This window comes from Triturus cristatus, chromosome 1_1 (genome assembly GCF_964204655.1).
Source record: "Triturus cristatus chromosome 1_1, aTriCri1.1, whole genome shotgun sequence".
NCBI lineage: Eukaryota > Metazoa > Chordata > Amphibia > Caudata > Salamandridae > Triturus > Triturus cristatus.
The window spans coordinates 266,813,453-267,390,168 of record NC_140579.1 but is presented as its reverse complement, the minus strand read 5'-3'; the positions used below and the strand labels follow the sequence as shown (position 1 = coordinate 267,390,168).

The 576,716-nt window shown below is 45.8% G+C and overlaps 1 pseudogene; it reads left to right on the top strand.

Moving 5' to 3' along the window:
• Positions 1-195,054: 195,054 nt before the first annotated feature.
• On the top strand, positions 195,055-522,830 carry LOC146870107 (protein phosphatase 1H-like; annotated as a pseudogene).
• The last annotated feature ends 53,886 nt before the right edge of the window (positions 522,831-576,716 follow it).

Here is a 576,716-nt window from a genome sequence, read left to right as displayed (position 1 = left end):
CGGCTTCCTTAAGCTAACGGGCTGACGAGCCTTGAGTCTGCACCTGCGCGCCAGGAGAGGTACTTGACCTGCTTTTAATTACATTTGGCAGTCCACACGGCACCCCTTTAAACTGACCTGCTCCCTGCTGACGAGAGGCAACTACCTCGAAACACGTGTCCAGGGATGGCTAACGCATACACATACTGTTCTATTTACATTTTGTGGCATAGGCGTACCCGCCGTCGCCACTACATTTCCCACAGTCCTTTGGGGCAACTTGCTGGTGTGACGAGCGGTGTGCGACCTACTTTTCCCCTCGCAGAACCCCTTAAGCTGCGCAACCGTGTGCACTTCCACGTTGGCCAGCTCTAGTTCCATCTTACTAGGTGGGGCCTGAGACAATTTCAGGGAAACCACTAGGACGTAGGTAACAGGCTTAACACAAGAGCACTTACAATCAGGCAATCAGGTAGAATTTTAAGCTTGCATTAAAAAAGGTGCCAGATTGTGGCGCACACTGAGTCACTGTAGGGTGCTGCACAAGCGCAAGTCCTCATCCCACCGCTGAACACCAATGTTAGAACCGGGGTCCCAGGGACCACTGACTCCGACACGATAGCTTGGCGCGAGGCAGGGAGGCATGCCTGAGGCTATGTGTGAAGTAGTTGTGCAGCACACCCCCACACTGACACAGTAAAGCACACACAATAAGGAGACACCACTCCAGTTTCATTTACAAGAACAAGTATCTTTATCTACTTCTTGTCAGGAATAGAAATGTAAAGTTTTCACAGTATGCAGGTTAAACGGTTTCCGTAACATAATACCAATGCAGTTAACAATTGCTATGCAGATATTCACTACAGGTGATCATTCTTATGCATATAGTCCATGCGGGAAAGCATTCTTAAACATCTGTGAAATACAAGTAACAAGTCGATTGCAGGTATAGGCTCTATTCAGGCAACAATCCTATGGCAGTTATATATTCACTTAAGGTTCAAAGGAGACATTTCAGCAGGGGGGGGCATGCCCCAGACAGTGACTACTCGTGTCTGGCTAGGTTGATAAAGTTCTCAGGACCCCAGGAGCCCCTGGGGTCGCCCCTGCTATGAACAGGACTGGGCCTCCACCAGAGCGTAGGCCCCAGGCCTCCCAACTCACCAACTCAGTCACTCGGGGGTCAAGGAGCAGGGGAGCGTAGGGGAGAACATGCGCAGGCTCCCCCGGTCAGTCTCCTCATGAACCGGCCTCCAAACCAACCCTCCACTGGCCAGCCCTCTCCACACCTCCCGCGGGCTATTACCTGGGGGGAGGAGGATGTCACTGACGCTGGTGGGGCCCCCCACGGCAGGGGAACCTGTCCGGTGGGTCCGGGGAGCTCAAGCCCTCCCTGGCGGCTCCTTGTAATGGCGGCTGGGTGAGCCCCGGGTCTCCTAGCAGCACTCCGCCCGTCAGCCAATGGGAGCTGCGGCGGTGATCTTGGGCACAGGGCGCGCTCTGGTACGGCTCCGGCCAGCATGCTCAGGTCCTGGGCTCACGCGCTTCTCTGCACTAGCGTTTGGAGCTCAGGGTCAGGTTCAGGGAACGGCAGCGCTTCACTGGCATAGCGCTCAAGATCAAGAGCAAATTCAGGTTGGGCAGCGCTTCACTGGCATAGCGCCCCGTACCTTTCAAGGTCACAGCTCGTCGCAGGCCCAGCGCTGGGTAGAGATTTCAGGTGTCGAGCACACAGCGCTTAGGAGTCACAGGGCTGGTTAGGGATCACAGGTGTCAGTTGTAGGGGAACGTAATATGGCAGTCCTGGGCAGGCACATTGGAGCTGGTGTCCCTGGTTCCCCTCTCACAGGGCAAGGTCAGCAGGCAGGCAGGGTACTCATCTAACTTGGGGACAGCAGGTCCTAGGATCAGTCAGCCTCAGTAGTGTAGCATACACCTAGCTCAGCAGCCTTCACTCCAGCGGAGGGTCCCCTGGTCCAGTAGTGCAACTAACTTGTCAGGTTTTCCTCCTTTGCTTTTATACCCCTAGGTCAGGTGACACTTCAAAAAGACGGCAAGTTCTGACACCAACCTGGGGGGTTGGAATGTTCCAGAGTAATCTGGGGACTCTGTGGTGTCTGTCTATAGTGACAAGAGGCGGGACGGTCAAGGTTACAGTAGCATTAACACCCAGTCTTATCTCAACTACTAGTGCGCAGATTGGACAGTGGCCTCACCGCAGTAGCAGGGGCCTGTGGCAACCATGTTGTTAGGAGGGAGCACCTGCACCTCAGCACTGTTCAGCAGCGGTGAGGCACCCAGAGTACTATGTCCAAAAAAATGGTGGTCAGTAAGGAGGCAAAAAGGGAAAACAAATGTAGGGGAAGACCACCCTAGGGCTGACAGGTCTACACACACCCACACACACACACACCATCCCGCCCCCAATGACCTATCCACCTCCACTTACCGGCTCAGTGAGGAGGGATGATGTGGTGATGACTGGTCACAGCAGGTCACCGTCATGCTCTAATCAGTGGAGGCCAGGCAGGCAGGTGCCAGTGCCTACAGTCCTGCTTAGCCTACCGTGCTTGCTCTCTGCAATGCTGCCACTGCCATGCTCACGCAGCTGAGCAATTAGAGTGGTAGCAGTTTTTATACAGTGTCAGTGCAGAACAGCACATGTGCACTGAGTTCTGACAGTGACTGCAGTTTTTGGTGGGCCCAGGCCACAAGCACGTAAAGGCAGTATTATAGACTACTTCAACTGGTTTTATTTCAGTGTAAACTGATACAAACAGTATGCTATGCACTTTTAAATTGCTCCGCGACATTCTAAAGTTTGTACAGAACTTTGCCAGCCTGCTCCCTCCCGGCACAGCCATCAGATGCCCTCCATAACAATTTACCAATGGAATTAGAAAATGATGATGTTCCTTGGTGAAAGGCAGGTATGCACTGCTGACATTAATATTGTGATGCAGTCATCATTTCTGGAACTCGGTGGGTCAGCCATACCAGGCAGACATCAAAAGGAGAACAGATACATTCATTTTTAATAATTACTGGGCCCAATGCCCAGGGACGAAAAATTCAGTAGACATGGCCCTGTGAAATAAGTGCTGATACTGAGCACTGGAAACCACTGACACAAACTAAGCACTGGTTTGGACCCAGGTGCTACTTTTTTCTCAGTCATATTAACAATAGCAGTGGTAACCTTTTCAGAATTATGGGCGCAGCACAAGTCAGTCTGAAGGCCTCTTTGCATGAAGCTGTAAGGTGTGTGCTAAATTCAGTGAAGACATTTTTAATGAATGAGACACAGACTGCTATAGGGTTAGAGGGTTCACTGACGGAATACTGAGGCACAAAAATATCGATACACAAAAATATTCAAAAATAAATCTTGTGAACAAAAATATGGCCTTTCTATACTTATCTAACAAAACAACATTTATGAAGAACAAAAATATCGCTGTTAACAATATAGTTTTTTAATAATATTGAATACAAAAATATCAGTTACAAAAATATCGTTCCCTATAAACAAACATATAAATTGTCGAAAATATCGCATCACACAATGACAACAGCAATATTGCTAAAATAAGTACATTTTTAATTACTCATCATAAAAATAATGACATTATACATTAACGAAAACATTAAACCAAACAATAAAGAACATATACACATATTTTAACAATAGAATATTCACATTACATTAGCAAATAAATATAAATAAACCCAAGAAAATATAACTCAATATATAACTTCAATAAAATAAATATGTTTAATCACTACCTTTATACCACAATTTATATATATATACATATGTTTATACATATATTAAACCAGTCCTTAGTGCTGCATCACTCAACAATAATCCACAAGTCTCCTCAATAATCCACAAGTCTCCTCTGCTGTTCAATAGTTTATTCAGGATATACACGAATATCCCAACATGTTTCGGAGACATCAGTCTCCTTGCTCATGGGTCAGGAAGTAGACACTATGCTTGTCACTTATTCCTTTCACTGATTTGCAATTCACAGAGAGAGAGGACACATTGCTCATAATACATTAGAGAGGGTCTGCAAGCATGGGCACCATTTCCACATAAGAGTGATCAAAGCCATAACATAATGAAAAGAATGCAAGTTGCCCATTGCGGTTCGATTAGAAAATAAATGCCGTACCATTTTGAGTGACATCTCACAATAAATACTATAAATGCAAATTAAACATTTATCAATCTTGTGGTATGAAGAAATGGCAACTCCTAATTCATGCTGACATGTCCGGTGGCGTCTGCCTACTGCACTTGCTCATAATTTCATGAGACCTAATGCCCATAGCGTGAACCATTTAGATATTCACATAGGGCATTATTTTTACCCAAAAGCTTTTAATCCCTCATGTCCATTGTGTTTAAAACTGGACTTTATTCGGACCTCTCAAGTACATAGTGTATGAAACTTAACACGCTAGGCAAAGGAGTCTCAGAAGCTACGAGGAACTACAGAATGCCTTCCCAGTGGGTGTGCATCAACCTCCAGTTTTCCAGCGCAATATTTGGTCTGCAGTTATAACAAAATTATTACACTTTTGTCTTGTTTGGAGCGATCTAATTGCGGGTTTAAGACACAGTTAAAATCCCCTTTAATAATCAAAGGTATATGCGCAAATCTGGTAAGGATGACAGTGAGGTGGACCAAGAAGGCTTGCTGTGCTACATTTGGGGTACACATACGGGCTAATAAAAGGGGCCTGCCATCTAACTGTCACTCCACCAGAACATTTCGCCCTTCAGGGTCTATTTCCATGGCCATGAATCGAAAGGGAAATGCAGGCCTAACCCATAGAAAGCCTGAATATGTAGTGCTGTAACATTGACCACACCAACGTTCCTGGACACGCGCGTCTTCCCCTCCTGCATTATGGGTTTCTTGGAGAAAGTCTATCTGGGCTTCACGCCTTCCAATATATTTTTGTACTGTGTGATGCTTGTTTGCTGTCCCCATACCTTGGGCATTCCAAGTTAAGATATGCAGCCTAGCCATAGCACAATGTGTAGGCAAGGGAGGGGAGACACCCACCAGTGGAGGGAGGGCACCCTCATAATTCTGGTGGGTGGTTGAATGTGAGACAGGCAATACTCAGGGCTGGGCAAATGCATAATATGTGACCTTGCAAGCAAGTAAACTAGAACCACTAACTCCCAACCCAGGGAGGTCAAGAAAACTCCAACTGTCCAATCAACAAACCAACTACAGGTGGGATTATCCGAGTGCCATATTTTAATGCAAAACTAGGCCTAAGGAGAGGGTCTGGGGGCGGTTGGCATGCCGTCACCAGATACAGTAAGTCCGAAAATCAGTTTGCCATCAAGGTGAGTAACTGACCCATTGCGGTTGGGGAGTGTGGCTTCGCCGAGCAGTGTAATGGCCGCGCATTAGAGCGGCTCCGCCGGCCGAGCTCAATTAATCTGTGCTGACTCCGTACATACTGCCCTGGTGGGGAACCTTTTATCGTAGCATTGTCCTGCGGGCGATGCGGCATCGCTGGGGAGCGGTCATCTGCTAGAGACGAGCAGAAAGCGGTGAGGACGTCGGCGAGGCCTGCTGGTGCCTGTGGAGCTGGGACGTTGCGTGAGTGCTGCCTCAGGAGGGGACGAATGGCGGATGGAGGCGGAGCTGTGAGGAGGCGGACGAGCGCCCGAGATCAGCGACGGACTGCACCTGGAGTAACCGGAGCAAAACCTGTTGGACGCTCTCTGTGCTTGGACATCGCTGAGAGGTCAGTGGAGGAGAGCTCCAGGCGGAAGATCGAAGCGGGCGCTGCGCACTGTCTCCCGCGGCCTGCTGCGATCCCCAGAGGTGGCGGGGGAGGTGTGCGGCGCCGGCGGGCGCCCTGGACATCAAGACTGGGGGGACATCATCGGTGCTCCTGGCAGCCATGGTAGCGGTGAGTGCGCTCGGGGCGCTTAGACTTGGCACGTCACTGGCGCAGATTTTGGAGGAGGGCAGGCCCTGGTGGCTGCAATCCGGTCACATCAAAGGCGGTGAGCACTGAGGCCATTGCAATAGACACTTCTGCCTGGGTACCCACATCTCAGCTACGTGCGTGGTGGCAGCGCTGTCCCCCCCCAGCTGGGCAATACCATGCCATCCGACCTATGCTCTAGCAAGTGACCCTTGGTGGTAGCTGCACATGTGACTGTGGCACAGTGTGGGGGTGTGGAGACTAAGTGCTGATCAGATCTGTGCCCCCGGGACTTTTGAATGAGGACGACGGCCTACCTGCCCCTTTGGGATAGCCGGAAGAGGAGCTCCTGTGGTGGTGGCCGTGGCTGGTTCGGGACAGAGTGAGGGCAAGGCTTGGCCCGGTGTCTGGTGCCGTGCTGGGCTGCAGGCTGTTGTCACTGCTGGGGGTTGGAGAAGTTGGATTCTGCTGCTGAGCGCCGCTGGAGTGCACAGACGTAGGAGGGTACAGGGACAATTGCACGCTGACACTGTCTGGTGCGTAGGCAGCAAGAGCGCTCGCAAAATGGCCATACGTGGAGGTTGACGACGTCCGCAAGCTGATACAGCGGTGCAGGGTCCGGTCGTGTCGGATCCTGGAGAAGAGGCTACGGGGGAGTGCGTTCAGAGTTGCTGAGAACAAGTGTGGTCGGAACCGCGCCTGCCGTGCCGCTCTACGGGGAGGCTGGTGGCTCTCCCCCTGTGAAGGAGTGGGACAACGATAGGCTGGTGACTCGTGCCTCGGGGCGGAGTGGTCTGTGGGCAGTGAGCCCGCCTGCAGCTAGAGTTGCCTCGAGGGCCCAGAAGACAGCCACAATGGGTAAACCTGACACGAGGCAACCCAGGATCACTTTTGATAAAAAATCAAATAAAGCAACGGAAGGTGAATCCAGCCAGCAGAGTCAGGTGGAGGTCGGGGCCTCGGCGGTGCAGCCAGAGGAAGACATCCGCTCCATGTTCAGGGATCTGAAGTCCAGTCTCCAGGGCCTCGACTCCAAGATGGATTCCCTGGCGGAAAGAATGGACAGGATTACGCACAGGATGGAAAAACAAGAAGGCCGAACAAGCGTATTGGAAACCAGAGTTGCAGAGGTGGAGGAGGGACATACTGAAATGGATAAGAAATTGCGGGACATGGATGGGGTGCTGCGTGTCATCAAGTTAAAGAACGAGGATTTGGAAGCCAGGTCGAGGAGGAATAACGTACGAATTACAGGGATTTCGGAAATGACAGACATACAAAACATGGAGAAGTACATAGAAACCATGATGCAAGACTTTTTTGGCTCTGCCTTATCCGCCATGTTTCTCATAGAACGTGCCAATAGAACACTGGGTCCACGGCCACGGCCGGGGGCGCGTCGCGACCCATACTGGCGAGAGTCCTCAACTATAGGGATCGGGATGTGATCCTGCGAATGGCGCACGAGAAAGGGGCCATACAATACAACGGTAATGACATCGCTATGTATCCAGACTTCACGCTACAGGTCCAGTCGGCCCGCGGGGAGTTTTTGCCAGCCAAGAAGATATTTCAACAGATTGGCACCAAGTACTCATTGATCTATCCTGCCAAACTGCGGATCCAGGGTCCCGGAAAACCTGCATTCTTCACGGACGCGAAGGCTGCCTTGGCGTATGCGAAACAGATGGCCAAAGAGCAAAGGCAGATAACGCCATCGGGTGAATCCCAGGCTGCAAACACTCTGAGTGACAATGACTGACAGATTCGACAAATCAAGCGAGCTGTGCAGATAAGTCCATATTTTAGAGTTATTTAGAGGCTGGGTTGTTGCTCCCTGTAGTGGCAGCGATCACATTATCATGTGGGATCGATACGTTTACATTTTTGTATATTCACAAGTCCTCCCCGGTGCACCAATAGACATTGAGGACGGTCCGTATTGACTCTGGTGCTAGGGCAGTAAGTGATAAGTTCGGTCACCCTACCATGAGTGCAGGGGTGTTATGCCGGCGGACCCATGTTCCCCACGGGATGATACCCTTAGGGCTCTCAATGTGGAGCTATTGTTTATTGTTGTGGGGGGGTGGACATCACAACCTGTTTGGGGGGTTGGTGTGGGAGGGTCTGGGGGGTAGTTGTATTTTTAGATACCTGCTGACTGTTGGATGTATGCATAATGGTAGTTTGAGGTTGAAGTGTGTGTCAATGCCCGCAGCAGATAACGGAGACGCTGCTGCTGTGACCAGCCCACGGCCTAGGAAACTGTTCACTGTGGGTTTAGGAGGTCCCACATTATCTATATACAAATGCACTGAGTTTTTGTTCCTACTATGTCGCAACTAACATGTCTTACATGGAATGTTAGAGGCCTAAATGATCACCGTAAGTCGAGACTGGTCCACTCATACCTCTCTAGACCTGGAGTGGATATCTGTTTATTGCAAGAAACACACTTAACGGGAGGCACGTCCGGCATGCTTCAGAATCATAGATGGGGAGAGGTGGTAGAAGGGGGATACTCTAATTACTCTCGTGGAGTGGCAATCCTAATTCGTAAAGGGCTGCAATGGCGCACACATCACAAATTGATAGACAGAGAGGGACGGTATATTCTATTGCATGGTACACTGTACAATACGTCCGTGGTGTTTATCAATATATATGGCCCAAACTCGGATGCACCTGACTTTTTTCAGCATATTCGACAAATGATCCAGTCCTGGGGCAGTGTCGCGGTCATCTGGGGTGGGGATTTCAATGTCGTCCTTTCAGACATAGTGGATAGGCAGGGGGCATCCCGGGAGCATCACCCCAGGGTGGCCACAGTGTTGCAGGATACTGTGCCGGACCTGCACTTAGTGGATTCATGGAGAGCGTTCCACCCTACACTTAGAGAGGGCACCTGTGTGACACACCACCGCAACTCCTGGTCGCGTCTAGACTTTTGGTTAACATATAAAGACATACACACTTGGGTCATTGCGACCGATCACCTGCCACGTACACTGTCGGATCATGCACCAGCACAACTGACACTTCAAGTCCCAGGTCCGTATATAACTCCATTCAGCTGGAGGTTCCCCTCAGGGGCACTGTTGGATCAAGTCTTTAGGGAAGAATTGCGGGGGAAAATAGAAAGTTATTTTACACTTAATGAAGGATCGGTGGAGTCCCCGGGTGTGTTATGGGAAGCCTTTAAAGCGGTGATTCGAGGTGAATGTATAGCCCTAAAAGCAGGAGTCCTCCGAGATATACGTACTACGTTACAGAGGCTAGAATTTGAGATTGGAGCGCTGGAACGAGCATGGGCGCATTCCCCATCCCCTGCCATTGGGGCACAGATCAGATCTAAACTGTCCGAATTTCAAGCAGAAGAGGAGAGGGAGACAGTTTACTTGCACAAGCATGCTCGGGCATGGCGATACGGAGAGGGGGACAGGGCCGGGCGTACGCTAGCGGGACTGCTCAGGCCACCTAGAGGGGCGGACTATATAACTGAAGTGCGCACAGAGATTTGAGAGTTGGTTAGATCACCGCCAGAAATCTTGAACACAATGTCCCGACTTTATGAAACACTTTATACTTCCAAAACCAATCCCTCGCAGTCCGACATAGTGGACTATTTGGACACTATGGCGCTGGCATGGTTTAATGACAGAGCTCGACAATATATGAAGCTTCCCATTACGGTGAAAAACATTAGACAGGTAATAAGCGGTGTGCCGGCGGGGTAGGCTCTTGGGGCGGACGGATTTACTCCGGCCCTTTACAAGGAATGCTGGCCCCGAGACTGCTGCAGGTATACCTGGATGCAATGGAGACAGGTATCCTTCCTCCCACATTACGAGAGGCCACTATAGTGGTTCTGTTGAAACCCGATAAGGACCCTGTGGCACCTGATTCATACTGTCCACTTTCTTTAATAAATCTAGACACTAAGATTTATGCAAAATTAATTGCTAACAGACTGCAACCCTTGCTGCCGCAGATAGCGCTGCCGGATCAGTCCGGTTTTATACCTGGTCGCTCGACTGCCCATAACCTGAGAACGCTGTTCGGCGTTTTGCACTATTTGGCCCCCCACGTGCAGACGATTGCGGCGCTGCTGGATGCCACGAAGGCATTTGATTCTTTGGAGTGGAGGTTCCTATTTGTTCTGCTGTCCCGTATGGGGTTTAGTCCATTATTCCTAAAACAGATCCAGTTGCTTTACTCGGGGCCAGTGGCACGGGTTAGGATAAACGGGCACGTGTCGGAATCTTTTGCCATTACGAGAGGAACAAGACAGGGTTGTTCGCTGTCGCCGCTGCTGTTCGCCATCGCAACGGAGCCACTGGCGGCCCGTCTTCACCAACACCATACTCATAGGAGCATAGGGTTTTCCACTAGAGGGCTGTTAATCTCAATGTATGCGGATGATATGAAAATATACCTAACAAACCCTAAAGATAACTTCGCTGCGGTAATGCGAGAGATAGTTCGGTATGGTGGGCTTACGGGCATTCAGGTAAACTGGTCTAAATCCATGATATTTCCGTGTCAACCATTCAGGTTGACACGGAATTCCCTATACAGTGGGCAGTTGGAGAAGTCAAATATCTGGGGATACAGGTGAGCAGATCGCTGCATGAAATCTGGCTGTCCAACTACGGCACAGTAATGGACTGGATAGAATGCAAAATAAAGAAATGGAGATAATTACCGTTGTCATTGATGGGTCGGATTGCCATTGTTAAAATGGTGATTCTGCCGAAGCTTCTATACCTATTTGTAAACATACCAATGCCGCTAAATACACATTTCTTCAGGAAACTTAGATCCCACATCCTAGATTTGGTGTGGGCGGGTAGACAGCCGAGAGCTTCTTGGAAGCTGCTGACATTACCATTCACTCAGGGAGGATTGGGGGCTCCAGACTTTGAGCTGTATGCCTATAGCGCTCAGGCGCAATACTTACATTTCTGGCAACACCCAACACCCTTTCAACCTCATGTGGCGGTCGAAATTGATAGAGTGGCTCCCATCCCGCTGAACGCGGCATTCTATCAGCCCTACAAGAGACCCCACATGGAAATAAACACGGTGGAAACTATGAGGTGGGCTTGGAGAGGGATTGCAAAAAGGGCACATCTCGGGGAACTTTATGCTCTATCCATGCCAGTGGATGGTAACCCATTATTCACTCCATTAATGGACAAAACTATTGCAGCACGCGCCAAGGCGCATGCGTTGGAAAAAGGGGGTGATCGGTTTCCGAGTGACTCGTTTTTAACCATACAACAGATGTGTGGCTCACGCACACCCACGGCGTCGGACACGCTTCTGTACTACCAACTGAGAGCGGCTTGCCGTGCTAGATACGAGTCTTAACCGCAGGCACCTCCTGCATTACCCGCGCTCAAAAATCTCCGTCTCCTCGTAGACTGATCACGCGCATTTATACTATAACGCAAAAAGAATCGCCCGTTGTCGAGTGTACGTCCAGGGCAGAGTGGGAGAAGGACCTAAACCAAGGTATCACAGATAAGCAATGGCATTACTGCTGCTCACAGTTGGAGGAGCTATCCCCCAATTACCGACTGAGGTTAATCCACTTTAATTTCCTTCACAGGCTGTATCGTACGCCCCCTCAACTACATCGCATGGGTATTCACCCAGACGCACGATGCTGGAGATGTGGGGCCCCAGATGCTACGTTCTCACACTTGGCGTGGGAGTGCGGTCCGATAATGGGCTTCTGGGAGGATGTTATAGAGTATATCAGACGCATTACCAATAACCAGATCCGGGCCACCCCACTGACAGCACTTCTGGGCTTTGTATCGGAGGTTCCGAGAAGCTCTCGGAGGCTTGCGGCCATGCTGCTGCTGCTGGCAAAGAGGCAGGTGGCAATTCACTGGAAGAAGCAGCAGCCTCCTGCTTTGCTGCATGGGTTAGCACGGTAATATACTGTAAAGACCAACTTACCAACTACTGGGAGCTAATGCCAAGTAGATCCAGGCCTGTAGACATTTGGAAACCATTTGAGGCATGGCTGGGTGCAGGGGGGGTCAGACCTTTTAAGGAACTAAGCAGGGAAGAGCTGTAAGTCGTGACGTGTACTTGGAGTCGGCATGGACGCACTAGGGCCTGAATCTCGAGTGTGGGGTCGTAGAGAACAGAGTAATTGGGGACAAGGGTCGTGGAGAGGAGGAGAGGGCCAGCTGGGACATGGCAGTTACATGAATCACATGCTGCATAGGGTGGCACCATCAAAACTTGGGCAAGGCAGGTGGGGTAGGGGGAGGAGGGAAAGGTTGTTATTTGTTATGATTTATCAGCGTATATGTATGACATAAGCTGTAATAGTGCGGTCAATGGAACAGGAGGGCGATGCCCTTACAATACTCACAATCGCTGCCGGCCCGTGGGGTTGTAGGCATAAAAGCTGTGTCCGGTTGACAGGTTCTTTACGTACTGCATGCTGCCAGCCTCCGGGTTGTAGGCAAACAGCTGTGTTCACACAATCTTTTGGTTTATTTCAATTAAAAAAAAAAAATAATTTAAAACTGACCCATTGCGGTTTAGTGATAGTCAGAAAAATACGAATCTGCTCACCCAGTCCCAGGCATCGGCTGTCTCAGTGAAGAAATAGCTGGTGTTGTTCACCATTATCTTCAATTTTGCTGGGGAGGGTAGCGAGTAAGTCAGTCCTGCCTGTCTCAAGCTTTTCTTTACACCCAGGAATGAGGCCCTACGTCACTAGATGGCCAGAGTGTAATCTGGGAATAAGAATATACACACATTGTCATAGAGTATTGGCTCCGTGGTCCTACTGCTCCTGGAATGGCCTTTTTATCCCTGTAGTTCTTAAGACTGGCCACCACTGGCCTGAGAGCAGCTCATGGTGGCAGTCGCCGCGCTGGCACTCAATGGGGGTGCTCCACAAGGCCCAGATCTCTGTACTGGGGTGAATGTATGACATTGTTCTGCACTCTGTCCATCAATTTTTATTTTTGCATTTGTCACCCCGAGTGGGACGGGTATGCCCAGAGGTGTGTCCCGTGCTCTCCATGCCACTGGAGTCAAGCTATACTGTCTGATGAGGGGTGAAATCCCGAAACTGGTTCTAGAATGCTTGTTTGCAGTCCAGGGAGGACCTGGCCTGGCAAGTTTGGCTGGACTGTTCCCATTGGGCGCAGGGTGAAGACTGGTTTGCATATGGCTGGGTTCAAACTGGAATGGCGTGAGGAGCAAAAAACCGATAGATTTAGGCCCAGATCTATGTACTAGGGTGAATGTATGACATTGTTCTGCATTCTGTACATCAATTGTTCTTTTTGCATTTTCCACAAGATATTCAGCTTATCGTTTCATGGGCACCCCTGCTTACGCCAACCATGTTTCACAAAATAGCACAGGGTTGGACCCTTCCTCCCCTTTGGGGATGCCCGCAAAATTGCAAATGAGAGAACACCCTCTGATGATAGCGCTGGCGCTATATGTGCACCAGCGCTATCTGTAGTACAGAAGGGGCTGCACACTTGTCTGCTGCCCATTCTGTAATACAAAAGTGCCCTGGCGCAAACACACGTTGCTCCCCCAGGGCACTTTGTATAATATGGCCCCTGGAATAATTTGTTTTTCTAAGTAAAAACAATGACATGGGTACACGTGGCAACTGTGGGTGCATAAGGTGGAAACATATTTCACACAATTTCAATTTAAATTGTATTTCATTCGATTTATCAGAGTCTTGTCAAGAAAATGTCTGTAAATGATAAAGGAAAAATGTAGTGTATGACATGTTAAATGTATAACATTAATGGAAATTACATTTTCTGAACACAGCATATAAATTATTGCATGACACAACTTTTATGTTTGAGAATGTATGGAGGAAGGTGAAATGAAACGGGTGTTTTGGATATGAAGTAAGCTGGTGAGGCATTGTTTTCCTGACCTGTCATGTGGGCCATGTTTTTCCAGAAACCTGGGGCAATAATCCCTTCTTCTCTCTTCAATCTGCACTCATCTTTCAGCTGCAGACCAGTATTCAATACCTGTATAGAACATGTATCTAATTGGGTACTTATTCATGGCAACTAGTTAGTTGTACTTCCAGGTTATAGGGCACAGAGTAACGGAAGGGGAGTTCACAGAAAAGTTTGGGGCAAAATTTAACTTGCTTGAGTGTATTGCCTACATTCCTGAGGCTGATGGGTGCAGACCCACACAATGGCACGTGGGATGATGGAGACTGAGATACCCTTGGACATTTTATGAGAACCTTTTAGCAAGAGGTTGCTTTTCCCGGACACTACTATTTGATAGTTAGTAGGGAAGAAGAAGTCTGCCCGGAGATTCTATTGTTAAAGGTTAGGATATTGCAAGGCACGGCCTGCCATTTTGTATGTCCTTATTGCTATGTCAGAAAAGAGGATGATGGATGATCATAACTACGTGTTGTGAGAGATATTACCTTTAAGAACGGCTTGACCATGTGGTATCTGCATTTTTGCCTGCGCTACAGCCAAAGAAGACCTAAAAAAAGGAACACCTCAAACCAGTGCCAGGACCTTAGGTAGTACATCGACGTCCTGTCTGGAAAATTAGTATAATGGTTGTTTGCAGTTCCTCTTGAACATGAAAGAGAATATTTTGCAGGGTACTCACAGAAGTACTGTGATGCAGGGCTGCTATCTGCATGTCAGCTACCAGCTACCAGCAGAGGTGAGTGTATATCACCCAAAGTCTTTAAGAATAGCTGGAGAAGCTGTGGTTCTGCCTAGCACCAAGAAGACTGTATGACTGCTCAGGGAGGGAAGGAGAGAGCCTATGCCTAGCCATACTGGAGGAGAGGCTGTCCAGGAGGAGAAGACCAGCTATGTTCCCAGCTGTGGAGTGTCCAAAAGAGGCCGAATGACACTGGGAGCCAAGCCTGTACTTTCTAAAGTTGTGTGATCTCATCTGTTTCCCTGCGCGATCAATGTGTGAAATCACATCAAGAAACTACAAGGCAGCCAACAGTGTGCTATCCAGCACTCTTACAGGGTGCCTGAGGTGCTTGTCCAGGTGCTGCTGAATTTGTGGTACATCCCATGAGAGCTGTCATCGCTGCTGTAGTGGTACATGGAGTCTGAAACTGCTAAAGCCATATATTCACCAACCCGGGTTATCATGCTGTTCATTTGAGTGGCCTTATGGATGTGTGACTCTGGAGACGTGGCAAAGACCACCAACATGATGGTTGCAACTTAGTGAGGCTCAGGATCCGGCGGTCTCGGATATGCTGCTTGCCACTGCGTTATACTAACGCTGGTGTCCCCACTGCAAACTGGGGGTGTTGTGGCTCGAGGAGACTCGGGGGCGATGCCCTCACACACCACTGTTACCTGAAGCTGAGGGGAATCAGGAGTGTTGCGGTGCCGCTGACATTGCCTCGGAGGCCCTGCTGCAACAGGCCGAGATCGCTCAATCTTGTTTGTTGGTGACACGCCCCCTCCCTCCTCCTCCATGTGTGGGCTATGGAGCGGTTGGCTCCTTCAGACTTGGCCCGCGACCCTGCTCCTGATCCCGGAGCTGTGAGGCAATGGGCGGTGAAGTGCGGCCTGGGCGGCTGTCTGAGTGCCACAGGCTGCGCCTCCCCTTGGCGGCTGCCTGCACCGCATGGCTGGAGCCCAGCACATGCCCTGCTACAACGCTCATGGGAGGCTGCTGCGGCTGAAGAATGGTAAGTCCAGTCTGTGAGCTTTGACCTTGTTTAACCAAGCCGAACTCCTGGCACATGTGGAGCTGTGCAAAAGGGAGGTGCTGCGCTCACTCGTCTACTTGGCAGCCCCCCAGAGACAGTAGCCTAAATCTTCTGCTCCATAGCAGGTGGTGCTTAAGATATAGACCATCGTCTGGACACCGGCCGGTATGGGGCTACGAAGAGACAAGGAGTGCTGAGTACATTACCCCCCACTGGCCCGGACTCCAAACTGTTTGCATATTGATCCTCTGGTCTTATGTGAGCAGATTCTGGGAGCTGATCTGCCGCACTGCCTGCTTACACCCAGAATTAGGGAGCTGGAGATAGGATCCCTGCCTACTGACACACTTGTGACCCACGGACATCTCTACGCACATAGACACAATGCTGGGGGCCCCACATGTGACACTTCATGCAACCAGCCTTGCTAGATTTTGGAGATTCCCCCGTAATAGGGGAACCCACCCTGGGTGGTAGCTCCCCGCACGTCCAGAAACTCCACGATGTTGACTAAAGCCTGTACAATAATTGTGGGGCAGGCCTAGCTGTGGGGGAGGATTGAAGATGCTGAGTGCACGCCCTCCCCCTGTACCTGCGGTGTTCGCTTACTGAAGACATGGCATGAGTCATTCGGACCGCGCTGGTCACCACGGCTACCAGTCAGATTCAGAAGAACCCTCGGGACGAGGTGGTGCCGCAGCCCCCCCATGTGACATCTCGGCTGTGATGGTCAAACTCAAGGCGGGCTTCAGAGCCATGGAGGCATGCTTCGATACACTAACTTGCCACATGGACAGTCTGTGCAAGCGGATGGACAGACAGTGAGCCCGATTTGACGGCGCTGAAGAAAGGATCTCCAGCCTGGAGGATAACTCTGTGACAACACAGAAGTGCATAGATAAAATGGAGTGCCTTTTAAAACAAGTGGCAATCAAGAACGTCGACCGCGATGCCAGATCTCGTAGGAATAACATTCATATCTCGGGAATTGTAGAAAATAACAACATGGGTCGTCCTGAGAACTTTGTTGAACAATTGCTACTGGCCCTCTTTGACCGCCCTAGCTTCTCCGATACTTCTGCAATCCAACGTGCACACTACTCATTTGGCCCCTGACCTCCGAAAGGCGCTCCACCACGATTTCTTATAGCCTGTCTGCTCAATTATAGGGTCAGAGACACAGCGCTGTGGTTGGCCCAGGAAAAGGTTCCCCTTCAATACCAAGGTTCGAATATCCCCATCTTCCCTGATTTCACCCCAATAGTACAGGAAGCTCGGTGGAAATACCCCTTTAGACGCCAAGGCCTACTACAAAACTATCCATGCTGGATCTCCATAGAATGACCATGCACCCCCGGATGCTAATGGGACACGGGGTCACAGGAGCCCGCACACCACATCTCGAAATGATAATGGGGGGGTGGTTGGCTGCTGGGTCTTGATCAATTTTGGGGTAAACTTCTTTGGAAAAGCAAAAACAGTAATTTTGGGCATTACTTAAAAAACAACTCAACGGAACAACCAGACAGGGGAGTGCAAACATAGCTGAGGCATAATGGGTTACATTCCTGTCCGACCACTTTAAGGCCAATGAAGGTGCAGACTTTTTAGTAACAAACACCTCCTTTACGTCTAAAGATGGGTCTTTGGAGAACCAGGATAATCCCCAAGAGCTGACGCAGCCCCAATGTGAGTTGATTTCCGTTACTCAAGCAAGGCTGGTCAAAATATTATCAAAAGCGAAAGCGGATGGAGCACCAGGCCCAAATGGCCTGCCACAGGCCCTGTTCAAAGCAAATGTTCCTTATTGGGCACAACAATTATCAACCCTCTTTAGATCTGTGCTGAGCTGTTCAACTATACCAGACTCATGGCGAGGGGCAGTAATTCACCCAATATATAAGTCCAGCGCCCATTCGTCCCCTAACAACTATAAGTTGATAGCCTTACTGGACAATGAGGCAAAGTTCTTCGCGAGCATTTTACTTGAAGAATTGAGTGCCTGGGCGAACCAAAAAGGCTTGATTCCAAAAAACCAAACGGGCTTTACTGTAAATTCAGGTACTTCGTCTAATTTATTGGCATTATCAGTGCTTATCGACAAATCGCTTATTTCATCAAAGCTGCCTTTCTGTTGTTTTGTTGGTTTTAAAGCTGCCTTTGACCGGGTCCCTAGGGAGGCACTTTGGGCAAAGTTAATGAAATGGGGAATCCCGGTCAAACTACTGGAGTCTATTGTTCAACTATATTCCAGCACCTGGATTCAAGTTAAGCTTGGCACTGGCACACATCTGTCTCGAAAACTTTTAACAACACGAGGAGTGAAACAGGGGTGTGTGCTAGCCCCATTGCTTTTCAACCTGTTTATTGCCGACCTCTCAGCTGATCTGGACGAGACAAATAGTCATCCCCCAAGATCGGCGGGGTGCAGTTGAGTAACCTTCTGTATGCTGATGATCTTGTCCTCTTCAGCCTTACCCGAGTAGGGCTGCAACGATTGTTAAACAAACTACATAGTTATACCGTTAAGAATAACCTAGAGGTTAACTTAAAGAAAACACAAGTGGTTATATTCGGTAGAAAACGTAATGGAGGTGGTGGCTGGTCATACAACAATTCAAGTCTTGTCGTAGGAAAATCCTATAAATACTTGGGGGTTAACTTTGACTCTAGGGGCACCTTCGCCAAGCATCGAAGTGACATTTCATTGAAAGCCACAGCTCTCCGATTGAACTTTTCAAAACTCTCAAAAAAACTGATGGGTCCGAGTTTGGCCCCAATGATGGAAGTTATGAAAGCTAAAGTCGGCCCCACGTTGTCATATGGTCTTGAAATTTTCAGGGGTAAAATCAGCACAACATTAAATCAACACGTGACTAAGATCTCTAAAAGTGTTTTTCACATGCCGAAATCTGCTTCCGCTGCACAGATTAGATTAGAACTGGGCCTCCAAAATTATGAAATTTCCAGCGTAGGTGCCTACTTAAATCTGTGTCATAAGCTAAGGCGGGCTGAAGCCGGTTCCCTTGAGTCTTTGCTGTGGTTTGATATTGGCACTAATAATCCAAGTGGGTCCTATAGTAAATTCTTCAATGAATGTCTTCAGCAATTTTCAGCAGGTGATCTCTGGAACCTAAACCCCAGTCAAACAGCTTTTAAAACGAGCATTAAGAAGCGTACTCGCATTCTGTCCCACACCATCGACAAAGCCTCTTTTGCCAAATGCAAGCATGCATGGGCAGTCATTAACTCTTATCAGTTAGCATCACCGTCATCATATCTGCCCTGCACATACTCTTTGTATTTAAAATTGCGATTTATGGCACTTAGACTGGGGGAATGGCACTTGCTGAAACATTTACCTATCTGGCGTTGCTCGTCAAATAATCAACAGTGCAGGGGTTGTGGGGCCTCGGTGGAATCTATGGAGCATGTTACATGCCACTGCCCCGCTCTCCTGACTCAGCGTAGACTAAAATTGAGGCCAGAATGGAATAGACTGGGAGCTCGGTCCTGCAGGCAGGCAATCATTGCGGCCTTGAACCCAGAGAATACAGTTTTAAACATAAGTTTTACTATTTATATTTATCATGTATATTGTAAATTTAATCAGCAAATTGCAGGCCTGGTAACAATTCTAAATAGAGTCACAGGTGTCTAAAACAAAACTGTAGACCTACAAGACTTCATTCTGGTCTCTCCTGTGCTCTCAACACCTGCAGTATCAGGGTATGTGACTTCGATGATTTTTATCGACACTGCTATTTGATGACTGTTTTAATGAAATGTTTACATTCTCTGGGTTTCCTTATAACCCCGGGCTCCCATCTTAGTCTCTGACAGTAACACTTATTTCTTTGTCACATCATTAACGTTAAGCCGCTATATATTTTTAAAAAATTTGAACTTTCATATAATTCTTGGCCATTTTTATAATCTTTTTTTTTGGGGGGTATATATGTGGCGTGTATGTTCTGCTTTTATGATTACATTTTTTTTTAATCAAATAAAGTATTTTCCAGGGCTGCTGGGTCTGATGTCTGATACCCTTGCCTCCTTGCTTGTATATACATCAGCAAATGACTCATATTGAATATCTGCTCGCTTGTGTATCCGAATTCATGGTGGCAAGCACCGCATTCCAGCTTTGACTCTTTATTTTGTAGGGCCCGCCGGAGACCGAGTTGCCCCCATGGTGAACACCATTTTAGATTGTTGTGGTTTATGTTTTTCTTTCTTTCTTGAGGGACTAAATGGGATTCACAAGTTAATGTTGGATCTAATGTGGGTGGGGGATGGTACTCTACTGTGGGACTCTTTTACTAGAGTTGAAATGTTTTTTGTTGTTGCACATCGCATCTTAGCATTCACCACCTACACTGTTGTATGGCACAAGGCCCTTGGTCCGATGTATGATCACTTCATACTAACTCCCCAACATGGTCACGTCCATCGACCTAGGTGTAGTTGCCTGGAATCTACAGGGTATTAACAGGGAAACAGGTACTGACATATCTTAATAGATATTCCGATAAAATTGTTTTTCTTCAGGAGACCTATTTCTCCCCATGTGCTGACCATACGTTTGCTAGGAACTGGGGCACACATCGATATTTCTCATGTTACAGTTCCTACTCGCGTGGTACCTGTATCTTACTTCTTAAAACTGTACCTTTTTTACTTTATCACTCCCACTACTCAGACATGGCAGGCCGATATCTGCTAGTACATTGAACGCTGGGAGATAAAAGTACATTATTAGTCAATATATATGACCCTAACACTGACAACCCTGATTTTTTTTAAACTTCTTTTCCCGCCAGGACAGATTTGTTGGTGTACCATTTTATTATTGGTGAGGATCTTAATTTACCACTTTGTTTGCACACTCAATCCGCTAGCACGCTCCCGTTTGACAAACCTAGGTCCCGAGACTTATATGTTGCATGATGCATAGCGTACCCATCACCCTACGCAATCCAGATCCACCTTCTGTTCAGCGCCCCATTCGGTCTGGACTCGATCAGGCTATTGGCTATTGTCGGCCACATCTCACTAGTGGATATCCGAGGTAACAGTGCTCCCTAGAACGCTCTCAGATCACAATCCAGTATTATTGAAACTTCAGATTACATATAGAAGTGGCCTCGAGTTCAGATGGTGTTTCAATAGCGATTCTCCTGGGACCAAGTGTTACGCAGTGAGATTCATAGGTCCATTCTTTGATATTTTTAGCACAATGCAGGAACTGTGCCCTCACAAGCGACCTTGTGGGAGGATTTTAAGGCCTTCAGCAGAGGGATATGTATCTCCAAGCAAGTGGGTATTCTCAGAGATATCCGCACGCAATTAAGCTGGATTGAAACAAAACTGCAGGAGCTGGAGCATAGCGAGGAGACTGATCAAGCGTCTTGACTGACTCGATGGGCAGAACTACTGGCCGAATATCACAAGTTGGCAGAACGGGAAACCGCATACCAGAGTAAACACTCCCAAGCTTGTCACTATTGTGAGGGCAAGCGACCTGGCTGCACCCTTACTCGCATTCTACACCCCAACAGATCGGTTAATTATGTCGCAGAACTCCAAGCAGAGAATGGAGGGGCCATTACGGGCACAGAACATATCATGGCCACGCTCTGTACTTACTACCAAAAATTGTACCCTTCTCAGGTAACTAACTAAATACCCTGCGACACTATCAGCATACCTAGCAGATGCTGCCATGGTATGGCTTGAGGATGGTCAGAGACAATTCCTCACTGAGCCACTCACCCTAGAGGAGGTGACCCAAGCGATTGGCACTCTAGATGGCTCAAATGCGCCTGGGCTCGACGGAATAACAGGTGGGCATTTTATAAGCATATTGTATAAGCAACAACTTGCACCAAGATTGTTGGCATTATACAATGAGGCCATGCAGGTTAGCACTTTACCCCCCATGCCCCGAGAGGCAGTCCTCACCTTGCTGCTGAAACCCGGTAAAGATCCTGGTAATTGTGTGTCACATCGCCCACTATCTCTGTTAAATAATAACATTTTGGCCAAGGTGCTAACAACCCGATTAGCCTTGCTAATGGAGCAGCTCGTCTCCTCGGCACAGTGTGGGTTCATTCCACACCACTCCACCTCCTTGAATCTCCATACTGCTTTTGCCACACTTGATAAAATTTCTACCGCCATGCCCACTGTAGTGGCATTTCTCAATGCAGAGACGCCTTCGACTCCCTCGAGTGGCCTTTTCTCCGGGCTCTGCTAGGCAAACTAGGCTTTACCCCCAGTTCATATCACTAATTATGCTACTATATTCCAATCCAACGGCCCGCATTAGAGTGAACGGTGCTATATCAGATGCGTTCCTGATTCTGCATTGTACTCGGCAAGGGTGCTCATTATCCCCCCTTTTATTTATAATGGCAATGGATCCTCTGGTCCAGGTGATGCAGGAGCACCACTTGCATCGCGGGTTCCAACTCACCCATGGGCCTTTACTAATATCACTGTATGCAGATGGCATTTTACTGTTCATCTGCAACCCTCACCTCAATCTCCCCTTTCTTAAGCAGGAGATAGTCAAATTTAGTGTCTTCTCAGGCCTCCATATAAATTGGGTCAAATCAAAGCTGTTCCCGTTAACGGACGCGACGGCTCCTCCCCCGGCTGAGCTCCCCTTTAAATGGGCACCTGATGGAACTAAATACTCGGGCATCCACATCCATAGAGAAAAGGAGCAGGTACTACAACAAAATAACCGGTCAGCTCTGTCAGATCTCAATGCACAGGTGGAGCATTGGATAAAACTCCCTTTGTCAATAGCTGGGCAGGTTGCAATTATAAAAATGGTCGTCCTGCCTCGCTTTCTATAGCTCGCCACTAACATCCCTATTCCCTTAACACAGTACTTTTTCAACACACTAAGAGGAACCCTTTTGCGATCAATATGGGTGGGAACCTGTCCCCGTATTCGTTGCGATACACTTACACTCCCTTATGAGCGCGGGGGCCTATATGTCCCTGACCTACATTTATATTATCTAGCAGCTCAATGCCGTTACACATACCGTTCGCACCATCCTGACACTCAAATAACCGATTGACTCCCTGAAAGAGTGGTTCTTGAAAAAATCAGGCACACCCAGATTCTACCCAAGGGAATCCCACTCGACGATATGGACATACAAACGGTGTCCTTTACCTGTTGGGCATGGTGCCTTATGCGAGGCACATCGGGAGGTGGCTCCCTCTATTCCAACACCATCCTCCTGCATGACAACCCTTGGCTCCCTCTCGCTAGGGAGAAACTAATCCAAGGCACCCTTCATAGGTATGACCAACACACTATGGGGGACTTGTTCCCTGATGGGCATGTTACTCCCGTTTTGGAGGGATCATGGGATAGGGATATTCCATATATGGACTCATTTATTTTCAGGGGACTGCGCAACAAGTTACGATTGCTCCACTCTTCCTATCCACTCCCTCCTGACGATTTTGCCCCACTGGCAATCTCAACTACCGAGGGATGACGCACGATTATTAGACTATATAGATCCGTTCTTGAACTAAAACCCGACACTACCAATAGAGTGCGTAAGGTTTGAGCGACATAACTCTGGGTGAAAATCAATGACGAAATGTGGGCATACTGCTGCACACAGATGCAGCACATTTCTATCTGTCAACGCCACAAATTGTTACACTTTACATTTTTACATCGATATTATATATCCCCATCCGATAATGCTAAGTTTGACTATAGCAGATCTGATGCCTGTGCTAAGTGACAAGATGCGGGAGCTGACTTCGCTCACCTCGCCTGGACCGGCTCTGTAGTACATGCTTACTGGGTGACGGTGTTCAAACGGATCTCAGCTATGACGGGTGCAGGGCTTGCACCTTATCCACTAATGGCATTATTGGGATATACCCTCAAGGTGCCACGCAGCACCCATAGGTTGGTGTCCATGGCGCTGCTACTGGCTAAAAGAGAGGTAGCACTGCGATGGGGTAGTGCTTGCCCCCCCACAGCTTCAGGATGGCTGGAGAGTATGTGTCATTGCAAGAAGGTAGGGGAGGATTATGCACAGATGCAACCCCTGATCTCACATCCCAAAATCTTCTGGGCCCCTTTCCAGGCCTAGCTGTCATCCTTAGAGCGGAATGAAATACAGCTCAGCATTCCCATCACTTTATACATGTCTCTGCGCTATCTAATGCCTAGAGTATCCCAATGACTAGTGCCATCCGGCTGACGCATAGTTAATGTAATGATGCACCCCACATGAGGGGCACTAGGACCTGCCCGAGGGAGGATGAGGGCGGGCGGAAAGGGAGGAGCCGGGGGCCAGGACAGGCAGTTAGCCGATACCCGAGATATAGCGAGGTCGCAAATAAAGAACCTCCACAAGAACCACGAGTGTCCATGTTCCTTTTGTCCACGCAGGACACTACATCTGGCGACGAAGGTGACAGACCCAACACGCGAGGGAAGGCTAACTCGGTGTGGCCCCTGGGAAAGGGAAGCACCTAGCTGCGTGGGGCCGGAAACCGCGTGGCAAGTGAGCAACGGCGCGAGCGTCCTCGCGCGCTGGGAGCCCACCCCAGCCATCCGGGAGTGTGCCACACTGCCCGGAGCTCACCCCGCCACAACGCGTGTGCATGTGGCATGTACTGAGGGCTAGAGCCTGCCTACTCGCCGGGAGCCTACCCCGGCGGTGACTTCATTCGAAAAAAAAAAAAAAAAAAGGGGAACTGAAGAAAGAGCTGCCTCACCTGGTGACTGGCCGGAGAAAGTGCCGACTGAAATTGACAAGCGGTGAGTGAGAGAGAGCATGAATAAATAATCTAGTTCCCGGTGAAGAAAAGGCCAAATCTCGTTACACACGAGACTCTCGCGGCGGCCATTTTGAAGTCAGGCAGTGTTATCCAATCCCCTGTTAGGGATATTCGGCGGCCATTTTGAAGTCAGGCAGAGAACCTGAAATAGCAATCAAGCACTGGCGAGTGCAACAAACATAGCAAACAAGCACTGGCGAGTGCAATGAACATGATAAACAAGCACAGACAAGCGCAACGAACATTGTAAACAAGCACTGGCGAGTGCAACCAACATAGCAAACGAGCACTGGCTTGTGCAACGAACATAGCAAACAAGCACTGGCGAGTGCAACAAACATTATAAACAAGCACAGACAAGCGCAATAAACCACGAGATGACGGAGTCCGCTCCGGCTCCCATGGGTGTGCTGGGAGTCTCGTTCCTACGCCCTCCAGAGCCCCTCACTCTTGAATCGGGCGGGGGCATGGGCCTGCGGTGGCAAGAATGGCTAGAAGATTTCACGGACTTCATGAAAGGGTCTCAGGTAACGGACCTGGAACAGAAACTGATTGCCCTCAAGAATCTGGTCGGCAAAGAAGTTGGAGAGATCATAAAAGAGCTGCCTATTGAGTCCGCTGGCTCATATGATAAAGTCTGTGAAGCACTAAACCGCAAGTTCCTGCACAAAAAGAATGTCGACTATGAGCGACACACCTTCAACCTAGCTTCACAGGAAAGAGGTGAACAAATGGGTGTATTTGTCACACGTCTGAGACGCTTGGCAAGATACTGTGAGTTTGATAATTTCTCCACCGAAGATGCCCTCCGACTAAGGATCATAGAAGGCTGCCTATCAGAGCCCCTGAGGCGCAAACTGCTAAAGGAAAGCTACCCGCTAGAAGAGATTGAAGAAATGACAAGAGTTGAGGATCAAGCCGATGAACACGCAAAGAAGATGGAAGCCAGGAGAAGTGAAAAACGTGAACAGGCATTCAGAATGCAGTCTCGACAAGCGCTTGGACGGTCCTTACCTCAAGTGCGCTCCTCCAGATCCAAGAAACAATACCACTCGTCAAGCAACTCACGCCGAAGCGCGAGCCACACTCAGAAACGATCGGAAAGACAATTGAAATGCTACAGATGCGGCTATGACTTCCCGCATGCAGACGTATGCCCGGCACTAGGACAACAATGTCGGAAATGTGGCAGAAGCAACCACTTCGAAAGCATGTGCGGTACATCACACAAGGATGACCAACGAAGACAGCCCCGGCAACACCACCCCTCGGGCAGTCGTCACCAGGTCAGAGCAGTTCAGGATAGACGAGACTCCTCCACAGGGTCGTCACAATCCAGCTGTCACTCCTGCCGGACCTGTCAATCTAGACGGTCGTCCTCGAGAGAATCCAGCTCCCTCTCACCCATCCCACAAGACCGAAATGAATATATCCACTTTGTGGCTGATCCTGACCGGCTAAAAGAATACCCACGGCTAGACATCAGAGTTGGCTCTCATCACACCAAGTTCGTACTGGACAGTGGGGCGTCACTAAACTACCTACCTGTAGCGGAATATAAAAGAATGAGGCCGCCTCCCAAACTGGTTGACGCCCATGTGCAAGTGGACACATGGATGTCAAAGAAACCACTGCCGTGTCTTGGGAAGTTCGCAACCGATCTATCGTATCGCGATCGCACGATACAAGCCTACATTCACATTATTGAAGGGCCTGAGGCAGACAGTTTGTTAAGCCTGCCCACTGCAGAAAGACTAAAACTGATAGACATACTATACAAAGTGGATGACAAACTAGATGTCATTCAAAAGTTCCCCAAACTTTTCCAAGGTCTCGGAAAAATGAAAAACTGCCAAGTCAGACTGCACATCAACGAACAAATCACACCGGTGGCCCAACACCACCGAAAAATCCCATTTCACCTGCAAGAAGCAGTAGAGAAGGAGTTACAAGACCTACTAGAGGCTGACATTATAGAGAGAACCGGTGGGCCCACACCATGGGTCTCCCCGGTCGTATTAGTCCCAAAGAAAGGAGAGACAAGCCAAGTCCGCCTGTGTGTGGACATGAGAGCACCTAACACAGCGATAGAGAGAGAGAGACACCCGGGCCCCTACATCAGCGACATGATCACGTCACTCAACGTAGCAAAAATATTTTCAAAACTAGACCTCAACAAAGGATATCATCAATTAGAGCTGCATGAGCGGACCAGATACATCACAACGTTGTCAACGCACCTAGGGTTATTCCGGTACAAAAGACTCAGTTTTGGGGTGTCCTCAGCAGCAGAAATATTTCAAGAAGCAATTAGAAGAACAATTCATCATGTGCCTCATGTACTAAATTATAGCGATGACATCCTGGTATACGGAGCAACCACTCAAGAACATGACAGAGCGCTAGATCGGGTTTGTCATGCACTGACAGAGGCAAACCTCACACTCAACAAGGACAAGTGTGAATTCCTCAAGCCAACGCTGAAGTTTTTTGGACACATATTCTCCGGAAATGGCATGAAGCCAGATCCTGAAAAGGTAGCAGCGCTCAATGACACACCGAGCCCAGAGGACGTTGGCGACGTACGTTCGTTCCTAGGCATGGCCAGCTACTGCTCCAGATATATACCAGACTACGCCACAATAAGTCACCCCCTGAGAACGCTCACCAAACAAGGGCAGCCGTTCCTGTGGTCCACTCATTGTGAAGGGGCGTTCAGAGAGATCAAGAAAACGGTAGAGTCGGCTAACAACTTGGCCTACTTCAATCCAAAAAAGAAGACAGAAATCACAGTGGACGCCAGCCCAGTGGGGCTAGGAGCCATCTTAGCGCAATATGACAGAGAGGAGGACCGACGGCACATTGTAGCATTTGCCAGCAGGAGTCTAACAGACACAGAGAGAGCATACTCCCAGCCAGAAAAGGAAAGTTTGGCTGTCGTATGGGCGTGTGAACAATGCCACATATTCATCTTCGGAAAACACTTCACCTGGTCACTGACCATCAGGCTCTGATCACAATCTTTGGAAACCCTCGAGCAAAAATGCCACCACGGATTGAGAGATGGGGCCTCAGGCTACAAGAATACACGTACACCATCATACACAAGCCCGGAAAAGCTGAAAACCCTGCCGACTATATGTCCAGACATCCGACCAAGACCAGCCGATGCGAGCAATCGATTGCGGACGAATACATTCACTTTGTGGTAGATCAGGCTAGACCCCCTGCAGTTCCGCTGGAAGCCATCTGCGAAGCGACACAATCTGACGTCACCCTACAAGAAGTAAAGAGCAGGATACAAACGAACAGCTGGCGACAGGCGCAAACAAAGGGACAAAAGTACCAAGAGATGGCAGCGTTCAAGCACGTCCACGAAGAACTGTCCATAGCGACCAATGGTCTCATCCTAAGGGACACGCGAATTGTGATCCCACGACAACTAAGACAATGGGTCATAAACCTAGCACATGAAGGACACCGGGGCATAGTAGCAACGAAAAGAGCACTCCGCGAAAGAGTCTGGTTTCCAACACTGGACCAAAGGGTGGAAACAACACTGAAGGACTGCCCACAATGTCAACTGGTGAGCCGTCCGGGGGCGTGGCTTGGCTGCCGAGCGGAATGGCTGCCTGAAACCGCAGCTCCGCCGATCGAGCACAGAAATCCTTCAATTATTTGCTGAACTGGGGTGCGGGCTCGGACCTCCCCGCCCGAGACGGTAGTCCAGGGTGTCCGCCCTGCGCTCTGGCTGTTCTGACCCCGTCGGAAACGTGTGGGCGGAGAGCGGCCCGCAGGAAGCACGGAGACGCGGCGGCCTACAACAATCGCGAGAGCCGGGGCCTTGCGTGTGGAGGGCCCGAAACCTGTTTGAGGGGTGAGGCAGAGGCTGTTCGATCGCCCCAGGAGACGCGCGCCCCGCTGGATGTTCACCCCCTACGGCTGAAACAGTGAAGCTGGGACAGCGGCGGCTGGTGTGGAGGAACACCGAAAGTGGACTGGAGGTGCATCTAGGGGAGAGGCCCGAGCGCTCTGCGGCGCTCTGGGAACTAGCTGGCTGCCGGGGACGGTGCGACAGGCCTTGATGCTTGCGCTCGGCAGGCGCTGCTGGGCCCTGCTCTGGGAGCACGTGTTGCCGAACCTCATGGTCTGAGACTCTGATCTGTTCCTTTCTCTCGCCTGCCCCTGGATTGCATGCCGGTGAACAGCGGCGGGCCTGATCGGATAATTGCAGTGGCGGCCATCTTCCCTGAAGCCGTAGTTCTATGGTCGAGGGTTCCAGGGCGACGATCGGAGAGTCGTGATGTTGGGGCGTTGAACTGGGATGCGGACAGTGAACGGCTGCACTAGTGTTGGCCTGATCCGACGGCCTGCGCTGTGACTCTCCCCGCTTGGTCCGCTTCTCTGTGCTCGGTGCGTGCCCCGACACTGGGGACCCAGCCCTCTTACCCACCAACGAGGCCTAACCGCCCTGCTGCCCTCGACGAGACGCTGGTGATTGGCGACTGGCGGCGACTGGTGCAGTGTGTGGAGTTCGCGGCTCGGCCGCCCACGCATACTACCGGCGCCGGGTGGCGTCCGGTGAGCGGCCATGGGCAAGCCGGACACGCGGCAGCCGAAAATCACCTTCGACAAGTCCAAGCAGAAGCCGCCGGACCCAGACCCGGACCTCCGTGAGGCTGAGTCTTCTCGAGCGGACCGGAGTGGTGCTCAGGATGTGGACATTAAGGCCATGTTTCAGGAACTGAAAACAAGTTTACATGGCATTGATGGCAAAATGGATGCGCTGGCGGCTCGCATGGACGGAATCACGTCTCGCATGGACAAACAAGAGGGAAGAGTGGAATCGCTCGAAACACGTGTGGCCGACACGGAGGAAAATCAGACCGGCCTTGCCGGCCAACTGCGGGGCATGGATAAGATCCTGACACTCATACAACAGAAAAATGAGGATTTGGAAGCGCGCTCGAGGCGCAACAACGTCCGCATCACGGGTGTGGCGGAAACGACGGACATAACCAACATGGAGCTCTTTGTTGAACAAATGTGTAAGGATCTGTTTGGGTCAGGTTTGTCTTCGATGTTCCTGGTCGAGAGGGCTCACAGATCATTGGGGCCCAGGCCTAAGCCAGGTGCACCACCCCGGCCTATTATTGCACGAATCTTAAATTATAGGGACCGGGACGCGATCTTACGAATGGCAAGAGTCATGACAGACGTGCAATACAAGGGCAACCACATCGCACTATATCCGGACTATACGATGCAGGTTCAGGCCGCTCGAAGGGAATTTTTGCCGGCGAAGAAACTTTTTCAACAGGCGGGCACCAAATACTCCCTCATCTACCCTGCTAAACTCCGGGTCCAAGGTCCCGGTAAACCGTCCTTCTTTGTTGATGCGAAGGCGGCTCTGAAATATGCCAAACAACTGTTAAAGGACCAAAAGTCTCAGGCACCTGCAGATGACCCGGACCAGCGGGACAGGCTAAGTGATGTTGAATGACTGCTCATGTATGCTTCTTGTTAAGTCGCTGGGTATTGCCTGTCCGCGCCGTGCTGTGCCATAGAGAATGTTTGATTCCCTGGAGTACCAATGTCAGATGCTGGAGGGGAGCTAAGCAGGACTGCGGGATTGGGGGGGGGGTCCTTGAGCTGGTACACTAGGCCCGCGCTCGATCGCCCTGTCATGAGTACAGGGCTTGTGGGTGGCCAACCTGCGTACCTCAAGGGATGATTCCCATTCATTGTTCACATCTAGGGACTGTAGTTACAGTTGTCGTAGTTGGGAGGGGGACCTGGGAGGTCATTGCACAACCTGATTGGGGGGTTGGAGCGGGTGGGGTAGGGGTTTGGTCGTGGTTGGGGGTTTTTGTTGAGTTCTAGTTAAGTTTCAGAGCTGGGTCGGAGGAGGCGAAAACTGCTATTGAATCGCACATTGTGCACGGCACGCTGCCATGTCGACAGTCACCTAACAAGAGGTGTTCTGGCATTTGCCGGGCAGGATGCCCAGATGGCCGGGTGGGATGCGTGCTGTCTTTCAGAGAAGGGTTGCAGGGAGTGACGCAACGAGGAACAGGTCCGTGGCCTGATCGAGTTTTATTCCAATGCTTGTTGCCGTGCGGAGGTTCCCTACCTTGTCGGCGGGCTTACAGATTGCTGATGCATGGCCGCCCCCATATGCTGAGACCCGCTGGGTTGGAAATGCTTGCTTCGAGATTTGGCAGGAATTGGCCGGGTGACTGGGGGGTTGGTGTGTGTCTGCTGCTTGCCCGCACTTTGTTAACACGTCTGGTGCTGTGAATAGCATAAAGTGTATTACCTGGAATGTACGGGGCATGAATGATAGACGGAAAGTGAGACTGATACAGGCCTTCCTAATTAGAAAAGGTGCGGACATTTGCCTTCTGCAAGAGACGCACCTGACGGCCAATGCTGCGCAGCTGCTCAGGCACAATCGATGGGGTGAGGTAGTCCACGCTCACTATTCTAACTACTCTAGAGGGGTGGCGATACTTATCAGAAAGGGGCTTCACTGGAGGACGCAAGAGGAAATCAGGGACGCAGGGGGCAGGTATGTTCTGTTGGTTGGTTCGCTGTGCGGCGCGAGAGTGATTCTGGTGAATGTATATGGCCCGAATGACGATAATCCAGAGTTCTACGAGGAATTGTGGCATAGGGTGCGGACCTGTGGACCTGCGGCAATATTGTGGGGAGGTGACTATAATGTGGTACTGTCAGATACTAAAGATAGGCAGGGCACAACTCGGGAACATCACCCCAGGGCGTCGGAGGCGCTTGGCCATATTATGCAAGAGGCAGGGCTGGTGGACTCCTGGAGGACACTGCACCCTGAGGCCCGCGCCGGTACGTGTATCACAGCTCATCGTGCGGCCTGGTCCAGATTGGACTTCTGGCTGCTGTCCAGAGATTTGCACTCATCGGTGTTAGAGGTGACTCACATGCCGTGGTCTCTTTCTGATCATGCCCCGGTTTGCTTGACGCTATCCACGCCGCCGCAGTATATTCAGCCGTTTAGTTGGAGGTTCCCCTCCCGTGCGCTGCGCGACCAGGTCTTCCAGCATTCTTTGCGGGAAAGACTGGAGGAATACTTCGCACTCAACGAGGGCTCAGTAGATTCACCTGGCGTGCTCTGGGAGGCCTGTAAGGCAGTAACCAGGGGTCATTGTATGGCGCTTAAAACTGGGGTTCTGCGCTCCATAAGAGATACCCTGAGCAAGTTGGAATCTGAACTTGCCCAGCTTGAAGCTGCGATGATGGCGGCCCCTTCTGGTGGGGCGAGTGCAGCCTTCAGGACGAAACTGACCAAGTATCAAGAGGAGGCGGAGAGGGAGGTCGCATTCTTGTCCAAAGATTCTCAGGCCAGACGTTACGGAGAGGGTGATCGAGCTGGACGAACACTAGCAAACATGCTGCGCCGGCCACGTGGGTCGGAGCATATTCTTGAGCTACATGGGCCAGGGGGTGAAGTGATTCGAGATCCTCCGGCTATACTGACAGTGATGACAGATTACTATAAGGTCTTGTATACCTCTAAGGTGGCACCTGATGATACTATTATTAGTGACTACCTGGACACCATAGCACTCGCGTGGTTCAGTAATAATGCCCGACAATATATGGACCTACCCTTCACGCAGGAGGACATTCGAGCGGTGATAGCCGCTATGCCACTCAGCAAGGCACCAGGCCCCGACGGGCTGACAGCGGCCTTCTACAAGGAATATGCAGACCTACTGGTCCCGCGATTGCACAGTGTTTTTGAGGAAGCGATGGAGTTGGGCATCCTCCCTACCTCGCTGCGAGAGGCCCTTATCATTACGCTGCTTAAACCTGGCAAAAATCCCGTTACCCCGGACTCATATCGCCCACTCTCGCTAATTAATCTTGACGCCAAAATTTACGCGAAATTACTCGCTGACCGTCTGAAATTTATGCTGCCACAGATAGCGTTGTCCGATCAGTCGGGCTTTGTAATGGGGAGGTCCACTTCCCACAATCTAAGAGTGCTGTTTGGGCTCCTGCATTATTTGGATCCCAAGGTGCAAGCCGCGGCCGCATTGCTTGACGCCACTGAGGCGTTCGACTCATTAGAGTGGAAATTCCTAAGGGCGTTATTCACTCGCATGGGTTTCAGCCCCTCCTTTGCCAGGCGTATTGGAATACTCTATAATCACCCGACGGCTAGGGTGCGGGTTAATGGTCAGACGTCTGCCCCGATCCCCATAACCAGAGGGACTCGGCAGGGCTGCCCCTTGTCGCCATTGCTGTTCGCCATTGCGACGGAGCCGCTGGCGGCTCGTTTGCGCCAACATCACACTCATCGCAGTATCGGCTTCACATCGCGTGGCCTGCTGGTGTCTATGTACGCCGACGACATAACCATATATATGATGAATCCATCTGACAACTTTGACCCACTGATGCGTGAGGTGACAAGATACAGTGGCCTCACAGGTATCGATATCAACTGGTCGAAGTCGGCGATGTTCCCGCTGACGGACGGTACGAGTCAATGCCTTACGGAATTCCCGATTGACTGGGTCACTGATGAGATTAAATACCTGGGCGTACGCTTTAGCCGATCGGTGCAGGAAATATGGCTGGCCAATTTTGGTGTGGCCGTGGAGTGGCTGGAGTGTAAGGTGAGGCGCTGGAAGGCGCTGCCGCTATCACTGATGGGCCGCATAGCAATTGCTAAAATGGTGGTCGTTCCTAAGTTTCTTTACTTATTCGTAAACATCCCCCTGCCACTCACTAATTCGTTCTTCCGTCGGCTTCGCTCCGCCTTGCTTGAACTGGTCTGGGCGGGTAAGCAGCCCAGAGTGGCCTGGAACCTCCTCACACTTCCCTTCCGTCAGGGAGGACTCGCGGCCCCGGACATGGAGCTATATGCGTACAGTGCTCAGGCCCAATACCTGCACTTCTGGCAGCACCCGATCCCCTACCAGCCGCACGTAGCTATCGAGATGGACGTTGCGGCCCCCTGCCCCCTTCGTGCAGCGGTGTATCAGAGATACAGACGCTCCCGGGATGACATTGATACTGTTGAAATGGTACGCTGGGCCTGGTCAAGCATTGCCAAACGTGCGGGCGTTGATGATTTATATGCGCCGAGCATGCCCCTTGCGGATAATCCACTATTGGGGCCATTGACGGACGCGGCGGTGGTGCGGCGGGCGCAGGCCTGCGGCCTGAAGGTGGCGGGAGACTTGTACCCGGACGATACCTTCCTTGCATTGCGGGATATGGCGGCGGCGCCGGAACCGACGGCCTCGGAGCTTCTTCTCTACTATCAACTGCGGTCTGCATGCAAGGGCAGGTACCCTATGTTTCCAGATGCTCCGCCGACGCTTGCGGCCCTGGAGGACGTACTCTCGAATTCCTCCGCGCGCAAACTGATCACACGTATTTATAGAGCTACTCAAAACACAGCTCCGGTTGCGCACACTGACTCTAGATCCTCGTGGGAATATGAAGCGGGGATTTCTATTACCGAGAAACAGTGGGAGTACTGTTGCTCCCAACTTGAAAACCTATCCCCTAATTATAGGCTGCGGTTGGTACACTTCAACTATCTGCACCGGACTTACCGTACGCCCATGCAACTGTGTAGGATGGGACTGCGGTCAGATGCGAACTGTTGGAGATGCGGTGAGAAGGAGGCCGCGTTCTATCACCTTGTATGGGTGTGTGGTCCCATACGCGACTTCTGGATTGCAGTCTTCAATACCGTGGGGCAGATTGTGGGGGTGGAACTGGAGCCGGACCCACTTGTGGCCCACTTGGGATTCGTTAGAAATGTGCCTAAGGCCTCACGTAGGCTTGTGGCCCTTTGCTATTACTTGCTAAGCGTCAAGTAGCGCTACACTGGAAGAAGACGATGCCGCCGAAAGTGGCGGCCTGGATAAGAGCGGCGGTGTACTGTAGGGAGCAACTGTCCTCATACTGGGACCACTTGCCACAGCGCTCGAGGCCTGTAGATATATGGCAGCCACTGGTGGATTGGTTGGCTGGAACGTCAGCGTTGGCAGATGACTAGGCGGTCTGACTGTGGCTTTGGTGACGTGGCGATGTTGGAGTTTGACTGTGGTGCGCTGTACGTGGTGATCCGCCTGACATAAGTGTTCTGGGGTTTGGGGCTCGCTTTCTGTGGGGGGTTGTCAGTCGATTGCGTTGTCTGGGTGGGCTGTGGGCGCGGCGTGAAGGTGCTTATGACATTTCGATTATTCATTGTTTGCTTCCTTCCGACTCGGGCTCTCTGTTATTTTTGTTTTGTTTGGTTCATTGCAAAATGTTGTTTTGCTGTTCGAATGTACGACCTCAAATGCTTGGGCGGAGTTCCGCCTCGCGAACTAGCTGCCTGCCTCCGGGTTGTTGGCTGAATAGCAGTGTACTCTTCGATGGAACAATAAAGGTTCTGTAAACCAAAAAAAAAAACAAAAAAAAAACTGGTGAGCCGTCCAGATCCCCCTGCACCGCTACAAATGTCTCCACTACCGGAGGGCGTCTGGCAACACGTTGCCATTGATTTCTTTGGGCCATTCAAGTCAGGCCAATATGTGTTGGTCATCATGGATGAAAATTCCAGATTCCCCATTGCACAACTATGCACATCCACGAAAGCATCCAGCACCATATCAATACTAGAGGAAGTCTTTGCTGTGTGGGGCATTCCTGAAGTGGTGAAATCCGACAACGGGCCCCCATTCAACAGCCATGACTTCGCTGACTTTGCCCAACACCTCAACTTTAAACACCGGAAGATCACACCACTATGGCCCCAGGCGAACGGAATGATTGAACGTTTCATGTCCACGATCAAGAAAGCAATACAACAGGCGGAACTCACTCGAAAGAGCATCCAGACAGCACTGAACGAGGCACTAAGAGCATATCGAAACACACCCCACTCCACCACGGGCAAGTGTCCGGCCACCCTCATGCTAGGACGGCCCGCGCGCACTAGACTACCAATGATAGGTGTACCCGCGAGTGATCAATACCCCGACTCTGACCATGAGGAGATTGCAGCCACAGACAGGCTGAAGAAAGAGAAAATGAAGGACTACGCGGATGAACGGAGACATGCCTCTCCCGCTGAGATCCGAGAAGGAGATTGGGTGTTAGCGCGACAAGAGCAACACCGAAAGACTGACTGCAGATATCACGAAACTCCACTGAAAGTGGTGCAACAGAAAGAAACTATGATCACTGCGGAAACTGACGGAAGACGAGTTACCAGGAATGTGACATATTTCAAGAAGTGCAGCCCGAATGTCAAGGAACTACTGACTGAACTGCGAGTTGAGAAAAGAGAACCAGAGACACCGCCCCGCTGCAGTCAGGCACTGATGGAAATCACTGGCGAACATGAGCGAGGCAGTACTGATCATCAATCACGCCCCAAGCGGACCATTAAGAAACCATTGCGCCTGATTGAAGAACTGTAAAGTTGAAACTGTCTTTTTGTTGTTGTTTCTATTTTGTTCGTTTACAGGGGGGGGGGATGTAATGATGCACCACACATGAGGGGCACTAGGACCTGCCCGAGGGAGGACGAGGGCGGGCGGAAAGGTTGGAGCCAGGAACGGCAGTTAGCTGATACCCGAGATATAGCGAGGTCGCAAATAAAGAACCTCCACAAGAACCACGAGTGTCCATGTTCCTTTTGTCCACGCAGGACACTACAGTTAATACTGTGAAATATTTGTAAATGGAATGTTACATGTCCAAATGGAATGTTACATGTTCAAATAGGATGGTCGAACTTTATTTTCTCATCTATCATTTGACAAGTGTGATGTGCATACATTGTTGATGCTAATTTGAAATGCTCAATAAAAAATAGAAAAAAAAGATGTGTGAGTCTGCCACCCAATGTACAAACTCAACTCAACTCTATGCTGTTCCACTGTACAACACTGTCCTCCAGTCTATACCAGTGTATATCACAGTAGTTTATTCTATGCCACTGTACGCCACTCTGACACTCTATGCCCCTCCACTCTACCAAAGATTACTCCACTGTATGCTACTCCACTGTACAACCCTGTATTACAGTGTATGTCACTGTAGAGCACTGTAGTCCACTGTATGCCACTCTAACATACTCTACTCCACTCTGATTCACTCCCTCTAGACCACTCTGCCCTAATTTATTCCATGATTCTTTATGACACACTACTCCACTGTACTCAACTACTCACCTCTATGCCATACATTCCACTCTATGCCACTCCTCTCTAAAACATTCTATGGAACTCCACTGTACCACACTCCGCCACACTGTACTTTACTCAACATCACTTTACTCTACAAGACTGTACTATACTCTATGCCACTCCTCCCTATGACAGTTTCCTAGACTATATGACATGCCACACCACTCCACTCTATGACACTTTACTCCACTCTATGCTATGTGTCACTCCACTGTACTCGATGGCACTGTACTGTACGACATGGCACTCAACTCTATGACACTCTACTTCACTCTATGCTATGCCTCTTTACTAGACTCCACTGTGCAACACTTTACCTCACTCAGTGCTACTGTAGGACACTCTGCTCAATGCTGCTTCACTCTACAATGCTCTATCCTACTCTATACAACTCCACTCTACAACACTCTACTACATTCTATGCCACTGTACAACACTATACTACATTGTATGCCCCTACGCACCACTGTACAAGACTCTACTCCACTCTGTTCCACTGTACGACACTCTACTCTATGCCAATCTACAACACTCTAAGATACACTACGCAACTACTTGTATGCCACTCCACCCCACTTTATTCCACTCACTTCAATGACACACTACTTCATTCCACTATGACACACTACTCCCATCACTCCACTTCACTCTACTCTACTGTATGCCTCTGCAATCTACTCCACTCTATACTACTCCACTCTACTACACTTTACTACACTCTACAGTGTACTGTACCCCACTCCACACTCCTCCCCACTATGACACTCTACTCCACTGAACGACACTCTGTGCCCCTTCACTCTACCATACATAGCTCCACTCTTTAGCATTCCACTGTACACTAGTGTAATCCAGTCTATTTCTTTAACATCCACACATATGTATGTGTGTTTTTATATACAAATATATTTATATATAGTGTTAAATAATTCATGTAATTTATTTACTGTACATTATACTAATTTTATACATTATATAATTTACTACTTTAAACTATATATATATTACAAAATTGATATTTTTGGATGATATTAATGTCTACAATTTTTGTTGATATTTTTGCAATCTTCATTAGTATAGGAACACAATATTGTGGCAAACAATATTTTTTAACACAATATTTTTGTGAACAATATTGTTTACCACAATAATGTGTCATCAAACCCAATTTACAAGGATGTGGCCCAATGGCCCTCAGATAGGGGCCTAAGATGGTGAATACTTAGGTCTTCCTATTGAGTGCTAAATTCCATTTGATGTGTCTTGAAGCACACTTGAGGTTGAGGTAGTTTGTTTATCAGGGTTATTGAAGGGTCCTTTGGGTAATCTGCATGTTGTGATATTGCGTAAACTAAGGCTCTGGTTTAGAACTACAAGGTTTGTTTTCATCACAACAGATGCAACAAGTAAACTTAGTTCAATGCACCAGTGCTTGAATGTGAAAGACAGGTTGTAGCCCTCCACAGCCCAATACATAGTTGAAGTAGTGTCTGTGTTTTTGGGTTTCTAACAGTCAGCAGCAGCTGGTGCCAACATACAGTGGTGTGGCAGCGCGGGGCAAATAATAAAAAAAGCACTCATCTGCTACTTCAGCTGCAGCTCCCACTACCTGCCGCCTCGGTGCTCCTCTTTTCCGGAAGTCCCTAGGCCAGCACAGGCTCCCAGACTCCCCACCCAATCCAGAAGCTGCTCTCATGCTGTGAGATAAGTGCCTGGATTGGTCTGAGCGGCCTGGTTAGGTGCTCACTAGACTGGGAGCCTGTGTCATTTCATAACCAAGCTGTACAATACAGCTGGGTTGGAGAAATCTAAGTGTGTATGTCTGTTTGGCTGGCCTAAAATGGTAGGCCAAAACTGACATTAAACGTACAAGTGCCCTCCACTCCTCCCAGTCCCTGTGCTGTCAAGAAAGGATTGCCTGGGCATGCCCTAGACTCAGCAGCATTGGCTGCCAGTGAAAACTAAAATGATAATAACATTGTTTCATTTTTTATTCTGCAGTGGGGCGATTCTCCTCCGCTATTACAGAGGAGCCACCATTGCCAACAGTCCCCAAACAGGGAGTCAGAGACGCAGTAGTAATTTGAGAGACCAGTGTTGTTTCCAATATGACACACAATCACTGCACTAAGAAAAATGTTTTTATGAGATCAATAACAGAATATCTGAAAAAAATATTGTTTGGATAGAATCTCATGTAAAAAATATGAAGGACCAAACTATTGAGAAGGTAAATGGAAATAGATAAGTATAGATTTACTATTCTTAATTCCTTGTCTACGTACTTTGATGACATATGGTATTGTAAAGGTACATATATGTGGAGTTATATATAGTTAAACTTTGCTTACCTATAGAAACCTTCCTTCATGATATTTTTGTCCTCAATATTCTTGATAGGAAGGTAAATAGAGAGGGACCTGTGTAAGACTAAAAAGTCAAAAAAAACTCCTTTTGGGACTTCAATCAACCACAACTAGGTTTCTACAAACATTCGTTCAAACATTCACCGCAATGGACTCAGACATAATTCCTTTAATGACCCCAACACTGATCAGTCAAATACAACAAAAAGTGCCAGATTGTTCAGATTTTTAATTTCAAATCTTTACACACTACATTTAGGGCAACAAATAAAATGTACAAAAGCTATATAAAAGTGAACCAAATCACTTGAAATCATCAATTAAAAAACAAATATATGACATAAAAAATGACCAAAATTCATACACAATAGAAAGATTTTTTCAAAAAGAGGGATCACACACAAGACTATTATATCTGTCTTTGTATCATTCTAATTTGTGTGAATCGAAGAATGGGACACCTGATTGTTCAAAAGATCATCATCTATTTTATCCATGTGTTTTGGTGGTTAACACGGACTTTGACCACCTTCTTAAGGACCACACAATATCTCCCATACACGATTACACAATGTTAAAATACACCAAATGAAAGTGAGAGTTTTTCGTGTTCAATTGGCTCAATTGTCATATGCATCAAATCTCTTGGGTTAATCCCAAATCTTAATGAAAGGATCCATGGCTTCACAAGTGGGCCCAATCGCTTACTTTCTTGATAGATTGCCCACCTAGTTGAGCTGTAAGGCTGCAGAGATATACAGTTCCTCACTGGGGAAATATAGCCCTTTCTTATGCCAATAGGACCTGTTTTTTCAATTCACAGGCTCTAGGTTCCTAGTGCCTCAGGGATTCCGTGCTGCATATATACGTTCACATGTCATAACAGGATTTTCAACTAGATTCTTGACACAATAATTTGTCCCAGTGTATTTTTATTGCTAACATTCTGTATAAATCCCTTCTATGATTAAAAAAGGGTTTATTTCAACAGGTTCAATCTGTTGCCTAGCACATGTAAAATAAGCACACAGAATATTATTACACTATTTATGCAGCACTTCAAACAGTAATGAAGTGAAAACAAAACACAAGAAGAATCCCGCACCAATCTTGAAAAGTAGATTAAACTTTAGGAAAAACAACAAAAATCAGATAAGTAGAACCAGAAATATGCAATTTTGAAGGTTTTGAAGAAAAGTAGCTCTGAGAAGGAAGAAGCACTAATTGCGTTTAACCGGTCATGTAGGATGGGATCCAACTCACAAAGGCCGACTACGATGGAGCGTGCATCGGATACAGGAGTCCAGTCCGTAGTTATAAAGTATCTTGTGTCCTGGGCATAGATATGACAAGTCCTTGCATCGGCCTGTGTGGTGTGACTGTCGAGGAGAAGTTGACGAGCACTTGAGATACTGCATCAAGATGCGCAGTGTTCCGTTGTTTCAGTTCTGTTGAAGCCACCAAACAGAGCTGTGATGCGGGCAACGAGATGCTTTACATCGAGGTCAATGAAGCCGCTAGTTGTGCGAGTACTTGCGTTGAGATGCGTCACGCTGAGTCAAGATGCATCGAGCTGGGCCAATTGTTGGCATCAATATGTGGTGAGCTGGGTTGGTGCTAGTGAAGCCGCCGATCAGAAGCTACGATGCTCAATCCATTAAGGACTCAAAACATTGTTTGCATTTGAGATTTTTCTCTATTAATTCCTTTGTGATGGGCCATATAAACAGGTGAACAGTATGTTCACTACCAGGCTACTGCTAGACCACCGCTTGAGCAAAGAACGCTGATCAGCTCAGGGGTTGGAACCGCAAAGTAATGGCTGGATGCATTTACAAGAAAATATCAAGCACTTTCGGCTGCACATAAATGAATCAGTTACTTCATTGTTAGACCTGGCACCTTGACGTGGGTCTCCCTTCCACTTTTTGTTGCAGTTGCCTCATGTGTTTTGCTGGTGTTAGCCGCTCAGGGCACTGTGCCACTGCCAATCAGTGCCACAGTGCAAGTGCTCCCTTTATAAAATGTATTCATTTATTGAATTCCATGATTGTCTCATTTGGTTTACTGTCAGGTCCCAGTAAATTGCACCAGGAGTGCCCAGGGCTTGTAAATCCAAATACTGCTAGTGGGCCTGCAGCACCGGTTGTGCCACCCACAGACGCAGCCTTGTAAAATGTGTCTAAGGTCTGCCATTGCAGAACCTGCGTGCAGTCTGGTACTGTCATGCTGACTGGGCAAGGGCAAGGGCACCCCCTTGCCAGTCCCTAAACCTTCCCTTAACTTCATATTAGTCACCCCTATGGTAGGCCCAAGGGCAGGGTGCATTGTAAGTGTAAGGTAGGACAAGCCCTGATGTGTGTGGCATGTCCTAAGTGTTAATTACAGCCATTTTCGTTTTCACTATTGAAAGGCTACCTGTTCTCATAGGCCAAAATGGGCTGCTGGAATTATTACACTCTATAATCCTAGCAGACTCAGGGAACATGGTAGAAACTCGAGTTTGATATGCCTGAACTCAGAATAATAAGATACATCTTGTAGCAAGAGTTATTTTAATGTTCTGTGTTTGCAAATACCACTTTTAGAAAGTTTGTATTTGCTTGCTTAACCATTTCAGCCCGCCTCTGCTCTGATGTGTATCTGCTGTCTGGTTTGTGTGAGTGACAAGGCTGGGGGATTCCAGGAGACAGTCTGGGCAGCCAGGTGGTGAATAGAAAGATTACACCAGTATGGGTGGGAGGAGTACACCTGGACTCTGAATAGGGCTGTGCTCTGCCACCACAATGCTGGCTCCCCCTCCTGTGGAGCGTCTGATGTCTCTGCCCTGCACACTGAAAAGACAACCCAGAGTCACCACAACAAAGTGCTCATAAACCGGACTGAACTAGGCAAAGGCCCCGTGGCTGCAAAGAACAAAAGAAATGTAGTATACATATAGGAGCCCTGCTCCTAAGAAATCAGATCGTGCTTGAACCACGAAGAACCTCTGCCTGACTAGAAAGACCTGGGAAAGCTGAAGGAGGAGTACTGTCCCTGACCTGGGGGATTGGCCCCTGCAGTGGGTGCCTTGCTGAGAAAGGAGAAGAAAAGACTGAAAGAGACTTTGTAGAACTTGTGCTTCAACCTAAATCTCCAAGGGCTTGTGGGCGAACTTTCCCCCTGAACGGAGTCCCAGGAATATTGGACTCCTCCTGCCTCAAGAGCCGCTGGACATTGCCTTGAAACTTGCCCCGCCGCTGGAGCCGCGATCGAAGTGCGACCCGAAACCCTGTTCGTTCTACAGCCGTGTCCGTGGCTGCCCCGTACCGTGTGGCTCCGCTCTGCACGAGCCGTACCCACACTGTCCACTGCCGGGCCGCCCTCACCCCGCTGCACCCCCCCCGTGAGCCGCACTGCTCGCCCCGCCACCCCTGCCGCTGGCAAGACGCGCATCCCACGCCGCGAAGCCGCTACAACCCGGACCGTCCGCTCTGCTGTGCAGCACCGCCCAGACACCCCAAACCGGGGTATCTAACCAAGCCAGGCCGCACCGGAGGAGAGCCATCGCACTCTCCTGGAGCCCTTCACCTGCAGCTTCATCCGTGTCAACCCCTACGAACTGCAAAGGTACTGTAAGAGTCGCCTTGACTCTGTGCGCATCGGACCCGCGTGTCCGCAACGTTAACTAACTCTTTTTTGGGATACGATCTTCCCCGAAACGAACCGCACAGGCAGCGCAAAGCGCACGATACACAAAGATACGCATATCATTAACCAGAAACGCTCCTTCCTAAGATAGTATTGTGGCCTCCTGTTAAGAAACGTTATTTGGGTCTTGTACTAAGCCTTTTTATATAAAGAATACTTATTTTTATACAACCCTGGTGTGGTGTCCATGTGTGATGTTGTTACTGAGTTGCTGTGTGTATTTACAAATGCTTAACCCATAACGCTCTGAAATTAGCCTAGTCTGCTCGCGCCACGCAACCTAGAGGGTGAGCAGGGGTTATTTTAAGGAGTAAGTCCCTTGCCCTGACTGGAGTAGAGGGTCCCTGCTTGTCACAAGTAATTACCTGTGCCGACCAGAGACCCCCGATTCTAGCATTCATGATAGAAGCAACACGAGAGAATATGCAAGATAAGTAATCCAAACATTGAAAAGAAGATTTCCTGAATGCTATAACTGATGTATTCTGATGCTTACCCTTGCAAAGCAAAGTGAGGTCAATTTGAATGCCTCTGGTTTGTAATTGTTCAAGATGAGGATAGCTTCCTGGAGAGTGGAAGTGTATTACCTGCATTCGGATAGCTGGAGGAGGATACTCAGACACTGAGGTGAGAAAGAAGAGATCAGGCTATATTTGGAAATTCCGAGAGGCCTTTTGTTTATCAAGGAGTTGCAGAATACTCCTCCCGAGCAAAGTCGCCTGGTGGATGGCTGTGACAAGGGTTGGGACACCAGCCTCAGCTTTTCCAAAGAGTTATAGCTTCTAGGACAGACCTGTTGACCGCCTGTCCCAAATCGCTGCATCAGGAAGATCCCACACCACATTTTGTCCACGGTGTGGGTGTTGAAGCTCAGAGTCACCTCCAGTGTTTCCTATAATGAGAAACATCATCCTACACAAAGGCAGCCTCTCCACAGTAGTCTGAGAACGATACAATGTGTCATCCCGCCAGCATAAGACCATATAAAATTATGTCCTGGTAAATTTTAATCCAAGAAACATAGGGGATAACAAATTGTACAGCTCATTGGTGACATTATATTTGGTATCACCTAACGGAACCAGATGTGAAAGCTTGTGGAATTAAAAGTGCTAAACTATACTGTAATCTGCAGTCAAATAAAAGTCAATTTGAACTTTTCAGTGGTGAAATGGTAACCCTTGAATAGGAGGGTATACAAAATATAGCAATGCTTGAGCCATAATAGTTGTTATCCCCATGGAAGGAGAGAATGAAAACCAAAAGAAAGGGTGCATGGTAAACGAAGAACAATGTCTTCAACCTGCCAACATTAGGCCATGACAAATTGTGTCCAGGCTACTTTTAACCCTTAGAATAATAGGTGATGGAAATTATTATACTCCCATGAGGCATTACATTTGTTATCCACTAAAGGAACCAGATCTGAAAGCTTGTGAAATAAAAAGTGTGAAAAATATTGTAATTTGCTATAAAAATGCAACTTGAATTGTTCAGCTCCTATTAGGTCACCGTTGAAAAGTAGGGAGTACCAGACATTACAGCAATGCCGGAGCCATAATATGTGGTATCACCATAGTAAAAGATGTTGGAAAACACATGGCAGGGTGCTATTTGGTAGGAACGTACTGTGTTCACCAGCCAACAGAAGGCCATGTCAAACTGAAACCTGGTAAACTCCAACCCGAGAAACATAGGGGATACCAAATGGTATAGCTCTTATGAGGCACTGTATTTTGTATCCCCTAAAGGAACCAGATGTAAAAGCTTGCAGAATTAAATCACAAATCTGAAAATGTACTCTAGTCTGCTATCAAATAAAGGCAACTTCAAGTAGTCAATGGCTAAATGGTCACCCATGAAACGTAAGGGACATGAGATATTACAGCAATGCGTGAGCCATAATATTTGGTATCCCCATTGTTATCGATGTTGTAAAGCAAAAAGAAGGGTGCTATTTGCCTTATGTAGGAGAGTAGGATCTGCACATATTTTGCCCCCACTTTTTTTCTGATGTATACACTGGTTTCTGGCTATAGTCAGGCTATGTCCCTGGTAATCAGGGCCCCAGCCTCTCTGATCGCTCTAAACGACTTGGAGTGCATATTAGATGCACTAGTGATTGGTTGCTGTGGTGCCTTATGAACCCCTAGTATATGGTACCTTAGGTACCAAGGGCATAGGTACTTTACAGGCCTACCAGGGGCTGAAGCATGTATTATGCCACCCCTGGGAAGCAGATTAAATCTGACACCTCAGGCCTGGCACTGCAGCCTGGGTGGGGTAGTGTTAGCACTCCTCACAGAGGTATAGGTTCCTATATCTCACCATACACACACATATAAACCTATCAGTCACCCCTATGGCAGGCCCTATCAATCCTGAGGGCAGGGTGCTTGGTTTACAATGTGAGGGGGTGCCTCTGCCTGAGCAGGGCCCCTCTGCAGCTGGCAGGGTCTATTCCCTGTGGCTGTTTGTGGATGCGGTTAAACCATATACTCTTAAGTGCATTATAACCTCCCTGTTAATGCTAACTTTGGAATGACTGCATCAAAACATGTTGTGTTTGGTGTAAACAACTTGGAATCATACCTCCCCATCAGTAACTGGTGTGGGAGTATGATCCCACCCTTCTAGAGGGGATGACATGTACCTACTGTGGTAACATGGTAGAAATCTGAAAGAGCCCTGGCATCACAAAATGGATGCCACCAGCACAGACACTGGGCTGCCCTTCTGCTGCTGACCGAAACTCACAGTGGAGGAAGCCCAACAATAGGCATCCTGTCACAGGGAGGTGTCACCACCTTCCAGATAGGATTTAGTGTATTGGAGCTGGGTGGGTGCACTCTTAGAGTGCTTGGAAGACCTGCACTTGGGGAGCAGCAGGCTCCTCTGTGCATATGCCAGCTCAAACCGGTTCAGGGGCTACCAGCCCCTGCTCTGGCGCGAAACTGGACAAAGGGGAGTGGGTGTAACCATCCACCCCCTGACCCTCCTAGAGGAGTGGTCATAGAGCTAGTCCCTCCCTTTATTTCACTATAAGATAGGTACACCTTGCCATTGCAAGTTAGATAACCCTGGATGACGCTTTACAAGAAGAATCCTGGCCCTTCGACGTTCCACTACCTTTGGAAGACAGAAGAATCTCCCTTGGAGTCAAGGAGTGACTCCCCTGCTTGGCAGGCACCAAAACTCTAAACAATGGTCTCAAACTTTCCTGCTCCCGCCGGAGTCCGAAGTCCCTCCAACCCCAGAAGCAGATTTCCTGACCTCTCGTCAGCAATTTTGAGTCCCCAGTGAAGCTGTGGCATCTGGACCCCACGAGTGACGAGGAACTGCAATACCTGGGAACTGTGCACTATTGTCGAGTGCAACCTTTCACGACGTTCTACAAACTTGTGCTTTGGCCCATTTGTGGCCCAAGCCTTTAGCAGATTTTGCAGCAAAAATCAGAGGCCTACCCCATCCCGAGGGACCGTGGGCTCCTGTGAAGCATTTCCTCAAGAGGCGCCTTCGCGATCCCTTGCCCATTGGCTTGTGGGTCCCCCGAAGTCTTTCTTATCAACTAAAAGGGCTCCCCTGGTTGCTCCAGGCCTGCCCTCACTCATCCTCACTGGGTGCATCTCTCAGACCTTGCTGGTCTGCACCATCGACTTTCTTCACTCTACACAAGACTTGCTTTTACCAAGGCTTGTTTGCTCCAATCCGGTTGCCGACACAGCCATCAGCTGCAGACGTTGTGGGACACTCCGAATCCAGATGCTGGTTATCGTCAATCTCTCCTGGACCTCGTGAGCAAAGAGTCAAAACACCATCGATGACCTGAAATCACCCAACATCCGTGGGCATCCATCTTCCTGGCCCCGGGTCACTGGCAAGTGACTGTGAACACTGTCCCTTCAATTTTCAGGTCTTCTGCATCTTGAATCCAGCCTTGGATTCCACCGGACACTTCTTCAGTCGCCGCAAGCAGCAAGTCTTCTTTGGTCTCCATAGAAAACAGCGACGTGACCCGACACCAAAAGACACCTATGCACCCGGCTTCCCTGGGTGAGGAAACTCGTGCACTCCGGTGCCCTAGTGTGTGTTGGCCCTCTAATTACTTACTTTGTAAGTGGCTTGCTTGTAGACTTCCTCGAAGTACCCTAAAACTTTAAAAATCAAACAGCGACTTGCTCCATTGTAATCAATAGGGAACCCGCGTCTGTGTTCTCACACTGCACGCGTCTCCCGTGGGTCTTTTACTTACCTGCTATCACTGCAATCGTGAAGCCCAAGCGATTCTACAGGCCCTAGGCCATGTCATTCTGCAAGTCGACTTTCCTAAACCTCTTTTTTAGTATATGGTTTGGTACACCCCTATGGCCCCAGCCATATTTGTGCTTAACTTATTGTGAAACGTTGATATTTGAATGTGTTCCTGACTTCTAATCTCATAAAGAGATTAGTGGAGCGTGTCTAGAAATAAACACATATATATTTGATATATATACCTGTGTGGTGTCCTTTCATTTGGTAATTCAAGAGATGCTGTGGGATGGGTGTGAGGTCTTGGATTTTAGTATTCATCTTTCGGATCACTTTACTCTAGGCGGTTCACTTATTTATCGTCCCCCTGGTTTAGCCAGCGTGTTTTTGAAATCATGTGGGGATGCGCTAGCTGAACGCTCACTATGCTTCTCCCACTATGTGGTTCTAGGGGATGTAAATCTTCACCTTGATCAACAAGACGCAAAGGAGTCGATGGCCTTCCTTGACTTTCTGCAACTTGCTCACCTTACCCAGTGGGTTTCCTCAACTACTCATCAGGGTGGCCATATCCTTGACCCTATTTGTTCCAATTTCCCATTGATAGTGGATGAGCCTGTGCCGGTCCCTTGGTCGGACCATTTTTTATTAGCTTCTTGTTAGACGGACCGGGAGGGTCGGCCGAGGACGAGGGGAGAGGTCTCCGGGGAGAGCCGTCTCCAGCGATCGTACAGATGAGTAACTTCCCCCCCACAGATACACACCACACAAGGATAGGATTTAACGTTCTTTATAGGCGATTTCTTGAGGTACGATGAAATGGTACAAGGAGGTCTGGACTCAGGGGTCCCCTCGATTCCAGTCTCTTGGTTTGGGAAAAGGGGGTAGCGGGACAGTCTGGTTACCAATCTGGTAGCTGAGATGGTATGGTGGGTAGCTCACAATCCTCGAGCTCGGTGTTCTAGCTGGGACGGGCCGCGGCAGCGCCAGCAGGTCCCGGTGAAGGTGGTCGTTACACGGTCCGCGGCAGCGCCAGCAGGTCCCGATGAAGGTGGTCGTTACAACGGTCCGCGGCAGCGCCAGCAGGTCCCGATGAAGGTGGTCGTTACACGGTCCGCGGCAGCGCCAGCAGGTCCCGATGAGGGTGGTCGTTACAACGGTCCGCGGCAGCGCCAGCAGGTCCCGATGAAGGTGGTCGTTACAACGGTCCGCGGCAGCGCCAGCAGGTCCCGACGAGGATGGATGATGCAGAAGGCCGCGGCAGCGCCAGCAGGCAGGACGATAATTCACAAGGCAGGGCTACGGCAGCGCCAGTAGTCCGTCAAGGCTGAGTTCTTCTCGGTGTCTCTCGACTCCAGGATACAACTGCCTTCCTGCTCTGGAGCTGCCCTAGTAATAGGTCTGGCGCCCTTTGATGTCCGGACCCTCGCACTTGGAGGTCGGGGGGTCCGGGATGAGGGAGTCCAGACACCCAGCAGGGGGTGGAGCCAGCGCCCGGGGGAGCTGGGGGGCGATCGGCACCTGGCGGGGGAGAGCCATCGACCCTTCGTTCTCCCATTGACCTGCCAAGTGGTCCGTTCACCTCCTGGGTGGATGGTGGTGCCGGGCTGTCGGGGCCGGGCCAGGCCCAGGGTTAGGGTCGAGCTGAGGCCACGCGGCCTCGTGGCGCAGTGTCCAAGATGGCGGCTGATCCGGCCGGGGGAGCCGGGAGGGGTTCGGCCCCATGATACATGGATGTCCGGGGGCAGGAGTTCCGTCGGGAGACGGGGTGCGGGTTGCTCTTGTGGGTAACACCTAGGAGTCCGGGGCTTGGGCCGTGTCATGCGGGGAGGGAGCGAGCCCTTCATGTGGCCTGTCCAACACTTCTCCTGGGACATTAGTCGGCCAGTCCAGTCTTTGTGCTCTCTCCGCCCCCGATATTTACTAAAATTGATCCATTGCAATTCAAGATGGCCTTGGCTGCCTCTAGACCCCCCTGTCAACAAGATCTTACAGGGAGTGTGGTTGAGTTCACAAGGTGGATTGCTGATGCAGTGTCCTCTCTTTCGGCGCCCCGCCCACCCAAGCTTTCCAGGGAATCGCCCTCTAAACCGTGGTACCTGCCGGAGCTGAAAATTCTGAAACATGACTGCAAAGTGTTGGAGAGGGCCTGGCGCTCTAGTGGCTACTGCCCCTTGGCGAAGCTCACGCTGAGATCTAAACAAAAGAGCTACTACGCAGCGATTGCGGTGGCTAAAAGTCAATACTTCACCAGGCGGATGGACCAGGCGAATAACAACTCTAAAGAAATCTTCTCAATAGTAAAAAGCTTTATGTCTCCGATAGCTCTGGTGCGTCCTGTTCTTGCTACAGAGGACTGGTGTAATATACTGGCCAAGTTCTTTCAGGACAAAATTTGGGATATTCAATCCACCTTTCCCACTAATTCTCATACATCCGTCCGAGACATCTCTGTCTCTCGGCCACTTGAATATTCCCACAATTTCTCTTCTTTTTCAGTGGTTGATCTCCCTACCTCTCTTAAAATTGTGACGGCCCTAAAATCGGGCTCGCCCACAGATGCCTGTGTGGCCAGGCTTTTGGCTGCAGTTGCGGACTGTGTTAATCCTGAGGTCAATCAGATTATAAATATGTCATTGCGGGAGGCTTGCGTTCCATCCTCTTGGAAGCAAGCTAAAATTCTGCCTCTTCTCAAGAAACCATCTTTGGACCCTCTTTCCCCAGGTAACTACCGCCCTATTTCTTTGCTTCCTAGCCTCGCCAAGGTTTGCGAAAAGGTGGTCACCAATCAGCTCACGGATTATGTGGAGGCCTCTGGCCTGCTCCATCCGGCACAATCAGGGTTTCGGACGTCTTTCAGTACGGAGTCTGCCTTATTGGAGGTATCGGAGGCAATTAGAGAGTGCCTTGATGCCGGGGGGAGGGCTGCGCTGGTTATGTTGGACCTCTCGGCAGCTTTCGATACGGTGCCCCATGCCTTACTACTCAATCGCCTCCTCGAGATTGGAATCTCTGGGTCGGTATGGGGCTGGGTCAGGTCCTTTTTGGAGGGCCGGTCTCAGCTGGTATGGCTTCCACCGTGTGCTTCGGCACCACAGATAGTGGCTACTGGCGTCCCTCAGGGGTCATCCCTTAGTCCCCTTCTTTTTAACATTTATGTTACTTCGCTTATTTATCTGGCCGAAACCTTGGGGGCTAAGGTGATGGCCTATGCAGATGACACTCAACTGCTGTTTTCCTGGGGTCATGACGAGATCTCTGTCCTCCCTGCGCAACAGTGCCTCTCCTCAGTTTTTCGCTGGCTCACCCAAGCTCAGCTTAAATGTACTGAGGAGAAATCGGAGATCCTCTTGTACGGCTCCTTCCCGGATGACTTTAGAAGGAAATTATGGCCTCCTGGGTCTCCACTCCCTTGTTTTAAGGGTGACTCTGTTAAGAACCTTGGGATTTGGTTTAGTGAGATCCTGATTTTTTCCTCACAGGTGAAGAAGTTAACAGGCTCCTGTTTTAGTATCCTCAGGTCTCTTTGGAAGTTTTTGCCTTTTCTGCCCAGAGCGGCTAAGGAAACTGTGGTTCGTGCGCTAATCCTCTCACGCCTTGACTATGCCAATGCATTGTATGCTGGCATTCCAGGTTACTTGTTGGATAAACTGCAGGTGATCCAAAACGCGGCCGCCCGTCTTCTGCTGGGCCTTTCAAGCAGATGTAGTGTTACACGGTCCGCGGCAGCGCCAGCAGGTCCCGATGAAGGTGGTCGTTACAACGGTCCGCGGCAGCGCCAGCAGGTCCCGATGAAGGTGGTCGTTACACGGTCCGCGGCAGCGCCAGCAGGTCCCGATGAGGGTGGTCGTTACAACGGTCCGCGGCAGCGCCAGCAGGTCCCAATGAAGGTGGTCGTTACAACGGTCCGCGGCAGCGCCAGCAGGTCCCGACGAGGATGGATGATGCAGAAGGCCGCGGCAGCGCCAGCAGGCAGGACGATAATTCACAAGGCAGGGCTACGGCAGCGCCAGTAGTCCGTCAAGGCTGAGTTCTTCTCGGTGTCTCTCGACTCCAGGATACAACTGCCTTCCTGCTCTGGAGCTGCCCTAGTTATAGGTCTGGCGCCCTTTGATGTCCGGACCCTCGCACTTGGAGGTCGGGGGGTCCGGGATGAGGGAGTCCAGACACCCAGCAGGGGGTGGAGCTAGCGCCCGGGGGAGCTGGGGGGCGATCGGCACCTGGCGGGGGAGAGCCATCGACCCTTCGTTCTCCCATTGACCTGCCAAGTGGTCCGTTCACCTCCTGGGTGGATGGTGGTGCCGGGCTGTCGGGGCCGGGCCAGGCCCAGGGTTAGGGTCGAGCTGAGGCCACGCGGCCTCGTGGCGCAGTGTCCAAGATGGCGGCTGATCCGGCCGGGGGAGCCGGGAGGGGTTCGGCCCCATGATACATGGATGTCCGGGGGCAGGAGTTCCGTCGGGAGACGGGGTGCGGGTTGCTCTTGTGGGTAACACCTAGGAGTCCGGGGCTTCGGCCGTGTCATGCGGGGAGGGAGCGAGCCCTTCATGTGGCCTGTCCAACACTTCTCCTGGGACATTAGTCGGCCAGTCCAGTCTTTGTGCTCTCTCCGCCCCCGATATTTACTAAAATTGATCCATTGCAATTCAAGATGGCCTTGGCTGCCTCTAGACCACCCTGTCAACAAGATCTTACAGGGAGTGTGGTTGAGTTCACAAGGTGGATTGCTGATGCAGTGTCCTCTCTTTCGGCGCCCCGCCCACCCAAGCTTTCCAGGGAATCGCCCTCTAAACCGTGGTACCTGCCGGAGCTGAAAATTCTGAAACATGACTGCAAAGTGTTGGAGAGGGCCTGGCGCTCTAGTGGCTACTGCCCCTTGGCGAAGCTCACGCTGAGATCTAAACAAAAGAGCTACTACGCAGCGATTGCGGTGGCTAAAAGTCAATACTTCACCAGGCGGATGGACCAGGCGAATAACAACTCTAAAGAAATCTTCTCAATAGTAAAAAGCTTTATGTCTCCGATAGCTCTGGTGCGTCCTGTTCTTGCTACAGAGGACTGGTGTAATATACTGGCCAAGTTCTTTCAGGACAAAATTTTGGATATTCAATCCACCTTTCCCACTAATTCTCATACATCCGTCCGAGACATCTCTGTCTCTCGGCCACTTGAATCTTCCCACAATTTCTCTTCTTTTTCAGTGGTTGATCTCCCTACCTCTCTTAAAATTGTGACGGCCCTAAAATCGGGCTCGCCCACAGATGCCTGTGTGGCCAGGCTTTTGGCTGCAGTTGCGGACTGTGTTAATCCTGAGGTCAATCAGATTATAAATATGTCATTGCGGGAGGCTTGCGTTCCATCCTCTTGGAAGCAAGCTAAAATTCTGCCTCTTCTCAAGAAACCATCTTTGGACCCTCTTTCCCCAGGTAACTACCGCCCTATTTCTTTGCTTCCTAGCCTCGCCAAGGTTTGCGAAAAGGTGGTCACCAATCAGCTCACGGATTATGTGGAGGCCTCTGGCCTGCTCCATCCGGCACAATCAGGGTTTCGGACGTCTTTCAGTACGGAGTCTGCCTTATTGGAGGTATCGGAGGCAATTAGAGAGTGCCTTGATGCCGGGGGGAGGGCTGCGCTGTTTATGTTGGACCTCTCGGCAGCTTTCGATACGGTGCCCCATGCCTTACTACTCAATCGCCTCCTCGAGATTGGAATCTCTGGGTCGGTATGGGGCTGGGTCAGGTCCTTTTTGGAGGGCCGGTCTCAGCTGGTATGGCTTCCACCGTGTGCTTCGGCACCACAGATAGTGGCTACTGGCGTCCCTCAGGGGTCATCCCTTAGTCCCCTTCTTTTTAACATTTATGTTACTTCGCTTATTTATCTGGCCGAAACCTTGGGGGCTAAGGTGATGGCCTATGCAGATGACACTCAACTGCTGCTTTCCTGGGGTCATGACGAGATCTCTGTCCTCCCTGCGCAACAGTGCCTCTCCTCAGTTTTTCGCTGGCTCACCCAAGCTCAGCTTAAATGTACTGAGGAGAAATCGGAGATCCTCTTGTACGGCTCCTTCCCGGATGACTTTAGAAGGAAATTATGGCCTCCTGGGTCTCCACTCCCTTGTTTTAAGGGTGACTCTGTTAAGAACCTTGGGATTTGGTTTAGTGAGATCCTGATTTTTTCCTCACAGGTGAAGAAGTTAACAGGCTCCTGTTTTAGTATCCTCAGGTCTCTTAGGAAGTTTTTGCCTTTTCTGCCCAGAGCGGCTAAGGAAACTGTGGTTCGTGCGCTAATCCTCTCACGCCTTGACTATGCCAATGCATTGTATGCTGGCATTCCAGGTTACTTGTTGGATAAACTGCAGGTGATCCAAAACGCGGCCGCCCGTCTTCTGCTGGGCCTTTCAAGCAGATGTAGTGTGCGTGCACACTTGCGACTGTTGCATTGGCTTCCTGTAAAGGACCGTATAAAATTCAAAATTGTATCCATCGCCCATAAAGCCTTGTATGGTTTGGGCCCTACTTATCTACAGAATAGGCTGTCCTTTTATGTCCCGGTACGACAGCTGCGCTCGTCCTCTCAACTCTTGGCAGAGATTCCTCGCTTCAAGCGTGTAAGACTGGGCGGCTGCTCTTTCTCACGGCTGGCGGCTCAGGCTTGGAACGCGCTGCCATTGACTCTGAGGGGCATTAAAGATCCTGTTATTTTTAAAAAGCATTTGAAGACCCTCCTGTTTTAGTCCCCTTTCTTTGGCTGTGTTATCCTTGTTGGGTTCGCGCTGGGACACTCCTCGGAGTATCTGTGCGCGCTACAAGTGCATATAACATAACATTATAAGGTAAAACAAGCTGCTTTACATTCCTCTGAGACGTAGCCTGAAGGCTGCTCTCCACAGCTACCACTAGGATAGCTTTCTTTAAAAGGTTGTCTTAAACCTATCTACCATAAGAGTCGAATTGGACTGGTGCAAGGTGGCCACTACAACTAGTGACCAGCATATGCCAGGCCAACTTCTCACACCTTAGAAATACTGTGCTCATCCATCCAACATAAGACCATGTCAAATTGAATACTGGTAAGTTCTAACCCTAGAAACACAGAGGATACCAGATATTATAGCCGGTATATGCCATTATATATGGTGTCCCCTAAGGGAACCTGATGTAAAATCTTGTGGAATGATGTAAAAAATCTGAAAAGATACTGTAGCCTGATATCAAATAAAAGACAACTTTAAGTGGTCAAGGCTCAAGGTTAACCCATGAAACGTAGGGGATACAATATATTACGGCAATGCGTGAGCCATAATATTTGGTATCCCCAACGTAAACGAAGTGGGAAAGCAAAAGGATGGGTGCTATTTGTCATAGAAATACTGTGCTCATCCATCCAACATAAGGCTATGTCAAATTGAATACTGGTAAGTTCTAACCCCAGAAACACAGGGGATACCAGATATTATAACTGGTAAAGGCCATTATATATGGTATCCCCTAAGGGAACCGGATGTAAAATCTTGTGAAATGATGTAAAAATCTGAAAAGATACTGTAGTCTGCTATCAAATAAAAGGCAACTTCATCAGGTTTGTGGCTAAAGGGTAACTTATGAAACTTAGGTGATGCGAGATATTACAGCAATACGTGAGCCATAATATTTGTGTTACATCCTGCTTTTCCTTCTTCTCTGTCCTTCTTCTGTGTTTGTTCTAAGCCCCTCAGCCTCTATCTGTGATGTCACCCAAGAGTTCCTTTTGTGTATGTTTGATTCTACTGCCAGTTATATCTGAGGCTGAGCAGCAGGGCAGCTGCTCCTGGTGGGGTTTTAATTGGACTTTAACTGGATCTTAACTGGGGCCTTTACTGATTTACATTCCTGCTTGTATCCTGTACATTGATTCCTGTTTAATGAGAATAATCCTATATCTGGATACAGCAACCCAAGGACTCATCTTTATTTTATGAAATGTTACACTGGCGACGATTTGACGAAAGAAACCACGCGTGATCAAGGAATTTTACACGAGAAACTACAAGAAATTAAATGAACTGCATGTTCAACCCCTTGATTGCCCCACCGGTGTCTACAACAACTGACAGCCTGAAGTAAGTTGAAATTGGGACATGTTAAAGTATGCCTAAACGTTAGATGTCACCTGCTTTTAAAATCTACTTTTACATGGAATTTGCACCTTGACTTTGAGACTCTCCGCCTTACTCACATCTTTGAAAATGAGGTGATTTCACTGTATCAGCTTTGAATCTTACTGCAACATGTTTGAAAGGGTATGTGATTACCTGAACTCTGTGCACTCTACTTAAAGTACTTTAATCTACCAACTCTTCAAATTCTACAAACTTTTACTTATCTGGGAACGAGATTGCTAATTTTTTATTAAGTGTTCGCAGACGGCATGAAAGGAAGCTTTGTCTGGTTTTGAGAACTGTTGGTTGATCTGCTTTTCGCTGCGTACCACTGAAGGGAGCAGGTGAGCTCCTCATTTTAGCTGAACTTTCTCAGCACACTTTGGGCGGATTTTGCAACATTTAAAATAACAACAAAAGAGCATCGCTTACTGTATATTGAATAAACGATGCTCTTACCTCATCTAGTGACGGTTGTTACATCCGGAGAGAAGATGCATTTTTTGAGTGGTTCCAGCGTTTTGAAAGTTGTCCTGCTCGAGCTCCTCCATGACGTCTTTATTCTTCCTGGAATGCAATTACGTGACTGCACCGCAAGGACTCGTCATCGCGCAAGGTCACGCAGCGTGAACTTGCGTAGCAGCCATCTTCTTTTCACTTTTTGTAGTATTGTTGTCTGGTACCATAGCAACATGATATTTTCGCCCACATTTACTCAAAGAGTGTCTGCCCTTCTCCCGACATTGGAGGAATTCATTTTACTTTCACCAAAGCGAACAAAGTTGTGCATATCATTATGACTTCTTAAAGTATGACTTTACTTTTGTCTTCCTGGTGCCACGTATCAGAGGGGTAGCTCTCTCCAAAATTCAGACTACGGTGACTACCTTTATTATTTTAGTTTGTTATGTTTTAAAAAGTTGTGTATTTCATTATGCATATTGTTAAGTTATGCAGTGTGATGTTTGCGCTGTTACTTATACTTTTGTGTGATGGGGTTGAAGAATTTTATTATTGCGTACTTTTGGAGCCACAATGGTGCTCAACCTTCGTTGAGGTGCTCATTTGTTTTCATGGTTATGGAGATTGGAGATTGGTTGCTCCAGTGTTTGGATATGTATTGGTGATGCGTTTTGAGATATTTTATTTAATTTAATGTAATTGTGTGCGGAGCCACATCGGTGCTCATTTTTGAGGTGCTCCATTTTAAAAAGGTAAAGCTGGAGATTGTTTGCGCCAGTGTTTGGATATGTATTGTCGGAGCCACATTCGGTGCTCATTTTTTTGAGGCGTTCCAAGCTTTCAAGTTTAAAGGTAAAGAGCCATAGTGTGCTCAGTTAAATTCTTGCTCGCTTTCATGTGAGAAGTCTTAGGGCTTCATTTTTTCAAGTTTAAAGGTAAAGAGCCATGGTGTGCTCAGTTATATTCATGCTCGCTTTCAGGTGAGAAGTCTTAGGGCTTCAATTTTTAAGTTTAAAGGTAAAGAGCCATAGTGTGCTCAGTTAAATTCTTGCTCGCTTTCATGTGAGAAGTCTTAGTGTTTTTTTGTTTATATATGAACCACGTATGTGCTCTAATGTTTTAGAGGTGTTCATTTTCAATTGATGAGGAGGTTTTGGGAGCAGTGTTCTCCTATATTTTAAGAAGTTTTGAAACTTGATTGGATTTTTCCCAAGGGAGGGGAATGGTGATCATTTCATCTAAATGGTGTTATATTGGAAAATGCTAATCCATTGCGCCATGGTGATTATTTCATCTAAATGGCATTATATTTGAAAATGTCTTTATATTTATGAATATTTTGGAAATGTTTCCATTTGATCTCTATCCTCTTTCACTTACTTGGGGAAGAGGGTTTTCTTTTATGTGCTGTTTGTTCTATGTCTCTAATTTCTTTTAAAGGTGAAGTTGTGTTACTTTCATCTCTGTTGTATGTTCTATTTCACATCTGTCTCTTACTTCTGTCAAGATGGGAGATGTGTTACATCCTGCTTTTCCTTCTTCTCTGTCCTTCTTCTGTGTTTGTTCTAAGCCCCTCAGCCTCTATCTGTGATGTCACCCAAGAGTTCCTTTTGTGTATGTTTGATTCTACTGCCAGTTAGATCTGAGGCTGAGCAGCAGGGCAGCTGCTCCTGGTGGGGTTTTAATTGGACTTTAACTGAATCTTAACTGGGGCCTTTACTGATTTACATTGCTGCTTGTATCCTGTACATTGATTCCTGTTTAATGAGAATAAACCTATATCTGGATACAGCAACCCAAGGACTCATCATTATTTTATGAAATGTTACAATTTGGTATCCCCATAGTAAACGATGTTGGAAAGCAAAAGGAAGGGTGCTATTTAGCATAGAAATACTGTGCTCACCCATCCAACATAAGACCATGTCAAATGTATTCCTGGTGAGTTCTAACCCAAGAAACATAGGGGATACCAAATATTATAGCCAGTATGGGCCATTATATATGGTAACACCTAAGGGAACCAGAAGTACAATCTAGTGGAATGATGTAAAAAATGTGAAAAGTTACTGTAGTCTGCTATCAAGTAAAAGGCAACTTCTAGTGTGTCCCTTCCCTCCCTTTCTGACCACTTAGCGCCGGGACACTGCCGTTGGTGGTAGCCGAGCGCTTTTTAAATTGCTTGGTATGGTATGGTATGGTATCACTACTGTGTACAGATTCTAGTCGCAGTGGAGGGCACACTATGGAGTGGGGGTTCAGTGTGAAAAAGGTCTTGTCTTCCAGATTCAGTGTCAAGAACAAGGCAAGAGCAGATTGCTGCCTTAAGTCCAGAGGAGCCGAACACCATCTGCATTATCGTAAAATTACTACAAAGCCCTTTACGGTGAACTACACAATGCATCTTACATGGTGGGGTGTGATTTCATAACAGAACACAAATGTTCCAATAACTCCACACTATATTTGGGAGAAACAAGGGATCATGTGTATTAATAGTTACAGCTCTGAAACGACGTACAATATCAGTTCTCCAGAAGCAGTTTATACTCACAAGCAAGCGAGGCACGGAGCACCCTCAGTCTAAATCTTTTGAGTAACATTTCTATCCATCTTTTGGGCTTCCGGTGACTGGTCTCTCAGGCCTAAACATAAGAGCACTGTTAGAACTGGTGGTCTATAGTTGGCAGAGGTATGCGCCTTTGTCCAAGTAGTGATCCTTGCTTCTAGTCAGAGTAAGGGGGATACACACTTTAGATAATGCCTGCTCACCTCCTTGGTAGCTTGGCATGAGCAGACTGGCTTAACCCAAAGGCAATGTGTAAGGTATTTGTACCCACACTCACAGTAACACAGTGAAAACACCAGAAAAAGACACCACACCTGTTTAGAAAAATAAATTAACTTTATCTAAACAAGACCAAAACGACAAAATTCCAACCTACATGTACTAAAATACGACTTTAAAACAATTATCTCAAAAATAGAACTTGCAGAAAACAAATAGCTCCACCTGGGTTTATTATGACATTGTGACAGGCAAAATGTGAGATGCGTGGCGTCGGGCACAGAGTCACATGGACCCCCAAGCAGCAGTACCTTAGAACGAAGTCTTTGGATGATGCATGGTGTCATGGAGGTGAGGCATCGGTGCCGACTTTGAGGCCCATTCCCTGGTTGCCATGGGGGAGGCTAGGCATCATGTTCATGAGGGGGCGATGCGTCGAGTCCAGGACATGAGAAGTCAGTTGAGTCAGTGGTGAGGCTTCTCTTCCAGTCAAGCGATGCAAAGTCGAAGACTCGTGAACTGACCCTTGTCGGTTATTGGCTCCGCGATAATGGGATGCAGGCGCTGGTGGTGACGGCGTTGGTGTAAGCGTCGGAAAGAACCACCCAGCAAAGCAAACAGCAAATGGGCAGTACTTCTCCTCACAGCTCTCCAGCTCTTCTTCTAGGCAAAGGTTCCTCCTGAATCCAGAAGTGATCTAATTCTCTGGGGTTTAAGGATCTCTAATTGAACTCCATTTTGTCTTTGTGACAAGGGTCTCTGAGCCCAGTCTAAACAGTTCTGTCCTCTCTGGTGCAGCAGGGCCGCATGAGGTGGAGACAGCATTGTGCAAAGGTGACATAGCCTATTCAGGTGCAAGGAAAACTCTTCCCACCACTCTAAAGGCCTAAAGGCAGCCAAGGTCTATTCAGCCAAGCAATGCGTCTCCCAGGAAAGGCAGGACACACCTCAACACCCTCTCCCTGGTGGCTGTCTACAGTAAATTCACATCCCTAGCCCCTGTCACTCCAAAACCAGACAGTCAATGCACAAACCAGCAAAGGCACACAGAATGGTTAAACAAGAAAGTGCCTACTTTCTAAAAGTGCCAACACTGGGTTGCCGAAGTGAGTTAAAGAATGATGATGGATTCAACTCAGATCTGTGACTGGGGTGAGTGTCTGAAAAGTTTCAGCGCTCTGTCCATCTTTTTTTTGTGTTTGCGCTACTTTCTAAAAATAGCATTTTCAAACACATAATTTAAAAACCATCCTAACTAAAAGATGTTATTAAAATCTGAGTTCAGAGAACTTAAACTCCATTTCTATACCTTGTCCCAATGGAAAGTTATGCTTTTAAGATGTTATAAAGCAACTCCAATTTTAGTCTATGTGACAGATGGCCTTTTTTTTAGTGAAAAATTAGATTGGCAGTATTTCACTATAAGGACATGTAAAACACACCAGTACATGGCCTACCGTTGACATACACTGCACCCTGCCCATGGAGGTACCTTGGGCCTACCTGAGGGGTGATCCCACATGTAAGAAAAGGGAAGGTAAGGGCCTGGCAAGTGGGTGCACTTGCCAGGTCGACATGGCAGGTTCAAACTGCACACAGACACTGCAGTGGCAGGTCTGAGATACCTTTTCAGGGCTACTCCTGTGGGTGGCACAGTCAGTGCTGCAGGCCCACTAGTAGCATTTGATTTACATGCTCTGGGCTCACATAGTGCACTGTACTAGAGACTGACCAGTAAATTAAATATACCAATCAGGGATAACCAATTGCAATAGCAATTTATACAGGGAACACTGATCAGCAGAGGCAAAGTTCCCAAAGCATCTAAGACTGCAAAAACAAAATCCAGCACAAGATAAAAAATACTGGAGGTTGAGGCAAAGAATTAGGGTAAACCACACCAAGGATGCCAAGTCTAACAACCGCATTGGGAGATCCCCCCACGTGACTCACAATCGCCGTCTGTGAAAAAGAAAGGAAGCCTAACCTGCTTAAGCAGAAACATGCCTATTAAACAGAGAAACACACAACTGTCAAGATGTGCGTCTGTTTGAAGCATGCAGCTTATAGTGCAAATGCGTCCATGCTTAAAGTTGACGTGCCATGCAGAAGAATGCATAAAGTGCAGCGTGCTGTGCTGATCAAGGGGGAAAGAGCAGAGGAAGCATTCGTTGCGCTGGCCGACCAGGAGGAACCATGAACGCATGTTGGCCAATCTAAAGGAATAATGAGTGAAATCGCCTGGGAGTAAACCAAGTCTCTTTCTATGTGGATACTGTAGTGGAGGCAGCGTTTTAGATACATACATTGCTATGTTAGCATAAGCGCGTTAGATGTTAGAAACGCCATCTTGCCTCTTTTGCTGCTTTTGCACACGACACTGCAGAGACATGTTATTATTTGATAACTGCTTGCTTGCCTTTTCTTCACATGAGAACTGTCTGTTGTTCACATCCTTAGACGTGCACTGCGACCTTGGTCTGAACATTGTGTGCAGAAACAGTCTGAGCCAATGTATGTTTTTGAGTTCAGGTTGATCGGCCCACTCTCTAGCCATAACACGCACACAGCTGCAAATACCTGAAAGTCGAGAGCCTTTAATATTGCAGTTTGCATGCATTACACACACATTCTGGAGAAGAACTTTTCCAGGCGCAGAGCAAAGCTGATCCTGTGATGTGATTCACCAAAGCTGATCTTTACGGTATGGGGTTCCCCATTCAAGCCTAGAGACCTTCTATTAGTATAATAATACTAGCTTACTAGTGAAGGGAGGGTGGTTGTATTCCACGGTCATTTGTAATATGATTTCTCCCTTCATTTTCTATGGTATTGTAACAATGCTGATGGTTTTAATTTTAATAATTTGTCTGCTTATGTTAGCCAAAGTACTGCATCTTAGGACACGTAGTTTATAAAATAAACATTTTAAACTTTACTGTGTCTCTGATTACTCTTGTTGTGGACTGATATGAGAATAATAACGAACAGGTATTTCTGATTCCCACCATTCCTGAGAGTACTCTAAGTCGCTTGTTCTGGGTTGTCTATACATTGGGACCTCCGAGAGAATACGGATAACGAATGGGACACTGATGCTAGTCGGATTGGGGTTCTGGGTACTGAGGTGAGTTTTTGGTACACCACAATTCACTGAGGTCCTGCTTTCCTGCGCATAGTTCTGTGAATGAGCAGAATCCCTGCAACATGGCGCACCTAACGTTTGGTCTTCTGGTTTGAAACGCCTTAGTAGTGCTTATATTAGTCCACGACACCCTCACTCTTGTTTCCGGATAGCGGGAGTGATGGTTTTGACCTACCTGTTTGTAGGATAGGTCCCCTCAAGCTTGTTATTTAAAAAGTTTTTTTATTCTATTTCTGAACCCTTGTGCTACAGTAATATCCATTGTTGTTCTTCTCTGTGTCCTTATGGCGGTCGACATTGCAGCGCATAGACAAACGCCTCTGTGGCGTCATTTGACGCAGTTTGGGGTGCCGGACGATGGGATGGCCGTTATTTTTGTGGTGAGTGCCGATGCGTCATACCCTTACGAGTTGTTTTACTCTTGGGTGACTATGCCGGCAGTAAATGCGGATGATGATACGTTTCACTCCTATACTCCCACGTGGCTCCCAGAGAACTATACGCCATATAGGACGCAAGAAATTCCTATTTCTGCTTGGCAGCATCGTATTTGGCTTAATGGCACCCTTCCCCATGCCGTTACACCCGTTCGAATGGGCCCTTTGTCAATTCCAGGGGCCTCTTGGCCGGTGTTGGCCGGATTTACGCCTCATCCTCGGTATTTGAATGTTGCGGTGTATGAGTTGCATGTCCTCCATACAGCCCTAATTACTGTGTATAGGGCTTTAGCGCAATACGTATCGCGCAACGTGCAGGTGGGGGCACCTGCTGTTGCGGGACAGCCAGCTGGCCAGGCCGGGGTTGTTATTAGTCCCGTCATGGTTAATTCGGTAATGGGCAAATGCCCCCAGAATAAGGACGATTTGCCTTATTGGCTTGCTGAGAAATTTGACCAGCTGGAAGCAGTATTTCCGCACTCTACTCCTATGGAAAAACACAGGATCCTCACCATTAGTTTGCAGAAGGACTTAGCCCCAGAGGTGTCCGATTGTGACAACTTGGGTAAGGTTTTTGCAGCAGTCTACTCGACGTGCTTCGGCACCCCATCTATGGCCATGCTTCCCTCCGTCATCAAACGTGTTCAAGATAAACACGGTCCGGAGGCGGCAGTCGAGTTGGGAATGTGGCTTGTCGGTGTGTTCGACGTAGTTGCCACTCTCGTCCTTGGTAATCTCAACGGAGATGCGGTACAATTTCAAGTGGCTAATGGCTTAGCCGGCGTCGATGAGCTCGACAAGCCCCGAGAGTTGCCTAAAATTATTGCGGAAGCATATAGAACTATTGGCCGCAGTAGTTTAGGGATTGAGCCAACTATTGTCATTCCAGACTTAATACAGCAGACTAAGGTGAGTTCGTCTGTTAAAGACGATCGTCCAACTTTTCCTAAACAAAATTGGCGAACAAAGAAACAGGGAAAGCAGCAACAGAAACAGGGGTCTCGTCCTGCCTCTCCGGTACAGGCGAGTGGTGAACGCACATACGATTTGCGCGATCGCACTAACATTAGGTCACCTGATAGATTTCAGGTTACTGAACAACGTTCTCCACAGGAAACATCGGTCTCACAGTCCGGTGGCGAAGAACGTGGCAAAGGTCGGGGTGCCCAACAAGGACGTGAGCAGCACAGTCAGCCTGACGGTAAGTGCAAGCAGGACGAGTTTGCACGTCGACGTCCCCCGTTTCAGAAGAAGAAAGTTGCTGCACTAACAGCAAGGTATGCCACAGATAGTGAGAACGCAGCTTCGGAACCTGACATGGGCACTAACGCTGCTCGACAGCGCAGCGGAGGTTACAGTAGTGCGGCAAGCACTGCGTCCATATCTGGAGGCGACAGCAACTGACACGTTCATTACTGTAGAAACTGCTGACACTAGAGTGGCTCCTCCTGATAGGCTATTTGACATAGTCCTTTTAATTGAAGGTGACATACAACGTACAATACAAGGGATTTTTTGGGATAATCTGACCTCTTCCTATGATATTCTCTTAGCGGAGGCGGACTGGCCCCCGGCTTTCATTTTGGATGCTCCTAGAGGGGAGGAGGTAATCCTCCCGTCCTTTGCGCACACAGTGCCAAAGGAACACGCTGAAAGGTTTGCCGAAGAGTGGGCTCAGGTGCTTGCTCCTGCGTTGTACCGTACTCAGGTTGGGTGGGATAAATTGTCTCCAAGCCATGAGATTCCTTTACGGTCCATGCCCCAGCCGCAGCCCCAATATCCCATGCGCCGCGAAGCTAGATCTCACGTTGCGGAAATCCTTGAGCAATTGGAATATCAGGGTGTTATTGAAACGTGTGTCACCAATGAATAATCCTTTATTCACTGTAACGAAGCCTGATGGGTCGTACCGCCTAGTTTTGGATTACCGGCATTTGAACTCTCATTGTCGGACGTGTGCTGTACAGAATACCCACAGTTCTGCCCTCGTTGATGGTCTCGTGAGAAAAAGGTTTAAAACCACACTTGACATATCCAATGGCTTATACGGCCATAACCTGTCCTCTATTAGTAGTCAGTGGACAGCGTTTACCTCTGGCGGCAAACAAAAACAGTTAAAGAGGTTAGCCATGGGCTATAAAAACAGCCCTGGCGTCTTTGCCGCACGTGTAGTCTCTCTGTTAGAGAGCATTGACCCTGATGCGTACTCGTATGTTGATGATATCTATCTCACAGACGACGAGTTGTGGCCGCATGTGTGTCGCGTTGATCGCATTATTGTTATGTTTGCAGACTTCGGTTACAAATTCAACTTTGCGAAGTCTCACATTGCAGAATATACAGTGTTATTTTTGGGCTACGAGCTCAACAATGAGGGTCGAGGGTTAGCCCCTCACTTTCTGGAGAAGTGCGCATGTTTGCGTGCTCCTACAACACTGAAAAAATTAGTCTTTGCTGGGCTTTCTGAATTTCGTCGTACGTACATTCCCGATTATGCCCAGCGTATTAAGCCGTTATATGCCTTGGTGCAACCTACTTTTTCCAAAGCGAGCTGACTGCCAAAGCATTCAGCTATTTTGCAATCTTTGCAAGCTGATCTTCTTGCTTCGAAATACTTACTGACACGTGATAACCACACTAACCTTGTAATAAGAATTGTGCCAGGCGCAGTGGGTTTCACGTACTTAACGTTCAATGAGGGCGACAGCGTCCCCATTGCCTACAAATCACACCTGTACACTTCGGCTGAACTGCGCTTTTCCACAGTCGAAAAAGTTTTGACTGCAGTGCAGATGGCAATTCTTAAAGAACGAGCGCTATCGCAAGGAAAACGCATGTTGGTGGTCACTCCGTATCCTGCTCTAGAGGCAGTGACAAAGGCCAGAGTACCTAATTCTAAAGCTTTGCATCCACGTTGGATACAATGGGTCACTTCTTTGACATCGCCAGATGTCACCTATATCTTTGATGCCTCATTACAGACTCAGGAGTACTTGCAGTATGAATTCGTTCATCCAGCTCCTCTGTCTTTGCGCCTGCTTGAAAATTACCATTGTGTCATTTACACTGACGGTTCGGCGCAACCGGCGATGGAATCGAAGCATGCCTATTCAGCAGCCTGTGCAATTGTGGCGGGTACTTTCGTGAATGGAGAATTCATGTCTGATGTCGTGCATACGCAGTCATTGGGAGATTGTACCGCACAATTGGCAGAGCTCCGTGCTCTGGTGCTTGCACTGGAGTTTGCTGATCCTCGGGTTACTACTCTTATAGTGAGTGACTTGTTTTACTGTGTTCAGTCTTTTAATGACAATCTATTCTTTTGGTCTCAGAATGAATATCGTGATTCCAAGGGTAGCACAATTAAGCATAAAATGCTTCGGGTTCGAGTGGCAGAACTTAAACAACATCTGCCTCTCCTGAATGTAATTCACACTATTAGTCACCAGCGAGTTGGTGTCCACGCTGTCGGCAACAGCTTGGCTGACGAGGCAGCGAAAACAGCAGTGGCGACATATCTAGTAGCAGCGGTTGCAAGATCCAAAAGTAAGATCGATGATGACATCTTGGCAGCTATTGCTGCTACAGAGAAGGGAAGTAATTACCCGAGAGGTTTCCCTTCTCGGTACTCTTATCATTTAAGTCCTGATAAAGTCCCATATGTGAGAATTAACGACGTTGGAGACAGATTGATTCCCAACGCGGACTGCAGACCTTCCTTGATAACAGCGGCTCACGAGGGTATGGCCTCTGCCCATGTCGGCGTGTCAGCTACTGTTACTCAGTTACAACAACGTTACGGGTGGCGCGGGTTGTATAAACAAACACGCACTTATGTCCTTGATTGTGACATTTGTCAGCAGATTAAACCTTCGACTGCTGCACGCCCACCACAAACTCAGTTGTACATATCTAACAAACCACTTGGGTGTATTTATTTAGATCACTGCGGTCCTTTCTCCTCCGATACTGCGTATAAGTACATCTTAGTTGCAGTGGATTCGTGCACACGTTTTCTTTGGGTATGGCCTCAAAGGAGTGCTGATGCTCATACTGTCATAAGGGATTTGCGTGTCTTTGTGGGAATTTTTGCATGTGGTATCTTTCATTCTGATCAAGGCCCTGCGTTCGCCTCTAAGCCGTACAAAGAAGCCATGAAATCCTTGGGGGTCCAAGTCAAATTTTCGTCTCCATACCGACCTGAGGGTAATAGTGTAGTGGAGCGAATGAACTGTGACTTAAAGCAATCTTTGACAGCCGGGGTTTTAGGCACTGGCCGGAACTGATTTGCCCATCTCTATAACGTTCAACGTGCACTTAATAATCTCCCTAGAAGGTCTCTGGGTGGCCGGACTGCATACATGATGCTCTTTGGCATAAAAATGTTTGTCCTGGACTTTGATGGTCTAGACATGGCGGCGTCAGCCTCACCCTTTGACGTAGATGATCACTGTGCTGTATTACAAGAAACCAGAGACAGTCTCGCAAAAGAACACTTGCCCTCCACATCTGATGCTGCGCTTCAGATTCCAGTAGTCGGCTGGCTACCTCGAGTTGGAGACCTGGTCCGTGAGAAGGTGGAGAACAAGAAGGAGTTTGGCCCCTCTTATCGTGCCCCGGTTCCAGTGCTTGGCGTGCAGGGTACAAGAACAGTCATTTTACCTCCACTTCCTGGTCGCAAGGATAACAGGTACATCTTCATTGACAATGTCAAACTACAGCGAGTGGCCGATTCTTCTTAGTATGACTCCAGCGGTTTCTTGCCCTGCGATGCTGAGAAATTCTGTTTTGGCTCCAGCTTCTACCACCATGCCTGATATTGCTATTGAGATGCATACAGTTGCTGATCCTTTGTTGCCACCACCGGCTGGTGGTCCGCCTGAAGATACTGAGTATGCTTATCCCACAGAAGTGTCATTGCCTGTTTTACAATCAACCGCAGTTACCCAGTCACGTTTGTCGTTTGATACTAACTCTATGTCTTCCAGAACTCCATCAAAATTTTCTATTTTTGCTGTTTGGTTTAAAAGACATTTTTTGATTCCCCCTTGGACTTACATTTGGCTGGTGCTCATATGTATTTTTTTATGTCCATTGGATTTGTAGTGGTATTTTTTCGTCTTGTTAATGGACACTACCTAAAAGAAAGATCGACAATTAGACTAATTGATGGAACTTTGTCCCCCCACTCCTCATCACACATCATGAAGAGAGACCAGACTTTTGTGAATATTACTGCCTGGCCTGTGTTAGATGGGATTGTGTGGGATGCTGTTAAATTTCAAATTCATGGACCCACTGAGGTTATTAATGTTCCGAATGTGCTTCGTGTTTCTATGGGTGATGTTGTGAAAAAAAACATCCGCTCTGATGATTGGGAAGTTCAGGCCATAGAGGCACTGTTTTCTGATTTGAAATATTATGCTGCATTTGATGCTGAAGATTTGTATTTAGACACTGCTAATTATGGGGAACTGTTTTGCTATCAACATTATGGCAATCATTTCCTACATAAAGCCAATTCGTTTCGAAATTTTGTAAATTATACACAATGGAAACATTGTCCGACGCCAATGCAAGGCAGCTCCAACACATTGGTGAACAAATTTGCTTATTTTACTGATTTCAGTGTTTCTAACCCTGCCGCCTTTTATTTTAAAGTGGCAGCAGAAGCTTCATCAAAGGTTAGACTGACACACACTAAATTATTGTATTCCAAATCATTTATGGATGATTTGGCTATCAAGGGTTATGATCTATGGAAAGCTACTATTGATCTTAAATCTGTTTGGTGTTCTAGACCATGGCAGGTACAAGGAACTGAAGCTTTGCATCGTGCCTGCCTCATCCCAAATCATATATTATTTTTGAATTCGACTATTTTTCAGACCACCTGCTTTGGATTGGATACTTCTAAAAAACTGAATTCTCCTTCTACTCCGAATCTGGGTGCTTATCCAAATTGGGATAATCATACAGATCTGTCCATTGATGTGTTGCAGTCATACATTACTAATACATCCTTCAATATTTCCAAATTACATTCTGAAGGATGGTTGACTTGGCAGACAAGCTCAGATTTCTGTCAACATCGTTTTCTGGGTCTGCAACCTGGGTATACGCAGGTTCGCGTTGACCCCCGCTTTGAATCTTCCCATTCTGTTACTACCTACTCTGTGGGGAAGTTATGCCAATCTTGGCTGCAACATTCCACCTTGGCATCTGTTAAACTTCATTTATCTAAATTAAATGACAAAATAGATTTGAATGATTTTGTTAAGGGTCCTCTAGGTGGCAGATCCAAACGGTGGGTGTATGCTATTTATAACGAAGTTTGGAAATTATCTCAAATTGAAGCGGCTTCCAGATTGAGAGCCATTGACCAGGCCAATTTGGAAAAAGTTCTGGCTGTTATCGATAATAGCATTAACACCCTTTCTTCCAGTATTTACACATTAGATAATATTGTTTCATCTGTTGTTGATATTGTGCAGGATGATATGTCTGTTTTGTATCATGGGCAAAATCAATTATGTTCTATCATGCAGTTAAAGGCTGGGAAAGTCACCTGGGACTACATGAATACTTCATCTTTATTCCTTCCCTTTAATCTCACCGCGAAACAACAATTTATGTCCATGAAAAATGCAACATATTCATTACTGCATATCGAAAAGTTAGAACCTTTGCCTTTCTCTGTGGCTGAATTGAACTCAGCTGTGTGGCTTATCCACGGGTTAATCGCATTGCCATTTCCTTTGTTTAAATTCAGTTCGTGCATGAAATATTATGCCCTAGACAGATATGAGCCGTTGGGTACTGCTTTCCTGCATGAAGTTTGGTCACTTCTATTTACATACAGGTGCATTAGAGAGGGTAAAGACGTTTATTTGAAGGGTGAGGAATGCACTTCCACACCTGATCACTCTGTAGTCTGTAAGCACATCCAATTGCATGGCGCGTGCAATGTGCAAGCACCTAATTTAGCATGCGTCCTGAAAGGGATTCCAGTGCCAGCTATTACACCCTCTTTCACGTTGCTTTTAAATAACGAGGCTTGCTGTGGGATGCTAGTGGGAATTTCCTACATTGTGACTGTATCACAGAGAGTAGTCTGCTGTAAAAATGTCCTTTTCCCACCCCCGCATGGGTGGCTGGATGTATCCATCTGGCCTTCCATTCCAACCTTGAAAGCAGAGTTCAACAAGATGAGCAGAATAAGGGCTCTATTGTCTCAAAAAGAAGTCGCTCTGACTTCGTCCCCTGAAATGTTTGTCCTTCCCGTAGCAAACACCCGCCCAGAGGTGCATGCGCTTTTAAATACTGATCTCCCACTGCATTTCGGTGCCCTGATTCAAACTATATTCAATGCCTCGTCAACAACTGGCTTGGTAAATTTTTTCAAAGTTGTGGGCTCCAGCCTCGTGACCTCCTTCCAAACTATTTTTGGTGTGATACCGGCATTTTTTCATTCTATTTTTTCCAGCGTCTTTGGCGAGCTCCCGTTGATTCTCACCCTCACGGCTGGTGTGCTGTTGTTGGTCTGGTTACTGCGCAATGGCTGCACAATTTGTGTCACGTGACAGCCTGTCCCGGCTGCTCCATCTTCGTAACCGGACGCTTGAATATTATGGAACATTACCACTGGCAACCCTGAGCATAGCCTATGGATTGTCCTTCCGGTTTTCCTACTTTACATGCGTGCAACCTGTGTTTCATTGCCTAGATTGTCCTTTCGAATGGGCTCGGTGTCTCCTGCCCCGGATTATGATCGACTGATGTGTCCATTAGTGGCTCATGAGTTGGACTGTTCTGGTGTCAGGATTATGGCCTGTGGAGCGGCACATGGAGTCCTAGGGAATTGGGACATCGGAACGGCAGCGTATGACTTCTTGGCAAGAAGTTATCTTGAAGAACACGCCAGTTGTCCTCTGATTGTGCTAGAGGCCCCAATTGTCGAGGAACATGTATGTTCGTTTACACTATTAGAATGGATGACGGACACTTTTGCAAATCGTTCCAATGACTTCCTCTTGGAAGCTGTTGCTATGTACTGTGCTTACACATTGATGAATTAACTTGGATGTTGTCCAACCTTCCTTGCACAAACCACACATTTTTTTGTCTTTTGTGTGTTCCAACATCTGTGCTCGTTGAGCCTTTGCAAGATGTAATGACTTACCATTTTCTTTTTTCCCATTCATTTTGGGTTTTTTAAAGTTTTTTTCTTCGAACTTTCACACCCCTTTATTTGGATTTCCAATACATGCACTTGGTTCCGCTCTGTCGAACTTGAACTCTGCATTCCTTTCATGTATCCCTAATAATTCGTGGTCCGACCAAGGGGGGGTGTAGTGGAGGCAGCGTTTTAGATACATACATTGCTATGTTAGCATAAGCGTGTTAGATGCTAGAAACGCCATCTTGCCTCTTTTGCTGCTTTTGCACATGACACTGCAGAGACATGTTATTATTTGATAACTGCTTGCTTGCCTTTTCTTCACATGAGAACTGTCTGTTGTTCACATCCTTAGACGTGCACTTGGTCTGAACATTGTGTGCAGAAACAGTCTGAGCCACCAAACAATGTATGTTTTTGAGTCCAGGTTGATCGGCCCACTCTCTAGCCATAACACGCACACAGCTGCAAATACCTGAAAGTCGAGAGCCTTTAATATTGCAGTTTGCATGCATTACACACACATTCTGGAGAAGAACTTTTCCAGGCGCAGAGCAAAGCTGATCCTGTGATGTGATTCACCTAAGCAGATCTTTACGGTATGGGGTTCCCCATTCAAGCCTAGAGACCTTCTATTAGTATAACAATACTAGCTTACTAGTGAAGGGAGGGTGGTTGTATTCCACGGTCATTTGTAATATGATTTCTCCCTTCATTTTCTATGGTATTGTAACAATGCTGATGGTTTTAATTTTAATCATTTGTCTGCTTATCTTAGCCAAAGTACTGCATCTTAGGACGCGTAGTTTATAATATAAACATTTTAAACTTTACCGTGTCTTTGATTACTCTTGTTGTGGACTAATATGAGAATAATAACGAACAGGTATTTCTGATTCCCACCATTCCTGAGAGTACTCTAAGTCGCTTGTTCTGGGTTGTCTATACATTGGGACCTCCGAGAGAATGCGGATAACGAATGGGGCACTGATGCTAGTCGGATTGGGGTTCTGGGTACTGAGGTGAGTTTTTGGTACACCACAATTCACTGAGGTCCTGGTTTCCTGCGCATAGTTCTGTGCATAAGCAGAATCCCTGCAACAATACTAAATATTAAGGTCCATGCTTTGCTATAATATGTGGTATCTTCTCCTTTTCAAGGTTTACCTTTCAGCAATTGACATGTTGAAATTGTTTTTTATTTAACACCAAATTACAATATCTTTTAGTACTTTTGAATGTATTTCAAAAGCTTTCCCATCAAGTTAATTTTGGGGATACCAAATATAATGGCCCATACAGACTACAATATTTAGTATCACCTAGGATTTTAGGGTTAAAACATACCAGGGTTCAATTGGACATGGTCTTATGTTGGCTCGGTGACCACAGTATTTTTCTGCCAACTGGCACCCTTCCTTGAGATTTCTAACATCTCTTACTATGGGAGTACAAAATATTATGGTCCATGCATTGTTGTAACATCTTGTATCCCCAATGTTTCATGGGTCATCTTTTAGCCACTGACCAGTTGAAGTTGCCTTTTATTTGATAGCAGACTATGTTATGCTTTCACATGTTTAATATCATTATGCAAGATTTTATGTCCAGTTCCCTTAATCCCGGAGCCTGGGAAGCAAGGCTGCCCCCCATTGTTGTGCTATGTTGCGTTTCACCACCATAAGACCTAACGTAGCCCATGTTTGCTCTGTTCGCCCCAGATTGGAGTCCTCCCACACATATAGAAGGCACCATTTGGGTGAAGGTGCAAGTTCCTCCCCCACCACCTCCAACATGCAAGATATTATCACCTGCCAATAAACCTGGATCTCTCGACATGCCCAGAGTATGTGGTAGAAAGACCCTACTTCGCCACAGCTCCTGTTACCAAGAGCGTCAGTCCTGTGTCCCATCTTTACTAGGGTAGTTCATGATATGTAAGTTCTATGTAGGATTTTTAACTGAACTAGTCGAAAACGGGCCCTAATGGCCACTTCTGTCGGGGAGGCCAGTGCCTCAGGCCAGTCCTCGTCCTGCAAGTCCGTTATGTCATGAAACCATCATTCTTTTAGTGTTCCAAGGGTATCAGAAAGATTATTGATCAGCTTACGATACATGAGTGAAATTGCCTTACGCATCAAATGTTCTTCAAGCAGTCTACACTTGAGGGGGGATGACTCTGGAAGCTCTGATACCCTGGACACCACTGCTTGTATTACATGTCTAATTTGGAGGTAGTGAAAGTACTCAGTTTTGGCCAAATCGTAAGTATTTTGCAACTGCTCAAAAGGTAGGATTTTACCCCCCGTATGCAAGTCCCCCAACTTTGAAATTCCTATTGGGTCCCATTTACTAAAACGTTGTCTAAGTTTCCATGCACCTAGTTGTTGAGACTCCCAGAGCAGGGTGGCCCTTGTAAGTTTATTTTTCCATTCCCAGCTTGGCCAAACCAAAATGCCATTGTCGGACTGTGACCGTCATGGGACCTTGATAGAGAGGCGACGCAGAACTGTATATAATGCATGGAGGTAGCCTCTTGGCTGCATTCCTAATCTATCCATTCTATAAGCTGGCTCTGTCCGTGGCTGATGCACCCATTGATTGACCGTTGCCAGTTGAGCTGCCCTGTAGTATGTTTGAATGTGCGGCAGTGCTATTCTGCCGTCATACCAGCTACTCTCAGTTTACCTAGGGGGATCTTTGGGGGACCCCCTTCCCATAGCAACTAACAAACCAAGCTATCAATAGTATTGAAATATGTGTCTGGAACTGGAAAGGGAGTATTTTGAAGAACATACAAAAAACGTGGCAACAAAATCATTTTGAACAATGCCGCTCAACCGAACAGAGAGAGTGGGAGGGCCCACCAGTGATAGATGTCGCTTTTGAGGCGGTCCAGAAGGGGCTGCAAATTCCGAGCCAAATAGACCACGAGGTCTATGCGTAATAAACATCCCCAAGTATCTAAAGCCCTCCAAGGTCACTTGGGCCTCGCAATCTGCCGGCAAAGTTGGCCCCGGTCCGCAAAGAACATAGACCACTGACTTTGCCCAGTTGATAGTGCATCCGGAAAACCTTCAGAACGTGGCAAAAATACTTAATATTCTCGTTATTGAGGCTCTGGGGGATGCTACACACAGGAGGACATCGTCTGCAAAGAGCGAGATCCTGTCCTCCCAGTCTTGTAATGTAATTTATTTTGAGAGTTTTCTAGAGCGTGAACAAGATCCTTGCGGATATCAGAGCGCTTTACATTAAAACAACTGTGAGTTAGCGAACAAGATATATGCAGGTAACATTCGTATAAACAACATTTCGTGCAAACAGCAGTAAGGGTAGAAAACAGGAAAGCATCCCCATTGAGACAAGTCCAGGGTGTGAGTAGGGTGTTTAGATGGCACTTTAACATAGTAGGGCATACTAGTGCGGGATCTGTAAAAGTCGGTGAATATAAGGATTGTGTTCATGTGAATTTTGCCATGAGAATCGCTTTAACTTCCTTTTTGAAAGATGCGGTAGAGGAATTCAGTCTGGTTTCAGGGGGAAGAGTGTTCCAAATTCTGGGCGCCATCCCCGAGAAGGATTGTTTATATGTTTTCTTCTTGCTGAACCTTTGGGGTTTCAGTATTAGATTTTCGGCACTCCTTGAGGATCTTAGACCACCAGAGATCGTTAGTTTCTGTGCAAGGTAGCTGGGAGTATTATGATATAGGGCTTTATGCGTCATGCATGCTATTTTTAGGTGGATTCTGGCTTCAAGCAGTAGCCAGTTCAAGGCTTTTAAGTCAGGGGAGATGTGTGAACTTCTTTTTGAGCCAGTGATGAGTCTCGCTGCAGCGTTTATTGAGGCTCTTAGGGGCGCAGTTGTCGCTTTTGGGAGGCCACATAAGGAGACACTATCGTATTCCACACGAGGGATCACTAGAGACAGCTTGAAGTCATTGACTGGAAGGAAGGGTTTCAGCTTCCTCAATGTATTTATCTGGAAGTTTGCTCCCTTTGTAGCGTTGCTAATGTGTTTTTGCATAGAGAGGTGGAAAGAGAGAAAGAACCCGAGGCAGATAGCAGACAAGAGAGGGGGGCGACCATACATGGGCAAAGTGGCAGCCCCGACTCGCCCCTCGGCTGGGTCTGACTCTGAACCCCCTCAGGAGCGGCGCGTCTTAGTCTCTAGTATTGGTATTGGAACCGCGAGCCAGGAAAAACGCTGGCGGCGTGTGTGCCGAGCCTCCCGTGACCAGAGGAGGTCTCCCGGAACTCAAGGGGGCCCCTTCCTCTAAGGGGGTCTCAACGAATCTCAATGCGATTCCAGTGAGCTGCAAGAGCTCTCCTCGAGCTTGCTGTGATATCCTTCACTTTGAGGAGTCTTCCTGAACTCCTGGTGCTCTTCCTGACCTGAGTGGTGATCCTTCTATCATGCTGGGGGCTGAACCGCTGGCCGGGCTCTGCTCCGCCACACTGGGACTACATCTCCCATCAACCCTGACTGCGGCGAGGACGCCGCAAACGCCATCCGTAAGCGCCAGGAGGCGCATAAAGGACTGTTTGGGGCCAAGTTCCTTGTGATCCTTCTATCTTGCTGGGGGCTGAACCGCTGGCCGGGCTCTGTCCACCGCTCTGCTTGGCCGGGTTTGACTCCGCCGAGTCTCCACCTGTGATACCTGGCTTACCTGAAGCTGCTTCCTGCTTGGGGCTGAATTCCGGGCAGGGCTTTGCTCTGCCGCTTTCCTTGGCCGGGCTTTGCTCCGCCACTCTGGGACTACATCTCGCATCAACCCTGACTGCGGCGAGGACGCCGCAAACGCCATCCGTAAGCGCCAGGAGGCGCATAAAGGACTATTTGGGGCAGAGTTCCTTCTGATCCTTCTATCTTGCTGGGGGCTGAACCGCTGGCCGGGCTGTGCTCCGCCGCTCTGCTTGGCCGGGTTTGACTCCGCCGAGTCTCCACCTGTGATCCCTGGCTTACCTGCAGCTGCTTCCTGCTTGGGGCTGAATTCCGGGCCGGGCTTTGCTCCGCCGCTTTCCTTGGCCGGGCTTGGCTCCGCCACACTGGGACTACATCTCCCATCAACCCTGACTGCGTCGAGGACGCCGCAAACGCCATCCGTAAGCATCAGGAGGCGCATAAAGGACTATTTGGGGCCGAGTTCCTTGTGATCCTTCTATCTTGCTGGGGGCTGAACCGCTGGCCGGGCTCTGCTCCGCCGCTCTGCTTGGCCGGGTTTGACTCCGCCGAGTCTCCACCTGTGATCCCTGGCTTACCTGCAGCTGCTTCCTGCTTGGGGCTGAATTCTGGGCCGGGCTTTTCTCCGCCACTTTCCTTGGCCTGGCTTGGCTCCGCCATACTGGGACTACATCTCCCATCAACCCTGACTGCGGCGCGGACGCCGCAAACGCCATCCGTAAGCGCCAGGAGGCGCATAAAGGACTGTTTGGATCCTCGTCCCACGGTACGCATGCGGGACACGCCGGGAGAAGCCCGGGACAAGGGCGGGTCCGTCTGTAGCCGTCAGGGGCTGCAGGAGGCTGGGCTGGGGCACCCCTCTTGGACTTGATGGTAGAGACTAAACGAGCTATGGACCGACATTTGTGGTAATTTCCATAATACATTGTAACCAGTGAATTCTTGCCCCGATACTTGTTTATCATTATGAGAAGTGCCCCTGTGGGGCCATATTTTGTTATTATTGTTTATTCTGATTATCTCAATCGATCAGTTCAATCTGTGTATGAGATTTTATCATCATTCGTAGATAGTTTTGTTTAACCCTTTACAATGAGCAGCAAGGGCAAAAATAGTAAGCCCTCTGCTGCCCGCCCAATGACTAGACAATTAGCAGCAACGACCCAATCGCTCCCGACCCTTACAGCCATTGACAAAATGCTACAAAAAACAATAGGGGTAGTGGCAACAGCCATAGAAAATACTGAAAGGCGTCTTTCAATTACCTCCGCTATGCCCCTTTTTACATCTCTGGGCGATAGCTCTGTAGCCACAGCTAACCCCGCTGAATTTATGTCTTTTCACATGCCCTCTTTTTCTGATCTTCCTTGTGCTCAGACTGAGCCTGATGAAAATCTTTTAATAGAGGTTGCTCCATCTTTTCTCCGTCAGCATGCACAAAGCCCTTTAAACCCCATGCTAGAACTAAAAATGTAAAACTGGTTAAAAAATCGGCTAAGAGAACAGCATCAACACCTGTTTATGTGCAGTCCGACCCGGGCCCTCCATCTTCTATTATAGGTCCTCCTGTTTGGGCTACCCATCTGATAATTGATCTCCAGTCACATTTAGAACACCTTATTACCACCCATTTTAAATCTTTGACTTCCAGGATTGATAGATTAGCCTCATTGATAAGCAATAAAGGCCCAGGGAGATCTCAGTCTAGCTTTCCGACGGGGAATCCTGTTATTGTAGGGGCGGAAGGAGTAACCAAGTCTGACATCAAAGGTCCAACTCAAGGTGCAAGTATTTGCCCTGACACCTGTACGTATGTCTCGGCTTCTCAAAATATGCCGAACCCCTTGGTAGTTCGACTGGTTTTGGTCAATCTACTGGCTCCAAACTGTCTTCAGCCGTATCGGGGGAGAATCAGTCTGGTCCATCTATTATTTCAAAAATTCCCAGTACTCAGAGCCTAGAATCGGGTAGGGCTCTACACAATCTTCCCCGGAAATCTGATGCAAACGGTACACCCAAATCTCTTCCCCGCCCCCAGTTACCCCCAGAAGCGTCACCGTATGTGGTGGTGCTTACGGGAGTACCTCCACTGGATAGTGACCGAGGGGAAACCTTCCAGGAGTTAAAGAATAAAACCACCTTTTGGTTAAGTAGACATAGACCTTTAAGGGGTGCCGGCCTGGGGGAGATCCTATTTGTGCGAAGAGTCAGTTGATTGGGGACTAGACCCAAAGATATTAGGGCCTTCGGAGAGGGGCACTATCAACACTTGTCACCTGGGGTATTTTTATTCTCGATTTCTTATACCGGGAATGTTACAATCATTTCTCCCCCATTATGGTGCAATTGAACCTGACTATAACATCTCAGTGAGCAATAGATACAGTGCACTGAGCAATATAGATTGACCACTATCACCATCGCGTCCAGCCGGAACGGTTCCGCAGCGGTCTCGGAGTCACGCCGTGGAGGGTTTGAGTATAGAGGAGGGGTCCCTTGAGCAGGTCATCGGTACCAAGGTGGGTAGGGGAACTATACCCCCATCTTCCCAAAACTTTGGCCTTACAGGTGGTAAACAGGAACTGGTTACCCGCATACATACAGCTTCTCCACCTCTTAGCGCATCCCAACCCCTTGAGGGTTCCCCTGCCCACGTGGTGTCACGTAGACCACTAATCGGGTCTTGGAACATAGCAGGGCTAGGGCCTAAGCTGCATAATCCGGAATGGGGTGAGCTGATGGATCGCTATGACTTATGTCTGTTCCAAGAGACTTGGTTATTATCTGCCCCAGTGAGGGTAGGATATGCGTCTTTCTATTCTCCAGCAGTGCAGGGACCCAGGGGAAGACCCTCGTGGGGGTTATGCATATGGGTGGCTTCCCACTTAGGTTGCTCAGTTAAGAAAATAGACTCTCATTGCCCGGACATCCTATGTATTATACTCAACTTCCAGGATGGCTTATCATTGGCAGTGATTAACGTTTATTTACGTCCCCAACCGCTTCAGTTGGGTCTATCAATCTTGGACGCCTTAGAGGTTCTCCTCCATTCCTTTCCCTCGTCATATCATAAAATCATTGGTGCCGATCTCAATTGCCACTTTGAGCCGCTTATGGGGATCCCTTCGGTAACCTCGGATGAGGATAAAAATTGGCTGATCCCGGACTGCACTATGTATCCTGAAAAGCGCTTACTGCCTTTGGCCCTTGCAATCAATAAGTTGGTAGTTTCACATTCTTTAAGGGCTTGTAATGGCAGACTCCCCCCAGACGTTCCGGGTTTATGCACCTTTAACAGACCAGGGAAAACTACGACCATAGATTACATCCTGGTAAATGTAGAATTCTGGGCCAGATTGAGAACCTTTCATGTCTTCCAAAGGGATGACAGTGACCATAACTTATTGTCACTAGAATTATCTAATACTCTGGGCCATCGTAAAGAAACTGGGGGTGCTGAGATTAGCAGTAACTCGAACTTGGTTAGAGTGGCAGGGGGTAGACGAATCAGGTGGGCGAAGATCGCATTAGCACCCAACAAGTTAGCTGAGTTATATTCTTATGTCGTACAGTCCCTAACAGAGGTTCTTCACCTCTTGAGTTCTAATGGCGATCCCTCCCATCTCTATCCACAGGGATTGCAGTGCATTCACAAGAAGCTTTTTGGCTCCCTGATCGGTTATTTTTATACTACTAATATAAAAAGGCAAAGGGTGAATAAGCGTGATCACTGGTTTAATAAAAACTGTAGGCTGGCTAAAAATATCTTGCTCAAGGAGGTAAAATCGGGGTCCCAGTCAAGTATTAGAAATGCCAGGGAAACCTACAAAACCTTGATAAAGGAGGCTAGGCTAGAGTGGGAGGCCTCAAGATGGGAAAGTATCAAAGCAGCTCTGGAAGCTCGTGACTTTAGGTCCTTTTGGAACCTTGTCCAAGTGGGGTCGGCTGAAGGGATGTCGGCCATTACACCTAACCTTAGTGAAGAGGTCTGGCTGGACCACTTCAAACCTCTTTATTCTCTTAGTAACCCTGCATCCCGAGTAGTTCCAGTGATTCCAACAAGCACATGTGTACCAGCACACCTGGAGGCCCCGTGCCTTGCCTGCCCACCTTGCTCTCTCCTTGAAGTCCAGGCGGCCCTTAAAAGTTTGTCTTTAGGGAAAGCCCCAGGCCTCGATAGGATCCCGGGCGACCTATATCTTAGTGAACAAAAGGTCTGGGCTCCCTACATTTGGGTTTATTTTAACGCCATTCTTCAGGGCTTGGAGATCCCTACTACTTGGCTGGGAGCTGAAATTATCCCAATCCACAAAAAAGCTTCCTCTCTCGACCCGGCCAACTACCGCCCCATTAGTTTGATTGACGTCCTCCAGAAATTATTTGCCCGCTTTCTTTTGTCTAGGTTGCAGACCTGGATTGACGAACATCACATCCTAACCTCCCTTCAAGCGGGCTTCCGTGCAAAAGTATCCACCATAGACCAACTATTCAGATTACAGTTGGTCTACTGGAAGACGGTCACTATTGGGGCAGGTAGTTTGTATTTGATTTTTGTGGACCATCGGTCCGCATTTGACCTGGTCGAAAGGGATAAACTCTGGGCAATCCTGCTGGAGATGGGTGTTCCGGCCTATCTGTGCCATCAATTTAAACGTATGCACCAAGGTACATACGCAAGGGTGAGATTCGGGAGGTGTGGGGAACTGTCAGCTCCGTTCCCGGTGGAAAAGGGAGTTAGGCAGGGGTGCGTTCTGGCCCCCACGCTCTTCTCGCTCTTCCTAAACGGGTTGATAGACCATCTATATGGAGCAAGTGATCTGGATTCTCCAAGTTTAGCGGGGCGGAATATACCCGCCCTAATGTTCGCTGATGATACCCTTCTATTGTCAAAATCATCCACAGGTATTCAGCGCACATTAGAGGCTTTTTGCTCATTTTGTAGACTGAGGAACTTGGAGATTAATCTCTCTAAAACTAAGTTCATGGCCTATAACACCAATTTAGCCAATTTTCCCCTCCCTCACCTGGATGGAACTGCTCTGGACCGAGTAACCACCTTCGATTACCTGGGGATTACATTAAATGATCGAATGGATTGGGGATCCCATATGGTTAAGGCTAACTTGAAGTTGGCACAATCAACTGGTGGTATCCTAAAGGTATTTAATGATACCTCTTCTAAGCTGTTGAGTCTGCCCAAGGAAATCTATAAAACCCAGGCGAGAGGTGGAGCACTCTACGGTGCAGAGTTATGGGGTCACGTCAGTGTTGCCCCTTTATCTCGCACTGAGAATAGTTTTATCAGGTGTCTACTGAGACTACCTATGAGTACGCCCCTGACACCCCTTCGGTTGGATTTGGGGTTGGCTCCTATTCAGGAGTTGGTTGCAAATCGCCCCCTCCTGTATTGGAGACGCTTATGGTCGACCCCTGAGCTCTCCAGCTACAGGGAGGATTTAGGGGATATTATGTCCGGGGGGAGCAAGGGGAAAATTCAATGGCTAAATCACATCAAGCAACTTTGTCATGTTTTAGGTAGGGGGGATTTGTGGTCGTCCCCTGAGGAGACCTGTGCCCTGTACTCAAAAAAATCTCTGAGCGCGGCCCTTAAGCGCTACCGAATGGAATTTAATAACACATTCTTCCACGGGTAGGCTGACTGATACCTTTTTGAATATCAAAGCCCATCCTTTTTTTGAGAAATTCTTGGATGATATCCAGCCTCCCTTGGCCAAGAAATGATATATACAGTTTAGATATGGTTCATTGCCTCTTAGGGACGTAACATATAAGTGGTCAATACATTCCACGAGTTCCTGCCCAGGTTGTGCGTGTAGTAGAGAGACAGATTTGCATGTCCTGCTCTTTTGCCCCTTCTATGGTAAGGCAAGAGCCAAATGGATCATTCGACTTTGCAAATCCAGGGGGCTTAAGGACTATAGGGAGGCATTTAGATTTCTCAAATATGATACCACCCCCCTAATAGTGTTTGCGACTGCTAGATTTCTTTTGTCTATGTGGTACTCGAGGTGCAAAAAATTTAAATCTGAAAGTCCTCAAACTACTGTTTCTGCAGTAGCTCAAACACTGTAACTCATGTTGTCTATATATTTCATAGTTTGGGATTGCCCTTTAGGAGCGCTGTGCTCATTTAATGTATCTAATGAAAACCTATGATCCTCCTCCATCTTCGATATGAATCTCTTATGTGTTAGGACTACAAAGTATGATTCTTTTAAATATATATGTTGTTTGCTCTAATTGTGATCTTTTTTTTATTGCAAATTTGTATTGATGTCTTTTTATGGTTTTTTACCGATATTAAAAGCTTTTTGACTGACTGACTGGCATAGAGAGGTTGCTGTCAAGAGTAATTCCCAAAGAATTCGCTGAGTCCACAATGGTTGGTAGAACGTTGAGTGCGGTAAGCTGTTTGATCAAGTCTTGCATTAAGGGGACTCTGGCAGGTGGGGCTATAATGAGGAACTCTGTTTTTAGAGTGTTCAGTTTAAGATGGTTTTCTGCTAGCCAGGACTGGGTGTTCCTGAGTGTGGAATTCAGCAACTTAATGTCATCTAGGGTGTTGATGTTAAGATAGAGTTGTGTATCTTTAGCGTACATATGAAATTGTACGTTAGATGCATGAAGAATTTTGGTGAGAGGTTCCATGAATAGGTTAAACAGAGTCGGAGAAAGTGCGGACCCTTGCTGAACTCCCAACGTTACTGGTAAGGATTTGGAGAGTGTGTTGTTGACCTTGAATTTTTGCGTACGGTTATGGAGGAAAGAGGTAAACCAGTTTAACACTGTCCCTGATAGACCCATTCTGTGCTCCAGGAGATCTATTAGGTTCTCGTGTTTGACCGTGTCATAGGCTGAGGATAGGTCTAGGCAGGATCCGTTCTGGTCAAGGATTTGTAGCGCATCGTCAATAATGTGTATCATGGCTGATTTGGTGCTGTGGCCTGCTCTGAAACCTGATTGGTGTTTATCTAGGAGGTCAAAGTGATCAATGTGTTTAGTCAATTGGCGTTGTACACATTTTTCAAGTAGTTTGGCCAAGGTGGGAATATTGTAAATAGGACAATAGTTATTAAGGTCGGTAGGGTCAGCTGTAGGTTTCTTTAGAATGGCTGTCCTACTATGAGGGAGTCCGGGATGCAGCCTTGTTGAAGAGAACTGTTAATGATTTTGGTCCAAAGTGGAAGAAGCCATGGTGTGAGGTCTTTGACAGCATTCGCAGGGAGAGGATCAGTGAGGTGATTGGCCGGCTTCAAGGCGTTGAGAATCCTGCCTAAAGTTTTTTTCGGTATACGTGTCAAAGGAAGACCAGGTTGCATCGTTTTTTGGGCCAGACTTAGGGGGGAGTTGGCATGGCGGGGTTGAGAGTGAGGTGATGGTTTTCGTATGAGGATCAGTGCGTGGTAGTCGGTCATTTAGGAGATCCATCTTGATGTTGTCGGTCTTCTGATTAAAGAAGGTAGAGAATTCTTCACAGTTGGGTTGTGGGCGAGCTAAGTCTTGTAGCCGTGGAGGTGCGTACTTGGATTGTGTTTTGATTAACTCGAAAAGTTTTTTGGGACGATTTTTTGCTTGATCTAATTGGTAGCTGAAGAAGTCTGCTTTAGTGCGCTTGATCTTTTTGTAGTAAGCATTTCTCTTTTTCCTTAATACTTTGAGGTGATTAGTAGATGGGGCTGATCTCCAATTGCGTTCCAAGGTTCTGAGGGCCTGTCTATCCTCATTAAGAAGACCATTGTACCATTGTACCAAGGCTTAGAGTCTTTAGTGGGAACTCTCTTAAGTTGCAGGGGGGCTACCTCATTGATTATCGTGGATATGACGTTGAGGTAGTGGTTGGTAAGATCATGGACGTCGGCGGTGCCTAGAGGGGGCTGAAGCAGGTTGTAGCTGGAAGAGGGTAATGAGTTGGGGTTGAGTTTTTTCAAGTCTCTTTTCCAGATCTTTGGTTTTGTGGATTGAACCAAATTGAGTTTTATAGTTTCCTTGATGTAGAAGGCGATAATATGATGGTCCGACCAGTCACAGGGTTGGATCGACTCCAACTGAATGACGTCAATTTTGGAGATTATAAGATCTGAGGAAATATGAATTTTATGATCAGATTATGTCCCCTATCTTAGACCCCAACGGCTCCATGTGCATGTTACAAGTACATGTATGTTCCCTCCAGTTCCAGTTATGAAGACGCAAATACATGTGCGTCCACCGTCAACATGTCCTCTTTCAGATCCGCCATGAACGAGTCGGATATTCCGTTCCTAAACATGAAAGGCCACCGACTTTATGTGGTTCACTTTCCACGTTTTACAGTTCAGGCAAGTAGGCCCTGAATTCTGCCATCAAGCCTTTTCCTGCCTTCTGCCTCTGAAAGCTCCAGTCCGAGCCCGCATCTGTATCCATGAACTTTGTCCTACTCCCTGCGCGGCTAACGGTGCCTGATCCGGCCTGTTGCCTGCCAAAAGCTGTATTTCACCTTCAAGATTATCTGCTCCGCTCCTCATCCGATGCATTCCTGTCTAGTAGTTTAGGTAAACATTCTTCAAGCTACCGAGCAAAGGGCCAGGCCTCACTGTCCTCATGCAAGTAATTCATAGCCCCCGTTACCATGGAGGATTCCTGCCCCCTCGCATCTCATGTAGACACTTAGACGCTTGTACACGCACTAACAGTCAGTATAGAATAGATTCCGTCCGAGAGACCTTTCCTTTTGGATAATACAGTTCTTTAAACATAAGATATTAGATATGATTTGGGATTAGGTTGACATGACCCCCCAGACTTCTGTCTCCACATGTAGAGCTAAATGTCAAGTCCCCTTCACCCTCTAGTTGCACGTCAATCACACGTCATGCGGCTGCGCACGCATCTCTGCCAAGTATTTCTGCTGACATTGCAGGATTCTCTTATGGATCCACCCACCTGTGACATCATGTTTAATGACGTTTCTAGTCTACGCCTATGTTTACGCCTTTTTACATTACGTATGTGTACTATTATCTATATTATCAGCTGTTACGCCTCCTGCATCTGTCTTAATGTAATGCTTTTCATATAAATATCTTTACTTGTCAATAATGTATTGCCTTCCCTTCCTGAAACCCTCGTGGTGATGGAATTTGATGCCTATGGTTCGAACCATAATTCCTTGTAAGGAATAAAGCCTTTCAGAACCTCTAATACCACGGATTCTGCCTCTTATTTTTACTGAGTTATTCTTACTAGACTTTACCGCATGAAAAATAGTACAGGTAATTAAATATTTACCACATAAATTGGCGCCCGAATAGGGACACTTTCTCATCTCACGCGCCGGAGGTGCGTTGCAGGCCCGGTCTCCTGCCACAGCCGGACGGACAACAACGCGTACCCGCAGGATTTCCTGTATCTCCCTCCGGCCAAGCGGGGGCGACTGAGGCTGCGATCAACACCCAGACGAGGCGGTGAGAAGTGCGAAGTATCCCGACCAGAGCCTAGCTGAGAGAGCAAGATCCGAGGTATACAGAGGCCCACCAGGTTTCGAAGTTCCGAATCGAGTCGAGTCCAGTCCGGTCCAGTTCAGTTCAGTTCCGAGGCCTTCCGCTCCGTGCTACCCGGTGAGTACCATTGCTGGGGAGGCAGTTAGACGTGCACATTAATTTGTGCCGGTCCTGACGGGTTTGGGTACACAAATCCGGTCTGCACTGTTTCAGCAGTGTATCTGTACTGTTTAGCAGTATATCTAGTATGTCTTATATATAATCCAGTATTATCTAGTGTCAGTATTATGTCAGTAACTAGTTTCCTATTAGTTATCATTGTTCGTTAACTGTTAAATGTTAAATGTTTTAATACGTTCTACATATTGTGGTGTGAATGATTGTTCATTATTGTGTTTATTGTATTAAGTGTGTTCAAGAATAAGTAATAAGGTCTAAAAATGCCGCTCTTTTCGAAATTAAGACAGATCAAAACCAGAAAAGGGGTACTCGAAGAAGCTGTTCCCATTCCACCTAGGGACACTCCAGGGTATTTTATGTATCATAAGCATGGCCTAGATGCCGTATTATTTCTTGATTTATGGGTGGACTACACCAAAGATTTACCAGAAAGTCAGAGGTGGCCCGCAGCTGGGACTTGGGATGCAGATTGCATCATGAGAGTAGAAGAAGAATTATGGAAAAAGAAAGCCAGACAGTCACAGAAAGATGCCATTGAATTATGGCATAAAGAATCATATAGACGTACAGAAAAAGCGCTCCGACAGGAAGAGAAAGGTAGGGAGAATTCGAATAAAGCCCGAGAAAATATATTAATTGGGGAAGGTACCCGAGTAAAAACAGAACAAGTAGACAGACAACGAAACACTCTTATGAATGGAATGTATCCGCTTCTGGCCGAAGGGTTACCTCAGGCCACCCCGGAAATACCGAAAGACTTGACACCTCCATTACTCCCGATAATGGCACATCCCAAAACAGCAAAAGATGTTTTCCTTTCTTCCTATTTAGATGATGTAACTCCTGAATATGCTAATGTTCCGCCACACATACCGCCTACCGATGGTGCTCAACGCCAAGATCATCCGTCTGTATCCCCGCAACAACAAACTCCTACGCACATTCCCACAGGTCCATCTGTTTCTACTGCTTTTCCCACATCTACAGTTTCTATCTTACATCCAACAAATCCTTTCGTGCCTAGCACCTCAGACGGTGCGACAGGAGGAACGACAGAAATTTTTGCCACGCCACCCCGAGGAAATAAATTATCCCTTAGAGATTTAGCATACGAACGTACACCCCAACTAGCAACTTCAGACATGTTTAAAGAGCATCTAGTGGATTGTAGATATGATCCTGTGCCCGGTAGACGGGACGGTATGCTGCTGTCATCACTACGTATACGACGAGCTTCAAGGTATTTAGCGACACTACCAGGAATGGTGGCACATTTAGACAATATATACCACTTTGTCCAATCAGGGCGAGGCCCTGAAAGTATTGACGAAGCCATGGAATACCAGAAAGTGGATGTACAGAGACAACTGTTACGCTTCCTCATAAATTGTGTGATCAGAAACCAAGACAGGCTTGAGGTAGAGCAGAAGGAAATACAAGTACTTACCAGATGGGGTCAGAATATATCAGAAGGGAAACATGATAAACAGACATGTATAGTAGTTATGTGCCGAAAGATCCGCAAAGAAGTAGAACGAATACATAAAGAAAGATTAGAGACAGACCAACATGAATCAGAGGGAGAGGAGGACGAAGAATCAGAATTGCCCACAGGACACTTAGAGACAATGGCTTATGTAGGTAAAGGAAGATCTTTTAATAATACCAGATGCCTTAATGACCCAATACGTCCGATACGTCCAGAATGTAACAGAAATTTCCAAGCCCCTATGTTAAATATAAGGTCTCCTGAACACCTATTCCAAGCTGCTGATAAACTACTCCGAGACCGAAGGGGGTACCATATGCTCGATTCTATGGATGAACAAGAATTAGCCAGGTCAGCAGTACAATGGGCTGACAGTTCTGAGAAATACAGTGATGATGCGTTGGCACACACGTTTTTGAACCTTACCCCAGACGAACAGCGTTTAGCTGGTATATACATGATTCAACACCTTCTCATATTATATAAAAGCCAACACTCCGATCCTGGACCCCTACCTGACGTATTGACAGAATTACTCACGAATAAATGGAGAGGTTCAGGTACTGATTTAATTAAAGAAATTCTAGAATTTCGAAACCAATATATAGTTTTCGTATGCCCAGAACATGTTCCAGTTCCCACTATGGGAAGAAAAATGTATCACATAGACAGACAGAATCCCTTACGCGAAGTGCACCCAGTCCGAGGTGAGGACAATATTTTTAAACGCGTGTTTGTGTACGCGCCCATAACTAAAATTGAATTATTAGAAATGACAAAAGTAGTACCTAGCCATGACAAAGACCCAGCAGGTTTCCACCGTGAGATAAAATACATGTTACTCTTGGGAGAGTATACTTATCCCGACATTATGAAAATATTGAAAGTTTTATTGCCTGCCGGTATTTACGAGAATCTCAAGGAAAAGGAATGGGAGGTGGGAGACCAAAAGATAGATTGGACAGCATTAGAAAACGAAGAAAAGGCCCGAGCTGCAGGATCAGGGCTTGGGGAAAAGACTACAGCGCTACCAGGATTACTAGTGCAGGTACTGCCACGTTTATTAACTACGAAAAAGGAGGACTGGGGTGCAATCTCAGCCTGTAAACAAAAGCAAGATGAAGACACTAGTGATTTCTATTCCCGATTTGAAAAATGTTTTGGTATTAATAGTGGCATAAAAGCAAGTAGTGAATCGTATCCACACCTGTTTGTGACAAAATTAGTTGAGAATTCCCTGCCCCAAGTCAAGAGTAGAGTACTGAAATTCGAGAGTACCTGGCAAGGTAACACCCCGTCACAGATGTTACAGATGTTACAATATCACCACAATAGAATTAGAGAAGAACAAGAACATGAACAAAGACGTATGAAAGACACGAAAATGAAAATGCTTGTGGCTCAGTCAGTTCCCGCTGATGGTCACAAAAAGGGTGATTCCGCAGGTCCGGTGAAAGGGGCATGCAACTATTGTAAACAACAAGGTCATTATATACACGATTGTGCAGTTCTGAAACATAATATCGCCGCGGGTAAAACCCAGGAAAGACCACGTCCACCTAGACAGGATCAGAACCAATCACAAATCCCTCAGCATACACAATCGAGGCCAGCTCCGCAACAGGCAGCTCCACAACAGACCGTAGCGACACCACAAGCGCAGCCTATTGCTGCAACACAAGCAACGACACAACAGATGTACCAGTATGCACAGGCAGATTATCCCGATTATCAGCGATACACATGAAATAGCCTAGAGAGGGAAGTTGGCTTACCCCTTATCGAGGTTCCTGTAGATCAAGAGGGACCTTATGTACATAGTGAACTATTAGGGGAAGACAGAAAGTTTTTACTTGATACAGGGGCCAGCAGAACAACTATACGACGCAGTGAAGTTCCAGGGGCACCCCTCTCAGGCTCACAGAATATTTCCCTTGGATTCTCAGGAAAACCTATCATTAATGAAGTATCACAACCCCTTCCACTTACGGTTGGTCCATTAACACGAACTACAGATTTATTGCTTACTAAATCATGTCCAGAAAACTTGTTAGGTATAAAAACATTGAAAGCTCTAGGAGCTATAATATGTTGTTCTCCGGATGGAGTACGATTATTTTTACGTGACTTCAAAGGTCACTACGTGTCCAGAGACATGGATCACCGGCTGCAGAATTTACCTACACATTTATGGGCACAAGGCCCTACTGATGTTGGTTACATGAGCATTACACCATATCGAGTCACACTAAAAACAGGAGTGGTACTACCACGAATGCGACAATACAAGTTACCACCCGATGCTGTTGTGGCTTTGCTGCAAATCATTGACGAGCTCATTGCACAAGGAGTGGTTGTGGAAACCGACTCCAATGTATGTAATTCCCCGATAATTCCGATTCTTAAAAGAACGGATCCAAAAGCACCACCAGTATATCGATTAGTTATTGATCTGCGCGAATTAAATAAATGTATTGTACCACAATACCCTGTGGTCCCAGATATCTCTTCATTATTAACGGCCATAGATTCAGAAGCAACGTTCTTTACTGTAATTGATCTCAAGAACGCTTTCTTTAGCGTCCCAATCGATCCGGAAAGCCAATATTTGTTCGGATTCAGTTTAAATGGACGAAGTTTTAAATTCACACGCGCACCTCAAGGATTCACAGAAAGCCCCAGCATCTATAGCCAAGCACTGAAACGAGAACTTGACAGTATCCACATGCCAGTTAACACTGCCCTGCTTCAATATGTCGATGATCTGCTGATCACCGCCCGAAGCGAACCTGAATGTGAAAAAGCATCACTGACGGTTTTACATTTCTTAGCCGACAAGGGGCACAAAGTGTCCCCTTCGAAACTACAATTCTGTGTACAGCAAGTTGTGTACCTAGGGCACTTGCTGTCCAAATGGGGGAGACAGCTCACACCTGATCGCATCCAGTTAATTGTAAACATGCCGCCACCCAAGACACAAAAGGAGGTGCGGGCTTTTATAGGCCTCACTTCATACTGTAGGCAGTGGATCCCTCAATATGCATTTCTAGCAAAACCACTCATTCAGTTGACAACACAGGAGGCAGCCACATCGACTGTCCTCCCTTGGGCTCAAGAACATACACATGCCTTTGAAAGCTTAAAGAAAGCTTTATGCCAAGCACCTGTTTTAGCAACACCATGTTACAGTAAACATTTTACACTCTTTGTTACAGAACGCGAAGGTACTGCCTTGTCAGTACTCACTCAGGAACAAGCAGGATCACACAAACCATGTGCTTATTTTTCTAGTACATTGGATCCCGTAGCTCAGGCTCTTCCTGCGTGCCTGAAATCAGTGGCAGCAACAGCTTTAGCAATCAGACAAAGCGATGCCATAGTGTTAGGACATCAATTGACAGTACAAGTACCACACGCAGTAGAGGTTCTCTTGAACCGAACGCAAACACAACACTTGACTATAGCAAGACTCACCGGTTATGAATTAACATTGTTTCAGCCACATATAGATATCAGACGTTGTAATACATTAAATCCTGCCACACTTTTGCCAGTAAACGAAACAGATCCATTAGCACATGATTGTATTGAAGTCATTACTATCACAACGAAACCCAGACAAGACTTGACAGATATCCCTTTATCAGATCCGAACCTGACATTGTATGTAGATGGTTCATGTATGAGAACAAGTACAGGAGAGTTAGTGGCCGCTTACGCAGTCACAACAGACACTGAAGTGATCGAAACAAATTGTATTAACACTTTGTCAGCTCAAGCAGCAGAGCTCATCGCTCTGACACAAGCCTGTATTCAAGCCACAAATAAGAAAGTCAATATATACACAGATTCACGTTATGCATTCGGAGTCGTCCATGACTTCGGCGTACTGTGGCGAGAGAGAGGTTATTTAACTTCTCACGGTACCCACATCCAACACGGACCCCTCATTCAAGCTCTATTAGACGCGATTCATCTACCTACTGCAATATCGATTATGAAATGCAAGGCCCATACGAAAGTTACCGATATCATTTCCCAGGGTAACGACCTAGCTGACAGAACAGCTAAACAGACCGCTCAGAACAAGACTCATACAACTGACACGACAAAGACAATAGTTCCGACACCAACACATTGCATGACAGTTAAGGGTCCCGCCCTTGATGTAATTGACATACAGACACATGCTACACCAGAAGAAATAAAGAGATGGACTGAATTAGGAGGGATCCAAACGGATCAAGGATGGATGACGAAGGGAAAATCTATATGGTTTCTTCCCGACTCCATGGTTCAAGTCATCATTAACACAATACATAGTCCAGCGCACCTAGGAGAAAAAGCTATGCTAGATAGTATTCAACACATTTGGTTCAACAAACACTTACGAGCAGCAGCTAAACAAAAAGTACGTACCTGTATGATATGTTGTCAGTTTAATCCAGGTAAAAGCATTCCCGTAGAGCAGGGTGGATTTCAACCTCCCGATCACCCTTTTGAAGTCCTCCAGATGGATTATATCCAGATGGAACGATGTCGAGGATTCAAATATGTTCTCGTAGTTGTCTGTGCTCTTTCCCGTTGGACAGAAGCCTACCCGGTTTCAGATTACACTGCCCCGACTACTGCCAAACAGTTAGTTCGAGAATTCTTCCCACGATACGGTTTACCACGTGTTGTATACTCAGATAACGGCCAGCCATTCTCATCCGAACTAATGAAACACGTTTCACTTCTGTTAGGTTACCAATGGAAATTCCACTGTGTCCGACATCCCGAGGCAGCAGGTCTCGTGGAACGTCATAATCAAACTCTGAAAATTAGATTGTCCAAAGTATGTAGAGAAAAAGGTGTTGATTGGATAGTAGCCTTACCAGTTGCGCTCTTTTACATGAGAATGGTAGCACATTCTCGAACAGGGCTATCCCCGTATGAGGTGATCTTCGGTAGACCACCAAATATGTGGGGGACGCCTATACCTCGTAAAATCACTGATGTTGACTGTAATATGCTGACAGATTACCTGGCTTCCTTGATGTCTGCACTACAATCTTGTCGTTCACAGGTAGCTGCAGCTTTTCCCGATAACACTGAGGTGAAGCCCCATGACGTGGTTCCAGGTGACCTGGTTCTTGTGAGGAATTTCGACCGGAAGACCCAGCTGGAGCCCAGGTGGCAGTCGCCCAGGCTCGTCTTGCTGACCACAAGGACAGCCGTGAAGATTGAGGGACGTAAAGGGTGGTTGCACTCGAGCCATATAAAGAAATATTATGGACTACCGTCCGATGTGAACACTCAGCCCTGCATTCCCTCACAGACAGACTCAAAGCTCCCCTTGGTTGAAAGGACGGAGACTGAACTCTATAAACTGAAACTAAGTTCTAGCAAGTCAGACAATTTGATTGTTTAAGTCCTCTCCAAGGTGAATCGGTTGAATTTGTCTCTGACATGTATCCTCTAGACCGAAATAGAGAGAGAAATAGACAGATACAGCTCAAAAAACATGCGTACTGTAAATCACTTCGTAGTCACTGCATAGTGACATTGTTAATTATGTTTTTCCTAAGTCTTCTAATCATCATTTCTAGTGTATTGCTACATATGTATTACCCTATTTCTAAGCGTGCTTACAATGCTACTGCTGAACATTCTTTTAGCGAATTACCTCCGCATGAGTTATCTTATAGATTTGCGCTGCGCAACAACACTTTTATTAATATGTTACATCATTCCCATCAGACCAACAATGCTACCAATTGTTGGATATGTGGCCGACTTCCTCCCTATCAGAGCTATAAAGGAGTTTTGCCTCTCTTTCCGTATCCGTTCACACACAATGGCTCCTGTGGAGCATGGTTTAGTTTGATTAATTCCCTAGACTCAAATTCAGTAGTTTATCAAGACAACTGGGTATGGGGAAACCTGAACCTAGTTTTGCTTAAAGTCTGCTACCCTAACAAGGAGGGACTTCCAAAAAGAACAGGAACTGATCTAGAAAATGAAGTATATGGATTAGGTAACTTTACACTTAACCTCATGATTCTGAATGTTGAATCCGAAGCTACACCAATCTTGCCCGCTATGTCAGTATTTCCAGTTAAAGGTGAATTATGTGTAAGAAAGAATGGTTCAATACACATGGGCCATAGTAAATGTACCACTGTAATAGAATTCAGTGATCAAGGCAAGTCTACATTTAGAGCTTCTCGTCATTCCTACTTCATATGTGGCCAGACTGCATATATACGCTTACCTCTAGATTGGGATGGTACCTGTTACATAGCATTCCTTCTGCCACCTGTTTTCCTAGCCCCTCCTGATTATCACAGAAATACCCATTTAGTACACAATAGACAGCAGAGAGATCTCCCGATTGTCGACTACACCGAAACAGCATGGGAGCAATACACAGATTTCAATAAAGGTTTCTTTCCCTATATAGGTACAGTCACTAATAGTAAGCTGATACGTAGATTAACCAGAACCCTTGAAGCAGTAGTGAATGAGACTACTTCCGCCCTAGGCAACTTAACGGAGGAGCAGTCTGCGATGCGGATTGTTGTGCTTCAAAATCGTCTTGTCCTTGACGTCATCCTGGCCGATAGGGGCGGAGCTTGTAGGGTCATCGGATCAAGTTGCTGTGTTTTCATACCAGAAAACTCACCGTCAGTATATAAAGCCATAACTCGCCTTCATAAGATTATAAGCCAGATACACCAGAGTCCAGGCACCTGGACTTGGTCCGGTTGGTTCTGGAGCGTGTTGTCAGCCTGGGGATGGAGGATTCTATCCTTCCTAGGTATTGGCTTTCTCATATTATTCAGTTGCTGCTTATGTCTACAATGTGGGCCAGCGATTTGTGGTTTGTGTGCCACATCGTGTATTCCGCATCCAAGTTTTCATTCAAGATCCCGGAAGAAGAAAGAAGAACAAATGATGCTATATGAACAGATTGATGGATTGATGAAGATCGATATCCCCTGAGGGTCCGTAGGGGACAAGGAGGGAATGAGGAAATATGAATTTTATGATCAGATTATGTCCCCTATCTTAGACCCCAACGGCTCCATGTGCATGTTACAAGTACATGTATGTTCCCTCCAGTTCCAGTTATGAAGACGCAAATACATGTGCGTCCACCGTCAACATGTCCTCTTTCAGATCCGCCATGAACGAGTCGGATATTCCGTTCCTAAACATGAAAGGCCACCGACTTTATGTGGTTCACTTTCCACGTTTTACAGTTCAGGCGAGTAGGCCCTGAATTCTGCCATCAAGCCTTTTCCTGCCTTCTGCCTCTGAAAGCTCCAGTCCGAGCCCGCATCTGTATCCATGAACTTTGTCCTACTCCCTGCGCGGCTAACGGTGCCTGATCCGGCCTGTTGCCTGCCAAAAGCTGTATTTCACCTTCAAGATTATCTGCTCCGCTCCTCATCCGATGCATTCCTGTCTAGTAGTTTAGGTAAACATTCTTCCAGCTACCGAGCAAAGGGCCAGGCCTCACTGTCCTCATGCAAGTAATTCATAGCCCCCGTTACCATGGAGGATTCCTGCCCCCTCGCATCTCATGTAGACACTTAGACGCTTGTACACGCACTAACAGTCAGTATAGAATAGATTCCGTCCGAGAGACCTTTCCTTTTGGATAATACAGTTCTTTAAACATAAGATATTAGATATGATTTGGGATTAGGTTGACATGACCCCCCAGACTTCTGTCTCCACATGTAGAGCTAAATGTCAAGTCCCCTTCACCCTCTAGTTGCACGTCAATCACACGTCATGCGGCTGCGCACGCATCTCTGCCAAGTATTTCTGCTGACATTGCAGGATTCTCTTATGGATCCACCCACCTGTGACATCATGTTTAATGACGTTTCTAGTCTACGCCTATGTTTACGCCTTTTTACATTACGTATGTGTACTATTATCTATATTATCAGCTGTTACGCCTCCTGCATCTGTCTTAATGTAATGCTTTTCATATAAATATCTTTACTTGTCAATAATGTATTGCCTTCCCTTCCTGAAACCCTCGTGGTGATGGAATTTGATGCCTATGGTTCGAACCATAATTCCTTGTAAGGAATAAAGCCTTTCAGAACCTCTAATACCACGGATTCTGCCTCTTATTTTTACTGAGTTATTCTTACTAGACTTTACCGCATGAAAAATAGTACAGGTAATTAAATATTTACCACAGATCGAGGGTTGAGCCTTTGTTGTGTGTCGGGCTGTTGCAAGATTGGATGAGGGCTAGATCATCCAGGAAGTTTTTGAGGCTGTTGACCGCAGCGTCATTGTTGTCATTCCAATGGAGATTGAAGTTGCCAAGGAATATTTGGGTATTATGCCACCCGTTGTTAGTAGAGATCATGTCCATGAGGTGTTCAGTGAAGAGGAGGTTGTCTCCTGGAGGATGATAGATGATGTGGAGTGAGCATACTGGTTTGCCATTGCAGCTAGTGTCCAGGCATAAGTATTCACACGAGGGGAAAATGGGCGATATGGCTCTGTTTACAGTGATGTTGCTACGACGAATACAAGCTAATACAAGCTATACCTGTCGTAGTCTGGTGGTACTAGAATGTCGATGAGTGGGGTGGAGGATTCTGTTAGCCAGGTTTCTGTTAACAATATTAGGTCCAGCTCCCGTGTATGAGCTGCGTGTCTAGAGGCCGATCTACAGTTTAGCAGAATGCATTTAAGACAGGTGAGATGAGGGAAGAGTCCTGAGCGAGAGGGATTCTTCTTAGGTTGTTATCGCTGACTCCTCTGTTGTTGTGGGTAGCAGGTCTGAAGGGGTTGAGGGGGATAGTCGGGATGGTCATCTGAGAGGCTGTAAAGGGGTTGGGGAGAGCGGGTTTGTAAGAGTGTAGAAGAGAGAGAAGATCGCTCTCCGAGAGCTGATTGATGCTACGCATAGGGCGTGTAAGTGTATTGTGGGAAGGAACTGTTTTCCAGATGGATGGAGGAGTTTTAGAGGAGGAAGAAATGTAGTGTGTGCGCTTGATTGAGTTATAGGTTTTTGAAGAAATAGAACGCCATGAATGTCTCGCCAACACCTCCTTAAAAGAGTGGAGCTCTGTTTTAATTTGGTGAAGTGCGATCATAATTTTGTCTAGTCTAGGGTCGGGTGCAGATATAAGCGAGGTAAGTGGCTGTGTAATGCATGTGGATGACTGCGCTGAGGAAAGGTTGGGTGTGTGAACAGTAGCAGGTATGCAAGGTGGTGGAGGTATTGCCGTGAACGTGTGTGGGTGGGTTGTGGGTGTGGGTGTGGGTGGGGGTGGGCGTGTAGTGGGGGTGGCAGGCTGATGTGTGGGTGTGGGAAAAGAAGGAACGGGAGTAGGGAGGGTGGCTTGCTCTGAGGGAAGCGAGGTTTCAGAAAGATGGTGGGGTGTCAAGTTATGTACCAGAGAGAGTTTCAGATTGGATATGACGGAGGTGGAGAGTTGGTTCCATGCTTTGGAGCCTATCACTGCAAACGATTTTCCTCCTTTTGAGACATATCTAAATGCTGGTGGTTTTAACAGATTGGCGTTAGATGATCTAAGGCTCTGCGGATTTAGATAACGCGCAAATCTGGACCAGAGATATTGTGGTCCTGAGGAGTGAAATATTCTGAAGCTGATGATCAGAATCTTTTAAACAGAACACTTTTATGGATAGGTAGCTAGTGTAGTGTTTCTAAGGCCGCTGATGCAGATGATCTCCTGGCCCATTTTAGCACTAAACGGGCTGCTGCGTGTTGATCCTTTTGGAGTTTGCGTTAGACTGACTTGTTGACCCCTGCATATAGGCTGTTGCAGTAGTTCAATCTAGACGTGCTTAGGACCACAGCAACTGCCTAAAAACCTTTTAAGTGATTTTATAATATGAAAGCAGGTCCAAGCTACTGCTAATGATTGTTGGTTGAAGGATAGTGCAGCATCAAATTTACTTCCCACGTTTCTAGCTACTTTTACTGTATTTGCGGGTGGGGGGGAGTGTCAGCTGGCCACCATATATTGGGAGAGAAGGTGTTCCCTTGTCCCAATGGTAGGATTTCAGTCTTTTCTGAGTTGCACTTTAGATGGTTGGTTTTCATCCATTGGAAAGTTGCAGTGAGACATAAGTGGAAATTTTCTTTCGCCAGTGTGGTGTTTTTATCTAGTACCAGGATTAACTGCATATCGTCCGCATATGACATAGTCTCGATGTTAAAGGATGATATCAAACTGATCAATGGGACCATGTAGGCATTAAAGAGCCCCGGGCTGAGAAGGGACCCCTGAGGGACACCCGAGAGCAGGGGTGTTTCTGTTGACTTGTATTGGCCAAGGGTGATGACTTGTCTGCGGTCCAAGCCAGGGCTATGTGGGAGATGCCGTAGGCCCCGTCTGCCCCGAATTATTGGATCCCTGCGGATCCATCCTGCCACCGGCTCCTACATTATTGCAAAAATAAGTGGGGATAGGGGACAACCTTGTCTCGTCCCTCGATGTAAAGAGAACATGCAGGATCTTACCCCATTTACCATCACTGGCGCACAGGGGTCTGTGTATAGAAGTCCCAACCATGAAAGGAAGTGGGGCCCAAATCCCATGTGCTTGAACACTGCCATCATGTAGGGCCACTCGATCGTATCAAAGGCCATGCGCGCATCTAGGGACAGCACCGCTGCATCCTGCCTAATCCTATGTGCACGTCCCATGACCTCATGAAGGCATCGGAGGTTTAGGGCCGTGTTATGCCCAGGCATAAATCAGGACTGATCCGGATGGACCATGGCCGGAAGTGAGGGTAAAAGCTGCCGGGCAAGCAGCTTCGCTAGGATTTTAGCTTCTGAGTTTAGTAAAGAAATTGGCCTGTATGAAGCACATTGGTCCCTGGGTTTTCCCTCTTTGTGTATCACAACTGTGAGAAGGTGGCCTGATATATGCTGTCCAGTAGTTCTAGTGGGCACCTTGTATCAGTCCAAACAATCCCTTATGGTGATAGGTTAAAGACAACCTTTATTGAAAGCTATCCTAGTGGTAGCTATGGAAAGCAGCCTTCAGGCTAAGTCTTGAAGAAATGTAAAGCAGCTTGTTTTACCAGTCTATAATCGCTTGAATGATCAAATGAAAGGACAACCACACCCGGTATATATTTAAAATATATGTATTTAGGTCAACACACACCCCTCTAGTCTCTTTATGAGACTGGAGTTCGAAGTACTTAAGTTACAAGATAGCAATCATCAGTAAAAGCACAAATACACGTTTGGGCCCAAGGGGCGTACCAAACCATTTACCAAAAAAGTGGTATAAGATCCACGACTGGAACAGGCACTAGACCTATTGCCTCTAGAATCGCTGGGACCCCAAGGAACCATCCAAGGTAGTGACACAGGGGACCCACGGGGACTGTATGCAGTGTGTAAACACAAACACGTGTTTCTATTATCTTCTATGGGCAATGTCGTGGTTCGAAATTTAAAGATTAGGGACACTTCTAATCGAGTCTGAACCAAACTCTTTTGGACTTAAGAAGTTCTAGGGCTAGCACCCACGTGAGCACCGGAGTACTCGAGTTACCTCACCCAGGGAAGCCGGGCGCATAGGTGTCTTTTGGTGTCGGGTCGCGTCGTCGATTTCAATGGAAGCCTGCAAAGAACTGCTGCTGCCGTGAAGAGGAGAAGTCTCCGAAGAGATCCAAGCCTGTATCTAGGATGTAAGGAACCTGAAAGCAGAGGGGACAGAGTCTGGGTCACAAGCCAGTGACCGAGGGCAGGATGGACCAATGCCCACAGATGTCGGGTGCTTCAGGTGAGTTGATGGGTGTCTTGACTCTTCAGCCACGAGGTCCAAGAGGCGTCGACGAAGTCCACGAGTCGGATTCGAGCTGTCCCACGAAGTCTGTCGAGTGCTGCGGTGGCGGTGACCAGAAAGGACCCAACAAGCCTTGGCAACTGCAAGTCACTGGAATTTAGAGAAAGGACTGCCGTGCAGACCAGCAAAGTCTGAGGCACTCACCCAGTGAGGGTAAGTCAGGGCACGTCTAGAGCAACCAGGAAAGCCCAAGCAGAAGAGGAGTTGCCTTCGTGGGGACCTGCTAGCCAACGGGCTAGTGGTCGCGAAGGAGCCTCGAGCGGTCGCACTTGAAGCTTGCCTAATGGTCACTCGTGGAGTGGGAGCCAACAATCTTCAGTGCAGGAGGTGCTCAAGGCTGGGGCTACTCGGAGCCCAAAGCACAACTTCGAGGAGGACCAGGAAGATAGTGTTGCTGCAAAAGTTCACGGTGTCCAGGGGTCACGGTTCCACGCCACCCACGATAGCCACGGGCCTCAGCTTTGCTGTGGACTCAGGGTTTGCCTCGGGGAAGTCTGGAAATCCACCTCTGGTGATGCAAAGACTTCGGCATCCAGCGAGAGCTTCAGTGATGCAGACCGGTCAGTTGCTTCTTTGGTGTCCCCAAGGGAGATTTCTTCACTCTTCTAGTTCAAGTAGAACGTTGAAGGTCCAGGATATCTGTTGCAGAGTTTCATCCAGAGTAATCTCAAGTCCTAGGGACTGGATTCCAATACTTAAAGTAAGTTTAGGGGATGGACTAACTCTAAGGCCCCACCTATGGGTGGGCCAGGAAAGAGGGGTGGTTACACCCATTTCCTTTGTCCAGTTTCACGCCAGAGCAGGGGCAGGTAGTCCCTGCAACCGGTTTGAACTGGACCAAGCACAGGGACACCAAGTGTGCCCCCAGTGCAGGACTTCAAAGCACCAGAGAGTCCTCCCGCCCAGCCCCAATACACATCAGCCTGTCTGGGGAGGTGGGGACACCTCTCCTCGACAGGAAACCTATTGTCCAGGCATCCCCTGCCGGAGTTTCAGTCAGCAGCAGGAGGCCAGACCCGTGTCTGTGACATAGGCATCCATTTTGTGATGCCAGGTGTGAGAAGTTGGCCTGGTATATGCTGGTCACTAGTGAAAGTGGCCACCTTGCACCAGTACAATTCGCCTCTTATGGTAGATAGGTTTAAGACAACCTTTTTAAGAAAGCTATCCTAGTGGTAGCTGTGGAGAGCCGCCTTCAGGCTAAGTCTTTAGAGGAATCTAAAGCATCTTGTTTTACCTTATTGTGAGAAGTTGGCCTGATGTATGATGTCACTAGTTCTAGTGTACACCTTACATCAGTCCAAATACCCTTATGGTGATTGGTTGTAAAGTCAACCTTATAGACCAGCTATCCTAGTGGTAGCATGGACAAGAGCAGTCTTAGGCTAAACTCTGAATGGCATGTGAAGCCAGCTGTGATACCATATATAATCCCTTGAATACCAAATGAAAGGACACCACAACAGATATATATATAAAATAAAGTGTATTTATTCTAGTCAAACCCTCAGCACTCTTTATGAGATTAGAGGTAAGTACAACTCAGTCTTATTTAAGCATACATTAAGTCACACAGGTAAGTAATACAGTTAGGCCCTAGGGGCCACGCAAACCATATACTAAGTAAGTGGTATAAGGACCACTGTCACGGAAATAGAATAGGCCTAGGCCTAGTGAATCGCTGGGGCTACACTACACTAGCGTTAGTTAGGAAGTGGGAGGCCCACGGGATTCGTGTGCAGAGTGGAAACACTCACGCGTAATGCGTAAAAGTCAATAGCAATAGTACAGTTTAGAAAACGGTAGATTTAGGACACTTCCGGAGTAGCTAGGAAGTTGAGACTGGAAAACTAGACACTAGGATAGTCATTATCCTGATGAGCACCGGAGTACCCAAGTTACCTAGCCCACAGGCTGCGGGTGCATAGGGGTGAAGATGCGTCGGTTTTCGTCGTCGACTCCTATGGATGCCTGAAGAAAGATGCTGACAGGCAGTCAGTGAAGAGTGTCCGGTGGATCCCAAGGCTGGGATCAAGAAGAGAGGAAACCTGCAAGCAGAAGGGACAGAGTCAAGGTCACTAGCCAGTGACCACGTGGAACCAGGAAGGAACCAGGCGATGTCGTGAAGATTGCAGGTGAAGGTGAAGCTTGTCGCGGCAGCCAGGAGGACCAGGAAGCGTCGAGGACGACCAGGACCAGGAGGCGAGCTGTCCCACGAAGGCTCTTGCTGTCGGCGGTGTCGAAGTTGGACTAGGACTCACCAAGCCTTGGCAAGCTGAACCCACGAAGAACGGAGGACTTGCTTCTGGTGCAGACCAGGAAGGTCTGGGGTGCTTCTTCTTTGCAGAGAAGCGGGAGCCAGTCTGGAGGAGCCAAACCAGCGCAGAAGATTTCAGGGTGCGTCGTCACAAAGGCCACTAGCCAGCGGGCAAGCAACCGGACAGACGCGGCAAGCAGGAAAATGCAGAAGGGCCCCACGCAGGACTCGTAGAGTGTGGGGGGCTGATCTTCGGTGCAGATGGTGCTTGGGGTTGGGGCTTCTCAATCCCCGGTGCACAACTTCGAGGGTGCCTCAGAAGCTGCGCTTTAAGTTACTAGCCACTTTTCCCAGGTAGCCGGTCCCACGTCGCTCGTCGCTTCCACGGATCTCAGCTTTGCTGTGGATGTGGATCAGGGTCGGAGAAGTCTGGAAGTCAAGGCTCTGGTCGGGCTCTGCAGTCGGTTCCTCGTAGAACGTGGGCAAAGCAAAGGGTAGTCTCTTGATGGTGCCTGTTTGCACAGGGTAGCCACTCCTTGGCTACAAGGGAGATTCTTCAGTCTTCTTCTTTCGTCGAATGTCGAAGGTCCAGAGTTTCTGTTCAAGTTGCAGGTTCAGGATAATCTAAAGTCTTGAGGCCCAACTCCCACTCTTATACTAATCTGGGGGGCTGGGATACCTGCTAGGTCACGCCTTATGGGTGGGACCTGGGAGGGGGTGGTTACACCCACTTCCCTTTGTCCAGTTTCGCGCCAGAGCTGGGGCTGGAGTGCCCCAGCGCCGGTTTGAACTGGACTATGCAAGGAACACCTTGTGTGCCCCAGGCATGTCTCATTCCTTTCAGCCCACCCTGCCCCAATACACTAAAGGCTGTCTGGGGAGGTGCTAGCACCTCCCCAAGCAGGAAACCTATTGTCCAGGCCTCCCTGGCTGGGATCACTCCCAGCTGCAGGAGGTCAGACTTGTGTCGTGGCAGCAGCATCCATTTTGTGATGCTGAGGCTTTGGTCAGAGGCTAACAGTGAAGTATGATTTTAACATGTCTATCCCTCTAGAAGGGGGGAATAATATCCTCATGTCCAGAAATGGCATGGGGGTATTATTCCACAGTGTTAGACACCTTACACGACATGTTTCGATAAAGCCAAACCATAGTTACCATAACCGTCTAAGATTATAAGGCACTTTAAGAGTATATGGTAGGCTATATCATAGAACAGCTATAAGGACTTAGTTCCGAAAGCTGCAGACAGGCTCAGCTCATGCTAGAGCACCATCTCACATGTTACCAAGCACTCTGCCTCCAGGATTGTTAAGGCCTGCCATAGGAGTGACTGATAGGTACACATGTGTCTATATATAAGGGTAGATATAGGCATACTATATCTAAGCAAGGGGTGATTACACGACCTTGCCCCAGCTGAGTGATCAGCCAGTTGTGTCTGATTGGAAGGCCAGACCAGGGGTGGCATAATACATGCTGCAGCCCCTGGGAGGCCTAGGGTACACCTATGCCCTGGGTACCTAGGGTACACTGTACAGGGTCCAATAAGGTGATCCTTACCAATTGGGAATGTACCTAGGGTACATGGAGTCCATTTTAAAGAGAGAGCAGACAGCCTGAGACCCTGAATGGCAGGATCTCAGGCCAACTAAGTCGAAAAACCAGCTAGACACTAGGCAAAAAGTTGGGGGTAACCATAGTCAGATATCCACCTTCCTACACAACCCCCCCCCCCCAAACGAAAGGAGATAAGGCTGGCCTTGACAAGGTAAGCCTCTATTGCCTAAGTGGCCATATAAGGAAGAACCAGCACTGGCATGGTTACCCCCTGTCTCATGGTCCACTAAGCAATCCCTCACCCTAAAGGTATCATAGGGTCTCCACCATAGGGAATCACTACCTTTGGTGTGTCTTTGCAAAGTAAAAGGCTGGTGTTGAGATGGAGTACTGAAGTGAGTGTCCTCAAAGTGAGGCCTCAGCTTCCTCCAATCATCCTCCACCATGGATGCCTTTCTTTCTTTCACTGAGTTGCACTGTGCTCTCAGAGTCAGCCTCTGGCTACCTAAAGCTGGAGGCTGGGTCCCTTTTGTGGGCTTACTGGAGGGACAGGTCAGGTTTGGGGCCCTAAGGTCCCATGTTTGCCTGTGCCCAACAGAATCCCTCTGGGGGAGGTCCCTAACTACCTGTAAAGGGGATCCCTCAGGAATGTTTTTACCCATCACCTGGCTAGGGCTACTAGCCAGGCAATCCTCATTCTTTTGATGGGGGGGTTCTTGTGGACAGGGGCCCTCTTGGGGTCCACTGGCCTCCCTGACCTCTGCAGCCCTGGGCTGACTGAGGCAGGGTAGAGAGAGGCAGGCTACCTGCACCAGACTGGGTCCCACCTTGGAAGGGGCCACTGACATCAGAGGCTCTGCCAGGCCAGGCCTGGCTACCTCTGGGGCAGTTCCTTCACAAGGGGTGAGGTCAGATCCCTGAGGAGGCTGACCTTTTCCTAATGTCTGGGGAGAGGGAGACTTTTCTTCCTCCCCACTACTCCCTGTTTGTGTGGAGTGATCCATAGTTTCAGGCTTCACTACACCTATGTCAGTCTGAGTATGGGCTGAGACCATTACAGCCTGGCCAACCTTTTCAGGGAGGCACTCAGTTTGGGTTTGAGCTGTGACTGTCACAGCTCTGCCAGTCTCTACAGGGAAGTCTGTCTTCGCCTGGGCTGTGGCTACCACTGCCCTTCCAACCTTTTCAGGGAGGAAATCTACTTGGACAGGGGTTGTGGCTGGCACAACCCCACTACCCTTTTGTGAAAGGCCTACCATTTTAGAATGGGTGTCTTGTTCAACTTCAGCCCAAGCTGAGAGTTCTAAGTCATTCCCCAGTAAGCAGTCCACAGGCAAGGTTGGAGACACTGCCACCCTTTTAGGGCCAGTGACCCCTCCCCAGCTGAGACATACCTCTGCCATGGGATGGCTGTTCTGTTTGCCATCAATGTTAGTTACCTGGTATGAGAAACCAGGCAAAAGCTGCTCAGAGGGAACTAGCCTATGGGCCACCATAGTGATGCTAGCTCCAGTGTCTCTGTAGGCCTCAGCTTTTCTACCATTGATGTAGGGCTCCTGTCTGTACCTACCCAATGTGTTGGGACAGGCAGTGAAGTTGGCAAACCCCATGCCACCATCACAGACAAGAGTAGCTGCTGTAGGGGAATTGGCTAAGCCAGGATCCCCCTGCGTTCCCCAAGAAAACCCAACCAAATTTTGGGGGGCACTCCCACCACCTGGGGGATTACTGCTGACAGTAATAGGTGGTGTGACAGGAGTAGTTGGAGGAACAGTTTTGTTTTTAGCCCTTGGGCAACTGCTGTCAGTTTTCCAATGCCCAGGAGTTTTACACTCATGGCAGTAAGGCTTTTTAACTGTGGTAGAGGAGGGAGCTTGGGACCCACCACCCTGTGTGGAGTTTTGGGGCCCTGAGGAAGATTTCTCTCTTGCTTTATCCCCACCCTTCTCTTGAGGCTTGGTGGTATCTTTCTTTTGGTCACCACCCTGATTTTTAGGCCTAATCCTGGTCCTGACCCATTTATCTGCCCTCTTTCCCAATTCTTGGGGAGAGGTCAAATCTGAGTCTACCAGGTGTTGATGGAGAAGCTGGTTCTGACAATTACTAAGGATCTGCTCCCTCATAATCAAGTTGTACAATCCTGTATAGTCCTGCACCTTGCTGCCAGTTAACCAACCTTCCAAAGCCTTAGTGGCACAATCCACAAAATCAGACCAGTCCTGTGTCTGTGTCTTCTGGGTGTCTCTGAACAACAACCTATATTGCTCAGTGGTTAAGCCAAACCCATCTATCAGAGCACTCTTCAGGACTTTGTAATTGTTAGCATCCTCATCACTGACTGTGAGGAGCTTGTCTCTACCTTTGTCAGAAAAGGAGAGCCACAAGATAGCTGCCCACTGACTCTGGGGTACCTGCTGTACTTTGCAGGCCCTCTCCAAAGCAGTCATCCACTTGTGGATGTCATCCCCATTCTGATATGGGGGGACTATCTTGCTTAGGTTTCTATGGTCATAAGACCTATCCCTATCTCTAGGAATGTTGCTGCCACCAGTGGGTTCTGACCCACACAATTTTTGCTCTCTAGCCAGAGCAAGCTTCTCCTTGGCAAGGGCAAGTTCTTCCCTCTGAATCCTCAGATTAGCTTCCCTCATTCTGGCTTCATGCTCCTTTCTCTCAGGGGAAGTCAATCCCCTGTGAGAGGAAGCACTAGAGATGCTAGAGACATGGGAGTGGATGGATTCCCTTGAAGGGGATCTGTCCCTCCTGCTTCTCTGTGTAAGCCTACTTGGGGGTCTGTATGGGGGGACCCCATGCAAACTCCCATGTAAGCTTAGGTTAGCCTGGCTAAGTCTTCCTACTTGGCCCTGGCTGTCTACCTCTTCATCTGAAGCCCCATCTGACTCCTCTGTGGTGGGTAGACCCTTATCTACAGCTATGGCACCATACTTGGCAGCTCTTTCAGCATCATAGGCCTCCAGAAGCTCCACTAGCTGTCTAAGGGTAGGGTTGGAACCCTGTTTTAATCTCCTGGAGGTACACAGTTGTCTCATCTCCTGGAAAGTGAATGCATCATATCTAGAGGGAACCTGTCTAGGATTCTCCTCTCCTGAGGGAGCATCAGTGTGATCTCCATTCAGGGACATGATTCTAGTGAGGGTGTGGTGTGTGCACCTACCTACACTAGTTGTATCTACTAAACCTCTCTAGTAGTTGTAGTCAGGGTGTGTTACTCCCTTCAACCTACAACCACTAAGTCCAGTAGGACTTAAGTATTATAATCTATGTTATATGTACCTAGACAATATCTGTGTGATCTTTCAATTTAGTATCTCAAGATTACAATGGTATTACAACAGCAAGCTCAGATCCCAACCGCTGCTCACCAATGTGAGAAGTTGGCCTGATGTATGATGTCACTAGTTCTAGTGTACACCTTACATCAGTCCAAATACCCTTATGGTGATTGGTTGTAAAGTCAACCTTATAGACCAGCTATCCTAGTGGTAGCATGGACAAGAGCAGTCTTAGGCTAAACTCTGAATGGCATGTGAAGCCAGCTGTGATACCATATATAATCCCTTGAATACCAAATGAAAGGACACCACAACAGATATATATATAAAATAAAGTGTATTTATTCTAGTCAAACCCTCAGCACTCTTTATGAGATTAGAGGTAAGTACAACACAGTCTTATTTAAGCATACATTAAGTCACACAGGTAAGTAATACAGTTAGGCCCTAGGGGCCACGCAAACCATATACTAAGTAAGTGGTATAAGGACCACTGTCACGGAAATAGAATAGGCCTAGGCCTAGGGAATCGCTGGGGCTACACTACACTAGCGTTAGTTAGGAAGTGGGAGGCCCACGGGATTCGTGTGCAGAGTGGAAACACTCACGCGTAATGCGTAAAAGTCAATAGCAATAGTACAGTTTAGAAAACGGTAGATTTAGGACACTTCCGGAGTAGCTAGGAAGTTGAGACTGGAAAACTAGACACTAGGATAGTCACTATCCTGATGAGCACCGGAGTACCCAAGTTACCTAGCCCACAGGCTGCGGGTGCATAGGGGTGAAGATGCGTCGGTTTTCGTCGTCGACTCCTATGGATGCCTGAAGAAAGATGCTGACAGGCAGTCAGTGAAGAGTGTCCGGTGGATCCCAAGGCTGGGATCAAGAAGAGAGGAAACCTGCAAGCAGAAGGGACAGAGTCAAGGTCACTAGCCAGTGACCACGTGGAACCAGGAAGGAACCAGGCGATGTCGTGAAGATTGCAGGTGAAGGTGAAGCTTGTCGCGGCAGCCAGGAGGACCAGGAAGCGTCGAGGACGACCAGGACCAGGAGGCGAGCTGTCCCACGAAGGCTCTTGCTGTCGGCGGCGTCGAAGTTGGACTAGGACTCACCAAGCCTTGGCAAGCTGAACCCACGAAGAACGGAGGACTTGCTTCTGGTGCAGACCAGGAAGGTCTGGGGTGCTTCTTATTTGCAGAGAAGCGGGAGCCAGTCTGGAGGAGCCAAACCAGCGCAGAAGATTTCAGTGTGCGTCGTCACAAAGGCCACTAGCCAGCGGGCAAGCAACTGGACAGACGCGGCAAGCAGGAAAATGCAGAAGGGCCCCACGCAGGACTCGTAGAGTGTGGGGGGGCTGATCTTCGGTGCAGATGGTGCTTGGGGTTGGGGCTTCTCAATCCCCGGTGCACAACTTCGAGGGTGCCTCAGAAGCTGCGCTTTAAGTTACTAGCCACTTTTCCCAGGTAGCCGGTCCCACGTCGCTCGTCGCCTCCACGGATCTCAGCTTTGCTGTGGATGTGGATCAGGGTCGGAGAAGTCTGGAAGTCAAGGCTCTGGTCGGGCTCTGCAGTCGGTTCCTCATAGAACGTGGGCAAAGCAAAGGGTAGTCTCTTGATGGTGCCTGTTTGCACAGGGTAGCCACTCCTTGGCTACAAGGGAGATTCTTCAGTCTTCTTCTTTCGTCGAATGTCGAAGGTCCAGAGTTTCTGTTCAAGTTGCAGGTTCAGGATAATCTAAAGTCTTGAGGCCCAACTCCCACTCTTATACTAATCTGGGGGGCTGGGATACCTGCTAGGGCACGCCTTATGGGTGGGACCTGGGAGGGGGTGGTTACACCCACTTCCCTTTGTCCAGTTTCGCGCCAGAGCTGGGGCTGGAGTGCCCCAGCGCCGGTTTGAACTGGACTATGCAAGGAACACCTTGTGTGCCCCAGGCATGTCTCATTCCTTTCAGCCCACCCTGCCCCAATACACTAAAGGCTGTCTGGGGAGGTGCTAGCACCTCCCCAAGCAGGAAACCTATTGTCCAGGCCTCCCTGGCTGGGATCACTCCCAGCTGCAGGAGGTCAGACTTGTGTCGTGGCAGCAGCATCCATTTTGTGATGCTGAGGCTTTGGTCAGAGGCTAACAGTGAAGTATGATTTTAACATGTCTTTCCCTCTAGAAGGGGGAATAATATCCTCATGTCCAGAAATGGCATGGGGGTATTATTCCACAGTGTTAGACACCTTACACGACATGTTTCGATAAAGCCAAACCATAGTTACCATAACCGTCTAAGATTATAAGGCACTTTAAGAGTATATGGTAGGCTATATCATAGAACAGCTATAAGGACTTAGTTCCGAAAGCTGCAGACAGGCTCAGCTCATGCTAGAGCACCATCTCACATGTTACCAAGCACTCTGCCTCCAGGATTGTTAAGGCCTGCCATAGGAGTGACTGATAGGTACACATGTGTCTATATATAAGGGTAGATATAGGCATACTATATCTAAGCAAGGGGTGATTACACGACCTTGCCCCAGCTGAGTGATCAGCCAGTTGTGTCTGATTGGAAGGCCAGACCAGGGGTGGCATAATACATGCTGCAGCCCCTGGGAGGCCTAGGGTACACCTATGCCCTGGGTACCTAGGGTACACTGTACAGGGTCCAATAAGGTGATCCTTACCAATTGGGAATGTACCTAGGGTACATGGAGTCCATTTTAAAGAGAGAGCAGACAGCCTGAGACCCTGAATGGCAGGATCTCAGGCCAACTAAGTCGAAAAACCAGCTAGACACTAGGCAAAAAGTTGGGGGTAACCATAGTCAGATATCCACCTTCCTACACTTATAATCTCTTGACTCACTAAATGAAAGGACACCACACAGGTATATATATAAAATATATATGTGTTTATTTCTAACACACTCTACTAATCTGGGATTAGACGTCAAGGACATATGCACAAATCAACATTTCACAACAAGTTAAGCACAAATATGGCTGGGGCCATAGGGGCGTACCAGACCGTATACTAAAAAAGAGGTTTAGGAATATTGACTTGAGAAGAGACAAGGCCTAGGGCCTTCAGAAGCGCTAGGGCCTCACTAATCCACCCAAGGCAGGTAAGTAAAGGACCCACGGGAGACGCATGCAGTGTGAGAACACAGCCGCGGATCCCAATAGACTTCAATGGAGCAAGTCGCAGTTGGAATTTTAAAGTTTTAGGGTACTTCGGGAGAGTCTGCAAGCAAGTCACTTACAGGGTAAGTAGTTCTAGATCCAACACCCACAGGAGCACCGTAGTGCTGGAGTTACTTCACCCAGGGAAGCCGGGTCTATATTTGTCTTTTGGTGTCGGGTCGCGGCGTCGTTTTCAATGGGAGCCAAAGAAGACTTGCTGCTTGTGAAGACAGGAGAAGTGCCCGGTGGAATCCAAGGCTGGATTCAGAAGAAAGAAGACCTGAAATCAGAGGAGACAGTGTTCAAAGTCACTTGCCAGTGACCCGGGGCCAGGAAGCTGGCTGCCCACAGTAGTCGGGTGATTCAGGTGATCACTGGTGTCTTGACTCTTCAGCCACGACGTCCAGGAGGCATCGAAAACAACCAAGAGCGGGATTTGGCATGTCGCACAAAGTCTGCAACTTACTGAGGTGTTGGCAACAAGATTGGAGCCAACAATCCTTGGCAACAGCAAGTCTCGTGGAAAGAGAAGAAAGTCAGCGGTGCAGACCAGCAAGTTCTGAGAGACTCACCCAGCAAAGGTAAGTCAGGGCAGGCCTGGAGAAACCAGGGCAGCCCTTTGGTTCTGTAGAAAAGTCTTCTGGGAACCCACAAGCCAACTGGCAAGGGATCGCAAAGACGCCTTGGGAGGATTCACTCACCAGGAGCCCACGGTCACTCGAGACAAGGTAGGCCTCTGATCTTCAGAGGACATCCTGCTAGAGGCTTGGACCATGTGTGGTCCAAAGCACAAGTTCTTAGAATGTTGTGAAGGGGTTGCACTCGACAATAGAGCATGGTACCTGGGTATTGCTGTTCCTCATCACTCGTGGGGTCCACTTGCCTCAGCTTTGCAGGGGACTCACGATGGCCTTGGAGAAGTCAGGAAATACACATCTGGGGCTGCAGAGACTTTGGACTCCAGCGGGAGCAGGAAAGTTTGTGACCGTTGATGCAAAGTTTTGGTGCCTGCCAAGTAGGGGAGTCACTCCTTGACTCCAAGGGAGATTCTTCAGTCTTCCAAAGGTAGTGGAACGTCGAAGGTCCAGGATTCTTCTTCAGAGCGTCATCCAGGGATATCTAGTTTGTAATGGAAAGGGTTCCCTAACTTATACTACAAGGAAGGGAGGGACTAGCTCTATGACCACACCTATGGGAGGGTCAGGGGAGTGGGTGGCTACACCCACTTCCCTTTGTCCAGTTTTGTGCCAGAGCAGGGGCTGGTAGCCCCTGAACCAGTTTGAGCTGGCATATGCACAGAGGAGCCTACTTCTCCCCCAGTGCAGGACTTCAAAGCACTCTAGGAGTGCACCCACCCAACCCCAATACACTAAATCCTGTCTGGAAGGTGGTTACACCTCCTTGTGACAGGATGCCTCTTGTTGGGCCTCCTCCACTGCGAGTTTCGGTCAGCAGCAGGAGGGCAGCCCACTGTCTGTGCTGGTGGCATCCATTTTGTGATGCCAGGGCACTTCAGGATTCTACCGTGTTTCCACAGTGGGTACATGTCTATCCCTCTAGAAGGGAGGGATCATACTCATTCTAAGTGGAAATACCTTGGGATTCCATCTGCATTGGCATGTTGGGTCTCAGGTCTATGTTCCACTGTATAGTCCATCCCATGTAGGGAAATGGACCACCTTAAAAGTTTTGGGTTTTCACCTTTCATCTGTTTAAGCCATAGGAGGGGCTTGTGGTCAGTCTGAACTATGTAATGAGTGCCAAACAAGTATGGCCTCAGCTTCTCCAGGGCCCACACCACAGCAAAGGCCTCCCTCTCTATACCTGACCAACGTTTCTCTCTAGGGGTCAGCATTCTGCTTATAAAAGCTACTGGCTGATCTTGACCTTCATCATTCAGTTGAGACAGTACAGCTCCCACACCCAGCTCAGAAGCATCTGTTTGGACAATGAACTTTTTGGTGTAGTCTGAACTCTGTAAGATGGGGGCAGTGCACATGGCCTGCTTTAGGTCTTCAAATGCCTTCTGACAGTGAGCTGTCCACTGAACCTTTTTTGCCATTTTCTTTGAGGTCAGATCATTTAAGGGGGTCACTATAGATCCATATCCCTTAACAAACCTCCTATAGTACCCAGTCAGGCCTAAAAAGACAGACCTGTGTCTGGGTGGTTGGAGCAACCCATTCCATGATGGTTTGGATTTTGCTCTGTAAAGGCTGAACCTGGCCTCCACCTACAAGGTGGCCCTGGTACACAACCTGACTGTGCCCTATCTGGCACTTGGTGGCCTTGATAGTGAGGCCTGCTTTTTGCAGAGCCTCCCAAAAATTTCTGAGGTGGACCAGGTGATCCTGCCAGGAGGAAATAAAGACAGCAATATCATCAAGATAAGCTGAGCAATAAGTTTCCATCCCTGTCAGAACTTTGTTCACCCACCTCTGAAAAGTGGCAGGTGCATTCTTCAAACCAAAGGGCATCACCCCAAAGTGGTAGTGCCCACCAGGGGTTGAAAATGCTGTTTTGGCTTTGGCATCCTCAGCTAACCTGATCTGCCAGTAGCCAGCTGTAGGTCAAATGTTCTCAGATACTTGGCTGAGGCCAAAGTATCAATCAGAACATCTGCCCTCGGAATTGGATAGGCATCAGTCCTGGTGACTGCATTGAGGCCTCTGTAGTCTACAAAAACCTCATTTCTTTCTTACCACTCTGGGTATGAGGTTTGGGTACTAGGACTACTGGACTAGCCCAAGGGCTATCTGAAGGCTCAATCACACCTAGTTCCAATATTTTTTGGACTTCAGTCCTGATACAGTCCCTGACACGGTCAGGTTGCCTGTAGATTTCAGTCTTGACAGGCAGACTGTCTCCAGTGTCCACCTCATGGGTGCACCAGGAAGTCTGACTAGGGGTCAGGCTAAACATATGTCTAAACTGTTGCAAAACTTGTCTGCACTCAGTTTGTTGATGATCAGTGAGGCTGCTTGCCAAAGCAACACCATCTACTGACCCATCATCAGGGTTCTCTGAGAGCAGGTCCGGGAGAGGGTCACTCTCCTCCTCCTGTTCCTCATCAGTTGCCATGAGCAAGCCCATGTCAGCACTGTCAACATATGGTTTCATTCTGTTGACATGGAGCACCCTAAGGGGACTCCTGGGAGTTCCAAGATTCACCAGGTAGGTGACTCCTCCCTTTTCCTCAACAATTGTATGGGGGCCACTCCACTTGTCTTGGGGAGCTGCTGGGGCCACAGGCTCCAACACCCACACTTTCTGTCCTGGCTGGTACACAGTCAGCACAGCCTTTTGGTCTTGTCATGTATTCGGCCATCCTGGAGCGGAGACCAAGTACATAGTCCATCACATCCTGTTTGGGAGGTTTGAGAGGTAACTCCCAGCCCTCCTTCACCAAACATATTGGACCTCTTACAGGATGCCCAAACAGAAGTTCAAATGGGCTGCAACCAACCCCCTTCTGTGGAACCTCTCTGTATGCAAACAGAAGGCAGGGAAGTAAAAGGTCCCATTTTCGCCTAAGCTTTTCTGGGAGGCCTTTAATCATTCACTTTAGGGTTTTGTTTTAAACGTTCAACTAACCCATTGCATTGTGGGTGATAGGGAGTAGTGAATTTATAAGTTACACCACACTCCTTCCACAAATATTCTTGTATTGTTGCCTCACCATTTGTCTCTATTTTCTTCTATTCTCATCCTTTCTCCTTTTTTGTCACTGACTTGGGACCCCATTGATTAACTTTAACTCCATCCTTCCCACACTATGGACAGTATTAAGACTTTCGGGTTTTCCGATGAAGACTTTGCTAAAATGATCGGCCTAGCTGTCGGCAATGACCAACAATTTTCTTGTAACAAAGGGCTGGATGGGGAATGGACAAAACTCCTAAATATGAAGAAGAAGAGCAAACGCACTGAATTCCATGCCAAATTCATGCTGGAATATCTTAAAGCAGGTACGATCCCCATCGGTCTCAGGGTCAGAAATATCCCTGGCCTCTTTATCGAGATTAGACAATTTTTGGAAAAATGGGAGCTTATTTCCAACAGATGTTCCAGAGACTGGATGATGTTGATTGTGGAGACTGCTAGGGAAGTTTTAACCATTCTCAATAAAGAAATAGAAGAACTTGAAGAAAAGTTGAAAAAAGACAACTCATTAGAAATGGGGAAGAAAAAACTAGAGGAAATCTGTTTAGAACTTGATTCTTTCACTGATTATCTCGTAAAGAGAAAAACTGACAAGCTCAGGAAAGACATCCGCGCATTTACACAAGAACGCGCATACCCCTACCTAACTCAGAACTTTTATAACTCTTCAGGAGGCCCTACCTCTGGTAATGATACCCCCAGATGGGGCAACTGAAGAGTTGTCACCTTCTCAGATACTACTGACTCAGAGGGTGAGAGCCCTAACAACTATGATCCTAATTACCAGCATAGACAAGACACATTTGATAGACCTACTATGCCCAATAGTTTTTTAGGCAGCCGCAGGGGAAATTTCCGCCCCCGGACGCGAAATTCACATCCGAGGAATTACCGTCAGGATCAGACCCAGCCACAAATGTACATCCAGACACGTCAACAGCAGTACTGGAAAACATAAGGAGCATCCTGGTCTTTAATCTGTCCACCACCGATGTGGGCCCTGAAGCGCTGACTTTGCTATCAAGGGGTTTGTCTTTTGTCCCTACCAACAATTTTAGCAAATTTGAACTTCTGAAAGATCTTTATCTTTTCTTCCGTAAGATTAGGCTAAAGAAGTACTTTCTGAATAGAACTTCCTCAGAAATGGACGAAAATTTGTCTGGCCTTAGGCCTCCATCTAGCTTCACTCCCTCGTTGGAAACAGTTGGCCCGGAGGTCAGTATCTTTGAGAAGGTTGTTACCAAAAAGATCTCGAAAATCATCAAATACGTACCCAAACCCCCTAGCAACCTCTCCACTGTGGAAAATAACACCTTGCTAGTCCTCAAATCCAACCAAAACCTGACCATCAAACCCTGTGACAAGGGTGGCGGCATTGTGATATTCGACACGCCTGCATACATCGACAAAATGAACACCTTGTTGACTGCCGATAGACACTACAAACAAATCGGTAAAAACCCTGAACCCACCTTGAAAAGACGTATTCTCACCTTGGTGGAGGAAGCTGTTGATAAAGGGTTTATTTGTCCTAAGGAAGCGGAGTTTTTAACACCGAGCTATACCCGCATGCCTATCATCTACGGGGTTCCTAAAACCCACAAGAACACTTTGGATCCCCCCTTGAGACCGATTGTTTCCACTATCGGATCAGCCACAGAACCCCTCTCCAAATATATTGACCGGTTTCTCCAACCCTTGGTCTATAAACTGGAGTCTTTCGTAAAAGATACCGGCCATTTTATCTCCAAAATCGAGGGGACCCCCTTTTTTGCCAATAGGGAATTGCTGGTTACCCTGGACCTCGAATCTCTATATACCAACATCCCCCAGGAGGGTGCCCTCCTGGTCATTCAAGAGATCCTGGCGTCCAAACCTGAGATCACCAACGCACCCTTCATCATTGAATGTCTCAAAATAGTTCTGTATGAAAACTATTTTGAATTCAACCACTGCTTTTTCCAACAGATATAGGGAGTCGGTATGGGGGCCTCGTGTGCCCCCAGCATTGCTTGCCTTTATATGGGACAATTTGAAAACAGGAACATCCATAACAAGATGGCCCTCTTTTATGAGAATGTACGTTCATGGGTCAGATTCATTGACGATATCTTTCTCATTTGGGGGGGGTGACCTCACATCTTTGGATGTTTTCCTATCATGGATTAATGCGGCCGATGTCAACCTCAAGTTCACGGCCCATTCCAGCAATTCCCAACTAGAGTTTCTTGAAGTTTGGATTAGACATAACCAGAACCAACTCTACGTATCCCTCTTCACTAAACCTACTGCTAGAAACACCTTGCTACAGTATGGCAGCTTCCATCCTCGCTGTCAAAGGGATAGCATCCCATTCAGCCAGTTTCTCCGAATTCGAAGAAATTGTTCTAACATCAAGGATTTTGTTGAACAAGCCGATGTATTAAAAAGAAAACTTATACATCGCGGCTATCCTCAGAAACTCATTAAGGATTCCCTTAAAAGGGCGAGATATTTCAACCGAGACTCCATGTTTCTCCCCAAGGAAAAGCAAACCACTGACAAACTAGTCTGTGTGACCAAACACTCCAACATTGATCACAAAGTGAGACAGACCATAAATTCATGTTGGCACCTATTGAATACGGGAAATGAAGACCAAATCCTGTCGAAGCCCATCTTTGCATTCAAAAGAAATAAAAACCTTAAGAATCATTTGGTCAAAGGCAAACTACAGGAAACCCGTCCTCTCCATCAAAAAGCCATCGTCGGTGCTGGACCTATTTTAGGCAACCACCGATGTGGCAATTGTCAGGCCTGTCCTAATGCCCTTATCGGAGACACCATTGACCTCCCGGAACGTCGGATCTCATTATCTACCATGACGAACTGTCGAACCTCCAACATTGTGTATGTGATCCTGTGCCCATGCCACCTAGTCTATGTTGGAGAAACTGGACGGGAGTGTAGGACCAGGATTGGGGAACATAAGTCCAACATTAGGACCAAAAAAACATCTGCCCCCCTGGTCACACATTGGCTTGATAACAACCACACTGAACAGGAACTAAAGTGGTCCATACTGGAAAGAATAGCAACACCACCCGGAAAAGATCCCGAGCAGACTCGCAAGAAGAGAGAAGTTTTTTGGATTTACTTGCTCAATGCAGTAAACAAGGGCTTAAACGAACACTGTTCATGGGAGAATGCCATTATTTAATCCCTTGAGATGACGTCTGCCCCTGCTCACTTTCTTGAATATCTCACGCATTATTCCACCCCTTATTTTTCACCCCTCATCCTTTTAGTTTAGTGTCCCTTCTGTGAGTTTTTATCGTTTCTTTTTGCTTGACCATTTCTTATTCATTATTCTTTATTCCTTATCCAGTACCCCTGGTTTTTTCTTCCCTTATTTCCCCAGATAACGGTCAGTTGGATGATTTGTTGTTACCATTCTCCTTACCCTCCTGTCCAACATGGCCGCCATGTGTTTCTCCCCTTTTCACCTTTTAATTAGTCCTCTTTTGCTATCTTATGTGTATCCTGGCGCCGCTGAGCGCCGGCCTCCCATTGGCCATCTCTCACCCTGCTCCGACGTAAAATGTGTCCACTCCCTTGTCGATTCTTTACCCTTGGAAGCACGCCGTCCGCCGCGAATTAGCGAGGTTATCGCCCCGTGCAGACGCTGTCTCAGCTGGTGAGTGGCCTCAAATCTCTCTGTTGTTATTTGTCCCGGTACCCCTACCTCCGCCCAACATACGGACTTTGGTACCGATAACTATCCCTCCCTCTCTATCCCTCCCCCCCCCTCTTTTTTGTCGTCTTTAGATCCTGCGTTTATCCTATACCTGACCCGTATGCCTTGACGTTGAGTTGTTTGTACTTCCAATTGTGAGGATCCTGTTTCTCCTCCGGCCTCCTTGAGGACCACAACCTCTGTTTGTCTGGACCCTCCAGCGACGATATTCTGCACGCTAGCACCTGTATTTATATTCGGACCGCTATATTTGGACCACTTCCTTGATTAATTACGGGTGGGTGGTTTGTATTACTCCTTAATTCATCCCCGGTCACTTTTTACTTCCATTGGTGGGATCTAATTCTCTATTGTTGCCCCTGTTCTCTCCATTTCTTAGAAGTATCTACTCTCCAGGCAGTTTTTAATATCTGAACCTTGCTCATCGCTGACCCCCCACCCTGGCATCTGCATTTACACCTGGACCGTTGCCTTGATCGATCACGGGTGGGTGGTCCAATTACATCTTGATTTGTTCTTGGTCATTCATTTTGGAACCTAATTTTTGGTGGGACCTAACTTTCCATTGTTGTCTATGTTCTCCCCATCTCTTAGAAGCTCTTACATTCCAGGTGATTCCTTATTATCTGAACCGTGTCCTTCGTTTGGGGATCCTTTTTTTGCTGCTGAGAGTCATTTTTATTAAGAGGTATCCTTTTGCCCCCTCATTTGACCTCATGTTTATCTCTAGTCTTGTTGAGCACTCATTCATGTCGTTTCACGCTTTGTGACCCTCGATTATCTTTTTTTCATTTGCGGGCTGTAAGGTTGTTAGGCTAATTTAATTTTTTGTCCCTTTCAGCCATTAATGGTTTATTTCTTGACGCACATCTGGCGCTTTATATCGTGCACTTTTCCCAACTGTTCTGTCCTTGGTGAGGGTCTCTTTCTATATATTTTTTTATCTCTTTTTTCTACATACATGTTCATTAATCTATATTTTGTATCTCTTTAGATACGCATTCATATATTCTTCATTGTCGCCTGATCTGTTCTCTCTTCACTCCCCTGTTTGTGCACAATATTCCCTATTTTAATCTTTATCATGCATTCTGTTATATTACCTCCCTCCGACCGATGGCAAACCTATGTGACAACTGAGCCCTTTAATGCAGGCCCCATTGGCGGACATATACTTGACCATTAAAATGTAACCTATGACCTAGCAATTCCCCGCATAGAAAATGCTCATCCTATAACTACGTAATTCTCATCCCATTTGTAGATAATCTGTGGGCAACTAAATGTGTATCTATACTTGTATGTACTTATATAGTCTTTTATTTCTAGGTGTGTTCGTCCCACCTCACATGCTCTCCCTTGCCCTGATGAAGGTGTAGCCCCCATCTGGTTGTGACACCGAAACGCGCGTTGGCGTTTGTAAGCCCATTGGGCTCCTGAGATCGCATTTACCGGTGTTTCCTAGCCTACCGGGCTGTTGAAATTCCCTTTAGGGGACTTGAATTACAGAATCTCCCTTCTAACTATCCATTGTTTTTATTTCATGTGGATTAATATGACCCGAGGTTTGATGTTGTTGTCGAATGTGTAGCAGTATGATTGTGTTGTCTTGAGGGAGTGTGTGGGATGATTATTTGTTTTATATTTGAAATTTGTTAGGTTCCGTACTGTCAACCCTGTTGGGTGTAATTTATTAATATGTTAAAAGTATCAAAATATTTGTGTGTATGTATTTCTATATATAATTTCAAGTAAATCAAATCAAAATATATACAAAAAATAAATAAAAAATGATTTAATGAACTTTGTGATACATTGTTTCTGAATTGCCCTTTGTCCTGGTTTGCCTTTCTGGTCTTGAACACTTATCTTTTTGGACCCAACTTTGGGCCTTGTTCTATCATATATTTGTTGGCAGGTCACTTTTTTTCGTTTAGATTCCTTGTTAGTCCCCCTGCTGTACCTGCCTTATCCCATTTCAGGGGTCCCCCTTCTCATTCAATGAAGTTGTATCTCTGTCAGATATGACCTCCTTTGGGAAACCCACTCTGGAGAAAACTCCAATGAGGGCTCTTGCCACCACAGGGGCTTTGGTGGTCCTCAGGGGAATTGCTTCTGGGTACCTGGTGGCATGATCCACTACCACCAGGATAAACCTGTGCCCAGAGGTTGTTGGAGGGTCAAGGGAACATCAATGTCAACCCCTACCCTTTCAAAGGGTACCCCCACCATAGGTAGTGGTATCAGGGGGGCCTTTGTTGTGCCACCTGACTTGCCACTGGCTTGGCAAGTGACGCAGGAGCGACAAAACTCCTTGGTGTCCTCTGACATATGTGGCCAATGAAAATTTGGAACAAGCCTATCCCAGGTCTTGTTTTGGCCCAAGTGTCCTGCTAAAGGGATGTCATGTGCTAGGGTCAAGAGGAACCCCCTAAACTTCTGAGGTATTACCAACCTCCTGGTAGCTCCAGGGGATGGATCTCTAGACTCAGAATATAGGAGTCCCTCATCCCAATAAACTTTATGGGACCCACTAGCACTCCCTGCAGCCTCAGCAGCAGCCTGCTGTCTGAGGGTTTCAAGAGAGGGGCAGCACTGTTGCTCCTTACTCAGATCTTCCCTGGAAGGCCCCCCTGCCCTCAAGAACTCAACCTGATCAGGCTCATTCTTCAGGATCTGCTTCTCCTCCCTCAAGAGGTGAATCTGTGATCTGAGACAGAGGAGAAGGCACTGCCTTAACCCTACTGCTCCTCTTCTTGGAGAGCACCTGGTCCATAGTTTCAGGATTTAGAGCTGGTTCAGTTTGATGCATTTTGGCCTGTGACCTGGTCACAGCAAATACCACTGCAGGTATGCCCAACATCTCAGCATGAGTCCATAACTCTACTTCAGACCAGGCTGAAGTCTCTAGATCATTGCCCAATAGACATTCGACAGGGAGGTCTGCACTGACTACTACTTTCTCGAGGCCAGTTACCCCTCACCAGGAGAAATTCACAACTGCCAGACTATGGTTGGTCCTGACATTGCTTGCATTGGTAACCTGGTACATTTCACCCAGGATGATCTGCCCAGGGTCCAGAAGATCCTCTGCCACCATGGCCACCATGGTGACACTAGCACCTGTGTCCCTGAATGCCAAAGCCTGTTTGCCATTTATTACAGGCTGCTGTTTGTATTTGCCCAGATTACTGGGGCTCACTAGGAAGGACATATCAATGTCTCCATCACAAATCAGCAATGCCTGAGTGGGTACTCTGACTAGGCCAGAGTCCACTTCAGAACCCAGGGTCAACCCTACTACACCCTTATTCTGATTACCACCTCCACCAGTAGCTGTACTAGGGGGAACAGTTGCCTTAGGGGCAGGAGTGGTGGTGGTTTGGTCTTTGGACTTGTTACAGTCCGAAGTCCAGTGCCCTTTTTGTTTACAGAATTTGCACCAGGGCTTCTTTTGGCCTTTCCCTTTGTTAGTCTGTGAATCCCCACCAGATGCAGATTTTTGGGGCCCTTGTGAAGACGTCTGGTATTTTGACTTATTCCCACCTTTTTCAGAGCCTTTAGGATCCTGCAGCTTAGTGTCACCCAATTGGTTCTGGGTGTTCTGCCTCACCCTGATTCTGACCCATTTGTCTGCCTTCTTTCCCAATTCTTGGCGAGAGGTCAGATCAGTGTCCACCAGGTACTGATGCAACAACTGGTTTTGGCAATTATTAAGGATCTGTTCTCTCATCATAAGATTATACAATCCCTTAAAATCAGTAACTCTACTACCAACCAGCCAACCCTCCAGAGTCTTGGTTATACAATCTACAAAGTCAGTCCAGTCCTGATTCTGTGCTGTATGGGTGTCTCTGAACTTCAACCTGTACTGTTCAGTGGTTAAGCCAAACCCATCTATTAATGCACTCTTCAGGACTTCATAATCATCAGCATCCTCTTCTCTAACAGCGAGGAGCTTGTCTCTGCCTTTATCTGAAAAGGAGAGCCACAAAATTGCTGCCCACTGTTTCTGGGGGACCTGTTGTACTCTACAGACCCTTTCCATTGCAGTTATCCATTTGTGGATATCATCCCCACTCTGGTAGGGAGGAACAACCTTGGACAGATTCCTATGGTCTGGAATGTATTCTCTGACTCTAGGGACACTGTTGCTGCCACCAGGGCGTTCTAACCCCTCTCTTTTAGAAGCTCTCTGGAGCTCAAAGGCTTCTTTGTCAAATGCCAACTGCTTGGTTTTGAGGGCAAATCTTGCTTCCTCATACTGCAGCAGTTTGTACATTCTTTCAGTGGAGGTCTCTCTTCTATTAAAGTATGAGTTCCTCTGCTGGACACATTCTCTGCCAGAGTGATAGGAGTGGTCAGATTCCCTTCAAGGGGACCTAGGCCTCTCTTCCACTCTGCCAGCTCTCTTAGGGAGAATTCCTCTGTCCTTTTCAGATACCTGTGGATCTGGCCCTTCAACCACAGAGTCCAGGTCATCTTGATTTTCATCATCTGACCCAGACACTGTAATTGACCTACCCCCTGATTCACACTCATTCGCTCCTAGAGCTAATCTAAGGTCATCTGCTGTCAACAGATCTATCAGGTGAAGTGTGGAGGGACTCTGTACTATCCTCAGGTGCCTTGCAGCACACATGGCTTTCAAGTCAAAGAAAGTCATGTCCTTATACTGAGGCTGGGTGGACCCACTGGCTCCAACCCTTAAGGACATTCTAGTGTTGTGCAGTGTTGTACTACCTACACTAGTGTCTGGCCTAATGATCCTAGCTTGAGCTGTAGAAAGGGTGTGCTATCCTTTGACACACAGCTCTAAGTTCAGTAGAACTTATTGATACTAAGCTTGACTTTATATGTACCTTGAGTACCTATAGTGGTTTTCAGTTAGTGTTGGAGAGTAGGATCTGCACTTATGTTGCCCCCACTTTTTTTCTGATGTTTACACTGGTTTCTGGCTATAGTCTGGCTGGGTCCCTGCTAATCAGGGCCCCAGCCTCTCTGTTCTCTCTAAACAACTTGTAGTGCATATTAGATGCACTAGTGATTGGATACTGTGGTACCTTATTGGCCCCTAGTATATGGTACCTTAGGTATCAAGGGCATAGGTACTTCACAGGCCTACCAGGGGCTGAAGCATGTATTATGCCACCCCTGGGAAGCAGATTAAATCTGACACCACAGGTCTGCTCCTGCAGCCTGGGTGAGGTAGTATTAGCACTCCTCACTGAGGTATAGGTTCCTTATATCTCACCTTACACACACATATAAACCTATCATTCACCCCATAGGCAGGCCCTAACAATCCTGAGGGCAGGGTGCTTGGTTTCCGTATGAGGGGGTGCCCCTGCCTGAGCAGGGCCCCTCTGCAGCTCTCAGTGTCCATTCCCTGTAGCTGTTTGTGGATGCGGTTAAACCATATACTCTTAAGTGCATTATAACCTCGCAGTAAATGCTAACTTTGAAATGGCTGCATCAAAACATGTCATGTTTGGTGTCAAACGTTTCGAATCATACCCCCACACCAGTAACTGGTGTGGGAGTATGATCCCTCTCTTCTAGAGGGATAGACATGTACCCACTGTGGAAACACGGTAGAATCCTAAAGAGCCCTGTCATCACAAAATGGATGCCACCATCAAAGACAGACACTGTGCTGTCCTCCTGCTCGTGACCGAAACTCGCAGTGGAGGAGGCCCAACAATAGGCATCCTGTCACAGGGAGGTGTAACCACCTTCCAGACAGGATTTAGTGTATTGGGGCTGGGTGGGTGCACTTCTAGAGTGCTTTGAAGTCCTGCACTGGGGGAGCAGTAGGCTCCTCTGTGCATATGACAGCTCAAACTGGTTCAGGGACTACCAGCCCCTGATCTGGCATGAAACTGGACAAAGGGAAGTGGGTGTAGCTACCCACTCCCCTGACCCTCCCATAGGAGTGGTCATCGAGCTAGTCCCTCCCTTCCTTGTAGTATAAGTTAGGGAACCCCTGCCATTGCAAACTAGATATCCCTGGATGATGCTCTGAAGAAGAATCCTGGACCTTCGACGTTCCACTACCTTTGGAAGACTGAAGAATCTCCCTTGGAGTCAAGGAGTGACTCCCCTGCTTGGCAGGCACAAAAACTTTGCATCAACAGTCGCACAGTTTCCCGCTCCCGCTGGAGTCCGAAGCCCCTGCAGCACCAGAAGTCGATTTCCTGACTTCTCTATTGCCATAGTGAGTCCCCAGCGAAGCTGAGGCAAGTGGACCCCACGAGTGACGAGAAACAGCAATACCCGGGTACCATGCACTATTGTCGAGTGCAACCCCTTCACAACGTTCTACAAACCTGTGCTTTGGACCATGTGTGGCCCATGCCTTCAGCAGGATATCCTCTGAAGATCAGAGTCCTACCTTGTCCCAAGTGACCGTGGGCTCCTGGTGAGTGTATCCTCCCAAGGCGTCTTCATGATCCCTTGCTGGTTGGCTTGTGGGTCCCTAGAAGACTTTTCTACAGAACCAAAGGGCTCCCCTGGTTGTTCCAGGACTGCCCTGACGTACCCTCGCTGGGTGAGTCCCTCAGACCTTGCTGGTCTGCACCGCTGACTTTCTTCACTTTCCAAAGACTTGCTGTTGCCAAGGTTTGTTGGCTCCAATCTGGTTGCCGACACCTCAGTAAGCTGCAGACTTTGTGCGACACACTGAATCCAGCTCCTGGTCATCGTCGACACTTCCTGGCCCTCGTGGCTGAAGAGTCAAGACACGCGTGATCACCTGAAATCACCCGACTACTGTTGGATTCCACCGGACACTTCTCCTGTCTTCACAAGCAGCAAGTCTTCTTTGGCTCCATTGAAAACGACGCCGCAACCCGACACCAAAAGACACCTATGCACCCAGCTTCCCTGGGTGAGGTAACTCCAGCTCTACGGTGCTCCTGTGGGTGTTGGCTCTAGAACTACTTACCCTGTTAGTGACTTGCTTGTAGACTCTCCCAAAGTATCCTAAGACTTTAAAATTTCCAACCGCGACTTGCTCCATTGAAGACTATTGGGATCCGCGGCTGTGTTCTCACACTACATGCGACTCACGTGAGTCCTTTACTTACCTGCCTTGGGTGGATTAGTGAGGCCCCAGCGCTTCTGAAGGCCCTAGGCCTTGTCTCTTCTCAAGTCGATATTCTTATACCTCTTTTTTAGTATATGTTCTGGTACGCCCCATGGACCCCAGCCATATTTGTGCTTAATTTGTTGTGAAACGTTGATCTGTGCATATGTCCTTGACTTATAATCTCATAAAGAGATTAGTAGAGTGTGTCTAGTAATAAATACATATATATTTTATGAATGTCTGACAGAATATCGACAGACAGAAAATCGACCTACAAAAATATCGACACAAAAATATCGATGACAAGAATATCGAGATCCTATCTACAACATGGTAAGTACAAAAATATCGAAAATAAAATATAGAATGTCAAAAATATCGTTATTAAGAATATAAAGAATTTTTTAGTTAAAAAAAAAAAAGTTAAATAAACCAAATAATACTTATAAATAAAATAAACATAATTAAATATATGTTATAATGTTTAAAATTAATAATTAATATATATAATGTAATAAAACATTAATTAAACATATACATATAATATATAATATATATACTTACTTAATAATACATTTTAATAATTATTTTAATAACTTATAACTTGTTAAAAATTATTATAAATTACAAATACATCATACACATAAAACAATGACATGAACAAAAATTAAATAATTATATATAACACATTAAAAAAATTACATTTAATTTGAATATTGTTAAAATTAATTATATATTACATTAGCTAAAATAATACAAAAAATATTAAATAGCACCGACAATAAAACTACTACTCCAGCTCCAAAAAAAAACAGTAAAGAAAATGTTGGATAGCGTAGAGCTAAAAATTACTATTTCCTCTCCAGGGAGTGTAACAATAGGGAAAGTGTTGGATAGCGTAGGGGTAAAAATTACTATTCCCACTCCAGAGAGTGTAACAGTAGGGAAAGTGTTGGATAGCGGAGGGGTAAAAATTACTATTCCAACTCCAGAGAGTGCAACAGTAGGGAAAGTGTTGGATAGCGTAGGGGTAAAAATTACTATTCCAACTCCACAGAGTGCAACAGTAGGGAAAGTGTTGGATAGCGTAGGGGTAAAAATTACTATTCCCACTCCAGAGAGTGCAACTGTAGGGAAAGTGTTGGATAGCGTAGGGGTAAAAATTACTATTCCCACTCCACAGAGTGCAACAGTAGGGAAAGTGTTGGATAGCGTAGGGGTAAAAATTACTATTCCAACTCCACAGAGTGCAACAGTAGGGAAAGTGTTGGATAGTGTAGGGGTAAAAATTACTATTCCAAAACCACAGAGTGCAACAGTAGGGAAACTGTTGGATAGTGTAGGGGTAAAAATTACTATTCCAACTCCAGAGGGTGCAACAGTAGGGAAAGTGTTGGATAGCGTAGAAGTTAAAAATAACATAGTTGTAAATAAAATAATTATTTAAAATAATTAGTGATTTAATTATTAAATAACTCAAAATTATTTACAAATACCAATAAATAATTATTACAAACATAACTACCAAAGAATAATTAATTAACAATACATTAATAATAAATACCAATAAATATCAATTAATAAATATTAATTACCAAATCATAAATATTAAGCGGTAAAATATTTTTCATAACCAAAAACATATGAATTATTAAAAAGTAAATACCAATTAAAATATATTCAACCATTTAAAAAAATATATACCGCAAAATAATATTTATGAAACATTAATTACCAATTAAAAAATATTGAACTATTAAATATTTTTCATACGCCAAAATATTAAATATTACACATTAATTACCAATTAATAATTACTTATTAATATATTCATTAGAAATATCAATGCATACTATTTAATTATATTTAATTCACAATTAATGATTAGTCAACAATTAATTATTTTTCATCACCAAAATATTATAATTTAAAATATTTACCAATTAATAATTATTGTCCAATTAATTAATTATCAATACCCAACAACTAATTTAATAATTACTGAATTAGATTTCAATTACTTCCAACACTATTCCCCTATAAACGCACCACACACTCCACTAATAAAATAATACACTTAACATAATTATCAATTAATCAACTAATTAAAACTAATTGCCAATTAATAAACATTAATTACCAATTAATACTTAATTAACAATAATATAATTATCAATACCAATAAATGAAAATAAATTATTAATTAATTACAATTAAATTACTTCCCACCCTATTCCCCTATAAACCCACAACCCGCTACAGAACTTAAACGCAAAAATTTATTAAAATCAATTTATAATTACTAAAAATGTATAATTAATTCCATATAATTAAATTACTTCCCACCCTATTCCCCTATAAACCCACAACCCGCTACGGTACTAAAACACAAAATTGACTTAAAAAACCATTGTTAACATATAAAAATTGTATACATATATGTTAAAACCAGTAGAACACTTAACTAAAAACATATAACACATACATATTAAATACATAATAAAATACATAACAATAATATAAATATCGATATTAGTAACATCAATATTAGTAAAATCGATATATTTGATGTCGATATTACTAACTTCGATATTACTAACATCGATATTAAAATACTTACCTTAGGATCGATATTCTGTCCATAGATATTATTGACATCGATATTCTGTCCCTTCGATATTTAAAACTCGATATTTGTGTAGGTAGATATTTTAGTTTCGATATTTTGGCTGCTCACCATATTTTATATATATACCTGTGTGGTGTCCTGTCATTTAGTGATTCAAGAGATTATAAGGTAAAACAAGCTGCTTTACATTCCTCTAAAGACTTAGCCTGAAGGCTGCTCTCCACAGCTACCACTAGGATAGCTTTCTTTAAAAGGTTGTCTTAAACCTATCTACCATAACAGTCGAATTGTACTGGTGCAAGGTGGCCACTTTAACTAGTGACCAGCATATACCAGGCCAACTTCTCACATTGGTGGGCAGCGTGTGAGATTAGAGCTTGCCATTGTTTTACCAGAAAATCTCTATTTGAATTACTAACTGAAAACCACTAAAGGTACTCAAGGTACATATAAAGTCAAGCTTAGTATCAATAAGTTCTACTGAACTTAGAGCTGTGTGTCAAGGGACAGCACACCCTTTCTACAGCTCAAGCTAGGATCAGTAGGCCATAAACTAGTGTAGGTAGTACAACACTGTACAACACTAGAATGTCCTTAAGGGTTGGAACCAGTGGGTCCACCCAGCCTCAGTATAAGGACATGACTTTCTTTGACTTGAAAGCCATATGTGCTGCAAGGCCCCTGAGGAAAGGACAGAGTCCCTCCACACTTCACCTGATAGATCTGCTGACAGCAAATGATCTTAGATTAGCTCTAGGAGCTAAGGGGTCTGAATCAGGGGGTGGGTCAGCTATAGTCTCTGGGTCAGATGATGAAAATCAAGACGACCTGGACTCTGTGGTTGAAGGGCCAGATCCACAAAGGTCTGAAAAGGACAAAGGAATTCTCCCTAAGAGAGCTGACAGAGTGGAAGAGAGGCCTAGGTCCCCTTGAAGGGAATCTGACCACTCCTATCACTCTGGCAGAGAATGTGTCCAGCAGAGGAACTCATACTTTAATAGAAGAGAGACCTCCTCTGAAAGAATGTACAAACTGCTGCAGTATGAGGAAGCAAGAGTTGCCCTCAAGGTCAAGCAGTTGGCATTAGACAGAGAAGCCTTTGAGCTCCAAAGAGCTTCTGGAAAAGAGGGGTTAGAACCCCCTGGTGGCAGCAACAGTGTCATTAGAGTCAGAGAATACATTCCACACCATAGGAACCTGTCCAAGGTTGTTCTTCCCTACCAGAGTGGGGATGATATCCACAAATGGATAACTGCTATGGAGAGGACCTGTAGAGTACAACAGGTCCCCCAGAAACAGTGGGCAGCAATCTTGTGGCTCTCCTTTTCAGATAAAGGCAGAGACAAGCTCCTCACTGTTAGAGAAGAGGATGCTGATGATTATGAAGTCCTGAAGAGTGCATTAATAGATGGGTTTGGCTTAACCACTGAACAGTACAGGTTGAGGTTCAGAGACACCCAGAAAGCACAGACTCAGGACTGGACTGACTTTGTAGATTGTGCAACCAAGGCTCTGGAGGGTTGGCTAGTTGGTAGTAGAGTTACTGATTTTAAGGGATTGTATAATCTTATGATGAGAGAACAGATCCTTAATACTTGCCAAAACCAGTTGTTGCATCAGTACCTGGTGGACTCTGATCTGACCTCTCCCCAACAATTGGGAAAGAAGGCAGACAAATGGGTCAGAACCAGGGTGAGGCAGAAAACCTAGAACCAAGGGGGTGACACTAAGAAGCAGGATTTAAAGGCTCTGAGAAAGGTGGGGATAAGTCAAAAGACCAGAAGTCTTCACAAGGGCTCCAAAAATCTGCATCTGGTGGGGATTCACAGTCCAACAAAGGAAAAGGCCAAAAGAAGCCCTGGTGCAAATTCTGTAAACAGAAAGGGCACTGGACTTCTGACTGTAACAAGTCCAAAGACCAAACCACCACCACTCCTGCCCCTAAGGCAACTGTTCCCCCTAGTACAGCTACTGGTGGAGGTGGTAATCAGAATAAGGGTGTAGAAGGGTTAACCCTGGGTTCTGAAGTGCACTCTGGCCTAGTCAGAGTACCCACTCAGGCATTGCTGATTTGTGATGGAGACATAGATATGTCCTTCCTAGTGATCCCCAGTAATCTGGGCAAATACAAACAGCAGCCTGTAATAAATGGCAAACAGGCTTTGGCATTCAGGGACACAGGTGCTAGTGTCACCATGGTGGCAGAGGATCTTGTGGACCCTGGGCAGATTATCCTGGGTGAAATGTACCAGGTTACCAATGCAAGCAATGTCAGGACCAAATATAGTCTGGCAGTTGTGAATTTCTCCTGGGGAGGGGTAACTGGCCTCAAGAAAGTAGTAGTCAGTGCAGACCTCCCTGTCGAATGTCTATTGGGCAATGATCTAGAGACTTCAGCCTGGTATGAAGTAGAGTTATGGACTCATGCTGAGATGTTGGGCATACCTGCAGAGGTATTTGCTGTGACCAGGTCACAGGCCAAAATGCATCAAACTGAAAAAGCTCTGGATCCTGAATCTATGGACCAGGTGCTACCCAGGAAGAGCAGCAGTAGGGTTAAGGCAGTGCCTTCCCCTCTGTCTCAGATCACAGATTCACCTCCTGAGGGAGGTGAAGCAAATCCTGAAGAAGAAACTGCCCCAGAGGGACTTGGGCTTGATCAGGTTGAGTTCTTGGGGGCAGGGGGACCTTCTAGGGAAGATCTGAGTAAGGAGCAACAGTGCTGCCCCTCTCTTGAACCCCTCAGACAGCAGGCTGCTGCTGAGGCTCCTGGGAGTGCTAGTGGGTCCCATAACGTTTATTGGGATGAGGAACTCCTATATTCTGAGGCTAGAGATCCAACCCCTGGAGCCACCTGGAGGTTGGTAATACCTCAGAAGTTTAGGGGGTTCCTCTTGACCCTAGCACATGACATCCCTTTAGCAGGACACTTGGGCCAAAACAAGACCTAGGCTTGTTCCACAATTTCATTGGCCACATATGTCAGAGGACACCAAGGAGTTTTGTCGCTCCGGTGTCACTTGCCAAGCCAGTGGCAAGTCAGGTGGCACAACAAAGCCCCCCTTATACCACTACCTGTGGTGGGAGTACCCTTTTAAAGGGTAGGGATTGACATTGTTCGTCCCCTTGACCCTCCAACAGAATCTGGGCACAGGTTTATCCTGGTGGTAGTAGATCATGCCACCAGGTACCCAGAAGCAATTCCCCTGAGGACCACCACAGCCCCTGTGGTGGCAAGAGCCCTCATTGGAGTTTTCTCCAGAGTGGGTTTCCCAAAGGAGGTCATATCTGACAGAGGTACCAACTTCATGTCAGGATATCTAAAAGCAATGTGGAAGGAGTGTGGTGTAACTTATAAATTCACTACTCCCTATCACCCACAATGCAATAGGTTGGTTGAACGTTTCAACAAAACCCTAAAGGGAATGATTAAAGGCCTCCCAGAAAAGCTTAGGCGAAAATGGGACCTTTTACTTCCCTGCCTTCTGTTTGCATACAGAGAGGTTCCACACAAGGGGGTTGGTTACAGCCCATTTGAACTTCTGTTTGGGCATCCTATAAGAGGTCCATTATGTTTGGTGAAGGAGAGCTGGGAGTTACTTCTCAAGCCTCCCAAACAGGATGTGATGGACTATGTACTTGGTCTCCGCTCCAGGATGGCCGAATACATGAAGAAGGCAACTAAAAACCTGGAGGCTAGCCAAGAACTACAAAAAACTTGGCATGACCAAAAGGCTGTGCTGACTGTGTACCAGCCAGGACAGGAAGTGTGGGTGTTGGAGCCTGTTGCCGCAGCAGCTCTCCAAGACAAGTGGAGTGGCCCCCATACAATTGTTGAGCAAAAGGAAGAAGTCACCTATCTGGTGAATCTTGGAACTCCCAGGAGCCCCCTTAGGGGGCTCCATGTCAACAGATTGAAACCATATGTTGACAAAGCTGACATGGGCTTGCTCATGGCAACTGATGAGGAACAGGAGGAGGAGAGTGACCCTCTCCCTGACCTGCTCTCCCAGAACCCTGATGATGGGTCAGTAGATGGTGTTGCTTTGGCAAGCAGCCTCACTGATCATCGGCAAACTGAGTGCCGACAAGTTTTGCAACAGTTTAGACATATGTTTAGCCTGACCCCTAGTCAGACTTCCTGGTGCACCCATGAGGTAGACACTGGAGACAGTCTGCCTGTCAAGAGTAAAATCTACAGGCAACCTGACCATGTCAGGGACTGTATCTGGACTGAAGTCCAGAAAATGTTGGAACTAGGTGTGATTGAGCCTCTAGATAGCCCTTGGGCTAGTCCAGTAGTCCTAGTACCCAAACCTCATACCCAGGGTGGTAAGAAAGAAATGAAGTATTGTGTAGACTACAGAGGCCTCAATGCAGTCACCAGGACTGATGCCTATCCAATTCCCAGGGCAGATGAACTGATTGATACTTTGGCCAAAGCCAAGTATCTGAGTACATTTGACCTAACAGTTGGCTACTGGCAGATCAGGTTAGCTGAGGATGCCAAAGCCAAAACAGCAATTTCAACCCCTGATGGGCACTACCACTATGTGGTGATGCCCTTTGGTTTGAAGAATGCACCTGCCACTTTTCAGAGGTTGGTGAACAAAGTTCTGACAGGGATGGAAACTTATTGCTCAGCTTATCTTGATGATATTGCTGTCTTTAGTTCCTCCTGGCAGTATCACCTGGTCCACCTCAGAAATATTTTGGAGGCTCTGCAAAAAGCAGGCCTCATTATCAAGGCCACCAAGTGCCAGATAGGGCAGAGTCAGGTTGTGTACCTGGGCCACCTTGTAGGTGGAGGCCAGGTTCAGCCTTTACAGAGCAAAATCCAACCCATCATGGAATGGGTTGCTCCAACCACCCAGACACAGGTGAGAGCCATTTTAGGCCTGACTGGGTACTATAGGAGGTTTGATAAGGGATATGGATCTATAGTGACCCCCTTAAATGATCTTACCTCAAAGAAAATGCCAAAAAAGGTTCAGTGGACAGCTAGCTGTCAGCAGGCATTTGAAGACCTAAAGCAGGCCATGTGCACTGCCCCCATCTGACAGAGTCCAGACTACACCAAAAAGTTCATTGTCCAAACAGATGCTTCTGAGCTGGGTGTGGGAGCTGTACTGTCTCAACTGAATGATGAAGGTCAAGACCAGCCAGTAGCTTTTATAAGCAGAAGGGTGTCCCCAAGAGAGAAACATTGGTCAGCTATAGAGAGGGAGGCCTTTGCTGTGGTGTGGGCCCTGAAGAAGCTGAGGCCATACTTGTTTGCCACTCACTTCATAGTTCAGACTGACCACAAGCGCCTCCTATGGCTTAAACAGATGAAAGGTGAAAACCCAAAACTTTTAAGGTGGTCCATTTCCCTACATGGGATGGACTATACAGTGGAACATAGACCTGGGACCCAACATTCCAATGCAGATGGAATCTCAAGGTATTTCCACTTAGAACACGAAGACTCAAGCGGTCAAGGTTAGTTTAGTGTCCCTGCGTTTGGGGGGGGGGGGGTTGTGTAGGAGAGTAGGATCTGCACCTATGTTGCCCCCACTTTTTTTCTGATGTTTACACTGGTTTCTGGCTACAGTCTGGCTGGCTCCCTGCTAATCAGGGCCTCAGCCTCTCTGTTCTCTCTAAACAACTTGGAGTGCATATTAGATGCACTAGTGGTTGGATACTGTGGTACCTTATGGGCCCCTAGTATATGGTACCTTAGGTACCCAGGGCATAGGTACTTCACAGGCCTACCAGGGGCTGAAGCATGTATTATGCCACCCCTGGGAAGCACACTAAATCTGACACCACAGGCCTACTACTGCAGCCTGGGTGAGGTAGTGTTAGCACTCCTCACTGAGGTATAGGTTCCCTATATCTCACCTTACACACACATATAAACCTATCAGTCACCCTGAAGGCAGGCCCTAACAATCCTGAGGGCAGGGTGCTTGGTTTCCATGTGAGGGGGTGCCTCTGCCTGAGCAGGGTCCCTCTGCAGCTCTCAGAGTCCATTCTCTGTAGCTGTTTGTGGATGCGGTTAAAGAATATACTCTTAAGTGCATTATAACCTCGCGGTAAATGCTAACTTTGGAATGGCTGCATCAAAACATGTCGTGTTTGGTGTAAAACGCTTTTGAATCATACCCCCACACCAGTAACTGGTGTGGGAGTATGATCCCACCCTTCTAGAGGGATAGACATGTACCCACTGTGGAAACAAGGTAGAATCCTAAAGAGCCCTGGCATCACAAAATGGATGCCACCAGCACAGACACTGGGCTGCCCTCCTGCTGCTGACCGAAACTCGCAGTGGAGGAGGCCCAACAATAGGCATCCTGTCACAGGGAGGTGTAACCACCTTCCAGACAGGATTTAGTGTATTGGGGCTAGGTGGGTGCACTCCTAGAGTGCTTTGAAGTCCTGCACTGGGGGAGCAGTAGGCTCCTCTGTGCATATGCCAGGTCAAACCGGTTCAGGGGCTACCAGCCCCTGCTCTGGCGCGAAACTGGACAAAGGGAAGTGGGTGTAGCCACCAACTCCCCTGACCCTCCAATAGGTGTGGTCATAGAGCTAGTCCCTCCCTTCCTTGTAGTATAAGTTAGGGGACCCTTGCCATTGCCAACTAGATATCCCTGGACGACGCTCTGAAGAAGAATCCTGGACCTTCGACGTTCCACTACCTTTGGAAGACTGAAGAATCTCCCTTGGAGTCAAGGAGTGACTCCCCTGCTTAGCAGGCACCAAAACTTTGCATCAGCGGTCGCATACTTTCCCGCTCCCACCAGAGTCCGAAGGCCCTGCAGCCCCAGAAGTGGATTTCCTGACTTCCCTACGGCCATCGTGAGTCCCCAGTGAAGCTGAGGCAAGTGGACCCCACGAGTGACGAGGAACAGAAATACCCGGGTACAGTGCACTATTGTCGAGTGCAACCCCTTCACGATGTTTTACGAACTTGTGCTTTGGACTACTTGTGGTCCAAGCCTCCAGCAGGATTTCCTCCGACGATCAGAGGCCTACCTTGTCCCTAGTGACCGTGGGCTCCTGGTGCGTGAATCCTCCTGAGGCGTCTTCGCGATCCCTGGCCGGTTGGCTTGTGGGACCCCAGAACCAAAGGGCTCCCCTGGTTCCTCCAGGCCTGCCCTGACAGACCTTCGCTGGGTGACTCCCTCAGACCTTGCTGGTGTGCACTGCTGTCTTTCTTCACTTTCCACAAGACTTGCTGTTGCCAAGGCTTGTTGGCTCCAATCCGGTTGCCGATACCTCAGTAAGCTGCAGACTTCGTGGGACACGCGGAATCCAGCTCCTGGTCATCGTCGACGCCTCCTGGACCTCGTGGCTAAAGAGTCAAGACAATAAACAATATAAACAATGGAAAGATTTATACATTGTGATAACGATAGTCAGTTGAATACTTATGCATGAGTTGCTGCATTGTAAATAGAAACAGTTAAGAGTGACAAATTCTGAGCTATTGTATTAAGTTGGTAGTATGATGTCATCATTTTTCAATATGAATTTTTGTATTCCAGATACCCCTGACGAAGGGATTTTTATCCCGAAATGCATTGGGTTATTTTTAATAATAAAGTGGCAAGTGGAAACCAGAACGCTTCCAACGTTTTTTGGAATGAGTAAAATGGATTGAAAAAACTGAGAAGTTGAATAAAACATGGAGTAAATTTTGGATTAATATAAAAGTTAAGAAGTAATAAGTTTCGATTGATTGGATTCATTCTTGAACGGCTGTGCATCTTGAAATGGCACCGAACGAGGTGTCAATGTGTTTTGTTTAAGTCAAACGCGACTGGACGGAGCGCGCATCATGTTTGCACGCCTAAGACAGTTTGAAGGAGGACATGTTTCAAAAATTCTGAGTACACCGGTGTGCATCTCACTATATTGTTTATAGTTCACACTAAATTCCGTCCGCTTGTGAGGTTGCACCCTTGGAAATCGATATGAGGACACAGAGAAATGAAATGAGGTTAATGGAACGGAACAATAATATCTTGAACGCAGGAGCGGCGGTTTTTACGACCACAATGGAGACGCATTGACATTATATAAAAAATAAGATCAGTTTCAGATTTCAATCACCAGTTTTTTAACTGCAACCAATGTATATTAGTAACATTATGTGCTTTAAATGATACCAGTTATCAATATGTATTAGTACTAACGATCATGTTAGCTCAAACTCGGGCTGGAAGAGTGAGACGGGACCTTGGTTGTGGGGTTCTGGGAGTTGTGGTTTCGCACGGCACCGAAGGGTTTATTAGAAGTAGTTGTTTAGCGTGGGGTGGGCCTATCAACTAATGTGCACGTGGTCATTCACCTGGAGTGAATTAGGTATGTGGGTCATATAACAACCAGTTTCTAGGAGCTGATTTAGTTTAACCTAAAAACAAACTGGAGCTGCAGCGCGTTGTGGAAAGGCGCTAAGGAATGGGGCTCTAGAGTGAACTTGGCTATATTTTTCTAAAAGTGTGACGATGCATGTGCCACGGTAAGCGTTTTCGTTTCGCACAGTTTGATGAGATTGAAAGCAAAGTTAATCGGAGCTGTGGCGCGTTGTGTGAATGTGCTCAGGGGAGGGGCTCAGGAGAGGGGCTCAAGAGCGAACTTGGTTTATTTTTCAAAAGCGTGATGATGCATGTATCATGGTAAGCGCTGTCGTTTCGCATAGCTTTATGAGATTAATAGCATATGGTAGAATCAATGATCTCGTTAAACAGGCTCTAAGGTTTAAGGTTCAAGGACCAAGCTCGAGGTGGTGGTCGTTATGTTAAATGGAAAGATTTATACATTGTGATAACGATAGTCAGTTGAATACTTATGCATGAGTTGCTGCATTGTAAATAGAAACAGTTAAGAGTGACAAATTCTGAGCTATTGTATTAAGTTGGTAGTATGATGTCATCATTTTTCAATATGAATGTTTGTATTCCAGATACCCCTGACGAAGGGATTTTTATCCCGAAATGCATTGGGTTATTTTTAATAATAAAGTGGCACGTGGAAACCAGAACGCTTCCAACGTTTTTTGGAATGAGTAAAATGGATTGAAAAAACTGAGAAGTTGAATAAAACATGGAGTAAATTTTGGATTAATATAAAAGTTAAGAAGTAATAAGTTTTGATTGATTGGATTCATTCTTGAACGGCTGTGCATCTTGAAATGGCACCGAACGAGGTGTCAATGTGTTTTGTTAAAGAGTCAAGACACCCATGATCACCTGAAATCACCCGACTACTATGGGCATCCAGCTTCCTGGCACTGGCAAGTGACTTTGAACACTGTCTCCTCTGCTTTCAGGTCTTCTTTCTTCTGAATCCAGCCTTGAATTTCACCGGACACTTCTCCTGTCTTCACAAGCAGCAAGTCTTCTTTGGCTCCCATTGAAAACGACGCCGCGACCCGACACCAAAAGACACCTATACCTATGTGCAGGGCAGAGACATCAGACGCACCATAGGAGATGGAGCCAGCATTGTGGAGAGAAGGCACAGCCCTATTCAGGTCCCAGGTGCAACTCCTCCCACCCATCTAGATGCAGATCTCTCTATTCACCACTGGGACACCTCACCCTGTCTCCTGGAATTCCCCAGCCCTGTCACTCCAAACGCAGACAGCCAATACACATAACATCAGAGCACACTGGAAGGCTTAGGCAAGAAAATATCTACTTTCTAAAAGTGGTATTTTCAAACACAGAATATAAAAATAAACTTCACTAAAAGATGTATTTTACTATTCTGAGCTCAGGTATACTAAATTCGTTTTTCTACCATGTTCTATGGGTCAGTTAGGACTATAGAATGTAATAGCCAAACCTCCCATTCTGGCCTATGGAGAACAGGTAGCCTTACAGTAGTGAAAAACGAAATTGAGTGTAATTCAATACCAGGACATGCTACACACATCAGAGCATGTCCTACCTTACACACACAACACACCCTACCATAGGGGTGGCTTACATGATGCCAAGGGAAGGTTCAGGGGCTGGAAAGTGGGTGCACTTCACAGCTAAGATGGCAGTTCTAAACTGCACACAGACACTGCAGTGGCATGTCTGAGACACACTTTACAAGCTGCTTCTGTGGATGGCGCAACTCAGCGCTGCAGGCCCACCAGCAGCATTTGGTTTACCAGCCCTGGGCACACACAGGCCACATTACTAGGGACTAACAGGTAAACCAATCATGGATATACCAATTCACATGTCATATTTACAAAGGGAGAGCATATGCACTTTAGCACTGATCAGCAGTGGTAAAGTGCCCAGAGCCATAAAATCAACACAAACAGGTCAGAAAAAATACAGGAGGAAGGCAAAAAGTTTAGGAATGACCCTGCAAAAAGGGCCATTTCCAACACAACCCCCTTCCAGCCAAAACGCAGGGGGGACCAATCACTACCTTGATGGGCTTCCCTGCTTTGGGCGATAGAACATGGATCTGGCCCGCGACTGCAGGGGCATACTCCAGTTCTACACCACTCCGAACCCTGTGGGATCCCCTGGTCCACACTCTCAGGGCCCACTATGACAACCAATAGGGAACTCTTCCCCTCACCTGTGGACACCGCCTGTGCAGCACCTAACCCAAGCTTGCTCATAGGGGTGTCCCAACAGAGAGACAGCAAGCAACAGTTGCCACTGACAGTAGTCAGCGGTGATACCCAGGCCCTATACCTCTCAGGGCTCTCAAATCTCGGCGGCATCAGAAAGCGGGGGGCAGCAGCCCCAGGTGACTGGCACCTTTTGTTCACTCTCTCTCTCATCAGGTCAGGCATACCCTGACAGTGACCCACCAGCCCTGGGCCTGTACCCAGCAGCGGGGCCGGAGACTGGGCAGAGGTCAGGGGTGAGGCTGCCCTCTCCCCGCCCCCTTTCTTGGGCCCTGCACCCTCCCACCTAGAGAGGCGCCCCCATAACACAAACCGGTAGGGGCACTGTTAGCAGTTGCCCCTTCCTCCAGGTCAGGGGCGACACCCTGGACCTGGCCCTCCAACCCAGGGTCTGTACCCTTAGGCTGGACCTGTGCCTGGCAACCCAGGACTTCTGGGGGAGTACACCCATTCCCCCCATGGACAACACACTTCTCTAGAGTTGGGCAACAGACTGCCTGGCACACCAGGACTTCCTGAGGAGCAAACAGGTCCCCCTTGAGGGAAACATACCCCTCCACCAGTTCAGGGCCTTGACCCTGCAACGATCTACCAACCTGGAAAACCCCTCAGGAGGCACCGGGGTCAGAGGCAAGGACTTCCTCCCTCTGCACCCCCTTCCAGCATACTGCACCCTCACAGCTGGAGTGGTGCTCTTAGAAAAAAAAATGGTCGGGACTCTGCTTACAGTTGTCCCTCCCTCCAGGTCAGACAACACCTGAACCTGACTTCCCAACTCAGGGACCAACCCCCACTGTTGAACAACTGCCTGGCGAACCAGGACTTCCTGGGGAGTACAAACACCCTCCCCGAGGGTAACACAGAACTCCTGTGTTGCGTGACAGTCTGACTGGGCCAGATCTCCCGGTCCCTGTCCACCTGACAGGGTGCGAAGATCTCCCAGGACAGAAGTGGTGTCACCATGGTCATTCCTCTGGAGCTCAGCCCTCCTGACTGGCCCCTGACCCACTGGTTCTCCCACTGGGGGCTCCTTCCCCCTCTCACCCCTCAAACTGGACTTCTGCACCCTCCCCCTAGGAGTGGCACGGCCAGACACAAGATCTGATGGAGGCCTGACTACGGGCACTCCCAGCTCACCTAACACGGGGAGACTCCCCACAACTGACGGTCCATCCGGACAGACTATCTTCTCTACCTGGTGTTCCCTCATGGAACCATCCAGTACTGGAGACTGAGGTGGGGACACTTCGGGACCTATCCCAGTCTCACTCCTGCTCCCTCTAGACAGGATGTGAGGCCCTACTACATCCTCACAACAAGGAGACCTAGCTGCATCACTCTGGACCTCTCCCACCCCTCTGGGTTGGAAGACCTCTAAACCACTCCTATTAGGGTCATTCCCTAATGCCTCTACAGAGCCTCTGGTACTCACCCAGAGGTCTGCCTCCTGTGCCATCTCCCTAGGATCAGGGAACTCGCGCTCTAACAGGTGTTGGTTTAGTTCTGGAAAACAGGAACTCACAATATGCTCTCCCCCAATTTGATTACACAGTTCCACACAGGTGCTAACCTTCACCTCACAATCCAGTGCCTCACATATGTACCCCACACCACTCTCCTGAAATGGGCGAGACATTACATGACTGTCTCTATCACTCAAACCACACTCTTCTGAGCGATTCTCACACTCATACACCAGGACTTCAACTACGGGGGAACCCCTCTCCCTGCACCTCACATCTAGAGTCAGTAGGTTGTCCTTCCCCTCACTAGGACTATGGGCCCCTGCTCTAGTTCCTCTATCCACCTCAGGGACACTGCACACCAATGGAGCTACCTCATATCCTTGAATCCCCTGGAGTAGATCAACCCCCTTCTTCGGGTCAGGTGCCACCTCTCGGGTTGGGTGTACTACCCTGTCATCATTACATAACTCAATTTTGCTGCCACCACTGGACCTCACCCTCACTTGTGAGTCCAGACAATTAACACTGCGCTCGGGGAACAATCTACCCTCCCTAGCTAACTTCTCCTCTACTGCTATCTGCGCTCTTTTGTGGAAATCCCTAACAACCTCTTTAGGAATGTATTCTCTGCTCTCTGTCTGTACTACTGGTATGCTGCCACCAGAGCGACTGGAGGTCTCTCCATTCTTTGCCTTAATCTCCAGCTCCCTCAATGCTCTCTCATGCTCAAGCTTCATTTTCATCATTTCAAGCTCTGTCTTCCTGATCTCACGGTCTCTCTCCTTCTGACCTTCTATTTGCATCTTAGCCATCTCCCTATTATGGCGTCTCTCTCTTTCCCTGTCCTCCATTTCCTCTGGGGACAGACCCCACGCCGACACACTTGTGCCCGGGCTGGAAAGCGCTTTACTAACTACTACCTCAATCACTTCATCCACATTCTCTCCCTCCACCACAGGCTCTCCCATATTCCTAGGGGCATCCCTGGCTGCTAGCCAGGCCTTGAGTGCCTCGCAGAATTCTTCTTTCCTGGTGAGCCCTGTGGTAGGGACTGTAAATTTCTTACAAAATAATTTTAGCTCCTTGGACGTGTAGGTATCTATCTTCTCTTCTTCCCTGAAGAACTCTTCTGGGTCAACAACTCTGGGCTTGGCCATTGTGTCAACAACTGGCACTCTTAATCAAAAATAGACTCTAAAACAAAAATTAAAAAAATCCTCAAATACGTATGTGGCACGTTATGGTCTGCACTCACTTGTAGTGTACACTATAATTACTGTATGTGGTCACCAACGCTAGTCCAGATCCCCACCGCTGACCACCAATGTTAGAAATGGGGGTTTCTGGTTGGCAGTGGATGGCCACTGTCCAAGCAGGGACCCTTCTTTCTAAGTCAGAGTGAAGGGCTGCACCCCCTTGACAACCCCTGCTCCACTCTGTGGTAACGTAGCACGAGCAGTTAGGCTAATCTCAGAGGCAGTGTGTAAAGCGATGATGATCATACACAGCAAATACAGTGATGAACACTACAAAGGGACACAACACAGGTAGTTTATCAAAAAATAGTTATCTTTATATAGAGGCTTATCACAAGACCAAATAACGAGGAAACCACAATACTGTACAAAAAAATAGTTCTCTCTGGATGCTGCAAAAATAGTTCCAAGGGGGAAGGTAAAGCTCAGTTCAGGGCAATGGTCTCTGCGACCCTTTTTACTCACAGTTCTGAGATGTTGTCAAATAATCCACAAGAAACGTCGCTCCGGCGGGTTAGCGATGTTTTTCCTCACGCTTTGGTCACGGCCGCTCGCTAATGGGGGTTGGCGACGATTTTCCAGACACTCAGCCACTGTAGCGATGATTTTATGGCCGCAAACGTGCGGGGCGATGATCAGGCCAGCGAGCCTTCAGCGGCAGTGATGCGACGATTTTCTTTATGCTCAGCAGCTGTAGCGATGATTTTCTGGCCGCAAACGTGCAGGGCGATGATCAGGCCGGCGAGCCTTCAGCGGCAGTGATGCGATGATTTTCTTTACGCTCTGTAGGTGTAGCGATGATTTTTCGGCTCTAGCGATAATTTGGAGGCTTTAGCAATAATTTGGAGGCTTTAGCGACGAAATGAAGTCTACTGGTCCTGAGACTTCAGTCAGGGGGCTAGCACTCTCTCTAGCCCTTGGGTGATTGCAGGTTCAAGATTAAAAAGTTCTCTTACAGCTCCTTTTCCCTCCTTTTTCCAGTCCAATGAAAACTCCTGCAGGCCAATCCAGGGAACAGCACACAACACCAGGACAGTCCTCTCCTGCAGCTTTCTTCAGTTTCACGGACAGAGGTTGGTCTTGCAATCCAGGGGCAATACAAATTGTAGGGGTTTCAGCACAGATATTTATACCCGAAAAGTCTTTGTTCTAAAGAGTCACAAGTCACTGAACCCAGCCAGAACCAGTTCTGCTCAGTCCTGGAGCACTTTGTTTACCAGGCTGCTTCTTTCCTTTCAGGGTGCAGGGCAGAGACATCAGACGCACCATAGGAGGTGGAGTCAGCATTGTGGAGGGAAGGCACAGCCCTATTCAGGTCCCAGGTGCAACTCCTCCCACCCATCTAGATGCAGATCTCTCTATTCACCACTGGGACACCTCACCCTGTCTCCTGGAATTCCCCAGCCCTGTCACTCCAAACGCAGACAGCCAATACACATAACATCAGAGCACACTGGAAGGCTTAGGCAAGAAAATATCTACTTTCTAAAAGTGGTATTTTCAAACACAGAATATAAAAATAAACTTCACTAAAACATGTATTTTAATATTCTGAGCTCAGGCATACTAAATTCGTTTTTCTACCATGTTCTATGGGTCAGTTAGGACTATAGAATGTAATAGCCAAACCTCCCATTCTGGCCTATGGAGAATAGGTAGCCTTACAGTAGTGAAAAACGAAATTGGGTGTAATTCACTACCAGGACATGCTACACACATCAGAGCATGTCCTACCTTACACACACAACGCACCCTACCATAGGGGTGGCTTACATGATGCCAAGGGAAGGTTCAGGGCTGGGAAGTGGGTGCACTTCACAGCCAAGATGGCAGTTCTAGACTGCACACAGACACTGCAGTGGCATGTCTGAGATACACTTTACAAGCTGCTTCTGTGGGTGGCGCAACTCAGCGCTGCAGGCCCACCAGCAGCATTTGGTTTACCAGCCCTGGGCACACACAGGCCACATTACTAGGGACTAACAGGTAAACCAAATAAGCCAATCATGGATATACCAATTCACATGTCATATTTACAAAGGGAGAGCATACGCACTTTAGCACTGATCAGCAGTGGTAAAGTGCCCAGAGTTATAAAATCAACACAAACAGGTCAGACAAAATACAGGAGGAAGGCAAAAAGTTTAGGGATGACCCTGCAAAAAGGGCCATTTCCAACAAACAGCTACAGAGAATAGACTCTGAGAGCTGCAGGAGGGGCCCTGCTCAGGCAGAGGCACCCCCTCACATGAAAACCAAGCACCCTGCCCTCGGGATTGTTAGGGCCTGCCTTAGGGGTGACTGATAGGTTTATATGTGTGTGTAAGGTGAGATATAGGGAACCTATACCTCTGTGAGGAGTGCTAACACTACCTCACCCAGGCTGCAGTAGCAGGCCTGTGGTGTCAGATTTAGACTGCTTCCCAGGGGTGGCATAATACATACTTCAGCCCCTGGTAGGCCTGTGAAGTACCTATGCCCTTGGTACCTAAGGTACCATATACTAGGGGCTCATAAGGTACCACAGTATCCAATCACTAGTGCATCTAATATGCACTCCAAGTTGTTTAGAGAGAACAGAGAGGCTGGGGCCCTGATTAGCAGGGACCCAACCAGACTATAGCCAGAAACCAGTGTTAACATCAGAAAAAAACTGGGGGCAACATAAGTGCAGATCCTATTCTCCCACACCAGGGCTCAGGAAAGTCCTACCGGGTTTAGTCAGTGTGAACATATCTCTCCCTCTAGAAGGGTGGAATGCTACCCCCGCCGCCAGAATTGGCGGGGGGGGGGGGTAGTATTCCAAAGCGTTTGACACCAAACACAACATGTTTTGATGCAGCCATCCCAAAGTTAGCATTTACTGCGAGGTTATAATGCATTTAAGAGTATATGGTATGGCTGTATCACAGAACAGCGATTAGGAAGTATTTCTGAAAGCTGCAGAGGGGCTCAGCTCATGCTTGGACACCCTCTCACACAAAACCAAGCACTCTGCCTTCAGGATTGTCGAGGCCTGCCATAGGAGTGGCTTATAGGTTTATATGTGTCTGTATATGGTAGTGATATAGGTAGCCTATACCACTGTAAGGAGTGCAAGCACATCCTTACCCAGGCTGCAGTAGCAGACCTGTGGTGCCATTTTGGAGTGCTTCCCAGGGGTGGGATAATACATGCTTCAGCCCCTGGTAGGCCTCTGAGGTACCTATGCCCTAGGTACATAGTATACCATATACTAGGGGCTTATAAGGCACTCCAGAATCCAGTTAGATATGTACCTAAGGTACATGGAAACCATTTTAGAGAGGAAGCAGCTAGGCTGTGGTCCTGATTTGCAGGGCCACAGCCAGACTAAGGTAAAAAAATAGTGAAACACCTGCAAAAAGTGGGGGTACCCATGTGAAGCAGATCCTACTCTCCAACACAACCCCCCCCCCCTCCCCCCAAACGCAGGGATATTAAACTAACCTTGACCAGTTGAGTCTTCATATTCTAAGTGGAAATACCTAGAGAGTCCATCTGCATTGGCATGGTTACTCCCAGGTCTATGTTCCACTGTAAAGTCCATCCCCTGTAGGGAAATGGACCACCTAAGCAGTTTGGGGTTTTCACCCTTCAATTGTTTTAGCCATAAGAGGAGCTTATGGTTTGTCTGAACAAGGAAGTTAGTACCCAACAAGTATGGCCTCAACTTCTTCAGAGCCCAAACCACAGCAAAGGCCTCCCTCTCAATGGCTGACCAAGGTTTCTCTCTAGGGGTCAGCCTTCTGCTTATGAAAGCTATTGGCTGATCCTGACCTTCTTCATTCAATTGTGACAGTACAGCCCCAACCCCCAATTCAGATGCATTATTTTTAACAATTAACTTCTTGGAGTAGTCAGGACTCTGCAGAATGGGAGCAGTACACATGGCCTGCTTCAGGTCATCAAATGCCTTTTGACAGCTAGCTGTCCACTGAACCTTTTTGGGCATTTTCTGAGAAGTTAAGTCATTCAAGGGTGTCACTATTGATCCATACCCTTTGACAAATCTCCTATAGTACCCAGTCAGGCCTAAGAAGGCTCTCACCTGAGTCTGGGTAGTTGGAGCAGTCCATTCCAATATGGTCTGGAGCTTGCTCTGCAATGGTTGAACTTGGCATCCACCTACAAGGTGACCCAGGTACACATCCTGACTCTGCCTTATCTGGCACTTAGTAGCCTTGATAGTTAGGCCTGCTTTTTGCAGGGCCTCCAAAACATTCCTTAGATGGACCAGGTGATCCTCCCAAGTGGAGCTAAAGACAGCAATATCATCTAGATATGCTGCACTAAAGGCTTCCAGGCCTGTCAGAACTGTATTCACCAACCTTTGGAAAGTGGCAGGTGCGTTTTTTAGACCAAGGGGCATTACCACAAATTGATAATGCCCACTAGGGGTTGGAAATGCTGTTTTTGGCTTTGCATCATCAGCTAGTCTGATCTGCCAGTAGCCAGCTGTCAAGTCAAATGTGCTGAGGTACTTGGCTGAGGCCAAAGTATATATGAGCTCATCTGCCCTTGGTATTGGATGGGCATCAGTCCTAGTGACTGCATTGAGACCCCTGTAGTCCACACAAAACCTCATCTCTCTTTTTCCACCACTGGTGTGAGGTTTTGGCACAAGGACCACTGGACTAGCCCAAGGGCTATCTGAGGGCTCAATAACTCCCAAATCCAACATTTTCTGGACTTCTGTCCTGATACAGTCCCTGACATGGTCAGGTTGCCTATAAATCTTATTTTTAATAGGCAGACTGTCCCCAGTGTCCACTTCATGAGTGCACCAGGTAGTCTGACTTGGAGTCAGTGAGAACATGTGTCTGAACTGATTGAGAACTTGTCTGCAATCAGTTTGCTGCTGGGCAGTGAGGCTCCCTGCCAAGGCTACACCATCAACTGACCCATCATCAGGGTTCTGTGAGAGAAGGTCAGGGAGTGGGTCACTCTCTTCCTCCTGTCCCTCATCAGTTGCCATGAGCAAGCCCGTGTCAGCCCTGTCCACATATGGCTTCAGCCTATTGACATGGAGAACCCTATGGGGACTCCTGGGAGTTCCAGGTCCACTAAATAAGTAACCTCTCCCTTCTGTTCAATAATAGTGTGGGGTCCACTCCACTTGTCCTGGAGAGCTGCTGGGGCCACAGGCTCCAACACCCACACTTTCTGTCCTGGCTGGTAAACAGTCAGTACAGCCTTTTGGCCATGCCAGGCTTTTTGCAGTTCCTGGCTAGCCTCAAGGTTTTTGTTTGCCTTTTTCATGTACTCAGCCATCCTGGAGCGGAGACCAAGTACATAGTCCACTATGTCTTGCTTTGGGGGCTTGAGAGGTAACTCCCATCCTTCCTTCACCAAACACAATGGACCTCTGACAGGGTGACCAAACAAAAGTTCAAATGGGCTGTAGCCAACCCCCTTTTGAGGCACCTTCGTGTATGCAAATAAAAGGCAGGGCAAGAGCAGGTCCCATTTTCGCCTAAGCTTCTCTGGGAGTCCTTTGATCATGCCCTTTAAGGTTTTGTTGAATTTCTCAACTAAACCATTGCATTGTGGGTGATAGGGTGTGGTGAATTTGTAATTCACTCCACACTCCTTCCACACAGCAGTTAAGTAACTTGACATAAGGTTTGCATCTCTGTCAGATACTACCTCCTTAGGAAAGCCTACTCTTGAGAACACACTCAAGAGAGCTCTTGCCACTACAGGTGCTGTAGTGGTCCTGAGGGGAATTGCCTCTGGGTACCTGGTGGAATGATCCACCCCCACCAGTATAAATCTGTGCCCAGATGCTGTTTGAGGATCCATGGGACCAAAAATGTCAATCCCAACCCTTTCAAAGGAAACCCCCACCACAGGTAGTGGTATCAGGGGAGCCTTTGTAGTGCCACCTGCTTTGCCACTGGCTTGGCAGGTTACACAGGAGCGACAAAACTCCTTTGTGTCTTCTGACATGTGGGGCCAGTGAAAGTGAGGAACAATTCTGTCCCAAGTCTTGTTCTGGCCCAGGTGTCCTAATAGGGTAATATCATGGGCTAGTGTCAATAGGAAACCCCTAAACTTCAGAGGTATAACCAACCTCCTGGATGCACCAGGCTTGGGGTCTCTACTCTCTGAATATAGGAGTCCATCATCCCAATAAACTTTATGGGTGCCACTAGCATTCCCAGCAGCCTCGTAGGCAGCTTGCTGTCTGAGGGTTTCAAGAGAGGGGCAGGTTTTCTGCTCCTGGCTCAGATCAGACCTGGAAGGGCCCCCTGTCCCCAAGAACTCAACCTGGTCAGGTTCAAGCTCCTCTGGGACAGTTCCTTCTGTAGGCTCAAGATCATCTCCCTGAGGAGACTGATCAGTATCCTGAGACAGGTGGGAAGGCTCTGCCTTAACCCTTCTGCTCCTCCTCCTGTGAGGCACCTTGTCCATTATTCCAGAATCCAGGGTCTGTCCAGTGTTAGACATTTTAGCCTGTGACCTAGTCACAGCACAGACATGTGCAGGGATCCCTAACATTTCTGCATGTGTCCTGAGTTCCACTTCAGCCCAAGCTGAAGTTTCTAGATCATTTCCAAGCAAGCACTCTACTGGTAGGTCTGCACTTACCACAACCTTCTTAAGGCCAGTTACCCCTCCCCAGGAGAAGTTAACAACTGCCAGAGAATGGTCTGTTCTGACATTGCTAGCATTGATCGCTTGGTACATTTCACCAAGTATAATCTGCCCAGGATCCACAAGATCTTTTGTCACCATTGTGACACTTGCTCCTGTGTCCCTGAATGCCCAAGCTTCTACTCCATTAATTAAAGGCTGCTGTCTGTATTTGCCCAGGTAACTGGGGCTCACAAAGGGGGACATATCCATGCCCCCATCACTGACAAGCACAGCCTGAGTTGGTACTCTGACTAGGCCAGAGTCCATCTCAGAACCCAGGGTCAACCCTACTACACCCTTATTCTGTGTATTCCCACCACCAATTGTAACTGCACTAGGGGGGAGCAGGTGCCGTAGGGGCATTGGTGGGGGTGGAGTATTTTCTTTGGCCTTGGTGCAGTCACTGGTCCAGTGAGTTTTCTGTTTACAGATTTTGCACCAAGGTTTCTTTTGGCCTTTTCCCTTTCCTGACTGTGAATCCCCACCTGAGGAAGATTTTTGGGGCACTTGTGAAGACTTCTGGTCTTTACCCTTGTCCCCACCCTTATCAAAGTTTTTGGAATCTTGCTTCTTAGGGTCACCACATTGGTTCTGTACCTTCTGCCTCACCCTGGTTCTGACCCATTTGTCTGCCTTCTTTCCCAATTCTTGGGGAGCGGTCAGATCAGAGTCTACCAGGTACTGATGCAACAGCTGATTTTGACAGTTATTAAGAATCTTCTCCCTCATTATCAGATTGTACAATCCTTTGAAGTCACACACTTTACTGCCCAATAACCAACCTTCCAGAGCCTTAGCAGCACAGTCAACAAAGTCAACCCAGTCCTGATTTTGTGCCTTTTGGGTGTCTCTGAACTTTAACCTGTATTGTTCAGTGGTTAGGCCAAACCCATCTATTGGAGCACTTGTCAAGACTTTGTAGTCATCAGCATCCTCTTCTCTTACAGTGAGGAGCTTGTCTCTACCTTTGTCTGCAAAGGAGAGCCATAAGATTGCTGCCCACGGACCTTGAGGGACCTTTTGTACTTTACAGGCCCTCTCCAAGGCAGTTATCCATTTGTGGATGTCATCCCCACTCTGGTAGGGAGGGACAATCTTACGTAGGTTTCTATGGTCATAAGAACTCTCCCTATCTCTAGGGAAATTGCTGCCACCAAGGGACTCTAGTCCCCCGTTTTTACTAGCTCTGTAGAGCTCCAGGGCTTCCCTATCTAAGGCCATCTGCTGCTTTCTGAGGTTGAACTTGTCTTGCTAATACTTCAGCAGTCTCTCTCTCCTCTCCTGGGAGGTTTCCCTCCCTCTGTGAGAAGAAACAGAGGTTCCTATAGAGGAGTTAGACTGGATAGATCCCCTTGACAGATATGTATCCCTTCTAGCCCTGTTGTCAGGCCTACCAGGAGGAATAAAGGAAGTGGCATTATTGTCATCCTCCTCATCCTCATCCCGGTGGTCTGTGTTCACCAGAGTCTGGTCATTGTCACCAGTCTGGTCAGCATTAGAGTTAGGGTCAGGGGAGTTTCTACCCCAAGACCCACCCTCAGGTGCTGCCCCACCCACACTGTCTACATCATCAGGCCCACTAGGCCCTGTGATATCATCCAGTTTCAGTATCTTTATGAGATGCTGGGTGGATGGACTTTTGCCTGTCTTCAGCTTCCTAATGGAACATAAGGCCCTAAGCTGAGCAAAGGTGAGATCCTACAATTTATAGGGAAGGAGCTCACTGGTTCCTGGTAGGGACCCACTGGTTCCTGGCTGGTTAAACATTACTAATGTGGTGTGGTGTATTGCACTACCTACACTAGTGTGGCCTACTAAACTCTCTTGAGTTGTAGAAAGGGTGTGCTATCCCTTAACACACAACTCTAAGTTCAGTAGAACTTACTGTAGCTAAACTTGATATTATATGTACCTCAGGTACCTTTAGTGGTTTACAGTTGATCAATTCAATTGAGATTATCTGGTAAAACAATAGCAAGCTGGAATCCCACACGCTGCACACCAATGTGAGAAGGTGGCCTGATATATGCTGGCCACTAGTTCTAGTGGGCACCTTGTATCAGTCCAAACAACCCCTTATGGTGATAGGTTAAAGACAACCTTTATTGAAAGCTATCCTAGTGGTAGCTATGGAGAGCAGCCTTCAGGCTAAGTCTTGAAGAAATGTAAAGCAGCTTGTTTTACCAGTCTATAATCTCTTGAATGATCAAATGAAAGGACAACCACACCAGGTATATATTTAAAATATATGTATTTAGGTTAACACACACCCCTCTAGTCTCTTTATGAGACTGGAGTTTGAAGTACTTAAGTTACATGATAGCAATCATCAGTAAAAGCACAAATACACGTTTGGGCCCAAGGGGCGTACCAAACCATATTCCAAAAAAGTGGTATAAGAACCACGACTGGAACAGGCACTAGGCCTATTGCCTCTAGAATCGCTGGGACCCCAAGGAACCACCCAAGATAGTGACACAGGGCACCCACGGGGACTGTATGCAGTGTGTAAACACAACCGCCGGTTCCTATTATCTTCTATGGGCAATGTCGCGGTTGGAAATTTGAAGATTAGGGACACTTCTAATCGAGTCTGGACCAAACCCTTTTGGACTTAAGAAGTTCTAGGGCTAGTACCCACGTGAGCCCCAGAGTACTCGAGTTACCTCACCCAGGGAAGCCGGGTGCATAGGTGTCTTTTGGTGTCGGGTCGCGTTGTCGATTTCAATGGAAGCCTGCAAAGAACTGCTGCTGCCGTGAAGAGGAGAAGTGTCCGAAGAGATCCAAGCCTGGATCTAGGATGTAAGGAACCTGAAAGCAGAGGGAACAGAGTCTGGGTCACTAGCCAGTGACCGAGGGCAGGATGGACCAATGCCCACAGATGTCGGGTGCTTCAGGTGAGTTGATGGGTGTCTTGACTCTTCAGCCACGAGGTCCAGGAGGTGTCGACAAAGTCCACAAACCGGATTCGAGCTGTCCCACAAAGTCTGTCGAGTGCTGCGGTATCGGCGACCAGAAAGGACCCAACAAGCCTTGGCAACGGCAAGTCACTGGAATTTAGAGAAAGGACTTCGGTGCAGACCAGCAAGATCTGAGGGACTCACCCAGTGAGGGTAAGTCAGGGCACGTCTGGAGCAACCAGGAAAGCCCAAACAGAAGAGGAGTTGCCTTCGTGGGGACCTGCTAGCCAATGGGCTAGTGATCGCGAAGGAGCCTCGAGCGGTTGCACTTGAAGCTGGCCCACGGGTCACTCGTGGAGTGGGAGCCAACAATCTTTGGTGCAGGAGGTGCTCAAGGCTGGGGCTACTCGGAGCCCAAAGCACAACTTTGAGGAGGACCAGGAAGATAGTGTTGCTGCAAAAGTTCACGGTATCCAGGGGTCACGGTTCCATGTCACCCACGATAGCCACGGGCCTCAGCTTTGCTGTGGACTCAGGGTAGCCTCGGGGAAGTCTGGAAATCTACCTCTGGTGATGCAAAAACTTTGGCGTCCGGCGGGAGCTTCAGCGATACAGACCGGTCAGTTGCTTCTTTGGTGCCTGCCAAGCAGGGGAGTCACTCCTTGACCCCAAGGGAGATTTCTTCAGTCTTCTAGTTAAAGTAGAACATCGAAGGTCCAGGATATATGTTGCAGAGTTTCATCCAGAGTAATCTCAAGTCCTAGGGACTGGATTGCTATACTTATAGTAAGTTTAGGGGATGGACTAACTCTAAGGTCCCACCTATTGGTGGCCCAGGAAAGAGGGGTGGTTACACCCATTTCATTTGTCCAGTTTCACACCAGAGCAGGGGCAGGAAGCCCCTGCAACCGGTTTGAACTGGACTATGCACAGGGACACCAAGTGTGCCCCCAGTGCAGGACTTCAAAGCACCAGAGAATGCTCCCGCCCAGCCCTAATACACATCAGCCTGTCTGGGGAGGTGGGGACACCTCCCCTTGACAGGAAACCTATTGTCCAGACCTCCCCTGCCGGAGTTTCGGTCAGCAGCAGGAGGCCAGACCCGTGTCTGTGGCAGAGGCATCCATTTTGTGATGCCAGGGCTCAGGAAAGTCCTACCGGGTTAAGCCAGTGGGAACATGTCTCTCCCTCTAGAAGGGTGAAAGCTACCCCCGCCGCCAGAATTGGCAGGGGGTAGTATTCCAAAGCGTTTGACACCAACAACGACATGTTCTGATGCAGCCATCCCAAAGTTAGCATTTACCGCGAGGTTATAATGCACTTAAGAGTATATGGTATGGCTGTATCACAGAACAGCCATACAGAAGTATTTCCGAAAGCTGCAGAGGGGCTCAGCTCATGCTTGGGCACCCTCTCACACAAAACCAAGCACTCTGCCTTCAGGATTGTCAAGGCCTGCCATAGGAGTGGCTTATAGGTTTATATGTGTCTGTATATGGTAGTGATATAGGTAGCCTATACCACTGTAAGGTGTGCAAGCACACCCTTACCCAGGCTGCAGTAGCAGACCTGTGGTGCCATTTTGGAGTGCTTCCCAGGGGTGGCATAATACATGCTTCAGCCCCTGGTAGGCCTCTGCGGTACCTATGCCCTAGGTACATAGTATTACATATACTAGGGGCTTATAAGGCACTCCAGAATCCAATTAGATATGTACCTAAGGTACATGGAAACCATTTTAGAGATGAAGCAGCTAGGCTGTGGTCCTGATTAGCAGGGCCACAGCCAGACTAAGGTTGAAAAACAGTGAAACACCAGCAAAAAGTGGGGGTACCCATGTGAAGCAGATCCTACTCTCCTACAAAAACTATTGTCCCTAACCTCTGATATGATGGCCGTGTTCCTATGTCTCTACTTTCTTGAAAAATGGCTAGCAGATGGGGTGTGGTTCCCTGCACCGTAAGTTTGTAAAGTTCTATTGGGATGCCATTTGGTCCCATAGCCTTGCCCGGCTTCAAGGCTTCTATGGCCTGAGCTACTTCAGTCACCGTTAAGTCTTCTTCTAACTACTGACTTTCCTCTGCGGTTAAGATTGGGAGCCTAATATCGTTCAGGAATTTCAAGGAGTCCTGTTCTGTATATTGTGCTTTGGCGGAGTAGACTGCCGCGTAATAATCTGCCAAGGTCTCCGCAATCTCTCTCGGATCTTTAATTGTTTCGCCAGTTTGGGCAACAATCGACGGAACCCATCAGTCCGCCCTTTGGCACTGGTCTAGCCAGGCCAAGAGTTTGCCCGCTTTGTCGCCTGCCTCATATATTCGGTGATGCGTCTCCCTAATTTTATTCCTGGCCTCCTCTGTTACTTGGTCTCTATAATCATGCTGTTTCAATTTGAGCCTACGTTGCGAAGCTTCATTCACCTTTCCCTCCGCTCCAGTATTTCTTGCTCAAGTGTTGTGACTAGCGCCCTTTTTTCTTTTTTATACCCTCCGATCAGCGAGAGGGCCTGGCCCTCACCACTATTTTGTATGCCTCCCATAGTGTCTGCAATGAGGCGACTGTGTCCACATTCTCCTGAAAATAGAAATTTGTGGCCTCAGTCAGGCCCTTTCTTATCTTTTGAATCTTAATATACTAGGGGTTTATAGGCACGGGACCCGAACGTCGCCCCCCCCCTCCCACCCCATATCTTGCCCACACGGGGCAGTGGTCCGAGATGCCTCTAGCCAGGTGCCTAACTTCCGTGAATTGGGAATGGAGGTCTGAGGGGGAAATTAATAGGTCTATTCTCGATCCGCTGCCATGCGCCCCTGAAGGAAATGTATATTCCAAAGCCGCTGGTTTGAGTGCCCTTCAGATGTCGATCAGGCCTAGTACTAGGAGAAATTCGGTTAGTCATTATTTTGCTGGTGGCTGCGTTCTGGGTGGCATGCGGTCTAGGGTGTCACTGCCCATCATGTTGAAGTCCCCTCCGAGGAAAAGTCGCCATTGCGGCAGGTCTAGTAGTAAAGTCCCAAATCTGTCAGAGTCGAATCTCCCAGCGTGGGAGGGACATATAATGATCGATTTTTAATACGGCCCCTGCCCATTGCCCCGAAATTATTGCATATCTCCCCAGTCTGTCTGTTCTAGAGTTCATCTTTTCACATTTTTAAAATATTACACAAGATTTTACATCCGGTTTCCTTAGGGGATACCAAATATAATGGTCTCTTCCACATACATTATTTGGTATCCTCTGTGTTTCTTGGGTTAGAATCTACTAGGTTTCAGTTTGACATGGTTTTATGTTGGATGGGTGAGCACAGTATTTCTGTGCCTAATAGTATCATCCCTTTTGCTTTTTAACATCGTTTACTATGGGGATACCAAATACTATGGCCCACGCATAGCTGTAATATCTCATATCCCCTACATTTCATGGGCTACCATTCAGCCATTGACCAGTTGAGGTTGACATCTAGTTGATAGCAGACTACAGTTGCTTTTCACATCTTATACATCATTTCATAAGATTGTGCGTCTGGCTCCCTTAGGGGACACCATATGTATTGGCCTATACTGGCTACAATACTTGGTATCCCCTGTGTTTCTCGGGTTAAAACTTACCAGGATTTTATTAGACATGGTCTGATGTTGGATGGGTGAGCACAGTATTCTATACCAAATAGCACCCTTTCTTTTGCTTTCCAAGATCGTTTACTATGGGGATATCAAATATTATGGCTTGCGCATTGCAGTAATATCAAGTATTCCCTACGTTTAATGGGCTACCCTTGAGACATTCACCAGTTGAAGTTGCATTTATTTGTTAGCAGACTACAGTAGCATTTCACATTTTTTATACCATTCCTACAATATTTTACAACCAGTTTCCTTAGGGGATACCAAATAGAATGGCCTTTACCTTCTATAATATTTGGTATCCCCTGTGTTTCTCAGGTTAGAACATACCAGGATTCAAATTGACATGGTCTTATGACCCCACAGAGACACCAGCAAGGGGGCCAGCTGGTTCACCCCAGAACTCCTAGCCTCCAAGCAAGCCTGCCGGAAACTAGAGAAGAAATGGCACAGCGAACAAACTCTGGACAACCGCGCAGCACACAAGGACGCCATCCGCAACCACCACCACCTCATCAGGGCCACCAAGAGAACCTCGTTTAAAGACTGCCTCGACAACAACGCACACAATAGCAAGGAGCTCTTCAACATCGTGAAGGAACTCTCCAACCCCAGCTCCAACACCAACGACATCCCGCCGTCACAAGCCCTGTGCGACTCCCTCACCACCTTCTTCAACCGCAAGATAACAGACATCCACTACAGCTTCAACACCCAGACAGACCCAACAGACAGCAACACAACAGACCCTCTGCACACCATCGACCACAACCCCCTTCTAACCTGGGCCAGCGTGAGCATCGATGACACCATCAAGACCATGAGCACAATCCACTCCGGCTCTCCGTCAGATCCCTTCCACGTCTTCAACAAAGCAAGCAGCTCCATCGCACCCCACCTGCGCAACGTCATCAATCTCTCCCTCGAGACCGCGACCTTCCCAGAGAGCTGGAAACACGCAGAGATCAACGCCCTACTGAAAAAACCCAAGGCTGACCCAAGAGACCTCAAGAACTTCCGGCCCATCTCTCTGCTCCCCTTCCCGGCCAAGTTCATCGAGAAAATCGCCAACAGACAGCTAACCCGATACCTTGAAGAAAACAGAATCCTGGACCCTTCCCAGTCAGGGTTCCGCAGCAACCACAGCACCGAGACCGCCCTCATCGCCGCCACCGACGACATCAGGACCCAGATGGGCAACAGCGAAACCACAGCACTCATCATCCTAGACCTCTCCGCCGCCTTCGACACCGTCTGCCACTGCACACTACGCGCAAGACTCCACGCCGCAGGGATCCGAGACAAGGCTCTGGAATGGACCACCTCCTTCCTCTCCGGCTGAACCCAGAGCATCCGCCTCCCCCATTCCGGTCCGAAGCCTCCTAGATCATCTGCGGCATACCCCAGGGATCCGCCCTCAGTCCGACACTGTTCAACATTTACATGGCCCCGCTCGCACACGTCGCCCGACAGCACGACCTCAACATAATCTCCTACGCCGACGACACTCAACTGATCCTCTCCCTCACCAAGGACCCCATCACCGCCAAAGCCAACCTCCACGAAGGAATGAAGGCCGTCGTCGACTGGATGAAGACCAGTCGTCTGAAGCTGACCTTGGACAAGACGGAGGTCCTCATCCTCGGCCGCAACCCTTCAACCTGGGACGACTCCTGGTGGCCGACAGCACTGGGAGCAGCCCCGACACCCACCGACCACACACACAACCTGGGAATCATCCTCAACTCAACGCTCTCAATGACCAAGCAGGTCAACGCCGTCTCCTCCTCCTGCTTCAACACCCTCCGCATGCTCCACAAGATCTACAGATGGATCCCGACAGATACAAGAAAGACAGTCACCCAGGCCCTCGTCAGCAGCAGACTCGACTACGGAAACGCCCTCTACGTGGGAGCCCCGACCAAACTCATCAAATGACTACAACGCATCCAAAACGCCTCAGCACAACTGATCCTCGACGTACCACGCCACGGCCACATCACCCCCCACCTGAGGGACCTGCACTGGCTCCCCGTCAGCAAGAGGATATCCTTCCAGCTCCTCACCCACGCACACAAGGCACTCCACAAGACCGGCCCAGCCTACCTCAACAGACGGCTCTCCTTCTACATCCCCAACCGCCAGCTAAGCTCCGTCGACCTCTCACTCGCCACCGTCCCGCGCATCCGAAGAACAACCACCGGCGGAAGATCCTTCTCCCACCTCGCCGCCAAGACATGGAACACCCTCCCACTGAGCCTACGACAGACCCAAGACCTGCTGACCTTCAGGAGGATGCTCAAGACCTGGCTGTTCGATCAGTAGCGCCCCCCCCCCAGCGCCTTGAGACCCTCGCGGGTATGTAGTGCGCTTTACAAATGACTGATTGATTGATTGATTGATTGATGTTGGACGGGAAAGCACAATATTTCTATGCCAAATTGCACCCTTCCTTTTGCTTTCCAACATCATTTAATATGGGGATACCAAATATTATGGCTCACGTATTGCTGTAATATCACGTATCCCCTATATTTCATGGGCTACCCTTGAAACATTAAACAGTTGAAGTTGTCTTTTATTTGATAGCAGATTACAGGTCTTTTCACATTTTTTACATCATTCCACAAGATTTTACAACTGGTTTCCTTAGGGGATACCAAATACAATGGCCTTTACCGTCTATAATATTTGGTATCCCCTGTGTTTCTTGGGGTAGAACTTACCAGGATTCAATTTGACATGGACTTATGTTGGATGGATGAGCACAGTATTTGTTTGCCAAATACGTCCCTCACTATTCTATGCCAAATAGCACCCTTTCTTTTGCTTTTCAATATCGTTTTACTATGGGCATACAAATATTATGGCTCACGCCTTGCTGTAATATCGAGTATCCCCTTTGTTTCATGGGCTGCCCTTAGACATTAAGCACTTGAATTTGCCTTCCGTTTGATAGCAGACTACTGTATCTTTGCACTTTTTTTTAAACATTTTTCTGCAAGGTTTTTTATCTGGTTTTCTTAGTGGATACCATATGTAATGGCTTATTCCGGCTCTAATATCTGGTATCCCCGGTGTTTCTGGGGTTAGACCTTACCAGCATTCGATTTGACATGGTCTTCTGTTGGATGGGTCAGCACAGTATTTCTATAGCAAATAGGATCCTTCTGTTTATGGCTCACGCATTGCTGTAATATCTCGTAATCCCTTCGTTTCATGGGTTACCCTTTAGCCTTTGACTACCTGAAGTTGCCTATTATTTGATAGCAGACTGCAGTAACTTTTCACATTTTTTACATCATTCCACAAGATTGTACTTCCGGTTCCCTTAGCGGATACCAAATATAATGGCCTGTAACAGCTATAATATCTGCTATCCCCTATGTTTCTGGGGTTAGAAATTACCAGTTTTCAATTTGACATGGTCTTATGTTGGATGGATGAGCACAGTATTTCAATTGCAAATAGCACCCTTCCTTTTGACTTCCAACATCGTTTACAATGGGCATACCAAATATTATGGCTCACGCATTGCTGTAATATCTCGTATCCCCTACGTTTCATGGGTTACCCTTTAGCCATTGACCACTTGAAGTTGCCTTTTACTTGATAGCAAACTACAGTAACTTTTCACATTTTTTACATCATTCCACAAGATTGTACTTCCGGTTTCCTTAGCGGATACAATATATAATGGCCTATACCGGCTATAATATCTGGTATCCCCTGTGTTTCTAGGGTTAGAACTTACCAGTATTCAATTTGACATGGTCTTATGTTGGATGGATGAACACAGAATTTCTAAGGCAAATAACACCATTCCGTTTGCTTTACATCGTTTACAATGGGGATACCAAATATTATGGCTCCCGCATTGTTGTAATATCGCGTATCCCCTACTTTTTATGGGTTATCCTTTAGCCATTGACCACTTGAAGTTGCCTTTTACTTGATAGCAGACTAAAGTATCTTTTCACATTTTTTACATCATTCCACAAGATTGTACGTCCGGTTCCCTTAGGGGATACCATATATAATGGCTAATACCAGCTGTAATATTTGGTATCCTCTATGTTTCTGGGGTTAGAAATTACCAGTTTGCAATTTGACATTGTCTTATGATGGATGGATGAGCACAGTATTTCTATCACAAATAGCAACCTTCCTTTTGCTTTCCAACATCGTTTAAAATGGGGATACCAAATATTGTGGCTCATGTATTGCTGTAATATGTCGTGTCCCCTACGTTTCATAGGTTACCCTTTAGCCATTGACCACTTGAAGTTGTCTTTATTTGATAGCAAACTATGGTATCTTTTCACATTCTTGACATCATTCCACAAGATTGTACGTCTGAATCCCTTAGGGGATACCATAAATAATGGCCTATGCCAGCTATAATATTTGGTATCCCCTATGTTTCTTGGGTTAGAATTTAAAAGTATTCAATTTGACATGATCTTATGTTGGATGGATGAGCACAGTTTTTCAATGGCAAATAGCACCCTTCTTTTTGCTTTCCAACATCGTTTACAATGGGGATACCAAATATTGTGGCTCATGTATTGCTGTAATATGTCGTGTCCCCTACGTTTCATAGGTTACCCTTTAGCCACTGACCACTTGAAGTTGTCTTTATTTGATAGCAGACTATGGTATCTTTTCACATTCTTGACATCATTCCACAAGATTGTACGTCTGAATCCCTTAGGGGATACCATATATAATGGCCTATGCCAGCTATAATATTTGGTATCCCCTATGTTTCTTGGGTTAGAACTTAAAAGTATTCAATTTGACATGATATTATGTTGGATGGATGAGCACAGTTTTTCAATGGCAAATAGCACCCTTCTTTTGCTTTCCAACATCGTTTACAATGGGGATACCAAATATTATGACTCCCGCATTGTTGTAATATCTCGTATTCCCTACTTTTTATGGGTTACCCTTTAGCCATTGACCACTTGAAGTTGCCTTTTACTTAATAGCAGACTACAGTATCTTTTCACATTGTTTACATCATTCTACAAGATTGTACGTCCGGTTCCCTTAGGGGATATCATTTATAATGGCCTATACTAGCTATAATATCTGGTATCCCCTGTGTTTCTAGGGTTAGAACTTACCAGGAATCAATTTGACATGGTCTTATACTGGATGGATGAGCAAAGTATTTCTATGGCAAATAGCACCCTTCCTTTTGCTTTACAACATCGTTTACAATGGGGATAACAAATATTATGGCTCACACATTGTTGTAATATCTCGTATCCCCTACGTTTCATGGGTTACCCTTTAGCCATTGACCACTTGAAGTTGCCTTTTACTTGATAGCAAACTACAGTAACTTTTCACATTTTTTACATCATTCCACAAGATTGTACTTCCGGTTCCCTTAGCGGATACCATATATAATGGCCTATACCGGCTATAATTTCTGGTATCCCCTGTGTTTCTAGGGTTAGAACTTACCAGTATTCAATTTGACATGGTCTTATGTTGGATGGATGAACACAGTATTTCTAAGGCAAATAACACCATTCCGTTTGCTTTACATCGTTTACAATGGGGATACCAAATATTATGGCTCCCGCATTGTTGTAATATCGCGTATCCCCTATTTTTTATGGGTTATCTTTTAGCCATTGACCACTTGAAGTTGCCTTTTACTTGATAGCAGACTAAAGTATCTTTTCACATTTTTTACATCATTCCACAAGATTGTACGTCCGGTTCCCTTAGGTGATAACATATATAATGGCTCATACCAGCTATAATATTTGGTATCCTCTATGTTTCTGGGGTTAGAAATTACCAGTTTGCAATTTGACATTGTCTTATGATGGATGGATGAGCACAGTATTTCTATCGCAAATAGAAACCTTCCTTTTGCTTTCCAACATCGTTTAAAATGGGGATACCAAATATTGTGGCTCATGCATTGCTGTAATATGTCGTATCCCCTACGTTTCATAGGTTACCCTTTAGCCACTGACCACTTGAAGTTGTCTTTATTTGATAGCAGACTATGGTATCTTTTCACATTCTTGACATCATTCCACAAGATTGTACGTATGAATCCCTTAGGGGATACTATATATAATGGCCTATGCCAGCTATAATATTTGGTATCCCCTATGTTTCTTGGGTTAGAACTTAAAAGTATTCAATTTGACATGATATTATGTTGGATGGATGAGCACAGTATTTCAATGGCAAATAGCACCCTTCTTTTTGCTTTCCAACATCGTTTACAATGGGGATACCAAATATTATGGCTCCCGCATTGTTGTAATATCTCGTATTCCCTACTTTTTATGGTTTACCCTTTAGCCATTGACCACTTGAAGTTGCCTTTTACTTAATAGCAGACTACAGTATCTTTTCACATTGTTTACATCATTCTACAAGATTGTACGTCCGGTTCCCTTAGGGGATATCATTTATAATGGCCTATACCAGCTATAATATCTGGTATCCCCTGTGTTTCTAGGGATAGAACTTACCAGGAATCAATTTGACATGGTCTTATGCTGGATGGATGAGCAAAGTATTTCTATGGCAAATAGCACCCTTCCTTTTGCTTTACAACATCGTTTACAATGGGGATAACAAATATTATGGCTCACACATTGTTGTAATATCTCGTATCCCCTACGTTTCATGGGTTACCCTTTAGCCATTGACCACTTGAAATTGCCTTTTACTTGATAGCAGACTACAGTAACTTTTCACATTGTTTACGTCATTCTACAAGATTGTACGTCCGGTTCCCTTAGGGGATATCATTTATAATGGCCTATACCAGCTATAATATCTGGTATCCCCTGTGTTTCTAGGGTTAGAACTTACCAGGATTCAATTTGACATGGTCTTATGCTGGATGGATGAGCAGAGTATTTCTATGGCAAATAGCACCCTTCCTTTTGCTTTACAACATCGTTTACAATGGGGATAACAAATATTATGGCTCACACATTGTTGTAATATGTCGTATCCCCTACGTTTCATGGGTTACCCTTTAGCCATTGACCACAAACAGCAATGTTTTCAGCTCCTTCCTGAAAGTAGGTTCTGATTCTGCTTTGCGCAGATGGTAAGGTATAGCATACCAGAGAGCGGTAGTTCTCACTGCAAAGGCTTTAGAGAAGCGAGGAATATGGAGAAGCATCTGAGAGTTAGAACGCAAGGTCCTGGACTGATGGTATTTCTGAAGTCTCTGTTTCAGGTATCCTGGACCTCTATCTCTTGTGGCTCTAAAAGCAAGAGACAATGCCTTAAATTCAATTCTCCTTTTTACTGGGAGCCAATGGAGGATCCGCAGATGAGGAGAGATGTGATGTCGAAGGGGCACATTTCTGATGAACCTTGCTGGGGTGTTCTGGACTGTCTGCAGCCTATGGATAAGGTAAGCTGGCAAACCTAAGTATAAGCTGTTAGCATAGTCCAGCTGAGATGTAATAAGGGCATGGACTATAGTGACCCGACAGTCCATCGGCATAAAATGAAGACATCTTCGCAAGGTTTTGAATTTCCAGAAGCATGCTCTGGAAACTTGACCAATCTGAGCCTTGGCCGACAGTTTTGAGTCGAATTTGAAACCTAAATTCTAACAGAGGAGACAGGGGTAGGAGGGGGATTCAGCTGCGACGGCCACCAGAGATCAGCCTGAGGGGGTGAAGGTTGATTAAAGAACATCACCTCTGTTTTGTCAGTATTTAATTTCAGGCAATTGTCCGTTATCCAGGAGGTGATCTTAGTTAGACATTGCCTGAAGCTGTCAAACGCAGCCTTAGCAGTGTCTTTAAAGGAAAACACAAGCTGTGTATCATCAGCATAAGAAATTATTCTCACTCCACAGTGTTCCACAATCGATGCCAACGGAGCCAGATATACATTAAACAGGGTGGGGTTAAGTGCCGAACCCTGCGGGACTCCGCATACCATGGAGCAAGAGGAGGAGACATGAGGGCGCAGAAAGACCTGCTGAGACCGCTCCTCCAGAAAAGAGCGGAACCACTTTAAGATGGTCCCTGAGATACCCAGCTGTGCCAGTCGGTCTATGAGAATCGAGTGTGAGACTGTATTGAAGACTGCGGACAAGTCCAGCAGCACAAGCATGGCACAGCCTCCTTGGTCTAGGGATTCTCGGATGATTTTCGCCACCTCCAGCAGCGCAGTCTCGGTACTATAGCCCGCCCTAAAACCCGACTGGGAATCATGAAGGAGGTTATTAGATTCCAGGTTACTTGAGAGCTGTCTCAGAACTTCCTTCTCCAGTATTTTTGCAGGAGCGGGCAGAAGGGAGATGGGCCTATAGTTTTTGAGTATGCTATGATCTGCGTCTTCCTTTTTCAGAATAGGCAGAACAAAAGCTTTTTTCCAGACAGAATGATAGCTACCTGCCCTTAGAGATGCATTCCAAATAGCATTTAGATGTGGATTAAAAAAGGGGCAATATATATATATAACAAGAAGAGTATCACGGAAAAAATATATACAATTGTTCATGGAAAGAGCACATTTAATTACCCCTTCAAAAATATCAAATAATCAAAATAGAATACATCTTGCATCATTTACAGTATATCACAAGAAAACAGGCGTTTATACAAAGAAAGATACAAACACATATATCACATACCATCAATTCAATGTATAACAAACAACAATTAACCCAAACACAAACATTTTTCATCAGTGTCCCCTTTCAAAGTATCAGGCGGACCACTCGGAGGTAGTCAAACTAAACAGTGGGGAACACAAGCAATGAGGGCAACTATGACCCAAACGTTATTTCAAGTGTCCCAGCGACAGTCTGTGAATCACTGAAACTCAAGTGACTCCTCCATCCAATATCTGTCGACGTGACCACGTTTCAGCCAAAGAAAACTTGAGGCCTCTTCAGGACAGGGGTTAAATGACAACTAAAACAATAAGGGGGAAGGGGGGACAACCATTAATAAAATCTACATGGATCTAAGACTAGGGGTGATGACCAAGCCGTGCACACAAATCCAATTGCCCACAAAGAGACCAAATACACCCTACGTCCCGAAGTGATTTATAAAGAAAGAAAGGAGATAGATATGTGCCGTACAACACAGGGTGCCTGGGGGTATCTAATATCATCCCTCACCCTAGTGTGAAAAATAACTAATTAAAGCGGAACCTTCTGATGAAATCTCTCATTGGACCACCGTCCTAATGTGCTATATACATGTGCCAAACTAAAAACCTTATATCCCTACACCTACAATCCTGATACACTTACATGTATCCTCCAAATTCAAAGGTTGCTCACTAGATATCGAGGAAAACGTTCTGTTAATGACAAGGAAACAGAGCAACAACGTGTCACCGGGGCTGCTGAGGTAGAAACTTAATATACACAGTGAATACTTTCGTCACACACGTAGGTATGCACCTACCTAGTAAACGCTACTCGCGCTTCTATACTGTTCCTTCAAATAGAGATCAAGACACCGGTTCTCCACACAGTTTCTACGAAAATAATGAAGACAACTGTTATATATACTCCGTAATTCTATGCCTATCTTAAGCAGTCTGAACTGAGAAAAGGATAGCACTTACTCGGTCAAACTCGGGCAGTCTCTATGCTGGAATCCTCATTAGCACGCCATTCCAAACCAAAACGGGGGCCGAAGCAACGGAACACGACGCGTCCTACCCGGAACTAAAAGCTAACGCTCTACAATGGGCCCTCCCTCTGCCAGCAAAAACAAAGACATAGACAGAGGACTAAAAGTCGCCTCAGGCTCATCTCGATATCGGATCTTGGAGTTACCAAGATAATGAAAGGGTAACAAGCACCCCTGGCTATACTTAACATAGGTAAAGGATTTATAAAGATCCACACAAAGAAACCATGAAATCGAACAAAAACATTAAAAACGGAACTAAATCCTCCGGCTCAACCTGTATAGTTACTGAATCAGTCCCTCTAGAAAATAGAGAAGAATGAAAGTTCAGGGTGGGCATTGTGAGCACAGCACGGTCAACACACCAAGGGAACCCCACCACTCCCTAAAGCACAATAAATCTATACATTATATACAATTACACTAAACAATCATATTTACATAGAATATGTACATAGCCACAATGAAGAGGAGAACCCTACAGATGGCTCACCCGGATGGTACATCATAGACATTCAACAGTCTGTTTGTAACATTAACAGAGAATATAATTGCGTACAGAACCTTACAAAAGTAGAAGCCCCCTTCAAAAATATGGCACATCCTATCAGTAATTACCTAGGGGCAACTCAAGTCTAATCTAGACAGTATTAATTTCCAATCAACGACCAAACCTCATCACGGTCATTGAGCCCCCTACTACTAGAGGTCTGATATCTTTCAATAAAACGTGCTTCTAGATTATTAAGTTTTTTCTGTAATAGTATTTTAGTAGGGGCCTTCACTATTGCCAAGACAGTCCACTCCAGCTCGTTTTCGCCATGTTCTTTTTCCAAAAAGTGTTGGACCATGGGGGCCCCCAAGGTCTTACACCGGATGCGGGATTTATGCTGGATAATCCGCATTTTGACGGCTTGTGTGGTTTGTCCTATGTATGAACAACCACACGGACATGTTACGCAATATACGACATTTTTCGTATTGCAATTTGAAAACACTAGCTGTCTATGTATTTTTCCATGAATCATGACTGTTTTAGAGTCCTTGGTGTGTACACATACAGCACAATTGTTACACTTAAAGTGTCCTACAATTTTTGGTAACCCCAATAGACCTCTAGTATCTGTGGGTATAGGTGATTGCCTAGAAGCTTTAACAAGCTGGTTTCTCAAGTTCCTACCACGCCTGAAGGCGAACAATGGCTTCGGAATATTTAGATGGTCTAATAACCTCAAGTTCCTCAAGATAATCTGTTTGACCTTGTTAGCTTTAGGACTGAAGGTCAATACGCATACCAATTGTTCTGTTTCCTTTTTAGTTTTGGGTATAAGGAGATTTTCACGGGGTGTGTACCAGGCACGTTTAAGTGCTCCTTTTACCAATCGCTTCGGGTAACCTCTTTTTACCAATTTCTCTTGTAGATTTTTTGCATTCCTGAAATAATCGTTTTTTTCTGTACAATTCCGTCGTACCCTCAGGAACTGCCCATAGGGCAAATTGTCCCTGAGGTTACGTGGGTGTCCTGATGAATAGTCTAATAGAGTGTTTCTATCAGTCGGCTTAGTGAATAAATCCACTTCCAACTTGCCATTTCTAGCGATGATCCATACATCCAGAAAATTAATACGTGTATTACTCACATTTTTGGTAAATTTGAGGTCGGGGGTACGGTTATTGAGCCATATATGGAATAGCTCCAGTTCTTCTTGTGTGCCCTTCCATACCATAAATACATCGTCAATGAAGCGTATCCACTCAAGGATATGCTCTCTGAATGGAGTCTCCTCATTGAAGATGTACCTATTTTCAAAGAAATCCATCACTAGATTGGCAATTTCGGGGGCAAAGCAACATCCCATCCCTACACCTTTAACTTGCAAAAACAAATCAGATTTAAAAGCAAAAAAATTGTTTTTCAAACAGATAGTTGCCAATTCAAGAAGGAATTCCGAAGGAACCAAGTGTGGTCTCGGTCTAGTGTCCAATACATGTCTCATCACCAGTAGTGCCTCATCTTGTGGTATATTCGTATAGAGACTCTCGATGTCCAAGGAGACCAACAACTGTTGGTCTCCATCGAACTCCGAGAGCTCCACTTTGGAGATGAGGTCCATCGTATCTCTCACGTAGGCTTTAGTTAGAGGAACAAATGGCTTAAGAAATACATCAATGTATTTCGCCAGCGGCTCCAAAATTGAGCCACAGGCGGCAATAATGGGTCTACCTGGTGGTTGGGAAGCATCTTTATGTATTTTTGGTAATACATATATGTTGGGTATTTTCTGTTCGGTGACATTTAAAAACTCGTATTCTTTTTTACATAAATACCCTGCTTCCATGGCATCTGTAGTTAGGTGTAAAATTTGGGCTTTTAGTCTGGCTGTGGGGTTGTCATTTATAGGTCGGTAGTGCTCCCTGTTACTTAACTGCCTTTTAATTTCCTCATCATAGTTTTTTGCATCCCAAAGGACTATTCCTCCCCCCTTAAGAATACGAGTTTTTAAATGTCACCGAACAGAAAATACCCAACATATATGTATTACCAAAAATACATAAAGATGCTTCCCAACCACCAGGTAGACCCATTATTGCCGCCTGTGGCTCAATTTTGGAGCCGCTGGCGAAATACATTGATGTATTTCTTAAGCCATTTGTTCCTCTAACTAAAGCCTACGTGAGAGATACGATGGACCTCATCTCCAAAGTGGAGCTCTCGGAGTTCGATGGAGACCAACAGTTGTTGGTCTCCTTGGACATCGAGAGTCTCTATACGAATATACCACAAGATGAGGCACTACTGGTGATGAGACATGTATTGGACACTAGACCGAGACCACACTTGGTTCCTTCGGAATTCCTTCTTGAATTGGCAACTATCTGTTTGAAAAACAATTTTTTTGCTTTTAAATCTGATTTGTTTTTGCAAGTTAAAGGTGTAGGGATGGGATGTTGTTTTGCCCCCGAAATTGCCAATCTAGTGATGGATTTCTTTGAAAATAGGTACATCTTCAATGAGGAGACTCCATTCAGAGAGCATATCCTTGAGTGGATACGCTTCATTGACGATGTATTTATGGTATGGAAGGGCACACAAGAAGAACTGGAGCTATTCCATATATGGCTCAATAACCGTACCCCCGACCTCAAATTTACCAAAAATGTGAGTAATACACGTATTAATTTTCTGGATGTATGGATCATCGCTAGAAATGGCAAGTTGGAAGTGGATTTATTCACTAAGCCGACTGATAGAAACACTCTATTAGACTATTCATCAGGACACCCACGTAACCTCAGGGACAATTTGCCCTATGGGCAGTTCCTGAGGGTACGACGGAATTGTACAGAAAAAAACGATTATTTCAGGAATGCAAAAAATCTACAAGAGAAATTGGTAAAAAGAGGTTACCCTAAGCGATTGGTAAAAGGAGCACTTAAACGTGCCTGGTACACACCCCGTGAAAATCTCCTTATACCCAAAACTAAAAAGGAAACAGAACAATTGGTATGCGTATTGACCTTCAGTCCTAAAGCTAACAAGGTCAAACAGATTATCTTGAGGAACTTGAGGTTATTAGACCATCTAAATATTCCGAAGCCATTGTTCGCCTTCAGGCGTGGTAGGAACTTGAGAAACCAGCTTGTTAAAGCTTCTAGGCAATCACCTATACCCACAGATACTAGAGGTCTATTGGGGTTACCAAAAATTGTAGGACACTTTAAGTGTAACAATTGTGCTGTATGTGTACACACCAAGGACTCTAAAACAGTCATGATTCATGGAAAAATACATAGACAGCTAGTGTTTTCAAATTGCAATACGAAAAATGTTGTATATTGCGTAACATGTCCGTGTGGTTGTTCATACATAGGACAAACCACACAAGCCGTCAAAATGCGGATTATCCAGCATAAATCCCGCATCCAGTGTAAGACCTTGGGGGCCCCCATGGTCCAACACTTTTTGGAAAAAGAACATGGCGAAAACGAGCTGGAGTGGACTGTCTTGGCAATAGTGAAGGCCCCTACTAAAATACTATTACAGAAAAAACTTAATAATCTAGAAGCACGTTTTATTGAAAGATATCAGACCTCTAGTAGTAGGGGGCTCAATGACCGTGATGAGGTTTGGTCGTTGATTGGAAATTAATACTGTCTAGATTAGACTTGAGTTGCCCCTAGGTAATTACTGATAGGATGTGCCATATTTTTGAAGGGGGCTTCTACTTTTGTAAGGTTCTGTACGCAATTATATTCTCTGTTAATGTTACAAACAGACTGTTGAATGTCTATGATGTACCATCCGGGTGAGCCATCTGTAGGGTTCTCCTCTTCATTGTGGCTATGTACATATTCTATGTAAATATGATTGTTTAGTGTAATTGTATATAATGTATAGATTTATTGTGCTTTAGGGAGTGGTGGGGTTCCCTTGGTGTGTTGACCGTGCTGTGCTCACAATGCCCACCCTGAACTTTCATTCTTCTCTATTTTCTAGAGGGACTGATTCAGTAACTATACAGGTTGAGCCGGAGGATTTAGTTCCGTTTTTAATGTTTTTGTTCGATTTCATGGTTTCTTTGTGTGGATCTTTATAAATCCTTTACCTATGTTAAGTATAGCCAGGGGTGCTTGTTACCCTTTCATTATCTTGGTAACTCCAAGATCCGATATCGAGATGAGCCTGAGGCGACTTTTAGTCCTCTGTCTATGTCTTTGTTTTTGCTGGCAGAGGGAGGGCCCATTGTAGAGCGTTAGCTTTTAGTTCCGGGTAGGACGCGTCGTGTTCCGTTGCTTCGGCCCCCGTTTTGGTTTGGAATGGCGTGCTAATGAGGATTCCAGCATAGAGACTGCCCGAGTTTGACCGAGTAAGTGCTATCCTTTTCTCGGTTCAGACTGCTTAAGATAGGCATAGAATTACGGAGTATATATAACAGTTGTCTTCATTATTTTCGTAGAAACTGTGTGGAGAACCGGTGTCTTGATCTCTATTTGAAGGAACAGTATAGAAGCGCGAGTAGCGTTTACTAGGTAGGTGCATACCTACGTGTGTGACTAAAGTATTCACTGTGTATATTAAGTTTCTACCTCAGCAGCCCCGGTGACACGTTGTTGCTCTGTTTCCTTGTCATTAACAGAACGTTTTCCTCGATATCTAGTGAGCAACCTTTGAATTTGGAGGATACATGTAAGTGTATCAGGATTGTAGGTGTAGGGATATAAGGTTTTTAGTTTGGCACATGTATATAGCACATTAGGACGGTGGTCCAATGAGAGACTTCATCAGAAGGTTCCGCTTTAATTAGTTATTTTTCACACTAGGGTGAGGGATGATATTAGATACCCCCAGGCACCCTGCGTTGTACGGCACATATCTATCTCCTTTCTTTCTTTATAAATCACTTCGGGACGTAGGGTGTATTTGGTCTCTTTGTGGGCAATTGGATTTGTGTGCAGGGCTTGGTCATCACCCCTAGTCTTAGATCCATGTAGATTTTATTAATGGTTGTCCCCCCTTCCCCCTTATTGTTTTAGTTGTCATTTAACCCCTGTCCTGAAGAGGCCTCAAGTTTTCTTTGGCTGAAACGTGGTCACGTCGACAGATATTGGATGGAGGAGTCACTTGAGTTTCAGTGATTCACAGACTGTCGCTGGGACACTTGAAATAACGTTTGGGTCATAGTTGCCCTCATTGCTTGTGTTCCCCACTGTTTAGTTTGACTACCTCCGAGTGGTCCGCCTGATACTTTGAAAGGGGACACTGATGAAAAATGTTTGTGTTTGGGTTAATTGTTGTTTGTTATACATTGAATTGATGGTATGTGATATATGTGTTTGTATCTTTCTTTGTATAAACGCCTGTTTTCTTGTGATATACTGTAAATGATGCAAGATGTATTCTATTTTGATTATTTGATATTTTTGAAGGGGTAATTAAATGTGCTCTTTCCATGAACAATTGTATATATTTTTTCCGTGATACTCTTCTTGTTATATATATATATTGTCCCTTATACCCAGGTATCACAGGGTGATTTGGGTATAACCCTGTTGTTTTTGACAAGATTAAAAAAGGGGGCCAGCTGGTTAAAAAATCTGGCAGGACAAGGATCGAGAGGTGAGCCTGACTTGGTTCTAGCTAGGTCTAACAGGGACAAGGTCGGACAAAAAGGTCGGAATTCAGACCAGTGACACGGAAAATCCGTAGCCAGTGAGGGAGTTGTGCAATCCTCCGAAACCGGGAAGGAAGAATATATAGAGTGAACCTTCTCCTGGAAGAAGTTAGACAGATCTCTACATAAATCAACTGATGGCGTAATCATGCTCATGGTGGCTTGAGGTTTCAAAAAATCTTGCACGATCTTAAACACTTCCCTAGATGAATTATACGACTCTTTAATTTGCTTAGCTAGAAAATTCCTAATAGCCAGGCGTTTGAGGGCATGGAATTTTTTTAATGCGCTTTTATATATTCTCTTCGCCTCCGGGTTATAAGTCTTACGCCAGTTGCACTCCAACTTTTTACAGGCGCTTTTCTCTAAGCGAAGCTCCGAGGAAAACCATGGGGCGGAAGGCTTTTCCTAGCCAGTTTTACCATTTTCAAGGGAGCAATAACATCTAGGGAGGATGCAACCCACTCATTGAAGGAGGTAGAATCCATGCTGGGTTCACCTGTCAGCAGAAGTGGGGTGTTATGCAGGATAGGATCTAAAGACTCGGGGGAAACCCTCTTCCAATTTCTCTTCTTCACCAACTCTGGTCTCAAGCTTTGTTTCCCACCATATCTTAGTAGGCTGAATGGAACCAGCCAATGGTCTGACCATGTTAAAGGCATAGGAGCCTCGACCTTGACTGTGGGATCGTTTGAGAAAATAAGGCCCAACATGTGACCCGCCCGATGAGTAGGGGTCGTGACCAGCTGAGTCAAATGTAGTCCCCCCAGCATCTTGGTCACTTGGATTGCTAAGGCACAGTCCACTTCATCCATATGGACATTAAAATCGCCCAAAACCGTAAGGTTGGCGTGTCTTAAAGAGAGATCGGCAATGATGTCACCCAGATTTGAGGGGTGGGCGACTGCAGAGTCCGGAGGTCGATAGACCAGAGTGCCCGCGAAAGTGTATCCTGGTAATATTTGAATGGAAAAGGACATGGCCTCAATTGACCCCACATTCTCAATTTTTTTTTTACATGAGATTACCCATCCGTCTCTCAAGATAATAGCTATACCTCCTCCCCGCCTATTATCCGCACGGTTAACCATAGAAATCTTGAAGCCTGCGGGTAGTGCAAGCAAGATGTCCGGGTAAGAAGACTCTGTTAACCAGGTTTTTGTTAGAAACATAAGGTCCCAGTGATTGGACTCAAGGGAGTGATGATGTGGCTCTTGGCTCAGTCTATTGTCAGCCAGGCTTCCCTCTCCTCCCAACTCTTCCTGAATGCGCTTTCTGTTACCCTTCTGATTCGCCATCTGTTTTCTGCATCATTGCCTTATAGCCATGTGAGCAAATTAAAAACTCACACATTTCTTCTCTGTTTGATTTTGCAAATAGAAGAGCACAGGTGATATCTCAAGCAGATTACCTACTAGGTGCACTTGTTGGTCTTACCATCAAATAAGTGGCTAGTTATTTTTACAGTGCTTGCACGTGCTTACGTGTGAATAACAAGTGGTCATCATTACCCAACTCACTTAGTTGATTTTAGAACTATGAAATGGTCAGTTGGCAATGCCACTATCGAACCTGTGACTAGGAAGTTATTAATAATGATGATGATAAATAGTTTTATATAGTGCACAATGACAGAGGTTTGCAGCTGTGGGCGCTGTTATAACAAGTGTTACACAATTTAATGCTACTCATTTTATCTATGAAGGATGGATGCAAGGCTGAGCTGGCCCTGTTAGAATTCAACCTAGCAGGTCACACAGTAATACCAGCAGGGAACACATAACCTACTGAGCAGACCAGCTGACTAGGATTCATTGTGCAGAAAAACTAGAATTCCACTTGAATATGACCATTTCTCAGGAAGTACAGTAATAATAAAATCACAGGTCTTCCAAGCCCTCTGGAAGAAAGTGTAATTTATTGTTTTTGGCAGTTGATCTAAGTCACTAGTGGTGAATGAGCATTCCAAACACACCAGCCCTAAACACACAAAGCAATCACATTGGCGTTGAGGCGGGTCAGCATCATTATAAAACAAACAAGACTGCCCCCAGTGAGATCCAACCCCCATCTCATTTGTCAAAAGGTAAACAAGGCAATTACAGATTGAGAATGCAGCGAGGAAAAGTTCAGGAATAACAGTAACCCTACTCTGCGCGTCCAGAAGCAACGATGCTCTTTAATGTGACATAAATGTTCATGCTTGTTTTTTTACCTCACTCAATAGCTATCTAAGGCTAAGGCATTTAATATGTTTACAGTTTCACAAGCAAACTGCCCGCTGCCTGCTGCGTAGTGAATTAATTAAAAATCCCATGAATCACATACACATCTATGGGTGCTTTGTTTGGACCCCCGGAATCAGAATTCCAGTCACAAATGTGTGTGGAAATGTGGATTTTCCTGATCAGTTATGTCCCCTATCTTGGACCCCAACGATTCTATGTGCATGTCACAAGTACATGTATGTTCCCTCCAGTTCCAGTTTCCAAGACGCAAACATATGTGTGTCTACCGTCGACATGTTCTCTGTCAGATCCGCCATCAATGGGCTGGATATTCAATTCCTAAGTATGAAAAGCCACCGACTTTATATGGCTAAGGTACTCCATTTTTACAGTTCAGGCAAGTAGGCCCGATTCTTTCCTCAAAGCCTTTCCCTGCTCTCTGTCTCTGACAGTTTCAGCTTGAGCTCGCATCTGTATCCATGAACTTTGTCCTACTCCCTGTGCAGCTAACGGTGCCTGCCTCGGCCAGTTTTCGCCTGCCTGCCAAGAAGCTGTATTTCACCTTCGAATTATCTATTTTGCTCTTCAGCCGATGCATTCCTGTCTAGTGATTTAGGTAAACATTTCCTTTAGCTCACAAGCAAAGGACTCAGCCTTTCCGTCCTCCTGCAAGTGATTCATAGCCCTGTTGCCATGGAAAGTTTTCTGCCCCTCGCTTCTCATATAGACACTTAGACGCTTGTACACGCACATACAGTTAGTATAGAATAGATTCTGTCCGAGAGTCCTTCCTTGTGGATAACATAGTTCTCTAAACATAGGATGTTAGATATGATTTGGGATTAGGTTGACATGACCCCCTAGACTTCTCGTCTCCACATGTAGAGCTAAATGTCAAGTCCCCTTCACCCCCTAGTTGCACGTCAATCACACGTCATGCTGCTGCGCACGCATCCATGTTAAGTATTATCGTATAGATCCACCTATGTAAGATAATGAGAGCCAATCATGTTTCTTTTTGCTCCTTATTACGCCTAGTTTCAATTACGTATCACTATGTTAATTTATCTTATCAATTGTTACGCCTTTTTGCACTTGTTTCATTGTAAATGTATGACCTATAAAAGTTACTTCTTGTCAATAAAGTATTGTACTTCACTTCCTGAACCCTCGTGGTGACGGAACCTGAAGGCCGCGACTCGAGTCGGCCATTTTGGATGGAATAAAGCCCATTTAGAAACCTCTTATACCACGGATTTCTGCCTCTTGTTATTCTGAGCTATTTTACTTTATTTTAAGGATTCCGTATGAAATTCAGTTTCGGTAAAAAGAATATTTACCACATAATGGCGCCCGAACAGGGACACTTTCTCATCTCACGCGCCGGCGGTGCGTTGCAGGCCCGGTCTCCTGCCACAGCTGGACGGACCATAAACGCGTACCAGCAGGATTTCCTGTAAGCTCCCTCCGGTCAAGCGGGGGCGACTGAGGCTGCGATCAACCCAGACGAGGCGGTGAGAAGTGCGAAGTATCCCGACCAGAGCCTAGCTGAGAGAGCAAGATCCGAGGTATACAGAAGCCCACCAGGTTTTTCGAAATCCCGATGTCCAGAGGGTCCGCTATCCGCAGTTATCGAGTCCTGTCCATTCTCTGAGGCCTTCCGTTTCAAGGAGCTACTCGGTGAGTACCATCGCCGAGGAGGCGTGTTGACGCGCACATAGGTTGTGCCGGTCAAGACGGATTTGGGTACACAAATCCGGTCGGCACTGTTTAGCAGTGTATATGTACTGTTTAGCAGTATATCAAGTATTCCGAAGTATTCAGTTATTGTCAAGAATTCAGCGTGGTGATTAGGTAGGCAGACTGTCATCATTGTCGGTTATTGTTAAAATGTTTAATGTTTAATGTTTAAAGTGTTCAAATGTCTTGCATATTGTGGTATGAATGATTGTTCTTTGTTCGCTGTTCATTATTGTGTTTTTCGTATTAAGTGAATTCAAGAGTAAGTATCAGATCAGTTGTCAATATGCCGCTCTTCTCGAAGTTAAGACAGATTACTACCAGAAAAGGGGTGCTTGAAGAAGCAGTTCCTATTCCTCCTAGGGACACTCCAGGGCATTTTATGTACCACAAGCATGGCTTAGATGCCATATTGTTTCTTGATCTATGGGTAGATTATACCAAGGGATTGCCGGAAAGTCAAAGGTGGCCCGCAGCGGGAACCTGGGATGCAGAGTGCATCATGAAAGTGGAGGAAGAGTTATGGAAAAGAAAGGTCAGACAGTCACAGAAAGACGCTGTTGAGTTATGGCGTAAAGAATCTCATAGACGTACAGAAAAAGCACGTAGACAAGAAGAGAGGAGTAAAGAAAGTTCAAATAAAGTTCAAGAAGATCTATTAATTGAGGAAGGTATCCGAGTGAAGTCAGAACAAGTAAATAGACAAAGAAATGCTCTTATGAATGGTATGTATCCCCTTCTAACCGAAGGACTACCAAAGGCTGTTCCAGGGATGCCAAAAGACTTGCCACCCCCGTTATTTCCAATTAAGGTACATCAAAAAGGGCATCCCAGAACCGCAGAAGATGTTTTTCTTTCCTCATATCTAGACGACACAGCTCCCGAGTATACTAACGCCACACTACATAGACCGTCTGGCGGAGGGGTTCAACGTCAGGATCAGGTATCCGACCCCGTGCAACAGCAAGTCCCGATACAAGCTTCGGCAAGCACATCTGTCCCCGCAGTCGATTCTACAGTGGTATCGACACCCATAGTTGCTGTGTCACGTTCAACGAACCCATTCACACCCGATGCCCCAGATGGGGCCACGGGAGGTGCTAGCAATACCTTTACACCACCCAGAATAAATAAACTTGTCTTTCAAGAATCAGCGCATTCACGTACACCTAAATTCGTAAGTGAACGTACGCTTAAGGAACTCCTTGTAAATTGTAGATATGACCCGGTGGTTGCTAAAGAGGACGAAATGGTCCTGGCATCATTACGCATCAGGCGAGCCGCAGAGTATTTAGCAAGGTTACCAGGAATGACTACGCATCTAGATAACATATACCATTTTGTTCAAACAGGACGAGATCCAGGATGTATTAACAGAGCTATGGAATTCCAGAAAGTAGAGATACAGGGGGAACTGTTACGTTTCCTCATAAACTGTGTGATCAGAAATCAAGACCGTCCGGGGGTAGACCCGAATGCAATGCTTATTCTTACAAGATGGAGCCAGAATATATCAGAAGGGAGACACGATAAGCAAAATTGTATAATAGCCATGTGCCGAAAAATCCGTAGAGAAATAGAGCGTATTCATGAAGAAAGATTGGGAACAGACGAGTTCGAGCAAGATGAAGTGTCCGAATCAGGGAATTCCGCAAGACAGTCAGAGACCATAGCCTATGTAGGCAGAGGAAGATCCTGTGATAATGCTAGATGTTTTTCTGATCCCATACACTCTGTATGCCCAAATAATAGCAGAACGTATCCGACGCCTGTAATAAATCTGAAGTCTCCTGAACATTTGTTTCAAGCCGCAGATAAAATACTACGAGAACGAAGGGGTTACTACCTCCTCGATTCCATGGATGAGCAAGAATTAGCCAGATCAGCTGTTCACTGGATTGACAGTCCTGAAATATACGGTGATGAGACCGTAGCACACACGTTTTTTAATCTCAGTGCAGATGAACAACGTTTAGCTGGAATCTATATGATTCAGCAACTCCTTATATTATATAAGAGCCAACATGCTGACCCTGGTCCTTTACCTGATATATTAACGGAACTACTCACGAACAGATGGAGAGGTTCTAGTAACAAGCTAATTAAAGAGATATTAGTGTCACGTAAACAGTATGTCCTTTTTGTAAATCCGGATTCTCTCTCGCTGCCCCACAGAGAAAGAACGCCGTACTATATGGATAGACAAAATCCTTTACGAGAAGTGCACCCAATAAAAGGCGAAGACAATGAGTTTCACCGTGTATTTGTTTACACACCCATATCAAAAATGGAATTATTAGAAATGAAGAAAGTAGTACCTAGTCATGACAAAGACCCAGCGGGTTTCCACCGAGAAATTAAAGACATGTTACTAATGGGAGAGTACACCTTTCCTGATATTATGACGATATTAAAGGTGCTTTTGCCTGCTGGCATCTATGAAAAACTGAAAGAAAAAGAGTGGGAAGTGGGAGACCAAAAGATAGACTGGACAGCATTAGCAGAGGAAGAAAGGGCCCGAACTGCAGGTTCAGGGCTCGGGGATAAAGTTAAACTGTTACCAGGTTTACTAGTACAGGTACTGCCACGTCTATTAACTACAAAAAAGGAAGATTGGGGTGCAATCACAGCCTGCAAACAAAAGCAAGATGAAGACACAAGCGATTATTATGCTCGATTTGAAAAATGTTTTGGTATAAACAGTGGTATAAAAGCAAGTAGTGACTCATATCCACATTTATTTGTGACAAAATTAGTGGAAAATGCATTGCCTCCAGTGAAGAATAGAATATTGAAATTCGAGAGTACCTGGCAAAGTAACACTCCGTCACAAATGCTACAAATGTTACAGTATCATCACAATAGAATTAGGGATGAACAAGAACACGAGCATAGACGCATGAAGGATACAAAAATGAAAATGCTAGTTTCTCAGACAGTACCAGCAGAGGGTCACAAAAAGGGTGTGACACATTCTGGTGATTCTGCAGCTCCTGTAAAAGGAACCTGCAATTACTGTAAACAACTAGGCCATTATGTACACGATTGTCCAGTCCTGAAACGTAATATAGCTACAGGTATTGCAAAAGAGAGACCACGATTAGTTAGACAAGATCAGAATGAACAAGGAGCTATGCAGCATGGACAGTCCATGCCAGTTCAGCAACAGTCCATGCCAGTTCAGCAACAGTCCATGCCAGCCTCACAGCAGCCCATACAGTTTGTGCCAGCTGCACCACCGTTGCCTGCTACTGCCACACAAACCACAACACGACAAATGTATCAGACTGCACAATATGAATATCCTGAGTATCAGCGTTACGCATGAACAAGCCTAGAGAGGGAAGTTGACTTACCGCTCATCGAGATTCCTGTAGATCAAGAAGGACCGTATGTACATAGTGAATTATTAGGTCAAGATAGAAAATTCTTACTCGATACAGGGGCAAGTCGAACAACTATAAAACGTAGTGAAGTTCCAGGGGCACCCCTCTCAGGCTCTCAAAATGTTTCCCTTGGTTTTTCAGGAAAACCTATTGTTAATGAAGTATCACAGCCTCTCCCACTTACGATAGGACCTTTGACACGAACTACAGATTTATTGCTTACTAAATCATGCCCAGAAAATCTGTTAGGAATTAAAACTCTGAAAGCACTAGGAGCCATAATATGTTGTTCTCCGGAAGGAGTAAGGTTGTTTCTACGTGATTTTAAAGGTCACTATGTGTCTAGGGACATGGATCCCCGACTACAGACTTTACCAGTACATCTATGGGCACAAGGCCCTACGGATGTTGGCTGCATGAACATTACACCATACCGAGTCACATTGAAAGCAGGAGTGGTACTACCACGAATGCGACAATACAAGTTACCACATGATGCTGTAGTGGCTTTGCTGAAAATCATTGATGAGCTAATTGCCCAGGGAGTAGTTGTAGAAACAGACTCCAATGTATGTAATTCACCGATAATTCCGATTCTTAAACGAACTGATCCTACTGCCCCACCAGTATACCGATTGGTTATTGATTTGCGTGAACTAAACAAGTGCATTGTACCACAATTTCCTGTGGTCCCTGATATATCATCATTATTGACAGCAATTGATTCCGAAGCAACATTCTTTACTGTAATTGATCTCAAGAATGCCTTTTTCAGCGTCCCAATAGATCCGGAAAGCCAATATTTGTTCGGATTCAGTTTAAATGGGCGCAGCTTTAAATTCTCACGCGCTCCCCAAGGATTCACAGAAAGCCCCAGCATCTACAGCCAAGCACTGAAACGAGAACTTGACAGTATCCACATGCCAGTCAATACTGCACTGCTTCAATATGTCGATGATCTGCTGATCACCGCGAGAAGCGAACCTGAATGTGAAAAGGCTTCTCTGACAGTTTTACATTTTCTAGCCGACAAGGGGCACAAGGTGTCTCCTTCTAAGCTGCAATTCTGTGTCCAGCGAGTTATTTATCTTGGTCACTCGCTGTCCAAGGAGGGAAGGCAGCTTACACCAGATCGCATCCAGTTAATTGCTAACATGTCAATACCCCAGACACAAAAGGAAGTGCGGGCTTTTATAGGCCTCACTTCATATTGTAGGCAGTGGATCCCTCAGTACGCATTTCTAGCAAAACCACTCATTCAGCTAACCACACAGGAGGCAGCCACATCGACTGTTCTCCCTTGGACTCAGGAACATACACAAGCTTTTGAAAGCCTAATGGAAGCTTTATGTCAAGCACCTGTTTTAGCAACACCATGTTATAGCAAACATTTTACACTTTTTGTTACAGAACGTGAAGGTACTGCCTTGTCAGTACTCACTCAGGATCAAGCAGGATCACGCAAGCCATGTGCTTATTTTTCCAGTACATTAGATCCCGTAGCTCAGGCTTTGCCTGCATGCCTGAAATCAGTGGCGGCGACAGCTTTAGCAATCAGACAAAGCGATGCCATAGTATTAGGACATCCATTGACAGTACAAGTACCACATGCAGTAGAGGTTCTTGTGAACCGAACACAAACACAACACTTGACCATAGCAAGACTTACCGGTTATGAACTGACATTGTTTCAACCACACATAGAGATCCGACGGTGTAATACATTGAATCCTGCTACACTATTACCTGTAATTGGAACAGACCCACTAGCTCATGATTGTGTTGAAATCATTGAAATAAAGACGAAACCTAGACAAGACTTGACAGACGTTCCATTGTTAGATCCAGACCTGACGTTGTATGTAGACGGATCGTGCATGAGAACAAGTACAGGAGATTTAGTGGCCGCGTATGCAGTCACAACAGACACTGAAGTTATTGAGACAAATTGTATAGATACTTTGTCAGCCCAAGCAGCAGAACTTATTGCTCTAACACAAGCCTGTATTCAAGCCACAAATAAGAAAGTTAATGTATACACTGACTCACGTTATGCATTCGGAGTTGTACACGACTTCGGCGTACTGTGGCGAGAGAGAGGTTATTTAACCTCCCATGGTGCCCACATTCAGCACGGACCCCTCATTCATGCCTTGTTAGACGCAATACATCTACCCACTGCTATATCGATTATGAAATGTAAAGCACACACGAAGGTTACTGATATCATTTCTCAAGGCAATGATTTAGCTGACAGAACAGCTAAACAGACTGCTCAGAATCGCACATTAGACATGACAAAGCCAATAGTTCAGACACCAACACAGTGTATGACAATTAAGGATCCCGCACTTGACGTAATTGACATACAGACACATGCTACTGCAGAAGAATTAAAGAAATGGACTGAACTAGGAGGGATCCAGACAGATCAGGGATGGATGACGAAGGAGAAATCTGTATGGTTTCTTCCTGACTCTATGGTCCAAGCCATTATAGCTACAATTCACAGCCCGGCGCATTTAGGAGAAAAAGCTATGCTAGATAGCATTCAACACATTTGGTTCAATAAACATTTACGAGCAGCAGCTAAACAAAAGGTCCGTACCTGTATGATATGTTGTCAGTTCAACCCGGGAAAAAGTGTTCCCGTAGAACAGGGTGGATTCCAGACTCCTGATCATCCTTTTGAAGTGCTCCAAATGGATTATATCCAGATGGAACGATGTCGAGGATTCAAATATGTTCTTGTAGTTGTCTGCGCTCTCTCCCGATGGACTGAGGCGTACCCAGTATCAGATTACACGGCCCCGACTACTGCCAAACAGTTAGTTCGAGAATTCTTCCCACGGTACGGGCTACCACGTGTTGTATATTCAGATAACGGCCAGCCTTTCTCATCCGAATTAATGAAACATGTCTCACTTTTGTTGGGATATCAGTGGAAGTTCCACTGTGTCCGACACCCCGAGGCAGCAGGTCTCGTGGAACGACATAATCAAATTTTGAAAATCAGATTGTCTAAAATATGTAAGGAGAAAGGTGTTGACTGGATAGTAGCCTTACCAGTTGCACTATTTTACATAAGAATGGTAGCACACTCTCGAACAGGGCTATCCCCGTATGAGGTGATCTTCGGAAGGCCACCAAATATGTGGGGGACGCCTGTACCACGTAAAATAACTGATGTTAATTGTAATATGCTGACAGATTACCTGGCTTCCTTGATGTCTGCACTACGATCTTGTCGTTCACAGGTAGCTGCAGCTTTTCCTGACAACACTGAGGTGAAACCCCATGACGTTGCTCCGGGGGATCTGGTGTTTGTGAGGAATTTCGATCGGAAAACCCAATTGGAGCCCAGGTGGAAAACACCGAAGCTAGTCCTGCTGACCACAAGAACAGCCGTGAAAGTGGAGGGCCGCAAAGGATGGATACATTCCAGTCACGTTAAGAAATTTCATGGACTATCCTCGGATATAGACACTGTGCCCTGCACTCCCTCACAGACTGATTCGAAACTTCCCTTTGTTGAAAGGAATGACTCTCAGAACTATAAATTAAAACTTAGGCCCAAACAGTCGAGCAATTTGATTGTTTAAGTCCTCTCCAAGGTGAAGCGGTTGAATTGTCTCTGACATGTATCCCTTGGACCTGAGTAGAGAAAATACCAGAGAAATGTTGAAACGACAGGCGTATTGTAAATCACTGCGTAGCTACTGTGTGAGGACATTATTAATTCTGTTTTTATTGAGTGTTTTAATAATCATTACGAGTGTGATTTTGCACATATATCATCCTATTTCTAGACATGTTTATAATATTACTGCTGAACATTCTTTTAGTGACCTACCGCCACATGAATTATCTTATAGACTTGCGCTGCGCAATAACACCTTCATTAGTATGTTACATCATTCCCATCAGACTAGTAATGCCACCAATTGTTGGGTGTGTGGCCGACTCCCTCCCTATCAGAATAACAAAGGAGTTCTGCCTTTCTTTCCACATCCGTTCACACACAATGGCTCCTGTGGAGCATGGTTTAGTTTACTAAATTCCATAGACCCAGACACAGCAGTTTATCAACAACATTGGATATGGGGAAATCTGAATCTAGTTTTATTCAAAGTCTGTCACCCTAATAAGGAGGGTCACCCCAGTAGAACAGGAACTGATTTAGAAAATGAAGTGTATAAATTAGGTAATTTTACGCCTAACCTCATGATTTTGAACGTCAAATCCGAAGTTGAATTAATTCTGCCCACTATGTCAGTATTTCCAGTTAAGGGTGAATTATGTGTGAGAAAAGTTGGTTCCATACACATGGGCCATAGCAAATGCGTTACTACAGTAGAATATAGTGATCAAGGGAAATCTTCATTTAGAGCTTCTCGCCATTCTTACTTTATATGTGGTCAGACGGCATATATGCGTCTGCCTCTAGATTGGGATGGTACCTGTTACATAGCATTCCTTTTGCCACCTGTTTTCCTAGCTCCCCCTGATTATTATCGAAATGTTCATTTAGTACACAAAAGAGAGCGTAGAGATCTCCCAGTTGTCGATTATACTGAGACGGCATGGGACAAGTATGTAGATTTCAATAAAGGTATCTTTCCCTATATAGGTACAATATCAAATAGTAAGCTGATACGCAGACTCACCAAGACTCTTGAAGCTGTAGTAAACGAGACTATAACCGCCCTAGGCAATCTGACAGAGGAACAATCAGTGATGAGAATTGTTGTTCTCCAGAATCGTCTTGTCCTTGACGTCATCCTGGCCGATAGGGGCGGAGCTTGCAGGGTCATCGGATCCAGCTGCTGCATATTCATACCAGAAAATTCGCCATCTGTATATAAAGCTATAACACGCCTTCATAAGATTGTAAGCCAGATACACGAGAATCCAGGCACTTGGACGTGGTCCGGGTGGTTTTGGAGTGTGATATCAGCCTGGGGATGGAGAGTTCTATCCTTCCTAGGTATTGGCCTTCTTATGCTCTTCAGTTGTTGTTTATGCCTGCAATGTGGACCAGCGATTTGTGGTCTGTGTGCCACATCATGCATTCCATATCAAAGTTCTCGTTCAAAATGCCGGAAAAAGAAGGAAGAAGAAATGATGCTCCATGAGCAAATCGATGGAATAATGAAGATTGATATCTCTTGAAGGGCAAGTAGGGGACAAGGAGGGAATGTGGAAATGTGGATTTTCCTGATCAGTTATGTCCCCTATCTTGGACCCCAACGATTCTATGTGCATGTCACAAGTACATGTATGTTCCCTCCAGTTCCAGTTTCCAAGACGCAAACATATGTGTGTCTACCGTCGACATGTTCTCTGTCAGATCCGCCATCAATGGGCTGGATATTCAATTCCTAAGTATGAAAAGCCACCGACTTTATATGGCTAAGGTACTCCATTTTTACAGTTCAGGCAAGTAGGCCCGATTCTTTCCTCAAAGCCTTTCCCTGCTCTCTGTCTCTGACAGTTTCAGCTTGAGCTCGCATCTGTATCCATGAACTTTGTCCTACTCCCTGTGCAGCTAACGGTGCCTGCCTCGGCCAGTTTTCGCCTGCCTGCCAAGAAGCTGTATTTCACCTTCGAATTATCTATTTTGCTCTTCAGCCGATGCATTCCTGTCTAGTGATTTAGGTAAACATTTCCTTTAGCTCACAAGCAAAGGACTCAGCCTTTCCGTCCTCCTGCAAGTGATTCATAGCCCTGTTGCCATGGAAAGTTTTCTGCCCCTCGCTTCTCATATAGACACTTAGACGCTTGTACACGCACATACAGTTAGTATAGAATAGATTCTGTCCGAGAGTCCTTCCTTGTGGATAACATAGTTCTCTAAACATAGGATGTTAGATATGATTTGGGATTAGGTTGACATGACCCCCTAGACTTCTCGTCTCCACATGTAGAGCTAAATGTCAAGTCCCCTTCACCCCCTAGTTGCACGTCAATCACACGTCATGCTGCTGCGCACGCATCCATGTTAAGTATTATCGTATAGATCCACCTATGTAAGATAATGAGAGCCAATCATGTTTCTTTTTGCTCCTTATTACGCCTAGTTTCAATTACGTATCACTATGTTAATTTATCTTATCAATTGTTACGCCTTTTTGCACTTGTTTCATTGTAAATGTATGACCTATAAAAGTTACTTCTTGTCAATAAAGTATTGTACTTCACTTCCTGAACCCTCGTGGTGACGGAACCTGAAGGCCGCGACTCGAGTCGGCCATTTTGGATGGAATAAAGCCCATTTAGAAACCTCTTATACCACGGATTTCTGCCTCTTGTTATTCTGAGCTATTTTACTTTATTTTAAGGATTCCGTATGAAATTCAGTTTCGGTAAAAAGAATATTTACCACAGTGCCAGGATGAGTTTAGATGAACAGAGCCCTAGCACCATTAGCAACCCAAACAGCACCCTACATTGTTCAAGCCCTCCCTAAAATTCACCAACACAAATGTCACTGGGTATTCAATACGCATGTTTTATTTGAGATATTTGGACAAGTCTTTACATATATAAGGTTTTGTAAATTTGTGCAGAATTAAAGGCCACCTTTCTCTCTAATTATGTTTCATCATTTTAAAACTTGGTAACACAATCCACACAAATACACTCCATGTCATGCAAAATAATTCCAATCAGCATAATTTCACTCAACACCACACACTTCCACGAAACACAATTCAACTCTACACATTTTCATTCAACACCACATAATTCAACAACAAACCACATATTTCAACTCCACAACACAATTACACAACACGCCACATACATCCAATCCACTTCACAGAATTCCACATCATGCAAAAAAACTCTACAGAACACCACATAATTAAAATCCACAACATTCAACTCCACAACACAAAATGCCATTCCACATAGCTGCACTCGATGACACACAATTACACTCCACATAATTCCAGCACAATCAATACCACATAATTTCTATACACATTTTGCAACTGAACACCATTCCGCTTAATTCCACTACACAAATCCACTCTACACCACACAATTCCACATCTAACATTTCAATCAAACTCACATAATTCCACTCCACACCACATATATCCACTCCATGCCAATCCACAACACAAGGGAAAAAGACATTAGCAATTACATCTCCAATACCTCTATCTCTCACAAATGAGAGACCAATTTGCATTGCAAATGCTTGTTTTACTTTCTTTCATGCTGCTCTACAGCCATGCTGCTACACAACATTACTTAAAAACATACGCAAATAACCCTCTCATAGGCAAACCATATTGGCTTTGCCAATGCTTGTTTTATTAGGCACAGGCACAGAAATATAATGCAGGCTGGTGATATGTCAGTAAGGTGGCAGCCTTGTTATTGTAATAATAAAATGAAATAATCACTGTTATGCACTTACAGTGGAGTGACGTTTTGAAAACAGGTTTGTAAATTGTTCATTTTACAAAATCCGCAATGTTTTATTTCTCCATTTTCCTCTCCTGCTTTCTCTCATTGCCTTTTTCTATCCGTCACACTTTAATATTTTGTCCATATTGATGTGTTCTACCCTTTAAGGTTTTTTAATCTCAGCCATTGTTTCCCTTCTCTGTCATTCTCTCTCCTCATGTTTTAGTTTTTAATCTGATTCCATCTCTTGCAATTGTAATTTTATTTATATCTATATAGCGTTTACTACCCCTGATGAGGAGTCAAAATATTTTTCAGCGAGTAGCACGCTACTCCGGAACCCAAAGGATTAGTGGTGGATTAGTATAGAGAAATATGAGCATAGTATTTGTATTAGCATTAGTATCAGTATTAGTACGCGAAGGTATGAGCTAATTTGAGCGAAGGACATGTAAGTCGGTTAGTTGGATTGAATGGTGTAATGGAGGGATAGAGAAGGTAAGAAATTCATAGGTGTTAATTAGGAGATCATAGTAGTTAGTTGAGGTCTGGGATGAGTAAATGAGAGATGGAGGAGGGAAGAGTCTGTAGTAAGGGATTCGGGAGAAAGAATCAAGAGTAAAAACATTAGGTTTGGAATGAGTCAAAGGAGAGATAACATCAGGGAGAATTTTTTAGGGTTGTTTGGGAGATCCTAGTAGTAAACTGATGTTTGGGGTGAGCCAGGAGGTGTAGAGGAGGGATGAGTGGCAGGTCCTCCTGACTGCCCGCAGCTCAGCATAATGTCTTTAGGGGCAGGAATGTTGTGCCCCAGGAGATGAATGAGACTTGTAGGGTTATGTAGCTGCATCTCTTTCCTTGCACTCAATACACGTGTATCCAAAACAATCAAATATGTGAGGCTTAAGAGAGAACTGTTTGTGGCGCATTGGACTCATTTCACACACTTACTACATGTTTACAATGCTACCAATATCCTACACCTTGGATGAAAGGTGGACTAGCAAGAAAGGACTGCTTACAACATATTTTAATAACACACAAAGTACTTAATAAGTCCAGGTGACAACTTCTGAATATAAATGAATGAACTCTAATTGTGTTTCTTGATTTCTCAGCACAGGGTGGGAGTCCACTACAGAGACTATCATCCTACACCATGCTTTAAACATGTATGTCTATGTACTTTGTTAACAGCACCATCAAAATAACCTTTATAGTAAGGGTTAAATTCTATGCATGTTACTATGAAAAAACGGCTAGAAATTTAGGCATAGTTCTGACAACTAATACATTTTTTAAGTGGCTGAATAAATGTTTTTGTAGTGTTTAACCATATGGGATGAGCCATGTAGCCTGTTTCATAATAAAAAGTAAAAACAACATAACTGTGAAACTGTAGAATGAAGTGGAAAGTTGCAGATAAAAAGTGTGTGATATTTCCATAAATTATTACATTTGGTTGAGTAGTTCCTTTGAGCATCATACGGCTGGAACATTTTTGGGTCCAACACTACTGTTTAATTGCATTTAATGCATTTTTTTTCAAACTAGAAAATGCAGGCGTTTGCGGTATCAGATCCACTTACCAATTGCACTACCCTGTTAATTAACTTAAGTCACAAAAGACAAACAGTAAATATGAACCCTGAACAAAATATAAAAACATAAAACAAAAGCATTAGATTTTTCTTGAGTTGCATTCCAATCCTTATGAACACACAAAAAGGCACAAGGTCCTGCGACAGGATGATACATTTTTTTTTAGAGTAAGAAGCTGATCTATTTGAAAATCTCAAGAGTAATGTGCTGTTGTACTTTAGTTCTGCCAGCATTCAGGTCATGGCTAGACACAGCCTCTCGTCCACCAGGGCATTATCTCTATTGACCAAGAATCTGGCTGGTTGCAAATTTCAAAATGGCACAGTTTCATAGATAGCATTCTCATAATCCAATTGAACCGACAGAAAGGATTCATGGTGGGGAATCAAAAGAGTTTGCTGTTCATTTCATACAAACAGCAGCAAAGACAAGAAATATATCCCTGATTAAGTTGGTTGATATATTGAAAAGGGTGATAATCTTGCACCACAAAACACTACTTATTCAGTTTAGTACTTCAGAAGAAATACAGAGGAGCACAGCTGAGTATTCCGTGCCTTTTTAGGTCGAGCCTAGGCAGCGCATGTGCTGCGTGCCATGCTGTATTGGAGTATGTACTTGAAGCCCCGCCCACTCTCTGATGATATTTGTCATTGGCTTGTGTCATTGATCTTCGTAAAGGCTGGCTTCTGTTTTGCTATTAGGCTTGTAGTCCCTCCTCTTCAGGGGCCATGGGAGACAGAAGGGGGCAACTCAGCAATGCGTTCAAGCATTTGGAATGCAATAAGTCTTGCACTTGCGAGAATAGAAGCTATTGGCATTGTAAATGACAATGCCCTTTTTATGTATTAAAAACCAAAACATAAATAAAAGGCATTGTCATTTACAATGCCAATAGCTCACACTTGCATAAATGTGAGACCTATTGCATTGCAGATGCTTGTTAAAACAGGGACAGGGCGGCACTTGAATCATGAAAAAAAACTTGTATTGTCATCTATTGGCCTGCTGCAGAACGTTTTCATGAGGTACGTGCAGATGCATGATGTTCTCATTAACCGGGTGTGCATACAACCAAATGTGCTTGCTTCGGTATTAGATAGGAAAGCAGAGTTCAAATGTGCTACCCATCACAGGAACTTTGACTATATACACAACCGATAACTACAAAGTATTAATGGCTATTGCCAACTGATACAAGACTCAAATATGGAATATCCAGTCTATAAAGCCTCCTCCAGACTCATATGCAAGACAGGATTCACATGACTGCGCCATATAAATTCCAGCAACCCTCACCGCTTTCTACACAAGGGATGGGATACATTATGCCAACAAGGATGCAGAGGTACTAATTCGTGCCAGCAGTCAATTTACTGTCTTGCACAATGCCCTGCAAGCAAAATGCTAAAGTGTCTTCATCCATAGCAAAATCAGACCTGTAGATCACTTCCCCAGCCTAATCACGACAGCTCCACCACACGTTATAATCACACGCTTCAAGCTCAAAAACATCTTACCATTTATAAACCCTTATCTTACAGGACTGCAAGATAATTTTAAACTGACCATGCTTCACATCAGTGGTGAATGGAAGTCAATGAATGCACACTGATCCACATTGCCAACCGTTCATGTTAAAGACAAGCATGATTTGCAAAATACCAGCTCTGCCAAGTACCATGCATCAGGCGTTAGACTAATGAATTTCAGTGTGGTGATCCGCATCACTGCACTGAAATGCAAAGTCACGCATTATAGTGCTCCCTCAGCTGTCAAACCGGAGCGCTGCTATATAATAATGTACCGGTATACAAGCTTAAGTGGCATCGCGTAGTGCGCGCTGTTCCTGGCAGGCTTGTGGGCTCTGGCGCAGCTGCAAGAGCTGCAAAGTGTTACAATGTAACTCTTAGGACATGCGTGCAGCATTAGGGTTCACTGACGTCAGGATGTCGAAGTCAGTGCCTGCCCAGCCCAATGGCAACCAAGATGTTGTGTTGTTTGAGGCATGCAGCTTGAGCAGGCAGCATTTGACAAAGCTTCCATGGGCTGCTGCCTGCACTAAGGACTGCTGGGGCAATGGCAGCGTAGATGGCCCCTTGCACCACATGGCAGGTTCCCAGCGATGGACCCGACCCAACCGGCGGCTCATGTTCCTGCTGGCACACTGACACACTGCTGCAGCTGGCACTATGGGAAAGAGCTCACAGCTGCACGCACGCAGTATGACGCAACCCGACCCGACCCCCACCGGCCTCGCCGGAGACGTGTGTGTGTGCTCAGGTCCCAGCTGAGCCAGAATCAAACGGCAAGAGGAATCCTTGCCACCCTTGCAAGAAGTAAGTAAGCCTAAGTTCAGTATGGTAGTTGCTAATGGCACGAAGGCCAGGCTCCATCCAGTGGGTCATCTATAAGGTGATCTGCCCTCAGCAGCATTTCATCCATGGCTAAAGAACTGGCAGTTCCTCCTTGGGGCTGCAGAGCAATGCGTACCATAGTAAGCCCCTGGTTGACCACTGCTCCCGGACGAGCTGTGCTTGGGGTCTGCTGTCGTTATCAACAACTTCCACACTCCCTGGTCAAAGGCGCTCTGCACAGGCAGAAACACGCCACAGAATGATTTGCATACGTCCCACTTTACATCATGTTCAAAAAGAAGGATTTTATTTTAACAAGAACTGTTGCCCTTTAGGAGCGCAGTTTCTATGTGACAATATTTACCCTGTGTGCCCGGAGCCATATGTGAGAAGTTGGCCTGGCATATGCTGCTCACTAGTTATGGTAGCCACCTTGCACCAGTCCAATTCGACTCTTATGGTAGATAGGTTTAAGACAACCTTTTAAAGAAAGCTATCCTAGTGGTAGCTGTGGAGAGCAGCCTTCAGGCTAAGTCTCAGAGGAATGTAAAGCAGCTTGTTTTACCTTATAATCGCTTGAATTACCAAATGAAAGGACACCACACAGGTATATATATCAAATATATATGTATTTATTTCTAGACACACTCTACTAATCTCTTTATGAGATTAGAAGCCAGGAACACATTCAAATATCAACGTTTCACAATAAGTTAAGCACAAATATGGCTGGGGCCCTAGGGGCGTACCAGACCTTATACTAAAAAAGAGGTTTAGGAAAGTCAACTTGCAGAATGACAAGGCCTAGGGCCTGCAGAATCGCTGGGGCTTCATGACTGCAGTGATAGCAGGTAAGTAACAGATCCACGGGAGACGCATGCAGTGTGAGAACACAGCCGCGGGTTCCCTATTGATTACAATGAAGCAAGTCGCGGTTTGATTTTTAAAGTTTTAGGGTACTTCGAGGAAGTCTACAAGCAAGCCACTTACAAGGTAAGTAATTCGAGGGCCAACACACACTAAGGCACCGGAGTGCACGAGTTACCTCACCCAGGGAAGCCGGGTGCATAGGTGTCTTTTGTTGTCGCGTTGCGTCGCTGTTTTCTATGGAGACCAAAGAAGACTTGCTGCTTGCGGCGACTGAAGAAGTGTCCGGTGGAATCCAAGGCTGGATTCAAGATGTAGAAGACGTGAAAATTGAAGGGGCAGTGTTCACAGTCACTTGCCAGTGACCCGGGGCGAGGAAGATGGGTGCCCACGGATGTCGGGTGATTTCAGGTGATCAAGGGTGTTTTGACTCTTCACTCACGAGGTCCAGGAGGGATCGACGATAACCAGCAGCTGGATTCCAAGTGTCCCGTGACGTCTGCAGCTGACTGCGGGGTCGGCAACCGGATTGGAGCCAACAAACCTTGGCAACAGCAAGTCTTGTGTGGAGAGAAGAAAGTTGATGGTGAAGACCAGCAAGGTCTGAGAGACTCACCCAGCAAGGGTGAGTGAGGGCAACCCTGGAGCAACCAGAGAAGCCCTTTTAGTTGATAAGAAAGTCTTCAGGGGACCCACAAGCCAACAGGCAAGGGATCGCAAAGACGCCTCTTGAGGAAATGCTTCACAGGAGCCCACGGTCACTCGGGATGGGGTAGGCCTCTGATTTTCACTGCAAAACCTGCTGGAGGCTTGGGCCACAAATGGTCTAAAGCACAAGTTCGTTGAACGTCGTGAAGGGGTTGCACTTGACAATAGTGCACGGTTCCCAGGTATTGCAGTTCCTCTTCACTCGTGGGGTCCAGACGCCACAGCTTCGATGGGGACTCAAAATGGCCGACAAGAGGTCAGGAAATCTGGTTCTGGGGCTGCAGGGACTTCGGACTCTGGCGAGAGCGGGAACGTTTGCGACTGTTGTTTCAAGTTTTGGTGCCTGCCAAGCAGGGGAGTCACTCCTTGACTCCAAGGGAGATTCTTCTGTCTTCCAAAGGAAGTGGAACGTGGAAGGGCCAGGATTCTTCTTGTAAAGCGTTGTCCAGGGTTATCTAACTTGCAATGGCAAGGTGTTCCTATCACATTGTAAAAGAAAGGGAGAGACTAGCTCTATGACCACTCCTCTAGGAGGGTTAGGGGGGTGGGTGGTTACACCCACTTCCCTTTGTCCAGTTTCGCGCCAGAGCAGGGGCTGGTAGCCCCTGAACCGGTTTGAGCTGGCATATGCACAGAGGAGCCTACTGCTCCCCCAGTGCAGGACTTCAAAGCACTCTAAGAGTGCACCCACCCAGCTCCAATACACTAAATCCTGTCTGGAAGGTGGTGACACCTCCCTGTGACAGGATGCCTATTGTTGGGCTTCCTCCACTGTGAGTTTCGGTCAGCAGCAGGAGGGCAGCCCAGTGTCTCTTGCTGGTGGCATCCATTTTGTGATGCCAGGGCTCTTTCAGATTTCTACTGTGTTACTACAGTAGGTACATGTCATCCCCTCTAGAAGGGTGGGATCATACTCCCACACCAGTTACTGGTGTGAGGGTATGATTCCAAGATGTTTGACACCAAACACGACATATTTTGATGCAGTCATTCCAAAGTTAGCATTAACCGGGAGGTTATAATGCACTTAAGAGTATATGGTTTAACCGCATCCACAAACAGCCACAGGGAATAGACCCTGCCAGCTGCAGAGGGGCCCTGCTCAGGCAGAGGCACCCCCTCACATTGTAAACCAAGAACCCTACCCTCAGGATTGATAGGACCTGCCATAGGGGTGGCTGATAGGTTTATATGTGTGTGTATGGTGAGATATAGGAACCTATACCTCTGTGAGGAGCGCTAACACTACCTCACCCAGGCTGCAGTAGCAGGCATGAGGTGTCAGATTTAGTCTGCTTCCCAGGGGTGGCATGATACATGCTTCAGCCCCTGGTAGGCCTGTAAAGTACCTATGCCCTTGGTACCTAAGGTACCATATACTAGGGGCTCATAAGGCACCACAGTAACCAATCACTAGTGCATCTAATATGCACTCCCAAGTCGTTAAGAGAGAACAGAGAGACTGGGGCCCTGATTAGAAGGGACCCAGCCTGACTATAGCCAGAAACCAGTGTACACATCAGAAAAAAAGTGGGGGCAACATAAGTGCAGATCCAACTCTCCTACACCATACTTTGTACAAATCTTATTTTATATACAGTTACCATAGATCATGCTAGTAAGAAATAAGTAAAAACAGGGTCAACATCCACATATGAAGAAATTTAACTCGTGCTTTGTAGTCCAGTTGAAATTCAATGACACAGATTTGTGGTATCAGTAACAATAACATTTGTTTTTCAACAGTGCTCGAGGTGTCACCATCACTGGAGCTTCGCAGCACTATAAATAACAGCACACCATCCCACACAATCAACATGAGACAAAAATGAAGAATGGCCCATACATGGGCCTTGCAGATTTCACACCGATCCTTGCAGCAGGGACTTGAACCTACTTAGCCATATTACCCAGTGCCTATTTCAGTTTAGTACCCCTTGCCCCAAGCACTGGTGGTCAAGTTAAAGGCAGCATTTACTTTTCTAAAAAACAGTAGTAGTAATAAATAACAATAAAAGAAAGCAACATAATTTAACAAAATGTAGGAATGATAAAGGTGAAAAACAATAGTTTTACATGGTAATTATTTAATGTCAAACTAGCGGCTCCAACTGCTCGCACTAGTATATAATAAAAGTGAAGTACACCCAGTATGGTTTGTTTACGGGTGAGCGACAATTATATTGGCAACGATAATGATAAATGAATCGGGGAGAATGGTTTGATCTATAGAATAAATTATTCAGAAAGGAATGGAATTTGAGAAGAAGAAACAGGTCCATTTAGATGGGATTAGGCAATAAAGTGCACGGCATGTTGATTTGCAAGACACATGAAATATCGACGAAGACAGACTGTGTCATAGGACAGAAATACTTATCTGTCTTCCTAGTCAACGATTTCTGCCTAGTACCGTTCACCTGGCGTAACGCATTTCAGTGTGGTGGTCCCTCTGTATTGCTTGATTCTGCTGGGAGAAAGTGTCACCCATAGTCATTCAAATGTCACTCATATTTACTCTGACATTATGAAAATGTCTCTCATAGCAATCTAAAACCTTGTCTCTATGAAATAATTGTTGAAAATTAGAATGTAAAATCCATGTAATAAGAGTTTATTTATGTATTTTAGCTATTAACTGCACTTCCATACAGTGTCACATCTCTTCCTTTTCTCCTTGAAAATGTATTCAATTATTTCACTCCGTGCATGCCTCGTCCCATTCTTTCACTCCGTGCATGCCTCGTTCCATTATTTCACTCTGTGCATGCCTCGAAAACGTATTCCATTATTTCACTCCGTGCATGTCTCGTTCCATTATTTCACTCTGTGCATGCCTCGAAAACGTATTCCATTCTTTCACTCCATGCATGCCTCGAAAATGTATTCTATTCATTCACCCCGTGCATGCGAATATGTTTTTATTTATTTCACGTTTCTGTCTTTGTTCTACTCGAGATTTGCTTCCTGTCTCTTCATTTGCAGCATCGACTCCTATATTAAAGAAACGTCGGGTAATTAACCATTCTTTCACCCAGTGCATGCGAAAAGTTTTTTTTATTTATTTCACGTTTCTTTCTTTATTCTATTGGAGATTTGCTTTCTGTCTCTTAATTTGCAGCATTGACTCCTATATTAAAGAAACATCGGGTAATTAACCATTCTTTCACCCCGTGCATGCGAAAAGTTTTTTTTATTTATTTCACGTTTCTTTCTTTATTCTATTGGAGATTTGCTTTCTGTCTCTTAATTTGCAGCATTGACTCCTATATTAAAGAAACGTCGGGTAATTAATTGCTTCCTGTCTCTTCATGTGCAGCTTTGACTCCTATTTTAAAGAAACGGTGAGTAATTAATTAATAGCCTGAGCTCCGTTCGGTATCCAGTGAAAGCGTTTATCCATGCATTCAGCCCGAGCAGAGATCGACTGCTTCTGTCTGATCCTGCCCGGGCTGAGTTTATTCCCCGAAGAGAGCCGAAGGCCAGGGGATAGACGATCCCAAGGGGATACCAGATATTACACAACACCGGCAACGACAGTTCAACAGTTAATCGCTGCACAGCCACGAAACAGGGGTTACACGGCGTTTCGTGCAACTTCTGTTTACGGTTGCACAGTAGAGACAACAAATCCTTTCTTTTGCAAGAAAGTGTCTGTAGCAGAGTGTTGTAATCATCTCAAATAGTTACCTGCCAGTTGACTAAGCTCTAATTGCTGGTAATGCACTTAATTTAATTGGGTCATCTAAAAGCAAGCCTCCTCAAAGAAGCCTTCTAATTCTTACAACAGGGCAACGGTGCTGCCCCCGACCCCTGCACGGGAACAGACGGGGCCCCTCTGTGAGCAGTTTGCCGCTGACCGCGGCACCCACAGGGGGCCACTTGAGCGGTCGGCGCCCTAGTATCATCTGGGCACCGGTCTCCCCTCCCCGTCCCCCCCCCCCCTTGGGGGACAGGGACTCTGGCCGGTGTCCCCTCCTCTTCCTGCCCGGTGGTGAGGCAAGGGGCGTCACTTCCAGGGCTTCTTTATTCGGGGGGGAGGCTATATAGCCCTCCCTCACCATGCTGGCGACCTCTTGATCGCCTCGCACGCCGCATCCCTCCCTACCGCTTACCCGGCATGCTCATGACAGGTGGGGAGTCAGAATATTGTAATGTTTTCTTTTTTCATTGCAGGCGGAGTTACAGGGCGATCTGGAAGCAGGCCGGTACCAAGGGTACCTCTGCGCGGCACCATAGGGGGTGCCAGAGCCAAATCCGAGGAGCCTCATGGGAGGGTCCTGGAAGCTGTGTCGGCGCCCCGCTAGTCCTTCGGGTGGTTGTGGGCTTGAATAACCGGGGGTTTGCTATGCGACGCTCTGCCCCGTGAAGGGGCATGAGTAGAAGTTACCAACGGTCACGTGATCCTGTAAGAGAATCACCTGAAGGGTAGCAGAGGCGGGGTTCGCCCCAGTGCTGCCCGGCTCACCAGACAGGCAGGCGGCCCAGTTGGTTGCCTGCCCTTGGATCGCCCGTAAGATAACCCACCTATTACATAATGGTGTATGTAATAAACCTGCAGCAATTCTACCCAATCAAACAGTCTGTGTTGTGTGTTTATTATTGGGTAATGTGTATTGGTTGGATGGGGGACAGAGGGGTGCCTATGATGATACTTGGGCCCCCACATAGATATAAACTGAAATGTCTACCTTCTCAACCATCACCCCTTCCGCCCCTCCTCCCCACCAACAACAATGTTCCAGACGGGGTGGAGACTTCGACACTGTATATTTACTTCAACGCCTCCTCATGGGAAATGAGCCCTATACATACAAAAAATGCAATTTACTATTTAAAGAACTAGAACTATAGCAACTGCGGAGAACATATCTCAGAGTGGATCTATAAGCAGAATATCCAGTAGCACTTTATTTATTGCAGTTTTATATCGTGCGAACTCGACCGAAGGCATTGGAGCGCTGTACAGGACCAAAGACGCATTAATATTTTTGTAGGAACTGGGAGATTAAGTGATTTGCCCAGAATCACAGGATGATGCGTCGAGGCCGAAACTCTACCTCCAAAGTCGTCAGCTCTGGCCGACGCCATTACATGATGTTGAGTCAAATTTAGACACAAGTTTGCGTTGATTTCTTTATTTTTATTTATTTATATTTTTATTTAATGCGTTTTTATATAGCGCGGATTTTACCCGAAGGTGTCAGAGCGATTCACAATAGGAACAGTAATGATACATGAGGAGAAAAATTACAAGTGAGCATGTTACAAAGGCAACCGTTACGTTACATGAGGCAATAGTGACAATTGTGCAAGTATCAAGAGCAAACAAACTATATATAAGAGGTAGCAAACGATACATTACAAAAGGAAAAAGTGACGTGTGCAGGTTACAAAAGCATACAAAGTACACGTAGAGGTAAAAAACTGCAATAAATGGCAGACACTCAAAACACTAAAACAAACGTTACGTTACATGAGGCAGTGGTGGCCATTGTGCATGTATCAAAAGCAAACAAAATACAAGAGGTAGCAAACGATACGTTACAAAAGGAAAGGTGACATGTATGCATGTTACAAAAGAGTACAAAGTACAAGTAGAGGTATAATACTGCACTAAATGGCAGACACTCAAAACACAAGAACACACTGGGAAGGCACTTCTATAGGCATGGAGAACAGAATTTCCTATAATGGAAGGACTTCCTTCAGAAAATAGAGGGCGTGAATTACATTTGGAAGTGTCTTTGAAGGAGGAGAGCTTTGAGGTCAGTTTTGAAGGCCTGGGAAGAGGTGGTGGTCCGCAGCTGAGACGGAAGTGAGTTCCAGATTCTTACCGCGTTGCCTGAAAAGGATTGGGCCATCGATCTTTCCTTCTTGAAAGTGGGAGGTTCAAGCAATAAATGTTCTGCATTACGTGATGGTCTGGAGCCTCCAGAGAGTTTCAGTTTATTCGCCAGGTAGCGAGGGGAGGAGGAGTGCAAGGCTTTGTGGGTGATACAGGCAGTCTTGTAGATAGATCTTGCCTCGATGGGAAGCCAACGGAGGGTGGATAAAATGGGTGTGATGTGGTCGCTTCTTTTGGCCCCATATATGAAACGAGCTGCTGAATGGAGAACAGACTTCAGGGGTGACAGGTGGGATTTGGGGAGGCCAGTAAGAAGAGAATTGCAGTAGTCCAATCTGGAGAGAACCAGCGATTGGACCAGGGTTTTACGGTCGTGCTACGGGAAGAAGCGACGAATCCCCCAAAGAAGGCGCAATTGGTATCGAGCAGACTTTGCAATGGAATCGATGTGGGAGAGTAGATTGATTTTTTTGTCGAGTATGACACCAAGGGATTTTGCGTTGTCGACAATGTTGGGTTTATTGTTCAGTAGATTCATCTGATCCATCCATGATTGCACTGGGAGAGGAGAAAGTGAGGCGGAGAGGAGGAGGAATTCAGTTTTGGAGGGATTCAGAATCAGTTGATGAGTTAACATCCAGTTTTGAATGGAGTCGAAAGTAGAGCTTAGGAAGGAGAGATCGTGAGTGGAGGCCACCTTAAGGTAGATTTGAGTGTCGTCCGCATAGAGATGATAGTGGATCCCGGATTTACTAAGGAGATTTCCCAAAGGTTCTAAATAGAGATTGAACAATGTGGGTGCAAGTATAGAGCCTTGAGGAACACCTTGACCGACCGCCAAAGGAAATGAAAGACTGTTCGCTATTTTGATCATTTGGGATCTATCAGAGAGGAAGGAGGCAAACCATTTAAGCACAGTGCCCTCCATGCCCATTCTCTATTGAAGAGTGTTAAGGAGAGTTTTGTGATTGACAGTGTCAAAGGCTGCAGCAAGGTCAAGGAGGATTATAAGACAAAACTCCCCTGAATCGAGTATCCGCAGCACGTCATCAATCACTAGCAGCAGGGCTGTTTCAGTGCTGCAGTTTTGAATGAAGCCGGACTGGAAATTGTCAGGAAGATCATTGTCCTTGATATGACGGGAGAGTTGTTTCGCTACACATTTTTCTGTGATTTTCGCAAGAAAATAGGTTAGTGATGGGGCAGTAGTTGTTGAGGTCGTTTGCATCAGCGGTGGTTTTTTTAAGCAGAGGGGTGACCTGCCCAGTTTTGAAGGAAACAGGAAGGGAGCCTTGACAGAGGGAGAGGTTGACCAGAGTGGTCCAATAGGAAAGAGAATGGGTGTAGAAGTCAATGGCAATGGCTCTAGGGATGGGGTCAAGAGAATGGTTAGAGGGCTTTGTATCGAGGATGCATTTAAGGAGGGCATCATCAGAGATGGGGTCAAAGTTCTGCCAAATGGTTAAGGATTTGTGCTCCTCTGTAGGGGTAGGATGAATGACCTGAATACAAGTGATTGATACAAAAGCGAGCGTTACCAGGTGTGGAGTCCCTCCACGGCCGGGGGCGGAGGTCCTACCAGTGAAGTTTCCTTTTGAGAGACCTTCCTTTCTGGACTGGAGCTGACACCTGAGGAGCTGCGGCGCACAGCAGATCACATCCACCGACCGGTGCTGACGCCCCCCAAGCGGCTGCTGTGGAGCACGGGCTATGCAGAGTGAGTACCACCAAGGGGCGTGGGCAGGACGGCTGCACCTCCTGTACGAGACTGTGGGCTAGCCGGGTGTGTTCATGCGTATGCTGCGGCGATATGCATGCAACATATAGGTCATGGGCTTTAATCCCTTTAAAGTAGTCAGTGTTATGCAACTTCTGCAGAAACCTGTGTATAATATGTTGACCGTATATTCTCCTCACAGTAGGATATCTCCGTGGGTTCATTCACCTGATGCGAAGATCAGCCCTGCAGGAGCACGTTATAGTCCTAGTGAAATAGCACAGGTGGCTGATGTACATGCAAGCGTGACGTGGGTGCAACCTGTAGACCATATGTCTGAATTAGGGAAAGTTTAGTGTGTGCCTTTTCACAAACCCGCTGAGCGGCTCATCTCCAGTCCGGCATACAGTCGGTCAGGTGACGTTCCTTATTCTGCCACAGTCCGACCAGCCTATAATATGCCAGAAGTTTAACCACAGGTCAAGCCCTCCGCTGCAGCCTCTGGAATTTCGCTGTTGATACAGAACATCGCAGTTATGCAAAAGCAAGGCCTGTTGAGCGCAGTGCTACGAAACCGCAAGACTGCCGCATCGTGCTCTACTTTTAATGGCACTGTAAAAAAAAAAAACCTTAAATTTCATTTTGTCTCCAATACGCCCAAACTCAATTTAAACATTTTGGTGAAAGGGATTTCTCCGGGGGTGTCCAAAGTAGGTCTAAGAGGACCATACCCAGGACATATTTTCAGAAGATCCACATGTCATATTTTACGTACGATTCTATAAAAGAGAATTCAGTTATATGGCAGTAGCTGGCATGGGGCCTGCCGCTAAGACCTACATTGGACACCCTTCGTTCACTCTCTAGCCATTTGCCTAGCTCGCCTCTCGACCTTCACACAAGCAGACTGTTGAAGACCAACCACGAAACGAAGGTCCTGGTATGAAATCACCTCTCAAGACACTCCAGTAAGGGAATTCTTTAAATAACGCACTCTGAACATTTTGCTCCGTTTGTAGGCTTGGCTAATGGAGATGCTGACATGTTGTGCGGGGCGTACTTACGATGTCGGGCGACATTAAGTAAGCAAGGTATTTGAACCACTTATCTCTTCGATCGGTAGTTAAAAAACACTGATGTAATTGTGGAGCAGGTCCCGCTCACATCTCTGGGTCCCGGTGCCACCGATCTGTTGCACAATGAATAACCAAGCCCTTGATTTGGAGGTATTCCCCCATAAAAAATAAACGAAACAAAGGTTTAGGATTTCACTGCATGCGCCTTTCTGCAAAGTTGGTAAAAACAGCTCAGTGGGTAAATACGCCCACTGCAGAGATATGTTTAGTCTGAAGGTCACGAGTTTCACTATGTCCTGTACTAACGGAGCCTTTCTTCAAATGTAATACAGGGAGTCCAATTGAGCTCAGTAAATTCACCGTGCAACGAAACGACAAAATCAGCATAGCGATCGCGGTATAACAACACTATTTAAAATTAGATTTGGAAGCACTAACAACAGTCGAGTCCATAATTCCCTCCGATGACCTAGCAATGATGAAAGGTGAGCCTGAAGAACTATTTAAAAAGCAAGTTATTATTAACACTGCGAATTGCCTAATGCGTTGACCTCCATTTATTAAACAGGGCTTCTTTAAATAAAGAATTCATTTGCTGCGGCGGGGTGTTGGCACCTTGCTTGTGTGCACCAATGGCTATGGCACTGCTGGACTGCAGTCCACACTCTAGCTGGCATAGAAAGGGCCCTGATGCGTCGGTGCTCGGTGCGCACCTGACCACCGCAGCCAGTGTCACCTTCCCTGACAGAATGTACGGAAACAGGATGTACTTGGGAAGGGCGCGTGCTTCCTGCAGTGCTGCGGGCAGAGAAGGGCCGCGTGAGAGTGCTTCTCGCGAGGCGCTGCTGGGATGTTCCCGCAGGGTCTCACAGACTGGGAAACCACACATTAGCTTCTTTTCGGTTTGGCGTTTAGTTCTGGAAGGCCAACTTCGTCCACACTGCATGCGCCCAGAAGCCCAACGGGAATGTGCGAGTTCTCTAAGCCTCGAGAATGTGTTGCATGCTGCCACGGGATGTGGGGAGGGGGTGGAAGGATGAGGGAAGAGCCTTCCCCTTTTAATTCAGCGTTGAATGAACTGACAATCCCGGGATCTCTTACACCAGCAACATCTGTTTAATACAGTGCTGTGCTGTGCTTTGAAGGAAAAGAAAAACAGGCCCAACATGTACTGATGAGGGAAGAGCACCAGACAAGGAGAGCGGGTCTGGCTTTCTCCAGAGGATGCGGCTATGGTGGCTTGAGGATCTCAGTCCACTCCAAGACCTCAAGTTCTTCAGCCTATTATGCAGACAGCACACAACATCCTAAAACTGCATGATCTAAGTACCTCAGGACTTGACCATGATCTCTCAGCCATTGACCAATGAACACCGAGTAACCACCGGAACTTAGTTCTTTCAAGACTGAGCACTTACACTGCAGAAGATGGAAGACATAGCCTTCTGTTTGGCATATTCCTCATAGGAACAATACTAGGGACTATAAACTATGCACATTACACTAGAGGCTAGTGTAACACTTAATTCATCCCTCAGAGTCATGACCTATCAAAGGTCATTCCATATTGCTGACAGATGGGTGTGAGGGAAGGTAGGACGAAATATATTTAATAACCAAAGGTTAAATAAGCAAATATCTGGGAAACAAAATGGACATTTGTGATGACATCTGTGAATTCTTATGTACATAAACCAAAGCACAACCCTCATATGCTATGTATAGTCTTCGTTTCACAACTAAGCTCCAACTTCTGACTCTCTGATATTAAAACAAGGGACTTGCACACCCATATTAGCAAAACAAAACTACAAGCCCCAGAATGCGAAGCGATGTTGGCTAAAAGTTACCTCGCTGACGGAGTCACATATAACACCTCAGCACTTGGCAGCTGTGGTGATCCATATGTCACTTTAATCTGCATGGCGTGCTGAACAGACAGACTCCTGTTTTATTTTCTGGCCAAAGTTCCAAGGCCCCTGAAACATCCACGAGCACATGCGCTTTTCTTTCTAGTGTGTTTGCGCTTTAGACACACTGTAAAGACCAAACCTTGCTCTTTGCGTGCTGGTATACATACAGCTTTACGCTGTATTTTCATCAGTTACTAAATACCTTTCTGATCGGAGTTGACACTGAAGTGACTGACAGTCAATGACAAGAGGAAGGGGCGTGAGTGAGCATGCACATCCTTTAGTCAAATCACATGCTGTGTTGCAATCCAGGAAGGAAACTTGTCATGAGATCTAGTGACTCCAAAAACAGCCAGCTCTAGAAAAGCCACAATTTCCTATGTTTCGTTTTTAGATGCGGCTGATAAGGAGTATGGCTCTCATTACCAGCAACATGCATGTCGAAATAGCCCAGGCCCTATGCAAGGGCAATGGCTGTGAGAGAGAGTTATTCCAATAATTGTTTATTCTTTACTGTTAAACGTTGATGTTAGAAATGGAATTCCTGATTACCTGAGGTATGCACCCAGGCCAAGCAGGAATCACCAGTTTAGTCAGGGTAAGTAAGATACACACTAAAATGTACCTGTTTTCACCCTCTGGTAGCTTGGCACAGAGCAGTCAGGCTAAACTAAATAGGTAATGTGTAAAGTATGTGTGACACACACACATGCACGCACGCACGCACGCACACACACACACACACACACACACCCCCCACCACCACCATAAAAAGGCTCCACACAGGTTAATAGAGAATATTTATCTGAGCAAAACGACAAAACCCCTATCAGTAGAAGTCGAGATATTCTTTTTTAAAGTAAACTGCAAAATAGTGTTTAGAAGTCACTAGCTGTCAAAAGGTTACATGAGGTCGTGAAGGGCCAGTGCAAATCCAAAGTTTAGGTCGATCGCGATAGAGAGCAGGCTGACTACAGGACCCATGCAGGGCCCGCTGAGAAAGTACTTTGGATGGAGCAAGGCGATGACACTTAGGGCACGGTGTGTCAATCTTTTTTACACAGTCTGGTCGCTGGGTTGTTGTCGAGCTTCAGTGAAGAGGAGGCAATGCGTCGTCATCGAGCCGTGCAGAGTCTCCATGACGGTCTACGCAGGCTGTAGAACCGCTGTCGTCAAACAGCTTCTGCGTCAGCATTGCACGGCGCTGTGTCTGTTTTGGCCGGCACAGTGGTGACAATGCATCGGTTTTGTAGAAAAACAGCTGCAGAACCCACTTCTGAAGCCCAGAACTTGGAGAGGGCACATCAGGCAAGGGTGGGACTAACAGAAGGCAGAGTCCAGCAGCACCAGCAAAGTTGTAGGAAGCCTTTTGTGTACCTGGGACATCAAAAAACAGGAGGCAAGCCAGCACGTCCTTGGAGATCACATGGGGGAAGGCAGTGTCAAACTCTCCTTCAGCAGAATCAGGAGCAGCAGGCTGCAGTGCAACAAGCAGAAAAACAGTCCTTCCAGAAAAGCAATCCAGCTGAATCCTTTAAGCAGCACAGCAGTCCTCCTGACAGAGGTTCAGTTTGAGATCAGGAAGTGTCTGACTTTAGGGGGTCAGAGACCCAGTACTTATAGCCAAAAGTCCCTTTGATGTAGGGTGTGACTTCAAAACAGCTTTCTGAAGTGCGAAAAGATCCCTTTCAATCGGGTCCTGTCTGCCAGACTATCTGTGGGGGGTACATCAGTGCTTTGTGTGTGGATAGGACCATACCTATTGAAGTGTGTCAGTCGCTCTCATTCCTCCCTGCCCAAGAAGACCCAGCGGAATGCAGATGAGTGCTCAGAATGCAGATGAGCCTCGCCTTCCTCTGTTTGTGGCTTACTAGAGGGAATGCACAAAGTGTAGCTGTCACCCACCACAGACATGTATTGGAAACAGGCTATTAAGCACATAGAGCAGTATGTGCAGAGAAATGCCCACTATCTAAAAGTGCAAAAACAAAAGTTGATGGACAGAATGCAGAACAATGTCATACATTCACCACAGTACAGAGATCTGGGCCTAAATCCATCGTTTTTTTGCTCACCATGCCATTCCAGTTTGAACCCAGCCATATGCAAATCAGTCTTGACCCTGTGCCTCATGGGAACAGTCCAGCCCGAACTGCCAAGCCAGGTCCTCCCTGGACTGGAACCAACCCTCCTAGGACCGGTTTCGGGGTTTCACCCCTCTTCAGCCAGGATAGCTTGATTCCAGTGGCATGGAGAGCACGGGACTCACGTCTGAGCATACCCGTCCCACTCGGGGTGACAAATGCAAAAACAACAGTTGATGGACAGAATACAGAACAATGTCATACATTCACCCCAGTACAGAGATCTGGGCCTAAATCCATCGTTTTTTGCTCACCATGCCATTCCAGTTTGAACCCAGCCATATGTAAATCAGTCTTGACCCTGTGCCTCATGGGAACAGTCCAGCCCGAACTGCCAAGCCAGGTCTTCCCTGGACTGGAACCAAGCATCCTAGGAAGGGCTGGGATGCTTGGTTCCGGTCCAGGGAGGACCTGGCTTGGCAGTTCGGGTTGGACTGATCCTATGAGGCACAGGGTCAAGACTGATTTGCATATGGCCAGGTCTAAACTGGGGTGGCATGGTGAGCAAAAGAATGATGAGATGCTTGTTTCCGGTCCAGGGAGGACCTGGCTTGGCAGTTCGGGCTTGACTGTTCCCATGAGGCACAGGGTCAAGACTGATTTGCATATGGCCAGGTCTAAACTGGGGTGGCATGGTGAGCAAAAGAATGATGGATTTAACCCAGATCTCTTGACTGGGGGTGAATGTTTTGATTTGTTCTGCATTCCGTCCATCAATTGTGTGTCTTTCACTATCTAAAAGTGGCATTTCAAAAACAGTAATGTTAAATCTAACTTCACCAGTAAGAAGGATTTGCCATTACTATTTCAAACATATGAAACATGAAAAAGCTACTTCTGTCTTATCAGGAATTACAGCTTAAAAGTGCATTAAGGAATTCCCACTGCTAGCCATTGAGAGGAGTAGGCCTCATAGTAGTGAAAAAAGGAAATAGTCTGTCACTACCAGGACATGTAAAACACAACTACATGTGCTATATTTTACTTTCATAGCACCCTGCCCTTAGGATTACTTAGGGTCTACCTTAGGGGTGGCTTGTATGTAATAAAAGGGGAATTTGAGGCTTGACAAGTAGTTTTAAATGCCAAGTCGAAATGGCAGTAAACTGCACACACAGGCACTGCAATGGCAGGCCTGAGACAAGTTTGAAAGGCTACTTATGTGGGTGGCAAAATTTGTGCTGCAGGCCCACTAGTAGTACAGGTCCTGGGTATATAGTATACCACTTTGCAAGGTACTTACCAGTACATCAAATATACCAATCATGTACGCAACAATGTCATCATGTTTAGGGGAGAAGCACCTGCACTTTAGCACTGGTTAGTAGTAGTAAAGATCCCTAAGGCGAAGAAAAAGAACCAGCAAAAGCAGGAGCGAGAAGGCAAAAAGTCTATGGGAAGACCAGCCTAAGGATGCCAAGACTAACAGTTGACATAGCTGAAAAATGCACTAATGGGCTTTATCTTCTCACCATTTTAGTGGTGTTGCAGTGAATGTGTACATAGGGAGGTTTGTTAATGGTCCTGTGTACTAGGACTCTGCTGCACCATGCACTGCGACTGAGAGCCACTGATCCACCATACTGAACTGCTTCATAGAGAAACAAATCCACCAGCGTATACTCCATCATAGGCATAGTAATCACCCAAGGTGTACCGTATCACATACAGGGCAACATAGTGCGCTGCATCAAAGAAACACTAATTACCCACACTTCACCCCAGCACTTTGCGCTGCACTTAATCATAGAGCCATTACCCTTCTACCCTACACTGTGTTTGAGAATAGTAATCCACCATATTACCAACAGTGCACCACATGCTAAGGACACTACCTCGCATACTACTGTGTGTCTTTGGTTCACTGCCTACCAAACTGCACTGCATTCTAGGTGCACCCATCCTAGCGGCACAGCTATCATGGCAGCAGGTTCTGTGACACCAAGGCCTAGAGGTGTGAGGGTACCATTACAGCCAAATTATGTCTGTTTCAATGCATGACTGGGGTAGGGGCCCATTTTAAGCTGGCATTAGAAGCCGCAGCACTGTTGCTATACCACTGACTCACCCAGTGCACTGTATCCATGAAACTCTAGCCTACCCAACTGTAAGGCACTTTTGGGAAACTATCTGGCTACACTGCATTTCATCATACTCTCCCTTCATAATGCTCTTTGCATGAGAGGTTTTAACCAACCACACATGCATCCTATGAGAAATGCCCCACCTCACTGCACTGCACCATGGGGGCTGTACCCTATTACAGAACACTGATCCTAATTATATTGCAAAGCATCCTGCGATCCCCAACCAAGTACACTGCACTGTGTGAGAAGTTGGCCTGGCATATGCTGGTCACTAGTTATAGTGGCCACCTTGCACCAGTCCAATTCGACTCTTATGGTAGATAGGTTTAAGACAACCTTTTAAAGAAAGCTATCCTAGTGGTAGCTGTGGAGAGCAGCCTTCAGGCTAAGTTTCAGAGGAATGTAAAGCAGCTTGTTTTACCTTCTAATCGCCTGAATTACCAAATGAAAGGACACCACACAGGTATATATATCAAAGATATATGTATTTATTTCTAGACACACTCTACTAATCTCTTTATGAGATTAGAAGCCAGGAACACATTCAAATATCAACGTTTCACAATAAGTTAAGCACAAATATGGCTGGGGCCCTAGGGGCGTACCAGACCATATACTAAAAAAGAGGTTTAGGAAAGTCGACTTGCAGAATGACAAGGCCTAGGGCCTGTAGAATCGCTGGGGCTTCACTAATGCAGCAAAAGCAGGTAAGTAAAAGACCCAACGGAAGACGCGTGCAGTGTGGGAACACAGCAGCGTGTTCCCTATTGGTTACAATGGAGCAAGTCGCGGTTAGATTTTTAAAGTTTTAGGGTACTTCGAGGAAGTCTACAAGCAAGCCACTTACAAGGTAAGTAATTCGAGGGCCAACACACACTAGGGCACCGGAGTGCATGAGATACCTCACCCAGGGAAGCCGGGTGCATAGGTGTCTTTTGGTGTCGGGTCGCGTCGCTGTTTTCTACGGAGACCAAAGAAGATTTGCTGCTTGCGGCGACTGAAGAAGTGTCCTGTGGAATCCAAAGCTGGATTAAAGGTGTAGAAGACCTGAAAATTGAAGGGACAGTGTTCACAGTCACTTGCCAGTGACCCGGGGCCAGGAAGATTGTAGCCCACGGATGTCGGGTGTTTTCAGGTGATCAAGGGTGTTTTGACTCTTCGCTCACGAGGTCCAGGAGAGATCGACGATGACCAGCAGCTGGATTCAGAGTGTACCACAAAGTCTGCAGCTGACTGCGTTGTTGGCAACTGGGTTGGAGCTAACAAGCCTTGGCAACAGCAAGTCTCTTGGAAAGTGTATTTAGTCAATGGTGCAGACCAGCAAGGTCTGAGGGACTCACCCAGCGAAGGTGAGTGAGGGCAGGCCTGGAGCAACCAGGGGAGTCCTTTGAGTCAATAAGAACGTCTTCGTGGGACCCACAAATCAACGGGCAAGGGATCGCAAAGACGCCTCTTGAGGAAATGCTTCACAGGAGTCCACGGTCACTTGGGACGGGGTAGGCCACTGATTTTTGCTGCAAAACCTGCTGGAGGCTTGGGCCACAAATGGTCCAAAGCACAAGTTCATAAAATGTCGTGAAGGGGTTGCACTTGACAATAGTGCACGGATCGCAGGTATTGCGGTTCCTCGTCACTCGTTGAGTCCACTAACCTCATCTCTGCTGGGGACTCACAATGGCTATCAAGAAGTCAGGAAATCCACTTCCAAGGCTGCACGGACTTCGGACTCCGGCGGGAGCGGGAAAGTTTGCGACCGTTGATTCAAAGTTTTGGTGCCTGCCAAGCAGGGGAGTCACTCCTTGACGCCAAGGGATATTCTTCCGTCTTCCAAAGGTAGTGAAACGTCGAAGGGCCAGGATTCTTCTTGTAAAGCGTCATCGAGGGTTATCTAACTTGCAATGGCAAGGTGTACCTATCTTATAGTAAAAGAAAGGGAGGGACTAGCTCTATGACCACTCCTCTAGGAGGGTCAGGGGGTAGGTGGTTACACCCACTTCCCTTTGTCCAGTTTCACGCCAGAGCAGGGGCTGGTAGCCCCTGAACCGGTTTGAGCTGGCATATGCACAGAGGAGCCTACTGCTCCCCCAGTGCAGGACTTCAAAGCACTCTAAGAGTGCACCCACCCAGCTCCAATACACTAAATCCTGTCTGGAAGGTGGTGACACCTCCCTGTGATAGGATGCCTATTGTTGGGCCTCCTCCACTGTGAGCTTCATTCAGCAGCAGGAGGGCAGCCCAGTGTCTGTGCTGGTGGCATCCATTTTGTGATGCCAGGGCTCTTTCAGATTTCTACCGTGTTACCACAGTAGGTACATGTCATCCCCTCTATAAGGGTGGGATCATACTCCCACACCAGTTACTGGTGTGGGGGTATGATTCCAAGATGTTCGACACCAAACACGACATGTTTTGATGCAGTCATTCCAAAATTAGCATTAACTGGGAGGTTATAATGCACTTAAGAGTATATGGTTTAACCGCATCCACAAACAGCCACAGGGGATAGACCCTGCCAGCTGCAGAGGGGCCCTGCTCAGGCAGAGGCACCCCCTCACATTGTGAACCACCACCCTGCCCTCAGGATTGATATGGCCTGTCATAGGGGTGACTGATAGGTTTATATGTGTGTGTATGGTGAGATATAGGAACCTATACCTCTGTGAGGAGTGCTAACACTACCTCACCCAGGCTGCAGTAGCAGGCCTGAGGTGTCAGATTTAGTCTGCTTCCCAGGGGTGGCATAATAGATGCTTCAGCCCCTGGTAGGCCTGTAAAGTACCAATGCCCTTGGTACCTAAGGTACCATATACTAGGGGCTCATAAGGCACCACAGTAACCAATCACTAGTGCATCTAATATGCACTCCAAGTCGTTTAGAGAGAACAGAGAGACTGGGGCCCTGATTGGCAGGGACCCAGCCTGACTATAGCCAGGGACCAGTGTTAACATCAGAAAAAAGAGGGGGCAAACTAAGTGCAGATCCTACTCTCCTACACAACCCCCCCCCCAACGCAGGGACATTAAACTACCCTTGACCAGATGAGTCTTCATGTTCTAAGTGGAAATACCTTGAGAGTCCATCTGCATTGGCATGCTGGGCCCCAGGTCTGTATTCCACTGTATAGTCCATCCCCTGTAGGGAAATGGACCACCTTAGCAGTTTAGGATTTTCACCTTTCATCTCTTTGAGCCATAGGAGGGGCTTGTGGTCAGTCTGAACTATGAAGTGAGTGCCAAACAAGTATGGCCTCAGCTTCTTCAGGGCCCATACCACAGCAAAGGCCTCCCTCTCTATAGCTGACCAACGTTTCTCTCTAGGGGTCTGCCTTCTGCTTATAAAAGCTACTGGCTAGTCTTGACCTTCATAATTTAGTTGAGACAGTACAGCTCCCACACCCAGCTCAGAAGCATCTGTTTGGACAATGAACTTCTTTTGGTAGTCTGGACTCTGCAAGATGGGGGCAGTGCACATTGCCTGCTTCAGGTCATCAAATGCCTTTTGACAGCTAGCTGTCCACTGAACCTTCTTTGGCATTTTCTTAGAGGTAAGATCATTTAAGGGGGTCACTATATATCCATATCCCTTAACAAACCTCCTATAGTACCCAGTCAGGCCTAAAAAGGCTCTAACCTGTGTCTGGGTTGTTGGAGTTACCCATTCCATTATGGTCGGGATTTTGCTCTACAATGGTTGAACCTGGCCTCCACCTACAAGGTGGCCCAGGTACACAACCTGACTCTGCCCTATCTGGCACTTAGTGGCCTTGATAGTGAGGCCTGCTTTTTGCTGGGCCTCCAAAACATTTCTGAGGTGGACCAGGTGATCCTGCCAGGTGGAACTAAAGACAGCAATATCATCTAGATAAGCTGAGCAATACGTTTCCATACCAGTCACAACTTTATTCACCAACCTCTGAAAAGTGGCAGGTGCATTTTTCAAACCAAAGGGCATTACCACAAAGTGATAGTGCCCACCAGGGGTTGAAAATGCTGTTTTGGCCTTGGCATCATCAGCTAACTTGATTTGCCAGTAGCCAGCCGTTAGGTCAAATGTACTCAGATATTTGGCTGAGGCCAAAGTATCAATGAGCTCATCTGCCCTTGGAATTGGGATGGCGTCAGTCCTGGTGACTGCATTGAGGCCTCTGTAGTCTATACAAAACCTCATCTCTTTTTTACCACCCTGGGTATGAGGTTTTGGCACAAGGACTACTGGACTAGCCCAAGGGCTATCTGAAGGCTCAACAACTCATAATTCCAACATTTTCTGGACTTCAGTCCTGATACAGTCCCTGACATGGTCAGGTTGCCTGTAGATATTACTCTTGACAGGCAGACTGTCTCAAGTGTCCACCTCATGGGTGCACCAGCAAGTCTGACTTGGGGTCAGGCTAAACATATGTCTGAATTGTTGCAGAACTTGTCTGCATTCAGTTTGCTGATGCTCAGTGAGGCTGCTTGCCAAAGCAACACCATCAACTGACCCATCATCAGGGTTCTGTGAGAGCAGGTCAGGGAGAGGGTCACTCTCCTCCTCCTGTTCCTCATCAGTTGCCATGAGCAAGCCCATGTCAGCCCTGTCCACATATGGCTTTAATCTGTTGACATGGAGCACCCTAAGGGGGCTCCTGGGAGTTCCAAGATCCACCAAGTAGGTAACTTCTCCCTTTTTTCTCAACAATTGTATGGAGGCCACTCCATTTGTCCTGGAGAGCTGCTGGGGCCACAGGCTCCAACACCCACACTTTCTGGCCTGGCTGGTAAACAGTCAGAACAGCCTTTTGGTCATGCCAAGCTTTTTGCAATTCTTGGCTAGCCTCAAGGTTTTTGGTGGCCTTCTTAGTGTACTCTGCCATCTGGGAGCGGAGACCATGTACATAGTCCATCACATCCTGATTGGGAGGTTTGAGAGGTAACTCCCATCCCTCCTTCACCAAACATAATGGACCTCTGACAGGGTGCCCAAACAGAAGTTCAAAAGGGCTGTAGCCAACCCCTTTCTGTGGGACCTCCCTGTATGCAAACACAAGGGAGGGAAGTAAAAGGTCCCATTTTCGCCTAAGCTTTTCTGGGAGGCCTTTAATCATCCCCTTTAGGGTTTTGTCGAATCTCGCAACTAACCCATTGTATTGTGGGTGATAGGGAGTAGTGAATTTATAAGTTACATCACACTCCTTCCACATTGCTTTCAGATACCCTGACATAAAGTTTGGTCCTCTGCCAGATATAACCTCCTTAGGGAAACCCACTCTGGAGAAAACTCCAATGAGGGCTCTTGCCACCACAGGTGCTGTGGTGGTCCTGAGGGGAATTGCTTCTGGGTACCTGGTGACATGATCCACTACCACCAGCATAAACCTGTGCCCAGATGCTGTTGGAGGGTCAAGGGGACCAACAATGTCAATCCCTACCCTTTCAAAGGGTACCCCCACCACAGGTAGTGGTATCAGGGGGGCCTTTGTTGTGCCACCTGACTTGCCACTGGCTTGGCAAGTCACACAGGAGCGACAAAACTCCTTGGTGTCCTCTGACATGTGTGGCCAATGGAAAAGTGGAACACGCCTGTCCCAGGTCTTGTTTTGGCCCAAGTGTCCTGCCAATGGGATATCATGTGCTAGGGTCAAGAGGAGCCCCCTAAACTTCTGAGGTATTACCAACCTCCTGGTGGCTCCAGGGGTAGGATCTCTAGCCTCAGAATATGGGAGTCCCTCATCCCAATAAACCTTATGGGACCCACTAGCACTCCCAGCAGCCTCAGCAGCAGCCTGCTGTCTGAGGGGTTCAAGAGAGGGGCAGCACTGTTGCTCCTTACTCAGATCTTCCCTGGAAGATCCTCCTGCCCCCAAGAACTCAACCTGATCAGGCTCAAGTCCCTCTGGGGCAGTTCCTTCTTCAGGATCTGCTTCTCCTCCCTCAGGAGGGGAATCTGAGATCTGAGACAGAGGGGAAGGCACAGCCTTAACCCTACTGCTCCTCTTCTTGGGTAGCATCTGGTCCATAGTTTAAGGATCCGGAGCTGGTTCAGCTTTATGCATTTTGGCCTGTGACCTGGTCACAGCAAATACCTCTGCAGGTATGCCCAACATCTCAGCATGAGTCCATAACTCTACTTCAGACCAGGCTGAAGTCTCCAGATCATTGTCCAATAGACATTCGACAGGGAGGTCTGCACTGACTACTACCTTCTTGAGGCCAGTTACCCCTCCCCAGGAGAAATTCACAACTGCCAGACTATGGTTGGTCCTGACATTGCTTGCATTGGTTACCTGGTACATTTCACCCAGGATGATCTGTGCAGGGTCCACTAGATCCTCTGCCACCATGGTGACACTAGCACCTGTGTTCCTGAATGCCAAAGCCTGTTTGCCATTTATTATAGGCTGCTGTTTGTACTTGCCCAGGTTACTGGGGCTCACTAGGAAGGACATATCAAGGTCTCCCTCACAAACTAGCAATGCCTGTGTGGTTTCTCTGACTAGGCCAGAGTCCACATCAGAACCCAGGGTCAACCCTACTACACCCTTATTCTGATTACCACCTCCACCAGTAGCTGTACTAGGGGGAGCAGTTGCCTTAGAGGCTTGAGTGGTGGTGGTTTGGTCTTTGGACTTGGTACAATCAGAAGTCCAGTGCCCTTTCTGTTTACAGAATTTGCACCAGGGCTCCTTTTGGCCTTTTCCCTTTGTAGACTGTGAATCCCCACCAGATGCAGATTTTTCGGGTCCTTGTGAAGACTTCTGGTCTTTTGCCTTATCCCCACCTTTCTCAGAGCCTTTAGGATCGTGCTTCTTGGTGTCATCCCCTTGGTTCTGGGTTTTCTGCCTCACCCTGGTTCTGACCCATTTGTCTGCCTTCTTTCCCAATTCTTGGGGAGAGGTCAGATCAGAGTCCACCAGGTACTGATGCAACAACTGGTTTTGGCAATTATTAAGGATCTGTTCTCTCATGATAAGATTATACAATCCCTTAAAATCAGTAACTCTACTACCAACCAGCCAACCCTCCAGACCCTTGGTTGCACAATCAATAAAGTCAGTCCAGTCCTGAGTCTGTGCTTTCTGGGTATCTCTGAACTTCAAGCTGTGCTGTTCAGTGGTAAAGCCAAACCCTTCTATCAGTGCACTCTTCAGGACTTCATAATCATCAGCATCCTCTTCTCTAACAGTGAGCAGCTTGTCTCTACCTTTATCAGAAAAGGAGAGCCACAAGATTGCTGCCCACTGTTTCTGGGGGACCTACTGAACTTTACAGGCCCTCTCCATAGCAGTTATCCATTTGTGGATATCATCCCCACTCTGGTAGGGAGGAACAACCTTGGACATGTTCCTATGGTCTGGAATGTAATCTCTGCCTCTAGGGACACTGTTGCTGCCACCAGGGGGTTCTAACCCCTCTTTCTTAGAAGCTCTCTGGAGCTCAAAGGCTTCTCTATCTAAGGCCAATTGCTTGGTTCTGAGGGCAAGCCTAGCTTCCTCATACTGGAGCATCGTGTACCTTCTTTTAGAGGAGGTCTCTCTATTAAAGTATGAGTTCCTCTGATGGACAGATTCTCTGCCAGAGGGATATGAGTGGTTAGATTCCCTTGAAGGGGACCTAGGCCTCTCTTCACTTCTGTCAGCTCTCTTAGGGAGAATTTCCCTGTCCCTTGCAGACCCTTGTGGGTCTGGCCCTTCAATCACAGACTCCAGGTCATCTTGATTTTCATCATCTGACCCAGAGACTATGGCTGACCCACCCCCTGATCCCGATCCACTAGGTCCTAGAGCTAGTTTCAGATCATCTGCTGTTAGCAAATTTATCAGGTGTTGTCTGGAGGGACTCTGTCCTAACCCCAGGTGTCTTGCAACACACATGGCCTTCAAGTCAAAGAAGGCCATGTCCTTATACTGAGGTTGGGTGGACCCACTGGCTCCATCCCTTGAAGACATTCTAGTGTTGTGCAGTGTTGTACTACCTACACTAGTTTGTGGCCTACTGATCCTACCTTGAGCTGTAGCAAGGGTGTGCTATCCCTTCACAAACAGCTCTAAGTTCAGTAGAACTTATTGATACTAAGCTTGACTTTATATGTACCTTGAGTACCTTAAGTGGTTTTCAGTTAGTAATTCAAATAGAGGTTTTCTGGTAAAACAATGGCAAGCTGGAATCCCACACGCTGCCCACCAATGTGAGAAGTTGGCCTGGCATGTGCGGGTCACTAGTTATAGTGGCCACCTTGCACCAGTCCAATTCGACTCTTATGGTAGATAGGTTTAAGACAACCTTTTAAAGAAAGCTATCCTAGTGGTAGCTGTGGCGAGCAGCCTTCAGGCTAAGTCTCAGAGGAATGTAAAGCAGCTTGTTTTACCTTATAATCTCTTGAATTACCAAATGAAAGGACACCACACAGGTATATATATCAACTATATATGTATTTATGTCTAGACACACTCTACTAATCTCTTTATGAGATTAGAAGCCAGGAACACATTCAAATAGCAACGTTTCACAATAAGTTAAGCACAAATATGGCTGGGGCCCTAGGGGCGTACCAGACCATATACTAAAAAAGAGGTTTAGGAAAGTCGACTTGCAGAATGACAAGGCCTAGGGCCTGTAGAATCGCTGGGGCTTCACTAATGCAGCAAAAGCAGGTAAGTAAAAGACCCACGGGAGACGCATGCAGTGTGGGAACACAGCCACGGGTTCCCTATTGGTTACAATGGAGCAAGTCGCGGTTAGATTTTTAAAGTTTTAGGGTACTTCGAGGAAGTCTACAAGCAAGCCACTTACAAGGTAAGTAATTCGAGGGCCAACACACACTAGGGCATCGGAGTGCACGAGTTACCTCACCCAGGGAAGCCGGGTGCATAGGTGTCTTTTGGTGTTGGGTCGCGTCGCTGTTTTCTATGGACACCAAAGAAGATTTGCTGCTTGCGGCGACTGAAGAAGTGTCCGGTGGAATCCAAGGCTGGATTCAAGATGTAGAAGACCTGAAAATTGAAGGGACAGTGTTCACAGTCACTTGCCAGTGACCCGGGGCCAGGAAGATTGTAGCCCACGGATGTCGGGTGTTTTCAGGTGATCAAGGGTGTTTTGACTCTTCGCTCACGAGGTCCAGGAGAGATCGACGATGACCAGCAGCTGGATTCGGAGTGTCCCACGACGTCTGCAGCTGACTGCTGTGTTGGCAACTGGATTGAAGCCAACAAGCCTTGGCAACAGCAAGTCTCGGGGAAAGTGAATTTAGTCAATGGTGTGAGGGCAGGCCTGGAGCAATCAGGGGAGCCCTTTGAGTTGATAAGAAAATCTTCGGGGGAACCACAAGCCAACGGGCAAGGGATCGTGAAGACGCCTCTTGAGAAAATGCTTCACAGGAGCCCACGGTCACTCGGGATGGGGTAGGCCACTGATTTTTGCTGCAAAACCTGCTGGAGGCTTGGGCCACAAATGGTTTGAAGCACAAGTTCGTAGAACATAGTGAAGGGGTTGCCCTCGACAATAGTGCACGGTTCCCAGGTATTGTGGTTCCTCGTCACGCGTGGGGTCCACTCGCCTCAGCTCTGCTGGGGACTCACAATGGCCGTCGAGAAGTCAGGAAATTCACTTCCGGGGCTGCAGGGACTTCGGACTCTGGCGGGAGCGGGAAAGTTTGCAACCGTTGATTCAAAGTTTTGGTGCCTGCCAAGCAGGGGAGTCACTCCTTGACTCCAAGGGAGATTCTTCCGTCTTCCAAAGGTAGTGGAACGTCGAAGGGCCAGGATTCTTCTTGTAAAGCGTCGTCCAGGGTTATCTAACTTGCAATGGCAAGGTGTACCTATCTTATAGTAAAAGAAAGGGAGGGACTAGTTCTATGACCACTCCTCTAGGAGGGTCAGGGGGGTGGATGGTTCACCCACTTCCCTTTGTCCAGTTTTGTGCCAGAGCTGGGGCTGGTAGCCCCTGAACCGGTTTGAGCTGGCATATGCAAAGAGGAGCCTACTGATCCCCCAGTGCAGGACTTGAAAGCACTCCAAGAGTGCACCCACCCAGCTCCAATACACTAAATCCTGTCTGGAAGGCGGTGACAACTCCCTGTGACAGGATGCCTATTGTTTGGGCCTCCTCCACTGCGAGTTTCAGTCAGCAGCAGGAGGGCAGCCCAGTGTCTGTGTCATCCATTTTGTGATTCCAGGGCTCTTTCAGATTTCTACCGTGTTACCACAGTAGGTACATGTCATCCCCTCTAGAAGGGTGGGATCATACTCCCACAACAGTTACTGGTGTGGGGGTATGATTCCAAGATGTTTGACACCAAACACGACATGTTTTAATGCAGTCATTCCAAAGTTAGCATTAACCGGGAGGTTATAATGCACTTAAGAGTATATGGTTTAACCGCATCCACAAACAGCCACAGGGAATAGACCCTGCCAGCTGCAGAGGTGCCCTGCTCAGGCAGAGGCACCCCCTCACATTGTAAACCAAAACCAAGCACCCTGCCCTCAGGATTGATAGGGCCTGCCATAGGGGTGACTGATAGGTTTATATGTGTGTGTATGATGAGATATAGGAACCTATACCTCTGTGAGGAGTGCTAACACTACCTCACCCAGGCTGCAGTAGCAGGCCTGAGGTGTCAGATTTAGTCTGCTTCCCAGGGGTGGCATAATACATGCTTCAGCCCCTGGTAGGCCTGTAAAGTACCTATGCCCTTGGTACCTAAGGTACCATATACTAGGGGCTCATAAGGCACCACATTAACCAATCACTAGTGCATCTAATATGCACTCCAAGTCGTTTAGAGAGAACATAGAGACTGGGGCCCTGATTAGCAGGGACCCCGCCTGACTATAGCCAGAGACCAGTGTTAACATCAGAAAAAAAGTGGGAGCAACATAAGTGCAGATCCTACTCTCCTACAAACTGCATGCTAGGTGCAAAAACATATGCAGTAAACTGCCCGCTTAGTAAACACATTCACTAAGCTGTACTGCACCGGAAGAGGACTGATCCATCCCTTGTACGTCATACTAGGGATAATATCCTTTGCATTGCACTCCAGGCACACCATCCCGCTACACTGCATTCAAGGGACTTTAACCAGACGCCTGTTCTCTGATCTAACTGATCCCACTGCATTATGCCACATACCCTCCATCACACTGCAATCTACCTGTGGCATGTTAACCAACCACGCTACTGCGTCTTATTTTTACTGACCCAACACATTGCATTGGACCCTAGGCCCATGAACCAGTGCACTGCACTACAGAACTAGGACAATAACACACACACTGCCCTGCATTCTGGGCATTCCCAGGAATGCGCCCAGGCAGAGTCAATCTCGGCGTGTCCAAGAAGAATAGTTCTCTGCGCATCGGTGTCCTCACGCTTCTTCTTCAGGACACAGGCTTGTTGAGCGACGCGTCAGCCATTTTACATAAGGCAAGCCCCCGGAAGGTTTACATTCCCTCACACCTTTTATATGACGAAGTATTGCAAAAATATTACACGTACAAAAACAGGCTTCACTCTACTCGTTTCACACCTTCGTCATTCACTAAAGTACCTTGGCTTGTTTTGCTAAGAAAAAATGCATCTGTAAAGTCAATGGGAAGACGTGAAGTTTTACTCTCAGTGTGTGTGGGGCTCCTGCGAAGATTAAATAAGTAAGGGTTTATGTGATTCACAAAGGTACCGAATTAGTAGTGTGAACTCTGTGATGTGTAAATAATACAAACACGTGTGTGTATTTGTTTATGTGTGGATAGTCTTTTACAGTCTCATAAGCTGATTTGTATGGCGTAACACGTACTTACATTCATCCATTTGGGTGCAAGTTAGGTGCCTTAATAAGTGGAGAATTTCATGATTTCATGTTTGCAAATACCCTTAAAACTTACCAGTTTGTGCTTGCTAACATATCATGTGAGGGAAAGGGCCCTCTTTTGACATGGTCACCCCCACTGTTTGCCTGGTATTTGATGCAATTTTGACTGAAGTGCACAGGGTTCCTACTAGTCAGATCCCCAGTGCCGTTGTGAGCGTGCTTGGGAAATAGGAACTGCTCCTGAGGCAACGAATGGGAGGCCTTGGATTAGTATAAACTGAAGTGTTAATCACTTAAGTGAAGGGGCAATTGAACAATAAGTTACAAAAACATCTATTGTTACGCTATGCTGTGACTGTAGGCAGGAAGCAGTATGGAAGCCACAGCCGCTGCCTGAATACTTGAGGTCACGAGGCTGTGAGGCAGCCGTGCTTTGAGACAGAGGCAGTACGCCAGGGGCTGGGGCATAGGTGAAGCAGTGTGCGTGTGAGCAAGTGTGGGAGACAGGCACGACTGCAGGACGCGGCTGTGGGGCGACCACGCCGAGTTAGACCTTGAGGTCTGAGACTGGGGATTGTTGGCTGCAACTGGTAGAGCCAATCATGATCACTCTCACCTACTGCTACAGCCCCCTCTTGTCACTGTCTGTTGTGTCCGCCTGTGTTCATCTAGAGCTGTCTCCAGTGCTGGCCCTCCAGTGCGTGGGCTTCCTGACTTGCTGGGGCTGCCTGGCACCTCGCCCCGTCCACATCTATACTAACTTAAGGCCCCCCCAGCTGCCTGACTGCTTCCTGCTTATCTTTCTGCATCTGTCTTCGGAGATCAAACCTACTTATCCGCCTCATTCAAAGCCACAGCGAGGAGGCAAAGAGGATGGGCAGGGGTTGTACTGAAATTAGCTCCCACTGCAGGTGACAGGTCAAGCCCTGAGTCGAGGAAGGGGCCCGATTAGGCCAGAGTGCAGTTTGCGCCCAGATGAGCTCCCGTCCCTCCTAAACCTCATTCCCGTAATAGCCTGTAAGCCTGAGATTCAGACAACAAACAGGAGCCGGTGTTGTACTGAGGTTTGTGTTGCACACCCTGCATGGCAGCCAGCCAACATCAAACACTGCAGCTTGCTTGTGCCTTCTGCTACTGGCACAAGCAATAAGGAAATTAGCAGAAGGGGTGAGGTGCGTGAGAAGACGGAGCACAGCGCCTGGCCTTCATTGATGGGCTCTAAAATTGTAGAAGGTGGTGGCAACTGGCAGCCTTAAGGGCACAAAATCCCTTGTTGCTTAAGGCTTACCTACTACCGCATCTCCGATTGGGATAGCGGCAATTGACAAATTTGGACATTCCTCGTTCCCCATCATGGGCTAGGGTTCTCCCAGCTAATACCCAATTGGCAATTATTTTGAAATGAACAAGTAAGCAACAAGGGATATTATGCCCTTAAAGCTTGCAGTTGTCGCCACCTTCTACAATTTCAGGGCCCATCCGTGAACTTCACAATCTGGGCCTAATTTTACCTTGGTCACCACACCCATGTTGGTCAACGATTGAGGGGACAGAACCTTATTATTTAGCCCTCCCCAGGTCATTACAGTCCTGATGAGTCCCTATTAATGGAATTAGGGTTGAAACGCCGTCGACATACATAAAGACTTTGTATAGATGACATACTGATATAACTCACTGTGTTCCCTTTTGTATTGAATATATCTGGCTGTCATTAGAATGCAATAACCAATATTCTGTAGATGTTGACATCACCTTCCACTATGTTTGTCTCTGGTTCGGTTTTGGTTTTCTTTTACTTAGGGCTTATTTTATTATATTTTTTTCTTTTCCCTTTAAGCAAAGTCTTTTATCATTCACATTTTTGACAATTGCCTTAGATTGCAGAACTGTTTTCTAAGTAAAATAAAACTCGGTTTGTCTGAATCAAAGTACATACAAGATACCGGCTTTTCTTCTCTTTTTGAAATAATGTCTGTATTGATTAAATCAAGACAGGCAGTTTAATCGAAAAAGAGATTTAATCCACACAGAAAATACTGTGTCTTCACAAATCATTTTTTTCAAATGAGTTCCATGTGAATACTTTTACTAAAGCTACTTGATACACATGTTCACAGGGTTGCTCTTGTTCTCATTGAACCCCTCTCTGTCACAGCAGGGCAAGCAGACGGACGGGGTGAGGCTGCCCCTTCATTGAATATACACCGTATAACTCCCATGAGGTCAGGGAAAGTCAGGGGGCTGGTACCCACAGTGCCTTCAAGGAGGAAATGAGTCAGAGATAACACCTCTCCTGGCCAGGAGAAGAAACAAGCGAAACTAAAGGACCAAGTCTAAACTGCAAACTACAGAGGAGCCCTTAAAAAACCTTATGGGCTCGGGTCTAGAGGAGAAGTCAGAAAAACCAGGGAGTTGCTCAACCTCCTCCCTCAAAGTCACCACGGCTCCTACTCCCATTAAGCTCTACGCTTGCACAAAACAGCCAAAAATCCACAAAAAATTCAGCTTTCTGAAGGACATGGGCTCAGCCCTATCTTCGAGCAATGATGGGCTTACGGGACTGCAGACTCTCTTATTACCCTTATTACCAGCAGTGACTACCAGTACTACACAACTGATTTCAGGACAGCCAACCTTACCTTCAACCCCTCTTTCACAGCATAAGTCCTCTTCCATATCACCAACAAACTGCCTAGATGGGAGCCCGGGCCGTTGGTGCGCTTGCCCCATTCAGCTATATTAGAGCTTCCATCTGATAGCACACGTGATAGGTCCCCAGTTCCTGTGTTGTTTCCCTAAAACTAGTTAACTGCTCAATTGTTCCCCAATTGGCAAGACCTTTAGCACCCTATACGCCCCTATTAAATGGTACCCTTGGCACCTAGGGCATGGGTACTACAGAGGGCCCCTAAGGGCTGCAGCATGTATTGTGCCACCCTTTGGCATCCACCAACAAACTAATGCTGACTGCCATTGCAGGCTTTGTGAAATGGTACAGACAAAAGTAAAAACATAACATGGCAAACACCCTGTGTGCCACAAACACGGCATGCCATATATGTAGGTCACACCTAAAGCAGGCCTTATATCCCAAATTCAGGGTGCATTATATTATATGTGAGGACATATATGCATGAGCAGATATGACGCTACGTTGTCTAATACAATTGCTAGATATATAAGTGAGCAGGGAAGACATCTTAAGGATATGTACTAGGCACTGGTTTTGCACCCGAAACTGGTCCCAGAATGCTTGTTTCCGGTCCAGGGAGAACCTGGCCTGGCAGTTCGGGCTGGATTGTCCCATGGGGAGCAGGAGCAAGACTGATTTGCATATTGCTGGGTCCAAACTGGAATGGCGTGTTGAGCAAATTAAAAATGGATTTAGGCCCAGATATCTGTACTGGGAGTAAATGTTTGACATTGTTCAGCATTCCTTCCATCAATTGTTCTTTTAGCATTTGCCCACAAACACGGCATGCAATATATGTAAGTCACCCCACAAGAAGCTTTACAGCCCTAAGGCAGGCTGCATTATATTACATGTGAGGACATATCTGCATGAGCAGATATGCCACTGTGCTGTCTAGTTTGATTGCTAGATAGCACAAGTAAACAGGGAAGGTATCTTAAGTATATGTACTGGGCACTGGTCATTAGCTACAAAATGGCTTCACTGAAACACATGGTGTTTGGTATCAAACACCTTGTCTTCATAAATTCATACTGATGACAGTAGTGGATTTATGAAGCTATGCACCCAGAGAGCACCTTAGAGGTGTGCCCTGAAAACTAGGCCTGGGCAAAAATTTTGTTCCGTTCGCGGAAATTGCGATAATTTGACATTTTCGCGTTCCGCGGAGAGCGCGAAAATGTCAAAATTTCCGCTTTCCGCAGCTTGGCGATAATTTGTTTCTTGCTCGCGCTGTAAAATAATACATTCTCGCGCGCGCGCGATCGCCTTACCTGAATCCCTGCGTTCGCCGACAAGTTTTCTTGATCCGGTCGCGTTCTCCATGAGATGTTGGATTGTTTTTAGCCATTTGCGCTGTCTCGCGACAGTTCACGCCCGCAGTGACGTCATGCGTCGCGCGATCACGTCTTTCTTCTCGCGATCATGCACCGCGAGACAGCTCAAAACAAGATGGCCACGCCCGCGAGCAACTACATGGGTAAGTTGGCGACCCGCAACCATGCAGAAAATCTCGCGAACATGCGGGAAAAAAAATTCCGCATCTTCGCGATATTTCCGCTTGTTTGCGATAATTTTAAACATTTTCGCGATAATTTGCGAAAGTGGATTTCGCAAATTCCGCCCACCCCTACTGAAAACCCACCAGCCTCTTAGTGTGCTGGCTAACTGGTATCTTCTACCTTGGTACACAGATGAGTTTCTGACTTCCTGGAGGTCAGAGCCCGCGAGAGCCCGATCGCTCAGAGGTCAGAAACAATGCCTGCTCTGACAGGAGGTGTTTACACGTCTTCCAGCAGGGTGGGTAGTAAATCTGCATACCAAGGCCAGAGGCTTCAAAGCCTCTGCCACCTTTCATATGTGTCTCAAAAAATGGGAAACCCAATAGACCCTTGGAGGCTTGGGCAATTAAATGAGCAGGTAGGTGTGGCTACAAGGGATTAGTTCAAATATATATTTATAGCAATTGAGAAATTACATTCAAGTAAGCTCTGTTAAAAGTTCCTTACAGTTAGATTACTCCAAAGACGATTCTGTTAATTTATCAATGAATCAAACATTCTTATAGAGATAAAAAGATAAGAACAACACGGGTGTAGGTATTCTAAAACCTGACTTTATATTAATAGAAAATCATTAGTTGTAAAGGGTACAAAATCATGAAATCAACACAATGTAACCAGAAGTAAAAAAATACATAGGGTTAAATAGTCTTCATAGTTACAACTGTGAACACCTTTTCACAAAGTATTTATAGGTAATCTGAAGAGTTTACACAATGCCAAAATTGCCTGTAGTACAGTACAATAAGGAATAGATGTGAAAGTCGACGTTTCGGTCTAATGTTGTCTTTGTCTGTTAGACCATCCTCAGGACCTTGCTTTTGTTGATAAAAAGAGACCCTTTGCACTAGGAAAAGTCAATGATTAGGAAAGCTAATCCATAGAACGTATTTCTGGTCAAGCACAGAAATGGCTGTCACTGCTTTGCTTAAAGACCCCAGTCAATGCAGGCACTGTCAGCCAAAAAGGGAACACAAATTCTGTCTGTAAAACGAAGAATGGCCATTTAAACTTGGAGCCTTTCTTTGTTTTACAGACAGAATATTTCCTCAGCCTACCATCAGATTGAGCTGTACCAAGAATCTAGACACCTCACATCTTTCGTCACACCAGATTGTTACATACGTATGCCTTTCAGGCTTGCCTCGGCTTCAGCAGTGTTCCAACGATTGATAAACAACTTGTTCAAGGGCATTGCTGGAGTCGTGTTTTTCCAAGATGACATTCCGATATATGGGAAAACTGAGGCAGAACACGACGAGAGAGTTAAGCATGTTTTAAGCATAGTTAGATCTAGCGGCTTAACGTTGAGAGTTGATAAATGTAAATTCCTCCAAGAGGGTGTTGATTACCTTGGTCATCATATTTCTCATAAGGGGGTTGAACCCAAGTTGAAGATCGTTGAAGCCATTCAGAGTGCACCCACACCTGTAAACAAAGATCTGCTTTGTTCTTATTTGGGGTTAGTGGAGTACTACTCCAAATTTGTTAGCAATTTTTCCAGCAAAACTGCTTCCATGCGTAATTTGTTAAAAAAGAATGTTAAATATGTGTGGGATGATGACTGTAATAACAACTTTGAGTCAATTAAACAAGAAATTGTTCACGCTGGTCCTCTTAAACTCTTGGACATTAATGATCGATGTATCATATCTACTGATGCAAGCAATGTTGGTCTAAGAGCAGTCCTTATGTCGGGAAAAGACAATAGCTTTTGCTTCAAGAACGTTAAGGGGAGCTGAAAGCACCTACTCGACTATCGAAAAGGAAGCTTTAGCCATGTGGTGGGGTGTCCAACACTTCAAGAATTTTTGGTGGGGTAATGAATTTACTTTGAGGACAGATCATAAGCTTAATTGATCTTTTTACCACTAAAGGTGGTGGCAGGGCAACACCTCGCATCTCTAAATGGCAGTACAGATTGCACGAGTTTCGCTATCTCCTTGAGTATGTGGCTAGGGCTAAGAATCACGTTGCTGATTGCTTGTCCAGATTACCTCTTTCATGTGATGAGGATGTGATGACGAATGACGATTTGGAAATAGTTTTTGCGGTTTGTCCTTTGCAGAACACTATTGGTGGTGCTCTTTCTAAACAAGAGTGGCTGGATGGTACGTCTGAGGATGCTGTGGTCATGAAGGTCATGGACCTTTTAGCTGGGGCCCAGCGACAAGGATTGCCCCTCTGAGTTGGTTCCCTACAAAAGAGTTAGTGAAGAGTTATCCGTGGTTGATGGAGTATTGAGGAGGGGTGGTTTGTTAGTGGTTTCCATGTCTGTGCGCAAAATAATTTTGGATTTGGCCCACGAAGGTCATCCTGGAATTCAGGCCATGAAACGCAAGGTTAGACAAGATTTTTGGTGGCCTGCGTTACATAAAGATGTTGGGCACTATGTTCACGACTGTTGTGTTTGTGTTACTAGTGACAAATCCCAAGTGACTCATCCTTCCCCTGTTGAACTGGTAGTGGTTAGGAATGCTCCATGGTCCAAATTAGCCTTTGACATTGCGGGTCCTTTTGGGCCCATTGGTAGTTCACCCAAATATGCCTTGGTCCTTATTGACTACATGTCAAAATGGCCTGAGGTCCTATTTGTGGACAATGTGAACTCTCTGTTCATTATCAATTTTTTTCAGGATGTTTTTCTCAGGGAGGGTTTTCCTGAGGAATTAGTGTCGGATAACGGAACCCAGTTGGCTTCCAGTGAAATGCAGGACTTTTTGAAAGTCATTGGTGTGAAGCACATTTTCACATCCCTTTACCACCCCCGCAGCAACGGTTTAGTTGAGCACTTCAACCGTGTGATTAAGGTACACTTGCAACTGGCTTTGGTGAATGGTTTGCATTGGTAGTGAGCTGTCAGAGACATGTTGTGGGCTGTGAGGACTACCCCATATATTAGCACTGGGATAGCTCCTTTTACCTTACTAAGGGGGAGAGTTGCGGGGTCCAAATTGAACAAGGAATGGATGTCCAGGAGAGTGATGGACATGAGGAAGTTGGCTGATGTGGTGGATATCAGGGCTGCCATCCAAGCCAAGTATAATACTAGGCCTGGGATTCGTAGTACTTTGTTTGTGAAGGTGGGTGATTGGGTAAGAATCAAGAGGCCTGGTTTTGTTCGCAAAGGTGAGTCTCGTTTTTCTTCTCCCAAGGGATTGTCTGCGGTTAGAGATCACGTTGTGGTTTTGGAGAATGCAAAGTTTTGGACCAAAAGTGCCGTTTCGGTGGTACCCGAGTCCATGCTGGGTTATGTCAATAAGAAATTTGGTGTTCACTCTTCCCCTGTGGGTGTGCCTACTGTGGTTCATGAAAGGGAACGTGTTCTTTCTAGTCGCGTTCCTGCAAGATGTGCATCCACGAATTTGAAATTTGTTCCCTCCAAATTTCAAGAATATAAAATGTTGTAATGCCTTATCATGCTATTTTCTCTGCCTTATAATGCTGTAATGTTTTACCTTGCAACTTTCCCTGACTTATTTTCCCTTTCATATTCTGTTTCATATTGTTATTGTTTTTATTCCTCTGTTTTATTGTTATGAAGGAAGGGGGGAGTGATGGGTTCTGGCTGGAATGTGGTGGTTGAGCTTGTGTGAGCTCGTGTTGGGATTGTGGGGTTCCATTGTGGAATGGGAGTCCATGGCAAGGCAGTTGCTGCCGGGATCTTAAGAGTGCTAGCCCGACTAAACCAAGTTCCTACCTCATTCTGTGGTGTCTTCTTTTCAGTAAACTCTTCAGATTGCCTATAAATACTTTGTGAAAAGGTGTTCACAGTTGTAACTATGAAGACTATTTAACCCTATGTTGTGGAGGGAGAACAGAGCGCTCCTACTTCCTGGTAGTGCCATTTCTTGGCGGCCATTTTAGTGGGTTGACGCTCCAGTGTTCCCTGAGCCCAATCTATATTAACTTCCTTCGCCCCGCGCAGCGGCACGCGCAGCGGTAGCGCCTTAGACGCGCCGAAGAGGCGCCAAAGAGAAGCCAGTCTGCGCCAGTCCGCGTCCAGACGCTTCCAGTCTCCGGACCCAGCTGTCATCATGGTAGGAAATCTCCTCACATACAGCACTTCCTCACTATATGCATTGCGTCCTTCGGTCAACCCACTATGTTTGCATTCAGTCCTTCCCTTACACCCGAAGGCCCACTGCAAAACTTGTGATTGGGGCATAACTACTCCAAATGTTGTGAAAAACCCCTCCAAGCAGAAATGGAGGATGTTCCTTCTTAACTGCCGTTCCCTGCCCAAACACCATACTGAACTGGCCATGCTGATAGAGGAGCTCAATCCAGACGCCCTCTTTCTAACAGAGACATGGCTTCAGCTAGAAACTGATCCTGCAATAGCATGGGCCACCCCCCAAGGCTATACTATTAAATATTTGGATCGCAAGACTGGCAGAGGTGGAGGGCTGGCTATTATCTATAGGGACAACTTTAGATGCCGCATCACTCCCTCCCCCATGCCAGCCTGTGAGAACCTACATTTCACTCTTGAGTTCTCCCCATCCACTACTTTCTCCGGTATCCTAGTCTATCGACCACCTGGCACCCTCAACAACTTTATCACTAACATGACGGATTTAGCTGCCAACCTAGTGCTCACCTCGGCAAATTTCACCCTGCTGGGCGATCTTAATTTACACCTAGATGAGCCACTTGATTCAACAGCCAATAGTCTTCGAACAAACTTTCAGTCCATTGAGCTGGCTCAGAAAGGCTTTCAATCAACGCATGTTAAGGGACATCTCCTAGATCACATCTACAGCAATCTAGATAGCTTAACCGTCGAGGCTCCAGTACCACTATCCTGGACCGATCATTTTTTAGTACCTTTTACATGGTCCACTTGCTCCCCCCCCATCTCACAAAATCACAATAAGCAGTGGGGAAGAAAATGGGCCTCCCTCCCACTTTCTAAGTGGAAACTGGCTCTTATAGAACACCTACCCCCAAATGTGACCAATCCCAATACAGCCATTGTCAATTTTGATAACTGGATCTCCAGTTCCCTTGACCTAGTCCTACCAGAGGAATCTTTGCACTTAATAAACAGAGCCAAAGTGGCCCCCTGGTACTCCCCGACTCTCAGGACTATGAAGCAATCTTGCCGCAAACTAGAGAGAGCCTGGAGACAAGATTACTCACAATCAAAGCAAGTTGAGTATAGAGCCGCAATAAAGCTCTATAAAAATCAAATAAAATCTGCGCAAGCCCATTTTTATGAAGCCAAAATCAATCTAGCTGCAAACTCCCCAAAGAAATTTTTAAAATAGCCAAATCTTTAATTTCTCCCCCTCCCCCCGAGCGTCTGTCACCTGACGGCGCACAAACCCGTTGCAATAATTTAGCCACTTTCTTCTCCCAGAAGATCCAGGCCATCTATTCTTCATTTTCTACTGGCAGTGGTGACATGGACCACACCACCACCACAGATTCTGACTTCTTAGCCCCCAGCTCACTGGATGAATTCCCCCTCCTAGATTCCGACACTTTAGACAGAATGCTTCTTAAAGTCATCTCGGGATCCCCCAATGACCCAGCACCCCCGCAAACTCTCAATAAGGTGATGGACATCATCCGCCCTGTCATTCTGGATGTCCTTAATGCTTCCATCTCCTCTAACTCCGTCCCAGCACCATGGAAATGTGCGATGGTTAGGGCCCTTTTGAAAAAACCCACCTTGGACCAGAACAACTTGGCCAATTTCCGCCCCATTTCCCTACTTCCCTGGATGAGCACACTGCTTGAAAGGCACATCAATAATATCTTAGTGGACTACTTAGAATCAAATAGTCTGCTATGCGCCTCTCAGACGGGATTCCGCCCGCAGCATGGAACTGAAACTGCTCTCCTAGCAGTGACGGAAGAAACTAGATTGGTGCTGGACCGGGGAGGAAAAGCAGCCATCATACTACTCGACCTCAGTGCCGCGTTCGACACTGTCAACCATGCCACACTGCTACACCGTCTGAAAGGCATGGGCGTGTCGGGCGCGGGCCTGCAGTGGCTGACCTCCTTCCTGGACGAGCGCTTCTTCCAGGTGTTTGAGGGAAAAGCAGTCTCCCCTAAGCAACCACTTAGATGTGGGGTTCCTCAGGGCTCCTCCCTGAGCCCCACACTTTTTAATATCTATATGCGACCTCTAGCGGAGATAGTCCAGCCCTTTGGCGTGCGTATTGTCACCTACGCGGACGACACCCAGTTGGTGGTCTCTCTGGACCACACTGAGGAGCCGTCCAACACCCTGGGCCTCTGTCTAGAGTCCGTTGCTAAGTGGATGCAATCGTCCTGTCTCAAACTTAACGGGGAGAAGACAGAGATTATGCTATTGGGTAACCCTCCTCCGACCATTTTGACATCAATTTGGCCCACCTGCCTTGGTGCTCCCCCCCCTCCCAAACCGCAGATAAAGAGTCTGGGAATCTGGCTCGATAAAGCGCTGGACTTCTCGGTCCAGGCTACCAAAACTGCCTCCACGTGTGTCGGCCTAATGAAAATGCTCCGCAAAGTACTCCCTCTGCTTCCTTTCCAGGCGAGGAGAATCATGGTTCAGGCCCTGATACTCTCCCGCCTGGACTATGGAAACGCGCTATATCTGGGTGCCCCGGCTTCAGTGACCAACAGGCTCCAAGTCACGCAAAACTGCGCTGCCCGAGTATTATTCAACATCCCCCGCTGGCAGTCAGCCAAGAAAGCTCTAAAAGAATTGCACTGGCTCCCGATGGCTGCTAGAGCACAGTTTAAGGCTATGTGCATTGTGCACAAATCTTTCCATCGAACAGGCCCTGCCATCCTGTCCCCCTTAGTTGTGCCCTACGCTCCATCCAGAGCCCTTCGCTCGGGATCATTGCACCTAGTTACCACTTCTAAAATCAACAAAGCACGTTGGGGCGGCCGTTCCTTCTCCCATACTGCTGCGAGACTTTGGAACTCCCTCCCCTTAGCCCTCAGAGAAAATAATAACCGGCTGGCTTTTAGGAAAGCTTTGAAAACCCATCTGTTTGCACAAACGTGCTAGTCTCACCCTGCGGCCCGCCACAGTGATCAATTAAAGCGCTGCGAGGCCTCCGGGTAGTCTATGCGCTATATAAATATAATTTTTCATTTCATTTCATTTCAATGTATTTTTTTTACTTCTGGTTACATTGTGTTGATTTCATGATTTTGTACCGTTTATAACTAATGATTTTCTATTAATATAAAGCCAGGTTTCAGAATACCTACACCCGTGTTGTTCTTATCTTTGTATCTCTATAAGAATGTTTGATTCCTTGATAAATTAACAGAATGGTCTTTGGAGTAATCTAACTGTAAGCTACTTTTAGCAGAGCTTACTTGAATGTAATTTCTCAATTGCTATAAATATATATTTGAACTAATCCCTTGTAGGCACACCTACCTGCTCACCTTTTATAGGTGACCCTGGCTTCCCCAGACCCGAGAGATTTCACCCCATGCCCTGAGAACCATCTAGCACCAAGACAGGACAGGCGGAAAATTAGGTATGCAAGTAGGTGTGGTGCACTATGAGGCCTGTCACACCCCTAAGGTGTGCCGCCTAATGTGCCCCATGAAGGAAGGGACCCACCATTTTCACTTTGGTGGAAATAGGAATTCTGGGACAGGGTTATGCCCACTACAAAGAGTAAGTGGTCATATAGGGGGTGTAGTGACCCCAAGGGTAAGTAGCCCATTGGCAACTATCCTTCACTCCCCTTAACATCCCCTAGTTGAGTATTTAGGTAGCCCCCTGAGGATCTTAGATTCACTTGACAAGAAAAGAATAAGGACCAAGAAGAAGTGAATAAACTAGAAACAACAGACTACTGGTGGCCTTTGATGGTGCTAAATCCCTGCCAGCCTGCTCATGTCCCGAACATCATGACCATCCGACTTGTCCAGCAGCTGTGCATCCTCCAAAAGCGTTAGATGGCCTGCAGCACTTCACCAAGCCATCGGCATCTCCCTTGAAGTGGAGGAGCCACTTTCCTGCAACCTGCATGCACTAACCACAACGCCTGGTTCAGCGTTCTGCTGACCACCGAGGTCCACCAAGACAGCAGCCACCCAGGATGAGGTCACCGTGCTCCAAGAGGTCAGATTCATCTCCCCACCAAGTGAGAAGACACCAGGACTAACTAGAGCTGCCCTGCACCAACACCCGGGGTACCAAACCCCTTGCAGCAACCAAAGCTTGTCTGAGTCCAATCAGGATCTCAGCACTGCAAAGACCGAGCAGCCAACAAGGTACATCAGCACCACAGAAGCCAGCACCAAGAGTGGCCCAGCTGACCTATTTTGTTCCCCTTTGCAGATCTTCCTGAGATTTGTGAGTGCCTTTGATGCCCAGGCACCAGTCAACCAAAACCCTCTGCACCCAACTGATGGTGCTTTCCTGCTCCCAGGACCCCTTCACAAACTGAGCCTTCTGTTAGGAGCTGCTGGACTTGTCCCTTAAGTCCCCTCTGCAACCTGTTTCTAGATGCCCCCCCCCCTCTTTACCTGTGGTGTAGAACATAAGGCTACCAACCCATCCAGCACCTCTGCACCCAGACACTCCAGGTAAACTCGAACTGCTGGTGATACTTTGGACCTCGGCCCACTAGCACCTTAAGTCCTAAAAGGGGACCCCCGAGATTTGTTTGCAAATACCTGTATGCAACATATGTGTCTTTCTCCATAGGAAAGCATTGCCACGTAAAAGCGCATTTGAGTGAACATTTTTACTTACCTGCAAAAACTGATAAACTGAACAAATGTACCCAATTACGAAGTTCTTGGTTTTAAAATAAATATCTGTTATTTTTCTAAATTGGTCTTGAGTTTCTTCTTGAGTGTGTGCTTCATTTATTGACTGTGTGTTCAACAAATGCATTAACACTACCCTATGAAAAGCTTAAACTGCTCACCCACACTACCACACAAGGACAGCATTTGAGATTTTAAATTTAAGCCCTGTAAGCCAATGAGGGTCGTCTAGACCTTCTACAAAGAATACCTTATTTTGATGTACTACATAAACAGTCAGCTAGCTACAACATGCATTACATTTCCTTGGTTACTCATCTCACACTGGGCCAGGAAACACCTTTCTGAACTTCTGCAACACCATCACATTGCAGCCTAACCATTGCCAGCCCCTCCTCCCCCGTCCCCAGTCACCTGAAATGTTGCAGCTCCTTCTTCAATTAAACTACAACAGGTCTGCCAAAATGCCTCCCAGTCTCTACCTTGGTCCGCCACAGAATAACACATCCTATGTCCCTCAAATTAATAATTATTCATTAGAGACACCAACAGCTCCTTTTCTACTTTATGACCCCTAGTCTCCCCCATCTTCAGTCAATTCAAATTATCTTTCATGCCCAAAGCCTTCCACCTCTAAGATTGCCTTATTAGGTCTTGTCTACAGACAGTTTTAGCTGTCTGTTGTCAAAAGACCTATTCTATACAATGCCAATATTTACAGGGGGTTTTGGGTGAGTCCACTGCTCATCATTGGTGGGTTTTCTTATCAATCTCCTCGGCTTGCTTCTTTTTTATGACTTTACATCCTCTTCTTGTGTTTGTCTTTTCCCTGGAGCACAGCGCTGTTACCATTGCTTTGATTTGATGACTTGTACCCTTCCATTGATTATATAAAGAAAGCTACTGTTTTCATTTGTTTTCAGCACTCCATGGGTTTGCATGTGTTTTCTTGCTCTGTTCCCCTTGCTCCGCTGTACCCTGCTTCTCCCTGCACATCCCTGCTCTTTGTTGCTCTCAAACCTTCATGCACCAGCCTGCCCTATGCTTCCTCCATCCTTCCCTGTTTCGATTTGCTTTTTTTTATTACCTCCCCTTTCCCTCCCGCAGGCTCATCTGCCTCTCTCTGCTCACCGGTATCAGTGGCGTGTTCCTTCCAGCCTCACTGCTTCTCCATTGCTCCCCCACACCTCCACATTTGTTTTCTCTTTTTTTAGGTCTCTCTGAGTCAGTGCGCATGCGCTGCTCGGAGAGACATTTATTAGGTGAGTTTTCAAAGTGCTGCTGGCTGGCGACAAGCTTGCGTTCACGTGAGCGTGCACGCACGCAGCTGGCAGCTTTGCAATATGTACAGCCGTGATCACTTTCACTTTCGCGTGCGCAGCCTACTTTCACTTTACGCACGCACGCACCACTCGCGTTTCTTGTTTCCTTTTTGGGGAAGCACTCCATGAGGGTGCATAGTTTCCTGCTGTCACCCTAATGTACTTGTCCCTCCCTTCAGAGCTCTGTTGCGCTCACCCTCATGTGCTTCTTCCCCATGTTGCTTTCTCACTCAAATGCATTTTCCTCGAGTGCTGCTTCCTTCACCCCACCCTCCTCCTGTTGCTTCCTCCCACCCGCCTCCTCTTTACTGTCACTCCCCCCCTCAATCCTCAGTTTTTTTAATGCATTTTCTTATTTTATTCTGGGGAGTACCAGATAACAGATTGCTGTCTGCCTTCAAAGTCTTTTTGCTCTTTTTATTTTTATTTTTATTTACTGATCCATTTTTGGTTAGTAAATAAATAAAAAAAAGAAAAGGCACCCATGTCATTTTATAGATGCTCATATGTAGTGGAGCATGACCACCTCTACAAAATTACATGGGCACATCATCGCCTTTTTTCCATACTGTAGAGAATTTGGCCCTAAAACGCAGTTTAAAAGCATTGGCAAAGCGACTAGGTCATAAAGACGAGACCTATTGACATTGCCAATGTATGTTGTCTTTCTGTTCCATTAGGAGACAGAAAAAGGAAGACGGCGAAAAGCATTTAGCTGTTCTGAGGGATCAAATCCACCTGCCTCTGCCTCATTCAGAGCTGTTTTTATCCCCAATACTTTGGGAATGATTTGTGATGCCCCCGTTTTGGTATCCATTGGGTGAAAAACAAAAAAGCACGGGTTGCGTATAATTGGAAGAAATGGCTCTTTGTTCACACCTTGGATTTGAAGCCTTCTCCACAAGCGGTTTGCTCATGATGAGGCTGTTTGAATATGCCGCTTTAGATCTGTTATTGTTTTGGTTTTGGTGACACTGGGATGTCTGTAGTACCAGTGACGAGGAACAGTATCTTTATTGTTCCTCCTACAAAGAAGATATATATACAATCATGAATACATTAAAATCCTCCATAAACAGGTCAACAATCCGGTTTTGCACAAAAGAGTCTTCCTCCCAACTTATTAAAGTTTATAACCTGATGCCTTTGAAATGTACATGAAAACCTTTAGCAAATGTTTTGTACCTATTTTCTAGTTGTTGTATAACAGTTTTGATCCGACTACACTTAAATGGTGGTTGACCTGTGGAAGAGGAATCGTTTATTTTTGTTTCATCTAGTACTCAATTGTCATGAAACCCAGAATTTGAGTGTGGAGCTGTTCTCTACAGTCCTGCATTGTCTAGAACCTAAGCCTGTGGTGAGGTACCTTATTGACTACAATGCCAGGTGCTGTTTTTTCTTGCCATGTTGCTTGGCCTTGGTTTCCTGTAGCTGTTTTTTCCACCTTCGCTGTCCAGTTTTCAATGTAATGATTCATCAACAACGAAGGAGTAGGAGGAATTGCCCGCACAGAAGCACCTTACTACAGGGCTCACTCTAACTGATAGTGAAGCAAAAAATTCAATTTGTGATTAAAATCATGCAATCAATACAAATTAATACTGTTATAATTAAATGTGCCTATCTTAAGTCAAAAGCACTTGAAATCATCGTCTGTGATTTAAAACACCCCTATTACCTTAATTTATATCTATTAGTGGATTTCAACTGCCTTCTGAGAAGACTACGGAATCGCCTCTCCTCAAAATCTCCTTGCACGGCTAATAGCAGGATTGCGTTTATCGGGAGAGCAAAGTGCCATAACTGTATAGACCTGTATGATTCTTCACTAAAAATGTGGCACGGCTGTGTCTGATATGGTCTTAAAACAAAGCAGTCTACACATCAATAAAAGCAGCATCACCAGCTGCACGGATAAAGCAGGGCAGTCTAAACGGCCAGGAATGACATTTGTGGGTCTTACGGAGGGGAGTAAACCTTCGACCCGCGATATCACAACATCTGTGCACGCCGAGGTGAAAGTTTAAAACGTCCTGCAGTAGACCTCCATGCTCTGCTGTAGTCTGTATGCCCAGCAAATGTATTTATACTGTTGAATGAGGGACTCTTCTGAAATATACGTTCCTTAAAAATACATTTAGTAGCGTGTTGTACACTCCTGCTTTACGCAGAGCAATAAAAGGAAAATGGCTTCTACATGAGAAATTTGTTGTTGTTTTTGTCAAGCCCGAAGTGCGAGCCTCACCCTGAAGTGTCTTTTCCCCTGCTACAGCTGTGTGCTTCAGGGGGGTCTCTACCTGCTGTGGTGACTGTGCTAAGATCCTGCGGTGGTCACTGCTCAGTGAGCGAGAGCACCTACCTGGAGGAGCCCCGCTGCTGGTGTTCAGCATAAAAGAGACCAACACTTGCAAAGCATGTGGGTCTTTAAAAAAACAACAAAAAAACACAATGAGAACCAGACCTATTGAATTTGCCAATGCTGTTTATAGTTCCCTCTTATACTCTTACAAATAGTCTGTAAGAGAGACTTGAAACAGCATTGGAAAAGCCAACAAAGCCAATAGGCCGTGTTGCACTGTGATTTAAAAGCCAGACTCCCTGTCAATATTTTCTGCAGCAGCAGCTTATAGCTGTATGGTGTTGAAAGACCTATCACTGACCTTATTGCTGACAAATACCAGAACTTCCAGTGGGATTTGGGTCAACCTATTGCCTATTATTGGTTGGCTTTGTCAGTAACATTTGGTTGCTTCATATTGCTTTCCATTCTCTTCTTGTGTTTGTATCTCCCAGGAGCATAGTTCTTTACCATCTTTTTGATTGGGTGACTTGTATCATTCCACAGCTTACACGCTGGGATCAACTTTTTTCTGTGCTTTTAGCGCTCCTTGGCAGTGCATGTATTTTCTTGCTTTTACCCCTGTGTGCTAATTTTCACTTCATGCCCCTACCCCTGTGCTGTGTTGCTCTCTAACCCCCATCGGTGCTCCCCAACCCACCCGTTTCTGCTACATTTTTTTTAACACCTACCATTTCCCTCTGCACTTTATGTTCCCCCCCACCCACCTTCTCCTTTGTTGCCCTACTTGTTGTGTTTTTTAAATTTTTCACAATGTAATGCTCTGTGGCAACAATTTTGAGAGTTTAAAAAGTGATCGAAAACCAAGTTTGATATATTTTGCATGTGGCCATTGTGGTATGTTTTGGTGTTCAGTGCCGCAGTGTGGCAGCCAATCCTGAAAACATATAAAACAGTTTTCTATACTTTAAACATTATCATTTGCCTTGGCCAATTGCAGTGCATTATAAAAGTATCCAATATTGGCAAAGCCATTTATGTGGTCAACACAAAGCTGTGGCAAAAAAAGTGAAATCTGCTGGCTTTGGCAATGCTTGTGTTTTTTTTTTCTTTTTACTATGTCCTATCAATCTATTTAGGGTTGGCCTATAGAAAGTGTTAGCTGTTTAACCACCCTTGTGTAAGAAACAAAATGAATACATTCAAAATATATGTGCATGATTACATATACATGAATGGGCTTTGTGTAGGCTCACTTCATCCAGTGGTCAGTTCTAACTGTTCAGATTTTGTTTTCACTTGCCACATCATACATGAGGCAGGGGGTCAGCCCACGTCCGCCGTTGGCTCTCTTGCACGGTGATTGATGACATTTAGTTCACCATGTGTACATACACCTAAAAAGTAACTTAATTCGGGGATATGGCCAGTGTGCCAATACTTTAAGTGGGCGACAATGTTTTTTTACTGTTTATACTTTTTCTCATTCTTTTTGTTTTTAAACTGATTTCAGGTTACACCAACTTGAAGTCAAAAGCTCTTTTGTTTGCACCAGTGAATCATATTTTCCTGTTATGTGCCAAGGGTTTCTCCACAAGTTGTATGTACGCCCGCCTACTAGGAAGCATCTGTGCTTTTGCTATGGTTATTTTTTTTTTTGTATTGCAAGCGTATGGCCACCAAGTTTATGCAGTAGCATGTTTTTTTTCTTTTTCTTTTTGTGACAGATGCTTGCAATAAAAAAAATAAACAGCTTCCCAAGGCCTAGCTTATTGCGTTCGTCCTATTTTCTTTCCACAGCCATAAGCGTGTCCTAATGTTATTTTGCTGTTAGTCTCAGTGGCGACAGCATGAGTTCGCAGGTGTACAGTGATTGCTTTTCTGCTATCTTGCGCGTGAAATGATATTATTTTTATTGTAGGCCAAGTTTTGTTGAAACAGTGCCCTGTAAATTAAAAGAAGTGAATCATGGATACAAAGGAACACTATCAACATCTTTCAAATCCCAAATCGGAATCTCCTAGAAATGAAGTGATATCACCTTTCTCAGCACTGTACTGCTTAATAGTTAAGCAAGATTCTTCAGTTTGCCATTCGTTTGAAATCTATAACTTTTAGAAAAGCGTTTTGTTTTCTCGTACGCCCAAAAGTTAATGGTCCAGTTACCCTATTATCTTCTTCCATTCTGCTTGCTTTGTTTGGTCTCCTTTTAAAGTTTCACTTACGTTTCCTCATCCACTCTGTGCTCATCTCTTCCTGTCCCGCTGCTTTTTCATCCATGTCGAATTGTTTTCCCTCGATTATTCGAGCATTCAGTTTACAAATATAAATAAAATGTGGTCATTACATAAGTCGCCTGTCTTCAGCTTTCTCTGCGGAATGGCTTTGTGTGTACACTGACACGCACATGGCTTGATTCTCTCATCAAGAACATCACTTTTGTCCTGCGGACTGGGTGACAATATTTTTCCTATTCATGCTTTACCCCCGATAGCTGCAGAGGAGAATGGTATGTGAGGTTTTTTCTCGCTGAGTCAGCGCGCATGTGATGCTCGGAGAGACTTTAGTAGGTGAGTTTTCAAAGTGCTGCTGGCTGGCGACAAGTTTGCGTTCACGCGAGTGTGCACGCGCGAACCGCTAGCCTTCAGCACCATCTGTCTTTCCTCTTGCTTGCTCCCTGCCTCCGCCCCTCCCCCCGCCTTCGCGCTTATAAGCGTTCGGGATTCTCCCAGTGATTCTTCATGTCACAGCTGCCTGACCAGTAGCTGACAGGACTGATACCACGGGGTGTTACAGTAATAAGGGGTGCGCGGTCCCTATATGGCTGCCAATCTGCTCGTGTTTGTTCCGCCATGCCAATCTTCTCAGGTGACTGTCTTTTTTTTACATGCAGCTGTTTACATTATTAAATCCTAACCGGCACCGAAGCGCGATGGTGCATCTATCAGTCAAATAATTGTTCAAATTCAGAATTTATATATTTCTTAACCTAATGAAGAAGGATAAATCAGCAGACATGAGTGGAAATAATATGGCTAAACACAGACACTGATGTTAAAAATTAAATAATACAATACGATGTGCCCTAACTCTATTTATTCCCTGACTCTGTGGATGAAGTTACATTGTCATTATTCAGGATACGAGCCCCTTTGGTCGGCTCACTCTGTGACACCCCGTACTCCTATACCCCAACTCCTCACTGGTTTCATTGTGGCACAAGATGCGCTAATATTTACGTTTGTTTTGTGTACTTTTATTTAGCACAAACCATGCCCAACGAGGCATCGGAGCACTTTACGAGCAACGGAGGAAACTGTTGTAAAAGAACCACAGACTACAGCAGACAGAGCGCCATCACTCTGGATTCAGCAGAAGACCTGCTCCTCGTGCTATGAAGCAGCTTATGGGGTCACAAGGCGCACTACATAAATATGATAACATATTCTACCACCTACTTCCCGCGCCTCGCAGCCAGACAGCGAGGCGCTATGGTAACATGCTGAACTGTGACAGGTACAGTTATCTGCTGTGTATGTGGCCACTGCACGCAACCTTTCCCAGAATCCTTTTGACACGCACAGGCTCATTAAATTGTCCTTGTGTAACATAACTAGTGCTCATGTAAAGCACTCCAAAACCTTTGAGTTGAGTTCGCGCTATATGCTGTTTTCATAAACCCCTACCATTTTTATTCCCTTACTAAACCCTTCCAGGGCCGGACTGGTATGTCCGGGCACCGGGCAATCCCCCGGTAGGCTGGAGGGGGTGGGGGCCGGTTTTGTGACAGGGGGCCGGTTCTATTGCTGGGGCCGATTTGGCCGTGTGGAACCGACCCCTGCGTGTGTCAGAGAGAGACAGTCATTACGAACAGCCAGGCATTACCTTTTCTTTGCTCCTTTCGTTTTTTTGCTTCTCTGTGAAATTGATCCAAAAAAGAAATAACAGTCCTGGCAAGTTTCACGCATCAGGCGTATGCGTATTTCACCACACATGCGCACTTTTGCAAAAAAATAAACCTTTCGCAATCGCATGTCTTTCTGAGCTCCCCGGCACAGTCGTGGCGTTGTAACAGATTTACCCGACGAGGGCACCAGCGTGATTAATCATGGCTGTTGGTTCCTGATGCTGCAGCACAAGTGGTGAACAGACTGACTGCAATCTCAATAAACTAGTGGCAGGCTACAGGGGTGGTAATGGGAGTGGCGCCGTGACAGAGTTCTGTGCCGTGGGTATTTTATTATCTCCGTCAAACACTTGAGGGTCCTGACCGGCGGCGGCCTCTGGAGTTGCTCCTCAGCAGCCTAGAAGCACACCAGCCCCTCCTGTGCAGCTGCTTCGAGTGACACAATTATGCCGATGTTTATTGCAGAGGTAGTCATTGCGGCGAGGTCCGGCCCGTACAATTACCGCTCCTCGAGTCAACTCACATAGTAAGTTGCGCCTCAGTGAGGTATCAGTTTTCTACAAAGTGTACTTTACATTTTATTAATAGTGCTAGCGCGCTGCCAGTGGTTCCGGTTCTAATAATTTCAGTGCCAGTTTGTGACCTGAGTTTTTTGGACTACATAGTAAAGGTTGTGCTGCTTATTCACAGCGAAACCCTCTGCTGTGCAGTCCCAGCTATGTTTTTGCTTACACGAGTGGCATCGTTCAATAAGAATGCAAAATGTCTTCAATTTGTAGCATTCCTTAAAAAGTAAAAATTTCTTTAATTGCAAATTGTCCTTGATTTATGTGTGGTACAACGTTCCCGTCGTGCGCTCTCTATCAACATGTAACTAGCGTGTGTGGCAGAGTTGTTTTTTTTTTTTTACAAGACATGCGAATACAGTGTAGGTGTCTTATTCCATTGTTGTAAAGACAGAGGCCTAATTTGTCACAATTGTCTACTCTAAGCTATTAACCTAAGTTGTGCCAATGTAGCTTTGTTTTTAGACTGAATTAATCTATTTAGTAAACGGGTTCTCTTGGTTTCTTCTAGCGAACTTAATTCAGCACAGCTCACGTGTTCAGTTTCTATATAGTAGCTCGTAGCTCTCCCTGACAGCAAATTCTGAAAACAAATGTGTGCAGGGGCCCTTCTGTTCATCTGGGCACTGGGCAGTGTGCGGGCTCTCCATTCACCTTATAATGTTATGCAATTATTTCATAACCTGTTGCAGAGGCCTGCTTGGGAATTGTTTAGCAGTGACACAAGTGTATTTTAAACCGAACCCCTCTTATTTTGCACATACTCCGGTTCCTATCTACATGACTGTGTTTTTGTCTTAACGATTGCATTTTATTTCCCATGGGCTGTTTCTTTAGTACATTGTGGCGTCTTGAGGTCACCTAAAAGCGATCTTGGGAGTTTTGTACTTCGTTTTCATGTTACACCTGACCTAGTGCTGTCATCCGTACCGGAGTGTGCACGTGCCCTGCTCTCCACATGCGACCTAAGCAGAATTTTGCTTGTAAGACCTGAACCCTTCTGGTTTTATAAATGACAAACCAAAAACCTTTTTTTGAAAAGCAGTATGAAGACGGAAAAGGGAGAAATGGTCCCTTAAAAATAAAAACATGCTTGGACTAGTTACAGTTCACATTTAATGGTTCTAAAAATAATTTCTTAATTACCATGATTGATCATCTGTGTGCAATTTATATCCCATGAAGTCTTAAAACACAAGCCTTTTGCTAGCAGGTCCCCTTCCTGTAACATTCATCTTAGAAAGGGGCAGTAGGTTAGTAAGTTTGCAATTCAGGGGCTCTGCAGCAGCTTGAAAGTCTTTCCAAAGCTTATTACTGTTTTTAAGGGCGTAAGTTCTGATATTTTGCTTTTTCCATGGACGTATGTGTTTGGTTTTATTTCAGGGGAAAATGTCTCCGGTTAGTGCCCTTCCATTTCTGGTGCTTTGCTGCAGTTTTAAGACCTTGTTAGCGTTTCTTGTTGCTCAAATGGGTGTAATTTCTGAAATTTATCTGTTTCCCTAATCTTCATTACTTGATTTTGCCCGCCGCGAAACAGTGTCACTCATAGTCATTGAAATGTCACTCATAATTTCACTGAAATTATGAAAATGTCACACATAGCAATCTGAAACCTTGGCAGCTATGAAAACATGTTTGCTGGAAACGTCTCTTTTTCTGATATTTTTCAATTTCTAAGTGTGCAGCCTCGGGTTGGACAGAAATAAAATATTCAGAATATGAAAAATAACTAACTAACAAACTAAAGCAAGACAGGGTGGTTGCAAGGTTGCCAGATTGATTTATTCACACCTAAACCCATTAGCGCCACTTTACAGTGTATGCCAGGGAAGCGCTACTTTTGTTTTCTCATCTCTCAACATTGCTTACCCTGGGTGGGAAAGTGCACAATTTCTGGAGGCACCGAAATACCTGCTTGAACGGTGAATTGGAAAACAAAATATGTACAGCGGCTTTATGTTCACGAACGTGGTCTTTTTAAACCATACTGCTTATGTTTTGTAAGGATATAAGCATGGGCACTGAAACGGGTCCCTTCCGGCCCTGTAGTCTGCAGGGCCGGACTGGTATGTCCGGGCACCGGGCAATCCCCCGGTAGGCTGGAGGGGGTGGGGGCCGGTTTTGTGACAGGGGGCCGGTTCTATTGCTGGGGCCGATTTGGCCGTGTGGAACCGACCCCTGCGTGTGTCAGAGAGAGACAGTCATTACGAACAGCCAGGCATTACCTTTTCTTTGCTCCTTTCGTTTTTTTGCTTCTCTGTGAAATTGATCCAAAAAAGAAATAACAGTCCTGGCAAGTTTCACGCATCAGGCGTATGCGTATTTCACCACGCATGCGCACTTTTGCAAAAAAATAAACCTTTCGCAATCGCATGTCTTTCTGAGCTCCCCGGCACAGTCGTGGCGTTGTAACAGATTTACCCGACGAGGGCACCAGCGTGATTAATCATGGCTGTTGGTTCCTGATGCTGCAGCACAAGTGGTGAACAGACTGACTGCAATCTCAATAAACTAGTGGCAGGCTACAGGGGTGGTAATGGGAGTGGCGCCGTGACAGAGTTCTGTGCCGTGGGTATTTTATTATCTCCGTCAAACACTTGAGGGTCCTGACCGGCGGCGGCCTCTGGAGTTGCTCCTCAGCAGCCTAGAAGCACACCAGCCCCTCCTGTGCAGCTGCTTCGAGCGACACAATTATGCCGATGTTTATTGCAGAGGTAGTCATTGCGGCGAGGTCCGGCCCGTACAATTACCGCTCCTCAAGTCAACTCACATAGTAAGTTGCGCCTCAGTGAGGTATCAGTTTTCTACAAAGTGTACTTTACATTTTATTAATAGTGCTAGCGCGCTGCCAGTGGTTCCGGTTCTAATAATTTCAGTGCCAGTTTGTGACCTGAGTTTTTTGGACTACATAGTAAAGGTTGTGCTGCTTATTCACAGCGAAACCCTCTGCTGTGCAGTCCCAGCTATGTTTTTGCTTACACGAGTGGCATCGTTCAATAAGAATGCAAAATGTCTTCAATTTGTAGCATTCCTTAAAAAGTAAAAATTTCTTTAATTGCAAATTGTCCTTGATTTATGTGTGGTACAACGTTCCCGTCGTGCGCTCTCTATCAACATGTAACTAGCGTGTGTGGCAGAGTTGTTTTTTTTTTTTTACAAGACATGCGAATACAGTGTAGGTGTCTTATTCCATTGTTGTAAAGACAGAGGCCTAATTTGTCACAATTGTCTACTCTAAGCTATTAACCTAAGTTGTACCAATGTAGCTTTGTTTTTAGACTGAATTAATCTATTTAGTAAACGGGTTCTCTTGGTTTCTTCTAGCGAACTTAATTCAGCACAGCTCACGTGTTCAGTTTCTATATAGTAGCTCGTAGCTCTCCCTGACAGCAAATTCTGAAAACAAATGTGTGCAGGGGCCCTTCTGTTCATCTGGGCACTGGGCAGTGTGCGGGCTCTCCATTCACCTTATAATGTTATGCAATTATTTCATAACCTGTTGCAGAGGCCTGCTTGGGAATTGTTTAGCAGTGACACAAGTGTATTTTAAACCGAACCCCTCTTATTTTGCACATACTCCGGTTCCTATCTACATGACTGTGTTTTTGTCTTAACGATTGCATTTTATTTCCCATGGGCTGTTTCTTTAGTACATTGTGGCGTCTTGAGGTCACCTAAAAGCGATCTTGGGAGTTTTGTACTTCGTTTTCATGTTACACCTGACCTAGTGCTGTCATCCGTACCGGAGTGTGCACGTGCCCTGCTCTCCACATGCGACCTAAGCAGAATTTTGCTTGTAAGACCTGAACCCTTCTGGTTTTATAAATGACAAACCAAAAACCTTTTTTTGAAAAGCAGTATGAAGACGGAAAAGGGAGAAATGGTCCCTTAAAAATAAAAACATGCTTGGACTAGTTACAGTTCACATTTAATGGTTCTAAAAATAATTTCTTAATTACCATGATTGATCATCTGTGTGCAATTTATATCCCATGAAGTCTTAAAACACAAGCCTTTTGCTAGCAGGTCCCCTTCCTGTAACATTCATCTTAGAAAGGGGCAGTAGGTTAGTAAGTTTGCAATTCAGGGGCTCTGCAGCAGCTTGAAAGTCTTTCCAAAGCTTATTACTGTTTTTAAGGGCGTAAGTTCTGATATTTTGCTTTTTCCATGGACGTATGTGTTTGGTTTTATTTCAGGGGAAAATGTCTCCGGTTAGTGCCCTTCCATTTCTGGTGCTTTGCTGCAGTTTTAAGACCTTGTTAGCGTTTCTTGTTGCTCAAATGGGTGTAATTTCTGAAATTTATCTGTTTCCCTAATCTTCATTACTTGATTTTGCCCGCCGCGAAACAGTGTCACTCATAGTCATTGAAATGTCACTCATAATTTCACTGAAATTATGAAAATGTCACACCTAGCAATCTGAAACCTTGGCAGCTATGAAAACATGTTTGCTGGAAACGTCTCTTTTTCTGATATTTTTCAATTTCTAAGTGTGCAGCCTCGGGGTGGAGAGAAATAAAATATTCAGAATATGAAAAATAACTAACTAACAAACTAAAGCAAGACAGGGTGGTTGCAAGGTTGCCAGATTGATTTATTCACACCTAAACCCATTAGCGCCACTTTACAGTGTATGCCAGGGAAGCGCTACTTTTGTTTTCTCATCTCTCAACATTGCTTACCCTGGGTGGGAAAGTGCACAATTTCTGGAGGCACCGAAATACCTGCTTGAACGGTGAATTGGAAAACAAAATATGTACAGCGGCTTTATGTTCACGAACGTGGTCTTTTTAAACCATACTGCTTATGTTTTGTAAGGATATAAGCATGGGCACTGAAACGGGTCCCTTCCGGCCCTGTAGTCTGGCCTTAACTTTTCAGGCAAAATCTAATTTCTGAATAATGAGTGTAAAAAGAAAAAGGTAACCATGTTGTTCCTAGTTACATTTCACATAGTTTACTAAATCTTGCATTCCCTATGAGAGTTTGCTTTTTCTAGGATGTTGTTAACTTTTTTTTAGGCAGCATATTGCTCTTGTCTAGTGCGTGATTTGAATTGAGTCACATCTAGGTGTTTATAGCGGGTCAGTGCAGTGCAAGTTTCTCTCAGTGGGGCAGTATGGTGTTCAGTGGGGGAGAGGAGGGGGCACTATTGTCAGAGCTGCTGAATTTGGAACTGGAGAACCAGGTTCAGCCTTCATGACCAGTCCGCCAGACCACTCTCCTAAGGGAGCACATTCCCATGCTAGACCTTAGAAGGCCCCACAAGACCTTAGAAGCCCTGGTGTCTTAGCACCAGCAGGTGGATCCCAGCAGTGGCAAGTGTGGGTTAACCTAGAAGGCCTGTCCGCCACAATTTATTCTGAAGTTCACCTTCAGTCTTGCAGGCAGGCCTATGAAGCAGCACAGCCAAGAGCAACAGTGACTCTGTCACTGAGGTCACAGGACCCTTGAGCAGGGTGGCTCTAGGGCAGTGCGACCGCACCAGGCGCTGACCAGCCACGGTCCGTGCAGGTAACAGCAGTGGGGCAGAGGGGCCAGGTAAGAGGGGATTTCGAGGGATGATGCAGAGGGAAAATTAAATAAATAATTAATTTCCCTCTGCATTGTCTCTCAAAAGCCCCCTTTACCCGGCCCCACCACCCACCGCTCTTACCTGCACAGACCGCGGCTGGCGCTGACTTCAGGTGGGGGCGTTTTGCAAGTATAATATGGTTTTAAAAGCACTTGCTGCCTCCTTCCTGGCCTCCAACAATTTTCGTCAACAATAAAAATGTCATGATAACTCCAGTGATTCATGTTCTTAGTAGAGACAGAAGGTGTTTAGTCTAGTGGACGTTTTGACTCATGGAAAGAGGGTTAATGTGCCTGCTGCTAAGAACATGTACCATACAGATCACAAAGTGCACATAATGTAAATAGTGTAACTGCAACAAATGAAACTGGTCCTAGGATGCTTGTTTCCAGTTCAGGGAGGACCTGGCCTGGCAGTTCAGGCTGGACTGTTCCAATTGGGCACAGGGTCAAGACTAATTTGCATATGGCTGGGTTCAAATTGGAATGGCATGGTGAGCAAAAAAACAATGGATTTAGGCCCAGATCTCTGTACTGGGGTGAATGCATGACATTGTTCTGCATTCTGTTCATCAATTGTTGTTTTTGCATAATGTAAATAGGTCAGTGGGTTCCTGCTTTTGCCAGAGAGGCCCTATTGTTACTTGCAGTTAATAAGTTTAAATCCTAACATAGAACAGTGAGCTATTAACTGTCATATAAGAGCTGCATGCAAACTGCAAGGTATAAATTAGATTGTTATGGTTTTTTCCCCAGTCTTCGATTATCCTAATGTTAGAAAAAATGGTTCATTTGGGTAGAAATCAATTCTGATTATTAAAGAGAACCCCCAACCATGGTATTACGTTTTAAATTCTGAGTTTGTGTTTCTGCAGACCAATCACTATTAAGCTATGATGTTTACCAGTATGGTTGTCATGTGACTCCTACACCTTGTAGTCCTTTTTCTTATGTAACATTTCCTATACAGTGATTTACACACGTATGATTGATTGTCTCTGTGTAATATGTGTGATGTAAAGCGCTCTGACACCTACATGGGTATAAGTGGTGCTGTACATTTTCTGATACTTTATTATTTTGACATTTTCACACGCTAACAGCCTCTGCAAAGATCTTTAACTATTAGTACCAGCGGAACATACAACTGCAGCAGTGAGAAAGGTGACCAGTCAATCTTTTCATGGGGCCCTCCACTTCAGAGCAGCACAAGTCACATTTCTTAGTAACTTCTGATACGTTTGAGGTATAAACAATTTATTTGTTAAAATCGTCCAATTATGCAGCAGATGATGTATTATGTGGCGCTGGGTGGCACTGTATGGGGGCGTTGCGATCAGGCCAGAGAAATGAATTAAAAGCAAAAGGGAGCAAAAGGGTCCTAAAGGGTCAAGGGGCAGCAGGGCTAGGCCCCGGCCCGGTTCCCCAGCATAGTGGTTTTGTTTGTTGTGAGCAGGGGCGGAGCGAGGTGGTGGCTGGCCTCAGGCTCTAGGCCAGGCAGGCTCTGTTTGATGACTCGGGGAGCGGCTATCCCGGACCCCGATCTTCCATGTAACTTAGCCAGCCATGAGCATCACCACCCCTCAGAGGTCGAAACATGCTACATGCATCAACCTGGAATCCTGGAGGACCTCGAGGGCATGTGGTGAGCAGGGGGCAGGAGGAGACTGGGAGCCTTCGTTATATTTCGGCTAAAGCATCACTCGGGCCTTTTCTAGAACTCATTAGAGAATACATACACAGCAAAACTAATTGGCAAAAAGTATCTTGCCTCACTCAAGGGAAACCTAACTGGTCTTCTGTTACTTTTAAAAAAAAATTATTATTATTATGGGCCTTTTTTCCTCAATGAACTGAGAAATTCAGACACTTCCCTTTCCAAGAACTATTCAGTGAGTGCACCCTTATGGCAGAACAACTCACCCCAAAGGGCACCCATATTTTGCAGTTGCACCAGACCGCTACAAATATCAGTCATTCTTTATAAAAAGCAAACAAAAAATGCCTCAGCCCACAAGCAGCATTGCTGCAAACAGGTTACCAAATGTTTAAAGTAAATAAAGTGGGTGTTCATTGTCCCATATTGCTGCATTCACCTCAGAAGTGCAGTCACTGACCTATCACTGTTATTACACCCTGGCAGTGACATGCTGCATCAAGAAAGAAAATCAGTCCTCTTTAGAAGTGTTACTTTCGGTCGCACTAAAGAGTAGCAGCTCTTTACAAAAGTGTTGGTACCACAAGGGTTGAAGTACACATTGTCTTGTACACTTTTTACTATTAACCTTTGCACAATTGTTTGAAGTTAAGTGCGTTTTTAAATGACTTTATGCTATTTTATATGAAGAATAAATTGGTTATATTTAAATTCATGTTTCGTGCTCAACATTTAAGTTTTTTAGTGTTCTCTGTAGGAATGTCTGTGATTTATGACTGGGTATCCTGGTGTTCCATAAAGTAATCATTTACTATGCTTTAAAAGTTAATACAATCTAATATGTAATGAAAAATGTGCTGAAAAATGCTTCGTTTTGGCCTTTCTGTCTCAAATTTTCTTTGTGGGACAACCCCCTAAACTCCCCCTAGTAGTGGTTGCTCACTGCGCTTGCTCGCTACACACCATGTGGGGGCTGGTCTCACTTTTACTTTGTTCTCTCTGATTCACTACTTGTGTCTATTTTTGGTGCTCTCTGAAAGAATGTCTATGGGTACATATGATTGGGTGGGTAATCTGATGTTCTTTAAGGTCATCATCTACTATTTACTGTGCTTTTAAAGTCGATACAATTGAATATGCAATGAAAAATGTGCTGTAAAATTCACCATTTTGGTCTGTCTTTTTCCTAAATTTTCTTGGGGAGAACCCCCCCAAACCTCCCTAGTAGCGGTCGGGCTCGCTCGCTGCGCTCGGTCGCTACGGCCGGATGGGGGCTGGTCTGGAAAAATTTGCCAGGGCTGCTTTCAGTTCCCAGTCCGGCCCTGGTAGTCTGGCCTTAACTTTTCAGGCAAAATCTAATTTCTGAATAATGAGTGTAAAAAGAAAAAGGTAACCATGTTGTTCCTAGTTACATTTCACATAGTTTACTAAATCTTGCATTCCCTATGAGAGTTTGCTTTTTCTAGGATGTTGTTAACTTTTTTTTAGGCAGCATATTGCTCTTGTCTAGTGCGTGATTTGAATTGAGTCACATCTAGGTGTTTATAGCGGGTCAGTGCAGTGCAAGTTTCTCTCAGTGGGGCAGTATGGTGTTCAGTGGGGGAGAGGAGGGGGCACTATTGTCAGAGCTGCTGAATTTGGAACTGGAGAACCAGGTTCAGCCTTCATGACCAGTCCGCCAGACCACTCTCCTAAGGGAGCACATTCCCATGCTAGACCTTAGAAGGCCCCACAAGACCTTAGAAGCCCTGGTGTCTTAGCACCAGCAGGTGGATCCCAGCAGTGGCAAGTGTGGGTTAACCTAGAAGGCCTGTCCGCCACAATTTATTCTGAAGTTCACCTTCAGTCTTGCAGGCAGGCCTATGAAGCAGCACAGCCAAGAGCAACAGTGACTCTGTCACTGAGGTCACAGGACCCTTGAGCAGGGTGGCTCTAGGGCAGTGCGACCGCACCAGGCGCTGACCAGCCACGGTCCGTGCAGGTAACAGCAGTGGGGCAGAGGGGCCAGGTAAGAGGGGATTTCGAGGGATGATGCAGAGGGAAAATTAAATAAATAATTAATTTCCCTCTGCATTGTCTCTCAAAAGCCCCCTTTACCCGGCCCCACCACCCACCGCTCTTACCTGCACAGACCGCGGCTGGCGCTGACTTCAGGTGGGGGCGTTTTGCAAGTATAATATGGTTTTAAAAGCACTTGCTGCCTCCTTCCTGGCCTCCAACAATTTTCGTCAACAATAAAAATGTCATGATAACTCCAGTGATTCATGTTCTTAGTAGAGACAGAAGGTGTTTAGTCTAGTGGACGTTTTGACTCATGGAAAGAGGGTTAATGTGCCTGCTGCTAAGAACATGTACCATACAGATCACAAAGTGCACATAATGTAAATAGTGTAACTGCAACAAATGAAACTGGTCCTAGGATGCTTGTTTCCAGTTCAGGGAGGACCTGGCCTGGCAGTTCGGGCTGGACTGTTCCCATTGGGCACAGGGTCAAGACTAATTTGCATATGGCTGGGTTCAAACTGGAATGGCATGGTGAGCAAAAAAACAATGGATTTAGGCCCAGATCTCTGTACTGGGGTGAATGCATGACATTGTTCTGCATTCTGTTCATCAATTGTTGTTTTTGCATAATGTAAATAGGTCAGTGGGTTCCTGCTTTTGCCAGAGAGGCCCTATTGTTACTTGCAGTTAATAAGTTTAAATCCTAACATAGAACAGTGAGCTATTAACTGTCATGTAAGAGCTGCATGCAAACTGCAAGGTATAAATTAGATTGTTATGGTTTTTTCCCCAGTCTTCGATTATCCTAATGTTAGAAAAAATGGTTCATTTGGGTAGAAATCAATTCTGATTATTAAAGAGAACCCCCAACCATGGTATTACGTTTTAAATTCTGAGTTTGTGTTTCTGCAGACCAATCACTATTAAGCTATGATGTTTACCAGTATGGTTGTCATGTGACTCCTACACCTTGTAGTCCTTTTTCTTATGTAACATTTCCTATACAGTGATTTACACACGTATGATTGATTGTCTCTGTGTAATATGTGTGATGTAAAGCGCTCTGACACCTACATGGGTATAAGTGGTGCTGTACATTTTCTGATACTTTATTATTTTGACATTTTCACACATGCTAACAGCCTCTGCAAAGATCTTTAACTATTAGTACCAGCGGAACATACAACTGTAGCAGTGAGAAAGGTGACCAGTCAATCTTTTCATGGGGCCCTCCACTTCAGAGCAGCACAAGTCACATTTCTTAGTAACTTCTGATACGTTTGAGGTATAAACAATTTATTTGTTAAAATCGTCCAATTATGCAGCAGATGATGTATTATGTGGCGCTGGGCGGCACTGTATGGGGGCGTTGCGATCAGGCCAGAGAAATGAATTAAAAGCAAAAGGGAGCAAAAGGGTCCTAAAGGGTCAAGGGGCAGCAGGGCTAGGCCCCGGCCCGGTTCCCCAGCATAGTGGTTTTGTTTGTTGTGAGCAGGGGCGGAGCGAGGTGGTGGCTGGCCTCAGGCTCTAGGCCAGGCAGGCTCTGTTTGATGACTCGGGGAGCGGCTATCCCGGACCCCGATCTTCCATGTAACTTAGCCAGCCATTAGCATCACCACCCCTCAGAGGTCGAAACATGCTACATGCATCAACCTGGAATCCTGGAGGACCTCGAGGGCATGTGGTGAGCAGGGGGCAGGAGGAGACTGGGAGCCTTCGTTATATTTCGGCTAAAGCATCACTCGGGCCTTTTCTAGAACTCATTAGAGAATACATACACAGCAAAACTAATTGGCAAAAAGTATCTTGCCTCACTCAAGGGAAACCTAACTGGTCTTCTGTTACTTTTTAAAAAAAATTATTATTATTATGGGCCTTTTTTCCTCAATGAACTGAGAAATTCAGACACTTCCCTTTTCAAGAACTATTCAGTGAGTGCACCCTTATGGCAGAACAACTCACCCCAAAGGGCACCCATATTTTGCAGTTGCACCAGACCGCTACAAATATCAGTCATTCTTTATAAAAAGCAAACAAAAAATGCCTCAGCCCACAAGCAGCATTGCTGCAAACAGGTTACCAAATGTTTAAAGTAAATAAAGTGGGTGTTCATTGTCCCATATTGCTGCATTCACCTCAGAAGTGCAGTCACTGACCTATCACTGTTATTACACCCTGGCAGTGACATGCTGCATCAAGAAAGAAAATCAGTCCTCTTTAGAAGTGTTACTTTCGGTCGCACTAAAGAGTAGCAGCTCTTTACAAAAGTGTTGGTACCACAAGGGTTGAAGTACACATTGTCTTGTACACTTTTTACTATTAACCTTTGCACAATTGTTTGAAGTTAAGTGCGTTTTTAAATGACTTTATGCTATTTTATATGAAGAATAAATTGGTTATATTTAAATTCATGTTTCGTGCTCAACATTTAAGTTTTTTAGTGTTCTCTGTAGGAATGTCTGTGATTTATGACTGGGTATCCTGGTGTTCCATAAAGTAATCATTTACTATGCTTTAAAAGTTAATACAATCTAATATGTAATGAAAAATGTGCTGAAAAATGCTTCGTTTTGGCCTTTCTGTCTCAAATTTTCTTTGTGGGACAACCCCCTAAACTCCCCCTAGTAGTGGTTGCACACTGCGCTTGCTCGCTACACACCATGTGGGGGCTGGTCTCACTTTTACTTTGTTCTCTCTGATTCACTACTTGTGTCTATTTTTGGTGCTCTCTGAAAGAATGTCTATGGGTACATATGATTGGGTGGGTAATCTGATGTTCTTTAAGGTCATCATCTACTATTTACTGTGCTTTTAAAGTCGATACAATTGAATATGCAATGAAAAATGTGCTGTAAAATTCACCATTTTGGTATGTCTTTTTCCTAAATTTTCTTGGGGAGAACCCCCCCAAACCTCCCTAGTAGCGGTCGGGCTCGCTCGCTGCGCTCGGTCGCTACGGCCGGATGGGGGCTGGTCTGGAAAAATTTGCCAGGGCTGCTTTCAGTTCCCAGTCCGGCCCTGAACCCTTCTCTCTCTGTAAAAATGTATTTTAAATACTTACATGTTTAACACAGTCACTAAATGCTTGCTCTTTATCTATTAGCAGAGAAAAAGCTGCAAATGGTTTTATTTACTAATTATTGGTATTTTTAAAGAAACATTGCCAATAGCTCTGGCTAAACACTTATAAGGTCCCAAAGTCGAGACCTATTGGCTATGCCAATGCTTGTTTCCTTTACTTTATAGAAGGGCATTACAGCTGCGATTTGCTACCAGTCCACTGTTCCCTAAAGTACCCTTTCATGTACTTTTTTCCCCAAAAAATGTTTCTGAAGAGACGTTGTTCATTGACATGTTTTCTAACATCTCTCCGAGTACTGGAACTATCTCCAATGCATTTCGGGCCAAGGAGGTCCTTCATCATGGGGAATATACCTGATGTTTAACATGCCTGTGGACTCCGCATCATGACAGGTTTTCCTGAACCCGGGGAGTGGCGTTCAGGAGAACCTGCCATGATTCATGATGAGGAGTAAGCTGCCCTGTTGAACTTCAGGTATATTCCCCCTAATGAAAGAATTGCTTGGCCTGAAATGCATTGAGGTTATGTCCAATTCTCAAAGTCATGTTAGATAAACATGTCAATAAACAAGAATGTGCGGGGGCATAGCTTGGCCAGTAAATTTGGGGGTGTGGGAAGGGGTGAGATTCAGATTTTACAAAAATCATGCTTGCATATCATGGTAAAATGAATTATATGAGAAGCACAGCATGAAGGGGAGATATGGGGTAGTGGCAAGGGAGAGGAGTGGGGATTGTTCGGGGTACTTCAAACTCATTGTTTTGTAAAATAACCAATGTGTTTTAAGACCTGCAGAACAGAGACGAGTGTGTTAATTTGTCTGTGAACATGTATGTAAAAATTTCAGGTGAAGTCGGACATCTCACCATACCCAACTGAAAGCACCTGTACCCAACTATGTATTAGAGAATACATGTATTAGAGGGGTGTAACACCCCAGATACCCCCTGAAGTTATGCCCCTGACAATGTCTCTTTTGGGAAATATTTGATCAATAAATAAGAAACAAGGTGATTCTTTGTAGAAAAGGACTGCTTGGAAGATTTGGATTCTACAAATGTCAATTTAATTTTATTAAAATAATCAATTTTGGAGTAATAAATGATTAATGTTTTACTTTGTAGAACAATAGCCCACAGGCCTAATACATGTGGCTGTGCACATTGGAGCTATTCTCAAACGTTTTGAGAACAGCTACATCGAATTTCATTAAGTGTTCTTAGAGAAGACGCCTCACAGGGAGTACTTGGAACAAAGCATTACTTAATTTGGAGTGCTCGAGCATAATCATTATTGTATCCGCATAAGTGATGACACATGATGATCCTTTTTATCATAGGCAATAACCTTTTTTTTGCTGAGGCTTTTCGGCATCAGCAATAACCAATATTTTGCCATTTTGAACACCTTTAGCAAAAAAGAATGGAAAAGTCAAAAGTGGAGACATAGTGGCTTTGCCAATGCTTGCTTCTCATACCAATCAGCAATTATAGTTGCGTTGGATATCTTTGGCACATGTAAGTTCCACTTAAATGTATTCACTAAATGGCTGTTCTCTTTTATGGATCGAATGTTACTTATTTTTGGGTCATTGTGTCTTTTTCCAGGTGTAAATATGACTTACTACTGGAAAAAGCTTTGTGAACCAGGCATTTTTTCCTGATGACAGTACTATATAAAAATGTGTACAAGTTCAACAGGTTAAAATGACTTTCTACACCTGGCCTTTTTTGTGTTCACCACTTAAAGCGTTTTGAAAATGCAATATGCATAAGTTCTTCAGTTCCAGATTACACTCTGAAATGCATAATTCTAAATAGCATCAGAATGCCATGTTGAAAGCACGATCCACTGAGCGAAAACCCAGCTCATAAATTGAACCCCAGCGTTACTTTTTATGTGGTGCTATGGTAGAAGTCTTAAGGTCCAAAGGATTAAATCTATATCATTAAACAGATTCGGTGGGAATCTGAGTTCAGACCCAAGTCATGGTACGCCAGGTGTTCTGGCCTAGTAATCTCAACATATCCAGCCTAATCTTTGCCTGGGACCGCTAAATACAAGGCTGTTATATCCACTCCTTGACCTGGGAGGCCCCCTAGTTCACAAATTCAGATTATACCCACTGACTTGTTTCTTGTCTGTATCAATCTTATGCTGGGGCCACTCATCACCTCAACAACTGAAACCACTTGTTTCTTTACTTCGACCCGGGACCCAGTTCAATTAGTTTAACTGCTGCAGCATCTCTTCACTTCTCTTCACTTCTGCAAAATCTTAATCATCTCAACTTCTCCATTTGCCTCATCGCCTCTGATACTGCAACCCCATCACCCTATCAGTAGCTACAGCTACTTCATCCCCATATGTCCTACAGCACAATCATGACCTGAAATAGTGCAACCCTATCAACACATCACCTTCGGCAGCCCAACCATTCCCTCATTTACAATAGACCACACTTTTCATAACTAGTGCTATCCCGTCATCACCCTTTTAAGTCCCATCTTTGCTTCAGCATCAGAAACCCTTTTATTGCCTCTTCCCGTGCACCCCAACCATGACCTCTAGCCAGTCAACCTTTCATAAAATAATATTCTGAAACCCAGCCATTACCTCAACTATCACCACTCTATTCACAGGTGATGCAACCTGATCTCCACCTGAGCGGCTGGAATCCAACATCTGCAAAACTTTTATCACCTATTCTGCTTCAGTCACAACCTTGAAAACTGCAAGTCTATCATCGCCTTTATCTATTGCAGTTCAAAGTTGCCCTCATCAACTACAGCCCCTTCTGACCACGACTAATGTAACCCCATCAACACCTCAAGAGGTTCAACCCAATCATCATCACCACAACTACTGCAATCCCTTATCGCCTGTACTACGGCAGTCCCATCATCACCACATCTACTCCAGTCTCCTCTTCCTCACAACTACCTCAGTCCCCTCATCAGAACCCGAAGCACTACAAGCTCTAAACTCCAGTGATTCCTTTCAATCCAGAGGCTGGAACAGCAAAATATAAACTTGCCACCCTCATTGCAGCACTTGGGAAATAAGGTAAAGCCTCACTCGGAGAGTTGAGCTGGCAATGGGCTAGAGCGGGTGTTAGACCTGGCACCTTGGCGTGAGTCTCCCATTTTTTGCTGTTGCCTCATGTGTTTTTGCTGGTGTTAGATGCTTTGGGCACTGTGCCACTGCTATCCAGTGCCACAGTGCAAGTGCTACCTATTGTAAATTGATGTATGGATTAGTGATTCCATGATTGGCTGGTTTGGTTTACCTGTCAGACCCTAGTACAGTGCACCAGGAGTGTCCAGGGCTGGTAATACAAATGCTGCTAGTGGGATTGCAGCACTGGTTGTGCCACCCACAGAAGCATCCTGTAAAAGTGTGTCTAAAGCTTGCCATTGCAGAGCCTGTGTGCAGTCTGATACTGCCATGCTGACTGGCCAAGTGCACCCACTTGCCAGGCCCTTAATCTTCCCTTTTCTTCATATCAGACACCCCTATGGTAGGCCCAAGGGCAGGGTGCATTGTAAGTATATGGTAGGACATAGTGTGTGTGGCATGTCCTAAAAGTGAATTACAGCCATTTTCGTTTTTCACTATTGCAAGGCTACCTGTTCCTCATGGGCCAGAATGGGCAGTTTGATTATTACATTTTATAATCCTAACTGACTCAGGGAACATGGTAGAAATTCGAGTTTAGTATGCCTGAACTCAGAATGATAAAATACATCTTTTAGTGAAGTTGGTTTTAACATTCTGTATTTGAAAATACCACTTTTAGAAAGTAGGTACTGTCTTGTCTAACCATCCAAACCTGCCTCTGCTAGGCTGTGTATTCCTTGTCTGGAGTTTGAGTGACAGGGGCTGGGGGATTCCATGAGACAGAGTGAGTCAGCACAGGGCTGAATAGAGAGATCTGCATTTAGATGGGTGGGAGGAGTTGCACTTCGGACCTGAATAGGGATGTGCCTTCCCTCCACAATGCTGGCTCCACCTCCTGTGGTGCGTCTGATGTCTCTCCCCTGCACTCTGAAAGGGAAGAAGGAGTCTTGTCAACAAAGTGCTCCAGGACTGACCAGAACTGGTTTGGACTAGGCAAAGGCCTCTCTGCCTTCAGAGAACAAAGAGAAACTAGGTATAAATATTTGTATCCAAACCCAAGAACTTTAGATCACTTTGGGAAACAAGAAGAAACCTTTGCTGAGGAGTGGAACCAGAGAGACTGAGGAGAGACTATCCCTAAACTTGAGGGATTGGCCTGCAGTGGTTGCCTCACTGCCAAAGAGACGAGAAGAGGCTTTTTGTGTATTTTATTCAACTTGTGAAGGATCTCCAAGGGATTGAGAAAAGAGCTTGCCTCCTGCTGAAGTCTCAGGGACAACAGACTTCACCCACCAGCTCCCCAAGAGTTCTTTGAAAGTGGCTGCTGTTTTGCGAGGCTTTCTGAGGGACTGCGTGTCGCAAGGAGCTGAAAGCATGACTCACGAGCAAGAAGCGTGTCGCCGAACTACCGCTGCCGCTTCACAACACGAAGCGCCTCGCATCGCCAGAGAAGAGGATCGACGTCGCAGCAGACGCCGCCGCATCAACCCCGGGAAGCGTGTCGCAGAAGAATCGTGAGTCATCGCAGGTCCACTGAATCGCCTCGCATCACCAGGGGAGAGGATCGACGTTGCAGCAGACGCTGCCGCATCACTGGGAAGCGTGTCGCAGGGCCTGTCGCAGCTCATCGCCTGAGAAGAGGATCGGCGTCGCAGCAGACGCCGCCGCATCACTGGGAAGAGTGTCGCAGGGCCTGTCGCGGCTCGCATCATTGTGGAAGCAACTCGCATTGCCAGGGGAGAGGATCGACGTCACAGTAGATGCCGCTGCATCACAGGGAAGTGTATCGCAGGGCCTGTCGCGGCTCGCATCGTGTGGAAACATCTCGCATCCCTGGAGAAGAGGATCGACGTCGCAGCAGATGCTGCCGTATCACTGGGAAGCGTGTCGCATCAAGAAGAAAGCACCATCTTTGTTTCTTTGCACCAAATCTTCAACGCATCACCGTCCTTGCAACACTTTTGTTGTCTTGCGTTACGCATCTTAAGGTACATTGAACTCTGAGTGTCGCATTTACCATCTCAAGAGAACTAAGCTAATTCTACCATTTTAAGTACAGTATTGTGGATTTTTGTAGTTTGTGGTCTTGTGATAAGTCTATATAAAGATTACTTATTTTTTATATAAAACTTGTGTGGTGTCCATTTGTAGTGTTGTCACTTGGTTACTGTATGTGTTCACAAATGCTGTACACACTGCCTCTGAGATAAGCCTGTCTGCTCGTGCCAAGCTACCAAGGGGGTGAGCAGGGGTTATTTTAGGAGTGTACCTCTTACCCTGACTAGATGCAAGGGTCCCTATTTGTCAAAGGTACCTACCTCTGCCAACTAGAGACACCCAAATCTAACATTGGTGGTCAGCGGTGGGATTTGGACTTGCATTTGTGACTCATGTACAGGGATTGGTGAACACTACTAGTGAGTGCAGACCACAACGCGATCACATACTTTTGGTAGAATGTTTTTTCTTGGACTTTCAATTTTTGCAAAGAACTTCCAAGTTTAACCACCATGGAGAAAGCAGCATCTGTTGATTGTGATTGGCAAGAGGAGAAACTAGAATGCTACACCGTTAACCAGCTCAAGCACTTTTGCAGGCGGTTCAAAGTTTCTATGAGCGGTATCTCCAGAAAAGAGGAGTTACAAAAGGCGCTGAGGGCCTGGTTTGAAGCAAGGAGCACCCCATAGCATGTGGAGGGGCAGATAATGCAGATGAGCTACTAGAGGGGCCATTGGGTCCAGGAGGAAGGAGAGCAGTCTCCCCAGCAGGTAGCAATGTTTCTGCCAGAGGCCTGTCCCCAGAAGAGCTGGCGGACAGGAAAGAAAACAGGATGCATGAGATGGAGCTGGACAAGCTCAAATTGGGTGGGTGACTGGAGTTAGAAAATATAAAATTGGCCCTAGAGGAAAAGAGAATGCAGTTGGATCATGAGGAAAGTGTGAGGGAGTTGGAATTGAAAGCCAGGAACTTAGAGATCGCTCCCTCTGGTGGCAGTACACCGTCTATGCCCGTTGAAGCTAGGGTGTATATTCCTAAAGATGAGGTGAGAGAATTTTACAAGAATGATGATATTGGGTAGTGGTTCAAGGCCTATGAGGTAGCCATGTCTTCCCACCGGGTCCCTGAGAAGGCTTGGGGAGCGGGGTTGTGGGGTCGGTTCCTTAGTGAGGGGCGGGTCGCACTGTTAGACTTGCCTTCTGAAGTCCATAATTCATATCACCACATGAAAGATGCATTAATGTCCAGGTGTGGTTTAACTCCTGAATTGTATAGACAGAGGTTCAGAGGTTGCATGAAGATAGAGAGCAGTACCTGGTTGGAATATGTTACTTTTTTCTGCAGGGCATTGGATGGTTGGGGGAAGGGTAGCATAGTTGATGATTTTCAGGGGCTCTCTGATTTAATTACATGGGGGCACTTGTCAAGTAATTGTTTTCCAGAGCTACGCCAGCACCTGATTGATAGCAGGCTGCCTAACCCTAGGAAGCTTGCTGAGGAGGCGGACCGCTGGGTAAGCACTAGGGTCCAGAAGGATCACGTGGGAGACTCAGCCAAGAGTGGGCAGGGTCCCCAGCAGAGTGGGGGGGGGGGACAAGGGTAAACAGAGGGAGTTCCAAAGAAGGCCCCAAAGTAGTCCCCAGGGGAACCAAGGGAAATGCTCCCAGCCTCCCCCTCAGAAACCATCAGGGGCCCTGACAGGTCCACCTGTTCAAGGGGGACCCCTGAAGTGCTACAAGTGTGGAGACCTGGGTCATAACGCGAATGATCTCAGGTGCCGCCAGTTTGGAAAGACAGCATCCACTGGTGCAGCCTCCCGGCAGATGGCTTGTGTAGCCCTGGGTGAGGAGATGGGTGCCCAAGGTGGGTGGGGTCCCGCAGAGATGGCCCTTGTCTCTTTAGGAGACTGTGAGGTGGTCCCCAGGACCCAACTGCCTGACAACACTAAGAAATACAGGCAGTGGGTGACCATCAATGGCCATAGAGTGGAGGCTCTTAGAGATACAGGAGCCAGTGTGACAGCTGGCAAGTGTCACCTGGTATCTCAAGAGCAGGTTGTCCCCAATGCATTCTATCCAGGTGTTGCCGCTGACAGGTGGCTCAGGTTCCCTTTGAGTGGGGGGGGGGGTCTCTGGTACTCTTCAGGTAGCTGTGAGGCCCGCCATGCCTGTTGACTGTTTGTTAGGGAATAATTTGGAGAGCTCACCTTGGAAGGAGGTGGAGCGGAGTGCTCACTTGGAGATGTTGGGTCTGCCTGACTGGGCATGTCACCACACAGTCCATGGCAGCCAGTAGGGGTTCTGAAGGGGACCTGGAACCTGAGAGGGGGGCCCAGGTGCCTGCCTTAGAGAGAAGAGGCGGGGGTGCGGGAAACCGTCCCCTGAAGTTCCCACGGTCCAGGAGGAGGTAGACCCTGAGGGGGATACCCTGGAGCCTACAGGGGAACAGGTAGCTAAACTGAGGGACATGCCTGAGCTGACCCATTGACAGCAAGAAGGAGGACCCTCCAGGGAGGAGTTCTGTGAGGAGCAGAACAAGTGCCCTTCTCTTGTGGGTTTGCGGCAGCAAGCTGCAAACCAGGCAGCAGGTGATCAGTCTGGATCACATTGGATCTACTGGGAGAATGGTCTCCTGTATTCTGAGCCTAAGATTGCTGAGCCTGGGTCAGCCCGTGTGCTGGTGGTACCCCAGCGCTTCAGAGCCTTCCTACTGGGGCTGGCTCATGATGTGCCATTGGCAGGACATTTGGGGCAGGACAAGACCTTTGAGAGGCTTGTCACCCACTTTTATTGGCCCCAAATGCGCAAGAGTTCAGACACTCATTGCAGGACATGTCAGACTTGCCAGGCAAGTGGGAAGAGTGGGAGGAAGCAAAAGGCTCCTCTCCACCAGTTCCCTGTGGTCAGCACCCCCTTTGAACGGGTGGGTATTGACATTGTGGGACCACTGGGCCCCAAGACAGCCATGGGCAACAGGTTCATCCTGGTCTTGGTGGACCATGCCACCCGGTACATGGAAGCCATACCTCTGAGGACAGTGACGGCCCCGTGTGGTACTGTAAATTTCGGAACCATGTCGGCGGCAGGGTCCCACCATGCCGATTTTGGTAACAGCGAACCGCAAATGAGTAACGCGGTATGCATGAGTGTTTTCGTCATGTTTCACCGATGAATTCACCGTGTATACGATACTTGTATCGTACCCTCGGGTTCCATTTTAGAGCTGCAGCCATTCTTTTTGTTGCCCTCACATAGGCTGTGCATTAAGGCCATGCTTAGGCCTAAAGGACACTTACACCTTCTGGTGACTTCTTTGTGACCTGTGCAAACTGACTCCAATGCTCGAGGTCATTCATGTCCGGCCGGTCCCTTTTACTGCGGCCAAATGGGATTAGCATCAGGGCTTGACACATCATAAAGTCGTTCTTCCCACACGAACCCGGACTAATCTCCTTCACACCTGACTCTGTTTCCTACTTTATGGCCTACTTTACGAGGAGGAGGTGCCGAATTATGTGGGGGCTGCTGATATCCGATGAGTGTTCTGAGCCTCGCTGGGTAAATACTTGTGATCTGAACGAGCTGAAATGTGGGATTATCATCATGACTTTACTGTTTCTTTGAAGTGGAAATATGTGAATGACCACTAGTAAAAGAGGGGCGGTGTTGCCCAGAGCGTAATTTTGTGTATATAAGTAAAGACTGGTTTTTGGTTCGGGAGCAGTCTCCTGAGAACATACATCGTGTTGTACTTCTCAGATACCTGTGATTGGTCTGCAGCCAATAAATACGATCTTTGACTTCACCTAGAAGACTCTGCGTTTCTGTAGTCTGAAACAGGAAGAACTCGAAGTCTTCGGGTGTGTCTCCTGGCACCGCTGGGTTGGTTCTGAAAAACCCAGTACTTCAGTTGGTGCCCAATGTGGGGCGATTTCAGCGGTACCGGTCCAAGCCAGAGGTTCGTGAGGAGCTTTGTGTGAAAATTCTGGAGGAAGACCGCCACTTCATCGACCCCTGCATGTCGACGTGGTCCGAAAGTCTTTACTGCGAGATTCTCCGCGTCCCGACGGCTACAAAGGACTGCTGCCCTGACTATCGCCCCGTTTTGGACCCTTGATGATTTTGGTAAAGCGAAACGATTTAACGAGTCTTCTGGTGACGTCATCGATACCTCAGTTAAGTATAAGTGGAGCGTCTCCCAGTTTCTTGGTTTGGTTCTTAGTTTGGTATCCCTTTTGGGATCGCTTTGATTTGGAACTTGCAAGTGCCAAAGCCGAAGGACTCGTGTATTCACGAGACTATCGTATTCGATAATCCTTTGAAGTTTGAAACTAGACTAGTGAGCGACGATGCCTGGTTCTAGTATATTTGGAAATTTGTTTTGTTTGGGTTGTAATAGGGACTCCCGATTAGAGGATTCGTGTCCGGTTCCTCCAATTGGAACTCCAACTTATGAGCTTTATGTAAAACATGGCGTGGGCCCCATTGCGTATAATGAAGTATGGATCCGATACACCAGGAAGGATGGTGTTTTAAAATGGCCCCAAAATGGTAGTTTTGACACAGAGGTCCTAGATAACTTAGAAGTTAAATTATTTAAAAAGAAAGCCCGGCCGGCGAGGTTTGATTCTTTCCGCCTATGGCGAAAGGAAGCCAAACAGAAAGAAATTAAATTAGCAAAGAAAAATAAAAGAGAGAAAGGTATGTCGATAATGTAAGCAGCTTCGCAGTTTAAAGATAATGAGGACGAGCAAATGAATGAGCAGTTGCGTAGGCAATGTGAGTTAGTGATTGATAAATGTTACCCAGCTTTGCCGCCCCTTCAGCAAGACACGTCAAAAGAGAAGGAGAAAGATCCCCTAATGTCACATTTGCTGAGTTCGCCACCCCCGTATGTGCAGAGTGCTACAGCGCCCCCGCAACCCTTAAATGTACAGCTTCCAGCTAATGCGCCGCAAGCTTTCCCGCAGCCGCCAGCTCTTCCTCAGCCGGCTCCTATGCCTACGGCGCAGCCCCCTCAAGGGCCGCCGATTTCGCTGCCTATCTCTTCTGCGCTCCCTGCAACTTTACCTAGTACATCAGCGGCCTCCTTTGGCACTCTTCCTGATACGACCCCTGTACCTGTATCTGCACCCGTTCTTCTTCCCTCTGACTTTCCCCCTGTTCTTGCCTCACCTTCTCTTTCTGCACGACAACGGATAGCTAGTGTGGTCACTAGCCTTATATCACCTCTCTTTGGGCCATCTAGTACGACCCCTGGTCCACAACGTAAGCAGTTACGTAGTCAAATACCTGGTCCGAGAGAGAAAGAAGAACTGGACCGCATGGCACGTAGATGGATTGCTTATCCTTCTAGATATGATGTAGAGTCTGTTGTGAATGTTTTTCATCAATGGGAAGCACCACAACAAAGATACGTCTTTGAGAAAATGTGTGAATTCCTCTGTGAGGAATTGGAAGATCATGGTTTAGACTTAGGCCCGCAGGAGTTGTGTCAAGTAAGGTTTGAATTTGGAAAAGGCGCGATTGTGGGTTCTGATGTTGAGAAAGCAGTTGCGACATTGCTGTCTTTCAGGAATGGGGATTGTCATCAGTCGTTGTTTGAACAGGAATTCCCTGTAGGGAAACAGGTAAAAGCGCGCCAATACCCGATGCGTGAGGTTCCTCCAGTTTGGAGACCTGGTGACGCGAATGCTAACCCACCTGTTCAGCCATATTTTCAGCGTGTTTGGGTACATGTTCCCTGGAAGCGATCAGAAGTTTTAGCGCTTAAGCAGACATTGCCTGACCCCCGTAAAAACCCTGCAGGATATTATAAGGAGTTATCACAGACTGCAGAATCGTGTGTAATGAACCTAGCTGACATAGATATGTTATTCGGGAATGTTGTTCCGCAGCCTTTATGGGGAGTGAATGCAGATCATGCTGCAGAACTAGGTGACACATGGGCTAATATCATTGCTACAGACACTGCACAAGTTGGTGGTGCAAAACCTGAGCCCTTAGTAGCAGAACTCCCTGGTAGAATTATTAACTACATGAAGACTTTAATGCCCGCGATGCGTGTGAATTGGGATAAATTATCCGCATGCAAACAAAAGAAAGATGAAACAGTGTCTGATTTCTTCACCAGATTTGAAGAGACATTTATCGACCACAGTGGTCAAGACATGAGTACAGAAGGTGGCCAACGGTTGTTTGTTGATATATTTGTGCATAATTTGCTTCCCGAGTTGTGTAAGAAATTAAAAGATTCAGAGAGTTCTTGGGCTGTTTCCTCATCAGCGCAGATACTGGCTACTGCACAGTATTACGAAAATAGGGATAAAGATGAGAAGGATAGAGCAGACAAGAAAACAAAAGAGTTAAAGACGAAGGTTCTTTCACAGCAGGCTTGCCCTCCGCGTGGAGATCAGAATAACTATAAGCAAGGCCAGGGTAACTATCAGCAACCTCAGCAGTTTCAGAGAAACATGCAAAGGTTCGAGTATTCACAACCGCGTGTTCCTGTAGGTCCCAATCAATGTTTATATTGTAAAGAAAAAGGTCATTTTAAGTATAGTTGTCCTATATTGTTGCAGCGCACAAATAATGCTTATGGCACGAGAGGTAGAGGTGGTCAGCAAGCTCCTAGAGGTAGAGGACGTGGGAATGTTCCCCAGAACGCGCGTCCTCTTCCACCTCAAAATACGATGAACAGTTTTGATCAGCAGGCCAACGTACCTGGTAGAACAACTCAGTACTATAATAATGACTATTATGCAGAGAATGGAAATTCAGAAGGTAATGATTACTAGGACAGCCGTAGACAAAGAGAGGGAGTTGTTTCGGTACCAATGGCTCAGAGTGGACCGTATGTTAAGGTGACTACAGCGGGTGTGACAGAGCCCTTTCTGTTGGATACTGGTGCTGCAAAAAGTTCAATTATGCACTCAAAACTCCCTGGCGCACCTTTGTCTGGCGAAATGAATGTTTCAGTAGGTTTTTCTGGCGCCCCGGTTAGGAACCCGATCTCTAGTCCTATGACCCTTTCTGTTGGACCTTGTGAGCTGAGCGCACCCCTTATCCTAACGACAGGATGTGGTGAAAACCTGTTAGGATTGGATTTGTTAAAGAGATTGCATGCGACATTATATTGTTCCCCCTCGGGAGTACAACGTACACTAGGAAAGGAAGTGATTTCTCCCATGTATTTGTCGAAGAATAAACTGCCAGCTGAATTGTCGTCTCTTCCGGATAACATTTGGGCTACTGGCCCTAACGATGTGGGTCTCTTGGAAATACCGCCATATGTGGTTACCTTGAAAGCCAATGTTAAATTGCCACGCATTCCTCAGTACAAGATATCTAATGAAGGTGAGAAGGCATTGTTAGCGATCATCTATGATTTGATTGAAAAGGATGTAATTTAAGAGACAAGAGGCAACGTTTGCAATAGTCCGGTTTTGCCTGTTTTAAAACGTACTGACCCTTCTCAGCCACCTGTTTACAGGTTTGTGATCGATCTTAGAGAGGTAAATAAGATAGTTGTGCCACAGTTTCCAGTTGTCCCTGATATAACTGCCTTGTTAACTATGATCCCAGCTTCCGCTGCTTGGTTCTCAGTAATTGATTTAAAGAATGCTTTCTTTAGCATCCCGATTGCAGAGGAAAGCAGGGATGTTTTTGGCTTCAGTTTAGGAGGTCGCAGCTTCCGCTTTAAACGCGCTCCACAGGGCTACTGTGAAAGTCCATCAATATACAGTCAGGCTTTAAAAGCGCAGCTTGATGCAATTGTCTTACCTAGTGGTGCCACCCTTATTCAGTATGTTGACGATTTACTAATCGCCGCGGATACTGAGGAGATTTGTAAAGAAGCTACATTGTCATTGTTGCGTCATTTGTCTGCTTTTCATCACAAAGTGTCTCTCTCAAAACTGCAATATTGTCGACAAGAAGTGACCTACTTAGGTCATCTCTTATCGAAGGAGGGAAGGAAACTGACCCCAGAGAGAATTCAGGCCATTGCACAATTGAGTGTGCCAAGAACACAAAGAGAAGTGCGTGCTTTCTTAGGTATTACTTCATACTGTAGGCAGTGGATCCCAAATTTTTCTTTGTTGGCAAAACCTTTGATAGCATTAACATGCAAAGATACACCGAATCCCGTCCCATGGTCTGAAGAGTGTCAGAAAAGTTTTTCGGAATTGCGTAAGGCATTATGTTCAGCTCCTGTGATGGGTACCCCCGACTACAGTAAACCTTTTACATTGTATGTTCACGAGAAAGATGGTTGTGCGTTGTCAGTGTTGACACAGTCTTTTGGAGACAGACAGCGTCCATGCGCATATTTTTAGTCGACTTTGGATCCAGTAGCTAAGGCATTGCCAAGTTGTTTGAGAGCTACAGCGGCAGCAGCTGTGTCTATTCGACAGTCTGCTGGGTTAGTAATGAATAACACATTGATCGTAATGGTTCCATATGCAGTGGACACATTGTTAAATAGGACCAAGACACAGCACTTAACTAGTGCTCGATTGTCAGGTTATGAGTTGACACTGCTAGCGAGTCATGTACACATAAAGAGGTGCAACACGTTGAATCCAGCTACATTATTACCGATTTCAGTAGACCCAGATGAGATTGAACAGCATGATTGTCGGTTCAGAACAGAAGAAGAAACAAAAGGGAGAGTGGATCTTAAAGATACTCTCCTGGTTGAGTGTGATGGTACCTTATGGGTGGATGGTTCGTGCTTCAAGCTTCCGAATGGTGATATGACTGCTGCATATGCTGTCACGACTTTGCACACGATTGTTGAAACTGCACGTATACCACATAATTCGGCTCAAGCAGCAGAATTAATTGCACTTACAAGAGCATGTGTGTTGTCGAAAGGAATGAAAGTGAATATATATTCTGACAGTCAGTATGCTTTTGGCGTGGCCCATAGTTTTGGGCGCCTGTGGAAAGAACGTGGGTTCCTGACTTCGCATGGAACTAAGATTCAGAATGGTCAGTTGGTGAATGATCTCCTAGAATCACTGACCCTACCACTACAAGTCGCGATTGTGAAATGCAGTGCACACAAGAAGGTTATTGATGATGTTGGTCGTGGTAATGCATTTGCTGACGAAATCACAAAAGAAACAGCAAAAGATGTGACAAATCGAATGTATGTTGCAGGCCCTGCAAGATGGGTTGGTGATGTTGGAATGTGTGAAGACACGATAGAGAGTGTGAAGTCCCTTCAAGCTGAAGCCACAGAAAGAGAATTGAGAATGTGGAGAGGAAGTAAGGGTAGATTGGATGAAAATGGTTGTTGGGTTGATTTGTCAGAGCACCGGCGATGGTTGTTACCTGATGCATATGTACTTCCAGTGGTTACAATGGCACATGGAATGGCACATATCAGTGCGAAAGGGATTTGTAAGTTGTTAGCTCCAGTATGGCAGAATGCTGGAATTCCCAAGTGTGCAGAGAATGTGGTCAAAAATTGCATGGTATGTTTGAAATACAATCCTGGTAGGGGAACCCCAACTCCAGCTGGTCATTTTGCGCCTCCAACGTATCCGTTCGAGGTTTTGCAGCTAGATTTCATCCACATGGAAAGGTGCAACAATTTGAAATATGTACTCGTTGTTGTTTGCGCTTTTTCAAAGTGGATAGAAGCTTATCCCCTAAAAGACAATACTGCGTTATCCACCGCTAAAGCCCTTGTCAAAGAATTCTTCCCTAGGTTTGGAATGCCGAGAATGGTCTGGAGTGATAATGGGAGTGAATTTGTGGGACGAGTGATGAAGAATGTATGTGAGGGATTAGGCATTAAGCAAAAATTCCACGCTGCAAATCACCCCCAATCAGCTGGACTAGTAGAGTGCTATAATGGCACATTGAAGCTCAAATTGGCCAAGATCCAAGCGAGTTCTGGTCTCAAATGGCCTGACGCGCTACCCTTAGCACTCCTATCAACAAGAATGACTGTGCATTCACGAGTGGGACTTAGTCCGTATGAAATCGTGTTTGGCCGTCCGGCCAATATATGGAGAGTGCCAAGGCCGACAAAATTCAGTGAGATCGAACATCCAGCACTGCTTGATTACCTGTATGAATTGCCGGCTAAATTGCGTGTCTTACACCAACAGGTCCAAGATACTCTGCCTCGGGCCTCTGAAGCTCCAGGACATCCTATCAATCCTGGTTCGTGGGTGCTGATCAGAAATTTCAAAAGAACGAAAAATGATGAGCCCCGCTGGACTGGCCCTCATCTAGTCCTTATCTCAACAAGATCAGCGGTTCGAGTGAAAGGGAAAAAGAACTGGATTCACGGTGTACATTGTAAAAGAGTTCCTTTGCCTCTGCCGTATGACCGGTGGGTCCAGGAGGGTATCGCTGATTCTGAGACTGACACTGTGCCCCGTTTCGTGCCATTTAGCGATACACGTGTAAAAGGAGCAATTTCAGAACACGAGAACGACGACATTCTGCAGAAAGCTGTGCCGCCATCAAATCGATTGGACACCATAGAGCCTGAACTTTTTTTCAAGATCAAACAGTACCTACAAGAAGTCGCTACAATCTGAGGCCGAGAACTATGGACAAATAAAATTATTTTTCTTTCCCCTGCTATTTTTTAAAAAAAATTTAGAAGTGCAGCTCTCTCTTCCATTTGAAAGACTTTCTTATTTTTGCTTTTTCGAACCACCATCCGGGTTCAGCTGTAGGGTCGCGGTGCCAAGACTTTGGGGTACAAGCCGGAGACGTTAGGTCAACAGTTCTGGTTGGTCTAGGGCGTTCTCTGGACTGACAAGTGTACTCCTGAGCAGAAGACACCCATCCGCCGCGAACAGCATGATTATAGGATGGAGTTTTTCAAGATGAAGAGACCTGCTGAGGAAATGAACTTTAAGAGCAGAATATGTAAAGTAATGAATAGCAAACGTTTTCTAATATTATGCCTGTTTGTCCTATTTAGCATGATGATGTTTTCTGTAGGTTATGTATTATTGTCTTTTCAAGTGCCGTTTGCACCCACTATACAGCCCATACCTCCTCCTACTGTTTCCTCACACTCTTTCCACCCTCTGCCTGAACACGAACAAGCTAGACGTTCTGAGTTCGTAAACAATTCGTTTATTCAACTTCTGCACCAATACCAACTAGTTATGAATACAACAAATTGCTGGGTGTGTGGTTTGATGCCGCATACCATTCATAAGGGTATCCCATATCTAGTGCTACCGTTTAGCTATAATGGGTCATCATGGGCATTCCAGACTATGTTTCTTTTTGCGCTTGAAACCTACTCCCCGCGACCACCGCGTTCCACTAGACCTAGCACGAACAATAAGGCCTTGATGGAAGGAGTTGCTGATATGAGCAGAGATATCGATGCATTTTCATCTATTCCCAAGGATGAGTTGCGAGCTTATGTAGGTTGGAACGCGACGGGGTATAGCATTAGTCTGGGCGAGAAACAGCGTAAAAGTTCATCCCCAATTTGGGTCGTACACCACATAGGTCGGTTCTGTTTACAAGGCAATGGTCAGAATCCAAGAGCTCAACTAGGGAAGAGTGACTGTACTGAAACGTACACTTTCCCATCACAGTTTTCCCCTGCGTTTTTGGCTGCCAAGGGTACATACTTTGTTTGTAATGATCGAGCATATACATGGTTGCCCCCTGATTTCTCGGGCACGTGTTATGTTGCAAATTTGCTACCGCCGACATTTACCGCCGCATCTGATTATCACAAGACCAGAGTTGTGAGAGGCGTTGTTAGTAAGGAGGATACTGCCGGTCAGGAAGCAGGAGACTTCTTTTTGGGTTTCCTGCCGTTTTGGGGACCAATGGTCAATAGTAGGAACCTGAGACAACTGACTCGTGTAGTGGAAACCACTGTTAATGTAACAGCTGGTGCCCTTGGTAACTTGACAGCTGAGCTCCAAGCGGATCGCCTTATGACGTTGCAGAACCGTATGGTTCTAGATGTAATACTTGCAGACCGTGGTGGGGTATGTAAGGTCGTCCAATCCAGCTGCTGTATTTTCATACCAGATAACGCTCCGACAGTCTATCAAGCCATCTCCAAACTGCATAAGATTTCTGAATCCATTCACGTGGACAAAGGAGATTGGTCGATGATGGGGTGGTTCTGGGGACTGATATCAGCTTGGGGATGGAAGATTCTAGTAGTCACTGAGATGATCTTAGCCATTCTTTTCCTGTTCTGTTTATGTATACAGTGTGCTCCTGTAATATGCAGCCTCTGTGTTACACCATGTGTAAGGAGACCTGTATCAAGGGACGAGCTAAGCAATAGGATGATGCTACAGCAACATCTCCATGACTTTATGAACATAGACCTGGACTCAGATTAGTATAGTTATTGCCTATGTAAGGGCAAAAGGAGGGTCTGTGGTACCATGTCGGCGGCAGGGTCCCACCATGCCGATTTTGGTAACAGCGAACCGCAAATGAGTAACGCGGTATGCATGAGTGTTTTCGTCATGTTTCACCGATGAATTCACCGTGTACACGATACTTGTATCGTACCCTCGGGTTCCATTTTAGAGCGGCAGCCATTCTTTTTGTTGCCCTCACATAGGCTGTGCATTAAGGCCATGCTTAGGCCTAAAGGACACGTACACCTTCTGGTGACTTCTTTGTGACCTGTGCAAACTGACTCCAATGCTCGAGGTCATTCATGTCCGGCCGGTCCCTTTTACTGCGGCCAAATGGGATTAGCATCAGGGCTTGACACATCAAAAAGTCGTTCTTCCCACACGAACCTGGACTAATCTCCTTCACACCTGACTCTGTTTCCTACTTTATGGCCTACTTTACGAGGAGGAGGTGCCGAATTATGTGGGGGCTGCTGATATCCGATGAGTGTTCTGAGCCTCGCTGGGTAAATACTTGTGATCTGAACGAGCTGAAATGTGGGATTATCATCATGACTTTACTGTTTCTTTGAAGCGGAAATATGTGAATGACCACTAGTAAAAGAGGGGCGGTGTTGCCCAGAGTGTAATTTTGTGTATATAAGTAAAGACTGGTTTTTGGTTCGGGAGCAGTCTCCTGAGAACATACATTGTGTTGTACTTCTCGGATACCTGTGATTGGTCTGCAGCCAAAAAATACGATCTTTGACTTCACCTAGAAGACTCTGTGTTTCTGTAGTCTGAAACAGGAAGAACTCGAAGTCTTCGGGTGTGTCCCCTGGCACCGCTGGGTTGGTTCTGAAAAACCCAGTACTTCACCCGTGGTGGGACGAGCACTGATGGGAATTTTCTCACGAGCAGGATTCCTTAGAGAGATGGTGTCTGACCGAGGTACCAGCTTCATTTCTAAGTATATGAAGTCTCTGTGGCAGGAGTGTGGGGTAACCTACAAGTTCACCACTCCTTACCACCCCCAAGGAAATTGGTTGGTTGAAAGGTTCAACCGAACACTAAAAGGCATGATTATGGGTCTTGAGGAACCTATGAGGCATAAGTGGGATGTCCTCTTACCATGCCTGCTCTTTGCTTACCGTGAGGTGCCACAGAAATCTCTAGGGTTCAGTACCTTTGAGCTTCTCTATGGCCACCCCGTAAGAGGACCTCTATGACTGGTCAAGGAAGGCGGGGAGCAATCTCCCAGGAAACCTCCCCGGGATGTATATAGCTACATGCTGGCCTTCAGGAACCAGACTAAGCATTTCAGGCAACTCGCTAAGGCGAAGCTGGAAGCCAGCCAGGAGGAGATGAAGCGGTGGTATGACCAGAATGCCACTATGGTGGAGTTTCAGCGTGGTCAGAAAGTGTGGGTCTTGGCCCCCGTTAAGCCTTGTGCGCTCCAGGATAAGTGGACCAGACCATTTGAGGTGGTGGAGCGCAAGAGTCCAGTTACCTACTTGGTGGACTTGCGGTCTCCCAGGAACCCCTTGCGGGTCCTGCATGTCAACCGCCTGAAGCCCCACTTGGAGAGGTCCGAAGTGGGCATGCTCTTAGCGACAGATGCTGGAATGGAGGAGACTGAGCCTTTCTCTGACCTGCTGTCGGCCACAGAGCAAGATGGGTCAGTGGATGGTGTAAACCTCTCTTCCACCCTGACCCCTGAGCAACAGAATGACTGCCGCCAGTTGCTGGGACAGTTTTCTGATCTGTTCTCCCTGGTCCCCAGTGTCACTGATTGGTGCATCCATGATGTGGACACTGGAGATAGTACTCCTGTGAAGCACAAAACTTACAGGGTGACTGACAGGGTGAGAGCTTGCATTAAGGAGGAGGTCTCCAAAATGCTTACGTTATGGGTGATTGAGCCTTCTAACACTCCTTGGGCCAGCCCAGTGGTCTTGGTCCCAAAGGCTGCCGCACCGGGTGCCACGCCAGATCTCCGGTTCTGTGTGGACTACCGAGGGCTCAATTCAGTCACGAGGACTGACGCGCACCCCATCCCCAGAGCTGATGAGCTCATAGATTGGCTAGGAGCTGCACGGTAATTCAGCACATTTGACTTAACGTCTGGGTACTGGCAGATCGCCTTGACTGATGGGGCAAGAGAGAGGTCAGCATTCTCCACACCAGATGGGCACTACCAGTTCCGGGTGATGCCCTTTGGGATGAAGAATGCCCCTGCCACCTTTCAGAGGTTGGTCAACCAGGTGTTGGCTGGAAGAGTTCAGTGCCGCCTACCTGGATGACATTGCAGTGTTCAGCGCCAGTTGGGAAGAACATCTGCGCCACCTCTGGGAAGTGTTGATGGCGCTGCGGAGGGCAGGCCTCATGATCAAGGCAAGCAAGTGCCAGATCGGGCAGGGTTCCGAGGTGTACTTGGGACACCAGGTAGGGAGCGGCCAGGTGGCGCCCCTACAGCCCAAGATTGAAACCACCCTGACTTGGGAACCCCCCAAAACCCAGACAGAGGTGAGAGCCTTTTTAGGACTCACTGGGTATTACAGGAGGTTTGTCAAGGGTTATGGCAGCATTGTTGCACCCTTGACAGCGCTGACTTCCAGGAAGGAGCCCAAGAAAGTGATTTGGATTGACACCCGTCAGAAAGCTTTTGAGGCCCTGAAAAGTGCTATGTGAACGGCACCCGTGCTCCTGGCACCCAACTTCTCCAGAGAGTTCATAGTACAAACAGACGCTTCAGAGCATGGTGTGGGGGCTGTTTTGTCACAGATGAATGACGTGGGCCTAGATCAACCCGTAGCCTTCATCAGTAGGTGATTACTTCCACGGGAACAGAGGTGGAGTGCTATTGAGCGTGAGGCATTTGCTGTGGTCTGGGCACTGAAGAAGCTGAGACTATACCTGTTTGGGACTCACTCCCGGGTTCAGACAGACCACAGGCTCCTCAGATGGGTGATGCAGATGAGGGGTGAGAACCCAAAGCTGTTGAGGTGGTCCATTTCCCTAGGGGATGGATTTCACGGTGGAACATCGCCCTGGCACAGAGCACGCCAATGCTGATGGTCTGTCCAGATTTTTCTGCCCTAGTGATTTGAACTCCCAGGAGGTAGGGTAGTTCTCCCCACATTTCAGCTGGAGGGGACACATGTTAGACCTGGCACCTTGGCGTGGGTCTCCCTTCCATTTTTTGCTGTTGCCTCATGTGTTTTTGCTGGTGTTAGATGCTTTGGGCACTGTGCCACTGCTATCCAGTGCCACAGTACAAGTGCTCCCTATTGTAAATTGATGTATGGATTAGAGATTCTATGATTGGCTGGTTTGGTTTACCGGTCAGACCCTAGTACAGTGCACCAGGAGTGTCCAGGGCTGGCAATACAAATGCTTCTAGTGGGATTGCAGCACTGGTTGTGCCACCCACAGTAGCAGCCTGTAAAAGTGTGTCTAAGGCTTGCCATTGCAGAGCCTGTGTGCAGTCTGGTACTGCCATGCTGACTGGCCAAGTGCACCCACTTGCCAGGCCCTAAACTTTCCCTTTTCTTCATATCAGACACCCCTATGGTAGGCCCAAGGGCAGGGTGCATTGTAAGTATAAGGTAGGACATGTCCTAGTGTGTGTGGCGTGTCCTAAAAGTGAATTACAGCCATTTTCGTTTTTCACTATTGCAAGGCTATGTGTTCCCCATAGGCCAGAATGGGCAGTTTGATTATTACATCTTATAATCCTAACTGACTCAGGGAACATGGTAGAAATTCGAGTTTAGTATGCCTGAACTCAGAATGGAAAATGCATCTTTTAGTGAAGTTGGTTTTAAAATTCTGTGTTTGAAAATACCACATTTAGAAAGTAGATATTTTCTTGTCTAACCATCCAGACCTGCCTCTTCTAGGCTGTGTATTCCTTGTCTGGAGTTTGAGTGACAGGGGCTGGGGGATTCCAGGAGACAGGGTGAGTCAGCACAGGGCGGAATAGAGAGATCTGCATCCAGATGGGTGGGAGGAGTTGCACTTGGGACCTGAATAGGGCTGTGCCTTCCCTCCACAATGCTGGCTCCACCTCCTATGGTGCGTCTGATTTTTCTGCCCTGCACTCTGAAAGGAAAGAAGGAGTCTTGTCAACAAAGTGCTCTAGGACTGACCAGAACTGGTTTGGACTATGCAAAGTCCTCTCTGCCTTCAGAGAACAAAGAGAAACTGGGTATGAATATTGGGACCCAAACCCAAGAACTTTAGATCACTGTGGGAAACAAGAAGAAACCTTTGCTGAGGAGTGGAACCAGAGAGACTGAGGCGAGACTAGGCTTGAGAAAAGAGCTTGCCTCCTGCTGAAGTCTCAGGGACAACAGACTTCACCCACCATCTCCCCAAGAGTGCTTTGGAAGTGCTTGCTGTTTTACGAGGCTTTCTGAGGGACTGAGTGTTGCAAGGAGCTGGAAGCGCGACTCATATGTAAGAAGCATGTCGCCGAACTACCGCTGCCGCTTCACAACACGAAGCGCCTCGGATCGCCGGAGAAGAGGATCGACGTCGCAGCACCGGGAAGCATGTCGCAGAAGAATCGCAGGTCCATGGAAGCGCCTCGCATCGCCTGGGGAGAGGATCGATGTCACAGCAGACGCTGCCGCATCACTGAGAAGCGTTTCGCAGGCCCTGTCACTGCTCATCGCCGGAGCAGAGGATCGACGTTGCATCAGATGCCGCCGCATCTCCGGGAAGCGTGTCACAGGGCCTGTCGTGACTCATCGGCGGAGAAGAGGATCGACGTCGCAGCAGACGCCGCCGCATCACCGGGAACAGTGTCGCAGGGCCTGTCGCGGCTCGCATCGTTGTGGAAGCAACTCGCATTGCCAGGGGAGAGGATCAACGTTGCAGCAGACGCAGCCACATCACCGGGAAGCGTGTGGCATCAAGAAGAAAGCGCCATCTTTGTTTCTTTGCACCAGATCTTCAACGCATCACCGTCCTTGCAACACTTTCGTTGTCTTGCGTTACGCATCTTAAGGTACATTGAACTCTGAGTGTCGCATTTCCCATCTTAGGAGAACTAAGCTAATTCTACCATTTTAAGTACAGCATTGTGGATTTTTGTCGTCTGTGGTCTTGTGATAAGTCTATATAAAGAATACTTATTTTTGATATAAAACTTGTGTGGTGTCCATCTGTAGTGTTGTCACTTGGTTACTGTATGTGTTCACAAATGCTGTACACACTGCCTCTGAGATAAGCCTGTCTGCTCGTGCCAAGCTACCAAGGAGGAGAGCATTACATTTTATAATCCTAACTGACTCAGGGAACATGGTAGAAATTCTAGTTTAGTATGCCTGAACTCGAAATGATAAAATACATCTTTTAGTGAAGTTGGTTTTAACATTCTGTATTTGAAAATACCACTTTTAGAAAGTAGGTATTTTCTTGTCTAACCATCCAAACCTGCCTCTGCTAGGCTGTGTATTCCTTGTCTGGAGTTTGAGTGACAGGGGCTGGGGGATTCCATGAGACAGAGTGAGTCAACGCAGGGCTGAATAGAGAGATCTACATTTAGATGGGTGGGAGGAGTTGCACTTCGGACCTGAATAGGGCTGTGCCTTCCCTCCACAATGCTGGCTCCACCTCCTGTGGTGCATCTGATGTCTCTCCCCTGCACTCTGAAAGGGAAGAAGGAGTCTTGTCAACAAAGTGCTCCAGGACTGACCAGAACTGGTTTGGACTAGGCAAAGGCCTCTCTGCCTTCAGAGAACAAAGAGAAACTAGGTATAAATATTTGTATCCAAACCGAAGAACTTTAGATCCCTTTGGGAAACAAGAAGAAACCTTTGCTGAGGAGTGGAACCAGAGAGACTGAGGAGAGACTATCCCTAAACTTGAGGGATTGGCCTGCAGTGGTTGCCTGACTGCCAAAGAGACGAGAAGAGGCTTTTTGTGTATTTTATTCAACTTGTGAAGGATCTCCAAGGGATTGAGAAAAGAGCTTGCCTCCTGCTGAAGTCTCAGGGACAACAGACTTCACCCACCAGCTCCCCAAGAGTTCTTTGAAAGTGGCTGCTGTTTTGCGAGGCTTTCTGAGGGACTGCGTGTCGCAAGGAGCTGAAAGCACGACTCACGAGCAAGAAGTGTGTCGCCGAACTACCGCTGCCGCTTCACAACACGAAGCGCCTTGCATCGCCAGAGAAGAGGATCGACGTCGCAGCAGACGCCGCCCCATCACCGGGAAGCGTGTCGCAGAAGAATCGTGAGTCATCGCAGGTCCACCGAATCGCCTCGCATCACCAGGGGAGAGGATCGACGTTGCAGCAGACGCTGCCGCATCACTGGGAAGCGTGTCGCAGGGCCTGTCGCGACTCATCGCCTGAGAAGAGGATCGGCGTCGCAGCAGACGCCGCCGCATCACTGGGAAGAGTGTCACAGGGCCTGTCGCGGCTCGCATCATTGTGGAAGCAACTCGCCTTGCCAGGGGAGAGGATCGACATCACAGTAGATGCCGCTGCATCACAGGGAAGTGTATCGCAGGGCCTGTCGCGGCTCGCATCGTGTGGAAACATCTCGCATCGCCGCGGAAGAGGATCGACGTCGCAGCAGATGCTGCCGTATCACCGGGAAGCGTGTCGCATCAAGAAGAAAGCACCATCTTTGTTTCTTTGCACCAAATCTTCAACGCATCACCGTCCTTGCAACACTTTTGTTGTCTTGTGTTACGCATCTTAAGGTACATTGAACTCTGAGTGTTGCATTTACCATCTCAAGAGAACTAAGCTAATTCTACCATTTTAAGTACAGCATTGTGGATTTTTGTCGTTTGTGGTCTTGTGATAAGTCTATATAAAGATTACTTATTTTTTATATAAAACTTGTGTGGTGTCCATTTTTAGTGTTGTCACTTGGTTACTGTATGTGTTCACAAATGCTGTACACACTGCCTCTGAGATAAGCCTGTCTGCTCGTGCCAAGCTACCAAGGAGGTGAGCAGGGGTTATTTTAGGAGTGTACCCCCTTACCCTGACTAGACGCAAGGGTCCCTATTTGTCAAAGGTACCTACCTCTGCCAACTAGAGACCCCCAAATCTAACAGCGCCATACACTCAAGTCAATGAATAACCAACTAACAGACCGCCGCCTTGTGTCTCACAAACTGTGTCAAATGCAACACGATGAAAGGCTTGCACCCTTTTTACTGCAAAAGAAACCGCACCATATGGAGTCTGCTTGATAGCCATGTTGTTTCCAATGGGAGCTGCTCTGAAGACGGTTCTCGAGGTGCAGGTGCATGGAATACAACTCACAGCTGAACATGAGCCAGAACAAACAGATGCTCAACGAGAAAGAACTCTGATGCTGCGATGCACAGACGGAAAGAGGGGCCATCACGCGCTGTGCCAGGAGGAAGGGTGAGCACGTTGCAATGACCAACAAAAAAAGGACTACTTCGTGAAAACGCCTGGGAATCAACCAATCACAATGAATGCACCAATGTAAAGGCAGCCTTTCTGAATGGCACAACAAAGAACGAATGGCAATGATGGGCGTGCCAAAAGCCCAAAGAGGAGATAATAACATGTCTTGAAGATAGCGCATGCTTGCTGCCTAGACTTGACCTACACATATACGCACCCTCTCTCAATGAAGCTGCTGAAGGGGACCTGAAATGGGAGCGTGTTGCAAAAGCATGCTATGCAGCTGCCTCAGAGCGATTTCATGTACTTACCATCCGGAGGGGACTTATGTCACATTGTAGCATAGCACCTACCTAACTTAAGTCGAAGTATGAAGTACTGGCCACCAATGGAGACAGAGGATTATGTTGTCTAAATACTAAAAAATAAACAGGAGAGTTGGTCTCACTCTTAGAAAGAGGGCGAGAAATCGGTAGCTATTAACGAAGCTGCAGTCGCAGCATATACCAGCATAGAAATGTTAGATACCCGCGGATTCTTACGCCAAGGATGTTTCAAGAAAAGCAGAGTCAATTTAAAGGTTCTCTCCATGGAAATGTACCAAACATAACAAATGCTGCATTTTAAAGCACAAAGCAAATAATGCATTTTAAAGTGCATTAGGTAGTCGACATAGCTCAAGAATAATACGTGATTTGATCAATGAGTTTTTTGGTTCTCGCTCAATGAAGTTTTCAGGCAAAATCTGAAACAACTGGAGCAATGTAAAGCACACCGACCCTCTGCATTTATCACAAAGAGCTTTCTGTCATTAGCACCATGTAGGAGAGTAGGATCTGCACTTATGTTGCCCCCACTTTTTTTCTGATGTTAACACTGGTTTCTGGCTATAGTCTGGCTGGGTCCCTGCTAATCAGGGCCCCAGTCTCTCTGTTCTCTCTAAACAACTTGCAGTGCATATTAGATGCACTAGTGATTGGTTACTGTAGTGCCTTATGAGCCCCTAGTATATGGTACCTTAGGTACCAAGGGCATAGGTACTTTACAGGCCTACCAGGGGCTGAAGCATGTATTATGCCACCCCTGGGAAGCAGACTAAATCTGACACCTCAGGCCTGCTACTGCAGCCTGGGTGAGGTAGTGTTAGCACTCCTCACAGAGGTATAGGTTCCTATATCTCACCATACACACACATATAAACCTATCAGTCACCCCTACAGCAGGCCCTATCAATCCTGAGGGCAGGGTGCTTGGTTTACAATGTGAGGGGGTGCCTCTGCCTGAGCAGGGCCCCTCTGCAGCTGGCAGGGTCTATTCCTTGTGGCTGTTTGTGGAAGCGGTTAAACCATATACTCTTAAGTGCATTATAACCTCCCGGTTAATGCTAACTTTGGAATGACTGCATCAAAACATGTCGTGTTTGGTGTCAAACAACTTGGAATCATACCCCCACACCAGTAACTGGTGTGGGAGTATGATCCCACCCTTCTAGAGGGGAAGACGTGTACCCACTGTGGAAACACGGTAGAAACCTGAAAGAGCCCTGGCATCACAAAATAGATGCCACCAGCACAGACACTGGGCTGCCCTCCTGCTGCTGACCAAAACTCGCAGTGGAGGAGGCCCAACAATAGGCATCCTGTCACAGGGAGGTGTCACCACCTTCCAGACAGGATTTAGTGTATTGGAGCTGGGTGGGTGCACTCTTAGAGTGCTTTGAAGTCCTGCACTGGGGGAGCAGTAGGCTCCTCTGTGCATATGCCAGCTCAAACCGGTTCAGGGGCTACCAGCCCCTGATCTGGCGCAAAACTAGACAAAGGGAAGAGGGTGTAACCACCCACCCCCCTGACCCTCCTAGAGGAGTGGTCATAGAGCTAGTCCCTCCCTTTCTTTTAATATAAGATAGGTACACCTTGCCATTGCAAGTTAGATAACCCTGAACTACGCTTTACAAGAAGAATCCTGGTCCTTCGACGTTCCACTACCTTTGGAAGATGGAAGAATCTCCCTTGGAGTCAAGGAGTGACTCCCCTGCTTGGCAGGCACCAAAACTTGAATCAACGGTCGCAAACTTTCCCACTCCCGCCGGAGTCCGAAGTCCCTGCAACCCCAGAAGTGGATTTCCTGACTTCTCGACGGCCATTGTGAGTCCCCAGCAGAGCTGAGGCGAGTGGACCCCACGAGTGAAGAGGAACTGCAATACCTGGGAACCGTGCACTATTGTCGAGTGCAACCCCTTCACGACGTTCTACGAACTTGTGCTCTGGACCTTTGTGGCCCAAGCCTCCAGCAGGTTGTGCACCGAAAACCAGAGGCCTACCCCATCCCGAGTGACCGTGGGCTCCTGTAAGGCATTTCCTCCCAAGACGTCTTCGCGATCCCTTGCCCTTGTGGGTCCCCTGAAGACTTTCTTACCAAACCAAAGGGCTCCCCTGGTTGCTCCAGGCCTGCCCTCACTCACCCTCGCTGAGTGAGTCCCTCAGACCTTGCTGGTCTGCACCATTGACTTTATTCACTTTTCATGAGACTTGCTGTTGCCAAAGCTTGTTGGCTCCAATCCGGTTGCGGACACTGCAGTCAGCTGCAGACGTCGTGGGACACTCCGAATCCAGCTGCTGGTCATCATCAATCTCTCCTGGACCTCGTGGGCAAAGAGTCAAAATACCCTCAAGCACCTGAAATCACCCGACATCCGTGGGCATCCATCTTCCTGGCCCCGGGTCACTGGCAAGTGACTGTGAACACGGTCCCTTCTGATTTCAGGTCTTCTTCATCTTGAATCCAGCCTTGGATTCCACCGGACACTTCTTCAGTCTTCGCAAGCATCAAATCTTCTTTGGCTTCCATAGAAAACAGCGACGCGACCCGACACCAAAAGACACCTATGCACCCGGCTTCCCTGGGTAACTCGTGCACTCCGGTGCCCTAGTGTGTGTTGGCCCTCGAATTACTTACCTTGTAAGTGGCTTGCTTGTAGACTTCCTCGAAGTACCCTAAAACTTTAAAAATCCAACCACGACTTGCTCCATTGTGATCAATAGGGATCTGCGGCTGTGTTCCCACACTGCACGCATCTCCCGTGGGTCTTTTACTTACCTGCTTTTGCTGCATTAGTGAAGCCCCAGCGATTCTACAGGTCCTAGGCCTTGTCATTCTGCAAGTCGACTTTCCTAAACCTCTTTTTTAGTATATGGTCTGGAACGCCCTTAGGGCCGCAGCCATATTTGTGCTTAACTTATTGTGAAACGTTGATATTTGAATGTGTTCCTGGCTTCTAATCTCATAAAGAGATTAGTAGAGTGTGTCTAGAAATAAATACATATATATTTGATATATATACCTGTGTGGTGTCCTTTCATTTGGTAATTCAAGAGATTATAAGGTAAAACAAGCTGCTTTACATTCCTCTGAGACTTAGCCTGAAGGCTGCTCGCCACAGCTACCACTAGGATAGCTTTCTTTAAAAGGTTGTCTTAAACCTATCTACCATAAGAGTCGAATTGGACTGGTGCAAGGTGGCCACTATAACTAGTGACCAGCATATGCCAGGCCAACTTCTCACATCAAACCCTTGGAGAAACTTTAGAATTCAGGATGTAGAGAGCAAAGTCCAGTCATCTTACTTTCAGGACAGAAGCAGCAGGCCAACACAGCAAATCAAGCAGCAAATTGGCAGTTGCTTCTGGCAGCACAACAGCTCCACTTCCTGGCAGAATACCCTCAGTCCAGAAGTGTTTTGAGTATGGTGTCAGAGATCCAGTACTTATACCATTTTAGCCTTTGAAGTAGGAAAACTTCAAAGAAAGGTCTTTGAAGTGCACAGGACCCTGCCCTTTATTGCCCTGGCTCTAGACACTCTACAGGGGGTAGGCGGCTCCAGTCTTCGCCTGGGGATAGGCACAGCCCTATTCAGGAGTAAGTATCAACTCCTCCCACCACTCTTGCAAGGAAGACCCATCAACCTGGTGATGGGCCATTAGGATATGTAGGGTGCACCTCAGCTGCCTTTGTGTGACTGACTAGAGCAGTGGTCTTCAAAACATTTTGATTCAGAGACCCGGGTGTAAATCCCGTGTCTGTGGATCACGATAACCGGAGGGAAGCCATCGCGGTCGAAGATCCGGTGGGAATATGTTGAAGGAGGAATGAATCCAAACAAGGACGGAGGTTTACATCCGGTTACTCTCTCCCACGCACTTTGACGTTTCCTTACAGCTCTTCCAGGCAATTTTTGCTACTGCAGATGGACTACTTGCCAGCCCTTCTTTAGATGACCTTTATGGCACTACTCACTCCTTGTGGATTCCCACATCACCAGCACCGCTTTAAATCAACAGCCCGGTCCTGAAGATGATCCTGATCTAAAGGATCGAAGCGCCGTCGACCATTCAGCGCAACATTACAGCGCATTTTTCAATATGGTTCCACCAACTAATTGCAAAATTTGTTGAAAGCAATATCCGAACCATCCTTCACTGTATATATTATACCACTTTGCGCCTTTTTTCGCTGTATACACATTGTCACTTGCGTCGCCACTTGCTTTGTCACTTGCACATTCAAGCACCAAGTTCAATGTTGGGTTGTTTGTATGCATTTTCTTGCCTACAGTGCTGATACAACTGTACTTGATTGTGTTTTAATATATGATGCCTTGTGCACTTCCCAAAAAATCGCTGATTAAGAGACTTCCTTTCTCTGTTCTGCAATGTTCTTTGACATGCATTCTCTAAACCGTCTCTCGTATTTATACCAGTTGTGATATTGTTGCTTTTTCTCATACCTACCCATATCACAACGTGGTCTATGGGCGACACTCCTGTTGAACTTAACTAGCACCAACATAGGCAGGATTGTTTCTGTTCAGGAAGGGGCACCTTCCTTCACAAAAACAATCCCGAGAGACGTTTTCCTTGTTCTATGTGAGCTGCAGAATGCAGAGCACATGGAAAAACGAAAAACGAGGAGAAAAGAAAACATTTATCCTTGTTACGCCTCCACTGGAGAAGCATCTGTTTTTGGAGCTGCCCCAGGTTTACGTGATTTTATAAATATGGAGCAGCATCAAAATCCATGGGTGTTGCGTAGGAAACCCACGCAAAGCCCATGGAACACCTCCTTGACACAGAATAAGGCAACGCAGTGGCTTGGCTGCTGTGTTTTGCTCCATATCTATGGTGCCATCCAAAGCCATGCAGGGTGGCTTTGCCCCACCTCATAGGTATGGTTGAGATGCTTGCGCCACTGGAGAGTCAAAAAAAGTTGTGATCCGCTTGACGCAAGCCTCTCATAAATAAGCACCAAGATATTCTGTAGGTTTTTTAGGTCTTTCACCATCAGCTATCTACATATAAAATAATGGGCAGCGTAAATCAGTTACTCAGTGGGAAATGCACTGCAGTACATTATGAAACTTCTATTAGTTAATGCACTGCAGAGGTCTGTGTGTAACCAGCAAGCCACAGAATTAAATCTTGATTGGTGGGGGGAGGAGCCTAGCGCGCAACCAAGATGGCCGCGTAGGCTTGTGGCTCCCGAGGGCCTCCGCAACCTCCCACGTCTATCCTGTCATAATCCTGGTTTTCTAGACGGGCTTTTGTCTATGATCTTGCGCTAAGGTGCCACTCGTTTTCCAAATCGAAATCGGACTCCGGGAACCGGACTGGTGGCGATCTGAAGTTTGCGGCCTTCTCCGGCCTTGGTCCCGAACTCGAGTTGGTGAGGTGCCCGGGTGCGAAGTGAACAACAGCGGCATGCCAGTCTGGGCCTGCCCCGGACCCCGTGCGTTCACTTTCGGTTTCGAGTTGATCTGCGGAAACTGACGTCGGGACTTCGGGTAAGCAGCGCCGAGGACGGAGTGCATGGCCTGCTTCTCGAACTGTAAACGGGCCTATTTCAGTTGGTGGCCCGGATCTCCTGCATTGGTCGCCTGGCCTTCCTCCGGGTGCTGGAGGGTGCTGACCTTGGTGGTCGCTGATGATGGCGGCGAGAGTGGACGGTGACAAGCTGAAACCCAAGTCTACCCGGAGGGGAGCTTATACCCAGGCCAACAACATGGACCGCTATGCGCAGCCAAAGGGATCCCCTAGTGGATCACATAAATCGCCTGAGCGGCCCAAGGAGGCCTCGGGCGCATCGTCCGAATTGACTCTGCTGGATGTCATGGGGGCCATTGAGGAGATGAAGGCGACTGTGAACCAGCAATTTGATACCCTGGCTAATAAATTGGACTCGGTGTTGATTGATGTGAATTTGGTCAGAGCGGACCTGTCCAAAACAAATGACCGGGTCGACTCATTGACTCAAGCGGCGTCGAGCCTAACTGTGGATGTGGCCGCTTTGCAGACGGAGGTGCGGAGGTTGCGGCTCGCCAGTGACCTGAATGATCGTCGCCTTGAGGATTCCGAAAGCAGGGCCAGGCGGAATAATGTCCGTATTATTGGGGTGCCCGAACGATCGGAGGAGTCTGCTGCGGATCTTTTTGTGGAGGATCTAGTGGTGACTCATCTAGCACCCAAGGGACTGAGCAAGTTCTTCGCTGTGGAACGGGCCCACAGGATTCCGGGTGGTGCGCCCAAGGTGGGTGCTCCCCCGCCGCCTATCATTGCCCGACTTTTTAATTTTCGGGATAGAGATGCTATCCTTCAGGCATCGAGGGTGGCTGGGCCATTAAAGTTTGAGAACTCTAATGTTAGATTTTACCCAGACTTCACAAGCGGTTCAAAAGCAACGGTTGGGATTTTTGGCCATCAAACGGCGCTTGAGGGACATGGAGCTGAAATATGCGATGCTATTCCCGGCTAGGCTGCGGGTTGAGTTAGAGGGTCGCTCGCATTTCTTTGACCGGCCGGAGGCGGTTGGAGAGTGGCTGGATGCCCTACCTAGGGGTCGAGGTCGGGAAGGTCGGATGGCGGAGAGCGGAGAGTGCTCGACGGAGTAGGAATAGAACTGGGATCCTGGCTATGGACCGGACTGGTAACGTTTTGCACCTGTGGCTGCACTGGACTCCAGTTTGTAACACTTTGCTCTTTGGTATTTGGATGTTGCGGGGGGCTTGCTGGGGCCCTTTCCTCCTTCTGGTTTTTTTTTTGTCTTCTTTGTAGTGAGTTTCATATTGGGGCGACAGGCACACTGCACGTTGGGGGGGCTGTTTGGGCTCACGCAGGGGTGCAGGGAGGGGGGAGTTTTGTTGGGATTGATGGGGTGGGGTTGGGGTTTGTTTGTTTGCATCACAAGGCTGGGTAATGTTTTCTGTTGTGTTATTATGATTGTGCTCTCCGGGAGGGGGATATTTTGTGCTGGGGGGGATGGGGGGTAAGGGGTTGAGACTTCTTTCATGGAATGTGAATGGGCTGGGGGACAGGATAAAGCGGGGGGTGGTCCTGCAGTGCTTGAAACGTATTTCGCCTGACATTGTGTTTCTGCAGGAGACGCACCTCATAGGGAACTCTTTCCATGCCATGAACAGGCGAGGATATCGCCTTCTGGCCCATTCTGGTTTCACCTCTGGCTCGAGGGGAGTGGGCATTTTAGTTAGGACCTCTCTCCCGTTGGAGGTGGATGAGGTGCTCCACGACGACAGAGGGCGCTACACTGCGCTGGTGGGGAGATGGGAGGGTAAGTTGATTTCGCTGGTTACTGTCTACGTGCCGCCGGGCCTGCAGACGGCCACCTTTGCTGATTTGGGGCGCCTGCTACTTGGGCTTCCGGGGGGGGTTTGGTCTTGGGGGGGGATTTTAACGCAGTGGTTTCCGGAGTTGAAGATCGACACCCCCCTAGGGACCTCCCTCGGGCCCAGAACTGGCTGGGGGGCTTTCTGGATACCCTGGGACTGATAGATTGTTGGCGGTTGAAACACCCTGGACAAGCACAATATACCTTCCACTCCGGGGCCCACGGTAGTCTTTCGAGGCTTGACTATATGCTAGTGCCTGCGGCCCAAGCTGGGATGATTGGGGAGGTGCGACACTTGGCCCGCGGTATATCTGATCACTCCCCTCTTTTGCTACACTTAGATATCGCCATGGGGGCGGTGGGGAGGGTGGCGCCGATCAACCCCTGGTACCTACGAAACCCCACGATCCGTGCAGACCTGGTTAGGTCCCTGGAACACTATTTTAACGACAACGTGGGGTCGGTGTCTTCCGCCGTCTCCCTTTGGGAGGCCTTTAAGACGGTGCTCCGGGGCCAGGCCCTGTCTCTCATCTCCCATACCAAAAAATGCGAGGCGAAAGAGGTGGTTCGACTAGAAAATGAGATCACCGAGTTAGAGATCGATTTGGAGCAAGGTGTTACGGATTACAGACTGCATGTGCTGGGGCTTAAACAGGCCGACTACAAGGCGCTGGTTACTGAATCTGCTAAGAGTATGAGCAGGGAGCAACAGGGGCATTTGTACGATATGGGTGATATGGCGGGGAAGTTGATTGCCTGGTTGGATATGAAGGAGAGAGCGAGTCGAGTGGTGCCGGTTGTTGAGAGGGTGGATGGTGTGTGTGTGACGGACCCCGGTGATATTGTTGATTGCTTTGCGGAGTATTTTCACGGGGTTTACTCTCCGGTCTCTGAGCGATCGGAGGAAGACTCTCACCTGCTGCTTAAAGACATTGCTTTGCCATCTCTATCTGATGAGGATAAATTATTGATGGACGCGGCCCCGTCGCCGGATGAGATTGCTTTGGCCATTCGCTCTATTGCTTCTGGCAAGGCCATGGGTCCTAATGGCCTTCCCATCGAATTATATAAGTTGCGCCCAGATAAGATTGCGCCATATCTCCGGGACATGTTCCTTGAGGCACAGGCGGCGGGCTCCCTCCCCCCTGACCAACGTCTTGCTACTATTGTTGTTATCCATAAGGAAGGGAAGCCGCGGGATCGGTGTACTTGTTACAGGCCTATCTCTTTGTTGAACGCGGAGCCCAAAATCCTTGCCAAGGTACTGGCCAATCGCCTGATCCGGGTCGTGGGCGACCTGATTCATCAGGATCAATCCGGTTTTATACCCCATCGCAATACCGCTTTGAACCTGCGGCGACTGCATGGCGTCCTCGCTAGAGCGCCATTCATGCGTGAGCCGGCCATTTTGGCGTCCCTGGACGCTACCATGGCGTTTGACACCTTGGAATGGCCGTATATTTGGGCAGCATTGGCGAAGTTTGGGTTCGGTTGGGTGAAATTGCTTTATGATAACCCACTGGCACAGGTGGTGGTCAACGGACGGGTGTCAGCTCCTTTTGCTTTGGGTAGGGGCACGCGACAGGGATGTCCGTTGTCGCCTCTTCTCTTTGCGCTTTGTTTGGAGCCCCTTGCGGAGTGGCTGCGGTGGCACCCTTCGATGCGTGGCCTTAGATGGATGCCGGAGTACGAGGATCGTGTCTCCCTATATGCGGACGATGTCCTCTTGTATCTTGCATCTCCGCGCAAATCGCTCATTGTATTGGTGGATGTGTTGAGCTCCTTTGGTCGCAACTCCGGATTGGTCATTAACTGGGCTAAGTCTTGTGTGTACGTTCTCTCCGGGGAGGCCCCCCCCCTTGCGCGGGGGTGCCCTATCCAGGTTGCGCAGTCGGGGTTTAAGTATTTGGGAATCTTTATAACCCTAGACCCGGTGGCCCGGTATGAGCGGAATCTTCTCCCCCCCCTTCAGCGCCTAAGGGCGGATGTGGCGGGTTGGCGGTAGCTGCCGCTCTCGCCGCTCGGCCGGGCGGCGTTGTTCAAAATGATGTCGCTGCCACGCTTTTTGTACGCCCTACAGAACACTGTGGACGTAGTGCCGGCCCGCTATTTTCGGGAGGTGGAGTGTCTTCAGCGTCGATTGTTTTGGGATGGGCGGCCGCGGATCGCTCTTGCCAAACTAACCCTACCGTGGTACGATGGGGGGGTCGCTCTCCCTGATATTAAACGATATTATTGGGCCTCCCAGTTGGCTGCTGTCAATCACGGGATGTATGGGCCTGCTTTGAACCCGGCTTTTGAGATGGACAAATTGTTATTGCCAAGCGGGGATTATAATCGAGAACTATACTCGGGGTCCCTTGATGCGCGATTGACAGGCCCGACGCGGGTCGCGGTGCAGGTGTGGCATGCAGCCAATGCGGCGATGGGGTGGAGGGATCGCTTGACTCGGGCAACGCCATTGTACGCTTCCCGGCGTTTGGGTTATCTGTGTACTACGAAAGGCTTTGAGAAATGGGATATGATTGGTATCAGCAAGGTAGGGGATCTCTGGACGAAAGGGAAATTTAAGACGTTCGACATTCTGAAAACCGAATATCAGTTGAACGATAGGGAATACTTTCGGTACGCTCAGGTTCATCACGCCTTGTGTTCCATATTCCCGGACGTTGCGGCTATTCCGGAGTCCTCCCCGTTGGAAGATAGAGTATTGGACGGCTATGTGCCGGATAGCACCATTTCGCTGATTTATAAGAAGCTTATCAATGATCGAATGGGTTTGCTGACCTCATTGCGGGAGACATGGATTGCCGACGGTTTGGAACTTGACGACGAGGATTGGGTGTCAGCGGTGGCCTCCCCAAAAGAGGTGGCTCTCCCGGCCCGCTTGCGTTTCGTCTAGCTTAAGATACTTCATAGAGTGTACGTCACGGGGCCTGGTTTGATGCGTATGGGGTATTCGGTGGATGGTCTGTGTAAGCGAGGCTGTGGACTACTGGGGACTTTCCTCCATATCCTGTGGGAGTGTCCGGAGGTGACTCGGTTTTGGTGTAGAGTGCATGCGGTGTTAGAAGAAGTCACGCATGTTGCCTTGTTGCCGGAGGCACGGAGATGTTTGCTGAATGTCTGGGAGCCGACTGATTACAATGTGATGCAGACGCAGTGGGTGACTCTGGGCTATATGGTAGCGAAGCGTGACATTGCACAACTGTGGGGCTCCCAGAGGCCACCAACGGTCTCAGCGTGGAAGGAACACATGGACTGGTGTATGTTCAGAGAGAAAACGGTGTATGTGGCGAGAGGCAAGCCTGGGAAGTGGATTAAGGTGTGGGGTCCCTGGAACTCCTATCGTGGAGGTATTTGCGCCCCGCCCCAGACGCGAGAGATCGATGCTGCTCTTTCTCCCTAGCCCGCGCATTCCTCTATGCTCCTGCGACATGTGCATTTGGTTTCTTCTGCCTGCCCCCCCCCTCTTTCTCCCTGGGTTTGTTTACCCCTTCGATACGGGGAGCACATGTTACTACTATTGACCTCCTCTGCCTTGTGTGTGTGATGTTTTTCGTTTTCTTTAAAAATATGAAACCTTTCTTTGCTTGTCTATGGACTGCGGCTGCGGCTGGCTGAGTTGATTAGCACTCCAGTAGCTCTCTTATTGCTTCACCGATGTGGTTGTTAAGATGTGTCTATGCTTATAGTGTGCATTAGCGGCCGGCCTGTTGGTTGTAGGCCCATACTTGTATGTCTCTGAAACTGTAATAAAGGTTTTTCAAAACAAAAACAAAAAAAAAATCTTGATTGGTGCAGTGGATAATAGTGATGTGTATTTTTAGTGCAATGAAGTCCTAGCCTGTGATAGAAAGCACTGTAAATATGTAAGTCATTATTTTATACTTGCATTACACACAATTTAAGATAGAATGCTGCAAAACGTGCAAATAGTTTCACCATAAAGTGGTGCTTCCAAAATGTATATTTTAGTAATACTAGAGCGTATGTAATGCAATTTTTTTGTTTTACAGAACGGTCCCTTCAACACCTCTTTAGGGGGACTAGGGCTGTGTAAATGCAGTTAAAATTAAAAGCAAGCACTTCCCAGCCCACTTCTTAACTCTTTGCACTACCACACAAAGATTTGTTTTTTGATATCACAAACCTTGGAGTTTTTTGATCAATCAAAGCTAGAACTGTTCGAAGCATCCTTCACACTTGTAGATTTGCATTTCATTAAGGCAAGCAGCAGATAACGATTTAAATTAGCCATCCCAGGGTGGCTGTCTTTTTCCAAAGGGAAAGTAAACGTTTTGGTTTGCAGGGACAAGAGAAGCTGGTGAATGCGCGACCCCCATTCCAGGACTCCAGTGCCCCCCTGGGGGTCGTGCCCCACAGAATGAGGACTTCTGGTCTAGACTGAATTCACAAAACCCAGCTGTCACCCTGATCCAGACGTGTATTCAGAGACATGCAGAGGCACAGAATGGTTAAAGTAAGAAAATGTAACGTTTCTAAAAGTGACATTTTCAGACTTGCAATTTAAAAAACAACTTCATTAAAAGATGTGTTTTTAAATTGTGAGTCCAGAGACACCAAACTCTAATTTTCTATCTGCTCCCTATGGGAAATTTCACCTGAAAGATGTTTTAAGGCAATCCTCATGGTAATCTACGAGAGAGATAGGCCGTGCTGTAGTGAAAAACAAATGTAACAGTTTTTCACTAATAGGACATTTAAAACACCAAAGTACATGTGTTACTTTTTAAATACACTGCACCCTGCCCTTGGGGCTACGTATGGCTTACCTTAGGGGTGCCTTAAATGTAATAAAAGGGAAGGTTTGGGCCTGGCGAGTGGTTACACTTGCCTGGTAAAAATGGCAGCACACTCAGGCTCTACAGTGGCAGGACTTAGACATGTTTGCAAAGCTACTCATGTGGATGGCATAATCAATGTTGCAGGCCCCCTAGTAGCATTTGATTTACAGGCCCTGGGCACACATGGTGCACTGTATTGAGGACTTTAATAGTAAATCAATTATGCCAATCATAAAGAAACCAATTACCATCTAGTCACTTTCTGCCTTGCTCCTCTAAATGATCACAGAACTCCTTGGTAACTTCCAATATCCTTATAATATACTTTGGGCATGATTACGATGTCAGTCGGAGTTGCCTCTGATGACATCTTTTAGGGAAAGGAAACGGCTGACCATAGGTCTGTGGTTCCAACAACCCCATTAGGATGGGACCGCACAAGGTGCGGTCGCAAACTTTCATTTACAATGTGAGCTACTGCGGCGGGCTGAAATCGCCCGCAGCACATGCTCCCATTGAAAAATGAAAGTTTGTAAACAACCCTGCACCGTGTGGCAAGCACCATGCGGAGCCTGCCAAATGGTGCAGGGATGTTTAGGGGGGCACCATAAGTGCCCCCTAGGCCCAAATGCGTAGGGCTAGAGAGGAAGGGGGCCCTGCTAGGGGCCCCCAAAGTCAGTTTCTGACAGCCAATCCATGTCAGAAAGGCCGACATGGATTGGCTGTCGGAACCCAACATCATAATCCAGACAGCGGAAACGCCGTCCATAAGGGATTATGGTGCAGTTACGACTGAACGACGGCCTCCTTGAGCCTGTCGGAACCGAGTCCGAGTCCCTCCCAAGTGTGAACTTCGACCGTCATCATCCTAATGCGGCGGTCAGATTTAAATTCTACAATGTCGGTCAGAAAGCCTCCAACCAGCGGTTGTATTCTTTGTAATTAGGCCCTTTATACCTTATAATGTTCAGCATTATATATTATCTACTGGCGGTCGCCAGTAGATAGTTATAGTTAGGACCGTGTTTCCATAGGAAATCTCAAAATTCTATTTTGAATAACTTTGGCGCCGGTTGACCAATCCTCGCGAAATTTTCAAAACTAATGGGGCGCTCCGCTCAGCTCCTACCCTGAAAGTCTCGGGGGGATTCGTCAAGCGGGGCCGAGAAAAAAGGGGGGTCCCAAAACGCGTTTTCCCCATGCATTTTCCCATAGGACCTTTAGTCGAAGGTACAGCCAGAACGGCTGAACAGAATTACTTGAAATTTGGCAGAGAGGTAGTCCTCAGGTCAGGGATGTGCCTTTTGCATATATGGAGTCAATCTGTTCAGTAGTTCCTGAGAAAATTGCAGTTAAAAGCACATACATATCTATAGCACCGTGCGCGCACCCTTACGTGCGCGAGCGTGATTCTGATTGGTTGTTACATGTCAGTCAACGTTCGAATCGGTCGAAATCAGGAAGTGTCGGCCGCCATTTTGTTTGTTTTCAGTGCGAGAGTGGAAAAGGAAGGTGGCGAACGTGAAAAGGGGGCAGGGTAGAGAGTTCCTGACCCCCTAGCCTTGGTCAGGAGGTCCCTGAAGGACCCCGAAGGCAGAAAAAAACATTTACATTTTTTTTTTTTTAAATCACGGAGGTGCGCGCACACTGCGCGCACGGTGAAAAACCATAACAATTTTTTTTTTTTTTAAAGTAGTTTATGGAAAAATAAATATATTAAAAAAATTATAATACATACATAACTTAGCATTTAAAAAAACGTACAAATTCAATGAAAAAACCATAGGTTTCACACACGTTATATTTAGGAATTAGCATTTAAAAAACCTTGCAAATTCACTTAAAAAACCATAGGTTTCACACATGTTATAGTTAGGTGGATATTTCACTCGTAAAAAACCAATGAAATTCCCCCGTTATAGTTAGTTGAGATAACTATAACTCGCGCGACCGCCACTCTATCACAAGGATGATGTCATCAGTGATGTCATGAGTAATGCCACTGACCATGTCATGAGTGATGTAATATGTGACGTCATGAGCAGAGGATTGCGGGCGCGCGAGTTATAGTTATCTCAACTAACTATAACGGGGGAATTTCATTGGTTTTTTACGAGTGAAATATCCACCTAACTATAACATGTGTGAAACCTATGGTTTTTTAAGTGAATATATATATACATATATATATATACACACACACACATAAATATATATATATATATATATATATATATATATATATATATATATATATATATATATATATATATATATATATATATATATATATATATATATATATCATGATATATTTATTACTATACCTATTAATTATCTGGGAAGCTGCAATCCCTGGGTAAAATCCTGTTTCTAATTTTTATAGTTCGTAGTGAGTTGCCTGTAATAATGAAATGACATAGCTGCTCAACTGTAATAACGTGTTACAATTGAGTTCTGAGGTCTTAATGCCTCCTTCCAGAGCCAGCAGCCCAGACTCAAGGCAGGTCACAAAGCATCATTGCAGCTGTGGTTTTTCAATCGGCATTTTCATTTTTATGATCTGTTTTTCTAAAATAATGAAGAGCACAAATAGCTATTTATGGTAGTATGTTTACTTTTTGCACACTAAAGGTCATTACAGGAAAAATAGAACCTATCTGCCTTTTTTCTACATATTCTGAGAATCAGCAGTTTTTGAATCTGACGTACATAAAACTGATTCTTAAATCATTTTACATCAGATTACTAACTGTTTTGTTGACATGCTTACTTTCACATTAGAGTCCACTTTTATTCTTCGTGTCTGCAACCATACTGAAGGAGGATGGTGTGACCATATATTAAACGGAATAAAGGACCCCCTAACCTTCGGCCGTACTTTTTGAGGATATTGCAAGTCACCTCTGAATTACATTACCTTATCAAGGAGCTTGCCCTTGTTCTTTTATATGGTCATGGAACTCCGTATTGACCCGCATTATCCTTATAATGTAGAGCAAGGGTTACTTTATTCCGTATATAATTTACACTTCCCTGTTCAATTCAAAACACGGTGCTCGCTTTAGTTTAACTTTGTTTGCTCTCGCCTGGCATGTGACTGTAGGGAATCTGCAATGCCCACGAGTGTGGAAGAGGAAGCGGGGGCACGCATTCCGAAACTTGCCTCTGGTACAAATCGAGGGGAAGTAAAGAAAGACGAGATACTCTATTTCTTTTGCACCACATGTTTCGCAAACGTTAGTGGTAAATAGAAGAGAGAGAGTTGTTGGGAACAATGAGTCATTTACTAGAAGGAAGCATGCCTTTGCAATGGACTGCAGCTTCGGCACAAGCGTGTGTCTATTCAACAACACTGCATAAGAATTAAGGAACAACATTTCTTACGTGGTGTACATTGAAGAAGTCCTGTTTCTAGGCGCTCCATAACACAGTTAAATGACCCAGGAGCCTCATTAACAAGCAATGTGTTAATAACCACAATTACATAGAGAACCTAATCAGAAACTTAAACTGCTAATTTATTGGCTCTAAGCCTGCTGCCAAGACCCCATCTCCTGTCAGTGGGACTTACCTCTTGTCAGCATTTTACCACCAAGTATTCACAAGATCTCACCTTCTGCCTCCGGACAATAAAATATGGTCACCTGACAGGTGTGATCCATCTCCTGACAACTGCAATATGTTGTTGTAATCTGCAGGCTCCTAAGGGAAATGAAGGCGCTGGTGCATTTCCTTTTGAACTGCATGTGGGCATTATAGGAGAGCAGCTGGTGCAAGGAAGTCATTGCAGTCGGAGATGTTTCTCCTGAGCTTCATTTGTCTCTGTCCATGCGTTCTTTATGGACTTTATGAGCTCAGCTACCTTCTACCAGATAACAGCTAACTAGACAATACAACTATCTGCAATATCACACTTCTTTCTAGCATTTAGTATTACTATATAAGCTTTACTGTCATTAAAACACACCTGCTGCCAACTTTACCACAACTCCTATGAGCTAGGCTATACCTAATGTAATTTAGTAATTTAGACCATGCCACCTGCTACCAAAGCCATGCCTACCCTATCAACCACCTGTCAATACCGGACACCCTGCCAACTAAGCCACAGTGCCTATGCAGTAGACTAGCCCACCTGCCAATTAGACCATGTCCGTGCCATCTCAGCCACTCCTCACATAAACAAGCCACAACTCCTTCCAGGTCAATCAAAGGTCCTCCCCCTAAAGAGACCTCCTCAAATGTGAAAAAGTTAGCAGACTACAGCGGGTTGGCCTGAATGTATAGACCTAGTTTCTGCTGTTAAGAGGGGGCGCACTTCACAGTTAACTCTTGCTTGCCCTAAAAGTAGTGCTCCTTTGGTCTTAGAGGTAAAATGACCACTAGGAGAGTTCTTCGCAAGCTTGCCCTTTACAATAAAACATAACTAGTACAAATAAATTAATTTTTACTGTTGACAGAGTCATTGAAAATAAGTGATGCAGTGGCACTGGCAAGCACACCAATACGCTGTACTCACCACATAAACCGTCACCTGCCTCTAATCTAGGAGTAGAAATGTTTTTTGTATTGGACTAAAACAATTACAATATTTGCTGCAGGGAGCATACAATGTTAGGCCTAATTATACCTGTCATGTCCTATATTCAGAGGTGAGCCCTTCCACCTGCACGCACACTTCAGAGATTTGTAGCAGTTTCTTGGCGGCACATCATATTGTTAAAGTTTGTAATGTACATCACAACGTCATGGACACGGATTCACCCAATAGCCAGGGGTAGCGGAAGTGACATTACATGGCGTTTTACCCTCTGATAACATCAAAGGAAGTGACATCTCAGGACCTATTCCCCTTTGACATTACTGAACTTGATATCTCATGACCATTGACACTGATGACATCAAACTGATATCACTCAAGTAAAAGTGCAAGACCAATAAATTAACAAGAAGGTTACTAAAGCTGATGAAAGCGTATTTTAGTTGCTATCCATATAGCAACTAGTGGGATGACAGAATAGGCCCTGGGTTCAGGTACCACATACACCAATCAAGTAATTGTATGCCTTACGTACATAAGGGATAAAGTACCCCCTGCCGTACATTATAAGCATATTGCAAGCCACCAAGGAGTTCAATAACAATATAGAGGAACGAGACCGAAGGCTGAGTTCCTTTATAAGGTTATGGAACTCCGAGGTGACTTACAATATCCATATCATGTACACCAGGGGATACATATAGTACATGGTCACACCATCACCTTTCCCACAAACCACTTAAAAAACCTTGCTGTGTAGCTTTCATATGATAGAGCATGCAAATTTGCAAATATGAAGAGTAAAAATAGAACTTTAGTGCAAAATTAAAGACAAAGGTTTATTATGATGGCAGACGGACTTCAGTCCGTCCTCCATCGTTTCGCATTTGGGCCCGCCGCCTACAAGGCGGCAGTCCCACACGGCTAATTATGAAGCGACTGCCACCATGGCAGTTGCATTGCCCATGTTTTGTATTGCGGCGGGTGCTGCGCCCTGCAGCACCTGCCGCAATACAAAACAAACACCCCACATATATCCCTGCACTACATGGCAGGCACCATGCGGTGCCTGCCACATGGTGCAGGGATACTATGGTGCCCCCCCAGGTCCTGTGTCTGTGGGCCGGGCCCCACCACACAGCTGCCCGTCATCCAAATGTGGTGGTCGGTGAAGTTGTTGAAAATGGCGGGGAGACCGCCACTGACAGGCTGTCGGTGGCGGTCTCCCCGCCATTTTAATCAGGCCCTTACGATGGCGGACTGTTGTGTGGCGGTCGGAAAGACCGACCACCGCCGAGACAGAGTAATGCCTACAGTGGCGGCGGTGCCTACCAGGCACCGCTCTAGGCATTACAATGTTTCTTTCCGCCGGGCCTTCCATGGTGGTGAACCCGCCATGAAAAGGCTGGTGGAAAGGGACATTGGGGGACCCTAGCAGGCCCCCCTTACCCCTGGCCCACAGACACGGGACCTGGGTGTCACCTATGGGCCCCCCTACATATCCCTTCACCATGTGGCAGGCACCGTATGGTGCCTGCCACATAGTGCAGGGATATGCGTGGAGTGTCTGTTTTGTACTGCGGCGGGTGCTGCAGAGTGCAGCACCCGCCGTAATACAAAACATTGACAATGCAACCGTCATGGTGGTGGTCGCATCATAATTAGCCCTGTGGGACCGCCACCTTTTAGGCGGGTGGTCCCAAATGAGAAACAATGGCGGACAGACTGAAGTCCATCCGCCATCGTAATTGGGCCCATTGTTACAAACAAATATTAGAAACAGTTCAATACAAGTAATTAAAAAAAAAAAAAAGCTGCACCAGCTCGTATTGACTAGAAACATGCAGAAAGATTCTAGCTTTTCTCAATCTAAGGAGTGCAAAATATAAACATGCCCTCTCTGCTTGTCACTGTCAGCTAAAAAAACTGAGCAGAAGAAAGATAGGCAACCAGACGCAGCCGGCATGACTCGTGGGCGCAGGGGGTCGTGTGGGGAAAGGAGGGGGTTTATTTAAAAAAAAAAATGAAACAAATTAAAACATACCTTCACCTCCGGTCCTACGTTGCGTCTCCTCTCTCTACTCCTCACAAGAAGCAGGCAGCCTCCCTCTCCTCCCCTAAGCCAATCACAACACTGCAATGGCAGCGTTGTAATTGGCTGGGACGTCGACCGCACAGGGGTCTATGGGCAGGCCCTTTTCTCCATGCAGGCTGCATGCAGTGGACGATGACTGTCTTCATAGTAAGAGAATAAAATGTTTTCGGGTTTGCTTATGTGCACGTATTTGAGTCTTTTAATGTGACACTTTAACATTTGTTTCTTAAGATAAATTTGTGACATAATCTAGGTCGCCTATATCTAATTAAGTTGTAAAGCTGGAGGGTTATGCATGTTTTTAGCACTTCATAAGCGGAAAAATAATTTATTTATTAAATTCGGAAACTACAATTTTGCTTTCAATTCACAATTAACCCAGATTTATTGTGTTACTGTCCATGCTCGCATTGCAGTTTGCATTTCAGTCGTAGGTAAATAAAATAATAAAAAGACGCTTTACAAGAATACATTGCAAACAAAAATCTAGGCTATATTGAATCATTTTCTACCCAACTTGAGTGCAGTAGTATAAATATATATTGTCACTCCAGTTATGCATGCTCTCGTGGTTATTTTCAAAAGAAGCGCATGTACTTTAAACTCACATACCCGCATACAGGGAACTGCTGTTGGCATCGATCCAAGAGGTAGGTAGAGATGCTGCTGATAAACAACAACCAATCCTGTCTTAGCCCTGTTTATGTTCTGGTCCTGCTATTATTCCTCTAAGACCAGGGTTCGAAAGGACAGTGGCAGATATCACAAGAGGCAAGCCAGGGTAATAGCCACTACCACCGGTGACCCTCTACTTAAGTCCATGCACAATTTAATACAGCAAGGGTTAAGTGCTAACAAATTTTAAATGACCAAGGTTGTAGTTCAGGTTTTTTTGGGTTCTTTAAAAAATCTGAGTCATTTTTTAAACCAATCCTGTGCCACTGTTCGTATGTGCCACCAAGCAGGAGGCACACTTGTTTTGATATGGCTCAGGTACAGAAAAAAACAATTGTTCCAGTACCTCAAAAGGAATGGGGAGTGAAGGTCTTCTCTATCATCTCCCTAGTAAAAAAATCAAAAGGTGACTTTCAAACAGTACAAGTCCTTCCGAAGGTCCACCGCAAACCCTTACGTACCACTCTGACACATTTTCAAGGCAGTGTTCTTGAAGCCCATAACTTCCTTGGTTCTGACATAGGAATTTCTAAGCTCCCTTGCCCTACAGAAAGTCGATTTTCACATTCTAACACATTCAAATTACCAGTGGTTTCTGTATTTTGCAGTTGGATTAAGGACTACATTTACGCTGCCCGTCAGCCAATTTGTGTTGTGTGCTCTGGAACAATTACCCCATTATTGACTTCTATGTTGTATTCTTTGCTAATGGGCCTTTTCTAGGAAACGGCGTCAGTTTCCCCATAGCTCAACAACAAGAGAATCTGTACTTCTTCCGACCCAAGGCAGAATCCAATTCCTACATAGTTTTAGGACTCATAATGAGACTGGAAGAAGTCCCGCCTAGAATACATACAGGACGAGACCTTCCCGAGCTCCCACTTTCAGATATGTTGATAAAAACATTCCTGCTAGCTGGAAGAGAAGTGAAGCTTTAATCTCATCTAGCAGGTCTACTGGAAAAATTGCAGCCTCCAGCCAGGTTCACAGCACCATCAATTTCAGCTGCTCTTTGTGCCTGGCTTCAATTGAAACAATGGAGCAAAACATGCTTTGTTGACACCCCTATCGCACAGCTGTTTGAGATAATGGTGATAGTACCACATGCCCATCTGGGTTTCTCAGACCTCTCTCTGAGCCCCTCCAAACTTAGGAGTCAGAGGTGCAAACAGAGATGATTTGCTCTGCTTGTCATCTTCCTTCTGAATCAGAGTAAGTGTATCTCACAATTGAATTAGACTTTGTTCCATATGATCAATATAGATCATGTGGTAACTGTTACAAAGTCTTTAAAGAAACAGTGGGGTTTTAGCTGATGCCCTTCTTTACTCCACCTGACATTTAATATGTGGACATTTATCCCCCAGTATTGTCAGATTTTGAGGTGCTGACAGTATGCACGGTATCTATCCTGGTGAAGACCTGCTAATTGTCTCTACAAGAGTCAAATCATCAACATTATCCTCTTGTACTGATCAAGGACACTTACTTTTCTGACCTTAATGAAGCTACATTCTCTAAATTCATACTATGTTGTCAGCCGAAGAGCACTGCCACGTTTTTTAATTATTGTTGTGATAACTATGTTAAAACCACCTTGTTGCACTGTGCACTGTATCACCAGCACCCTCACCACTGAACTGTATATGTTACATTGTGAAGAACTCTATTTCTTTTACATCAAAATGGTGTTTTATATAGCTTTGAAGATGTCACTTTCTGTGATCTCAAGCCACTTTTCCATGTGCTACTGTGCATACGCAATTTTTTATGCTAATTATTTTGATTGTGACACTTGCATGACCCATCATTAATACAATATTGTTTGCAAATCATTCTGAGGAAACCATTGTTTCCCTTCAGTGAGAGCACACAGCAGCCCTTTTTAGGTCTCACCTGCAGACTGCTTTAGCTGTTTGTTGTCGAAGTCCTATTGTAGAGAATACCACTGCTTAAAGTAGAATATGGGTTATCCCATTGGTTACTATTGGTTGACTTTCCTGTCCATCTCACTTGCTGCCATCTCATTCAATGACTTTCTTTCCTCTTCTTGTGTTTGTCCCTCCTTTGGAGCAAAGCGACTTTACCAGTCATTTGATTTAATCCCTTGGATACTTACACAGCTGCCATCCTTGCTCTCCAACTCTCTATGTTGCTCCCTCCTCCCCCCAACTCGTCTGTTGCCTCCACTGGTATTTTACTTTATTTTAGTTTTCTGCCCTCCCCAATCCTCCATCAATCCCCCACTCCAGCTACATGTTGCTCATGCCATGGCACTGACTTGTACCCCCACCCCGCTCCTTCAGTGCTCCCCCCCCCTTCCTGTCATGTTCTATTGTTGACAATCTATTGGAAAGAGGAGCTTACCGCAATTGAAGAGAATGTTAGAAATGGGATTTCTGGTTGGCTAAGGATTGCACCCAAGCCAGGCAGAAACCACCTCTCTAGTCAGGACAAGGGAGTTACACTCCTAAAATAACCCATGCTCACCCACTTGGTAGCTTGGCACGAGCAGTCAGGCTTATCTTAGAGGCAGTGTGTAAAGCATTTGCACAAAACCAACAGTAATACAATGTAAGAACTACAAATGGATACCACACCAGTTTTAGAAAAAATGTCCAATATTTTTATATAAACAAGAGCAAATACGATAAATATCCACAATACAGCTCTTCAGAAATAGTTACTTCTCAAAACGTCTTTAAGTTGCAAAATACATTGCAAAACACAGTTCGTACGAGTCGGTAGCTCGGTCCGAGCCTACCGCGATGCTGAAAACAAGAGTCTCGCAGTTCCAGCTGACCGCGTCGGTATGGGCCAGCAACAGCGGGACAGGTTTGTTCACAGTACCTTTCTTAGTGTGCCCCACACGGCGGTGTGAGTCGGCCTTGGCGTTCGTCCCGGTTGCGATGCAAAATGGAAGCTGTGCACGGTGCGGTGCCTCTCGATGCGGTGCGAGCACCGGCTCGGTGACGATCGTCCAGATGGCGTCAGTGAGACCAAGGCGGGCGGTGCAGGGCAAGACGGTGCTTGATGCAGTGCTGGCAGGTTGCGGTGCAGGGGACAGCCGGTCGTGGTGGCTGTCGCGGTTACTGTGCAAAGTGGCAGCGGTGCACGGTGCGGTGCCTCTCGATGCAGTGCGAGCAGCGGCTCAGTGACGATCATCCAGACGGCGTCGGTGAGACCAAGGCGGGTGGTGCAGGGCGAGGCGGTGCTCGATGCGGTGCTGGCAAATTGCGATGTGAGCGACAGAGCCGGTTGGCGGGAAGTGACACTGGCCGAGTCGGACAGCTGTGCGTGACGAGTTATTCACGGGTGTCGAGCCAGCAGCGATCATATCGGTGAGCCCAGGCCAGCGAAGTGAAGCAAAGTGATGCAGGCTGCGGTGTCTCTCGATGCGGTGCAGGCAGTGGCTCGGTGACGGAGTCGGTGAGACCAAGGCTTACGGTGCAGGGCGAGTCGGTGCGGCTTGCCGTGCCTTCAGGACACAAGGCCAGGGACGGAGTCGGTTGACAGAGTCGGTCGCGGTTCCCTCTTCTCTGTGGCAACTGAAACAGTGGTTCCAGGAGCAGTACCCAGAGGTTGGAGAAGTCTTTGCAGTCCCTGAGACTTCTTAACAGGAGGCCATCTCGGTTCAGGCCCTTGGAGATACTCAGCACAAGTAGAGAAAGTGCAGTCCAGTCCTTTCACTGCCCAAGGCAGAAGCAGCAGCTGCAGGCCAACCCAACAAAGCAACAACACAGCAAAGGGGCAGTACTCCTCCTGGCAGCTCTTCCACCTCTTCATCTTGGCAGGTTCCTTGATTCCAGTGAGATCTAATGTTCTTGGGTTTGGGTCCCAATATTTATACCCAGTACTCTTTGTTCTCTGAAGGCAGAGAGGCCTTTGTCTAGTCCAAACCAGTTCTGGTCAGTCCTTGAGCACTTTGTTTACATGACTCCTTCTTTCCTTTCAGAGTGAAGGGCAGAGACATCAGACGCACCACAGGAGGTGGAGTCAGCATTGTGGAGGGCAAGCACAGCCCTATTCAGGTCCCAGGCGCAACTCTTCCCACCCATCTACACGGAGATCTCTCTATTCAGCTCTGTGCTGACTCACCCTGTCTCCGGGAATTCCCCAGCCCCCTGGAATTCCCCAGCCCCTGTCGCTCAAACTCCAGACAAGGAATACACAACCTAGCAGAGGCAGGTTTGGATGGTTAGACAAGAAAATACCTACTTTCTAAAAGTGGTATTTTCAAACACAGAATGTTAAAACCAACTTCACTAAAAGATGTTTTATCATTCTGAGTTCAGGCATACTAAACTCGAATTTCTACCATGTTCCCTGAGTCACTTAGGATTATAGGATGTAAGAATCAAACTGCCCATTCTGGCTTATGGAGAACAGGTAGCCTTGCAATAGTGAAAAATGAAAATGGCTGTAATTCACTATTAGGACATGCCACACACACCAGGCATGTCCTACCTTATACTTACAATGCACCCTGCTCTTGGGCCTACCACAGGGGTGTCTGATATGAAGAAAAGGGAAGGTTTAGGGCCTGGCAAGTGGGTGCACTTGCCCAGTCAGCATGACAGTACCAGACTGCACACAGGCTCTGCAATGGCAGGCCTTAGACACACTTTTAACAGGCTGCTTCTGTGGGTGGCACAACCAGTGCTGCAAGCTCACTAGCAGCATTTGGATTACCAGCCCTGGGCACTCCTGGTGCACTGTACTAGGTTCTGACAGGTAAATCAAACCAGCCAATTATGGAATCACTAATCCATACATCAATTTACAATAGGGAGAGCATATGCACTTTAGCACTGTTCAGCAGTGGTAAAGTGCCCCGAGTCATAAAACCAACACACACAGGTCAGGAGAAAATAGGAGGAAAAAGCAAAAAGTTTAGGGATAACCCTGCAAAAAGGGCCATTTCCAACAGATAATATAGCATCCAGTTCTGACTGATACGCAGACAACCGTACTGGAGGGGAAGACCAACACCTGAGAACGTCAGGTGAAGAGATTAGGCACAATTAGCCAGCAACTGAAAAAGCCTTTCTAATATTGGTTGTAAGATTAGAAGTCTAGAATCGCTGGGCAGCTCTTCCCTCCCCAGCCTTTCTGCTTTATCCTAAGATTATCTTACATTTTTCCCTTTCTGGTCGTGCCAATTTATGGGTACCCTGATTCCAAAGGACCATCAAAAACTGCAGATCTAGTGCTCCTTTGGAGCTTTCTTGGTGCACCCAAATATTGGGTTAGGGTACCCCAAGACCAGAGCCTGAAGAGGACTCCCCTCCTTATTTTGTTTCAAATAAAGTAGATTGTCAAAAATATTTGTAATGTAATGTGATGTAAGGTGGATTTGTAGAGTGCTGCTTGTCACCCGTGAGGGTATCCAGGCGCTTTATTGTTAAGATTTACACAAAAGGTTGTGAACATCAAAGGATGTTCAAAATGGAAACTGGTCACGATCACCCGTGGTGCTCCTGTTAGAAGGGTTAGCCATAGATGATTGGAATCATTATTGTTTGTACAAATAATGTGTCCCTGTGGGTCAGATAACCACCTGCATCCATTAATAAGGCCAGTGGTAAGTGAGTCTGGAGGCACTGGCCCAGAGTGAATAAAGAGCCAGGTGCCACATAGTAAGTAACTGACACGCCCTTTCCATACTGAGATACAGTATCAAAGAAGGGTTATTTCCAGGCAGTGATTTACACTTTATTGAACCGATAATACAGGAATTGAGTTTGAAATATCGGTTTGTAGATCTTCAATGAACCCCTTGAAATGCTTGAAAGGATATCTGGGAACATATCCAAATGAATACAAATCCAGAAAGTGATTAAATAGTTAATGGAAGACCAAGTGTACTATTTGACCCCAGAAATGAAGGGAAACTATCTGGACATAATAAAAAAAAGAAGTAAGATTGAACAACATAGCACTGCGACTACAGCTATGCAAATACAGATCCCATTGACTGCTTGTGGTGGGAAATGGGGTTCATCCTTCAGGCACATATTACAATCAATGAGTGAGTTAAAGAGGAAAGCATAATCCAGGTTTGCTGTTCTGTTCTTGGCACAGTCAGTTGCGGGTATAACTACTAATTACGTACATAATGAGGTATGTATGCATCTAAACGTGCTCAATGACACAGTTTCCATTTTTGCAAACCATACATGTATATTTGTTCCCTGGCATAGTTTGCTCATGAATGAATTGTTCAAATACCTCTGCTCCTGTACAAGTACTTATTTTCCCAGACAAAGCATGCATTTAAGTGAATAGCACAAGTATATTTGCTCCCTAGAATACCATACATTTGGGTGAACTGTGCAAGTGCATCCATCCCTTAGGGACATCTGCGTGAACTCTACAGCTACATGCGTTTTCTGACAAAGTCTACATTTGTGTACACGGTGTCACTGCATTCCATAGTTTATTTACAACCTAACAATAGCCGCAGTTGAGTGAAATTTGCTCATACATTTGCACTCTAAGATACCTTGCAGCTTAGTGAGCTAGGCTAGCTTATCTGCCCCCTGACAAAATGTGACATTTGCATTTAAGTTCGCCACGCTGCCACGTCTGCACACTAACCAATCCACAGTGAATGCTCCTGTCAGTAAATGTACTTAGGACAACCACAATGCATCTCTTTGCTGTCGTCAATCAAAATACTATGAGCTTCACCACCACCCCTACTTTCCCTATTCCAGCCAAGAATAATTACCACAGATCCAAACAACCGTGCACCGGCAGGCACACATTCACTAACCAAATCTGCATCCCCACTCAACAATCAAGATGCACTCACTCCCTAGCCCCATCTCCCTTATGCTCAACTCACTTTCCACCCAAAAATATTCAGGTGTTAGTAGATCTTTTTAACCAACACAAACTTGGCTCAGACCAACATTACCCCCTATCTTGAAAGGGACTTGATTTTAATGGTGCAGCAGGTGCGGTGGCACGAGGGCCAAACGTTGTCATAACTCCACTAAACACCAAATATTGCCATATTTTACTACTAAACAGGCAGGCCCATGTGCAGAGACATTGCCTGCAACAGGGTCATTATTTGAATGGTGCAGCAGGTGCAGTTGCACCGGGCCCAAAAGTTGTCAGAACTCCTCTAAACACCTAATATTGCTATATTTTACAACTAAACAGACAGTCGTAAGTGCAGTTATATAGCAAGCACTGGGATCATGATTTCAATGGTGTGGCAGGTGCAGTTGCACCAGGACCAAAAGCTCCTGTAACCCCACTAAACACATATTATTGCTATATGTTATTCCTAAACAGGCAACAAGTGCAGTTACCTTGCAGACAACAGGGTCATGATTTGAAAAGTGTAGCAGGTGCAGTAGCATCGGACCCAAAGGTTGTCAGAACTCCTCTAAACACATATTATTGCTATATTTGACGACTAAACGGGTAGTCACAATTGCAGTTACCTTGCGGTTAAATTGGACTTCATTTGAATGGTGCAGCAGGTGCAGTGGCTCTGGAGCCAAAAACTCCAGTCACCCCACGAAACCCAGATTATGGCAACATTTTACTACTAAACAAGACAGTCACAAGCACATTTATATAGCAGGCAATGGGGTAATGGTTTGAATGGTGCAGCAGGTGCAGTAGCACCAGAACCAAAAGCTCCAAGCATTCCCACTTAACACCTAATATTATTATATTTTACTACCAAACAGGCAGTCACAAGTGCAGTTACCTTGCAGACAAAAGGGTCATGATTTAAACGGTGCAGCGGGTGCAGTGGCACTGGGCCCAGAAGTTGTCAGAACCCCTCTAAACACCTCATATTGCTATATTTTACTACTATGCATGCAGACACAATTGCAGTTAAAAAGGGCTTGATTTGAATGGTGCAGCGGCACCGAGGCCAAAAGCTCTAGGGACTCACTAAACACAGAATATTGTTAAATTTCACTACTACAAGGCAGTCACAAGTGCAGGTATCTAGCAGGCACTAGGGCCATTATTTCAATGGAGCTGCAGGTGCAGTGGCACCAGTGCCAAAGGTTGTCATAACTCCTCTAAACACCAAGTATCTATATATTTAACTACTAAATAGGCAGTCACAAGTGCAGTTACCTTGCAGGCACTAGGGTCATTTTTTCAATGGTGCAACAGGTGCAGTGAGACTGGGGCCCAAAGCTCTAGGAACCCCTCTAAAACACCAAATATTGCAATATTTACTACTAAACAGGCAGTCACAATTGCAGTTACCTTACAAGCAATAGGGTCATGATTTGAAGGGTGCAGCAGGTGCAGTGGTACTGGGCCCAAAAGTTGTCAGAACTCCTCTAAACACATAATATTGCTACTACATTAATTAATTCTGTTATTTCCCTCTTTCATTTCATTTAAAAATGTTGCTATTACCCACTTACACTATACCTCTAGTAACAGCACAATAGTTTGCCTTTTTGTACATAAACAAGTCATAACACTTTAACAGACTTTCTATAACTTATATTGTACAACTACTAAGCAAGCTACAAATTACAACAAAAACAGCCTATTATTAATGACATAGGTGAAACTTAATGCATTTACCAATGCTTGCTTTTTCTTTTGCAAATGGTATTCCAGCTGTAGCTTTTCTACACTGTTTGTAGTGCATTAAATGTTTGTAAGGAAGAAAGAGGGGCAGAGCAGAAAAATTGCCAGACAGAAAAGATGGACGCAGATGATAGGCACTACAAACACAGGTTCCAGGAAGAGTGAGGAAAAAAATTCAAGCTGTAATTATTAATACTATTTTCAATGCCTTAAAAACTCACATTGAAGCTGTAACTTTCAATACTAGTTACAGCGTATTAAATCTGTTTAAGGGGAAGGGCGGGACAGAGAAACTGCTAAGAGTGCCGTGATCCAGGGAGAGGAGGAGGAGGCCCTGGAACAAAGCTGTGCCAAGGAGTAGGTTGGGGGAAAAAAGCTGGTGAGACTGTCTTGAGCCACAGCGGGGAGGAGGTTGGGGCAGAGAAGTTGGTTGGAGAGTCTTGAGTCATCGAAAGCTGTGAAAAGAGAACTTGGCAAAGGGAACTTTTTAATAGGAGGATGCGCTGAATGTGCACAAGCAAAAGTCACTCATAGTCAAGGGAGCAAATGGCCAATGTGGGCTGACTCACTGCCCAATAATGTATGCTATCGTGGTGGAAGACATATGTGAATGACGGTTTTCCAAACAGTGGGCAAGGCCTCCAAACAAAAAGTCCTATTTATGTATCATTAGCGAGTTATAGAATGATCGCCTTCCCAAGTCAAAAAGGAAGATCATTCTGAAGTCATCCCAAGCCATCCTGAAGTATGCATATAGGGAAAAATATTTAAATGAGATGACTCTAGAGAAGGCCTGCTCTAGAGTCATCAGGGAAATGACTCCAGGATTAGTTCCTGATGGCTTCAGTGGAAAACATGTGATGATCATTTACTACTGCAAGATGATCCTGGAATGAATTCAGGATTGGGCTGGATTACTGAAGGATGGGTTCCTGATTACTTCAGTGGAAAACATGTGATGATCATTTACTACTGCAGGATGATCCCAGGATTACAGTAGATTACTCCAGTATGATCCTAGGAGTATTTCAGGATGGAGCTGTATTATTACTGAATGATCTTGTGATTACAAAAAAATGTGGCTGCGTTACTCAAGGATGATCCCAGGATAAATTTAGAATAGGGCTGTATTAGTCGATAATTAATTCATAGTGGGGATGTACTAACTCAAGATGGGATCTGGCTGTATTACTCCATGAGGATTTACAGATAGGGATGTAATACTCTAAGATGATCTCATGTAGTAGTTGGTAAACATTGTTTGACATACTGTGGAAGTTAAGAATTCCACTTTTTTTTTTACATGTTGTCTGTAGAGCAGATCCTTGCTACAAAAAAAAAAAAAACAACTGCTGTGAATTAGTGTTGTAAGTTGCTGAGTTGTGAGGGACTTCAGGTTGTGATCTGAAAGAAAAGTTGTGGGTGGCTTGATAATGCTGTGTTAGGCAAACAGGGTTACACAGAGATGTTTAGAGAGATGCAACTACATGGCTTGAAAAAGTCACATTGCGTAAGTGGATGTAGCTCATTGCTGTTAGCGAAGCATGCGATTGTGGCTAGTGTTGCTGGCAGGTGAAGTGAATGACTGCCATTTCTGATTAGCCGAGAGTGAATGATGCATGTAGCTGAAGGTGAGTGGCTCTTCTGAGGAGCAGTGTAGCAACTGAGCAGCAAAGTGACAGATGAGTGGCTACTGGAGAGGTGTGTAGTGAAAGAGGTTTCGTTTTGAGAATGGTGAAGGGAAACAAAAGGCAGAGTAATGCGACGTGGAGTAATGCGACGCTTGGTAAAGTTAGTGCTTGAGATGAGAGTAAGTTGTGGGATCAAGTTATCCTGCGTTTGGGTGATAGTGTAAATGGTTGGTGCTGAAAGAAAGTGCTGATGCAACTGCCTAAAGGCAAGTGAAAGGCTTGCGTAACTGTTGCAGAAAGTGGTGCCATTTGTCATAGTGGTGTTCTGAAAGGATGAATGGTGCTCGGTGGTGTTCTGAAAGGATGAATCGTGCTCGGTGCAACAGAATGTGTGTTGTGAAGTGTCAGTGAAAGTGTTGTGAACAAGGTGCTATTGCATCATGTATGCCTTTAGTATCTCAACTCGTGTAATTGGATGATGGGGAGTCAATGGTGTAAATCAGCGCATAGAGTGGGTTATCAGTTGTGCTAATGTTGCTGTGTAGTATTGCAAGTGGTTGAATGGTGCTTTGTGAGGGTGTTATGGTGAATGAGTGACTAGTTTTATGAGAGTTATATGAGAAGTGTTAGAAATGAATGTAATGTGGGGTTAGCATGTGGATGACAGAGCTTGTTGCGCATGGCTAACGGAAATTAGGGGGTAACTGCCTTGAAGAGGTGGTTGTGTGTACAGTTATATTGAAGGGGTGTTGTAGAAGACTGATGTTAAGTGAATTTTGTCCATAACTAATTTTGTAAGGGATGGGCACTGAGTGTAGCGTTTGGACAAATTTTGTTGTCTGTATATGCAGAGTTGAAGAACTATTGGCTCTGCATGAATAGATGGCTCAGCCAGTAGGTCCTGAATGATAATGAGTGACAAATAGCAAGTAAATAGTGTAGCTGTTGAAACGAGTAGATTATGAGCCTATGTAGCAGAGGCGTAGCTAGAGATTGTGGCACCCGGGGCTATCCCTCAGATTGCCGCTCCCCCTGTGGTGCTGACGAAAAAGGACGGCGAGCACTTGAAAGAGTATCGCCGCTAATAGTTACCTCGATCATGCAAGTTACATGCACATACATGACTTTTGACTTTGTTAGGCCCCTTTATGTAAGTGCATGAACTGTAAGTATCTCAGATGTGTTGGTCGGTCCCAGTATTTACACACAATTTAAATAGCACTATTTTACTTTTTTTTATAACGCTACACATCCCAATGCAGGGAATCAGAGCGATTTACATAACATACAGATTGAAAATAAATCATGCAAGCGTGTAAATCAGTGTACAAGATGTGTTGCATGAGTCAGTGAGGGTTAAAAGTTGTAGCAGTAACATATCCTACATAGCTCGCTGTGCTATATTAAAAGGCTTACTATTTATGAACTGCAAGTAACAAAAGGATCTGTGTTCAAAGCAGTAACCTTACCTAGCTACATTAAAATAAATCTGTCATCTGCATATTACATGACGTCCTTTGCAGGCACATTAACCTTCTATACTACTTTTAGTCAGATCTGGGACTACACAAAACAGACATTTCTCCAAGAAATACTTTAACCTCCAGTGTTATCTCACCATTTATTATTCCGATAGTTACTGGGCACCTCTGCAGCAGATGCCTTAGCCCTACAAAAATATAAGAAAATGCAGACTTTGTAACCAATTAAGATTAAAAGATCTACTAACATGCTCCTTGTTGCCAATTTCTTTGTGGCAGGGTTTAAAAAAAAAAATAAATTAGTTGAGGCCCAGATTTTGCATTGGGATTGCACCACCTTTTTAGCACAACCCCAAAGCAACATCGAATTTGTTAAATCTCATAATGGGCTTAAATGCACTCATGATATACTTAATAAAAACAAATGTGTCTGATCATAATAGCCGACTGGCGGGCATTAAATTACCAAACAAGCACACAAGGGGCCATGAGAGCCTGCTACAGAATGGCAACAAATCAAGAAGATGTCAGGAGTTTAGAGCCCTGGCACAGGCGGTCCGTTTTTGCAGTCCGGAAAAAAGTGCCAGGGCGCCAAACAGCACGATAGAGACCCATTTCGAGACAGCAAGCACATCGATGTGCGCTGCTCACACTGCTCACTTCTCACTAGTGGAGAAGTTACGGCATGACGTCATGCCAGATGAGCGTTGTGGGGGAAGGGAAATCCTTTAAAGAATCATTTTCTCTCTGGATTTCCCTTCTCTTTTTGAAACGCAAGAGCAGCAAAATTGTGGTATTGTCACCAGGGCTTTAAGTGGAAGCTTTTTCAATATTATATGTAACAAGCCATAGTTGCAGCTTATTTATCATATGCAACTAATAACCATTGACAAAGCCAATAGTCCTGACTTGTTGTAGGCAGGCCCGGCTCTAGGATTTTTTCTTTGAGTAGGCCATAAAGAAGCATGGGTGGGCCATGAAGACGAATGGGTTCCAGTAAGTATTCCAGAGATACGATATTTTAGGTGTTGGCATCTGACCTCTTTTGACATTTTTAAGACAATAACTACCACCCAAAGAGCTACTGACTTCGCTTTCTCTGTTGCCCTTCTAGCTTTGGGAAAGGGGAAGGACTTTGCTTGTCAGAACTTTAAAATGTAGATGCGGAAAATTCAGGCTGAAGCATGGGTCAAATTATGCAGCAGTGTTGACTAAATTGTGCAACAAGAAAAAGCAAACTATGCAGCATAATGCGGCACATTATGTGATAGTATTAGTTCATTATTTTGATATTTTTACGCTTGCTAACACTAGACATAGATTGCACTTCATTGGGACCAGTTTAACACCTGAATATAGCAATAAGCAATCAGAAGGTGACCAGTCAACCTTAGGAAAGAACCTTCCACTCAGCGCCACCACATGTTAATGCAATTTTATAACTTTTGAACCATTTGAGCTAAAAACAACCTCTTTAAAAATCTGCAGATTATGCAGAAGATAATGGATTATGTGGCAAATGCGGCAAATCCATAGCTATGAGAAAAATGCTACGCCTGCACAATCACATAATTCCAGTGCCCCTGCCCATAGGTCCCTGCTCAAGGACTCATTCTATCACTTGTAACAATCGACATACAAATTATTGTTGTGTGAATTAATGACGAGTAGAATGTTTTTTCATTTAGCCAATGGAAAGATAAAACATATTTTAGTTTTACTTTTTCCATTAATTTATTTTTTATGTAATACTGCAAGTTAGTAATGGCCTCAGAGTAGGAAGAAATTTTAAAAAAACACCTGAGTAAATCTATCTGCTAATTATAAATACATTTTTGGGAAAAGGAAATCCTTTGCAAAGCGTTTCTGTCATATCACTTTTTGCAACTCCTAGGTAGCTTTGGATGGGAGCCTGCAGCCTCTTTAGTGTGAGTGAGTGAAAGTGTTCAGGATGTCTGTGCGGTTCATTTGCACATCATAGCAGCTATTATCCCTGCTGATTTCACACCTGTCCCCAGGCCTGAAACTAGAGCATGTCAATGGTTAATAATTAAATAAAACAACGCCGCAGGGCACAATGGGGCTTCAAGCCACTGTGAGACATTAGGATGAAAAACGCTCATTTTCCAGTTCTCAAGTTCTCAATGGCCTTGGGTGGGCCACGCTCTAGAACCGGGCCTGGTTGTAGGTATGATGTTAATTGTTGTATCACATATCTGGATGCAATGACAGAAACAGCAAAATACAAGTCAGGCGGCACACTATGCTAAACAGATTTTTAGCGTAAGTGTTTTAAAGCCACGCCCTTAAGTAAATCGGCCACCCCCCTTTGAGAGACCCCCCCACTTTTTTCATCCCACTTAAAGCCCTGTTGGCAGCTATGCTGCCACTCTGCCACTCACTAAATAGCCCCTCTGAAAACTCTCCTCTTACCTCACTTGAGACTCGCTCCAGGGTCTCTATGGCAGGCAGGGGTGGTTGGTTCAAACTTAGTTCACGGTTCACTTTTTCAGCAGTCTCCAGAGCCAGCAAATCGTCCAGAGAGCAGCACTGCCACTGACTGCCCCAGGCCAGAATGAGCGTGAGAGCGCGTAGCGGTGAAGCGCGTGACGCATCACTGCTACGTCGTTCTCAGCGCGAGGGCAGGGCTGGCCAAAATAAATCCTTTGTTTAATGTTGCCCAGGGCCGTCATTGGTAGCGCTCACGCGCTACAAGATTGATTGACGGGAATGACGGGCCTGGAGTTTGGGACAGGCCAAGAGGTAATCACTGTGACTGCCGCTAGCGCACTAGCAGCAGTTATAATAACAGCTGAGCAGGTCAGTGCGCGCAGGGAGCACTTTCAAACTGGGCCGCGCGCGCGGCACTGGTGGCCCGTTGCGGCCGCGGCAGCCTTTATAATTTATTTGGGTACACAGTGTCCCCAAATAAATTATAAAGGCCGCCGCGACCGCAACGGGCCACCCGTGCCGCGCGGCCGCCCCCGAAATTGTGCCGCCTGGGGCGGACCGCCCCCACCCGTAGCTACGCCACTGCTATGTAGGAGGTAACACCAATTCAATGAGCAACGGCTGCTCCTCCGCTAAGGTGGACAAAAGTCACCCCAATGCTCTGTGAGCAGTCTAAAAAAGAATAACAGAATGATAATAATGCAATGTTGTTATCATTTGATTTTTTCCGTTCCTGCTTAGGTGTTGGGCGGGACTGGGCAGGCCAGAACAGGGGGAGGAGTGGTAAGCACACTAAGTGTGCATGATGGTTTGGCCAGCCAAATAGTCATGCGTACTTTCAATGTTCTCCACCTGCTGTATTGCACAGACAGGTGGAGAACACAGCCTTCCAGTCCCTTTCTGAGTTCTGATTCACGGGGCTCAGACCAATCACAACGCTGCTGTAAGACAGCATTGTTGATTGACTAGGGAAGTCTGTGAGTCTGTGTGCTTCCTGGTTCCTGCTACTGGAGCCTGCAGGTAAGTTATTTTTTATTATTATTATTTTCTTTTCATTTACCCCCTCCACACACCGCCCGCCACTGTGAATGATGAGGGTGAGCAGTGTCAAGAGCGAACAAATGTTGAGCTAATAGTGTGTGCAGGCGTAGTATATTAGTTTCGCAGATGGTGAGTGGGGAGTGATGTAAGTGAGTGTGGTAAATGCTGCTGTTGGTGCAAAAATGTGTGGCTGACTGGTGTAGTGAAAGGGTAGTATTGATTGGATGATGGCAAGTAGTCAGAGCATCTTAGGAGTTGTGCCTGATCACATAACACATGGTAAGCGATAACATTTTGAGTGTGAGGTGGGAATAATTGCACTTGAGTCTGTGAGGGGTGTTGTAACTGCTGGGAACGTGTGTGGATGAATGGGATAGCGAGCGAGCCGCTGTGAATGATATGCCATACCAGTGTTCCTGCAATGAGTGCTGATAAGAATTTTGTGTTGTGAAAGTGGACTCATTATGAGTGAGGAATATAACTTACTGTGGAGAGTATGTGATGGGTGTAAGTGATGTGCAAACGATGCAGGGAGCAGGCTGGAAGAGAACCAGGAAGATAGAGGAGCATGGTAAGAGGATAGGGGCTTGCCACAAAAGGACAATGTATTGCTCTGTGTACACACAAGTGATGGAGGTGTAGGGAGCAAAGTATATATGCCAAGGATGTTGCAGCCTCAGTATGCTCCTGATGCATTTCTTTAAGGAAAAAACATTTTTTCTGCAGTAGACTGCTTGTTTTGGGGCAATAGGTGGGCGGCAGATGGACACCACACATGCCTACAGCAATTCACCACATGAACTACCTATGTGCATACCTGCAAAACCTAGGTGCAGATGTAAAAATCATTTTAACAGTCGCACATTGTCCAATTCAGTATTTGCAACAGGTAACATGCTTTTTTGTAATGTACTAATGCTATTTTAGGGCTTGGAAAAGGTTTTTCAACTCCTAAAATTGCATTATGAATGGCAAAAGGATACTGATTCAGTATCTGGAAGGTATGTGTTGTAGGCGCCTCTTCCAAACACTCAATCAGTATCTTATGTATCAGTATCTTCCCAACAAATATGGTTGCAAAACCTGTAACAAAAATGGTAAAATGGTCTACATTTTTTTAAAAGGCAATCACAGAATAAGAAGAATACTGACTGCAGCATGCCACCCTACCAGTGATGGTCTCCATCTTACTCCATTCGCCGATCTCGGAAGGATAGAGGACTACATTTGTGTTGGAGGGATTTGAATTCATGATCTACGGATTACTGAAATTCTAGGAGTATTTACCTCACTGGGCCACTTGCTGATGTTGGAAAAAAGGTGAGCTGACAGAAGGGAGCGTGCTCTGTGGACAGCTTAATGAGTGCGACAATGCGATACGAGACAATAAGAGGGGATTATGACAGAGGAGGCCAGGTATGGATATTTTGAATATATGGTTGTCGGAAGAGGGTGGGATTGGAGGATATTGGATTGAAGGACTGGTGGCAGAACGTGACAGTTTCATTCACAGAAGTGGACAGGTAAACGGTGACCTCTGGTAGATGTTTGGAGAAATGTTCATATATGTAGCTGAGACAGGTCACAGTAGCAATAAATTATAATGTGCAACCTACCTCATGAAAATTGAGGTAACAGATCAGATTACGTTCCACTCAATCTGAATTTTCTGAACCAACATGTGTACATAGGCCATTTTCGAAAAGTTATTGACTGGTCACAAAAAAACTGGCTGAAATTTGGAACCAGTATTTAGCGAGCAGCAAATAGTACATATGGCCTCTGCTAATTTAAGTGGTAGGTTACTTATTTTCATGTTCCTCCACTGCCTACAGTTTTTAACCATCCATCCTAAAGCTTTTTTGAGAACAGCACAGGCCTTGCCAATTCTATCATTTATGTATGGGGTCAAAACATAATAAGCAAGGCCTAGTAGAGCCCAATATAGAGGTCTGTGACCAGATGAGATAGTCAAAGAATCTAGCTACTGGGACTGGTGAATGAACCCATTGAATAGATACTTTGCAAGGGAGCTTCTTGAAGTGTGATGGAAGTATATAGAGGTTATCATAAAGAAAGTCAACAACCATTAAAGGCTACAGAACTAGGTATGGTGGCACTCTGAAGTGCTTGTTCACACACAAGTTCCAGCTGAGTCGCGCTTACCCCATACAGTGTTAATAGAAAGGCACAGGTATGTCCTGTAGCCACCCATTAACTTGTGTTCTTTGATATCCACCAGCTCCCGGACTCTTCAGCCACGCACCTCAGCTCTCCATCTTTGGATGTTCTAATGGAAGAATCTATTTATTTCACAATGCTGCATCAACTTTGTATAGTAAAGTGTGGAAGGTGGAAAATATTTTGATCAGAGACGAAAACTGGACATTGTTTTTTAATTACTGCAAATGAATATAGGAACGCCCTGAAGTTGTCATGACTTCATAGATTACATATGAACTAATGCTACATACCTCCGCGGGAGCCATTTCCCCTGCCTGTTTGCTATGCCTTATAATCACCCCACCATAGATTACTGCCCTCTGCTGCCTCTAATACTAGCCAGTTCAGATCACTCGCTCCAGTCCTACCTCAGTCTGTCTCTCTCCTGACACCAAACAGTTTCCACCCTGTCATGTCACCATTCTGTGATCCTGTCTTGGCACCAAAACCACTTACTTTTCAAAATTATTTGTCAACTCTTCTTTTACCCTTCTCTTATGCCACCCAACTCTGTCTTCACCTGCCCTACATCCACTCCTCCCACCTGTCACTATTCTCAACCATCCTCATCATGCATCTCATGTCCTTTCCTGTCACCAAGGCACTGCACCTCCCATCTGTCACGTCTCAGTTCACCTTCTGTTAACCATCAGCTATAAAACACGTTTTCCACCAATTTCCTGCTCCCACCTGTGACGTATCCCGTGGCTGCCCCTTGTGCCTATTCCGTGAATTCACAGCCCTCTCCTCTTTAATGAACATAATCTCTCACCAAGCAACAAATTCCTTTGCTCATCTATAATTTATTGCTACTGTGACCTGTCCCAGCTACATATATTAACATTTCTCCAAACATCTACCAGAGGTCACCGTTTACCTGTCCACTTCTGTGAATGAAACTGTCACGTTCTGCCACCAGTCCTTCAATCCAATATCCTCCAATCCCACCCTCTTCCGACAACCATATATTCAAAATATCCATACCTGGCCTCCTCTGTCATAATCCCCTCTTATTGTCTCGTATCGCATTGTCGCACTCATTAAGCTGTCCACAGAGCACGCTCCCTTCTGTCAGCTCACCTTTTTTCCAACATCAGCAAGTGGCCCAGTGAGATAAATACTCCTAGAATTTCAGTAATCCGTAGATCATGAATTCAAATCCCTCCAACACAAATGTAGTCCTCTATCCTTCCGAGATTGGCGAATGGAGTAAGATGAAGCAGTGTAATAGTAACAATGTTTAAAAAAAGTAATATTGCTTGGAAAAAACATGTTATGAAAGTCAGGAAAGCAGAGGTTGGAGTGGAAGAAATTATGATGAGAAGGAAAGGAGGGGGGAGAAAGGAAGAAAAGGGGACCTAGAAAAGAGAGCGTAAATGGGGAGGGAAATGAAAGTGGAAGACAAAGACGGAAAAGCGAAAAGCAGTTAGTGAGGAAAGAGCAAAAGCAGAGAGAGGAGAAAAGCCGGTACAGCCTGAAATTAGAATGGAGAGTAGCGAAGGAGGGAGGTGAGAAGGAAAGGAAAAAGGCAGATATTGAGGGAGAGCAAGAAAGTGTGCATATCTTTGCTTTATAATACAGTAATAAAATATGTAAAGTTGAGGGATGACAGGGCTGTACGATTCCCGGGCCATTTTCACCTAATATATAGCTCTGCTTTGCAAGACACACAATGTCGATTATTTTAGTGTGCTAGGGTTATCCGCCAATAAAGGATGTTTTCCTGGCATTACAAGAGATGATAAAGTGCCAGTTATCTCATCTGGATTTTTAGTGGAGAATCAATAGGCTTTCAGACAAAAAAAACACTGCCACCTCTTTCAAAATGAAACCCCACATTCAGAAATGCTCCCAAACACTCACACTTTTGCATTAACAAAGCATGAAATTCAACTGAGTCAGTCTGCTGTTCTGGTGTTGAGAGGCGAGCTCATACACCCCCTTAATAGTGATGGGAGTGCCACTGAGGTTTGAGGCGGGCTCAATGTAAATGCCTGCTCGGACTCAGGTCAAAGTCCTCTTGATACCTCATCCACAAAAGGAGCCGAGCTTTCACAGGAGATGTGGTTTAGTGGTTAAAATACCAACCCTGGTATGTGGGGAACCAGCAGTGGCAGAGCCAGCGTGTCATGGGTCCCCTTCCCCATGGCTGCTGTTTGAATTGTAAAATACAACAATATTCAAAGTCAGGGGGCCCATCAGGTCTATGAGCCCTGTCACAGCTGTACCTGCTGTAATAATGTAAGATACGCCCCTTGGAAACAGGTTCTAATCCCAGGCTTGGTTCAACATCCTGTGAATCCAGCCTAATGTCCCTGTGCTGATAAAACAAAAAAGATGCAATTCAGTCTGTGTTGAAGTGCTCTTATGTCCTTGGCCATAGCTTGCGCTATATAAAATCACCCACAAAGTAGTTTAACTGTCACCCATGCCGTAATCACATACGGCAACAATTAAAGACAAGCCATTACTTTTTATGGGAAAACGAGATAACCATCTAGTAGCTGAATTGCGCAGCGTGAACTTATGAAACCGGAATCATTCCCGACTTCCCTACTTAAACAAATTGTGTGATCCTGAGAAAAATACCTTTTGTTCATTATCACATTAGAGAGTACACCGTCAGATACTGGATTAGTGCAGCACAAAAACCACTCCTGTTGAATTTAATTAACTTCAGTGTTGCGATGTATAAGAATCGAGGTCACATACCTATAGGGTGCACATGACAACATACTTGCCTCATAGCTGCCTAATAGCATTGTTACCAGGGTGTAGGCAGGACGTTTTCTCTGTTAATGTCACTTTTAATAAATAGTTATCTATGCAATAATATTTATGCAGGAATATTCTAATGGTAAATGTTTACGCACGTTAAAGAAATACACTTATATGGAATTTGAAAATCCTTTAATCAGATTGTAGTGCTGGAGCAGGGTTTTCTGTTTAAACCCGAACATCAGCTTATATTTTTGTATGTCATAATTAAAATTACTAAAGAATAATTACTAGATATTAATTTTGTCGAGTTTTCTGACTAATCAACCTTACTAATGAAAGAATTACACGTGGGAATGCAATTGCATGGCTTAATTAATAAGTGAACTAAGTTGGTGAGCAAATTAATTAAATATGTGTGGCTAAAGTGTTATTTGTTATGTGTTTGCGCTTTAGAATAATATGCTTTAATGCTTCTTTATGTTGCAGATGGCTAGATAATTACATACACATAAGGGTATTAGTGGGAATTAACACTGTATAATCATTATGATGTAATAACGTTGTTTTGTGTTTCTTTTAATTAAGATTGTCCATTCTGGCCTATTGAAAGATGGCCGACATTTACAGCCTGCATTTGAGTAGATGAAATACGAAGAGAGGCCTCGCTGAATATGGTTGAAAACCTGACCTCGGCCTCTGTCTGTGTTAAAAGTTTCCGTGAGGACAGCAGCTCTGGGCTCATCGCCAGCTATCCTTGGAAGAGAACAGTAGCCACAATGAACATTTTGATAAACTTGCAGTGGCTTCACTATAATTCCGGAGAAGAGCATCCATGAATGTTGCAGATTTAGTTTGTGCTTCCTTCTTCCGTGTTTTTTATTTTTGTGATATTCGAGAGCGGAGGTTTTTTCTAAATGTTGCGAGCCAACATCCTTTCCTGCTCGCTCTGCTCAACAGACGTTCAGAATTTGTTTGTAACTTTTAATGTGTAAGTTTTAGTATAAATATTGTTAGACTAGAGAGGGTCTAAGGCCACTTCTTCCCGAACTTATGCTCGAGAGGATCGATGCTGATTGAGAGGACGGCGACTCGGGAGACTTTACTGAGAGACCTGTCTTGACCTAAATACGACATTTAGCTAGAATAGGTAACTATGAGAATAACGATTTTGCTATTGATTGACTTTCATTTGAACTAATTTAGATAAAATAACCATTTGTTTGAATTGCAGTGTCGGGTGGTTATTTCTTTGTCAATTTATTGAGATCTCAAATGTGTTTTTATTGTTTAATCATGATTCGAGACAAATCAATTAGGTTGCATTGACCTCAGTTTAGATGCAGATTGATTTAGGAGTTCTCTCATATATTCAGTGTGAATAGAGTAATAGAATAAAAATTGGTGTGATGGGCCCCAGCGTATGATGAGTGTATGTGCGTATGACTGTAAAATTACTCTATCCGTGGAAGTAGGGAGAATTTATAAGTTCTGATCTGCAGCAGTTTCCTGGTAGCAGTATGATGGTTTTGATTATTGTCTTGATCTGATAGATTGCTTGTACATAGGCTTTTGGATTTATTGGTTTATTGATTGATGTTGATATATGTACTAATACTAAATGTTGAAGTCGTCGTATTGAGTTATATGTAGTGTGTACGGCTTCTGGAACGTAGGGAGCTGGTGACGGTTCCATAGTAGGGCAGAGGGAAGTGAGTGCTGCTCTCGGGAAAGACGGGATTGTTGGCCCTGTATGTATGCAGGGAAAAGCGTGTGACAATTGAAGTTGCGCGTCGCATTGTCTGGGTTCGGAATCAGTGACATCGCCGAGTGTTACTACTAGAGATATATTTTCTGTGTAAAAGGAGTGTGTATGGTAGCAAAGGTTATCTATGAAACTCTGGTCTTAAGTCCCAGGGATCCGTAAGGTTTGCCGTTAAAGCTTACCGCTGGAGGAGTAATAGGTATTCTCTGAGCTTGTTAGAAGGACTGGGCAGAGGTAAGCGCTGCTTGGTTAACGTGTGCTATAATTCTGTAGCGGGACAGACTGATCGCTGTTCTCGGGAAAGGCAGGATTCTGTGTAAATATGCTACATTTTCTGGTGTGAAAGTGTGTGAATGTATGAGCATTTAGTTGATTGTGAAACTCTTAGGAGCATTCCGGGAGAAAACAGTTAATGAATGCATTTTAGAAGGGCAGAGTAGAGGGATGTGCTACTGTGTCAACGAAAGTAATAATTCCGTAGTGGAGCAGAGGTAAGCGCTGTTCTAGAGAAAAGCGGGATTCTTGTGAGAAAGGTCTTTACTATTCTGTGGTTAGCGAAGCAGACAATAGAGATGTTTATATGTTGTAACTAATAGATGTGTAGAATCTGAAACAGAGTCTACCAAGAAGGCTTTGTAAAGGAGGGGTAGACGAGTGGTAGGAGACAAGAGTAGAAGTGATTGTAGCGACTACTGACGTCAGAAAGACCGCGCTGTGATTGGACAGTGGATTAGAACAGTGCTCGCGCTGTGATTGGTGCGTTGGTGTGAGCCGCGCAGGGATTGGAAGGAGTACAAGGTGACGTAGACGCTCCAGGATTGGTGCGTTAGTGTGAGTCGCGCTGTTATTGGACAAAAGATCGTACAGTTGCGGAAAGGACTAGAGGGTTGTGGTAAATGTATTACCAAACGGAGGAAAAGAAAAAGAAATCCTTGTTCGGTAAAATTAAAAGGTGGTTCGACAAGGATAAGAACATAATAACTAGAGAAGGTGAATTGCTACCTCCGACAAGAACCCCTGCATCCTTCATGGTTGCGAAATATGGGTATCATACCTGTATTTGGTTAGACAATTGGGCTAAGTACACTAAAGAGAATGGTGTTTTAGCGTTCCCGGAACAGGGTTCATTTAATCTGGCCGTGTTGAGAAATTTACGGGAAAAGATGATGTGTCTAGAGCCTAAACCAAGGCCGACACAGTTCGAGGTATTGGTAGAATGGGAAGATGAGGTGCATGAGCGAGAAAAGCAGAGGAGTGGAGGTAATTATAGGTATATTTTTGGGAGGAAATATGATCGTGAAACTCATCATGATCGAATGAGGAGATGGCGTGATGCTAGTATGTCAGAGGGACTATATCCAATGAGAACTGTTGAAGAAACAGAAGGGAGGAAAGGTACGGAAAAGGTACCTGATGCAGAATTGAGGAGGTATGGGGCTAATGACTATGAGGATGAAGTCTTGGATGACATGATCTATAAGAGACCACCTCCATATAGACCAGAACCAGAAGAGAGAACGCCAGTTGCTACTCCCATAAGAGATACTTTGCGAATTGTTAAAACAGAAATTGCGTCACCTGATCTAAAAAGTGGTAGCTCTTTCACGGAAAGGGAGAGAGAGAGAGAGCGAGAGAGAGAGAATGCAATCGGGGATGAGAAAACAAGAGAATTAGCCAGAACCACATCTGAGTTGACTGAGAAAATTAGAGAACTGACGAAGAATCTAGAAGCTGTTACAGTGCCTGTAACCATAGGTCCGATTATGCCTATTTTTGATAAGCAAAGAATGGGTGAAAATGGTTTGACAGTTCCATATGTAGGAAATGGTTTGGTTGGTTCTACGGGAGAGTCAGGAATAAGGACGGAGGAAAATCATTTGAGACAGTTGAGACATGACACATGTAGTGGAGGGTCGGATGTACAGCCTAATTCAGGATTGAATACTGGTTGTTTGGGAGGATCAATTTTGGAACCACAGAGGATGGCAAAGCAAGCGAGTACAGTGAAAAGGTCTACGGAAATAACGGCTGAGGATTTGAATGATTGGTTGAAGGTTCTCCAAAAGAAAGACAAAGATTCACAGGCAATTGATGTAGCCAGGTTGCGTATAGAATTGGAGGAACTCATAGCGGGAACAATTCCTACAGAAATGTTGAAAAATCATCATGATGGTGAGTTGTTATTTATGTGCAAGAGTATCACCTGGAGGGCTAAGAGTACACATGATAGGTTAAAAGGAATAGCGAGTGAAATGGGAGTTGATATGGATAAGGTGAAAGCTTTACAGAAGCCTTACAGGGTAGATTTTTCTGATAAGGACATCGAGAATCTAAATGATGTTGGCAGAACAGGGCAGATTAAGGAAATGATTTCCTTATTGCGAAAATGGGGTGATGTGGAAAAGTGGAAGGATAGATGGTACAAGATAAGAGAAGATTCAGTGGACAGAACTTACTCAGCATTTCCCATGAGAGAAAAGGAAAAAACAGTCGATGCTTATCCTATGAGAGAGATTCCTGGAGGAGGATATGTACATGTCCCATGGACTAGACAGGATATTTTGTCATTTACGAATGATTTCCCTCGACTGAGAGAAAAGCCTGTCGAGTGGTATAGGCAGGTAGACAGGTTCGTGAAATTGTCAAAAGTGCTGTGGATTGACCTGAATAGTCTGTTTGATATAATTGTTCCAGCAGACTTGTGGGCAGAGTGTAAAATAGTTGTAGATTGGCCTGCTAAGGAATACCCAAGAGATCAGAAAATAGGAGCTCCAGACCCGGAGGTTATGAGAAAATATGAACAGGTTATTGTGTTCCTGAAGAATAAGGTACCCCCTAAAGAGATAGACTGGGTTAAGATAGATCGAACACATCAGGAAGCAAAAGAATCAGTTCATGCTTTTTATGAAAGGCTGATACTGGCTTTTAAACAGTTCAGTGGAGATGAACATCTGGGTGATAAAGATTTAAGTCATTTTGTGTACAGATTTGTATATGGTTTGAGACCTGAAATCAGTGAAATGATTCGTGAGCACACAGTCGATTGGCAGAGTAAAAAGATTGATGAAATCTTGAGACATGCGAAATACTTCAGTGATGAAATTGAGGCAAAACAAAGAAAGCTGAAGGAGAAAGCAATGTGGGCACAGGTGAAGGTTGCAGAAAGACAAGAAGCACAGCTGGTGGAACAAGCAAATAATCAAGGAAATAGGCCCAGATATGGTACAGGAAAAGGAAAGGGGAATTTAGAGGAGGCCAAAAAGAAGTTCCCATGTCACAACTGTGGACAGTTGGGGCATTGGAGATCCGAGTGTACGAATCCACCATTAGTGAGTAATGAGAATAAATCATTGAATCAACAGGTGCAGAACGAGGGGTGTAATCATCAGCAGCAACAGCAGAAGGTTGTCAAGCAGCAGAATCAAGAGCCAAAACCGCCCTTGCCGCAGAATAGAGGGTCCCAGAAATATAACCAGGACTCAGGATTCTACAATGATGAGCAGGTAAACAAACCGAGACGTTCAAACCCGGTACAGCAGTACTGGTTAAAGAATGAGGGGAGTGAGTCTGAAGGGGACTACTGACGGTGCCGAAGAGAGGAGGAAGAGTGCATACTTGGAGCAACTCTAGAAATAGACCAGGCATGACCATTTGTAGATGGGAAAATAAATGGGGAAAGTGTTTCTTTTTTAGTAGACACAGGAGCGACGAGATCAACTGTCAGGTCAGCAGATATAAGAAATCTTCCTCTCTCGGACGAAGCAATCCAAGTGGTTGGTGTAGCTAATACACAGATTAAGACTCGTTTTACTGAACCAGTAAGGGTAAGAATAGGGAAATTTTCGGATATGCACAGGTCTGTGGTCTGTGACACTAGTCCGGTGAACTTGTTAGGTAAGGACTTATTGTGTAAAATGAATTGCACAATTTTTTGTACTCCGGATGGAATAGCTTTTGAGACACCAGATGAGGATGTTTTGTACAGGATGACTCTAGATAATAGAGAAAGTGAGATTGTTGGAACATATGCTGTGTTTAATCCAGATGATTTGCCTCAAGAGTTGAGAAACACAGTAAAAGCAGTGGTTTGGGATTTTACTGGAGAGGATGTGGGATTGATGAATAATGTAGATCCAGTAAAGATTACAGAGAAAGAGGGGATTACTTACCCTAATATCCCACAGTACAGATTGACACCAGAAATAATAGAAGGAATAACACCTATAATTGACAAGATGATTCAGCAGGGTGTTTTGAGAGAGTTACTGAGTAGCCCATGTAATTCACCGATAATGGGGCTGAAGAAACCTAATGGGAAGTTCAGGATAGTGCAAGATTTGAGGAAAGTTAACAAAATTGTGGTGTCATGCTGTCCCATTGTGCCAAATCCGTCAGTGATTTTGTATCAGATTCCTCATGATGCTGAATGGTACACAGTAATTGATTTGTGTCATGCTTTCTTTTCAATTCCATTGCATCATGACAGCCAGCCGATTTTTGCATTTCGGTTTGGACAGCGTATTTTGGCATGGTGCCGTATCCCACAGGGGTATACAGAGAGTCCTTCAATTTTCAATCAATTGTTGAAAAAGTCATTAGAGAGTTTGATCATGCCTGAAAGCTCAGTACTAGCACAGTATATCGATGACCTACTTGTGGCATCGAAGACACGTGAAGCTTGTGAAGTAGATACCATAGCTTTACTGAATCATCTGGCAGATGGAGGGTTAAAGGTATCTCCAGCCAAATTGCAATTTTGCAAGAAAGAAGTACATTATCTTGGACACAATATTGAAAAAGGTCTGAGAAAGGTGACCAATGACAGGATCAAAATTATCAGAGGAATGAGAGCCCCAATGACCCAGAGAGAAGTAAGAATGTTTCTGGGAATGGTAGGTTATTGTCGTCAGTGGATAAGTAATTTTTTCCTGATAGCAAAGCCACTGATTAAATTGACCAAAAGTGAGGTAAAAGACCCATTGGAACTGAATGCAGAACAAATGGCAGCATTTGAAGAATTAAAGAGCAGATTATGTGAAGCTCCGGCTCTGGGAATGCCAGACTATGAGAAGGAGTTCGAGCTGTACTGTAGTGAGAGAAATGGGTGTGCACTTTCAGTGTTAATTCAGAAACATGGACGTCTGAGAAGGCCAATTGCGTACTTCTCATCAACACTTGACCCAGTAGCTGTGGGTTTGCCAGGTTGCCTGAAAGCAGTAGCTGCTACATGCAGAAGCTTGGAACAGAGTGAGGGTATAATAATGGGATATCCTGTAAGGGTATTTGTACCTCATGATGTGGCAATTCTTTTGACAAGAAGCAGAACTCAATATATGTCACATAGTCGGCTGACTAAATATGAGAAAATTATTCTGGGAGCATCAAATGTGACTCTTGAGAGATGTGTGAATGTGAATCCAGCAACACTTTTGCCAGATGCTGAAAATGTGAATGTGAGAGATGATGTTGATCATGATTGCTTGGATGTGCTTGATTACTGTACAAAACCAAGACCAGACATAAGAGATCTGCCACTGCCTGAGAGTGATCATGTCCTGTTTGTGGATGGATCATGTTTGAGAACAGAGGAAGGTGTGCTGAGTGCAGCATATGCGGTGTGTAAAGTTTCAGAAGTTATGGAAGCTTCATCTTTGAAAGGAGTTAGATCTGCTCAAGTGGCTGAATTGGTGGCATTGACAAAAGCTTGCAAGATTGGGAAGAATTTGAGAGTGACTGTGATGACTGATAGTCAGTACGGATTTGGAGTGGTTCATGATTTTGGCCAGCTTTGGCTACAGAGAGGTTTCTTGACGTCGAGTGAAACTCCTATAAAGAATGCTGAAGTGATTGGGAAATTGCTTGAGGCAATACAGCTGCCTAAAGAACTAGCAGTTGTGAAATGTGCTGCTCATGGACAGGGAGATGATTTTGTTACTCTTGGTAATCGGTTCGCAAATGACATAGCACAGTATTGTGCAAAGAACAATCATTCGATTAACAAGGGAAGAGAAAAGGAAATGTCTTTTTGTTCTGTGATGTTTACTAATGTCCTGGAAACATGGGATGAGGTGAAACAGTTGCAGGATGAAGCAGGAGATGAGGAAATGAGAGATTGGAAAGCAGGTTGTGCTCCAAGAGAAAAAGATCATGTTTGGATCTATAGAGATGGGAGACCAGTTATGCCAAATTCCATGTTGTCAACAATGGCAAGAATGTATCATGGCCAGGGTCACCTGGGGAGGGTTGCCATGATTAGGTCTTTTAAACAGACCTGGTACAATGCAAAGTTCAGGCTGATTGCAGAAAGCATCTGTCAAAGATGTTTGATTTGTCAGCAGTTCAATACTGGAAAGAAAACAGTGGTGAGCCTGGGAACAATAGGCAGAGAAGGAGGTCCTTTTACCAGGATGCAAATTGATTTCATTGAAATGCCACAAGTCAATAGATTGAGGTATGTTTTAGTGGTAGTCTGTTTGTTCTCAAGGTGGGTGGAAGCCTATCCGACTAGGAGAAATTATGGAATAACAGTGGCAAAGTTACTGTTAAGAGAGTTGATACCTAGGTATGGGTTCCCAGTGACAATTGAGTCAGACAGAGGGGGACACTTCTACAATGAGCTCATGGGTTTAATTTGTGAAGCATTGAGCATACAGCAGAAGCTACATTGTGCATACAGGCCAGAGGCTTCTGGTGTTGTTGAACAGATGAATGGCACAATCAAAAACAGAATTGGTAAGATGTGTTTAGCCACTGGAATGAAATGGCCTGATGTCTTGCCTCTAGTTCTAATGACTATTAGATCTACTCCAGATAGAACTACAGGGTTGAGTCCACATGAAATATTGATGGGACGAGCAATGAGACATGCATTCGTGCCTGTCAACAAATTGATGACAATAACTGATGACATGATTTTGGATTACTGTAAAGGCCTGGCTGACGCAGTTCATTCTGTGTTTCACCAGGTTGGAGAAGACGCCACCACACTTGAAAAGAAGCAAGCCCATGATTTTAGTCCAGGGGACTGGGTGAGAATAAAAGTGCACAGAAGAAGAAATTGCTTGGTTCCAAGGTGGGGAAGGCCAAGACAAGTCATTCTGACTACGACGACTGCTGTGAAGTGTGCTGGAGTGAAAAACTGGGTTCATGCGAGTCATACTCTGAGAGTTCCGAATCCGAAGTATGGGACTGGTAAAGAGTACTTTGAAGAGTCAGATTCCAGTGATGATGCAGACACTGAAACAGTGAGAAGACAAAAGAATCCTGAAAGGGGGGAAAGAGAGTCAGAAAGAGAGTCAGGTGATTCTTTTTTCTTACCAAGAGAGGCTTCGAGAGGAACATTGAGAATCTCAGGAGAGAGTTGAGATTCTGGAAAGGTGCCTGAAGTTTCAACGAGCGGTGAAAAGGAAAGAAGAGAAAAGAGCAATTCCGCAGAGACTACACCTGAGTCAGATGAAGAGATTGAGAATCCACCTGAGATTACTCCTGAAGAAGTAGGGTCAGAAGAAGATAGAGAGGGACAGATTGCGGAAGACCCCCGAGGAGGTGTAGGGAACATTCCTGATAAGCTAGGTGAAGGGACAAGTAGACAGCAAGAAGATTGCGTGTCGGAGACCCGAGGAGGGACAGTAGTAGGGAAATCTCAATTGGTGGAGAAGAAGTCTGCAGAAAAAGAGAAAATTGTTGATGAACAAGAGGCAAATGAGACAGAATCGGATGAGAGTGAGAATGAGAAACCAGAGGGTCGAGTTCTGAGAAAGAGAACTTGGATTGGAGAAAGAAATAATAGAGAAGTGAAACAGAAAAGGAGTGTAAAGGGAGATCTTTGGCCTAACAAGATAAAGAGGCTGAGGTATCGACTGACACGAGCGAATTCATCGAAAGCTGAACAGGTGAATGAGGTGTCGAGTCAGAATCAAGCAAAAGAGGAAGAACAAAAGAAATCAAAGGAACCAGAGGAGATCAAGAGAATCAGAAAGCCCAACCAGAAGTATAGGTCACCGGAATGGACGTATGTGGCACTGTCTGAAGAAGAAGAGGCAGAAAGTCAAGGAAATCCAGAGGGGACCTTACGGGAAGTGGTTGAGAAGGAGAAAACTGTTGGAGTCCTGAAAGTTATCTTGACTGACATTGGAGAAGAGTCAGATGCTCAGGATATTGAAGATCTGATACAATTTGATGTTGCTGAAGAAGAAGTGAAAAGTGATGAAAATCCAAATTGAGTGAACTGAAGGTGTCACTTGGAGAAGAGTGGAAAAGAAGAAATCTAAAAATTAACGGATTGAAATAATCTAGTGTTCTAGAGATTCAGTAGTGGAGTAGTGGAGGCTAAGTCAAAATACACATCCAAAGTAGTAAAATGGCTAACACAGAGAATAATCAAAGTAGATGTGCCTTTCTGAACAGATGGTGTAGAATGTGCTGCTGCTGTACAGGATTATTAATGCTACTATGGAGTGTACTTGCTTTATTAGTTACTTTTAGAGTTACAATAGACACTTTTGGAATACATACTGAGAATATGACTAACGTAGAGAAGAGTTCACAAAAAGTAGTGCCAACTAGAATTAGTAACATATACATACATAAGGATAGGTCAATTAATGATTTTTCTAGCAATGTTTTTTCAAAGTTGTTGTATGAATACGTAAAGACAATGGAGGTAAGGGATTGCTACGTCTGTATGCAATTGCCTGCATCTGTTTCAGAGGGAGTTACTTATCATCATCTTCCGGCTACGTATGGAATTTCATGTAGTGTGTTAAGTAGTATTTTTTATCTATTAGGGAAAATAGATTATGAGATGTCTAATAAGGATAACATTTTTGGGCAATTGGCTATGAATAAAAAAACTGAATCCTGCTAAAGAAGCTAACATTTTTGGTGAGATTTTTATTGAAACAGAAGAATTAACATTAGATTACATTTTTAGAAACAATTTAACTTTTAGTTTGAAAGAAGAAGTGAAAGCTTTCCTGGACATGGTAGAGAAAAGGAGAGTGAGCATGCATGAAAAGGCGGGAGGATATAAAATGAGTGAGACAGTGTGGGACATTGAGATGGGAAAAGAGTTGAAGAAAGGGGCCAGTCCAACTTTGGCTTTAGATGCACCACAGAAGGGTAAACTATGCATTACTAGAAGGAAATCCCAATATGATAATTATTTTGTTGGGACTAGTGAGTGCCATGATACATACTTTATTGCAACAGGATGGGGATTCAAGGGAGGAAAAGATCCAGTTTTCCCGGGAGTGTACTATATTTGTGGGAATAAGGCTTATTACAGGTTGCCTGACCATTGGTATGGCACATGTTATGTTGGCCTGGTCTTTCCAAAGATTTTCCATATAGATAAAATAGAAGATGCAGAACAGATTAATCTACTTACACGCTTTAAGAGAGAAACTTGGTCAGAAATTGTAGGAGATATTTTTGGAGCTTTGATTCCAGCAGTGGGAATTTCATTAAATGCATATGGAATTCGGAAGCTGTCAACAGTGGTGGATCGCTTATCGACAAGCACCGCTGGAGGGTTTCTGTTAGTAAACACGGAGATGGTTGCCTTACGCGCCATGTCTATGCAAAATCGACTTGCCCTTGATATTCTATTGGCCAAAGAGGGTGGAGTCTGTGGAATGCTGAAAGTTCAACATTGTTGCACTTACATTCCTGACGAAAGCAAAGATCTGAAGGTCTATATCAAAAATATTACTGATTTACATGAAGAATTAGTACCGCTGGAAGCTGAAAGTATCTGGACTAAAATGGCTAATAAGATGATTGCTGTTAAGAATTTTATTGCTAAGATAGGTAGTACCATTTTTGGTAAAATATTATTTCCATTGACATGTGTGATTGTTGCTTTATTGATTCTTAGATTAGGATGTTTATGTTGTAAATACAGAAGAAGTAAAAAGAACATAATGAAAGAAAATACTGAAAAGAGACAAAAGAGGTCAAAAAGTGACCAACAAGAAATTGAGTTAGAAGAATTTAGAGAAAGCATGTATTTGGAGGCTAGAAGAGATGATGAAAGAGAAACTGGTGTATAATGTAACACAAAAAGACATTTGAATTTCTCCTAAGAAATGGGAACTACATTTTTTGGGTTGGATTTTTGTGGTGATAATATATCACCAAAGGGGGGATTGCTGGAGCAGGGTTTTCTGTTTAAACCCGAACATCAGCTTATATTTTTGTATGTCATAATTAAAATTACTAAAGAATAATTACTAGATATTAATTTTGTCGAGTTTTCTGACTAATTAACCTTACTAATGAAAGAATTACACGTGGGAATGCAATTGCATGGCTTAATTAATAAGTGAATTAAGTTGGTGAGCAAATTAATTAAATATGTGTGGCTAAAGTGTTATTTGTTATGTGTTTGCGCTTTAGAATAATATGCTTTAATGCTTCTTTATGTTGCAGATGGCTAGATAATTACATACACATAAGGGTATTAGTGGGAATTAACACTGTATAATCATTATGATGTAATAACGTTGTTTTGTGTTTCTTTTAATTAAGATTGTCCATTCTGGCCTATTGAAAGATGGCCGACATTTACAGCCTGCATTTGAGTAGATGAAATACGAAGAGAGGCCTCGCTGAATATGGTTGAAAACCTGACCTCGGCCTCTGTCTGTGTTAAAAGTTTCCGTGAGGACAGCAGCTCTGGGCTCATCGCCAGCTATCCTTGGAAGAGAACAGTAGCCACAATGAATATTTTGATAAACTTGCAGTGGCTTCACTATAATTCCGGAGAAGAGCATCCATGAATGTTGCAGATTTAGTTTGTGCTTCCTTCTTCCGTGTTTTTTATTTTTGTGATATTCGAGAGCGGAGGTTTTTTCTAAATGTTGCGAGCCAACATCCTTTCCTGCTCGCTCTGCTCAACGGACGTTTAGAATTTGTTTGTAACTTTTAATGTGTAAGTTTTAGTATAAATATTGTTAGACTAGAGAGGGTCTAAGGCCACTTTTTCCCGAACTTATGCTCGAGAGGATCGATGCTGATTGAGAGGACGGCGACTCGGGAGACTTTACTGAGAGACCTGTCTTGACCTAAATACGACATTTAGCTAGAATAGGTAACTATGAGAATAACGATTTTGCTATTGATTGACTTTCATTTGAACTAATTTAGATAAAATAACCTTTTGTTTGAATTGCAGTGTCGGGTGGTTATTTCTTTGTCAATTTATTGAGATCTCAAATGTGTTTTTATTGTTTAATCATGACTCGAGACAAATCAATTAGGTTGCATTGACCTCAGTTTAGATGCAGATTGATTTAGGAGTTCTCTCATATATTCAGTGTGACTAGAGTAACAGAATGAAAATTGGTGTGATGGGCCCCAGCGTATGATGAGTGTATGTGCGTATGACTGTAAAATTACTCTATCCGTGGAAGTAGGGAGAATTTATAAGTTCTGATCTGCAGCAGTTTCTAGCATCATTGTTGTCGGATTTACATGTACTATATTTTCAAGGCAGTACTCATGTATGCGCTCTAAGAGCAAGAACATCTCCTGTCTCAACTGGGTCGGCTTTCTCGGTTAGCTCGCCTCTCTCTACCCCTCGATGGAAGAGCATCGTTTAACAGTCCGTGCAGGGCTCAAAACAAAGCCTCACATGGAAGTCCAAATGTTCGAGGGGCCCAATTCTTTTAAAAAAGCATGATTGATAAAGATCGCAATGGAGAGGCAGACCTTCTGAATACATTAGACTCAGTATCCACCTCTCCCACCAAAGAAAACCCTACGTATAATAGCTGCATTTAAATGGAGCGTTCCCGCCTTTCAAACAAAGTCCCGCGCGCACTTGCCCAAAATACCAAAGGTTTGAAATGAGTCTGGAAATCACACCTGCCTCTCCCTCGTTTCCATTCCCTGAAAAAATACCAACAAAATAGAAGCATGCTTTCTCCGTCCCCTCTGTAGCGAACACAGCATCGAATCCAAAGTTTCCAAACACTGGTACTGCCTGGCACAGCAACTCTTTCTCTCTACTCCCCGAACCTCGCTCGGACACTCTTGAATTGCACTTCCGCTTCCGTTCCGATGTAAAACATAGACAAGAGAAACAGAGAAGGGACTACAACAAATGTATGGTGCAATTAACCTGCCGGCCATCAAGCATTGGCAAAGACAACCTGTTCTTAACTTATGAAACAAACATCTTCTCTGGCGGATATGCACACCATCTTCAGACGCCTTTTAATTTTTCTTGCTTGAGTTAACAATTGTAGAAGCAGGTGAGACATCCATGCTTTACTTCTCCACTGTCTGGGTTCAGAGGGTCAGGAAGTATTTGACCACTTACCTGAAATAGATGATTCTACTTTGAATGAATACGAAATTTGTATACTTAAATTAGATCGACATTATTTACCTAAAGTTAGTACTATTCTTGAGCGCTATCATTTTGGCAGACATACTCAAAATGTAGGTGAATCTGTGGAGAATTACGTCACGGCTCTCAGAAAACTTGGTTCGTCTTGCAAATTCGGAGGTCTATTGGAAGAAAGAATAAGAGATCAATTTATGCTAGGGTGTAATGTACAAAAAGTAAGAGATGACATATGGCAGAAAGATGACCCTACTCTTGAAGAAGTCCTAGTTATTGCAAAACAAATTGAACATTCACTTAAGTGTGTAGAAGTGATTACCAAGAATGAGAGTAAAGGTGAAAATGTTCAAGTGATAAAGGTGCACGGAAAAGAAAATGTTAGCATCAAAGATAAAGATGAAAAAAAGACTAAGAATTTCAAGTCTGAAAAGAAGCCTTCGTTTGCATCTAAAGACCAGGATTTCAATTTCAAATGCTACAGGTGTGGGAGCCCCAGTCACCTAGCCAATGATAGGAAATGTCCTGCAATCAAAGCAAAATGCAATAAGTGTAAAAAGATTGGGCACTACTCCGCCTCTTGTAGATTTAAAAAGGTTAATTCCAAGGTCAACATGATATGCAAGAACGACGAAAGTGACAGTGCGTCCAACTCTGACATAGTTTGTGGACAGATTGTCTCTCAAGGTTCTAATGAAAAAAAGAAAGGCCCCATAGATGAAGTGATGGTGGAGCATTGCGGAACAAGTGTTCTTTTTGACTCTGGTGCAAAGATTTCTATTGTTTCAAAAAAGTTCTATGAGCAATATTTAAAGGACAAAATCAATTTATTGAGGGCAGATATAAGTCCTTATTCTTATGGTGGGGAGCCGATAAAGTTAATGGGTTATTTTGAAGGTCTAATTGAGTATAAAGGTAGGTACACCTCTGGCAAGGTGTACGGTTCCTATAAAGGAGATAGCTTATTAAGCTGGTTACATCAAAGAGATCTAGGGGTGATGTTAGACCCCAATAGTGACCCACCTATTCTGTTAAAAGAGAACTTCAACATAAATACAATTGAATTGCATTCATGTGGTGATGAATACACCTTGAAGTTGAAGAACACCTTTCCGAAAGTTTTTAAACATGAATTAGGCTGTTTGAACGATTATGTTCATAAGATTAAACTAAAGTCTGGAGCTGTTCCATTTGCAAGCAAGGTATGGGGTGTCCCTTTATCTGTTAGAGAGGAGATGTAAGATCAATTAGAGAAACTCAAATCGAAGGAATAATAGAGGAAGTAGAAGGAACACAATGGTTGGCTCCGGTTGTAGCTGCCCGAAAATCGGACGTCAGTCTCCGTCTATGCATTGATCTCAGAGAACTTAACAAACAGGTTGTGGTTGACAAATATCCCCTCCCAAAAATTTCAGACATGCTCATGCGGGATCTATGGACTACACCACGTTCATTACTCCTTTTGGTACATTTAGATTCAAGCGTCTACCATTTGGTCTTGTTTCTGCAGCCTCGGTCTTTCAGAGGGCTCTTGAGAGGGTTTTAAAAGGTCAGAAGGGCGTAAAGATTTACCAGGATGATGTCTTGATTTATGGAGAAAATGAGTCTGAGCATGATTTAGGAGTTAAGGAAGTTTTGGAGAGGTTCAGTTTACACAATCTCACGGTCAGGATTGATAAATGCAAGTTTAGGAAGACTTATATTGATTACTTAGGACACACAATATCTGGTAAGGGAATTGAACCAAAGGGAGACTTAGTTAAATCAATAGAAAATGTGGCGTCTCCTAAGAGTAAAGAAGACCTCATGAAATTTTTGGGTATGGCTCAATATTACAGCAGATTTGTTATTACATTTTTGCTGAAAAATGTGTTCACATGCGCACCCTTATTTGCAAAGGTGTAGAGTTTATATGGAGCAAGGAATGTCAGGCAGAATTTGTCAAGATTAAAGAGTATCTAAAAGAGACACCTAGATTAGGGAGCTTTGATCCTGCTGCTAAGTCGGTTTTAGTTACAGATGCGAGTATGAAAGGATTGGGTGCTGTTTTACAACAGGAGAGTAAAGGGAAAACAGAAGTCATTCTTTTCCTGTCTAGGAGTCTTAGGGGAGCTGAATCTCGTTACTCAGTGATTGAAAAGGTGGCGTTGGCCGTCCATTGGGCTACGAAGAAGTTAAAAATGTTATTATGGGGTACCAAGTTTGTGGTTCGAACTGATCACAAACCATTAGTTGAAGTTTTTAATAGGAAAGGTACTGATGCCATCTCGAGCAGAATTTCAAGATGGGTGGTTGACCTACAAGGTTATGATTTCAATGTAGAATACTTACCTGGTGTATGTAATTATACAGCTGATGCTTTGTCCAGATTGGTCACACAAGATGATGGTTGCCTTGACCAAGAAGAAGAGGAGGAGTTTGAATGGGTGTGTGCTATTGAGTGTGGCGGCATTAAGGAGGAGAGATGGAGATAAGAGTGTATGACTGATAACGAACTGGTAGAGTTATCTTCTCTTGTTAAAAATGGATGGTTTAGGAAAAGGGAAGGTGTTTCTGAGAAATATTGGAATGTGAGGGGTGAGTTATCCATGTCTGATGTTTCGTGGTACCAGATTAATTCCCCCGAGGTGTCTTCGTGAAGAGTTGATCACCTTAGCACATCAAGGTCATCAAGGTATTTCTAAAACCAAAGCAAGCATAAGACTTAACTATTGGTGGGCTGGGATGGATTTAGACATTAAAAGATTGGTGTGTGAGTGTATTTCTTGCACGCTAAGTGAGAAATGGTTTAAACCAAGTGTCCAACCAATGGTCATTAGAGACAGACCGAATAAACCTTGGGAGGAATTAGCTCTTGATATTTTAGGCCCTGTTAAATGTAAAGATGGTGAGTTTTTTTTGTTTGTTCTTATAGATTTGTACTCAAGGTGGCCCGAAATTAAGATCACAAAATGCATTGACTCTAAACATGTTATTTCATTCCTCATGGAAGTTATTACTAGAGAAGGTCTCCCTGGCTATCTGCTTTCAGATAATGGTGTGCAATTTGTTTCTAAAGAAATGGAGGAGTTTTTAGAAAGATGCTCGATTAAGCATAATAGTTGTTCTTTATACCATCCAGAAAGTAATGGCATGGTAGAAAGGTTTGTCGGAGTTCTTAAAGAATCAGTTTCACTTTCCAAACAAAATAATGTGGATTGGAAGGAGGGTGTTAATAAACTGTAGAAATGTATAGAGTCATGCCCCATACAACCACTGGTTGCACACTTTTCTTCTTCTTAAAAACAGACATCCCAATACTTTTATCACGCCTTTCTGGGTTAATCAAAAAGTGGTCAAGAAAAATAGTGGTAAATCTTTCCTTGAGTCATGAGATTTGACAAAAGGAAAGCTGTAAAGAAAACACTTGTGAATGTAGGAGATTTAGTTATGATTAGGGCTTCACCTGGACGGAAGTCTTCAGAGTTATTCCAAATGATCCATAAAGTCAAAAAGGTTTTTACTAATGCAATCAAAACTGAAGATTCTAGGATTTGGAATCTTAACAGGGTGGTTGTTGTTAATAAATCATTGCCAAACAGTGATTTGCATGAAACCACTGTCAAGTCTGGTAACAACAGTATTTCAAGTTCGGTGAGAGAGAGAAGTAAAAGGATTACAAACTCCAGCAAAATTCAATGACTATGTTAGAGAATAAACCTTTTAATATCTTGCGTCTTTCCTCCCAATCTTGTTCTTCCTTTTATGTGGGAGGAAGATGTGTAGTAATGTGCATGTTATTTATATTTATCTTGTACATAGTAGTAGTTCTTCTTTAAGAGTTAGTTATTGGAAAGGCTGTTGTTTATTGAAGCAGCTCCATGGTGATGGAATACTGTGGTGTTGAGTTTGGTCAGTTGCACCTGACAGATGGAACTTGATGGATGGGATCTTATTTCCTCTACAATAAACGTACAATACCTTCATCTCAACCTGTACCAGTTTACTTATTTGGATGATTTTACAATTTGCTTTGTAAGTAAAACATTTAAGTGCAGTTTTTATGTAGCGCAAACTTGTTCAAAAGACATCAGAGCGCTTTACATGAGAACAAGATATTTTTGCACTTGAAAGCCTGACGCTGCAAATTGTTTTGGGGGAACAGGGAGGTTAAGTGATTTAATCAGGGGATGTTGAGCAGAGGTCGGATTTCAAACCAATAAGTTTCAATGGTTTACCTGGAATTATATTCTTTTTAATATAACTGACACACATATTATTGTGGAACTGTGTATTCCTTTACTATAACAGCCACATATATTATGTTTATTTAAGAGTACCTAAAATGACTAGTTACAAAAAAAGTTTGTAAAGTTCTGCTACTGTATTACTATTTAGATAATTCATTCTTTTAGGATTTGCAATACATTTAAGGTTCTAATATTTTAAATCATAATATAGCAATGAACAAATACACACACACACCGAGCTTCAGCCACCCCCCGTCGTGTGTGGCAGCCCAGCCTGAGACAGCATCCCGGGCACACACACAGCCGCACCTGAGTACTTCACAGGTCTTTAAAAGAACATTCGGTTGTTAATGAGACTTTGTTCTTTTTTCCCCCCTTCTTAAAGCTCCTGCATCTCCACTCCGCCTGTTGCTGGAGTAATCAGCCCCCCGAAGTTTTCTCTTAGCCTCCCCCCGAAATTTGACTCTAGTTGCGCCTAGGTGGAATTACTAGGCAAAATTATAATTTACAATTATAGAAAGAATTAAAAAACACTTTAACTTTAGGGATGCAAAATAAAAGAACTTTAAATGTAACAAACTGGTATGTGAAGTTACTCCCAATGTACTTCCCTCACTGTAATGGCCCCCAGCAGTGCACTGCAGAATAACTACTGCTATTCCTATTTGCATGCATTAGAAAACTTGTGTAATCAGGTACTCATTCTCAAATCATAAGGAACAATCTTGTTTTGTAGTAATCAGAAAGTCATTTTCAAATCATCCTCTAGTCCTCAGGAACAAACTGTAGTGAAGGCAGGGATTTAGATACATACATTGCTATGTTAGCATGAGCGCGTTAGATGTTAGAAAAGCCATCTTGCCACTTTTGCTGCTTTTGCACACGACACTGCAGAGACATGTTATTATTTGAAAACTGCTTGCTTGCCTTTTCTTCACATGAGAACTGTCTGTTGTTCACATCCCTAGACGTGCACTGCGACCTTGGTCTGAACATTGTGTGCAAAACATTCTGAGCTGCCAGACAATGTATGTTTTTGAGTTCAGGTTGATCTGCCCACTCTCTAGCCATAATATGCACACAGCTGCAAATACCTGGGTGTCGAGAGCCTTTAATATTACTGTTTGTATGCGTTAGAAACACATTCTGGAGAAGAACATTTCCAGGCGCAGAGCAAAGCTGATCCTGTGATGTGATTCACCTACGCTGATCTTTACGGTATGGGGTTCCCCATTCAAGCCTAGAGACCTTCTATTAGTATAATAATACTAGCCTACTAGCGAAGGGAAGGTGGCTGTATTCCACTGTCATTTGTAATATGATTTCTCCCTTCATTTTCTATGGTATTGTAACAATGCTGATGGTTTTAATTATAATCATTTGTCTGGTTATGTTAGCCAAAGTACTGCATCTTAGGACACGTAGTTTATAAAATAAACCTTTTAAACTTTACCGTGTCTCTGATTACTCTTATTGTGGACTTATATGAGAATAATAACGAACAGGTATTTCTGATTCCCACCATTCCTGAGAGTACTCTAAGTCGCTTGTTCTGGGTTGTCTATACATTGGGACCTCCGAGAGAATACGGATAACGAATGGGACACTGATGCTGGTCGGATAGGGGTTCTGGGTACTTAGGTGAGTTTTTGGTACACCACAATTCACTGAGGTCCTGGTTTTCTGTGCATGAGCAGAATCCCTGCAACATGGCGCACCTAACGTTTGGTCTTTTGATTTGAAACGCCTTAGTAGTGCTTATATTAGTCCACAACACCCTCACTCTTGTTTCCGGTTAGCGGGAGTGACGGTTTTGACCTACCTGTTAGTATGAAAGGTTCCCTCAAGCTTGTTAATTAAAAAGGTTTTTTATTTCTGAACCTTTGTGCTACTGTAAAATCCATTGTTGTTCTTCTCTGTGTCCTTATGGCGGTCGATATTGCAGCGCATAGCCATACGCCTCTGCGGCGTTATTTGACGCAGTATGGGGTGCCGGACGATGGGATGGCCGTTATTTTTGTGGTGAGTGCCGATGCGTCTTACCCCTACGAGTTGTTTTACTCTTGGGTGACACTGCCGGCAGTGAATGCTGATGATAATACGTTTCACTCCTATACTCACACACGGGTCCCAGCAAATTATACATCGTATAGGACGCAGGAGATTCCTCTTTCGGCCTGGCAGCATCGCATTTGGTTTAATGGCGCCCTTCCCCATGCGGTTACACCGACTAGAATGGGCCCTTCCAATTCCAGGGGCCACATGGCTGGTGCTGGCCGGATTTACGCCTCATCCCCGCTATTTGACAGTCGCGGTGGATGAGTTGCGTGTACTCCATACAGCCCTTATTACAGTATATAGGGCTTTAGTACAATACGTTTCACGCAACGTGCAGGTGGGGGCACCTGCTGTTGCGGGACAACCAGCTGGCCAAGCAGCGGTTGTTATTAGTCCCGTCATGGTTAATTCGGTAATGGGCAAGCACCCCCAGAATAAGGATGATTTGCCTTATTGGCTTGCTGAGAAATTTGACCAACTGGAAGCGGTATTTCCACATTCTACCCCTGTGGAGAAACACAGAATCCTCACCATTAGTATGCAGAAGGACTTAGTCCCAGAAGTGTCCGATTGTGACAACTGGGGCAAGGTCTTTGCCGCAGTCTACTCGAAGTGCTTTGGCACCCCGTCTATGGCTGTGCTTCCCTCCGTTATTAAACGTGTTCAAGATAACCACGGTCCGGAGGTGGCTGTAGAGTTGGGAATGCGGTTTGTCGGTGTGTTCGACGTATTTGCCTCTCTCGTCCTTGGTAATCTCAAGGGAGATGCGTTGCAATTCCAAGTGGCTAATGGCTTAGCCCGCGTTGATGAGCTCGACAAGCCCAAAGAGTTGCCTAAAATTATTGTGGAAGCTTATAAAACTATTCCTGACCTAATACAGCAGACTAAGGTGAGTTCGTCTCTCAAAGACGATCGTCCAACTTTTCCTAAACAAAATTGGCGAACAAAGAATTAGGGGAAGCAGCAACAGAAACAGGGGTCTCCCGTACAGCCGACTGGTGAACGCACATACGATTTGTGCAATTGCACTAATATCAGGTCACCTGATAGATTTCAGGTTACTGAACAACGTTCTCCTCGTTCTTCACAGGAAACATCGGCCTCACAGTCCGGTGGCGGAGAACGTGGCAAAGGTCGGGGTGCCCAACAAGGACGTGAGCAACCCTGTCAGACAGACGGTAAAGGCAAGCAGGACGAGTTTGCACGTCAACGTCCTCCGTTTCAGAAGAAGAAGGTTGCTGCGCTAACAGCGAGTTATGCCACAGATAGTGCGGACGCAGCTTCGGAACCTGACATGGGCACTAACGCTGCTCGACAGCGCAGCGGAGGTTACAGTAGTGCGGCAAGCACTGCGTCCATTTCTGGAGGCAACAGCAACTGATTACTTCATTACGGAAGAAACTGCTGACACTAGAGTGGCTCCCCCTGACAGACTATATGACAAAGTCCTCTTAATTGAAGGTGACATACAACGTACAATACAAGGGATTTTTTGGGAAAATCGGACCTCTTCCTATGACATTTTCTTGGCAGAGGCGGACTGGCCCCCGGCTTTAATTTTAGATGCTTCTAGAGGGCAGGAGGTAATCCTCCCGTCCTTTGCGCACACAGTGCCAAAGGAGCACGCTGAGAAGTTTGCCGAAGAGTGGGCTCAGGTGCTTGCTCCGGCTTTGTACCGTACTCAGGTTGGGTGGGATAAATTGTCTCCAAGCCATGAGATTCCTTTACGGTCCATGCCCCAGCCGCAGCCCCAATATCCCATGCGCCGCGAAGCTAGATCTCACGTCACGGAAATCCTTGAGCAATTGGAATATCGGGGTGTTATTGAAACATGTGTGTCACCAATGAATAATCCTTTATTCACTGTAACGAAGCCTGATGGGTCGTACCGCCTAGTTTTGGATTACCGGCATTTGAACTCTCATTGCCGGACGTGCGCGGTACAGAATACCCACAGTTTTGCCCTCGTTGATAGTCTCATGAGAAAAAGGCTTAAAACCACACTTGACATATCAAATGGCTTTTACTGCCATAACCTGTCCTCTATTAGTAGTCAATGGACAGCGTTTACTTCTTGCGGCAAGCAAAAACAATTAAAAAAATTGGCCATGGGCTATAAAAATAGCCTTGGCGTCTTTGCCGCATGTGTTGTCTCTCTGTTAGAGAGCATTGACCCTGATGCGTACTCGTATGTTGATGATATCTATCTCACAGATGACGAGTTGTGGCCGCATCGGTGTTGCGTTGATCGCATTATTGTTATGTTTGCAGACTTCGGTTACAAATTCAACTTTGCGAAGTCTCACATTGCAGAGTATACAGTGCTGTTCTTGGGCTACGAGCTCAACAATGAAGGTCGAGGGTTAGCTCCTCATTTCCTGGAGAAGTGCGCATGTCTGCGTGCTCCAACAACACTGAAAAATTACAATCTTTGCTGGGCTTTCTGAATTTTGGTCGTACGTACATTCCCGATTATGCCCAGCATATCAAGCCGCTATATGCCTTTGTACAACCTACTTAATCCAAATCAAGCTGGCTGCCAGAGCATTCAGCTACTTTGCAGGCTGATCTTCTTGCTTCAAAATACTTACTGACACGCGATAACCACACAAACCTGGTAATAAGAATTGTACCAGGCGCAGTGGGTTTCACATACTTAACGTTCAATGAGGGCGACACAGTCCCCATTACCTACAAATCACACTTGTACACTTCGGCTGAATTGCGCTTTTCCTCAGTCGAAAAAGTTTTGACTGCGGTGCGGATGGCGATTCTTAAAGAACGAGCGCTGTCGCAAGGAAAACGCATGTTGGTGGTCACACCGTATCCTGCCCTAGAGGCAGTGACGAAAGCCAGTGTACCCAATTCAAAAGCTTTGCATCCACGTTGGATACAATGGGCCACTTCTCTGACATCGCCAGATGTCACTTATATCTTTGATGCCTCATTACAGACGCAGGAGTACTTGCACTATGAATTCGTTCATCCGGCTCCTCTGTCTTTGCGCCCGCTCGAAGATTACCATTGTGTCATTTATACTGACGGTTCGGCGCAACCGGCGACGGAATCGAAGCACGCCTATTCAGCAGCCTGCGCAATCGTAGCGGGTACTTTCGAGAATGTAGAATTCAAGTCTGATGTCGTGCATACGCAGTCATTGGGTGATTGTACCGCACAGTTGGCAGAGCTCTGTGCTCTGGTGCTTGCACTGGAGTTTGCTGATCCTCGGGTTACTACTCTTATAGTGAGTGACTCGTTTTACTGTGTTCAGTCTTTTAACGACAATCTATTCTTTTGGTCTCAAAATGAATATCGTGATTCCAAAGGTAGCACAATTAAGCATAAAATGCTTTGGGTTCGAGTGGCAGAACTTAAAGAACATCTGCCTCTCGTGAATGTAATTCACACTCTTGGTCACCAGCGAGTTGGTGTCCACGCTGTCGGCAACAGCTCGGCTGATGAGGCAGCGAAAACAGCAGTGGCGACATATCTAGTAGCAGCTGTTACAAGATCCAAAAGTAAGATCGATGATGACATTTTGGCAGCTATTGCTGCTACAGAGAAGGGAAGTAATTACCCGAGAGGTTTCCCTTCTCGTTACCATTATCACTTAAGTCCTGATAACGTCCCATTAGTGAGAATTAACGAAGTTGGTGACAGATTGATTCCCAACGCGGACTGCAGACCATCCTTGATAACAGCGGCTCACGAGGGTATGGCCACTGCCCATGCCGGCCTTGCAGCAACTGTTACTCTGTTACAACAACATTATTGGTGGCGCGGGTTATATAAACAGGCTCGCACTTATGTTCTTGATTGTGACATTTGCCAGCAGATTAAACCTTCAACTGCTGCGTGCCCACTACAAACTCAGTTGTACATATCTAATAAACCACTTGGGTGTGTTTATCTAGATCACTGCAGTCCTTTCTCCTCTGATACTGCGTACAAGTATATCTTAGTTGCAGTGGATTCGTGCACACGTTTTCTTTGGGTATGGCCACAAAGGAGTGCTGATGCTCGTACTGTCACAAGGGATTTGCGTGTCTTTGTGGGAATTTTTGCGTGTGGTACCTTTCATTCTGATCAGGGCCCTGCGTTCGCCTCTAAAGCGTACAAAGAAGCCATGAAATCCTTGGGGGTCCAAGTCAAATTTTCTTCTCCATACCGACCTGAGGGTAATAGTGTCGGGGAGCGAATGAACCGTGACTTAAAGCAATCCTTGACAGCTAGGGTTTTAGTCACTGTCCGGAACTGGTTTGCCCATCTGTATAACGTTCAACGTGCACTTAATAATCTCCCTAGAAGGTCTCTGGGTGGGCGGACCCCATACATGATGCTCTTTGGCATAAAAATGTTTGTCCCGGACCTTGATGGTCTAGAAATGGCGGCGTCTGCCGCACTTTTTGACGTAGATGATCACTGTGCTGTGTTACAGAGTCTACAAGAGACCAGAGACAGTCTCGCGAAGGAACACTTGCCCTCCACATCTGATGCTGCGCTTCAGATTCCGGTAGTCGGCTGGCTACCTCGAGTTGGTGACCTGGTCCGTGAGAAGGTGGAGAACAAGAAGGAGTTCGGCCCCTCTTATCGTACCCCGGTTCCAGTGCTTGGCGTGCAGGATACAAGAACAGTCATTCTACCTCCACTTCCTGGTCACAAGGATAACAGGTACATCTCCATTGACAATGTCAAACTACAGCGAGTGGCCGATTCTTCTTAGTATGACACCAGCGGTCTCTTGCCCTGCTATGCTGAGAAATTCTGTTGATGCATACAGTTGCTGATCCTTTGTTGCTACCACCGGCTGGTGGTCTACCTGAAGATACTGAGTATGCTTATCCTGCAGATGTAACATTGCCTGTTTTACAATCAACCGCAGTTACAAAGTCATGTTTCTCCTTTGATATTATCTCTATGACTTCCAGGGCTCCATTAAAAGTTTCTATTTTTGCTGTTTGGTTTAACAGACATTTTTTGATTCCCCCTTGGACTTACATTTGGCTGATGCTCATATGTGTTTTTTTATTTATGTCCATCGGATTTGTGGTGGTATTTTTTCGTCTTGTGAATGGACACTACCTAAAAGAAAGATCTACAAGTAGACTAATTGATGGAACTTTGGCCCCCTACTCCTCATCACACATCATGAAGAGAGACCAGACTTTTGTGAATATTACTGCCTGGCCTGTGTCAGTTGGGATTGCGTGGGATGCTGTCAAATTTCAAATTCATGGACCCACTGAGGTTATTAATGTTCCGAATGTATTTCGTGTTTCTATGGGTGTTGTGGTTAAACAAAGCATCCGTTCTGATGATTGGGACGTTCAGGCCATAGAAGCACTGTTTTCTGATTTGAAATATTATGCCGCTTTTGATGCTGAAGATTTGTATTTAGACACTGCTAATTACGGGGAGTTGTTTTGCTATCATTTCCTACATAAAGCCAATATGTTTCGTAATTTTGTGAATTATACACAATGGGAACATTGTCCAACGCCAATGTTAGGCAGCTGCAGCACATTGGTGAACAAATGTGCCTATTTTACTGATTTCAGTGTTTCAAAACCTGTCGCCTTTTATTTTAAAATGGCATCGGAGTCTGCCTCGAAGGATAGGCTGACACACACTAAATTATTGTATTCCAAATCCTATATGGATGATTTAGCGGTCAGGGGTTATGATCTGTGGAAAGATACTATTGATCTTAAATATGTTTGGGGTTCTAAACCATGGCAGTGACAAGGAACAGAAGCTTTGCATCGTGCCTGCCTCATCCCTTACCTCATATTATTTTTGAATTTGACTATTTTTCAGACCACCTGTTTTGGATTGGCTACTTCTAAAAAGCTGACTTCCCCCTCTATTCCAGATCTGGGTGCTTATCCACATTGGGATAATCATACAGATCTGTCCCTTGATGCGTTTCAGTCATACATTACTAACACATCATTCAATATTTCGAAATTAAATTCGGAAGGATGGTTGACTTGGCAGACGAGCTCAGATTCCTGTCAACATCGTTTTTTGGGTCTGCAGCCTGGGTATACGCAGGTTCGTGTAGACCCCCGCTTTGAATCTTCTCATTCTGTTACTACCTACTCTGTGGGGAAGTTATGCCAGTCTTGGCTGCAACATTCCACCTTGGCATCTGTTAAAGTTCATTTATCTAAATTACATGACAAAATAGATTTGAATGATTTTGTTAAGGGTCCTGTGGGTGGCAGGTCCAGGAGATGGGTGTATGCTATTTATAACGAGGTTTGGAAGTTATCACAAATTGAAGCTGCTTCCAGATTGAGAGCTATTGATCAAGCCAATATGGAAAAAGTGCTAGCTGTTATAGATAATAGCATTAACACCCTTTCTTCCAGAATGTACACATTAGATAATATTGTTTCATCTGTTGTTGATATTGTGCAGGATGATGTGTCTGTTTTGTATCATGGTCAGAATCAATTGCGTTCTATAATGCACTTTGCATGGACTTTGCAAACGTTAAAGGCTGGGAAAGTCCCCTGGGACTATATGACTACTTCATCTTTATTCCTTCCTTTTAATCTAACTGTGAAACAACGGTTCATGTCCATGAAAGATGCAGCATACTCGTTACTGCATATTGAAAAGTTAGAACCTTTGCCTTTCTCAGTGGCCGAATTGAACTCAGCTGTGTGGCTTATCCACGGGTTAATCACATTGCCATTTCCTTTGTTTAAATTCAGATCGTGCATGAAGCATTATGCCCTAGGCAGATATGAACCGTTGGGTACTGCTTTCCTGCATGAAGTATGGTCACTCCCATTTACATACAGGTGCATGAGAGAAGGTAAAGAAGTTTATTTGAAGGGTGAGGAATGCTCTTCCACACCTGATCACTGTAGTTTGTAGGCACATCCAATTGCATGGCGCGTGCAATGTGCAAGCGCCTAATTTAGCATGCGTCCTGAAAGGGATTCTAGTGCCAGCTATTACACCCTCTTTCACGTTGTTAGCTAACGGTAGTTATTTGCTTTTAAATAATGAGGCTTGCTGTGGGATGTTAGTGGGAATTCCTTACATTGTGACTGTATCACAGAGAGTAGTCTGCTGTAAAAATGTCCTTTTCCCACCCCCGCATGGGCGGCTGGATGTATCCATCTGGCCTTCCATTCCAACCTTGAAAGCAGAGTTCAACAAGATGAGCAAAATAAGGGCTCTATTGTCTCAAAAAGAAGTCGCTCTGACTTCGTCCCATGAAACATTTGTCCTTCATGTAGCCAACACCCGTACCGAGGTGCAGGCACTTTTAAATACTGATCTCCGACTTCATTTTGGTGCCCTGATTCAAACTATATTTAACGCCTCGTCAACAACTGGCTTGGCGCATTTTTTCAAAATTGTGGGCTCCGGCCTCGTGACCTCCTTCCAAACTATTTTTGGTGTGATACCGGCCTTTTTTCATTCTATTTTTTCCAGCGTCTTTGGAGGGTTCCCGTTGATTCTCGCCCTCACGGCTGGCGTGCTGCTGTTGGTCTGCGTACTGCGCAATGGCTGCACACTTTGTGTCCCGGCTGCTCCATCTTCGTTACCGCATGCTTGAATACTATGGAACTTTACCACTGGCTACCCTGAGCATAGCCTATGGATTATCCTTCCGGTTTGCCTACTTTACATGCGTACAACCTGTTTTTCATTTCCTAGATTGTCCTTTCGAATGGGCACTGGATTTGTGCTTGTCAAACTCGGTGTCTCCTGCCCCGGATTATGATCGACTGATGAGTCAATTAGTGGCTCATGAGTTGGACTGTTCTGGTGTTAGGACTATGGCCTGTGGAGCGGCACATGGAGTCCTAGGGAATTGGGACATCGGAACGGCAGCGTATGACTTCTTGGCAAGAAGTTATCTTGAAGAACACGCCAGTTGTCCTCTGAATGTGCTAGAGGCTCCAGCGGTCGAAGAACATGTATGTTCGTTTACCTTATTAGACTGGATGGCAGACACTTTTGCAACTCGTTCCAATGACTTCCTCTTGGAAGCTGTCGCTACGTACTGTGCCTACACATTGATGGAATAACTTGGATAGCGTCCAGCTTCCCTTGCACAGACCACACACTTTTTGTGTGTTCCAACATCTGGGCTCGTTGAGCCTTTGCATGATATATTGACTTACCATTTTCTTTTTTCCCTTTATTTTGTTTTTTTTTAACGTTTTTTTCGAACTTTCACTCCTCTTTATTTGGATTTCCAATACATGCACTTCGTTCCGCTCTGTCGAAGTTGAACTCTGCGTTCCTTTTTGTATCCCTATTTGTTCGTGGTCCGATCAAGGGGGGTGTAGTGAAGGCAGGGATTTAGATACATACATTGCTATGTTAGCATGAGCGCGTTAGATGTTAGAAAAGCCATCTTGGACTTTTTCTGCTTTTGCACACGACACTGCAGAGACATGTTATTATTTGAAAACTGCTTGCTTGCCTTTTCTTCACATGAGAACTGTCTGTTGTTCACATCCCTAGACGTGCACTGCGACCTTGGTCTGAACATTGTGTGCAAAACAATCTGAGCCACCAGACAATGTATGTTTTTGAGTTCAGGTTGATCAGCCCACTCTCTAGCCATAATATGCACACAGCTGCAAATACGTGGGTGTCGAGAGCCTTTAATATTACTGTTTGCATGCGTTAGAAACACATTCTGGAGAAGAACATTTCCAGGCGCAGAGCAAAGCTGATCCTGTGATGTGATTCACCTAAGCTGATCTTTACGGTATAGGGTTCCCCATTCAAGCCTAGAGACCTTCTATTAGTATTATAATACTAGCCTACTAGCGAAGGGAAGGTGGCTGTATACCACTGTCATTTGTAATAGGATTTCTCCCTTCATTTTCTATGGTATTGTAACAATGCTGATGGTTTTAATTATAATCATTTGTCTGCTTATGTTCGCCAAAGTACTGCATCTTAGGACATGTAATTTATAAAATAAACCTTTTAAACATTACTGTGTCTCTGAATACTCTTGTTGTGGACTGATATGAGAATAATAACGAACAGGTATTTCTGATTCCCACCATTCCTGAGAGTACTCTAAGTCGCTTGTTCTGGGTTGTCTATACATTGGGACCTCCGAGAGAATACGGATAACGAATGGGACACTGAAGTTGGTCGGATAGGGGTTCTGGGTACTGAGGTGAGTTTTTGGTACACCACAATTCACTGAGGTCCTGGTTTCCTGCGCATAGTTCTGTGCTTGAGCAGAATCCCTGCAACAAAACCCACCTTGTGAAGTAATCAAGAAGTCATTTGCACATCATTCTCAAATCATCAGGCCTAATTTCTACAGTCTGCTGATGACTTCAAGAGCTTGTTGATGTCTGATGATGTGAAAATGACTTCTACAGTAGTTGGATGATCATCCAATGACTCTGGGATGGCTTCTAAGGTAATCCTGTTTGACCTGGGTTAATAGATGCAGAAGCAAAATATTATACTTTACTGATCCTCAGTGAGCTAGTAGACTGGTCAAAGAGGAATAACAAAATCCCTATTAACCAGTCCGGATTACGCAGGGGCGCCGGCACTACTACGAACATCCTTGCTCTAGCATTAATGGCCGGCAAGAGTCTACGGCAGTGAAAAAATCGATATTTATGTTTCATAGATTTTAAAGCGGAATTTGACCGAGTTAATAGAGGGCTTTTGTGGAATAAATTAAAGCACTGGGGTCTTCCAGAACCAACTCTCAGAGCCATAATAAAACTGTATATAAAGACGTGGATGCAAGTTAAAATAGCTGACGGCAGGAGGCTGACGAGGAAAATTGGTACGGAGATTGGATGAAATCAAAGTTGAGTTTTAGCACTACACCTCTTCAACCTTTTTATGGCTGGTCTCGCGCCAATGCTAGATCAGGCAAACTTGCATCCCCCATGCCTGGCTACATTGCCCATCAAACATCTATCCTATGCTGGCGATATAGTATTATTAAGCTATACAAAAGTAGGCCTCCAAAGAGCGATTAATGTATTGGGACACTTTGCCAAGGCAAATATGCTAGAAATAAACACAACAAAAACAAAATTGATGACTATAAGTCATCGCGCCCAGAAACATCGGCCGTTCAAACTCAGCAAAAAAAATCTGGAAACAGCCAGCTATTACAAATACCTAGAAGTACATATAGATAAGCAATATAGCTTTCAAACACACAATGAGTACCTATTAAAACAAGCATTGGCATAGCCAATAGGTCTCGCCTTTGGGAACTTATAAGTGTTTAGTCAGAGATATTGACTTTACCTATGTCTTTAAGCTGTGCTGTACAGAAGTCTGCAGCATGCTGAAAAGTTAGCTATAAAGAAGTGTCAGAAGCATTTTTGTTACCTTAGATATGACCAAAAAAGCATACTGTACAACTGAACGACCATATTAAAAAAGTATTAAAAATAATATCTTGAGTTTTTTTTGTCCTTTCAATGCTGGCAACTTGTATCTGCCTGTCCCAATGGTTGCTTGTTGTGGTTTTCTTTTGATATGGGGGGGCATAAATAACAGTAGGGTGAAGGTCAGCCAGTCAGTTAGTCAGTTAGTGAGATTGAGTGAGAGAGTCAGTCAGTGAGAGAGAGTCAGTCACTGAGAGAGTGAAAGAGTCAGTCAGTGAGAGTGAGAGAGTCAGTCAGTCAGTGAGAGAGTGAGAGTCAGTCAGTCAGTGAGAGAGTCAGTCAGTGAGAGTGAGAGTGAGAGTCAGTCAGTGAGAGTGAGACAGTCAGTCAGTGAAAGCGAGAGAGTCAGTCAGTGAGAGTGAGAGTCAGTCAGTGAGAGTGAGAGAGTCAGTTAGTCAGTGAGTGAAAGAGAGTGAGTCAGTGAGATAGTCAGGCAGTAAGAGTGAGTCAGTCTTTTACCGAGAGTCAGTCAGTCTTTTAGCGAGAGTCAGTCAGTCAGTGAGAGAGAGTCAGTCAGTGAGAGAGAATCAGTCAGTGAGAGTCAGTCAGTGAGAGAGAGTCTAACAGTGAGACAGTCAGTCAGTCAGTGAGAGAGAGTGGGAGAGTCAGTCAGTAAGAGAGTCTGTCAGTGAGAGTCTGTCAGTGAGAGTGAGTGAGTCAGTCAGTCATTGAGAGTGAGTGAGTCAGCCAGTCAGTGAGAGAGAATGGGAGAGTCAGTCAGTGAGAGAGTCTGTCAGTGAGAGTCTGTCAGTGAGAGTGAGTGAGTCAGTCAGTCATTGAGAGTGAGTGAGTCAGTCAGTCAGTCAGTGAGAGAGAGTGGGAGAGTCAGTCAGTGAGAGAGAGTGAGAGAGTCTGTCAGTGAGAGAGAGTCAGTCAGTCAGTGAGTCAGTGAGAGTGAGTCAGTGAGAGTGAGTCAGTGAGAGTCTGTCAGTGAGAGTCTGTCAGTGAGAGTGAGTCAGTCAGTCAGTCAGTGAGAGAGAGTGGGAGAGTCAGTGAGTGAGTGAGTGAGTGAGTGAGAGAGAGTGGGAGAGTTAGTCAGTCAGTGAGAGAGAGTGGGAGAGTCTGTCAGTCAGGGAGAGTGAGTCAGTCAGTCTGTGAGAGTGAGTGAGTCAGTCAGTCAGTGAGAGTGAGTCAGTCAGTCAGTCAGCGAGAGAGAGTCAGTCAGTCAGTGAGAGTGAGTCAGTGAGAGTCTGTCAGTGAGAGTGAGTGAGTCAGTCAGTCAGTCAGTGAGAGAGAGTGGGAGAGTCAGTCAGTGAGCGAGTGAGTGAGTCAGTGAGAGAGTGGAAGAGTTAGTCAGTCAGTGAGAGAGAGTGCACAGAGCGGGCGTCCGCATGGGAGGGCGGGACGGGGGTCCGGGAAAAGGAAGGCTACAGGGGGCGCTGGACCAGGCCTCCAGTGATGACGCTACACACTGGCCCCATGAAGAGGGCAGGCAGGACTGGGGGCACCCCTTGTACTTCCCGTGGCAAGTCTCAGAAACAGGGAAGCTGGCACAATGACCCACAGAAAAGAGTGCCTTTTGAAAGATTTGTTGGGCAGGGATCACTGCACTGCTATGAAGTGTGCCCTTGGATTGATGTGGTGGTGAGATGGCTCTCCGTCATACTCTGCTGTTTTTCTGTACTGTGCTCCTTTCATGTGCATTTGGGCTCTATCTATTGTGTTATACTGTGTCCAGATATCCTTTTATGATATGTTATTAAACTCTGCTATGCTAATACATTTCTATACCTTTACACTATGCTGTGCTATACCGTGCTCTATGTTTCATGTTGTAGTGTTAGGTCATGCTCTGCCATACTGTGCTGTTTTATGCCAGGCTGGGCTATCTCATGTCGTGCTGTTGGGTTCTGGGGGATTTATGGAGCCCCTTGCTTAGTTGTATTATAGATCTGCGCCTTTTATTCAGGGTTCAGCCACTTGAATCGAACACGTCTCGCTGGAGGATTAGTGTATCAAAAAACTACCACCGCCCGTGTCACAGGGAGTACCCGAATAGCCTGTCCTGCGGCTTGGTATTCTCAAATGAAGCAAATGAAGTCGGGGACATTTCAAAAAGTGTAGAAGGCTTGGCAATTTGCAATGTAAATGAAAAAAGTTCCTTCTTTCGTTAGACCATGTCACATTACTCGTAACGTGGTTGAGTGCAGTCAACATTCTATAGCTAGCCATGGTGTATCAATGATGGCGTCTTAAACAAACACAAGCGCACGTGCCTCACGCGGCAGCAGGGGGAGGGGAGAGAGGAGGGGGTCTGTGCGATTAAGGCGCAATAATTGATAACATTTGGCGCCAGCTGCTCGCTCCCGCAAGGGAATCGCCAAACGTGCACGTGTTGCCATTGAAGGCAATGGAACGCATCCACGTTTTTGGGCGAAAAAGGGAACCAATGGCTAAAGGTCTCTTTCCTATGCAGCGTATGCGCGCTGCGTAGGCGAGACCTAATAAGGAAACAGCCTCATATTTGCCTTTGGTTCAATCGCAAAGAGCTAGAAAGGCCCATCATTTGCCCCACGACTAGCAATCGTCAAAGCAAAACTTATGCCGACCGTGGCCTATGCAAGTGAAGTTCAGCACGGGAAAGATACAGCAACCTTGGAAATTCTTGAAAGACAGACATATCCAACAGTATTTGCCCTACCTCGGAACTCCTCACCAGCGCGATGTAGTGTCCTGAGAAATGAGGCACTAGGACCCCGAGGAGGGCAGAGGGCAGGAGAGGTCACCGGACACCAGTGCCGGTCAAGGGGTGAGGGGCAGGATACACAGGAAGCGGGGGACGAGGCAGGACGTGCAGCATGCTGGCTGCAGATACATATGCATGCAATAAAGAATAGAAACTGACCTGGCTGCGTGGTGGTGATTGCTGAGACGCGACGCGACAACTGGCGACGAAGGTGGGATCGAAATCCACGCGTCGCGGCGACTGTCGGAGCCCATCCGGTCGCGGAACAAAATTCGGAGCCAGGAGCCCACCCTGGTCCGAAGCGCCAGCAGAAGAAAACATCGTTGCGGGAGCCCACCCCGGCGCTGCTAACAGAAGTAAGAGCAGCGCGATAGTGAAACTGAAGGAAAGATTAAGATCCCTCCCGTGCGTGAGCTTCAACGAACTCTCGCGAGAGGAGGCGGCCATCTTAAAGTCAGGCGAATTGAGCCAATCAGCGCCCAAGATAGACGGCGGCCATTTTAAAAGGTCAGGCAAAGTCCCGAACAGCGCGAAATCGTGCGAGAGTGCGGCGGCCATCTTGGAGTCAGGCAGTTTGGGCCAATAGGAGCACAGGAAGGCCGGGAGGCCATTTTAGAGTCAGGCAAAAAAGGAAAATAGACGAAAAAGGTCCAAATAAGGAGAAAACGACAAGAAAAAGGTGCCAAAGAAAGGAAATAGCACCAGAGGAACAAGAAGGAAGAAGAAAGAAGGAAAGAAGTACATAAATAAAACAAAGAAAGGAAGAATATGGGTGACGAAGAAACAAGGAGCACACAAGCTGTGTTCCGCAGGCCGCTGCCATTCAACATGTCGGAACCGCAAGCAGGCATCAGATGGGAGAGATGGCTACGACAATTTGAACGATACATGCGCGCGACGGACGTCGCAGAGAGCAAACAATTAGATCTGCTGGTCAACCTTGCCGGAGACGAAATAGAAGACTTAATGATGACACTACCAAGTGAAAAGACGGCGGATTACAAAGGCGCGAAAGCGTGCCTCACAGAGAAGTTCGACCCCCAACGCAACATCGATTTTGAAAGGTACACGTTCCACACAGCATGCCAGCAACCAGAAGAAAGCATGGATGACTTCGCGACAAGGTTGCGGAAGTTGGTGACATACTGCGAATTCGATAAATTTGACAACGAAGAAGCAATACGAACGCGCCTCATCGTAGGGTGTTTATCAGTAGAGTTCAGAGCACGCATCCTAAAAGAACCAACAACACTTGAGAAAATACTGACGATGGCCCGCACAGAAGCACGGGCCACGCAGCATGCCAAACAAATACAAATTGGAAAAGAAAAGGGAGAAGCGATGGCACATCGGATGACGGAACATTTAAAAAAGAACGACAACAGGGAGCAACAACATCACAGGAAACAAGCGGTCCCATGCTACAGATGCGGCTTTGACTTCCCACACGTTGGCACCTGCCCAGCAATGGGCCAGAAATGCAGAAAATGCAATAGGGACAATCACTTCGCAAGCACCTGCATGAGCAGGCAATTTAGGAACGAGAGGGGACGAACAGCAAGACAAGGGACAACAGGCACCAGACACGCCAGACATATGGAGACAGCAGAGAGAGGCTCGTCGGAAGAGTCGGATGAACAGACGACGGCTGGGAGAGAAGCACGGCTATACCTCATGTCCGACACACCCAAAGAAGGAAGACAGCAGGAACACATCCAGCTGGTGGAGAAACAGCAAATAAAAAAGACGGCCACAGTAGACATCGACGTCGGGCGCCACAGAACAAAGTTTGTGCTAGACAGTGGTGCCACATGCAACATAATGTGCATGTCCGAGTACATGAAAATGAGAACAAGGCCAACGCTATCGCCATCAACAGTAGATGTGTTCACGTGGGGATCAAAGACACCAGTAGAAAACATGGGCAAGTTCACTGAGACGCTAACATATCAGGACGTGACGCGTCAGGAAGAAATACATGTGCTGAAAGGGGACATCCCAGCGCCCTGCCTGCTGAGTAACGTCACGGCACAAGTCATGGGGCTGTTGGCGATGACGTACCACATGACAGAAAAAGAAAACATACTGCAAGAATATCAAGAAATACTGCAGGGACTGGGGAAGCTAAAAGACAAACAGGTCACCCTACACATAAATGAAGCGGTGAGACCAGTGGCACAGCATCACAGGAGAGTGCCGATCCACCTACAACCGCAAGTGGAGGAAGAAATAAATAACCTACTGCAGCAAGACATAATTGAGCCTGCAGACGGGCCAACACCGTGGGTATCACCGATTGTGGCAGTCCCGAAGAAAAATACGTCCAAAATAAGGATCTGTGTGGACATGAGACTACCGAACACTGCAATATCGAGGGAACGTCATCCAGGACCTCATCTGAACGACATGATCAGCAGGCTGACAGGGGCGTGCCGATTCTCAAAGCTAGATCTATACAAAGGGTATCACCAACTAGAGCTGGACCCACAGTCGAGGTACATAACAACATTTTCCACACACCTAGGACTATTCAGATACAAACGGCTCAGTTTTGGTATCTCGTCAGCGGCCGAAATATTTCAGGAGACAATAAGACAGGTGATACGACCAGTACACAACAGTTTCAATTACAGTGACGACATCCTAGTGTTTGGGAAATCAGACGGAGAACATGACAGCGCCTTAAGGCAAGTGTGCAAACATCTAAAGCAGGCTGGACTAACACTAAATGGAGAGAAGTGCGAGCTAGGGAGAACAGAACTGACACATATTCTCAGAAAAAGGGATGAGGCCTGATCCCAGCAAAGTGGAAACGCTAAAGAAGACAAAGCCACCGTCAGATGTGGCAGAAATAAGGTCATTCCTAGGCCTGGCAAGCTACTGTGCCCGATACATACAAGACTTTGCCACAGTGAGCACGCCGCTGAGAGAGCTAACAAAACAGGGCCAGAAATTTGTCTGGTCTCAAGAGTGCAATGAGTCGTTCGAAGAGATCAGGAAGGCTGTGATGACGGCGGAGCACCTCGCATACTTCGACCCTCGGCTCTGCACCGAGCTGACGGTTGACGCCAGCCCAGTGGGGTTGGGTGCAATATTAGCACAACACCTGCCGGGAAAGGAGTCACCAAGGAAGATTGTCTCATATGCCAGCAAAAGCTTGACAGACATTGAGAAGGCGTACTCCCAGCCGGAGAAAGAAAGCTTGGCGGTGGTATGGGCATGCGAGCATTACCACATGTTTGTGTACGGAAAGCCGTTCACCATCATCACGGACCACCAAGCACTAGTAACAATTTACGGCAACCCAGCAGCAAAGATGCCGCCCCGCATTGAGCGCTGGGGCATCAGACTAATGGACTACGACTTCAAAATTGTCCACAAACCTGGGAAAGAGCATAATCCAGCCGACTACATGTCACGGCATCCGCTGCCACATGCAGAAAAAAAGGCCTCAATGGCCGAAGAATACTTAAACTTCGTGCTAAAGCAAAGCACGCCGGCACCAGTAACTCTAACAGAGATAGAGAGAGAAACGGAAAAGATGACACACTGCGAGCGGCCAGAGAAACGACGAGACAGCAAAGATGGAGACATATAAACAACAACTGCACATGGAAGGGAGGAGTACAAAAGGAGGAGATGCTGGCTCTACAGAAAATAAGTGGGGAACTCTCGGAGACAAACAGCGGAATCGTAATGAGGGGCACCAAGATAGTCATTCCACGTTCACTACGACGCCAAGTGGTCAGCATTGCACACGAGTCACACAGGGGCATTGTGGCGACAAAAAAACTGCTGAGAGAAAAGGTTTGGTTCCCGGGGTTAGATCGTCTAGTCGAAGATACGATAGCGGCCTGTCACCTCTGTCAAACGACGGGTCCGCCTGCAAGACAAGAACCACTGCAAATGTCGGAACTACCAAGAGCAGTATGGACAACAATGGCCGCTGATTTCTTTGGACCTCTAGACGCGGGAACTCATAATAGATGAATACTCCAGATTCCCGATTGTGCGATCAGTCTCCTCAACGTCAGCAGCCGCAACGCTACCTGTTCTGGACGACATATTCGCAGCATGGGGCTCCCCGGAGACGTTGAAAACGGATAATGGCCCTCCGTTCTCAGGAGAGGAGTTCCGAAGGTTCATGGCTTACCTCGGAATACAGCACAGAAAGGTAACACCACTATGGCCGCAAGCAAACGGCATGGTCGAAAGATTTATGGGAAACATCAAGAAGGCAGTTCAGAGGGCGAAACTGTCGCAGATTTCCCTAGGACAAGCACTATGCCAAATGCTGAGGGATTACAGAAACACGCCTCATGGATCTACAGGGAAATGCCCGGCGGAGCTAGTACTAGGGAGGACAAGCAGAACAACGCTGCCGCAGATAGAAGGACTGGCTGCGCCGGGGCACGAAGGCGTGGCAGCAAAAGATGAGGCAGCCAAGAAGAGAATGAAGGAATATGCTGATGGAAAACGACATGCCACCAAATCACACCTCCATGAAGGAGACACTGTCATTGTACGACAGAGACAACAACGGAAGTCGGACAGTGCATTCGCCCACGACCCATTGACGATAACACAAGTGAAAGGAACAATGATAACAGCAGAATCAGACAGCAGGCGAATCACAAGGAACAGCTCACACTTCAAAGGCTTGAAAGAAGAAAAAGAGGAAGAACACGTGACAGGCACCGAAGGGATAACAACAACGAAGGAATGCAATGGAGCAGGTGTCGCAGAAGCAACAAGGCCAAAGGAGGGCCAAGGACAGGTGGAGAGGCCAAGAAGAGACATTGTGAGACCGAAGAGACTAATAGAGGAAATGTGAAATGCCGCTCTAGGCAGCATCTCACGGGTCACATCAGTCGACAGTTCACATCCTGCAACTGACTACAAAAGAGACTGTCCCATTTTACTACCAACGAATGCTACTGTCGTAATGCCTTTGTGACAAAGGGGGGAGATGTAGTGTCCTGAGAAATGAGGCACTAGGACCCCGAGGAGGGCAGAGGGCAGGAGAGGTCACCGGACACCAGTTCCGGTCAAGGGGTGAGGGGCAGGATACACAGGAAGCGGGGGACGAGGCAGGACGTGCAGCATGCTGGCTGCAGATACATATGCATGCAATAAAGAATAGAAACTGACCTGGCTGCGTGGTGGTGATTGCTGAGACGCGACGCGACACGCAGGTCCGATTGGAGTTTGGACTGCAACAGCAGCATATACAAAGAAGATATGTATCGATAAAAACATGGTACAAAAACTGGATTAACCAACAAAACTTACTTACGAGCTCTCTCTGGAATGCACAAGAATATGACCTGACCCACAATCAGCTTACACCAAGTACCTACAGTCATCTTTAAAGCTAACGAAAATGACAGATCTCTGGCAACACAACCTACCATTCTCGCCTTTTCAGCAAATATTGAAGAAAGCAGCAAGAATGCACTCACTGATGGATGATAAAATCATTTTAAACAAGCGTGCGCATGCATGGATGATCTTATATTCATACACGAAACCGAAACCTGCAACATACTTGGGATTGACCTACTCTCCCTTCATAAAAACAAAGCTGCTAGCTATACGATTCATTTTGCTACCGTCTAATGCAGACCAACAAAGCTGGAAACACAATGGACCTAAATCATGTGGCCTCTGTGGAGCATCAAGGCTGAACTTCATTCACCTAATATGCATCAGTCCAGGTTTAAAACCATATAGATGTTTATTATTAAAAAAACGTTTTGACATTATCAGTATCCACACCTGCAGATCTGCAATATTAAGATATCTCTACCCAAATGACCCACGCTTAATTGTAACCTGGTAAAATTCTTACTTCAATGCGAACAGTTGGTAGGAAACGGACTGATGGGTAAAGCACAATAGCACTTTAAGTCAAACCTGCACCAAACGGACCTTGTACCATTTTCAAACAGGGCCGGACTGGGAACCAAAACCGGCCCTGGCAAAGTGCTCGGCCGCCCCCCTCTCCCCCTCCCCCAGGGCTTGGGGGTGCCGCTGAGCTCGTTGCCAGGGCCGGTTTTCGGCCGATTTTGTTACAGGGCCGATTTTGCAGCTATGCTGCAAAAACGGCCCTGTAACAAAAACGGCCCCCAGGGGCTCAAAACAGGCCCCCACCCGTGCGGTGCACCGGGGGATTGCCCGGTGCCCGCTACGGCCAGTCCGGCCCTGTTTTCAAACTTATGTATTATTGGGACCGTAAATTATTTTTTAATATGTTTATTAATTTGGCACATCTCACTTAGTTTTACTGGCATATTGTTATGGGTTTAATTAAATCAAACAATAAAGAATGAATCTTTAAAAAAAAAATCTACAACATCTATGTATCTATAGATCTAGATTTCTTTTTATCTATGATTTTTTGGTGAAACAGTCTGGTGAGGCGGCTAGCACTGCCTCAATGGCCAGGCCAAAAAACAACAAAAATAAACAAGACTTTTCCTTCTTTGCTCCCTCCCTCTGCAACAGCCTCACTGACAAAAGATAAGCACTTTCTAATTTAGCCTTCATAAAAAAGACTCTAGACGTGAATGGAATGCCAGATTGTCAAAGAATAGCTGGTGAAAGCTCGCATCCTGACTTCTTTGTAGTCCTTCTTGTTTGCAGCATGCCAATACTGCATCTGCATATTTTGCAACCAAACACAATTGATTCTGTTTTTGTTTAGATATTGTAGGGTGCTTTGGTAGTAGAAAACACTAAAATCACAGTTGGTAGATAGGTTGGATTTTCTCCACAAAATGGTACAGTACACTCCTTAGACAGGGGACAATTATTTTTCCCTGAATCGAGAATACGATCTGGAAGACCATTAGAGTGATAAGACCCTAATTTGAAACGAAACATGATTATTTGATGGCTAGGAGTATGCATGTAAAAATTGTGCTCAAGTAGAACAAAGGCTAAAAAGCGAAGATGGAAATGTATATGATGTGAAAATAGTCAGCCCTAAGGAACATTCAAGCGCGGCATAAGGATTTTGAGATGCCTCCACCAGACATCTACAGAGTAAAGGTCCCGGGATATTTAGATAGGGTTGACGGAGATCAAGGACCAAGAAAGAATGATGAGCGACCAAGGGACCACAGGGCATTCAGATAGTTCTCTCTGGATGTCCACAGACTACCCTGAATCTCTCTCCTCCTGGCCAGTCTCTTCTTCTGAAAAGCCAGGCAGACTCCTCCCCCCTCTCAGCAGCAGGCTGGTAGTCTTCTAGTTACTTCTAGGCAGAACCTCAGCTCCTTCAGCAGAAATTTCAAACTTTGCATTTGCAGGTATTGTTCTCTCACTTGTGCGTAGGGTTGCTACCTGACCGGTATTCTAATAGCACCATCTGTATTTTAATACCCTAGCCAGTACAAAAATAGCAAACTCACTGAAAGCAGGTATTTGAAGGCCTCATCTATACATACTTCAAACAGCAAATATGAATAGAAAGCACTGTTGTGTGTTCTACATCTGTGTTAATGATCTCTGACTAATAATTAAAGTAAACAAAGGCAGACTTGTCGTTTACAAATGAATACATACAATTGTGTTTTACGTCCTATTTACATTCAGGCTTTGCAGACTCTTAAGGCAACAAACAATGGCCGGTAAGGTTCTGCTTACAGGTGTCCTCTTCAGATAGCTCGTCAGACACAGCCTTTGTGCAGAGTAATGCTTCTAACAGCAGGGAAGTGTCGAGCAGTAAAGGTAATACATCATTTAACCTTTTTACATCATTTTGTGGGATGAAAGATGGAAATATGCTGCAGTGCCAAAAAGGATAGTAAGGTAGTTCAAAAGTAGATTAAGGGCCAGATGTACAACCCACTAATTTGCGACTCACAAATTGCGTCGCATTTGTGACAAGTAATTTGTGACTCGTAAATTGGGATGTATAACAGTGTCTCAGACACAGTTAGCGATTCCTAATTGGGTCGCAAATGGCAGGCCTCATGAATATTAATGAGGCTGTTACAATTTGCGACCCCATTAGGAATGGCTAGCACTTCCAGGGATGGTGGCCAGCTGGGGTTAGCAGACCACCATGTCTGGGACTGCTTTTAAATAAAGCAGTCTTCTTTTTAAAGACAGCTCATTTTCTTTTAAGGAAAACGGGATACATTTAAAAAAGAAGAATTGAACTTTTCAGTTTTATTTTTAGGTCTCGCGTGTGGCAGCGCATGCGCTGCATGCGCTGTCTCAGCGAGACTTAAAGTAATTTATATATTGGCTTCACCTCCGTGTAATTTCTCCTGCCCCTCGTGATTGGTTTAAATTTAGCATTGCTGTTGTTTTCTTGATTTCTGTTGGCTGTTGGCCCTATTGTCACTTCCGTGTAGTCCCGAGGCAGCGGCGCCTAACTACAGTTTTCTTCCGCTTCTGCTCGCACTTAATTGCCTGCAGTGTGCCATCTGGTTGGGGGAGGGGTGCCTACTCTCCCTCGTTCCGGCCGCTTGTCTTTGCAGCCTACTGTTTCTTTGTATCAGAAGATACTTCACTTCCATTCAGCCTGCCTAAGATTCTTACCTCGTGGATGCGCATTTCCTTTCACTTTGTCCTACCTTTTAACTTATATTGGGCAAACTGCAGGTTTGTTCTTTGCTTCCTGCCGCAATTACATATTCACTGCTGAAGCCACACAGGAGGCTGCTCAGAGGATTTACAGTGCAAAACCTTTCGTATTATTCAAAATAGCCAGCTATTTACATTGCAAATGCAAATTTTTATTTCATTTCAAAGTATGCCAGTATTAGCATAAACAAAGAAATTATTTTCACGAAGAAAAGGGTGCAGTACCACAGGCTGTCCCTAGGTGTCCCTGGTCCTGCACCCTTTCCTTCGTGAAAGACATTTCTTTGCGTACTGGTGGCATACTTTGAAATGGAAACCAGCTATTGACATTGCAAATGCTAATTTTTATTTCATTTCAAAGTATGCCAGGATTAGCATAAACAAAGAAATTATTTTCACGAAGAAAAGGGTGCCATACCACAGGCTGTCCCTAGGTGTCCCTGGTCCTGCACCCTTTCCTTCGCCAGAGAAATTTCATTGCGTACTGCTGGCATACTTTGAAATGGAAACCAGCTATTGACATTGCAAATGCTAATTTTTATTTCATTTCAAAGTATACCAGTATTAGCATAAACAAAGAAATTATTTTCACGAAGAAAAGGGTGCAGTACCACAGGCTGTCCCTAGGTGTCCCTGGTCCTGCACCCTTTCCTTCGTGAAAGAAATTTCTTTGCGTACTGCTGGCATACTTTGAAATGGAAAACAACTAATTAGCATCTGCAACGCCAATCGCTCACATTTACACAATGCTTCATTTAGGATTCATCTCCACCGAGGGAGCATGTCTTTCTCTCCACTAATTAACCTCTGGAGTTCCATTATTTTACGATTATTTCCCGTTGTCTGCATGTTGGGATCTCTGATCACACAAGCCATCCATCTGCTCCGTATGTTTGCGGTTTCCTTTTCTTCCCTGGATTATCTAAATGTATTTGATCATAACCGCTAATCCTAAAAAAAAAAATAATGATACGCAAAGAAATTCCTTTCACGAAGAAATGGGCGCAGTACCACAGGTTGTCCCTAGGTGTCCCTGGTCCCGCACCCTTTCCTTCGCCAAAGAAATTTCATTGCGTACTGCTGGCATACTTTGAAATGGAAACCAGCTATTGACATTGCAAATGCTAATTTTTATTTCATTTCAAAGTATGCCAGTATTAGCATAAACAAAGAAATTATTTTCACGAAGAAAAGGGTGCAGTACCACAGGCTGTCCCTAGGTGTCCCTGGTCCTGCACCCTTTCCTTCGTGAAAGAAATTTCTTTGCGTACTGCTGGCATACTTTGAAATGGAAAACAACTAATTAGCATCTGCAACGCCAATCGCTCACATTTACACAATGCTTCATTTAGGATTCATCTCCACTGAGGGAGCATGTCTTTCTCTCCGCTAATTAACCTCTGGAGTTCCATTATTTTACGATTATTTCCCGTTGTCTGCATGTTGGGATCTCTGATCACACAAGCCATCCATCTGCTCCCTATGTTTGCGGTTTCCTTTTCCTCCCTGGATTATCTAAACGTATTTGATCATAACCGCTAATCCTAAAAAAAAAAATAAATAATACGCAAAGAAATTCCTTTCACGAAGAAATGGGCGCAGTACCACAGGCTGTTACTAGGTGTCCCTGGTCCTGCACCCTTCCTTCGTGAAAGAAATATCTTTGTGTATTATGCTACTGCTGGCATAATTTGAAACGGAAACAAGCATTTGCAATGCAAAAGGTCTCGCAATTACCCTAGTTTGAGCAATTGGCATTGTAAATCACAATGCCTTTTATTTATGTTTTGGTTTTTGAAACATAAATGAAACACAAAGCCATTTACAATACCAATAGCTTAAACTTGCATAAATGCGAGACCTATTGCATTGCAAATGCTTGTTTTAAGGGCAGGCAGTGGTCCTTGGGACCACTGCCTGCTCTTAAAAATATTTTCTCACATACAAAGGGGAAGGGGTGCCTTCCCATTTACAAGTGGTTTGGGTGGTTAACTACAAGTGTTTTGCAGCCACAAATGCGGTCGTAAAACAATTGTACATGGTATGGTGACTCGCTATCAGGAAGGGACGCCCCTTCCTAATAGCGGGAGTCGCAAATGCTATTTTGCGAGTCAGCCACCTAACATTGAAGTGGAGGCTCTCTCACATGACTAATATTAGGGTTACGGTGAGCCAAAAATTCACGGGCCGCCTAGGGAGCCAGGTGCCCCCGCGTCCATCAGTCCTCAGCCTGAGGAGCTTGCAGTGCCAATACAAGTGCAGACCCACCAATAGGGGTCTCCCGAAGTTCCAGTGATGCAGTGGCATCTAGGCCAAGGACAGATGCAGCCTAGGTTTTGCCAAGGGTGGTCAGAGAAGGTATGTACCACCATAGTTGAGTCTATCGCAATCACAGCAGTTGTAGCTCTCATCCACACCTGCAGCAGTCTTTGCAGTTGTAGCCACCATCCAGCCTACAGCAATCACTGCAGTTGTATCTCCATCCGGACCTACGTTATTTACAGCAGTTGAAGTTCCAGTCCAGGCTAATGGCAAACACAGCAGTTGTAGCCTCCGTCTAAGCCTATGGCAATCCCAAAGTTGCAGCCTCCAAGGCAGGCATGCATTTGCAGCCCCAACTGGGCCTACAATGATCATACAGTTGCAGATACTGCCAAGAACCACGATGAGAGACCAGGGGGCCCACAGGACATTCAGTTGGGAGTATGACAGCCCGATATGTAAACATCACACCTCTTTGTGCCTCTGTTGTGAGTGCTCTAGGTTGCATTCAGTTAGTTCTCTCTGGATGTCCTACACCCACTGGGGCCACTCTGAACCTCTCTCCTCCTGGGCTGTCTTTTCTTCTGAAAAGCCAGGAAGACTCATTCCCTCTGTCAGCAGCAGGCAGGTAGGCTTCTAGGTACTTAAAGGCAGATCCTGAGCTCCTTCAGTAGAAATTGCAGATTTTGCAATTACAGTTATTGTCAACTCACCTGTGCGTAGGGTTGCCACCTGACAGGTTTTCTGCCGGTACCGCTGGTGTTTTAATACCCTGGCCGGTACAAAAATAAGCAATATCACCAAAAGCTGGTATTTGTTGCCCTTATCTGAACATACGTCAAACAACAAATATGAATATAAAGCACTGTTAAGGGTGTTCTACTGCTGTGTCAATGATCTCTGACTAATAATTACAGTAAACAAAGGCAGACATGTTGTTTTACAAATGAATACGTATGATGGTGTTTTAAGTCCTATTTACTATCACACTCTGAAGCCAAAAACAAATGGCTGGTAAGGTTCTGTTTTCAGGTGTCCTCTTAAGACAGCTTGCCTTTGTGCAGAGTGATGCTTCTAACAGCAGGTAGCAATGGAACTGTCGCCAACCTGGAGCACTCACAACAGAGGCACAAAGAGGTGTGATGGTTACATATCTGCTGTCATACGCCCAACTGAAGGTGTAATAAGGAACAGAAAATTGGAGGCGAGAAAGTTTCCAGGCCAGGCCTGCTCCGCCTGTAGTTCCACGCATCAGCCCGACCACCTTCCAAATAGCAGTGCTCAGGAAGACTAATCTGAAGCTCCTTGCTAACAAATCCTCTTCACTTCAGTGTCTGGATTTCCTGCATCCAACTTCAGGAATGCAGGCTGTTCACTTCCTATGTGCAGGAGCAGAGTCCTCTCCCACCATTCTTTGAAGTGGCAGCCCAGGGGAAACCAAAATGTTTCACACTGGCCTCAATTACTTGGGTTCAGTCATACCCACAACAGATCACAAGTCTTATACACACTGCACATGTAGATACTCTGGACACATTCACAGGAAGTCAGTGTAAGATTATGGGCATACACATAATAGCAGATTTTTAAACACATGTGCCAGTATGCCTCACTCCCAATGATAGAACTAAAAAAACATGGTATATTGCCACCACCATTATATGCACTATGCACTATACAATGGACAGGGACAATTGTCCACTGACCACAACAAGGGCACACTTGGTGCACCCTTTTATGTCACAGAACAGGTCAATGACCTCACTTAATTATAGGCCTAGGACTCTGCACTCACTCTTAGACGAGCATGACACCTGGGCCACATTGATCCATATAGACATACAGTTGGGCGCTCTGGGCAGGGGAACATATGGTATATCATGCAGGGACATTCCTGTCCCAACAATTAGAAAAACAATACTCTACCTAGAAACAAATAAGGATTTAAACTCTGACTGTGATGAATGACTGAGTAGGTAACTGACTTCAACATATTATATTATCAGTGGCATACTTTTTTGTGATAGTACTACTTTCACACATTTGGTATGTTTAAATACACTGCAAATAAATACATTTTTGACTACCAACTGGATATTTAAACTCACAGTAACTTCTTTGGTTCTAAATCAGGATAAAGAGTACTCACTTAAGCCATTAGGTATTGTGGCTTTCCTTGGAGTTTAGCCTAACAGTCTATGTGTAGAGGGATTATACGATTACCCAAAGTGTCTGTGGTATGCAGAATCACACCTTTTATGAAGGAAATCTGTTTCCTGAGATGTAGGGCATGTCTCTGGCGTTTTCGTCCCCAAATTACTGCTGGTGGAGTTTTTAAATGATGAGTTAAAATGATAAATGAAACATTCCTAAGAATTGCATAGAGATGTAAAAAAAAGGTTTGCGCAAAGGAACAGAATAAGAGGTGCTGAAAGAATAGGTGAAGCAGAATCAGAGGGAGAATAGAACTATGATCCACTTCTTTAAGTCTTTCTAAAAAATCTACTAAGTGCATACTTCTATATACAAATTACATATGTGTAGAGTTAAGATAAGTAAATCTATACTTACCTTTATAACTCCCTTCATGATCTAGGGTTAACCTTTATTCTGGATACAATATGAGGATATTTTTGATGTTGAACTTGGAACCTAGAATTCAGTGAGGTGGCTTGGATCCCTCCTTTATATGCATTTCTAGTCAGGGGATTTACTATGTCATGTTTGAGAGCCAGTTTGGGTTGGTTCATCGCCAAATGTAATTTCGAGGTGGTTCATTAGACACAGCCTTTGTGTAAAGTGATGTTTCTCTCAGAAGGTAGTAATGGGTCTGGCTCCAAACAAGGAGTACTCCAAACTGCAATACAATGATGTTTGAGCTCTCTGCACTTGGCTGTCATCAGCCTTATTGAAACAGTTATCAGGGACAGACAAAATGGTGAACCTGACCAAGAAACTTCTTCACCTTGAACAACAGAAACTGTGGTCACCCCTCACTCTGCCATCAAGTAAATGGCAGTGTTCAGAAAAACAAATCAACAGACGCTTGCTAAAAATAGCTTCTAGGAATTTCTAAAGGTAGCCCTATCTCCATCCTCCTCACTTCAGTGCCCGGATCTCCATCCTCTAATCACAAAAATGCAGGGAATGCACTTCCACTGCCCGGGGAAGGTGTATTTATTTTTCATAATGGCATATCAGACCAGGCCCATCGAAGATGTATCACAGTAGCATCAGTACCGAGATTCACACACAGATAGAATCCCACTACCATACAGGTAGCCCATGCTCTGTTCACACAAACACACTCAACATGCACATGTGATGTCAATGCAAGTGTTGGAAGGGGGTTTATTAGTAGGTGCAAGTATGTAATTACATCTAGTTAAAACACCACAATCACAAATAAGGTCCAGTCAAGTTCTCAAATGAATCCTTGCTCAACCCTTGGTAGTAGGCTGTGAGCAGACTGGCTTAATTTAGGAGACAGGTATGTAAAGTATTACAAAAAAACAAATACACAGTAAAAATTAAGATACAACACACAATAAAAAATCCACCACCAATTTATACTAAGAGGAAATATTTTTATAAATAAAATGTCATTGTAGGGAATCAGTGATATACATTTTGTACGATTAAAAGTAAAACTAAAACTTATATGCAAATAGCACTCAGGGTTTAAAAAGGTCGTGCTGGACCAGGACAAAGTCAAGAGTTCAGGCCACGATGTAACACTTTTACACTGACTTCCAGAAGTGTTTCTTAATGCAGGAAAGTGGCCCACAGCACCAGCCAAGGGTTCCGAAGCTCTGGTTTGCCTCTTGGGGTCTTGGACTACAACTTGGTCAATCTAAATAAAATCCAGGTGAAACCTGCCAGCTGGATGTTGTCCTCGTTGTTGATGTTGCAGGTAGCCCTTCTTCTCCAGATGTTTCTTTTGGGTCTTTCAGGGTCCACAACACCAATCCAAGGTTCCAGAATCTCTGAGTTGCTCATTGGGAAGTTGGAACTGCAAGACCCACAATGCACCTGGCCAAACCCTTAACAGTCCACTGAACGCTGTCCAGCTGGGTTCTTCTTGGTGAAGATGATGCAGTTAGAGCTCTTTTAACCTGCTATTTTCAGGGAGTCCACTTTTAGAGGCAGGCAAAATCCTTCTTTGGCTGATGCCCACAGTGTGCAGCAGTTGCAGCCCTTCAGATTGCAGTCCTCTTGGTGCAGACGGGTTCATCAGGGCAGTCCTTCTCCTTCTTGTTTCTTCCAGACAGAGATCTGAGTTGCTGGGCAGCTCTTCCATATTTATCCATGCTTCTGGGGTGACAAGCAGGTAGGCACCCCTGACCAATGGAGTACAGGGTGCCACCCTCAGGAAAGACAGCTTCCTCCAAAGTGTGGTATATTTTTGTCCCAGGAAGCACTGTTTGTCAAGAATCCACATTTGAGAAAATCTCTCTTGAAACTTAAGGTCTGGTTGACACAACCTACAGGAGTGTCTAACTTTCCCTAATACTCCCCTTCCAGCCCCTCTGCTAACTCAATTAAATGGACTCTCGTGTGGCTAGGGGTGTTGGAAGTGGGGATGGTCCTGGGTCCTGTCCTAAGTGTCTTTACCTGTTTGAAGACCAGTTTGGCTACTCAGCCCCCTTACTGCTTTTGCCCTGCAGCTGCATTCTCACCCCACCAGATGTTTCCTTTGTCTCAATGCAGGCCACGTCACACCTCATCAGAGCAGTTTGACTTAGCCTGTCAAAGGCTAGCCAATCAGAAGAGACTGCTACAGGGCTGAATTCAGGCACATCAGAAAAGCAAGTTGTATAACTTTTTTCTGACATAGTTATAATAAATACAACCTTGTCAAGTTGTTGGATTCTATTATTCTGACACTTCGAAGTATAATTTTAGCTCACTCCTGTTATTTAGACTTGATTAAATTTTGATAAAGCCTTCTTATGTTAGTTATTGTACTGCAATGGTGAAAAACGGAATTGGCAATTTTTCCCTCAACAGGGCATTTAAAACATCTTGTATAATGTCCTTGCTTATAGTTACAAGCAGTAGCGCCTCCTGGAGGGATTGCTGAGGGGCGGTGGGGTGGGGGAGGGGCAGGCTGGGGGTAGTAAACTCTGGCTCACGCCGACTGGAGTAATGTAAATAAATAAATAAAGCGAATTTCATTGCGCACGCTACAACGCCAGATGGCGATGCATGCACGCAATGAAATTTGTTTTCTTTATTTATTTATTTACATTACTTTGGCCGGCCGGAGTTTACTACACCCCACTCTGCCCCTCCTCCGCCCCGCCCCACCACCCCACAGCACTCCCTCCAGGAGCCTACTGGTTACAAGGCTCCCTACCCCTGTGGCACTTAGGCAAATCTTTAGGGCCGACTTAAATATTAAAAATAAGGTAGTTAAAGACTTTGGAAGTACCTTTAATTTCAAAGTCAAATTTGCATTTAATCTCGTTTAAAAGCAGCCTGAAAAGCAAGGCTGACTTTTAAAATTACATCAGGCAACACAGCAGTGCATTAAATCTACTGGGCCTCTAAACATACATGCTCTACCATATACTAAGGACTTACAGGTAGGTTGTCAGTTCCAATTGTAATGATACCTATTTACCATGTACCTTTAAACAGACCACAGGCCCTGGGCCTGGTTAGCAGAGCCCAGGGCACAATCAAAGTCAGAAAACCAGCATCTAGTAGTCAAAATGCGTGGCAAATACTGGGGGACACTGCAAACAGGTCCTGGTTTCTCACAGAAAAGGTTCTGGGTTTCACATTAGAGTGGATCTTCACACAAGAAGGGTCAGTAGACCGCTCTCTCACTGACAGGTAAAAAATCTGGTCAAATTATTCATCACAAAACAAGGTACGCTGCCACCACTGTCTTATATGATACACCTTGATAGGGACAGTTGTCCACTGACTCTTTGAGGGCTGCTTGATAAGCCCCTCATAGTCACAAGACAACTCCTAGACTGCACATTGTCAACACAAGTCTAGACCTTTGCACAGACACAAGATTAGCGTAACACTGAGGCCAAATTAAAAGTAGGGATAACAGTTTCACATGAATGGGGCAGGAGTATACTCATGTTCACCATGCATGGGATTTTCCTGTCTCAATACTGTCCAACAAGCTTTGCTTTGCTGGTTGGTTTGATGGGAAATTAGATGTGGTGTGGAGAAATGGATCAAGTAAAGGATGAAAAACAAAATAGGACTGGCAGAGTTGTCATAGTCCTAACACATAGGCAGTGGCTCGATGATGATAGATGCTATTAGCAGGTTGATATGAGTAGCCCCAATGGTTGAAACGAATTCATTTAAAATGTCGAGACATACTTCACCTTCCTCCGAGGAAAAAAACTAAAATGCTAGTCTCTTTTTAGTATTTCAAGAGATGACAGTTTTCAGAAGTGCATAAGTGTTCCACCATACTGTACTTATTTCACACTTTCTGTATAAGGGTCCTTGCAGACCACAGATTATTGACAATGTGTTATTATATTACAAAACATTTGAGCATGCCATCAATCTATAGTTTTCACCGCTTCCGCTAATGATAGAACACATTATAGTTTTAATGCGCCTACTCCCTTGCAGGACAGCACGAACTAGATTGCTTTTCCATGGCATTTTACTCTGGAATGCTCAGGGGTGTAGTTTAGTCAGTTAGATATAGGGGGGTCAGGGGGTTGGAACCGAGATTCCCCAACCATCACTGCCATTGAAATGGCAAAATGGATGAAAATAGTCTTACATTTAAAAGGTTTCTCTGCACCACATAAGAGCCATCCAGTCCTTTGTTTATTCTTCGCCTGTTTTGTGTGAGAGGGTAGAGGAGGGGTAGGTGTATATAAACTCTGTGAAGTTTAATAGAGAGGTGTGTCTGTGCTATGAGGGCTGCTAATCTGAGTGGAAACTCGACCACAGACACTGCTTACCAGACTGGAGCCCCTTGGACCCAACTATAGACATCAGAATCCATTTATTAGGGGGTGTGTACCACTCTAAACACCCTCTTGAGCTACTCCTCTGGGAATACTGTGTCCACCAGGCCTGATCGGCGCTATACAAAATTATGTTTTAAAAAAAAGCTGGTGTTAAGAAAGTCACATTCATGAACAGGTATATCATTCTTTGAAACTGTCAGTCTACCTAGTGTCGACTTTATAAGAGGGTATTTATGTAGTTTCAGAGCTGTGTGAATAACAGATTTCACCTTTCCCAATTCATGGCTTAATGCAGAAGACAAAGCAAAATCCAACCCTGATGCATAAATCTGGTAGGATTCCTACCACTGGGCTTTACTGCTAGACCTTGACGAGACTTTAAAATGTGAGAAATGCAAATGAGAAAAGAAAGGTGTTAATTCTTTATGGCAAATTGAGCTTGGTCTCCATTACTACCAGACGATGGCTGGTAGTAACATGAAGGTAAAGTGATCTGGCTTATCTGAAAGCAGAGCCAGGCCAAGAGCGCTTACACAAAAGACCAGCAGTGTGAGCTGGTTTCTGTTTGCCAGTTTGAGCTGGTTTTCGTCTGCCAGTGTGAACAGGATTTTGACTGCCAGTGTGTGCAGCAGGGCTGGACTGGCCGTAGCAGGCACCGGGCTTTTCCCCGGTGGGCCACAAGGGTGGGGGTCGTTACTGTTACCGGGCACCTGCAATATCGGCCCGCGGTAACAAAATCATCTGAAACCGGCCCTTGTAAACAGCTCGGCCGCACCCCATCAGCGCCCCTAGGGAGGCAGGCCGAGCAGTTTGCCAGGGCCGGTTTCGGTTCCCAGTCCGGCCCTGGTTACTGGGCAGGATTTTTTCTGCCCGTGTGGGCTGGTTTTTGTCTGTCTGTGTGACCTGGATTTTACCTGCAAGGGGGGGCCTGATTTTTGTCTGCCCGTGTGGGTTGATGCTGTGGCCAAGGCAGGCTGGTTTCTTGAAGGTTAGCACATGTGCACTGTAAGACCAGAGGCAGATGAATGGAGCAGTTGACTAGCTAATTGATGTTTCCTATTATGCACACATTGCCTCTACCCTAAAACTATTTTTGTTGATAATGTTGATAACCCCTGTAAAGAATCCCTCAACATCCTGTCCTCATCTGCGCAATATCACTTGACCACTTTTCTTTTAAATAAATCATTCACAATTAAGTGTCCAGAAACAATAAAACAGTGTTTTGTGAGTCCAGCAGTGCAAGTGCACTTTTCTGGTTCTCACGCCGGTTTTTGGCCCAGTTTGTTCCTTCTTAATCTGAAAAAAGGAAGGTACTACAAGAACTGAGAGATGGGACTCAGGAAGTTGAGAGTTAATCTTTCCCTGCTTTACTCGTAGCTGTCCTGGTAACTTTCCTTTCTGGCAGGTACTGGCTCAGGTTAAAGAAGTGCTAATTAGGTGTGAAATGAGAGTAGCTCCATGCAATAATCTGCATGTCTTTATTAAGCACATGCATTTGTTAACACAAGTTGAAAACTCCAAAACAATTAGCTGGTAATACATTACAAATATCTAACCCGGCCAAGTACTCTTTCAGCACAGTTTACCTAAAAGCTCCAAACTTCCCTATAATACAGTACAAAATTATGGTTTTAATGCTCAGTCTTTTATTTAGGAACGTTCTGCAGCCCAGGGTGTACTCCAGCTAGGAAAATCTTTAGTTCTTACTGATATCCAGTCTTTAAAATCTGCACGTTTGTGTCAGAGTTCTGTGCAGACAGTTCATTTACCAGCCTGACAATTATGACAATTTGCAATAAAAATTTGTCCATTTTACGCATTTGGATGAGGTTGGATTAATGTGCCTTAGCTACTGCATGGGTTAAAAATCCCAGGGGGCTCATTTATGAAGAAGTGACGCAGTGGTGCAAGTCACCCTACTGCGTGGCACTGGTAGCGAGAGAACCCTGCAGAGGGGTAGAATATATACAAGGGTATGGTGGTAGCAGGAGGGTGCTCAAAATGCCTGCACGAACCTTTTGTACTATGGTCGGTGTTGCAGGATGTGTACTTTGGCACTTTTGGATTTTGAAAACCTCTTTAGACTTGCTCTGGGCTTTGCAATTCGTTTTGTAGAATGTGCTGTTTCCACTCTCCTCATAGCTGTAGTCTAGCCACTCTGGAGTGTAACTCTCATCAGTGGCGTCACTAGGGTTGGTGTCACCCGGTGCGGGTAACTCATGGTGTCACCTCCTCCGCCCGAGTCCGCCAGTGGACACAGTTGGCAAATAACGGGACCATACAGAATCCTTAGTAACGTTTGTATATGTAGGTCCTATATTTACAAAATGTGCCCGTTAACAACAGTGTGATAATGATTCATTAATCTGGTTGTACAGTGGGCTACCTGCTAGTCAACAGTTTATTGGAATTTATAATATCATAGGTATGGTACTTTTTACTGGTGTGGTGTTCCCACTATCCAGCAACACGATATATCAGTGGTCGAAGTGGGGGGAAAAAAGTAGGGGAACTGTGGGCGGAGAATCAGAGGGCGGGAATAACCCAAGGATTGGATCAGTGGGCAGAGCCAGAGGCGTGGCCAGAATGCGCAAACATCCCAATTTTTGGTATTTGTTTGGTTTCACTGCCCAGTTTTATCAACCAATGGATACACATGATTATTTAAGGTTATAATGAGTTATTGACAGTAAAATGTGTTCACAAAGTGGGATATGCTTCTAATCACAGAATGTCCCCAAATACGATAAAATGTGGAAGTACAAGCCATTTGTCTCCGAGCCATGGAGTTTCTGTCATCAGCACTTCTCCCTTTTCCAAAACAGCAGTTCAAACATGAATGGCTAAAAATCCTAGTTTGCAAATGTTTTCTAAATAATAATGGCTCTGCCATATTTGACTCTTAATGCAAGATCTGCAGCATGATCTGACCATTTAAACTAATAAATTGTTTGTAGCTCAAACGTATCAAAAGTTAATTAAAAAAATGTGACTTGTGTTGCTGCGGAGTAGATGACAGTTAATAGCTCACTGTTATATGTTAGGATTTTAACTTATAAACTGCAAGTAACAAAAGGATCTCTGACAAAAGCAGTAGCCCACTGGCCTATTTACATTATGTGCACTTTGTGATCTGCATGGTACATGTTCTTTGCAGCAGGTACATTAACCCTCTGAGCTACCTTTCCATGAGTCAAATCTTCCATTAGACAAAATTCCGATCTCTCTCTAGGAAGAACATTAATCACTAGAGTCATCATGACATTTTTATTGTTACCGAAAATTACTGGAGGCCAGGAAGGAGGCAGCAAGCGCTTTTAGAACCATAATATACTTGCAAAAATGATGCCTCCACCTAAAGTGAGCACCTGGTGCGGTCACACCGGTTGCACCGCCCTAGAGCTGGCCCTTCTCAAGGGTCCTGTGATCTCAGTGACAGGGTCACTGTTCTAGGGTGTACTGCTTCATAGGCCTGCCCGCAAGACTGGAGGTGAACTTCAGTATGAATAGTGGTGGACAAGCCTTGAAGGTTAACCTACACTTGTCATGCTATGGTCCACCTGCTGGTGCTACCACACCGGGGCTTCTAATGTCTTGCGAAGCCTTCTAAGGTCTAGCATGAGATACTATGGGGATGCGGGGGGTGCGGACCGCACCGGGTGACACCCTCACATGGGGTGACACCAACAGGGCCGGTGTGCGCAGAGCAACCTAACCTTTTAGGAGGAGGAGGTGCCTGTGCGCAGTGCGCACTGTCTCCTCTCCTTTCTTTTATTTGCTTCCCTGTGAAATGGATCCAAAAAAGAAAATCACTTTTGCTGGAAATCAATGTCGTATTTTTCTGACATTTAATTCCAAAATTCAGCATCGGAATAAAAGTTTAAAAATATGAAAAATAAATAACTAAATAAAGTAAGACAGAGTGGTAGCAAACTGTCCAAATTGATTTTATTCACACCCAAACACATTAGCGCCACTTTTACAGAGTTTGCCAGTGAAGAGCTATTTCTATTGTCTTGGCTTTGTTTTCCCTGGGCTTGGAACTAGTGCACCAATCCTGGAGGTACTGCAAAGTGTGGATTGAAAAACAAAATGTGTACTGCTGCTCTGTATCTAGAGATGTTGTCTTTTTTTTACCATACTGCTTACATTTTGTAAGGATATAAGCAATGGCCATTGAAATGGGTCCATTCAGGGCCCTGTTGTCTTGTCCTTAACTTTTCAGGCAAAAGCACTCACTGATATCAGAACAGTGAGTGTAAAAGTGTTAAGGTGACCATGTTGTTCCTGCTTACATTTCACATGGTTTGCAAAATTTTGCATTCCCTATGATTGTTTGCTTTTTCCAGGATGCTGTCACTTTTTTATGTAGGCCACATATTGCTCTTGCCCAGTGCGTAATTTAAATTGAGCCGCATCCAGGTGTTTATAGCTGGCAACAATTGGGTTGTAGTTGAAGGCAGTCTGAGTTTTTCTCAGTGGGGCAGTATGGTGTTCAGTGGGGGAGAGGATGTGGCACTATGGCCAGAGCTGCTGAATTTGGAACTGGGGAACCAGGTTCAGCCTTAATAACCAGTCCGCCAGACCACTCTCCTGAGAGATCACTATCTAATGCTAGACCTTAGAAGGCTTCGCAAGACATTAGAAGCCCCGGTGTGGTAGCACCAGCAGGTGGACCCTAGCATGACAAGTGTAGGTTAACCTTCAAGGCTTGTAAACCACTATTCATACTGAAGTTCACCTCCAGTCTTGCGGGAAGGCCTATGAAGCAGTACACCCTAGAACAGTGACCGTGTCACTGAGATCACAGGACCCTTGAGAAGGGCCAGCTCTAGGGGGGTGCAACCGGTGTGACCGCACCAGGTGCTCACTTTAGGTGGAGGCATCATTTTTGCAAGTATACTATGGTTCTAAAAGCGCTTGCTGCCTCCTTCCTGGCCTCCAGTAATTTTCGGTAACAATAAAAATGTCATGATGACTCTGGTGATTAATGTTCTTCCTAGAGAGAGATCGGAATTTTGTCTAATGGAAGATTTGACTCATGGAAAGGTAGCTCAGAGGGTTAATGTACCTGCTGCAAAGAACATGTACCATGCAGATCACAAAGTGCACATAATGTAAATAGGCCAGTGGGCTACTGCTTTTGTCAGAGATCCTTTTTTTACTTGCAGTTTATAAGTTAAAATCCTAACATAGAACAGTGAGCTATTAACTGTCATCTACTCCGCAGCAACACAAGTCACATTTTTTTATTAACTTTTGATACGTTTGAGCTACAAACAATTTATTAGTTTAAATGGTCAGATCATGCTGCAGATCTTGCATTATGAGGCAAATATGGCAGAGCCATTATTATTTAGAAAACATTTGCAAACTAGGATTTTTAGCCATTCATGTTTGAACTGCTGTTTTGGAAAAGGGAGAAGTGCTGATGACAGAAACTCCATGGCTCGGAGACAAATGGCTTGTACTTCCACATTTTATCGTATTTGGGGACATTCTGTGATTAGAAGCATATCCCACTTTGTGAACACATTTTACTGTCAATAACTCATTATAACCTTAAATAATCATGTGTATCCATTGGTTGATAAAACTGGGCAGTGAAACCAAACAAATACAAAAAATTGGGATGTTTGCGCATTCTGGCCACGCCTCTGGCTCTGCCCACTGATCCAATCCTTGGGTTATTCCCGCCCTCTGATTCTCCGCCCACAGTTCCCCTACTTTTTTTCCCCCACTTCGACCACTGATATATCGTGTTGCTGGATAGTGGGAACACCACACCAGTAAAAAGTACCATACCTATGATATTATAAATTCCAATAAACTGTTGACTAGCAGGTAGCCCACTGTACAACCTGATTAATGAATCATTATCACACTGTTGTTAACGGGCACATTTTGTAAATATAGGACCTACATTTACAAACGTTACTAAGGATTCTGTATGGTCCCGTTATTTGCCAACTGTGTCCACTGGCGGACTCGGGCGGAGGAGGTCCATGCGGTAAGTCATGAGGGGGTGACACCATGAGTTAACCGCACCGGGTGACACCAACCCTAGTGACGCCACTGCTCTGGGCTCTTTCCCTTTCACGATCTGCATTCAATAGTTATTAACGGTATCAGCAAAAAGGTCTCATCTTTGTTCACAAAAAGAGCCCACGCATGGATGGGGATAGCTATGTATAGCCCATTAAACTCCCAGAATTATCTGGGTGGCCTGGATTAGATGCAAAACGTAAGCTTCTGCGACTCCAGCTTGGCAACTTCCAATTTCGCTGTAATTTACCAGCCTGGAAATGGCTGAGCAATGCATTGTCATGCCGTCTTTGTGATTATTGTAGAGAAGACATTTGTCATATTGCCTGCTGTTGCCCAGCCCTAGCGGATAAAAGTTTGTTGAGACAGTATTTAAACAAGAACCCTATAAGTGCATGTCGACAAGCAGTCATAGCTGGTCTTCACGGAGAGTATTTATTGTTTTATGGGAAATGTCTAAAATACATGTCTATAACTGAGGGGAAACTATGCGAACAGTAATACCCACTGACAGGGACACTAGTAGACTGTATAAGGGTTCAATTATAATGAGTGTTTTCTATTTTCCTAATGGGCTTTTCCGACATGTGATTACTTGGGAAGGTTTTTTAAACATTCTACAGTATTAAGATGAGAAATTATTTTATAAAAGGCATACTGCACTTTAATCTTTTAGGTAAAAATATATTCTTGTCCACCTACTCTAGGGTCAGGACCTAATTCTAGGTGCAATGGTATTGAACCATGGGCAACAGGGTTAAGGAAATGCAACACTGCACAACTATAATGAGTGTTTCCTTTTCTTTTTTAATGGGCCTCTCCGATATATGATTAAATTAGATTTTTTTAACCAACAAATAAAGATTAGAAATGATTTTATAAAAGCATTCAGCACTTTAATTTACTGGATAAATCATGTTCTTGCCCATTTATTCCAGGGCAATAACCATCTCCAGGTGTAATGGTACTGAACCATGGGTAAAAAGGTTAACGAAATGCAACAACAGCAGATTGCTGCCTTTAAAATTATTTCTGGTGCACAGTTGCATGTACTAATTATGCCAGTTTAACCTCCGACCATTAAATAGTAATCGGACAATAGAGGGGTCCAGCAGGGCACGTGGCACTTTATTGACTAGTTTACACAACATGATGTATGATTTAACTGATAACAGTGTAAATATGATACCTTAGTTGTGCGGGGCCTATTAAGTGTAATATGACCTATGAGATGAAGTTCCTGTAGATTGTGTCTTAGTTTTTTACTCTGAAGTTTTGACTAGATCATGAAGGTTTCGACTGTATTTCAAGATGGTTGTTTTAAAATGCTATCTATGCACAATGTGTTTTAACTGTGTTGAATTGTAAGTTTTAATTAACTAAACAATAAAATGTATTCATTCATTCACTTGGAAATTCAACTCTTTTGGGAACGTTTTCTGGAGTCCCAGGACAAACAGGAGATACCGGGCTGGCGAGGAGAGTAACAACCGGAGCTTTGTACCGCTAGGGTACTGGCTTTAACTTAATATTTAGCCGAAAACTGAACATCAAGTATACCCCTTTACCACTTGACTCGCGGGGTAACGAGTCGAGCTGTCCAGGGGTTATTCATGGAGGGAGTGCGGGGTAGAAATACAGAGCTCAAAGACACATATAATAATTGTAAATAATTCATTGTCCAGCCAGTTTCTTCACTAAAAGAAAAGGTACTTTTTTCTGACACACAATGAAATACTGCACATAAAAGTTAGAGGGCTTTGATATGGGATCCACTTAGTAATGAGCCTGTTACTTATCAGTGGGACTTAACCGATACTGGTTTCAGGCTGATCCCTTCGACCACTTCCTTAGTGCACGTAAAGACGAGTTGCCTCTGTGGGGGTGAGAAATGGTGGGTACTAATATGGTGGTCACTCATTGTTTCTCCATCTCTTCTACCAGGTAAACTTTGAGGTCTGATAGAGCATGGTGTGTCCAAAATTTCTCCTCACAGAGTGTTTTACCCGTGTATTGTATGTCTGTAATGCTTGGTTTCTCTGCATTCTACAGACTAGGCTTTCCATCACAGACTGGCAGTGGAGGCCACGTTGCTCTTGTCCCAGCTCGGTCAACTCCCCCGCAGTCTTGGGTGCACACAGGCACGCCTCTGATTGCAAAGAGGCCAGATGGCCCAAGTGCTGATTGGAGTCAGGGGTCGCACTTCATTGGATCTTTAGGCTAGGATCTGGTCACAATCACTAACTCTTCATTGGGGAGTCCTCCTCTGGCCCAAACTAAATCCCACCACCTTAACGAGTGAAAACCTCACCCTGGGTAGCAGTCTTAATCTGGAAAAAAGCAGAAGTCACTGTCAATTGCAGCGAGTGATCTGGGTTCTGCAGCTGAAATTTCTTGAGGTGCTTTGACCCATGGCTGCAGATGCGATTTTTCTTAACCCCAGGCTTTCACAAGTGCTACGTGCTGTGTAGAGAAGACTGTGAGATGTATTTGAGGTTTTCATAAGCGCTCTGCTATCTCAATCACTCTGTATTCTAGGCACACCCCAGCAGAATAATGCCTCTACTTATCTCCACACACCAGCAGTGCATATGAATCTCTGGACTGTTGCAGCATTTCCAGTTCTTCCTGTCTCAACTTTTCATAGTCTTCTCATGCAAGGGTGCCTCAAGCACCCCTCTTGTTGGGATACAAATGTCCCCCTCATGATGTACAGTTATGTCCCCTGCTCGAGTGCCCAACTGTGAGTATCTGGTATCCCATTTTTAAAATTTTTAGGCCCCAGCCTCATTCTAATCTATTTGTGCATGAAGGCCTAGGCCTTCTTTTGACAGGAGTTTGGTCCTGGACTTCTCCTCGCCCTGAAGTTGCACCAAGTGAGCCCTCAAAAGTGACAGAGGACTAATGTCCCTTTCACTGGTTCATGAATTCATGCATTACAGCATACCATATTTTGTAGTGATCTTAGCATGATCAGGCCTTTTTACATGCATCACAAGAGTGGAAGCCTACTGGCACACTCATGTAAATTGCCTCTGGTAACAAGGAACATAGAATCCTAGCACCATGATTTTGAGCACTTGAATGAATGTGTGTGGCATGTGATAAGCAGATTACAAGCTTTATGAGCATAAACAGGCCTACGGGTTCCATTTTGGAAGCCCTGGCCTTTACCTGTGCACAGGCTTGAAGTGAGGTTACTTTCCAAGACAGTTGAAGTGTATTGTTGACATTCCAAAGACTGGAGGAAGGAAACAGACAAGGAAGCGGGGAAATAGAAGACAGGCTCCCCTTGTAAATATGATTAGATCCTTGGACGCAGAAGTGTCGTGTAAACATAGCATCTACACGTTTTGTTGGATAACATAAACTAAGAGATTGGTGTCTAGACTGATTCCGGACACCCCCCACAGGATATGTCAGCCTATAGACCAGCTAGCTCGCAGAGAAACTATAAGCCCCCGAACCCTACAAAGGAGCGGATAGTTTCTGGAAACACTTGAACATGACAACCCTTGTCTCTTCAAGGATCGTGGAAACAGTCAAGTACTTTTTGCTCAGTTAATTATGCTCACTTAGTCTCAGAGAGATACACAGAATAAATGTTGGGGACGTTTTCAATAAGCATTTATTGAACCAGCTCCATTCTAGTATAAAACATATTTGCTGTGACAATCAATAGACAGAAGCAAATGTAACAGATTACAAGCACCAACAGCGTAAACAGTAGATACATTTCTACCATGGTGCTAAGCAACAAATATATGCAGGCATATATAAGAGCAGTAATATTTGCGTACTTCTACTAGATGTACCCCACCAAAGTGTACCTCAATGTATCTAGCATGTATGTGGGTGTGAAGCCAAGAATCCCCTAGGGAAGAGCCAACTCCATTACCTGATGGGAGAGAATGAAGGACTCCGTTGTGGTCATGAGTTGGACACCCCATAAGGAAAGTCAGACCGCTGTGTGTTGAAGCCTCAGAATTCAGGGACCTGCTGGTCAGTGTCACCGTAGAAGCGGCTCCTCTTTCTACCTAGTGAAGGTACAGTTCTCTTACACCAAAAAGGTAACCTCGGGGGTTTTACCACAATCCATATGTTGTGAGTACGATGATGTAGATGAGGCCAAATCAATAATTGTAACTATGCAAATTAGCCCTGTCTCCCGAGGATGAAGATAGCGATGAATTTTGCACAGAGTATGTTAATCCTGTTATGTACGTCATGTGCAGGGGATTAAGATATGATGCTAAGAATCCTCATTCATATAAATGAGACTAGTTTCAAGGACACCAATCAACATTTGTTCAGCACAGAACTGGGTAAAAGGTCATTGCTAGAACCGTTATGCAGAGTAAGGTAGGACAAATATAGGTAAAAGGTCGCTATGCTACTTAGGCCTAGGTTAGGAAACATAATAGAAGGACAGCTGATTAGTCTTCCTGGAGACTGCTATTTGGTGGATGCTGTGGGTTAACGGTGAGATTGCAGTTCCTGTTGTCAGATTGAGGGTAAAAATAAAATATATAAAAAAGTAACTCTTGCGGCCCGAACCTACGGCCACCTGGATGCTTCACTCCCGGCAGTTCCTGGGAAGACACAGGTTGTTCAGCCAATCCAGACGCGGCTCTCATATGAGAGCAGCTCTAGGATTGGTCTGAGCGGCCTGCTCTGCCACTTAGACACTGCCTTGGAGCCTGCGGCTTTTCTGCAACCTGGCTGTGAAAACAGCCGGGTTGGAGAAATAGAAGTGCGCATGCCTGTTTGGCAGGCCTAAGACTGCTGCTTACATGCATACTTCTAAGTGCCCACTCCTGCCTGCTATGGACCAACCCCACCCCTGCAAGCATTCATACATGCAGGTCAGCCAGAGCCCCTCACAGAAAAATATAATGATATTGTTTTAATATAGTTTTATTTTTCTGTGATGGACTCTGACCAGTGGGGCGACGCTACTCCACCATTACGGAGGAGCCCCCCCTGCTTGCAGTGATTATTTCACCCACTAGACTATGAGAGAAGAAAGAAATGAAGAGGGTGATTAAGAGGACGGGGGAGAATTAGGAGGGGGCAGCTAGCTGTATTAGCCTTGCATCCACATATTGTGTATATGGTATGGTAGTTCTTGTCTTTGTGCAGTACTGAGTTTTAAAGTGTAATGAATTATTGTCCTTTACTAAAGAGAAGCTCTGGGCTGGACATTCACAATATTGCATTGCTGGGTCTCAGTTGACCTCTGAATCTGTTGTACCCCTACTCTACCCTTTGTGAGAAATCATTGACTGCTCGCCATCACTGCCATTGAGAGTCAAGTCCTGAAGGGGTTTTACGTGGCTCAGTTTGCAGAGCTATAGTAGCAAGGGACTCAACTGCCATGGTTGTTGGCCACCAGTCCCTGCTTGTCCTGTGGCATAACACCTCTTCAAAAGGGAATCAGCTGCTCCCCTTTAAGCAGGGGGCTCTTTATCTTGCAAGGCTTTTGCAAGGTTCTTGGTACAGAGCCCAACAAAAGGAAGATGGTAGCAACTCAAACCCTGCAAACAGAAGAGTCACTAATTCTTCTCTGCTGTGGGACCTCAGAATCTGGTAGGGAAATCTTAACAACCTGGCTGACAATTACTGCCCCATACTTATACCAGGTTTGCAGGTTGAGTAGTTTGTATATTCCAGAGGTCCGGATTTGGAACTTGTTTTAGACAGTTCCATTCTATTTGCATATTCCACACAGACTGCTGCAGCCAGTCTTTGTCTCTAGCAGGAATATGGCATGGAGTTAAGAGACTTTTGTCAAGAGAGATCTAAACGAAGGCACAGAAGAGTGAGAGGCTTCCACACTTAGTGCTGTGCGACCTGTTGGCGGTACTGCCTTTAGGGAACAATGCACACAAATTGTTCATACACCTCAAAAGGAACCTTTGTCTCCTATCCTTCATACCTTAGAGCCTGGTCCACTACAGAAGACTTAAGGAATGCTGGGGAGCAGCCCTGAAATTCACATTGCTGCTGAGGCTCTGTCCAGCCTCCATTTCGTGTATCATTCTGGTTCAGGAAATCAAATAGTATTCCTTCATTACCTCAGTCACATTCAGCACATTGCTCCACATTATGCTGCACATATATAAACTACATAGATTGAGATATCCATTTCCCACACAGAAGGAGTGATGATAGTGGTTACAGGGAACTGACAGACCAATTTTAAATAAAGGAGATGCAAGTAGGCAACTCTTTCTGACAGGCGACGGGTAAAAAGGCCACTACAATCTGTTACTACTGCCAGTTTTCTACAGCCTGGTAAACTGACCGTAGCCAAACTCAGAAAAGGGTAGATCACATTGTGTACCCATCTATACAATAGATGCCAGATCTGGGTTATGTTGTTTTATGCTGGAACTCCCATGGGAGAAAGGAGAAGAAATGGCAAGGTTAACACTGCATTTCTCTTCAAAAAGAGCTGAAAGTTAATGAGCTATATAGAAGTGCTTCAGCTTGAATGGTAGCTGTGAGAGATGGGCGACACCAGGGCATGATCATGGATGAATGTAGTCAGCTTTCTCCACTATGGAGGTGTGGCCACCTATTTCTAAACTCGCCTCATACTCACAGGTTGCGACTGCCAGGTATATCAGAAGTTGCTGAGTGCCTGGTCAACACACTGAGTGGGCCCTTCGTAAGCAGAGGGCCCATTTAAACATTTATTAAAAATGTCCAGTAAGCAAAGGGGAAAAGTGCCCACATTAGATCCCAGCATCAGGCACCATTTAGTTGTATTAGCCTTGTTATCATTAATAAATAGGGCAACTTTGTCATAAAATCTATAAATAAATTTGGCAGAATGAGTGTGTGGCCCTCAAAATGCACAGGCTTGGGGAATAAAGACACCTCCCCCCTTTGAATAAACCCAACAGCAGCTGTAATTGTGACCAGAAACTCTAGCAAGTTCATCCTCAGAGGAATTCCATATTGGGTATTGCTCCAAAGGCATACGGGACAGACGTTCATGCTAATCAATTACACATAGTTTGTATGTACTCTAGCAGCAGTATTTGGGTTTCTTAACTATGAATCCTGCAGAAAGGGACATTCCACTGGTCAAACAATACCACCTGAAACAGACACCATTCCATATTAAGGACCAGTTTTATAGTGCAATTTGAGTCAATTGGAATGCTCCCATTTGCAGTTCAGGAAATGCCGAAATCTCATTCGCTGACAACTGGGTCCAGTAGAAAACATTTGAAACTGATCATCTGAAGATGATAAATCTGTGAAGCCATATCTGTGATTGAAATTGACCTAAATTACCTACAAGAGTGAGAAGACAAAATTAATTGCAAAGTCAAATTCAACATTTGTATTTCATTGATCTTTGGGTGTCGTTTTTGCTCCGAAAAGCTTTTCATTTAAGACAAAGTGTAACAAAATTAAGTATTTTCAAACGACCTGGTAGAAAAATAGGGTGAATACAGTCTCAAGGTAATAGGACAGGTAGAACAGCATCGACAATGCAAAAAGGTCTTGCTTTATTCACACATGCAATGGCAAAGCCTATAAGACTGGCTATTTGTTATGGGAAATGTTTGGCAGTAGTTGGGCAGCATTGTATGTTTTGCACCCAGCTGTATGATGAAGAAAATACCATAATAAGACATTTATGGAAGCTGTGAATGGGGCTCCTCTGTTAAATATATTGCATTACCAGAGTTAAGCTCAAAAGAAGAGTATTATGGAAAGGAGTCAGAAAATGAAGTTGATATTGTAAATGGGGATTAAAAAGTCTTAAACAGTAAAACATTGCATGGTAGTCGCTGACAGTGAGACAGTACTTTTAGTGCATGTGGAAGAAAACCTGTGTAACCACTTTACTTTCTGAACAAAAAAACTGCAGATCTAACTACATGTTGTCCTGATAGCAAAGTAAAAAAAATAAACATGCCAGGGGTGACTACTGAATAGCTTTAGCCTGTCATAAAGGCAAACAGGATGCTCCGCTGAAACACAAAAGCGACAAACCATCAGTTAAAATGTCATGTAAGGAAAGTAAATACATCAAAGAGCATACACTGACTCTGAATTACTAGCTACACATCATGTTGTATCTGCAGTCTACAACATGCATTGACAATGTCAATAGGTCTGGCCTTTAAATGAAAGGGCCTCCTCAGTCAGTGATGGGTTTAGAACTATAATAGGTCATCATGCATCCACTCCGTCACTAATCTCATTGGTCCATTTATCCACCCTTCACCTCATTTGTGTATTCATCCACTTACACAGCTAAAATAAACTCACACTCAAACTCAACAACAAGCATGATACATTAACACAATACAGGTACAAAAAGAAAACATGCTGGTGCCTAAATAGCAATACAACAACAATTGGTCCTGTGGGGTATTTCAATTGCTTTGCTACGTATATATTAATGTTAAGAAAAAAACAATGATTCAATTAATATTTCAACAAATGTACATTTTCAATTGTGAAAAAGAAATTAAAGTTTTGTAATTAGAACACACCAGAGAAACCATGGTTTTCAAAGAATAAAGCTTTTTATTATTTTGTATTTTTCAAAGAAGGGCTGTCAGGGATACAACTTACTTGTAGATAAGAGGATTGTGACAATAGTGAAAGTAGCTGAAATGTGGTGATCGGTGAGATAGTGGTGAACTATATACAAGACGCACGTGAGTGACATAGATGATTAGGTACAGAAACTATTTCTTCTACATATGTACTGTCCTTGGTTTACACATGAATCCTAAACACAATGGTGAGTCTGTAATGGCCGGGTCAAGGAGGCCGTGTGGACAGGTATGTTGTTAATGTCAATGTTTCGACCCTAGTACACAGTGCGACTGAAGTGTGTCAGGAGCGAATCTTCCTCAGGCCTGGGCGGGTGGAAAGGATAGCCAAAAATCCGTTATTAATAGGAGCTGAAGTAAATCAATCATGAAAAGTCAGGACATCCACCATCCGGTTGGAGTCTCATCTCGTTGGTATCAAGCCATATGAGAGAGCTGTAGCTCAATTATTCACAGCAAGTCGAAGTTCAGTGTGCGATAAGTATTTACTACAAAATGATTCAGCGGTCTGGCATTCGTAAGGCGATTCTACAACCACCCAATGCCATCACCTTGATGAACAGCCCATCCAAACAACAAAAAATCATTAAAACGAACATGAAAGCAAATGGTTGAAGGAAACTGGAAAAAAGCCCGCGCTCCCATCTCTACTTCTTATATATACTCTTTAAAAGCATCAATAAAATGAGGTCTGGAATAAGGCAACAAAGTAGTGGCATCAAAAGGGTGGAGGAGATGATATCACACATAGTTTAATGTTTAATCCACAGTAAATGTCATTATCTGCCCATGTCCCCAGTGGCATCACAAGAAGCTACAACCCTCGGTCATTTGTTCTGAACAAACTCATACGAGGTAGATGAAATATCCACCAATGTGCGCCAAGGTTTTAAATATATGTAAAGGAATGTAGTGTCGTTGTTATGGTATATTATGATATAGGTATGTGTGTGGCTCGTGTCTGCCAAAATATAGTTCTTGCTATAGGCAGGGGGGCGCACACACTGATACGAAGTAGGGTGGAAGTGAGCCCTCAAGCTTCAGTAAACCCTGCCCTGGCATCAGGGTCTGTGCCACAGAATAGCTACCCATCATGTTCCTGCCCGTTTCTATAGGCACAAAGTACCCAGATCCCCCTCTCATTCAGTGACAGGACAGTTCACCTGGGAGTTCAGTGCGTCAGAAGCTTAGAGGCTACAGAAATGATATCCCAAGCCCTGTGAGTCTAATGAGGGGGCCCTCCCTCCTTGTTTTCTTATTAGCAGTATTCATTGAAAAATAAGGATGCTGCGTGTTAAACAGTGATTAGTAAAACGCACAGTCAACCTACCACTCAATTTTGCATAATCTAAAAGCATACAGCAGAGTACTTACAATCAGGAGCGGAAAGGGTTAAATCACAGTGTTTCCCTAAGAGCTGGTAGGGTAGGGAAGTTGCAAACTAGGGGAAGTATTTATTACTCCTAGCTACATACTAATGTTGTTTTTGTCATATACCGACAGAGAAGAAATGAAAACTTTCTTGCATAAAAGAGGAAAATAACATTTCGCTAACTCTCCTGGAATAGGCAAATACTTTCTTAACGTGTTGCTTGAAGGAAGTCGAGAACATTCGCGTGTTCACACAGCAGGGTGTGTGGCAGAGTTATTGTTGTCTAGCGTTGTGTGTGCATTTATCTCATTGTTGGGTATGAGATATGTGCAGGCAGCAGCATCTTGGAGGAAGTGTGGACATTTGAATAGAAATGTTTGTGAAATGTGCTACGTAGATGTCATGGGACGCGTGCCGAGGCCGCCTCGCACCTTATCGTCGCCACAGCACAGCAGACCAGAAAGGAAACTGCACTGAAGGTCTGCCGCTTCCTGCCGCAAGGTCAGCGCAACAAAGCGAAAGCAGGAACAACAGAGGGTAACACTGGCCTGAAATGCTTGTACGAAGTTACTGCATCCACAAAGGCCTTCCTCTGTCAGGAGAACTGTGTCACCGGCCGCTTAAGGACTAGATATTCTTCTGTCCTCGATCCAAACGATTCATGTTGATTGTTATCGAAATATGGAATTGGAATATGGAGCACTGTGTGGTCTTTTTTATGGTCGCAAATAGACTGGTACCAAAAATTTCAGGCCACATAGGTATGAAAAAGACTCAATGTCTTTTTACTTTTACCTTTTGAGCATGGTGCGCAGATTTTCAGACTGATTGTGTTGCATTTTTTACATTTCTTCAGAACAGGAAGCGGAATGGCACGTTTGTGGGCATTCAGAAACCCCCATTGAACCTTTGCAATACTGGAAATGGTCAGAAATACACTCCAGAAACTCCCCTTGGAGCATAGGAAGGGGAATTGTTTATTTTATTTTGTGCAGTTTTATATAGCAACTACCTGGCCTAAGGGTGTTAGAGCACATGAGAACCAGTTATTACATTTTCACCCCCAAAATATGGTAGATATGTAGGGGAAGGGCTTTCTCCATGGGGTTAAATATTTCCCGTAGAAAGAAAAACACACATGTACAAATGCGTAGCGGGTTCCATTCTGCCTGAGCTTAAATCTGCAAAAACTTACACGCAGGAGAATAGGAGCCCATGAGATATGTCACATGACATTTAGAATAGTACTCCTTTAAACCTGCACCTGGCACAGTTCTCCAGGCATACTACTGGGAATGTTTGTTAACTGGAAAACATGTAAAAGTACATTCAGATGCAGATGTAAATCTCCCTTGTTAGACCGGTCAGCCTTAGTTGGTCTTCCCACAAACGTTTTGACTTCCTCTTTCATTTTTGCTGATCTCGTTTTTGCTGGCCTTAGGACTGCTGACCAGTGCTAAAGTGCATGTGCTCACTCCTTAAATCATGGTAACTTTGGCTTATCCCCAATTGGCAAAATTAATGTAGTTATAAGTTCCTAGTAAAGTGCTGCTACATGTACCTAGGGCCTTTAAATGAAATGCTACAAGTGAGCCTGCAGCACTCATTGTGCCACCCACTTGAGTAGTCCTTTCAACCTGTCTCATGTCTGTAATTGAAGCATGTGTGTGCAGTTTTAAACTGCCATTCCCGTCTGCCAAAATCAGCCTTTTGCCAGCCCCAAACCTTCCTTTTTGATTCATACAAGTCACCCAAAGTGTAGACTCTCGACAACCCATAGAGCAGAGTGCAGTGTATTTGAAAAGCTGGGCATGTGCTTTAAAGTTTGGCATGTCCTGGTAGTGAAATACCCTTAAATTCGTTTTTCGCTACTGCAAGGCCTACATCACGCATAGGATAATATTGTAGTTACCTTATTACATTTAATAAGCTGTAATTTTCAAATGGGAACAGGTGACCAGTTCATGTTTGATGTCTTTGGAATTGTAATGAAAAATCCTCTCTAATGATAAAGTTGGATTTTAAATTGCAATTTTGAAAATGCCACTTTTATAAATTTACAAATAGCTGACAGTTTATAATGCTATTTACTTCAGCAAACTTAGACCAAACTGCAATATGTCTTGGTCTACATAATTTATTATGTTAATTCTTCAAACATTTTCAAAAAGAAACACTCAGTCAAATTATTTGAGCACAGATTAGGACAACACTTCTTATTTACATTAACATACAAACAAACTGACACAATAATCAAAATAAATTTCTAACAAAATGAATTCTAATGTTTAACCAGTCAGAAGTTTTCAAAGCAACCCTCCTCCGAGTCCATGGTCATGTTAATAATACATGCAGGGGTTGCTAACCAGAGGGAACTAGTATTCAAGCCAAAAGGGTTTACACATTTGAGAAAATAATCCCCTTAAATGCTACTCCTATTTCATGCACTTGTTTGCCCAATGGCAAAGCGTGCCGATGTGTTTTGAATCCCAATTTGATTCTTGGGATTTCCTTCAGGGCTAAAACTGGCAGTACAGCATTTTATTAATGAGAAGATTCCTCTAAATATACACACTGCAGATTCTACCCAGTCCTAGCCCTGAAGAAAATCCCAAGAATCAAATGCACGCTTTGCCATTGGGCAAACAAGTGCATGAAATAGGAGTAGCATTTAAGGGGATTATTTTCTCAAATGTGTAAACGCTTTTGGCTTGAATACTAGTTCCTTTTGGTTAGCAACCCCTGAATGTATTATTAACATGACCATGGACTCAGAGGAGGGTTGCTTTGAAAACTTTTGACTGGTTAAACATTAGAATTTATTTTGTTAGGAATTTATTTTGATTATTGTGTCAGTTTGTTTGTATGTTAATGTAAATAAGAAGTGTCCTAATCTGTGTTCAAATAATTTGACTAAGTGTTTCTTCTTAAAAATGTTTAAAGAATTAACATAATAAATTATGTAGACCAAGACATCTTGCAGTTTGGTCTAAGTTTGCTGAAGTAAATAACAGCATTATAAACTGTCAGCTAGATCATTTGATATTTGTATTTACTGGCCCATTCTAGCTGGGTGAATCAGAGCCAACCCCTCTTTGTAGCTAAACTTTTAGAAAGTTGACATTTTCCTACAATAGCCATTTAGTGCCTGTAGCCTGTACCTGAGCCACATGACTGGGTGTAGCTGACAGTTGGGCTTTGTGTATTCCTCCAAGACAGCCACACACAATAGAGAGCTGAGGTGTGCCCGGATAAGCCATCACTGGCAGGGTGGAGCTGGACACAGTCCCACTTTTACTTGAATAAGCTGTGTCCTGCCTCCACACAAAGTGCTGCATACCACCTCTAGTTACTCAGCAGTGAGGGCAAGGAGAGTAGGAAGCATTTAGACTTCAAAGTAAAACATCTAGAAGCTTTTTACACTTCAAAGGCATAGCAGCGTACACATATTGGACCTCAGACACCAGCTTTTCAGTACACTTCTGGATCTGTGGACACTCGTCCAGGAGGAAGGACTGCTGTGCTGCCTGTAAGGACTGCCACTCTGCTAGACTGCTGCTCTGAAGGACTGCTGCATTTCTTTGCTGACCTTCAGCCTTCTTGCCTGGATGAGATTGACTGGACCTGCATCTGTTGAACCCAGGCCCCCAGAGTATTTCCAAGTGGTTTGTTGGCTGGCCTCCAGACTAGAGGCTCAGGAACGAAAGCTCCAATAACCTTGCACCCAGCACCTGGACTCTGCCAGTCCTTGAGTCCTACCTTGCTAAGTGGTGCCACTCCCGTCCTGGACCATTGGAGGGGGGGCCTGAAGGTGCTCTGCCAGTCCATCTGTGGACCCAGAAGTACCAGTGGACCTTTGCTGCACAGTGCAATCCCAAGCAGAACTAAAGCATTGCCTCCACTGTGAAGGTTCTCCCAGCGCAAGGACTCAACTCATCAACCTCGCAGCCCGCATCAGAGCCGCCGCTGTGCGAAGTTTCCCCAGTTCAGGTCCGCGCATTGCAAATCTCTTGTCGATGGCAGCGTAGACAACGATGCAGGTTCTCACATCACAGTCTTGCAGCTCTTAAGAACTGATGTATCACCTCGATTGCATTACTTCGGACTTCGCATTGCAAGCCCTCGTAGTTAGGATCCTCACTGTTGATGCAGGACCTTGCATCGCAGCTTCTCAACTCCACGGTGCCAATGGTTCCAATTAGTATTTTATGTACTCTTGTTCAGCGGGCCTACGGGGTCCCTGTACCCGACCCGCGCTCCATCGCAGTCAACCTGAACTTGTGAGTTGGTGCTTTTTGGTGATATTTTCACTGAAATCTGTAAACTTGAATATCTCTGGTTCTACTAATTGGAATTTGTCATTTTGGTCTTGTTTTTTTTTTATGACTCTATTTTTCTAAACTGGACTGGAATCCTTATCTGGTGTGTTTTCACTATGTTATTGTTTGAAGTGTTGCACAACTACTTTGCACATTGCCTCTGAGTTAAGCCTGACTGCTCTGTGCCAAGCTACCTGAGAGTTGAGCAGAAGTTAATTTAAGGTTATGATTTGTGACTTAACTGTGACAACGATTGTGGTTCCTCCTTGAGTAGGGTTTCACCTCTTTCAACCACTAACCCAATTTCTTACATCTCTTATGTACTTCTGCATTTTCCATTTGTACATTGTGCTCTGTCTGTTTAGGTTTTGTAAGTAAGTATAGGTCCTGATAAGTAATGCTAGCTGCTGTGATGTCGGGATGTTGTAGGGCTGGTTGACGGTCTCCTATGAGCATCCCTCCTCCCTGTATGTTTGAGGTGATTGCAGTTGGATGAGGAATTGTGACTTGATGGGTGAAAGAGGGAACTTGGGAATCCCTGCTTCTTGAAATGCAAGTATGAAAGCTGGGAGAAATGACTAGTCCTATGATTTTCTTTGTTTTATTTGATTGTATTAATAGCCCAGAATTTGTAAAAGGTAGTTCATTTAGATACACCTTTTGTAAAGCACTATTTAGTATCATCGCGACCAGGGGCGGCCTTAGGCATGTGCAAGCTGTGCACCTGCACAGGGCCACCAAACCCCAGGGGCCACCACGAGGAATCGGATACAATACATATTCGTGGCAGCCCCTGGCAGGGATTTGGCGCATGAATGACTGAGGCGTGCTAAATCTAATGTGATGCACGCTGAATGGTTGTTCTTATACTCTTTTCCTTTCTAACCCAGTCTCGTCTTTGTGTGGGGTCGGCCTTGTTTCGGGCTCTTCTGGTAGGTCTTGTGCTTGTTTAGAACTTTTTTTCCAGGAGAATCGAGCTTGTTTTAATAGTCCAGATCTGGCACCTCCGGAGGCTCGCATGCGCGCGCATGCGCAGTGCCCGCGAGTCCTGCAGCGAAGGGGTTACAGAAGCACCATGCATCACTGGCGGCAGGAGGGGTGGCAGCACCCGTGCCCGGCGTGCAGCGAGCAGCACCGAGACCGGCCGAGGCCATGCACCGGCGCGCCTAGAGACCCTGGGCAAGAAAGGCCGCCTTGCAGAGGATAGCATGCCAGTGTGCAACCTTTGGTGCCAGCTGCGAGGTGAGCAGCCCGAGGGTCAGGGCATGGGGAGGGGGAGTGAGGAGGTCAGCGTGTGCCACTGCAGAGTGAACCCGAGGGAAGGTGAGCCATTGGACGAGGGTGTGGGGAGCCCTGGGGAGGAGGGCAGATCAGGCATAGGAATGTATCCCAGCCCATGGGGGTGAGGAGCCGGGGGCGTGGGGAAGGTTGGGTGAGGATGTTATTGTAGAGGGTGTGTGCTTTGGGTCTGGGTGGAGGTAAGCCATGTGAGGTGGCGAGCTGGAGGTATTCTGGTGGTCATGGGAAGGGAGGGCATGATGAATTGTGAGAGAGAGCCTCTCTCTCACGATTCATCTCTGAGAGGGCTCGGGTCGGAGAGGTGGTCACTGTGCGCCAGGGGTAGGGAGTGGTACAGATCGGCGCTGTATGTTGAGGGAAATGTGAGTCAGGAGTGCAGGGGCGGTGTTTACTTGTGGCTGAGGGGAGGCATGGTGACTTTTGGAGGTGTAACTTGGGAGGCACGGTCGTATTGGGGGGAAGAGGAGAGCAGGGTACGAGGTGTTAGACGTAATGTTAAGGATTCATTAAAATGATTACAATTACTTATCAACAATCATGAAAACAGAGTATAAAGCTGATACTTGTGATCTAATGAGTGGATCTGCCTGCACAAATCTTTTAAAACATTGAGTGTTCGAATGTACTTGGCATTTGGATATGTCTGTTTATATGGTGTTGAGGCAGACATGAAATGCAAGCACCTATGGATGGACGCCTGGAATAGGATGGCAGTGCCTACCCATGTTAACTCAATCTAATGCCCTTTTGCAGAGACCTTGGTAGGAGACTGGCTTCTTGATCAGTTCTTTAATTACATTCCAGTGCTTGTCATGTGACTAGCAGAGAAAACTAGTTTAACTAGTCCTCAGTTTGCAATTGGTGAAGCAGCCTTCTCTGTCCATACTAGGGGCATAGTTAACATTGGTTCAGCAAGTACAGTGGTACTGAGACCCAAAACCCTCAGGGGCCCATTGAACCCTGATAATTGCTATATTCTACTTCCTGAGCAGCAGCCAAAGGGGCCATTTTCCTTGCTTATGCCACGGCCCATGGGGTCGTTGGTACGCTGTGCTAGTGATTCGTACATCTGCTTGAAAGTTGTCTCCTGACTGGATGTTCCTTGCACATTAATTTTGCTTCAGTGAACCTCTAGTGCCTTTTCATAGCCTTAGGACTCACTGTAAGTAATCCTTGTTTAATAGGTGCTCTGTAAAGCGAGCAGAACTGGTTGCTGGAATATGGCACTATACAAGAAACCTTAATTAAATATATTGTATTTTGTCTTTTGACAATGTGGTAAAGTGGACGAGTCTTTGGTTACCTGTAGGCTGTCTTCAGGATCAGTTAGTGACGTACTGAGACAGGTCTCTGTGTGCCATGATTTCAAGGTAGCTTACTCTCTTCCTGCTAAGGTCACTTCCCAAATAGATCATGAACTATTCTCCAGGCTCCACTGTTCTCAGTGGACTGATAAAACAGACCTTGTATGCCAAGTCACATGATCTACCCTATAGTTTTATAACACTCTTCAAATAAACCTTCCATATGTGGCTAGTCCTCATAATGTGTCATACATGTAGTGGGAAGGGTAATTACTATCAATCAGTCAGGGTTTGTAAAGCTCAGCTGCTTCACACATAAGGGTCTCGAGGCGGTGTGGGATTCATGCTGCTGGATCATGCTGCTTGTTGGTTGAACAGCGAGGTCTTGTGGTCCTTCCTGAACTGCTGGAGCGATGGTGAGGCTCTGAGGTGCAGGGGGAGGGTTTTCAGGTCTTCACTGCCAGGTGGGAGAAGTAGCGGCCTCCACTGTTTTATCAGCGGCTGCATTGGGTGGCTGCTAGGGAGATGGTTCTGGAACATATTTTCCTGGTAGGTTGGTGGAAATTCACTCGTTCATTAAGGTATGCTGGTCCTTCATTGTGTAGTCCAGGGAAGACATGGCTTGGCAGTTCGGGCTGGACTGTTCCCATGAGGCACAGGGTCAAGGCTGATTTGCATATGGCCATGTCTGAACTGGGGTGGTGTGGTGAGCAAAAAAACGATGGATTTAGGCCCAGATCTCTGTACTGTGGTGAATGTATGACATTGTTCTGCATTCTGTCCATCAACTGTTGTTTTTGCAAGAAAATAAAAATTACACATCAAAATCTTTCAGCAACCGCCACTGCTGATTGTCTTCTTTTTTTCCCTACCCACTGCTAGCCTCGCCCGCTGCATTGCAAGCAAAATGAAGAGAATTCGAGTACACAAATCTGGTTATTCGAAACGAAAGAGAAAGGTGGCTCAGCAGGCTTTCGTAGTGTCACAGGAAGGAGCAATCCTGAACTTTATCACCCAAGGGAAACCTAAAGATGGAGAATCCTCTGGCCAGAGTACTGCTGATGCACTAGGTAAAACAGGCGCTGATGACCATAAAGAAGAACAAAAAAATTATGATATCCATGAGCAGAATGATACTCATGAGCAGACCAATGAAAATGAACAAGGTGACTCTGAAATTGATACAAACATGCAGCAATTACCAACTCAGGATGAGGATTATTACAAAAGACCCTCAGACAGAGAAACTGAAACATCATTCATCGGTCCATCAACATCTGGCATTCTGAAGGAGGTTCAGAGTTTACAGACGGATGATGCTGGTATTGAAAAGGAAGCCAAAGAGCAAGACCATGTTACAGACCCGTGTTCTGAATATGATTTATGTGATTGGAGGGATCCTAATTTGTGGCCGAACTCTCTTACGGACGCGCAACGTGTTTTTCTTGTTGAAAGGGGTCCCTCCAGAGACCCAGATTCTAAAACAAAGTATCCAAGTGATGAGCACTCAAAAAGTAAACGTCGTTTTTCTGTTACCATGTTACTGGTCATCTAACGCCTTTTCTGGACGTTTTATTAAAACACCTTCCTGAGCTCCGCCCCGCCCGGACCCCCTCTTCCGGGGCCCCCTACCTGCGCTCCCTGCACAGGGCCACCATGAGCCTAGAGCCGCCCCTGATCGCGACCCAAGAGCGCTTTAGTTGTAAGTGGCTATAGAGGATAGTGGGTTGCAGAATAGTGGTTTGCAAATAACAAGGTGATGAAGAAATCAGGATATTCCGAACAGCAGGGAAAAGAGGTTGAATTTGAGGTAGCCATTCTTAAGTCTCAAATGAAGTGGTATAGATCTTTACGGTTAGGAGCCCTGAATACCACTACATCTCTTCAATCTAATCAATCGGATAGTCTGTTGGTTGACATGATACTTCTGGTTGGTGGGTAAGGAACTTTAAAGTTTTGCATGGTGAGGCTTATACACAAAACAGTAATTATAAAAGGACACACTTTCTTTCACTGGAAGAAAATGGAGGAATATCAGGGCCAATGTGACCGTTTGTGGATACTGGTTTTGAGCAATGTAAATTACAAATTTGTGATTTATGCACTTGTTATTTTTGTTTTAGTTTATTAATTTTTATGTGAAAGAAAAAAACAGATGGCAAATACATAAATAACATTACAATTGAATATAATGATAACAGCACAGAGAAAAGCATACAAAATATAGTATAAAGTATTTTATGGAAAAAGAAAAAAAAGAATAGACAAAAGTCAGAAAGAAACAAGAAAGGACAAAGAGAATAACAGTTTGTAGTAATAAAAGGAGTGAAAGCGCAGCACGAGGAAAGAACATCAGAGATAACCAGAATAGATCAGATTACATTTTTTGTTGGATGTTGAGAGAAAAAGACAGTATGCATTCTGTGATCCTCACAGACAAAATTCTACCAAGCGAGTATAGATAATATGGAAAAGTCAATGCAACAGGATAATTTTAATTTAGATGCAATCACAAAATCAAATAAAACAAGTATATTGGCAGAGCTATGAAAATCAAGAGATAGGAACCCTAAAAATACTTTAGCTAAGCAGAGTGGTTAATTGCAATATAAAATATTTGAACATTTAGACCATACTAGATTTGACATAATGACGTGAATTATAGATCCAGTGTCACCATTCTATGACCAACATAGAACAGTACTGGTCAAATTTATTAATATGAAGGAGGGTAAACTATTGGAAGTGTGCAACAATTCTCTAAGCAAAGCTTGGATACAAACAGATCGGAAACGAGCAATAATTGGCCCCCTTTTTGGAAAAGCCAAATGCAGATCAATCTGTTCTTCCCAATTTCCAGCCCGGCTCACTTCTCACTTTTGGGGTCAAGAATTTAGAGAAATATTTCAATTTGCAGCTTTCTAATTTTTTGGAACACCACCATATCCTCAAGAAAGTACATTCTGGTTTTCATCTGGCACCCAGCATGGATAAGTCAGATTTAATGAGAAGGAGAACGATAGATTCCTCGCATTATCAGCAGCAAGTCTACCTTTAATTAAACACTGGATTACTCATATTTAATGAGAAGGAGAACAATAGATTCTACACGGAAAGCCAAAATCTTCACAAAGATTTTGCAGTCATAATTGATAAGTATTATGGGCCTACACAATTTTTCCAAAACCTGGTATCCTTATCATAGAAATAATAATTACTAATGCCTCTAAGAAGTTGTCACTGGCTCTGTAATCTGAAATAAAGGATTAAACTGTTCTAACACTTTGGGAACAAAAAAACAGGACAATGAGGAAATAAATTTGATGGAAATCCATGAGGGTCTGGTGCTTTCACGTTCGTTAATGAATAAATGGTGGTTGTTATTTTTTGTGATATTATATCAGCTTTAAGTTCGGCAAATTTATCATGAAAAGAGCATAATTTGTAAATGCCATCAAACAATGTTTAAAATCAGAATCTCATGGATGTGCATCTTCAGCGTAGTTCCAATAAAAAGTTTAAACATATTTAAGATTATCTATTTTAGAAGTTGCAATATTATCATCTAGTTCACCTTTAATGGGACAAGTTGTTTTGTGCTCCATTATAATCTTTAAATAATTAGCAAGCATCTTCCCAGCTTTATTCTGGCCACCATGAAATTTAGATTTAACTCTCAATAGAAAATTAAAGGCATCAATGATAGCAATATTATTTAGTTCTGATTTTGTTTTAATTAAATCATGTAGTATGAAAGATGATTTTGAGGTAAAATAACCATGTCCAAGTGTTTTAATCTTTTTCAAAAGAAGTTTATACTGGTTGTTTAAGTATTTTCACTTTCTCATTAAGAAGACAATAGTAAAAGCTCTACAAAAGGCTTTAAAATCGTTCCAATTAATAACAATGAGTGTGTCAGTAGTGTTATTAAACTGAAACATTTATTAAATAAGGCAGAGGCTGCAGAAATAACATTGTTGTCCGAGAGAAGGTGTTTGTTCAATCTCCAACTGCCAGCCTTTAGATCAATTGTAGTGATGTCTAGAGCAGACAAATTGGGGGTATGCTCGGGTAAAAGAACCCATCTCAACAAAATATAAACAAGGTAATACTGATTTAGGTACCAATATGTAGTCAATTCTAGACAATATATTATGTACATTAGAAAGAAAAGAAAATTCAGATTTATCTGCATTACAAGTTCTCCAAACATCAAAACATGGTCTGGAAGAAATTGCAGATTTGAAAGACTTAGGGCTGCAGTTTTTCTGAACCTGACAGTCCAAGACGCCTGCTCAGGAGATCCGCAACTGCCTGGGAAATTAAATAATATTAATAGATTAATAAAATCTCTGTACATAAAGACGCAAAATATAAAATGCTACTTTTTTAAACGTTCTGTAAATGTGAAGGAATTTAAAACTGGAAGATACAAATTAAGTTAGTATCCTCAGATTGATTAGCAGTGAAGGTACATCAAACAGAATATACCATCGGTGATGGGTGTCCATAATTGAAATTAGAAAAGCTGTAACCTTAACACTAAAGTTTAAAAAAGTGTGTTTTTTTATATTTGTTTGAATTAAATATATACTTAGGGCCTGTTGTACGACACACCAATTTGCAACTCGCAAATTGCATCAAATTTGTGACTCACAATTTGCGACTCACAAATTGGGATGTACAACAGTGTCTCAGACAGTGTTTGCAATTCCTGATGGGGTCGCAAATTGCATGCCTCATTAATATTAATGAGGCAGGCGCAATTTGCGACCCCATTAGGAATGGCTAGCACTCACTGGGATGGTAGCCTGCTGGGGTAAGCAGACAACCATGTTTGTGACTTCTTTTTTAATAAAGCATTTTTTTTTTTAAATGCAGCCCGTTTTCCATAAAGGAAAACAGGATGCATTTATAAAAGAAAAATTGAACTTTTCAGTTTCATTTTTTTAAGGGCAGGCAGTGGTCCCTGCGATCACTACCTGCTCTTAAAAAAATATTTTCTCACATACTCACAAAGGGGATGGGATCCCCTGGGGACCCCTTCCAGTTTATGAGTAGTTTACCAACTACTTGAAGTAGGTGGTAAACTGCGAGTGTTTTGCGGCCGCAAATTCAGTCGCAAAACAATTGTACATGGCATGGTGACTCGCTATTAGGAAGGGACGCCCCTTCCTAATAGCAAGAGTCGCAAATGCTATTTCGCAAGTTAGTCACTTGCAAAATAGCATTTCAACATGCCATTACCCCTTTTTTGCAGTCGCAAACGGGAGGCTCTCCCGTTTGTGGCCCCCAAAAAGGGCCGTACATCTGGCCCTAACCATTTGTGCATTTGATGAATGCTTGTCTTTGTATTTTTGTGTGTTGTTTTGCAGTACATATCAAAATTGCTTAGGTGGGGCGCCCCGCATCCAGTAACAGTGGGGGCCACCGGATTACAATAATGATTCAGTTTATGTCCCCGGATCCCAGTTACTATTAAGTGGGGGTCCACAGGAGTAAAAATCACCTGCTATTATAACATTACCCTTAGGTATATTAGCAAGTTTCATTTTAATAGTATGCCAGAAGTCAGGGTCAGATTTCACAGGATTATAAACGTTATATAACGCGTTGGTTATCTAGTGCAATGTTCACCAGCACCCATCTACCAGAACTATCACATTCTTTTGATAAAAATTGCATTTTAACAAATTGTGACAAAGAATAGCTACCCTACCTCTACAATCATTTGCTGGAGAAAAAAACATGACCAACACATTACCTTTTCAATTTAACAGATTCAGAGCCATTACAGTGTGTTCCTTGTAGGAACACAATCTTAGTTTCAAGTTTAGATAAAGAGAAAGTACCTTTTGTCTTTTAAACGGGGTTCCAAGTCTACAGACATTCCACAAGACAAAATTAGACATGACTGACATGGGAAAAGATGAATACTGGATCAAGGGCGACTATCTGCAAAAAACCATGAAAAGACACAAAAACAGCAATAATGTTAGTTTATAGAAAAAGAGACAACAGGAAAACAAACAGAACTATATATAGAATAAGTACTCAAATAAAGATAAAAGGAAAGAAAGAAAAAAAAAAGAGAGGACCTTAAAAAAGGGCTACAAAAGACATAGCAGATCAAGGGAAGGAACCCTGATGTGGAAAAAAGAAATACTAATTATGAGATGCGGGTAGGCAGCATGATAAGACATGCTGAAGAGCAAGAATTAAAAAAAAAAACATTTAAGCCAATTCTTGAAATTTAAGTATGAAACAATGCTATGACTTCATTGAGGAAATCTCCATCAGATGAGAAGAAGTACTTTGAAGCAAAGTTCGTAGCTTAGCAGGCTCAACAAAAGACTTAGTGTTACTTTTATAAGTTATTTTGCATATCAACAAATGAGGAATGGCATATCTGATGTTTAGCTATCTCATTAGAGTCCTCATGGCAAGAAATTCCATTTGACTGGCATCGGATTAATTAGATACATCTTGGGGGATGAACAAGTTATAGATTGACCAAGCAATTGTCTATTTATCCTTAGTTGCTTTCAGGACACATCAAAGATCGGTAAATTCTAGAAACAACATTATAAGGCCCCTCAGTTTTGAAGAGTGAGAATTACGTCCCACTCTTGCAATGTGCAAAAAGAACAATTGATGGAAAGAATGCAGAACAATGTCATATATTCACCCCAGTGCAGAGATCTGGGCCTAAATCCATAGTTTTTTAGCTCCCCCCGAACTGCCAAGCCAGGTCCTCCCTGGACTAGAAACAAGCATTCCTAGGACCGGTTTCGGGGTCTCACCCCTCATCAGCTGGGATACCCAGACTCCCATGAGGCACAGGATCAAGACTGATTTGCATATGGCCAGGTCTAAACTGGGGTGGCATGGTGAGCAAAACAAGGATGGATTTAACCCAGATCTCATGATTGGGGGTGAATGTTTTGATTTGTTCTGCATTCCGTCCATCAATTGTGTGTCTTTTGCTTTCCACTCTTGCGAGGAGCAAATTGTAGATTGAGAGTAGGGGAGATGGAAGTGTTCAGATCTGTAATAAATGTCTTTAACTAGTCTGGCAAACCTCATTAACACAAATTATTACATCATTTTTTGTTCTCCCTATCCTCTGTGTGAAAGTTAAGTTTCAGAATTTCTTTTTTGAGTTAAGGAATCTTTGAAAAAACATCTTAAAACAAACTGCTGCTTTGCTTCCTTTCAGTCATCCTATTCTCCATAAGAATCCATCTGCCTTCAAACTGCTGCAACTTTTCATTGGTAGTGTTCATAAAAGATTGAGAGCACCTCATCAAGAATAGTGTCCAAAATCAGGTTACTGGATGATGTGGGTCATTCCTTGTCCTCAGGTTTAGCTCCAGAGGAAGTAGGCTTAGCCCCAATGAGTAAGAAGCTTGTCATTTTAATATTTAAACTTTTACTGTAAGAAATCCACAAAAAAGGACTTTGTTCTGCCCATATAATGAGATACTGGATAAACCTGGCAGGAAATATGATGAAGTCACAGAAATAAAAAAATATATAATAAGCCATTGCCATGAAAAGAAATATTGAGGTCATCAAACAGCAACAGATGTAGGCTGAGGTGAGAGAGTACCTTCATTTGCTTAATAGGAACATCATGGAGACTTAGTATTCTATGAGATGAATTGTACAGCAGAGGTCAATTCTTCAAGTTGACCCATGACCCCAAAGAGAAGCACTGTAGGAGAGTAGGATCTGCACTTATGTTGCCCCCAATTTTTTCTGATGTTAACACTGGTTTCTGGCTATAGTCAGGCTGGGTCCCTGCTAATCAGGGCCCCAGTCTCTCTGTTCTCTCTAAACGACTTGGAGTGCTTATTAGATGCACTAGTGATTAGTTACTGTGGTGCCTTATGAACCCCTAGTTTATGGTACCTTAGGTACCAAGGGCATAGGTACTTTACAGACCTACCAGGGGCTGAAGCATGTGTTATGCCACCCCTGGGAAGCAGACTAAATCTGACACCTCAGGCCTGCTACTGCAGCCTGGATGAGGTAGTGTTAGCACTCCTCACAGAGGTATAGGTTCCTATATCACACCAAACACACACATATAAACCTATCAGTCACCCCTATGTCAGGCCCTATCAACCCTGAGGGCAGGGTGCTTGGTTTACAATGTGAGGGGGTGCCTCTGCCTGAGCAGGGCCCCTCTGCAGCTGGCACTGTCTATTCCCTGTGGCTGTTTGTGGATGCGGTTAAACCATATACTCTTTAGTGCATTATAACCTCCCGGTTAATGCTAACTTTGGAATGACTGCATCAAAACATGTCGTGTTTGGAGTCAAACATCTTGGAATCATACTCCCACACCAGTACCTGGTGTGGGAGTATGATCCCACCCTTCTAGAGGGGATGACATGTACCCACTGTGGAAACATGGTAGAAATCTGAAAGAGCCCTGGCATCACAAAATAGATGCCACCAGCACAGACACTGGGCTGCCCTCCTGCTGCTGACCGAAACTCGCAATGGAGGAGGCCCAACAATAGGCATCCTGTCACAGGGAGGTGTCACCACCTTTCAGACAGGATTTAGTGTATTAGTGCTGGGTGGGTGCACTCTTAGAATGCTTTGAAGTCCTGCACTGGGGAGCAGTAGGCTCCTCATGGCATATGCCAGCTCAAACCGGTTCAGGGGCTACCAGCCCCTGCTCTGGCGCGAAACTGGACAAAGGGAAGTGGGTGTAACCACCCACCCTCCTGAGCCTCCTAGAGGAGTGGTAATAGAGCTAGTCCCTCCCTTTCTTTTACTATAAGATAGGAACACCTTGCCATTGCAAGTTAGATAACCCTGGACGACGCTTTACAAGAAGAATCCTGGTCCTTCGACGTTCCACTACCTTTGGAAGACGGAAGAATCTCCCTTGGAGTCAAGGAGTGACTCCCCTGCTTGGCAGACACCTGAAACTCTAATCAACGGTCGCAAACTTTGCCGCATCCACTGGAGTCTGAAGTCTCTGCAGCCCCGGAAGTGGATTTCCTGACTTCTCGATGGCCATTGTGAGTCCCCAGCAGAGTTGAGGCGAGTGGACCCCACGAGTGATGAGGAACCGCAATACCTGGGAACCGTGCACTATTGTTGAGTGCAACCCCTTCACAACGTTCTACAAACTTATGCTTTGGACCATTTGTGGCCCAAGCCTCCAGCAGGTTTTGCAGCAAAATCAGTGGCCTACCCCATCCCGAGTGACCGTGGGCTCCTGTGAAGCATTTCCTCAAGAGGCGTCTTCGAGATCCTTTGCCCATTGGCCTGTTGGTGCCCTGAAGACTTTCTTATCGACTCAAAGGGCTCCCCTGGTTGCTCCAGGCCTGCCCCCACTCACCCTCGCTGGGTGAGTCTCTCAGACCTTGCTGGTCTGCACCATCGACTTTCTTCACTCCACACAAGACTTGCTGTTGCCAAGGCTAGTTGGCTCCAATCCGGTTGCCGACACCACAGTCAGCTGCAGACTTTATGTGATACTCCGAATCCAGCTGCTGGTCATCGTCGATCGTTCCTGGACCTCTTGAGCGAAGAGTCAAAACACCCTTGATCACCTGAAATCACCCGACATCCGTGGGCATCCATCTTCCTGGCCCCGGGTCACTGGCAAGTGACTGTGAACACTGTCCCTTCAATTTTCAGGTCTTATACATCCTGAATCCAGCCTTGGATTCCACCGGACACTTCTTCAGTTGCCTCAAGCAGCAAGTCTTCTTTGGTCTTCATAGAAAACAGCGACTCAACCCGACACCAAAAGACACCTATGCACCCGGCTTCCCTGGGTGAGGTAACTCGTGCACTCTGGTGCCCTAGTGTGTGTTTGCCCTCGAATTACTTACCTTGTAAGTGGCTTGCTTGTAGACTTCCTCGAAGTACCCTAAAACTTTAATAATCAAACCGCGACTTGCTCCATTGTAATCAATAGGGAACCCGCGGCTGTGTTCTCACACTGCATGCGTCTCCCGTGGGTCTGTTACTTACCTGCTATCACTGCAGTCGTGAAGCCCCAGCGATTCTACAGGCCCTAGGCCTTGTCATTCTGCAAGTCAACTTTCCTAAACCTCTTTTTTAGTATATGGTCTGGTACGCCCCTAGGGCCCCAGCCATATTTGTGCTTAACTTATTGTGAAACGTTGATATTTGAATGTGTTCCTGGCTTCTAGTTCTAGAGATTAGTAGAGTGTGTCTAGAAATAAATACATATATATTTGATATATATACCTGTGTGGTGTCCTTTCATTTGGTAATTCAAGAGATTATAAGGTAAAACAAGCTGCTTTACATTCCTCTGAGACTTAGCCTGAAGGCTGCTCTCCACAGCTACCACTAGGATAGCTTTCTTTAAAAGGTTGTCTTTAAACATATCTACCATAAGAGTCGAATTGGACTGGTTCAAGGTGGCCACTATAACTAGTGACCAGCATATGCCAGGCCAACTTCTCACAAGCACCAATAATGACATGCAGAATCAATAGGGGTCTGCTGAAGGAGAGTTTGGGAGAGAAAACAAAAAAAAACCCCACTCTGCACAACATGGCGTCTGCTTACTCTTCAGACAAGCCGGTTTCAGTAGATGTGATGGTTTGTTGCGAGCCCTTAAAGAACAAGCTCCATAAAGACAGAAGTACAGCCAGGAAATGAGGATTAGCCTCCAACAAGTGGTGAGAGCAGCATCAGGAAGGTATTCTGAAAAAGCATTTACAAAGAAAAAGAGCACTGTGCTGCAGAAAATGGCAGCCACTTGCTACCAGACAACTGGCTCCAGCAGTCATGATAAAGGCTCATCAGGACACCAAAATGAATAAGCCCCATGAAGGCAGAAGTTCTTCTATAGCAAGAGGACAGCCATGAAACAAGTATTGGCTTACAGCAAATAGCAGTAGAAAGAGAGGTTGCTCCACTTTGCGACAAAGCGCACAGCTCTGCCGTCATCTTGCCTTGTAAATATTTAATAGGTATAGTTTCCACAAACATGGAAGCAGGCAAAGAAAATGTAATCAGTCCAAAGATGATTCTTTATTTGCTTTCAATACTATTATATGCTGATTCATTATAAAGCAATGCTGATTCTGTTAAATTGGCACTAAAGTCTTCCCACAGGTTATCCTATATGGTGGACTTGTGGTCCATGAAAAACGGCTGACTGCAGATTAAATTGACTGATACCCGCTATTGAAGTTCTTAGAGCTCCTCTTCTGCTTATAAACAAGGACAATGTGTAGCTTATGCTAGATGGTGACAGGCACTGCTGCAGAGCTGAATCTCACCTTCTGCAAAGACAAACTTTGTGACTCAGTGTTTTTATCGATCTCTGTCATACAGAGCTGGATGACACTCAAATTCTGGCACATATGGGTCACTTTTCTTCTTAATAATAATAATAATAATAATGATAATAATATTTACAATAATAATAATTATAATAATAGTAATAATAGAATTTAAAAAGTGCATGGCGCCAGACTCCAGGCTCCCATGTGCTACGCACTCGCAAAATAGCAGATCAATTCTGCATAAACAGCCAGGTTTTCAATTTCTTTCTAAAAAGGAGTTCCAAAGGTCTGTCAAATAGATAAAGGCAGCGAGTTCCAATGTTTTGACGCTAAAACACTAAAGGAGCTGCCACCAAGGTGTACTCTTCTCACTCTCAGAACACATACCGTACTTACTCCTGAGGATCGAAGATTACTCAGACAAGTATAGGGTTGGATGAAAGGCTGTATGTACTGTGGGCCACTGTTTGTCAAAGCTTTATAACAGTAGCGCAATGCCTTAAACGAGATCATCCATTTTACTGAGAGCCAATGTAACTTGGCAAGTGAGGATCCCAGGGAGACACGTTTCAGAAGATTAAGTAGCAGGCGAGCCGCTGTGTTCTGCACTTGTTGAAGTCTGTGACACCCCTAGATATAATGCATTGGAGTAATCCAGCCTCAAAATAATTAAGACCAGGACCACAGTTTTTCTCACAGTTTCTGGGACTCATCCAGGATCTTTTTCAAGGTATTAGGGACTCCAAAGCATTTCCCAGCCAACGCTGTGATTTGGGTGTCAAAGAACAGTTTCTGATCAAACCTTATACCCAGGTTTTCAACCTTTGGCTTGAGGGAGGGTAAAGGGCTAAGGGTTTGAGGTCAGCAGGAGGTCAAACAAATGTTGGGGTGTTTGCTCAAAATCAAGACCTCTATCTTCTCTGTGTTCAGCTTTAAACAATTTTGCTTCATCAGCATGGCAACCATCTATAAACATGACCTTAGAGAAGTAGCCATGGTTGTAGAATCCTGGGAAAAGGTGGTGATCAGCTGAGTGTCATCAGCATAAGTGATTACTGTAAACCCATGGCGTTCAATGATCTTAGCCAGGGGGAGCACGTATAAATTAAATAATAGTTGACAGGGCGGAGCCCTGAGTAACTCCCTGCTGCAGATTGGACACCCTCGACTAGTATGGTTTTTGACACTCCTAGAATGTGCGTCCCTGAAGAAAGGAAGCCGCCTACCGTAATACTATGTATCCGACACTGCATCTCCACAAGTGCTCAATGAGCAAATTGTGTCTAACACTGCACAAAGATCTAACATCAAGCGAGGGTCAGAGTCTCCTGCATCCAATGGATTCTGAGGCTAACAGCAGGGCTGACTCCGTGGAATAGGATGGGCGAAACTCTGACTGTGTCCTATGAAGAAGATCATTACTCTTGATGAACTGGGAGAGCTGTTGATTTCACATATTTCTTGGTAACTTTAGCCAACAATGGCAACAAAGAAACAGGTCAGTTGTTTTCTGGGTTAGTAGGATTGAGTGAACTACAATCACATGTTTTCACTTTTTCGGAACCCGTCATACTGCTAGTGAGCTATTCAGTAGCTCATGGACCACAGACAACACAGCTTCCACTCCTCGTTCCAGAATACTGGATCAAGCAGAGAGACTGAATTGACAGACATCAGCAAAGCAGACATCTCCTCCAGTTCAATCAGTTTGAAATTCTAAATCCCTAAGATATCTTTCTTGTGTTCAAACCATGAATTGGACTATGATGGCATACACACAGACCATGGAGGGAAGGTGGGAGGGGGTCAGGGGCAGCTAACTGACCACACAGGGAAGGTGGGAGGGGCCATGGCAGCACAGAAGACCATGCATGGCAAGTGGGAGGGTTAGTGGCAGCACAATGGCTATGATGGGAAGAAGGACGGTGCAGGGGCATGCACAAAGGACGATGGAGGATAGAAGGGAGGGTCAGGACCTGTGCACAGACAAGAAAATTCAGGGGAAGGGGCCTCACAACAGACCGCACGGGGCAGGCAGGAGGAGCAGTTGCAGCACAACAGACCAGGGAGGGCAGAAGGGTGTGGCAGTACAATGGACCATGTAGGACAGGAGGAAGAGGATAGGGGCATGGCATGTGGACAGGCAGGGTGGAGGTGGCAGGGACAGGTTACAGTCATCTGACAATGCTAGGCAGGTGGGAGGGGAGTGGCAGCTCAACAGAACACTCAGAGTAGATAGGAGTGGCAGGTCCATGGAACATGGTGGGCAAAAAGGATGGAGCAGGGGCATGCACAAAGACATCGGAGGGGGAAGGAGAATAGGGGCAGCAAGCTAAGCACAGAGTTTAAGCAGGAGGTCAATGATGGGGCATAGAATTGGGCAAGGGAGGGCAGGAGGAGTGGACTGGTACATCATACTAAATTGAGGGCAGTGGCAGCACATCAGACCATGCATGGCAGGAGGGAGGAGGCTAGTCCATGGATTCAGACAACAGAGGATAGGGAGGAGGTGGATGGGGCAGCAAGCTAACTGTTCAGAGAAGGCGGGTATTAGGAACTTTATTGTTTTTAAAACGTGTGTCTGTGCAAACTACTTAAAATATGAACAAGTATGCAGCATAATCTCACTTTTATTCAGGAAGAAGAGGACGTTTGTGACTGTGACTCCGGGCTCACTTGGCAGAAACACCCCCTGACCCTCCACCCCCTATCGCAAAATGTAATGCCCATGAAAAGGGTAGGTGAACACAGTGTTATATAGAACATAGTCCTGAGAGCACGAATGAAAATGAAAACTAGATATAGTGTATGGTATAAACTATGCACCAAAAAGTGTGATATAAGATGAACCGGGCGTGAAATATAATATGCAATACATTGTGCGCAATGACAGATTCATTGGAGAGCGCGAGATAGCACAGGCACTAGCGCGTGCTATGTGATATGCGCCTTGGAGTGTAATATGCACAGGGCAGTGTTGTGTAACCTAACTAGTCTCTAAAGTTGTAATATAAAATATGTGCTGGGGAGTGTAACGTCCAAAGATATGGATCCCAGATTGTAATATGTATGGCATAGCACTGTGCGTTATAACATAGGCATCGAGGAAGGCACGTTAGATGGGGCAATATAACCCATGCGAAGACAAGTGTGGCATGACATATTCACGGGGTGGTGTTACAGTGCAAAAAACCAACAGAAGGTGCACAGTCCGTTCAGAACAGAATAGCTAACCAATAGTTATTGTGGAGAGATGCATGAGATCCTACAAGTAGTTGAGACACCACCTTGCAGGAGGTAAGAGTCCATCAGCCCACCCTTATTAGCGGAGCATCGTCATTTGGAACTCTAAGGAATCACTGTCTGAGCCCGGGGTCACAGATCACCAAGGACTCTACCTGGTGCGCAGGCCAGTGATACCCAGAAAGAAAATGAACTCCTGCCAGGGTGTGTACCCAAGAAATCGAGGGCTCAAGTGATGTGCAGTGCTAGTGAGTGATGTGAATTTAAAAATGAATACTTGATCAAAAAATGTGTTTAATATGGATCAACCAAGTTTCATATCTAAAAGAACCTATAGTCTGATTTGAATTTTTACAGGATAATTCTTGGTTCGTATTAAAGTGTGGTCGACATGTTTCAGCCGGAGTGGTCACTTGACCCGGCTTTCTTCAGGACCGAAAAACACAATAAAAGTGCTACTGCCAAACTAATCACAAAGTGAAAGATCAAAACCCATGCAAACCAAATGTGAGTGTTGGGTACGATAGTGGCAATTGCCACCCTACCAGATAAAAAGGCTCGTGCTTGAGCGTAAGGACAATGTCTTCATTCCTGGAAAAAGATTTAAACATAAACCATAGGAAATGGACATCATGCACATCAGAACAGAACTACTAGTCGCCAATCGGCAGAGCTGTTTCAGCATCGCCCTGATTACCAAAGAAACTCTTAACGATGTTTATAAACACAATGGTATGTAACTTAGAAAAATGAAGAAACTCCCCCAGCTTTATGTGGGAGAACCGCCTCACCTCACCCGGCTGACTGCTCGGAGAAGGAGGCACCGCTCTGTTTAAATGTGGAGAAAGAAACCAGACAGATTGCGAATTGATACCCATCTGCTCAGGACTCAACACACATACTTTTAAACATTTCAAAAAGAAACCTACACTATTAAAAAGTCCAAAACCTCGAGGCTCCCTAGGTGTATCTTATATTATTTGATGATGCCCATTTGCAAACCCCTGTCAATCATCTGGTGTGGCCAGATAACAAGTAAAACTATGAATAATTATTACCTATGTGATTAGGGGAGATGTTGTAAATAAGTAAACAAGTAAAAGGCTTACTATAGTGGCTGAATGTGTCCACATTTCTTGAAAAACTCAGTCTGGGGTGGAATTGCATCCAAAAGAAGCTTACAAGGATATTCAGCTAAGGCCCAAAAACCTCCAACCTTACCTGTCCGTCGATACCTCTGACTGACTCACGAGCTGTCTGGGAGGTACCGGCAGGAAGGGGAGGATTCTATTTATAGCGCTCGCGATTGACGTGATCGCCTGTAATCAAAGTCAGCTGTGAGTATTTGTTAGAAAACACACCACGAGCGTGTGAACAGAAAAGCGCATGCGCCTTGTTGAGACGCATTACGTCAAAGGCTAAACGAATGTCTAATGCCCAATGCGCAGGCGTCAGCGGTGGACACTCAGAGGTTGCGCCGTGTATACAAAAACACGTCTGTTGTTCGAAAAGTTGTAATAAAGATAAAGGTGAAAATAAAAGCCAGTTCCAGGTAGCCACGTGGTGAGAACACAGGCGTATAGATATATACGCAAAGATACAGCATATATCACGCCTCAGGTAAACACTTCGTAAACCTTTCGCGCACGCGCTAGTTAGCAGTGTAGTCGACCCACGCATGCGCGAAGCACCGCAGCATTATAATAAGGAATAGACAGCTAAACCCTTGATAAGGGTCACCATAACGGGATGTAGCAACCGTAATTAGGCACTCAAGTTAAAAGTCAAAAAAGTCAGGGGAGGATGAAGTAATAATGCCCCCTCCCAATTAAGTAATAATAGGTGGCGCAGTCTTGTATTGGTGATTACAGACTCCCTGTCGGGACTGGATCATAAAAATGATCCAAGGACAAAAAATGTGACCACACATGAAAGTAGGACAATCGAGAAACATATAGTCCTAGCAGAATTTACTGCTATGTCCATACACCCGAGACTGCCAAGACAGGTGTCATGTCAGAAAGATGTAGCAACCTCATCAGTGTAGATAGTGGCCGGAAGAGCTCGCTAAAAGGACTACTGGGAAATGTTACAATTTATCCCCTCTACTGCAGGTTTAGTACAAAACTGCCATCTCGGTTATGACAGCGGGGGTTGGAGTCGTGGTGACTAACATTAAACGGCCCAGTGCCCAGATTGTATGCTGGTCAGTTGTATTCTCATTATGAGACGACCTATCGGGATCCAGAAATTGTCTGAGGACAACAATATGCCCAGTGTAAAAACAGATGAATATAGAGCTTAATATATCAGCACAAAGGTGGGTGCTGTGGTAACAACACCTAAGTTTCCGTGTAAGGTGTCTATTGAGAAAAATATAACAACTAAACCCAGGGGTTCCCACTAGGGATTGAATATCTAATCACTCAATATGAGAAATGCATCTCGTGATGATCAGAAACAGCAGGAATAGGTCAACTCTCAGGGCTCATTCAGATTCGACCGATCTTCAAGGAGGCAGTTTCGCTGACTCAAGTGTAAACAGAAGCCCACGGTATGTTGTCGTTCAGTCCTTTGGTGTCAGTCTTCAACTTGAAAATCCATCTTTGTTCTTTGGAAAATAAGAAATGGGAGACGTCCGTTATATGTTGGGGAATAAACGGGCGTTCTAGTACAAGCCACCTGAGGTCCTCAGCCTTGTGTTTCTTGGCTAGGAAATGCTCAGTCAGACAAGTGGATTGTTTCATGCAGCGGATGGTGCTTTTGTGCTCGCTGATGCGAAGCTTAACTTTGCGTGTGGTGTATCCTATATAATGTAGGGTACATGGACATGTGATTCTGTAAATTACGCATTCCGAATTACAATTCGTGTGGTTGCGTAATATCCAGGGACGTTCTGTACCTATGTCCACTGATGTAGTCTTGGTGGTCTGTGGACAGACGCTACACGTACCACACGGAAAATGGCCTCGAACTGGAGGTAGTGACCACAAGGTGTTGGTCTCACAAGTGGGACGTGACAGCGGTCTTGTGTGGACCAAGCTGTCGCGCAAACTTGGGCCCCTCTTAAATGCAAATAAGGGAGGCAATATGTTGCCAGCCGCTATATTCAGTATCTGCCAATGTTTCCGTACTGTTTTTTGTATGTGATTGGACAAAGTACAGAAGGTGGTGACAAATGTGAGTCTCTCGTTGGTAGTCCTAGACACGTTGGTGTCCAGTAGAGCATCACGGTTGTCATTTGATGCCCGTTTGCAGGCTTGTCGTACTAGACGTTTAGGATATTGTCGTGATTGTAATTGTGTGGCTAGTACTTCAGCATGTTTGTCAAACAACTGTCTGGTGGAACAGTTTCTGCGAATCCGCAGAAACTGGCCAACTGGAAGATTTTCCCGGAGTGCCTTTGGATGATAGCTGTTGAAGGACAACAGGGAATTTTTGGACATAGGTTTTTTGTACAGTTCAGAGCATAATGAATTCTCGTGAACAAAGATATAGATATCTAGGAAGGCCAACCGGTGTTGATTGTATTCGATGGTGAAACGCAGATAAGCGTTCTGTTGGTTAAGCCAGGAATGAAAAGCATGAATTTCATCGCTTGTGCCTCGCCATACCACCAAGATGTCGTCTATGTATCTCTTCCACAGCAACAGTTGGTGACGATATGGGTTGCTGTGGTTGAGTACATAGTTCTGTTCGAATAGATGGACATAGAGGTTGGCGAGGCTGGGCGCGAAAACACTACCCATCGAGGTGCCAGACGTCTGGAGAAAGATCTGATCTTCAAATCTGAAGTAGTTCTCCATCATGGCCAGTCTGGCGCACTCCATGATAAAAGGGACGGGGGTAATGCTCTCCAATGTACGTGCTTCCAAGAGTCCTCTGATGGCATCGAGTGTCTCTAAATGCGGAATGCACGTATACAGTGACTCTACGTCAAGGCTAGCCAAGAGATCAGTATCAGAGTTTAATTCAACCTCAGGCAAAATCCGTAGGACATCCGACGTGTCTTTGAGATAGGTTGGCATCTCAGTGACCATAGGTCGTAAAAACACGTCTACAAACTTGGACAAAGGTTCCAATAATGAACCAATCCCAGAAATAATGGGACGTCCAGGAGGCGGTCGTTGCTGTTTATGAATTTTAGGGAGGCAGTAGAAGTAGGGCATCACTGGGTTGTTGGTCACCAGGAATTTGGCCTCATGTGGTGTTATCCATCCTTCTGCCTCCCCTTCCTCGACCAGCTGTTTGATCTCTAGAGTGAGTCTAGAAGTAGGATCTGACTCTAAGACCCGATAAGATTTGGGATCTCACTTTTATTCAGGAAGAAGAGGACGTTTGTGACTGTGACTCCGGGCTCACTTGGCAGAAACACCCCCTGACCCTCCACCCCCTATCGCAAAATGTAATGCCCATGAAAAGGGTAGGTGAACACAGTGTTATATAGAACATAGTCCTGAGAGCACGAATGAAAATGAAAACTAGATATAGTGTATGGTATAAACTATGCACCAAAAAGTGTGATATAAGATGAACCGGGCGTGAAATATAATATGCAATACATTGTGCGCAATGACAGATTCATTGGAGAGCGCGAGATAGCACAGGCACTAGCGCGTGCTATGTGATATGCGCCTTGGAGTGTAATATGCACAGGGCAGTGTTGTGTAACCTAACTAGTCTCTAAAGTTGTAATATAAAATATGTGCTGGGGAGTGTAACGTCCAAAGATATGGATCCCAGATTGTAATATGTATGGCATAGCACTGTGCGTTATAACATAGGCATCGAGGAAGGCACGTTAGATGGGGCAATATAACCCATGCGAAGACAAGTGTGGCATGACATATTCACGGGGTGGTGTTACAGTGCACATGGGCTAGAGAGTGCCATAGCATATGCACTAGCTGGTGGAATACAACATAGAGGTGTGAGGCAATCGGCGGGCACTGGTGGGTGTAACACAGCATTGGGCTCTGCCAGGAGCGCGCTGTGACTCTCAAGTGATGTTCGTCCCCTTTCCAGAGAGTAAAATAAAAAGAATTACACATCCGGCAGTGGATGTGTGTTTTATTAACCGTGAGGGGGGTTTCTTGCATACTTTTGGTCGAATTTTTGTCGAAACCCCTTTGAATGGCTTGGTGTGCATGTGTATTAAATGTGCCCGTCAATAGCTACCATGTTTGTATAAATAAACGGCAAGGGTGTCTACCGGGATTAGGCACGGTAGGGCATCAGACATGTCAGAGCTTCACTAGTGGTGTAAATACATTTCACGTGGATTCATTGTATGCATAGTCGCCTTTTAATGAATATCAAGCAAATCGTCATGGTGATAGGTACGTACGGTTTGTCCAGCATGTCCTAGGTGTGTCTATAAATATATATTTTTTAAAAATAATGAAAAACAGTGGCCGGCCATGGGGATTGGGGTCAAAAAAATGTAATTAGGAGACAGGCCCTGGGGGATGGGGTCATCAGGGCCAATAAATTAGAATAAGAAGGGGAACCACACAGCCCCCCTTCTGAGGCCAAGCCCCTTTTTACAACTCTCTGCAACGCAGCTCTGTGGCGCTTACTGGAGGTACCTAGTGGTCTAGTTTGACCCTAGGGACCCTTAGGATTCAAGGGGACTTAATCTCTCAACTTAGAACAGCCACAGGGCGCGTTTACACAGTGGTGAAGGGAGGGGACGGGGCCTGAGGTGACGTGTGCAAACACGCACTATGGCACGTTTTAAATTGGGGATATAATTTCCCTTCAATACTGAGGGCCCCTGGGGGCTAACTAGCCCACCAGGTGCTTCCAGTAAGCGCCACTGAGCTGTGTTGCAGAGAGGTGGTCCAGGCCGCGCCACTTTTTACACCTCTCTGCAACGCAGTTCTGTGGCGCATACTGGAGGTACCTAGTGGGCTAGTTGGACCCTCAAGATTCAAATTAACTTAATCTCCCAACTAAAAAGGGCCACAGGGCGTGTTTACACAATGGTGAAGGGAGGGGACGGGGCCTCAGTTAACGTGTGCAAACAAGCCCTGTGGCGCGTTTTAAGTTGGGGAAATAATTCCCCTTCAATCCTGAGGGCCCCTGGGGGCTAACTAGCCCACCAGGTGCTTCCAGTAAGCGCCACTGAGCTGCGTTGCAGAGGTTGTCTAGGCCGTGCCACTTTTTACACCTCTCTGCAACGCAGCTCTGTGGCGCCTACTGGAGGTACCTAGTGGGCTAGTTGGACCCTAGGGACCCTCAGGATTCAAATAAACTTAATCTCCCAACTAAAAACGGACACAGGGCGTGTTTACACAGTGGTGAAGGGAGGGGACGGGGCCTGAGTTAACGTGTGCAAAAACGCCCTGTGGCCTGTTTTAAGAGGTAGTTTTAATCCCCCTGCCCTATTATATACTAGGGGCTTACAGAGGAGGTCATGCTAATCACAGGGGGACCCCAACGCATAATGTTCCCTAGTGTATGTAGGTGTTTTCACTGTATTCTAAATGTCTTTTAACATAGCACTGGCTCTAGGACTGGTTAGTCAGACTCAGTTACCACCAGTATCCGTCTGAAAAAGTTGAGGGTACAGGATGATTTTGCAACAAGGCTTCTTTCTGCTCTTCTTTTTGTTCTTTCTGCATGTTATCCTTCTTCCTGCACTTTTCTTCGTCTTTAAGGACTTCTGTTGCTTCTTTCTGCATTTCTTTTTTTTCTTTCTGTGCATTTTTTCTTCTTTCTTCACATGTCCTATCTCTGTAGGCATAGTTAGAAATTAGCATTTAAAAAACCTTTGAAATTCACAGAAAAAACCATAGGTTTCAGGCACGTTATAGTTAGGAATTAGCATTTAAAAAACCTCAGAAATTCACTGAAAAAACCATAGGTTTCAGAGGTGTTATAGTTAGCTGGACTTTTCACTTGTACAAAACCATTGAAATTCCCCCGTTATAGTTAGTTCAGCTAACTATAACTCGCGCGCCCGCAATGCACTGCTGATGACGTCACATATTACATCACTCATGACATGGTCAGTGACATCACTCATGACATCACTGATATACACACACATATATATATATATAATATATATATATTTTTTCAATTTGACACGCGAATCAACGGTGGTGCTACTATGTCGAGGCGTCCACCTAGACTCAAATATTCAAAGTATCTCGTTCTCTGATCCACAAAAAAGAGCAGCAAACCACAGTCGAAGACCTTAAGGTGGTTTTGTCAACAAGAGCAAAATGTCAACGCATTCCAGTTGCCAGCTCACAACCTTGTTCACGACGGTGAATGCCATATATGTACGCCACTCGGCGCCAATATTCTTATTGAATAAGCAAGTGTATTATAAACTGCTTTGTAGACATTTAGGCTGTAACAGGAATTCAAATGCAGATTATTATTTAGACCAGTTGTGAGGAAATGTATAATACGGCTATCCGTGATGTTATTATTCCGTGACTTAGAACAGTTATATGGTTTGAATATGACCTTTTACATGTTACAATATGGCGGCCACTCACACCTAGAGGAACTACCTCATTGTGAGTCCTTTCTCTCTGTTGAGTCCTTGGCGTGTATGTAATGCACTGTGTCACAAGCGTTCAATGTGTGATCAAGAGAGTTCACTCTCGAAACGCGTTACGTTGGAATAAATATCGCTGTTGAAAAACCCTAACCGAGAGCGCGCTTTACTTTGTAACTGGAATCCATATATATATATATATATATATATATATATACTCATACAGGAGAACTCAATTAGTTATGCAGCCTGTATAATAATTTAAACAGATTGTGAGGATTTGTAAACCAAAAATAATTGTTCTACGCTTTTTTTCTCTAGGGTGATCAATTCAGGTAAAAGTCAAAACAATGAAGACCAAGCTTGCTGTGAAGTAGTGAATGTCGAAAGAAGGGCTGGTAATTCTCACAGAAACTCTTTGTCTTCCACCGATGACGAGGAAGGAGTGTGCAACACACACACATCGGAAAACAAGGTATAGGTCCTCCTTAATGCTGCAGCTTTTGAAAACAGTGGGTGATGTGCATAGTGAACATGTGATCAGTTTTGCACCTCCTTAGTGAGATTTTTATATTGTGAGAGTCTGTTTCGCTAATAAGAACATTTCTAATTGAACACTCTCATTTTTGTAACAGGTTTAGAAATTGGGTTCTATTTTGCTCCATGGAAATTCAGAGGCATTTTTAAATGAGTTGTGTGCTGGAATTTACTCCACTAGGGTATGAATGAATGATTGAATGAGTAAATAGAAGATTTATAAAGTACATGGCTGCCTATGGGTGGCCTGGATCTAATAGAAGCATAAAGCAGAGGGAGCAGAACCTAAGAAGCAGAAAGGAGATGGGTTTTAAGATGTTTATGGAGGGTGGTGGAATTTGTTAAAGTCAGGATCTTTCTCACACTCAAGGTTGGGAGTACAAGTTGCTGAGAAGGCGGGCATTCTTTTCATTGAAGAGTGGCCCACACCGGTCCCTTACAAACTTCCTGAGCAGAGGGTTTCGTGGGTAACGCCATACAGGAAGAGAATGTGGAATGTGATCATGTATTGATCATCCAAACCTAAATCCTTAGAATTATGGACTCAGATGAGGTCTGAGGTACCGAGAATAAGATCAAGCATGAGCCCTACTCCCCCTAACAAGGTGGTCACAGTGACCAACTAATGCAGACCAATGTTTTCACTTGAATCTTGAGAATGTTCAGCTTCTTTGGCCAGAGGTCATCCATCAAAGAAGTTAAAATTACCATGCAGGATTGTAAACATATAGTAGGAATCAATTTCAGGAACAAGTCTAATTTAGTCTATAAACTGAAATAACTTTAATATTAAAAGTGGGAAGAAGGAAAATATTAAATGTTATAAATTCAAAAGACTGTATTGAGCCTGCTGAAAAGACAGCGATGTTAATAGATATTTTTATATTTCACTGTATTACCCCCACAATCATTGAGGTAAGTCTTTCCAAAGTTTGTTGTAACTAGGTGGAACGGCTAATGATATGCCAGGGCATGATTGTTCCTGTATCGATGTTTCCGTTAAAAACAACTGATCAAGATGGTAGTCTAGAATAGTGTCACAGATTTCTTGAGCATGAATTACCAGCAAACAGGTGTTGGGTACGGCACAGACAAAGTGACGTATACATTTGTTACAACCTTTTTTTTTTTAAGACACACTGATGGCAATTGAAGGGAAGTCTCAACGTATCATGCATCTACTTTCAGGAGAAGGATAGGATTTGCTTCCACTACTGGGGACTGTTTGATGGCCATGCCGGTCCTGGTGCTGCCATCATGGCTTCTAAACTTCTGCACCTTCAGATTAGTGAACAGCTGAGGGACATCATTGATATTCTGCAGAATGCTTCAATGCCTCCTCCGATCTGCCTCAGCAATAAGCTAAAGACGCAGTCAGTGATGCAGGTGGAAGATACACCGACAGAAGAAGACAGAGTGCTCACAAATGAGTCCACCTGTCGATTCCATCAAGAGAAGAAGGTTTCACACCAAAGTCTTGTTGTTGGTGCAATAGAAAATGCCTTTAAACAGATGGTAAGTGTGCCATGAGACTTTATGAAATAAAATAGACACTTTAAAATAAAAATAGGTAATCCTTCAGGTAACTGCTGTTATTTTCTCCATCAAAATCTGACACTTAGCAGTAAAATATCTGATCATTATGACTCGAGTGGTAACAGAACATTGACTCAAGCAATGCAGTGTAGATTTGGCAATAAGTGTATTAGGTGAAATTATACACAAAATGTAGCTTATTTACGAAAAAGAGCTGAACATTATAAGAAGTAGGTTTTAACATGATGAGTGTGCTGTGTGAGGGTTAATGCTGATGGTGCTAGTAGTGATGTGTGACAGAGCTATCAAACAGAAGATGTAGAACCAGCACTTGAAAGTCAGTTGGAGAAAGGATCGGGGGACTTCTTGTTGGATATGTGTTTTTCTTAAGGCATGAAGAGTAAGTTAAACCAGAAATTTGTGTAAGTTGAACCAGTAAATTATTGTATTTATTTTTATTTTTTATTCAAGAGTTTTCTATAGCGCTGGCCAATCCTGAAGGTATCGGAGCGCTTTACAACATTTGTCATGTAGCAATCGAATACAAAGTATACCAGTTGTAGACACAGTGATTTGCGACGAGTTCTGTTCAGGGAGGGGGGACATAGGAGCGAGTCAAGAGGTAGACGCTGTAAAAGTCATTCTTATCGTAGTGGCTGTATGCTCAAATGGGCATGATTCCATGTTAGGCGTCAGCTATCCTTTCAAAAGATTTCGGTTGAGGAAGTGGTCTTTGAGCTGGCTTTTGAATTTTTTGAAGGATGGGTTAGTCCTTATATGGACTGGAATGGTGTTCCAAATTTTGGGGCGCTTTTCCAGAGAAGGAGCGTGATAAGGTTTTTTGCTTGCGGGTTTTCGGAGGGATGAGAAGTAGAGTGTTAGTGCTCCTGAGATTCCTTGTCTGCCCAGCTTTGTTGAGTTTAGAGGACAGGTAGGCAGGTTTGCCAGCATGCAGAGCTTTGTGTGTGGGACAAGCAGTTCTGAAGTTGGCACGCATTTCGATTGGTAGCCATTTTAACTCTCTGAGAGCGGGGGGGATGTGTTCGTATTTCTTTACTCCAGTGACCATTCTGGCTGTTGCATTTAGACTTGATCTGAGGGGAGCTAGGTGAGATTTTACTGTGCCTGTGAGGGTAGCGTTCCCGTAATCCAATCTGGACAGAACAAGGGATTGTGTGGCCTGTTTAAGGTCATTGTGAGGGATGAAGGGTTGTATTTTGTTGAGTAGTTTTAGGTTGAAGAAAGCACTCTTTGCAGTGTTCTTGATATGTTTGACCATGTCTAGGTTAGGGTCCAGAGTGAGTCCCAGTGATTTTACGGAGTAGGTCGGGATGAGATTGCAGTTGAGACAATCAATGGTTTTTAGCCATTCCGTGATTTGGGGGGTCTGCTCTTTGTTGGATATGAGAAGGATTTCAGTTTTATATTGGTTGAGTTTCAGGTGGGTGTGGGACAGCTAGTGTTGTACTACTCTTAGAGCGTCATTAAGTCTTTCAATGTCACCAATGGAGGAAGTTTCCTGGTAGATCTGGGTGTTGTCTGCATAGAAGTGGAAGGAAATGTTGGCTTTTTTAAAGTATGTTGGCGAGGGGCTCCATGTAGATGTTGAACAGTGAGGGTGAGAGAACTGATCCTTGGGGGAACGCCCCTGCTTATGGGGCGTAGGTCAGATGTGAAGTTTTTGATTTTTATTCTTTGGGAGCGGTTCTGCAGAAAGGAGGTAAACTACTGTAGGACCACCTCTTCTGCTCCAACCCTTTCTCTGAGTACATTGATGAGCAATTTGAGGTCAACCATGTCGAAGGCTGCCAATAGGTCCAGGAGTGAGAGTAGACAGCATCGGGCCTTATCGAGTGATTTGTAGACATCATCCAAGACATTCAGGATTACTGTCTCTGTGCTGCAACCTTTTCTGAAACCTGATTGGTGAGGGTCTAGAAGGGTGTTGCTGTCCATGTGATGGGTAAGTTGAATGAGAGCACATTTTTCTAGTATTTTGGCTAAGAATGGGAGATTGGAGACGGGCCTGAAGTTATTGATATTGTTTGGGTCAGAGCATGTTTTTTTCAGTAATGGTGTGACTTAGCCGATTTTGAGACAGTCTGGCATGATTCCGGTTTTCAGCGAGCTATTTGTAATCTTTGTCCAGAACGGGGCTATGATGAGTTTGAGCTTTTTGGCCAGTTGGGCAGGGAAGGGGTCCTCAAAGTGTGACGAGTGATTGGATCCGGTAATCATTTTAATGATTTCTGTTTCGGAGATGGGTTTGAATGATTTTCTGTTGTTGGGAGGAGGGGGGGGGGGGTGCCTGGGTGGGTTGTTGTCTTCTTTGCAGAGGGACGGGCTTTTGTTGGGTGGGCGGAGGTGGTCCTCCAGGGAGAGCTCAATCTTGGCAATTTTATCGTTAAAGAAATTGGCCAAGTTATCACATAGATCTTTGGAAGCCTGCACTGCGGTTGGGGGGGGCTTGGATGTTTGTTATCTAATGAGATTAAAGAGTTCTTTGGAACGATTTTTGGCATTGTTTAGTGCACCACAGAAGAAGGAAGTTTTTTCATTTTTTATGTGCTTTTTATATTTCCTGCGTTCCATTTTGAGTTGATCAAGGTGGACTGTGGACGGGTTGTTTCTGCAGCTCTTAGTTGTAAGTAAATTGTATTGTATATAGTTAATTAAAACCATTACAATTTTTGTGCTAAAGTCATCCAGATAACTTTAAAAATTACAAAGGATACACAAGCAGTGTATACTGTCATGTATATTAATTTAACATTGAATCAAATGCTGTGCAGTGATTTGCTCCTCAATCCTAGAATTGTAAACTTTTAGTTTCATGCTCTAAGATGTACCACAGTACCTCTGCTCGCATATACTTAAATTAACAATATAGTAATTACATGATAAAACTAGATATTAAAAACAAACTGTGAATTCGGCATCCTTCTATTCCCATGCCCAAAAATTCCAAAAATGCAATTTTTTAGATTTCCGTTGTAAAAAACTGACTTTCTGCAAGAACCTGGTGGCCCTACATGCAACCTGTAACAATTGACTATTCAGTGCTAACATTACTGCTGGCCAGCATGATCTGATTTCATATGTACAAAATGCTTGTAGTAGATAATAACGTCTCAAGTTATTCACAGTTGGACAAATGCACAGTAAATGAATCAGGGTTTCTTCCGCTTGGCCGCAGAGTTTACAGAGTGTTGTTGGCCATGTTAGTTTCCAAGCTGGGACCTGAACTTTTGAGATAAAAGCCCCCAACTGAATTCACAGCAGCAATTGCTGAATTGCTGTTCTTATATGTTGGACTAGGTATGGTTGAGGGGATCGACTCTCATATGAGGATAGTACCGTCCAACCGTGTTCTTTCTTTGCTAAGGCAGCTTTATCTATGATCCAGGCTTTTTGTTTTGCCGCATTGTTGGCTATTTTTTTAAAAGCTGGAAAGCTATAGTTAGTATTCCAGGCATCTTGCATATTTAGGGTTACCAATGCTTCTTCTAATACTTTGTTCCAGGCTTTTTTCCCTTTGTCTGATTCTTTAGTTCTGTCCCACAGTGCCCCATCAGGGAATCCTCTTGTGCTGTTTTCAGTTTTCAACACATTTTTATTATTGCTGCTTGTCTTACTGGTTGCTGATTTAATAGCCCAAATTCCAAACATACCTGTGCTTGAGATACAAACTGCGGGAACTGAAAGATGTATTTAAATAACCCTGATTGTTGGAGATTCAGGAAGTTTGCATCTTGTCCTCTGAATAATTCGGAGCCGTACGTAAGAGTCGGGAGAAACTTAGCAGCGATTACTTTTAATAGATATAAGTTAGATGGGCACTTCAGTTTTGTTTTTAATAGATGTAGAGCGAAGCGTAATTTATTTGCCTGGGCTTTTCTGTTTAATAGGTGGCCTTTCAATGTAAACCTTGAGTCTACCACTAATCCTAGGTACTTATATGCATCACTCTGTTCTATGGTGTTTCCTGCTGCGTGCCATTTACATTTTTTGTTTTGCCATATGTGTGATGAGAAACAGATAATCTCAGTTTTTTTGTAATTAAGGAACAGACCATGCTCCCTAGTATATTCGAGCAGAGTTGTGATGGAGCGCTGTAGGCCCATTGGGGTCTGGCTGCATAGGACAATGTCATTTGCGTACTGCATACTTCTTATTTTGCGGTGTGCTTTCTTTGGAGGATCACTTTGAACTTCCGATAGCTTCTTATCCAGGTCGGCAGTAAAGATGTTAAAAAGAGTGGGGGCCAGTACACATCCCTGCTTTAGGCCAATATGCGTTGGGATCCTTGCAGTTGTTCTTTCGCCATTCCCTAAATTTATCTTGACCCAGGCAGATGTGTGCAGATTGATGATGGCCCACAGTAACATTGGTGGAATGCCCCAATTTGCCATCTTTTGCCACAGGAAATCCCTAGATACCGTGTTGAAGGGTACTTTTAAGTCGACAAAACAGGTGTACAATTTAGTTGATTTGCCCTTAGCTTTTTCGACAAGAAGGTTCAAGGCTAACAAATTACACATCGTATTTGTTCCCGGCCTAAACCCGGTCTGTGTGATAGGTAGGATCTTGTTCGTGGTGACCCATTCTTCCAATGCTGTCAGGAGGTTTGAACCGTATATTTTGGCCTCTACGTCAATAAGGGCGATCAGCCTATAATTCGCCGGGTCCTATCTCGCACCTGCTTTAAAAATTGGGTGCAGGATGCTCCCTCTCCATGATGATAGTATACTTTCTGTTTGAAAAGCATGGTTAAACAGTGGGGTAAGAAGTTCTGCCCAGAATGATTGGTCATGTTTAAAGAGCCCATTTGGCAAACCATTTGGACCAGGGTCGCCCGTGGACCTTAGTTTTTTAATCCAATTTTCTTCAAAATTTTGTTCGGGCTCTTCACTTTTTTGATGGCATTGAATTGTGAGATCTGATTTCATTGCTTGGCGAAATCTGTTATTCTCTTGATTTTGCGCTAGATAATGTGTCCAATCTGCCTCTAATATGTTTGGATTGTGATCACGGAAGGATCCATTGGCTATTTTATTAATTTCTGTCCAAAATTTCCTGTTGTTGTTTGATTTCCTTGTTTCTAGTAATTTTGCCCAAATTTCAGTTTGTTGATTTTTCTTTGCTATCCAAACCTCTTTTATTTTTTATATATTTGCCTTCGTTTATGAATTTATCGCTTTGTATCTTCACCCATGATCAGATCTTTTCCTTGTAACTTTCTGATTTCCTGATTTAGAGTCCTTTTTTGCACATTAAGGAGCCAAGAGGCTCTGATGTTCTTGGCCTTGGTTTGCTTCTGTAGCTTTTATTTTGGAATTTATCAATAAAACTTGTGATCATCTTTTCCCAATTTGCCCAACGCTCTGCCAATCTTGGTGCTTTTCTTTTTATCTGTACATTTTTTAAATGGATCATTATTTCTTCGGCGTTCTTTCAATTCCACGCAAGTCTTTTTAAATTATATGGGCTGGGAATTTCCAATAAGTCATTGCTTGCTGATGCCCTTGCGAATTGAAAGCTGAAAGTCAATTAACTGCGGGCTATGGTCTCTCTCCAGTCTGTGGATTTTTTGGTAACTGACGATCCTTTGCAGTACCTCCAGGTACACTATGGTATAATCTAGTACTGATTGAGCCTGTTTGGCTATTCTAGTCGGAGCCGCAGGCTGGTCTTGTGGAAAGCGTCCATTTAAAATGATCATGCCGATTTCAGCGAATATTTAAGCACACAACTGGCTGTAACTATCCTTTTTTCTATGGTTTAATATTAATGGGGGGATTGTAATGCCTTTAAATTTATTTTGTTGTTTGTTTTGTGTGCGTTCTGCTTGTAATAAGAATTTAAGTTGCCTGACACAATAATTCCTGGCTGCGGGTAAGTGGATTGCAAAGATTTAACCAGTGCTTTTAGGGTTACGATTTTCTCTTGTTTCGTCTTTGACCCTGGGTGAATATATGTATTGCAAATTACCATTGACCATGCATCTTGAAAGACTTGTGCTCCAGAGGAGTGATCATGTGGTAGTGCAATTTTAATGCACTGAATCCATGTTTATCCAGACCAAATCAGATCATACGTGCATGGTATACTTGTACTAAGGTAGGTTGATAATCCACCGGCTGCCCTGCCTAGTGAACTTCCTTTGATAGCATGTTGTTGAAATTCTTTGAAACCATTTATCTGAACAGATGCTGTTGACAAGGTTTCTTGAAATAATAAAATATCAATTCTTTTTAGGAATACTAATTGATCTGCGTCCTCTGTTTTGCTACCTAGTCCATTTATATTCCACGAGCATAGTTTCAGATTGCATTTTCATGCTTCGTTTATTTTGTCTTCCTTGTAACTTGGAATTGGGGGTAGAACTTTCCAAGTTTGAGTGGTTGATGAATGACACGTAAATTGGTCCATCCTTCCTTGGTACTAGCAGTAGGACCTACTGCCCCCCGAAGTAGTCCGCTGTCTGTTGGTGATCTTGACTCTGCTATCTGGCATAGCGGGCCTGGATATCTTTCTGTTACCGTTAATATAATTTCAATTCCCCATTTGGCAAACTCTTCTCTGTGCTGCCAAAATTCCTTAGCGTTCTTTGGGTTGCTCCAAGTTACCACAGACTTATCTCTCCCCTTTGCACTTGAGAGTTGTTTAAATTGGATGCTTTCTATTTGGCATGTTTTCAGGTGTTTTAGTGTTTCAGTTGAGTTAGCAAGTTTTAAAATAGCACTGCGATTGAGGATGTCATAATTCCCTCTGGAGCTGTAATGCGGGATAATTTCTAGCATTGTTAAACCTTCTGGATAGTGTTGTCCGGGCACTTACCATTTCTTACGTCCCCTGTGCGTTTTTCCTCTGCTAATGTGTTTTGGGCACTTGTTTTTAATTTGTTGGCTGAGATGAACTGGTCGATTTTCTGTTCCTGAGAATTTGCCTGATTGCCTAGTACCGGCGAATGGGCTGTCCGAATCTCAGGCCATTGAGTAGTAATTTGTGGTTGTTGCACTTTAGCCATGATGTTTCCATTTTGAGCCTTTGTTATTTTAGGGAAGTATTGAGATATACTTCTTTGTTCTGCTCGAGTCTTGTGATTTAATGGGCAGTCTGCAAATTGATTTTTTGTGCGACCATGAGTGGGCTGGGAGTCTTTTAGACTGCTTATCTGCGCTGTTGTTAAGTCCGTTGAGGACATATTCGATCTACTATGGTCATGTTTGTGTCTAATTTCCCCTGGTGCTTCGGTGTGGCTTGTACTTGCCGCTTTTCTCTTTGGTCCGATTTCGGGAACTGTTCCGAGCAAATTAACATTCTGGCAGCTTACCAGTGGTGACTGTAGTGCCTTATATTGAATAATGAGTGCTGTGGCTTTGTGACTTTTTTTCTTATTTTGCCTTGCTTTTCTCAATCTCTTTCGTTCACGTTTTGTTAAAGGGTTATAAGATTTTTGTTGCTGGTTTATCTGTGGCATTGTTTCTTCGGTCAATCGATCTTCGTATTCTTGTGTTTTTTTGTGATTATTTTGCATTGGCATGCTTTTTGATGTTGCTGTCTCGGTGTCTGAATTAAGGTTATTTAAATTACTTTCCATTGCATCCACACTTGTTTCCGCATTTACAGAATTATCCAGGTTGGTAGTGGGCTTCTGGTGGTCTGAGGTATTTTCCGTACAAATACTTGCAATAATATTGTGATGGTCGGTTGTTTTTTTTACCTCTGCCAGGATATCTATTAAAATTGTGGGCATGGCCTGTAGTTAGTTAATTATTCCGGAGCATTGGCATTCATGGTACGTTGCATGAGGATCTTTCTGTACCCGCTCAATAAGTGAATTTAAATCTTGTATTTTTCTGTCTATGCCAACCACGTGGGATGCCAAAATTTGCAAGAGATCAATTTGTAGCTCTTATTTTTCTGAGTGTTGGAGTAGAGCTGAGGATATGGTTTCCATGATCCCAATAAACAGCGGCCACAATGGGTCCTGTGATGATAAGAAATATGCTATCTAATTAGCGCCTACTCGCTGGTTTGAACGGATGTCCTCCACTGGTTTATTCCAGATGTCATCCGCTAATTCTCCTCCCGGGAATACACCTGATCCAAATTTTGTTGGTTTATCACTTGTTTGGGAGCAAGGGCCATCCGCTAGTTGGACCTTGATTGGTGAAATGATGGTATTATAATCATGGGGAAGCCCTGTTGGTACAATTAGTGGAATTTCGTTTGACTCATAGCAAATTCTTGAACTTATTAAGTAATCATGTGCTTCTTGTGTTTCTGAAGCTGATTTTGTACTTTGAACTTCCTGTTGGCTCCTGGCTGCTCGTTAAGCACTCCTATGCCTTCTGTATTTCTGAAATTGGATTGGCAGTGTTTTTGGGCTGGACCACTGTCTGGTTTACTGGAGTTACTTTATTTTTTAATTTGATGTCCCTTATATCCATACTTGAGGCTGACAACAGGCCGCCCCCAAGCTTGATCCCCTGAGCACAAAAGAATGACCCAAGGCTTATTGATCGTCGCTTTGTTTTTCCCGCTGATGCCTCTGATAGGGTTTTAAGCGGATTTGATTGTCCAATGTTTACTGCTTCGCTTGCATTTATTTGGGCTGTCATGGTTATTCTGTTGGTAATTGTCTTGGGGATCTTCGGGGAGCTTCGGCTGTTCTCTAATGGGATACGAATCTGTGTCTGCAGCAAGTTGGACATAGAGCCAACTGAGTAAGACATCCTTTTTTTAATGTCCTGGGTGCTGATGGCAATTGAAGGTTTCTGACCTCGTAGCGCTGATGGTACCGGTGAGATAAAAAAAATCTGTGAACTTTTATTTCGTGACTGCTTGCTTTTTTAATGGCGTCGTGACAATATTGACATTGTTCTCCAGCGTTTTAACTTCTTAACTTGTTCCTTCGCTCATCTTGTTATTGTTATGTCGATTTCTTTTTTGGGGGTTTGGTTTGGCCTCTGCTCTGACTCTCCCTGATCTCATAATGAACAACAATGCGGTCTCACTCCTAAAAATTCCCTTGAAGTACCTCACTTAACTCGGGTGGATAGGCGAGGGAGGATGAAGGGGGAGTGACTGATTACTCGCACACCCCCTTGCTCCTGCTCCTCCCGTGCCGCTATATAGCTGCTGTTGTAATCTTGAGTGAAAACGTGTACTGGACTTGGTGATCATCCAATCGGTTGGAATAAAGTGAAAAATCCTATCATGCACGCTGTGTGAACTTGAATCCCCCCTACAGCTTGGCTCCTCTTGCGGGTATTCAAGTACACACAAGAGGGTGCGTGTTCTTAAGTTCGGTTATGAAAGGGGGCCGACCCATTAATCCATGCCCCGTAGCGCCGTTACATCCGCTGTGTCCTGTGACCGTTGTGTTCTGAGCCTGGCACCCTCCTGCTTAAACGGGCCTTCTGCCGTTTGCCTCTATGCTCTGAGCTCCGTGCTCTGTCGCACAGGCGGTGCACTGCACTGCACCCCACTGCCCCGTAACAGGCAGAGCACCGCACCGCACAGGACCGCACTGCATCGCGCCCCCTCCCTGGAGCCCGCCTTGTGAGCCATGCAAGGTCTCAAGATTACCGGGCCGCTTCCGCGGGGGAGGTGATGGCAGTGGCACAGGCTATCGGCAATCTGGCCTCCTCGGGTGCGAGCGGGAGCGTAATCCTCAACTGCAGCATCGCTCACTGCTCAAAGCAGAAGCACAAGTGATTTCTGTCTTCCTGCAGCTCTTAGTTGTCTTCTTTCCGAGTTTAGGTCTGTGTTGAACCACGATCTTGATGGAATGTGCCTGACTTTTTTTTGTTTCAGGGGAGCTATCTGGTCAAGTATGGAGGTCATTGTTGCATTGTAGTGTGAAGTAAGTTCTGTTGTAGAAAGGTCGCATGCGGTGGAGGGAAGGAGTGCACTTACCCTTTCTTGTAGGTCGGCTAGTGGGATCTGCTTTAGGTTTCTCACCCCATGAGGAGATTCTTTTGTACAAGGAGGGCACTGGGTCTTTTGATTGATGTGAAATAGAATGATTTGGTGGTCTGACCAGTCGAAAGGGAGAATGTGGTCAATAGTGACTGTGTCTTCGTGTACTGTGATGGCATCCAGGATTGAGCCTCTGTTATGGGTTTGCTCTGTGCAGTGTTGGATAAAATTATTATTGCAAAGAAGTTCATTCATGGATTGTATTAGATGATGGATGAGGTCGCCTAGTATTATGTTGTTCGAGTTCGAGAGTGAGCAGTGTGTTATCAGGTCGGAAAGGTGTTCTCCGAATGAAGGGGTGTTGCCTGGCGGAGGGTAGAGGAGATGGCAGTATAGCATTTTGTTGTCAGTCTTCTTAATGGTGGAGGTTAGGTATTCAAATGTGTTATATTTGAAGGAGTCCGTTTCCATTACGGAGATGTTGATCTTGTGGATGATTGCAATACCCCCGCCTCAATGGTTCTTTCTGTCTTTATTGATGATTGAGAACCCCGGGGGCTCAAGCATGTCAATGATAGGGGGTCAGGATTCATTCAACCAGGTTTCTGTGATGAATGTGATGTCTATGTCATGGGTGAGGATGCCTTCTGCCAGTTCTGTTGCATGTTTGGTAGCAGATCTGCAGTTTATGTGCATGCAGTTGGTCGCCCCCTTGTTATTGCGTTTCTCCTTTAGGGGAGCCATGGGGATATTAGTGAGGAAGGCTGGAGGCCTCGACGTTTTCGGCACGATGTAGTCTCTTCCAAATCCCGTGATAACCTGGATCTCGGAGCTGGGGATGACAGCTGAAGTTGCTTCATAGGATTTGGCAAGATCACTCGCCTCACTCATGGACATTTGGGCACTTGTCCTTTTGGGTCTCTGAGGCTGGTTCCTGAAGGGGGTTGTGCTCCAGCTGTGTCATTGGTCCTTGGGGGGACTTGTGTGTTTATTGTTAGTAGCTGTGGGGAGTGGGCGTTGGGTAGGCTTCAGGGGTGTGGTGCTGTTCGATAAGATTTTGTTGATACCCTGTATTACGATCTCTAGCTGGTTTTCCATCTGAGCAAGTCTTTGAGTCGTATTCATAGAGGAAGGTGTAGGGAAGTTTGGGATCTGGATGTCCTAAGCGGGGCAGTCTGTGGATGGAGAGAGCTTGTCAGTGGGAGTGTGGCTCACAGTGTTGATGTTGTCTATGTTGCCCTTGAGGATAGCCGTAGGCATGTGGTGTGAAAAATTACTTTGTGAATTAAGCGGAAGCTTCTCGAGTTTCGGTGAACGGAGAGATTTAGGGTCTATTGCCTGCAGGTCGGTTTCCCTCATTGCTTGATGGGAATTATATCGTGTTGAAGGGGGTAGGACAAGGCCGGCAAGGGACTGTAGAGTCTCATCCGGGACATACCTCGGGTTTGTTCTGGATGAGAGGTATGTATTGTGCGAGTCAGGGGAGGTGGCGGAGGAGGGGAGGGTGGTGCCGGAGGGGGATAGGTTGGTGGAGGGAGTCTGTGTCTTGGTATTGTTTGGAGAGTTTACCAGGGGTGGTCGATCGGTAAGAGGATAAAGCGTTGTTTGAGTGGGAGTAGTGTAAATGAGTGAAGGTGTTGCGTAGCGTGGGGAAGAGGGAGTCAAATGAGTCAAGGTTGTCATTGTTGGCTTGGATCAGGACTGTGCCATTGCTGTAAATGGTCGCAAAGGTGTTGCCATTGTGCGTAGGGAGGTTTGAGATTCAGAACATCAATTTGCAGCTGTGTGAGATGGGGGGGAGATGATGGAAAAGGAGTTCGGGCCATAGGGTTTTAGGCCGTTCGGTGCAGAGGCGCAGAGGGAAGTTAGATTGGCCAGTATCATTTTGTCTCTGTTCTATGGGTGGATTGCCACCCAGAGTTCTCTCCAGTCTATTGGATTTAGAGGGGTAGTCGTCAAAGTAAGCTACTGACTCTAGAATTTGGAAGTGTGCATGCAGTATTTTGTGGTAAGTGGGAGTGAATAGGTGGAAGGAGCCGTGGTGGGTTGCCTGAGGATCCCACGGAGCCACAGTAAAGTAGAAAATCTTTATGAGCACATTGCCCTGCCCCCAGACACCTCAACTTGTAATTTATGAAAGCAACTTGTCACAGAACCCAATTATCTAGGTATATTCCAGGAAGAAGATGGAATTTAAGCAATACTATTGAGTGCGGAAAACACTTCCACTTAGGTATTGTGGTGGATTTAGAGAACCCGAGAAGAACACAAGGCCCTTTTCCCACCCTATGACTCACCCTACACAGATAACTACCTCGGAGTGGCCTTCCCTTTGGAAAATACTGCTGTTGTTAGTCAGAAACTTATATTTTGAGGTGTAAGTAACAAAACCATTAGTTAGTGAGTTTTTCAAAGCAATATACAAGTGGAAGGTAACTTGAAGCATAGCTGTTGTATTTTTGTTTATGGTGATAAGGCTCTAACATATTTTGTTATTGAAATCCATTGGAGCGAATTCCCATTTCTGATAGTTACAAAAAAGATGTAAAAGGAGTATTAACAGACAATAGTCACAATTTAAATCATTTATTGTGGGTGTCATATTTATTTTTTTAATCATGATGATTCTAAGATGATTTCACCATATGCAAAATGATGAACCCTGCTGGCATCTTCATAACCATCCTTTGGAGAAAACTGTTTTCTTTCAGTATTTGCTTGTGGAGTCTGCAAGAAAAAAATCAGAACACATATATCGATCATCCCTTTTAGGAAAGGTTTACCATGTGTAACTGAAAAAGTATTTTGAACAGCCACAGCAACTATTATTGTCGGTTGATTCCATTATGTTCTACAATAGCTTCGCAATAGAGTTCTAAAGGAAACCTAGATGATGAACATTGCACAGTTTGTATTTAGAACAAAAGTGGGGCACACTCGAGTGCCATACTGCTGGAATAGAATTTGATGGCTTTAAAAAAAAATTATAGAGTGGACTGCAGTGAAAAAGTAAAATGAGGTATTTAATAGTTCTATTTATTAAGATGTTGAAAAAATGTAAGAGAAAGTATAACATTTTAGTCATTTATGAAATATTAGATTCAAACGGCTAAAAAGTTAATATGAAAGATCTCCAACGACATCCAGCATTCCCTTTCCACATCTGTTTCCTCAGACAACCCTTCCTCTCTGTTACTTAATATCTCTGTAATTTTAAAATAGTAACATTTTGGTAGAAAAGGTACCTTTTTAGCCTTCCAATTTAGTACACTGAATTTCTTTTTTAGAGCTGCAGAAAGAAGAATATTAACAGATCTCCTATTTAAAATGAATAGTTTTGTGCTCAAATAGGTAGTCAGACCTTTGAAAATAGTAGCTATTTGTGCCTTTCATTTTTTCTTTTTCAATTCGCTTAGTTCCTTTTTCAATACATTGCTTTTGTATCTCTCTGTATGACTGAGCACTAACTTTTAAATTATGGATTTTGTGAGTGCGTTATATGGCGTTGATAGGACTATGCAAAAATATATATTCATGATCCAAAAAAGTCTATAGGTCTACTTTATAAACAACTACATTCAAAATTGTTTAATTAAAACATATTTTAAAATATAAGCAACATTCTTGGTTATTTAATCATGCACCAGAATATTTTGCTTAATTGTTGGACTAGATAAAAAAATCGATTTAACATTGGACTCAAGCCCAGCTCCAGCACAAATCGAAAATAATTCTGTTTGTTAGTCAAAGGAATAAGCTCCAATAATTCCCTCGCTCTTTCTGTAGTATTTTGTGCCTGTTCAAGTGCTGTTTGTATTATATTCATCCCACACTCTAGTATTGTTTGCTACCTCACAGTAAAATACGGACTGCATATACATCTGAATACACAAAAACATTAAAAAAATAGTATTTCTCTGCTGGTTAAATACAAAACATTTTTACAGTTCGAAAATCGGAAGGGCATGGCCAGTGTTTCACATAGAACCCCTTTCTAATGCGAAGGGTGTTTAGTCCAGCAAAGAGAGAATCTGCTTAAAAAGTTAAACAATAAATAAGCAATTGTTCCCATTCATGCTTATTTGAACAGCGAGGCATTAAATTAAAAGAAAACACTGAAAATTGCTGCGCATCATGAATTATGAAACATTGTTCATAGCCCTGCAATACACTGAAATATAAAGAATGTTTTTCGGGAATTCTTTATATCTCAAACTTGTAGCAGTAGATATGAGAAGCATTTTCATCTACCTATTTAGCCTCCTGCACCGGAAATTGCAGGATTCTAAAGTTGTCTTGTCCAGCAGCCTTTCTCCTAGTGTTGGCATAGTCTTTAAATTAAGCTAGAGTGTTATGTATCGGAATGTTTATTTTAGCTTTGTTCTAAAAACCTCTAGTGTATGTGTTCCGTAGGAGCTTGTTGCATGTGTTTCAATCTGTTAATTCAGGCGTAAGAATTACCTAGTGTTGTCCAGCTGCACTTCTGTGACCACCATCTAGCTAGCGGAATAAAGCTTGGTGTAATCATCACACTTGGTCATCTTGTGTGCTCCATTCATATCACAGATTTGGCAGAGTTGCTCCCAAAGGGGTTCACCAGGGTCATTTTCAACTCTGAAGCCAACTAGTATTTACACTGTGAGCTTTTGTTGCTCCCGGTTGGTAAATCATGGCTGGAACTGAAGACGTGGAATATCAACAGAGGATTTATATAACGAAAAAGTAGCGGTTCGATGTGAGAAGACACCCAGGTCAGGTTTTGTGGAGCATCCCAACATAATGGTTCTTTAATTTTCAAGCCCAATCAGCAGTGTGCATCTTAACATGTTAAATGCATGTATTTGAAATCTGAGTAACATGCGTTTCAAGACAGCATATGTACTTCAGAACATAATAGTGCGGACTGTTGTTAGGTCGCCGAAACGCCTTTGCCCTGTGGGAAAGACAGCTTTCTCCCCAAAAAATATAGAAGTGCATCTTTATTTCCTAATGGAGGAACATCCTTAATGGCCTTTACCAAGTCATTTTTAGGTTTAATATCAACGAACTAGATCACATGTCCCAAATATTCCACTGAATTTATGAAACATATGCATTTCTATTTTTTAACTATCATTCCTTTTCCCCTGAATATTTCCAAACCCTTCTTCAATACCTCATAAAGTGCCTATGTACAAGAAGAATGGATCAAAATGTGATCTTGAAATGACTGTACCTCACCTATGCCACTAAAAGCAGTGTCCATCAATTTATGAAACACGCTTGCACCTGAAGCCCAAGCAAAAGGAAGTCGCAAATACTTATAAATACCAAATGGTGTGATAAAAGTTGTATGACTTTAGGAGTCCTTACAAAGTGAGACCTGATGGTAAGTAGATCTTAAATCCCGAATTGTAATGTATTTGGATTTTACTGTGGCATCAAGCATTTCACAAACTCGTGGAAAGGGTGCCATTGCACCATCATATTTTTATCAAGCAAGAGGAGTATTGCACACAAATGGATCGCACCTGATCTGTTTTTAGCGATTGTGGAAATCCATTCTCCTGTTTCAGTAGGAGCAATGATTCTTTCATTACACAACTTTTCCAAGTGAATTTTAAGATCTTGCCTAACCATCAAAGGTACTTTTAATTATTTGTGTGCAATAAGTTTAACATTTGGCTGCAACTTAATACTGTGCTCCACTCCACACAGACAAGCAACTTCTGAATGGAAAACACATTCAATTTCCACTTGTACTCTGAATAAAGGTATATGCTCTAATGTAATACGACCCAATTCTAATTAGGCCTGATCCTGCAATCCTAACACGCCCCTGCCATTCATTGCCACATTCATTTTAGTGTAAATTCCCCTTAGCTCAATAACCGATTTATCCATGAAGAACCCAAACATGAAAATGTCAAATTCTCCAAAAGCTTTTGCTTTAACATCGGAGATTGTCAAAGAGATATTCTCTTATTTCTTCCCATATATATTCTCAGAAGGAATTGCTTTAAGTAAACCAGAATGTACCATGACCTCAACCTGATATTTTCCAATACTAATTACACACTTAGGTCATTAATGTTTGACACTATCATTCACATAACACCAACTTGCTAACACGCTCAGTGTTTTCTTCCATTTCTGTACATATATTGCTCACTTTAACTACACTTTTGCATACACTGTAAAAAGTTCTACTTTCTCGAACAAACTGGATATTTCATACTTCAGGGTCAATGTGTCAACGGGAACAACTTCAGCCCCACTCTTGTTGTGATATCAATCTCTCTCTCTCTCTGATTGACATATATGTATCCAAAATTCCACAAATGCTATGGTGACAGAATGTCCTGCTATATGTGTTAAAAAAACTAACATAACAAAATGAATATAGAATTCTGTATGATTCACTATTGTTTTGCACAGAAAAGACCTTTCTGATGCCTTAGACGTTCACAGTGAAGATCAAGAAAGAAATCCAAAATATGTAATGCTGTATGAATATTTGATGTTGTCAGTCATTTATTTTCGTCTGCTTTTGTCACTCCTTTATGCTTTGTTCCACTTTAATACTCTGTTGAAGTATTGTGACAGTAAAAGTGAATATCCGTTGTCATGGCTGGACAAAGGCTGGCTGCTTTCATGCAGTTGTTAGGGGGTCACTTAGAGAAACCCACTATCAGCACTTCAGAAGATGTTCTTCCATCCTCTATCATTCTGCCAACTCATTTAGAGGCAGGGGAACTGCTGAGTTTTTAATATCGGAGCTTCAGCAATCTCTGCTGTTAAGTACAGCTTTGTAAGCAGGTTATTTAACCGAGAACCGCTGGCTCCATGGCTCTGTAATTTCTATGTCCTTTTTTTTAAGACTGTGCTTCCAACCCCATTTTTTTCCAGCTCCTGCTTTGTGTATGGTGGCCTCCAGCAGGAAAAAAAGAACACTAATCCTAAAGTGTTGAGAAGGGTTTCCCATCATATCAACCAGATAGATGATTTTGTTTAAAAAAAAAAAAAAAAAGAAATCTCTGCTTTTGGCTTTTTTTTGTTTTTAAAGTAGCTCAATTATCATTGGGCATTTATGCCAAATGTGATCCCCTCATGTCAGCAGAAGCAATTTCTACGAATTTACTTAACAAGCAGACCAAGAGCTCTAAATTCTTTGGTCTGGTTACTGGTCTGCTGAACTGCTAGCCTGCAAAATTCTAAATGAATGTCTTTGGCAAAACATTGTGATTTCTATAGGTCAAGCAGAAACTCGTAGCCATGGCTAAGACCAAGCAAAGGGCCTTACTGGGTTAACAGAGGTCCCAGTGAACAGGTGAAATCCTGATTGTCCGACAAAGGACCATCAAAAAATAACTGCTAAGCTTTTTATTATCTTCAGAAAAATTTGCAAAGTCGTGAATACAATGACAGGGTTGGAAACTTATTTTCAAAACATGGAAGCATGATCAGTGGAGCAGATTGTAGAATTGGAGCCTTAAAGATCCATCCAGCAGAAGAACACCTTTGGTGAGTCAACAGGCTGAAGATTGTATTGAAAGATCTCCTCTCTTCCTGCCTCCTATTGGACTCTCAAATGGAAAGACGGGGCCAAGAGGTCTATGCTCCTAAGTGGATGTAATGGCTTGGAGCTGTGGCATACCTCCTTGATGCCATTCTCTGGATGCAACTAGAAGCTGAAGAGCAGATCAAGAAGGATTCACAGGACAACTGGAGGGTCATCAGGACTTGCTGCTGCTGGTGCCCGCCTACTCATAATAACTGAGAGATGCGTAAGCCCCCTCGGGGACAGTGCATTTTCCAAGATCGGGCTGGTCACTTGCTTGGCCGCTGTAACAAGAGTGTGGGCCGGAGTTGAATCTCTTGTGAGAGGATCCTCCTGAAGGCTTAATCACTAGGGGCCTGATTCACAAAACTAACCTTAGACCAAAAGTCTAAGTTTAGACCTAAACTCTAAGTTTAGACCTAAAGTCTAACTTTACTACTACTAAAGTTAGACTTTTGGTCTAAGTTGAGACCAAAAGTCTAACTTAGACAAAAAGTCTAACTTTACTACTACTAAAGTTAGACTTTTGGTCTAAGTTGGAGTTTTGGTCCAAACGTAGACCACAAGTCTACGTTTACTAGTAGTAAAGTTAGACTTTAGGTCGACGTTTAGACCAAAAGTCTAACTTCAATCAAAGATGTCTGCTGGTAGCTCGTTCCAGGTCTTGGCTGCAGAGAAGGATCTTCCGCCTGCTCTGGCTCTGTGGATGCACGTGGTTTTGGCCAGTGGGAGGTTGGAAGATCGAAGGTTTATTTTGGGTACGTGGAAGTTGATTGTGTCATTGAGGTGTTTGGGTCCGATATTGTGCAGGCATTTGTAGGCGTGAGTGAGGATTTTGAAGGTGAGTCTTTTCTCCACGACGTGCTAGTGGAGGCCACGTAGGTGTTGGCTGATGTGTTTGTGCCGGAGGATGCCGAGGACGAGTCTGGCAGAAGGGTTATGTATTGTCTGGAGTTTGTGGAGTAGGGACTTGTTGATGCCGGTGCAGAGTGCGTTTCCATAGTCTAGTCTGCTGGTGATGAGTGCATGGGTGACTGTCTTCCTTGACTCGGGGTGGATCCATTTGAAGGTCTTGCGGAGGATGAAGAGGGTGTTAAAGCAGCTGGAGGTGATGGCATTGACCTGCTGGTTCATGGTGAGTGATGAGTCGAGTACGATGCCAATGTTTTTAGCGTGGACCGTGGGGGCAGGTGGGCTTCCGAGGGCGGTTGGCCACCAGGTGCTGAACCATGCTGAAGGAGTGGTTCAGAGGACGAGGTCTTCTGTCTTCTCGGCGTTGAGCTTCAGGCAGCTGTTGGTCATCCAGACTGCAGCATCTTGTAATCCTTTCTGGAAGTTGAGTTTGGCAGTGGTGGGGTCTTTGGTGAGAGAGAGGATGAGCTGGGTGTCGTCGGCATAGGATACGATGTTGAGGCCGTGTTGTCGGACGATGGCTGTGAGGGGGGCCATGTAGATGTTGAAGAGGGTCGGGCTCAGTGATGACCTCTAACTTTACAACTACTAACGTTAGACGTCTCATCTAAGTTTATACCAAAAGTCTAACTTAGACCAAAAGTTTAACTTTACTAGCAGTAAACTTAGACTTTAAATCTAAACTTATACTTCAGGTCTAAACTTAGACTTTTGGTCTAAGTTTACTTTTGTGAATCAGGACCTAGGTGAGGGGCTGTGGTATGACAGAGGAATAGAGGATTACCAGGTCTAAGCAACAAATTCTTGTTAGCGGCTTAGGAGGCTCAGCCACCAGATGGAGGATGGAGCTTCCATTAACTCTAGTAACATTCTGTCTACTTATTCACACCCATTGTTAGCCCCACCTGAGAAATACGCTGACTCTGTAATATTTAAATGTTTTCTGACTCAATGTCAATTACATTTTCTACCCAGACCTTACCGTTTACCACGGATAACACTAATGTTGCCTTTGCTTAACATATTTAATCAAGGATCCTCTGGCCTGGGCATACCACTTAAAGTTCATAAAAGGCCTGGATTATCCAGTTAAAACCAATTGTGGACCCAGTTCAAAGCAATTTTTTGTGAAGAAACAGACCACCAAATGTTCTTGAAACGTAGAACATGAGCCTATGTTAGTCCTTTTGCAACAGCTAGTAACTGAAGTAGCATAGATGGATAAAATGGCAGTTGCCGCCTTCGGCCTGGGCTAAAAGGAATTAAAAGATGATCTTAGCAGTCAACTAGCCCATGACTACAACTGCCCTGTTTGGTTTAATATAACACATTGATGCACAGCAGAAGGGGATAAGGTCAGACAGATGAGGGCAATGGCAAAAGATGTGTGTTCCCTCATCGCCCATCACACCTGCTTCTCCCAAAAGTGAGGAAGAACCAATGTAAAGGATTGGTTGTACCTGAAGAAAAGTTCTCCTCTCTCTTTTGTGGTCAAAGAGATTATACACACCTGCCAAAGACTGATCACAGTCATCTCTGACCTTCTTTCAGTTAGTTGCCATAAGAACTGTTATTTTTAGAAACCACCAAAGATACGTCCCTAACTCTGATATGTTCATCGTTGAAGCATCCCTCAAAGCCTCAAAACAAGAAGGAGCTAAAATGATGATGGGATTCCAGCTGTTTACAGAGTTTCCTGGATTTAAGAAGAGGGCAGGTACATTACCTCCCCATCAGAAGTATGATTGTAGGATGCGGCTATTCCAAATAGAAGAATGTATCCATTGATCCTGAAGGAGGATAAAGTGTTAGGACAATATCTTATGGACAATCTGGAAAAACAATATATTTGGCATTCCACCTCACCAGCGGGGGCCCCAATATTCTTTATTCCGTAGGGTAATGGTGAGTACCATTATGCCCGATATTGTTTATCTCAACCTGAGCAAGATCACAATTCACAAACAATACCCCATTCAGCTTATCTCTGCCTTATTAGACCAGATCAAGACAGTAAAGATATTTTCATAGTTTAATTTGATAAGGGTGTACAGTTGTCTAAAGAAGGAAATGAATGGAAGATGACGTTCAATACAAAGTAAGGACACTATAAATATTTGGTGTTGCCCTTTGGCGTATGTAATATTACAGCTCCATTACAGCTTTTTGTGAATGACATCTCCTGCGATCTGTTGGATACCTTCACTGTGTTCTACTTGGATGGAATCCAGATATTCTGCAGCAACAGCAAGCTCAGGTCAGAGAAGTACTGAAAAGACTGAAACAATAGTCCCTGTATATCAAAGGTGTCAAGTTTATGTTTGAAGCTACAGAAATATAATTGCGATGCTTTCACATTTCTAGTGAGGGAATTGGAGTGGCTTTTCAGAAGGTGAAAGTCATCCTCAAATTGCCCTGTACATCGAATATTATGATGATACAAAGATCAGTAGGATTTGCAAATGTCTGTACGTATTTTATACAAAAATGTTCAACTATCGTAGCACCAATTTCTCATCTCAATAAGAAGAAGCAACTGTTTCATAAGAGAGGAAAGCAAGAATTGGCCTTTCAGAGGTTAAAGGCTGCCTTCAAGTCTGAACCAATTTTGAGGCATACAGGCAAATGTCCAATGTATTGTTGACACAGACACCCATCATATGATATAATATGACAAACAAATTTTAATGTGCACAGCTACTCCCATGAGTGTCCTGGCGCAAACGTAGTAAGGTCAGTCGGGTGGACATTAGACTAGCACAAAGAGCCAGGTTTTCAATTTCTTCCTGAAAAGCAGTGAGTTACTAACAGAGCATAGCTCCAACAAGAGCTGGCTCCATGCTGAAGCGCCAAGAAATGTTAGTGATCTACCTCAAGATCTATGACATCAATATGGTAATAAAGTAGTGTTATTGCAATCATAAACCAAATCAGAGGCTTTCCATCATCTTACATTTTATTAAAAAACTTTATCCAGTATAAAACATGATCGTACCATGTCCGATCAAGAAATTGTAGTAGTCAAGGAAGCCTTTGGACACTACAGGCATTATTTGGAAGGGAAGTCTCACAAGATCACAGTGCAAACTGACCATAAGAATTTGTAGTACTTAACCTCTATAAAATGTATTGGAAGAGGGAGAGCGCTAGGTGGCGCTAACCAAGATGGCCGCACCGATGTGAGGCTCCTGATGCTTGACCCCTCGCATCCGATCTCCATCCGTGTCTCGCTGTCCTAGCAGCGATCCGAAGGTCACCATCCGCAGCGGGGCTGCTGCGCCACACTCGGTGCTGCTTTCAGGCGATTTCCCGCACCCTGGGCTGAGTGCTGGTGCCCATTCACCGCGACGGCGTGAGGGACACGGCTGGCTGGTTCTGAGGCCGGCGTTGTGCGCTACGCGAGTCCCGCGGCGCCCTGAGAGGAGCGAAGGCCGTGTGGCTGGCGGCGGCCTGCCGCCCATCGCGGGACCCGAGGGGGCGAACCCCTGTCCTCCACGGACCACCAGTGCGCTGAAGAGGGTGACGATTGGTGGGGCGCTCCCGGAGCTGGCACGGGGCGGAGGCCGGGGACCTGCAGGGGGCCCTGCAGCGAGGGCGGACCAGACCGAGTGGCACAGGCCTGTGCGGGCGGCCACATCTGGCCTTGCTGGGACTGGTGCCCATTTCTCCTCTGCAGCGCCGGCTGGGGGCTCACGCCGGTGAGTGACGACGACCCCCCCTGGTCTCCCCTCACCCTGTCTCAGGTGTCGGGCGGGGGAGCCTCTGTCCGGGCGACCGGCCGGGCGGCGGCATCCTGATGGGCCCCGAGAGTGGACGCACTGCGAGGGGTGAAGGTGCTTTGTGGGCACAGGCAGAGGCGGCCGGCGTGGGAGCTTGTGTCTGGACTTGCTGACGGTGGAGCCCATCCCCACCCTATACTACCGGCTGGGAGTTGCCGCCGACGAGAGGGGGGCGCGCCATTCCCCCCGGGTTTTGCCCGGCCTGACCGGACCGGGGGCTTCCATCTCTGCTGCCGGCCGGGCGGTGACGTCCTGGCCCTACCCCCGGAGGGGTCCTGCGGTCGGTCCAGGACCGGAGGCGAGTGCGGGGTGGCCCCACTGTATGTGATGAGCCTGCAGGCCCAACGCGGGCGACAGTGGTGTGGCGGACCTGGGAATACGCCTCAACTGGCGACGTCTACGAGTGTGGGTCGCGCCAGGGTGGCCGTTGTGAGGTGAGAGGGCGGCCCGGCCCGGATCGGAGTGGGGAAGAGGCGTACCCGACGGACTCCTGGCCTCCCCCGGCTGGGGGACAGACGTGCCTCTATCCTTCCTCTCTTCCCAACCCTTCGGTCCCTGGCCCTGCACTGGCCGGCTAATTGACTGACGGGCGTGACTGGCAGGCGGTCCGCCGTGCCAAGCCTAGGGACCGGCGCATACATCCCGGACGCCGCCATGGGCAAGGACAGGGGCACCAAGCCGGCAACCACGTCCCACCAAACCAAAATCGACCAATTTACGAACCTGGACCCACCGGGTGCGGGCGGAGAGGCGGCACCGGCTCCTAACAAAGACCTAGCCGTCATCTTGCAGGCCATCAGCGCCTCCCGCACGTCCCTGGAGGGGATGGTCGGGGAGGTGAAGATGGACGTTACACTCTTGCGGCAGGATCTCTGCAACGCCACGGCCCGCATCACGGAGACGGAGTCGCGGATCTCGACGTCGGAGGATGACATCCGACAGCTTCAAGACCAAGTCCAGGAGCTTACGACCCATTCCAAGGAGCTGCATCGGCGGGCAGAGGACGCCGAAAACCGAGCCCGCCGCAACAACCTTCGCCTGGTGGGCTTTCCGGAGGGGGTCGAGTCTGGTGGCACCGACGACTTCCTGGACGCGTGGTTCAAATCTTGGATGCCGGCGGCCAGCTTGTCAACCTGGTTCGTGGTGGAGAGAGCACACCGGTCATTGGCTGCCAAACCTCCGGTGGGGGCCCCCCCCGCACCTCTTCCTTTTGCGGATCCTCAACTTCAGAGACATAGACGCTATTCTGCGGGAGGTGCGGGTGCAAGCCCCCTTGTCCTTTAACAACCACACCATAATGATCTTCCCGGATTACACCTGGGAGGTCCAGGAACAACGCCGCTCTTACATGGAGGTGAAACAAAAGATGTGCTCCATGGGCCTCAGCTACCAACTTCAGTTCCCGGCCCGCCTCCGCGTTGTTTTCCAGGGCAAGACTCTATTTTTTGACACTCCCCGGGTGGCATGGACCTGGCTCACCGAAGAAAGACCTTTGCGCCAGCCCGGGCGGGTGTCGCCCGTCAAACTGCCTCAGGACCAGGATGCAGCCAGGCTTCCGCGACCCCGACGCAGGAGGCGCACGCAATCCCGGCGGCGCCGAGGCGCGGCGGCAGCTGGGACACGATCTGCGAGTGTGTCGGGGAGGGGACCGAGAGACTCATCCGCCTCATCCGGGACGTCCTCTCAAGCAGCTGGGGGATCTCACCGCCGCCCATCGCCCCTGCCGGATCAATCTCCGACCCCCCTCAACACGCATATAGACCTTTCCGACCTCTCCCGCAGCCCCGCCATGTGACTTTTCTTCATGCTCTGCATTGGCAGGGGGGGTCGACGATCTGGTCCCGCTGCGGGGGCAGCAGACTCAGCGGTTTCCCGCTCTTCTGTAGTAACCTAGGACAGAACACTTACATCCGTACTTCAGGAGGGGTCCACCACGCTCTTTACACCTGAGCGCTCCTGCTTGGGGCCTTGTAGTTGTCAGTTAAAGTTAGAGTGACAGATGCTTCCTTTCTCGAAGTGTAGGGTGGGGGGTCGGGGGTGGGTGTTAGTTGGTTGTTCCTCCTTGGGAGGGTGTTCTTTTTAGTTTGGGTTTGCTTCTTACTGGGCCCATCACACAGCAGCACCCTGCGAGTGCCACTACGTGGCTCCACACAGACACTGACACGCACTCCGCTGGCGCTGGCGCTCGCTCTCCGCCGTCCTTCATTGGCTTCCTCCAGTATGAGATTCTTCATCCCCCTGGGGATCACATGCTCCTCGTCCCCTCCCTGCGCGCTCGCACCGTTCGGTGTACTCCCGGCGCCCCTCTGGTCGTTCCACATCCAGCGTGACTCACGTCCACCGCTTCCATGGATGACCTAGCCCCCAAGGCCGAGCTGCGCATCCTGTCCTAGAACGTGAACGGCCTGTTGGATAGGCTCAAGCGCGCCGCAGTCCTTAAATATGCCCAGCGTGCAGGGGTAGACGTGTTCATGCTTCAAGAAACCCACCTCCTCGGTGAGAGATGTCCCTTTCTGGCACTCTACGGGTACGATCAGGTGTGGCACTCTGGGTTCTCCCGCAGGGACATTTTAAGGATTTTGGGGGCCCTGGGCCAAACTTATTTTGGGGGCTCCTGTTTAGAACAGCTTTGAATTTACGATCCAAGCATTACTCAAGGTCGCCAGGACAAGACTCTGCAGAAAAGAGCTAGCTCTATGAGGGGGCCCCTTAAAAGGCTGGGGCCCTGGGCCAGAGCCCACTTTGCCCATGCCTTAAAACATCTCTGTTCTCCCGTGGCTCCCGCGGGGTTGCCATCCTGCTGCGCCACTCCCTCCCCTTTGTCCTTACGCAGGCGACCCATGACCCTCATGGAACGGGGATTGCCATCTGCGGCACACTCGAGGGTAGGCCGATCAGCTTTCTGTCTCTCTATGCACCACCCTCCAGACTGTTGCAGGCTTTATCTCACGCTGCATCTCTGCTGGCAATCTTCCCTCTAGGTACTGCTGTGCTTGGAGGGGATTTCAATGCCGTCTCGGCCCCTCAGCTGGACTTGTCGGCAACTGGTGGGTTGGGCAGAGGCTCAGGGCCTATGCGACGCCTGGAGGACTTGGCATCCTCACACACGTCAATACACCCACACCTCGGCCGCCCATCACTCCCACGCGCGTATTGACGCGATTTTCGTCCCCCCCCGCCGATTGCGTGGGCATCCAAGATGTCCGTATCCTCCCCAGGGGGATCTCGGATCACTCTCCGGTCCTCCTGGGTCTGGGCCCTCCACCCCGTACGGCCCGACCGATGTGGCGCTTTAACGCTTGGTTCCTCCAGGACAAGACACTTCGTAAGACGGTGGGAACCGAGCTGACCCAGTACTACTGCACCAACGAGGGTTCGGTCTCCTCGGCGTGCACCCTTTGGGAGGCCTGCAAGGCGACCATTAGAGGCGCTGCCAGGGCGCACGTGGTGCGGCAACGCCAGACGCAGCTGCAGCAACTCACCGCCTGTGAGGCCCGGGTGCTGCGGCTGGAGCAATCTCTCTCTGAGCTCGGCTACCCAGCCGGGAACCGGCAGCTGCGGCTCCTTCGCGAGGAGATTCGTCAACGATCACTTGAAGCGGCCAAGTTTCTCTGGCAGTCTTCGCTAGCGAGGGTGTATGGATGGGGCGATAAGAATGGCGCATTGCTACATCACCTGGCCACCTATCCCAGGACGTCGCGCATCATTGCGGGGATTGCCGACTCCGACGGCGTGCTCCAGTCTTCTTCCGTGGCGATAGCGGAAGCTTTCGCCCAGTTTTATTCTCAGCTCTACCGGGCACGGGCACCGGACCTTTCCCTGGCCACTCTGCTCGCGACTAGTAACGTGCGACTCACCCGGCTTAGGCCAGGTGAATGGGAGAGCCTGGAGGCCCCCATTTCCCTTGAAGAAATTGGGGAAGCGATAGGGCGTACGTACGCTGGGAAGACCCCGGGACCCGACGGCTTCCCTCAGGAATTCTATGCCACCTATAAAGATAGCCTGGTCCCGAGGTTGCGAGATCTCTATGCAGAGGCGATTAAGAAAGGCTCCTTCCCCCCGGAAGCCGACATGGCCACGATTGTGGTTCTGCCCAAGTCTACGCCGCTGCCCACTGACAGAGCGGCTTACCGACCGATCTCTCTTATTAACACCGACATGAAGCTCTACGCGGCTGTCCTGGCCCAACGGCTCCGGCCCCTTTTATCGAGCCTGGTCCATCCGGACCAATGTGGCTTTATGCCCGATCGGGGCACTCGCCATTGTCTACGCCGCCTCCACGTGGCCCTGGCTCACCGCCACCGTTTAACTCCATACCTCGCTCTCCTGCTTGCCGATTTCGAAAAAGCTTTCGACTCGGTGGGGTGGGCCTACTTGTTTGACGTCCTGACCCACATGGGTTTCGGCCCTAAGTTCCTGGGAATGGTGCGGGTCCTCTACGCCCGCCCCCATGCCAGGGTATTGGTCAATGGGGCACTGTCGGGGCCATTTCGGATCGGTCGGGGGACACGGCAGGGATGCCCGCTGTCGCCCCTTCTCTTCGCGCTTGCGATGGAACCCCTTGCTGCCCTGATCAGAACTGACCCTCTCCTTCAGGGCTGGGAGTGGCCGGGCCTAGAGGCTGACAAAATCACCCTCTATGCGGACGACGTCCTGCTGTACCTTGGAAATCCGGTGCTCTCCGGACCTCGTGCAATGTACATCTTGGGCCGCTTTGGCCGAGCATCTGGTCTGTATTTAAACTCGCGGAAATCGGTTCTGGTTCCTTTGCACCCCTCCCGGGAATGTTTCGAATGGCAGGATACTATTCCCCTCCGCCGGTTGTCCTTCAAATATCTGGGCATCTGGGTCTCCCTTCTCCCGGAACTGAGCTGGGCGCTTAACGTGACCCCCCTGGTTAAGAAAGCCAAGGCGGACCTGGCGAGATGGCAATCACTACCCCTCAATCCGCTGGGGAGGGTGGCCCTCTACAAAATGATGATTCTTCCCCGGTTCCTGTATGTGCTGCAAAACACTCCCCTCTCCTTTCCAAGACCTTGGTTTCGTGAGCTTGACGGGATGGCGACGAGATTTCTTTGGGGTGGTGGGAGGCCACGGTTGGCTCTATCGTTATGCCGCCAGCCCACCTTTGATGGGTGTTTGGGCATGTCCAATCTCTACCTCTACTACCTGGCCACCCGCCTCCTGGTCATTCATGACTGGTTTGGGGGGGGTGGTCCGACCCGGCCTACAGGGTGGAACTGGGGGACCTGGGTTTCGCCTGTATTGCGCATCCATCCCCGCCTCCTGCCCGGATATTACCAAAGCAATATTCCTGGCCTGGCGAGCGGCGCTCCGCCACACCCGATGGACTGGGAGGCTGACCCGCGTCACTCCCCTGTGGCATGGGACATGGTTGCGGGAGGTTGCGGAGCTAGAGGGCTTTAAATCGTGGGACCTACTCGGCATTTACCAGCTGGGAGATGTCTGGCGGGGGGGGGCGTATGTGCTCCTATTCGGAGCTGCAGGCGCGCTTCTCCCTCCACTCCTCCCAATTCTATAAATACCTTCAAATACGCCATGCCATACGCACCTACACCCCACTGGATGTTAGACTGCCGGACCACAGCCCCCCGGAGGCTCACGTCATGATGGGTAACCTGGGGAGGGGGGGCATTTCCAGGATCTACCGCTCCCTCATCAACCGCACCCCTACATCCCTGGAAGGCCTTAAGGAACGATGGGAGGGGTGGGTGGGTCCCTTGGATGAGGCCGACTGGCGGGATGCCCTTATGGCCCCCCAACTGGTGACGGCCTCCGCCAAATTGCGGCTTATCCAAATTTACTACTTGCATAACGCTTATCTCACACCGGCTCGACTACACCGCGCGGGCCTCTCCGCCGACGCGGATTGTCCCCGTTGTGGCTTTGAGCCGGCTGACTTCATTCACATGGTGTGGTCTTGCCCGGAACTGGAGGGGTACTGGAGGGGCATAGAGTCCGAACTCACAGAGGTCCTGGGGTGGGAGGTGCCACATGACCCTAGACACACCCTACTGGGCATCACTGACGGCCTGGATGGCACACGCCCGGAGAAGTTATTCCTCACTACGGCCTTAATGGTAGCGAAGCGAGTCATTGCAGCGGCGTGGAAACAGCCACAACCGCCTAGCTTGGCCAAGTGGAGCACCGGGGTGGATTGGTGTGCGGCGCAGGAACGAACTCTTTACCGGGCACGGGTTTGCCCCAAGAAGTACCGAAAAGTCTGGGGGAAATGGCTGGGCAACATACCATGAAAAGGCTGTTTAGAAGACGGGGGGGATGGGGGAGGGGGGGGTTTCAGGGGGAGGGCGGGACTACGGTGCGTTTCATGCTGTATTGCTGTGTGGTGGTGGTTCGAAGGGCCCGAAAGTTTCTTATGTTGTACAACCTAAAACAATAAAAACTTGTTTATCAAAAAAATGTATTGGAAGACATGCTAGCTTGTCATTATTATTTTCACGATTTGATTATCAGCTTATCTACAAACCAGGTTATCGAAATGGCAAGACAGACGCTCTAACCCCGCCCATGGAGGAAGCATAGGTAGGGATGGAACCTCCATGCACCATGACCCTCACTAGACCTCCAACGGACTCTGGGGCATATTTGAAGGAGAGATGGTCCTGGGTCAGTCACAGGTGGGTGGGGAGGGAGTTCCATGTCTTGGCCGCCAGGTAGGAGAAAGATCTTCCTCCGGTGGTGGATCTGCGAATCCGTGGGACGGTGGCGAGGGAGAGGGTGGCGGAGTGGAGCTGGTGGGAGGGTGTGTAGAAGGTGAGGCGGGTTTTGAGGTATTCGGGGCCCATGTCATGGAGCGCCTTGTGTGCGTGGGTGAGGAGTCTGAAGGTGATCCTCTTGCTGACGGGGAGCCAGTGCAGGTCTCTCAGGTGTGCTGAGATGTGGCTGTGTCGAGGGATGTCCAGGATGAGTCGTGCCGATGCGTTCTGTATGCGCTGGAGTCTTTTCTGTAGTTTGGCAGTGGTCCCGGCGTAGAGGGTGTTCCCGTAGTCCAGTCGGCTGGTGACGAGGGCCTGGGTGACTATCTTCCTGGTTTCAGTGGGGATCCATCGGAAGATCTTACGGAGCATGCGGAGGGTGTTGAAGCAGGAAGAAGTAACGGCGTTGACTTGCTTGGTCATCGTGAGGGAGGAGTCAAGGATGAAGCCCAGGTTGCGTGCGTGGTCTGTGGGCTTGGGGGCGGCGCCCAGAGCAGGGGGCCACCAGGAGTCGTCCCAGGCGGAGGGGGATGGTCCAAGGATGAGGACTTCCGTCTTGTCTGAGTTCAGCTTCAGACGGCTGAGCTTCATCCATTCCGCGATGTCTTTCATACCCTCCTGGAAGCTGGCTCTGGCGGGGTCGTTGGTGAGGGAGAGGATCAGTTGGGTGTCGTCGGCATAGGAGATGATGTTGAAGTTGTGTTTGCATGCGATGGCTGCGAGGGGGCTCATGTAGACATTGAAGAGGGTGGGGCTGAGCGAGGATCCTTGAGGAACGCCGCAGATGATCTTGGTGGCCGCTGCGCGGAAGGGCGGGAGGCGAACTCTCTGGGTTCTGTCGGAGAGGAAGGAGGTGAGCCACTCCAGGGCCTTTCCTTGAGGGCGTGGGGGAGGCGGGTTGTCAGGGTGCGGTGGCAGACAGTGTCGAATGTGGCCGACAGATCGAGGAGGATGAGGGCAGCAGTCTCACCGTTGTCCAGCAGGGACCTGATGTCGTCGGTGGCTGCGATGAGGGCGGTCTCGGTGCTGTGGTTCGCTCGATATCCGGACTGTGACGGGTCGAGGGAGCCGTTCGTCTCGAGGAAAGCGGTCAGCTGAGTGTTGACGGTCTTCTCGATGACTTTAGCGGGGAAGGGGAGGAGCGAGATGGGGCGGAAGTTCTTGAGGTCTGTGGGGTCCGCGGTGGGTTTCTTCAGGAAGGCGCTGATCTCCGCATGCTTCCAGCTTTCCGTGAAGGTGGCACCTGCGAAGGAGTTGTTGATGATGTTCCGGAGGTGGGGGGCGATGATGGAGTCGGCTTTGTTGAAGATGTGGTGTGGGCAGGGGTCGGCTGGGGAGCCGGATTGGATGGTGTTCATTACGTGGGTGGTGTCTTCCGTGCTGATGGGGTTCCAGGCGCGGAGGGTGGTGGTGGGGGGCGTTGGTTCGGTGGACGGGTACGTGGTCTGGGCGCTGAAGCTGTTGTGTATATCGGCGATCTTGCGGTGGAAGAACGTGGCGAGTGAGTCGCAGAGGTCTTGTGATGGCGTGATGTCGTTGTTGGTGGTGCTGGGGTTGGAGAGCTCTTTAATGAGGCTGAAGAGTTCGTTACTGTTGTGGGTGTTGTTGTCCAGTCGTTCTCTGAATGATGTACTTTTGATGGTGCGGATCAGCTGGTGGTGTTTGTGGATGGCATGCTTGAGGACAGTCATGTTTCCTGCTGACTGGTCGTGACGCCAAGCTCTTTCGAGGGTATGGCAGGATTTCTTGGAGTCTTTGAGATCGTCGGTGAACCATGAGGCTTTGTTGCTGTCGGGGTTGCTAGGAGGGTTCTTCAGTGGTGCAAGGGCATCGGCGCAGTTGGTGATCCATTGTGTGAGGTCGCGGGCCGCTATGTTGGGGTCCATAGTGATGGTGGGTTGGTTTTGGCTCAGGGAGGTGGTGAGCTGGTCGGTAGTAATCTTGCTCCAGCATCTTCGGGGGGCTTGTTTCGGGCGGTGGTGAGTCGTGGTTTTCCTGAAGTTGAAATGGACGCAGCTGTGGTCGGTCCAGTGATGTCCGGTGGTGTGGCTGAAGGAGATGTGTTTGCTGGAGGAGAAGACGGGGTCAAGCGTGTGGCCAGCAAGGTGGGTGGGGGAGTTGACCAGTTGCTTGAGTCCGAGGTTGGCGAGGTTGTCTAGCAGGGTGGTGGTGTTGTTGTCCCTGTTGTTCTCCAGGTGGAAATTGAGGTCTCCTAGGAGGATGTAGTCGGAGGAGGCGAGGGCACATTAACCTCAATAGAAATTGAACTACAGAACCATATGCAGCACCTATGATTGCCTCACCTTCAGGTGAAGCCTCTCTAAAAGTCACCCATGCCCTTTCAGTATCGCATACTTACAGAGCTTAATGATCCGAGAGCACAATGGCATCTCCTCCTTCCCTTAAGACTGCTGCAGTTGAGGTCTGTGTTTCAGAGCTAGATTGATAGTCTTTTAGACCCTGCCAAGGCCCAGATACAGGATGGTATCTTGCATCTCAGACATCTATAATATGGCATCTGCAAGCTGACTCTTGACATCTGAAAATCCACTATTATGGCCTCATAGTTTTCATTAAAAGAGTTTATATTTCAGCTTTATCTTGTCCAGTGCTTCACGCCTCTCTGCACTCAAGGACTGCCAGTAAGAACAAGCCTAGACACCAGTCCAGACAGATTAAAATAAATCACTATGGAATCCCTGTTGTGAATAAAATATTTTGTGATAGTTAAGACAATAGCATAGACCCTGAATAATTCAAATAGGAGTAGGCTGCGTTAGAGACTAGTGAGATGGAAGGTACAGGGAGATAAGCCTGGATAAACAAGTAATTTTAGATACTAAGGTGATATTCCTTGTGCCTAGAAGTAAATTAATATTGAAAGGAAAATCTTACATATGTTAAAGAACCAGCAGAAAAAGCCAGATCATGCTACATTTCGTTCCAAGGGCTCAAATGGCCCTAAATGCTGATGAAATCTTTGACAGTCACCAGAAATTCATTACTCAAAAATGCAACCCATACCATCGTGCTTGAGACAAAAACAGCACTATGGGCTAGATGTATCAAAAAGGAAGGTTGAAAACAGTGGTGCTAATTGTTCACCGACGTTTGGGGCCTGTGCAGTAAATAGATCACAAAATGCCTATTCACAGAGCATTGCAGAATGAACTGCCTTATGAATATTAATAAGTCTGATTACTGTTTGTGAATCCCAGAGTCAGGCTACCAACCAAGGGGTGGGTGGTGGTCTGCAGACCTACAGCAATACATTCGTATTCCCAAACAGCGAACATTATTTTTAAAGCAGATAGTGTTCCGTAAAAGAATGAGTGCTGCTTTAAATAAAAATGTATCCTGCTTAGGAAGATAAAGGTGGGGTAGGAGCAGGCAATGGACCTCTGGCCCACTGCCGCTCCCTTCAGGCCGAGTGACACAATTCTCCAAGGGGAATCTGCCCAACCAGGATTAGTTCCCCTGTGTGAATCAGTTAAAACCAAGTGTGGGTAACTTTTCAAGGGTCTGCGATTGGAACTGGGTGAGACACCACTGATAAATTCCATTCTGAATCGCAATTATGTAGGATCAGCACTTTCCCATTCCCTCCTAATTCCATTCGAAATTAGTCGTAAACCCTGTTTTTTAGTTAGAAAACCCTTTCTGATTTTCAAAAGGGATTTAGTTCCCAAACATTAATTTGAAGTTGCATATCCTGTAATTTTGAAAAATCATACAGTTTGTTACTGCAAAATGATGTTTTACCGCCATGTGCTTGAAAACATACACTCTGTCCAGCCTTCCCCATTTTTGCAATGCATCTGAACGTAAAACGCTGAAGCCAAGAATGTTTCTTACGTGCCATTTTAAAGGGTTATCTTCATCAGCTGTAAACAAATAAATTACACGTATACATAAAACTTCAAAGTGGCTACCCTAGCAGAGGAGGTTTTAAAACAAATAATGGTTTGAACTTGTCAGATTTCAAGAGTTTTATCTGCACTAATCTAGCATCGATTTGTAGTAGGAGTACATGCATCTTTCTTCTAATTTCCCCTATACTTTACCATAGCGAGATTCCGCATTCGGGGTGGAGGTCTCCGCATGGTAAAGTATTGTGATTTCTTTTTAATTTAACTTGAAAAGAAATCTTAAAACTATTTTTATGTTAAGTATTAATGTCAATTTATTTTATATATTTATGTTAAACATAGAACAAATAAAAAAAAATGCTACAGCACTAATAAATGAATTTTGAATTAAAACTTTAATAAATGGACACATATTATATGAAAAATATATCATATAAAAAAAATCCCAGCTAAAGAAAAAAGGTGCATTTATAATCAGCAAAAGTGATGTACAGAATTAATCAAAATAAATTAAATGATTTAAATACAATTTGTTAAATTATTTTTTAACTCAAAATAGGTCATTAAAATATTTTATAACTAAATAAATACGTACTTTTGTGAATACCAAAATGTAGTAAACACTCAAAATTGTAAATTACACGTATAAGTTAGAAGTCAGTTTGCGAATCAAGCGCTGAGTCTTTCCTTTACTTGACAAGGAGTCTCCCAGAATTTCTCCACGGTATTTCCTGTCCCTCTAGTCTTTTTTATGTTCCTTCAATGTTACTATATTGTAGGGTGAGGGTTAGATCAGATGGGAACTGAAATGCATTAAAAATTTTCTTCTGGAAGTTCTCCATGCTTTTTCTTTTGAACATTCACCCTCTGCCTTCTCCCCTTAATGAAAGTGCATGAGACACCAGCTGGGGACTGAGATCATGGTGAAGATATAGAAACAGCCCAAGTGGGATGGTAAAGTTCAGTGTAGTGTGGGCTGGGGAAACGAAGAAACTGGGACTCTCAAGTCTCTTGCCACTAAACTCCATAACTGCTTATCACACTTTTGTTGCCTGCAGTAAATTCTCTTTTTTGTCAGAATCCATCTCGTTCTGCCAGATAAGCACAGCACTTTGGCCAATTGCACTCAAGTTGCTGAAGCCATCTCAAAGCCTAATGAAAAACAGTATTATGTGTGGCCCTTCATTTTCCTCTTTACCCGAGTTGCTTTTGTTGGAAAGTACCCTGTGCCCTGGACACCCCCCAAACTTTTGCTGACTGGTACTGGTGGTAACTGACTCTGGGCTCTGCCTAACCAGGCCCAGGGACAGTGCTATGCTGAAAGAGACACATTTAGAATACAGTGAAAATACCTACATTCACTATGGTACACTATGGGTTGGGGTACGCGTGTGATTGGCATGACCTACCCTATAAGGCCCTGGTACATAATAGGGCAGGGGGATTGAAACTACCTCTATGTCCCTAGCATATAATAGTGCATGGCAGTTTAGAGGCCAGCAGCCATTTCTGCACTTGCATGTGTGCACTGCTGAGCCCGAGGTCAGTTTAAAAGTAGCCCTGTGTTGCAGGACTGCTTTTAGGAAGTAAATTGTGCCCAAACTCGACTTTGGTGTTTGGGGCACTCATGTGGGATGAGTGTGGGGTCAACTACAAGTTCACCACTCCCTATCACCCGCAAGCAATTGGTCGTGTTGAGAGATTCAACAAACTCTTAAGGGTATGATAAATGGGTTGTCAGAGAAACTCAGGAGGAGATGGGATGTTCTCCTCCCATGTCTTCTGTTTGCCTATAGGAAGGTGCCACAGAAACGGGTTGGTTTCAGTCCCTTTGAGTTGTTGTTTGGACACCCTGTGAGGGAGCCATTGAGCCTGCTGAGAGAGTCTTTGGAGAAGCTTCTTAAATAAGCAACGGACAATGTGCTTGACTATGTGCTAGGCCTGAGATCTAGAATGGCAGAGTACATGTACAAGGCAAACAGGAAACTGGAGGCCAGCCAGGAGCTCATGAAGCACTGGTATGATCAGAAGGCTACCATGCCTGAGTATACTCCAGGACAACTGGTGTGGGAGTTGGAGCCTGTGTCTCCCAGGGTCCTCCATGACAAGTGGAGTGGGCCCTATCCAATCTTACAAAAGAAGGGTGAGGTTGCCTATTTGGTTGACATTGGCCCCCCAGGAACCCTCATAGGGCCCTGCATAGCATAAATTGAAACCCCACCATGACAGGGCAGATATGACCATATTACTGGTCACTGTTGAGGGAGTGGAGGAGGAAACTGAGCCAGTGCCCGACCTCCTTTCCACTAATGTGCAAGATGGGTCAGTGGAGGGGGTGGTACACTCTCTCAAGTTGACAGTCCAGCATTACAGAGACTGTAAGCAAGTGAGTGGTGTGTGCACCACATTGACACTGGGGACAGCCTACCTGTCAAAAATAAACTGTACAGGTTGTCTGAACATGTCAGAGCCAGCATTAAAGCTGAGGTTGCTAAAATGCTGGTATTGGGGTATAACTGAACCGTCAGAAAGTCCATGGGCCAATCCAGTTGTGCTGGTGCCCAAACCTAATCCACAGGGGGAACCCAAGGAGTTAAGGTTCTGTGTGGACTACCGAGGATTGAATGCAGCCACAAAGAGTGATGCTCACCCTATACCTAGGGCTGATGAGCTCATTGACAGGTTAGGGGCTGCTAAGTACCTGAGTACTTTTGATTTGACTTCAGGTTACTGGACGATTGCCCTCACTGATGGAGCAAAGGAGAGGTCATCATTCTCTACACCAGAGGGACATTATCAGTTCAAGGTAATGCCCTTTGGTTTAAAGAATGCACCTGCCACCTTCCGAAGGTTGGTGAACAGGGTCTTGGCTGGGTTGGAACAGTTCAGTGTGGCTTACCTGGATGATAAAGCTATATACAGTTCACTTAAGCCACCTAAAGGAAGTGTTTCAGGCCATGCCACTGGCAGGCTTGACTATTAAGGCAAGTAAGTGCCAAATAGGGCAGAGTTCTGTGGTGTACTTAGGCCACCTGATAGGTGGGGGCCATGTACAGCCTCTCCAAGCTAAAATCCAGACTATTTTGGATTGGACAGCTCCTGTTACCCAGACTAAGGTCAGGGCATTCCTTGGACTAACAGGGTATTATAGAAGGTGTGTTCAAACTTATGGGACCATGGTGGGGCCCCTAACAGAACTCACTTCTAAGAAGAGGCCCTAAAAAGTGGATTGGACCCCAGAGTGTCAGAAAGCTTTTGGCACTCTGAAAGCTGCTATGCCCCTGACTTCACAAAATAATTTGTGGTTCAGACAGATACTTCAGAGCAAGGGATTGGGGCAGTGCTGTCACAGCTAAATGAAAAGGGCCTTGATCAACCAGTTGCCTTTATTAGCAGGAGACATCTTCACAGAGGGCAAAGGTGGCATGCCATAGCGAGAGAGGCTTTTTCTGTGGTTTGGTCCCTGAAGAAGTTGAGACCATATTTGTTTGGGACTCACTTTCATGTTCAGACTGACAACAGGCCTCTCAGATGGCTCATTCATATGAGAGGGGAGAATCCCAAGCTGTTAAGGTGGTCCATTTCCCTACAGGGAATGGACTTTACAGTGGAACACAGACCTAGGGTTGCCCATGCAAATGCGGATGGACTTTCCAGGTTTTTCCACTTAGCTGATGAGGACTACCAGGGTGAAGCTTAGTAACCCATCACCTTTCGTTTGGGGGGGGACTATGTTGGAAAGTCATTCTGGGCCCGACCTAACTTTTTGCTGACTGATACTGGTAGTAACTGATTCTGACAGACCCTTGGCTCTGCCTAACTAGGCCCAGGGCCAGTGCTATGCTGAAAGAGACACATTTTTAATACTTTGAAAACACCTACATACACTTGGGTACACTATGGGTTGGGGTACCCCTATGATTGGCATGACCTAACCTATAAGGCCCTATTACATAATAGGGCAGGGGGGCTGAAACTGCCTCTATGTCCCTAGCATATAATAGGGCATGGCAGTTTAGAGGCCAGAAGCCTTTTCAACACTTGCATGTGTGCACTGCTGAGCCTGAGGTCAGTTTAGAAGTAGCCCTGTGTTGCAGGACAGCTTTTAGAAAGTAAAGTGTGCCCAAACTCGACTTTGGTGTTTGGGGCACTTACAAATGGTTGTCCTAAAATGTTTGGGGATCTTAGGTACCTCCAGGGTCTCCCCTATGTGTCCCAGGGATGGGGGATCAGGTATTCATAAGGAGGACCCTTATATAATGAGTTTTATATGCCCTGGGTTAAGTAAAATTGAACATTCCACTTCCCACGTTGTGATAAAGTGCTGCCCAAAATCGACTTTGATGCTAGGAGCATTGTGGAGGGAGGATCTGCAATATCTTTACATATTCAGAACCCCTAAAGTCTCCACTAGGTGTTTCTGGGGTGGGGGCCTATATGTAGAGTACTTATAAAATATATGTTTGTATAAGCCCTTGTGTTGGAAAGATGGCCCAAGTCATTTTTCCCATTGTAAATCCCATGCCACATAGGTTAACATGGCAAGAAGTTATTAACTGCTAACTCTTGACAGGAGAAGGCTAAAAATACCATTCAAGTACTTCCTACAATGGTATTAATAACTCCAACAATAGGATATTGTTGAATTTCTTCTGAAATGTACAGACAAGAAGTTATAAGACGTTCTTGTTTGTAAGCCCATATTTAACCTTCCAGTGGTCTGTCCTGATTGGTCAGAGGGATTAGCCAGGCTTCTTTGAAGACGTGATAAAGAGCTCCTGGGGTTAGCCAGCTCTGCTGGTAGGGCAGTGTTCTGTTACACAGGAAGGCCAGAGCAGGGGGAGGAGTCGTAAACAATGGACTTCATAGGAAGGGGAAGACACCAGTGTCATTTACAACTCCACTCTTTTGACCCCAGCCAGATGCTAGGATTAAGGAATGAATGAGCAGATGCAAGGGGGAGAGACTATGGAGATTAGCCATCTTGCTGGTGTGTTTAGCCACCTCTTCTCTCCCTGCTGGAAAATCAGCCATTATGAATTTGGAAGAATTGGTGCACTCTGAGACAAAATAGTGCCACACTCAGCAGGAAGTGGTCAGACCTTTGGGTGGTACCCTGCAGCCCATTGGACAGGAGTGACCTCCTACTTGACCTAGAGAAATTGGAATAAGTATGCTTAAGAAAGCAAGACGGGCCATGCTGGAAGTTTGATGTGCATTTCCTAAAGCCTGCACTCTGAGGACTTCACCTTCTGCACCATCTGAAACTACAGCCTGTGGATTACCTTGCTGTACAAAGTACTAAAGAGTGGACTCCCCGCAGGCTACGGGTTAACAGAGGTCACCTGGAACATCACCACCAATGATCCTCAACCTGGGGACCTATCAGTGAATTTGTAAGAGTTTTGTCTAAGTGGATTGTGGGAACTGAAGTCCTCAACTTTCAAGGACCATCTTGGAGCTTCCAGACCCTTGGAGTGAGATTAAGACACTTTGGCACCCTTTGGGGAACTTCAGGACAAAGTTCCAGAAGTTTGGAGAACTTTGGAGCAACTTTGGAAAAAAGCTCCAAAACGGGACCGACTCAACCTGGCCAGCCAAGCCATCCTGCCTTCAATCGTGAGCCGGCCTTCCACCCAGGTTTGTCTCGTTGAAAAGCTCCGTAGGTCCTACTTCCAGAGTTTGACCGAGAGTAGTCGAAATCTGAGGCCGGCGATCCTCACCGAATCCAGCCTGGTGAAGAGCATCGAGGGATTCAACAGCAAAAAGCTCTGGAAAAGTTTCCACGTCCATAAGTTTGACCGGAAGCTCGTCGCCAGGCAATCCGGTGAACCCTCACTGAATCTGGACTGAATAAGAGCTTTGAGAGACCCCGGGAAGAAAAGCTTCAGAAAAATTTCTAAGTCAGAAGGTAAAAACTTTGACCCAGACCTATCACGAGGGGTTGCCGCCCAGGGCTCCTAGCGGTCGGCCTGGAACTTTGACTTTGAACCGGTCTATCGCGACCAGATGTCCCGATAAGACACTATAGGTTTCTATGTGCTAGAAATTGCTAAATCATATAAATGTATATCTCTGGTTCCCTACATTGGATTTTTGTCATTGTGGTGTCATTTTAAAGATAACAATATTTCCTATGTTTATAAATTGGTGTGGGATTTTAATTTTGTATTGAGTCTTAATTATTTACTGAAATTGTGTGTTTTAAAAGCTTCACATACCTGTCGAAAGTAGAGTATAGTGGTGTAGAGTGGAGTGTAAAAGTTTCTACGTCCATAAGTTTGACCGGAAGCTCGTCGCAAGGCAATCCGGTGAACCCTCAAAGAATCTGGACTGACTAAGAGCTTTGAGAGACCCCGGGAAGAAAAGCTTCAGAAAAGTTTCTAAGTCAGAAGGTAAAAACTTTGACGCAGACCTATCACGAGGGGTTCCGCCCAGGGCTCCTAGCGGTCGGCCTGGAACTTTGACTTTGAACCGGTCTATCTCGACCAGATGTCCCGATAAGACACTATAGGTTTCTATGTGCTAGAAATTGCTAAATCATATAAATGTATATCTCTGGTTCCCTACATTGGATTTTTGTCATTGTGGTGTCATTTTAAAGATAACAATATTTCCTATGTTTATACATTGGTGTTGGATTTTTATTTTGTATTGTGTCTTAATTATTTACTGAAATTGTGTTTTTAAATGCTTTACATACCTGTCGAGAGTAGAGTATAGTGGTGTAGAGTGGAGTGATGCAGAGTGCATTGGCGTAGAGTGCAGTTGTAAAGAGTAGAGTGGCATAGAGTTCAGTAGCGGAGAGTGCAGTGTTGCAAAGTAGAGTGTCATATAGTGCAGTGGTGTAGAGAGGTGTAGAGCGCATTGGCGTGGACTGCAGTGGCATAGGCTACAGTGGTTCAAAGTAGAGTGCTTTGGCATAGAGTAGAATGGTGTAGAGTAGAGTGGCGTCTATTGGAGTGGCACAGAGAGTAGCGTAAAGTCCAGTGGTGTAGAGAAGAATAATTTAGAGTAGAGTGAAGTGGCAAAGACTGGAGAGGTGCAGCGTAGAGTGAAGTGGCATGAAGTGGAGTGGTGCAGGGTGGAGAGCGGTGGCGTAAAGTGGCATAGAGTAATTCATAAAGTGGTGTAGAGTGTAGTGGCATAGAGTGAAGTGGTGCAGAGTAGATTAGAAAGGCGTACAGTGGATTGGCATAGAGTGCAGAGGCGTAGAGTGGCATGGTACTGAGTAGAGTTCATTGGCTTAGAGTTTATTGGCATAGCGTGCAGTGTTACAGAGTGGCATAGAGTGGAGTAGTGCAGAGTACAACGGAGTGGCCTACACTGGAGTGGTGCCGAGTAAAGTGGTGAAGAGTGCAGTGGTGTAGAGTAGAGTGGCATTGAGTGCATTGGTATAGAGTAGAGAGGTGCATGGTAGAGAGGCATAGAGTGCAGTGGTGCAGAATGGAGTAGTGCAGAGTAGAGTAGAGTGCAATGGTGGAGAATGCAATGGTGTGGTGTAAAGTGGAGTGGTGCAGAGTAGATTGAAGTGGCGTGGAGTGGTTCAGAGTGAAGTCGAGAGGCATAGAGTGGAGTATGCATGGTGTGGTAGCGCACTGGCATTAAAGACAACACATTTTCAATTAAAATGACTATCACATTTGCACAGACATACAGTTTTACTAATAAAACAATAAAGTACACAAATGATAATGTGTGGAAATGGCATCACCTAGTGTTTTAATAGTTATCATGTTAAAGTATTTTTTTCCAACACACTTCAGAATTAACAAAAAATATGCTTCATTAGAGCTTTGCTAATTCTAATATATTCTCATTTAAATGTAGTTGGAAGGTACTAGAAAAAACCTTTCCTCTACCCCCAGTATCCAGTAAGATTATCACAAAAATCATCTAACTTTGAAGTCAGAGAAGGAAAAGTAAACACCAAGCTCCCTGGAAGACAGAGCCTGACATTTGATCTCTGTCTTTGAATGCATGGCAAATGTGACAAGATAAGAACAAGATTTGCCTCTTTAAAGAAAGGAGCACTTTTGGAAGAATACAAGGAGAGGTAATGTGAAAAGGCCTTGCTCCTTGGGAAGAACAAACTGAACCTGGAGAGCCTAAAACAAATAAAGCCAGCAAATAGACAGCCAGAAAATGTGATTTACAAACCACAAAGCCAATGATAAGCAACAGGTGGTATGCATTCCCAGGGAAACTTTCTGCATGTCCCCAAGATGTCTTTAGCAAACCAGAAACCTGCGCTGTCTGGTAGTCTTCAAACCAAAAAAGGAGTATTACTATACCAACACAGAGTAAAATACGGAATTCACAAACAATACACACAGTGGCTCTAGTGTTTTAACATGCGGGTTCCTGAATCCCAGTGTTTTAACAGGCGGGTTCCTGAATCCCACTTCCGCTTCTCTAACTGTAGTGGTTATTCCCCATTTACTATTGACAACATTCAAGTTAAGCCCCAATAGTAGTCCGAGTCTCAGGAGTCCCACTCCAACTCTTTAGTAAAGTCAAAAGGGTTCCAGTGCCAAAGAGGAATATGGCAGGCAAGTTCCCCTGGGGCAGTTTGTCCTGTAAATTAGTATTACCCGTACCAGCAGGACCTGCATAACCAGAGTCTCGGAGCACCCCCTTTGTGAATGTTGAAGCTGCAGCAGCTGTGTCCAGTGAGGAGTTCACTCACGGCCCTAGAGGGGCAGCAGTTGTGGGTCCTTGAATTCATCACAAGCGGTGGTGCGGTGGCAGGGGCCAGGTCCTCGATGCTTCCCCGATGCTGGTAAGTTTGCTGGGATCCTCCTCACAAATGGGTGGGAGGCTTTGACGCTCCTGGTGATGGTCGTCAGTCAGGGATTGGGCCCACACGGATCACCACGGAGGCCTCCTTCTCTCATCAACAGTATGGACCAGACACGCTCCTTGCCTTTTCCCAATGCCCATCAGCACATGGGTTCACCGTCCTCACTCTATGGCCCAATCGGTATAGCAGCAATCTTCATGGTGGCCCCACCTCGCATACGAGGTCACTGACTTGACTCTGCACGTAGTTCATGGCCCCATCGGCCCAGCAGCAATCTTCACAGCGACCCCATTTGGCAAACGGTGTCACTGAGTTCACTCTGCAGGGGTGTATGGCAACATCGACAGAGCAGCAATCTTCCCAGTGGCCCCACCTGGCACACAGGGTCACCGATTTCAAATCGGCACACGGCAAACAACCCGATCAGTTCATAAACTTCCCAGCTCACTTCACGGTGGCCCGCCTCTGGCATATGTTGGGTCGCTGATTTAAACGGGCACACAAGCACCAACCCGATTGGTACAGCAGGTGTCACCTCACACCATGCTACCTCCAACGCTCTATTTTTCCTCACCGGTCACAGTGGTCTTGCCAAGTATGCAGGCACTGGTGCTCCAGGCTCCAGTGATCTTGGATTGGCTGGGTGATGTTCCTTCACCCAGCTGGCAGACTGGTCCTGGTCACAGGCAGAAGTCTTGCAGATCTTCTCCTCCTTGCACTGCCTGACTGGCTGCTTGACAGTTGACAATTTGGAGGCCTCAAGCTCCTCTTCTTGTAATTCATTTCCAGACACCATATGTGATTTAGATACTGAGTCTTTAAAGTTTATGTTGGGGTCTGCTTCCATTTGAAGTGCCCTCTCCTCTGGCCTGTCCTTCCTCCAGAATGCAGTCTGTAACAGCAGGAGCTACTCAAAACTGATAGCCCCACAACAAGGGCCATGGGAGTGACTATACATTCAAACCTGGATGTCAGCCACAGTGATTTGTGTATCAAAATGTTATACCAGGGCCTCAGCCCTACTCTTTATGATTCTCTTATCACTCCCATCCCTTCCTGAGATGTGCTCAGACTCCTTCCCTTCTCTCTATGAATCAAAGATCATTCTTTGGAGTATACTGAACCTGGTTCCTCCAGTGTGTCCCACCCAGCTTCCAATTAACCCAGAATCTTCCATGTATTGTACCATTCACAGGCACACATACACATAGCACATGTGCAACACACATGCACTGTGCAGCACTACTCACCAACTAGATGTAGGTGAGTTAAGCATACAGCAGCTGAACTTTAAGTAAGTGAGCTTGTAGGCCTAACTCCAGTGACACAGGTAAAAAGCCCTGTTCATACCTACTGATTACTACACTGTATGCTGCCACCACAGCGCTTGTGCTCCTTAACTCCTGGCAAAAGCACTAACCCTTCACTACTATGAGGGTAGTACTTTGGGCACCAGTCCAAGTCTGAAAAGGCAGCAATCCATTAGAAAGGCCTATGTCAGGGAGCAAATGCATGATCACTGTTTGCCCAAGACAACTAAAATTAGCATCAGGGATCCATGCATCATAACAACTGGCAAGGAAACCTAGTGAATAACCATCATTAGAGTGATTTGACTAGATAGAATATATTGTACTAGTGGTGGGCAGTCCCTTCACTACGCATGAGATGTTTGGACGGCTATCTCAGGCCGGACAAATTCCTCATGTGCCATGAAGCTCTGTACAGCCGTAGCTGTGCTGCTAGGGCTGGAGAGAGTAGGCAAAGGCTCCCAGTCTTTGACAGTAGCTTCAGGATTGGCTGCAGGGCAGGCTGGGAGCCTGTGCCCAGGGTCAGAAGCAGGAAGAGTGCGATACGGCGGGAGACAGAGGCGGCGGAGTTAAGGTAAATGTATTTTATTTTTATTTTTGTCCCTGAACCGTCCCCATCTCCCTCCTCCCTTCTCCCCACCTCCCTCCTACCTCCTCCGGCCTGGCCCGCCCCACCCTCTTTGGCAGGGGACAGGTTGCTACTGATCATAATGAGACCAACAGTCGTGTTGATGTCCATGGACCTTGGTTGAGACCCTCTCCCACAGAATTCTCCAATAACCATAGGAGGCTTTATTTAATTCTTCTAAAATTCAAGACCTATGTTTTATGGATTCATTCCCCAATGTACTGTTTATCATTTGTTGTATGAATACTACCTAATGGGTGTTTCCCCTTCCTCGTCCTTATGATGACCTTGTACAAATAACCTCAAGAGGTCGAAACATTGACACTATAGTAGAGTACTGTGCTACTTATTTCACTTTCACTGTGCTGTTGCGTTGTTTGTCAACACCTCTCTATTTTCGAATATATATATGGTAACAGAGTTTAATGATTTTGTCTTCATTAGATTTCAAATGTTGAGTAATCAAATTAAATATATTTTTTTTTGTAAAATCAGTCTATTGATGGTTATTCACTCAGTTTCCGTCGAAGTTGAGTTTACACTTACCCCTTCAGGGACCATTGTTTCCAAAATTACTGTACTACCAGGTCCCAGGGTTACTGGATTGCCCCTTGTTTTACGAATATCATAACAGCTGGGGCACGTCTATTACCATTCGACGGACTTTTCTGTCCCAACAATTGTAGTGTTACATAGGTTTGAATATAGCAGGGACAAAGGATTTTATGAACAGCAGAGGAAGCTCTGCGTTGTTACTGACACATGATGGATGATTCGAAAGAGGGCTGTGATTGAATGTGCATGGAGCCTGAAATATTACATCAATCATTAAAAGGGGTTTCTTTACAGAAAGACCAAGGATTGATTGAGCACTGACACCAAACTTTCCTCTATCTATTAAATGGACATAAAACCTGCCCCAGTATACCTGTCCTTCTTTCTTCCTGTCTGTTGGTGTGCTGGCCCCTAATGACTGCTTGTTCGCCGCTTGGTCGTATCTGCTCTTTCCTGTGTTGTGTGAGCAGTATGTGTGCCTGCATGTTGATCGTAGCTGTGTGCTGGCCTCTGTGTGTAGGGATAGGTACCTTGCTCTTACTGGCTGGCTTGGGCAAATTTCAAGAGTCTGCTATTCCAATCTCTCTGGCACACCCGGATTCCTTTCATTCTTCGATCGTCTCCATCCCTGGTTTCTTCCCATGAAACTCTCCTGCCTTCTCCTTGTTGCGTTTGCATTTTATTTTCCATCTTGCTTCTTCCTTGCCAAACTGAGGTCTAAGGCCAGCAAGCAACTACCACTCTGTTTTCAGGTAAGGCCATTCAATCCACAGACCTTTTCCCTATCCCCCCCCCTATCTTGTTTCCTTCTTGCCACTTCACAGTTAGATCTGACACTAGCCAAGTGTACTTTAAAGCATGACGTTTACCACAAATATACCTCGGGAAACCCCTTCAAATTCCACCCTATAAAGAGTCTGTGAGTCAGGTTATTTCATTTTTATTTCATTTTAAGGTGTGCCCTCAATAGGTTCTAAAATACACCACTTGATAGACCTCTTCCTGCAATCTGCAATCTACAGGTCTTCGAAACCGCTGAAAATCGGTTTATTTCTGACAGAAGGTGACATTATTGGTGCTGCATAAAGCACCCATATTAAATAAACTATGAGGTGTTTAACTTACCATACCTTCTTCGTGAGCAATCACAGAAGTGTTTCTCGATAGACCATCAACCAGCCTAATAATGTTATAGATGCGATGATGGTGCCTTTTTGGTTTTGAAGGCTAGATTGAGGGGTGGAGTTGTAGTTATTATATTTTTGTTTCAAGAGAGTATTCTCAGTTCAGAAGGTCTTCTGAGCATTTTCCATCAGCCCCTGGGTCCAAATGAACAACCCCTCCAGCTTTGCTTGAGTCCCTACAAAGTGGTCGCTCCAGCAGCTGTTCCTAGCAGTATTGTTACACCTCGGTGCTGGCCTGCAGCACATACTGTGTGCTTGCTGTTGCATCTACTGTGTGCATGCTTCACATCCCTAACCATGTCTTGTTTCAGGACGAGCACATTGACCGGGAGAGATCGAAGTACAATATATTGGGAGGCTGCTGCGCCATGGCGGTGATGTGTATCCTGGGGAAACTCTACGTGGCAAATGCGGGAGACAGTAGGTACGACGTGTACGCTTTAGAAATTGTGGTATATGGAACTTCAACAGATGATGAAGAATATATTATAGGCAATTCCCCTCTTTCTACTGTAACTACATATGTGAAACCGATGCCACTGTCTTGTGCTAATCCAAAAATCGTGTTGCATTTATTTGTGTCGTATTAAAATGTAAATGTCCAGTTTGATCCCATGTGCTACTATAACCTTCTTCTAATGTGCCCAGCACTTGTAGTTATTCCTATAAAAATAAATAATTATAAAGCATTGCAGGGATCTTACCTCCCTTCGATATTCTACGTTTCATGGGATGTTTATAGAAGAAAACGCTGGCTTTATTATTGTATCATCAGACTCCACAGTAGAGGTTACCATGTGTGTTCCTCCTTGCCACTGGGTTTCAATGCGCTATACGTGATCTTTCACAACGCTCAAATCCAGCTATTCACAAACAGACAAGGCCGCTCTCCTTTGGTGTAGCTGTGGTCAAACTCAAGGTCTAATCCTGCCGGAGGGTAAGCATCGCCTGTGACCTTGGTCTGCAGTTTCGTGGGTATGTCCTTTGGATGCGAAGGGAGGTGTGTGATATTGACACTTAAGAGAAGCAACCTCAAGAAGGCAATGCCTCCTCCACCCCCCCCCACCCCCCCCCCCCCCCCGGAAACACCAATGGACCTGAAACACTTAGCAGTCCAGAACTAGAGCACAACTGACTCTACGAAGTGGTGACATGCTCAATGTTTCTAAGTAAGGCAATTTTTAGGTCTCACGCCTAGCGTTGCAGCGCTAGACCTCTTTTAAGGGGGTTCTGAAAGCTGCTCACATGCTTGTGCGTGTGATCAGGCTTTTGCAGCCCGCCATTGGCTTTCGTGTGGGTTTAAAAAAAAAAAAAAGGCACGCTATTGGGCATAGGCCGGCGCATGTCACGCCTTTGCAACGCCCATTCCTGTCGGTGGCCAGCACGCGCAGCAGCACACGTTCGCCTCGCTGCCACGCTCCCTCCCCCCTCCTCACCTCTGTGGTGCGCGCGCACCACTACTTTCGATTCCCGGCCCTGCTCCTCTGTGGTGCGCATGCACCACTGGTTTGTTTTGCCTGTTCCTTTTTGCCAGCGCCAACTCTGTGGGCAAAAATCCTCCAAGTAAGGCATTCCCCATCTAGATTGTCAAGTCAACTGGTCATACCATACGCTTCCATGACTGATAGCACCAATTCAATGTAAGTCCCTTTCTAAGTTACCTTCCTTTTCCTTCACACAGTCTACCTTGCGGCAGCTGCTTTCACTCACTTCCTTAATTCTTCTCCCACAGCGCCTGCACACTAACAATACGTGCGTTATTTACTTCTAATTAGACCAGACCGCACGCCTGCAGCCTGTCGATTTCCTCGCCGGCTTGCACCCTAGGCATCACGGCCTATTAGTAAGTAATATCACCAATACCGAGTTTTTTCTGCTCCTTTACAACCCGGTTCAGTTAATGCTCAATTAAGTTTTATTAATTTCCATTATTGTAGTAGCCCTGCTCCCCTCCGGTGTGTCCCAGCCTCTGAGGTCCACTACAGCAACAACGCTGCTGTCAGCTTAAATTACCAGAGCTCACACTGACCTTAGTTGTTGCCTCAGTAAGTGCATTGTCTTGTTGTAAGTTGCCCTGTCTTTAGCTGACGTGCGAGTATTGGGAGTTATTGCATCCTTCTACGCTATGAGAAGTGCTGTGCTCTTACTTGGCACTGTGCTCATCCTCATGTTCTCTTTTGAAAAATGACTGATGTGTACACTTGATCTAGAAAGGCAAACAGTTGATACGACTCGGCAAAATGCCCAAGAGTCTGGGAGATGCACAGACGTCTAGCTGCAGCCAGTCACAGATCTCTACAACACATTGTTTGTTGGTATGTGACTTGGCATATAGTTTGTATGTCCATGTCCCTTTGCATTTTGATGTATAATTCAACTCCATTTTTCCACATACACCAAAACCCTTTGGGGTGCGGCATTTAGTTACCTTCAACAGTACACTTTGCAATGCAGTTCAACTAAACAGGATAAGACCAGCTTCTCACCCTCTTTTTCCACGTTCATGATGCCTGCTCTAAACTAAACTAACGTTTCGTTTTTTTTAAAGGTTACATTTGAAAAAAAAAAGCTGGCTTTATTTAACAGAATTCTAAATCAACCGTTTCAATTTGTTTCTCGAACACACCCACTCGTATATCTCTATACTAATCACAAGAAAAGCATTTACACTAGGAGTTAGTGTCACGCCCTCTCTCTATGCTCCTCCCTAAATTAATGCAATGAATGATGAGGCGGGGGATGATATCAGGTTCTTCTCACCCTGTCTCTCCATCCGCCGCTGGGGGGGGGGGGGTGCTCTTTTCTCACCGTAACCTGCGCTCAATAATGTCCTGTCTCTCTTTATTGTACTCTATTGCAGGCGGTCTCTCCACTCGTACCCTGTCTCTTTCACCCTGCAGACTTTCTCTATCTCGCTCGATACCCTATCAACCATGAATTCTACGTGTCACATCATTCTAATCATGTCAGCCTGCCAAACAGAGCCTCAGTGTGAGAAGTTGGCCTGGTATATGCTGGTCACTAGTTAAAGTGGCCACCTTGCACCAGTACAATTCGACTCTTATTGGTAGTAGGTTTAAGACAACCCTTTAAAGAAAGCTCTCCTAGTGGTAGCTGTGGAGAACAGCCTTCAGGCTAAGTCTTTAGAGGAATGTAAAGCAGCTTGTTTAACCTTATAATCTCTTGAATTACTAAATGAAAGGACACCACACAGGTATATATAAAATATATAAATGTATTTATTACTAGACACACTCTACTAATCTCTTTATGAGATTAGAAGTCAGGAACATATGCACAAATCAACATTTCACAACAAATTAAGCTAAAATATGGCTGCGGCCCTAGGGGCGTACCAGGCCATATACTGAAAAAGAGACTTAGAGATAACGACTTGAGAAGGGACAAGGCCTAGGGCCTTCAGAAGCGCTGGGGCCTCACTAATCCACCCAAGGCAGGTAAGTAAAGGACCTACGGGAGATGCATGCAGTGTGAGAACACAGCCGCGGATCCCAATTGACTTCAATGGAGCACGTCGCAATTGGAAATGTACAGTTTTCGGATACTTCGGGAGAGTCTGCAAGTAAGTCACTTACAGGGTAAGTAGTTCTAGAGCCAACACCCACAGGAGCACCGTAGTGCTGGAGTTACCTCACCCAGGGAAGCCGGGTGCATAGGTGTCTTTTGGTGTCGGGTCGCGGCGTCGTTTTCAATTGCAGCCAAAGAAGAATTGCTGCTTGTGAAGACAGGAAAAGTGTCCGGTGGAATCCAAGCCTGGATTCAGAAGAAAGAAGACCTGAAAGCAGAGGGGACAGTGTTCAAAGTCACTTGGCAGTGACCCGGGGCAAGGAAGCTGGATGCCCACAGTCGTCGGGTGATTTCAGGTGATCATGTGTGTCTTGCATCTTCAGCCATGAGGTCCAGGAGGCATTGACGATGACCAGGAGCTAGATTCGGTGTGTCCCACAAAGTCTGCAGCTTACTGCGGTGTCAGCGACCAAATTGGAGCCAACAAGCCTTGGCAACAGCAAGTCTTGTGGAAAGTGTAAAAAGTCAGCGGTGCAGACCAGCAAGGTCTGAGGGACTCACCCAGCGAGGGTAAGTCAGGGCAGGCCTGGAGCAACCAGGAGAGCCCTTTGGAATTGTAGAAAAGTCTTCTGGGGACCCACAAGCCAACCGGCAAGGGATCGCGAAGACGCCTCGGGATGATTCACTCACCAGGAGTCCTTGGTCACTCGGGACGAGGTAAGCCTCCGATCTTCAGAGAAAATCCTGCTGGAGGCTTGGACCACATGTGGTCCAATGCACAAGTTTGTAGAACACCGTGAAGGGGTTGCACTTGAAAATAGTGCCCGGTACCCAGGTATTGCCGTTCCTCGTCACTCGTGGGGTCCACTTGCCTCAGCGTCGCTGGGGACTCACAATGGCCTTGGAGAAGTCAGGAAATCCCCTTCTGGGGCTGCAGGAACTTCGGACTCCTGCGGGAGCGGGAAAGTTTGCGACCGTTGATTCAAAGTTTTGGTGCCTGCCAAGCAGGGGAGTCACTCCTTGAATCCAAGGGAGATTCTTCAGTCTTCCAGAGGTAGTGGAACATCGAAGGTCCAGGATTCTTCTTCAGAGCGTCATCCAGGGATATCTAGTTTGCAATAGCAAGGGTTCCCTAACTTATACTAGAAGAAAGGGAGGGACTAGCTCTATGACCCCACCTATGGGAGGGTCAAGGGATTGGGTGGCTACTCCCACTTCCCTTTGTCCAGTTTCGCGCCAGAGCAGGGGCAGGTAGCCGCTGAACCGGTTTGAGCTGGCATATGCACAGAGGAGCCTACTGCTCCCCCAGTGCAGGACTTCAAAGCACTCTAGGAGTGCACCCACCCAGCCCCAATACACTAAATCCTGCCTGGGAGGTGACCACACCTCCCTGTGACAGGATGCCTATTGTTGGGCCTCCTCCACTGCGAGTTTCGGTCAGCAGCAGGAGGGCAGCACAGTGTCTGTGACTGGTGGCATCCATTTTGTGATGCCAGGGCTGTTTAGGATTCTACCGTGTTTCCACAGTGGGTACATGTCTATCCCTCTAGAAGGGTGGGATCATACTCCCACACGAGTTACTGGTGTGGGGGTAAGATTCCAAAGTGTTTGACACCAAACACGACATGTTTTGATGCAGCCATCCCAGAGTTAGCATTTACCGCAAGGTTATAATGCACTTAAGAGTATATGGTTTGACCACATTCACAAACAGCCACAGAGAATGGACTCTGAGAGCTGCAGAGGGGCCCTGCTCAGGCAGAGGCACCCCCTCACATGGAAACCAAGCACCCTGGCCTCAGGATTGATAGGGCCTGCCTTAGAGGTGACTGATAGGTTTATATGTGTGTGTAGGTAGGGATATAGTGAACCTATATCTCAGTGAGGAGTGCTTACACTACCTCTCCCAGGCTGCAGTAGCAGGCCTGTGGTGTCAGATTTAGTCTGCTTACCAGGGGTGGCATTATACATGCTTCAGCCCCTGGTAGGCCTGTGAAGTACATATGCCCTTGGTACCTAAGGTACCATATACTAGGGGCTCATAAGGTACCACAGTATCCAATCACTAGTGCATCTAATATGCACTCCCAAGTCGTTTAGAGAGAACAGAGAGACTGGGGCCCTGATTAGCAGGGTCTCAGCCAGACTATAGCCAGAAACCAGTGTAAACATCAGAAATAAAGTGGGGGCAACAGAAGTGCAGATCCTACTCTCCTACACTCAGTCTTTCCTCCTCCCCCGACTCTCCATCCAACACAACCTCCCTATGCCCACACTCACCACATGCCCCTGCCTGTCCTCTCCTCCTGTACCTCCATCACGTTTCTACTCCTTCTCACTCTGTTGTGCGTTTATGGTAGGCTGTCATTCTGTCCTCGCTGCCCCTTCGGTTTTCATCATCTTTCACCATGTCCTTGTACTCGTACATTCATTCTGTTGGTCTTTCACTGACCCTCCATTCTCCAAAGGCCCTCTCTGCCTTCCCTCGTCCTGTCTGTGCATTCCTTGCAAGTTCTCTTCTTCTCCTTACCCTAAGCTCCCTTAATTCACCACAAGACTTCTTGCTTCCCTTCCCCACCCCACGCCCTCCTTTTAGCTTACATTTTCATTCTCCCCATCTTACACTCTCCCAACTGCTCATCGCAGGTTGGCTGTCTTTTCGTCATTTTGTCCTTCGTTTCACCCAAGGCTCTTTGCTTCTCAAGTGCGTGTGCCATGATTAATTTGCAATGCAATAGGTCTCCCATTACTAAATGCTTGAGCTTTTGGCATTGCATTATTATTGGCAACACCAATAGCTCAAACTTTCAGTAATGCGAGACCTATTGCATTGCAAATGCTTGTTTAATATGTGGTGGATATTCCCAAGTGACGTATGAGGAACCGAGGAGTCATTATGTTGTTCTGAATGCTAGAGAGTGCAGACTCTTTCATCAGAGGTTTATCAACTCGTTTCATCAGCAGTGCATGCCCCGGGTTTGGAAGGGCGGCACTGGGTTCTTTTATTTACTTTATTATTATTTAGGGTGTAGTCCAGCAACCTGATATGAGCAGAGCTGAACCAAGAATGCATCACATAGAAATCTATAAAGGTAGAAGAACATAGGGAAAGGGAAGGATGACAGGAAAGGGATAGGAGTATGATACAGAGGGAGAAGACGCAGGGAGACGTTTCTCAGAAACGTCACCAGACTGGGAATACGTTTTCATAACAATATACAATTGAATACAAGAAGACAGGGCATGTTTATAAAGGCACAATCGAATCAATCAACTGCCACAGATTTTCAGTAATTAGAAAGACAACAAACAATGAAGAGGATTATACAAGATAAGAGTTGTGGGGCATTTTGTTGGGCACTTCGTGAGTCCTTTTCTTTTCAAGGGAGTTTTGTGATTTTGGCATGAGATGTTAAAGCTGTGCAATGCAAATGTATTTTGACAATGTGAGGATTTCGCCAGGAAACAGTCCAAGAACTCAATGCGAAATGGGAAATAGCAAATGGAAGCCATCGAGATAAAAATGAATTTAACTGAAAAGGGCATTAGAATCAAATTAAATTGGCAAGATGGTGGACAGGAAACAACTATTATGCACTGCACCACAGAGGCTGAATTGTTAGGAATCCAGATAATCTGATATCATCAGACTTATAATGTGACATATAAAAGGGGGGAGGGGGTGGGACTGCTAGTAATAGGAATCATCAGAAAAAAGAAATGTTTTAGGCAAAAACAGTGGAAAAGTAGGCCTGCACCCCTGTCTTCAATAATTGAGGCTTACTGAGCTTAGCTGACCGGCAGAGGTTACTCCGGCACCAGGTGGTGATGTTTGTGTCTCTGGGGAAGTTTTCCTTGATCCCGATAGGATAGTGAAGAGTGCTGGTTGCTGTCCTTCCAAAGAGCCTTTGTCTGCTGGGTTTCTGATTTTCAACTGCATCTGTGCGACATGATCTGCCTATCTGGGTGGAAGGCATGCAGTGGCTGCTCTTTTAGTAAAATCGGGTGAGCCAGAGTGGTGAAAGGCCCAGTAGCTGGGTTGGCTGTGGTTGGTTGTGGTTGTTCCCCTGTATTTGGCCAAACATCTTTAGACTCCATCTTCGAGAAGGTTGGACCACACTTAGTTCATTCTTTCCGTTTGCACTAAAGCACTATCAGTAGACACCCAGGTTGCATCCCCTGAATGGGTGCTCTGCTGCAGGTCACAAAGATGGGCCACATAAAGGGAGAGGCCTCCTAAGTGGATCACGGTCCTGTTGTCTCCTGTAACTTGGGTGTGAGGATGGTGTTTCTGGCACAAGCAGTTGAATCAAGAAACCAATATGAGATTTGGGTAGCGTGGATTGGCAACACACTTTTGTTATAAAGATAGATGCGCAGCATCTCGGATCCCAGCATACACAAGTGATGCCAGCAGCATATATGCTGGCAAAATTCCACTACAAACTACTAGCAGCAGTTTCCACGCTTAAACAGCTACAGAGGAATCGATAGGAGGGAACACTAAGGGGGCAAGTTGTACTATTGAGGAAATTTCTTCCCTAGGATTCCTAGAGCGCAACTCCGCATGGCCATTGATAAATGAATTAGTCATCACTTAAAGGGCACACCTGCTCACGAATGATGAAATAAAGAGTTACTGGGCAGTAATTATCAGGCCAGTGAGAAGACTGGCATTCTAGTTCAGAATATATCCATCATCAGACAAATGATTGCTAATTCATGTGGTCACACTCTAGAAATCGAGAAGCAATTGGGAGTGGTCGAAGACACATCAACTGCTTATACATGCTGCATCGAGACTCTGCAAAGTTAAGTTAAGAAGTAGGCTGAGAACATGTCCAGCTTGGGCAGTTGCTACTAAAGAAACAGTGTCTCACCTCTTGGCCTTCCAGAAAAAGCCAAAAATGGCTATTTAATAATTTCTGGAGATGTTTTAGCTTCCTGTGTTCACTGACCTTCAGGGTGTAGCCGGGATAGGCTGATGCGTGAAGCAAGAAAACATGGAAAGCTCACATACAACAGACACAAGATTTATTTGCACCCTGCCGCATTGAGACTGAAATGCTGCACGAAAGATTAGACAGTGTGGAACAGAAATTGATAGTGAAAACGTGCCTCGTGCATTTTCTTCACCTACTATGTGTATTGCTAATAAAGAGAAATTTTTATCTGTTGAGGACCCAGAAAACACAATACATTTTGCTAAAATAATGAAGATTCTGTCTGAGTCTCTGAGCTCTGAAACAGGGGAACTTTCACTGAGTTATGTCTGGTCAGCAAAAGCCCCTCCACACCCACAAATCGAACAGCGGGTGTGTACGCGAACAGTGGGATGGCCGGGACAAGACAGTAAGAGAGTGAAGAATGTGCTTCAGTTTGGCCATTCACCACTGCCAGCGGTTCGGTATCACGCAAATATTTCAAGGTGAACCTCAATTGACAACCTAATTACCTAATTAAACACACCATCTACAGGATATGATATTAACAAGCACTGGTAAATGCATTAGGTTTCGTCTATGTGATTAATAATAAGATGATGTTTGCTGTAAGTTGTAGCTTGCTGAGTAGTTGTACAATCTAAGTTCTGGAAAACCTGTTATAGTGGTATGACTTGTTTATGTACACAAAAGCAATATATTGTGCTGCTACTAGTGGTATAGTGTGGGTAAGTAATAGCAACATTTTGAAAATAGGGGAAATAATAAAATTAATTGATGTAATGGCAATATTATGTGTTTAGAGGAGTTCTCACAACTTTCAGGCCCGGTACCACTGCACCTGTTGCACCATTCAAATCATGACCCTATTGCCTGTAAGGTAACTACACTTGTGACTGCCTGTTTAGTAGTAAAATATTGCAATATTTGGTGTTCAGAGGGGTTTCTAGAACTTTGGTCCCCGCTGTCACTGCACCTGCTGCACCATTCAAATCATGACCCTATTGCCTGTAAGGTAACTACACTTGTGACTGCCTGTTTAGTAGTAAAATATTGCAATATTTGGTGTTCAGAGGGGTTTCTAGAACTTTGGTCCCCGCTGTCACCGCACCTGCTGCACCATTGAAATCATGAGCCTAGTGCCTGCAAGGTAACTGCACTTGTGATTGCCTATTTAGCATTAAATATAGCAATATTTTGTGTTTAGTGGGGTCCATAGAGCTTTTGGCACCATTCCAATCAAGCCCCTTTTAACTGCAATTGTGACTGCCCGTATAGTAGTAAAATATAGCAATATCAGGTGTTTAGAGGAGTTCTGACAACTTTTGGGCTTGTGCCACTGCACCACTCAAATTATGACTCTGTTGCCTACAAGGTAACTGCACTTGAGACTGCCTGTTTCGTAGTACAATACAGCAATATTATGTGTTTAGTGGGGTGCCTAGAGCTTTTGGTCCTGGTTCTACTGCACCTGCTGCACCATTCAAATCATGACCCTTTTGTGTCACGTGGTCCAGGTGGCCATTGTCGATTTCCCTATGTTAGTTAAGCCAGTGACATGTTCTCTTCTGCTTTGTGCACGTTACTATACGAACATATTTTGCTTTGTGCCACACTGCAACTTTCACACAGAACATGCTGTTGTTTTTTACGTTTTGTTCTTTCCTGGGATTTAGTCTGAACACTCCAAACAAGGTCGAACAACAATGCCCCTTGTTATTTTGTTCTGGTCAGGCCCTACACCTAGACAAAACACGGAGATGCGGGGTGGAGCTTGCCTGGCTCCAAGATGCAAAAGAAACAATTGACTGATTTGCATACGGCTGGGTCTAAACTGGGGTGGCATGTTGAGCAAAAGAACAATGGATTTAATCCAGCTCTCTTGAGTGGGGGTGAATGTGTGATTTATTCAGCATTCCGTCCATCATTTGTTTGCGTAGCACTTTTCACCCTAAGTGGGATGGGTATGCCCAGATGTGGTTCCCTTGCTCACTGTGGCACTCGATTCAAGCTAGCCTGGCTGATGAAGGGGAAAACCCAGAAACTGGTCCCAGGATGCTTGTTTCCGGTCCAGGGAGGACCTGGCTTGGCAGTTCGGTCTGGACTGTTCCCATGAGGCACAGGGTCAAGACTGATTTGCATATGGCTGGGTCTAAACTGGGGTGGCATGTTGAGCAAAAGAACAATGGATTTAACCCAGATCTCTTGACTGGGGGTGAATGAATGATTTATTCAGCATTCCGTCCATCATTTCTTTGCGTAGCACTTTTCACCCTAAGTGGGATGGGTATGCCCAGACGTGGGTCCCTTGCTCACTGCGCCACTGAATTCAAGTTAGCCTGGCTGATGAAGGGTAATACCCAGAAACCGGTCCCAGGATGCTTGTTTCCGGTCCAAGGAGGACCTGGCTTGGCAGTTCGGTCAGGACTGTTCCTATGAGGCACAGGATCAAGACTGATTTGCATATGGCTGGGTCTAAAATGGGGTGGCATGTTGAGCAAAAGAACAATGGATTTAACCCAGATCTCTTGACTGGGGGTAAATCTATGTTTTATTCAGCATTCCATCCATCATTTGTTTGCGTGGCTCCAAGATGGCAGCGAGTTAAGGGAGCTCCGCCGAAGCCACCGACATTCAATAGAATCCTGACAAGTGTGGTGACTGTCACCCTCCCCTTGAGTGATCCCGCGATACGGGAGACAGCAGCGACCCAGGGAGCCCGATACTGTCATGATTGGATCTCAGCTGCAGCCAGAATCGCTGGTGGTGGCTGAGGTGTGGCAAGGTGTTCGGAGGCCTGGGTGCCGCAGTGCCTGGCGGCGTGCTGGGGTCCGGGCTTCGTGCATCGTAGCCGTGCGTAGGACCGGTGCTTGGAATTGCCTCGTGCCCAGGTGCCGCTGCTGTGGGGGTGCGGCGCTCGGACAGCCAATAAATCAAGTAAGGGGCGGAGGGGCCTAATACAGCGGCCTATCCTGCGACCTGGCCATAGATTCCAGCCGGCGTGAAGTGCACAGACCTGGAGAGCCGGTGAGACGGCGCACGCGTAGAGGATCGCTGTGATGCAGGTACGGGTGGTGGGCCACTGATCCCGGGCCCTTGATTGTTTGGCATTTTTGCGACTTCAGCGCCTCTGCCCAGGTGCATGGGGGACCGCAGCGCAATCTGTGGGTTAGTGCCTTCGCACCTGCCGTTGATGCCAGTGATCATCACAGTGAAGCCAGAAGCGTGTCATCTGTCACTGACGGACCTAGGTGGGGCACTAGCAACGTGCAGCCACAAGACCCCCAAATAGTACCAACCTGCAGCACATGTGCTGGCCGTGGCATGCACCCTGGTACTTTGCTGGTAGTTGGCACCTTGGAGCGTGCCGGTTGAGCGGTGCCCTGGTCCTGCCTTATTGTTGCCCACCATTCAACTGTCTGCATTGTGGAAGCTGCAGGCGGACTCTCTATGTGCAACACCACTCTTGTGGAGTTCAGCGTCTCCACAGCCTCGGTGGGCACTGCGCTTCAATCACAGCAAGCAAGACCGCGGACAGTTCTTGGAGGTCATCCATGGCGCATGTCCCATCCTCCTCCATTAAGAATGGGTAAAACAGATAAAAGGCAGTCAAAGCTGCAATTTGAGCTGCATAGTGCTCCAGGCTCATGGGAGCACACCCCTACGGATCCCGAAGCCACCTCGGACGACCAGGATGGGGTACCGGATGCAGATCTTAAGCAAATCTTAGAACAATGTAGCAGAGCCTTTCCAAAACTGACAGTAAAATAGAAGCATTATCTTTTCGTATGGACCGACTCACGGAGCGCCTTGACAAACTGGGTGACAGGCTCAACCCTGAGGAGCAAAGAATTTCTGACGTGGAAGATCTTGTGAGAGCGGAGTCGGAGAATGACAAAATAAGAGATAAACTGCTCCAAACGTTACAAGTCAAGGCGAAAGACATCGAGGCAAGGTCACGACGAAACAATATCCGCATCTTGGGAGTGGCGGAGATGTCAAACATAGGAAATATGGAGCATTTTGTGGAGACATTGCTCATTGCTCTCCTGGGCAGAGACACCTTTTCGGAGGTGTTCATAGTGGAGCGAGCGCATCGCACCCTGGCTCCTCGTCCAATCCTGGGAGCGGCCCCACGACCCATAATAGCGAGAGTATTAAGCTACAGGGACCGCGATGCCGCCTTGAGGAGGGGGCGAGAACTGGGGGTCATAGCGACATAAGGGAGTGGACATATCCTTATTTCCTGACTCCACATTGCAGGTCCAGGAAGCTCAACGATTCTTCATCCCCCCTAAGAAAAGGCTCCGAGACTTGAACCTAGAGTATAGTATGTAATACCCAGCCAAGCTAAGAGTCAGAGCGGATTGGAAGGTTCAGTTTTTCACTGACCATAAAGCAGTCCTGCGTTTTGTGAAGGAAAAGGAGCAAGCCTCGAAAGGAGCGTAGATCGCCTTCAGGTTCTCATCCAAGTACTGACGCTGCTCCGGACTTTGACAGCGTGCATAATAAGTGAGTCCTGCATCCACTACTGCCATGACTGGTTTGCTGGAACGCTCGAGAAGGAGTAAAGTACCCCAATGTCGAGGGACAAGTCGAATAGCACATGGACACAGATAAGAACTGTGCCCCATTTATGCCTGTCAGCTGCAATGCACTGTAAATGACTTTTATCTGCTGAGGTAATGGGGGTCATCATTTTGGTAGTAACTCTGCGCATTGTGTATTTGCCTTGCCAGTCCGGAGTACTCCTTGCATAGGGGAGGGGGGGGGAGTTGCCTAAGTATAGTCTTCCACTGTTATTGGACCATTTATGCACCACAGTTGTATTCATGGACAGTAGGGTGACAGTGAAAGTTGGGAGCAATGGCAACATCCGCCCCCAAGTGTATCCCACTTTTCAGCACGCTTTGTTGGGGGGTTATTATGTTTTAGTGGGTTGATGAGAGGGACTTGATGTGGCCATGATAGTTGTGGGTATCCATGGCGTGGGAGGGTCACTTATATTTACATGTTTTGTTTTGCTTAGTTTTGTGCACAATATACATCATAACTGTGCTAGGCTTCGAACACAGGGAGCGGTTCGATATCATTCATTGACAGGCGGTTCTAATGACTTCTGGGAGTAGTAAAATGCAATCCCTGCACCTCTTGACCTGAAATGTCTGGGGCCTTAATGATAATCGAAAGGTCCGAAGGGTGCTGGCATATTTAAAGAGACACTCGATGGGAATTGCAGTACTGCAGAAAACACACCTCACAGCTGAGAGGAGCGATAGCATGTAGCGTAAGTTACAGGGCCACTGCTACACATCTGACTATACTTCACATGCTAGAGGTGTATTGCTGTGGGTGGATCGGAGGGCAGGAGTCGATATGATGGGTCTCTTCAGACCTACACATGGTAGGTTTGCAGCCGCCCTCTGTACAGAAGGAGATCTTAAATTTCTGCTAGTTGGGGTTTATGGGCCGAATCAAGATGATCCCCAGTTTTACTATTCCCTGGAAGCGAAGTAGACACCATGGGCAGGGATCCCACCGATCTGGGGGGAGACTTCAATTGTATTTGTGATCCAGATATCGATAGATCAGCGGGTCAATCCAGGCGTCCAGCCGCGGCAGTATGGGCCATAATAGATATTATGTGTAGAGGAGGTTTATTGGACATATGGAGATATAGATCACCCACTGGAAGGGGCTATACACACTACTCCTCAGTTTATGACACACACACACGCACATTGATTATTGGCTACTATCAAGGGGACTGAGTGCTAGGGTGGGGGCTTGCACCCATCTCCCCAGGACATACTCAGACCATTCTCCTGTACAGCTCACACTCGAATACAGATTGCCCAGACTCTCTGCATTCACCTGGCGCTTCCCACCATACTCTTTGTTAGATACTGTTTTTAAGGCAGATCTGATGACAGCAATTGAAGAGTTCTTCACGAAAAACTTAGGGTCTGTCCCGTTATTTGCCATGGTCTGGGAGACCTTCAAGGTGTACATCAGGGGGGTGGCGATTTCAACACATGCTGGAGTACTTTGGTCCGTACACAACAGATTGATGACCCTTGAAAAAGAAATAGGAAGGTTGGAAGGGACGCTTGTGGGAGGCGGGGGATCTCAAGCAGCTTCAGACATTAAACAAAAATTGGCAGTTTCAGGACGCAAATGGCGAGCTCAACTTTGAGAAGTTGGCCTGGCATATGCTGTTCCTAGTTATAGGACATTTGTAAAAAATGTAGCTTCTCCCCAGAAATAGCGAATTTAGTTATGGCGGAATTTGAGAAAAAGTGGATATATAGCGACACCAACTCTTTTAAAAACTCCATAGGTTTTTGGTGTCGCTATATAGATGATATATTCATGATCTGGAATGGAGAAGAAATACAACTGACAGATTTCCATAACTGGCTAAATTCGAGGACTGTGGAGTTTAATTTTACCATATCTAAAGATCGGGCAAAAATTAATTAATTTCTTAGATGTGTTTGTACAACAAGATAAAGACCAGTTGGGTGTGAGTCTATATACTAAAACTACAGATCGAAACACCCTTCTTCATTTTACCAGCAGTCATCCGCGCACGTTGAAAGAAAATTTGCCATATGGGCAATTTCTTCGTGTAAGGAGGAACTGTACTAACAAAGAAGATTACTTCACCAATGCTGAGAAACTCAAAGACAAATTAATTGCACGGGGGTATCCTAAGAAATTGGTAAAAGGTGCTCTTAAAAGAGCTTGGTATACACCAAGGGACACTTTGTTGATCCCTAAACAAAAAGATGAGAAGATTCCATTAACATGTGTTCTCACATATGACCCTAAAGCCAATAAAGTTAAAAAAATCATTCAAAAAAATTGGAAGTTGATAGAACATTTAGGAATTGAAAAACCGCTTTTCGCATTTAAAAAAGGAAAAAACATCAGACAACAGCTGGTGAGAGCAGCTAGACACACTGAGACAGCAAAAAAAGATTTGAGAAATCTGCTCAGTTTACCACCAATAGTAGGCCATTTTCGTTGTCAAAACTGTTTGGCATGCAATTTAACAGAAAATTCGAAACAGTTAAACATCAATGGACAAATACACCACCAAAGAGTCTTTTCGAACTGCAATACTAAGAATGCAATATATTGCATTAAGTGCCCATGCAACAAATATTACATAGGCCAAACGACACAAATTTTGAAAAAGCGAATCTTACAACACAAATCAAGGATCAAATGTAAAGTCCAAGGAGCGCCATTGGTGCACCATTACCAAACTCTAAATCACGCTGAAAATGATTTAAAGTGGTCAGTGCTATGTGTGATTGGAAATGTAGGGAGAGACGAGCTACAAATCAAATTGAATAGATTAGAGGCTAGACTAATCGAGAAGTACCATACTGCTACAATGGGTCTTAATGACAAAGATGAGATTTGGGCATTATTACAATGATCTGTTTACCATGCCTATTCTTTTGGAAGGCAAGAGATAAGTACATGGCCTCTAGCAGGGATGACGCTGTACATAATTCATTATTGTATATAATTCTATGGATAATAAGACTGTAAGGAGTGACGTATTTCCACGACCTTTTTTTTGGGGTTATAAGGTATGACTATTTGATAGTCACTTTTGTAATAATTTTTGCATTTCTGTGTGCGAATTCTTCATTTTTTGTCGGTAGAACAGAAAGACATTTTATACATAGATTAGAATATGAGATTAGAAATAAATACACTCATCATGTAGTTCCTTTTCACCCTCACATGGCAGCCAAATAGTATCCCTTTATGGACAGCCCAGATACATATGTCTCTCTGTGGAGCCGCTATATCTTGTACACACTTTTATATTATATACTTCATTAATTTCACCCGTTTACATAAAGAACAAAATTATGAAAGTATATGGATTACAATTAATTGGATCTTATTTTTAAAGTACGCTTTGGCACATAACTTAAGTTACTTTATTCCACATTGGAGATTTCACCTTTGGCATGAGTCTCTCCTTTGTGTCGTTTGGATTACTACGAGTCCATCTTCTAAGCGATGTACCTTTAGTGACGTATATACACGCCCTTACGTACTGTGGGCGTTTGAATAAACAGAGAACGCGAGAGCGCGGAAACGCGAGCAGTGCGAATCAGTCGAACTACACGGATCCTAAAGAGAGGAATACGAGGACCGTATACATCTGCAATGTTAGGTATTATAAGAAATATTAGAGACTCATACTATAATTAGGATAATAATTGGATAATCTATCCCAGGCATCTGAGTTCACTTTTTATTTGTTTGTTTTTTAGCTCGTCTTGACGGTGTGATACAAAATTGGCCGGTTCCTAGAGACGATCATTATTAAAAAAGTTGTTTATAGCGGTGCAAAGATTACGCAGGTACATTCTAGACTAGTTGGTAATATAATTTTTATGAATGCATCACTCAGCTTGAATGTATATATTTAGGTGCAGTTTTCCGCGTTTTTTTAGGAAAAAGTTGTTTGAAGAAAAAGATTCAAAGAGATGTGACTGCAGAGATATTCCCTTGACCAAGTGCTGTTACTTGTTTGCCGTCCCGCGCTGAGTAAGTGTTATAAGTGATTTCGGGATTGAAATTAGTTCATTTTGAGGACTATATGTACGACATTGCCGTTGTCAGACCGGGCCAGATTTTGAGGCTAATATACATATATAGTTTGTGATTATTGCGAATGATCAAGGTTAAGTATAGAAAGTATTGGTATACTCTTTCCCTCTCGGCAGCCTAATACACACAATCTGGTGCTGTTGTTTATTATTTATTCTTAAAAGATTCACGTTTAGGTGGTGTGTATCTACGAATCACTCTTAATACGTCACTTCAGAGAGAAGAAAATACTAAGGCAATGTATCTATGTAAAGGCATTGTATCTTGTTCCTAGGTATGTGCATGTGTATATATATATGTAAATATTATTAGTTGTGTTGTGGATATATATACTAAAAAGTATATTTGGTTTATAGGTTGAATTGAAAAAATGCATAATTGACTGCCCTAGTCCTGAAGAGGCCTGAAATTACGAAGGCTGAAACGCGTCGACATTTAATTTGGAGACACTCAGATGAAGTTTAACTGTGATGAAACAGATAAAGAATACTCAATAAGTATATGTTGAAAAAACAATCCACCGGGTTTCTTTAAAAGAGTGATTTTCATTCAAGGAATTCTAGTATAACAAAATCATTGTAGACATCCTTATTGATTAGTAGGGCAAAGAGACAATTGCATATTGTGATGTAGAGATAAAAATATATATATGTACAAAAAGAACGTGAAGAGAAACGTACTATAAATATATATATAAAAAATATTTTTGGATACACATTAGTCTGTGTATTTTTTGTTGTTGGGGTACATTTGATTCTGGATTGATTTAAAATATATAGATTTTTCTACTAAAATGAAGTACTTTTGGAAGAGATAACTAAACTATTTCTTCATTTAATTATACTTATATTCATCCCAAGGCATTATTTTTTTACAAATGTTGTATATTTACCCAGGTGCCAGAGGGTTAAACGGGTAAACCCCCTTTACTCGTAAAGAGGTTCCTAGTTATAGGGACACCTTGCACCAGTCCAATTCGACTCTTATTGATGATAGATTTAAGACAACCTTTAAAGAAAGCTATCCTAGTGGTAGCTGTGGAGAGCAGCCTTCAGGCTAAGTCTTGAAGGAGTGTTAAGCTTATTGTTTTACCATAATAACCTCTTGAATAACCAAATGAAAGAGTAGCCCACACAGGTATATATATAAAATATATGTATTTATTCTAGACAGAATCCCACAGTCACTTTATGTGGCTAGTGGCAAAGTTACACTTTAAACAAGCATTTATAAACACAATAAATAGCACAGAAATCAATGGGCCCCAGGGGGGGACCAAACCATATACTAAAATAGTGGTATAAGAACCACGACAATTCTACAGACAATGCCTAGGGCATTCAGGATCGCTTGCCCCTTCAGAATCCACCCACTGTTAAGAGGAAGGGGACCCACGGGAGACGCTTGCAGCACAAGAAGTTGCTATCGGGATCGCAATGTTAATCTATGGAGAATGTCGCGGTTGAATATTTAAGGATTAAAGACCCTTATAGCAGTAGTACAAAGTTAAGGCTTGAGACTTAAGGCTTTGGAGAGCCCACCACCACGGGAGTACCGAAGTACCACTGTTACCTGCCCCAGGGAAGCCGGGTGCATAGGTCGATTCTGGTGTCGGGTCGCGGGCTGATTTTCAATGGAAAAGTAGTCCAAACTGCTGCTAGCTGAAAGCGTCGATAAAGGCGTGAAGATCTCAGTTGTAGAAAATGTAGAGAAGAACCTGAAAGCAGAGGGGACAGAGTCTGGGTCACGGCACAGTGACCAGGGGGGCTCAAAGCAAGGAGCCCTTCGATGTCGGGTGCTTCAGGTGAGGAAGATACAGCTTGGCTCTGCAGTCACGGGCTCCGGGAGGCTTCAAGGAAGGCCAGCTTCTGGAGGGCAACTGTCCCATTTCGGATGAGGGTCGCTGCGGTGTTAGTGTCCCGATTGGATCCACTAAGCCTTGGCAAAAGCAACCCACGCAAGGTGAACAAAGTAACTGCTGGTGCAGACCCACGAGGTCTGAGGGTGCTCACCTTTGGAAGGAGTGCAGAGCAGGCCTGGAGCAACCAGCGGAACTCTTGGATGTGAAGATTGTCCTCCGCCAGGGCCCACAAGTCGAGAGACAAGGGACTGCGGAAGGCAGCAAAATGGAGTGCGTAAAAGGGCTCCCACGGACCACCGGGGTGGGCTAGGGAGCTGAGATTTGGCACGGATGCTGCTTGAAGGTTGGCTCAGAAATGGGCCAAAGCACAACTTCCCCACTGGTCGGGGTCGTGTGCTAGGCAAGAGGTGGCCGGTGTCTCGGGGTATGCAGGGATCTCGGCACCCACGTGGTCCACGGTGCTCAGACTTGCTGGGCACGCTCACAGGACTCTGGGATGCTCTAGAGACCCACCTCAAGGTTGCTGGAAGACGTCGAAGTTCGTGAGAGCAGCGAAGTTCCAACTGGGTATCTTGCAGTCTTTCAGGTGCCTGCCAAGCAGGGGGATAACTCCTTTATCCCAAGGGAGATTTCTAAAATCAGCTGGGCAGCAGCTCGTCGAAGGTCAGTTCTGTGAAGTTCTGGATTAATCTGAGGCTCTGGGGGCACGTTATTCACATATATCCCCAAGATTAGGGGATGGTCCCAACTAGAGCCTACCAATCAGAGTAGAGGCGGGAAAGGGTGGCTACACCCACTCCCCTTTGTGTGTTTCCCGCCTGGGCGAGGGGCAGGATGCCCCTGAACCGGTTCCAGGCAGTGTATGCAGAATTGGGGCTCTGCAGCTGCCTACGTGCAACTCTGAAAGGACATTTGGTGCACCCACCCTGTTCCAATCCACATATCCTGTCTGGGGAGGTGCTGGCACCTCCCTGCCACAGGAGCCCTATTGTCCAGATGGCGAGGCTGGGGTTTTCCCCAGCAACAGCCAGCCAGAGTCGTGTAGGTGGCGGACAGTAGCCATTTTGTGGTACATGTGCACTTTTAAATTGGTGTCTAAATTCTACCGCTTTTCCCATATCGCCCTTCTAGCAAGGGGGAATCGTACCCTCATGCCCATGGCTGGACTGGGGGTATGATTCCTTCATGTTTGACACCAAACACGATATGGTTCTGTGTAGCCATTCTCAAGTTATTGCGATGACGCGATTCACTTATAATGCGGTTAAGAGTATATGGTATGGCTACACTACAAACAACCCAGTAACGATTTTACGAAGGTTGCAGAGAGGCCCTACTCACGTAGGGGTCCTCCCTCACACATACCTCAGCACCCAGCCCTGTAGGATTACCAGGGCCTGCCATAGGGGTGACCTATGAGAGTGTATGTGTTGTATGGTGTGGGATATAGGGTACCTACATCCCTGTAAGGGGTGCTAGCACCACCTTACCCAGACTACAGTAGTGGTCTGGTGGTGTCAGTTTGTGTGGCTGTCCCAGGGTGGCACAATAAGTGCTGCAGCCCTGGTAGGCCTACTGAGGGACCCATGCCCTGGGTACCTATGGTACCATCTACAAGGGACTGGCAGGGCACCCTCAGCATCCAATTGGTTGGTACCTAGGGTACTCACAATGTTTAACAGAGGAAGCAGATAGGCTGGGGTCCTGGATAGCAGGGCCACAGCCTGGCTAAAGTCACAAAAACAGTCAAAACATCAGCAAAAAGTTGGGGGCAACTATGCAGTCGATGCCACTCTCCTACATAACCCCCCTCCCAAACGCAGGGACATTAAACTAACCTTGACCAGTTGAGTCTTCATGTTCTAAGTGGAAATATCTGGAGAGGCCATCTGCCTTGGCATGGTTGCTCCCAGGTCTATGTTCCACTGTATAGTCCATCCCCTGTAGGGAAATGGACCACCTGAGTAGTTTGGGGTTTTCACCCTTCATCTGTTTTAGCCACAGGAGGGGCTTATGGTCTGTCTGAACAATGAAGTGAGTGCCAAACAAGTATGGCCTCAGCTTCTTCAGGGCCCAGACCACAGCAAAGGCCTCCCTCTCTATGGCTGACCAACGTTTCTCTCTGGGGGTCAACCTTCTGCAATAAAAGCTACTGGTTGATCCTGGCCCTCCTCATTCAGTTGTGATAACACAGCACCTACCCCCACCTCTGAAGCATCAGTTTGAACTATGAATTCTTTGGAGTAGTTGGGGCTTTGGAGCACTGGAGCACATTGCCTGTTTAAGGTCATCAAAAGCTTTCTGACAGCTGACAGTCCACTGAACCTTTTTGGGCATCCTCTTGGAGGTGAGATCATTCAAGGGGGTCACTATGGATCCATATCCCTTTACAAATCTCCTATAATAACCAGTCAGGCCCAAGAAAGCTCGAACCTGAGTCTGGGTGGTTGGAGCAACCCAGTCCACGATGGTCTGGATTTTTCTCTGTAATGGCTGAACCTGGCCTCCACCTACAAGGTGTCCCAGGTATACAACCTGACTCTGCCCTATCTGGCACTTAGTAGCCTTGATAGTGAGCCCAGCCTTCTGCAGGGCTTCTAAAACTTTCCTCAGGTGGATCAGGTGATCTTCCCAGGTGGAGCTAAAGACAGCAATATCATCTAGATATGCTGCACTAAAGTCTTCCAGGCCTGAGAGGACTTGGTTCACCAACCTTTGAAAAGTGGCAGGTGCATTTTTCAAACCAAAGGGCATCACAATAAATTGATAATGCCCACTAGGGGTAGAAAATGCTGTTTTGGCTTTTGCAGACTCAGCTAACCTTATCTGCCAGTAGCCAGCTGTCAGATCAAATGTGCTCAGATATTTGGCTGAGGCCAACCTATCTATGAGCTCATCTGCTCTGGGAATTGGATGAGCATCAGTCTTAGTGACTGCATTGAGTCCCCTGTAGTCTACACAGAACCTCATCTCTCTCTTACCACCCTGGGTGTGAGGTTTTGGTACCAGGACTACTGGGCTAGCCCAAGGGCTATCTGAGGGCTCAATCACTCCCAACTCCAACATCTTTTGGACTTCAGTCCTTATGCAGTCCCTGACATGATCAGGTTGCCTGTAGATTTTATTCTTGACAGGCAGACTGTCCCCAGTGTCCACTTCGTGAGTGCACCAGGTGGTCTGACTAGGAGTCAGAGAAAACATATGTCTGTAAGCTTGTAGAACCTGTCTACAGTCTGCTTGCTGCTGGTCAGTGAGGCTGCCTGCCAAGGCTACTCCATCAACTGACCCATCGTCAGGGTTCTGAGAGAGCAGGTCTGGGAGAGGGTCACTCTCCTCCTCCTGTCCCTCATCGTTGCCATGAGCAAGCCCATGTCAGCCCTGTCCACATATGCTTTCAACCTATTCACATGAAGTACCCTGTGGGGACTTCTGGGAGTGCCAAGGTCTACCAGGTAGGTAACCTCTCCCTTTTTCTCCAAAATGGTATGGGGTCCACTCCACTTATCTTGGAGAGCTGCTGGGGCCACTGGCTCCAACACCCATACCTTCTGTCCTGGCTGGTACACCACCAGGACAGCCTTTTGGTCATGCCAGGCTTTCTGTAATTCCTGACTTGCCTCCAGGTTTTTAGTTGTCTTCTTCATATACTCAGCCATCCGGGAGCGGAGACCAAGTACATAGTCCACTATATCCTGTTTAGGGGGTTTGAGAGGTTGCTCCCATCCCTCCATCACTAGACAAAGTGGCCCTCTAACAGGATGGCCAAACAAAAGTTCAAAGGGGCTATAACCAACCCCCTTTTGTGGCACCTCTCTGTATGCAAAGATAAGGCAGGGCAGAAGAACATCCCATTTTCACCTAAGCTTTTCTGGGAGTCCTTTGATCATACCCTTTCAGGTCTTGTTGAACCTTTCAACAAGACCATTGCATTGTGGGTGGTAAGGGGTGGTGAACTTATAGTTAACCCCACACTCCTTCCACATTGCCTTCAGGTAACTACTCATAAAGTTTGTACCTCTGTCAGACAATACCTCCTTAGGAAACCCCACCCTGGAGAAGACTCCAAGGAGGGCCCTTGCCACCACAGGAGCTGTGATGGTCCTAAGGGGAATAGCTTCTGGGTATCTAGTGGCATGATCCACTACCACTAGAATGAACCTGTGTCCAGATGCTGTTGGTGGGTCCAGGGGACCAACAATGTCAATCCCTACCCGCTCAAAGGACACCCCCACCACAGGCAATGGTATCAGGGGGGCCTTTGTGGATTTACCTGCCTTGCCACTTGCCTGGCAGGTAATGCAAGAGCTGCAAAAGCTCTTACAGTCTTCACTCATCTGGGGCCAATGAAAGTGAGGGACAATTCTGTCCCAAGTCTTATTTTGGCCCAGGTGTCCTGCTAAGGGAATATCATGGGCCAGTGTGAGCAGGAAGCCCCTAAACTTTTGAGGTATGACCAACCTCCTGGCTGCACCAGGCTTGGGGTCTCGACCCTCAGAGTAAAGGAGCCCTTCATCCAAATAAATCTTATGGGTCCCACTGGCATTCCCTGCAGCCTCAGCAGCAGCTTGCTGTCTGAGGGGTTCAAGAGTGGGGCAGCTCTGCTGCTCCAGGCTCAAGTCTGCCCTAGAAGGTCCCCCTGCCCCCAAGAACTCAACCTGATCAGGTTCCAGTTCCTCTGGGGCAGTTCCTTCTTCAGGAGCTAGATCCTCTTCTGCTAAAAGAGTCTCTACAGACTGATCCTGGGGGAAGGCTCTGCCTTACCCCTGCTACTCCTCCCCTTGGAAGGTCCTTGGTCCCTTTTTCCAGGATCCAAGGCCTGTTCAGTTCCTGTCAGCTTTGCTTTTGACCTTGTCAGGGCAAATACTTCTGCTGGTATACCCAACATTGCTGCATGGGTACTTAGCTCCACCTCAGCCCATGCTGAGGTCTCCAAATCATTCCCTAGTAAACATTCAACAGTTAGGTCTGCACTCACCACAACTTTCTTGAGGCCAGTTACCCCTCCCTAGGAGAAGTTCACAACAGCTAGAGCATGGTCTGTACTAACGTTGCTAGCATTGGTCACTTGGTATATCTCTCCAAGTATGATCTGGCTAGGGTCTACAAGGTCCTTAGTCACCATAGTGACACTAGCCCCTGTATCCCTGTAAGCTAGTGACTCCCTTCCATTTATGGTTGGCTGTTGTCTGTATTTGCCCAGACCACTGGGGCTCACAAACAGGGACCAGTCCCCATCACAAACTAGAACAGCCTGAGTAGGAGTTCTGACTAGGCCAGAGTCCTCTCCAGATCCCAGGGTCAACCCTACTATGCCCTTGTTCTGTGCACCAACACCTATAACTGTACTAGGGGGAACAGGAACCTTAGGGGCAGGTGTGGTGCTTTTGGAGTCTTTGGCCTTATTACAATCTGAAGTCCAATGGGTTTTCTGTTTACAGTTTTTACACCATGGCTTCCTTGGTTGTTTGGGTTTGTTGTTTTGGGTATTCTCAGATGCTGCTTTTTGGGGGCCTGTTGAAGACTGCTGGTCTTTTCCCTTTTCCCCACCCTTGTCAGAGTTCTTGGCATCTTCCTTTTTAGTTGCACCTCCCAAGGGCTGGACCTTCTGCTTAATCCTGGTTCTGACCCATTTGTCTGCCTTCTTTCCCAATTCTTGGGGAGAGGTCAGATCAGAGTCAACCAGGTGCTGATGTAAGAGCTGATTCTGACAATTATTAAGGATCTGCTCCCTCATTATGAGATTGTATAATCCTGTATAATCATTTACTTTACTGCCAGTTAACCAACCTTCCAGTGCCTTGGTTGCACAATCCACAAAGTCTACCCAATCTTGATTCTGTGCTTTCTGGGTGTCTCTGAACTTAAGTCTGTATTGATCAGTGGTTAAGCCAAACCCATCTATTAAAGCAGCTTTCAAGATATAGTAATCATCTGCATCCTCTTCTCTTACAGAGAGGAGCTTGTCTCTACCTTTATCTGAAAAGGAGAGCCACAGGATTGCTGCCCACTGCTCTACTGGGACCCTCTGTACTCTACAGGCCCTCTCAAGAGCAGATATCCATTTGTGGATGTCATCCCCATTCTGATAGGGGGGCACAATCTTGTGGAGGTTCCTATTGTCAGGGACTTTCTCTCTAACTCTAGGGGTTTCCTTACTGCCACCAGGGGTCTCTAGACCCCACTTCATTGAAGCTTTCTGAAGCTCCAGGGCTTCCCTGTCCAATGCTAACTGTTCTCTTTTAAGCTGAAGCTTAGCCTGCTCAAATTTGATCAGTCTGCATTTTCTCTCATGAGAGGATTCTCTTCTCTGAGAAGAGGCAGAGGACCCTTTGGATCTCCCAGAATGGTTGGATCCTCCTGAGGGGGATCTGTTCCTTCTTGGATCCACCACTCTCCCTTTAGGGATGGAGGGAGTGCCTCTTGGGCCATCACCTCCATGTTGTGAGTGGTTTGTTTCTTCCAGGTCAGGACTTTCATCCTCTTCCTGGTCCTCATCAGAGTCCCCTACTGGAGGGTCCTCTTCTGATGGACGCCCACCCAACCTGTCTACCCCACCAGACCCTATGGTCTCCATAAAGTCTGCTATGAGCAGGATTTCCCTGAGACGTTGGGTGTTGGCACCTTTGTTTGTCTTAAGTTTCCTAAGGGTGCACATCTCCCTGAGCTCAGCAAAGGAGAGATGATCATACTTGTCGACTGGGACCCTTTGGGGTCCTTCCAGAGCCTTATGGGCACCTGAACCTAAAGACATTTGCTAGTGTAGTGATAGTGGTGTATCTACCTACACTAAGTGTGGCCTACTGAACCCTCTCTTGAGTTGTAGTCAAGGTGTGCTAAACCCTCTACACACAACTCTAAGTTCAGTAGAACTTATTGTATTCTAGCTTGAATTTATATGTACCTTTGGTACCAAGTGGCTTTCACTTTAGAAATTCAATTTGTTATCTGGTAAAACAATGGCAAGCTTGAATCCAGCCGCTGCACACCAATGTGAGAAGTTGGCCTGGCATATGCTGTTCCTAGTTATAGGGACACCTTGCACCAGTCCAATTCGACTCTTATTGATGATAGGTTTAAGACAACCTTTAAAGAAAGCTATCCTAGTGGTAGCTGTGGAGAGCAGCCTTCAGGCTAAGTCTTGAAGGAGTGTTAAGCTTATTGTTTTACCATAATAACCTCTTGAATAACCAAATGAAAGAGTAGCCCGCACAGGTATATATATAAAATATATGTATTTATTCTAGACAGAATCCCACAGTCACTTTATGTGGCTAGTGGCAAAGTTACACTTTAAACAAGCATTTACAAACACAATAAATAGCACAGAAATCAATGGGCCCCAGGGGGGGACCAAACCATATACTAAAATAGTGGTATAAGAACCACGACAATTCTACAGACAATGCCTAGGGCATTCAGGATCGCTTGCCCCTTCAGAATCCACCCACTGTTAAGAGGAAGGGGACCCACGGGAGACGCGTGCAGCACAAGAAGTTGCTATCGGGATCGCAATGTTAATCTATGGAGAATGTCGCGGTTGAATATTAAAGGATTAAAGACACTTATAGCAGTAGTACAAAGTTAAGGCTTGAGACTTAAGGCTTTGGAGAGCCCACCACCACGGGAGTACCGAAGTACCACTGTTACCTGCCCCAGGGAAGCCGGGTGCATAGGTCGATTCTGGTGTCGGGTCGCGGGCTGATTTTCAATGGAAAAGTAGTCCAAACTGCTGCTAGCTGAAAGCGTCGATGAAGTCGTGAAGATCTGAATTGTAGAAAATGTAGAGAAGAACCTGAAAGCAGAGGGGACAGAGTCTGGGTCACGGCACAGTGACCAGGGGGGCTCAAAGCAAGGAGCCCTTCGATGTCGGGTGCTTCAGGTGAGGAAGATGCAGCTTGGCTCTGCAGTCACGGGCTCCGGGAGGCTTCAAGGAAGGCCAGCTTCTGGAGGGCGATGAGGGTCGCTGCGGTGTTAGTGTCCCGATTGGATCCACTAAGCCTTGGCAACCGCAACCCACGCAAGATGAACAAAGTAACTGCTGGTGCAGACCCACGAGGTCTGAGGGTGCTCGCCTTTGGAGGGAACGCAGAGCAGGCCTGGAGCAACCAGGGGAACTCTTGGATGTGAAGATTGTCCTCCGCCAGGGCCCACAAGTCGAGAGACAAGGGACCGCGGAAGGCAGCAAAGTGGAGTGCGTAAAAGGGCTTCCACGGGCCACCGGGGTGGGCTAGGGAGCTGAAATTTGGCACGGATGCTGCTTGAAGGTTGACTCAGAAAAGGGCCAAAGCACAACTTCCCCACTGGTCGGGGTCGTGTGCTAGGCAAGAGGTAGCCGGTGTCTCGGGGTATGCAGGGATCTCGGCACCCACGTGGTCCACGGTGCTCAGACTTGCTGGGCACGCTCACAGGACTCTGGGATGCTCTAGAGACCCACCTCAAGGTTGCTGGAAGACGTCGAAGTTCGTGAGAGCAGCGAAGTTCCAACCGGGTATCTTGCAGTCTTTCAGGTGCCTGCCAAGCAGGGGGATAACTCCTTTATCCCAAGGGAGATTTCTTCAGTCAGCTGGGCAGCAGCTCGTTGAAGGTCAGTTCTGTGAAGTTCTGGATTAATCTGAGGCTCTGGGGCCACGTTATTCACATATATCCCCAAGATTAGGGAATGGTCCCAACTAGAGCCTACCAATCAGAGCAGAGGCGGGAAAGGGTGGCTACACCCACTCCCCTTTGTGTGTTTCCCGCCTGGGCGAGGGGCAGGATGCCCCTGAACCGGTTCCAGGCGGTGTATGCAGAATTGGGGCTCTGCAGCTGCCTACGTGCAACTCTGAAAGGACATTTGGTGCACCCACCCTGTTCCAATCCACATATCCTGTCTGGGGAGGTGCTGGAACCTCCCTGCCACAGGAGCCCTATTGTCCAGATGGCGAGGCTGGCGTTTTCCCCAGCAACAGCCAGCCAGAGTCGTGTAGGTGGCGGACAGTAGCCATTTTGTGGTACATGTGCACTTTTAAATTGGTGTCTAAATTCTACCGCTTTTCCCATATCGCCCTTCTAGCAAGGGGGAATCGTACCCTCATGCCCATGGCTGGACTGGGGGTATGATTCCTTCATGTTTGACACCAAACACGATATGGTTCTGTGTAGCCATTCTCAAGTTATTGCGATGACGCGATTCACTTATAATGCGGTTAGGAGTATATGGTATGGCTACACTACAAACAACCCAGTAACGATTTTACGAAGGTTGCAGAGAGGCCCTACTCATGTAGGGGTCCCCCCTCACACATACCTCAGCACCCAGCCCTGTAGGATTACCAGGGCCTGCCATAGGGGTGACCTATGAGAGTATATGTGTTGTATGGTGTGGGATATAGGGTACCTACATCCCTGTAAGGGGTGCTAGCACCACCTTACCCAGACTACAGTAGTGGTCTGGTGGTGTCAGTTTGTGTGGCTGTCCCAGGGTGGCACAATAAGTGCTGCAGCCCTGGTAGGCCTACTGAGGGACCCATGCCCTGGGTACCATGGTACCATCTACAAGGGACTGGCAGGGCACCCTCAGCATCCAATTGGCTGGTACCTAGGGTACTCACAATGTTTAACAGAGGAAGCAGATAGGCTGGGGTCCTGGATAGCAGGGCCACAGCCTGGCTAAAGTCACAAAAACAGTCAAAACATCAGCAAAAAGTTGGGGGCAACTATGCAGTCGATGCCACTCTCCTACATCAACCATATGGGAAAGTACGCTACCGCACAGTGCTATGGGGAAAGGGAGAGACCAGGCGCCACACTAGCGGTGCTTCTAAGGCCTAAGAGAGACATAGACAAGATGACAGGTATGAAAGATGATGCCGGGCTCCCTTTACACTCTCCTGAGACTATTGTGGATCACTTCCGCTCCTATTATCAAACATTGTACATGTCACAAATACCAGCCAATTACGACGCACTTGACAATTATTTGTCATATATTAAAATGCCATGGCTGGTGGCAGAACACAGGGAGCATTTGATGGCACCCCTAACAGTGGACGAAATCAGGGCGGCACTAAGGGGTATGTCATCTGGCAAAGCGTCTGGCGTGGATGGTTTAACTTTGGCATTTTATAAAGAATTTCAGGAGCTGCAGATCCCCCATCCTAAGACACTTTATGAGGAAATAGCCGAGGCCGGTACGATGCCCCCTTCATTGCGGGAGGCAGTAATCGTCACACTACTGAAGGCAGGCAAAGAGCCAAATCACTGCTCGTCGTATAGACCATTGTCCTTTCTAAATGTGGATACTAATTTCTATGCCAAGATCTTGGCCAACAGGTTAGCCCCATTGGGGGTGGTGCAGCGACTGAACCCAGATGTCAAATCCGCTGTGGAGTTCCTCGATTCAGAGAAAGCCTTTGACTCCGTGGAGTGGGGGTTCATGTTCGCGGCCCTGTGTCGGATCGGGGTTGGAGACGTGTTTCTGCGCCTGGTCTCAATCCTATATACTTCACCAACTGCCAGGGTGCGAATTGGAGATGCTGTCTCTGACGCATTTAACATCACACGGGGTACCAGACAGGGGTGCCCATTGTCCCCCCTTTTGTACGCAATAGTTGCTGAACCACTAGCGTGCGCAATCCGTGAATATCATGCACACAGAGAGTTGAGCTTCTCAGGCTACACCTTAAGTATATCCACGTATGCAGATGACACCCTGCTGTACATTCGAGACCCGGAAGAAAATCTTTCTCCTTTATTGCGCGAGGTGGTTCAGTTCGGCAGGCATTCTGGATTGCGCATTAACTGGGGCAAGTCTATTATATTTCCTTTACCCCCGGCCACCACGGTGCCTGTAACGGAGTTTCCTTTGCAATGGACCATGGACCCGGTTCATTATTTGGGGATCAAAGTCCACACTGAGCCTGGAGTGGTTGTAAGGGAGAACTACGGCAGGACCGCACAAAAAATGACGGAGGATATATATAGGTGGTTTAGGCTGCCCTTATACCTGATGGGTAGAATGCAGTTATGAAGATGGTAGTTCTCCCGAGGTTATTCTTTCTATTCCAGAACATACCAATCCCGTAGCCGTAAACGCTCTTCAAACAACTGCGTTCGCAACTCATTAGGTTAGCGTTGGCCGGGAAGCAGCCTCCCATCAGGTGGGAATCCCTTATATTACCTTATGACATGGGAGGACTGGGGGCTCCAGACCTTGAAAAATATTAGAGCAGCACATAGTACATTTGCACACTACTGGGTACATGGCCCAAACTATTTACCATATTTATATGCTGAAAAGAACGCAGCGGACCCATTCACCCTACCAGAAGCTTTTCTGCCTACCGTGGGACGTTATCAAATATTTGATTCCTTGGCCATCACACCACAAGCGTGGCATGGGTTATTGCAAATGCAGGCCGGTTCTCTGCTATACTCGCGGGAGATCCCGCTGAGTTGGTGCTTATGGTTTCCACTGGGACAAGATTATGGGGCAAGGCAGACACTTCAGACCGATGGCATTCGTAAGATGGGAGACTTCTTCAAAAATGGGTTGGTTTGCATCTTGGAGGATCTCCAGGGTCCACAGACAAGTCCGGCTGGTTCAGCATTGTTCCACTTCTTCAGGGCCAGACACACTTGGCACACTCTTCTAAGGTATGATATGATAGAGCCACATGCAGTTACTGCCCTCACCACCCTAATTAAAGAAAGCGACCCTTCCAAACTGATTACTAAGTTTTACTCTAGCATGCAGGAAACATGTCGGACAGAAGTGTTGAAGGTCAGGAGTGAATGGCAGCAGGAACTGGGCACCCCATTGAGCGATAAGGAATGGCAATATTGCTGCGCTCGCACCAAAACGGTCTCCCTGAACGGGAGACATAGGCTTATTCACTAGAAGTTCCTCCATAGGGCCTACTGCACCCCTGAGAGACAGGTTCAATACGGGTTATCAGATAACTCTAAATGTCGTAGATGTGGTAGCGAGGGCGCAGGTTTTTGGCACCTCGCTTGGCAATGCTCTGGGATTCGTTCGTTTTGGAGGGCTGTGTTCCACGAGCTGGCAGTCATCATAAGTGCAGATTTAGAGCCTGATCCCAAGATGGCTCAGCTGGGTTGGGACCCAAGTGTCGAAAAAGAAAAATAGAAGCCTTATCACATCCATCAGTAATTAGAAACCTTTCTATTACCACCTAACGATGAATAAACCCACTGGTTTCCTTCTTTCCACTAAAATAATTTAGGTGATGATTCTATAACTTTACTCAATTCTACATGTTTACCAAAACATACCAATCTTGAAAACTGAGATCATGCAGGTGCTGAAGTACCCAAAATGGCTTAATACCTCTAGCACAGGCGTGTTCAGATGAAAGATTCTTATAGTACTCTATGGTGCATACTACAGAAAGTTTTCAATGATTCACTGGGTTCAAGGTGAGAGAATGTTGTGGACCTCAAGACGTTTCCTGGCATGTTTCTGACTGCTGTCTAGATGGGCATGCCATCCTGCAGACTTGGCATTTTCAGCGTCACTTGTATGTTTGCAATGTAGGTACTATATAGAAAGGTTCACATCATTTGGTAGTGCAACTCCCAGGATTTCTGGCCTGAAAATATGCCATCCCAGTGTTGCCCGAGTCTGATGCGATCCACTGAGGCATACCTACAAAAATGTAAATATATTTTGAACACAAAGGACCTCATTACGAGTTGTCCTTTGTTTGGTGCAGGGATACCAGGGGAACAGGGACATCTTTGTGATTGATGTTCCCCTAGCTACTCTGCAGACTCTTGTGACCAAGACCAGGCTGTGCGTGCTTGAAAAATGAAACAAAGCAGTGGCTCTAAAACGTGTTGCAGGTCACTCTCGACCCTATTAGCGGAAATATGTGGCAGATACAAAATGTGGCAGAATAGAGCTCAGTGTAGTAGGAGAGGAAGCACATACAGCAAAAACATTGATGGACTTACTGGTACAAAGATATATTCAGGCACACGTGCCCAATGTTCATGCACACATGTTCACACAAAGACACACACAGATACATAAACACAGACAAACAGAAATGAGCACATATACAGATAAATGCATACACATACAAAGAAACAAAGGCAACACCCATGCATTCAGACATACATGCACAGCAGACCAGAGAATATCTACAGCTGGCAGTGGGTTAGCAGCAACGTAGCACGATAGAAGGCATTATCCCCCTCTGCAGAATTGTGGTCTACTATTTCACGTCGGTGTGCACTGCCATAACTGAAGCTATCACATCTCACTGCTGCAGCCGGACAGGGAAAGAGACCAGGTGAAATCTCTGAGCTGGGCCAAGTCTAAGTCCCTCTCTTGCAGGTTTTGTGGGCTACTGGATACAGGTCAAGAATAAGGACGATCCCCAAAGTACAACAGTATATCTCCTGCTCCATGGTGGTCAGCCCTTCTGTTATGTCCACATCTATCCCTGAGCACCAGCCAGCAGCTTAGGAAAAACCGGGAGCAAAAATAGTGGGGTGAGGTGATGTAGGTGTCCACCACTACTCATTAAATTTCAAAAAGAGAAGCTCTCAGCTACTAAGAAAAAATACAATACAATCAGCAAACATAAATGGTGTTCTTGTCAATAGTTCTGTTCTGGGACGAAGGGTTTGGCCTGCGAAAATTTTCATGAAGATATCTTCCAAACTCAGCACAAATTGCTGTGCCCTCAGACAGCTAAACTCCTCTTCTGACATACCTAAAAAAAACTACAAGGTCAAACCGAATGTAGTCAGATGCAGGCGAAAAGCCAATAAAGCAAGGATTTTAATAGGATTTGCAGCAGCCACAGTACCGCAGAGAGCAAGGAAGGTGAGCAGATAATTTGGGCCGGATTGTGTTTCTCTGCTTTCACTGGCTACACATAAATATGTATTTGGTAATGTGGTGTTTGCATATTTTTTTTTCTAAGAGGATCATCATGAAAGGTGATCAAAAATTAAATTTTGTATTGAATGTGTGTCGAGAACTAAGGGCCAGATGTACTAAGATAGGAAATACAAGCAGTGGTCACGATTCATTCACTGATGTTTTGAGAATCCTATGGTATTTTGTGAACTATGTACTCATAGAAGAATTCACAAAATACTGAATTACAGTGGGTTGCAATTCAACCTACCTTGTGAATATTAATGCGGTAGGTCGCAACATGTGACCCACTACAATTTGCTGCCATCACAGAGATGGTAGCCGGCTATGGTCAGCAGACCACCATGACTGTGATTGCTTTTAAAGGAATCCATTTTTAGGTCTCGCCTTGCTATCGCGTAAGCGATCGCAAAGCGAGACTATAGAGAGCGGGCTGGAAAGTGCTCCCAAAAAGCGGATTGCATGGCTAGCACGCGCACAATCACGCGCATCGTGCAGCCATGCAATTTGCTTTTTAGGAGCACTTCAAAGGGTCCGCTCCCCCGCCCCCAAGCGCGCGCGTCACGCTCCGCCGAGCTTGTCTTTTTTTTTTTTACTTAAAGCGGGAGGCGCGCGTGCGGCCAATGCTTTTTGTTGTTGTTGTTGTTAACACCAGCCTTCCCAGGCTCTTCCTCCTCCTCCCCCCCACTCCTAAGGTTCAGCTGCCTCCTTCCGGGCTCAACCTCAAGCTGCGCAGGAAGATTAATCCTTTTAGGCGGCTACTTTTTCTGCACCAACTCGGACTGTGCTTTAGTAGAAGTTGAACCTTTTCAGGGCAGCGTTACACAGCAGGGTTAATGCGAGTGCCTTAGCGGATCTAGCGCCTGGTGCTTCTTTTAAACACGGAGTTATATGTTTCTAAAGTAACTGAAGTGTTTTTGTGTAAAGAATGGATGTAGAGATTATATACTGCGTGCTCCCGCCCCATGAGAAAGGAAACACGGGGGCTGGGTGACAGTAGGGTGAGGGGTGTCTTTCAGTTCTGGAGTGCACTATCGCACACAATCGGGTCCGAAGACTCGACTTGCGCAGGAGCACACCAAAACAACAGCTTTGCATACAGCACGTCATGCGGCACGTTGTGGTTTCTAGGCGTTGTAAATGACAGTTGTATGTCTTCAAACCCTTCAGTGTTCCGCTTCCCTTACAAAAAAGTAAGTTTCACGGAGATAATAATGACACAGAAGAAACCGCATTATGCAGAGCACTAACAAATATAAAATAATATATTTTATAACGCAAGGAAGTGAAACCCTGGGGGGGTGAGAGGATGTGGCTTAACGGACAAGGCGGCCGACCTTGAATCTGAGAAACCAGGTTCGAGTTTGGCAAAAGGCTCACAAATCCTGTGATTCTGGCCAAATCACGAAATCTCCCTATGCTTAGTAATGAATGTGTCCCTCTGTTATGCAACTGGTGCTCGTGTAAAGTGCTCTGATACCTTCGGTTCGAGTTCGCGCTATATAAATCTTCCGTAACGTTTCTCATACCCCGGGGGGGTGTGGTGTGTTTTTTTGTTGTTTTTAACACCAGCCCTCCCAGGCTCTTCCTCCTCCTCCCCCCACTCCGAAGGTTCAGCTGCCTCCTTCTGGGCTCAAACTCAAGCTGCGCAGGAAGATTAACCCTTTCAGGCGGCTACTTTTTCTGCACCAACTCGGACTGTGCTTTAGTAGAAGCCGCACCTTTTCAGGGCAGCGTTACACAGCAGGGTTAATGGGAGTGCCTTAGCAGATCTTGCGCCTGGGGCTTATTTTAAACACGGAGCTACATGTTTCTAAAGTGACTGAAGTGTTTTCATGTAAAGAATGGATGTAGAGATTATATACTGCGTGCTCCCGCCCCATGAGAAAGGAAACACGCGGGGCTGGGTGACAGTGGGGTGAGGGGTGTCTTTCAGCTCTGGAGTGCACTATCGCACACAATATTGGGTCCCGAGACTCGACTTGCGCAGGAGCACACCACAACAATAGCTTTGCATACAGCACATCATGCGGCACGTTGTGGTTTCTAGGCATTGTAAATGACAGTTGTATATCCTCAAACCCTTCAGTCTTCTGCTTCCCTTACAAACAAGCATTGAAAATGCAATAGTTCTCGCCTTTGATTAAATTAAAGCCATTTGCTTTGCTAATGGTATTGTATAGCAAAGCAAATGGCTTTAACTTAATGAAAGCCGAAACCTATTGTTTTGTTTTAAAATCCCTCTGATCTGGCTATCCCGGGTTTGATCAGAGCCACCACGACAGCTTGCAGTAGAAGAGGCTCCCTGCACTGCATTGAGGTGTTAACACGCAGCACACTCCAGACAAGGGCCTATAAGCAGATCTTATCAAGGCCCTTTCACATTCAGGGACGTAGGGCAATTGGTTCGGAATTTACAAGCTCTAAACAAATGTCCGCTTCCTTTCATCTTGGGAGGGCGGGGTGACGCAGGGGGCAGAGGGAAGCGACGAATAGTGAAGTATGTGACTTTTACAAATTCCTCTGGGCAGGCAGCCTTCCAGCGAATTTACCCGGGAGCACTGTCCATGCGGACGAGCAGAGAAGTGGACACAAACATTACTGTATTCTCCACTGTTGAACAGTTAGACAGTAACACGCGCCTGATCTGCATAAATTCTTACTGCTGTTCTGATCAAAGCCGAACCCGAGGCAGCGAATAAGGGATTACATTGCCGCACTGAGCTCCAGTCTTATTTAAATAGGGTTAACTTTACAGTACAAGCATTTGCAAAGCAATAGGTCTCGCATTTATAGGAGTTTGAGCTATTGGCATTGTAAATGACAATGCTTTTTATTTAAGTTTGGTTATTTAAAACATAAATAAAAGGCACTGTCATTTATAATGCCAATAGCTCAAACTTGTATAACTGCGAGACCTATTGCATTGCAAATGCTTGTTCTTTTAATGCTGCCAATTTTCCTTAATGGAAAACAGAATGTCCTTAAAAAAAACTAAATAAGTTTATAAAACTATGTTTTGATTCAGCAGAAGTTGTGCACTTCCACAGCAAAACGCACTAACCCTCTAGCAGCTGTGACAATTTTGCTTCATGTATCCAGCTACTTAAGCTTGACTTTTCAGGGGCTCACACATGCCATTGGAATGCTTTTAAAGTGTCTTAGATCACTAGATTATGTATGTTGTTTCTCTCTGGCAGCAGCATAGATGGGAAAAGGGAAGACAATAACTTACATGGACTTTTAGGTCTGGCTTGACAGTGCAACTGTCACCTGACCTTTTAACCTACATCCATATTATTCTACAGTTCTTTGCTGCCACACACATACATATCTATTCACATGCTATTAACTTGTAATGCCTCACATTACCATCACAAAACATTAATACATACCATAAGGAATCACTATTTAGAAGGGGCATGTTTAGGATGAGATTTCTTCTGATATCCTAACCCCATTTACTGATTTTGTAACATGTTACCGCCTCGCCAAGTGGGTTTATTACATTTGAAAACCACATTTTCATGTCACAAACCCTGTAATTTAGTGAATTGTAGGGTCTACGACAAGAAAATATGTTAGTACATCTGGCTTTAAGTCTATTGCTTAAGTGAACATTGAAATTCCACCTATTTCTCCATTACTGGCTGTACTGGGTCCAATTATCAGCGCTTGGATACAGATGGTTCTAACACATACAAAAATAATCTAATCACAGATAGATTTTTGTTTAAAATGTAATGCACATTTAGGCTTGTAACCGATTTACAAATGTTTGTTAAGTATTTCTCTGCTGTTCTTAGGGATTTTTGAAGCCTGAACTGCTTGGAAATGAATTTACATACCTGGAGTTTCCCAGAAGGATCCAATACAAAGAGCTGGGTAGAAGAATGCTGTTCAGGGACCATACGATGACAGGCTGGTAAGTGTTGTAATGTTTCCCTCCCTATGAATGGTAAATGCTTTGAGTACAACATTTTAAAGGGCTAGACTCACCTACCCTCCATCTTGTCCAGTGCGCTTACTTTTCTATTCTTCCACCTATTTTGGTTTAAGTGGTCTGTTCTGGTATCTATTTTAATGTTACTTTGTATACAACGCGGCCATGCGTTGCCAACAGGTAGGGAGGTAGGGAGGGAGGAAGTTCCTGCACCAGGTTCCTACAGGGATGTCATTTTCAAACACTCTGTGTGGCAAGAAAACATAGTATGTGACATCACTCCAGGAAATCAGTGAATCTAAAAATAAAGTAAAATGTTTTATACTAAAACAAATGATTTATTTACAGAAACTAGAAAAAATGGAGGATATATTTTGAATACACAACAGAAGAGTAAAAACATAAGGGAAATATCAAATGTCAGTATTATTTCAGAGTAACCGTGTAGGGCACTAACAGTTTTCTTATTTAGTTAAAACATAGATTCTCTTACTTTGCTGTTTTCTTAAAAGAAATTGAAATGTGTTTTTTCTTTCTTTGCCAGTGGCTCCACCTAAACATTTTTCTTTGCCATTCTACCCCAGCATCAACCTCTTGAACTGGAAGGGGGTCAAAGGTCACCTCCTTCACTACTGTACTGCAGAGGTCACACCCAAACCCAAGACTTGGAAGGACATGCAGATTAATCAAAGGAAGAGTTTTAGAGGCCTTCAGGGGAGCCAGGCAGTGCCCTGTGAGCCGTGCAAGCCATCAAAAATAGCAGGCAAGCCTTCTGCCTCTTCCCCTGCCCGCACACATATTCTGGCCAAGCACTCGAGGGAAGCCCAGGCTCTGCGGTGCACACTACTCACTATAGTCAGCCAAATTATAATGCTGCTTTTGAAGCATCGCAGGATGGGTCTTCCTTCTCATTAATGCAAGGACTTCCTCGGGTTGGTCAGACACCATATTAGTCACAGAGTACAGAGGTCTGTAACACAAAGCTCCTGCATGACAGAATGCCGTGTTCTGAAGTAAATATGGAACTTATGAAATGTATCCCGACGCGCAAATATGATATCAAAATCTGCAATGGTTCTTCTGAAATGATTTCAGGGCGCCTAAAATAAACCCTACGTTCGGTGTGTAGAACACATCGGGTCGTACAATGTTGGAGTTAGAGTAGTGCTTTTGTCACTACTAATCAGATTATGGAAAGACTAGACTGCTAATTTTTTCCTTAATGAGACCTGAAATTCTGTGTAAACGAAATGAGTCTGCAGTTCATAACATTGTATTTATTATTTTTCCAGGGCATACAAAACAATTGGCGAGAATGATCTGAAGTTTCCTTTGATATATGGAGAGGGGAAAAAGGTATTTATAATCAAAACCAAGATTAAATTTACAGTAACATTTAAGCAGGGCTAAACTAAATTTCCAAACTAAGGGGTCTATTAGCATGGCGGTCGGAAAATCACTCCGACTGCCATGATAGCGGGAAAACACCGCCCGCCAGGACCGCAGGAAAATTGCTGGTCCAATTATTATGCTCCGCAGTGGAAATCTGACTGCGGCGGTTAACATTGTGGCGGGCGGTGCTGCCAGCAGCACCGCCGCGATGTCCAAACAAGCATGTCCTACATGTCCCTGCACTGTGTTGCAGGCACTGCACAAAGCCTGTCACCTGGTACAGGGACATGTAGGGAGGTACCATGGGTACCCCCCAGTGCACCCACACACATCCCCAACCCATTGGGGGTCTGCAATGGACCCCCAGAGACATTCTCCGCATGCCTTTCCATGGCGGTTCCACCGCCGCGGAAAGCTGGCTACCGCCGGCATCATAATCGTGCCGGCGGTGCTTGGCCCTGATCCGCCACAATTGTAGCGGTCCTGCTCCACACGCCAGGCAAGCGGGCGGACTGCAACCGGCGGAAAGTGGCGGGTGGAAAATCACACCGCTGCAGTCACAACCGCATTGCTAATCGGACCGGCGGTGTCCAGGGCTTCGATGGCGGGCGGAAGTGCGCCGCCGAACCGGCAGTTGCTACCGCCCGCCCGGCGGAGGACATCCGCCCTCCATCCTAATGGACCCCTATGTGTAACAATATATTTCAATTCCAATATGTTTAAAAGAAGTTTAACTCCACCAGGAGGGCCCTTTGTAGGACATAGAGTGCCAGATGTATGCCAGATGTTCAGAGTAACTACTGACTATGTAAATTAGATCAATTTAAATTAATTGTATTCAAAACTACTAGGAGAATTTTTGGAATTGCTGGTATAGATCCAGCCTTCATAGATCGTCATGGGATACGCAAGTTGTAAGCAATTTCAATGATTTTAGAGCTGTATCTTCACTAACACAAATGTAAGTATTTGAAATGCATTAGAGGATTTCAATTTGTGTATCTAATTGTCCTCTGACAGAATAGCGAAACCGTTTGACTCTAGCGAAGTTCGCGTGGGCTGCATCAAACTAAAACAACTTGTACATATTCGAGATTCAGTCTATAACCGAAGCCTATTAGCACCCAATCAATTTCTTCTCCTCCTTGTCCCTTCAGATTACAGGAATAGATGGGATCCAAAATATAAGGGTTGTTTAGGGTTTGGTGTTATGGAAGAACTATTGTAAATCGGCAGTTGCTTTCAATGTCTGGAAATCTTGAAGTTCCTTTTGCTCATTTACCGTTTGGTGTCCGCCAATTCCCAGGGTGGAGTCCCAGTCAGCTCCTCAATTGCAAAGACACAGCTAGCAGCGAGTCTACCACAGGGTCGCAAGCTCCAGAACACCAGAAGGCCTGCTCTATGTTGGGTGGGCCCTCCAATCCTTTTTTATCCCATTCACAGCCACTGGTAGTAACACACATGGCGCGTATTAAAATAAAATAAAAAAATTGGCTCCTGCTGCACAGGAAGGAAATTAGTGGTGCACCACAACCAGGAATCTTCAAGTATAGCGAGTGGTCTTCTGCTGGAAGGGTTCACGATTTGGCCTCCTCTGGACTGGCAGCCCGCCATGCTCTGCATGAACCTCAAAGTATAAGTTAGTCCTGCACACTTCAGGGTAAAGATTGTTACATAGGTATCAAAATCAATATTTTAATTTACATTGATGTGGTTGCATGATATATTTAATTAACAAATACGGTTGATTATACTCTATGTTCCTTTGTAAGAATTAGGATTTTTTTGTTTTGTTTTCTGACAGGCTCGTGTAATGGCCACCATTGGTGTAACACGGGGTCTTGGGGATCACGACCTGAAAGTATATGGTTCTAACATCTATATCAAGCCTTTCCTGTCATGTTTCCCTGAGGCAAGTACTTATCTTTGTATTACATCTGCCATCCTTCCTTCCCCACCAGCAATGCAGATTTATAGATAGATTGCTGATTTTGCTGTTTTAAAGGTCAGATTTTTTTATCTGAAGGCAGCCATTTACTAAAACCTGTTCTACGGCATTCACATTGTACTATGGGATCACAATGGCTCAAATATGTTTATTCGGAAAACTCAAATTATGCAAGCCATTAACAACCAACTACAAAATGTTTGCCCTGAACTACCCCCTAGTAGGAAACTGACTAACCACACCATGTATTTACCAGTTCGGAGGATATTACATTAGTTGTATTTAAACTGAGATAACCGTTTTCGCCCCCATTGTAGTCTTCATACCATTTCTCTCAGACTCCGTATTATTTTTGTAAAAATGTCAGTGATGCTGTCACATTAGTACTTTCCGTTTTCTCTATTCATTTGAGATGACAGACTCACCTTTAACCATTTGCGGGTCTTGATTGCGTGCAGCTTTAACTCTTTGTTTCCAAACCTATTGTTTCCAATACATAACATACTTAAAGTACTCTCTGGATCAGTCCTGTGATCATGGCTAGATTACTTTTGTCTATTACTGGTTTCTGCTTTTGATTGTACGAATTTGTCCCTATTCTTGTATTTGCCCCGCACAGGAGCATTTTGGTCTGTTCTGATTGGATTAGTTGTATCCTGCTGCTGAGAGAACTGTTATTTGTTTCTGTTGTTTACTTGCTCCTTCTCACTTGTTCCTGTGCCTGCCTCCCTGCATGCTCAATTTTCACTCTTCATTCTCTTTCCCAATCCCAGATGGTTCCCATCCAACTTTCCAACTTTCTATTTTCAATGTGATTTTTTATATTTTACAAGAGTGCAGCACCTACAAATTCTCATTGGGCTGTTTATGTTGTATTTTTTAACGCTTGCACGCAATTTGTTTACTTTTTAAAAAACTTTCTATTCACAATTCTAGCATGCCCATCAGCCATGTTCAATCGATATATTAAAAATGTCTGCCATGCACGACTATTCATGTGCAGGCATGCATCTCAATGCACGTGCGCATGCATCATGATGCATACATGCACAAGCGTCATAATATATATGTCCACAGGAGTTTCAATGCATGGGCATGCATCAGTGATAACCTCAGAATAGAAATACGTGGAATGGAAAAACATTGAAAAATTGCAAGTGATGCGTGAACATGCACCATCATGCATGAGATTGCATGTGGCCATAAAAAAAGTTTTGGCAAAGCCATTATCTTGAGTTTTTAAAACTAAAGCTCACTAGCTTCACCAATGCGTGTTTCCTCAAGTTGTTATATTCATTTGCTATTTTGCCATACCTACTTTTGATCAATTCTAATGACTTAAAGCATGAGGTGGAATCTGGCTAAACTGAGGTGAGACCCATGGCACTATACGTTTGTTGTATGTGGGAGACCCTGACCACACTTAATCAGTAGGCCTTACAGGAGCAATTGCTAATCTGTCACAATTTTATTATCCTAAACCCTGGTGCACAGAATGGTGGGATTGATGTCTGCTAGTTCCTTTATCCCTTATTCTCAAATACGACCTTCATTGGTTAATTTAATAGTTTTGTTGGGGTAGCCATTGTAAAGTTGAATACTTTTCAGAATAATACCATCACCACTTAGGTGTAGATCTTTGTGCTGTACCCTAGATTAAATTAATGTCTCATTCTAATTAAGGCTTCAATGCCTCATTCCTTCGTTGTATATGTCCACAGAAAACAAATACAGAGTCCCAATGGTCAAAGAGCATTATACATTACTAACATAGGGAGGAATAATAGGTATGCCAGCCACAGACTACTGGGCTGGTCTACCAGGACATATCTATGGTCATGGTTGAAGCAGCATTGGTCCAGGAGAAGCCTGGATATTGAGTCATGACTGATTGCAACCATACAGAGTTTTCTGTGTTTTTTCTCTGTTGCTTCATCAAACTCTGTCATGTGAAATACATGCCTAACTATGCATGCCAGCTCCAGCGGATGTATTGGCAGAAGCTATATGCAGGTCAAGGAGACGGCCTCCTTTCTTGCAGTTCTTGAGTTTACAGGGACATGACAAGGGTATATACTGGCAGGGCCTGATGCATCCTGGCCAATCCATCACAGAGGAAGGGAACAAGGAGGAGCTCAACCTTAAGACCAACAATAAGGGGAAACTAAAATAATAGCGGGTCCACCTGGAAGTCTGGGAGTATATAAGGAGCACTTTTCTGTCAATTCACGACACTCCCAGGATCTGACATGGTGAGGCCTGACTCAGCTCTTCTATTTTAGAGGCAAGGGGGGTAGAAGACAGCAGACCAATGTTATCTGAGGTAGTGGGGAGGAATAAGAAGGAACTGAGGACCTGATCTGACAGGGATTATCAGTGAGCAACCAACAAGAACTAAGTCAACCCATGGAGCTCACTGCTGTAGCGCTTACTGGGCCCTTATTACTATTTTCCTTGCATTATTTTATGCTATTAATATATTCAGTTGATCCACTGATGGATATTGCTCTGTGCCGTAAGGGGTTGGATATTTGGGGAATGGACAGTTACTCATTGGGGACCAGGAAAAGGATAAGTGTAACTTAAACCCAACTATAACAACTTATCGGTAAATCTTTCCCAATATTTTGACAAACCAATATTAATGTTCACTCTCAAGAAATGACAAGACAGAACAGCTGAGTCAGATTAAATGTTTAAAGTTTAGTTATTCAGACTAAAGGATAAAGAACATTTGCATTCAATAAAGTGGTATACAGCTCTAATAATCAATTAGTAAAAGATGTAATTAAATATTCCAAGCCTCTGAGGTTCAGGAAGAATAAGATGAGTGGATGGGGAAATCTTCCTTAGCCGAGGCAGATTCTGATAACGTACAGCATATGTATCGATAGGGATAGGTAGCCAGGGGAGCCTTTGTAAAAGACTCTGAGAAGAGTTCAGCATGGTTCCAAGTAGCCAGTCCAGTTCGTCAAGACATTTGCTCTATCTCAGTTTGCAGCTGTAACATTAAGAGTCACAGCGACGTGACCTGAACCCTTCATTGAAAAGGTTTAATCTGCATAGGGACAGTCGGCAGTAACGAGTTCAAGTGCCAGAAGGCTCAGAAACCAATAGCGTAAACGCCAAAATGCCAAGCCAAGCCCCCTCATTCTTCCAGAAAGGAGCAATTAAACTGGAACTGTTTCCAGGGCGACACACCTTGACATCACCTCAATTTGTCAGACCATTCAGTTCATTGGTAATCCGCAATAGGGTGATGGTGATGTGGAAATAAAGAAGACAGAAATCCGGAAAAATTTGGTGAATCGATTACACAGCTCCCTAGATCATATAAGCATAGGACACATTGAACAATAGGAAATTAAAAAGAAAACATAAGGGTGCTTTCCCAAGCAACTGTTCCAGGGTTGAACAAAATCTGTTGCATGTGCACTGCTCAGTCCGGAAGATGTCAAAGGAAACAGTTATAATTTCAATACAACTTGCAATATTGCAAGAAGTTCTCACACGCTTTGGAAAGTATTTAGTCCATGACTTCTCTGGAAAGGGAAATGAGGCCTACATTAAATTTGGGCTAATATACGACTAGATAAACTTAAATTGTGAATTCTATTAATAGGATCATGTGAGTTCAAAATATGACTGAAATCCATTAAGAAATACTTCATTATAATGTGCTCATAAAAATTAATTCTTGTCAATATTAATCATATAAGAAAATGCCCATAAATCTTTGTCGTTTATGTGTTATACAACTAATACATATGTGAAGTACATGCTAAAGAAGTTTCATGAGAACGGTAAACAACGTTTACCACGAATCTTTTTCCCCGCAGGGAATCACAACGCGGTCGTTACAACGACCGCGTTGTGGTTCCGCATACCATTACTCCGCAAGTCGAAACAATGACTTGCGGGGGCGGGCGAGGGGGTTGGGGGGGGGCAGAGGTGTTGGATTTAAAATCCAACACCTACCCTATTATCCGCACAGACTGGAGTTGGAATAGTAAATTATACTATTCCAACATCCAGCGCCCCCCATCCACAAGTCGTTGTTCCGACTTGCGGAGTAATGGTATGCGGAATCACAACGCGGTCGTTGTAATGACCGTGTTGTGATTCCCTGCGGGGAAAAAGAATGCATCATAATAACATCCATTCCATGAGAACACATCTAGATACTTTTATTGTGTCATTATCGATACACACGTTAATATATAAAGTGATATTGTAGTTAATTTTCACATGGAAACCAAACTAAATCAAAATAATTTCTTTTAGTCTTATAAATTTCTTACTCATTACATGAAAATCGAATCAATTAGCAATAAAATCCATAATGTGAGGTTTTTCTCCTACATTATTCTAACCCATATAAATGAGTGAAAATAGTGTTTAATGATTAATAGTCACACCTATATTAATTAAATGAATAATATATTTCAAATCTGTCTTTTTTTCAGCATGCTCTTACGATGCAGTAACTAAAATTCATATTTATGTCCATTTTCAGAACGTGAAACTTTACACACATTTTCTATGGTTTACACAGAAGTTGTCATAATAATTTCTTTTATCAATAATATCATTTGATATACTCTCTGCTATATCATCACCAATGCAGGGAAAGAGAAAAAGCAACAAAGGGTTCACCTTCACATCTTGGGTATATGAGTGGTACTTTTCTCTTGTGGGGCACGAGAAGCTGAGGATCTGACAATGTGTCCTGCATAAACCCTTCTATTTTACAGGCAGGGAAGATGGGTGGACAAATGTTATCCCGTGGACCCAGGGGAGTAAGAAGAAGTAGAGGATCTGACAGAGATTGCCCTGGCTGAGCCCTTCTAATTGAGAGGGAGGATGGGATCACTACTCTAGTGCAATCAGTGAGGACCTCTGACAAACCTCTTTTGATTTACTGCTAATTGGACAGAGTGAAGGAATTTAAGCTTGGAATGTTCATAATTCTGAGAAAACCCCTCTTTTTGATTAACTTGAGATTTACTCTTTGAGATAAGCTGTTAGTACTCTAGGATGACCTTGATGAATGTACGGTTTTGTGAATAAAAAACATTTGAAATGGCGAAATGTCTAGATGTTATAGTGGTGTTTGAGGTCCGCTTCTTATAAAATCTATTTCTATATTACTATTTCAGGTGAGAGTTTACGATCTCATGCAACATGAACGTTGTCCTGATGATGTACTGGTGTTGGGCACTGATGGGCTTTGGGATGTTACCAACGATAAAGAAGTGGCTGATGTAGTTGCCAATGTTCTCTCAAATTATGAGCCAGATAATCCAAGAAGGTAATGCAGCACCAAGCGCATGCACACATGTACTATTATTGATCTTGTATCTATCATCATAATGCAGGTAATCCTAATATAGTACATAACATACTGAATCAGTATCCTATTGCATACAGTCTTTTAACACAACCTAGACTGTTGGTTATTGAGTTAGCTCTTACAGATATCCAGAAGAAACAAACTGTACTTATTTCTCAATTGTTCTTCCTTCGACTACAACTTTTTATATGGGTGATTGTTATAAAATGGATTGGCATTATATTTATGTTCTTCGAAATAGTTTCCACATTTTAAAACAATCCTTGATTTGGAAGAAAAAATCCCCTCCAGGATTTGTCTAGGGTGTATTCCTCATACTAGAGGTATTTTCCACAAACTACAAGCATCACAACTCATGCTCAGGGTATACTAATTCACAACAGTGACAACTCGTGTCAGAAAAAACACTCAAAAATATTACATCATATAACATGCTTTGTTCGCCCTAAGTTGGCAGGGTATGCCCAGACGTGGGTCCCTTGCTCACTTTGCCACTGGAATCAAGATAGCCTGGCTGACAAGGGTTATGAACCCGAAACCGGTCCCAGGATGCTTGTTTCCGGTCCAGGGAAGACATGGCTTGGCAGTTCGGGCTGGACTGTTCCCATGAGGCACAGGGTCAGACTGATTTGCATATGGCTATGTCTGAACTGGGGTGGTGGAGTGAGCTAAAGAATGATGATGGATTAAACCCAGATCAGTTGACTGGGAGTGAGTGTTTGATTAGCTCAAACGTTCCGTCCATCATCCCCTTTGGTATCGCTTTGTTCACCCTAAGTTGGCAGGGTATGCCCAGACGTGGGTCCCTTGCTCACTACGCCACTGGAGTCAAGCTATCCTGGCTGAAGAGGGGTGCAACCCCGAAACCGGTCCTAGGATGCTTGATTCCGGTTCAGGGAAGACATGGCTTGGCAGTTCGTGCTGGACTGTTCCCATGAGGCACAGGGTCAGACTGATTTGCATATGGCTATGTCTGAACTGGGGTTGTGGAGTGAGCTAAAGAATGATGATGGATTAAACCCAGATCAGTTGACTGGGGGTGAGTGTTTGATTAGCTCAAACGCTCCGTCCATCATTCCCTTTGGTATTGCTTTGTTCACCCTAAGTTGGCAGGGTATGCCCAGACGTGGGTCGCTTGCTCACTTTGCCACTGGAATCAAGATAGCCTGGCTGACGAGGGTTATGAACCCGAAACCGGTCCCAGGATGCTCGTTTCTGGTCCAGAGAAGACATGGCTTGGCAGTTCGGGCTGGACTGTTCCCATGAGGCACAGGGTCAGACTGATTTGCATATGGCTATGTCTGAACTGGGGTGGTGGAGTGAGCTAAAGAATGATGATGGATTAAACCCAGGTCAGTTGACTGGGGGTGAGTGTTTGATTAGCTCAAACGCTCCGTCCATCATCCCCTTTGGTATCGTTTATGGTCCTAAAGCACTTAAAGCCTGCAATAACTCTGCATAGAGGCACTTGGTGCTCTTCTCACAGATCACACCATCAAGATTCATCAATATGCTGATGATGCACAACTCTACCTGAAAGTCTACTCTGCTTCATACATCCAATACCCCAAACACTACCAGCAAATCATTCTGACCTTGATGTTCAGCGCCTTCATGAAGATCAACCCAACGAAGACAGAATTTCTGTTATTTGCAAAGAACTACAAATGAGAAACAGTAAAAACCTTGTTCAATGACATGAACCTCGACAGTTTTGAGCCCCAACTTTCACAGAATGCTAAATCCTGGATTAACCCCTGACATCAACCTCACCCACATGGAACACACTGGCAAAAAACAAAGACGGCCTGGTATCAAGTCTCTCTTCTAAAGAAAATTGTATTGTAATTGCATTTATATAGCGCTTACTACCCCTGACGAGGTGTCAACGTGCTTTTTCGGCGAGTAGCACACTACTCCGGAACCCAAGAAAGATTAGTGTTGAATTAGTATAGTGAAATATGAAAGTAATTTGAGTGGTGGATAGGTTAGTCAGTTATTTGAATCCAGAAGCATAGCGGAGGGATAGAAGATCGAAAAAGGTTTGCATTTATAATGCGCTTGTTACTCCTGATGGGGTGTTGAAGTGCTTTTTTGGCTACTCCGGAACCCATTAAGGATTAGTGGTGGATTAGTATAGTGAAATATGAAAGTAATTTGAGTGGTGGATATTAGTCAGTTATTTGGATTGAGAAGGATAGCAGAGGGATAGAAGAGGGAAAACGGGTTGCATTTATATAGTGCTTGCTACCCCTAATGAGGTGTTGCAGCGCTTTTTTCGGCGAGTAGCACGCTACTCGGAACCCATGAAGGATTAGTGGTGAATTAGTATAGTGACATATGAAATTTGATTAGTGGACATGTTAGTCTGTTATTTTGATTGAAAAGGATAGTGGAGGCATAGAAGAGTTAAGGATTTAGATATTTTTTGGGGGGGCGGCTTAGCAGTAGTAAAAAGAGGTGTCAGATGGTGCAAGGAGGGGTAGAGTAGGGGAGAGTCTAAAAAGGGCTATTTTGGGGATCATAGTAGTGGTATGGGGTTTGAAATGAATGAGAGAGTGGATGTAGATGATACATTGATAGAGGTAAAGGGTGAGAAATAGGGTATTGCGCTGGAAAGAGTAGTAGAAAAGAGGTTTGAGATGAGTCAGAGAGTTGAGGTAAAAGATATATTGAGAGAGGTATAGGGTGAGAAATAGGGTAGTGCATTGGATAGGCTGAATTAGAATAAAGTAATAAATATATAGATCCATAAGTACATGGAAAGTTTATAGATGCATAAAGGAAGTAAATAGATGTAGAATAAAGATATTGATAGAGGTATAGGGTGAGAAACAGAGTAGTGCATTTCAAAGAGTAGTAGAAAGATGTTTGAGATAAGTCAGAGAGTTGAGGTAAAATATATATTGAGAGCTATAGGGTGAAAAATAGGGTAGTGCATCGAATATGCTTTTTTTGGGAGGTAAGTAATAAATACATAGATCCAAGTACATGGAAGGTATATAGATGCATAAAAGAAGGTAGTATAAGTAGATTAAAGATGCATTTGATAAACTCTGGTTTTCAAGTGTAGTACTTAAGAATGTATTTAATCATTTTTTTTTAAACAGTTATTCGACATGATTATACAAAGCAATACACATATATAGGTACCTATCTATAGTACAAATAAATGCTTATATACAGAGGGATATGCTGTATATTTCTGTTTGCGTATGGTGCTTATGTGGGAAAGAGCCAATTCTTGAGTAGTTTTCTGAAGATAAGGTGGTTGTTGGTGGATCTTAGGTTGGGGGTAAAGAGTTCCATATTTTGGCTGGTTGAACAGAGAAGGATGTGCCATCCATGGTTATTTTCTTGTATCTTGGGATTTTGAGGTGAGGTGCCACTCTAGAGCGGAGGTTCCTATTATGAATGTGTTTGGTGATTTTATTCCTGATGAAGAGTGGCCCCATTCCATGTATCGCTTTGTGGGTGATACAAAGCAGCTTGAAAGTGGATCTTCTAGCAACCAGTAACCAATGCAGGGCTTTCAAGGCAGGGGAGATGTGGTCTCGCAGTTTGATATGCAAGAGTAGTCTGGCAGCTGAGTTCTGAATCCGTTGTAGTCTTTTCATAGTCGTTAAAGGTGATCCGTGGTAGAGGCTATTGGTGTAATTGAGTTTGGACAGAACAAGGGAGATGGTAGCTTGGACCTTGTGTGAAAATCCAAAATGGGGGAAGATTCGTCGCAGAGTTTTTATAGAAACAACGCTTGATCTTGCTAGTTTGTCTACTTGGGCATTCATCAACAGCTTGGAGTCCATGGTCATTCCGAGATTTCTTACTTCCTTCAATACTTTAGGCGGTGATCCCAGTTCATCAGGCCAGGCGGCAAGCGTGTCATAATGTTTCCAATCGCCACATGTGAGTATTTCGAATTTGGAAGCATTCAATTTGAGATGGCTCCACGCCATCCATTGATCCATGGTTCAGAGACAACTGAAAATTGGTGAGTTTCTGATGTCTTTGGGGCATTCCAGTTGAAGGAGTATTTGCGTGTCATCTGCATAGTTATTGCATGTGAGGTGAAATTAATTGATCAGCACCGGTAATGACTTCATGTAGATGTTGAATAGAATGGACAAGATGATAGAGCCTTGAGAGACCCCAGCTTTTGTGGAGTATGGTTTGGACGAGAAAGGTGGAGTATTGATGACATTAGTTCTGTTTCGAACGTGATCCAGTCTAAAGCAGCCCCATCTATGCCGGCTTCCTAGAGTCTTTGTACTAGAGTGTCATGGTCAACCGTGTCAAAGGCAGCTGAGAGGTCCAAGAGGAGTAGCGCAGCAACCCCGTTGTGGTCAATTGTGTTCTTCAGGTAATCCCAGAGACGGCCTGCATATCCTCTGGGTAAGACCACCCGCCCACCCATAAACCCTCAATATGGAATTCACTCTGCTGTAACAATTATTAAACACCTCCCAAAAGGAGAGAACATCACATCAAAGAAAAAAACTTACGTCAGTCACAAAACTAAGTAGAGGGAAACAATGCTATCAATCAACTAATGTGACTTTATTTTGAAAGATGGGTGTACTGCCATGTGATGCTCCATAGAGATCTTCACTCCAGACACCTTTGGCAAGTGTCTCACTCCAAAGGATAGCTGACATTTTCAGTATGTACGCACACCATTAAGGACAATATTTTGGGGGAGATAGCACCCAGTTCATCCAGAACATTTCTGGTGGAGCATACTGTGCAGAGTGCATTCCCAACCTGAAAACATGTCCTGTGCAGGTGTGGATGGTTATGCCTCACTGCAAAACTAGTTACGTAATGTATGTACCACTCTAAAACACAGAAGTTCTGTGAAACACAAGCTTCAGTCCCTTCCAGCCCTTCCACTAGGCTCTACGGTAACATAAAGAGAGCCTGAGGAGCAAATGGCTCTTCCCCCAAAATCTAGGGTTCTTGTATGAAAGCTACTGGTTTATAGCAACATGCTTCAATTTGTAGATGCCAAATCTTAGACAACTCTGCTGCCTCCCATTAACAGACTTCAAAAAGGAATTCTCTTAGAGAAGAGGTGTGGTGCAGCGTCCAGGGCGGCTGATTCCGGAACACTGGGGCTCTGGGATCGTTCCCCGGCGCCAGGTTAACCCAGCACCTTGCAACTCTAGAAAATAGATCGCTTAATCTTCCCGACGGCCCCCAACACCGGGACACCTCTCAGGAGGTAGCTGTGCACTTTACAAATGCTGGTATATACATACATACATACACATATAATCAAGCAAAGCTTCCAGAACTCAGGCAGGGCTGTTCGAACAGTAATCTTAGCACGAGTAACAAATTATGTTCCCTTCTGCCACCAATCCTCCCCCCCCACCCCCACTAAGCACATTAACTATCTGGCTTACCTTGACTCAGAACTTGTTGTAACAGAGAAAGCCAGGAAACTGCAGACAGCGGTGTATGAACTGTCCAACCAGCCATCTTCCTGTCAGTAATGAACGCCAAGGAGTGCTATGATGCCGGGTGCATCACTGGAGACTCAATTCCAAAGGGAAGGGGGATGCATTCTACCCCCAGTCCTACAAACAGCAACCACAAGACCCTCTTCGATGAGGACATACTCAGGTCGGGTTTCGTAGCAGTGGCAGCATCAAATTGAACCACATGGGAAGACTGTTTGAAGAACCTCTGAAATCTGCTTCAAAGCATCACAAACATTCCAGAAAGTGACTTCAGAACTGCTGTTCAAGCCTTCATACCCATGCATCTGGATGGTACTAATGCCATATGCAAAAAGAACAATTGATGGACAGAATGCAGAACAATGTCATACATTACCCCAAGTACAGAGATCTGGGCCTAAATCTATCGGGTTTTTTTCTCACCATGCCATTCCAGTTTGAACCCAGCCATATGCAAATCAGTCTCGACCCTGTGCCCAATGGGAACTGGCCAGCCCTAACTGCCAGGCCAGGTCCTCCCTTGACTGGAATCAAGGATCCTCGGACCGGTTTCAGGGTTTCACCCCTCATCAGCCAGGATAGCTTGACTCCAGTGGCATGGAGAGCACGGGACCCATGTCTGGGCATAACCATCCCACAAAAAGGGTGGCAAATGCAAAAGGAACAATGGATGGACAGATCTCCCAGACTTCACAGTGCTACTCCTAAATGGAAGTAATTCGCTTGCCTTGCCAGCCTGCATCAGTTTCAAAAACAGCTGCATCATAAACAAAGCATCACCACCAACAACTCTGCTTATTCTGTAGACAAGTTCATAATCTCTGGTGGTTCGCAGCACACCCACAGGAAGATACCATCAGACCGCAGACTAAGTGTTGAGAAAGAAAACCAAGGTGTCAGAACTTTTCCATCTATGCACCCAGGATCTGAAACAACAATCCCCTATTCATCACAGTCTCTCAATGTAGCTCAAACACACCTGATTAAAGAACACTACATTGATGTTATGCTGGTCATTAACTCTGTGCAGCGGTCCACTACCTTTTGGCTAGGTTCGTTTTGTAGGAATACCACATACAAGCATACATACTTTCATCTCCAGAACTACAATAGATCTTAAGGTGCTGGTTAAAATGGACAAAAATGTAGGCAATTAGGTTCACTCAGGCACACTCATGCCACGGGTGCCCTGATTTGCCAGATTTGATTCTGGTTGTGCACTGGCACCAGATTGGCTGTTTCGCCAGCTGCCTTTGAGCTCCACTCGCATAGCTGCTTGTAAGAGACATTTAGGACTAATTTTCCGGGCACCAGTGAGGACTGTATTATGTGTGCCCCATGGGTCTGGCTTTACTGTGGCTGCTGCCTTGATTATTTATAGATGTGGCTATACTTTGAGACCCCCCCCCCCCCTTATGATTGTGCTAGTCGTCTGGCTACTTTTATAAATCACAAAGACTCTGCTTATTGTTCTGAGGAAGATAGTTTCTAAATTGTGTGAAACCCACCAAAATGTTCATCATCTTTATCTGTCCACTGTTTAGCCACTGCTGTAAGATTTTGTGAGGACCGCTTTAAGAGATTTTGGACTTGTACCGCTGAACAGGAACCTGCTTTTGCTGATTGGTTTTACATGTGGTCTCATGGATTATGGGGTCCTTCGTGAATGTTTATATCAATGAATGTGCTATAATTACACATGTAGATTTACTCATCTCTCTTTCATTACAGATTTATAAATAATTTAAATAAAGTCTGTGTTTCTAGTGAAGCTTTTTTGCTGCCTTAACACTATTGTGTTAAAGGGGTGAGGACATTTAGTTTTTTTTGATTTGTGTTTTGATGTGGATCTGTATATCTTCCCCTGAAGATATTTTAGGATTTCCGTACACCCTCATTTTCATGTTAGATATTTGAACTCTACTGAAGTACTTTGACTAGTACACATTGACTAATACATGTAAAACATTTCCATGAAACAAATATAGATGAATATGCAGTGCCTGCATGTATACTAAGAAGCTTATGCCACGAGGGGATGCGAGTTCTCCTTCCAAACCATTAAAGCTTTTAACCTTGGCACTCATTTTCTAGGATGGGTTAGGCTGCTCTATATGCTATCTCAGGCCATAGTAAGAATGGCATCTTCGAAAGCTGGTGGCTGGAGCGTGGTGCAGTACAAGACAATCAATCAATCAATCAATCAATCAGTACATTTATAGAGCGCGCTACTCACCCGTGAGGGTCTCAAGGCGCTGGAGGGAGGGGGGGGGAGCTCCAAAAGCCAGGTCTTGAGGTGTTTCCTGAAGGTGAGATGGTCCTCGGTCAGTCATAGGTGTGCAGGGAGGGAGTTACATGTTTTGGCTGCCAGGTAGCTGCCGGTGGTGGTTCTGCGGTTGCGTGGGACGGTGGCGAGGGCGAGGGCGAGGCTGGCAGAGCGTAGCTGGTGGGGGGGTGTAGAACGAGAGGCGGTTGTTGAGGTATTCAGGGCCATTGTCGTGGAGTGCTTTGTGCGCGTGGGCGAGGAGCCTGAACGTGATCCTCTTGCTGACGGGGAGCCAGTGCAGGTTTCTCAGGTGGGCGGATATGTGGCTGTGGCGGGGGATGTGGAGGATGAGTCGTGCGGAGGCGTTCTGTATGCGCTAGAGTCGTTTCTGAAGTTTGGCTGTGGTTCCTGCGTATAGGGCGTTTCCGTAGTCCAGTCGGCTGGTGATGAGGGCCTGGGTGACGGTCTTTCTGGGTTCGGTGGGGATACACCGAAAGATCTTACGGCGCATGCGCAGGGTGTTGAAGCAAGATGACGAGATGGCGTTGACTTGCTTGGTCATTGTGAGGGAGGAGTCCAGGATGAATCCCAGGTTGCGTGCGTGGTCTGTGGGTTTTGGTGCGGAGCCCAGCGCTGTGGGCCACCAGGAGTCATCCCAGGCGGAAGGGGATTGTTCGAGGATGAGGACCTCCGTCTTGTCTGAGTTCAACTTCAGGCGACTGAGTTTCATCCATTCTGCGACGTCTTTCATTCCTTCCTGGAGGTTGGTTTTGGCGGTGGCTGGGTCTTTGGTGAGGGAGAGTATCAGTTGGGTGTCGTCGGCGTAGGAGATGATGTTGATGTTGTGTTTGCGTGCGATAGCGGCGAGGGGGCTCATGTAGATATTGAAAAGGGTTGGGTTGAGCGAGGAGCCTTGAGGTATGCCGCAGATGATCTCGGTGGCCGCTGAGCGGAAAGGAGGCAGGCGGACTCTCTGGGTTCTGTCGGAGAGGAACAAGGTGATCCAGTCCAGGGCCTTTCCTTGGATCCCAGTGTTGAAGACGCGGGTTATCAGGGTGCGGTGGCATACGGTGTCGAAGGCAGCCGAGAGGTCTAGGACAATGAGAGCGGTTGTTTCTCCGCTGTCCATCAGGGTCCTGATGTCGTCGGTGGCTGCGATGAGGGCGGTCTCGGTGCTGTGGTTGGCTCAAAATCCGGACTGGGACGGGTCGAGCGAGTTGTTTGCCTCGAGGAAAGCAGTCAGCTGTTTATTGACGGTCTTCTCGATGACTTTAGCCGGGAAGGGAAGAAGAGAGATGGGGCGGAAGTTCTTGAGGTCCTTGGGGTCCGCTGCGGGTTTCTTCAGAAGGGCGTTGATTTCTGCATGCTTCCAGCTCTCAGGGAAGGTGGCTGACATGAAGGAGTTGTTTATGATGTTCCGGAGGTGGGGTGCGATGATGATGTCGGCTTTGTTGAAGATGTGATGGGGCAAGGGTCTGAGGGGGAGCCAGAGTGGATGGTGTTCATGACGTGGGTGGTGTCTTCAGTGCTGATGGGGGTCCAGGTGCTGAGGATGGTGGTGGGGGTCGTTGGTTCGGTGACTGGAGGCGGAGTCTAGGGTCCGAAGCTGTCGTGTATGTCTGTGATTTTGCAGTGGAAGAATGTGGCGAGGGAGTTGCAGAGGTCTTGTGATGGTGTGATGTCGTTGTTGCTGGTGCTGGGGTTGGAGAGTTCTTTGACGATGCTGAAGAGTTCCTTGCTGTTGTGGGTGTTGCTGTCTAGCCGCTCTTTGAATGATGCCCTTTTGGTGGTGCGGATCAGCTGGTGGTGTTCGCGAGTGGCGTACTTGAGGGCAGTCATGTTTTCGGTAGTCCGATCGTGGCGCCAGGTTTTTTCGAGGGTTCGGCAGGATTTCTTCGAGTTTTTGAAGACGTCGGTGAACCATGAGGATTTCCTGTTGCGGGTCTCGCCTGGGGGGTTCTTCAGTGGAGCGAGGTCGTCGGCGCAATTGGTGATCCACTGTGCGAGGGTGTGGGCTGTGTTGTTGGTGTCCGCGGTGTCGGCTGGCGGGTTCTGGCTCAGTGATGAGAGGAGATGGTCCGTGGTGATTTTGCTCCAGCATCTGCGGGGGATTTGTTGCGTGCGGAGGTGGGATGTAGTCTTTTTGAAGGTGAAGTGGATGCATCTGTGGTCGGTCCAGTGTAGCCCGGTGGAGTGGCTGAAGGAGACGTGGTTGCTGGCGGAGAAGATGGGGTCGAGCTTGTGGCCAGCTAGGTGGGTGGGGGTGTTCACTAGTTGCATGAGTCCGAGGTTGGCGAGCAGGGTGGTGGTATTGTTGTTGGTGTTTTTCTCCAGGTGGAAGTTCAGGTCCCCTAGGAGGATGTATTCTGGTGAGGCTAGGGCATGCGGGCTGATGAAGTCGGCGATGGTTTCGCTGAATTGTGTGCGCGGACCCGGGGGTCTGTAGATGAGCGTTCCTCTAAGGGTGGTCTTGGGGTCGGTGTGAATCTGGAAGTGTAGGTGTTCGGCGGCGGAGAGTGTGTCTTCGTCATTGGTTGTGATGTTGATGGTGTTCCTGTAGATGATGGCGATTCCTCCTCTGGTTTGGTTGACCTCTCCTATGAACTTAATAGACCTCCACTGCGAGTCCGCCTCAGCACCGCTAGCCTGACCAGGATTACACTTGTAATCCCACGGGTAGGCGAACCACAGCTTTGCTGGTCCTCTAGCAGGTGGCGTGGTGGCAGTGCCGCTGAAGGACCACCAAAGTCATAACAAGGGCCCTATGTCTCCGAGGAGGACTCAGAGAGGGCTGAAGTGTGATAGCAGTGTTCCTTAGCTTGTTCAGCAGCCACCATGCCTGTATGCTTCCATGTGTAATCTTTTGACTTAATCAAGCTGAAGAGGGTCTACTGGTGTTTAACATTTCAGATCAGTCCCACACTGCAGAAGTAGGAGTTGATGGTAAGGAATGGTCTAAGTCAGGTTCAATTATCAAAGAGACTGTAGAAAGGCTATGGGGAAGCGTTAAGTGGGAAGCCATGGTTAGTTACTTGCTACTGTGGGTTTTATGGCAATATGGTCGACAAAATATCATGACACAAGAAAAATATCTAGCTGACATACTTTGCAAAATATAGTAAAAATGTTGTGGATAAAAAGTCATCAACAAAAGGTATATTGAAATAAGCATACAGCTATGTAGCATATATATTTATTTAAAATATTACTCTGCAAAATAACTAATTAAATATAGTTTGGGTTGATGTGAATCAAAAATATATATATTTATAAAAACAATCAGTAAGCAATTAAAAAAAATACATTAAATTTATTAGAAGTAACATAACATTTTGCTGCATAAATTATGCAAAAAGAAGGAAGGAAACTCTGGTTAGTTCCTTAAGTTTTGGTGGAGAGTAACTCCTTTATATGGAACACTCTTAAACACCACCGACACTCTAAAGCTACCTCGGTGTATATGACACCATGCTTAGCATTTAGTAACTCTGCCAGAAAACCAGACTTTTGAGGTGAGCAGTTTTAGCATGTTGGTGGTGTTGTCCACCTAAACCTTGGGAACTTCCCAGAGGTCCCTAAAATTTTTATATATATATATATATATATATATATATATATATATATATATATATATATATATATATATTCACTGAAAAAACCATAGGTTTCAGGCACGTTATAGTTAGGAACACATTCAAATATCAACGTTTCACAATAAGTTAAGCACAAATATGGCTGGGGCCCTAGGGGCGTACCAGACCATATACTAAAAAAGAGGTTTAGGAAAGTTGGCTTGCAAGGGGACAAGGCCTAGGGCCTGTAGAATCGCTGGGGTTTCACTAATCCACCCATGGCAGGTATGTAAAAGATACACGGGAGACGCGTGCAGTGTGAGAACACAGCCGCGGGTTCCCTATTGATTATAATAAAGCAAGTTGCGGTTGGATTTTTAAAGTTTTAGGGTACTTCGAGGAAGTCTACAAGCAAGCCACTTACAAGGTAAGTAATTTGAGGGCAAACACACACTAGGGCACCGCAGTGCACGAGTTACCTCGCCCAGGGAAGCCGGGTGCATGGGTGTCTTTTGGTGTCGGGTCGCGTCGCTGTTTTCTATGGAAGCCAAAGAAGATTTGCTGCTTGCCAAGACTGAAAAAGTGTCCGGTGGAATCCAAGGCTGGATTCACGATGAAGAAGACCTGAAAGCAGAAGGGACAGTGTTCACAGTCACTTGCCAGTGACCCGGGGCCAGGAAGATGGATGCCCACGGATGTCGGGTGATTTCAGGTGCTTGAGGGTGTTTTGACTCTTCACTCACGAAGTCCAGGAGAGATCGACGATGACCAGCAGCTGGATTCGGAGTGTCCCACAACGTTTGCAGCTGACTGAGGTGTCGGCAACTGGATTGGAGCCAACAAGCCTTGGCAACAGCAAGTCTTGTGAAAAGTGAATAAAGTCAATGGTGCAGACCAGCAAGGTCTGAGGGACTCACCCAGCGAGGGTGAGTGAGGGCAGGCCTGGAGCAACCAGGGGAGCCCTTTGGTTGGATAAGAAAGTCTTCAGGGCACCCACAAGCCAATGGGCAAGGGATCGTGAAGACGCCTTGTGAGGAAATGCTTTACAGGAGCCCACGGTCACTCGGGACGGAGTAGGCCTCTGATTTTTGGTGCGCAATCTGCTGGAGGCTTGGGCCACAAATGGTCCAAAGCACAAGTTCGTAGAATGTCGTGAAGGGGTTTCACTTGACAATAGTGCACGGTACCTGGGTATTGCAGTTCCTCATCACTCGTGGGGTCCACTCGCCCAGCTCAGCTGGGGACTCACAATGGCCATCGAGAAGTTAGGAAATCCACTTCTGGGGCTGCAGGGACTTCGGACTCCGGCGGGAGCGGGAAAGTTTGCGACTGTTGATTCAAGTTTTTGGTGCCTGCCAAGCAGGGGAGTCACACCTTGACTCCAAGGGAGATTCTTCCGTCTTCCAAAGGTAGTGGAACGTCAAAGGGCCAGGATTCTTCTTGTAAAGCGTCATCCAGGGTTATCTAACTTGCAATGGCAAGGTGTACCCATCTTATAGTAAAAGAAAGGGAGGGACTAGCTCTATGACCACTCCTCTAGGAGGGTCAGGGGGGGAGGGTGGTTACACCCACTTCCCTTTGTCAAGTTTCGCGCCAGAGCAGGGGCTGGTAGCCCCTGAACCGGTTTGAGCTGGCATATGCACAGAGGAGCCTACTGCACCCCCAGTGCAGGACTTCAAAGCACTCTAAAAGTGCAACCACCCAGCTCCAATACACTAAATCCTGTCTGGAAGGTGGTGACACCTCCCTGTGACAGGATGCCTATTGTTGGGCCTCCTCCACTGCGAGTTTCGGTCAGCAGCAGGAGGGCAGCACAATGTCTGTGCTGGTGGCATCCATTTTGTGATGCCAGGGCTCTTTCAGATTTCTACCGTGTTTCCACTGTGGGTACATGTCGTCCCCTCAGTTATTGGTGTGGGGTTATGATTCCAAGTTGTTTGACACCAAACACGACATGTTTTGATGCAGTCATTCCAAAGTTAGCATTTACCGGGTGTTGGACTTGGCCCTTTTTCCCTCATTTTTTTCGTTTTTGTAGTGTTATGGTGCAGGTGCTTACTTCTCCCAAGATGGCTGCCACAGACCCCTGCTACTGCAGGGTGGTCGTTTTTCATAGTAGCACCCTAGCTGCCAGGAGCTGGCCGGGACCCACAACAATGTTGCGATACCAGCCCGCCTTTTTGTCCCATAGTTAGAGTGGGGAAGCTCCTGGAAGAAGCTGGAACCTTCTAGAAGGGAGGTGGGGTTTTACTTTTGCCGCCTTGGCTAGAGGTCACCTGACCTAGGGCTACTTAAGAGTGGGAGGGAAACTTGTGTGGTGAGTTGGCCATTGGGGTGAAGCAGAGCTGGAAGAATCCACCAGGAGTGTAGGTGGTAGGGCCTAGCCAGGGACTTATGCCTCTGAGAGTGACAGGATTTAGGTACTGCCTCTTAAGTGAGTGAGGTGCCCTGTGAATCCCACTGATCTTGCCCAGTAGTAGGAGGACCCAGAGACTCTCTGCCAACCTGACTAGGAAGGATCTAGTCGCCCTCTCCATCCCTACCCCTGTAACAGAACCCCTTAAGGGCGCCAGATACATCTGCGCCAAAAGACTTCATCTGTCAACTAAGAACTGAAACCTAACTTTAAGAACTGAGACTGCATGACAAGAGCGAGCTGTAAGCCTTGAATGCCAGAGCTGAGACTGCGTGTCCAAGCTACCCTATTGAACAAAATACTAAGCCGATTGCCAAGTCACCGGGGATCGACCAGGTACTAGCTCTGTGACCCCCGCGCTCCCTGCCCTGGTCTGGGACCCCCGGCAGCGTGCTCCGCTGAGCACTTTACCCCCATCCTTAATTTGAGCCCCCCCCCTGCGACGACGAAGCCAGCGCGCTCACCGCCGCGGCCTGGAGGCCTGGAGGAGTGCCCTGCTGTGTTGCGAGGCCCAGGCGAAGTCCGGGGCCCCGTCGCTGCCGTCGCAGCCGTGTGAGGAGGTGCGCAACGTCGGGGCCGAGTTCCCCCAACGTCGTGAGGACGGACGCCTGCTGACGCCGAGACGGAGGTAAGCCCGGAGGGCGAGATCCCCCCTGGTGCGCCCCCTGCTGGTCTGGAAACCACTCCGCACTTGGCCCGGGTTGTCCCCTCCGTGGGAGTCCCCTCCCCTGCCTGCGCGACGGAGAGACCCCGCCGAGGGATCCTGTCCGTGTCCCCCCTTCTGTAATACTGAGCGCGGTGCTCTGTGAACTGCACCGGAGCATAGGGACCCGCTCCTCAAGTCCGGTCACCCTCCCCACTGGAAGCCGCCCAAAGAACTGACTGACATTACTCTCGTGTGGCGCTTCACGCCACCGACCCTGCTTCCCCAGCCGGAGAGACCGGGACTGCGAGTAGCGCACTGTGTTATATGCTCTGCTCGAAAGTAAATTACATGCCAAGGAATGCGAGTAGCGCACTGTGTTATATGCTCTGCTCGAAAGTAATTACCTGCCAGGGAATGCGAGTAGCGCACTGTGTTATATGCTCTGCTCGAAAGTAATTACCTGCCAGGGAATGCGAGGAGCGCACTGTGTTATATGCTCTGCTCGAAAGTAATTACATGCCCAGGAATGCGAGTAGCGCACTGTGTTATATGCTCTGCTCGAAAGTAATTACATGCCCAGGAACGCGAGTAGCGCACTGTGTTATATGCCCTGCTCGAAAGTAATTACATGCCCAGGAACGCGAGTAGCGCACTGTGTTATATGCTCTGCTCGAAGGTAATGATATGCAACTGATTACGAGTAACGTGTTGTGATAACTGTTCTACGCAAACGTTTCCACATGCAACTGATTGCGCGTAGCGCTGTGTTTTATATGCCTTGCTTCACAGTACTAGGGGCCAGTGGTCACGAGGAGCGCTCAGTTCGACAGGCGCCATGTTGATGAACACAATGTTCCCCCTTACAAGTATTACGCTGTGTTAGACGGCCTGTTCAGGGACAGACTTTACATAAGCGCGCACCGCGCTAGAATCTCCCGCATTTAACCAGCGGGCGTGGGTACATGAACGAGGTTAGGCACTGCATAGATATCACCAAGAGTGTCGCATGTACTGAACGATGGTATTATGATTCATGTATTACCTTGTTATTTCCTGAACTGCAACTTACCAGCTATACTTGGATAAACTTGAAGTATTTGCATAATTTAAACGGTGTGGCGTCCCTTATTGTGTGTGACTCTAGTCCATGAGAAGCGTGTGGTGTATGGTTGCTTAACACATAGCCCTCTGGTTGCCCGACCGGCTCGCGCCACGCTACCGCCTATAGGGCCTGGTGACCCCGGGTTCCTACATTGTTGGCCAGCGGTGGGATCCTTGGGACTTGTGACCATACAGCACCCTTCCGTGAGGCGAAGGGCGCCACAGTTAAACGCCTATCCTACATTTTTTTTGTTCCACAGCTCAGAAACCATTGTTGCTGGATCATTAGTTCCACTATCCAGGTAGAGAGTGCAAGAAGCCTGGTTAGCTATTGACTGTTGCCTACACCCTAGGAATTTTCTCCTTAGAGTCTAGGTCCCCACCTGCCAGAATGGAATCCCGGCTAGCTGACCTCGAGGGGTACACTGTGAGGCAACTGAGGGAGTTCGCGCAGGAGTTGGGGGTGCCTGGGATGCGGAGGGCCAATGCGCCGGAACTCCGTACCGCCATTAGGGCATGGGTAGAAGCCCACCCAGAAGGGAGAGGGGATGAGGGACAGGAAGCGCCAGATGCACCTCAGGAGGAGAGCGCCCAGGAAGTCCTAGATATCCTGAATGTAGACATGTCCGAGAATGTGCCCCCAGGAAGACGTTCTGGGGCCAGTAGTAAGACAGGGTCTAGCAGGAGCGCGTCTCCAAGGGAGTATGAGGACAGAAGGGAAGAGAGGCAGTTAAAATGGGAGCTGGCCAGGCAGGAGAAAGAAAGAGAAATGGCCAGATTGGAACAGGAAAAGGAATTAGCAAAATTGGAATGGGCAATGGAGGAGAGGAGGATGGCGCACGAGCTTCGGATGAAGGAGTTGGAGCTGCGTGCCCTCCAGATGAGTGTGTCCAGTGAGGACACTGGTGGCAGCATACCGGAAGCTCCACAGGAGCTAGAAGTTTATTTACCCCAGGATGACATCACCAGGGTGTCTGAGGAGGCATTGGTGGGTGACCCTGAAGGGGGTGGTGCAGGGATCTCCCAACCCAGCGAGGTGGGAGAAGTGCCAGATAGCCCAGCTAGGCCCCAGGGAGAGAGGGTTGTAGGGCCTCACGACCTATCTATAGGAAGGCGTGAGACGGGGAGGTGTCCCGAGGTGCCCCAACCGAAGTCTCAGGGCCTGGAGAGTTCCGCAAGGGAGCCCCAGGTTGGGAGCCTAGGCTGTCCCGATGTGCCATCCAGTGCAGGGGAGCCCCTAGTGTCAGGAGGACCCAGGGCGCCTGTAACCAGCGCTCCTGAGGTTCTGGGGTTGGCCCAGTCGCAGGGTTTTGATCCTGTGCTGGGATGCCAGGCTCAGGGGTTGCCTGACCTGGCGGGTGGGGCCTCTGCTAACAGGGTCCCCCCGAAATTGACTTCCAGGGGTACCTTTCCCGGTGGGAGGGTGCGGAACTCTGGGAGGGGGTGCAGAGGGAGGAAGGTCTCGCCTCGGGCACCGACTCAGCCTAAGGGTTTAGACCCTAGGTTGAGGAATCAGTTGAAGGGTCAAGGCCCTGTGCTGAGGAGGAAGTGGTGGTCTGAGGGTGCCTCGCAGGGTAGGGTGAGGAACCCCAGAAGGAGAGTTAGGGGGAGGAGAGCCTCGCCCCTGAAGGCTGGTCAGCCTAAGGGTGTGAACCCCAGGAGGAAGGACCAGAGGCAGTTTAGGACTGCAAGGAGGAGGACCGGAGTGGTCAACGGGCACTACAGGCCTGGGGCTACTGCCCCCCACTCCGCGAGATCACCCGGGCTAGAGACATCTGGACGGCCCAGGGGCCGGTCCTGGCCACAACTAGCTAGGGAGCCCCAGTGGGGTGGTTTCGTTGGTCCAGGGAGGTTTGTTAGGGAACCATCGGGTTCCAGAGCGGAGGAGAACCTGCGGGTGCTCCTGCCGTTGCGGGCCTGCGTCCACCTTTTCTCGCCCCAAGCAGGGAAGACCATCAAGGCATTGATCGGTCTACCCTGGCTTTCGGCTGGAAGGGGGTTATGTTGGACTTGGCCCTTTTTCCCTCATTTTTTTCGTTTTTGTAGTGTTATGGTGCAGGTGCTTACTTCTCCCAAGATGGCTGCCACAGACCCCTGCTACTGCAGGGTGGTCGTTTTTCATAGTAGCACCCTAGCTGCCAGGAGCTGGCTGGGACCCACAACAATGTTGCGATACCAGCCCGCCTTTTTGTCCCATAGTTAGAGTGGGGAAGCTCCTGGAAGAAGCTGGAACCTTCTAGAAGGGAGGTGGGGTTTTACTTTTGCCGCCTTGGCTAGAGGTCACCTGACCTAGGGCTACTTAAGAGTGGGAGGGAAACTTGTGTGGTGAGTTGGCCATTGGGGTGAAGCAGAGCTAGAAGAATCCACCAGGAGTGTAGGCGGTAGGGCCTAGCCAGGGACTTATGCCTCTGAGAGTGACAGGATTTAGGTACTGCCTCTTAAGTGAGTGAGGTGCCCTGTGAATCCCACTGATCTTGCCCAGTAGTAGGAGGACCCAGAGACTCTCTGCCAACCTGACTAGGAAGGATCTAGTCGCCCTCTCCATCCCTACCCCTGTAACAGAACCCCTTAAGGGCGCCAGATACATCTGCGCCAAAAGACTTCATCTGTCAACTAAGAACTGAAACCTAACTTTAAGAACTGAGACTGCATGACAAGAGCGAGCTGTAAGCCTTGAATGCCAGAGCTGAGACTGCGTGTCCAAGCTACCCTATTGAACAAAATACTAAGCCGATTGCCAAGTCACCGGGGATCGACCAGGTACTAGCTCTGTGACCCCCGCGCTCCCTGCCCTGGTCTGGGACCCCCGGCAGCGTGCTCCGCTGAGCACTTTACCCCCATCCTTAATTTGAGCCCCCCCCTGCGACGACGAAGCCAGCGCGCTCACCGCCGCGGCCTGGAGGCCTGGAGGAGTGCCCTGCTGTGTTGCGAGGCCCAGGCGAAGTCCGGGGCCCCGTCGCTGCCGTCGCAGCCGTGTGAGGAGGTGCGCAAGGTCGGGGCCGAGTTCCCCCAACGTCGTGAGGACGGACGCCTGCTGACGCCGAGACGGAGGTAAGCCCGGAGGCCGAGATCCCCCCTGGTGCGCCCCCTGCTGGTCTGGAAACCACTCCGCACTTGGCCCGGGTTGTCCCCTCCGTGGGAGTCCCCTCCCCTGCCTGCGCGACGGAGAGACCCTGCCGAGGGATCCTGTCCGTGTCCCCCCTTCTGTAATACTGAGCGCGGTGCTCTGTGAACTGCACCGGAGCATAGGGACCCGCTCCTCAAGTCCGGTCACCCTCCCCACTGGAAGCCGCCCAAAGAACTGACTGACATTACCCTCGTGTGGCGCTTCACGCCACCGACCCTGCTTCCCCAGCCGGAGAGACCGGGACTGCGAGTAGCGCACTGTGTTATATGCTCTGCTCGAAAGTAAATTACATGCCAAGGAATGCGAGTAGCGCACTGTGTTATATGCTCTGCTCGAAAGTAATTACCTGCCAGGGAATGCGAGTAGCGCACTGTGTTATATGCTCTGCTCGAAAGTAATTACCTGCCAGGGAATGCGAGGAGCGCACTGTGTTGTATGCTCTGCTCGAAAGTAATTACATGCCCAGGAATGCGAGTAGCGCACTGTGTTATATGCTCTGCTCGAAAGTAATTACATGCCCAGGAACGCGAGTAGCGCACTGTGTTATATGCCCTGCTCGAAAGTAATTACATGCCCAGGAACGCGAGTAGCGCACTGTGTTATATGCTCTGCTCGAAGGTAATGATATGCAACTGATTACGAGTAACGTGTTGTGATAACTGTTCTACGCAAACGTTTCCACATGCAACTGATTGCGCGTAGCGCTGTGTTTTATATGCCTTGCTTCACAGTACTAGGGGCCAGTGGTCACGAGGAGCGCTCAGTTCGACAGGCGCCATGTTGATGAACCCAATGTTCCCCCTTACAAGTATTACGCTGTGTTAGACGGCCTGTTCAGGGACAGACTTTACATAAGCGCGCACCGCGCTAGAATCTCCCGCATTTAACCAGCGGGCGTGGGTACATGAACGAGGTTAGGCACTGCATAGATATCACCAAGAGTGTCGCATGTACTGAACGATGGTATTATGATTCATGTATTACCTTGTTATTTCCTGAACTGCAACTGACCAGCTATACTTGGATAAACTTGAAGTATTTGCATAATTTAAACGGTGTGGCGTCCCTTATTGTGTGTGACTCTAGTCCATGAGAAGCGTGTGGTGTATGGTTGCTTAACACATAGCCCTCTGGTTGCCCGACCGGCTTGCGCCACGCTACCGCCTATAGGGCCTGGTGACCCCGGGTTCCTACACGGGGAGGTTATAATGCACTTAAGAGTATATGTTTTAACCGCATCCACAAACAGCCACAGGGAATAGACCCTGCCAGCTGCAGAAGGGCCCTGCTCAGGCAGAGGCAGCCCCTCACATTGTAAACCAAGCACCCTGCCCTCAGGATTGATAGGGCATGCTTTAGGGGTGACTGATAGGTTTATATGTGTGTGTATGGTGAGATATAGGAACCTATACCTCAGTGAGGAGTGCTAACACTACCTCATCCCAGGCTGCAGTAGCAGGCCTGCGGTGTCAGATTGTGACTGCTTCCCAGGGGTGGCATAATACATGCTTCAGCCCCTGGTAGGCCTGTAAAGTACCTATGCCCTTGGTACCTAAGGTACTATATGCCAGGGGCTCATAAGGCACCACAGTATCTAATCACTAGTGCATCTAATATGCACTCCAATCATTTAAGGGAGTAAGCAGATAGGCTGGGGTCCTGGATAGCAGGATCCCAGCCAGAATAGTCAAAAACCATTCAAACACCAGGAAAAAAGTGGGGGCAACCATGCAGTCAGATTCCACCTTCCTACACACTTCATCAGCCAAAATAGCTGTAACAAATGGAGGGAGGAGGGTACACTGTGAATGGGATTAGAGTAGATCTCCATTGTCTCAAAATTACCTGTACAGGCAGTCAAAAGACTCCCAAATTCGTCAAACATTGTCAGTGTGGTTCCGATTGAGTCAAGGGGATATAAAATGAGGTGTCAGAAAGTAATGTCAGTCAAAAAAATTGGTGAGTAAAGAAAGTATGTAGGAATTAATGCCCTGTCATAATGGCACATACCTGGTAATGTGAGCGGGCAGAGTGGGCCACTTCCAGAATGTAAAAGCAAAGCAGAGGACTTTCATCTGAACACAGTGTGAATGACATTTGCATGTTGACTATTCCTAACTTTAATCTTATTTTTTCTAGGTTTACTATGGTAGCGCATGAATTGGTGATGAGATCCAGAGGAGTCCTGAAAGAACGAGGGTGGAGGTTGGCCAATGAAAAATTAGGTTCCGGAGATGATATTTCTGTTTTTGTCATTCCTCTTGGTGGGCCAGGGACCTACACATGACATTTTTTCAATTTACTGGAAGGCTCTTCAACAAGAGAAAATGCTGATTATGATCTTTCAAAAGGGAAAGAATTGTGCCTACAGACTAAGAAAGTCTACTGCTGAACCTTTGTGGATACTGGACACTGAACTGACGTATTGTCCACATCTGGTGCCTTGTCATACCCAGAGGGAAAAGGCTGAGGTAGTACGAAATGATACAGGCATGCAGCTCCCATCTTTAATGACTGTCTTTCAAAATCTCTTTAAGCTACCAGTTAAAACAGGTTACACTGTGGCTAACAGATGCCCAGTTGTCTTTAGAGCACAAACATCGGCATTCTAATCAGGTTAAATACGAATTGGAGCATCCACGGACTAAGGGACTCGTGAATGGTGTTGTTGGTGTAATGAAGATCTATATTACAATGCAATAGCTCATTTGTTAGTGACTCATTTTTGCAAGGAATCAATGGTTCCAGACCCTGAGCTTTGGCTCAGTTTTACATATTTAAGTGGTTGATGAAAATATAACCAATATGATGGGGTGGCAATTGAATGGGAAATGTAAATTTAAGGGACTGCATGAAAGAATGTGTTAATGCATATAAGAGACACCAGACCCGTGGCTGTGGATTAGCTATTACCTTGAAACCTCTACCAAGCAGCAAGCCATCATATACACTTTGATGTTTAAGCTTCTACCAAAATGCATATCTGTAAGTGCTGATTTACTGAACTGTGTAATTAAGATTTGTATCTCACTTGTGCATATTACAACAACTCTAAATGCTAAACATTTAGGCCCGCAGGTCATTTGTCAAAGTGGCCTTTCTTGCTATGCAGTATGGAAATTGGGGGAAAAAACGGTTAGAAATGCACCATTACATTTTTTTTAAAAAATTACACCATGCTTGCAATCTGAGAAACTGGTGCCGGCTTTAACCTCTTCAATGCCCGTGACGAGCTGGTCTCGTCATGGGCCGCGGTCGCGCTGTGCCCATGACGAGACCAGCTCGTCATAAACCCCGCCCACTAATACAACGGCCGGCACAGGGCGGGGAAAGGGGCGGGCACTGAAGGGGTTAAAGTCTGTTGTTTGCGTGTAATCATATTCCTTTCAACATTTTTCCAGCTACTCCTTTCTGGTCAATGGAGTATAACACATTTTGTGAAAGCACGCAATTTTAATTTTCTCCCATTTCCAATGCAGCAATCTTCATACACTTCAAGAGGAGCTACATTATTTCAAGGATAAACTTGCTGCTTGCAGAGCCATTATTGTGACCAACCCCGCCATGTTTGTGGTCTTTTTGCAGCACCAGCCCAGCTCAAAGTCTATGTACTGAGATATTGTAAACACACCGCCTCAGTAATGAGATTCTTGAGCTAAGTAGGGAGATATAGGCATTAATCCAAGACATCACTTTTCAAAACAGAAAAACAATGTACCTCCACTTTTGTGTTGTAATTTCCAACCAACAAAATACTTGGTTGAAACAGCTTGATGCTCTCCCATAACAACCGCCTCCCAACAGTTTCTCTCCTATTTTCTGGTGTTGGGTGGACTTCTATAGTCTTTTCAAGGCATTCAAATATACAAGGCTCCAGTAGTCGATGTAGTCCACTGTGTAGCATAAAAGGCATGTATGGAAACTGTATAGGTTTTTTGCAGAGACCCGTACATTGCTGGAAGGGGGGAGTGGATTGATCAATGATGCCACCTGAGAGACTGGGGACTAGATTTAGCCAAGTCCTCTTCTTCCATTTCCATTAATAAAATAGTTCTGAATACAAATTGATCCAATTCCCTTCTCATTAAATTGTCACATTATGAGAAATGCCAATTAAGAATGGCCAGACCTAAACTGCAAAATGTAATTACCACCGTTCGGCCACAGCTGATCTTGAATTGAACCTACGACAAACTACTTCATTAAGTAATGGCCCCAGAAGTCCTGAGTGGATTATGAATTAGGACAAGTGACACCAAAATAAAGGAATGTGTCTTGATTATATATTTATTGCTTGGCATGTCTTCAATTTGGCAACCAGTTTAATTACATGAAATCCAATTTTGTGTTCTAAGGTAATAAATTATTTTAGGATGAATGGTGTACACTTTTTATTCTGCACATGCATTCTAAAGCTATAGCTATGAGAAGGATCTTACCATTGAAGCAAATATATAGAATTATAGATGGGTAACAGTGAAATGCGGGATGTTTTTCACCAAGGGGTTCTGAGTGATGTCAAAAATACAACACCAGTTTTGTTATCAACTTCTGTGATGTCATAGGAAGGAGTTATGACTTTCAGAAACTGAAATAAACTATAGAGGCTCTCGATGAGAACCATACATAACATGTTTGTTACTATAGGAAATTGTTGTAGCCTTCAACAATTAGCTGGGAATATAAAGTTCCAGCCACAAATAACCATTTATAACATTAATTTAAATACTGACAAGAGGTGGGGAAATAGACATTTACAGATAGATTGTAAACGTTCGAAATCAGAATAGTGTAGTCAGAAATACTGACTGTCGTTAACATAGTGTCCTATATGTCATTTACAAAAATAGATTTACTATTATACTCCATTGGGGTAATATTTATTAGGTTATATTTAGAACACAACATTTCGGTCAAATAGAATGCTGCCTACAACATTCTGGTACTACCCTATGCCGGTGTACATGATACACTCATGTGAACCCTTTCACAAACTGCACTTTCAAGAATATCCCTTGGGAAACCCAACTCAGTTTTTAAATCTTAGGACATACAATCACAAATCTACCATCAGAATTGCAGAAAAAGAAATATTTAAGCACATAATAAAAAGAAAGTTAGCATTGTCTCAAAAGATTAAATAGATCCAGGTACAAAGGGCTTACACTTGACTTTGGGTGTTTACACCAGAGCACAAATTTACTTACAGGTTTAGGTGTTATTATGGAGCACACTCCTCTTCGGTGGTGTTTATCACGAGGCTGTATCCAGCCAGGGCTCCAAGCAATCTGATGATCTGTGTGAGAGCCTGTGAATACAAGGGCTTGCAGATTTGGAAAATCTCTATGTAGGTCAATAAACCTCCCTAAGAACGGGTGATATTGTCATTTCTGGGTTTGAGATGGAGTTTTGTTCCAGTGTTCACACGAGTCCTCCAGAAAATGTCAAAATTATTGGGCAGTAAAGTTTTACCATACATGTTGCTGAACACCTACTAGGCATGCCACTGTCACGTAGACAATATGGAGTCTCAGACCAGACATGATTCGTCATGCTGTGAAAATTACAGTCAAGGCTGAAAACAACACTGGACAAGTATATGTCCATGTTTGTATTATTATTTCTGTACATACCCACGCACAGGGACTAGAGCAGGCAGACAGGCACTAGCATCATGGAGTACCCTGCAGCCTTCTGTTCTCCTAGACTCCACGGATACCAGGCCATCTGGCTTCTTTGTGCTGGGGCTCCAGCAATAGACAAGTAGAGCACCCAGAGGAGGCATTATACTACACACGCATTACAAGTAGATTAAGATGCTGCCTTCTACAGACGGGGTATGCAGTTTTGGTCAGTGGAGGACTTTGGTGAAAATGATACATTTCCTTCTACTTCTTGGTCCAGTGATTTTGGAATAATTTTTTCAAGTTACTTCAAAAATTGTGGCCCCAACTTCATATATGATCACATCAAAGCTTTATTATAACAGTGTACGTTTCAAGCTTTTAGTGAACCAATGACAGGCATTCCCTAAACTGATGTATTACTTATTTTATAGTACAGCATGCCTAGATCTTCAGAGATTTGGTTTGCTTCCTCCCATGTCCCAGATAGAGGCTGGCCTTATCTTCTTGTTAAATACTTGTTCACTGTCTCTGCAAATTCAAAGTCAGACTGAGCTAAGCACCCACCAAGGCTTTGAATTTACCCTCCAATACAATACCTCTTCCACTTTGTCTAATTATTACCTTCAAGGGCACTACAATTACTGGTATTTCATGCATAGTGCTTCCAAGCAGGTTTATTTGGAAATCCCAATCCAGAACCACCCATTCAAGAAAATGTGAAATTAGAATGATTGTCTTATATTTTTAACCTCTTAAAAGTAGAATTCAGAAATAATATATCGCCTATGTAGTTCTAGTTTTATAGGTTTTTCAGAAAACGTGTACTTTTGTGCTGCCATTAGATAAATCTTAAAATATGTTTTAATTAATTTTCGAATTTTATATGACACAGTATCTTGGTGGCTATGAGTATCAGCAGCAGGTAACCCCTGCATATGGTACTTATTCACTTAAAAAGTCATGAACATTTTCCAAAACATCTACATGAAGGGGTTTCTGACCACTTACAGAGAAAACAATATTTTTGGTGCACTTTTAATATAAGTGTTATGCCTATGCACACACCAATCTGCATGATCTGTGTGGGCCATACTCAGACTACCAATGTGAAATATACCATGGTGAAGGGATGGTCCATCTAACAAATCCATATTAAGGCTGTTGTAAAGATTTACCTCCCAGTCCTCAATGGAGGTAAAACGGCGTGCAGAAAAAGTCAATGGTCTCACAATAAATAGATAGGATCCTCACACAAGCTTGTATTGGTTTAAATATTCAGGCCTTAGTTGGATCTAATGTCCTAATTAAACAAAGACTTTTAAAAAAATTAATCTGTTTTCCAGTGTTTACACGATGTTCCAATAAACCTATGTTTTACATATTTCACAACGTGTTCTTTTCTAGATCTGGACTGTTGAAATGCACCCCAGGATGGGGGAGTTTGTCATTCCTAAAATGTATTTTTTAGACTCAGAAAGAACTTAAAAATCTGGTTAAAAGCATACTATAATAAGGCAAATAAGCTCCTTGGAAACTTGATAAACGCAGTAGATTTTATTGGATAAAAGACGCAACAGCCACCTCCACTCACCTAGCCCTCCAGGTTACCAATCCACCATGACGTCAGCCAACTGGCAGATCCCGTCACAGAGCCGGGAGATCACCACCACACCTACCTGTTATAACAAAACAACTATACAACATCACAATCTACATAACAGGATCTAAATTATGAAATGTTCTGATAGAACTCATTTACAGGCTGTAAAAGAAAAGCGATTACCAGGCACTGTTGTTTATATTCTCTTACAAGAAAGCGGGGAGGAATTAAAGAGCAAACAATTGCCCCCTTAAATAAAGAGAAAGGAAAACTGAGACAACTTATATCTGTTAATACACTTGTCTTTGAGATATGCAGGTCTATTAAACTTCCTAGAAGATCTTTTACTGACCTTCTCTTTCAGCCCCTCCCCCTCTTGGCCCTTCCACTTGTGGACCAACACCTCTTTCGCACCAGCCGAGAGTTTGAGTCTACTATGAGCATTCACCTCCTCCATTAGAATCACCCTACTTAAGTTCCAAATGCGATGATCTTTAGATTTTACTGCATTCCCAAACAATGTAACTACTCTTAGGGGATTTGTGAGAAATTGGGTTGTGGGTTGAATTGGGGGGGTGACCCCGTTCAAGTAACAACCCCAGTCAGGGTGAACCACAAACGTCACTAAATTAATCTGTGCTTAACCCTCTGGTAACTTGGTTCAAAAGCCCTCAGGCTTAACTTAGAGGCAACGTGTAAAGTATTTATGCAGCACATAAACAGTAATAAAGTAAAATCATAACATAAGAAAAATCACATAAGAATTTAGAAAAATAGAGTACATTTTAATAAATTGTTTGACATCAAAATGACAAAAATATAATTTATGGTAAAAAATAACACCTAGAAGGTCAAAGCACCAACTGCTGACAAAGTCGCGGGAGACCAGAGCAAAGTCGAAAAATATGGCAGACCGTGATGGAGCGCGAGTCGGAGACAAAAAGAGGATTGGACCCGGTCGACACTTACTTTCTGACTTTGAAGAAATGTTTGGCAAATAGTACCTGAGAAGGTAGAAGTTCAGCGGGGCAAGGTTGCAGGAGGTGTCCGAGGAGGAGGCGTTGTTATCAGGGAGCTGCAGGATGAAGTTGCGGTGAGGATTTCTTCACTCTAACTGCAGTGGCCAACGGGACAGCCAGGAGGCTGGACACCCCTTTGGCAAACACCGGTGAATAGGATTTGCTGCCGCTGAGAAAAACGAAGCAGGAGCTGGAGTCAAGTGGGGTAGATAGACGACCAGGTTTGTCCTGGTTTTCCCTCGGTTTCAGAGCAGTTTTAAGCCAAAAGGTTTTGGATTTTGACAAACCTGGGCATCTTTAGTACCACCACAAAAAGGACTGGAGAGGCACCACTTGAGGAGTTAGAACTCACACAGGATGGTTTCAGGTCTGGGTTCCAGATGGTTGAATCCTTTTCATTCTCTAAGGCTCCGATCAGGAGGCCAGCCAACTAGGCCTTGGAGTCACTCTGGCAGTCCTGGGTTCAAGCAGTGGATAAAGGGCTCAAGCAACAGGGCAGGCCTCTGATGGGTCAAGGCAGGCTCCAGGCAGCAATGCGGTCCTTCCAGATGCAGCAAAGCAGCTATGTGGAGCACACATCAGGCCACAGCAGCAGGCAATCCTCTGAGAGACTTTCCAAAGGTCCACAAACTAAACGGAAGAGTGGGGCTGAGGGTCCTATTTTTATTCATGGTGCCTTCTTTGAAGAAGGAGAGGTTTCTAGAGGAATCCCTTTGAAGTTTCCTGTTTATCATGCCCTGGCTCCATGAACAATGCAGTGGTGACAAGTCATTTGTGTGTAGGCAGGGCACAGTCTACTCAGTTTCAAGTGGGACTGTGCCAGTTGATAGTCCATTCAGGCACACCTAATCCCTCAAATGTATGGCAGTCTGGGAGGAATAAACAAAGTCCAACTGCCAACTACACTCAGTCATATGACCCAGAAACAGCCTACAGGCACCAAATAGCTGGGGCAGGCAAATACCAACTTTCTAAAAGCTATGTTACATATTTGGTGGTTAGGCTCTTTTGAAACAGCTGGTGTAGGAGAGGACTTTTTTTCTGATGTTTACACTGGTTTCTGGCTATAGTCTGGCTGGGTCCCTGCTAATCAGGGCCCCAGCCTCTTTGTTCTCTCTAAACAACTTGGAGTGCATATTAGATGCACTAGTGAATGGATACTGTGGTACCTTATGAGCCCCTAGTATATGGTACCTTAGGTACCAAGGGCATAGGTACTTCACAGGCCTACCAGGGGCTGAAGCATATATTATGCCACCCCTGGGAAGCAGACTAAATCTGACACCACAGGCCTGCTACTGCAGCCTGGGTGAGGTAGTGTTGGAACTCCTCACTGAGGTATAGGTTCCCTATATCTCACCTTACACACACATATAAACCTATCAGTCACCCCATAGGCAGGCCCTAACAATCCTGAGGGCAGGGTGCTTGGTTTCCGTATGAGGGGGTGCCCCTGCCTGAGCAGGGCCCCTCTGCAGCTCTCGGAGTCCATTCTCTGTAGCTGTTTGTGGATGCGGTTAAACCATATACTCTTAAGTGCATTATAACCTCGCGGTAAATGCTAACTTTGGAATGGCTGCATCAAAACATGTCATGTTTGGTGTCAAACGTTTCGAATCATACCCCCACACCAGTAACTTGTGTGGGAGTACGATCCCTCTCTTCTAGAGGGATAGACATGTACCCACTGTGGAAACACGGTAGAATCCTGTAGAGCCCTGTCATCACAAAATGGATGCCACCATCAAAGACAGACACTGTGCTGTCCTCCTGCTCGTGACCGAAACTCGCAGTGGAGGAGGCCCAACAATAGGCATCCTGTCACAGGGAGGTGTAACCACCTTCCAGACAGGATTTAGTGTATTGGGGCTGGGTGGGTGCACTCCTATAGTGCTTTGAAGTCCTGCACTGGGGGAGCAGTAGGCTCCTCTGTGCATATGCCAGCTCAAACCGGTTCAGGGGCTACCAGCCCCTGCTCTGGCGCGAAACTGGACAAAGGGAAGTGAGTGTAGCCACCCACTCCCCTGACCCTCCCATAGGAGTGGTCATAGAGCTAGTCCCTCCCTTCCTTGTAGTATAAGTTAGGGAACCCTTGACTTTCCAAACTAGATATCCCTGGACGATGCTCTGAAGAAGAATCCTGCACCTTCGACGTTCCACTACCTCTGGAAGACTGAAGAATCTCCCTTGGAGTCAAGGAGTGACTCCCCTGCTTGGCAGGCACCAAAACTTTGCATCAACAGTCGCAAACTTTCCTGCTCCCGCCAGAGTCCGAAGTCCCTGCAACCTTGGAAGTGGATTTCCGGACTTCTCGACGGCCATTATGAGTCCCCAGGGAAGCTGAGGCAAGTGAACCCCACGAGTGACGAGGAACAGCAATACCTGGGTACCGTGCACTATTGTCGAGTGCAACCCCTTCACAACGTTCTATGAACTTGTGCTTTGGACCACGTGTGGTCCAAGCCTCCAGCAGGATTTCCCTTGAAACTCAAAGGCCTACCTCATCCCGAGTGACCGTGGGCTCCTGTGAAGTGAATCATCACGAGGCATCTGCGCGATCCCTTGCCGGTTGGCTTGTGGGTCCCCGGAAGACTTTTCTACAGAACCAAAGGGCTCACCTGGTTGCTCCAGGCCTGCCCTGACTTACCCTCGCTGAGTGAGTCCCTCAGACCTTGCTGGTCTGCACTGCTGACTTTCTTCACTTTCCTTAAGACTTGCTGTTGCCAAGGCTTGTTGGCTTCAATCCGGTTGCCGACACCTAAGTAAGCTGCAGACTTTGTGGGACACTCCAAATTCAGCTCCTGGTTGTCGTCGACGCCTCCTGGACCTCATGGTTGAAGAGTCAAGACACCCGTGATCATCTGAAATCACCCGACATCTGTGGGCATCCAGCTTCCTGGCCCCGGGTCACTGGCTAGTGACTTTGAACACTGTCTCTTCTGCTTTCAGGTCTTCTTTCTTCCAAATCCAGCCTTGGATTCCACCGGACACTTCTCCTGTCTTCACAAGCAGCAAGTCTTCTTTGGCTCCCATTGAAAACGACGCCGCGACCAGACACCAAAAGACACCTATGCACCAGGCTTCCCTGGGTGAGGTACCTCAAGTACTCCGGTGCTCCTGTGTGTGTTGGCTCAAGAACTACTTACCCTGTAAGTGACTTGCTTGTAGACTCTCCCGAAGTATCCTAAAACTTTAAAATTCCAACCACAACTTGCTCCATTGAAGTCTATTAGGATCCGCGGCTGTGTTCTCACACTGCATGAGTCTCCCGTGGGTCCTTTACTTACCTGCCTTGGGTGGATTAGTGAGGCCCCAGCGCTTCTGATGACCTTCTCCCTTCTCAAGTCGTTCTTCTTATACCTCTTTTTTAGTATATGGTCTGGTACGCCCCTAGGGCCCCAGCCATATAAGTGCTTAATTTGTTGTGAAATGTTGATTTGTGCATATGTCCTTGACTTCTAATCTCATAAAGAGATTAGTAGAGTGTGTCTAGTAATAAATACATATATATTTTATATATATACCTGTGTGGTGTCCTTTCATTTAGTGATTCAAGAGGTTATAAGGTAAAACAAGCTGCTTTACATTCCTCTGAGACTTAGCCTGAAGGCTGCTCTCCACAGCTACCACTAGGATAGCTTTCTTTAAAAGGTTGTCTTAAACCTATCTACCATAAGAGGCAAATTGTACTGGTGCAAGGTGGCCACTTTAACTAGTGAACAGCATATTCCAGGCCAACTTCTCACAGCTGGGTTGGGCCTCCTTTAAATATATATAAAAGATCAATTAGCCTAGCTGTAATTATTCAAAACATCTCTTTAAATTCAATGTCAAGTAAATGAATTATCCTAACCTGTGTATTTATTACCAGTTATTTCATGATCATCTGTGCAATTTTCCCATACACTTAAACATGTCCGATAGACCTCATTCAGACAATAAACACATTATTGCACTATATAACACTGTACATGACCTTAACATTACTAATACCGTGATAACATAAAATCAAAAAATTTGCTCTTATGACCAGTCTGATAATATACAAAATACAGAGTTTGAAATTGCTATTATTATATATGCAGTGACCCTCTTGCTATTTGTGTCCCTCGGGGGTTCCAGATCAGTGCTGTTACAGTAGACTTTTGAGTTATTAAGTCTTTTTTGGAGGTCTACTGTATGACTTTTCATCCAAGGAAGTCACCCCCCAAGTTTTCCGTCGACGCATTTCGAACCTCTTATTTCTTTTGGGTTCTCCTCAGGACCCTAAGTTGTTAAATTCTGTGATACAATACTTACATATATTATAATACACTTCTTTCTATACATCGGTTGTTTTTATTAGGCTTCCAGCACTTTGCTTTGCTAGTTTACCTCCTTTTTGGATTGGAACTCATTCACTTAGCTTTGCAAGGTTTCCTCTTCCATATAAATTCGGTTTCCTTCTGTCCTCCTTTAGAGTTCATATTCTGCAAGAAGGATTTTAATGTTAGTGAAGCAACTTTTACTGTGATCACATCCTTTTGTTATTGACTTTTATCGCAAAAGATCAAAATGACCTTATTGATATTTACCGGCTCATGTTTCCTTGAGAAAAGCTTTTTACTTTGAAAGATTAAAAGCATTGATTGGACTTGTCCTGTTTAAGCATTGTTAAATTACAAGTACAAAATATCTTGTTACCAGCTTATTGAGGTAGGATTTATCATCCAGACACTTCTTCAGAGTTAGTGCTACTTATTAAACCATTAAATAAACGTTCCCTGTTAATTAGCGCATGCTCCACGCTTCCTTTACAATTCATCACAAAAAGAGACTCTCCACTAGCTACAATGAAGCAAGCCTGCAATATTCTACCATATAACAGTGGCTAGAATAGAAGAACGAGGTCTGACCTGCATTTTATATTCAGGCAAAACATGTCCGTGCAAGTTGGTGTTCTAACTTTCAATAAAAACTCAATTTCTCATCTTTCAACGTGACTGAATTAACTGATAAGCAACCACTTATGTTTGCTTAAGGTGTATGTAAGGGCTGCGCTTCACATTGCAAAAAATCTGTATTTCAGATTAGGTGCTTCAACTTGGTTTCTCTGGAAAATAATTAGGCTACATGCACGTTGACTGGCTCACGTTTGTAATTTTAAAACAAATATATATTTCACGTTAACTAGAGTTTTTATACACATCGTAACTCATCTCTTTATTGTTCCTAAAGAGCTGAGTGACTTTAGATGCTTTCAAACTTCCTTGTTTAAAGATAGCATCGAGGCTCGGCGTCCCTCCAGTTCCTGCTTGCTTCAGTTGTCTGCGCTACTGATTGCCAAAGCTAACAGAACTCCGAATCAGGCCTTAGTAGTAGATTACTAATCGGGCTTAACTGTTGCATGCTGGTAAATGTGGTGCACGCCCCTCTACTTTAGGTTCAAAAGTTAGGAATGTTTGACTGATTTAAAGTTACAGTTTTCGAAGGTTCAACTGTGCACGATTTTTCAGGCGAACCTATTCAGGTTCTTCTCGAATTTCTATAAGCCATTTATTTTTATAGTCTGTTTAATTCCAATACTTCATGGAGGCCATCATTCACAGTATTGAATTTTAAATGTAGGTATGCTTCTTTTTTTCATCAGATTGGCTTCCAGGTCTTATACTGTCCACTGGAAATCTTTTCCCGTATGTCCTTTATTTATGAAATGATTGACTAGGGGGGCTGTGACTGATCTTGTTTTAATACGAGATTTGTGTTGTACCATATTTTGTGCCTGATTTCCACGTTGGTTTTGCCAATGTATATATTTTATCACATGGACAAATTCTTGCATCAACTACATTTTCTGTCCTGCAATTCAAGACGTTGCTAGGTTTCCATTGTATATGGTCTTTTTGGAAAACTGATCCTTCAATTGATTGTCCACAGCCCGTGCAATTACTGCATTTAAAGTGTCCTTCTAAGGGTTTCACATTCCATTGGCTTCTCAAATCTCCTTTCTTTGTTTTCCGAGTACTGCACGCTCATACAAGATGTTTTCCCAGACTTAAGTTCCTCTTCATCGCAAACAGTTGGCACTCCAACCCACACTCTGAGTTTTTGATCAGGTGCCAATTACTGCAAATATTATTTTGTAATTGCTGTTCTGTGGGCAAAATGTAAAAATACATAACAATTTTTCTAGCGGTGTATTTTAGATTTTTTGACTCCCTTTGTGTGTAACATGTAATGTTTTATAAGTTTATGTAGATAACCTTTCTCCTTCAATGTATCCATTAATATGTCTGCATAAATGAAATAGTCTTCTTTTCTAGTACAGTTTTTTTGAAGTCTTAAGTATTGTGCATATGAATGGTTATCCCTTAAATTTCGAGGATGGAAATTTGTAGTGTAATGCATTATTCTTGTCTATTGGCTTTCAATATAAGGTAGTGACTAGTTTTGCACCAATTGACCTGTCCTCCAAATCTAGGAATGTCAGATTGGTTTGATTTTTCATCATGCTGAATTTATTGTCTGCTTTTGTTATTAAGCCAGTCAAATAAAAACAGTCAGTGTTTTTTCATCATCACTCCATAAGCATCAGATGTCATAAATATACCATAGCCATTTTGTAATGTTGTTGGAAAAGAGATTGGTATTATAGATGAATTTGTCTTCAAAGAGGGCCATGAACAGTACTGCCATCTCCGGTGCGAAATAACAGCCCATGGCAGGTCTGAAAAAAGATATTTCTTCAAAGTTGATATAGTTCTTTTTCAAAGCTATAGCGGCCAAATCCAATATAAATTGCGTTGGGACCCCGTGAGGTCGGGGCTTCATTCCTAAAAACTCTTCCATGGCCTCTAGTCTTTGGGCTTAAGGGATTTGGGTGTACAATGAGACAACTTTGAATGTAACCATCCACTGCATTATAGGATTGAATTGGTGTCCTTCAATTTTGTTAAAATCCATTGTATCTCTTAAATATGAAGGAACCTCATTAAGTAACAGTTTCAAAAATGTGTCAACATATTTGGAGATAGGATCTACTATCAAGTCGCAACCGGAGACAATCGGTCGTCCTGGGGGGAGTCTTTTCATCTTTATGAATACTTGGTAGTCGTTATCAAACCACAAGGATACTTGGATTCAGTTTTCTTTTAATTCTTTAGGGCCAAGTGCATCATTATCAAATCCATCATGTAGAATTTTGGAAATTTGCTTTTGAATTTCTTTTGTTGGATCATTTAGAATTAAAAAATAAAAGTTCTGGTTAAAGACTTGACTTTTACCTTCCTATAAATACTGTTCTTTGTCCCATAGGACTACCACTCCACCCTAGTCAGCTTGCTTTATCACTATTGAATTGTCATTTTTTAGTTCTTGGATGGCCTTAGCTTGATTTTTTGTTATGTTGCTTTTGCTGAATTCTATCTTTTTTTCAAGTTGGTTTAACCCCTTGCATGCCCGCCCCTTTCCCCGCCCAGTGCCGCGCTTTGTATTAGCGGGCGGAGTTCATGACGAGCTGGACTCGTCATGGGCACAGCGCCACCGCAGCCCATGACGAGTCCAGCTCGTCATGGGCACTGAAGGGGTTAAAGCTGAAAGGACCAATTTGGAGTTGGAGAGAAAGTTGTTACATAAACCGGATGGTTCCAAGATGTGGTGATCTTCTTTATTGGCAAAGTAAGCTTTTAGCCTGATCTTAAATAATTCCACTGCTTCTATTTTTAGTCTTATAAAATCTGTATGTTCTGTAGGGACAATTGCCAAGCCGAATTCAAGCACAGATTCCTTGTCTTTGGTTAGAACTTTAGATGACAGATTTACAAATGAATCCTTCTTTTTAATGTCTTGTAAAATTGGCGTCTCGTCCGATTTTCCATGGTTGGTTTTTGTATCCCCCTCTATTTTTTTGTTGGCCTGTAGACTCAAAAGTCTAATTGCAACAGAACTGATCTAGAACCCCCAAGGCACACTAAAAGCAACAGGGTCACTGTATATATAATTATAGCAATTGCAACCTCTGCATTTTGTATATTATCAGACTGGTCATATGAGCACGTTTTTTAATTTTATATTATCACGGTATTAGTAATGCTATAGTCATGTACATTGTTGTATAGAGCAATATTGTGTTTGTTGATTGTCTGAATGTGGTCCAATGGACATGTTTAAGAGTATGAGAAAATTGCACAGATGATCATGAAATAACTGGTAATAAATACACAGGTTAAGATAATTCATTTACTTGACCTTGAGATTTTTAGACTAATTACAGCTAGGGTAATTGGTTTTATATATATATATATATATATATATATATATATATATATATATATATATATATATATATATATATATATATATATATATATATATATATATATATATATATATATATATATATATATATATATATATATATATATATATTCACTGAAAAAACCATAGGTTTCAGGGGCGTTATAGTTAGCTGGACATTTCCCTCGTACAAAACCCTAGAAATTCCCCTGTTATAGTTAGTTGAGCTAACTATAACTCGCGCCCCCGCAATGCACTGCTGATGACGTCACATAGTACATAAATCTTTAACAAGCAAAAAACGAACTGAACAACAACCAATTTCTTTAACTTCATCAATCTGATCAAATTTAATTTTTAAAAATTCAATTCCTTCTTTTTTCTGATAATTCACAAAATCCACGACTTTACCCATTGCACTATTAACTAAACCTTTCTCTACATCCAAATTACGCCTTAAAATTACCCGACAGTTTACACACACATACAGTGTCTTTTCCAAACCTGCAGTTTTAGATATTTTTTTTTCTAAACAATCTAGTTTTGATCTCAACTTACCCGTCAAAATAAAAGTGATTCCTTCATGTAGTATTTTATCGATGGCTTCCATTTTTACAATTTCTTCATTTTCCAATTTTAATAATTCTTTGTTGAATATTGAACACTCACGCAGTGTCGGCATTAAGCATATCACTGACTTGATTTTAGCAATTTCCACGTACACTTTTGCAGCAACTGCATGTTCATTTGGAAAGACATTGCAAAGTAATCGACTCTCCAAAGCTTCTTTCCCTTTTTTTGAAAGAATTCCAATTCTTATATCTTGAAGAATACTTCCATATTCAGCATCATTTGCCTGTCGCATATTTGTTGTCAGTTCTTTGTATTCAAAATTACTCCAAATGTTCACATTACCAACACTGCCAAGAGACTTTCTGGTATCTTCATGGGCAAGTGTTTTAAATACCGGTTGTCCTTTTACCGGTGTCAGTTGCAGTAGATCTCCAAAAACTATGACGTGTTTTCCTCCAAATAACACGTCATATTCTGTTTTAAGAATTTGCTGCATTCTTAAATGCACAAAGGCAAGCATCAAGTTTGAAACCATGCTCACCTCATCAATAATGAGAAGTTTCATTTTCTTCAGCACTCTTGAAACTTCACAACAAGCTTCTCCAGATAGCTTGTGGTATTCCAATTTGTTCTCATGCTCTACTGGCAGCGTTAGTAAACAATGTAAAGTAATTCCTTTAATGTTATGTGCTGCCAACCCAGTTGGAGTAGTGACAACACAAGACAAATGCGACTCAGTTGTTTTTTGCAGATAACTTGTAATTACTTTAATTAAGAAACGCTTTCCTGTTCCAGCTTGACCACTCACATACATTCGGATAGGTTGAAATGATGTACATGAGCACACTCTTTTCATGAAGTAATCCATGGTCAATCTGCTCTTTCACTTGCTGATATATTTGTTTCTGTTCAACATTTAGTTGCTCTTCCAAGTTTCCTAACTGTATTGCATCTTCTTGTGCTTGATACATTGCTGTTTCCACCTCATTCATTGCAATCGCTGCTTCATTTTCAACAATTGGTTGTCCTAGTGGATCTTGACTCAGTGCAGCAGAACTTTGACTGTCTTGATAACTGTCTCTAGCAATCTCAGCTGCAATTGTAGCTTCTTGATCAATTTCATCATTCAACATTTTCACATAATTTGCGAAAGCACTGCATTGTATGCTATCTTTACAAGCATTAAATGAATCTTCATAGCTGGGAAAATCTCCAAGTAATTCCAGTTCAGAACGCCATGGTTTGAACATTTGCAAAAGGGCTAAATAGTAAAATTCCCTTTTGTCAGCAGTGTCGCAACTCAGTTTTCTGTGATTAATTAAACTTCCTTTCCTTTGTTTCACCAGACATCCTTCAGAACCAATCACTCCATATTTTCCATCGTTGATGTTCTCTGTAGTATTCCTTTCAAAAGTGTAGTTTTGCAGCACTTCATAGAGACATATGTTCTCAAGAGGATGACTTCTCTTTGGATAGTATGTGTCCAACATATTGGTTTTCAAAATATCTGTACTTTCAGGGTCATTTTCTGCTAAAAATTCAATTTCTTGAACAGATTTCAGTACCCGATTTCGCATTCCTGCAAGACCTAGATTCACCCAAATAATTCTTCTACTTTTGGAATATATACTTGCAGATAATAACCGATCTGAACATTGATATGCTCCAATTTCACGATGCGATAACATCAAACTGAAACTGTATAATTTCTTACTTAGAGTCTTCTCATGAGAAATCTCTTCCCACATTTCTTTCAATTCAGTCTTTTCTGATTTAGTAATGTAAGACGTTACATATTGAGCAACAGCAATGGAATTGTCCGCAACATACTGAATATCCATGTTAGCGTTCCACATGGATAAAATAACTGGATTGTAGTCATTTATGTATTTTGATTCTTTGCTTCTTCTTAAGTTGTAGGTGTTTTTCGGAGACTTTCTTGTGATGGTATGTCGTACAGCTGACATAAAACTGTTCACTCTTCCTTTGGCTAATACAGGACGTGGAAATCCAAAACGACATTTGGTATAGAACTTATCCTTTGACTTGTACTTTCGTCGACAGTATTTTCCACACCTATGGCTTTGAAATCGTAAGACTTGTTGTTTTAAGTTTTTCTCTTGAAATGAAATGAAATGAAAAGAGGATTTATTGAGCGCGATAGCTACCCTGAGGCGTCCAAGCGCTAACGGACAGGCGTGTGGTGGAGAATTAGGAGCTTAATCAGATTTGTTAAAGAGCAAGGTTTTCAACTATTTACGAAAGGGGAGCAGATTGGGCTCTGAGCAGAGCTTCTCTGCTATTTGGAAGAGCACATGTAGCATGATCTTCAATGAAAGACAAAACAGTTTCATCTGAATCTGTTCCAAATTTGGGGGCGTCCTTGACCCATAACAACATATGTATGTGAGGAGCACCTCTTGCTTGATACTCCTTTCTCCAAAAGAAATCCACAACTTCTCCAAGAGGAGGATTCTTTTTATTGCAGATGAAAGACACCATAGCTTCAAATCTATGATTGAAATATCTGCATACATTGACAGGATCCAAAGAGCACAATTCTCCAGGTGTCTTGTATTCAATATTTTTTATATTGGAAATTGCCTCTCGAAGAAATTGAAGTAAATCATCCCAAGCAAACTCAGCACAGCTTAGTGTAACAAACCATGTAGGAGTTTCCAAGTTCCGTAGCATGCATTTCAGTTCTCCATGTCGACGGTACCAATGTTCATTAGTCCCACGCTGACATGCCATCAGATTAATCAACTGAGATTCTAAATGATCATCTCTCTGATGCACTTTATCCATAAAATCCTTTGCAGTTACATTTTGAAGATGCATTCCAGTTTTTAAAATGTGATTTACTGCATATGAAAGTCCAGACAAGTCACTTTCAAACAGAAGATGAAACATATAAGGGATACATTGTCGAAATCTTGGATCTTCTGCATATAATCTTGTTGTCCGATATTCAGATGCAGGAATCTGCACAGGACGTTCATCATATCGTCCACCTTTTCCTGTTGGAAACAACAAGCTTCCATGCTCTTTTCCCATACACTCATGGGACTTCCTGTTGCTTTTTTCATTTGAAACAACTCAATTGTATTCCCCATCACCTCTTTGGAATGAAGTAGATGTACACTGTAATGTTCATAGATCTCTTCACATCTGGACATGTCCACTTTTTCAATTTGTCCACTTAATGTTTCACTATCTTCTGCTAAATCGATTTCTTCTTCTCCAACAAACACATTTCTATAGTACTCATTATTTTTTAACAGATACAATGATGCCTTTTGCACTTTTCTAACATCCACTAACTCTTGCCAGATTTTCTTATTCTTAGTAGGAACACCATTAACTAGAATGACTAGTCGCTCATTTTCTGCATGATCTACACCAATAGTTTCAACATTTTTCCTTAAATCTAATGGTAAATACACAACTCTTCCTTTCGACCCTCTTTGCAACTCTGATGGAGGTAATTTACTTGTTTTGTTCTCCATACGAACAATAGCCTGAAACGGGTGAACACATTGCATCAGAATAGTCTCATACGTATTTAAATCAATCAGCTCTGGAGGAATAGCAACCAACTCTAGATTATTATGAACAGCTCTAGCAGGCATTTTATTCTCATCTAATTTATTATAACAATATTTGCAAATACGCTGCTCACATCCCAAATCAAACAATCCTCTACCAACAAATAAGTTGCAAATTCCATCCACTTATCATTATCTTCTATTTCACTTATTAAATACAGATTGACACCCCTAGTCTGATTTTTATAGTGACTTCGCCGACAACAAATACAAGAAACATTTGGTCTTTCACCTGAAATTACCTTAAACTTTGTGATTTCATCCTCAAATTTTTCTGTAATTACAGGTTCTACATTGTCTTCAACATTTTCTTCTACTAATGTGTCAGTTTCTTCACTCTCTTGCTGAGGCCCAAAGTAACAAAACTCAATATCCTCACTGACCTGCTTCACATCTGAAACTGACCCACGTAAAAGAGCACTGTTCAACTCACTTAACTTTAGTGCTGGACTTTTTGCATAATACAACCTTCTCACTAACTTCCGCATTTGAGTATGATGTACTGCCAGCATTCCGAAATGGTGAAAAACACTTTCACAAACTTTCCTAGAAAGACAAGCCAGAGAATGACCTTGCAAACCAGTATGTTTTCTCACTCTGCAAGGGTCTAGCCCTTGCAACAGCTTAATCTTTTGTTTTACACTTTTTTTAGTATAGACTCGTAAAAAACGACATAATTTTTCAATAGATTCCTGTCGTACACTACAAACACTACTGCAATCCCAAGTGTACACAGGGTTTTTAGCACGTCTCCCTAAAACTTCATCAGCTATCACTTCTTCTGCATTTCTTTCAACCATTTTCTCTTTCTCCATTGGACAACCATCACTAACCTCATAACCTCTACCACTGGTGTCAACTGCATACAATAATGTTTCACTTAGTGAATAACTCTCTTCATTAAAAAAAGGCTCTGAACTAGAACTGTGTTTCCATTCTCCCAAAAAAACATCACAAATGTTTTTTTTATTAATAACTCTTTTCCTCCTACTTTTGCCCTTCATTACATATATTGGTTTATCTAGTGATTAAATTCTGTTTAACAGTAAAATAAACAGTTTCCTTTTTACTTCAAAAGCCTTTTCCACAATGCTTTCAAAATGCTTTTTCTTTTTATAAAATAAAGCTCTCTTTTTATATTTCTTCACATCTTTCAGCAAATTATGCACTACTCTCTTGTAAAATATTTTTTTGCGTAATTCCTTATACTGATTTTGTCTTCTTTTACCATACTTTATCTCCTTTGACTGAAAATTTGCTTTTTTACTTTTCCTCTTATTTTGATTTTTTGTCTTACTTAAAAAATTCTCTGAAGTTGCAGCATTCTGTTTGCTCCTACAAACATTTTTAATAAATTGCTTCGTGATCTTACCAGAAAATATTTTCCTTTTAGCCACAATATCTTGTTCATTCAATACTTGTGGTTGATGTTTCTTCAAATAATCCTCCTGTCTCTGTTCTTTTCTTTTTCTTTCTGGCATAATTTCTCGATTTTAACGTTGAAAAACAGTATCTGCAAAAAAGAATCACAAATAAATGTATATTAATAACTTTCAAATTTACAGTATTCCATTACTGTACAAACACATTTTATATAAAAACAGACTAAGGAACTATAGCCCTGAACCACAAGTGTGACGATGATTAAAACACTACATACATAGTGCATACTACTTTGAAGCAGTTCATGCCCTAAAGCCTACCTCACTAAAAGACTACATGCTAAGTGACTGAATGATTACAGTACTAAAAGGATACACACTGGGTGAGTAACAGGGTGTTTGCTAGAAGTATATGAATACTAACTGGGGAATTGAAGGTGCGAAAGACAACTGTGTAGCTGATTAGAGAACTGAATGCATACTGGATAGGCATTTAAAGCAGTTCATGTGCTAAGGCCAGGCTCACTGTATGAGTACTTGGGTACTGACTGAATGATTAGACTACAGCAAGGAGACTGCCTGGATGAATTTATAAGTGGTAGGCTTTTCGCACAGGGAATGGATTAGTACTTGGTACTGAATGGGTCACTAGAAGAGTGCAAAGGGAGTGAGAGGATGTTTGCTGGACTATATGGATACTAATTAGGAAATTGAAAGTGTAAAAGACAAGTCTGTAGGTGGTTTGAAGACTGCATGCATAGGGCATAGGGGTTTGAAGCAGTCCATGTGCTAAGGCCTGGCTCAGTGCATGAATACTTAGACAGTGACTGAATCATTAGAGTACTGTAAAGAGAGTGTCTTAGTGAATTTATAAGTGTTTGGGTTTTGGCACAGTCAATGGATTACTACATGGTGCTGAATGGGTCACTAGAAGACTGCAAAGAGAGTGACAGGGTGTTTCCTAGAAGTGTATGGATACTGACTAGGGAATTGAAGGTGTGAAAACAACTGTGTAGGTGGTTAGAGAACTACATGCATACTGCATAGACATTTGAAGCAGTCTATTTGGTAATGAATGGTTCACAACATAAGTACTTAGAAACTGACTAAATCATCAGACTACTTCTAGGACAGTGCCTGACTCATTTAATCAACACATAAGCAAAGACTGGCTTCTAATGCTACTAAAAGTTGACAACATGACAGGTTTTAAAACAGTTATGTGTCAGCAAATACACGATGTTACCAAACGCTTCTCTCACAGTGGTTCCCAAATGCACACAGACTCACAGTGTGATTCTAGACAAGCACCACTATCCCTAGGAGTTTACCAAAACTCATTCACTACACTGGAAGTGGTAAGGGAACTGCACACAATCTACATATTTCACGACTGCACTTTAGTGTCAATGCCGGACTCATTTAATCAACGCATAAGCAATGACTGGCTTCTAATGCTACTAAAACTTGACAACATGACATGTTTTAAAAGAGTTATCTGTCAGCAAATACAAGATATTACTAAATGCTTCTCTCACAGTGGTTCCCAAATGCACACAGGCTCTCTGTGTGATTCTAGACAAACAACACTATCCCTTGCACTATACCAAAACACATTTCTTCATCTACAAGGAGTACTACATTTTACTGCAGAAACATAACTCATTTCACAAATTCATAAACAATTCTACCAAAATATAAAAACTGCATAGTTATCTGTCTACAAACACATGAAAAAAACAAATCCTTATCACAAAATGGTTTCTACATGCACACACACTGTCAATAAGATTGTATAGAAAAAAAAGTACTCCCTACACTTTAGCAGAAGAAATACATTAGTCTGATTAAAATCAAAATAGTCTACATATATCCCCTCACAATTAAATAACTCACCTTTCAAGATGTTTTGTAGATTAAGAAGTATATCAGTCACACACCAGATATCAGTCACACACCAGATTTTCTTATACAGAATCTCTGCACTGTGCACCTGTCAGCAGAACCAAAGAATGGCAAAGTTTCCCTCTCATTTTCCACACATATACATGTGAACATCAAATCACATTCCTTCCCACATAAATTCAAAAGCAAACACACATTTCTATTGGTTAAACATTTCAACCCTTTCCAAATGACAAACTTCAATCCTTCCCCCAATCTGATAATCATATATAATGTTCCTTACAATCAATTTTTGTTAACCAATAAGAATCATGCGTTTAAAAAACAAAAATATGCACCCTACCTTTCAGTGTAGAAGGTTGTTAAACAACCAATGATTTCTAGTCTTTTTTCAAAATTGCATCTTAGCCACCATTTTAGAAACATCTTACTTTCCAAACCGCCATTTCATTTACAGAGACCATCTGAGTGCATCCAGACCTCCTTACAAGATGCTTACAGTGTGGATTGTGGGACACAGCTACATTTTCTGGAGCCAAAGGTATGCAGAAAACAAAGGGATTCACAAAGACCTAGGTTTGCCAAATGTAGAGATTAAATGGATTGGACAGAGAGGGTTAAAGTGGCACCAATTGATGCCATTGGTGAAATCCTTCATGCAAATCCAACACCCTGACCTCATAATAGTGCACTGTGGTGGCAATGACCTAGGCACTTTGACTGGGGTAGGTTTGGAAATGCTTATGAAGGACACATTTGCAGAACTGATTTCACTTTTCCCTAAAACTGCCTTTGTGTATTCTAACATATGCCAAAGGCAGAAATGGAACTGGTCCGATCATTTTTGTCCACAGATTGAGAAAGCTAGGAAACATGTGAATAAATCTGTTTCTGCTTTTCTCCGAGACTACAGAATGGGGTCCATTTACAATAACAATCTGCGCTTTCATATGCAAGAGATGTATAGGAGAGATGGAGTACACTTTACTGATGAAGGAAACAGAGTCTTCCTCAACAACTTTAGACTCTGTATAGGTACTTACTTATAAGTACCAAAAACTCTCAATGAACACAACGGCTCTTTTTAGAGCCACTCAAGAACAAAACACTTAAGCTTAATCTTTATCTCCCAACAATTTAATTTTTTTTCCCTTGGATCCGCAAACCCACCGCGAGAGGATCCGTGCATCCCATGCGCGCATTTCGCCGGTTTAAAAAAAAAAAAAGGGGGCCCCAGGGGTCCTTCTGGGACCCCCTAAGCACCTCTAGAGGGTCAGAGTATTTCCACTCTGCTCCCTTTATATGTTTTACACACTTAATCCCCCTGCTTCTTCAGCCTCGCTTCTACCGAGGCAGAAAATGGCCGCCAACAGTTCCTGGTTTCGAATGTAGAGAGACACTCGACAGCCAATTAGCATTCAGCGCGCGATCGGGAGGGTGCGCGCTCGGTTCGGGGAGGGTGCGCGTACGGTGCGGGTAGGGTCCGCGGATCCTCCCCGGCCATAGATATCACTAACTTTTTTACCCTAATTTTCTCAGGAACTACTGAACAGATTCACACCATTTATGCAAAAGCCACGAGTCTGAACTGAGGACTACCTCTTTGCCAAATTTGGTGTCATTCCGTTCAGCGGTTCGGGCTGTAGCTGCAACAACAGATCCTATGGGAAATTGCATGTGGAAAACGGGACCCACCTTTTTTCTCGGCCCCCTCTTGACGAATCACCACGAAACTTTCAGAGTAGGAGCGGAGCTGGCCAAAAGTTTGGAAAATTTCGTGAGGATACGTCAACCGGCGCCAGACTATTGGGAATAGAATGTTGCGGATTTCCTATGGAAAATAGGTCCCAACTATAACTATCTACTGGCGACGGCCAGTAGATAATATATCTTTTTAAAAGCAGCACTTTCAAAATTGTAACTTAAAAAAATGACTTTACCAATAAAAGAGGCTTTTTAATAACAATTTCTCAGACACCAAAATGAAATGTCCACCTGTTCCCAATCAAAAATTAGCACTTTTCAAATGTAAATTTCACAAATGGAGTTGCACCGATAAGTTACAGTGCGTTCAACAGAAAGTCCAATTCCAAATGGTATATATTACAAATCGTCTTTATTTTCTTTAGTGATAAAAATCAAACAGCCAACGTGTTTCGTTCACCACACGTGAACTTCCTCAGGGCTGTAAAATGACATATAGAATGACATCTATATACATGCTAACGTTACAACATCCAAGAACATACAACAGACATAAATGAATTTTTTTCTAAAATATACAGGACTGTTTCATAAATGCATGTTGTAATGTTAGCATGTTTATAGATGTTATTTTATATGTCTTTTTACACCCCAGAGGAAGTTCACGTGTGGTGAACGAAACACGTTGGTTGATTGAATGAACTGTAACATATCGGTGCACCACCATTTGGGAAATTTGGATTCGATTTGAACTTTTGGTCTCACCTCAGGAGCAGCAGATGCTTGGTTTGGTGCACGTAGTACACTGTTAAACAACTGGGACAAGGGGGAGGTGTGGTGTTCCGAGTGGCTCGCTGCTCTATTCTGTTGTTTGATGGAACTTATTAAATGTGCTAAGCAACTTGATGTTATCCTATAGGAGAGGTAGCTTCACAGTAGTGAAAACCTTAAAAGTACATGTCCAACCTTTTAACATCAATGCACCCTGCCATATGGTCTACCTAGGGGTTACCTTAGGGGTGACTTATATGCAATTAAAGGGGAGTTTATGTTTTGGCATGTGACTTCTATTGCTAAGTCGATTTGGCAGTTTAAAACTGTATTCAGGCTGCAATGGCAGACCTGGGACGTGTTTTAAGGGGCTTCTTAAGCGGGTGGCACAATACAAGCTGCAGGCCCACTAGTAGCATATGTCAACCAGGTGTAAGTCAAGTTTACAATGTTTAAAAGAGAGAACACAAGCACTTTAACACTAGTTAGCAATGAATGGTAAGGAGCATAAAGTCCTAGAGCCGACAAAAAGAAATTTCAGCAGAAAGTGAAGGGTAAAGGAAAAAGGTTTGGGGGGTGACCCTGCAGAGAGTGACATATCCAGCAGGATTCATGAACTTCACCTTACCCTTCATCAAGCTAGGCAATCTCAGTCTTTGCTTTGACACTCTCTTTGATTACTTTTGCAGCCATCCTTTTATCAAACCATTTCTTTCTCTTGGCCACCAAATCTTTCTTTTTTTTCCCTACTGTCGCTTGTCTTTGTTTTTCACTAGGACTTTAAACATTAAGCCAGTCAGGACTGGCCATAGTATTTTCCTTCCTGTTCATAAACAAGCCAAAGAGTGGTCTCCCAGTCACCATATGTGGTGTAACTCTATAAGCTACCACCCTTCATTGCAACTCTTTCCTCTAGTTCTTGCTATGACATTTAGCCATGTCAATTACTTCCTTCATTACTTTATTAAATCTCTCTATTGCACCATTCAATTCGGGATGATAAAGTTAACACATCTTATGTTTTATCTACCTGATGGCCAAGAAACTCATAATCTCCTTAAAGGTTAACAACATGCCATCATATGTAAAGACACAATCTGGAAACATTTCCCTTTAAAAAACTATATTTGGAAACTCAATAACTATCCTGGTTGCCACATTGTGTGTAATTCTGTACTCAGGCCATCCTGAATACAAATCCATAAGAACCTATACATATACCAACTCATTCCCAGTGTGTGTGGAGCCATTATTCCTACGGCAATCTTCTCCCATGGTCTCACTGCAAGCTCTCACACTTTAAGTGATTGCACCCTCACATTTTACCCTTTGTCATTTAACCTGCAATATATACACTCAAGAACCCTTCTTTCTACTGCTTTGTCCAGATCCAGTCACCATTAGTCCATTAGCCTTACCTTGTTTCACATTCACCCATATGTCCCTCATAATCCACCTCTATCAATTTAGCATGAGCAAACTCAAGCAAAACCAAACGCATGCCTCTGAACAATAAACCATTATGTACAGCTATCTCATCCCATACCCACCAAAATATGTTTCCTCTTCAAAGCAATCTCTTCTCACGTCATCCTTAACCAATCTTCCTCATTATCATTTGCCAAATGGAATATTGCTCTGATTCTAACTTCCATTCCTCCAAGTGTACACACCTTCATGTCCTCTTTCAACCAAATTTTCCTCCTTATACTCTGTCTCTGTTCTTTACTCTTTGGCACCCACCTTGATTAAACAATCAGCCACTTTGTTCATTGCACCTTTTATATATTCAACCACAAACTCAAATTCCAGTAAGGCATCACCCAGCAACTAGTGCATGCTGATACAGAGTCAATACCGTTTTTATTACAATTTTCTTTTAACAGTTTATGGTCCGTTTAATGAATCTGCATCTCTGCATAAAGATTTTCAATCTTTTGATGGTCCAAAATATGGCCAAAACCTCCTACTTGATGGCTGAATAAATAATTTCAGCCTTTTTTAACTGTTCTCGAAATAAATAAAATAGAGTTCACACCCCACTGTCTTCAGTAAGACTACACCAAGACCCTTTATACTCACATCAGTAATCAACGTACAATCAGTTGAAGGTTCTTAACTCCATAGAGTCAGTGCAACTCTCAGGTTTTCCTTTATTTCACAAAACTTTGACAACATTCATCCAAATTGAAGTGCATTCATTAATAGATTTCTCATAATTTGCATCTTGCTAGCAAAATTTGCTATACACTTGCCATAAAATTCCACCATGCAAACAAATGAGGCAACTTCCTCTTTGTTTTCTGATGTTGGCATTTTCTCAATTCTCTTCGCCAAGTGAGTCTGTGGCCCAGATAATTTATTGTCTTTAGTCACAGTAAGAGTTAACCTTCTCTCTTCCGGTATACTCGGAACGTCCCTCAATCATCTATCTGTTTCTTCAACATCTCTACAAAAGACTAGGGTAAGTCTTGATGTAGCTTAAGCCCTCACAACCCTGCCAGCACACTGCCCATCATTCTTTGAAATACAAAAGAGGTGAAAATTAGGTCAAGGACATTCTTGAGAACCTCTCCATGCCATTTGGTGTGAAATCCCTTGTTTCCAGATGTAACCTAACTTGGTGGTATAGTTACATTACATTTAGTGTTGTGATTACCTCGGCTCCACCCAGAACTGACATCATCTCCGTGATCTTGGGCAAAGGATATTTGTCCACTACCACAGCCTAACTGAGAGCCCTTAAGTATGTTCACAAATTAACATCTCCCCGTGTTTCCTAGCAATCACCAGTGGTGACAACCAGTCAGTACCTTCAACCTTTTCTAAAATGCCCCCTTCCTTCAGCCTATTAAATTCTTTATCCATATTCTCTCTTATAGTTAGAGGTATTGCTCTCACTGTGCCCAGTTTTCAAGCATCTCAACTCACTGTTGAAGACTTCAAGTAACTAATTTCTAATTTCTAATTTCTAATTTCTAATTTAAAACATTTGTAGAGCGCGGCGTACACCTTGCGGTTTCTTGGCGCTGGGGGTTGAATAACTGAGGGAGAAAGACCAGGAAAAGAATGAGATAAGTTTAGGCGGGGAAAGCCTGGCAGAAGAGGAAGGTTTTCAGATCTCTACGGAAGGAGAGGTAGTGGGATGCGGAGCGGAGATGGTCTGGAAGTGAGTTCCAGAGAGTGGGGGCCAGAAATGAGAAGTTAGACCCGCCCCACTTTTTGCGTGAGAAGCGGGGAATCTGGAGAAGAGACTTGGAGGAAGACCGGAGATCTCTTGCGGGGACATAAGGTTTGACTAGTGAGGAAATGAAAGCGGGGGCAGTGCCCTGACGGGCCTGAAAGACCATGCATCCGATCTTAAAGAGGGAGCGTTGTTTCACGGGGAGCCAATGAAGCTCCTTTAGAAGGGGAGTGGAGTGGTGGTAGCGTGGAAGACCGTATACCAACCGAGCCGCCTGGTTCTGGATGGTTTGGAGTCTGCGCAGGCTGTACGCTGGAATGCCATGATAGAGGGCGTTGGCGTAGTCCAAACGCGAAATTACCAGGGCGGCTATGATGATCTTTAGTGCCTGGGGGGAGAAGAAACGGGAGACAGAGCGGATAGTTCGGAGAGTGAGGAAACAGGAGGAAACCACAGAGCTGATTTGTGAGTGAAGAGTGAGCTGATTATTGATTTTGACACCCAGTGTTTTGACAGTGGTAGAGAGGGATGGTGCCGGGCCAAGGGCGGGGGGCCAGAAAAGAGAGTTCCAGGGGCTGGATGAACCACCAGTGAGAACCAACTCGGTTTTGTCCGGGTTCAGTTTAAGATGGTTTTGGTTCATCCAGTCCCTGATAAATGTCATAGTTGACTGGAAATTAGAGACCGAGAGAGAAGAAGGGGATAGATCAAAGATGAGCTGGAGGTCATCCGCGTAATTGTAGACGGTGACCTCCAGCTGCTGGAGTGCAAAGATAAGAGGGAAGATATAAAGATTGAAAAGTAAAGGAGAGAGAGAAGAGCCCTGGGGAACCCCGCAGGTGACAGGGAGAGGGGTGGAAGTGAAATCGCCTAGTCGAACCGCCTGGGTGCGGTCCCTCAGAAAGGAGGAGAGCCAGATCAAAGCTGATCCCCCGATGCCGGCCGCCTTGACACGGGAAAGTAAGATGGTATGGTCCACCGTGTCAAAGGCGGCGGAGAGATCAAGGAGGACCAGTGCCTGGTGGTGGTTGTCATCCATACCCTTCCTGAGGTTGTCTAGGACTGAGACTACGACCGATTCGGTCGAGTGCCTAGGGCGGAATCCTGCCTGGCGGGAGGCCAACCCCCCATTCGCCTCGACGTGAGCGCTCAGTACCGCGGTGACATGGCGTTCCATCACCTTGCCCAGGAAGGGCAGCAGGGAGATGGGGCGGAAGTTGGCCGAGATGGAGGGGTCCGCGCCAGGTTTCTTCAGAAGGGGCACAATGGTGGCCGCTTTTAGTGCAGGGGTCACAACACCCTGTGCCAAGGAACCGTTGAGGAAAGCAATAGGGGGATCCGGGCAGCTAGAGTAGATTTGCTGCAAAATGCGTGCGGGGCAGACGTCCGCCGGAGACCCCGACTTCACTTTAGGAAGTATCGCCAGAAACGATTCCTGAGTGAGAGGAGGGATGAAAGTGAGAGGACTTTGGACGGTAGGGGGAGAGGGATCAACAAAAGCAGGCGAGGGAAGTGGGATATTAGTCTTGATAGTTGTAATTTTGTCCAGGAAGTAGTTGTTAAGTTGGTCACAAAGAAGCTGGGAAGGAGGGACCTGGGGCGAGGTACGATCTGAGAATGCCAGGTCATTCACAATGCCAAAGATTACCCTGGGTTTGTTGTCAGCAGACGTGATTTTGGTAGAGAAGTAATTGGTTTTTGCGACCAAGATTGCTGATTTATATTCAGCCAGTGACATGAGGAAGAGGGTTTTTGATGAGGGGCTGTAATCTTTCCTCCACTGCCTCTCCGCCCGTCGGGCGCTCAGTTTAAGATCTTTTAGGTGGTCGTTAAACCATCTATTGGAGTCCTTGAGACGACGGATGGAAATGCGGCGTAGGGGAGCCACTGAGTCGCAACCTCCCGCCAGCCAGGTGTTAATGGCCCTGGCTTGAGAAGCCGATGGTAGGCCGGTAAGGGTGGGGATGGAGTTGCGGAGTAGGGAGGTCAGGGAGGGGAGATCCAGCCTGTTCCAATTCCGCGACCAGGTGTTTTTAGCGTGCGGGGTTTTGGATATTGGGTTATGGGGAATGGAGAATGAGATGAGGGCATGGTCGGACCAAGGGCATGGAGAGACCGCCAACGAGGCCACTGGAAGGTTGAGAGACCAGACCTGGTCGAGTGTGTGCCCGCGAGAATGAGTGGGGACAGTTATGTGTGGCACAAAGTTGAGGGATAATAAGGATTCTGTAAAATCTTTAGAAGCTGGGCACTCGTATGGGTCTGAGGGCCAGTAGTTGAAATCCCCCAGCACCAGAACCGAGGCATAATTGACCACCAGATTGGCCAGTAGGTCTTGAAAAGCTGGTAGGAATGAGGGTGAGGGCTGGGGGGGACGGTACGTGAGTAGGCAAGTGATGGGAGGGGAGGATAGAAGGGAGCGGACTACCAAAAAGTCAGCCGGGAGCATGGAGGGGAAGGGAAGTGATTGAAAATGCAAATCAGACCTGGCGATTAAGGCGACCCCACCACCAGCCCTTCCCGCCGGACGGTCGGCGCGTAGGGCCACGTAGGAGGGAGGTAGGGTAGCCAAGAGAACAGGAAGGGAGGTGTCACAGTACCAGGTTTCGGTCAGGAGCAGTAAGTCCGGTTTCTCTGAGTCGAGTAGGACGGAGAGTTCATGGTGGTGCTTGACCGCTGACCTGGTGTTGAGTAGGATAACAGAAAGTGGTGGAGTCGTGGGGTGAGGGTCGGGGAGGGGGGAGCAGGGTGACAGGGGAACACGTGGCGGGGAGAGAAGGGGAGTGGGGAGGGTGGGAGCAATGCCCAGTGAAGAGACGAGTCTACGGACGGGCTCCGGGAGTGGCCAGAGGCCCTGGAGGACGATGAGGTCCTTAGAGGAATAGGACAGATTTTTGGCATAGTGTCGTGCCCCTGGCCCCGTCCGGTCGCGGACGGGCGCAGACGGGCTTGACTTATGCGCGACTTCGGCGCGCAGACGGCGCTCCCGCTGCGCTCGTCCGCTGCGCGTTCTGTAGATGCACATTTATGTAGACTGCCTCAAGGGCGAGAAGGGGGCGTGGCCAGCGGCGAAGAACGCCGGTGTGAGGGGTCACGTGAGCGCTAAATCCGCTCCGTGATGCCCTAAAGTGCCAGAGTGCAACAATAACAAGATAAAAGCAGTTTTTAAAAGCAAGTCTTTCCAAATGTAAACAGCAGCGTCTACTCCCGGCTTTTCGCCTCAGGAGACAACCCAACAGAGCGCTCGTAGCTCAGCGCTTATGTAGGGCGGGAAGGGGGCGTGGCCTAGCGATGGGCGTGGCCAGCGGCGAAGAACGCCGGTGTGAGGGGTCACGTGAGCGCTAAATCCGCTCCGTGATGCCCTAAAGTGCCAGAGTGCAACAATAACAAGATAAAAGCAGTTTTTAAAAGCAAGTCTTTCCAAATGTAAACAGCAGCGTCTACTCCCGGCTTTTCGCCTCAGGAGACAACCCAACAGAGCGCTCGTAGCTCAGCGCTTATGTAGGGCGGGAAGGGGGCGTGGCCTAGCGATGGGCGTGGCCAGCGGCGAAGAACGCCGGTGTGAGGGGTCACGTGAGCGCTAAATCCGCTCCGTGATGCCCTAAAGTGCCAAAGTGCAACAATAACAAGATAAAAGCAGTTTTTAAAAGCAAGTCTTTCCAAATGTAAACAGCAGCGTCTACTCCCGGCTTTTCGCCTCAGGAGACAACCCAACAGAGCGCTCGTAGCTCAGCGCTTATGTAGGGCGGGAAGGGGGCGTGGCCTAGCGATGGGCGTGGCCAGCGGCGAAGAACGCCGGTGTGAGGGGTCACGTGAGCGCTAAATCCGCTCCGTGATGCCCTAAAGTGCCAGAGTGCAACAATAACAAGATAAAAGCAGTTTTTAAAAGCAAGTCTTTCCAAATGTAAACAGCAGCGTCTACTCCCGGCTTTTCGCCTCAGGAGACAACCCACTATTTTATTTTATTTATTTTATCACATTTTCATGCAGGTCAACCTCCAACACACACTTCACATCCTTAGTGTCCTTCAATCTTATGGGATGATCAAAAGTTTTTTCAAGTAGTAACTTCGGGCCACTCTGTTGAAACCAACAAATTACATTCGCTCCCTTTCATGACACACCCATTTTTCCTGAAATCATTCCCTCTTTAAACTCCACAGTCCCTTTCCGAACACCTTTGTGGAATTACCCCCTGTAGGAAAGTAGGATCTGCACTTATGTTGCCCCCACTTTTTTTTCTGATGTTAACACTGGTTTCTGGCTACAGTCAGGCAGGGAACCTGCTAATCAGGGCCCCAGCCTCTCAAAGCAACTTGGAGTGCATATTAGATGCACTAGTGATTGGATATTGTGGTACCTTATGTGCCCCTAGTATATGGTACCTTAGGTACCAATGGCATAGGTACTTCACAGGCCTACCAGGGGCTGAAGCATGTATTATGCCATCCCTGGGAAGCAGACTAAATCTGACACCACAGGCCTGCTACTGCAGCCTGGGTGAGGTAGTGTTAGCACTCCTCACTGAGATATAGGTTCCCTAGATCTCTCCTTACACACACATATATAAACCTATTAGTCACCCCTAAGGCAGGCCCTATTAATCCTGAGGGCAGGGTGCTTGGTTGCCTGAGCAGGGCCCCTCTGCAGCTCTCAGAGTCCTTTCTCTGTGGCTGTTTGTGGATGCGGTTAAACCATATACTCTTAAGTGCATTATAACCTCCCGGTAAATGCTAACTTTGGAATGACTGCATCAAAACATGTCGTGTTTGGTGTCAAACAACTTGGAATCATACCCCCACACCAGTAACTGGTGTGGGAGTATGATCCCACCCTTCTAGAGGGGATGACATGTACCTACTGTGGTAACACGGCAGAAATTTGAAAGAGCCCTGGCATCACAAAATGGAAGCCACTAGTCACAGACACTGGGCTGCCCTCCTGCTGCTGACTGAAACTCGCAGTGGAGGACGCCCAACAATAGGCATCCTGTCACAGGGAGGTGTGGTCACCTCCCAGACCGGGTTTAGTGTATTGGGGCTGGGTGGGTGCACTCCTAGAGTGCTTTGAAGTCATGCACTGGGGGAGCAGTAGGCTCCTCTGTGCATATGCCAGCTCAAACCGGTTCGGGGCGAAACTGGACAAAGGGAAGTGGGTGTAGCCACCCACTCCCCTGACCCTCCCATAGGCGAGGTCATAGAGCTAGTCCCTCCCTTCCTTCTAGTATAAGTTAGGGAACCCTTGCCATTGCAAATTAGATATCCCTGGACAACACTCTGAAGAAGAATCCTTGACCTTCGACGTTCCACTACCTCTGGAAGACTGAAGAATCTCCCTTGGAGTCAAGGAGTGACTACCCTGCTTGGCAGGCACCAAAACTTTGAATCAACGGTCGCAAACTTTCAACTCCCGCCGGAGCCCGAAGTCCCTGCAGCCCCGTAAGTCCCCAGCGACGCTGAGGCAAGTGGACCCCACGAGTGACGAGGAACCGCAATACCTGGGTACCGGGCACTATTTTCGAGTGCAACCCCTTCACAATGTTCTATGAACTTGTGCATTGGACCACGTGTGGTCCAAGCCTCCAGCAGGATTTCCAGCGAAGATCACAGGCTTACCCCGTCCCGAGTGACCGCGGGCTCCTGTTGAGTGAATCCTCCCGAGGCGTCTTCGCGATCCCTTGCTGGTTGGCTTGTGGGTCCCCAGAAGACTCTTCTACAAAATCAAAGGACTCCCCTGGTTGATCCAGGCCTGCCCCGACTTACCCTCGCTGTTTGACTCGCTCAGACCTTGCTGGTCTGCACCACTTGCTGTTGCCAAGGCTTGTCGGCTCCAATCTGGTCGCCAACACCTCAGTTAGCTGCAGACTTCGTGGGACACGCCGAATCCAGCTCCTGGTCATCGTCGACGCCTCCTGGACCTCGTGGCTGAAGAGTCAAGACACCTGTGATCACCTGAAATCACCCGACGACTGTGGGCATCCATCTTCCTTGCCCCGGGTCACTGCCAAGTGACTTTGAACACTGTCCCCTCTGCTTTCAGGTCTACCTTCTTCTGAATCCAGCCTTGGATTCCACCGGACACTTCTCCTGTCTTCACAAGCAGCAAGTCTTCTTTGGCTCCCATTGAAAACAACGCCGCGACCCGACATCAAAAGACACCTATGCACCCGGCTTCCCTGGGTGAGGTAACTCCAGCACTACGGTGCTCCTGTGTGTGTTGGCTCTATAACTACTTACCCTATAAGTGGCTTACTTGTAGACTCTCCCAAAGTATCCTAAAACTTTAAAATTCCAACCACGACTTGCTCCAAGTCAATTGGGAACCGCGGCTGTGTTACTTACCTGCCTTGGGTGGATTAGTGAGGCCCCAGCGCTTCTGAAGGCCCTAGGCCTTGTCCCCTCGCAAGTCGATATTCCTAAATCTCTTTTTTAGTATATGGTCTGGTACGCCCCTAGGGCCCCAGCCATATTGATGCTTAACTTGTTGGGAATTGTTGATTTGTGCATGTGTCCTTGACTTCTAATCTCATAAAGAGATTAGTAGTGTGTCTAGTAATAAATAAATATATATTTTATATATATACCTGTGTGGTGCCCTTTCATTTAGCGATTCAAGAGATTATAAGGTAAAACAAGCTGCTTTACATTCCTCTAAAGACTTAGCCTGAAGGCTGCTCTCCACAGCTACCACTAGGATAGCTTTCTTTAAAATGTTGTCTTAAACCCATCTACCATAAGAGTCGAATTGTACTGGTGCAAGGTGGCAACTTTAACTAGTGACCAGCATATACCTGGCCAAATTCTCACATTGGTGGACAGCGTGTGGGATTACAGCTTGCCAATGTTTTACCAGAAAATCTCTATTTGAAGTACTAACTGAAAACCCCTATAGGTACTCACGGTACATATAAAGTCAAGCTTAGTATCAATAAGTTCTACTGAACTTAGAGCTGTGTGTCAAGGGATAGCACACCCTTTCTACAGCTCAAGCTAGGATCAATAGGCCACAAACTAGTGTAGGTAGTACAACACTGCACAACACTAGAATGTCCTTAAGGGTTGGAACCAGTGGGTGCACCCAGCCTCAGTATAAGGACATGACTTTCTTTGACTTGAAAGCCATGTGTGCTGCAAGGCACTTGAGGATAGGACAGAGTCCCTCCACACTACACCTGAGGGATCTGCTGACAGCAGATGATCTTAGATTAGCTCTAGGAGCTAAGGGGTCTGAATCAGGGGGTGGGTCAGCTATAGTCTCTGGGTCAGATGATGAAAATCAAGACGACCTGGACTCTGTGGTTGAAGGGCCAGATCCACAAGGGTCTGAAAAGGACAGAGGAATTCTCCCTAAGAGAACTGACAGAGTGGAGGAGAGGCCTAGATCCCTTTCTAGGGAATCTGACCACTACTATCACTCTGGCAGAGAATCTGTCCAGCAGAGGAACTCCAACCTTCCTAGAAGGGAGACCTCCTCTGACAGGATGTACAAACTGCTGCAGTATAAGGAAGCAAGATTTGCCCTCAAGGCCAAGCAGTTGGCATTAGATAGAGAAGCCTTTGAGCTCCAGAGGGCTTCTAGAAGAGAGGGGTTAGATACCCCTGGTGGCAGCAACAGTGTCCCTAGAGTCAGAGAATACATTCCAGACCATAGGAACCTGTCCAAGGTTGTTCCTCCCTACCAGAGTGGGGATGATATTCACAAGTGAATAACTGCTTTGGAAAGGGCCTGTAGAGTACAACAGGTCCCCCAGAAACAGTGGGCAGCAATCGTGTGGCTCTCCTTTTCTGATAAAGGCAGAGACAAGCTCCTCACTGTTAGAGAAGAGGATGCTGATGACTATGAAGTCCTGAAGAGTGCATTGATAGATGGGTTTGGCTTAACCACTGAGCATTATAGGTTGAAGTTCAGAGACACCCAGAAAGCACAGACTCAGGACTGGACTGACTTTGTAGATTGTGCAACCAAGGCTCTGGAGGGTTGGCTGGTTGGTAGTAGAGTTACTGATTTTAAGGGTTTGTATAATCTTATGATGAGAGAACAGATCCTTAATAATTGCCAAAAACAGTTGTTGCATCAGTGCCTGTTGGACTCTGATTTGATCTCTCCCCAAGAATTGGGAAAGAAGGCAAACAAATGAGTCAGAACCAGGGTAAGGCAGAAAACCCAGAACCAAGGGGGTGACACAAAGAAGCAGGATTCTAAGGGCTCTGAGAAAGGTGGGGATAAGTCAAAAGACCAGAAGTCTTCACAAGGGCCCCAAAAAAATGCATCTGGTGGGGATTCACAGTCCAATAAGGGAAAAGGCCAAAAGAAGCTCTGGTGCAAATTCTGTAAACAGAAAGGGCACTGGACTTCTGATTGTAACAAGTCCTAAGACCAAACCACCCCCACTCCTGCCCCTAAGGCAACTGTTCCCCCTAGTACAGCTACTGGTGGAGGTGATACTCAGAATAAGGGTGTAGTAGGGTTGACCCTGGGTTCTGAAGTGGACTCTGGCCTAGTCAGAGTACCCACGCAGGCATTGCTGATTTGTGATGGAGACATTGATATGTCCTTCCTAGTGAGCCCCAGTAATCTGGGCAAATACAAACAGCAGCCTGTAATAAATGGCAAACAGGCTTTGGCATTCAGGGACACAGGTGCTAGTGTCACCATGGTGGCAGAGGATCTTGTGGACCCTGGCAGATCATACTGGGTGAGATGTACCAGGTTACCAATGCAAGCAATGTTAGGACCAACCATAGTCTGGCAGTTGTGAATTTCTCCTGGGGAGGGGTAACTGGCCTCAACAAAGTAGTAGTCAGTGCAGACCTCCCTGTCGAATGTCTATTGGGCAATGATCTAGAGACTTCAGCCTGGTCTGAAGTAGAGTTATGGACTCATGCTGAGATGTTGGGCATCCCTGCAGAGGTATTTGCTGTGACCAGGTCACAGGCCAAAACGCATCAAACTGAACCAGCTCTGGATTCTGAAACTATGGACCAGGTGCTACCCAAGAAGAGGAGCAGTAGGGTTAAGGCAGTGCCTTCCCCTCTGTCTCAGATCACAGATTCACCTCCTGAGGGAGGAGAAGCAGATCCTGAAGAAGGAACTGCACCAGGGGGACTTGAGACTGATCAGGTTGAGTTCTTGGGGGCAGGGGGACCTTCCAGGGAAGATCTGTGTATGGAGCAACCGTGCTGCCCCTCTCTTGAACCCCTCAGAGAGCAGGCTGCTGCTGAGGCTGCTGGGAGTGCTAGTGGGTCCCATAACGTTTATTGGGATGAGGGACTCCTATATTCTGAGGCTAGAGATCCAACCCCTGGAGCCACCAGGAGGTTGGTAATACCTCAGAAGTTTAGGGGGTTCCTCTTGACCCTAGCACATGACATCCCTTTAACAGGTCACTTGGGCCAAAACAAGACCTGGGACAGGCTTGTTCCACATTTTCATTGGCCACATATGTCAGAGGACACTGAGGAGTTGTGTCACTCCTGTGTCACTTGCCAAGCCAGTGGCAAGTCAGGTGGCACAACAAAGGCCCCCCTGATACCACTACATGTGGTGGGGGTACCCTTTTGAAAGGGTAGGGATTGACATTGTTGGTCCCCTTGACCCTCCAACTGCATCTGGGCACAGATTTATCCTGGGGGTAGTAGATCATGCCACCAGGTACCCAGAGGCAATTCCCCTGAGGACCACCACAGCCCCTGTGGTGGCAAGAGCCCTCATTGGAGTGTTTCTCCAGAGTGGGTTTCCCAAAGGAGGTTATATCTGACAGAGATACCAACTTCATGTCAGGATATCTTAAAGCAATGTGGAAGGAGTGTGGTGTAACTTATAAATTCACTTCTCCCTATCACCCACAATGCAATGGGTTAGTTGAACGTTTCAACAAAACCCTAAAGGGGATGATTAAAGGCCTCTCAGAAAAGCTTAGGCGAAAATGGGAGCTTTTACTTCCCTGCCTTCTGTTTGCATACAGAGAGGTTCCACAGAAGGGGGTTGGTTACAGCCCATTTGAACTTCTGTTTGGACATCCTGTAAGAGGTCCATTATGTTTGGTGAAGGAGGGCTAGGAGTTACCTCTCAAACCCTCTAAACAGGATGTGATGGACTATGTACTTGGTCTCCGCTCCAGGATGGCCGAATACATGAAGAAGGCAACTAAAAACCTGGAGGCCAGCCAAGAACTAAAAAAAATTTGGTATGACCAAAAGGCTGTGCTGACTGTGTACCAGCCAGGACAGAAAGCGTGGGTGTTGGAGCCTGTGGCCCCAGCAGCTCTCCAAGACAAGTGGAGTGGCCCCCATACAATTGTTGAGCAAAAGGGAGAAGTCACCCATCTGGTGAATCTTGGAACTCCCAGGAGCCCCCTTATGGTGCTCCATGTCAACAGATTGAAACCATATGTTGACAGGGCTGACATGGGCTTGCTCATAGCAACTAATGAGGAACAGAAGGAGGAGAGTGACCCTCTCCCTGACCTACTCTCACAGAACCCTGATGATGGGTCAGTAGATGGTGTTGCTTTGGCAAGCAGCCTCACTGACCATCAGCAAACTGAATGCAGACAAGTTCTGCAACAGTATAGACATATGTTTAGCCTGACCCCTAGTCAGACTTCCTGGTGCACCCATGAGGTGGACACTGGAGACAGTCTGCCTGTCAAGAGTAAAATCTACAGGCAACCTGACCATGTCAGGGACTGTATCAGGACTGAAGTCCAGAAAATGTTGGAATTAGGTGTGATTGAGCCTTCTGATAGCCCTTGGGCTAGTCCAGTAGTCAATCATAGTACTTATAGAGCGCACTACTTACCCGTGAGGGTCTCAAGGCGCTGTGGGGGGGTGCTGCTACTGCTCAAAGAGCCAGGTCTTGAGGAGTCTTCTGAAGATGAGCAGGTCTTGGGTCAGTCGCAGGTGGGTGGGGAGGGTTTTCCAGGTCTTGGTAGTGAGGAAGGAGAAGGATCTGCCGCCGGAGGTTGTACGTTGGATGCGGGGGACAGCGGCGAGGCTGGCGGAGTGGAGCTGTCGGGTGGGGGTGTAGAAGCTGAGTCGGCCGTTGAGGTAGGCTGGTCCGGTGTTGTGGAGGGCTTTTTGTGCGTGGGTGAGTAGCTTGAAGGTGATCCTCTTTTCGACGGGGAGCCAGTGTAGGTTTTTCAGGTGGGGGGTGATGTGGCTGTGGCGAGGGACGTTGAGGATCAGTCGGGCGGATGCGTTTTGAATGCTTTGCAATCGTCGTGTTTGGCCGGGATACCTGCGTAGTGCGTTGCTGTAGTCCAGCCTGCTGCTGACAGGGCCTGGGTTACCGTTTTTCTTGTTTCGGTGGGGATCCACTTGTAGATTCTGCGGAGCATGCGGAGGGTGTTGTAGCTGGAGGGCGAGACGGCGTTGACCTGCTTCGACATGGAGAGGGAGGAGTCGAGGATGATTCCCAGGTTGCGTGCGTGGTCGGTGGGTGTCGGTGCTGTTCCCAGCGCGGTTGGCCACCAGGAGTCGTCCCAGGCTGAGGGGGTGGATCCGAGGATGAGGACCTCCGTTTTGTCTGAGTTCAGCTTCAGTCGGCTGTTCTTCATCCATTCGGCGACGGCCTTCATTCCCTCGTGGATGTTGGTTTTGGCGGTGTTATGTTATGTTATGACGGATTTATAAAGCGCTCGGCTACTCAAAAAGAGTGTCCCGGCGCTTAAAGTAACCTGCCTGACAACAAACACTCACACACGACCTAATGACCTGTCAAGGCGACACAAAACGGTCTAAAGAAGAAACAGCCAGGTCTTGAGATGCTGTCTGAAACGAAGGAGTTTAGATTCGCCTCTGAGGGCCAGAGGGAGGGTATTCCATAGCTGACTGACAATCACCTAAAAGGATCGACCACCCTTCCTGGTTAGAAAAAATTTAGGAACCTGGAGCAGATAAAGAGTGGAAGATCTTAAGGTCCTCACAGGGCAGTATGGGATGATTCTCTTTTTAAGGTACGAGGCCCCTATATCATGAAGTGCTTTGAAAGCAAGGACCAATGCCTTGAAATGGATTCTAGGTTCCATTCTGAGCCAGTGGAGAGTTTTAAAAAGGCTGGACAAATGTGTCCTAGGCCCAACCCTCACGACAGCCCTGGCTGCGGCATTCTGGACCAATTGCAGACGGTACAGCAAAAATTTTGGAATACCCAAATAAAGAATATTTGCGTAATCCAATCTGGAGATGATGAGAGCCTGGACAACGGTCTGTCTATGGGGCATAGAGAGAAGGGAGAGAAAGTTCCTCATCATTTTAAGAAGCCTAAAACCAGTGCCTGTCACAGATTTCACCTGAGGTTGCATGGAGAGATCAGAATCCAATAAGACTAAGATTTTTCACTGTAGTTACAGGATTGGGTGGAGAAGGCTGATCCTGAGGCCACAAATTTCTCCACTCGTCCCCAGGGGTGTGTCCGAAAAAAATAATTTCAGTCTTAGCGGAATTGCAGGCCAACTGGTTCAAATGAAACCATCCAAAAATGTTAGACAAACATTCCCTGATTAGAGATTCGTTAAAAGGTTCATCTTTCCCATAAGTAAACAGAATTTGAGAGTTGTCAGCATATGTTAAAATTTTGTCTCCAAATTTTTCAGCGAGAGGGGCCAGTGGGGCCATATATATATAAAAAAGGGTAGGGCTCAGCACAGAGCCCTGGGGTACTCCCACATTTAATTGGGGAATAACAGCCGAAAAAGGAGGAGACCAAACAGATTGTTGACGCTCTTGAAGTAAAGAGGAGAACCAGTTAAAAACCGTGCCCCGCATGCCACACTCCCTCAATCTCTGAAGGAGGCGGTCATGGGGCACGGTATCGAAAGCAGCGGAGAGATCAAGCAGTATAAGAACTGCTTTACCTCCTCTGTCCAGAGTGAACTTAATGCTTTCAGAGATTTCTAACAGAGCTGTCTCCGTACTATGATATGCTCTAAAGCCAGATTGGCTCGCATGAAGAGCATTGGTGGTTTCTAAATGCTTAGTAGTTACTGCATTCACATATTTTTCCAGGGTTTTAGCGAAAAAAGGAAGCAGTGTGATAGGCCTATAGTTGTTAGTGGTTGCTGGATCGGCCGTAGGTTTATTTAAAAGAGGAAGTACCTTCCCCCGTTTCCATCTCGCAGGGGCGGTGCCAGTGCTCAATGACAGATTCAGCACATGATTGGCGGCCGGATTTACAACTTCTGCAACAGATGCTAATATTTTAGCGGGACACGGGTCAAAAGGCGAGCCAGATTTCAATGCTCTCATAATAGTTAAAGAGGCCTCCAGGGACAACGGCGGAAATTCTTCCAGTACGTCCGTCTGGGGGCCGCCAGAAAAGTCAGAGACTCGCTGAATCAGACTGTGGGGACACAGTAAAAGAGTCCTGAATGGACTTGATCTTGTTATAAAAGAATGTGGCAATATTTGCGGTCCATTCGGCAGTAGGAGTGAAAGGATTCTGGGTAACACCAGGGGCAGTAAAGTCTTTCACTACTTTAAAAAGAGCTTTACTGCAGTTGTTTGCGGACTCAATTTGCGGGTCTTTGGTGAGGGAGAGGATCAGCTGGGTGTCGTCGGCGTATGATATGATGTTGAGATGGTGCTGGCGGGTGACGTGGGTGAGGGGGGCCATGTAGACGTTGAACAGTGTCGGGCTGAGGGATGAGCCCTGGGGAACACCGCAGATGATGTCCGTGGCTTTGGAGCAGAAGGGGGGTGGCGGACGCTCTGGGTTCTGCCGGAGAGGAAGGAGGTGGTCCAGTCCAGGGCCTTCTCTTGGATTCCGGATTCTTGGAGGCGTGTCTTCAGTGTGTGGTGGAAAACCGTGTCGAAGGCGGCTGACAGGTCCAGGAAGATGAGGGCAGATGTTTCACCGTTGTCTAGTTGGATTCTGATCAGCGACGAGGGCTGTCTCGGTGCTGTGGTTTCTTCGGAATCCGGACTGGGATGAGTCAAGGATGTTGTTGTCCTTGAGGTAGCGGGTCAGCTGCGTGTTGACGACTTTTTCTATGATCTTCGCCGGGAACGGGAGCAGGGAGATGGGCCGGAAGTTCTTGAGGTCCTTGGGGTCCGCCTTGGGTTTCTTGAGAAGGGCGTTGATCTCGGCGTGCTTCCAGCTTTCCGGGAATGTGGCTGTCTCGAGGGAGATGTTGATTACTTTCCGTAGTTGGGGGGCGATGGCTGCATCTGCTTTGTTGAGTATGTGGTGTGGGCAGGGGTCTGATGGAGATCCTGAGTGGATGGAGTTCATGATCTTGCGTGTTTCGTCGTCGTTGGCCCAGGAAGTCAGGCGGTTGGTGCGGGAGGTGTTCGCAGGGTTGGAGGAGTCTGGCGTTGTTGCGGCGGTCGTGGTGTTGAAGCCGTCGTGGATGTCAGCGATCTTGTGGTGGAAGAAGGTGGCCAGCGACTCGTGCAGTTCTTGTGAGGGAGGTATGTCGTCGGTGTTGGCGCTGAAGTTGGAGAGTTCCTTCACGATGCTGAAGAGCTTTTTGCTGTCGTGTGCGTTGTTGTTCAGGTGGTTTTTGATGGATGATCTCTTGGCTAATCGGATGAGGTGATGATGTCTGCGGGTGGCGTCCTTGTGGGCTGTGTGGCTGTTCGGTGTTCGTTCGTGTAGCCAGTTCTTTTCCAGTTTCCAGCATGCTCTCTTGGAGGTTTGGAGCTCTTCGGTGAACCAGGTGGCTTTCTTGCTGGTGCGGTTGTTGGATGGTTTCTTGAGCGGGGCAAGGGCATTGGCGCAGTCGTTGATCCATTGTCTGAAGTTGCGGGCGGCAGTGTCTGGATCGGTGGGTGGGTTCTGAGCGAGGGTGGTGACCAGCTGGTCTGCAGCGATTTTGCTCCAGTTGCGGCAGGGCAGCTGTTGGGTGCGGTGGTGCATGGTGGGCTTCTTGTAGGTGAAGTGGATGCAGCGGTGGTCGGTCCAGTGGAGTTCGGTGGTGTGGGCGAAGGAGACGTGGGGGCTTGCGGAGAAGATGGGGTCAAGCGTGTGGCCGGCGGCGTGGGTGGATGTGGTGACGAGTTGTCTGAGGCCGAGGGTGGTGAGGTTGTCGATCAGGGTGGCGGAGTTGGCGTCGTTGTTGGTCGTCGATGGAGTCGCTGAACTGTGGTCGGGATCCGGGGGGTCTGCAGACAAGGGTTCCTCTGAGGGTGGTGTTGGGGTCGGTGTGGATCCGGAAGTGCAGGTGTTCAGCGGTGCTGAGGGTGTCGTCGTCTGAGTGGGGGGGAGACTTTGAGGGAGGACTTGTGGACGATGGCTATTCCTCCTCCAATTCCATTGGTGCGGTCTCTGCGGGAGATCTTGTAGCCGTCCGGGATGGCTATTGCGATGTCGGGTGCCGAGGAGTCGTTCCACCAGGTCTCGGTTAGGAAACCTCATACCCTGGGTGGTAAGAAAAAATGAGGTTCTGTGTAGACTACAGAGGCCTCAATGCAGTCACCAGGACTGATGCCTATCCCATACCAAGAGCAGATGAGCTGATTGATACTTTGGCCTCAGCCAAGTATCTTAGTACATTTGACCTAACAGCTGGCTACTGGCAGATCAGGTTAGCTGATGATGCAAAAGCCAAAACAGCATTCTCAACCCCTGGTGGGCACTACCACTTTGTGGTGATTGAAAAATGCACCTGCCACTTTTCAGAGGTTGGTGAACAAAGTTCTGACAGGGATGGAAACTTATTGCTCAGCTTATCTTGATGATATTGCTTTCTTTAGTTCCTCCTGGCAGGATCACCTGGTCCACCTCAGAAATTTTTGGAGGCCCTGCAAAAAGAAGGCCTCACTATCAAGGCCACTAAGTGCCAGATAGGGCAGAGTCAGGTTGTGTACCTGGGCCACCTTGTAGGTGGAGGCTAGGTTCAGCCTTTACAGAGTAAAATCCAAACCTTCATGGAATGGGTTGCTCCAACCACCCAGACACAGGTGAGAGCCTTCTTAGGCCTGACTGGGTACTATAGGAGGTGTGCTAAGGGATATGGATCTATAGTGACCCCCTTAAATGATCTTACCTCAAAGAAAATGCCAAAAAAGGTTCAGTGGACTGCTAGCTGTCAGAAGGTATTTGAAGACCTAAAGCAGGCCATGTGCACTGCCCCCCATCTTACAGAGTCCAGACTATACCAAAAAGTTCATTGTCCAAACAGATGCTTCTGAGCTGGGTGTGGGAGCTATATAACTGAATGATGAAGGTCAAGACCAGCCAGTAGCTTTTATAAGCAGAAGGCTGACCCCTAGAGAGAAACGTTGGTCTGCTATATAGAGGGAGGCCTTTGCTGTGGTGTGGGCCCTGAAGAAGCTGAGGCCATACTTGTTTGGCACTCACTTCATAGTTCAGACTGACCACAAGCCCCTCCTATGGCTCAAACAGATGAAAGGTGAAAACCCAAAGCTTTCAAGGTGGTCCATTTCCCTACAGAGGATGGACTATATAGTGGAACATAGACCTGGGACCCAACATGCCAATGCAGATGGACTCTCAAGGTATTTTCACTTAGAACACGAAGACTCAACTGGTCAAGGTTAGTTTAGTGTCACTGCGTTTGGGGGGGGGTTGTGTAGGAGAGTAGGATCTGCACTTATGTTGCCCCCACTTTTTTTTCTGATGTTAACACTGGTTTCTGGCTATAGTCTGGCTGGGACCCCGCTAATCAGGGCCCCAGCCTCTCTGTTCTCTCTAAACAACTTGGAGTGCATATTAGATGCACTAATGATTGGATACTGTGGTACCTTATGAGCCCCTAGTATATGGTACCTTAGGTACCAAGGGTATAGGTACTTCACAGGCCTACCAGGGGCTGAAGCATATATTATGCCACCCCTGGGAAGCAGACTAAATCTGACACCACAGGCCTGCTACTGCAGCCTGGGTGAGGTAGTGTTAGCACTCCTCACTGAGATATAGGTTCACTATATCTCTCCTTAAACACACATATCTAAACCTATCAGTCACCCCTAAGGCAGGCCCTATTAATCCTGAGGGCAGGGTGCTTGGTTTCCATGTGAGGGGGTGCCTCTGCCTGAGCAGGGCCCCTCTGCATCTCTCAGAGGCCATTCTCTGTGGCTGTTTGTGGATGCAGTTAAACCATATACTCTTAAATGCATTATAAATGCTAACTCTGGGATGGCTGCATCAAAACATGTCATATTTGGTGTCAAACGCTTTGGAATCATACCCCCACACCAGTAACTGGTGTGGGAATTATGATCCCACCCTTCTAGAGGGATAGACATGTACCCACTGTGGAAACACGGTAGAATCCTGAAGAGCCCTGGCATCACAAAATGGATGCCACCAGTCACAGACACTGGGCTGCCCTCCTGCTGCTGACCGAAACTCGCAATGGAGGAGGCCCAACAATAGGCATCCTGTCACAGGGAGGTGTGGTCACCTCCCAGACAGGGTTTAGTGTATTGGGGCTGGGTGGGTGCACTCCTAGAGTGCTTTGAAGTCCTGCACTGGGGGAGCAGTAGGCTCCTCTGTGCATATGCCAGCTCAAACCGGTTCAGGGGCTACCAGCCCCTGCTTTGGTGTGAAACTGGACAAAGGGAAGTGGGTGTAGCCACCCACTCCCCTGACCCTCCCATAGGCCATCTTGAGTCCCCAGCGACGCTGTGGAAAGTGGACCCCACGAGTGACGAGGAACCGCAATACCTGGGTACCGGGCACTATTTTTGAGTGCAACCCCTTCATGACGTTCTGCGAACTTGTGCATTGGACCACATGTGGTCTAAGCCTCCAGCAGGATCTCCACCGAAGATCAGAGGCCAACCCCGTCCTGAGTGACCGTGGGCTCCTGTTGAGTGAATCCTCCTGAGGCGTCTTCGCGATCCCTTGCCGGTTGGCTTGTGGGTCCCCAGAAGACTTTTCTACAAAACCAAAGGGTTCCCCTGGTTGCTCCAGGCCTGCCCTGACTTACCCTTGCTGGGTGAGTCCCTCAGACCTTGCTGGTCTGCACCACTGACATTTTACACTTTCCACAAGGCTTGCTTTTGCCAAGGCTTGTTGGCTTCAATCTGGTCGCCGACACCTCAGTAAGCTGCAGACTTCGTGGGACACGCCAAATCCAGCTCCTGGTCGTCGTCGACGCCTCCTGGACCTCGTGGCTGAAGAGTCAAGACACCTGTGATCACCTGAAATCACCCGACGACTGTGGGCATCCATCTTCCTTGCCCCGGGTCACTGCCAAGTGACTTTGAACACTGTCCCTTCTGCTTTCAGGTCTTCCTTCTTCTGAATCCAGGCTTGGATTCCACCGGACACTTCTCCTGTCTTCACAAGCAGCAAGTCTTCTTTGGCTCTCATTGAAAACGACGCCGCGACCAGACACCAAAAGACACCTATACACCCGGCTTCCCTGGGTGAGGTAACTCCAGCACTACGGTGCTCCTGTGTGTGTTGGCTCTAGAACTACTTACCCTGTAAGTGACTTGCTTGTAGACTCTCCCGAAGTATCCTAAAACTTTAAAATTCCAACTGCGACTTGCTCTATTGAAGTCAATTGGGATGTGCGGCTGTGTTCTCACACTGCATGTGTCTCCTGTGGGTCCTTTACTTACCTGCCTTGGGTGGATTAGTGAGGCCCCAGCGCTTCTGATGACCTTCTCCCTTCTCAAGTCGTTCTTCTTATACCTCTTTTTTAGTATATGGTCTGGTACGCCCCTAGGGCCCCAGCCATATAAGTGCTTAATTTGTTGTGAATTGTTGATTTGTGCATATGTCCTTGACTTCTAATCTCATAAAGAGATTAGTAGAGTGTGTCTAGTAATAAATACATATATATTTTATATATATACCGGTGTGGTGTCCTTTCATTTAGTGATTCAAGAGATTATAAGGTAAAACAAGCTGCTTTACATTCCTCTAAAGACTTAGCCTGAAGGCTGCTCTCCACAGCTACCACTAGGATAACTTTCTTTAAAAGGTCGTCTTAAACCTATCTACCATAAGAGTTGAATTGTACTGGTGCAAGGTGGCCACTGTAGCTAGTGACCAGCATATACCAGGCCAACTTCTCACATCCCCGTATTCTACCTGCCTTGTATTGGGTTTGCATAGTTTCATTCCACACTTTAAGTTCTTCTCATAAAATTCTTATGACACAATAGCTAATTTTGCCCCAGAATTAAAAGGCATCCTCAAAGTATGACCCTCTGTCTTTATCATATCCCATGGACCATCTTCCCTTCCTCATATTACTTCTAACACAATTTGTTCCACTTGTTCTGTTACTTCACAGATTTTTCTCAAGGTGTTCTGTGCCTAGCACACTTTAGCAAAATGCCCTCTTTTACCACCTTGCCTGTTGCACTGAAGGCTGGACACTCCTTATCATTGGCAAAATAACATTTAATTCCACACTTTTAACACCTGGTCTTACACTATCCTGTTTAAATTTAGAATTATCAGGATGTAGAGTTTTTGTTGTTCCCCCTAATAGGTTTTCTTTATCACCGTCACACAGGCCAACCTATGATTCAATGCTCTTTGCCACTTTGAACAGCTCATTTAAATCTGTGTCATGTTTAAGTCAGAGTTTATCCCTGACTTTTTAAATACCACAGCCCAGGATAAATTGGTCATGTTTTCTGTCTTCCAAATGTGGCTTGAATTCACAGTTGGTTGCTAGCTTCCTTGAAGCTCTTATATAATTTTCTACTGATTTCTCTGCCTCTTACTGAAATGAAACGTCTCCAATATAGTGTATACCTTGAGGAAATAACATATATCTATTTTGTTTATAAAAAAAGGTATATGCTACTTACCAGTATGCATCTGTTCTTGGCATGTAGAGCTGCAGATCTATACACTGTGCATAGCTCGTCATCTGGTGTTGGGCCCGGATGTTTGCAGTTCGTTTTTCCTCTTTGAAAGTCTTTGGAAGTCACGAGTTCGGTGACTCCTCCTCTGGTTCGTATTGCGCATGGGCTTCGGCTCCATCCTCAGATTGCTTTTCGCCAGCAGGGAAAGATGGAGCGTAGTAGTAACAGTAAAGAAACTCATGTGTATTGTATCTAAATAAGATAAGACTGGAATGGATACAGGTAGCCGGGGAGGCGGGTGGGCGTGTATAGATCTGCAGCTCTACATGCCAAGAACAGATGCATACTGGTAAGTAGCATATTCCGTTCGAGGCATATGAGCTGCTGATTATACACTGTGCATAGATTATATAGCAGTAACCAACCCTAGCGGCGACCACCGGCATTCGTTGCAGTTGTTTAAAACAGTGTCTTTAGTACAGCATGGCCTACACTAGCTTGTTGCTTGTTTTGCACATCTACACAGTAATGTTTTGTGAAGGTGTGCGGTGTTGACCATGTCGCTGCTTTGCAGATGTCATCTAGTGGTATGTTCCCTAGGAAAGCCATAGAAGCCCCTATCTTCCTTGTAGAGTGGGCTTTAGGGGGAACAGATAGCGTTCGTTTTGCTTTGTGGTAGCAAATCTGTATGCATTTTACAATCCACCTAGCTATCCCTGATTTAGAAATAGGGTTGCCTTTGTGTGGTGGGGAGAAGGAGACAAATAGCTGTTTGGTTTTCCTGAAAGGTTGTGTTCTTTGGATGTAGTAAAGTAAAGCCCTTTTAACATCCAGTGTGTGTAAGGCTCTTTCCGCAACTGTTTGGGGTTGCGAGAAAAAGACTGGTAATTCTACCGACTGGTTTAGATGGAATGGAGAAATGACTTTGGGTAGAAATTTGGGATTGGTGCGGAGTACAACCTTGTTGTGATGCATCTGAAGAAAAGGTTCCTGTATAGTGAGTGCCTGTATTTCACTAACTCTTCTGAGGGAAGTTATGGCCACGAGAAAAGCTGTTTTCCATGTGAGAAATTGCAGCTCGCATTTATGTAATGGTTCGAAAGGGGGTCCCATTAACCGTGTGAGGACTATATTCAAGTTCCAAACAGGTGAGGGTGGCACTCTGGGTGGAATTACTCTTTTGAGGCCTTCCATAAAGGCTTTAATGGCAGGCACCCTAAAAAGTGATAGGTACTGCCTGTTCTGTAAATAAGCAGCAATTTCAGCGAGGTGTAACAGAATGGAAGTATATGCTAGGTTACACTTTGTAAATGGAGTAAATAACATATAATGTGCTGTATGGATACATTTAAAGGATTGATTGCGTTGTTGTGGCAGTAAACAACAAATCTTTTCCACTTTGATGCATAGCACGCCCTAGTAGTAGGGCGTCTAGCTTCCCTGATAGTGTTCATGCAATCAGGGGGAAGGTTAAGGTATCCAAATTCTAGGACCTCAGGAGCCAGATCGCAAGGTTGAGTTGAGCTGGGTCCGGGTGCCTGATCTCTCCATGGTTCTGGGTTAGGAGGCATGGTGGGAGGCGTAGCTTTTGGTGTGGTACTACTGAGAGTTCCAGCAGTGTGGTGTACCACGGTTGTCTGGCCCATGTTGGAGCTACTAGGATCAGAGTTAGGGAATGCTGTTGTAGCTTTCGCACCACTAATGGAATTAGTGGGAGAGGTGGAAAAGCGTATGCAAATTTGTTTGACCAGTTCATCCATATCGCATTGCCTTTGGGCAATGGGTGTGGATATCTGGCGGCAAAGCTTGGGCATTTTTTGTTTTCGTGGGTGGCGAATAGGTCTAAGTGTGGATGCCCCCACTTCTGAAAGAACGGGTGAAGAACTTGTGGGTGAAGTTCCCACTCGTGGATCTGCTGTGTCTTTCTGCTGAGCAGATCTGCCACGGTGTTTTGTACTCCTGGGACGTGTTGGACTAGGAGAAAAATCTTTTGTGGAATTGCCCATCTCCATATGCTCTGTGCTAACTGAGAGAGCTGTGGAGAGTGTGTGCCCCCCTGTTTTTGAATGTAGTACATGGCAGTCATGTTGTCTTTGTGAATGAGGACTGCCTTGCCTGAAATCTGCACCTGGAAGGATTTTAGGGGGAGGAAGATCGCCAGTAACTCCAGATGGTTGATGTGGAGTAACTTCTGTTGCGGCGTCCATGTGCCCTGTGCTGTGAGATGTAACAGATGAGCTCCCCAGCCGGAGAGCGATGCATCTGCTGTTAGGATTATTTGTGGGACCGGGTCCAGGAACGGTCGACCTCTGGAAAGGTTTGTGGTGTTCCACCACTGCAGAGAGCGATGGGTGCGACCGTCTACCAACACCAGATCTGTCAGTTGTCCCTGGGCCTGGTTCCACTGGCGCGCCAAGCACTCTTGGAGTGGACGCATTTGGAGTCTTGCATGGGGCACTATAAAGATGCAAGAGGCCATCATCCCTATGAGCTGCATAAACACTCTTGCTGGGAGAGAGTGTTGACATAGGAATTTTTGACGCAGAGCCTGTATTTTTGCAATCCTGGCAGGATTGGGATAGGCTATGGCTTTTGAGGTGTCTATGGTGGCTCCGAGATATTGTTTTGTGTGTGATGGTACCAGGTGGGATTTTTGATGGTTCACCGTGAAACCTAGCTGGTGAAGTAGTTGGACCGTAGCGGCGGTATGTTGCACACATTGTTGGTAGGACGTGGCTTTTATCAGCCAATCGTCCAGATAGGGGAAGACGTGAATGGGCTGTCTTCTGAGGTGTGCAGCCACTACTGCCAGGCAGTTGGTGAAAACCCTTGGTGCTGTTGTTACCCCGAACTGGCGCACCTTGAACTGGTAGTGTTGTCCGTCCACCACAAACCTGAGGTACTTTCTGTGAGACTGGTGTACTGGGATGTGAAAGTACGCGTCTTTCAAGTCCAGAGTGGTGAAAAAATCGTTCTGGGAGAGAAGTGGAAGAACCTGTTGAAGGGTTACCATGTGAAAATTGTCTGAATGAATGTAGGTGTTTAGAGGTCTGAGATCTAAGATAGGTCGTAGGGTCTCGTCCGTCTTTGGGATTAGAAAGTACAGGGAGTAGACCCCTAAATTTTGTTGATTTATGGGGACCTGCTCTATTGCTCCTTTTTGCAGGTGGGAGATCACCTCTTGTGTTAGTAGCGCAGTATGTTCTTGAGACATAGGGCGGTGCCTGGGTGGAATGTTGGGGGGTGTAGATGTTAATTCTAGGCAATACGCTGACTGAATAATTTGTGTCACCCATCTGTCTGAGGTGATTGTCTCCCAGACGTGAAGGAAATGTTGTAGTCTGCCCCCGACCGGAGTGGAATGGTCTGGAGGGAGCGGGGGAAAGTCATTGGGCAGAAGGTGTGGCAGAGCGGGCGGTATTGGTTTTGCCTCTGCCCTTATTATTATTGCCTCTGTATCCGCCTCTTTGATAACCCTTCGTGAAGGTAGATTGAGGAGGGGATTTGTAGGACGTGGATGCACTGTCCAAGGAGTAGCCTCTGCCCGTGCCCCGAATGGAAGAACGGCGAAAGGAGCGCCTGGGAGTATGTGACTGCGGGGCTCCCATAGATTTGGCCGTGTCTGTATCTTTTTTCATCTTTTCGAGGGCTTCGTCTACTTTAGGGCCAAATAGATGATCTTGGTCAAATGGGTGATTTAATATAGAGGCTTGTACCTCTGGTTTAAACCCTGAAACCCTGAGCCAGGCATGGCGATGGAGAAGGACACTGGTGTTTATGGCCCTGGAGGCTGTATCTGCTGCATCTAGGGCACATCGTATCGAGGTATTGGTTATTGTTTTTCCCTCTTGAATAAGTTCATTAGCCCTAGTCTTGTACTTTTCAGGGAGATGGTGCATGATGGCCTCTAGCTCATCATAATGCGCCCTGTCGTATCGGGCCAACTGTGCTTGCGTATTGGCGATACGCCATATATTGGCAGCTTGTGACGCAGTGCGCTTCCCTGACGCGTCTAGGAGCTTGGACTCTTTGTCAGGTGGGGGCGCTTCGCCTAACGCCTGAGAATTTGAGCGCTTCCTAGCTGTAGATACCACTAGGGAATCCAATGGTGCAGGGCCTTTAATGTAAGAAGGGTCTGTGGGGGCGGCTTTATATTTCTTCTCTATCCGAGGGTTTAGGACCCTGGCCCTTTAACATAGGTAGAATGGCAGTGGACCTATGTGTATCGTCAAAGGTGTCTAGGAGAAAATCCACCTCCACTGGGTCGGTATGTAACTCCACCCCGTGGTAGTGTGCCGCCCGTTGTAATAAATGGTGAAAACCCAAGGAATCTTAAGGTGGGGATGGCCTAGATGGGTAAAGGTCATCCTGCGGGACATCTGGGATGTCCGGATTGTTATAATCATCCCATGGGTCTGGAGATCCAGTAGGGGTGGGATCTTGTGGCACATCTGCTGGATCATAATACGGGTCCCCCAAATCGTCTGGGACAGGAGACAAGGTGGGGGAACGATGAGGTGGAGGGGGTGGAGGTGGAGAGGGTGGAGGAGGTGGGGAAGGCACCCTGAAAGGAGAGGTAGCAATGTCCTTTCTCTTTGGAGGTGGAGGTGGAGCTGGCTTGTCCAAGTGTCTCTTTTTTTAAGACCATGTCAAGTGTCCAGTCTTTGGATCCTTGGTGAGGGTTTTTTCAAAGGATCCGGTGTGAAAAGCTCCTGCGACACTGGTTGTTCGGTCGGCGCCGTGCTTCCTTGGAACCTCCATTTTTTGGGTCGGTGCCGAAGAAGGCCTCGGCACGGGAGTGGCGGTGCCGGGGGCCTTGTGATGTTTGGTTGGCGCCGGAGGAGCAGGTTTCGACACCGAAGGGTTCGGTGCCAGGTTTGGTTTGGAGGTGGAGGACGATTTTTTCTTCGGTGCCGAAGGGTGTTTCTTGGCACCGATGGTTGGCTGGCTCGAGCCCGAGCTGCCGGAAGACTTAATAGGCTTCTTTACCTGGGGTGTGAGAAGCAGTGTCCTTGGTCTTGCCTAGGCCCGGAGGCGAAGGTGTGACCGAAGCCTTTTTCGGTATCGGCGTGGTAGGGGCAATTGTACTCACGACCCGCTGCGCCGGAGTGATGTCCTCCACATCTGAGTCATCGGCCTCGGAAGCGCTGCCGAGGTCGTCGTCCTCCTGTTCGATGTCCTGCTGTTCCGGAGCTTCGACGTCGGCCCCGAAGATGTCGACTGGAGCGGAGGTCGAGGAGTGCGCCATGTTGCGTCTAGCCCGTCGATCTCGAATGGTCTTTTTTGAGCGAAAAGACCTGCAGGCGGGACAGTCTCGGGCCTCGTGTTCTGGGAGAGGCAGAGGTTGCACACCTCATGAAGATCGGTGTGGGGAAACTTGGACCCACATCGAGGGCACTTCTTGAAGGGAGTTCTTTCTATCAGCCGAGACCGGAGCCGGAATAGGCCCGAAGGCCGCCGTCGACGACCGGAATCGAAGAAGTGCCGAAGAGAAGAGGAGTAAGATGATTTATTATCTGAAGAAGCTCGATGAGCGAGGATTTTTCGTCGATCGGTGAACTGGGTAATTCGGAACCGGAGCGCGAAGTATTACATCTGAGCCCGATGGCGGAAAAAAACAATCTGAGGATGGAGCCGAAGCCCATGCGCAATACGAACCAGAGGAGGAGTCACCGAACTCGTGACTTCCAAAGACTTTCCAAGACTGCAAACATCCGGGCCCAACACCAGATGGCGAGCTATGCACAGTGTATAATCTGCAGCTCATATGCCTCGAACATTAAGATTTTCAACATCTTCATTAGTAAGATCATGAAGATGCTAAAACACCTCCTGCCCCTCTGGTCCTAAGCAATACATTAATGAAGTAGATTTTCTCTCTGTCATTCAATTTAGCCCACGTCTTCTGGTGTAATGAGAGAAAACGTTCTTACATTTTCCCCACTTTAAGGTGGAATCCCTTTGTGTAGTCAAAAAACATGGAGGTGGTGTAACATTCTGCATAATCAAAACACAAATATCATACTGACAACAGAGACGTAACGGCTGGTGGATACAGAACGACAAATACCAGCAGGCAAGACTTTGTGACTTTGTATAGCACCCAAGGATTACTTGAGAAAATAGATTCTCAACTGACATACAGTACAGTTTCAACATAGATAAAAGAAAGCCTGAAGAGTGCAGCATATATTTTCAGATGTTCACCCTCCACTCAGTAATGTTTTGTTTCCTTTGAGTCAGAACACATTAGTTCTCAATAAAAACCTTTACTGTACAACAAGATGTGATTGCTGTATCCACCATTGAGTACAAGATTGAAGTATAACTGGCACTTGAATTTCACTCACTGCCACACAATTTTACCCGAAGGTAAGCCTAGATTGAGGACTGTATTTAGCACAGTTAGCATTGAGCTTTCACTGTTAACTTTAAACTTTTCATCAAGCAGCTCTCTTGTGCGGACTCCTCTAGGTTTCGTAGCAGCCCGTAGCTGCATACCACAATGTTGGCTCAGGAGAAGCCAAGCCTTGCGTTGTAACATTGATTCATCAGAATCCAAGCCTCACTTCAATGTCCGCTGTGATCCTATGCAGCAGTCAAAACAGGAGGCAATGACGCTAGAGCCAACAAGGTGCATCACATGAGCAAACAGCAAACCATGTGACATCGGCAAGTTGACTCTACACCAAGTGTCCGCTGACAGCCGCCAGACAAGGGAAAAAGACCCAGCACATGCGCTGTCATCTTGAGCCTTCAGTTGCATCAACGGAGCATGGGGATCCAT